Raw genomic sequence first — 576,716 nt, 5'->3', positions numbered from 1 at the left:
CTTTTGAAAGTGAGTGAGTGTCTTTAGTGAAATCTTGAGAGTATGGACACTTACTCTATAATTGATGTTGCATGTATGCTCTTGCATTGTACATTTCATGGTGTTTTAATTATGTGTTAGATGTATTGGACAACATTCAGCAGTTATGTATTTTTTCTTTTAATAAGTAGTATCAGCTGCGTTGGGAACTAAGGGCAGAAATAAGCATTTAGAGATTTATTTCATTTAGAGATACAGAAAATATTTTTGGAAATCTCAGATTTAAGGTAACGATCTAGATTCTCTCGACAATACACCGATTGTAGTACTGTGATTATAATGATGCTAGCTATGCTAAGCTACTGCTCTCTTACACACAACTGGAGGCTACCTCTGTAAATAAAAATTGCTCTGTGGTCAAAATAAATAAATAACGACTATTCACAGCAAGCAAGTTACAGATATGTAGCCTATTTTTTATATTTGTTATATGTCTCATAAAACAGAAATCTGCCATCAAATTTAGATGACTGCATCTTCAACAGACGGCTCACTTTTGCAGCTTTCAGCTTGTGTTCAACACAACCAAGCAGCCTTGTACTTTATAACGCAGCCCGTTGGATGAGATTAGTTCAGGTTTCAGGGCTTCAGTTGTTTGGTATTCATTGACTGCAGTGAACAGTCCCTTCAGCTGAGACAATTAGAGGCAGGCCACTGCACAAAGATAGAGAAACAGGTAAGGGGAGACGGAGGAAGAGAAAGCATGAATATCATGTGGCGTAACGGTCATGTGGTCACATTTAAAATCAAACATAGAGAAGGCCAAGCTGGGCAGTTTCTAAAGTTCCTTCTATGTTTAAATATCGCCCACAACCCTATTCAGATCACCTTCACTTAGAGCTTTAAGCCCACGTTAGCTTTATTTTAACACACTTTATCATATCGGAGCAGAAACAGCAGCAGTCTCTTTTAAACAAGGTCATACTGTGGAAGAGGAGGTGGGTAGAGTACACACAAATTGTACTCGAGTAAAAGTAATATGACATTAAGGTGTCTTTAATTACCACCACTACCAACACTGTATTATTTGTTTTGTTTGTAGTGAAAAAAAAATTACATTTACTTTTGCTTGTTTGAATAAACAATCACTGGTATTATGAAAAAGAAAGAGGAATTTGCCTTCTTATCCGATATCAATCTAAACAGGTAAATTATGATCTGTCTATAGCACCACCGATGTCACTATAGATTATATCGAAAACAAGTATTTTTGTAATTGCTGTGTTCTAGTTTTCACCTGTTAGACTTAGATTCACTATGAACATTTTAACAAATTATTTTAGCAGTTTGAAAATGAGTGATTTATTTCTAAAAACTAAGTGAGGCAAAAAAAATAAATAAATAACATTGAGAAAAAAAATTACATGTATATGAATACATGCTATAAGACGGAAAACCAAAACTGGATGATTTCAGTTATTTTGGGCCGAGTTAACACATCATGGGTCATAGTTGAACAACATGCTTAAAAAGGTGGGCAACTTTCTAAAGCATCAGGGAATGAATTCAGTTTCTCGACTGTCAACACTGTTAGGATTTGCAAGGGGTGCAGTTACACAAACTCGTTGCTTGTTATTGAACTAAAAACAAGCATTCTGAAGCGGCAGTATTTATCGAAATACACTAAAAAAGCAGTGAAACGATCAGATGCCAGTCCAAAAAAGGAGATGATCCCTCTCTGGGTTCCTGCTGACTGGAGGAGCTTTTGGAGGGCAACGTAGAGCCCTCTTGACCGCATGACCCAGATGTCATCATTTGTCTGCAGAAATCATCTGCAGACAAATGTGCTGGGAGCTGCAAAGCGGCATCATGAAGGAAGTGCTCGTTTCACGTGAGTAGACCTGAACAACCGAGTAATTCTGATGAAAAAGATCTCCAGAGCAGACGTGTAGCCAGTCAGATAAGAGGAATATGCTCATTCTGGGACATTCTGGTGGATTCTGGTCCCCTCACCTTTAAAAACAGAGAGTCCTAACTACACCAAGTCTACCAAGTACTTCATTAATCCCCATTATGACCTCAGCCATCCTCCCGTTCTCATTGGCGTCGATATGACAGCTCTCCGCAGCCCAGCCCACATAATCTGATGGCCTTTTTTCTGCTGTGCCATTCATCCTTAATCTTCCAGGGTAGCAGCTTTGCAGGGCTGCTTTAGTTAAGAGAAGGATTCCACTTCCCTTCCCCCCGGCCCCCCGCACCTTGCGTCCTTCCTCTCTTTCCTGCCACCATTTCGCAGATATTATGATGAATGGAGCATTATCAGGGCACAGAGGTAAAACAGATTAAACTGACATCTAAAGCGGGGGAAAAAGAGATCCTCCTCATTTGTGGCAGCTGTGTTGAGGCGATGAGCTCGGATAAGTCATGGGTCAGCTGACTAAACTAGGCGGTTATGCCACACTCAGAGCTAGTTGGGGCTGCAATGATGGTGATGATGGTGATGATTATGGTGATGATGGACCCTGAGAAAGAAAGGCTCGAACTGTTTTTAATGACTTATTAAAAACTGCCTCTTAGATGTGCATAATGAAGCATCAGTACGAATTCATGACATGGACAGCATGAGGCTGTGTGTGTGGCCTGCAGGTTCTACTCGTTTGTGCACATTTCCGTCCTCCAAAACGCACTGAACAAAATCAGTTTACTCAAATAAAGTCTGCATAATAAACCTAGCTGCAGAATCCGCTCTACCCCATGGAGACCCGAGTGTTTTTCTACCATACTTAGATGTATCAATATTTAATATACACTTTAACAAAATGGAAAAAAATAAATAAATAAAGCAAATCAAGCAACATAAGCGGGAAAGTAAAACTAGCTCTTAAAAACTTTTAGTATAATAAAGACAAATCTAATTTCTGTGGGTTGGAGTTTACAGGAAGACGGATGGAGCTAATTACAATGCAAATCTGTGAAGAAAACCTGTTGGAGGCAGTAAAAGAAAAGAGTGCAAGGACCACAACTCTGGACGCACAGCTGGAACTGCACTTTGCCTTTGGCTTTGGAGACTGGACGTTTTCGTTCAGTCCCAGAGGACGACCCAACACGTTCTCTGTGTGATTTGGGGGAAAGTGAGAGTGACGTGCACTTTTGTTTTACGGTCCTTTGTACTTGAGTTTGAGAAATTACGTATTTACTAAAATACTTGCTGTTTATCTATCTATCTATCTATCTATCTATCTATCTATCTAGAACCAATAGACATGAAAATTAATATTTACATCCAGTCTGCAGACCGCACCTGGAATGGCCACGTCTTTTTTTGTGTGAATATGAGGCAGATATTATAAGATTATACTTATTTCTGCTCCTTTTCATTCATGATTTTTTTTATAGTTGCTACATGAATCATTCAAAGTCATTATTGAGTGAATGAAATAAGAAACAAAGTGAAAAATAAATTAAGATGTAATTGAAAAGACACTTGGGTGAATTTTCAAATATGACGGCTCACGTGGATTCATTTGATTGGCTGTGACACTAAGTGAGCCGCCATGTCACATTCAGAAGACCGAATCGATTACAATTAGCCGCTGGATTCAATCTGTTGCTTCACAGCAGATCACAACTGCTTCTCGTGTTGCGTGTAAATGGGAGCTAATAATATCTTATAATTTAAAAAAAAAAACATTTTGTTTTCATACAAAAGCTGCCATAACACAGCAGCCTGATGACAGACCGCGATAGCATGGAGGTGCTTCATTAACGAGAGCTCTCCATGACAGCGTGTCCACTCTGATTCAAATCTCCTCAAGATAAGCACCGACACTCATTACACACTCTGTGGGCTTCAGCTCGGTATGGAGATCCTGTCGGGCCGCGTGTATTATCATATGTATGTCACTCACTGCGTTACATAACTGGTGTCGATTTTTAAAGAGACAGCGTTTTAACTTTGTCGGTAACATTCAATTTATGGTATAATGCGCAGGCTGGCATGGAGAGGTGGTTTACAAGGCTGCGATTTATCGTCGAGAGAGAGAGAGAGAGAAAGAAAGAGAGAGAGAGAGACTCTGCCTCAGATTTGCATTTTATTGCTGCGTGCCGACGGAGTGGAATATAGACAGAGGGATTAAGGAAGGCAGCCAAATGCTCACAAGTAGACTCTGACATATGCAGACTGACGGGGGGGAGTGGAAAGGAAATTTGGGGCCCGTGGCAGAGTGTCTGACTTTGTCGATCTGATTTGTGTGACGCCGCGTGATGGGGAGCTGGCAGAGGACCGGGCTCTGCTGCTCCTCCCTACTGGAGGTCACGGCAGATGTTACTGGCACACGAACCATGTCAGCAGCTCCAAACCTTCCTTTGCCCTTTATAGTTGTCCTTCCTAAAAAAAATAAAATAAAAAAATAAAAAAACCTTAAACAAATGAGGGCTAAGAGAGATGTACCTCACGAGATAACCAAGCTAAATCAGACCTTCTCTCTGTTGTTTTAAGGCAGGAAGAGTTACCACAATGGTTTGTATTTGCTAAATGCTGCAATATTTAGAGAAGCAATATATCGGTATTAACTTATTATTGTGTTCAAAATGAGAATTTTTAAATACGGCATAACTACTGTCTCTTTAGACAATGAGGGAATGTCGAGAAGATGTTGTTGCATCTTTAAAAACTTCTGATAGATTAACAAACACATCTGGAGGCACCGCCTGGGTGACTAATAAAGTAGTTGTTCTTCTTCTTCTTCTTCTTAGGAAGAAAAATTGTGAAACTCCACAAGTTCTGATTATCCTTGTAAACAATTTCCATATGACTGAAGGTGCCGCTGTCATCCATTCAATCAATTACACACAAGTGTGGACATGAAATTCCAGCAAAAAAAATTCAAAGTATTTTGGGAAACTTGTGGAAGGAAACCCAAAACGTTTGACCCAAGACAAACATTCTGAAGGCACAAAGTGAAAATCTATGTAAGCTTCTGATTTTGAAGACGTGAATGATTACATCACTGACATATTCTTTTTCTCACTATTGTGACATGTAGCAAATAGAAATAATTTTACTAACTCTAACTGACCTAAAAGAGGAGACATTTGATCTCATTTAAGACTTATTTTAAACCTCTCGCCCCAGCTGCACATGCACAAAAGTATGAGTGTACAGTTTTCAACGTCATGTTCAATGGTTAAGGTTAGTACTGGTCAGTGGTGGAGAAAGTACTCAAAAAATGTACTTAAGTAAAAGTACAAATACACAGACAAAAATGTACTCAAGTAAAAGTCAAAGTACCACATTAACATTTTACTTAAGTAAACGTACTGACTTTTAAAAATACTTAAGTATTAAAAGTAAAAGTACTTGCTGAATAGCCTAATCGCTAATATCATTAAGTGTACCAATCGTATTTAATTTTAATACATCAGTAATGTGCCATTTTAATGATCAATGCCACAGATAAAGCATGTTTTCATTGTGTTTACTCTGTAACATAGTTTAGACATGGATATGTGATTCTATGCATCATAATTTCAGGGATGGAAACATCTTGTCTCCTGTCCTAACATAGCATAAACTTCACTTTTTTTGCCACACATTTATTTTGAAAGAAATCCAACTGGCAGAGGAGGACATGGAACCAAGGAGCCACGTAGCAGAGTTGTAGTCTGGACCACTGAACCCAAGACCAAATCAAAACCAGCACCCCGCGCTACATGACAATAAAATTAAGTGCACCTATCAAAATTGCTTCTCAAATTGATCTGAAAGATTCACTTTCCCATAAAAACACCTAGATATTAAATACTTAGAGCTGAAATAAATTTAACCAGTGACAATTCAAACTCTTCTTCATTCTGTTTTGCTTTCATCTCTGTGCCACAATACACAGAGGTCTCCTGCCATCCCTAAAAAAATAACACCCTGGGCGGTTGCCCATATTGCCAATGTCAGAAATAATAATTGTCTGCACCATTAAACATAGCAATTAACAACGCTCAACTATGAACACTGTCCAAGGCCCAATAAGCAAGAAGTAACCAAGCAGGAGGAGGTGACTGTTCTCATCCTCCCTCCTGCTGCAACGTCTGCCACCATGACAGGTGACGAAAACAAAGAGCAACGAGCATGCTCTGTGTTCCTACGTTCTTGTTTTATTTATTCGCCAATATAAAGATATTTTAATTAAATAAAATAGCTACTGCAGTGTACGCAGAGCATTACAAGAACAAAGAACGGCTCTCAGTGAGGCTTCAGCACTATAGGACTTGGTCAAGATCCGTCCAGAAGAATCGGATCGTCCATGAATGTCATATTACTATATTGCACTTTGATCACAGCGTTGTCCCATATATGCAACACCTCAGTCAGCACCTCAGTCAACACCTCCACACAGTAATTCAGCGCATGAGTGACAACTTTTTTTCATCTCAGATGCAACATGTGTCTCAGTCAGTACAGCTAGCTTTGCTAGCATCACGTCCACGGAGCTTACCTTTCTTTAAGCTTTCCTTCCAAGTGACGTTAAAAATTGGACGAAGTCCCCACCATCTGTGAAAGCGAAGCGCTGTTGATTTTACATGTCGCCATATCTTATGATTTATGCAGCGCCATTTATATTACTGACGCACAGAGGAAACCACTGCGCATGTCTGGAGCTCCGCGTGCGAGTAAAGGTGGAGCCGATGGGTGACAACAGACACTAAGTCACGTTATTGCTCGGATTTTACGGCGCCACCTTAAATCCCTGAATTTAACATTTTAACGGGAAATAAAGCGCAACTCGACTTGGATGTAACGAGTAACGCGACAATTTGTAGAAATGTAGTGAAGTAGAAAGTACAGATACTTACTGTAAAATGTAGTGGAGTAAAAGTAGAAAGTATCCATTATTAAATCTACTTAAGTAAAGTACAGATACACAAAAATTGTACTTAAGTACACCACTGGTACTGGTGATGTATAGGCTCAACCGGACTCCCGCTCGTTGTCCGTAGCAACAGAGCATCCGACGGCGGCACCCCGAACGCAACACCGTAAGAGTCACAGTGACACGGTGCGCTTCCTACGGCCTCTGTTTGGTACACGGACTATCTGCCAGAGAATGTGGATGAGAGCATGCATATTCAACACATCCAGCAGCCAAGCCTCCTGACCTCCTGCTGCATGCTCGCACAGATGGAGAGAGAAAAAAGATCAAATACGTACACCGCTAGTCTGGATTTTTAGGATGCTTCCTGGACGAATGAAAAAAGAAAGCTCCATTTTACCGCTTCTTCTACAAATACATGGGTTTACAATGAACAATAACAGTCTGCACTCCAAAATGTTACTAATATTACAGTCAGAGGAAACACGTTGGTAACTGTAGCAAAATACTTTAAACCTGAATCTGCAAGACCAAAGTTGATGGATGTACACTGAGCGCTGGTTGAAATCAGGGATGTAAGATGTAAGACTTAGGATGAGTGACATTAAATATATTTCCAGAGCGCCAATGTTTAGGTTTCATCTGGATGAAGATCAAAGCATTAATATCAAAGGTGAAAAACTTGAAAGTTGTCGTTCACAGGTGTCCTCGCTACAATCTGACTGAGGTTGGGCCAGTTCAAAAAGAGAAATCAGGAGAAAAAAAGTGTTACTCAAAATCTACAAAGCTGGTAGAGGCTCATAAAAAAATAAAAAAAAAATAAAAAATGCTGCATATAAGTCCATGTCACACTTTTCAAATTTTTACTTTTGAAAAGGTTTGAAAGCTGTTCCCTTGCTCTTCACTGTTACACTCTATGCTTTGTTAAAACCACAACAAAATGCATGTAGGTCCGTGACTGTACTGCAACAAAATGTGGGAAAAAAAAACTTTTGCAAGACAGTGTAAATGATTGCTTTAAAGCAGTTAAGTAGTATTGCAGCAAATAGAGAAAATGTTCTCTCAACTTTGCAAGAAGCAAGAACTTTTGAGCCCTGAGGTCTCATCAGGTCAGGATGACGGCTTTGCTTCCCCTTCCCAGTTTGATGAGCAGGTTAGCATCTTAGCTTTCTTCCTTTATTTAACAGCTCACCTCAGCCTAATCTATTTTTCATGTTAAAGTCAGGAAAGCGATGTTAGGGCTGTGCCGTTTAATGTCGCTCGGTAAATGGATGTAGACCTTCATAATTCATGGCACATGTGTCTTCTGTTATGTTTTACGTTCCCATCTATCTACGGGAATGTTTATTGTTCGAACCTCGCCCGCAGTTAGAGTTTCGCTCCACGTCCTGCTGAACAAACACGAGCAGGACAGCTGGTTCCACGATTGAGAAGCTGATAATGAATGGAGATGGAGTGAAGTTACTGTTTCCTGTCATCCAGGCCAATGGTTGCCCTCCCAGGAGTGCTTTGCTGTTATTTTTAGGCTGGGAAAAGCTCATCTGCTGGTCCCTAGGTGAGAGGCCCGGCCCATGTGATCCTTTCCTGTTTTCATCTCTTTTGTCTTTGTCTTAAGCTGTCTGACTGTCCTCCTGCATCCTTTCCTGGATTGTCCACCCCGATCACATAGCTGTTCTTCATCATAGTCCGGCTGATTTTCTAGCCCTTTCTTCAGACCACATGGGGTTCTTTTGCCAGATTATATTTCCTACATGTGTTTTTCTAGATAGGTTTGCTTTAGTAAGTCTAACAGGCTTCCTTCTGACTCATGTAACCTTTATGTGACGTAAAGGACAAAAACAAAACCAACAAGAAGGAAGTTTCAGACACGACTGGCGACCAGCAGCGCCTGTTTAACCTGAAGTGCCAGAGTCCTCACAGGGAGGTTCACGTGTTTAATAACTGCTGAGCAGCTGAGTCAGATCACAAATGAAATCAAGCCATCTGAGACATAATCACCACAGCCATATTTATGTAACTGCAAACACCTGACAGATCATTCATAACATATAGGTTTACAATTATATATTTATTGATTTAATCTAAAAAAATAAAATAAAATTACAGCCAGGCTATACATCTGAACCAACTTAATTACAGAAGCAAGCAGAAGCCTTTAATTTTGCAAAGCCGTTTCAGCTCTTGGGTCTCATAGTTCCACGCATGCGCCAGACGGGAACCCTGTTGCCTTCAAGTGCTCTCTAAAAATCTCAGACTTACAAGATTCGAACTTAATTATGTAATCATACTCAGGTGTCCAACTCCAGTCCTGGAGGGCCACTGCCCTGCAACTTTTAGATGTGGCTCTGCTGCACCACACCTGAATAGAATAATTAGGTCGTTAGCAAGGCTCTGGAGAACTGATCTACACAAGGAGGAGGTAATTAAGTCATTTCATTCCAGTGTTTTGTACCTGTGGCACATTTAAAAACTGCAGGATAGTGGCCCGTGAGGACTGGAATGGATTCACTTCCAGCTTGACATGAGTAAAGTTACCTCTGATTTTGTTAGTCACAACGGATGCAATGAGTTCAGAGACTTATCTGTTTGAACTGAATGATGAGAAATATTGAAATCTACATGTTGGCTAAAACAACTGCTTTTATGTTTGTGGAAATTTTTTTTATCGACATAGAGACACTGAAATGTACAAAATAAAAGAAAGATTCAATCTTTGTAATGTTTTTGCTCTTCTCTATTAGTTTGCCATTATCCAAGCGCAATCTCTGATTCATCATCGTGAGGACTATAACCTCTGATCAGGTTAATTAGGATGAATTTGCTTATTTAAAAAAATACATCTATGGATGCAACTTATTTGTCATTTATATGGAAAGGAAGTATTGATAAGATTTTTTTAAAGAAACATATTCTATTCAGGTTAAGGATTTTACTGCACAAACTTCAGAGGTTACTGGTCAGAAATGCCTGTTGATTAATAATAATAATGGTGATGATAATAATAATAATTGCACCAATAATTTTATTAATAAAATATGATGTGTGGGACAATATTAAATCAGCTCAAGTCCTTATTGAATTAAAAAACTGCTATTGTGCTAGTAGTTTAATAAACAATAAAATTAGTAATATTAGCGATTGGTATTATCATCAATATCTGTCTTTATTTGTACTATTTTATTTTTCTCTCCTGTTATCAATTGTGCAATGTGATGTTTTGATTTAACATGGTAAATTTATAATAACCATCAAATTATAATAACTTTATTTAGGGATTTTTGGGGGGAATTCATGCGCCCGAAACGGAATTTAAAATTTCCCACCGCACTTAAACGTAGCACGCTCGGCAAGGCTTCCCCATTACGGCGGAGTCCAGAGTGGGAGTGAGTCTGAGCTCTGAACACACGGGAGGGACGCGCGCCGGAGAAGTTAGCAGTCTGACACGCACGAGAGAACTGCGTTTGGTTTTAAGTTGATTCAGGAGAGGAAACGCGTTAAAGCTCCCCCCCCTCCCCCTCCCTCTCTAAGGATTATAAAAAGAAAAGTGGGACCGAGGAAGATATAACATGACTTCAGCAAAGGAGCACTAAAGTGCGGGGATGTTTTGAAAAATGATGAGAGCGGCGTGAACACTTTAAGGAATAAGTTCAGAGTGGACCGGTATGGCTTGATTTGTGAGCCCGAAGGCAGCTGCGGGAGGCACTGATGTTTCTGTGGAAGAGAAGGAAAGTTTGCTGCGCTTCTCTCGGATCTACTTTGTGAGAAATTCATCGCTTACTAGTCTCGTATCTGAGCGGCAGAGCCCGGGAGTTGGAGGGGAGCCGCTTCGGTTCGGTGTCGGCTCTGAACATACATCAACCATGACGAACCCCGCGCTGAAGAAGAACCACTGGACCTCCAGGGTGAACGAGTGCTCAGTGGGGAAGGACACCCGCGGAGACCTGAACGTGTCTCTGCGCGGCGGCGCGGAGAACGGGGAGTTCGCCTACATTGGGCAAATTAACGAGAACCTGGTGTTTTACAGAGATGGAAAATTAAACGAGGGGGAGCTGCTGCTGGAGGTGGAGAACCTCTCCATTTCAGGATTACCTTTGTACGACGTGCAGACGCTGATAAAGAACTGCAAAAGTCCCGTGAAGTTGAAAACCGTGAGGCCAGGTAAGTCGGTGAAGGAGGTAGCGGTGGAGGGAATAAGTCCGCATGCGGTCCTACGCTTTTTAAGTTTAGGAGACTGTGTGGAGTAATTTGTTTCTTGGCTGTCCTTAAGTTTGTCAAACATACGCTTTGAGCAGGGGCGCTCCTGAGAGTAGTGCGGGTAGGGGGACGCAGTGGCTGTCCCTTAAAAATTGCTGGCCTTTACTGACGAGAAAGTCTTCTATACATTCCACATTTTAAACGAAAGGAACAATGAATTTTATAAATTGCAGCAATGATCTATTTCAGAGACATTGGTCAGAATCTTTAGGCCTATTTCCATTTTTTCCCCCTGAAATTTTATTTTTAAGAGCTGTAACATGGAGCGCAGAAACAAACATCTTATATCAGCAGTTAGCGAGGCTAATACAAGCGTTGTAGTTCCTGGAGAATGTTGTAGCATTTTACCTTAACCCTGAGATTTCCAAAGTGACTTGACATTTCCAGATCATCATATTTCATGACAGAGATTTAAAACTCAAAGGGAGAAAACAGAGCAGCTTTGCTTTTATATATGACTTGTTGAAAGTCTTGCTCTGACTTTGAGCCTAAATGCACCTCAGACATGGCACAATTTCCTTTTAAATGTCGCCTTGCATTTCTTCTGACTTAATTTTACCTGACTGTTACTGAAAACGGATAAATCAGAGTTGTCTTTCCGTACAAACTTCCACACTGAAGGGTGTTTTCGTCAGATTGTCCTCTTTTATAGTATGGCACTTTAACTAAGTGGGAAAAGATTAGCGTAGATTTTGTCTTTTGTTTCCAGCCAGTCGTGAAACGTGAGGCCGAAAATCAGAGTTTACTTTGCATTTTTTGAATTTGTTGTTTTTATGCTATTTTTTTCTCTCTTCATATTGGACCACTTTTAAATCTGTCCTTCCTCTAGTCATCTCTCTGTATAAATCACTACTCCATAAAAAAATTAAGATAAATCTCTGATTACTTTCAGTTTGGGTCTACCACCCCATCTTGCTTCCATTAAAAATATTTAGTGGCACCCCTGAATGGTTCACTTTGAAGAAGGTTTTTCCAAGTAAAAAAAATACTGAACAAGTGCATAAACTCACTCGTCAGACTTGCTGAAGAGCAGCGAGCGACAGGTTAAATGGTTAACTTATTAACACATTAATAAAGTTTGATGAGGTTTAAGTAAATTTCCCAGGGGAAATGCCACCTGTTTAGTGCAGGGAGACGGGGCATAACCCGAGCTCACGCTTGTTGTTTCAGCTTTTCCTTTTGAAACGGTTGTTAAGCTTGAGCTAAAACAGTTTGCACTGAGAACAATGGTAACACCTTCACCTCCCCTTGCATGAATATTTCCCCTGAACCCTGAGTGTACTCTCCTCAAGCAGACCTGACTGGCAACATTTCTCCAGCACCAAAACAAAACAACATCAGGCTTCCCAACAGGGAAGGCGAACGTCAGGCTAGCGTCGAGGTCAGTCTGGCTAGTTCGTGGTCAGCCTCATTCAGCAGCAGTGCAGGGAAAGCTCGACACTGAGCCACTCTGACAGCCTCCCAACACGGCAACGCAGACTGCTGAATATGATGCTCGCAGCCCGCCTGGCTCACACCGACTTCCGAAGAAAAAGAGCAACAGCTTTTCAAGGACAGTCGCACATATTTATAACCTGTGAACGCCGGCAGCAGCACCTGCTGGACCCGGTGGGATCGTCTCCTGTGCCACAACTTTCTATAACTCTCGTTATGATGAGCAGTGGATGATGATGTTGTCTGGGTAGCTTTCTTATTGTTGCTGTTGAAACGGAAAGCAGCACAGGTCGTTTTAAAGTCCAGTTTAATCTGACTGATTTACAGCAGCTCCAAGCTGCTGTGCGATACGGAGTGCTTGAGTTGAAGACTGAACAGAATGGATAATGTTTCCTCTTTTCTCACAAGTGATTTCCTAACCAGTAAATCATTCATTCCAGATTTTAATTGATTTGAAGGTGTCAGATGATTTCAGTTTAGTCGGATGTGTTTTGTGTTGCAGCAGCAGAACCAAGTCACTTATGTAAAACAAGGGGAAAAAAAATTAGACACAAACAATGGACTGTGACAATCACTGGTGACAGCGAGACTACTGGAGGACGACCGTCAGTCATTCCTGTCCTATACAGGCTAATGCAGTCAAGAATGTGGGCCGGATCAGGAAAATTGCTTGAACGTATGTGGTGGCGTTTGATGTAAACTTGGAAGAGAACAAAAATCTACCTTTTCTTCACGCTGAGTTGTCTGAAACAAATTGTGAGAAATCAGGGTTTAATTTAAGACTCGAAACCAGCCAATTTATCCAGAAGTGATAAAGGAAGTCTCAAAAGTTGAGATTTACGTCCAGGTAAATGTAGCTGATGTCTTAGGAAGTGATTTTTTAACATTAATTTATTTTATCAGTGTTTTTATTTTCCCATCAGTTTCAGTTTTGCATGAACAGTCATTTGCTGACTTATAAATATTGACTCAGATTTGTCCTTCCTGAAAAGTATGTATTGCTTGTCCTCATTTTGAGGAGTTTTCTCTAAGAGAAATGGGATGTCACAGGGAAATTGGTAATGGGGATTCCTGAAAACTTCCATCAAATGAGCAAATTATTGCACTTATGTATTTTTTAATAAATGGAGTTCTGATAATTTGTATAATAAAAAAAAACATTCATCCAAATTAAAGTTGAGTTTTTTTTCAGTTTAAGGTTATGTCACTGCAATAAAAACGTGCTGCATGTCTTTACCTGGGATGCAGATCACTGCTTTCTACACGTCTTTAAAGATGGCTGATTTGTTAACCGTCATTTGTCTCTTAGCTCAGCCTTTCCAGCGAAAACCTGTCGTGACTTCAACTTTTCTTTCCCATTTGACATTCAGGCAGAAGTGAGTTTTGCTCCAACACAAATTCTTGGTCTATTTAATGTTTACTTATTCATGCTTTGAAGTGCAAGTTCCTTTTTTAAATAAAGGCCTTCAATCTCTGATGCTTTAGTTTGTGCAGCGCGTTCAGAGGACCGTTCAGGGTGAAAAATCTCCCAGATGTGACTGCGTTCCCGCCTCTCATTCTCCCTGCAGCTTGTGACAATAGGAGGAAACTCTGTCCCCAGATTGAGCCAATCAGAAGTCTCATCATGCCACAGCCTTCCCCACCAATCTTTCTCTCCCCCACCCTCCTCCCAGAGACCCATCTGGGAATGTCGAGTGTCATAGCGCCACATGATGAGATTCCATTTCCAGGTTTTTAATAATTCACGCTGTCTGGGAATTTCCCTCCCTAATCAGCCCTAATTGGAAAAACATGCTTGGCAGCTAGGACCATCTGTAAAATCTTGCGTGACCTAATTTTACAGCGCTTGTGCCATTTTCCCACTTTAATCAAGTGAGACATGAGGAGAGGTGCGGTGGCGTCGCCTCGACTCGCCGACAATCACGAAGCTGCAGAGAGACGTGCGCTTAGCGACGTTATGCCGGCGCTTCCTGACCTGTGACCGCGCAACCAGGCAAACTCCTGTGTGCAGTCAACACTCAAACACAGAAGCATTTGTAGTCTGAGTTGACTGAATTCCTCTGCAGAGATTACAGTGTTTGCTCTGGGTATCCATGAAGATGTGCACACAGAGTGGGGAAGATGGATCTGAATCATGGCTACTGATGTGAATCCATAAGAAGGTAGTTCTAGTTGGGAAATCCTATGAATGTAATGGTGTTAAAAAAAACTATCTTGGTTCTGATTTAATGTTATGTTATCCCTATACTCCTTTGACAGTCTGGCACACTGAAATCTAGCTCAATTTAACATTCAGGCAGTCGGTTGTACAAGTAGAGTAGAGCGAGGTGTAGCCAACTCCACCCTAACCCTACAACAGTGAGGTTTGAGATTAAGACCAGATCAGTTCCATGCTGCGCAGATGGTTATGTTAATAATCTACGAAGGATTTGGAGGCTGAGGCTCACAATAGTTTATGAAAAGATTTATATCCTTTGAACTTTTTTCTTATTTTACACCCACTCACTTCAGTGTGCATTATTGGGACTTTTATGTGAACTTAAAATGGTGCACAATTGTCATTTTAGTTTTGTTTACAACTATAAATCTCAAACCGGTTGGTTTGTTTGTATTCAGCAGTTATGTACTTGTCGTCTCAAGGGCCAGATACTGTTCTTGTTCTGCTCACCGCTGAACAGTGGCGTGCACAGACATTTTGGGGACAAGTGATCAGTTGGTAAAAAGGGCACCTTGTGTGGTACCTGGAAATGTCAGCCAACTTAGAAATGTGAGATTTTTAAAAGGCAGAGCTTGAAAGTCGTATATTTTAAATCAATAGCCTTGCGCCACAAACAATACATTGTTTACAAAAATCAAAAACATTTACAAGGGCATCTCTTGCTCTAAAAATACGAGTTTTGGATTGTTTTTGGTATTTCCATATAGATGATATCTCCTGTGCCATGGGTGTTTTTGAAATCGACAACTAATTTTTATTTTTTTAAAAACCACGTTCCCATCTGGAATGGGAAGATTTAACCCTATGACCTACATGTAAAACTGTTTGTGTTGGAGAAAACTAAAACATCCCACTGTCTGAACACACCATCCATACTGTGCAAGATATTGGTGGAGAAGCTTGGCTGCAAGCTTCATGGAAGCTGGTCATAGTTGATGTGAGGTTGGATGGAGCTAAGCCCCTGTGCTACATTGGCCTAGTCAAAGCTCTCTGTCCAATCTGCTTGAGCTGTTGTACCTTGCAAAGTATTTAGGGGTTCTACAAAGGATTGACGCAGGAAGATGCAAAATGCACACCACAATCTTTGTATTTTACTTTTTAAACAACTTGAAAATCCACTTCATTTTTTGTCCACCTTATAATCAATCACTACTTCATGTTGGTTGAATATTGTTGCAAAACAAGGTACATTAAGCCCCTTTAATTAGCTTAGGTGCATGTTACGAAATGGTTAAACTATGTAAAGCAGCTGTGATGTTATCCTGGAGATGACGACACCGATGCCGGTGCATGGATGAGTGTGTCTTGAAACATGACACAGTAGCCCAGACCTGACCCGTTTCCCCGAGGCAGGAGGTTTGCTGTGTGTGTATGGGAGTTGTTTATTGAAAAGGAGAACAAGATTTGCAACCATGCTTTAAGGCACATTAGACTTTGACATCTTCTTCACGCAAAGGCTGCCATATCTCTCTCAGACCAATTGGGAATCCCCGAGCTGCAGCTTCAGATGAGACGGGGCGCGCTTGCCACGCAGTTAAATTATGCTATAGAGCTGGTGTGATAAATGAGGCCTTGGTAGCGATAAATTTAAAGAAGCATGAAATATTCTTACTTTAAATGGCGGCGTGACTTGCTTACATGCTCAGATTTATAACTGCGTCATTGCTTTAAGTCCTGACCGCGTTTAGATGCACGTCTTTTGCGACTGGGTCTGCCTGTGGAAGTGTTTATTTCCTTTTCTTGGCAGGAAGTTGGACGTGTCTCCTACCCCAACTGCTCCTCCATCTTTTGTGTTCTCCGACTCTACTTCCTTCCTCGTAGACAACTTTGGGCAATCGTCTCCGGCTTTAATTTCAGTGTGCGTGCTTCAATTTGAACAAATGTCCAGGAAGAGATGGTGTATAATGGTACGCTGTGAGATTTGAGATTAAGTGCACTGGACGGACTGTGAGTTGGCAACTAAATAGACCTTGAAATGCTGCCTCACCAATGCAGTAGGAGGTAATCACACATGTGCGCCGTTTCCTCGCTTGTTTACTAGAGAATCGTCTTTCTCTCCCTAATTAGCTTGAGTGGAGGCTGTTAGATGGAGTGTGAATGGGAATTGGTCACACTTGGCACTTGCAGTTACACACTCTGTCGGAGGCGGAGAAAGGCCAACTAATTTATTATAGTGAGCTTAATAGGGTGGCGGGGGGGAGCCACTGAGGCATTCCCTTTTAAGATTAAAAAAAAAAATCCTTTGAGGATTTTTGCTGAAAATTGCCTGAAAATAGTCCTAAATGTACATAATGACTGACATTTTTATGGCAGTCAGACTGGGTGCGACACACATACCGGTATTGCTTTCAAACCAGGGCCTTTTGGCAAAGTAGGTACAACAAACTCGGGACATGCTCCAATCAGAGGTCTCTGGCCAAATTTCAATGCCTGCTCTTTATAAAGCTTTGATCGGCTGATGCTCATCTTAGCCATTTCAGATTCCTCTTCAAAAATTTCTCTCTGAATAAACTGCAGACATGCTTCAAGGAAGTACACTTTCCCGCTTAAACAGCTTCTTTCATTTATTTGCTTCCTCTAATTTCAATTCTTGAACACCTCCCTGATACTGAGAGTACAGTGGACCTCCGCCTATTTGTGGTTCAGTAGTTGTGGATCCACCCAATTGAGGATTTTTTTCTCTGGAACATAACTCCAAATTATTCACAGAAAAACCTGCTAGCTTGCATAGTTTATTTTTTAGAACTTATGTAAAATATTTGAAAGAAAATGTAACTTGGAAAGGTGTAATACCTTAGTGCTACTTGACTTTCTACTGACTGGTAGTGTTTGAAAAGCAGCCAATAAAGATGTGCACTTTATTTTCTATGGCGCTGACTGGCTGTTTTAAATGTTATTGGAGGGGTTCTCAAGTATTTGTGCATTTTATCTAATTACCAGTAGCTATGGTATTTAATTCCCACAACTTCTAACCAAATGACTTTTGTATTCATTTATTGCTTTCCCTTTAGCCTTACTTTCATCTTTCTCAGAGATATCTCAGCATGTCAAAGAAAATTTCTTGTTTTTGTCTTGTTTTCTCTGAATTCAGTTTTTAAACACTGAAATTGGCTAACCTCGAGTTTTACTAGGGAACAACTCCCACACCAAAAAGTATTGCTGTGGCTGAGCGCTACTTGTCACTTTGCTGTTGGTACACCTGAATAACCTTAATCGGGGACAATAAAAGTTATTCTTTTCTATTCTGTTTTATTCTATTCTGCTCCAATGTGAACTTATCAGAAAAAATATATATTTGTACATTTTTTCTGAACACTAGTAAGAGTAGAGCAAAGTGAAAGTTGACCAGTTCTACTCACAAGCACATTTCTCAATGCATCTGAGAAATTCTTCTCCATATTGATGCTTATATATACTAGGGTTAGTAGGGCTTGTGCAGTAGCATGTCTACCAACTTCCTAGTTGACCTTTTTAAAAAAAAAGTATAAAAAAATGTTGAATTAAGTTCCTGAGGCAATTTGGGACGAAGGTATGAAATATTTTATTTATTGCTCAACATGACAAATTTGAATGAGAAATTCTTACCTTGCCAGAAGTACCACACTTATTTTCCTCTGTGCCACTGACGCACCCGCCCCCCCTCCCAACTGTAAGTAAACTGGTTGTGTGTGTCAATGGCCACATTAAATAATTCTCCATATCTGTGAGACATGTTCAGCAGCCTGTGTGCTCACAGTTCTTGCTACGTTTGCTCTCTGTCATATGTTATGTATCTAGCCAACTGATGAAGTTTCAAATGTATTTCATTACTCATTCCTTTAGTGGACAACCAATAAATGCACCAAGTTTGTTCACTGGATTGTATGATTAAAAAAAAATATGTGTGCTTCCAGAAGGTAATGATCTCTGTGTAGAGGAGGCTAGTGTGTTTGCAGGCTAAACGGACTGACGAGTCAGTGTCTTTCTGTCGGCTGTGCTGCTGTTAAACCTGGATGAGATGCGGCTCTGCCTTCAGTGGGCATGACACCGAAACAACATGATGGGATTTATAGTGACTGTGGACATTATTAATAGAGCCGAGACTAAAACCCGTAGCAAGTAGACTTTCTTCCACAAAAAAATGCTTTGCTGAAAAATGTTGGAAGAACCAAACTCCTGCATAAAGTAGCATTTTCTTTTTTTTTTTGACTTCTTATAAAAACTGAGCATGCAATACATCTTTTGTCATGGATAGCAAATGTCAGCCTCTTAAGAGTCCCAGTAGATTTCTTCTCTGTTCTAATTCAAAACCCCCTTTCCTGTGGTCTGCTTCCTCCCTTTCTTTACCTTTAAACAGACCCCACCCAAGGCCAAATGGTAGTCTTGTCTAGATAAATCCCATTATGTGATGTGTTTTGGAAGGTTTTTCACACACATCCACAAGCACACGGAGACAAAACAAAGTATCCACAGGTTTGGAGAGCGGTCTAGCCTTGATTAAAAGGATTTACACAGAAAAAGCCACAGTAGTGAGCCGCCTAGAAGTAGCTATGATGCTAGCGGTGTTTGCTGTTCTTTTCTATGCTCCATTCTTACTAGACTCTTCATTTTGTCTACATTTGCTGTCATTTGAATTTGTCATTTGTCACTGTGGGATAGCTATTTCACACCGCTGCCATCTGGAAATGTCTGTTCAAGCCTCCATTGAAACAAATAAATTAAACTGGTCATTCCACAACAGTTGCGTATTGCAGGGTGTGGCAGCTCTCTGAAAACTGCTCTGCTGGTAGCAGTCACTATCAGAGGAGATGTGATGGCTGAAAATATGGGAAAGAGACTTGATTTTCCTGCGACGAAAAGGTCAATCTCTCAAAATGAGTTTACTTTCCGTTTCATCTGGACTGAAATGAACCGTCTCATTTGAATGAGAGGATTGAATCTCTGATTACATGGTCACACCGAGACGGTTCACGAAGAAGTTGCTCTTCTACTAATTTAACGACCCGCATGAAAACCTCTGGTTAAGTTCGAATGTTGGTTAAAAATCGAAATGGTTTTCTGCTGAATGCAAACCGCTAAAGCAACGTTGGAATAAAATAAGACTGGGTGCAGTTTGTATGATGGAGCTTAGTGTGATTTCCTGACAAATTGCTTTAGTCTTTTCTTCATGTTGAATGATGTTGGTCTCGGAGAGCTCAACGTTCTCGGTGTCCTTGACTATAGATGTTGCATCCAGGTGATTGAAGTCTGTGCAGTTTGATACGACATGGAGGAAAAAAAAACTCCCCTCATTCGCGGGTTGACTTCGACTGTTTTGGTGTTGCCTGAGATCTCGGCGACATGGTCACACTGTCGCGCTGCGTGCACGCAGGATTGTGTAACAAAAAGTAAAGGTCATTAGGCTTATGAACTCCTAAAGGTCATAGCTGCCACGGTTGAAATGCTACAATAGAAGGATTTTGCCCTCATTTTTCACCTCTAAAACTGCAGAGTACGGTGAATGAAACGCACCGGCTTAATGATAGCATCTTAATTAGACAAGAAGAGGCTAATTAGCAGACAGGAAAAGGATTGAGTCTTAATTAAGAGGGCGCCGGTGTCCATCTTTATCTTGGTGGGAGATTTTGGTGAGTGGATTTGTGATGGGATTACTCCGTCACATACCTCGCATCGCGGTCTGTTGCTGGACCTCCAGACTCTTACGTCCTCAAACTTTAAAGCCATTTAAAATTATTGCCTTGCACGTTTTCTTTTAAACCTAAATGCGGCTCGTGACGGCTGTTTGAATTAAAACCTTAGATCTACTCTAGCGGCACTTTATATGGTAATTTTCCCACTTTGACTTTTTGCAGAGTTCTGCTAATTCTCTACTTTTAAGGAGATGGGAGTATACATGGCTTTCTCTTACTTTCATCTGCTCTGTTTGAGCCTGAATGTGACACGAAGATAAGTCCTTTTTTGAGTAAGTCTTTTGATTCATATATAAAAAAAAGTATAAAGATAGATTTAAAACCATATTCTGCTGCAGCCTGAGATCAACCACATGCAGTTTGAGAGGAATCCACTTCTTTATGCATTTATTGTAACCGTGGCAAATCTTTATCTTGTCAGGGTTACACATCCCCTTTTTGCTAAATACTCTCTGTGGCAGCTATTGAGTAAACTACAGTCATTTTTAGAATTTTATCAAGTAATCCTATGCTTTGCCACTACTTCTGCTTTGCATCTGCAAACAAATCATGGCCAATGCGTTATTTTCATTATGGTTGAGTATCTTCCTGGTTTATTGGGATAACCCTAGGAGTGCAGATTGCAACCTGACCTTCAGATTCTGAATTTGGACAGTTCGAATTATTATAAATTGTCTGAAACATTGCTAAATATAGTAAAAAAAAATGTTGCTCAGTTGGCAATACTTGGATGACTATTGTTTTGCAGATTTGGTGGGAGGGTCTGCCAGTCAGCTCTGTCATGGCAGAGAGAAAGTGGACGTCAGCTGATTTTCAAAGATTTGAGGAGGTGGATAAGATCAGTGGCTCAAGTCGGTTTCACATCAAGTATTAGCCAATCTCACAAAGTTAAGGAAATCTGGGCCTATTTATCACTGCAACCACAGGAAGCTCCATGAACGATTTTATTCAGTTGTATCTTTAAACTCTGAATTGGATTCAATTAATGTCAACTTTGCTTTCAGTCCCTGTTTGGACTGGTTGGACATTATAATATATGACTGATTCAGATTCCTAGCTTAAAGTGACCTCCTGCAGTCTCGTCTGAACAACCTCAGAGTTATGTGGTGCTCTGAACAAGGCATTATTTATCACAAATATTAAATGCATTGTTTTAGTTTTACAATTAATTACTCATTTCAGAGTATCTTTTATTATAGAAGACTCGGAAAACATTTGAATCAAAGCGTATTGCTTGGGACTTTTATTTTCAAGCCTATCTCACTTAATTTGTACGCGCGTTTTAGAGAGCTGCATAAAACTGAGTAGCTGATGATCAAGAGGGTTTAGCAGTGCGCTCATTTGCCAGCAGCCTAATCAGATACCCATATGTAAATAACACGATGCGTCAACATGGTGACTTTTCACAGGCCCTCTAGGTTTGTCATTGTGCCTCTATTTTTACTTTGTTTGCTGCACGCTCTCTCTCTGTTCTTCATGGAGGCCGTGTGAGCCGATTTCTACCCCGACTGACCTCTCCTCATTGCCGCTCGCAGAGCTTTTATGCGGGCATCATGTGATCTTCATTTGCGCGCCGAGGCCAAATGAACATGATCGTGTGGGAAGTGGTGGAAATCCATTTGTCACATGCCGTTGTCCCATCAGCAGCTCTACAGACGTGGAAACATAGATGCTCTTTGTCGTTTGAAGAACCCTGACGTGGGGGGCTGGAGGGTGAAGCATGCATCCAAATGCGTGTGGATGCTTTTCATAAAGTTACACACAGGGTTCTGGTCTTGGGTTCTCATTCTCCTCCTCTGTGATGCTTGTTGCTGTTTCCCCTCCGTTCTGTTCTGTGCAGGAATGCTGTGTTTACATAGCTGACTCTGGCTGAGATTAGTGTTTTAGTCTCTCAGGTGTCTGCTGAGTGTCACTGTTTGTTTCTTTTTAAAGTTGTAATTTTTTTTTAGAATCCAGTTAACTTGTCTGCTCCATGTGAAAATGCAATGCTGGACCGACTATGAGATGGATTTACAATGTCATCATGGTTCTCCTTGATGTTTCTTTCGCAGCACTGTTTTACCACATGGCCTTTGACGGGCCCTTTTATAAGCTGCTTCTGGCAGTTCATAAATCACCACTTTAGCCAGTAAAGGCCTGCGATGGTGTGATCTTTCAGAAATCGAGCTGATATTGCAGATCCAAGAGCGAGGGAAGGAAATGCAACTGCACAGACACGAAGCAATCCACACAGTCTGTGTGTTGGACATATTGCCCACTGGGAACAGATACCAGTGGAGATCCGCGACTCATTAGAGTGACTCCATCTCCCTTCTGGCTGGGAGTGCTTTACAATCTCCAGAATGAGCATTAGAGTGCCGAGGATTCCTAATGTAGTCTTGAAAGGTTTGGAGATTCATGGAATTTGATTTTTACTTTATTCCAGGACTGAAGTGTCTGATTAAATGTGAAATTCTCAAAGTGAGTTGTCTGAACAGATTACACATCAGAAAAGTACTTTCACCTTAGACAAGGTTACCAGTCTCATGAAGAGATGCTGCCCTGGTGATGAAATGCACAAGAGCGAGGATGAACTCTGGCAGGTTTAAACCTGAAAATCATGCAGAAACCAAATAAGTCTTGTTTATGCTCCTTCTCCTTGTATTTTAGGTTTTTGTTCCAAGTTGAACTCATAAAAATGGGCCAGGAAATTAGACCAATTTATAATTTTCTTACAAATTTGGTCTCACGCCGTCAGATGGACGGACATGTTCCTATATATTTTCAAAACAATCCCAATAAAACAATCTAGAGTCGCTTTTACTTGGTTGGTTCAGCTTCTCTTAAAAATAGTTTAAAGTTTTCATGTTTGCTAGATCCCACTGTTAGGTGGTTGTATTGCTTTACATCGTATCATAGCTCACGTTCGTACTGAGAAATTGGCTTACTGTTTTCCTCCTGACTGTTGGGGCGCCATTACTACCTTGCTTGAGCACGCTGGGGGCTGACTTCAACTCCCCTGATTGCTCCCATGTCCTTCCACACGTCACACCTAGACGGTAGGAAAATGTCTCTGGCATCTTCATGTTTCATGACAGATGATTGTTTTTCTCTGAAAATTTGGTGCATTTGAAAAACTGTCTGCTGTGAATTTATGACTGCTGGCTCCAAATTTCCTCCTAATTTGTAGACGCTTTACCATCTTGTCCCTTCCTGCCTACCTTTTGTACCTGTATACAAACCATTTCATTCCTGAGTATTTAATTACGCCATCAGATCATTTTCCTTTGTAGCGAAGCGTGTTTATGAATTATTGAGACAAAAATGGTTCCAGAATGCTCAGTTCTCATGCTTACTGTGATTTTATCAGATATTTGATAAGAAATGATCTTTATTTGGTACAGCCAGGATCAAAACAAAGGTGTAACATTTTGGAAGGGTCAACATGACCTGCACTTGTTTCTGTTCTATGCGTCTTGTACCGTGCACTGTTTATGAGCGCTACATATTTCAGCTGGCTTCATCTCCTCGGTCTCCTGGAGCAGGGAATCTTGCCTGTTAAATCTTTTCTAAAATATTGCATGACCTCCCTCCCTCAACAGCTTCTGTCTTTGTCATTCCCACCCAGTAGTCCATGCTGTGAAATGACTGGTTCTGCAACAGATGATGTATTGCTCCAATCAGCTTACCACATAAGGGAATCGCCTATTTTCTTAACACTCCAACAAAAGTGAGCGCAAGATTGCCGGCGAACACAAACGTCCCTCCATGTCCTCACGCTCTGCTGGGCACCAGAGCTCATAAATTAGACAAGAAATCTAATTTCCCTGTGGGGTTCTTAGGCTCTGAGTGCACGCAGACCCACTGTTTCTTTTCAGGGGGAAGTTGATTTCTATTCTTCATGATGTAAATGGGCTGATAAAGGGACAGCTGGAACTGGATTGTGGCCTACTTGCTTGCTGAGTCACAGTGGACAAGTTCTTCTCTTATTGTCATACTGGGCTTCAGAGCAGAGCACGCATGACAGTCGACTCCGCACAACACTGCTTTTTTTATGTGTGTGTGAGAAGGGGAGCTTATCGCGAATGCCGAATTGTGTTGAGCTTGAGATTCTTCAGGGTCAAAGAAAGCACCAAGCACGTTTGAACAATGTTATCATAGAAAACAGCTGGAGAAACAAATCAAAAATGACTCCTATGGGCAGAGTGGCCGCCATATTTGGGGTCACATGTTACTCAGCCCTTCAATTCTCTTACTTTTCATAATGTTTGAATCAAAGGTATTTTTGGCTGTTTTTGTTAATTGTTGTTTTTATCTTGACCGGCTTTCAGTAGCTCCTTTTTCCTGTGTGTCTCTTCCTCTCTTTAAAGGTTAAATTTGAATGAGTCATTGCAATAAGGTTCACAATCTTAAAAAGAAATGTTTACTTTCATTTTAAAAGTGATACGACAGTTCATGCGAGTTTACCTGAGGTGGATAAGACGTACGTTTAAAATTTAGGAATTCAAATATCCAAAATATAAAATTTTCAAAGCTTGTTGGGGGAAAGAAATGGAAAGCTAACACGAGGCAGCCGAGAATGCTACCGAGTTGGGTACGCTGAACATGGGCATCTGTACAACACAGTGGCTCCTCCAAGACGTATATAGTTATAGAAAAAGTCCATCCATCCATTTTCTTCCGCTTATCCGAGGTCGGGTCGCGGGGGCAGCAGCTTCAGAAGGGAGGCCCAGACTTCCCTCTCCCCAGCCACTTCTTCCAGCTCCTCCGGGGGAATCCCAAGGCGTTCCCAGGCCAGCCGAGAGACATAGTCCCTCCAGCGTGTCCTGGGTCTTCCCCGAGGCCTCCTCCCGGTGGGACGTGCCCGGAACACCTCACCAGGGAGGCGTCCAGGAGGCATCCTTACCAGATGCCCGAGCCACCTCAACTGGCTCCTCTCGACGTGGAGGAGCAGCGGCTCTACTCTGAGTCCCTCCCGGATGACCAAGCTTCTCACCCTATCTCTAAGGGAGAGCCCAGCCACCCTGCGGAGGAAACCCATTTCGGCCGCTTGTACCCGTGATCTCGTTCTTTCGGTCATGACCCAAAGCTCATGACCATAGATGAGGGTGGGAACGTAGATTGACCGGTAAATCGAGAACTTCGCTTTTTGGCTCAGCTCTCTCTTCACCACGACGGACCGGTACAGCGCCTGCTTCACAGTAGACGCTGCCCCAATCCGCCTGTCGATATCCCGCTCCTTTCTTCCCTCATTCGTGAACAAGATCCCTAGATACTTAAACTCCTCCTCGGATTTGGAGGCACTGAGCCTCATCCCGGCCGCTTCACACTCGGCTGCGAACCGCTCCAGTGAGAGCTGCAGATCACGTTCCGATGAAGCCAACAGGACCACATCATCCGCAAAAAGCAGAGATGCGATCCTAAGGCCACCAAAACGGATCCCCTCAACACCTCGGCTGCGCCTAGAAATTCTGTCCATAAAAGTAATGAACAGAATCGGTGACAAAGGGCAGCCTTGGCGGAGTCCAACTCTCACCGGAAACGAGCCCGACTTACTGCCGGCAATGCGGACCAGACTCTGACACCGGTCATACAGGGACCTGACAGCCCGTATCAAAGTACCCCATACTCCCGGAGTACCCCCCACAGGGTCCCCCGAGGGACACGGTCGAACGCCTTCTCAAAGTCCACAAAACACATGTAGACTGGTTGGGCGAACTCCCATGCACCCTCCAGGACCCTGCTGAGGGTGTAGAGCTGGTCCAGTGTTCCACGACCAGGACGAAAACCACACTGCTCTTCCTGAATCCGAGGTTCGACTATCCGACAGACCCTCCTCTCCAGGACCCCTGAATAGACCTTACCAGGGAGGCTTAAGAGTGTAATCCCCCTGTAATTGGAGCACACCCTCCGGTCCCCCTTTTTAAACAGGGGGACCACCACCCCAATCTGCCAGTCCAGGGGAACTGCCCCCGATGTCCATGCGATATTGCAGAGTCGCGTTAGCCAACACAACCCCGCAACATCCAGAGCCTTAAGGAACTCCGGGCGGATCTCATCCACCCCCGGGGCCCTGCCGCCGAGGAGCTTTTTGACCACCTCGGCGACCTCGTCCCCAGAGATTGGAGAGCCCAACCCAGAGTCCCCATGCTCAGCTTCCTCAACAGAAGGCATGTTTGTGGGATTGAGGAGGTCTTCGAAGTATTCCGCCCACCGGCCCACAACGTCCCGAGTTGAGGTCAGCAGCGCACCATCCCCACTATAAACAGTGTTGGTGCTGCACTGCTTCCCCCTCCTGAGACGCCGGATGGTGGACCAGAATCGCCTCGAAGCCGTACGGAAGTCTTTCTTCATGGCCTCTCCAAACTCCTCCCACGCCCGAGTTTTTGCCTCAGCGACAACCCGAGCCGCATGCCGTTTCGCCTATAGAAAAAGTCTCCAACTCAAATTTGAATTCAGAAGGCATAAGTTATTAGTGCTGTCTGAGAGTAGAATCTCGGAGACCTACTGACCCGGAACCCAACGCGTGGATTTAAGAGTCTGTGTATTTTGTCCTAATTAAAAAAAAAACAAAATTGCTGCACCTGTTGGGAGCATTTTCACTCTGATGTGCATATGCCAACACATTTTCCTAAACTGTTTCAGCAAGCTGTGTTATAGTTGGGTAACACAAAGTGGTGAATGGAGGCACAAATAATCAGTCCATATTTTGCTTGTAACCATACTAAAGTAAAAACTCAATTATGAAGCCATAATCAATCAGGCTTCATACTCTAAGTTATTATACATGTGGTCTGATTATAAAAAGTCACTTAAAGCTAGAGGTAAACATTAAAATCAAGTTGTAAAATATACTTGAACTGCAGGTGCAGTTAAACTCTCATCCATTTGGCTCAGACATAAATAAATAACTCTTGTTTTGCAGGTAATTATTGCGGCTAAATGTATGTCTGGATAAAACAACATGAGTGGACATTTTTTATTGAAAGAAGAAAAACTAACAACCACAGTGAAACAACACATTTTACCAACGTATCAAAAGAGATGATTTTTGGTGGATCTTTGGAAAAAGCAAGAGTGCTCACTTTGACCCTTTTTTTTTAACCACTCAACAGCCACACATCAATTCAACACACATTTCTGTTAGGTGTTTTTTTCCTTTTTTGGTTGTTTATAGGAAAATGCAGTGGTGCAGATCCAGATGGCTGATCATCATCCATGTATGGCAGTTTCTTTCCGTTTTAGCTCCACAGGCCTTTTTTCTTAAGCTGCTTTTTAAAAACTTGGTTTGAAAATCAAAGGACAGACTAGTTGTAACTTAATTATAGAATACATATTTTTCTTTGTTTTGCCTTTTTTCGGGACTTGAAGATAGTTTTCAGTTTATTTTTCCAATAGCTGTTATTTCTAAAGATGTCGCCTTCACTACCGGTGAAGAGGTGTGTTTGTGTTTTTGCTGACTCCAAAGGTTCATTGTGCTCTTTTCAAGGAATGTGAAGAATCCTTTGTATCCAGTCGGGGCTGTTTGGTTGCTTATCTCACCTACGACCGCCGTTAACTGTCAGTCCACGACACAGGAGCACTCCTGCGTTGGAGTCACATCCTACATCAATTCAGAACAAATACATGCTTCTCTTTATCTGACATGATGACTGTAAATGTAATTATTTGTAATGTGTAATCTGCTAGCATAGTCAGCCACAATCTGAAACTTGGAAAGTGTTCATGTCTCGAAAATGTCCTTGGTTTTGTGTGGGGTTTGGCAGCAACACTGTTGGACCAGTCGGACAGGTTGGGATGAAACTGCTGCATACCTGTGCTGCACCTGTTAGGCAACATGGGCGGCGCGCAACATCATCACGAGGGGGTGGGGCTCCCAGGAGAGATCAGATGCCACGCTCCTTCCTGGAAACGTGACCACACCCGCAGTCGCCTGACATTTTTTGTCGATGCAAATTACTCATGCTTGCCAAACCTTGCTTTCCATAATGTTTGAATCATTTTTAGTTTTCAAGAGTTGCTTAATTTACACCAAAACTGCCTTTTGCCCAGTTAATAATAATAATAATAATAAAAAAAACATGCTTTATCTCTCTCTACCCATCCACTCTTATCCCCTCTGTTCATCTGGAAATGGTAAACATGACGTTGGAAGTGATTGGTGTCAGGTGACCGTTCTGGTTGCCACAGCAACTGGGTCCTAAATCCCAAAGCACCGGTCATCTCCAGGGGCTGATTGCTAAATAAAATCTTCCCGGACACACACAGAGACTTGGAAAACGGTGGATAAACATTGGCGGGGAGAGGAGCAGCTTTGAGTCTCATGATGTGGTGGGCAGATAACTTTGTTTAGCTGCTCGAGGACGAACAGACCACATTCCTGTCATCTCTCTACAGAGGCAGCGGGGAGCACGGCCAAGTCGGACACATCAGTCTGGTCCCTTCACTGGTGTTTTGGACATTTGCATTGTTTTTGAAGGGGGATAAAATTACCTCCTTGGTAGTTGTTGCAACTGATCAATTGGTCGGTTAATTTATTTGTTGGTAGAAAAATGATGCTTAATTATAACTTGTTTGTGTCGATACGGATAAAACTTTGTATGTTATTGGGCCCTTTTACTGTATGATAAATTGTCCCAGAAGTTATTGCGATAAACGATATCAGACCATTTTCAAGTAATATAATGGTCATGGCATAATAATGCAATATTGCAAAACATTCTCAAAGATTAAAAAACTTTAAATTCTAATGAACATTTAACACTAGAACTGGAAGACAATTTAAATGTCCAAAATAAATAAAATGTAACATAAAAATTAATTGACTGTGTAAACAAAAATTTCCCTAAAAAAATAGCTAGTTGAGACACATACACTAGATTGGAGACTTTTGTTATCCAATTTTTGGTAGAAGGCAAAAATGAAAGGAGAAAAATGCTAAATTGTTCAAATGGAAATTGAGTTTGTTTTAATTCTTATTTGATTTATTGCTTACTGCAACAAATCAATTATTTATTGCAGTAAATAACAGTTCCTATAGTTTCTGTAGAAAAGTTTTATTTTCCTCCTCACTTAAATTTCTTGGGTTCCTCATTGACCTTACCTCCTAAAACTGTTGGTGAGAAAATAACTATGCACAGATCTGAATTTGGTGGCCAATTTCCAGTCTCCTGTTGACCTAAAGATAACTTAAACACAGGATTCTACAAGTATTTTAAAAGACTATAAACTTGTCACTTTGTGAAAGAAATTAGCTGGGATACAATAAAAATAAAATGAGTCCTTTTGTGTATTCCTTGAGTATCTGTATCCTTACCAGACCATTCATACTGCATCAAAGCTCAAAAGGATAAATCCAAGCTGCTTTGCTGTACTTGGATTAGCCTTCATGTTATCTACTAAAATAATTCTCCCCGTCGCGTTCGTGCACCCTGAATGAACCACATATTTGTGAGCACCTTGCTGGTACTGAAAATTGGGTCACTTTGATTTTTCCTTTTTAGTTGTGTGTGTTGGGTTTGGTGCATTTACTGATCAGAAAAAGATGGAACTTTTGAGTTTCTGACCAATGCGTCATTGGTGCGGGGCGACCAAGTTAAATATTACCCAACTCAAGTCACCTGTTTCTCTGCATCTCTAACAAATGTCATTTTTATTGGTTTATAGGTCTTTCTTTCGGTTGTCATTTAGGGGATTTCTAATTTGGTTTGTAAAATCTCTCTCTGTTCCTTAGGATGTAAACAAAGAGCCACACTGGAGACTGTTAGACTCCAAGTTTTATAAACCTGACCCAATTAATGTTTAAATCTAAATGTCAGAAATTTCTCTTTTTTGGTGCAGGGAGATTTGGAAAAGCAGCTGCGAAAAGCGGGTAAACAGACGGAGGGTTTCCACAGGAAAACCGTTGCTTTGATTGCTGTTATATTTAAATGCAGTTTAAAAAAAAAAAAAGACGACTGATATCACAACTCTGCTGGCCATTGTAAAGGAGGGAAAAGAGGAAATGTTTTGCTTTTGTTCTCAGAGTTCCCAGACGTTCGACCACAGGCTGTGCGTGTGCGTGAGCGCGTGCGCACACAAGCCTAAAAATGTTCACTGGCATTCATGGCTGTGTGATCTAAATACAGCTTTTAAATGCTGCCTAAGTCACTGTGAGCCATTGGGCACAAACAAGGTCATAAAAGTGACCCTGTTTTGCCTTTAAACATAGACCAGGGCTATATTTTTGATACCGAGCTCCACGGGCAATTGTATCTTGGGGTGAATTCAAGTCAAAGATGGATCTACATTTAGCTAATGTTTGCAGATAAAACTTCAGCCTTTGACGATATCGTCGTCATTAAATAATTTTTCAGGCTTGGTATACAATATCGACAACGTTGCACCTTCACGTTCAGCCACATTGAAACTATAAAATATTTAACACTCGTGTATTGTTGGTCTTTGTAGTTAATTCTGGAAGGTTAACGGCTTGTATTTACAAGCTGTGATGCCATGCAAAACGTGAATACAGTCCAATAAACGTGGGGAAATACACAATCACTTCTATGGTGCTTTACGCACGCTACCCCAGGATGTACGTTTCCCATCTGGCGGGCGCAGAGGAGGAGAGGGTAGATCTCTCCTTTGTTGTGTGCAGCAGCTCACCTGGTCCATTTCTCTGACTCGTTTCTGCCTCGCCAGGCGCCAGCTGTACGGGGAGGTGTTTCAGTCAGACACCTGGCAGCTCAGCCCAGGTTAACCAGCGGAGCCCATCACTCTATTTATAGCAGGATGAATGACAGACAGAGGACACTGTAGGTCTGGATTAGACGCTGTTCATCTGGGACAAGATGGAAATTAAAAAAATTCATTTACAGCGAATGTTTTATGACAATATGAAGACTCTGAATGTTGAAGTGTCTTGCAAAAGTGTTTGCAAGACACTTCATCTCGCGTGTAATCACCCTAAGTTCTGAGGTTAGGCTGGGATATTCTTAAAGAAGAAACCAATAGATTTATGTTGACTCTGGAGGAGCTGTATAGTCACCATATAAGTCATGTACTCCTTAAGTCTGACTTCTATGAAGGATGAGAAGAAAGCCATTGTTGAAAAACCAGAAGTCTTTCTTGTATTTTGCCACAAGCCATGTAGGTGAAGTGTCTCATCTGCCCTGATCAGATGGGACAAAAGCTGAACTTTTGGGCTTTATGTGGTTTCTTGCTTTCCACCTCATCCTGAATACCCAATCTCTTGTGTGAAACATGATGGTGAAGATGGAAATATTGCAGAATACAGTGCCATACTGGAAGGAAACCTATTGATTGCAAAAAAAGATGATGTGACATTGGGGGCAATGTTCACATTTCAGCAACGAATCTGATCATCAGGCCCATGTTGTTGGAACTGCAGTGTTTGGAACTGGACATAAATCTCAGTTGGATTTATGTCCAGACATAAATCCAACAAAGAGTCTTTGGCAAGATGATGATTTTCATACATAATCTCCAGTCAGACTCTAGATGTTTGAGGAGAGAGAGATTCTGAAACTGAGTGATAAATTGATTTTGTAGAGTAATAGGATTTTCTGTTTTTGGAGATTTAATTTCTTGGAAAATTATTTTTTTCCCAAGAATGCATTCCTGGGGTTTAGTCCAGTGATTTTTTTTAGCCCATCCAGTACCTTCTCTGGCTTCTCTTTATTTCAACTTTGAATTCAGGTCAACTCGGAGAGAATGATTGAAGTAAGTCATTTTTTAAACATAATTCAATGTTTTTTGTTTTTTTTAGGAAAAAAGTGAGAGGAAAAAAAAAATCTAATTTGGTATCAAATTTAATTTTCAAACCATATCACCCAGCCTTAACATAGCCTAAAGTGCTCACTTTTTAAGTGCACTGAAACATGGTTCTATGAAGCCATGACTCGGGGGATTTGCACTTTTTAGATTTTCACTTGTAAAAATATTTGAAAACCACGTAAGAATTTTCTTTGTATCACATAAAATCTGTACGAAATACATTGAAGTTTATGGATGTGATTTCCCATCTCCCAAAAAATGTTGAAGTCACTATAAATAGGTCAGCCTCCTGCCCACCAATAACATGAATAAACACTATCTGATTCCCTGCTCACCTGGAAAGTTTTACTCGTTCCAGCTGTTCTGACCTCAGACCGCCAGCATCCGCTTGCTCTGGCGTCTACAGTGAGCTTTACGTTCACTGTATGCCTTGATTTTCATAGGGTAATTTTCATTGGCACCAATTGTACCCATCAAACTGGCTTTACTTTATAATATTTAACATCACAGTTGAGGTGGAAATGTTCTTTTAAAAATGGAATGAGACAACCAGGTGAGGCAGCAGCTGTGAGTCCTGAGGCGTGAAGGCCAAGAACATGAGATTACCTCATTCTGTTCAGATTAGCATTTCAGCTCCCTCCCATTTTCACTTAATTTTCCCTCTGTCTCTCTCGGTATTTGTGGGTTTTTTTTTTGGTTTTTCCCCCCCCCCCCTTCTGGACTGATTGAACAGAGTAGATGTGGGTCATAAAATCTGGGTGTGTTTGTTTTTTTTTAGTGTTTTTAAGCGGGTGTGGTCAGAGAATGAACCTGCCACTCCCTCCGCTTTTCCCCTGAGACTCATTCCAGCGTAGAAACCAAAATCAATCCTCTCCTTTGTCGCCGAGCCCCTTCCTCCTCTCCCTTCCCCAGCTTTCATTTCTGCCGTTTATCCCGTCTTCGAGATCGTATTGCCAAGAATCCAATTACATCACATGACGGTGAACTTAGAGTAATGCCAGAGCGCTGTAGCTCTCTGTTTCCCTTTTCTTGCATCTTCTGGCATCGGGAAGAAAAAGCAGGTTGTCCTACTCCTCTGTCATTTGGCTCCAGGTGGGGTCTCTTGCTCTGGTTCATGGTTGTACCTCATGGCTCCCCCTACGGTCTCCCTTTTTTCAGGCTTTCTTAGCATTCCCACACCAAACCGTTGCTTTGTTTACACGGTCCTAATGCTGTTGTCACTTTTATCCAACGTGCAGCAGGTGACCCTTGAATGGAAACTAAAGCCAGAGCATGACCAGGGAGGTGATTTTTTTTTTGACTGCGACCTTTAAAATCCCTGTTGTGAAAACCTTTAGCAAATCCACTGTAAAATTAGTTCAACTGTGGAAACAAGGACATGAATGTTGTGGTTACCGCCGTATCCTTCTGCGTCTTGTTTTCTGTCGGTGTCTGAATCATTAAGCTGTCAGGATCCTCCAACAGCTGGTGATGTGTTTTATCTCCATATTTTATGTCAGGAGGAATACCTTTTCTCAGTCTGTCTCTGTTTAATAAGCCTGAAGTGCACTGTGTCACTAGTCGGCCACAAATCACCCTAATTTCCCGTTTGTCTCATTTGTTGTTCATTTTGACGTCTTAGCTGTGTCCTGGACTGAATCTCGGGGAGATTATGAATGACGACTGTGATTGCAGCCCCAAGTCCTTAAAAGCAAATCTTACTCTTTTTGGTTTAAATAAATTGACTGGCAGACTTCCTCTAGTCTCATAACTTCCCCTTTCTTAATTCTCACCCACTCTTGGTAGTTTACTAGTATGTTTCAGGTAGTTTTCTGCCCGATCATTGATCACAGATCTTCAAAAAAAATCCTGACCTGCCGTTTTTAAATTTGGCCAATACTGATTTTCCTGTCTGAAAAGTTACTAAATACAGCAACAAAGTCACCAAGTTGGCAATAGTGAGACAATATTAAACGCACATGACCTGGTGGGCTAGGTCGATAAGATCATCAGCAAAGTTGAACTTGTAAAAACGGCAAAAAGGATATGACGACAACTAAAGTTAGAGGGTTGTATTAAAATTTAATCCTGGTACATTTTGGATTTTGTTGAATGGTTTTATTTCTGTTTGTCAAATAAAATGTTGTTGGTGTCCAAAATAAGCCCAGATTGATCTGCTTTACCGCACTTGGGAAATAGCTTGAAACCACGAAACATTCATTGTTTAAGGATGTTTTAGTTGCTCTCAAGATGCATATTTCCAAATTGAATTATCTCAGTGGGATGTATAGTCAGTTCAAAAATAAAACTCTGGGTAAAAAGCTCAATAAGATTTTCTTCCCTATCTTTGTAATTTATTTTAAAGCAAAAATCTACTCTAGAGAACTAAGAGAATGAGATTTTGATTTTAATATTCGAGACAACTATACAAATATCCTTGCCTCAATATTACTTCTCTACTTAATTGAGGAACTTTCATCCCTAAATGAAGTATTTTAGCCTGCAGCATGCGACTCCATAACTCAAGAGTTTACTCTGTGGAGTGAGCATCCGGTTAGCATTTGTAAAACGTTGACGTTTTGTTTTAACAAGACAAAGGTCTATTTACTTGCATGTAATTGTTTAAAAATCTTGTTGCATGTGGGTATGAGCAAATTGATATGCTGTATTCTCATTTGTGTTGGTTGTGAGCGCTCCTCTGTAATAAGAAGCCACTCCCGTTGTTAAACTGGAGGAGTGTAAACATGCTCAAACCACTTGGCTCTGCTTTTTTCCCCTCTTTCTTCCACATTTTAGCGCCTTTTATTTCTTTGTTCTGGTGAAGTCTCCTAGTTTGCTCAAGGGATTTTTATTTATTTTTTTTGTTTCCCTTGAGCATTTTCCACGTCTGGTGTAATGGAACGAGGATCTTATTTCCTCGTTCGATTCGTATTGTAGCTTTGCTTACAATACAAACCATTTCATGTTTTCATCTCCTTATCTGTTCATTAATTTGTTCACTGAAAATTCACTGAAAATTAGGATATGTAAAACGTGACGTTTTGCAACCTTTTGTGTCGAAGCTCAGCTGCTTGCACGGTTTCATTAAGACAAAACTTCTCTTGAGCTGATCACCGCATATTAAAGAATGTGGCACTGCACACAGCAAACAGGTAGAAAAACGGAGTCTGTCCACGTTGCTGTGTGGATTTTCAAGTCTACGTCTGTACTCTCTCAGCAGTGGGACTGGCACAGTTCCTCATAAAGTTCCACAGGCAGCATGCTAATGTCAACGCTGTGCTTCCCCGCCCCTGTTTTAATCACAACCATATGCCCAGCATTCCTCCCCCTCCAGATACCTGGACCCTGAGCAGTCAGTAACACCACAACCATGGCTTTTGGTGAGCTTTGCTGAATTACTGCTTTAGCATTTTTTCATAGAGAGTTTAAATCTTGCCTGAGGAGCCTTCCAGGTGAAACGGCAAATACGGTCGAATGCCTAGAAAGCTTTGTGACACTGCATACAGTAAAAAGCACATTGCAAAGGGAGACGTTGTTAGAGTGGCTGCTACTTATGCAGCTCATGAGAAAAGGAAATGCAATAGAAAAGTGAAGGGGTATGCACATTGGGTCAATGTATGTGTTGTTGGATCTTTAAAACACATTGGAAGGGTTGTTCTGAAGTTTTGATATTTTTGAATAGAACTGGTACAAGAAGGGTGTTTGTGTTGCAACTTGTAGTAGCTGTCGTCCACCGGATGATTTTTAACGCGAGACGTTTGCTGCTGGCATGTTGCTTTTTAGAATCACAACTCTTATGTTTTGGGGGTTTGACATACTGCTTGAACAAGAGGCAGGGTAAAACCTCAGCTCACCATCACAGGGCAACAGATGCACACGCTCAACCTTTAGACCAACTTATTGTGACCGATTGATGTAACAAGCATTTCTTTGGGCAGTGGGATGAAATTGAGTACGCACACAGGGAGAACATGCTAATTTTAAGCGGGAGGTCCAAGATCTCTACCAGAATTTGACACAAAGGACTTTTTTATGGCAAGGCAACAGCCAGAGAAAACAACTCTGATGTTTTCATGTTCTTCCTGTTTTCTCTGTTTTTAGTGCCCAAGAGGTGGAACGATAACAGTGGGGAAAAAAAGTCAGTTTTCTCCTCACAATCATATCGAATTGTGCCTTCTTTACACTTGCAATCCTGAGTGCTTTGGTTTCCAAGCTGTGGTCTTTCATCTTGAAAGTCAACAAGGTTAAAGACGGTGTTCGGTGTTGCTCTGAGAGCCTGGTGGGTTGATAATTTGGGACACCATAAGGTTTTATCTCAGGGCTCAATTAGTGGGGTAATCTGAAGACTCGGTGCGCCCCATGCTGCAGCAGACAGATGGTGACTTGGTGTGCGTTTGTCTCATTTGAACGGTACCTGTCTCTAAAACATAATCACTCTTTACAGCTGTCTTTGCAGTCTCTCGTTTTATCCGTGGTCGTACTGATCTTACGTGGTTTCAAATGCCTTGGATATCTTGACATTCCCGTGTTTTATTTCCGACCTTAAATGCTTTGATGGATTGCTTCCACGAGACTAATAGCCACACATTCACATCACAAAACGAGGTATTGTTTCTCCTCTGGACCTCTAAGAAGTCTAGAGCTTTTACAGGAAGCATAGTTGGACAAGAATGCTCGTGGAAGACGTCAAGTTTTATATTTATAAACCCCTGGGAGCCGAACAAGAAACAGGTTTTCTTATCTCGGAAGAAAGATGAGGGCAGTTCAGTCCAGATCTGTGTAGTGAAACTCAGCAGCTGAACAAAGGAACAGGATTGCGTTGAATGAGGCGTATGTGGTTAGACTTGCTCCGTTGGGCTTTGGGTGGTCTGATGTCATCATCTGCACACGCTGCCAGTTTCTGCCTGCAAGCTGTACAGCCCCAGCTTCAGTTTCAATGCAAATACATGTGTTTTAAGCCTGCACTTTGATCTTCCTTTGCCTCTACTGCTAAGGCTCTCGGAAAGAGCTTTTAAAGCATCTTTGAAATGAGGAAAAAAAATAGTTGTATAAACAACAGATGTGCACTCTGATCCCAGGCCACCACTTTGATTTTGATTTATTTTTTTCCCCTCAAACAAAAGTATGCTATCAACTCTGAGTTTAATATAACGATTGAAACGGTAGAGGATTGAAATATAAGAAATATATTCATGTGATATTGAATTTTCAGATGGATTTAAGATTTGGAAATATTTCACTCTTTCGTTCTGTAGGGAGCCATTTTTGGATTATGCCCACTGCCCTTCCCACTTAAAATGTTGACAAATGAGCGAGGGTGTTTATCTCTTCATGCCTGTCCACACCTCGTGTGTCCCATACAGGTACAGCCATACAAGATTTGCTGAGAAGACAGAAATACAAGGCATTTCTGCCTTCATTCCCACACTGCATACAACCTTTGCTTTGGATGAGAAGCCAGAATTGCTTTCTTAGGCTTTTTCCGCCCCCCCCCAAGAAAAATCTCTTCTCTGCTGAATAAGAAGTCTTAGGAAGTTGATTTTATGCCATATTTGAACAATCTGGCGTTCATTGGTTGGTTAAAGGTAGGGTGATCGTCTTATTTTCTTGCCTTGTCTGTTTTTGTAGCATTGTGCAGGGACAAATGCTAATCTACTCAGATTAATCTGTCCACATTGTGCATTTTACACAATTCAAGGAAAGGAGGAAACATTTAGCGATAAACTACTGAAACTGTGTACTTTCTGAATGCTTTATTGGCGCCATAACGCTGAGGTTGATGCTATTTTTGTCGGTGGTTTAATTGTGCTGAGACTAAAAGAAATGCCAGCTTCCCCCGCTCATGTTTATGATGAGAATGATGGTGGTATTTTTTTTTTATCAACAACTTTGTGACATTTTGCCTCTGCCTAGCAAGCTCGTTGTTTCCTGCTATACTTCTGACATGACGAAGATACCCAAATTTGGTCTTGGTTGACGCCTCAGTCCTGACTTCAGTTTTTTAGTGATTAGTGTGCCAAAATCGGTTGCAAAACTGTTTAACTTTGTAATCTGTACTCTGTCAAGTTGATGGCTTGTTTTACCAGCCACTTCTCTTTTACACACAGTGTTACCACCAATGCCGTTAATTGATTGCTCACAGCAGGATGGCTGGAACGCTTATTTCAAATGGTCTTAATCTCTTTGACAAAAACTTTGCTCAAATCTTTATTGGCAGGTCAAAATTGGCAACACATCTTCAATCGGTGTTGATCCAACAATTATAATTTTTATGCACATTCTGGAAACACTAACCCCCTCAACAGTGGATATTTGTGATTTTATGTTGATATAGATCAGTCACATGATGGCTTATAAGTGGTTTTCCATCTGGTCATAATTGGTACTTCAGAACCTTGAAGCGACTTCTTACCTCACACTCCGCGTTGTTGATTGAAATCAATGTGACACACATTTTACCTTCTGTACCTGCCTGCTAGGGTCTGCCAGGACCTTCTGCAGATATCAGTGTGCATCTCAGATGTTTGTGATCACACTGACCAGGCAAAAATGTCAAACTGAGTCAAAGCACAAGGCACAAACCACATAAAGAAAACTGTAACTCAGACCACGAAATGGAAAAAAAAAAGTTTAAAGGACATTGCATTTCTCTTGAAGCAAAGGACACAAAAATATGCTTTGGTTTCTTAGTAAAAAGTTGCCAAACCTGATATAAGACTGCATCAACAAATGCACATAGAGTAAAGAATAGTGGGTGAACTTGGCAAAATCCAAGGTTGGACATTCATAGACATGAAGAAGTATATGGCAACCAGCACTTCTACTGTCAGAAAATTCCCAGAAGTTTCTTGCCTCTTTACATGGATCTCACATTATTCTGATTTCTCTCCAAGATATTTAAACTGGCTAAAAACACTTGGAAAAAAGTTAATTTCTGCTGTGATTTCTGCATCCATCATGTTCCATGACAGCTTAGCCTTCCTGTTACCTTCTGAAACTTCCCCTGTGTCTCTAACCTAAGTGGACATTGCAGAAAGTAGTCTCCTTTTAAATAGCTTCTTGCATCATGGTGCTTCCTTTGACATTTTTAGTACTGACAAAGATAATTGTATATATAACATTGAGTTTTCTTTTGTCAGTAACAATTTTCTATAGTGAAGGGCATTCTGGTCCATGTGACATAACTGCTTATTTTGGTGCATTTACTGTTTTGTAAAAGATCCAATTTTTGTGTTTCTGGGCTGGTCCAGCTGAAAATCGGCCCATTGCAGGTGCCAGCCGATTTCTCAGTGCTTCAGTACGGTTGAGGATAGTTGAAGTGAACCAGTACAACTAGGAATCCACAAGCTGGGATTCACAATTGAGAGGAAACGCAAATGCACAGGTCTCATTGGTTGAGTGATGCTAAAGAAAATGTGGCTGTTATGAGAACTTTAAGCTGATTGGGCTGATGTTAGCACTTTACGTTGATTCCTTCATCGGTACATGCAATAAACAGTCGAACCATCTAATTTTCCCACCGCTGTAATTGGTACTCAGAGTTATGAATTGCAGCTTTTACCAATATGGACGTTACTGATCACAGAGATTGCCCAGGATGTGATTGATCACATTGCTGGCTCCGTTCCACATTATCAATATTCACATGTACGACATATTAGAAATTCATTATCAGACTCCGTTGTGCCACAGTGCATTTGCTTACCCCAAGAACCATCAGCTACTGTGAACTCATTATTTATTTATTTTTTGGGACTGATGTTCCATCGTTAAAGGGCTGTCTGCTGATATCCATGTTTTAATTTGGAGGACTAATTCCCATGTTGTCCATAGGAACTAGTTAATTCATTTTTTGGGGTTAAAGCCTTCATATCCATATCATTCACTTTAGGTCAATTCCTTCTAATACAGGCCATTACAAACTAGAGTTAACTTCTGCATGGGAGTGCAATATTTGTGCAGTTTTTATCGGTTTGTAATATCACTGCAGCCCTAATGAGACTTCAGCAGGATGAAAACTCGCTTTCTCCTCCCTGTGAAGTGTGGGCGGGAGGAGTTAAGTTATAAAAATGTCATTCTATTGATCAGAGAGAGCGAGTGGGGGAAAATGGCACTGGCCAGTCTGCATGTTTTAACGACTAATTGAAGAGCCTCGTTTGGAGGGCAGGGGCTGATTGTCTGCAGCGGCAGAGAGAGTCCAGCTTCAGCGATTTGGCCCAGAGCTGGCTGAGCTGCACTCATTTGGGGGCGGGAGGTGAATGCTGGGGATTTGCCCAGAGGCCAATGAGCATGTCAGCAGCTGGCACTCAGAGGTCTGTGGTCAGCAGCAGGTTAACTTCAACAGGAACAAAAGGGCACATTTTCTTTCTTTTTCTTCTTTTTTTTCCCCCCTGTTTGCGTGTTTACAACTTCTTATTGACTTGCAGTCATTTATGAGCGCCGCAACCCCATGTAAGCCGGAATGGCGAGTTCTATGGGCCTTTTCTGGAAGAATGAGCATGAAGCAAACTTGTCATCTCTCATCTTCACATGGACTCTTTTCTTTTTTTTTTGCCATGTCGAGAATATTTTGTCCAGTGTGTGTGTGCGTGCACTGTCTGTTTTCCACAAGCTTTTTTTGGGGGGTGGGGGGGGTTTGCTAGGGTCTTGTGACTTTTAAGCTTTTTTGGCTTGAATGGTCTCCTAGTGTTTACAGATTTCAGTAGGATTGCTATACAGGGAAGCAGCTTGTTACATCATTAAGGAACAGTTAGTGTCTCAGTTTGTTTATTGGATCTAATCTGTTCACATTGCTGAGCCATCACCATCATTATTTTTCTTTTGGATATTCAAAACAATACAATACAGTCACATAAAAAACAAAAAACTCCTCCACTAATATTTTAATATTCTTCTATATGAGGGGAAACCTGGTTTACTATGTTCCAGATGTAAGAACTGCATTCAGCGGATTGGAAAAACAACAAGGTTGTAGAGCTGTGGGGGAGACGCATGCTGAACTGTGCAGCCATTTGCTTTTGTGTTGCCCTGCGGCCGTTTGATTGGTCAGATGCCAGCTGTCCTGACTAATAAGAGAGCAGTTTCTCTTGCTCGTTTGTTCTTGCTGTGTTTCTCTTTAGTCATCAAAGGGATTCTTAGAAAGGACCTGGTTTAAAGCAACCTTTACTTTGCAATAACAGCAATATGTGTTCTTGCTAGTTAAAATAAATGGCAAGAAGTTGAGCATAGTCTTTCAAAAAAAGATGAACGGAAGCAGAGGATGTTTGATTCATATTTACACCTGCTGTTTGTGGACATGTCTTCATGTGGAGTTATGATTTAAAGGCATCTGGTCTGTATCACATAAAATACCAAGTAAATAAATCGGATCCAAGTCATTACTAGGAAAACTCCACAAATACTGCAAAAGAATTTTTAATATCCATAAATGCGGCTTTATTTATGCATCGTTATATTATTGATTACAGTTATTAAATTTTTAAGTCATTTTATTGAATTAACTTTTTTGCTTTACCAGAAAAATATTATAGTATCCATCCAAAAATGTTGCTACATTGTATTGCCTTGAAGATTTTCAAAATGACTACTTTACTAGCAGACATTACTTTATTTGCCATTATTAACTCTTTGGTTGCTTTTCTCCAAGGTAGCCACTAATTAACTCATGTTGGATACAAACCTTCAAATCTTCTTTTTCTGTATCTTTTAAAAAGTTCAGCTCAAAACGGACCGAAAACGCTTAAGATCTAAATTGTTACGTCATCGTGCTATTGTGAGATCTAGCAGTGATGCAGACTTCACTCTTTGTGAAGTCCTGGTTCTTTTGGGCCGACTTTGACATTCATTGAGCAGCATGTTCTCTATTCTTCTGGTGATTAATAATGCTGGAGTACCGGTCACTTTGATTGAAGTGTCCAATCAAAAAGGGGGTTATCAAGAGACGGTCTTTAATGGAGAGCTTCAGTCTTTGTCAGTGTTGTTTGCTTGATTACAAATAATCCCATTGTTCCTTTTGACGGACTCCTTTTCGGCATCCCAAATAACAGGGTATGATGGCACAGGGCGCCAGCAGTAAATACTAATTAGCCAGCCTGGTGTTCCCAGACTCGACACATTGTTCTCATTTTCAGCAGTGCCATGACTTTACAGTAAGCAGAAGAGTAAAAGCTGTATTTATTGCATTATAGCGCAATGAAAATGATATTTTCATCAAACAATTGTTAATTAGCTGTTCAGTGTGAGTTGAATATGTAGTAAAAATAAAAGAATATGTCTGCATAAATCATGCTGTTCACTTCTTGAAGGCTCACGACTGCCAGTTTGTTCGAGGTTAAAGAACGAGCCAGTTGTACTTGTCTTCATGTGTCGGTATCAGTATTTTTTATATGGACATTTTTTTTTTTTTTTTTACCACAACTCGGCCTCCACAGCGACACTGTTAGCATGGATCTGTTAATCAGCTGTCAGGCTGATGGCCCAATGTGCTCACTGCTTAGTGATGCATGCGGCTCAGACCTGGGTGTTCTGTTTGTTTTCACTGGAGTGAAGGATGGATGAGCATACTTTCAGTTCAGCTATTGTAGGACCCTAGCTGTTCTCTTCCAGCTTGATGGACTGCAGATGGTTTTCTTGAACTGCTAAGGTTGAACTGAAACCGTTATTTAAAAAGGCTGTCCTGCAGTGTGCAATCTCAAAGTAAAAGTTTTCCTGTAGTTCATTAGGACAGCTGGAACACTTGGATCACAGAAACATTTGTCTGACTGCTATTGTGTGTTTGCTCATGAAAGTCAATGAAACAACACTGACATTAGGCATTCGTGATTTACTGGTGCTGAGATGGTGGACTCCCTATTCGCTTTTCAGTATTCTTGGATTCTGCTGTTCATAATTGTTTTTTTTTTCGTATAACATGTCTAAAATATTCAAAAGTAATGCAGCTTTAGAAGCTGATAGTTGACTAAAATATTTGAGAAGCTATTAGCTGCCATTTGCAAAGCAGATAATTTGGGATCACCTTTTATTTTCCTTGCTGCTGATTGGCTGTCTCCTCGTGATCATGGATGTTGGCTTTCGTGGTAGCGCTTCGCTGTTTCCGCTGTGTGTTTTAACTCGTGTTAAGATACATTTTGGTGTTTGAACTATTAAAATGGGTGTTTTTAGAAGTTGTCTCACGTACATGTGGATGTCGGGCGTTAGCGGATGGTTGTGGTCGCCAACCTCCCATGAATACTGGGGGTCCACTGGTGAAAGTTAGCAATGATAATAAAAATTCATCATAAATTCCTATGATTTTAAGGCCTATTTTCCAGATCTGGATAAGTGAGGGAAAAAAAATTTGTATTTCTAGAGTAATTTCCAATGTTGCCAAGTTTCATCAGCCCACTGGTAAATCTAGCTAATTTCATATTCAAAACCTGACCACTAGAGATGTCTATCATCAATTTATTGTAAAATCTAACATTTATAATTTAAAATAAAGCTACACACGAGTGTACAATTTTAGTCGAGATTTTAGAATTTTTACACAAAAATCATATATGGCCATTGAGAATAATTATTAAATTAGCTAATATGAGCTTACTAAACTGCTAGTTTTGATCTATAAAGGGAAAAATTGGGAGAATATCATTTAGAATATGTGTGAAATTTACAAGGTGCTTATTCTATTTTATGATTTTAGTTTTTGTATTATAATATGTAAGGATACAATTGCTATAACCCTAATAATCCATATGTTACAGCTGCAGCAAAAATAATTATAGTAATCTTCTGGTATAATTTTATTTAAATTGTTGGTGCACATACAGTGACATGTGCGCTGTACATTATCATTTGTAATATTGGGGATGACATTAGTAGCAGCAGGAATTATGACCATCTGCTTTGACCTTCCAATGTACATTTTCTATAACTTTAACTGCATCTTCCACTTCCATAACGTTATATCTCCTCCATATCTTTCTGAAAAGCATGGTAAATTAAAAAAAATCAATAATAACCAGATTTTAACCTTATGTAAAAACATCCTTTATCTTGCATCTACATCTTTAAATCCCTTCAAGTCCTCCATCTGGGCTCCTATACAGTTGATTTCTATTTTAAGCCAGTTTGCTACATTACAGCTGTTTAGCAGTGTATTTGAGCCACACTTCCAAATCGTTTTCAGAAATCTCTGGATGTGAATATATGGGCTGCTGTAGACTCACCCCAAAAATCTGGATCTGTGTTAAGTAATATCACTTTGGCGCTGCACTCAAACAGCAGCTGTGACGCTTTAGTTCATCACAATACCTGATCCTACAGTCAGATTGCAATCATTCAGCTGGAATTAAAGAGCAGTGAACCCAAGAGGGGGAGAGAGGGAGAGAGAGGGCTTTTCAGAGCAAACGATCACCGTTTTCAGAATAATTAGCAAAATGTCAGCAGTTTTTTAGGCTCCTTCTGTTCTCTGCCACTGGGCTTGACTATTTCTGATGCCACAGAAGAGAGCGCTATCATGCAGAACTTGAGTCTGAGCGAAGCCTTAAGCAGAACTTGAGTTTTGACATCAGACTAATACCCAGACAGACTGCGTTGCTGTTTATCAGAAGATTCTCTGCAGTCTGGTATCGTATACCTCTGCAGAAATGGATAGAGATGTTGAAATAAAGGAAATGATTGGAAGTCTTCAAACTCCTATTAGCTACACATTATCTCACAGAACTGGAGTTTTATCAGGTAGCTGAAACCTTTAACTAGTAACCCTGGGCCAGATGGGGGCTGTCACAGTATGATAATGTTCTTGAGTGGAAGTTACACAGTTTTATTCATGCAACAAAAGGCTAACAGTGGGAATATGCTGTAAGGAAGATCATTTTTGGCATTACAGTTTTTAAATATGTAACAAAAGCATACTTTTTTTAAACTTGATACTCCTTTTACATGTTTTATGTCTTTCCATAGTAAACAAATTAAATTTCAAAGGTTAGCCGTATAAACGTAGGAAAAATGGCAACTAAATTCAGCTTTTTAGCAGCTGTTTGCCCATTTGTTCCGTCATAGAGCAACAAAAGAGTAACTGACTGATGAAGGATGGTCAGTTTGTTGCGTCCTGCTGGAACTTGCCTGTTTAGCAGACATGTTGCTTGTTGCTTACCAAGAGAGGTTGAGACATCAAACTGAACGTGGCCACTGGTTTCTACAGCAACACAGACTGTTTTCATTTACCAGAAATTCTCCAAATTGGACAAATTTGTCTCGCTTTGAAATATGAGGAAGGCGTATCATCCTTCGTCCAGCCAGCTGACCACCAGTGTGCAGCTGGTTGAAGGAGCTGTGTGGTGCTGTACGCTCAAGCATGCAATCCAGAAACTGAACTGCTAGTGGAAATTTCAATGTGGGTGAGTGTCCCTCCAATGCGTCTGGACTGATGGAAACGTTTTGCGGTTTTAAAGCAGACTTTTTTTGAGACCTTGGTTCACCTCCACCCAGACCTTCCTGTTAGAACTCAGGAGTTGATCAAAACGGGTCTTAAAATGTTAATTGTTGGTAGGTTAACTTTGTTTCCACATTTAAAACTATATCCAACCTTTAGATTGCTGCTCATTTTGCTTCAGGGAACCATAAATGAGAAATGCAACTAGTGACTGATGAACCGTTTGAGAAATTGATAGTTGAATTGACTTTGCAGATGTCAACAAGATTATACTTAGTTGGAGTACTTTATTTTCTGCAATTCTCAAAGAATATTACTGTAATTAACCCTGAGAAGGAATTTTTTTTGCGTAGCTAAAGTTGAGAAAAAAAGCAACATTTTATTTCGACTTTTTAAAACAAGTACATACTTATACCTTTCAGATTTATACCCCAAAAGATTCTCATGTTCACCCTGCAGTGGATAATCATTTAATTTCATATTAGCCCTTTTTTTGGGGGCTTTAAAAAAAAAAAAAACAACAAAAAAAACCTTCTCCCATGTGCCCCTTCGTTTCACTCCTAACAAACCCACCCTCTCCATCCATCCCCTCTAAAAGCACAGCTGTGTCTTCAGCACTCCCAGCTCTGCGGCTATCTCAGGAATTTGGAGGTTCAGGAGGTGAGGAGGGGGTCACCGAGGCAGCCCGCTCTGATGAGTCACTAATGCTGCCTAAGAACTCACCAAGCACCGACTCCTTAGGTGCGTTGAACCGAACGGTTTCGGCAAACTCTGAGGATCCCTCTGTTAGGTTCAGTTTTTTTTTTCTAAAGTCAAAGTTTCTCCTCTCTTTTTGTTGGTTTCATTGATCTCTTTGGTGATGTTACTTAAAAATCCCACATCCCAAACATCTGTTTGGTTATTTGCGTGTCCCTCAAATCTCCCTTTTTTTCTTTTTGGTGCAGATTTGGTTGTTGACAATGTGTTAATTTGAGCTAATTCAGCAACATTTTTGCTGCAGGGAGGAATCGGCACAGCATGTAGGGGTAAGGGATATGATGGGAGCCGTGCCTGGGGCGGCGGGGCCTTGAAGACTGGCTCTTGTAACGTTGTTCTATCATCCACTCCATCTTTGTTACGTTGCCTTGGAGAGTCTCTCTTTTTGCTCATATGGAAGGGACACTTTGCTGTGCCTGTGTGCTCAAATGTGTGACACAGGACAGATCCACAAACTTTTACATGGATATGCATCTCTTGCACATATCGTGGGGGATTACAGCGGAAAAGCATTAGGTTTTTTTCAGTCGGTCTGTTTGTTTTTTCCCCACATTTATGTCATCTGACTTGATTTGCCCTCTGAGTTCTTTGCCGTCTCTTACAGCCATGACTTGGGTTTTCACTTCAGCTCTGATTAGTGGTAATAAGGGGAGTCTGTTGTACCAGTAAGAGATCCTATATGTGGAGTGACACTTTCTACAATAATAAGTTTTATTATGTGACTTTACAGCACGGCTAGGGTTTGAAAACACCCTTTAAAAATAGGCAGAAATCAAATGCATTGAATCTACGGAGTGCAAGTGGCTAAATAAAACAAGTTATTGGCGATCATTTAAATAACTTTGCCAATGTCTTGGTTCTAGTGAAGGAAGTGGTCACAGTTACTGTCCTTTTTTTTTGTCGTTGCCTCAAAAACAATGCAACTCTCTTTTTACCTTAGACTTATTTAACTTTTTATAAATACTAATACAATACTTTGTATTTTTAAAGGTGGATTTAAAGTATTATCGCCTGAAATTCACATAAGCAACATTTTAAGATTTTAAGGAATCTGTCGTACAATTCAGTCTAGGTTTGAGCTGTAAATATTTCAGTTCACGCTTGTTTCAATGTAAGGTGAAATAAATCCATGACATAAAAATGTTTTTCGCAGGTAGATTTCATCAATTCATTTTAGTTCAGTGTAGAATAATTCAGTCCAAGTATTTAAGATTTCAAACTGCAGATAATCAGATGTAGTTCAAATTCGCTTAAAATGACAGAAGCTGCCTTTTAATTTCATACTGAAGAGCCCGCTGACATCATGAAGCCCTTTGAGAACCATAATCTCAATGCCACTGACTAATAAAAACCATGAACTTTACTCCTCCCTGAACATTTTCAGTAGAAAATATCGCCAAACATTTAAAATATCAATTGAGTTAAAAGCTAAAACTGGAGAAAATGTTATCCAACAATGACATCTTAATTACATTTAACCATATTCAAACATTTATAAGCAGATCGGCTGAAAAAAAGGCAACTCTTTTACTGACTCGGGGATTAAATCCAAATTCTCTGTGGTGCAAGCACATTTTTACTACAGAGTTTTACAGGAACTGCTCTAAGACACACTTGAGGTATAACATTTCCTTTGTGCCATTAGTAACCAAATCTGGCAGGAAGGCTCAGAAAGATATATGTAGAATATTATATCTTGTTTTATTATAACTCCTAAATGTAAAACAGCATTGACTAATATTGGTTTTGAAGTGGCCTTTGTACTATTTTTACCTGACCCTCTGTTCTTTATCAAGTACTTTTGCATTCACTTAGCTCATGGTGGGTTCACCACCATGCTCCGTGTTTTGCGTCCCATCACTCACACAGCTGTCTGTACCGGAGAGAAATGGGAAGAAAAAGTTATCTGGTGGATTCAGGGGTTAGCCACACCTCACTGCGTTCACCCTTTTCAGTGGGCTGCCACTGATTGATGGTAATTTGCATACAAATGGCCAACTAATTTTGTCCTCCCTATGCTTGGTCGACAGAAGACAAAGGCAAACTGCTCTGCTTCAGCCAACTCTTCTGTTTGACTTCAAATAGTCATTTTAAAGTATAAACTTTTAAAATAGTCTATTTGTTTTGCTTCTATATTTACATCATTTGGCTGTTATGTTACTTCTGTCATGCAAGGTCCAAACTTTATAACTTATGTTTGCTGTATGTTTTTTTTTCTTCTTAACCTCCTGCCATAAAACAAATTGAGTGCTCATTCATTTTGATAAAAAATATTCTACGATGCTCAATAACATTGTGCAAAAATATGTCCATCCATTTATTTTTACATGACTGTTGATGTGCTTTGTAAATGATAAGTCCAAGCATGTTCTCTGTTGCTTTATCTGTATTTCACTTCCATTTATTCTCCAGGATGCACTTTAAACATCTTGGGGAGTTCTGTCTGTGATGTGTCAACTAAAAAGCACCAAGTGTGGGATAAAACCGTAGTACTTAAACCGATAGCTTCTCTTTTCCTCCTCCTCTCCTCTAGCTCATTTCCTGCCTACATTCCTTCTTTCTCTGGTTCCTTGTCCCACGTCCTCTGGATCTTTTTGTTTGTCTCTGTCCAAAAATGTCACCTCAGTCACTTAACATTGGACGTCCGGGTTTACATTCATAATTTATTTATAGCTTTAAAACAAAGCAGACTGGTAGACTATCCTCTCCATTTTGGACAAGAAATTTGCCTCTCAACACTCAGGCTTGTTAAAACCCCCCTTTTTGGATTTGTTAAACCAGTTAGCAGCTTGGTGAGAGGGTTTGGACTCTGCATTTTCTCACTGCTATTTGTTCAGCACACACCACTGAGAGCATTGCAAACAGTCAAGCTGGAGCAGTTCTAGTCGACGAGCTGTTGGAGCTAATTTTATAAATTACCCAGTGGATTCTCTTTTTTTTTTTTTTCTCTTTTACTCCTACTTGTTCTAAGGAAAAAAATAACTTTTATTACTTGCATAAGGCAGCATAGTTGGCCTGTTATTGCCAGTATCCTGATCCAGTGGATTAGAGTGCTGATTAGGCAGAATTTTTTTGGATTGATCATTATTAGTGTCATAGCTGATTTTGTTTTGGGTACGTTGGCAACAATGGCAGCGCATGACGGTCAATGAAAGGCTAGTCAGCTTGTCAGTCCATACAATGCTAAAAGTCATCCTAAAAACATATCTAAATATATACTGAGTTTTTGTAAAGCTCTAACCTTCTAACCCACATATTACTTGAATACAGTTTCTTTTAAGAACTGTAAGAAGATCTGAGAATGGTTTCAGGCTCCAATATGTCCAAATCCAGCTGGATGACAAAGGTTTGAAGCTCAAAAGAGTAAAACGGAACATCTTAGCTATGCACCACCATTCAGTCTTCAAAACTTCTGCTAAAAGTCTTGCATTCAATATCTTGATAACTACTGTTGTGGTGTGTGTTACTATCTCGGCTTTTGCATCTTGGGATGTTTCTTCAGGTTATACGAGATGAGGCCGTTGCTGAGCACTCGACACACAGAGGCAGCCTCCAAAGTAAACACGTCTCTAAGCTTCAGCAGCCTCGGTTCTCTACGTTGTTAGCTTTGGGTCTAGCTCCTGCTGAAGTTGCCTCTGTCCAGGACTAGAAGACTTTACTGCCTAATTAACAAAATAAATAGTCATATTTTCACCATGAGCCGCGTCTTCAGCTGGGATTCGTGTGAGGCACGTTAGGACTTGATGCGATGCCTTTTTGCCCTCTTGTTTTGTGCCAGACCCGTTGGGTGTTTGTCTTTGCATTATCTAGGTTGCGTTTTCTTAAAATGAGAACATTCGTAATGAGGTAACAGTCAGCTATTTCCTATTCACAGTTCTTTTTGGAAACTGAATTGATGCACTCTGCATGAGATCAGACCTAGAGGAAAATCCTCCCTATGTTCGTCATTCCTGTCGGTTTTTCTTTTCATTACCTCACCTACATCTGTGAAGATATCTTCTATGGTTAGGAATGGTTCTGTTTCAGCTTGTGCCTATTACTACTGATTTGACCTGCAAATACTTATTTTAGCCAGTTTTAATTTCCATTTAGTCCCTCCTTCCTCCTGTAAGGCAGCCTCTATAAAGAGCACTGTCCCAAATTGCAAGTGAGACAACAGTCACTGTAAAACAGGGATTTGCTTATTTAAAGTTTAAATGACTTTCAATTTTATTAGCATCCTTTATTAGCAATTGGCATAACTAGTGCGTTAGCGTTACTACATGTAATGATCAATCTCTCTCTTTATTTCTAGAGAGTGTAAACTCTTACCTTAAATGTAAGATTTCCAAATGGCTGTTAAAATTTCTTATTCCATCATTTTCATGACATAGGTTGTATAATGCAAAGGGAAAGCTCAGAGCAAGTTTGCTGTAATATGCCCAGCCTTCCTGTTGTCATTTTAAAGTTCTTTCATTCATTTTAAGTCTTGCTCTCTCTCACTCTCACACAGCCTGGCTGAAGTACAGATGTCTTGACATGTCTCGATGTAAAAAAAAAAAAAAAAAAAAAAAACCCAGTACTTTTATAAGATACTTTGAGTCTTTCTCTCACTTCCATGCCGAACTTTATTTTTGTCACTGTGACCTGTTGGCATTTTGGTGTGGTTCATTCACTAAATGGAAAAAGAATTGGATTTTTGAGTTTCTAGGTCTATGTGAGCACTATCATATTTCATGGTTCATCTCTGTTAGTTCCTGCCAGTGTTGTAGCTCTGTTGTTTTGTTTTGCTTTCATTACCAGTGACTTTTTACACGTTGTACATGTTTGTACATGCGCACCAATTTTCAACCATTTGATGCTGTTCAGGTTTTTTTGCTTGGGAAAATCACCATTGACATTTGTCCTCTGTTTTTCTTATATGCTTTAGTATCTGACTGTTTTTGATAATTTCTTCATTTCAAAACAATTATTAAGTATTTAAAGGTATTTATTAAGCTTGCATGTTTAGATTACCATCTTTAACATCTTTTATATGGTCTCGTTTATTGAACTTTTTAACATTTTCCTTCTTTTTCTCCATGTCTTCTGTCCCCCTTTCTGCTGTGACCATGGCTCTTCTGGAATGACTCCATCAGGTAAGAAAAAAAAAAGCCCTGAATAGCTTCTTGACTTCGACATTTCTTACACATGTTCAGTGATAAATGCTGTTTTCACAGTAGAGCACACTTCCCTTCATTTGTCTGCTGCGGTAGGGATAAAAAATATCCATCTTTCCACAAACTGAGAACAGGAGGAAGTCATGAAGATGAGGAATGGAGCAGATGCATCCGTACTGCTCTGCATTCAGCGGGGCTTTAGAATAATATTTAGACTGTGACTTATTGGACCTGATGACAGGCATAACAGTGATACAGTAAAGACGTTGAGGTTAAAGTGAGGGAAATTTGAAACGCTGCAAAAATCACCCTATGTTTAAAGGCTTACAACTCTGTGAGCTTTGATTGTTAACTCTAACTGTGGCTAATGTTATGACAGTGGATGATTATTCTTGGAGCTGTCTCATTGGGACAGGGCAGAAGCAAAGACGGTGTTTATTTGAATGACTTTATTTGAATGACACCTTAAAATATAACACTTCTCTAGGTAAACTGTGGAGAAACAGGACTTGCATTGGTTCTGTCTGCTGTATGAGAGCTGACATAGAAGACAGAGCTCCTCTCAAGTCTGAAAAATATCACTTAATGTTTTCAAGGCCTGTGTTGGTTATGGTGGAAAAATATTTGCATTTTTCCACCATAACTAACATTATTTTTTAAAAGTTCTGCCCATCTGTCTCACCGCTGTGGCTGTCTCTATCATATGATTATAAAACTTGCACCAAAAAAACGGCCACAAAATCCATTTTCTGGCATCTACGAGTTTCTTTTTTTCTCTAGACTTCAGAAAAAATGCAAAAATTGCTTTTAAAATAGAAGTAAACTTAATCTGCATTGCTGACGTTCAATGTACCCATAATGCTATGTTGTTAAGACGTTGCTACTTTGCTCTGTGCGATGAGAGGAAGCGCAACCAAACTGTATGGTTGGACATACTGACTTGCAAAGATATTCACATGTTGTCACCTAACATCCACCAACTTGAATGCATTTTATTGGGATTTTATGCAATAGACAGATGGGTCTATTGCATAAAATTGGGTCTTTGTATTTGACCCAATTTCATTTGACACCCTTGAATAAAATCCATTGCAACCACTTACTGCATTTAAAAGTCATCCAAACCAGTAAAAACAGTGTCTGTTGTTGGGTCCAAGTAAGGTTGTTCTATGAAGGCCTCTGAGATTTGTTGGAGAACTTTGGAAGGTGTGGGTTAGCCCAAAATTATTCAAACCTTTGGCACATTTAGGTTTAAAGTAGGGATGCATAGGCTTTTCACAATAAACAATACATCGCATGATAAATTAAAGCAAACTCAATTTTTATATGCATGATTTATTGTTTTTCTCTTTCTACCAAAAACTGGATGACAAAATTCTTCAGTCTGGTGTTTTGGTCTCAACTTTCCCTTGTTTTGAAGGACAGAGACTTCATAATTCATTTTATTAGGTTTAATTCCCCGTTTTTTTTTTTTTACTTTGAATATTTAAAATGTCTTCCAGCTCCAGTATTAAATATTTGTTAGAATTTAAAGTTTATTGATCTGTAAGAATGTATTCTTGCATTATTGTACCATTACCAGTACAGAACTTTAAAATGGTCTCAGAGCAACAATATTATCGCTTATCACAATAACTTGTGGGGCAATTTATCATCCAGCAAAATTTGTTACTGTAACACGATATATCAGTATTTACATCGGTATCTCCCGATCTTTGTCATTTGACATTGCAATATTTTCCTTTGAGAAATTCCCATCTCAAATGAGTGATGCACACTGATGTACCTGCAGGGGACACTCAAGTTTCTTGTTTCATCAAATTAGGGCTGAAATATTTGTAACAAATTTCACACCAACCTTTCTACATTTGAAGAGTGGGCCTTATTCAGTTTATTTAATGTTGAAGTTGCAGTTTGAGTCATCTTGATGTCTAGTAGTTTGTGAGACATCTGCAGTGTTTGACTCAAATGAATGTGTGATTATACCAAATGGAGCATTCCTACTGGACTACCCCTGCTGGTTGTGTAGGAGCCTCTTTCCAGATGCGTGGCCTGGAGTCGGATGTTGGGGGATGCGGGCCTGGATGAGCTTTACCCGATCCTGACCCACAAACAAGAATAACTAGCAGTGACTGCTGCCGCACTAAACCACAAAATTTAAAAGTTGTACCATATAATTAAACTTTTCTTCTTCCTTTTTTTTTTTTTGTTGTATTAAACAAAATGACAGTTTAGTGATTTTTGTCACCGTGTGAGCTTTACATTTTTAGAACTGGAATAAAGTGACGATCATTTTGTTCCATTTCTATTCAAATGTGTTTCCTCTCTCTTTTCTCTTTTTGTTGTACATTTTCTTGCATCCACATGAGTACATGCTTTCATCTTGTATCTAAATTTAGATGGGTGAGCAGATGTGCTGCATTTCACAAACCTTTTTGTGTGCATGTGTTTTCTAATGTGCTCATCTGCTTAGGCAAAGATTTGTGTATTTGAATAACATCTTCGAAGCATGTCAAGCCAACAATGTGACAGTGGAATAAAGTGGATCAGTCATGCCCTCTTCTGGATGGACGGATGATCTGACTAAACCTGTTGGTCGGCAGTAGATGTTGTTAAAATGCAGGTGGAGCTGATGGGATACCAGGTAATGATGAGAGGGAGAAGAAAATAAGTAGTTGGGAAGGGTGTGATATCGCTATAAATTTCAGTTGATTAAACAAAAAAACACTAAAATGTTTTCATATTTTCACTATTTTTTGCCACAAGAGCATCAATAAATATCAGACATTCAAAATTATGATTAAATGAAGTTTCTGTGGGCAGTGTAGTGACGTAGGTCATATTTCTTTAAGGAAGTGGCGTCCTGAAGAAGCTTATTTCAAGTAGCTTTGTTATTCCAAAGCAGTGTTTGAGCTTGTTGCCTCATGATTAATGGTACTTGCAGCCATATAGTAATGTAAAAAATGTGATAAATGGTTCTTATTGCCACTTTTATTATCGTGGTGAAATCCTATATTGCCCACTCCTATTTATTTGCTCTGGGTGTGGTAATGAAACTAACCAAATATCTAAACCGACCTTTTTATAAGGACAGCGATAATCAGAGCAGCCAAAAGGCCCTTGCAAATCCTGGAGGAGCTGCAGGGATCCACACCTCAGGTGGAAAATGCAGTTGTCAGGGCAAATACCAGTGGTGCACTTTGTAAAAATGCATTGGAAAGCAGTGTGTAAGAAGTTCTGTTTGTAGTTTGCCACAAGTACTAAAGGACAACGCTAACATGTTCTGACGAGATGAGTGAAACTGAATCTTTTGGAGCTAAAATCACTGCACTTCTCCCCGAAAAGTGGCGGTGGCAGTGTCATGCTTTGAGAATTATTTTTTTTAAATTATTTTTTATATATATATTTTATAACTTTTCTCAGCAGAGCAGGTAAGCGAGGCAGAGTTGAGAAGTTTGACAATCTCCAAGTATCTGACCATTCTGGTAGAAAAGCTGTTGGAGGCTGTAAAAAAACAAAAAGAACTTGAGATTGAGGCAGAGGCCCCTAGCACACAGCTATGAACAAGCAGTTTTAGATCAAAACATCCATGTGTTAAAATGACCCAGTCAAAGTCCTGACCTAAATCTAGTTGAGAATCGGATTTGAAAACTGATCTTTACAGATTAATCCAACTAATTGAACTAACAGTTTGTGATTAGCTGGTTCATTTAAAGGCAGTTTCCTTTAAGTGTTTACTTCAGAGGGGGTAAAGCCACACTTTTCAGATTTTTTATTTTTTAGTTTTGGTTTTGATAATCCAGTCTTTTCTTTTCACTTAAAAACCATGCTGTAATGTGACAAAATCTATAATAGCTCAAAGGATGTGAATACTTTTGCATGCCACTCCATGTAGCACCAAGACCTGCACACAATGCGTTATCGACTTCTGTCACTCCCTGCCGCCACACAGCAGTTGTGTACACAGAGACGGCTCACACTTGATGATTCTGAATTACATGTGCCCCCTGGTGGCTGAGTTAATGAGCTCGCTCTGGGTGTGGAGGTGAGGCAGACTGGGGCAGACCCTGCATAATCACACAGAATAACTAACATCGCCTCATGTGGCTAATTAGAAGTCAGGAAGTCTGTGATGAAGACAGAGTCTCGACCGGCGCTTGTACAAATGTAGACGGGCAGGAGGGACGCGTCTCAGTCAGGGGTCTGACTCGAATGTGAAATCGCTCCTGCGTCTCATTAATTTGTTGTCTTGAGTTTTTCATTCACGCTTTTTGGTTAAATTATTTTCTCTTTGAAGCTATTTATTTTTTTTGTGATTTACAATTGTGTCCTACTCCTACTCCGTTTGTTGTTCCCGTCTGATTCTCCCTCTCTCACCTCTGCGATGGCCAGTGGTTGGTCTTGTCAGTGTTGTGTTTACCCTGCGTGGTGCTGGAGTGACTTAGCACTCTGCCTTTGATTACACCCCAGCAGTTCCCTGTTTGTCTTGCTGTGAAATGAAACTGGGGAAGAGAGCCTGCATCATATTACAGTAATAGATCTCACTACTGTAAAGACCACATAAACTTGGAAATGTCATCCGTTTTCTCTATATTGCTGTTGGTGTGTGCACGATTATCAAGAATCTTTTTAGTAGATTTGCTTGATTTCTTTTCCAATTTTTTTTCTTGAATTTATCTTTGTCGATTAGTTCTGATTTGCACCAATTGGAGATTTTATGGCCGATTCCCAATCGTAGATTTTTGTCAAAATTGGACATTACATGCATTTTTCTAAATAGAATTTAGTAAATTAATCTATTCATGTTGACGAAAATAAAAACTGCTACAGACTTGTCTTTCTGAATCGTCTGTATTTGCAGATGTAAAACTTAACCAAAAATGATTTCAGCTTTTACTCTGTTACAAAACACATTATAGCTCACTAACTTAATTCAAGGATGACATAACGTTATGTTAATGTTAGTGCTGCATGTTATAGTGATAAAAACAATCAAAAATTGGGAATCACAAAAAACTTAAAATATTCCAGGGATTTTTCCTTTCCTGCTTATCTGTACAATTACTGATGACATGCTGCAGCCAATTACTTTTACCCTCACTTTTACAATTATTGCAGTAATTACCGCAAAATATCATTAGTCAAAGGTTTAGATCATATCAACCCTAACTTTTAGTAAACGTGTAAAAGGCACCATCAAAGTTAAATTTCCATCAGCCACCAAACATGTCTAATGCTTCAATTATAATTTGGTTTATTTTGAGACTCTGATTAAGATGATGACCTGTTCTTGGGTAATGCACTAAACTCTGTCTCTGTGCTTATTTACATCTTTTACAAGCCTTTAAGTCAAATGAAAAGCAAAAACCAGAAATTTTTTTTTACAACTGTATATTTTTAAATTGGGTAGTCAGATTAAACATGGACCATAAACGGTTACTAGTAAAGACCACTTTCTAAAGTGACAGATGAAGTACGCACGACGAGATCCTTGGACTGTCTAATGCTATTTTAGCATCTCTCTTTTGAATTGGACAGCCAGTCAGATGTCTAATTACAGGAGACAAATGCTCATATTGGTCTTAAATTGCCACCTGTCAATGAGCACGATCCAGATTGGAGATGTAATCACCTCCACAGCACTTGTATCCCAGTGGCTTATCCGTCCAATAGTCAAATAATCCCATTATTAGCTGAGCCAGCTCTGGCTTTAGGGAAAGTGGACCAGATAGTGAACTGTGTGGGTGTTTGACCACAAGAATATTAAAAGGATAAGATGATGGATAGGATAATGGCTCTTTTCTGCACCTACAAGGGAGTATTCATGTGTATTGTTGTTTGTGGTGGCTTAAGTACATAGCTAGGAGATGCTGGTGGTTTGTCATTTCAGACTCAATCCCATTTTGTGTGGAGGGGGATAATGGTCTTCACTAAAGCCAACTCCACAGAGTGCTGCGGCCAGACGCATAAAAAGTTATATGTGTGTGCTGCCAGTTGTTAGATTGCAGAATGGAAAGTCTCACCTTCACTGGTGCCTTTCTGCTGCCCTGCATGCAGAAATAAATCCTCCGGATGTGCTTGTGTGGAGAACCGCAATCAATGGAAGCGATGTGACGCATAGTAAACAAGCCCAGGGGCTCCGTGGGACGTAACAGCAGAGACGTGATTAAAAATGAAAAAGATATGAAGGTTATGAATCCTCACTCTGATGTTGTCTGATACGTTTTAGTCCTAATTACAGGGAAAAAAAACAACAACCTTTATTTACAAAACTTAAGATGGTGTGATGATCAGTTTATATGGGTGTCTGGAAGTGTTTTACAGTAATTTAATTAAAGTTTACAATTCAACTAGCGAATCTCTGCATGGAGTCTCAAGTTAATTATTGGAACATTTGAAGATTAGCACCAGGGAGGCACCGGTAAAAGGTTTTGGGCCAAATTCAGATACCATGTCTTTGTAAAACTTGTAATTTGCAGATACAGATTTTGAAGAGTTGGACATGTGGTATGATATTTCATTATGATGGCGGCAAAAAAAGCAAACGGAATCACTTTGCTGTACTCTGCTAAGCCTTCCTGTTATCTGCTCACCTAAATGAATTGTAGGAAAGTCTTAAAAAATGTTTTTTCTATAACTAAGTATCTTACTAACTAACTGACTTCAGTTACAAACTCCCGTCTGACAATGGCTAACTTGAGTCATCGATAACTTCCACACTGAAGAGTGCTGTTGGTATTAAAATGATGGTGCCTTCATGATGTTTTAGGTGGGTTTTCACTCATGGTTCTTTGTTGTTTTTGCTTTGTTTTTACATCTTAGAGTTTGGCTCTTATGATGTAAAACAACACTATTAGGCAGTGTTAGTGAAATTAAGTTGTAGTCTCCCATTTCTTTGAAAGGGAATACATGTTTTAGCATAAGTTAACAAAAGAAGCTTAAGTGAATCCTCGCCAACAGTTTTGACTTAATAAATAGATGCCGACCAATAGCACTTTTGTTTCTCTACATTTCTATCGGCAGCTTGGGCTCTTGTGATTCCTCAAAGATAGAAATGATATTTGATTGCAAACAGTGATGCTCCCCGCTGCGACGCAAATTTCAGTGATTCTCCCGGCTTTAGAGCAACACAATAAACGGGATGAAAGTTCTTGCATCTTGTTCGCCTTTGGGATGACGACTCGTAAACCCTTTTCTGAGACAATTTCGTATCTGACTCTGCCCAGCTGATTATACAATCAGGGAAGCCTGGTGTTCATCACCAGAACAGGAATTTCACTTGGGGGTGGGGGGGACACTTGGAATAGATTTTATCACCAGAACACGCATTTCTGTCGCTGCATGAGATGATATGCTTGCACGTTAGATCAGAATCTGAAAGCTCGAAATCCTGAGACTTGGAACCCCACTTACTCTTAAAACCCTTGAATGAAAAGCTGCAATGCCTTGCTTCAGTTTTCAACAATGTAAGATCAGTGTTGGTTTTCCTCCACACGCAGCAGGAATAGTCATGTACGTTTTTAAGTTACAAAGCCAGCTGCTTTTCTCTAACCGACTTGATTAGAGATTTGATTCCACTTCATTTTGTATGCAGTTATTAATGATGCAGACTAAGCTTTGTAATGTGTTCAGTGTTTTTAATCATAGTTTTTAAGCACACTTTTGCAACCTCCTAATCGGTTACATTGCTTCCCCACATTATACCAGTTTGTTTCTGAAGAATTGCTGGAAAGTGTTTTGAACAGAACAGTGTCTTAGGCAGAATTGTGCGTCTAGAGATGGATGTTTTTGCCCATTCTGCTTTGCAAAGTAACTAGAGATCAATCAGATTGGATAGAGAGTATCTGTGAACGTAATTTTTCAGGGGTTACCACAGATTATAGATCGGATCTAGGTCTAAACTCTGACCTAATCATTTTTAACTCGTATATGCATTCCTTTGAAACTGTGGTTTTCAAACTTTTCGAGGGCTTTTTCCTTTTTAATTGCAATTGAAAAGAAAAAAAATATTCTTTTAAAGTAATCTTTTAAATTTTTAGTTTCTTAGTTTTTTTTATTGAAAAACTACATATATTTTTATTTTTACCCGCCAAATAAACAAACTTGGCACACAATATTTTAATAAAATAAGCTGAGTCATCCTGACTGGCCTCCATTTGGGGGAACCATCTATCATGTGTCTTCATTTTACTTCGTTCACATTTATTCTCTGTGTTGTTCTGTCACATAAAACCCCAATAAAATTCATTCAAGGCTGTAATGTGATAAAATGGGAAATTTAAAGAGGAACATTTGCAATAAACTGTCTAATCAGTCTGACCGCAGTCTGTTCAGGCTGAATTCAGAGGAGCTGCTATTTACACCATGAACACGAAAAGGTTTGTCTTTTTCACAGTCTGACAGAGAGAGGTCCTGTTTATTTTTGTAATACCTTCAAAATCCAGGTGGGGGCGGTGGATGCTGAGTGGCTGCAACCCATCACTGCCTTCAGTTTGCTATGGCTTAGCAGCTGTTGCTATGGATACAGGGCCAGGCCAGTCGGTGTGATGCAAACTACGTTTGTCAGAGAGGCACAGGGGGCAGTATTGAGCTCATGGTTGTTTTCTCTGAGACCTGTCCTCTCTTGGAATACCCATTCCCTGTCGGGTCGAGAAATTTCCTACTGTAGGTTTACCTGAAGAAAAAAAAAGAAAAAAACTTTCAGTAAATCAAATGCATATGTACTTTTGGTATCCTTGTTGACTTATTTGATTATAAATTTTACTGAGCTGTTTTATTTCCTGAGTGATGGATAAGTTGGCGCCTGTACCTGGATCAGCTGCAGCTGTTCCCTGTCAGGGGTCACAATCGCCTCCCTCTGACCTCTCCCTGCCTCCTCTTTAATCATTATGACATATGGTTAAGCTCTGATCTGCAGTGATGGAAATGCTAACTGTACATAGCTGCTGCTTGTTGAATCAATTAAATACTGATTAGCCCTGATTATCTGATTATCTTGAGCCACAAATGCACTCCTCACTTAGATAATTGCTTAAGTTGTAACTTTGTGCAGCCTGCACACATAGCTTCATTTAACTCTGTGCCAGTCGGGCTCCAGGGACACGATTCCAGTTTGACTTTTTTCATCTGAGAATAATGACGACTTGGTTTGTAAATGGCTCGCTAAAAGAAGGATTTCTTTGTAATCATACCGTGTGCTTGGCAACATGCCCCGTGATGTTCAAAAGATAATTCAAGTGAGAAGAGAAAGAGGGAGGGGAGGGGGAGAAATTGTTACCCTGCTTGCCAGACTGTGTATTCTACATCGATACAAAACCAAGTTCCCAGCCAAATGTGGCCGGGCTGCCAAATCTGACTTGGCTCAGTGCAAAACAGGCTGGCACGCAGGCATATGACTGTGTTCCCTGCTTTGTCACTTAGACTGTGCTTTGTGTTAAGAGGATGATTGTGTCTGGCACTGCCCAGTGTTGCTGACTGAAGTTTCAGTTAGCCTCTCTGCGTGGAGACCGCGCATACCTGGCAGTATTCACGCGGTTAGAGAGGGAGAGGAAGGATGAGACAAGTGTGCTGATTTCTATCACAATACGGCTGCTACAATCACAGCCAGAGACGCGCCGAGAGATCGGAATCAGCCAATTATTAACTTGATCAGTGAGTACGCCATAAAGACTGAAATCTCGACCTCACTCGTTGTCACGGATGCCGCTTCTGAGAGAAGAATCAAAGTTGGCTATTTATAGCATTGATGGGTTGTTCAAAAATGAACTCAAGAAGAATCACAGGTATATGCAAAGTGATTTTGGTTTTGTACCAAAATACACTGGTCTCTATTAAAACATTGCTTTAAACAAATGTGATGTTCACAGGGGATATGTTTGAGAAAAGTTGTCATCCACATGTACCTGCTCAAATTCATGTTTTAAACATGTCAAACCTATAGGGGGCAGTGTAGCACAAAGCTGTATCACCAAATCAGATTGCTTCTAAACAACCACAACTTCCTGTTAGGATTTAAGCATGGCGCCAGGAGGTTCATTTGTGTGGACAGGTATGTAGGTTGAACTACTTTTAAATAGCGTATTGGAATGTAAAGTCGATTGGGAATCATGTCAAAACAAGTGGCTTATTTGTCACAGACTGTAATGCGCGGGACCCTAAATCTCCATTTTCCCACGTACACACACAAACACAAATTCAGAGTTTTCTCAGGTCTCCACTTTGGCCAGAGGTTTTCCAAGTAATTATTTTTATTGATATTAAACTGAGGCTTTGTGTGGATGAAAGGTCAAAACTCATGAATATGTATTTTCACATATCTGCCTGTGTGTGAGCTGGACTTTAAAAAGAAAGTGTCGTCTGCGACAGTAAGGGAGAGCAGTGCTTTCAGCAGATAACAGGAAGGCTCAGTCAAATACAAATAAGTTCTTATTTCTTTAGAGGAGATGCATAAAAGTTACTGTATGGACTGCTAGCCTTGCTAGGAGAAATTACTAACAGCAGTTTAAATTGATACTTTGGTAATCATTTTATCTTAAATTGGTGAAACTGTTTTACAGTTACAAAGATCTCATTGAGATGAAACAAACCCTTAATACATGCCACAGCTGAAAGTAAAGCATCTCTTAAGTAGTTATACTCCATAGAGAAAAATTTTTTGGTTCTCTTTGTGTAGTAAGTAAAATTCCTTTTTTGATTAATTGCAATTATGGTTTTTTTTGTCTTTTCCAGAGGCAAGAAAGAAAATTGCTAAGTATTTGTAAAAAAAAAAAAAACTAAATTTTTAATGGAGGTGTCTTGAATCTTTGGATTTTGTTGTAACCGGTGTTGGACTATTCCCGCCCAACTGCTGCGTCCAGGTCAGGCAAGCTACACCAATATCATCTATTTTCTGTCATGCTATGCATTCAGTGCATACAAAGACACTTTTGTAGCGAGAGGTGTTAAATATCAAGGTAGGCAATAACAAGTCTTGGTGGAACGTCAAAGGTCTATTCCCCTTAACTCCTTCCAGTTTCAAATCAGCAGCAAGCTGTCAAAGCTTCCCATTGTTACTATAATTGCCCTGCGAGCAGTTAGCTCAAGTTTCATTGAAGTTTATGTTTCTCCAACGTGAACACAGATGTCAGGTGCCAGCAGATCCAGCCAGTGCCCGGTCTCGCTATGCATGTCTGAACAGGGGCTTGGATGGCTGATCAGAGCCGAGGGGCACTAGGGTAGGCTCGATGGGAGATGCCTGGAAAGTAGCGGGGGCTTTCCGCTTTTTCTCGCTGTCTGAAGCGCTTTTGATGTTTAGTCTGGCTTCCTCTGATGCTCTCGTTCTGTGTGACAGCCTCTGCCTCCCTCTCCGTTTCTCTCAAGTAAACCTCCCTTCTGTCGAGGATTGTATGTCTCGCTTCCAAAACCGTGCTTGTTTTGGGGGCGGCGGGCTTATGGAAAATCTATACCAGGTGGGTTGTGTTTGAAGGATATGTCTTTTCTAATTATCTGTTTTTCAAGGGGGATATCGGGTGGGTGGTCACTGGGGCCAAATGTTCTCCAGATCCCACCCTTCCTCCTGCTTGAGATTCACTTGACTTCAGGAAAAATGACTCGCGCTCCATCGCAGACCCAGACAGATGCCTGGAGCTGTTGGGCATGGGTGTTGAGAAGATTTATTGTTTCATGTTTGAGTCACATTCCCAAACTGGGAATTTTTAAATCAGAAGTCAAGACGTTCCCATCTGGAATTTTTACATTCATTTGAAGATTTTGGTCAACTAAATACTAGAAAAACAGTTGGAGAGTTCAATATGTGCTCTTGCTTCATCATGTATATCAGTCTTTAAACTGTGAAGTTTTTTAAATGGCTTAACTTGTTTTTATTGAGATCCAGATCTAAGTTGTTGTTGGGCTGTAGACGTTTAGAGAATTTATATTTTTCAACAGCTGACTAATAATTTTAACACCCCTTTTCTATTGGCCTGAAGGGATTTCTGAGATTCTTGAAGTCCACGAATGAATGAGTTATGAAATTAATGTTGTACATAGGATAGGTAAAAATGGCGCCTAGTTTAACAGCCAAGGAACATCTTGTGGACCTAATCACCCCCAAGATAATACATCTGGATAAATATTTTATGGGTCTCTTGAATTTTTATAAATTCTTTATAATTATTCAAAATAAAACAATATTTACCCACAGTGTGAAAGAGTACTTGCTTCCTTACATAGTTTCCCTTTATTGTCACGGTTCAACTAGAACCTCTCTGACAACGCGAAGTCGACTCAAAGACCCAAAGAAGAAACATGTTATTGCCAGTTCTAGAGTTCTTCGACGAAGGGTGAGAGACGACATTTACCTATCAGTTTGGATATAAAAAACCACTTCTTAGGCTTTGGAACTGCAGCAAATTACAATGAGATCCATTTTCCACAAACAGAAACATGGGGCAGCAGTGAACCTTCACAGGAGTCCCCATCTTAAAATGATTTAACGAACCCACTGATGGACTGACTCATCTGATAGTTTGTAAATCAGATTGAAATGCTGTGGCATGACACCATCTAGGTCGTTCAAGCTCAAAAAACAAATTTATTGTGGTTAAATTATTATTTTAATCAAAATTTCTCCACAGTTATGAAAAAGGTCTTATTTCCAGTTTTTACAAACACTTAAGGCAGCTGTAATTGGATGTTTTCCTAACCTTCTGCCTGCCCCAAGTTGGACCAACGTAAATATAAAGGGTTAACAGAGAGAAACCCCTGAAATTGTGAAACTCTGAGAACAGGTTTAAAGTAGCAATTTATCCAGCCACCTTGTAAGTATCATGAACCGTGGATATTAAAATCTCCCTTTATTCTTGTAAAGCCAGGATTGTGTAGCGTCTCGTCTTTTGAGCTGGCTGCGCCTTCCACCACTAGTAGATTCTCGCATTTTGGTTTGAACCCCAGGTACCAAATGTTTTATCTGTGATAAAGGTAAAGCCTTTTTAAAAATTTTTTTTTTTAAGGGAAGCAAATCCAGAGGGATATTTCATGCAACACCTTGAGGTTTCCAACTAAAATTAAGGTCCAGTTATTTTAGTTATCAGATTTGTTCATCTCTGCAATCTTTAGCTGCGATTTGCAGTCGAGCCAGTGATCAGTATGCAGTTTTGAAATCGGAAACAACTATTATTAAACACCAAGTATTGACACCAGTTGCTGATGTGTTATTGGCAGAGTGCGGCCACAGAGGAGCAGCAGATATTGCCATCTACTTAATCAGCACATCCCTCCATAATTACCTCTCCCTCCTTCATCAGTGAAGAAGTCCTTGAGGACCTTGTTATTCATACCGTCGTGACTTTGAAGGGTGTCTGTTCATTTTAATGAAAGTCATGTTGCTTTATCAGAATAAGGATACATAAAGAGTGAATGAGAGAGGGATCAGATATACATAACTTGACTAAAGCTTATACTTTGTCTCCTTGATGTTATGTTGCTCTGGCACACAGACAGACTGCGGCGGCAGCGTGTCGGTTGGTCTGTTACCCAGAAAGCAGTTGGGCACAATATTGCAACACCAACACCGTGAGTGAAACGATGACTGGGGCAGACTACTATATAAAGTACTCGGGGACCACTTCTTTATTATTACACATCCAAATTTGTAGAGTACGGCACAAATCGCGTCCCGTATAGGTTCAATACGGGACGGGTGGCAACCCCAACTAGCGTCTATTCTATGTGCTTTATAATGCGGTGCGCTTTATATATGAAAAAAGTTTTAAAATGGGCCATTCATTGAAGGTGCGCCTTATAGTGCGGAAAATACGGTAGTTATTTGTATCTAAAATCATTATTGTAATGTGTTGAGCTGAATATTTTGGGAATTTGATGCATACCTGTCAGTTTTGCTCTGTGGAAAAATATCTGCTCTTTGCCGTTAAATATTGTACTCTCTTTATGTAGCAATGATATTGATATTTACTCAACTCGCTTAGTCCAGTAAGTGGTAGACAGATGCATGGAGAAATAGATTCTCGAGATAATGTTTTTTTTTCCTTTGGTGCATCTTGTTCTGATGGTTTCTGGTGTTGTGCCATAATGTGTTGCCCTGGCAACTTAAAATCACAGAGAGTAGGTGATGTGACTTCCAATTTTCTCCATTAATGTATCGTACATGTACATGCGCCTGCTACGGGCAATAAACCCATACTGGTCAATTTTACGGTAAGGTAGTATGCAATGAGATTTTTCTCCTTTTTGTTATTTAGCTATTTTTGCTCTGTAATGGTTGAGAGCCACTTGGAAAAATAGAAGTGACAACAAATTTTATAAACCACCTTAAAACGTATAAAGGCACCAAATTTGTAATGCAAGTAAATCTAATTTGTTCCCTTCCAGTTCTGGAGAATTGATACTCAAAATCATAAATAAATGAGCATTCTGCATTCGGTAACAACTTTCACTATGAAGAGTGAACGTTTTGGTCTGTGTGCTGATTTTTGAGTCTTAAGCCGGCTAGCGAAGGGGCAAAAAATTTATAGATTTTACTCAACCATTTTTTAGTTGCAATTTGTTTTTAGAGATTTGCTTTCAAATGAATGTGTTTAATTTGATTAAATGCATTAGCGGAGCGGCAGTCGAGCTTTCAGCACACCGACATCATTAAGAAGTGAATTTAATCTTAACTAAACACTTCAAGGCACCAATGTCACTGAAATAAAAGTTCCATTACAATAATTTTTTTTAAACTAAAAGCAGTTCTTGTATCTATAAATTGGGCTCATTGGGCTTCAGTTGTCATTTATTACATAAATCTACCATCGATATGCCAACCAGTGCAGAAAGCTCTTCTGTGCTGTGCTAACAATCTCAATCATCGGATTTATACACATTCACGTACACGTACACACACACACACACACACACACTTGCTCACACATATGCACACAGTTTCCATGGAAACAGGATCCAGGGCCTTTTTACGACTGGTTGTGCGCCCCAGACAACCAAAATTGTTCTCAGCAGTCACGCAAAGATGGGAGATAAATAATTTGTACACTAAATAATTGGACACAGTAAAATACAGGAGAAAGTGATGAGCTGCTGTGAATTTAGATGAAGCTCCCCCTCCTCTTTCTTTTGCTAAACAGGCTGCCTTTTCTTTTTTTTTTCTTGTCTGACTGACTGCATCCACCCTCATTGTTTTCGTCTGTTATGTTGTCACATTGTTTTTGTGCTGTGTTAGCACATTAAGTTCTGCCAGAGAAGTGGGTGCACTCATTCAGATCAGAAAAAAAATAAAAATAAAACCACACTAGGCACACACATGGACCTTCTCTAGTCACACTGCCCCTCAGTAGCCTAATGTGTGTCTGAGGTCCAGATGGCGTAGCTGTGGGAGGGCTGCGTCGTGGTGTTAGCCTTACTGTTAGCAGTTTCGGTTTTGGCCCGTCCCAAGCTGGTAGGAGAAACGGCTTACAAGCGGTCATCCCTCTGTGGGACGATGGCAAGCTTGCAGGTCAGAGATGCGCTTCAACTTAGCGGGATCAACTTGTTCACTTCATTTGGTGGGAGCCAGGTGTTCTGGCCATTTAGCACATAATTGTGGAGTAGTTGTAATATTTTGGCTCTCCTCATGATATCGGTCTGCTTGGCTTGTTTTGGCATTAGTTGAATTCATGCACTAACATTTTTATTTTTGTCTATTTTTGACAGGAACGAAGTTGAATAAGGACCTTAAGCATTATCTAAGCCAGCGCTTCCAGAAGTCATCACCTGACCACGAACTGCAGCAGACCATCCGAGAAAACCTGTACCGTCACGCAGTGCCTTGTGAGTCTGATGCTTCCCTTCTTTTTTTCTTACACCATCACCACCACATCGGCATCTACTTGTATTTTATGTTTCAAATTCACCTTAATATCCATAACGAATGACTGAAGAATGCTTGGAGTTTAAACTTCTTTCCAAAAAAAAAAAATCTGAGAAGTGTGGCATGCATTTGTGACATTTGTGACACACCAGTGGTGGAACACAGTGTTGGAAGTATCATTTTGTGAGTATGCTTCTTCAGCAGAAAGAGAAATTGGCTAGAATTGATAGGAACGTATGAAATGAAATAAATGACAATACTGAAAGAAAACCCATTAGAGGTTCAATATCTGGCATTAGAACAATCTTAAACCAACATTCATGTTAGTCCAGACCTAAATCCAGTTGATGTTCATTCATTCCCTCTATCCGCTCGCCCTGAGCTCAACCCCTTTTGCAAAGCAGAATGGGTAAAAAAAAAAAATCTCTAGATGTGGGAAACTGATGGAGATTAAAGCTGCACAATATGCATCGAACATAAATATGTGTGTTTGGATGCAATGCGTGGTAGTCTATATTATTTCAAGGACTGTGCAATAAAATTTTGCATTCCAACAATGAATCTGGCCTCTTGGAAGCACATCACAATATTCAACATAATGATCTCTTTATATCTTGCAGGACTTTCACCAATGTACTCCAAAAGTGTTTGAGTTAAAGGTGATTGGTTAAATATTGCCTTAAGTGTTCTAAATACAAATTAACTCCACACTTTTCATCAAATCTTGTATTGCTTTCCTCCCACCTCTTGCTTATACACTATTTGAATCCTGTTCAGTTCATTGAAGTCATTAATTGCGACATGATAAAGTCTGGAAAAGTTTTAAAGGGATACGAATACAAAGCACTTCATATTTCACTCTGCTAGTGCAAGAACTTCACACATATGATTATTGAGTCATTGTCTCGGCGTTCGACCAGTTGGTGGTAGATCAGTGTTTCATTTAGGGTATTTGCCCCACACCAACACTTGACCCTTATTTCTAATTAGGGCTGATTGTTTAAGTCTGATCAGAGTAGTGTTGCATTTGTCTGCAGGCCAATATTGACCGTTCAGTTAGCCAAGCCGATTAAGCCACATCCTCCCTGGGACCGACCTGATCTTATTGCTTTAACCGTTTTATCACACAACACATCCCTCTTCCTCCCAGCAGTGAACTTCACCTTCTGTTTTCCAAATCGATGAGCAGCGACGTTAACACTCTCCACCCATTCTATCAGCACAGAGCTCGTTTTGCTAATACATCTGATCATGTATGTGACTTTCTAGCGGATAAATCGGTTGCTATGCAGATAGAATTGCCCTGCCTCAGCATAAATCCAGCTGTTCTGTGAAGGCCTCAGAACTTAAACAACATAAGTAAACAAACTGCATCATAAAGAACAAGGATTACGGAAAGCAATATCCAAAACTTTGAACGCCTCAAAGAGCGTTTCTCAAACCAATTTGAAACAAAGTAGGAAACGGCTGAAAACTTATCAAGATATGGTTCTCTACTTAACGGGGTGGCGGGAAGAAAGTCGTTGCATTCAAAAAGCTTAAATCAGGAACGACAACACATATATTAAGAAGGTCCTCTGTTCAGACAAGACCACAATTGAACTTTTTTAGCATATATGAAAAACACTACATATTCCTTTACGAAAACATGGTGGTTTCAGCATCATCCTGTGGGGAAGATATTTTGGAAGAGATGGATAATATGGTCAGAGTCGATGGACTTATTGATGGAGCTAAATACAGGGAATTACGGAAGAGAGCGCGTTAGAGGCTGCGGAAACGCAGACAGTGCTACAACAAAAGGGTTAAGATAAAGCATTTTTTGTCAAAATGACCCAGTCAAAGTCAAACCTAAATCCTATTGAGAATCAATTTTTATGTTTCCTTCATTACCATTAAGCAATACCTTTCTCTGGTTCATCCCATAAAATGCCATTAAAATACATTGCAATTTGTGTTCGAACCTTGACTAAACGTATGAAAAACAATTAGGATTATACTTTTGCAAGGCCAGAGCAGAGAATGTACACGAAGCAGATACTCTGATTCATTGTGTAGTTTTAAACTTGGCATCAACTAAAACCAGGATTTTCATTCTCTGCCTTTTTAATTAGTTAACTTCTGATTCTCCCCCATAAATTACTTTCAGTATGCAGGAAGCCCATTTCAGGGACTTTGTCTGCACTACGCCATATGTCGGCCAGACACTGTTACTTGGTGGGGGTCTGGTCATAAATGCCCACTGCAATTACTGAGTGGTTTTAGGCACGCTAATGTTGTTTGAAGTAAATAAAGCATGACGGCACTCTCCTAGCCACTTGTTCTCTGGGGTTATAAAGTTTTTGTTTCGTGGTCATGGAGCAGGTAGGTGATAGAGTAAAGGTTGCAATAGACGGATGCCATTTTTGTTTATCAGTAAAATGTAAAAAAAAGTTATTTACTTCTACACAAGCTATCTAGTCAGATATATTGACTTGTATCACCAGATCAAATGTTTATTAAACCTTTGTTCATCTGCAGAGATTCAGAAACGGTAGCAGATGGGGAGGTGTTGCTATGCAAAAACGCCTCTCCGTCATTCCTGCACAAGTCTCTGAGAGCTACCAGAACACTGATTTTTAAAGTTTCCATCGAGTATGATTTAGTGGTTTGGATCCAGTTGTATGAAAGCCATCTGTTTAGTTGCATCAACAGTGAGACTTATGTTGACTTGTAGCTCTTGTGAGCTTTTCACACCCCTTAGTCCTTCATACCAATGATCATGCTCTGCTGACCACCATGAGGACATTGTGGGTTTTAGTAGCTTTTGTAGGTCAGAACAGTTCAGTTAAGGCTCCACTAAATTGAGCGTGGGAGTTAGTAGTGGAAGTTAAGGGTCCAAAGCGCATATACATTCAATGCCATGCTAAAGTCACAGTGCCATATAGTGACCTGGCATGACCTCTACGTCTGACTCGAGGTGTCTTGGCGGCATAAACATGGCACTTTTTCCCAATCAACGTCTGAAAATACCAACAGTTTCCATTCAGCAGTCTCTTGTGAACGTAGTCTTAAAGACAGATGAAGCAATGACCAGACCACCTGGCACTCCAGCTGGTAGATGAATGCCCAATTATACATATTTTACAGATTGCCAGTGTAATGTTATCCACTGTTACGTGAATTCAAGTTTTGATCTCAGGGTATGGTAAGTGGTCATTCTTGCTTGTAAGCAAGTGGTTGATTCAAAGCAGCCACACCTTAATGATCGATCTACTTTACAAACTAATATAGACCATATTTAAAAAAAAATATGTATATATGTTCTATTAAAATTTTGCCCTCTCATATTCATGTAGATTGTGAAAACGCTGACATATTAGCCCAGCCTTTTTTATACATTCTAACATCTCATCTTTAGAAATAATCTCAAACCACTAGTCTCAATACATCTGAGGTGCCTGTTGAGGCATATTTGATATGGATACTAAGGATCATTTGTGAAGTATATAGCTGCCATCTAGTGGTCAGTGTGTTCAGAACATCTGACTAGTTCTACTGTATTAAGTTATTTCTGAAATACGCAGATGACAGACCAGAGGGTATTATGTAGAAAGGCATGGTGTAATTAAGTTTGTACTACATTTGGTCAAAGATTAAAGCTATTTTCCATCAGAGGCTGAAATAAAGTAGGTGTAAAATGCATATGAGAAAAGAAAAACATTTATCGTTTTCAGACCAGTAAGCACACCATACTCAAGTGTAACCAGCTTATGTTAACCACACCACACTTATCTGAAGTTATTTCTACACGAAGAAGACTCAAAGTATTTTTAGGATCAGTGAGGTGCTTATTATGAACTCGGTGGAGTAGTGGCTTTTGATCTTTCCCCTCCACAGAACTGACCCATTTCTATTTAGAGTAGAACAGAGATAAATTCTTACAAAGTACATTTACATTGGATATTCATTGTGTTGTTCAGTATCACTGTCCTAATTTATTTATGGTTGACAGTTTCTATATTGGTTTTAAATTAAAACTTCATTTCTAAAGATCTCAACTCAAATGCCATGGTGGGGAACAAAAAAAATTAGCTGTTACCATAACACCCTGATCAAATATAACACCCAGTGGACCCACCCTCCCCTGATTGCTGAGGCATTTGTCTGCTTCCCTTGTGGTCACCCCATCAATGCATTCCCATTCTCTCATTACCCCCATAAGCCCTCCTCTCCCTCTGTCCTGCTTCCATTCCTTAACCCCCCTACCCCACACCACCCCACCCCACTCCACTCCCCGAAAGCTATGACACAACTGTCTTTCGTCCCCCTGCTGCCTCTGCAGCTCTCTCTTCCCTTTAGTAGCGGTCTCTGTCTTCCTTTCTTATTTTTTTCTTGCCAGTTGTAAGCGGTCGGAGCAATAGCAGCAGGAAGTGAGAAAGCTTGTGGTGTTGGATTTTATACCTGGCTTTAACCCCTGATGCTTGGCATTACAAACGTGGCTCGGGTGTCTCCCGCATCAAGGCAAGTAGCATTGTTTACTGATGGCTCAGTAGTCACGTCTGAACTGAACAAGGTTTTAAAAAGCCTGCATTCACGTGCATGTGTCATGAACAGCGGCGCTAGCTTTGCAGACGATTGGACGACCTGTATATAGGCTAAGAGGACAGCTCGATTGGAAGGGGGGTGCTGAAGCTGTGGGGATCCTGATGGGGGTGGGGTGTAGTTTTTGTGTGTGGGGGGGCAGGGGGTGGTAGAAGGGGGATGGGCAAAAAGGGTTGAAAGACAAAAAAAACCTTCACTGATTGTATAAAACCAGTTAAGCTAATATAAAAGCATACTGTGGTGTTTTACAGTTGAATTGTACTAAGGTGAGGACGCTGTTGTTGCTCTACAGTGTTAACAAAGGTCGCCGTTGTCATGCTGGTTGGCTGAGCTACAGATTGCACTCACAGTTGCAATCACTTTGTGATACCTGAGACAAACAAATAACATCATTACAACAGCTGTAGTTGTTCCTAAATGGCAAAAAGTGGCGAATAAATCAAAAACCAAAGGGCTGGGAAGTGATCCATATCGATTCAGAACAGAATCCCAAATCCTCTGTGTCTCTTCTGCCACATGTTGCATAAGGTTTGTTGTGTTCATCAAGGATGTTTTTATTGGGTTTGTAACGACGGATCCTTCCTGTTAAACTGGTTCTGAGCTTATTTAAACACAAACAGAGCCCAGTCTGTGTCCGCCGCTTCGGACTTCACCAACAAGCTGATGTGAATACAGCAGCGCTTGAACATTTATTTCAGAGCCTTTTCTAAACTTTGATAATCTCTTTTATTAATTAAATGTTGCAAAATTAGGAAAGCATCTTTTACATGTCTTATTTGTTCCCTTATTTTTTATATTCATGGTTTACATTTTTGTACAATAGTGTATGTTTGTGTTGGCTGCTAACCATACTATATTCATATTCAGATAAATTAGTGTCATTACCAATGTATCATCATCGCATAAAGATATTATTTCATGGTTTGGTTTTGAATTTGATATTTTTTGCATAGTTTAGTTTCATAATCTTCCATTTATATTCACAGACCACATAAATAAGGTTCAAAATGAACAGTTTTACCATTTGATACTTCTCCCTTCAGCAGCGTTTCTTTAAGAGTGCAGATTCTATTTAATAGCTATTTACGCCAGCTTATTTTTTTTTTTTTTTTTTGGCCATAAAAGTTGTGGAGCCACAGAGTGGGTTAGATGGTGAAGCATGTACCCATTAATGGTCACAGTGATGGGCAAGGAACTCACCAAGTGCTGTTTGTAATTTCCACGGTTTTCTAGTCTTCTCATGCTTGCTTCCAAATTATTGTTTAAAAACCGACAAGGCACTGGGATAAGTCATTCCCAAAAAAATCTGTCTCAACGGCTGTGTGGAGGGAAAAACACACACACAAAAACACCAAGCGTGTGGACAGGAATGCATTTTCCCTTTGACAATGCTTCTCCAAATGTTGGAAAATTCAAATGTACCCGAAGGTTTTTGAAATATAACACTCAACTTTTTTGACAGATGTTTTACTTCTACAGTAAAACATCATGAAACAAATGTAACATTGTGTAAATTATTAATACAGGTATTTTATAGATTCAAGTCACAAAACCAGCAGAAATCTATGAATACTTCAGAGCCCATCTATAATTACTTATAACCACCTATTTTAATAGATCAGGCAACGAATATACTTTAATATGCATTAAAAGTGGAAATTGTCTTAGCATCTGCGAAGTACGCTCGTGTCGAGGTGTTTCAGCTTCCCTGTTTTGTTTTTTTTGTTTTTCAAATGTATATATGCTTTGCAAAAAAATTGAATAGGTGAATTCACAAACACTAGACGGCGAATAGACTGTAGGTCAGAGTACACTGTTAAGTTTGTTGTAATACGCGTTTTTATTTTTGAATATGCTTTTATAACTTTTAGAACATGACGGGATCTGTGGTTAAAAAAAACTGCAATAATGACAAGTTAAGTTCTGTGAATGGCTTCACTTTACCAGTCATGTATGTGAAGTTTTTTTTTTTTTTTTTTTTTACTATAAGTTTATCTTATACATAATTATGGATGATCTGTTGATCTTAATTGGACAATCTTTAGCATAATCTTTTTTTCAGTCATTGAATGCACCAAACTGAAGGCAGCCACAGCGCTCTTTGGTGTGGAAGTTGTATCTGTGGGAATTAAACTTAAAATGAGTCATTTTAGCCATCAGCGATAGCGGGTTCAGAGTTTTTTCCTTGTATCCCAATGTTTCCATCACTCTCCATGGGCTTTAGCACCCTGTCATCAAAAACAGGTGTGAGCATCAAGACCAGCGGCGCCCATGTAACTGGTCAAAGATGTTACTTGTATAGAGTGTGAATACATAGCAAGCTGGAATACTGTGCCACAGCCTTTTTGCAGATGTCTTCTGTTTTTAACGTTTTTGTCCCCAGAAATGATTCAGATCATTAAGTAAAATAAAATATCAAACATAATAGAATGAAAACAAAACGCAGACATTGTTTCACATTGTAATGGGATAAAGCTGGCTAAACTATAATTGCACCACTTGTTAAATCTTATGACTGTTTTCTCGGATATTTGGGTTCCGTTTCGCCAGCCACACCCAGGCCTAGTTAATGACAGACATGTAGAATCAAACTGTTATTTTATTAGAGCCTACCTGGCAGCATAAAGTTGGCTTAAAGGCCTCAAAAAGCAACATGTCATGTTGCTTTTTGAGAAGTTGAAGAGGAAAGCAAAGTCACTTATCTTTCAGACTGGAAAGGGTTAGAAAGCCAGTACATGCATTTTTGCAAAATACAGCTGATGCACACTGAGCTCTTTGAATGTCTTAGATGACCTTTGACCCCACAGACTGTTATGTGCTCCTCTTGTTTTTTCCCAGCCCCCTTCCTCTGACCTCTGGGCGTAACAAATGAGCCCAACTCTCAGCTGCGTGTCTTTCTTCCCAAGCTGTACCTCGACTAGATCTGAGAATTTGCAATTCGTAGTTTGTCGTCTCACACAAAATCTGTGCTGAACTTTTCAACACTCATCTGCTGGAGTTGTAACACTTATAAAAGTCGGTGAACTTCTGAGCTCGTTCCGTTGTTTGACATGTAAATTTATGCAGCTCCTGTCTCACTCCAGCTCAGCTTCCCCCTCAGCAAGGCACTAAAGTTTCTTCCCCTCACTCCTTTTCCCTCACATCTTGGTCAAGGATTACTTGTTATGGACTCAAAACAGCAGACGGCTTGTGTACGAGTTGGTGCACGCTATACCACCGGTGTATGGGGAGAATAACAGAGAAAATAGCAGGTTTTGGGATCTGATGGCATCTGTGAGAACAAGAGGGAATGGGAGGTGAAGAGCTAAAAGGGAGGAGAAGAGGGCTGTGTGTGTAGGGGGGGTGGGCGGGTGCATCTGGGTGCCTGCGAGACGGGAAACAGCGGGGCTCACTCAGTGAGAGAGAGACACAGAAGCCTCGCATTGGTGTGTGCGAGACGGAGCACATATTAAGCCAATGTGTGGATGCTGCTTAGCTTAGCTCCAGTTAGCCTAGCATCCCCAAGCCAGAGCTGGACAGAGGACACAGGCACAGGAGGAGAAAGGATAACTAAATCTGCATCCTTCCCACACACCCCCGCCCCTTCCTCCTTTCCTCTCATCTACACCTGACTAGATTTTTTTTTTTCATTTTTTTTTTTTTTCATCTCTTCTCCTGTCGACGTGGTGTTGTTCTCCGGACTGTAGGCTGAGGGAGCAGGAGCCAATCACAACCTTTTCTGATTGAGGTATTTTGTTTTTGTGTTTGATTTGAAGACGAGGGGCGGCTGTGATTTAATACTCGTGGAGGGGGGGATTGGAGGAGTGGGGGCAATGAGGATGGAGGAGAGGCAGGAAGGCTGTGCATCAGGCGGAAGGCACATCGCCGGCAGTAATGGAGGCTGATGTGTTTGTGGTCAAACGGAAGCTGTCTGCATCTCGTCTGTCTCAGGTTCGACCGTCTGCGCGCGTCTCGTGCGAAAGCCCTCCGGTCGCCAGTGTTGACATGATGTGTGATCGTGCTGGAAGCCGCTTTGCTCGTCCCGTTTGTCCGGCTGGAGCTCCTAGGATGCTAAGCTTAGCTCCTTCCTCTCCTCCATCCTCTCCCTTTCATTCTTTTACCATTTTTCTCTGTCTCCTTTTTTTCCCCCTTCCTCCCTGTTTTTTTTTCTTTTTCTTTTTTTCTTCAGTCTGTCTGGATGGCCCTCGAACCCACCCTTCCTCCCCTCCATTTCTACCCTCCTCTGCCCACTCCCTCCCCACCCCTCTAAATTGTTCATTTTAAAGCTTTTCTTTCCCATTCCCATGTAGCTGTAGGTAGCAGCACTTAGCTGGCCAAGCTTGTTTTGAGCGTGGAAAGAAAAAAAAAAAAAAGACAAAGGCTGGCTGTGAGTGTACGCGGGGGGCATTTTCAGGCTGGTTTCTGGCTGATTTAGCTTCACATAGCCCTCTTGCCCCTTAAGGGTTTTTTTCCCCTTTAGTCTAATCTCTCAACCATTACTCTGCTCCTCGAGCCCCCTGCATCTTTCTATATTTCAATACCTATATAGAAAAGAAAAAAACAGGTCTGAAGAAAGGCCTGTTTTGATTTTTATTGACATGTGGAACACCTCATATCTCTCTGAATATCTGATTCTCTGGATCTGGGGACATTCAACCTCTAATGAAAGGCATCCAGATCAGCTGCAAACACTGCCATCTTTGCCACTTATGTCAAAGTCAACGCCACACAAGGAGATTTTGAAGGGGTTTCGAAGAAGAAGGCGAGATGGTGGAGGCGTCTGTCGGATCGGGCTTTCCTCTCTCCAAGGCAAAACAAATACATCTAGTCGGAACGTAGTCAGAAATTTGAGTACTGGAAAATGCTGGCCTGTGGCTTTTGGTTGGATTAACCCTTTACTGGGACAGATGGCTCCATCCCCCTGCCGAGCTAGCAAACCCCAGTCAGCTTGTCAGCCCCTCTTTGCGTGCCTGTTTGTGTGTGTGTCTTTCATAAAAAAAAATAAATAAAAAAAAAAAGGTTTGGCAGGCTTGCTCAGGCCAACATGGTGGATGGATCTGTTTTGGTTATTGGAATACGATGGCAGTCTGCTGTCCTTCCCCTTGTGTTTGTGTGTAAGCATGCAGGTTTTTGACAAGGATCCACAAGGACGGGCCTTAGTATCTTCTTGGGAAAATATGGACTCTGTTGGCCGGCTTTCACGACTGCATGTTGATTGTGGAGATTTAAAGAAACGATTCAGTTTGCAGTTTGGGAACAGCTTCTGCTTTGAGACTGTGGCCAGATTTTTTAACACGTAAGCTGTTGCCGTTCCTGGTTTTCACCCATCAGTTATACAAAGAAAAATATTCCTACATTTATGTATTTATTTCATTCTTTTGCAGTTTAAAGTGACATAGAATTGATATAAAGTTTTACGTTAAAAGGAATAGTTGGAAGAGAAAAAAATCTTATCTAGTCTATGCCTTCTCTCAAGACAATTTACTATACCATAAGCAACTAAGCATCAACCAGCCATATAAAAACATATTTATACACAAAAATAGGCAATTAAAAGTATTTGATAAAAGAAGATACTTATGTTGAACTTGTTCACAAGTTTAAATATAAACTTCAGTGTGTCATCCTGGGATTTTCTGTGACAAACCAACAGAAAGCATCAGATAATTGTAAAGTAGAAGGCAAATAATAAATAGGTTTTAGTGGCTATAAAGCATAACCTGCGTTTGTAGTAATCCTCCTTTACTGTAAAATCACTAATTACAGTAATTAGTGGCATAGAGAAGTCATTAAAAGACCACATCATGAACCTGCCACCACCATAGAATGTAGGCCAATGAGCTTCATCTTATCATTTCTTGCTTTACCATTTTGTGATATTTTCACCATTCTCTAAGTTTTAGCCTCTCAAGCACTAAAGACATTGAGGATTGTCACATTTCATCCAAATGGCTAAATATGCTGTAGATTCGCAGAATAATGAATGTCCCCCGGTTAAAATATGATATCTAAGAAGTTCTTTGTGAACCTGAAATTGCACTGCAGATGGTAATTTACTTGTTATTGTATTTCCCTGAATACACTATTCCCTAGGTGAAACATGGTGGTGGTAGCATCATGCTGGGAATTTTCCTCCAACAGGGACAGCGATAGGAAGATGTATGGACTTAAAATCGGAGAAAATCTGGTAGAGAAGACCTAAATTGAGAATTTGTATTGATTATGTTCAAAGATTTCTCCATCCAGTCTGACTGAGCCTGGTCTGTTCAGTAAAAATGGGCGAAATCAGGCATGTGTAGTTGGTAGAGATCTACCTGAAACCTCCTGCAGCAACAGTGAAAGATGGTTTTACAGTGTATTAACTCACAGTGGCTGAATGTAAATGCACCGCAAGTGATTTTAAAACCATCTTTTTTTCCGTCGTCGTTTATGAATAATCAGTGATTTATTTACAATTTTGTGCATATAAGATGCCAATAAATTTTGTGCAATGTGACAAAATACAAAACACCCTCAAAGGGTTGGAATACTTTTGCAAGTGTTTTCTTTAAGTGGGTCAGATGCTCCAGTTAATAAAAAATAAGGGATTTGTTTGTGGCATGCTTAAATTGTAGCGGCTCCTCCACTGTGTTTTGTGGGTCCACACACAAAACTATTCATATACACATTTAAAAGACTTTCTCAATGCTCGACGTAAACGCAACATGCAGAAATCAACAGGTTGTAGGTGTTTAGAAGGTCAAAGGTCAACCAAACAGAGGGAGGGATTATGGGGATTAGGGATAAATACAACAAAACCACCTTTATATCTGAATTTCTTTACACTTTTTTACATGTGGATCTTGGTATAAAGAACAGTTTAGTTGGTGGATCAGACTTGGTGTTTGAATCAGAAGCTCCACTGGTGGAGTTAGTTGGACTGCTGATAAAAATGAAGCCTGTAGTGGGACTGAGTTGGTGGCCTGAAAAGCCACAGTTATCCTCTGGTCAAAGCAGAGACCAAAACAGCTATTCTGGACCACACAAGTAGAACCCACAAAAGAATCGCACTGAAGAAGCAGAAGTCACGAAGTGGTGGCTGAGAAACAGAGGGAGGGATTATGTGGTATTATTATTATTACTATTATTTTGTTTTTTGTTTTTATTTTGTTTAAAACAAGTCAATGTGGGAGGATAGAGGCCGCATGGGGAGCTGGTCCCCTGTACTGCTGGGTTAATCTAAAGCTATGCAGATAGTGACTCTGTCTCTAACCTTACAATATGAAGCAAAAACAATACTCCAGTTTTTATTTTGACATACCCAGTGTCCGACTTCAATCATAAAGATTACTTTATTTGGTTTGTTTCTATTGCCCTGATATTATATATAAAAACCACTCAAAATCTACTTGTTTAAATAGTATGTGTTGGATGACCTGAATGCTCCGTAACAATAGCTGACACTATTAATAGAACAATTATGATGATGAATTATTGCCAAACACGTTTGCTGTGTCCCACTTCGAGTGTTCAGAACCATCAGCTCAAACAGTTTTAAAATGTAGGAATCTTTTGTTCTTTTATAATGTTTATTTCGTCATTTCTTAATTTCTCAGTGTTATTACCGTTGGTGTTTCCTTTCTTACTGTGTGCATGTGTTTAACCTTTCAAGGAAGCATTTTTAGTTGCGTTAATCTTGCTTGGTCATGTGGAGGTTTTTGAAGCACTTCATCAGAGTGGAAAAAAATAGCCTCCACTGAGCAAAAAAAAAATCTTTAGGAAATCTGCATAATGGTTTTTGCTTTTTCAATAAATGGCTTCCTAAAAATCATTAAAACACAAAGCTTTCATATTCATCCCGGAAAGCCAAATGTTTTGGGGTATATCATTTACATCTGATTAGCATATATTGAGTTGCACAGCACGCTACGAAAGGTACACATACAGTTAAGAAAAACCAGGTTCTAAAGCACAAAGCTAATGGTTCGCAACATAATCGGGTTTTCTCTCAAAAATGCAAACAAATCTCGACAAATAGGATTCCCCACAGTTCTTTGTTTGCAGGCTGAGTGGCTGAATTCAAAATATAATTGACTGAGATGTCAAAATTTGATCTTTTTTATGACTGAAGAGAGGAAAAAATGTCAATTTCTTATTTTCTTTTTTGTAAATGAGTCTATAATGCAAATTCCATTGTAACCTCTATGAATATTTATATATTCCTCTCTAATCCGACAACGATAAATACTATGTTTGTGTGGGATGTAATGTGTAGTACTATCAAAAGAGAAATAAATATTTCACAAATGATAGAGATGCACTGATCATCTCTATCGTTTGTGTGGCCAATTTGTAAAACTTTGACTGGTTAGTGATTTTGACCTATTCAGATTTCTCTTATCAACTGTAACATAAAATCAGTAATCTAAGAAGATAACAGAGTATAGATATATCTTCTAGCCTTACTACTATAAACAGTAACTAGTTCAACAGGATTTTACTATTATAAAATAAAGATAATTGTCATTATAAGAATAACCTGACATTCAAAACAGAATTTCGAATAACAGTGTCAGATTATATGGATCTAAAATTTTGTCATATTTTGTGGTATTCATTGTTTTTTGTCTTGCCTTGCAACCCCTTATTCTATAAAAACATCCACTTTTAAAAGAGCTGCTAAAGTGAAACATCCTCTACATTAGATGTTTTGAATTATTCTGCTGGAACTCAGTGGCTATTTTTAAGTATCAAAATTCATCTATGCACTCGTGAAATTAGTACCGTGGAAAATGGTACCAAAATTGGTATTTAGAGAACTAATCCCAACTATATTAGCTTTGTGAGAGGTTGGCAGTTTGAGTTTATTGTTAATATTGCAAGATGGCAAATTCTTATCACAGCAATTTTTCCTCCAGTAAACAAGCAAAAGAATATTGCCAAACAATAATTGGCCACTGTAGAACAATCAACTGTTTTAAGTTCGGCTTCAATGAAACGGGTAAATATAACCAACGTGGAACCTTTTAAGCTTAACTTAAAAAAACATGATCAAATACAACAAATAAAAATCCAGATTTCACTCTAATGGTTGGGTCAGTTTCTTTTTGCAACATCATAGCTCACATGACTTATAGTCACTGTTTGAATTTTATGTCTTCTCCAGAATATGTACCTGGTATTTATCTAGGAATTATATGGAAACAATAATAATTGTATGCGCAAAATAATGCAGGTTTAGATCAGATCCCAGATGTGAAATTGATTGGTGCAGAAGAATGAGCTAAAAGCCTTTGCTGCGAGTCGGACTTGGAGTTTAGGAAATGGTTAGCTTCATTTATAGCCACACGTTGTTCACTCAGGTTTACGCTTATCTAATGTTTAACAAAGACCTGCTACAAAAGCTGTTCTTATCTCGGGTTATTTATGGAGGTGCATTTCCTAACAGTCACCAAAACTTGTCGTCATATTTGGCCAAGAACAATACCGATGACAAACTTGTGCGCTACGTGGTCCGCTGCTGTCACCTCATCAACCGTGAAAAGATTTCATGTGGGATTACTTGTGAGTTGTTGCCCTTTGATTCACACACTTTTAAAATCTTTGTGAGCCTCGGATCCTGGTTGTGACCGAAATAATCAGCACCTTGCAGTTACTCATTGCAATTTTTAGACGGTTTTTCCCTGGATCTTTACTTCAGCCAAGAAGTTAATCTGGTTCACTTTCCTCTGCTGAAATCAAGCCATCTGTGAGGCTCAGGCAAGCTTAAGGAAAGCTAAACAGCACCATGAAACCGGATCTGATGGAGATGTCAAGCAAGACGGCTCTTCAGCTCTCAGCAAAAAGGAGTCAAATTGCCCAAAAAGTCGACACCGGCGTCGCTCCTGTAGAAGGAATTAAATGTAGGTCACAGCTAAACTGCAAGGCCAGGCCTGAGGGATATGGGCGCTCAGGGTGCTGTGTTGCTTTGGGGAGAATGCAAGTGAAGGGAATAAACAAATTTTTCACACACGGGTATTTTTAGAAGCTGGCTTGCGTCTAAGTGGAGGCATGCACCTCCTTTTTTACCGTCTTCAGTGTCACAATGACGATATGTTGAAGCAAAAAAAATAAATAAATGGACCAAAGTTTAATTTCAGATTCTCGTCCCATGTTCCATTAATCACTGATACGTCTTAAGCACCTTTTATTGTTTTGCTTAGTTTTGCGTTAGTATCACTATATTGTCAAATGGAGACTCGTATCACCATGTGCCAGGATAAATATAACCAATCTTGGCCTGTCATGCCACCAGAGATCCACACTCCCTTAAAAATAGGCTGCTATCAATTAAATATAGATGAGCTGCTGAATGTGTCTGCCAGTTAATGTTAGCATGAAGCTTGAATAAGAGTTTTAAGAGGAGGGCTGTGTGTGAAGCCGTAGTAAAATAATGAGCTCTTTTTCAAGTTTTGACTGGGAGGCTTACTTACTGTGTGACTTCCAATGTGTTATATATGTTATATGTTTAGAAAAAATAGCAGCCAACATATACTCTGGTCAGATGAGATTCAAACTGATGTGCTAGCCTATATGCAAATTGATGTGTGACAGAAACCTATTGAGATTTTTGGCTGTGATGTGGCAAGGGTTATACATGCATTTGCAAAGCCCCGTGTGGCAATCAAACATACTTCAAAGTCCAACATGTGTTGAGTGCCATCTATGATCCCAATTCTAAACCATGAACACCACTGTTCGGTCGGAGATGATAGGAAGACGTCATGAAAAGATGCGTCAATCCGTTGTAAGCTGATTGATGGTATAGACTTACCATGACAACCAAGGTCAGAGTAGAGATTGTGACCAATGACTGTCTTGACGTATTGATCGTGGTTTGAAAGGTGTAACTGGATGCTCTCTGTTGTTGGTAACGGCTCCTGTGCGGAGGGGAAACGTGTAGAATGGTGCTCAGGTCAGTGACACTGAGCTGATCTTCAGAGACATCAAACGCCCTCCAAAAACTGACATGATGTGCATCTCTTAAAGTCTTCCCATAGGGATTAAATTTGACATAGGAGTTTACATCTTCCAAGTATAGTCTGAAGCAGATAAAATCTTTTCGTCGCTGTTGTTGTTGGTGTGTTAGCATAAAGCTAAGAAAACTACAACCTTAAAAGTCGAGGCCTGGAAAAGTAATCTACTTTTCAATGACCCATCGGCTTGAGAGAGGAAAATTAGTTGCTCACTACACATTTCTGCCCAACCTTTTTAGAGTCACTCATATATTTACTAACTCTGGTCTGGCCCAGCCATCAAGCAAATACATGGCATATTGAGTTTTTTGATTGATTGAGTTTTACCCTTTTTTTTATTTTACTCCAGTGAACATGTTGAAGTTTTAACTTCTTTTTTTTTTTTTAAAGACTGTGCACAGTGTTGCGTTTAGGCTGAGAGCCACCGGACATGGATGGTCATCTACTTTGTTCTTCAATCCTCTGCTTGTTTCTGCAACAACCTTCTTGGTCTATGAGGATTTAACATTCCCTTGAGAGTCCCACTACAGTAGTACAATCTGCAAATAAATGATCACGTTTTCCTCATGTGTGCATACATGCTGTGTTTAAACAGCAAAGGACTGACCACACAACCTTGAGGAGCTCCAGTCCTCAGCGTGATGAAGATGACTGTTCTTTCTAATTCATTTTGACCTTTCTTTCTGGCAGCTTGTCCAGAATCCAGAGACATGGCGGTGTTTAGGGCAAGTAGAAGATGTTTCTCTGTTAGTTATTCTGGATTGGACATGTAGAAATACTAGCAGGCAGGATTTGTTAATGCTTATGTTCTGGTTTTGGAAGTTAATAGAAAGGCTAGTTAATGCAGACACTAAATGTAGCAACTGTTTCATTTTAAAAGTTCTGGTTAGCCAACAGCACACGTTTAACTGCATGTTGATGAAGTTTGCTGGTCCTAAAAGGAGTAGTAAAGAAAATCCATACATTGACTGCACAATCTGTTTTGAATATAACACATTTTAGTGGTGTATTCATTGATCAGAAAAAGATTTCAAACTGGAAATCATTGACACTGACATTGACACTGTCTGATCATTAGCATATCTCTTGCTCTGGTCTTGTGGGACATTTTGAACTCAGGAATGTGGATTTAAGAATGGACATGTATCCTTTAGCAAGTATTGCGCTTTGCAAGCTTTGAGAAATATTTGAAAATAGCTGCTGCTGTGAACAAATTTCCAAAGTACTGCAACTTGTTCAGTGACCTGGGAATGTAAGGCAGCAGATTATGCTGTTTTATAATCCTTTAAAGGGACAGGCAGAGGAATATGATAAAATATTTACCATCTGAAAATGTTGCATGAGGTGGCTCATCTGAGCACTTGAGCAGTACTGCTGGGCAGTGATCACCCCCCGCCCATTGCCTTTCAGGCCGAGGTGTTGAACTTTATTTGTTCTCCACAGCAGGAGTCAAATCTGGTCACCATTGGAATCACGCAGTGGAGGTGGTGCGGTTTGCACTGTGTGTCTGTTCTGGTAATGCAGCTGTGTTTACAAGTGTGTTTCAAAGGTGACCATTGCTTTACCATCAGCTCAAGATCCCCACATTTTAAATGTGTGGCATTTAAATTCATTTTCTTTTCTGAGGGAAAAATTGTAGATCAATTTTACCCCGAATCAGTCGGTCTGTATTTCTTAGACAAGCTGCTAGTAGTTGTTTTTAGCTGAGTTAACCCAGCAGCAGTCCAATCTGCAGCCAAGATTTTCTATTTTCAAGCGCAGCAGTGTCAAACTTTGAGTGTTTAAGCACGCCGAATGAGTGCGATTTAACTGACGGTTTTATTAAATACTACAGAGCCTGCTTTCTGAATTCATCTCTGACTAACACCGATAACGGGCGTTCTGGCTGGTAATCATTTTTGTAGAGATGCACTGATAAAAAATGTTGTGAAATTTTGCTGAATTATATATTTTTTATAAACTTTTTCAATAAATTAAATATGTAACATTCTTTTTATCTCCCATTAAAAACAGGAAAACCAAATAAAATTGTCCTGGTTATGGGACAGTGTGATCTATAAATAAAATCAAACTAAATAATTTACATTTCTCTTTTATTCTTCAACAAGACCAAGTAAAGCTCCTTTAAACACACCTCAAAATGTTCAAACTTACTATCGCCTTAATTATCCATCATTATTTCAGAGGATAAACCTCTGATTTACTGTCTTGTGTGAGATTACTAAATCATTTAAAGTGTTACAATCAGATAAGCAAAACACATTTTTTTCTCTTTCTGAAATTCTGTAATTTAAAAATAAATTTTTAGATTAGTTAGGATTACTAAAAGTTTTTTGTTAAAGCCATGTATATATTTCTGTTGCAATCTTTAAGCTGCTCTGTAAAGTGTCACTTGACACAACCTTCTCACAGTAGTTTGATAGAAAATTCTTACCGACAGACCTGCTGTGGCTAATTCAGGTTCATATAGCACAGTGCTTAAACACATTTTTAGCTTTGTACATACATTTTCTATATGCCTGAGATCAGTTTTTTGTTTTCTACTCCCAACCATGCTTTAATCCTTAAGCCATTTTGCATCATTTGTTGTATATTTAGAAGCCTGATTTGTTTCCAAGCTTTCATTTTTTGGCTGACTCATTGAGATGTTGCTTCAGTATTTCCACACATTAATATTTCCTCACTCTGTCATCTGTTTTGTGAAGTGCACCAGTCCCTCCTGCAGCAAAACACACAGCTGGTATTCTCGGGCTTGTTGGCTTACCCCCTTTAATTCTGTTAGTATCTTTTAGTATTATTAGTATTATTATAATAGTATTCTGTATGAAGTTTGTAGATCTTTATCTTGACTGGTAGACATCTTACTGATACTGAAAATCGCTAGCTTTGAATCTTCTGCCATTAACGACATCCTCGCTGAAGAGGTCTATTGTTTTTATGTCCTAATGGGACTTGAGTATGTTGTGTTCAGCGTTTTACAAATCCCTAATATGTGCAGCTTAACAATAATATTCTCTGAATTTTTCTTTTCTTTTTACTTTTGTTGTAACTGTGTATCGCTGTAAAGTTGACTGTAGAAAATGTTACTTTTTTCAGTAGGAATTCTTACTATGTGTAATGTTTGAATATTTGCATGATCCAACTGTGATAAGGCACAAGAAAATTTGGTTTGAAAGGGAGAAAAAATGAGAAACACTTCAATGCTGTATTGCAAAAGAGAAAAAAATCATTAATTTCCCACAGAAATGTGACCTTAGTTTTTGACAGTTGAAAATATTCGAAAATATAATCCGCAATTCAGTGTGTGCTTAGTTGGCTCTTATTGCTGGATGAATGGAGTCTGGAAACGGTTAAATAAAAAAATTATCCAGGATAAGGTCATCAATGCTGGGTAATTTGATCCTTTCTATTGTTCTTTCCGTCTTTGTTTCCTCATGCATCTCATTTTTGATTTTGATGTGACTCTGAAATATGTCAAAGCTCTCTGGTACTTCATATTTCTGTAATTTTACAGAAACAGAAACACATTTCGGAAGCCAGAGTCCATGCAGAACAACATTTCTTGGCAAACAACCCAGAAACATACTTTTTTCTCTATAATAATTTTTTGAAGTGATTTGCTTGTCCCTCAACAGTCCATTTCCACTTGTCAGAATGCTTGATTATTTGTGCAAATACCTGAAAATAATGCTATTTCTTCAATTCCTTGGCCTCATTTTGTCTGAAGTCGGCATGAAGCGGAATGGTCACTCAACTCATCTAATCCCTAACTCTAGTCCCAGATATCCCAACCTGTCTTTCCCTCTCACTTCATTTCACAGCCTGGTCAAAGGAGCTTTTGTGTTCAGGGTGTAGTGAATGAATTCAGCCTTTGGTGATAACTGCGTCTTAGCCATGGCTTTCAACCAAGATCCTGCTTTTCGATTCCCCTTTGATATACCGGTCACAGTTCCACTTCCTATTTGGTTTTCTAAGAGAAGTGTCTAAATAGTCGAATCAATGGCGGCCATTGTTTGGTGGGATAATAAGCTGAAGACGCTTTAAGGTGGACGTTCGTTCTGCCTGGAAATGAGCAAAACGAAACCATTCGTCTGATAGACTCTAAATAACGTAGCAATCAATAGATTTTTAACGTGTTCTACGACGTAACGTCTCGTCTCTTGCGATGGACATGCAAATGAAATTCACTCCTTTTTTGAGATGGCTTGCTGTCTGAGTTGATGCTGGTCAAGATGTCTTTGTGTGACAAAATGATGGTCTTCCTACACGGACGGCGCTGCTGTTTGTTGCACGCCGGTGTGAATGTGACGCTCCGCCGTTTGAGAGAGGATGTCCACACCCATGATTTATCACCATTGTCACCGAGCGTGGCGGCAGAGGGAGCTTTCCCTCCACATCGCCACACGTCTATTTTTACCTTCTTATTACTTACCAGAGACGACGTGATTTGGAGACGAGATGGAAGATTGAGGAGCACGAAAAGAAGGGAGAGGCATGAAATAAATGACACTGGATGGTTTTATTCATACCGTTCCTTATTGTAAAAAAAATTTGTGGAAATCTGCTGAATTTGGGCCAATATATGTTAAAAATCAATGCAAAAACAGACCGAGGATTATTTAAAAGGAAAACCTTCTTTGTCGTTGCCACACTACTCAATTTTCAGCAACCATTTAAGGGACCGCGTGAATCTCACAGGCTGCGTGCCAAATCAAACACACGTTCACACACAGGCTCACAGTTCCCCCCCAAACATACGTCAGGATCTCAAAAGGTGTTACCAACGTACCTCACACTCTCTCCCCCTGTGTGAAAGAACATCGGCTTCTCGGTTTTATTTTCTTTGTTTAGTGTAGAGCGGAAACTCCTTCTTTTTTGAGGTTACTTGCAGATCTGCTTCTTTGTTCATTGCTTTTTCTGTACCAGCAATATAAACATTGTTCTCCATAATTTTGCATCCATTTCTAGGTGCAGTGTTCAGCATTGGTCATGTTTTATCTTATTTGTAACGTGAAAATTTATATTTTTTTCGTCCAATAATTTTGTTGTTGTTGGACGCTTCGGAAAATGGGTTTTAAGAACTAAAATATATGAAGTTATAACAGCAAAGTGCTTTTTTCTCAAGCGGTCTTACTTGTTTGGTCATTAATTATTAAGAATTGAGGCCTACACCATGAAAATGAGAAACAAAATATTTCAGAAACCAAGATTTGAGAAGATGACAGAATTTACATTCTGACATTCCTCTAGGATTTTCTTTTTGGGATTTAAACAGCAAACGCAGGCAACTTAACTAAAATAGCAAGCTCTGTATGTATTCCCTAGAGAAATCCATATTCCATCATCAATACTGCGATTAATGAAGGTCATAAGCACAAATATTGCAAAGTTCCTTGCAAATATTTTCAGATAAGCAGCACAAAATCTGTGGTTTTGATTAAAAACCGTTGTGAAGTCCTGAAGGGACTGATCAACATGAAAATGTTTATTTAGTTTTAAAAAGGTACAGATACAGAGGCAGCTATTTATTACATATATATTAGCAGTTTATCAATGCATTTTGACTCAAGCAGCCCATTGAGAACATTAATGATTTTGATGTTACCCAAAATGAGTTTGACACCCCTGTCCTAACAGCTTTGCTCTCTCTCGCTGTCTTGCAGCCTGATCGAACATCAGGCATGTCTTTAAGGATTTTTCAGGTTCTTAAGAAGTGATACAGTTGCTAATGTCAATTTTAGGCCATGACATTCTTTTCTTTATTCTTTTTAAAGATGCATTTTCTTCTTCCTGTGTGACGTAGTTGTTCTAACAAATGGCCATCAATACTCCGTTGCACTGTTTCACAATTGTATTATTTCTGAATGAAGTCCCCTAACTTCTTTCTCGTCTCTGATTTGGCGTCTAGGTACTACTCGCTCCCCACGTGAAGGAGAAGTTCCTGGTGTGGATTACAACTTCCTCTCCGTAGAGGACTTCCTAGTGTTGGAGAAGAGTGGAACCCTCCTGGAAATTGGAACATATGAAGGTGAGCTGCAACACCACAGTTTCCTTTACAGGACATCCTGTTGCTAACCTGTTAGGCTTGAGCTTAATGTTGGTTGAATTTGTAGAGTCTAAATGCAACTAACCAGATAGTGACTTCATAAACCCAAGTCTCATTTACAGTTTCCTCATCTGTGTCATTAAGAGAGAAAGGAAGCTACTGCGACATGATTCACTGTGAAATGATGCACTTGATTATTAGTGAGTTAGGCAATATTCCAGCTTGGCTTGTGAAACTGAATTCAGCTTTCTAAAAAAAATGTGGGTTATTACTCTTAGTTTATTGGGGGTATAGATTTTTTTCACACAGGGCCTTATTTTTTTTTCTTCTGTTAAATAAATCATAATTTTGTAGCCTTGGTTCACATGTTGCCCATGTGTGTCGGTTCTCACTGAGTCACTGGGCACTCCGGCTTCCTCCCACAGTTCTAAAACATAACTCTTAAGCTAATTGGTCTTGCTAAGTTGCCTTTAAGTATGAATGGATTTGTGTGCGTGTGTGTGTGCATATTATTTGTCCTGTGTGTCTCTGTGTAAACGAGTTTCAGCAGAATTTCATCTTTCCTTACAAATTCCTGCTTTACATGAGTTCAAAAATAAACTTGACCACAATTTTGATGTCGAATAACAATTTTATTTTGAAGAAATGTTTGCTATCATTTTGACATCTTTCTCCTTTTTAAATCAGCCAATACAACCAATCTGAATCAAAAAATATTTCTGAACAATCTTTGTATTTGAATATCCGATGGCGTTAGGCCATTTCAACCCGGCCTAATGCTTCTGACCCAGATGCGCACTTGCTTCTAACGCTACTTTTCTGCGACTTTAATCTGCAACCTCTCCATCTTGTCATTCTCCTTCTTTGTTCCCCCAGGCAACTATTATGGGACGCCGAAGCCACCGGTGCAGCCTCCCAGCGGGAAAGTGATCAGCAGCAGTAGCGGTGGTGATGCCCCACTGTCAGACGGGCTCAGCGGTAGCCTGCCGGGCTCGCAGAACTCAACTCCCCGACGAGCCAAGTCCTACAATGACATGCGAAATGCTGGAATAGGGCTTGCAGATCAGCAACTAGAGGACGACGAGGACCTCCCTGACATGAACAGCAGCTTTACAGGTAACGTGCAGACGAGCAGCGGCGCCGATGTACGAAGCTGGTTTGAACGGGTGAAGACCGGGACGTCAGCGGAAGCAACAGGGAGTTTGTAGGTGTTGCTTTTCTCGGTGAAGTGAGCTCATTCATGTGGTGGAAGATGTGTTCGGTTGGTTACACAAGGTATTCCAAAGTTTCTAAAAAAGTTACGGTCTCGAGCCTGCTGAATGGTTTAAAGCGCTTAATAGTCTCTCTTTTTATGGAGTGTAGAATAACGCCTTGCTGCCTCTCCCCCACTTATTGCTGAACTCTGCAGGTCAGCACCATGAAAGAACTCCATTACTTGTTTCCTTCACTTACAAGAAATACCATTTTGACTATTTGGAAATGTTTCAGATTGCAAAAAAGCACTGTGTTATGATGTAGAAACCAAAGAAATTGTGTCTCATCACTTTTAAAAGGGCAGCATTATGTGTTTTTCCAGGTTCGTAGTGTCGTTTTATATCACAATCAAGTAACTATTACTGTCAGTTTTTATAAAAACACTGTATATGTTAAACATGACTTAAAAGAAATTTAACTTTGAAATTTAGCGACCTGAAAATGGGCCTCTGTCTCTTTAAGAAGGTCCTTCTCTTTCCAACAATTTTCCTTCACCACAGCATTCCTGAAACGAGATGTTAACTATCTTTTAGTACTAGTAGCCATTATTTGTAGAGGCCTGAACACAAATGCAGACTTGTAAATATCCACAGAAAAATAATCATTGACCCAATTGAGGACAGTTTCTTTTTTCTTTTTTTTTAGCTCACCAGCAAATTTATCAATAGTAAATATAGATATTATTCAAATTTATCTAAATCAGCTCAGGAATTGTAAAATGCTGCATTTACATGTGATAACCTTTATGTGAAACGTTTTACTACTAATAATGAGTGTAAGCAGAAGAGTCTGCGTCCTCCAGGTCAGAGCTTTGGGACGGTGGTCAGATGGTTTTAATACCAAGAACGCCGTGTGTTTCTGATGACACCCACAACGTGTGCTGCCCAGAATCCTGATGCTGTTCTGCAGTGAAGCTACAGGGGAAAACAAAAAACAAAAACAGAGGGGTCTCAGTACATCCACAGCAAGAACACTGATAAAGTTATTGGTTAAAGCCAACTGGTGTCTTTTTTAAAAAATCTTGTGCAGCTCAGAGAGATACAAACTGCAACTCACGCAAAATTGGATCTGAAAATCGGTGTTAAAACCTGTGTTTTATGGCTGCAATGTGGCATAAAGATCAGCATTGTTCTATTGTAGTGAGCTACGGTGTTTCCCAGGTAGACTGCTGCTAGATGATGTGAATGAACAACAACGGACGGGGCTGCACATGCTGCATATCTTCCTCACATTGTGAGCGTGGCAGTAGTAAGACAGCAGAGGAATATCTGAAATCCAGTAACTGTTGGCTATTTTTCTAATGGTGCGTTCACACCAAACGCGTTATGCACGTCACAAACACGCCCAGTGCTTCGAGTTTGACACGTGTGCATTTTGAATGCAGACACTTGATGGTGCGTTCACATCAACCGTGTTTTGAGCGTCAGGTGCATCTAGTTTACATTCAAAGTCTATATGGAGGCACGTCGAGGGTGCGTCAGATACGTCGAAATCGCTCTAGCCATTGTTTTCCGTTGCCGGCCTATTTGCCGGACGCGTTGGACAAACTTGACGCTTCAAATCTCGCCACGCTAGACGCTCAAAAATGTGCCTCCACATACACTTTGAATGTAAACCACACGCGTGGAACGTGTTTGGTGTGAATGCACCATAAGTCTCCAATTGGTCATTTCTTCATTTTGTTTTGGATTGAAAACTAATAACTTTACCAAAGAACCTATGATGTTATTGTCCTTAAAATAAACTGAGTCAGTGTGAGGGTTGCTAGACAACACAGCACATTCAAAATACAGTCAAAGTTTTGGTTTTAATCTACCACATAGTAGTACAGGTGGTAGATTGCAAGGAACTGCAGCTCATGCTTGTTTTTGTCAGGCTAAACTGACACCTTTAACAAACAGACCTGCATGTACTGACCAACACAGCACAACACCCGGACAACGCCTCCTGTGTCGTTGGCAATATAAGCTTGGGTTTCAACCCTACTTTTTAGGCACTCGTTGCCTTTGGGACAAAGAGGTAGAACAGGAGAGCTCACGGGTTAAGTGGGAGGGGACCTGAAGTGAGGTGAAGGTAGCTGGAAATAACAGAGAATGAGGGAGTGACCTGGAAAGGGGGTGGAGGAGGATTGGGCAGGACGACAAGGAAGAGACTGCTGCTTTGTGAAGAGGGAAATTAGGAAAGTGGAGAACGGATCGTTCTTTGGTATTTGAATGGGTCGCTGGAATGCCACAGCTAATTCCTTGGTAAGTTTCAGGCTTTGTTTCTTATTTTTTTAAATGTATTTATTTCTTGGCGGTACATGAGCACGTAGAAATGTTAAATAGTGCCATCTTGCTGTGAGTTCCAGAAAGTGTGCAATTATGCAGCCTCTGCAATTAAGAAAGCAATTACGTCATAAAAATTGTAAGGTTTAATACATAAAACCGTCATGTTGACAGCTGTGCTGCTGGTTAAAAACCTGTTTTTGGGATTATTTGTAATACCCTCTAGGATGCTGACTCAGCACTCCTTCGGTTTTTTGTTTGTTTTTTCCCAAAAGGTCAGACCAAAAGTTAGTTGTGAGCCTTTTTGTGATTGTGGGAGCTGTAATGGCTGCTGGTCAAGTGTGAGTGTGAAAATGAGATAACAGGAAGCTAAGTGCTAACAATTCAAAGGCTGTGACTCTAGGTGTGAACTGCCCCCTCAGCTGCCTGACGTAAATCTCTTCAAAGCTTCAGGATGGGCAGTCAGATTTATTGGACGCCGGAGGTTTGTGACGTGTCGAGAGTATACAGATTCTTTGTGTGAAATCTGAAATAATCTAGGATTCAATGTCTAACTGAAATTATTACCTACTTATACGGCTGAAATGATTAATGGTAATTGATACGTTATTGAAATAATCTTCAACTAATTTGGTAATCGCTTTATCATTAACTGGAGTATACAGACTTAAAAAGGCCATTTGGAGGAAAATACTACATATATTTTAATTTTGCATTCAAGATTAAACACCTTAGTCTGTAACTATGTTTTAGCCAAAACTTCTCAAGTGGTTTAGTTTTAGCTCCATCCTCTTCAGATTCACTAAAGGAATCCTGTTATTTCATTTTAGGCAGTGCAATTTTTATTTTCGTATTTAAAAAAGAGACTGAATTATTTGTTTATTTGCGACTTTTAACATATTTTTTATATTGTATGGAAAGGCTAAAGTGGCCAAATGAAAAATCAGTCAAATGTGCATTTTTTTTATCCAAATAATCAACAGAATAATCAATAGATTGTTTGTTTACTAAAATAATTGTCATAGTTGTACTTATTTTGTGCTGTCTACCAGTAAAATTGCACTATGTAATGCAACTGGTGTCCTGCAGTTGTTTGTTCAATAACCAGTTTTTCTTGGTTTTTTTGGGGGGTTTTTAAGAGCAGAATTTTACCTGTGGTACTTTTTGAAAATTTTGCATCCACCTTTTATAGAAATATGCCCACTCAATCTGACTAACGTGAACTTTTGTATTTGCTCTTTGATCTGACAGCTGATTTAAGTTTAGAAAAGTAAAGAAATCAGACAAAAACATTATGTAGGAACCCCAGATAAAGCATACAGTTATTTTTGCTTTAAAGGTCAAATCCTTGTTGCGACTTGTTTTTCGTCGCTTCACGCTGGACCTGGCCGCGGCCGCGGCCGCGGCCCTCTTCAGAAGTTCACGTAATCACGTCTGCAAAAGCTCTCGTTAGCTGATTGTTTTTGATTTTCCGCATTTTCGTGAGTTTACTGGTCGCTTTTGTCCTAGAAGGTGCTGCTGGTTTGATGAGTGGCTGAGCTGCATTTGTCTCTGCTTCCCACAGGAGAATCCAGTGAATTGGACGAAATTCCTCACTCAGCGCGCCCCTACGTCCCTCGCCACAGCGACCAGTCCTACGCTGGGACAACCCCCTCACCATCGGCCACCACGGAGAGCACACAGCAGACAAACCTTCACCTGAGCCATCCTCCCCCGGAGGACCCGCTGGGACCTCTGCCTGACAACTGGGAGATGGCCTACACAGAGACCGGAGAGGTCTACTTTATAGAGTGAGAAACAAAGACGTCCCATTCATTTGAAAATATGCTGTTGAGTGCGTCTGTCTGGCTCGGTGAAATGGTTGACTCTTGCATTGCTAAAATATTTATATATTCAGCTCTTTGTTTTTGTAAAAGATGTTATTCAATGCATCGCTGTCCAGGCCTGAGCCAATTTTAAAGAAGTGCAAAAACGGAGAATGACAATAAAATGCTCGGCGCATTCTCTTCTAAAATGGTAACACAAAAGTGTTCATACCCCTTGAATATTTTTAAAAATATTTTAACATGTTAAAACCACAAACCTCAATATATTTTACTAAACATATGCTGGACAAAGAAAAGTAGAGCACAATGTTTAAGAGGAAGAATGAATCAAAACATTCTTCCACTTTTTAAACGGCTGAACGTGTGGCACGTACTTGTGTCATCTTACCTCTTTCTGCCTACTCTTCTTTGCAAAATGGCCTAAGATCTCTCAGATCTGAATAAAAACATCTGACCAGAAATGTTCTTGCCAAAGACTCTTATCCTGATTTACATCTGGCATTTAACTGTGCCACTCTCGCACTTTTTGATCCAAATATGTCATAGTAGCTCAGGCTACCTTGTTAGGGTTGTTCTCCTGCTGGAAGATTAATATAAGAAGATGAAGCTAGTCTTTGGTACAAGTCAATACCAAGTATGGATACTTTTGGAAAGCACTGCAGAATGTAGTCTTGTATTGCTTTTCCAAGCTGCACGTCTTATGTGAATCTAAATCCTAATCAGTCAGTGGTAATTGACTTTTTAACTTGTCATTGGCATGCCAATAAACTTTTGTCTTGTGTTTTGTTCAGCCACAACACAAAGACCACCTCTTGGCTAGACCCTCGGTGCCTGGACAAACCTCAGAAGCCCCTGGAAGAATGTGAAGATGATGGTATGTGATCTATGGAAGTGTTCTTAATTTTTCACTACCATTATCTAATTCAGTGCCGGATTCATTGGAAGAAACAACTTAATGACAAAAGACACATTTCACATCATGGTTCATTTCTATGTCATAGATGTGTAATCCACATAGGCTGTTTTCACAGTAACCTTTAGGTGTCAGTGTTGGGCAACAGAAATGAACAGTGCTGCTCTGTTTGCTTTTTTTTTTTTTCCAGCTTTCTCAGGAAAACGAGCCTTAGTTACTTAAGATAATTCATGCTTCAGGAGTTAGTTCTCTGAAATCTGTTTAGCATGTTTTTATAAGAAATAAAATGTACAGTTTTCAGTCGCATGTACAAGATCAAATTTTAGTCACTGCCTTTATGACAATATTGCCTCAGACAACACATAGATCCGGTCACATGGCAGAAACCCAGCGTGCTGTGTTTTGTAAACAATGGTCATCACATGACGTTGATGGACTGGCTTTGTTTACCTCTTGCCACCAAGTGGCCAGATGTTGCTACTGCGTCCACCTAACACCAAACGTCCCTCTCTCTCTCATCCCCATTCTGTGTCTTCAACAATCCATCGTTCTGAGTAGAAGGGGTCCATACAGAAGAGCTGGACGATCTAGGTAAGAAGTAATGCCTGACCTCTTTTATAACTCTTGTTTTGTTTTTGAAGATTTAATTGTTTTTGTTTTTTTTTATTTTCACCAATGCACTCCTTGGGTTTTCATAGGTCAGAGTAATGTCATCTTGCTTGAGAATCGTTTTTGCAGCTTTTGTTTATTTAGATTTTGAATTCAGGTCAACTCCACAACGGAATATAAGAGTCAGACTAATAGTTAAAAAAAAAAAAAAAATTAAAGTCATGATATTAAAAGTATGCAGTCGTAGCAATGTGAGAATAAAGTCTTAATATAACCAAAATGAAGTCTTAATATTTGGAGAATGAAGTAGTAATTTTATGAGACCTCCAACACAAAAAATAACAAAAAATAATTTTTTCAGACGACGTGGTAAAATTGCGTCTTTATTCTGCTAATACTTTGACAAAATTCTTGTAATTAAACAGAAATTCTTGCATTCTGGTACAACTCACAGAAGGATGACTGAAATTAAAGCCACTTCTGGGAAATATTTTCTGTCATTTGTAAAGAAAAATGATTAAAATCGTAAATTGGAGATTTTATTTTCTAACCTTTAATGTCCAACCCTACTTGAGTCTTCTGGTGAGATTAAAAGATGTTTATCAGTAAAATTGATCGTCCACATCTACTTAATCGTGCAGTACGTCCGGCAGCTTATTCGTGGTGACTTGACTGTAGGCGGGAAGTGACTACGGCTTTAATCATCCAGAAATGAGACATCGTTCTTACAGAGACTTGACATTTATCCAGCGTAGCCCCTCGTATGTGACTCTGACGTTCAGCAAACACAGTCTGCATGTGGCCTTTTACACAGTTCTCAACCTGCAGACAGACGGACGGACATCAAATCGCCAAACACTCCCACCTCAGCAGGCCATCGCTTCCTGCAAATTGCAGATCCAGAATAGATTCTTCTAATGATGCTTGTTTTGTTTTTTTTGTTTTTAATGGCTCTCTGCATGAGCCAGATGGCAGCAACAGGCCCATCAGCTTTCTAAAATAAAACAAACCTAAATATCAGTCATGACAATCAGTCCACTTGTTTAGAAAAAATGCTTCCTGGATTAGATACTAACTAGTTATGACTGATGCATTTTCCCTGTCTGATTAATGGCTACCTTGTTTAAAACATTAGCGCCAGCTTTTCCACCATGTGGTAATTGAATTTTATTAATAGGTGATATGTGGAATGTGATTAATTGTTCTACATATGGAACCTTGGAGAACACATCATGCCCCCTAACGCTGCAGTTTTCAATCTGAGAGAGTTTATTTTTCTTTTTCTTTTTAACCTCCCTTACAATCCTGTTTACCATACGTCATTGCTAGATTATCTTTGCTCATTATTCTGCCTTGTTCATCAGAGTTGTAGTTGTTTTACATGGTTTAATTCTTGATTAATGAACGTTTCAGTGAGGAGACGTTTCCTGACTTAGAAAGATAAACTCATGCTTGAGTTGTATGTTTTTCCTCTTTGATTTAAACCGGTTGGAAATACAAAGTCATGGATAGTGCTTTGAATGTTCCTAGAAATAGTCTTCAGTCTTCTAAATTTAAAGGAAAAGATTAATAAAAAAAAAATTAAAGGGTTTGTTTGTAGTTCTCATTTTACTCTTTAGGCTTTTCCGACGCCATATCTTTTAGTCCTGTCCTCTGAATCCTTAACCTTTCACACCAATTAATTTGGTCGTTTTAGTTGTTAGGTGGACAACTAAGGTGGAATTGATGTAAATCTTATTTCTGCAATTAAAATTTTTTTTTGTGCCACATTTCTCACCAGAGCTCCTTATAAAGCAGTGTAAATGTGAATAATTTTACTGATGTGACATGAGAAATACAGTTTTCTTTATATCTGACTTGAAACACAAATCAGATTATCAACAGTTTTTAGAATGACATTAGGCAAAAATAATAAACCCAGAAACAACAAAACTGGTATGAATGCAATAGAACACAGCTAAAAAAAAAAAAAAATGTTTGCACATGCATAATACGCCCACAAGGGCCGAGTTCTTCTCTGTGCCACATTTCTCACTCAAGAGGCCTCAATCAACGTAGCGTATCAGGAGAATGAGATGCAAACAGTTGGAGATGTAATTCACCGAGCTCTGTTCTCCCCCTCGCTTCGGAAAGCAGGATGTGGGAAGAGGGACAGAGGGTGAGAGGAAAAACACAGCCTAATGAGTGACACGTTTTTTTTTTCTCTTCTCTCTCTGCCTCTCTCTCATTTGTGTTTCCACACACGCAGATGTATCCCATCCCTGTCAGAAGCTAGCAGCACCAGGCATTGTCTACTCTGCAGTCTCGCACATCGCCACCACAAACACACACACACACACACGCATAGTCATACACAGGTGCAGCTTCTGGAGTAAAACTAGTGCAGTGTGAAATCAAGTGGGTGATTAGAATTTAGTGCGAGGTGAGGCGGGACCGCAATCCATTTAACGTTCCAGTTCAAAACATTTGAATAAAATAATTCACAGCCACCACAGCTTCGCACTTGGAGCAGAAGCAGCAGTAGCAGCAGCAGCTCTCTCTCTGTCTCTGTGTGTCTCTCTCTCTTTCTCTCTCCCTCTCTCTCTCTCTCTCTCTGTCTCTCTGTCTGTCTCTCTCTCTTTCTCTCTCTCTGTCTGTCTTTCTTTCTCTCTCTCTCTGTAACCTTGAATTCCTTGAGCTTTCTGCATCAGCTGCATGTGGAGAACAGTGAATAATGAGCTAATGTTTATGCATGCTAGATTACCAACTCTAATTGCTGATTGTACAAAGAACTAGGATACAAATGCTGTCCCGTGTGTCATCTAGAGACATTTTAGACATCAATGTATTTTTATAATGTTGCAAATTTCTATAAATTTTAAAGTCTTATTTGAACAGCACAAAGCGGTGCATAAGAGGAAGGAAAATTAATCGTTTTTCTCAAGATTCCATCTGGCCACCTTTGCCCTTGATGACACTGAATAAAACCCAGTTAAGCTGATGAATTATTGTTAACTTGAGGGAAGAATTGTAGTTTTTAAGCTTTTTCACAAATCGGTGTGTGAAAGGTGTGGCATGCAACCTTAACTAAGATGTATAAATACCAAAATTGAAAGAGCTAAATGCAGGAGGAAACCTGTTAGATGTCACCTAAGATTTGAGACTGTGTTGGAGACATGCCCTTCAGCAGAACAATGATCCTAAAACGTATAGAAAGACCTAAAATATAATAATTTAGATCAAACAGAATGGCCCAGTCAAAGTCGAAGCCTATTTCCAAATTAGAATCTACGGTGAGACTTGAAAATTTATGCCCGTATTGGCAACCAATTGGGCTGGACTGACGGTATTTTAGAAGCCTGGGTAAATATTCCAGTCTCAATGGCTACATTCTCACAGCAGTCTGATCGGCCCAGTCTCAATCTCCCCCCCCCCAAACAAAAAAGACATCTGTGCCACTTCCATTCGTGGTGCTAATTTGGATAGGTATTTGATAGTTTTAAAAGCCTTATATTTGATCAAATATTCACGTCATCGACGTGAGACTATGCATCGAAACAAACTTCTCTACAGAAGTTGGTCAATACTCCACAAAAACCCGCTGCTGTTAGTTGAGCTTTCTTTTTTACCAGCTTCTTTCATTGTTTGATCTTGTGACGATACTGTTGGCTCCCGTCGCTAAATAAATGTTATAATTGATGGCGTTCATCATCACTTCAGTAAACAGTTCGCTCCTGTTTGACTTCTTTGTTCTTCTTCAGAGAATGTAGGTCGCCTTGGGGTCATAAGGCATTCACACAGAAGTCCGATTGTGGTTGCTTTTAATCAGTAGTATTAATGACTATGCAAAAAAAGCAAAAGTATTTCACCAAAAAATGCGACTTAAAGACCTGCTGTGCGAACATGGTCCAAGTGTACAACTCTAGCTGAAACAAACTCCAAAAGACTTAAAGCTGTAAAAGCAGTGAGAGTTTGTGCTTGCAGCATGTTGAAATGTGAAAGTTCAAGGGATATAAATTCTTTAGCGAGTCGCTGTAATTCTTCTGTTAATGGCCTCACTCCCCTGCTGCAGTAGAGGGCCTCCAAATTGAACAGCCAGACAGTGGTTAAGAGTTAGACGGTTGTTTGTAATTAATGCCCACTTGCAAAGAGGAGCAAGTGTCACAAGTCAGAGTTATCGAACAATCTGTTTTTGGAGCCATTTAGAAGCCTCTGGAATTAGCTTTTGTGGGTGGATGGCTGACAATGATGAGTGCAGCTGTGATCGGGGCTGTAAGAGATAAATATTGTACTCATCGCAAAGAGACTGAATTACTGAAGCATAATTCATGCCGGACAATGACATGCCACAGACGCAATCCCATTCATGTTTATATTATGCTAAAGGTTCATGCTGCTGTTCTGAAGCAGTATGGACGCATCTGAAGTGATTTCTGATGCTGGAGATTCGGTTTCCGACCTGGAGGAGATGGATCTTTTGGTCCCGCTTCCAGTTTGGTGTGTTTGGATTCAAGAGAACGCGACAAACTATAATGTGGTAAAGATGAATTCAAAAGTGTTATAGTCGCACTGTCCTGCAGCTACAGAGAGGAAGGAGATGTCAGATAAAATGCATGGAATGTAGCCGAGAAGCCCTACAGTCACAGTACTTTTCTGTTCAAGCCAAGGACAGCTTTACATGAATGCACTGTTTGAATTAGAGGTATGTGCATTTATAAAATTTCTCATTTATTAAGCACTCAGTCACACGTAACGGCAAACTCGAATCGTTTCAACTCGACCTTTTTTGTTCCGTCTGTTTTTGTACACCGGTTGCAAATCCTGGATTATTCCATCCGCTTCCACTCCTTTTTTTTTATGTCTTTGCCTGCTTCCTGCTTTCTTGTTTTTGTTTTATCCTTTCCTGCTTCCCCTCCTCTTTTGGCTCTGCCGCTCTTCGACCCGTCTTGCTTTTTTTTTTCTCTCTCTCCTCATCTCCGTTCCGTCGCTAAGCCTTTCATACGTCTCTGCCCATGGGGTCCAGCTGTGCTCTTATCTGATGTGCGGAAATGTCAGCAGTGAGAGGTGACAGAGGTGAGGAGGAGAAGGACGACCTGCGAAGCTGTCGAGTCGCTCCGATCCCGCCGAGCTGCTGACGGATTTCAAATTATAGGCGTGTCTTAATACATGAGAGTAACATCGAAAAGTACATTTATGCCAGCAGTCTGTATGTAGAAAGTCAAGTTTATTTGTACCACACACTTTAGCAACAACTCAGTTCAAAGTGCTTTACGCGATAAAAACACAATGCAGTAACCAAAACAAGTAATAAGAGTTATATTTTGTCAAATGCCTTCATCAGAATGATCATGCAAATATATGAACGAAATGAAATCTGTATTTTCAGCATGTAAGAAAAAAATTAAGAAAACAAAAAAAAGTCAAATATAAAACTTGCATATCCAGTGAGAAAAAGGAATAAGAAGACAAAGTTCAGTAAATCCTACTCCCAACTACTTCGTCCAAATATGTCCAGCATCATACATATTTACACATCTAATTTTTACTCCATCACAATTTCTACTGTTTCAAAGATTATGTCTGTACAATTAATTTATTATGCAGTCTACACCATGCTTACTATCTACAATCTCCTATGAGACGGCTATGCATCTACTTTCATTTTTAGCATCCTTATCAATCAATATTCCGATTATTATAAATCGAAAGCAACTCTAAGCTGGTTGGGTTTTTAACCTTGATTTAAAGCAACTCTGTGTTTGAGCATCTCTTTCTGGACGTTTGTCCCAAAATTCAGCTTAAAGGTTTAGTTTACAACAGTTTGCTTTAATAAGCGATTCTCGCCTGCATTTTTGGGTTTTTATGATCTAAAATATTGAAATATTTTAAAGACATTAATGCATTACTGATGAAAACAAACGTTTCTGATTTTGGCTAATTTGTTGAGCTGCCACTATAAAATTGGATCAAAATGATCCCAGGGTTCCTGACAGCAGCACTGGATGCTCTGGTTTTGAGACATGGGCTCATCAGGAAAATCAGGGTCTGTGGACGAATAAATCAGTGTTTGTTTCATGATGATGTTGCCCAACAGTGATGATTGAATCCAAGCCTTCCTGCAACTTTGTTGTCCTCATCTGCCTGGTCCTCTTTGTGTTTTGCCTTTACAGAACTTCCTCATGGATGGGAGAAAATCGATGATCCAGTCTATGGGGTCTACTATGTTGAGTAAGTCACACGCAGTATGAAGTTTGCAGATAGACATTTATGAAATCAATTGAAGGCCTCGTCTAACAAATGTTTCTTCTCGGGCATAAAACACGAGTGTTCCCGTTTTTAGTCCAACAAGCGAAACTCTTGACCTCATTGTAAATCTGAGCCTACAGTTTTGTTTTCCGTCAATGTCAAGCAAATTGTGCCTCAGCTTTTTCGCGATGCTTGAATGTAGGACATTTCTGTTTGTGCCCCTACCATTTGGGAAAATAAGCAACAATTGAGTTTACGGGTGTGTGTGCGCGCGCTCGCACACCTCGTTCATTTTAGACGGTGTGGAGCTGCCGGCCCTCTGCATTAGTACAAATATGCTCAGTGTGTATTTGATGTCGTTCAAAGCAGCACCTGGGGGCTCGGGGATGTGGCATCATTTTTTTTAATTTATTTTTTGTCCTGCTTTGTCAATGCAATATATTTTCTCATATGCATTATTCACAATTGCTCTCATTTGCCTCATAATAAAGTGCTTTCGGCTGCTGGGCTCCTCCCAGGCATGCTGGATGATGTGAAAGATGTTCTGTGAATTAAACCTTCAGAAAAGGCTTCAACTCGAACAGTTTTTCTAGTAAATACATTTCCAGTGGAGCTATTGACATGAAACTCTCACCAGATGTCAGTAATGGCTCAAATAATTCACAAATGTGATGTATACAAATATGTCCATTAATTAAGATGAGCAAAGTGGAATTGGAAAATGAACAAACCTAATGAATGGATGCCTTTCTATGGGAGATGGCAGCTTGAATAAGATTCCTGTAGGGTAAAAACAGTCCCATTAATTTTCCAGGTGTAATTTTGATCCATTTTTCCCCACTGCATTTTTAAATGTTAAAGGTTCTGGAAACTTCTTCCACACTCTGTTTTCAGTTAATGTCAAATTGTGAGAATGACTTAGTCATTCACGTAGCTTTCCGTTTTCTTTTTCTTGCTACAGTTTATTTGGGATCATTGTCTTTCTGAAGAAAAACGCTGGTCGTTTCATCTTCAGATTCTTGTCAAGAATGTCCCTATGAATTTCCCCATTCATTCTTTTATGAAGTCTGATGGTGCCATTTGCTGTAAGTCAAACCCACACCAGGATTCTCACTTCCAAAGTTCACCATTTGTTTGGGTAAAAAAAAGACTTCTAAAGAGCCTATTTTTGAATGTATCTGCGCATTTTATAAGCTAGTGTTTCTTAGACCTGTCCAAATGTTCTGCTGTTTCTTCAAGAGTCGAATATTGTGTGGTGAGTTTGCATAGAAGCCACTGAAGTTAAAACGTACCTATCTGCAAATCCAGGCTCTTTCTAAATCTTTGCAGCTGCTCTTTGGCTCTTGTGCAAGTCTTCTGATTATTCTTCTGACTTCGCTGTCAGAAATCTTGCAAACAGCACCTGGTTGTGACTGGTTAATGGTGAAATGATGTTCTTTCCATCCCCGGAAAATGCATTATTTAGCAACATTTACAAGTTTAGAAACACTTTTGCAACAGTAAGGTAATGTTTGAGTTGCCTTGTAATGAGAAGCCACCTGTTCTTAATTTGCAAGTAATGGGGGACAGGATTGCTTTCTGAACACCGCCAGACTTCAGATAACTTCATGGCTTTCTCTGCCTTTTACATCTCCTTTTTTCTTCAACTTTAGTTGTTACTAGACCTTCATAATATCAAAAGAACACGCAATTGCAATGCAGTTGTGGAATATTAAGATGCCGACATCAAGTGCAATCAAATCAAATTTTCTTCAGTGTCCCGCTACTTTTTTTTTTAGCTTTAGCATCTTGGTTTATAAAGGTATTTATCAAGCATGGCCATCGAGAGGACTTTGATTTAATGCAACGGTCGAAATTTTTTATTGGCAAACAGAATTTGAATGTGTGATAATTCAAAGACAACATCCTGCCTAAATATTATTTCCAAGCTGTGAACATGTTGAACATATTCACTGGCTTCACTGGATTCCTGTAACTTATAGGATTCAGTATAAAATTGCACTCATCACCCACCTCACCTCACCGGATTACTTGAAGGACCTCCTTATTTCACATTTAACTTCTAGATCCTTACGATCCCTGTAATCTTCTCCACCTTTAAATGGCTGTCTTTTTGTGATCGTTTTTATTTGTTTTTAGCTGCACCGTGTAGCACTTTAAGATTTTTATTAATGAAAAGAGCGTTATAAATTATATTGATTTTATTATCCCAGTTTGCATTAGTTGTTGCCAACATCTGGTGGGAATTTTGTCAACTGTACAATTAGAAAAATATTTACTGGGGAAAAACATATTTGATTTGAGAACAACTTTCCCTCCCAGCCATGTAGAGTTTTGTTGGTGTAACTTGGTTATATACATTTAAATAGAGGACTCTTACAGGTGCATGTCTAATGTGCTTTGATTTATTAATCAGAATCTTATTACCTTGTCTTCCCCACATGCCTTCCTTCTTTGACCCTACCTGACTCTATTCTCTATCCTCCCGCTGTTCTCTGCACACCTGCCACATTTTCCCATTTGTTTGTTTGTTTGTTTGTTTGTTGTTGTTTTTTTTCCCCCTCCACCTTAAATCCATTCCTCCTACATTTCTTTCTCCCCTTCCCCTTGATCCACAGTCATATCAACAGGAAGACCCAGTACGAAAACCCACTGCTGGAGGCTAAGAGGCGCAGGCAGCTGGAACAGCAGCCGCAGCCCCAAAGCCAGCAGCCACCTGAAGGTGAGCGCTACATCCGAGGTTCGTTCACAAGCCCCCGCCAAGGGGCGTCATTTTCTTTCTTTTATATTCATGTTTACGCCTGCGTTGCCTGTGTTTGAGTGTTCGTACCAGCTACTGCTATTTTTTTACTATGTGCCGCCTGCTGCTGCCGTATGATTTGTTAAGCGCTGTCCCATAAAGGCATAACTATGATTTGCGGCTGCGCGGCGCAGCCTTTTATTTCCATTCATTTTGGATTTCTTTGTTGCGTTTGAAGCTTCTCTCCTAGGTGCGAAACACAAGTAAGTTTGACTTCTGCTTGAAACAATAAGTCTCGCATTTGAAATTTGAACGTAGCTCCTTTGGTGAAAGACTCTTATCAAACGAAGCTACCGAACTCGGCCAGGGTTGGGAGGCTGTTTCTGCATTCTGCGTCCACGTTTTATGCACGCATAGGAAACCCCACCGAGGAATCGATTTTAAATGCAGGTCAGCCCACAAGGGAGTTCACTTATCACACCCTGCTGTGTGCTCATCCAGCAGAAAACATTAGATTCACCTCAATTACCTGCCAACTTTTACTGTAGATCAGAAAGATCAACTTTAAAAAAAAAAAAAAAAAGGCTCCCTTCATGCAGAGTTTTTACTCATTTTGCACCCCTTTATGGTATTGATTATATCTCTCCACCGAGAATACACATCAAGGTTTCAATCTGATCTTTCCATTGCTGAAATAACAAGGCAATAAATCACATACAGCCGCTGAAATGAATTCAACAGGAAGCTTGTAGGACCCGCTCAAACTGCTACTGGTCAATTTGGCTTTTTTCCAGTTGGAACTTCATTTCTCCCTACTTCCCTTTCAGATCTGTAAATAAACCGTTTTCTGCCCATGTCGCATCGATTTATTTTTTTTTTCCCTTGGTAGTTGAGTATATATATTTTTTTGTTTTGTTTTATAGAGGTAAATAGTCGTAAAAATGCTTAAATGTCTTGTGTATTCATAAGTACATTATTTTCTAAGCACTTTATGGAGCCAATATACTTCCAAGCAACCTCATGCTGTTGAGGGTTATTTACTGAAGTCATAAAACCACACTGCCTTGTTGAAAACTATGTGTGCAAGCTAGAAAATTACTTTAAATTGTCAACGGAGGATGTGAAACATCTACCTGGTGGGCATGAATTTACTCATGGTCGGTATGAAATATCATCTGTTTTATCAAGTCAGGTGCAAAACCAGCAAAAGAGCAAAGGTAAAGACGTGGCAAAAGGGTGCAATGACCAGCACCAGGTCGAGCTGTGCTCCGTTTTGAGCTTTTTAACTCCTTCGTTTTCTCAGTCAGCTTCATAAGAGTCAGATCTTGTCTTGGAGCCGAACAAGCAGGATCGCTATCCTCCTTGTTATTTCCCCATCTAGAGAACATGTGATGTTTTTTGCTGTTGCAGAGTGGATTGAGGACTCTGCATTGGCGGGCGCTCCCCTGGCCACCTATGCCGCCAACCATGAGACGTACAGGGACCCCCAGACGGGTCCACCCATACCCAACGCCATGGGACAAAAACGTAAGTTCTGTTCCGTAGAAAAAAAACTGTGCGCTCATTAGCTTCTTCCATTCTCTTACCCTGAGATTATGTGCTAAATAAGATTTAGCTCCTACTGTCATTTCTTTCTGCCATTGCCCGAGGCTGTGTTTTAGATTTCATAATGAAAAACCAGCCATAAATTGACACTCTGAAGCAATTTCATTTATTCTTGATCAATACGGCAGGGGAAGGGTGGGGAGACTTTATCGCATTCAAAATATGCAATGAGGTACATTTTGTACGAGTGAGCACTCGAAACGGAGTTGAGATTCTGAGGAGACGTCCTTAATATAACCGTGCTCTGTACGGTTTTGTAATGTTCCATGTTCAAATCAAATAATGGCCTGATTTCACCCATCGTTTAGCGACGCACACACCTCCAGCTGCAGCGGGTTTCCTTCTCAGCGTTGCCAGCTCCTTTCATGCCAGCCTCCCACTGGCAGCCTGTCTAATTAGTCCAGTCATGGCTTAGAATTAACTGCCTCATTCTGGAGCTCCCCTTTTACTCTCCGTAGCCTCACCGTCGGGTGTCTCTGTCTTTTGTTGATCTTTGTTTTATGGCTCCCCGTCTTGCTGGTTTTTTTTTTCTTCCTACCTTCCCTCGGTTTCTCTTGTGCTTCAGTCCATAATTCCCGTCTCGCTCTGAGCCCACTCGTTTGTGTCTCCTTGTCTAAGACCGTCGTACCCCTATGTTATTCTGCCAGACAAAGAAATCATTTAAAATCTCTTTATCTGACTCCCTGAGTTCATGTTTTTTTTCCCCCTGACTCTTGGTCCATTCCCTCATGTGAATATATCAGCTGACAGTTTGGCTGTCGCTCTCCTTTTATAAGAAATAATGTTGTATAGCACCACTGCACAGACATGCGTTCACCACAAAATGTCACAAACGGAAGGACACAACTGACTCAAAGGGTAATGTATTTTTCATCGTATGCATAAACTATGGTCCTGCCGAAACATAGTGTTGTACTGCTGATTGCTTAACATGCCTCTCTCTAATGTTCCCTCTCTCCACCGACATCTTGCCTTCTTTTTTGCTGAAATCCATTTGTCAGAAGCAGATGAAGTAACATGTTGGATGTAATCTTTCATCACATGGAGCTTAAATGTTGTTTTGTAGTAAAAGATGAGGCTTTATTCACCAGGTCTCATTCAATTCAGCTCAGAAATACTTTATCCTGAAATTAAATGCTTTCACTCATGTCGTCCAAGTGTCCTCAGTGATTTTGGACGGTGACGCTGTAGGCAGGATGGATCTCCAGTAGCAGTTAGTCTTGCAGTGAATCTGAAGAGGCCTCTGACTGAAGATTGTTGCTGTAAGACAGCTTCATGACTTTCACGACGTGCTACCAGCTCAATTTCCAGGCAGCAGAGACGATATTCTACAGTGGCGTGTCCTGATGTCCCAAGCACAGCTAATCCACCTTATTTGCCCTAGCTTAGAAACCAGAAGATGTTAGTCAGGTATATCGCTCTTGTCCTTTAAGATCAATGGGAGAGATGACTTGAACTTCCTCCTTCTCTCCCTGCTCTTTGCTCCTGCTCCATATCCATGAAGCCTCGTTTTCACCTCCTCTGAAACTTTTTTTTTAAAGAAAAACGTATAACACGATCGAGCGTCTTCTAGTAGAAACAGACTTGTTATAAATTGTGCAAATATAGAAGCAAAACTGTCAAATTTTAGTTGTAGTTCTGTTCTAAACGTGTTTATTTTGCAAAATAAATTCTGCTTTTTATAGAGTAGCACAGGGAGTCTATGGCGTCCGTTTGGACTGACTATCGGTTGTATTTGGCAGCCCTGTACCCTGACCCCCACAGCTTTCCAATTTGAGATCGAAAACACACTGTCCGTGCTTGCATGACTAGAACATCTTCAGAGATTTTCCGCAATTCGTGACTGGGACTTTGCAAACATGTGGAAGAAGGTGCTCCATTCGGATAAGACCAAAACCTGACATTTTTTTCCCGTTTGGACCTAAAAGTAAAACTCTGCATGTGCCGTAAAAATCTTAAACGCAACACACTCATAATAAAACAAAGAGATGGCAGTATCACACTGTGGTTGAAGGCTCTATTCAGCAAGGAGAGGGAAGGTGGTCAGAGTTGAGGAGGATACCTTGAGCTACGTATCTCCTAGCAGGACACCCTTAAACACATGAAGGAGTCTGACTGGCAGTGCACAGCAAAAGATGGAGGAAGTGTGCTACTCTATGCTTAATACTGCTGATAATTTTCCTGCCACTTCATTAAAAGGACCTAAAACTGCAGGATTACTATAGAGGAACATTTTAGCGTCTGTCGGCATAATGCACCTATTCAAGGATTATTTTCTTTAATTATTCACAATAAGAGTCTTCGGCTTATTTTGTCAGATAAAGTCTTCTTCTGGTTGGCAACGTTACAAGGCAGATTTATTCTGGCATCATATTACCAGATCTCATGCCAGGGGTTGTCCTGGCTAGTTATTTGGATCAGGCCTACTTTAAAAGAGTAATCGCGTCAGACTAAACAGACGAGAAGCAGAAAAACAGCTTCAATTCGTGCCATTACCCACACCTCTAATACTTTGCCAAAAGAGTGCGTTGACTGTAGACAGACGGCTTATGGGAGAAGATTTGGCACGGCTTAATCAAAAAGGATATACTTAAAACCTTGTGTTTGCGGGGAGGCCGACGTTAATTGTCATTGTGTTTGGCCAATGCTAGCTGACATAGACCATGTTTTAAGACTCTAGCAGCTCTCTTAAAGGATCCACACCAAATCCTGTTAGGCCTAATTGAATTTGTGTGTTTTCACATGAGAGTAATTAAAGCAGAATTATCTTTGTGTTCAGGTGGGAAGCCTTTCTTTACTAGGAACCGTTCAGAGCTGAACGGGACCTTCATCAATACCAAACTGAAGAAGAGCCGTCGAGGGTTTGGGTTCACGGTTGTTGGAGGGGACGAGCCAGATGAGTTCTTGCAGATCAAGAGTTTGGTTCTGGATGGACCCGCAGCCCTTGATGGGAAGATGGAGACAGGTTGGTGCCGTTGCGTTTATTATTTGCGAAGAAGGGGAGTACTGGTTCCGTTTAAGTCACTATACCCCCTCTTTCTCTCCACCTCGAAGGGGACGTGATTGTGAGCGTAAATGACACCTGTGTGCTGGGCTACACGCACGCCCAAGTTGTGAAGATCTTTCAGTCCATCCCGATTGGCTCCATGGTCAACTTGGAGCTTTGTCGCGGCTACCCACTGCCTTTCGACCCCGACGACCCAAACACCAGTTTGGTAACCTCGGTGGCCATCCTCGATAACAAAGATCCCATCATCGTCAACGGCCAGGAGGTCACAAGCAGCTACGACTCTCCATCCAGCCAAGGAAGTCAGAGCACCAACGGCCCAACCAATGGCGGACCGCCGCTCAATGGCTTCCCCCGACCTCACAGCCCCTCTACCGAGGTGGCCTCCGATACCTCCTCCCAGCTCGGATACTCTAGCGACGTGGTAACCCTGGCGTCGTCCATCGCAACGCAACCAGAACTCATCACTGTACACATGGAGAAAGGAGACAAGGGCTTTGGGTTCACTATCGCGGACAGCCTTGGCGGTGGAGGGCAGCGGGTGAAGCAGATTGTGGACTACCCTCGCTGCCGTGGCCTTAGGGAGGGGGACATCATCGTCGAGGTGAACAAGAGGAATGTGCAGAGCATGTCTCACAACCAGGTTGTGGACATGCTCAGCAAGTTACCGAAAGGCAGCGAGGTCACCATGCTGGTGCAGAGAGGTGAGCAAATGCCTGATCTTTATTTTTCTTACACATGTATATTTGGTCTGTGGATAAGCTTCCAGGCTGTGTTTAAACTCATCAGCACAGATGGAAGTAAGAAAGCCAGAGCTGAGATCTGTGGCAGGCTCTGATTTATGTGTCCATATGTTAGAGCGCTCCAAAAAACAACGAACCTTTGCCATGAACGACTGCTCAATGCTATTGACGAAAATAATGGCCTTCTGCCTTACAGGCTGTTTTCACTCACAGAGCTCCTTTATCGACACACACATTTATTTATTCATGCAAATAGACATTGTTGGGGAAAAAAAAAAAAGAGATTGAATTGCGAACCAGGCAAAATGGAGAGAGCGGTGATTATGGTAAGGAGGACAGGAGTACTAGAAGAAGTTCAAATAACATTTGAGGAAATGGATGATCATGGAGAGGATGAGGTGCTCAGTGAATGGCACTGACAAAAAGAATGTGCAGTCTGGCAAAATTATTCACAACCCTCGATTTTTTTATTTTATTTTGCTGTCATATTAAAACCATAAATGACAATATCATTATATGTGGATTCCATTTTGTGACAAACCAACACACAGTAGGGCATGGTTGTGAACTTCAGAGAAAAAGAATACATGTTTTTCTTTTGTTTTTTTTGCAAGTAAAAACCAGAGGGTGGTTTGCCTGTTTATTGTTGAACCATCTATAAGGTGTAACTTCTAGTCTTTTGGGGTATTTCTCTGTCAGCTTTGGACGGCTAGAGACATTCCTCTTCGTAAGATATTTCAACTTCAGTCACGTTGGACAAAAAGTGTCTGTGAAGAGCAATTTTGGAGTCTTGCTACAGATTCTCAATTTTATTTAAGTCTAGATTTTGACTGGGCCATTCTACCACATGATCTCAACAACCCAAATGGCCATAAATACGGCTATTTATGGCATACTGCAGTTCTGATTGTCAATACCAGACTACCAACTACATTCTGCACATCTTTCCCTACCCCTTCACTTTTGTGGATTACCTTGCGTTCGTCTGTTTTAAAATAAAAAGACAGTAAAATGCAAAGTTTGTATCAGTGTAGCAAAATGTGAAAAGCTTAAGAGGTCTGGATTCTTCTGCAACGCAGTGTGGCTGACCTGAAATGGAAACGGCCACATTAGAAATGTAAAGAGGGGGAGGAGGAGGCCTAAAGCGCTGTGGTGTTTCAGGTCAAAGAGTCTGAATATCCTCTCCTATTGTTCTTACTCTTTCTCACACCAACCTTATCTGTCTCCACAGATGCCCTCTACTTCATCCTTCTCCACTTTGTTTGGCAGTTGACAACCTGTCTAGTTTATTTTGAGCTCAGTGTGCCCATGTTAGAGCAAATGGCTTGAAAGATGCAGCCAATTGGGCTGGGTTTTTTTTTTTCTTTCTTTCTTTTCTCTCCACCTACCAGGCTTCACTTTGTGTCACTCTGTGACATTTTGCCCTTAACATAAATTTTCCAAGTTCTTGAGCCGGTGTCGGTTCTTTGCAAACAGTGCAGCAGCATGTGAAGGATTCTGCTCAAGCTGCGCCACTCACGGCTTTTGTTACGGCCACTGATTGACAATCATTGTTGTGCGGGAACACCAAATGGGAACAAAGCAGCTGTGAACAAAGGATAAAAGTGCAATAACCGAATTTCAGCATTTCCCATCTGGTCCCTCCCAGACATACCGGTCAGTAATACCAGTATTGGCACCATTTTCTAGGTCAGATTGTCCCCAACTTGCATTTTAGCCTATCCATTGAAGGAACAAAGCAGTTGTTTTTTTCTATGTGTGCATGCATGGGTAATTTACAACCTCTGAAAGGTGATGTAGGTAAAACTGAGGAAATTCATCAAGTGAATAGCAACCACAAATGATATCTCACTATAAACCTATACCTTTGTGTTGCTCTCTCTCAATGTTATACCTGTATAAACGTAAAGTCACTCGTTCATTGTCTAGCCTCTTGGTATGTGGCCAAGAAGAGAAAAAAACAATACAAGTCCTCTTCTCCTTGCATTTGTTAATGAGCATCATCCCCTCATCATGATAATGCACACAAGCCCATAAAATAGTACAATCTCACCTTGTTAAGGAATTTAAACTGTGTTTGTAAAACTGGTTGGACCTTAGTTTATGCTGGTACTGTCCTTTATGGACACAAACTGACTTTAGCTGAGAAATACTGTATCAGGGTTTAAAATGAATATGGACAAATGACAAAAAAAATAAAAAATGGACTGGCGATCTAAACAGCCTTTTGATACGAGTATTCTTCAACCCTGTTTACTGTTAATGAGGAACAAGAGGAGAACCGAAACAGACATAAAGAGCAAATATGTTTGCTTGTTTGCCGTCGAGGAGATTAATAAGAGAACAACAGGCTGCACTTCTCTCGTTTGCACAGTTAAACACCAAGTCCCGCTGATGAAGTGCTCAATTCCTCCGAACAAGCAGTAATGAGCGAGCCATGATAATTGGAACACTTCAACGTCGACATCTTCCTTATGCAGACATTGCTCGTCTGCCTTCGGTAAACACCATTGTCTTCGTTTGCTACTGCTATGCCAGATTTCCACTCAATTTTTGGAAGAGTTGAGAAATGTTATTTCATAACTGCCCCAACTCTGAGACTCCATATGCACACCATAACTTCAAAATTTACTCACTTGACAAATGCAGCGACTGGGAAAATGTAACTTGATCTTGTGTTGCTCTATGCTGGAAACCTGTCTGTATTGATGAAGAGTGACTCACCTCAGCATGCCAAAATCTTGCAGTGGCTTCAGCTGACAACAGCCTATTGTCTATTTTTGGATTAATTCAGTTAGTTTGATGTCTTGGGCGCATCTTTTATAGGATTGAACATTCTTCCCCAGATTCTCAGTTGCCATTTTACATAATTCTACTCTGTAGACTGTACAAAACCAGGCTGTAATTTAAGAGATGCACAAGCTTTTCAGAAGTGACTGGACTTTATTTTCTTCAAAATATGAGTTCTTTGCATTTAGCCTCGCACAGACAATTTTTCAATAAACCCAAGGAAATGGCAAGATATGAAACAATACGAGAGCAACTTAAGTTTGTCCTCAGACTTGAGGAATATGTTTTATGTACACTTATGCTCTGAATTATTGATACGTTTGCAGTTTTAGATTTAAAGTAATCTTACCAACATGTTCTTCTGATTGGAAGTGATGTTGGTGTAGACTGATGGCAAGAAGGCCTTTATCACCAAAAGTAAATTGTCAAAATATTAGTGGAAACTTGCAAAAAGCAGATAAGCAATCATGTGAAAGGTTTGATGACCATAAGGCTAAGATTTTTCCGCTGATTATTGTAAAGGGTTTTAAAACCTTTTGACATGCCCTTTACATTATGGCAAAGGATAGATCAGTCCTGCATTGTACTGAAGTTGAGTCCAGCAGAAAAAGCTGAGCTTTCCACATGTTGATGTTAAAAGTATTTATTTGCTGCATTTGTATTCTTTGCTACAAATGATCCTGCATTCTCCAATGAAATGCTATGTTCATTTTAATGCATCTCTTACATAAAAAGATTAAAATGAAAAATCTGCAAAATGTGCCAATCTTTTTGTCAGCTTATTTGGTTAATGGTCAAAATAATCGATAGATTAATCTAACTAAAATAACTGTTAGTTGCGGCTCTGTTGCACAATCTGCCGCATTATCCGAATCATGTTTCAGACTGAGGTTTGGTTCATTTTTGCCATATGTCTGTGTGCGGTCCAGACATATTTACACAGATGCATAAACGCCAGTAAGACACTTTCCCATTGTGATTAGTTACAGACTAGAAGCTAATGTGTTCATTAGCTTCGCCAGATAAACTAAAATGAGAGTTTATGGAGTTTAATGACCTGAACTTACCGTCAGAATAATATCTTTCATTAGTCAAGACGGACGTACATATGTGGCGTAAACATCTCGCCTGTCTGAATTCCTAAATATTTTCCTTACATTTACCATCTTCTCGAATAACCCACTATATATTTCACACGGCACACTTGCACTTCGTCATCCACATTATAGTGTGCATATTAGAAACGGGTTCCCACGCAGGCCCACTCATGAGAACATTACCGACGGTCTCGTCACGGTGCCTTAATTACTCTCCTGCTCACAGTCTCTCCGCTGCTTTCTCTCTCCCTCCACCAGCTCACTGGCCTCTAATTGGGGTCCTGATGTCAGCTTTGCTTATAAACACCCGCACGTCTTGTTTTTCTCTGGTTTTCTGCCTCACTCTCGGCCTCCGTCAATCAGTCAAGACTGTTTTCCTCCCGGTCGGAACCGGCGCTCGTTGTTCACGTACGCACATGCTTGGCGATCCACGGCTGTGCATGCGTTCTTCTCAGATTAGAGCCAGAAGTTGTCTTAATTGGTGGAGATTTGGCCCATCATCTTCCCCTCCACACCCCCTACTCTGTTTTTATTCAGCTGACCCCCCCTCCCCACCTTGACTGTATTCACACCCGCTCGCCCACATGAAAACTGGTCAATCCCTGAGGACCAGTTCACGAGGAAACACACTCGTTAAGAAACTCGTCTATTTGCTGCAGCATACCTCCTCGTCTCTCTCCCGCTGTTTTTCCTCACAGTGTGAGATCGTATGCACATGAAGAAAAAAAAAAATTTAAATCTGATTTAACTGTACACCAGCAATCTTTCTAGCATGTTTGTATCTTCTTTTTTCTAAGGCTTTGTGACCCTGTTCGGCTCAGTTTTAGACACTTAAACGAGTCCTTTTCAGACGTGAGGGAGAAATATTTTTTTTACATTTAGAAGTTTTCAAAGCAGCAACCTTCCAAGCAACGACCTTATTCTCTGTTTCAGTGAAAGTCAGAAAGGACCTCTGTAGCACTGGGTATTTATTAACTGCATAATAAATAAAGTCAGTACATACTGATGAGGAAGCAGATGAAAACCTTGTTAGCCGTTTCTTGTTATTAAACAGTCATGTTTCATCTGGAGATCGGCTGCTATGAACAAAGTGTTTTATTCTTTTTTTTTTTTTAAACAGAGATGCACCAGTTAGAGCTTTGTAGCCAATTTCTGTTTTTTGTTTTTTTGTTTTTTTCTGAAGCTTTGATCTGCCAATCCTAATTTCAGCTGTTCTATTTAATGGGCTTTAAAATATTTTTTTTTCAAGCTTTCAGCAGTTGTTCGTTATTTATATGAGTAGAGGCAACGGCACAGTTATTATTAGAGAGCAGTCGCTTAAAAATAAATGGTTTTACCAAATTTAGTCAGCAATTCAGTGTTGCAATGTCGTGGAAAACTTACCACCGACGTGTCTGTGGGATTTCAAGTTGGGGAATTTTAGAAATATTCCAAGTTGGACAATTCCTGTCACAGTTATGGGAAATGAAAGATTTTTGTCGAATTGACTCGAAATGGCCGCACAGTGGCGCAGTTGGTAGAGCTGTTGCCTTGCAGCAAGAAGGTCCTGGGTTCGATTCCCGGCCCGGGTCTTTCTGCATGGAGTTTGCATGTTCTCCCTGTGCATGCGTGGGTTTTCTCCGGGTACTCTGGTTTCCTCCCACAGTCCAAAAACATGACTGTCAGGTTAATTGGTCTGTCTAAATTGCCCCTAGGTGTGAGTGTGTGTGTGCATGGTTGTTTGTCCTGTGTGTCTCTGTGTTGCCCTGCGACAGACTGGCGATCTGTCCAGGGTGAACCCCGCCTCTCGCCCGGAACGTTAGCTGGAGATGGGCACCAGCACCCTCCCGACCCCACTGAGGGACAAGGGTGAAAGAAAATGGATGGATGGACTCGAAATGTGATGTCATTTAAACAAATGATCCAGACCTTGATATCAACATTGATTTGTCGTAGGTGAATCAATGTTCCCCTGTGCAATTGCACATCAATTGCACATCACATTGATGTGCAAATATCACATCAATGTGATATTTGCAAGTTAGACATTCATACCATGCATTAAGTACACAAAGTTGTTTTGGTTTTTTTTTTTAAACCCCAAAAATGTTATGTGCTGAAACCAGCGTTTCAGGATTTAACATCTAAATAATTTCAGAATAATAGTGTGTCTATATAAAGTATTCAGTCTCTTGGATGTTTTACTGCTTTTACAAATCAGTCAAAAAATATGGCTTTTTAGCCAGAAATAAATACAAAAAAAAATCCCTTTAATGTAAAAGTAAAAACTGATTTCTACAAAAGATGACAAATAAAATTCAACATAAAATAAGTGCATAAACATTGACCACTGGGTGGTAAATACTTGGTGAGGCCTTAGCTTTATAGTGACATTGATCAAAAGAATGATTTTGATAAAAGTTTTTTGTGCAAGGGATGCAGGTGGCACTCAAAAGGAAAGGAATTGAAGTTTTCTTTTCTTTTACAGTATTCAATGTTGCCAGAAAAAACGTATCGTTTACTGCCACATGCATACATGGGAATACATTGTTCAGCCTTTAATAACAACTACAGCTGTGCATGTTTCCCATGTCTGCCTTTGGAAATTTCTCAATATGACAGGTAGTCATAAAGTTGTAGCTAATTTGTGTAAAATCATCCAAGTCTGACCTGCTAGCATTTCAGTGTTGGCGTGTAACTGTAAGTCATTTCAGGGGTGATAATAGAACACCAACATGTTCCTCTGCCAGATTAATGGAGAGTGGTGCCTGTGTGAAAAGGGCCTTTTCTTCTCTGTGTGTGTTAGGTTGGGGAACTTTTACGCAGCAGCACATCAAGATACAGTTGTTTCAGGATCGTCTTGCCACTGAGATATATGCGTGTGTATATGTTTCTTTCATAACCACGCAGGAATGATTTATTGCTTCGGCCACCTCTGTATTTTGCGATACATTGCTCTTTCATTTGTTTAATTACTCTGCTCTAATGGGTTCATTTTCCCTCGCCTATCTTCTCTTACCTCCGCTGATGTGCTGCACGTGCCCATAATTCATTTTGGCCCTGACGTCTTTCCGTTGTTGAGGCTGCTGATTTTCCTCTCTGTTGTTCCCTTTAAAAAAAGAGGTGCAAATGTTGCATGCTCCACAGGGACACACACACACACCTGCTGTTTTAGCCTGTCAGTGAAATCTAGTTTCGGAGAAGAATTTCTCAGACGCAGCCTCTCGGTAGCCCAGCAGCTCAAACCATTAGTCAGCCCCTGAAAAGTAAAAACCTTTCTGCTGCTGTATGGATGCAACGCTCCACACCCCCTCCTCCTTACTTGTAAGCTGAAGCAGGTGTTGTATTGAATGCGACATAAGTTGTGCTTGATGGCAGCGAATGCTTGAGGCAATGTGCAGGAAATGGGGAGGATACAGAGCCGCGGTGGGTGACGGGGGGGGTGGAGGATGAGGAGTGGACGGAGGGATGTCAAAGGATTGGAGAGATGATGAAAAGGCAGCATTGAAACCCCAATGATGCTCTACCTTCCCGCCCCCCCTTCACATCTCTTCCTCCATGACTCATCAATCATCAGTGACACATTAGACCTGCTGGGTGATAAGGACTCTCACTCCTAGGAGATGATAGGCTTTTTTCCCCATCTTGCACATAACCTGAGGTTGGAGAAATGACAGGTTCCAGCACTAAAACTGCCAAGTGTCACCAGCTTCATTGGGTTGGAAGAATGCCTCGCAAAGTTTACTGACTGCTGTGTTCTGCTTTTGGTAATCAGATGCATAAAATCGACCTCAGGTTACGTTTATTTGCCATCCATTTACACCGTAGGGTTTGCATGCAGGGTCTTGAAAAAGTATTTATGGCCCTTGAACATTTTTGTGTGTTTTATTACTATCCTCCAACCATCTTCCACTCTATATATGGCTACAAATCTTTTACCAGGTTTGCATCTGGAAACTAAAATTTCTACCCATTTATCTCTACAAAGCAAGTGAAGATCAGTCAGATTAGATGGAGACCTGAACTCACATCATTTTCCTCATGATTTCAAAATGATGCACTGCTTTTTGTTGGTGTATGACATAAAACCTAAGTAACACATACATTTGTGGTCGTAACATTGCGAAATCCTAGGTATGAATACTTTGGCATGACTCTGCACTGTGGCAATAGATGATGTATTTTCAGTTTTTATTGCTCTATCTTATTTATCCTTATCATTAAGTTCTGATAGAAAGAGGTCTAAGACACCCTTGAAAACGGACGACGGGTGAAATGCATCGTCTTTGTTCCCTTTTTTGTTATTTACGGAAACGCAGCTCAAACAGGGTGAAAATTTGAAAGTGGATCATTGCCACACTCGACAGCTCCTGTTGGCATAATGGCGGGAAAGTGAACCAACAGCTTTTAAGTGCCTCCTGTCAAAAAGCACTCCATAGATCCGCGGCGCACTTTGAAAATGCATGCCGATACACACGATTGTGCGAACTTGCATAACCCACATAAACAAACTATCCGTTGCATTTGTAAGGCCCATTTAATGTGGACAGGGTTGTATATGGCCATTAAGAGAAGATAAACGCTGATGATGGGTCCCTGCACAGACCAAAGCAGGAAATCAATTCACTGTACGGCCAGGAAGCGTTGTATTTTTTGCTCAGTTCGCATAAAAAAATCTGCTGACTGAACGTTCCAATGGCACCATAACGAACGGCACTGCGGTCCGGAAAAGCAATGATGAGGTGGGATGTGTGTGGGAGGAAGGGGGGGAGGCACAGGAAGGTAGGGTTGGTGGGGGTGGGTGGGTTTGGCTAGGTTGCCAATGATTCACCTCTCGTCACGTTTGGCTTGCTCGAGGCCCAATCCTGTGAGGCGCTGCGTGTTGCGCGGGGGACAAGGAGAGCCGTTTTCTCTCTCCACTTCCACTAGTCTATCCCGTCTTTAGACCTCCACAGCCAGTGGCTGAGTGAAAAATCTCTACCACTGCACCATCTTTTGTTTCCATGACGATGCTCTGCCGACAGTCTGTGCTGGGTTCCCCTAAGGGTGGATTTGAGGGAGGCGGGTGTGGGCTTCACCCCTGCTTCTTTTGAAACCGCTACAAGCTAAACAAGTTCTAGACATAATGAAACAAACTTTGATTTCTTCTCTATAATTGCATAGATGTATTTATCAGTTTTAAACAAGCTGCAGTCCAGCAGACTGACGCGCCCAACTGATGTGCGCTTGTTGCTTATCCATTCAGCTACAACAACTGTTGCTTGGGAAACGGTCTACGAGTTGCCACAGCCACCAGGTACTGTCGCCACGGTGACAGATGGGCCCGCTTGTTGGAGGCCATCACTCTGAGGCGAGATCTACCACTGAGTACATGCACACACGCACACAGCGGATAATCTGCTTAGTAATGTCTTCCATTTAGTGACTGCTGTGATGCCAGGTTGGTGCAACAGTTCCTGTCTGCCGACTTTAACCGTACAGCACCTTTTGTTAGTTTACCCGGTTCAACAGAGCAAAGCTAATCCAAACCAGAGGGCTTTTTTTTTAAATTTTGTTATTTCTCTCAAGTGATACAGAGCAGTTTTTGTCAAACTACATGGAATTATTTGAACTTGGATCCATTAGTTCAAAATGTTATTTTTCAAGCTGCAACAATCAAGGTTTTGTGGCTGATTTCTGACCTCCAGATTTTCTTAATGCGGTTCTGCACTCAGAACACATATATTTTTTTTTTTACATTTTCTGCCTTGGGTGGATATTTATTATTTATGTTAAGAGCGGAGGTGACGTCACACTGTGTGAAAGCGAGCAGTCGCCTGTTCAAAACTGACAAAAAGAACAAGAGTTTAATTTTTATACTATTTTTATCGTCCCGCATTATCGATTATTGGGGTTTGTATTACTATAACAGTTTGCTGTATTTCCACTGAATTGTTATTGAGATGTTCAAATCAGTCATATTCAATCAAATAATAAAGCAGAGCAAATTTGCTGTACTCCATTCAGCCTTCCTATTATCTGCTGAAAGTGTTGCTCTCTCCCACACTTTGGCAATCTGAGTGAACCCTAGGCATGTCTCAATGTTTTGTAGAAAATATAGTTTGCTTTTAAAAAAATCTTCTTGCATCTCTGAGAAGAGCTTTCATTCTTAGTTTAGTAAAAGCTTTGACACTGTTAAAGTCTAAAGATGAAAATAAGCCTCTTGGCAGCTCCGGTTCATTTTTATTTTTTTTACCCTAAAGGATTTAGCTGAGCACTATCTCACAGGCAACCAAAGCGCTGTCCAGTTCGCCCACCTGTCTAAAACCGCTCTTTCCTTCCTCTTGTGTGTAATTGGGTACGGAGGTTGGCCCAAACATCCACAATGCCTTTGATACGAGGGCTTCAGACGCATTCTGCTGCTACGCCTACAGACACACAAAAGCCAGCAGATCCGCCTCTGCCTGCAAATGTAATGCTGACCTTTGTACCACTCAACTTTTTTGTTATTTCTGCCGTGATTTACGAGTCCGTCTTTCAATTTTAAGACCAAATGTTAAGGCTGGGAAAAGGGCTTACATGATGGTTTTTGTCTTTTGCCAGATTTGAAAAGCCCACAACTAGTTGTAATTGTTCATTATTTTCAGGATTTTTACATTTCTGTTGCACGTTACAACTAGCTGTATTTTTCTGAATCAGGCAGCATCACATTGTCTGCAATTGATTGATGAGGCAAAATCAAATTCCGTCGTAACATGCTGACCAGAGATGATTAACCAGAGACGGGGCTCGACCAGTTTCCCCATGATCGGTTCTGATCTTTCTGGGGTTTCAGAAGCTTCTTTCTTTTTCTTTTTTTGTTCATTCATTCCCTTCTCAAAACTAAGAAGTATCACCATATTTTAATTCTAAACACATAAACTAAAAGTGTAAAGTTTTGATGTGCTTTTCAAAGATTTAGTCAAGATTAGATAAATGATGGGGCACCACAAGGAATCCCATATCTATCTGTAAAACCTGCTGCACATTTTTATTTTGTTACATTTATTTGGTTAAAAATATTCAAGACAGACCTCAATGACCATATCTGCCAGTATTTACAATAAAAAATATTTTACTTGTATACAGACAAAATTACTATATGAGATGCACCAATTCTTCAGAAATCTTTCGTTCTAACCAAACCCGATATCTGCATCAAAGATCCCTAGATCTACCCCTGGTCTCTTTCATTTGCATTCTTATGAAAAAATAGAAATCGCAAAGAACATGATATTGTCCAGGAAAAGCCTGATCTCTACTTATTATTACAAGAGATGACCAATAAATCTGCCAGAGATCAGAATCGGCCAATTATCCCCCCAACTGGCTCAGATCAGTGCACAAAAATCAGATAATCATTTATTGTATTTATTGCATCAACACTAAAAACTTCCATTTTCATTCCATAAGCACATTAAGAAGGGCTGTGTGTGTGTGTGTGTGCGTGTGTGTGCGTGTGTGTGTGTGTGTGTGTGTGTGTTATATATATATATATATATATATATATATATATATATATATGAATTAATATAATTTCAATGTAACATAAAAATTCCAGAATCATCACATCAAACTCTAAAGAAAACTATAGGAAAAGTCAAATATGTGCATCCCTAATGTTGACTGACGGCATCCTTTTCCCAGAGCAACAAGCCATTTTCGGATTGACAGCACGATCACGATTGTCTCAAATCTCAAATCACTCTGAACAGTCGGGGGAAGAGGGAGAGCAGGTGGGCGAAAAATGGAGGGGAAAATTGAAGTATGGAGGGCTGGGAAGAAAACTGTTCCAGACGTAACGCAGTCGGCGGTGTCAGCTGTGAATGAACCCAGATGTCTGAGAGATAAAGCGGAGAGGAGCCTGTGTGCACGCATGTCTGAGCAAGATCGTATCCCCTCAGATTCCCTAAAGGATTCACACAATAGTGGCCCCATTTCCTTGGAAGAAATCGACTCGTTTTCAAACGTTGTGCGAGGCTGTTTGTTTGTTACAGGTGTCCGCCTATTGTTCAGTTTTAAAAAAAAAGGGAAAAAAAGAATAGTCTTTGTCCCGTGCGCTGTGTTTGAATGAAGTAGAGAGGAATCAGCGGAGGTGGAGAGGTCAGTCGTATTTCAGCAACAAATTTCCCTCCGAGGATGCGGGCCCGCACTCGCATTCCAGCAACGTGTCAGTCTTATTTTCCGAGCTCGCCTGTCTGTGATAATGATATTTCTGCTGTGATTCCTTTCTGTTTACTGCTCACTCGCGCAGAAACACGTCTGTCATACCTCAAGCACACTTTGATTTGTGTCAGGACTGCTGCATGCAGCCATCTGATGCTAGAATCTGTGTGTGTGCGTGTGCGCGTGTGTGTGCGCACGTGCGTGCGCGCATGCAGCTGAATAGATGTTTACCAGCGCGCGAGGGAGGGAAGGAGGCAGGCTGAGATGGAGCGTAGAGAGGAAGAGGGAGGGAGAGAGGGCGATGATGCTGAGGGAAAAAACGGGAGGGAGGACAGTGAACGGCGAGGTGAGAGAGAGGGAGGACGGGTGGGGAGGAAAAAAAAAAAGAAAAGCCAGCAGGGAAAGGGAGAGACCTGGAGGACGAGCCAACTGCCTATAGATGCTGGAGCCTTCGACTGCGGAGCGCTGCGCTCAGCGGACACAGGAAGATGGTCTCAGTAAGAGGGGAACTGACGGTTGCCTATAATTTAATGTTCAGTATCTTGGACTCCTTCTCCATGGGTAATGCCTACGGCCAGGAACTCCCGAACAAAGCTCGCTTTTCTCTTCTTTTACTCCTGTCTTTATTCCTCGGCTTAATTGCTCACCCAATGTTCTTTTCTTCGCTCTTAGCTCACACTTTTTTCTTTTTTTTTCCCCTCGAACACGCACACACACGCTTTCTCTCTCTGCCTCTCTCTCTCTTTCTCTCTCTCTTGTGCGCGTAGCCGGGGTCTAGCGAGCGCCGGGCTGGATAAGCCCTTGGGGCCGGCCCCGCTGTTTCGCTGCACCAGTCAAGCCAAATGCTGGACGCGGCGGTGATGCAGATAGATCGCGCTGCCTAGACCCCCCCCCTCCCGTCATCCGCCTCCCTCCCCTCCTCGAACGCCAGCCGCGGATGGGCAAGCAAAGGCACCCAGCAGGGAAAGAGATGAGCTGAGATAAAGGGGGTTGAGGGCTAGATGTGCACTGCTTTGACATTGTTTGGGAGTCTGCGTTGTGAAATTATTTTTTTTCCCCTCCCCCTTCTTTTACTTCTTGTCTGAACATGGACTACAAACTCCATTGGTAACCATCTCCCTTTGTCTTTTTCTCTTCTCTGTCCGGCTTCACAGGAGTGGCACCTGCGAAGAAGAGCCCCAAACTGGTAAGTGGTGACATTCCCACTAATTTTCCACCATCTACCTCTGTCCTCAATGTGCAGCTACCTGATCCCAGCCTCCCACTCCCCCATCCTGTGTGCTTGAACTTGTGCTGATGTTGTTGCTCTGTTTGTAGACATGGGGGTGCTATGCTTTTGCGGGGGTGAATCCCTATGGCTTTACATGAGCCCCCCCCCCATACCTTTCCTCATCCTCCAGCGGAGGATGGGACCAGGGGCTTTGATGCGCCGCGTGAGCTGGGTTGCTAACATGCTGATTATGGCACCATGCTGGGTGCTAAGTTTGTAGCGCGAGAGCAGAATGTGTGATCAGGACTGAGACCCCAGCAACCTTTCCTGACTGAATGCATGTTTGTTTATTTATTTTTGTTTGTTTTGCAGGATTATTATGACCTGTCTCCTCCGTACAGAGATTACGCTAGGATGGTATGTGATGTCATTTGGAAGGGGTTAAAAGTGTTTTGGGGAATGAGGTGTTGGTGCTGGGTACATCATGGTGGTGGTTGTCTCGTTGAAGAAAATAGTTTGGGAAAAGGCATGCTACATTAATGTCATGTTTAAATGTAACATACTCTTAGGAGAACGTGCAAAACAAAATCATTAAATGTAGTTGAAGTTTTCTTCTGCTTAGTTTGCAGAACATACCTTTTTGTCATTCTGGTATTCATAGTTATACAAGCAGAAAGAAGACATTAGCTGGTTAGTCAGGCTGTCTGCTCAGGTAAAACCTGACGTCAGCTAATTTACAGACGGGCCTTTTCAGTAAAAAAAAAAAAAGTTTTTACATTACCCTCTAACGCAGCAATTTTGTGTTTGAGACCTCTTCCTCTTTAACCAAGTTAGTACTTTCTTCAAATACCTATGCCATGTCTACAATGGATTGAGAAAATGCATTTTTGATTATAATTGCATTTAAACAAAACACCTAATGTTCATCTGTTTGCTCCTTCAATTAGGATCTGGATTAATTTACCTCTTAAACAATTCTTACCCCTTTTTGTGTGTCCTACATTTAGTACGTTACTTAATTCAATCATCTAAATATTTTTTTATCACTCAATGTTTGCATTTATTTTATTTCTGAGCCAATTTTCGACCTGTTGACATTTATGAAATACGTCAGATTTTTGGTCAAAGTGGGTACCATACTGCCCCCTGGTGGCTGTTTTAATATGTGGTTGACATGAAAAACCACATTAGATAGCACTATTTTCTCCCCTGTAAAATTGGGTATGAACCGACTAAAGACGGTGAAGACATTTAAAGATCAGCACCCTTTTTAAACTACATACTTATTTTGAGAAAAATGCTCGCTACATTCTTTTATTGGTTGTAGTTCAGATTGGGAAATGTGGATGTTGTTTCATTGTGATTAATGAAAGGCTGATGATTTTGGGAAGAAAACATTCATGCTGGCGACATTTATTGCCATACATTCAGCCTTCATGAATCAAAGAAAAGGAGTTCCTGAACCTGGAATTTACTGAACCTGGAATTTGTAGCTTTTGCAAAGATACAGCTAACATAATTTATTGGGTTCAACTGTTATGTAATTTATTAGCCCTCCCAACACTCAGGAGGAGTGTGGCAAACGTCACGGTCAGACAGTGGGCAAGTGATGGAGGTTGTCACGTCAGACCATCAGTTCCCAAAACTATACAATAAAACCTGGAGGCGGGTCAATGCAAACCCGCCAGATCGCACATAGTGTAAAAAGCTTGTGGCGTCCCAGTGACCCCAGGTTTTAACCCTCTTGCGGTCTTAAAGACGGGGCCGTGTCGACCTCACAAGTTTTTTTTACTCTGTACACAGTCCGATGAAGTTGCACTGACCCCACATGTGCTTTACGAGGGTTGTTTTGTGTGTGTGTGGTTCTCGGAACTGACAGTCTGACGGGACAACGCCCCCAAGTTCCCGCTGTCCAACCGTGACCTTTGCTGTGTTCCTCCTGAGTGTCGTGCTAAGACCACAAGGCGGTTAAGATGAGCAAAATTATTTTTTTAGCCATGTTGGTCTTCATTTTTAAACAATGTTAAACATTTTTTAAAAGGTCTTAAAAAGCCTAACGTAACTTTTTTGAAAAAAAAAAAAAAACTTCCATATTTCCTAGTAGGTTTTATTAAGCAATGGAAAAGTATAAGAGCCTTCTGTCAGCAGGCTGACCAGCAATAGTAAGAGGTGGAGGAGGGAGAGCATGGCGATGTTGACATTCCTTGATACCTGGCCAATTCCTACGGTACAAACTAGGATCCAGTACTTAACAAATCTGTTTCTCAGGCAGAAACCGAGATTTGTTTTCTGTCTTTTGTCTTTCCAATTTTGTTTATCTTTTAAAAGTTGCTGGAGCTGGACAAACCAATGCATTAGAGCGGTCTCAGTACATTAAGGGAGAACTCTGTGGCTGTGGAAGGTCAAAGCTAACGGATCCATCAAGGGCAAGAGATTTGTTTTCATTTGCAAAGGCAGGCAAGTTTGGACTTCAGGTGCATCAAACACTGGTTCCTCGCTGGCTAAAACAGGTTCCATTTATTTGGAAAGAAAAAAGTGAAGAGAAGATAATTTATGAACTGATGAACGCATCAGATCTTAAAGTTTGCTGTCAACCCCAGACAATGGCGTTCTCATTAACAGACTCTGTTGATTTTCAAGTTTATCATTGAACCCGTCGAGCTCGCGCTCCGATCACAAAGTGCAAGTTGCAGCTCCCACTTAGTATTTTCAAGAGCATCAAGCTTCTTTTATGTTTAACTAGCATGATGAATATAAACATGAATTGCAGAGGTGTGGGAGGCAGATTCGGTGAGTAATGAGTCAGAATTTATTGAAGACATGGCTGCACTTTGAAGGCCAAACACTTTGATAGTTGAGAACTGACGAGCCCCCTCACCCCCGCCCCCTCCTCGCTGTATTTTTGTCCACCGTATCCAAAGTAATACGCAGTCACGTGACACGAGGAGTCTTAACTGCTGTCATTTTTTCTCCCGCTGCCTCTTTCCCCTGGTACCCCGACTGTAACTCTTTCATTTTGCTGCTTTCTGTTTGAAATCCTCACAGCAGGGTGAATTCTGCACGCTAAGGATAAAGATGAGACTGTAAAAAAAAAAAAAACATACTAAAGGCTGTCAGCTTGCACTTGAGCTCAGAAGTGCATGTGCTTTATTCCGACACCTCAAATCCTTGGGCAAGTGTTTAAGCACCCATGTAATTGCGAGGCCGGGTGCAATTTATGACTTCACCAGTAAAAATCGTCTTTGTTTCAAACCCAAAAGTGCTTTATTCACTGTGATTTCTTTTCTCCATATGCAGCGGGGAATGCAGCTCTTTGTTAAAACTCCCCCCTCTGCTAGACAAAAGGAATAGGCAATGTGGCCCTTCTAAATTGATCCACGGTGTTTTTATCTCAGCCGAATGACTTAATCATGAGAAACCACAGAGATTTTTTTTTTCGTCTCTGTACTCATGCAAGATAACGGAATTTCTCTGAATAAAGCAGCTTGATTATTCTGTTAGTTGATTAAGGTAGAAACACAGCGTGCTTCCTTTTACCCCGAGGAGAAGCAATTGTTGGTCTTTTTTGCTGCTCTAATATGAAACTCTTTTGTATTTGTATCTTCATCATCTCCTCTCACCAGCCGCAGCTCTGATGGCTCTCTTATCTGCGGCAGAGAATGCAATAACCCTTATATGTCAACTCCGAGTTTAATCTTCCATGCTCCATTAAAGCCTATTTTAAAGAGTCAAATGATATTGATCTACTTCCCCTACAGCAATTGTCAAGGAAGGACAGTCAGAGCAGTTCCCAGCATAGTGTTTCCAGCCACCGGAGCGCCCACACGGACTCGCCCGTGCACTCGTCTCTGGCGGCCCCCCTCAGCGAGAGCGGCACTCCCCCGGCCCCCTCGCAGCCCTTGCCTGGCCTGCCTTCCCAGGACTCCCAAGGAGACGGGACCACCCACAGAAAACCCGACCCCTTTAAGATCTGGGCCCAGTCCAGGAGCATGTATGAAAGTAGGCGTAAGTATATGAATTTTTGGTGGCGGTTGGATGAGGGCTGCATGGGGGGCGGTGGGGTGTGCACCCCTGGTGTATTTGCAATGGGAGTTGAAAGGTTTGGGAAGCAAAGCCTGTGTGTAAGTAAGCTGGTTCTAGCCTCTTTACTGGAAGTAGTACCGTGTGCAACCTAATGCTGCGCTCCATTTGTACTCTGAAGTCTGCTTTTTTTTCCCGAGCTCTTAGTTAGAAATGCAAGCAGAAGAAGTGGGATATCCAACTTGGAAAGCATGATGTCTTCAAAGAGTCTTGAGTTTTAAAAGTAAAAACCATTTAAAGATCCCGAAGTTCTCTTGTTTTTTACTCTTCTGGCTGCCTTTTGTCTTATTAAATGAACAGAACACATAGTGCAATACCTCTGTTTGTGAACTTGTTCCTTCGGTATCTGAACAAAATATACATTGCTCAAAAAAATAAAGGGAACACTTAAGTGTTCCCTTTATTTTTTTGAGCAGTATATATTAACAGCCTCTATTAGTAGTAAGCACAGACACCAAATCATTTGTATCCCCATTATGTACCTGCACATTCCCAGTTGTTTCTTCCTTACTTTAAATTCAATTCACACTGATTAAATTAAATTGCATCCTATTTTCATACATGACTGTTACTCTTTTGAGCCTTGCTTGAGCCAACTGACTAATGAAATATGATGGAAAAGAAAATACCTTTTTTTGTATTAAAGTCACAGCCACATTTCCTATAGCAAAATACTTGAAATCCTATTGTCAATTGCTGGCATGGAAGGTCTTGAAGCCAGGTACAAATTGATGCATGGTTGGTATAGAAAGTTTTGTGTCATGCAATATTATTTTGAAGTCTCCAAAAATCACAAAAGAAATTACTGAAACTCCAAAGAGTCGACTCCAGTTAGTACCTCAATAATTAGCAAATCCCACTGGTTTTCTGACTCACAGCTTTGTTGTGACATAAATCCAATATCCACGTTTAGACTTCAGAGACAAATGAAACGCAGCATTAGGCATGCTCTTGCTTGTTTTCAGGTGCTGGAAGCTGAACACAAAGCTGCCAATCAGCCTAACTTGGCTAACATCGAAAGCGAGGTTATGCAGTTACATTGGCTTTTATCCAAATGAGTATTTGAGTTTTGGTTACTTTAAACAAACAAAAAAAAATCAAGTTTCCTCTTAAAAAATGTGTAGTATTTTATTTATGTGTGATAGTTCACAATTATTTCCCCTCGCTCTCTCTGTGCTAAGCTAAGCTAGCTGTGACATTTGGCGTGAAGCAAAGCTTCTGCTCCTGTGCCACCCTTCGTCATGAGTTTGAGGTTGCCTTTTTGGGGGACAGGGTTTGTGAAAGACAGAGGACATTTTATTTAGTTTTTGAAACTTCTGGTTGATTTAAAAAAATGTGTCTTTCTTACTTATTTTGCTGTCTACAACATGTGTCTACAACATGTGTCTACAACGGTTGCTGCTGTGATGCGGCTGCACTTGTGTCATAATTCGCAGTTCAGCTAATTTGGTCATTAACAGATGCCTGGTTAGCACCACGGCTATCCAGTGTTATCAGGCGAGTGCGGATAGTCTCGTAGAAAAAGGTTTCACACATGTTTTTGGTTCTTTTCTCCGCATGGACTAATGATGCCGCTTTTGTTCATTTCTCAGCATTAACACCACTGACATACTGTCCTTCTCATAAGAGCCACGTAGTATGCAATTAGCAGCAATGGTGGAGTGGTTGTCAGTGGATTGCCCAACCCTTTCTTTCCAGTTACCGTGCTAGTAGATGCCTCCAATTAATAAGAATAACGCTCAGATCAAGTGTCAAATCTTGAAGAAGAAAAAGAGAGACTCTGAGGAAAAACACAGGAGTGTGAGAGCTCATAAGTAGTAATATCTCATCAGATGGCCAAACATCTCCTGTCAGGAATGTTTCATTATTTAGAGGGCCGAGAACAATGGCTTGTGCAAAAAGGAAAAGAGAAAAGTGAGACTGGGGGGAGGGGGAGAAAAATTCAAGAGCTGTGATAGAAAATATTTCTACAAGGCGATTCTAATTTGACAAATTCCTTGCAGTTTTTTTTTTTTTTTTTTTTTTTCAAATCGCCTGACTTGATTAGCTCATAATAAACAGAAAATAAAGGAAAATGATTTCAGAATCGGTAAAGAAAGGTTTCCATTTAGTTGTGAGGGGGGTGGACAGGCAAGAAGATGAAATGGGATTGTGACACACGGAAAGGTCAGGAGGAACACCTGGAATTGGAGAGGCCAAGCGATCCGTATCAGGAGGCGTGAATCCTCTCCCTCCTCCTTCTCCTCCTCCTCCTCCTGTGGGCTTTCGTTTCAGAAATCCTTCAACGTTGGCTCCGTAGGGTCCGGGCAAAGAAATTTCTCCACTTTCGCTTTCAATGTAATGACACGCTCTGCTGAGATCAAGGTCTTTCCACGCATCAGGTGCTGAATGATTTCCATTTGCACAAATAATCCTCCACAGAAAAAACTGACTCGCACATCGTTGACCTGTTTCAAATTAGCTGTGCCTGGAAAGGTTGGAGGCTTCATGTTTTATTGGGCTCTGTTTTGATTATCTCTGGGTTTTAACATGTTCCCAGATTAATTTTCTTAATGTTCGAACCAAGCGTACTGTTGCTTTGGCTCTGCGTGTCTATTTTTGAAACACTCTCCGATGCCCGGTTGCCTCACCACAGGGATCGCTTATGGATCTATTAATCGCCACGGGCAGATTGCAACAGTTGGCCTTTGACTCGCTCCGTTACTCTACAGAAAAATACAACAAGAAAAAAACCATCGGAGTAGACTGGAAGGAAGTGCTTCACTCTGCATGGATTTGAAATGTTGACTGAAAGAACAGATTGGAAACAGACTTCTTGCGCTTCGCACCACACTGCCGTCTCTTTGCGGCTTTGGCGGTTTTGGCAGCAGCGGCCTGCGCCGAAGCAAAAACTGAAATCTCTCTGGGGTTTTGTTGAGAGATGCACAGCTGCGACTGTACAAATACTAGCTCAAGTTTATGCATTACTATTTTGCAGTGTCTTGCAAAAATATTCCTACCCCTTGATCATTTTGTTTTCTACACATTTCTTCATATTATTACAGCCTTACTGTTCAATGTATTAGAATTTTAAACTATTTAATGGAAAGACGATGATCGATTTTTAAAAAACAAAATTAGAAAAGTGTGGGAATCATTTGTTTTAACCCCCAAACCACAACCTCCTTTTACTATGATGTGCTTAAATGTCATGAATACAAGTTCATGGCTCAGCATTGTTTGGCCATTCAGGCTTTACCTCTGCATGGTTTCAAAGTGTGGCTCTTGAAATGGTTGCGTGCAGCCTTCAATTCAATTCAAGAGTGACGTGACTTTGACTTGCATGTTCAGGACAATTGATTGAGATGCGCATTAAAAAACAAATGTTCGGCTGCAATTTTCAATAACCTGAGAGCGTTCGAAAGACGTAGATGGATAAACGTGTTCTTAAAACGAAAGATGTTTAGGGGCAAGGCAGATTAGTCATCTTAAACCAACCCAGTTTTTTTTTTTGCTTTCAGTTTATTTTAATAGTAAATCGGGCCACAGACTGAATACACACGCACACCATATTTCTCAGATTTTTATTTGCGAAACCATTAATTTTTCATTTCACAATGACGTTTTTCTACCTATCACATAAAAGCCCAATGCATACATTGAAGGCTGTGCTTGTGGAAAAGGGAGCTGTGGTTTGTCTGTGTTGCGAAGAATTTAGAGGTATGATTTATTTTTTATCTTTTCAAAGCAGTGTCAGCCTTTTAAGTTTATTTTTGGACTTCAATAAAGAAAGTGAACAGATTCACATCTAAAAAAAAAAACCCTTTATCCCTTGCTTACTAGAGGACAATGGAAATGCAAATATACCACATTTTTCATAAAGAAACATTATTCTCCAACTGATGAGTGTAAGATTTTTTTTTTTTTTAACAGTTAAAAATAAAACGTTTACTATTTCAGACATCAAACAAGAGTCCCAGTCATGTAGTTTCTAATTATGTCACAAAATAAAAACAGCTTTGGACCAAAAATAAATGCTCTCACCGTTGATGCACCAGTTGTTTACTCCTCCTGTGTTTGCGCCATGTGACACTTTCATATCAAAGCCTAAAATTACTAAGAGAACCATCAACATACTGACACAAAAGCAAAGGTGTTGCTGAAGAACAGCAGGTCTTATTATGATCCTGATGTTGACTGCAAGAAAATTTGAATCAAGCTTAATGTCCTCCCTCAAACTCATCATGGATGGGGTTTTTTCTCATGGGTGAAGGAACTATGGAAAAAAAAATAATTTCCCTGGGATGACTGATGGTTTTTCATTGATGTCATAGTTCCAGACTTCCAGGAGCAGGACATTTTCCTGTGGAGAAAGGACACGGGCTTCGGCTTCAGGATCCTCGGAGGCAACGAGGCAGGAGAACCTGTGAGTTCCTGAACCTCTCACGAATTTCACCTACTTGCGTTCCTTTCCCTGTTAACACTTTTTTACTTGTATATTTGTGAGAAATCCGACTCGGGTGTTTCAGTAACATGAACAAAAAAACAAAAAAACGGGTTTTATCCCCAGCATCTGAGTGAGAAGCTGCATGGTTCTTTTTTTTTTATGTTGTACTCTAGACAAATTCGCATCATTGATTTTTAACGAAACCGTTTCTCTCTGATGATTTCACTTGTCTTTTTTTCCCCTTCACTTCTTTGTAGGCAAGTTATTGTTTGCTCTGGTTCACTGTCTCACACTGTTGTTGTGTTCTTCCTTCTCCACTAAAGAAAAACCTAATTTATTGTTAGTCCCGGGTTGAATTACTGCACACGTTTGTAAGTCGAAGAGTTAAAAACACAACGGCTAGGTTGACATTGTTTCGTAACGTGTAAAGAGCACATGACGAATGTGTCGGCTGCTTCCTTTGTTTCCTGGTTGGAGTCTGCTTATTTGCGTTGGCCTGTGTTCCAGATCTACATCGGCCACATAGTGAAGTACGGCGCTGCGGATGAGGACGGGCGCCTCCGATCCGGAGATGAACTGATATGTGTGGACGGCACAGCGGTGGTGGGCAAGTCGCATCAATTGGTGGTGCAGCTAATGCAGCAGGCTGCCAAGCAGGGCCACGTTAATCTCACTGTGCGACGTAAAACCAACTACGCAGGTGAGGAGAGACGAGGAGGCCACAGTTTCTACTTTCCATAAAATTCTACATTCAAATGCTTTTCAAACTCGCATTTTGATCCCTTAGTTCTGTTTTGACCTCTGAAAGTTGACTTTTAACTCTTTCTCGCCCAATGAAAAAGATTTTGCCTCCAGTTATGTCTGAACATCAGCAAGGGTTTATAAATAGCCGGCCTTTATTGATATTCTGCGCTTTTTTCAATATTTTGTACATACTTTCAGTAAACCTGGTGGAAAACAGTGTTTATGATTCAGAGAAAGCTTTTGGCCATGTGGAATGAAGCAGTGTGTTTGCTTTACTGGAAAGATTAGGGTTTTTCTGTTCATATTTTCTTACCTGAATTAATTCTTTATATCCATTCCTGTTGGTTTTCCATATTTTGTGCTGGGAGCAGCAGAATTGTCCCCTTTGTCCACTGTTACTCAATCAAGTTAAAAATCCCACCTACGGTCACACTGAACATACTTTTTTTTTGTTATTCTCATGACTGTTTTTTTAATCCTGTCTGCATCGTCATTGTGTTGGTCACCAGGACAACTTTTTAAGGTTTGAAATTAAGATTAAAACAAACTTAGGCTAATATGGCCTATCTATCAAACCCTGAGCATATTACTGTGGTTATTGTATGGGGTGAATGTGCTGTGAGCACATCCAGGGTGTTCAGAAAGAAAACGATGATCATGAAGTTTAACTATTAGCTGACGACATTGTGCTTTTTATTTCAAAACCACAACATCTTATGTGATTTGTGTTGTCAAAACTGATCATTTATAAGTTAACTATCCTATCAAGAAAGCAAACGGACCCAAGACTGTGTGGATCTCTTACGCATTTGTTTTCCTTCTCAATTTTTGACTTTAAAATCTTTCCCACAGTATTGCCTATAGGTTGGAATCTTTTTTGTCGGTAATTATATCTGAAGATCAAAATGTAAAACAATTTGTTGGAAAAATTTAATTATGCTTATGTTATATTCCATGATTAAGTATTTCTGCATACGATTGCCACAAAATAGTCACAAGCTTTGCCAAATGTAGTAATTAATTGATCTCTATATTTAGTTTACACAAAATTTTCTGCCATTTTTCTTTTCTGTGCTTTCTGTGAGTGTGCTGTGTGCAACAAAGGAGCTTATCCCATCAGCTTTAACTGTCTACTTCAAGCACATTTAACTATAAAGACAATGTTAACAGCTTTATAAATGAAATATATACCAGACAAACTCATAAACAATACATATGGTTATGAGCACAGTGCATATTTATGTTGCATGGAAATGTTGCAGTCTCCATGATCACATTTAATAGAAGGGGTTTAATGGAAACTGATTGGAGTTGCAATTCTGCCTGAAAAGACGAACGTTTTACTTATTCATTTCCATCTTAATGATTTTTAGGGCTTCGTTGTTAACATAAAAAAAATTGTTTTTGCCATGATAAAACTTTATACCTACATTTTTATAGTAAATAGTAGTGAAATAAAATGACTTTCTGTTAAGGTGCTATTAATTGTTTAATGATATTTAAAGTATTGATTAGAGGAAAGCACCTTATTGGCATTTCTCCTCTAGCTCAGTGGATACTATTAATCAAAAATCAAGGCGCACAACAGCCGGCTCATTTTTTTGTTTTTTTTCTCCAGTTATTAAAATATTGACGATATTCTCCAGATGCTGTCAGCACATTAAGGGTATGCGCAAGGAGGCGTCCCATTAAGCATAAAGTTTACATTAACGCTGATGACTCTCTGCTTTCCAATCCCCAAATGTCTTTAAGACTTCTCTGCCATAACTTTTTAAATATTTCTTTTCAATGGCATCTCGTGCTTTGATGCTGTTCAGAAGCTAAGATGTACTCTCTCTACTTTGCACTACATGAGCCATTACTTATAGCACTATTTCTATCTATATTTATCACAGCTCCACAGGGAGACTGGGGCCTCCCTTACTCCTGTATGTGCTCGACCTTTTTCCTTCCTCCTCTTTAGTCTGTGGAGCTGGAAGCAATCGGCCTCTGCTTCGAATAAACATTTCGCTGCATCTCTGATGTGGCGGTGCTCATCTCCGCTCCGCTATGCCCCGCTCCTCAGCAGGCCCGTAAAGAAACAGCCCGAAAACGTGATGGAGAGGATAACTCAACCTTTGGCCCGATGACGGCAGCCCAGACATTAGTCCGTTGCTTGTTCCCCCGTCCGCCTTGGAGGGCAGATGGTATGAGGCGCCTTCCCCGAGCCGCCGTACAGGAAATGAAATGTGGAATGAAATTAAATGTGGAGATTGTGCAGGCAGGACACGTCTTTGGTTTAGCTTTTGTTCACAACACAGTAGAGGGCAGAACACTGAAGGAATTCGTCCTCCGACGCAAACCAGCAGCGAGAAGAAAGTACATTTATTAGACTTACTAGAGTAGGCGGGTAGAGTATACAAAAATGGTACTCAAGTACGAGTAGCACTACTTTGAAATATTCTAAGTAAAAGTAAAACATAGTCGTTCAAGAAATTACTCAAGAGTAAAAAAAGTATTTTATATAAAGGCTACTCTAGTGCTGACTTCCTTTGGATGGAGAGAAAAATTTTATATTATGTGCAATTTCTGGTACTTTAAAGACTAAAATGCAAAAATATGCACACAAACAATGAGCGATAAAATACTTCCAGTGACGATATATGGCGTTTGCTGTAGTCACTTGATCTCCAAATGGCACAAAAGGCTCAGCAGATTAAAAAAAATAACCTTAAAGCAAATCTTGTGCAAGAGCAAGAAGTCTCACTTCAACGTAAACTATAGGTTTGTGTTTCTGCCTGGTGGCTAAAACACATTTGTTCTTCCTTAGTTAAGCATCCAGAAGCTTTACTCAAGTAAGAGTGGCAATACTTCATAATCTTATTACTGAAGTAAAAGTATAAAAATGGTGTGCTACTCATTTCTTTCTTTATTTTATTTTTTGTAAAGTTACTCAAGTGAATGTAACTGAGTAAATGTAGCTAATTACGATCCACCTCGGCTTAATTGATGACGTAAGATTTACTTGTGTAATCGTCTCATTGTGCTGTGCATCATTTCAACGTCTCCCATTTCTCTTTAAAAGCAAAGACTGGCCCAACTCTCACCAGCTGCTTTTGATGTGCCTCTTGATGTTTTGAGGCTGGCTCAGCCCTCCGTCTCTTATTCGCCTTCTTGTTTGTTGTTCTTTATTTACCTTTTATAAAATCTCTCTCCCACTGCTTCCTCTTTAACCCCTTCCTGACCCTACACTTCTGTCTCGTGCAGTTAAATCAGAGGGAGACGTCCCTCCGTCGCCAGCGTCCTCACACCACAGCAGCACCCAGGCGCCCAGCCTGACGGAGGATATGGGCAAGCGCACGCCGCAGGGCAGCCAGAACTCCCTCAACACCGTCAGCTCCGGCAGCGGCTCCACCTCTGGCATCGGTAGTGGCGGAGGAGGAGGAGGCGCCGGGATCGGTGGGAATGCTGTGGTCGCCACCGCAGCTGCTACCACGTCCTCTCAGCCCCCAAACGGCACCACAAACTCGGCCCCCGTCGCCGCCGTGCAGCCCTACGACGTGGAGATCCGACGGGGCGAGAACGAAGGCTTCGGTTTTGTCATCGTGTCGTCGGTGTCGCGGCCCGAAGCGGGCACCACCTTCGGTAAGAGACGCTTCGCTTAATGAACCTGAAGAATATTCGCAGGTTATTAAGTTACATACAGATATTACAATTACAACCCAGCACCAACTAAACACACACCAGGCCTTTTTTTCTTTTTTTTTTTTTTCCTTACCTTTGGGATCTTTCATCTGTTTTTGTCTCCTTTGTGGAACTCCTTTGAGAACCACCGAGCGCTAAATAGCCTGACAGCAAGCACAGATTCTGGCTATTTACAGTCACACCAGATCAGTATCAACAGCGTTCAAAGAAGCGCATCTTTTTCTTTTTTTTTTGCCTCATTTCCTCTCCAGCCTGTCAAACCAAGACACTGAAACCCTTTCTTCCCCCTGCAGCTGCTGCTACACTCACACAAAGCTTTCATAATTGATCACAAGTGAAGTGGGTCTTACGTAAGACGTCTGTATTATTCAGCTCCACTTAAATTGCTTCAGCCGAGCAGGTTGGCACTAAAAGCCTAATGACAGCTTAATGAGGATGCGGTTCTCCAAAGGGTAAATAGACGAATCAATGAGACTTTACTGATATTTAGCTTTTTTTATAATATTGAATTACTTGATTACTAAAAAATATTACATTTCCTTGATTTTTTTGATTTTTTTTAAGCCGTGACGTTTTTCAATACCTTTTTTTTGCTCTTCATAAATTAGTGGTGCCTCTTTCTAAGCAGTGCACTCAGTGCCATGCGACTCACACTCCTTTGAACTATTTCACATATTTAAACATGCAACCACATAATTCAGTGTATTTTTATAGTATTTTATCGGATAGACCAGCACAAAGTATTGGAACAATTCATTAAAATTGTTCACAGATGGAAATCTGAAATGTGTGACTTGCATTTTTCTTTACACCGATACCTCAAAATTTACCTAATTGGCAATTCCACCTGTGTTTGATTTGATTAAGCGGTGTTTGCGACCAAATGCGAGCTTTAGGTTACTATGAGAACACCAAGGTGCTGGCAGAATTATGCAATGGGAATTATTTTTTTTTCCTTGTGGTGTTATTGTCCTTCACTAACAGTAATCAGACAGGAAATAGTTGGAGAGAGAAGTGGGGATGACGCAAACTGAAACCTTCTAAGAATATATATTTCCGACTAGATAAACTAAACAAAATCTGGTTTGAGAGAGGAGCCTTTAACACCTGTAGGCTGCCCAACAAATTTGGGGAGAATTTAGAAACTTTGATGCCTGTTTTTTCAGAAATCTGGATTCCAGAAGCCTGACATTCACACACCCATAGCTGCTTCATTTCTTTTTTATTTTTTTTATTTCCATGTTTGACATTATTGGAAAGCTTAGGATCCACACTTTCAGAATCTGAAGATAACTCAAAACTGCCTTGTGGAGACTTGTTCCTGGATTTGCTGAAACCAGTCGCTAAATGGTTAGTGTTGACTGCAGGGCAATCCTGGAAGAGAAGCATGTAGAGTGGCTGGAAAATCATAGAGGTTAGAGGTCAACGTTCCAGCAGAACGAACCTGTGCATACGGCCAGAGCTAAAATCGAAAGATTGGGTTTTGAGAATGTTCATATATTCGACTGGCTTTGTCAAAGTCTGCGCCTGAATCTAATCAAGGTTTATATTTGCTATAAGTTTCAGTCCATATCCATGCAGACCTGATGGAGAGCAGAAGGCCTCCAAGTTTACCTGCATCAAACTGTGGTTCCTGCACCTCTGGACTCACCAGAGACGGGAGGCTAAAGTTGCCCACCACTTCAAATATTAATTTGTGAAACATTTTGAAAACCATGCATTACCGTCCTTCCACCTCACAGTTCTGTGCCCAAATGCGTTAGTCCATGTGGAAAGAGAGGTTCAGGGCTCTGAACTGCTCTGTCTGTCTCTGTTGGCATGCACAGACTAAAACTTAGCATCGCAGGTTTGCTCACAAAGCCACCAATTTCTCCTTCGCAGGAGCATGGCGGGAAGCACGAACCAGCAGTTGAGCTTTATTCGCTCTGACTTAACATGTAAAATTCACACGAGGCATTTCCTTCTTTCCTTTTGCGCTTAATATTTTACAGCATAAATCTGACTGCATTTATTTAACGGATAGCTAGGGGTTGGCACTTAGACGTGTTTGTAGCAGAGTAAAAGCAGTAAGTGCGTCGCACAGGTGGAATGAATAGAAATGAAAAGGGAAGACGAGATTGATCGCAGTCTACCGTCTGCGGACAAAGAGGAAGAAAACACCTCAGGGTGGATGGGGAGATGTCAGCTCTGATGTATGTTTGTCGTCTCCAACATCCTGCAGGTACAGCTATCTGGGATGTAACAAATCAGAACTGTTTCCATACCCGCTTCCTGCTGCTAACATGGAAATATCCGAAATATACTTAGACTAGTGGTATCACACAAGGTCTAATCCAAGGAGACTATTCAAGAGTGAAGACTGGATGCAGTTTTCCAGTGAATTTGAGGGTTCCTACACAATCTTAAAAAAAAAAACTTTAGCATTTTTCAAACTAAAAATGCCAAGGAGAATTTTTTATTTATTTTTTATTTTTTTGTCCAGGATCTTGTCCCATTTAATGTCTACGATTGTAAAAGTTTAACTTTCTAATATTAAATTGGACATCCTTGAGATTAATTACCAATACAAATGATAGATGTATAAAAGTTAACACAGTGATTCATTCTGATTGGATTCGTCACAAGATCATGAATTCTTGGTGTTGGACTCAGTTTTATTATATCACTGGGATATATGGTTTCTAGCAGAATGTTTTTTTTTTCTTTCCTATGGAGCTGCATTATTCACCTTTGAGGTCTGATGAACTGGTTCTAATTTTACATCCGTTTAACTTTTGATTTAAGTGATTTCATTGCCTAGAAATTTAAGATAGAATGGAAACAATGTACTGAAGCCTGTGGGACAGAGGAACTGGCTTTGAATGCAACCAAAAGTAAGAGAATATTATCACTGTTAAAGCATCAAAGCTTACATCTTTAACCTGATTTTTTTAATAGACAGACAAATTTATTAGAGTTCATGCTGCTGTTTGATGCATTCAAAGACTAAACATTTGGAGAGTTGAGAGTTTTGATGCATTTAATAAGTAGCAAAAAACAAAGAAACATTTCAATATCTGACTTGCTGATCGCTGATCAGAGACGTTTATAAGGAAAACTGGTCAATTCCAACAAGTAATTGGTGCATTTTTTATGATGGAGGTTAAGCCAGTTGGCATTGTCTTTATTTCTGGACTGAATTAAATCTATTAACCCCTGATCTCCAGAATTCAACAAGTCGGCATAATGTGATGATTGGTTAAAACAATCAGGAGATGTTTGAAGCGGTTGAAACTCCCAACGACAACAAGTTTGAGATTTACTTACCTCAAGTTAACAGAACAATAAAAGTGTAATCGCAACGACACTCAAGGAAAATAATTGGTATTAATTGAAGCACGACAAAAAGAGCTACATCATCTTTTTGAAGACGAGACAAATACACCTTCAGTCAGTCTTATGTCTGCCGTGGAATGCTGCACCTCAGGTGATGGGTTTTATTTTTCATTTCTGGAGCTTTTAATACTTGAAACTCAGATATAAAACCCAAATTGAAATAAGCCAACATCACAGCCTTAAATCTGGAAAACTTAACTCTGGATTAATCATTTAAAAAAATACGTCTGATCAGGTGTACTATGTAGATACATTCTGATTTCTTCATAGGACAGAATAGTGTTCTTTGCATACAACCCTGACAAGATGATCCTCTCTTCTTCTCTCAGGGACTTTGGCTTTGCTTGCTTTGGGGCTGCTGGTAAATTAACCCTCAACTCTGTTGATCCTCTTTTTTTTCTGCTCCTTTTCCCCCTTTTCCCTTCTTTTCCCATCTCTCTAAACACACACACACACTCACACATTGAATCGCATATCCCAACATGTCAATGGTTGACCAAAGCTGGAAATCCATGTGTGGCCATGCCTCACAAAATAGGCCGCATCATCGAGGGGAGCCCGGCGGACCGCTGCGGGAAGCTGAAGGTCGGCGACCGCATCCTGGCCGTGAACGGGAACTCCATCACCAACAAGTCCCATTCTGACATCGTCAACCTCATCAAGGAGGCCGGGAACACCGTCACACTGCGAATCATTCCCGGAGATGGTGAGTGGACGACGACGGCGGCCGCAGTTAGTTTGTCCGCGCATCAAAGCTTGCGTTTGACATCTCGGAGCGGCTTTGTCGTTTGTCAAGAAATGCGGCGCTGAAAGGTTCTCCTCCAAGAGGTTTGGATTATCCAGGGCTCGTACCAATGATTGATTGATCAAGAAAATGCAAAAATTTCAACTAGGAGATTTCAAAGTTTGGAAAAAACTTGATATTTATTTACACCCCTTGAAGCCGCACCATTTTTGTGCAACTGAACGTTTAATTAAAAGGCTAAATTTGAAAAGCGGTATTTACAGTTGAAACTAGATATTTTTATACACCTGATAAAAGGCGTGAAGATTTAGTAGGTCAAACCAAACAGTACAGATTTAACCTTTTTTTTTTTAGCTTTATTACAAGTTTACCAACTCATAAATGAAATCTTATTAAAACTTTTAATGTCATATTAGATTTGAGAAGCCGCTCTTTTCTTAATCTACACTTTGAGGAGTTGCAACGTTTCCCCTGTGAGAGATGGAGCTGAAGTTTCTCTGCTTTTTAAAGTGAGCGAAGCGCCCCCGCAGTGTTGACAGAACAGCTTCTTTGGGGTTATTTGGGAATCTTCCCAGCCGTTGCGTTTTTGCCTCTGGCATGCCCCCTGCTTTCGGAGCATGCAAGAGTAATTTAGTTGTCTTTGTTTGTTTGTGTGCGAGAGAGAAGCAGAGAGTGATCTAGAACTTCTGTGTACGCAAGTGTGTGCTGTACGTGTTGTGCTTCGCTTAAAAATCGCCGCGCCTTCCTCATAAACGCCGATTAATAGTTTGTGCGAGCGTGAGGAAGGCCGTGCTCCCCATCAACCCGCTCGCCGGTGGAGATTTGAGATATTTGTCCGCATCGCTGACTTCAAGCTCACTTCATGAATGAGGAGGGCTTTCGTCGTCTTCTGTTTCCGTCCAGAGCAGCTTACGAGAACAGCGAGACAAAATCGCTCTGGCAAACAGACGTACAGAGCTGTGGAGAAAACACTGGGGAGAAATAACCAGATGTGCTCGACATGAAACTTCCTGTTTGTGTTCGTGAGCATGTGTCAACCAGGCGCCGTCTGACATGGAGACAGTCGTTGGGGGAAGACTGCAGGTTCTCTTTAAAAGTCGGCTTCTAAGTGCAAATTTCCTCCACTGCTGTTTGCTAACGGTTGCGTGTCTCCGTGTGGATCTGTAACGTTTGCGACGCGAGGAAGAGCTTCTCGCACGGTTCTGCTCTCGTTGCTCCGGCGTGAACGTGGGGATGGAGTTCGCAGAGAAATTTGGAAATGAAGCTATGGAACATGGCGGTTTGCAGCAGAAAGCAGATATATTTTTTGTAACATTTTATTGTACAGTTTGTAAGATAAAACCTATTTTAACCATTGTAACATTTGTAACGAAGCTGAAACGTGCGTCCAGCACTTCCATTCAACCGGCCTGAGTCAATACTTTGTAGAAACACGTTTCATTTTCACGACGGCATCAACAAGCTCTCCAGTTCCGGGACAATATTTTTACTTTCTGTGCAAAATACTTTCAGCTTAGTCTGATTAGTCTGGGACACACATTCTTGATTGGATTTAGGTCTGGACTTTGACTAGACTATTCTAACAAATGAATATTGCAGCACTGGCTATGTGTTCAAAAGGTTTTTAGTTTTAAGTCACTTGCTGACTCCCTGCTGCCCAAAGCTGTAACTACTTTGTATAAAACAAAAACAAAAAAAAAAAATATATATATATATATATATATATATATATATAAATGAACTATGTGGTTGTGGTGCAATGCGTTGTGGTAAAAGTGTAAATGCTTTTGTTTGTTGCACAGTTTTTTATTTTAATTCGGGTCAGGGGGGCATTCTGATTGACTGAGAGGCAAATGAAAGAAATGATTCAACTCTTCTGTGCATTAAAGGTAATAAACGGCAGTGTTTCCCCAGCAGAATGTAAAGACTAACAGGAAACATTTAGGGGGGGGAGAGATAAATTGTGAAGCGTTATGGTGCATGCTTTGCAAATGAGCAGATGGAGGGTTGACTAGATTTTTACGAGGACAATAATGAAGCTGTAAAAGCCAACATCCAGTCTAAAAACCGAAACTCATCCTGCATCCTGCCCAAACTTCTGATTGCTAATGTTTGCAACTCATCAGGTAACTAAAATGTTAAGTTATAAAGAAAGAAAAAACCTAGAAAGGGAATAAAGCTTTCTAAATGCAGCAGCAATGTTTTTGTTGCTGTGTAATAAAACCAAAATCTGATTTCGTCGCTGCAGAGATCCTGGAAAATAACCAGGAGCTTTTTGTGTCAGACTGTCTGTTCCGGTCCAAAACGAGATGCGCGCCTTTCAGGTGGAAATGAAAAGCGACAAGTGCTTTGACAAAATGATCGACGGCCCAAACTTGCTGTCTGATGCTTGTCTCCCGGATGTTTTCTGAGTGTTTTAGGAAGCTGGAGGTGGAGCCGCAGGGCTTTCTGTGGGTCAGCTAATGCTTTGGAGCTGACAGCTGCTGAATGGCCACAAGTGTGCAAACCCAAAAGAAAAAAAAGAAAATGTTTCCAGTGTGAAAAATTGATTTAATCCATCACAGTCTCCTGGAACACCGGATAGGCCTCGGTTATTATGCAAATACCGTAAATTATGGATTTATGCTAAATCAGGAAAAAGCAAACGTATGTAGAAGGTTTTATGTTCCCTGAAGAGAGAGAGAGAGAGGGGGAGAAAGAGAGGGGGGAGTCTTAAGAAATCTAGAGTTTGCATGCAGGCTTGGTGGGAAGCTGAAGAGGCAACGCAGTCATGTGGAGCAGAGATGGCTGAGACACCAAGGAATCGATTCGATTGAAATTTAATTCCAAAATACTTTATTGATCCCAAAGGGAAATTAAATGTTGTTGTAACTCATAGTTCAAAGAGTTTCCATCCATCTATTCAGGCTTTATATTTAAAGCCTTTTCTCAACAGAAATAGCTTCTGCAAACTCTTTCTTTTGCAGAAATATTTTATTTCATTTCAAGTCAGGATTCTGCTAATGTGAAAAAAAAACATGGAGTTTGAAAAGTAAACATTTAGAGAAACTCTGGGTATTTCACATTGATTTTTTTTAAATTAACTTGTCCATCTGTTGTGGTGGCACCGTCTTCTCCTTGTCCATGTGCTATTTAATGAATGGTAACGCCATTCATCTTTCTGCCTTTTTTCCCCCCCCACAGAGTCATCAAATGCGTCTTTGTTGACGAACGCCGAGAAGATTGCCACCATAACCACAACTCACACACCTCAGCAACAGGCGGTACCTGAGGCCAGGTGAGCAGCACTCTTTGAAATGAACTTTGAATTGATCGGAGAAGCTCTCAATGGTCAGCTCTGTTTAGTCCGCTTTAATCAATTTGCAGTTTGTTTGTCCGAGAACGTCCGGTTCATTTGGAGAGTCGTGAATGTGCAATCAGACTCTGGTCTGCCTAAAGCTCAAGGTCTCGATTCAGTTGAAGTGAACTCTGGTGCAGTTCGAACGTATATGGGAATGCCAAGCGGACCCGAGGTCGCTCTTAAAGCAGGAAGCCAATGATAGCGCAGTGCATTCTGGGTAAATGGAACCAAACCAAATGAGTCTAACTCTAGAGGGAAAAAAGAGACAAAAAAGAAATCCTACAACCATTAAAATGTGATGCCACTCTGTATATATATATATATATAAAAACTCATATTTTTATTTTATTTTTTCAGGACCAACACCAAACCAAAACAGGAATCTTATGAGTTTAATACCCCACCAAACCCTCCTCTGCAGCCCCCCATCCAGCCAGACTCGACTCAGGTAAGTAAAAAAACGCACACCGGTCATTCACCTGTCCATTCATCCATTCCATGTCTCCATCAAGCACCTCGCCACTCCTAACCACTTCCCCGTTTTCTCCTCACCCATCTATTCAAGCTGTTAGGCCATCCAAAACCCACGTCCGAGCTCCACGCTTCAGCTCACACACACACCCACCTTCCCAAGGACGAATGGTGTACATTTTTATTTATCTCCTTGCGATCACCGGCTGCCGTCGGCCAGAGTCCGTGCATTAAGGAAAAGCCTGTTTACTTTCAAAGTACCTCCTCAGTCAATTGTGTTCACTGCTGAATTAATCTGGTGTTGTGGAGATGGCTCTCCTAGATAACATTGATCCCTCTGCAGAGGAGATTAGGAGGGCATGGAGACAAAGCTGCAGAGACTGTCTGCCTGTCCTTGTGCTGCCCAGTCTGTCTCTCTATTGCCTAGAGCCCAAAGCATTAATAATTCAGCATCCTTACACCTGAGCATATGCGTACACACACATGGAAACGCGGGCACACACACGCACGCCTGCGATGCAAGTGTACCTTTCCTGGAGGTGGCATTTGTCCCCCCCGCTCCTGAAATTAGAGACGGCTTTAAAGGGCGCACAAAAACCGCACACTTTAATCGAGTCAAACACATGACCTTGATGCTAACACATCCGTCTCTGTGAATCTGTTTTTTTTTGTGTGTGTGTCCATCCAGGACTCTGAGTTCTACTCGGTGGACCTGGAGAGAGACAGCAAAGGTTTCGGCTTCAGCCTGCGGGGAGGAAGAGAGTACAACATGGACCTGTACGTGCTGAGGCTCGCCGAGGAAGGAGCCGCAGTCCGCAATGGGAAAATGAGGGTATGCACACGCAAAGCGCACAAGCTCCAGATCGACACGTTTAAATTAAAGTTTGTAAAGATCTATTTAGTAGAAACGCTTGCCAACAGGAAGCTGGCTTAGCTTCTTTTTTTTGTTTGTCTCTGTGATGACAACAATTTACATTAAAGATTAAAGATGGAGAGTATTTAAAGTTTTACTGCTTTTCTCCCTCCTACAAGCTTTGTTTGAGTCGCGTCTCCTATGAATTGTGAAGTCGTCTTCTGAAATGCGAGTCAGCTTTTCTTGAGGATACCCGAGACGCCCTCTGATGCTCGGGCTCGTCTCCCACCGAACAAGCAGGCCATAAATGGATCCTGTTACCAGTGGGACTGTGTTGTCGTCTAAAAATGAGATTGCGTAGCCGATAACTTCACTTTGTAATTAACGGGTTGCATTCGGCTGCGCTGCGGCGACGGCAGCAGCGTTTCGCTTTAACTGGAGCAGATCTGAAACGTTGTTTCAGTGTGAAACCGCAACACGAGTTCCCCGGAGAGTTTTTGCGAGCTGCACTGTTCCGCTCCAGGTCCGCCTGTTGTCTTACCAGCTCTTACCTCTCGTCTCTTCTCAATTCTGCCACAGCTCAAAGTTTCAATTTAATTGTCTTAAAAGCATCTGGAGGATTAAGCCAAGGAAATTTGCTTCCTTTCTGTGTGACAATGATGTAGTGATCTAAAACGGCTTATTTAATAAGAAAGAATCGAGGATATTTAATTAAACCCGATGATAGCATCTCTGTTTATATAATCCGATTAGAGGTGCTTTTTTTTTTTTTTTTTTTTCCTATTTCGCACAGTTTTGCAGCAGATCTCAGCAGATCATCTCTGATTGCGTTGAGTTTTTATCCGTCGCATACCGATTAAGCTGCTTAGTTAAGGTGCCGTCTGAAACAGCTGACTCTTTAGTGTGCCTCAGACCGTACAGCCATCAGCCTAATGCTATCCATCGTGAGGACTGACACTGTGGGAGGTATCCCACAATTACTGCCAACTATGGTTCAGTAAATCTAAACGGTCACCTAGTGGCTCATTGAAGCAAAAATGATTCACTGAACGGGTGCGCGTTGAGACTTTCGTGGTTGAATTACCTTGATTAAAAAAATGCTATGGTTCGAATTTATGCGCAGAGAAAAATATTTAGCATGACTTTTACTTGGAATAGAAAGGCTTTACTTAATCTTCCTGCTGCTGAGATATAATGTCTTTGATTTTTTTTTTTTTTTTACAGTTATAACGTCATTTATCACATTTAGTTGTTGCTATTTTGACCTACAAAGATTTTTTTTAAATAAATTGGCATTCAGTTTATTGCTGAAACAATTAGATTAATCATGATGATTCGATTATTCAAATGATAAACTGAATTTAGTAATCAATTAATCATTTATGGAAGTATATGAACTCAAAAAAAGGCAATTGGCTGCAGGAGCAACACATGTAGAGCAGTAAATAAGCCAAAACTGTCAAACAAATGTACATTTTGCATGTAAGGTAACAAAAAAAAAAAACCTTTGTAAATATGTTCTACCCAAAACTCCTCATGTAGACATAGTTTTAGCTTCACCTGGTTCAAATTGTGTACAAATACCTCCTGTTGAGCAACTTTTACGATCTACTTATTAATCGGTTAATTAAAAAATAATCCACAGATTACCCCTACAGTGTCTTAGGGAAATATGCAGATATGTCTTTCTAATGCTCTCCCAATGCGTTTGCATGCGAGACACCTTGGAAGAAGTTATTAGTTTTTATTTTGCTCAGTTTGTGAGTTGGTGTAATCTGAACATGCATATCTGAGTTCTACAGTTTGCATGAGTTCAGGTTATTTAGAGGAATTATTAATAGCAGCAGCTCTGTGAGGCAGAGAGACGTGTCAGACAGAGATCCACTCCCTGCCAAAGCAGTATTCCCCTGGTGCAGATGGCTCTGACAGCTTAACCTGAGGAGGGGATTCAAGGAAGCCAAAAGTGTTTCTTCCTCCTTCCTGTTTTCCCTCCCGTCTGTCTCTCTCAGCATCACAGTCGCTGCTCTCTGATTCGCTCTCTGCAATACGGTTGAGGAAAAGCTGCTCCGGTGCATCTCTATCAATCGGATTTTAAGCTGTAATTTCTTGTCAACCCATCCACCCTTCCCTTCTGTTTTTTTCCCCGACGTCACATCTATCCGAACCTTCCCGCTTCACGTCTTCGTCCTTCTGTCCTGTCATTTGTTTTCCCCTCTGCTGTCTCCTCTTGTTTTGTTTTTAATTTTTTTTCTGCCTCCTCCCTACCTCACCTGTCACTCTGCCCCTCTTTTTTTCTGCCCCCCCACCCCCCATCCTCGCGGCCTTGTGCCTGTCCCTCCAGGTCGGAGATGAAATCCTGGAGATCAACGGCGAGAGCACCAAAGGCATGAAGCACGCACGGGCCATCGAGCTCATCAAGAACGGAGGCCGACGCGTCCATCTGGTGCTCAAGAGGGGCGACGGCTCCGTGCCTGAATATGGTGGGTCAATCTACGAAAACATTCCCTTCTCCCCCATCTTCACACCCTGAGCTCGGACGGTGGTGGGGTTCGAAGGTGGCAAAGAACTGAATCGCACGTCGGGGACCCCCTTCGCCCCTTCCTGGCGTAGACGCACCAGGGACGGGAAGGAGGGTTTGCTTGGCTTTAAAGTCTTTCCGTGGTGAAGGTCACTCCTGTGCTTTTGGATTTTGGGCGTTGGGGGCAAGGGGGAGGAGCTTAGAGGTTGCTCCTTCGGGTGTGGTTGGCCCCTCCTACTGTCGCCTGCTCAGTTTCCATGTCATCCCGCTGTCACTTTTCACCTTCTGGCCGCTCAGCTAAAGCACTCTGTCGGGACTTTACAGAACGGTGGTGGGCCTAATTTCAGTGCAACATATAAAAAAAATAAATAAATAAAAACTGTTTACAGGTTTTTTTGTTCCAGAGTAGGAAAACAAGTCTTTTTTGTTTTTTTAGGAAGAAGTGACATATGTTGCTTTAGCTCATTGTTAAACACCAGTTCAGCATTAAAAAGGAAGAAAACTTGACTCTTTGCTTTCCTAGAAAAGGTGGGACGTCTCACAGCTTTGGCCTCTTTGTGACACAAACATATTTATGATATTTATTGGAGGTGAATGTAAGCTACTGTACTCCTTAAGGTTTTAAGTGAGAACTGTGTTAAAAAAGAAGAGGCAGCCTAATACAAGAACATCCAGTGAACTGAATTAGCATTAAAATGTTGACTTATTTCAGTAATTAAGTTGGAAATTGAAATCTGTATGGATTTGTTACACTCGAAGCGATATATTTCAAGTGACGTATGTGTCTCGCCCTCTTCCGGACCTAAACTCCATTGATTCTCTTTCGTGTTGGTTGTACAGTGATACCATGATCGTTAAGGCAGGTGTTGGTACTCAGCTGCCAAGTCCTGCTGGAAAATATATATGAAGCGTTTGCTGAAAAAGAGAAGCAGCAAAAGCTCTAAGATGCTTTTAACTTGTAGAAAACTCGGGGGACCAACGTTAACAGACGGCAGGTCTCCCTGAAACACAACTGACTGTGAAAACTTCACACTGGACCCCACGTCTGTCCACTTTTCCTCCATTTTCTCTTTCAAGCTCCCAAAAATGTACTTTTTTTCTGAACTGAGGACTTGGACCTCAGTCCCCTTTTTCTCCTTCGCTCAGCTAAGACAAACTCTGCTGTTTTCTCGTTTCACTCCTATTTGAACATTCTTCCAAATCCCAAAGCAAAATTAAAGTCTTGTTCAGGAGTGGCTTAAGACAACATCAGTCCATTTGTCTGCAAAACTAAATTTAGGATCTCTACTGTTTGCCATATTCGTCAAAGTTTACAGAAACAAACACTTGAAATGTATCAAACTGTTTGTAATGAATCATCGTTAAACACAGTTTGACTGTTTTCCATTTAGTTACTGAAATAAATTCACGCTTTGACGATGATCTCATTTATCGAGATGCCTTTGTACCCTTTGATTTTCTGTTTCTAAGCCAAAATTCTGCTACAGCGTGCTCGACATTACTCATTCATCCATGGATTTCTTTTATTTTTTTTCTGTTGCACCCATTGTCGATGTTGATGTCATTAAAATGCTGTGAAGATTAAAACACCCAACGCCACACGTCCCCCCCCCCCCCATGCAAACGGAAAACGAGATCTGGCGCTTATATAAAGCTTTTGTACAGCGATGAAATGAATAGAGACATTTTTACGAGTATTTTTGTTCATTGTACAGAGCCATGAATCAAAGCCACATATAAATGGAGGAGAAAAAAAAGAAGAAAAGTTTATTACTGCATGAACTTGTCGAGAGTGTACATTTGAAGTTTTTTGCCCCCTATATTGTCGATTTTCCATAATATTTATGGAACATTTCTTTTTGTATTATTGTATTGACAAGGTTGGATTGATAGTCAAGTCATGAACATTTTTCATTGTCTTGCTTTTTCTGTTTGTTTTTTTTTGTTTGTTTGTTTTTTGAGTGGAGAAGCATTTGGTTGTGGAAGTTTATTTGAGGTTTTCAGATCTGCACCGATATGGTGTCATGTGAACTTTGTATATTTTTGATCATCATTTGTATTTTTTTTAGCTTTTATTTTTTAAGTTGACACAACCTTTTTGACAGTCTTGCCAGTGTTTCTTCTTTTTGATTTCTGAGACTTTTTTATTTCTATTGCTGCTTTGTCAACATGTACAAGTGTGTGTGTATGCGTGTTTGCGTGTGTGTGTGTTTTTGGGTGATTGGGGGGTTGGGGTGTCACTGTTCTGTGTAACTAGTGGCTTTCACTGAAGGGTTTGGGCAACTTCCTGGACTGTCTCTTTACTCTGGATGATCAAATAAACACTCTTTTTTCCAATAAGAATCAACACAATCAGTAACTCTCCCTTGTCTTTCTTCCAGTTGGCTCCAAGCAATCTAAACTTCTGTGTTCTTTGTTTTTTTTTTCTGTTTTTGTGTATGCTCTCCTCTCTCTGTGTTGCCCTGGGCTCTTGTCTTCCTTCAGGGATGGCCGCTCCCCATCTCACCGCAAGTGTGAGAAATGACAAGATGGGGGAGGCCTCAGTCCTCCAAAATCAGACCACGGTTTGTAGCTGTCCTCCTCCTCTGTCATCTGGGTTCTCCCCCGTCTCTCTTCATCCTGATGTGTGTGTGTGTGTGTGTGTGTGTGTGTGCTGTGGCCTCAGATCACCTCATGCCCGCGCTCTGATCCATGCATATACAACCGTTCACCTAAATGCCGCTGCACAGCTCTCGTCTAAAGTAGCCCATGCGTACGTTTGTAAAATCTGGAATTCTAAGTGTAAAGAGTTTATCTTTAGTTGTTTTGTTTTTTTTCATCCTAGAAAGGCTCTCTTGTGTGCGGACTACAGAAGACTCCAACTCCTTGTGCTCAATTTTTGCTGCAGTTGTATTTATTTGTCTGATTCATGTTTTTGGGCACATTAGAGAAAGAGAGTTAGACTGCCAATAGATTATATGTACACAAAAAAAAATGCTGGTTGCTTTCTGGTCTGGACTCGATATCAAAAAAAGAAAGAAATTAAAAAGAAATTCAGGAGAAAAGGCTCATGGATGTAGGGAAGGAGCATATATGGAGGACGGATGTTGTGGTGATCTCTAATGGGAGAAACTTAAAGAAGGAAAATATAGATGTGTTCGCTTGCACAACTATAAAACAAAGATTTACTCTTAGGTCAGTAAATAACTAACCACTGAGTTGGTTTTGTTCCAAAGATATCTAGTGTTAAATTTGTAAATGTTTTAAAACTCTAAATGTCTTGAATTAGAAAATAAAAAGGTTAAACCAAATACAAAATTTGCTTCAAAGATCCATATTTAGCTTGGAACACTTCTCACCAAGTTAAACCACTTTTATGTTTCACGTAGATGCTTCAATTAATGTTGGGTATTATTCCAAGACAGACCTAAAGAAAAAACATTAAATTCAACTTTTGGTGTTCCGCGCGACATTACCGAGTTCAAATGTTTTAAAGATGAAAGATTTTAGAATGAAAAGTATTTAAGAACACATTGTAGTCTTTTTTTTTTTCTTTTCTTTTTTGGTGATAGTGTGTATTCCTATAACATGTTTCTGCAGTCAAAGCCTCACAAACATTAAACAAACCTATTAATTTAATACCAAACAAAACTGATTTCATATGCATTTAGCATTTTACCCTTTATATAAATGCTTAAATATATTTGTTGCTGGTCTTATTAAACTAGTGGTGGGAACAATAGTAAAAGTCTTGGTCTCAATACTTTGTTGTTGGCCTTTGCAAACAAAGTTTATGGTTGTCACCGTAACTCAAAATTTGCCCGTTCCAGCTGAGACCTAAAAATAAAAACCTGAAATGGCCCTTTAGTTTAATATCGACTCGAACATCCTCACAAACACTCAATCTCCACTTGTTGATAAACTAAACTCAAAAGTTAGACAATAATATCGCTTCTCTCTTCTGGTGTTAAACCTTAAAATAAATCTTGTGACAATGAGAATATTGTGAATTTTTGAAAATCCAACTTCTTGAGCCTTTTCCTAGTTTATAGGTTTTAGATTAGCATTTATTGACTTAGAGGATACAAATTTCCTGGGAGCTGTTGCAGTTTATGAAACTGTATGAGTAATTGATACAACTGAGTAGGTCCAATAAGCCAATAGGACGTGACAACCTGAAGAGCCAACACCATTTCCACTCCAGAGACGTGACCCTACGTAGACCAAGGAGCAGGTTTGTTGTTGGTAACAAATCTTTTGGATTCAATGGCTGCTTCTCCACAATGGCTTTTCTTTTATCTTACCACTGTCATTGGCTGCTGCTGTGCCATCTAACATTTGCTTAACATCAGATTGGCTTTCATTGGATTTGTTCTCAGCTTTACGTCTGAGTGGATCAGCATGATCAGTGTCAAAAGTCTCTAGAGTCGCTAGGTGTGTGGATCCATGTTTGGTCATTCTAGCCTCATCTTTGTGTCTAACTGTGTTGCAGACGGCAGCCCCAACGACATCAGCACCGTCGACGCAGTCACAGGGATACAAAACGCTGCGGAAGTGAGTTCCCTACCCCTAAATAATGCACCATCAGAGTCCAGCTTCCCACCAGAACCCCCACCACATTCCCGGAGCAAGACGGAGCCGAGCCGCCGCACCAATGGCACTAGCAACCATGGCACTGGCAACCATGGCACTGGCAGGCACCATCGTTCTCATCACCGTCACCACTCTCCCAGCAAATCCAAGGCGAAGAAGTCCACAGGGAGGAATGGGCCTAAGCTGTTAAAGAAGGACGACAAGGAAAAAGATGGCCATCGGCACCGAAGCCGCCACCGCTCGCCTCACAAGGGGCACAGCCGCTCACGCAGTGCAGACAACACCCTAGAAAGCCGCGATAGAGGTCACCGCAGAGGCCGCTCTCCAGAACGCCGTCACGGTCAACATTCTTCATCAAACCACCGCCACCACTCTCCTCGACGCTCACCGTACCGCTCTCAGCACCGCTCTTACCACCACTCTCCACGACGCTCACCTTACCGCCACAGGTCCCCACCCAGGTACCACTCGCCAACCAGACATCGCCACCGCTCCTCAGACCCCTACCGTTACGACACCCCTGAGAGACACAACGAGAAGCCGATGGCAGACGAAATGTCCGATATTCCTCAACCAAGATTCCCTTTTGAAAACTCCGTCGTGCGGGACTCGCCAGCTCTAGACCGCCTAAACAGAGAGCCCATTCTTTCACTCCCACCACTTCGGAGAGAAGATCGTCTCTACAGGCAGGACAGCCCTCTGATGAGAACCTCCTCCATGGAGAGGGCCTACAAGGGAGACAGACTCCTGAAGGACTTTGCATCCCGTGACTACAGAGATATCACCCTGCCCAGAGTCCGAACCCCCGAATTGGATTCATCCTACCAGAAGTACACTTCCCTGTTGAGAGGGCGTACACCTGAGATGCTGGAGAGGGATGGGCGCCTTGCCAGTAGAGGCATCACCCCTGAACCGCGGTACAGAGCTCGCAGCCTGGAACGTGCCATCTCCCCGCCCAGGAGGGACGACTCTGAAGATGAAGAAGACGACGACATTTTTGTTGCCTCTAAGTTGAGAGAGTACTACAGCACGCTGGAGACCAAGAGCGGTCCCCCACCCAAGCCTGTGATCCCTGAACCTAAGAAGACCTACAAGGATAGTCCCAAAGACCTGAGCATCTGACTGGCCAGCTGTCAGCCAATCATAGATACCACCCACACAACACCTCAAGTACTCGCCTCCATTATCGGTTCTACAGGAATGCACCCAACTTGTGTTCACGTGCTCGCATATAAAAAACCTTCCCACACACACATACACACGTTAACTACATATGCATTCACATACAAATTATGTAACGGTGTTGAGTTACTAACAAAAGTGATTCCAAAATGACTTTTGAAAGCTTTTTTTTTTTCATTTTTTTAACTGTTTTCCTTTCTCTTTTTTTTCTTTTTGTTGATCCATTCTACATTTACAAACCTTTTTCCAGAAAATATAAAATCTGAAAAAAAAAACAATGATGTGCCTAAGAGTTCCATTAACAAGCAGCATTTTGTTTTCGATCCGATATGTGGCGGGCATTTTGTGGCCCGCTGTCAGACGATGAAATGTATGTACTTTTCCATGCGGATCCCATGGAAGTGGCGAGCGCCTGGATCACCGCTGCCGGTGCTCCTAACGATGCTGTGCATGTCTTTACCGGTTTCAGTGTCTCTTTTTTTCCTCTTTCTCCAAGTCTCTCCTACCTTTGGTCTCTCTCTCTCTCTCTCTCTCTGTCTCTCCTTCCAGTGCCACTGTTTTTTAAAACATTTGACCAGACTATAGCACAAGCCTGCATTTGTTTGTATATTTTTGACAGTTTGCAGTATGTGTACATTCAGAGGTGATCATTTTAAATGAATGAAGGGAAAATTAAAAGTTAAACTATGATGACGATGTTAAAATAAAATAATATATTCAACGAATAAACTCGTGTCAGAGTGTTGCTCCTTTGTTTGCTGTTGTATATAAAACTACACAACCTTTTCTTGCTGAAGGGCTCACTAAGGGGGCTTTTCAAAAGCTGTTTGAAACGCGTGTGGGCGTTGATAATGCAGTCGTGTAACTCCACATATTTTGCCAACGACTGGGCAGCTAGAGCAAGCAAATACAAATGTATAGAACTCAGAATATACTTTAATAAACTTATCCCAAACAGTAATAACATTTGTATGTTTGTTGCCACAATGTTTCCTGGCAGTAAATGTCAAACCATTGGAAAGTCTGTTTATTTCTGCTTAAATGGTGCCACATTTGTAATGAAACGTTTCTGGGGGTTGAGTAAAGGAGGAAACACTTGAACCTGACTCGCGAATGAAAGGATGGGGGGGGGTGGAAAAGTCATTTTTGGTTTAGAAATATTGGAGTAAATTGGTTAAACGTGTTGGAAGCTCATTACTTTTAGGAAACCAAAAGAAAACGGTACCGTTGCCAACAGTCAAACTGTGTTTTTTTTTTGTTTGTTTTTTTTTTTGGAAAAGCTTAAAAAAAATCTTCCATCCTTTCACGTCGACAGGCCAGCTTGTTCTGATTCACTCTGCCTCACTTCTCACTTTCAAACCGGCTTTTCCTCCTGCCTTCCTCCAGCTCATCCTGCTGCATCCACTTGGTTTGCTGAAAGATTTATCATTTCGAAGGAGGGAAAAAATAACGAGGGAAGTTGCATCCTCAGGACATGACTGCAGCAGGTGAAAGAGGATTCAGGAGAAGATGATTCATGGGGATTTTCATTTGGTCCTGCTCTCTGACCGTTCGCCGAGTCTCCTACACAACTCGAGACAAATGGGACGTCCAATGTTTTCCTTCACGAAGCTCCAGGTTTGTTGAACACGCGATAAATCGTTGCCCTGGTAACACATTCTCCCACCTGAGCACTGGCTGTTTGCAGCTACCCCAGATTCACCGTGGATCCATTTGTTGCCATTTCTGGTTGACGCTCTTTTAGTTTAGTTCGTCAACCACGTCGCCTTTTTTGGGGGGGGAGGGGAGGGGGGATCTTGGATTGAACGTGACATTCTCACAGTGGAATAGTTTCATCAATTAAATTTTCTTCAAAAGTTTCCAGATTTTCTCTAAAACTCAGAAACTCGGGTACTCTTTTCCTTTCATTTCACAATTCAACAAAGGACGTTGAAAATGTGCTGCATTTGTTTGCAAACAAAAGCAATGTGAGGAAAGTGGGCAGGCCTGCTTGTTCTGATTCACTCTCTCGATTTGTGGTCAGTATTGAAAAGAAATTCTTTGTCGCGGCCGTTTTAAATGTGCGCAGTACTGCGTATGTGCGTGTAACATGCATAATGCGCTCACTTTTCCTGAATGTTTTTCCCTTTACTGACGCCATATGTTCAAAAAGTCTGCATCCCAGATTACCCTGTGGACGCAATCTGTGCTGCTCATAAGAGGAAACTGAGATAAAGCGTCGTGATCATATCAGAGCGAGGTTTTTTTTTTTTTGGCCTAGTTTCGTTGCAGTTCAATCAGGCTTTAAACACATTCTGCTCCTTTTAACTCAAACCTCTGAAATGCTGTTTCCCAACTCCACGTTTTTAAAGGTAACCATATGATTCACGCTAATGTCCAATAATCACAAGTAGTTCGCACAGGAGAATAAAGACCGAGATTTAAAAAAAAACAAAACATCTAGTGTGTTCAGATTTTACCCAAATTCCAAGGACACGGATGTTTGCATCCCGCTCCCTTCCTCTCTCCACGCTCTCGTTGAACGGTAACCACGCAGCTCCTAAATAATGGATGTAATCCACTTCGGAGCACTGAAACACTCTTCTCTCCCTCTCTATCAGGCCTCGCTCCACCTTTCATCACCAAATGCAAAAACACAGTCCTGTGTTTTACAGCTCGCGCCACCTAAGAAATGATAAACAACCGGGGGCCCGGGGACGATTCATCATGTAAGGGGCAGGCAGGAGGATGAGACGGTAATGAAATATCCTATGAGAACATGCAGCCCGGCAGGCTGTCAGCAACCCGGGTCAAGCACCTTTATCTTTTTTTGTTTTGTTTTTGGGTTTTTTTTCCATCCTCCTCCTCCCTTCAGCCAAGCTCCAGCTGCTCTCTTTTCTGACCCTATAAGATCCTCTGCGCCATTACCATGGAAACGCAGAAGCGACAAGCTCTATCCTCATGCTGACCGGAGCACAACGGGAGAGAGCATCCATAAATATGAACACTAACAAGAGTGCGGGGGTTTATTTTCGGTGGTGTGCTCGGGGCCAGAAAAAAAAGGAAAAGTCGATACGACTTTTCAGTAAGATTCTCCGCCTGTCGTGGTTCTCCAGATCCGTCATTCAGCGACTATTTGTCATGATATGGCTTCTGTCTCATGCTCGACAGTGCATGGCCGTCTTTGAGAGTGGAGGAATGCATTGTGGACGTTCAAATGGGATTTTGTAAAGTGTTTTTTTTTTTTAAAGCTTTAGGTTTCCTGTGTGGCTGATCTAACCAAGTGCAAGATGCCTTATTTGAAATTTAAGCTGATGGTTTTCCTTTTTGATAAATGTATTCGTTTTGGATCTAAGACATGCAGGAGAGGACGGTGTTAGGAGCAGGGTGACCCTCTCTCATCTTTTTTTCCCCCCAGATTAAACTTTGTTTCTTGCTTTTCTTTTTATTTTCTCTGAAGCCTCCATAATACCCTTTTTAAAAAAATCTGAGAAATTCAGAAAAGCTTGATTGTTTGAGAAATGGCTTTGAATGGTATACAGTGGAAGATGTCAGATGTTAGCTAAATGCCAGAATGATGAGAATGTATTACTTGTTCAATGTCAGCAGTGTTTATATGCTAACACTACCTTCAAAAAAAAACCCTGAGTGTGCAGATGATGATGTCATGCTGTAAATAAAGTCTATGTCGACTCTTTAAACTTCTACATATCGTTGATGCATGACTGCATCAATATGTTACGGAATGTCAAAGAGAAAAATATTTCTCAGTGACTCATCTGTCTTTGGGAAAAAAAATGACCCTCTGAATGACTAAATTAATCAAATTATAGTTTCATAAGAAATGCAAGCCAGAATTTCAACTTGGCCTCCTGCAGTGCTAAATGATTCACTGAACACTTCGTACAAGGCCGTATGGTCACGGTTCTACTGGAAAACAAAACATTAGCCAGATCTTCAGATGTGTTTATTTTTAAAAAAAAAACTGTAAATGTGAAATTAAGGCCACTAGTGAAGATTTGCCACCCAGAAACAAAAATACAAATAAAATAATGTAAAACTTGTTGCACTGCAAATTTCACTGGAGTCCTACAGAATGTAGAAGCTCTAAAAATATCAATTGTATGTAGAGTTATTGCACAGTGATTGGTCTGCTCATTTCCCTTTTAAAAATAACAACTATCTGCTTTGATAATATGATCTTCATAACTTGATTAATCGTTGATGAAATCGTTTGCTACATTGATCCAAAACGGGGAACACGATTCTACCAAACGGCAACCTGGGTACCAAGTCACCTAAATATAGATGGGACTGACCTAACATCGGAACATGACTCCAAAATGTTTGTGGAAAATGAACCCATTCATTCATCCACAAATACCAGGGCTCCACTGTATACAGTCATTAATGGCGAGGCCCCTGCCTTGAGCTTAAAAATATTTGGAGATGCTTTTAACAGTTTGAACAAATCTTGGTGAGGTCTGTCGAATCATTTTGTAGTCTAAAGTAAAAACCTGTGAGAACTCCTCGATACATCAGGTTGACGTAAAACCAATGTTTTTTGTTACTCGTGCTCCAAACCCGTCTTTTGTTTGGACCCTTTTTTTCTTGCTGGTTGAAGCCTCGTCGTTCTACGACGGAAGCTGAGAACAAAAGGAAATTGCTCTGGTTGGATACAGATCTAATTATAGAGATTCTGATAGCATGTCAGCCACCATCAAAACCAACCGTACATGGCAATTAACTCCCCTTGAATACGTTAAACACTAAAGCTTCCTGTAGATTTAATAATATGGCCTGCTTCGCTCCGTGGCGAGAGCTGAGTGATGCAAAGTGATACGATGTGGCGGTCAGTGCAACATTGTGGCAATAGAGATATCTCGGGCAGTGCTAATCTGCAAAAAAAAAAAAAAAAAGATTTTATCTCAACAATAATTAACTTTGATAAAGATGCTTTTGTAATAGCTGTTATATCCTGGTCCTCCCTACCCAGTTCTCTCCCTCATGGTTTACAGATTGCTTCTGGTGCCACAATTAAATATTTTAGATCATTTAAAAAAAAAGGTAACATCAGAAAAAGGTGGCCTTGTTGAAAACAAATGTAGTTTCCATAGTATATTTAATTTATGAGGAGGAAAAAAGCTACCCAATCTGCCCCTTTTTCAAAAGGCTGGTAAAATGTGAGTTTTCTGTAATTACAAAAGCAAGAGTTTGTCAAATGAAGCGTCTCAAGATCTGGAAACATACCTGTGGTCTGCAGAAGGAGTATAGGAATATACGTGAAATAAAGTCAATTGGTCTCCATCAGTGTGGAAAGCACTACAAAGCCATTTCTTAGGCTTTGGGAAATACAGAACGTCATTATCCACAAATGAAAGAATGAAGGAGCAGCGATGAACCTTCCCAGGAGTGGCCTTCCAGCTAAAATTATTCCATTAGCCCACCGCGACTCACCCAGGTGGTTACAAAGTAACCGAAACAACGTGTAAAGCACTCAGCTTAATTAAGGTCAGCTTCAATGATCCAATAATAACACGCACGCACGCACGCACGCACACACACACACACACACACACACACACACACACACACACACACACACACACACAAAGAGGGTGCAAAAATAGGATCCATGGGAGAGTTTTCCAAGGTCTAAAACAGAGCTAGTCAAAAAAAAAAACGCATTTACCAAAAACAAACCAAGATATTTAGACCTGACCAGGCAAAAAATAGAAGTTTTGAAAGGTGTACATGCTGGTACATCTTTTGTAAAACAAGCTATTAAATTACTAGACAAACATAGTGATGGTAGTGTGATTGTCTGGGTTTGTTTTGCTGCTTCAGGGCTGACTAATTAACTGAAGAGTGAATTCAGCTCTTTACCAGGAAATCCTGAAGGAGACTGTTTGAGTTAGTCTAGTCAAAGTATTGAAATGCTATGGTACGATCTTAAACGGGTATCAAGTGGGTGAAAATTCCTCCATCACAACGTTAAACACTCCTTGCTAGTTATCCTAGCCACTTGTGGGCAGCTAACGCCAACATAGCTCAATCAGATATTAGACGTAGGAGCAAATGCTTTTTCACGTAGAGCCCGGCTGGTTTGTCTTTCTCTTTTCACTCTTAACTGTTTTCTTTTTCTTTTACCCAGGTTATCTTTGCATGATATTAAAATGTATTTAAAGAACCGAAAACGAAAACTAACCAAGTCTGTAAGGGAGGCAGTGATGTACCTGAACCACTCAAAGCAGAAGGGTGCATTAGGTCTGGTCTTCAGTGATGTAGGTGATTAAAATTATGTCCAGTGAAGTGAAACTAGCTGGTGTGGAAAAACAGTCAGTGATCATGAAATCTTTAAACTGAACTAAATGGATTCAGTTCTCTTTGTTGTTTTATTGCTTGTTTTGCTACAACATCGTGCAACTGTTTGTGGCCTTTCCATTGTTGCCGTACGCTGCTTCCTGTCGGCGGAAAAAAAAGTGAGCAGACGGAGCAAAGCGCATCAAATATGCAAAGTAATCGTTCTGCCACTTTCCATTCAGAGCTATTCATCACATTACCACATCTCATTAGGTCTCGAGTAATCAACGCGCAGTAATTACTGCAACATGCATACATGGATATGTGTGTCCATGAGCGTGTGTGTGTTATTGTGTTGTCAACAAACTCAGAGTTAATCAGTCATGTTCAGCTCAGGTCTACAGGCAAACATGCTTCAAAGCGCCAACTTCCCTTCAGCATCGTTTCCTTTTTTAGATTTGACAATGTCAGGTTAAATATTGATGCTCTGAAGTTGCTTCAAAGGAGTCAAGAAGAGACGGTGACTTTTACTTTGGAGCCAAAACCAAAGGAAGTAAGATGGTTTCCTAACTGAGTCATATGTTCGGAAAAATAAAGCTTAATTTACATTTTCCTTCTTCCACATGCTGTGGCTTTCTAGTGTTTTCTGTGGAAAAATGTTGAGTGTTTTTTTGCCGTTCAAGACTGGCGTTTTTTTTACCGAGACATCACAATCCTTTTTAGTTATGGTTTTGGTTATGTGTGTGTGTTTCGGGTTGTTGTGTTTTATTTCAAATATCTTCCAGTTCCAGTCTTGTGAATTCCTTACAAAATGAAAGTTTATTGCTCTTTGAGTGGATGAACTTGCCTTATCATAGCGTTATCAACAGATTACTTGAAAATGGTCTCAAAGCAACAATATTATCATTTATCGCAATAATTACTGCGACATCGTCCAGCAAAATTTGTTACTATGACTGAAAAAACTACATCTGTAATTGCAGCAAAATGTGGACCCATAAAAAAGCACACCACACTGTTCAGATTATTCATAAGTGATCCTGAAGCTTCCTGTTGTATTGTAACAAAATGAAACTAAGGTTTGGTATATGTGAATATATATACATATATATATATATTGCCAGAGACTATCTTAAAATGTAGTTTTCTTCAGACAGAGTTAAAGTCTTCCTCACACATTCCTGAACACTGTAGCTTCTTCATGCATATTTATTGTTTATGAATAAGATCTGAGGAGCACCGTGCAGCTGACATAGAATATTTTAAAGACTCAAAAGAAAATTTAAAAAAAGAAAAAAAAATGGTGCCCTGGTTTCATATACATTCACACAGACATATTACGGAGGTCTTTTCTCTTGCTTGGTGGATTATCATCGAACAACTTTGAGGCTTTTGAGGAGTAAACAGGAGTGAGCGTTCTCTCTGACAAACTAATCCACTGATGTTAATAGCATCTCCGCTGACTTGCATCTTTCTGACTAATAACATCACTTCTCTAAATGAGCACTTGCAGAGTGAGCAGCTGTTTTGCTGATCCGCATCGTGACTGGAAGGAGTGGGAAAAAAGCTCTCCAGTTTGACCTGGCCAAACGCAGACCCCACATCTGAAGAGACGAACACACCGAGTAGATGTTTGGCTTTCCTCTCGTTTTGTCTGCTCGCCGTTGATGAAAAGGCATGAAGACCGCCAGCGCACTGCTGTCACGCCTCAAACGCAGCTCAGAGGAGACGAGACGCCGGCTTTGGGCGAATTGTTTTTAATCGGGCGAACCTTTTTTTTCCCCACTGTGCACTCTAATCACACAGACACAATGAGGTGCGCTAAATTAGACGCTTTGAGTCATTTTAGAATTGCAGAGTGGTATTAGCGGTGGGAGTGTTGGAATGTTGGTAAAACTGGCAATTAGACGTTTGGTAGGAATATTTACTAGAAGCCCTGCAAGAAATGCTGTATTTGGTAGATTACGGTTCAAATGGAAGCGGGAAGCTGCTGCATGGTGGGACGAAACGTGTTTCGGTGGTGAAATGCTCAGCAGGAAACACTGAACACATCAATGGTTTTCTGAGGTTTTGTTTGGTTTTACCTAAAAATCAATGAAGGGTTAATTTTGTATTGAATTGAGTAAATACGTTTCTACTATTTCGATCCACGTGAAATTAATGTCAAGTGTCAATGTAAACCAAAGTAATCCAGACATGCAAACATACTCAAACCGATTTGTCCCAGAGTCGAGTTATTTGTAATGAAGTGGAACAAGCATTGGACATAAGATGAGAATAATGTGCAAATGATCTTGAGATGCTTGGAAAGCCTGTAAAATTAACATCAAGTAGTTTAATATTAGCTGACAGTCACTGAAAATGTCTCTGAAAGCAAACAGACCTTCATTTCTAAACGTGTGAACGCTCCGGGGAGCCGTTTGACCCTCAGGAAGTGGGAAAAAAAAACATTATTTTACTGTAAAGCAGCCATGGCCAGGTTCCCCTTCATAAGATTTCTGACAGAGGATTCAAACGAATAATCAAGAGTTGGGCAAGATTCATACTTTTTTTTTTTTATTCCAGTTTTTCCCTTTTAAAACAAGAGGTAATCCAGTCAAACACAAAGGCCTCTATGCAAAGTCGCTGCACAAGACTTCACTGCTGAATAAAACGTTGCTGAAACTTGTTTAAGGTTTCATGTAAGAGCTCTGGCACTGGGAGAATAAAGTCTGGTCTGCACACACCGTGTTCTGGAGAACAAATGGTTCTGAACAACATCACCCCAAACAAACAACGTGCCAAAAGTTAGATTTTTCGATGGGGAAAAACTATAAAGTTGACAATACAAAAAAAAACACGTTTCCCACATTTTGTACATTTCCATAAGTGTGTTCAATACTTTCTCATTACATCATTTGTGGATTGTTGTTCTTCGCCTTTGTGTGGATTCCTTGGGTTGTTGCTGACTTTTGGTGGCGAAACAAATATTAAAAATATATTCACAGAGACAAAATGTTCAATACTTAATATTTTACCCACAGTAAATCTAAAACCGCTGAAAAAACAGAGAGAGAAAAAACACTGAGCTGAAAAGCTGATAACCGGAGCTACACTTGTCACCTGTTTTCATCAGCGACTGGATTTCTGGAGCCTGGAGTTCAATGTATTGCTTCACCATTATAAAATCTCTTGATGAAATGTTGCCATGGTTTCCATTATATAACCATCACCTAATATCCTGGTGTAACACACGAAATCACTTCGACTCCCTCCTCTGAGAAATGAATTTAAGGGGTTGCAGTTGTTGTGAAGTCTTGTGGCAGACTTTAACTCTGGCCGTGTGGTTCAGGTCCAGCCTGGGGGAGCGACAGAGGATGTCAAAGAAAAAGAAAGTCATCAGTCATTTGAATCCATTTGCTGTTACTTATTTTGCCTGTAGTTTTCATAGAGAGTAGGAACCCCACGCGGCGCCCCATCTCTGAGTGGCCTGCAGTGGTTGCGCTGTTCTTTTAAATGATGCTGTCGGCTGGTTATTAGAAAAATATCTCATCTACCTTATCTTACTTTTTCCAGGGAATCTGGACAGTATATCTAGATTATTTATTTATTTGGTAAAAATATTGTGTTTTATAGAAAGGGTTTGGAGTGGGGGTTGCTTACAAGACACTTTGAATTGCCTTGTTGCTGAAAATGTGCTATATAAATAAAATGACCTTGTCTTACCTTTGGGTGCCAGCAAAGTAATTTTCCTAAAGTGATTTTGATGCGAATGTAACCAAGCTGTTGATCCATTGAGCTGTTGGCTTCATTCATATTGTGTGTGTGTGTGTGTGTACAATAAAGCCTATATGTCTATGTGAGCTGTGTCATGAGTGAATATGTCCATGTAGTTAAGAACTTTCATATGTTTTGTGGTTGAGAAATATTTCTGTGCTCGAGGAAACATTTAATTTCGTATTCATCTCTAAATAGATGATAGATAATGAATGTTTACTACTGAAATGCACAAATAGGACAGCTTTGGCTTATTCAATAATTTTTGACACAAAACTCCTTGTATCTTGCTTTAAATGTGACGAATTATGTGAAGTATGTTGTCAAAATCTGCTGTACTTACATAACTTCTCTCCAGAACGATTGACAAAAATCTAATTAAGTAAATAATTATGCAGTTGTTACGTCGATTGTTATCGATTAGCGTCCACGGAAATGAGACTGTTGGTGTGTAAGTTTAAACAAGGAACTTTAATATAAAGGAAAGTGGTAGAAGCCGGTTGCTGAATGGAAATATTGTTGTTCGCTTACGGACTGAGCGAGTGGAGAATACAGTTTTCATAAGCATTGTGAGAGTGAGTTGTAAATCTCAGGCCACGGTTCTCAGCCAGCCAAAAAAGGTTAAACGCTCCCACAAGGTCAGGGGTCAGACTCCGCTTCGGGCAGAGAAGTTGAGCTATTTTCGAGTCTTGTTCGCGGCTGGCGGTAGTGTGGAGCAGGAGATGGATAGATTGTGGCGGAAGAAAGAGCTGAAAAGCTTTTAATTCACCAGCCCTCCTACGCTCCAGCCCCAAATATAGATCACGAACAAAAGAAAGATCCTGGAAATAGGTGGCCACACTCAGCTTCCTCTGTGGGGGTTGATGGGCTCTGATTTACAGTTAAGGTGACCAACTCCTTTATCTGAACGGAGTCAGCTGAGGTGATTCGAGCGTCTGATTGCCGCCTTTTGAGGATCTGTCACCCTCCTCCCACTGGGAGTAGCTCCGGTGTCACACCCAGCACTCCTGTTCTAACTTTAAGACAGACAGTGGACCCTTTGTCAGCTCCGGGGTTTTACCAGACATGTAGCCTTAGCCAGGTTCTAAAGGGAATTCAATTTCTATTAATCTCTAAATGAAGATGAAGCCAAAAAGATTGTGAAAAAAACTATGTGCATTCCAAAAACAATAGAGATTAACAAAAGAGACATGATGGATGGATGGATGGATGGATGGATGGATGGATGGATGGATGGATGGATGGATGGATGGATGGATGGATGGATGGATGGATGGATGGATGGATGGATGGATGGATGGATGATTAAATGTCTCATAGTTAGAAGCAAGCACACAGCAGAACCACCATCTGGCAGTTAAATATCATAAAAACATAACTTTTTATGTTTGAGTTTTGTTTTATCATCTTCTACTTGTTTATATTGATATAATATTTTCAAATTTAAAAAAAAATTCTTCCTTTAAATTTGTATCCACGCTACAAAATGCAACTGAAATGATGAAATCTGGGTGTTAACCATGTAAAAGAAGACACGCGTTTCTGTCAGATTACAGCTGTGAAGCGTCTTTGTTCAATGGAAGCAGCCATTGGTCGCTTTTGTTCCACAGTGTCACCTTGTGGCCATGTTGGTGAACGACACCCTGCCCTGTTATTTAACAACTAAACAAAGCTGCAGTTTGAATCAAGTGTAATGAAATCAAGAGACATATTCCCGCGGCAGACTGACCTGTCCGCAGACTGACCTGTCTGTGTGTCTACCGCTCACAAACAAGAACCGCCTGCCTGTTTCTTTCCTCTGTCTCTGTGATGAAGCTGTGGATCCTCTCTGATGGGAGTCTCTCACACACACCGAGAGCAAGACATGGATCATTGTGTCGCCACAGGACCTTCTGTGCATCTTTGGTGTGTCTTATGCGCATCTGTCTCAGTCAGGGCCAGTGAGGGATGGCGCTGTGTGGCGGCGGCATTGATTTAGTACAGCGGCCACTCGGCTGCTGTCTCAGCTGTCAGCAGGAAAACGCCCCCTAGTGTTCTTTTCATGACGAAAGAGACGCTTTGAAGGAGATGGAGCTGCATTCTTCTGGAACTTTTCGTCATGTTACAACTTACATTTCACTGCGCATAAACAGAGAAGTGGAGGAAAAAATTATAAAAATGCTTTTCAAGATTTTCTATATATCTATATATAAAAGCTGAATATAGTGAGATGTATATGAAAAAACATTTTTGTAAGTCTTTTAAGGTGAGGGAGCGTTATGTCTCTAGAAACAAAATAGTTTTTGCTAAATAGTTCAAGCTTTGTCAGACTGGTTGTTGCAGAGGATCCGTAAATATCAGTTGTAAAGTATTGAATCTGAGACGCTCTGGTCTTGGAATAGGCCATTCTAATGCCTCTCAACTCATAAGCCTGTGACGATAAGTTTTACTGGACGATATTGTCCCAGAAGATATTGCAATAAATGATCATTTTGTTGCTTTGACACAATTTTCAAACAATATAATGACAAAGGCATAATAATGCAAGAACACATTCTCAAAGATGAATAAACTTTAAATTTGAGTGAACATTTAACACTGGAACTGGGAGACATTTAAAATATCCAAAATAAACAACAGAAAAAACAAATAAAATGAATTATGAAGTCTTTGTAAAGAAATGTGTTCTTCAAAAAAGGGCTAGTTAAGACCAAAACACCAGACTTCTGTCTGGTGTTTTGGTCAGCAATGTACAGCAATGTACCTTACTGTATCAGAGTCAGCAAGGTACATTGCTGACTCTGATACAAATACTTTTATCATCCAGTTTTGGGTAGAAAGAGAAAAACAGAAAATCATGCAAATGAAAAATGATTGAACTTGTTTTAATTTATCATGCGATTAATTGATTTATTGTTTATTGTGACAGGCCTAGCTTCTCATTGAATTAGAATATCAAAAAGTTAATTTATCACAGTAGCTAATTCACTAAGTGATGTTTGATCACTAACATGATAACCAACTTTTGAAGCCGTCACAGAACAGCTGGTCAAATTTCCCACAAGTAAATTTGAGTTGATCTTGAACGCAGCAGCATTTACTTAGGGGGATGTCAGAGAAATGCTAAAAATCTGGTTGGATTTACATCTTTTTCCTTGCGATTTGCACACACACATTTGAGCCCACTTTGTTGCCGTCCTTTTAGATTGACTTCTGCTCATTTCAGCGCACAAAACGGCAACACCTAATTTACTGACTGGTACAAAGTGCTGGGGCCCAGGCTCTCAGAGGCTCCAGAGAAGATGGGAGACGTTTGTGTGGGCTGCTGCGCTGCTTACTACAGGAGAAACATTGACTCACACTCCTCCCTACGACTGCGTGACTATCCTGCTGACTCTAATACAAATAACTCATGCTTTTTCTTCAACTGACTTCTTCAGGCGAGGGGAGGGGGTGGGGTCACACTCTGCTGCCCTTCGTGCATCATTACATCAAAGCAGAATGGCGTAGTTACAGACAGGCTGATGAATCTGGACGCAGCAGTCATTACCGAGCAACACGGCAGAAAATATATTGTTTTGGCACAAGTTTAGCGTTTCGCGACAGTTCAGTTTGTTTTTTTTCCAACCACAGCTTCTTTGTCGTATCCTTCCTCAAGCAGTGGTGAACAAAGAATGCTCCGAGCAGCACTTTCTATTGGAGAGCATAATGAGGCTGAATAGGACTGTTTGCTTCACGTAGAGTTCTGAAAGAGTAAGGCCAGAGCTCTGATTAGCTGACTTAATTCAGTCCCAAATGTCTGCCTTTGGCACAAATAACCCAGACACTATCTAATAAACACAGAACGAATGAACAATTCCTCATGCACATGGTTTGTGTGCAGCAGTGAAGTTCATCTCCATCATACTAATAAGCCTGAATCAAGCCAAGGAAAACACAAATTAAATAATGCACTTGATTTTGACCTCGCCAATGACCTGCAGAGAGAAACTAATTACATTTGATGAAAGGTGCAAACCTTTACACAAACAGCTACGCTTGTGTGGTCGGTGAATGCTCGTGCGCCCGTGTTGGAGCAGGTGGAGTCTTCTTTCAACATGGACTTTAATTGTTATTTTTTGACGCCGCTGAGTCCGAAAACAACGTCTGCGCTCTGTTTTACAGCTTCTTCTTTGTTGTTGCTGCTTTGAATCAGCTGCAAAGTCCTTCCTGAACTGCTGCAGAGTGACCGACCTGGTCGCTTTGAGTGGGCATGCAAAGGTAGTCATTACACAACCCCAGTCTACATTCCAACTACTTGGTAGACGTTTATGGCTGGAAAGGTCTGGTTAAGGAAAGCTGTGGCTTTGGTAAAAGACAAAAAGCAAAAAAAACAAAAAACAGCTTTAGTGCTCCAGATGTATTGTGTGCCGTATATGATGGGATTACTGGCAGCCCCCTGCTATGGCCAGGAAAAGAGTTTACTGGAGCAATAAAAGGAGCCAACACAGAGATGCTTCAGGCTGCCGAAGCAAAAACAATGACCTCAGCGACATCTGTTATTTTAAGGCTATTGGAAAGGTACCTGGGAGAAATTCAAGCACGTTTTCAAATTACACACCATTGCAATACAGATGTCACTTGGGAAATTTAATCTGGCAACTTTAAACTGCTATTAACCTAAATGCTAAATCAGTTAAAGTTACAGTACCTTGCTAAGCTTTCACAAGCTTTGGTTATTATTATTATTATTATTATTATTATTATTATTATTATTATTATTATTTTATTTTATTTTATTTTATTTTATTTTATTTTATTTTATTTTATTTTTTACACTTTGTGACATTACAACCACAAACATGTATTTTTCTGTGTTGAAACATCATAAAGTAGTGGATAATTGGGAAGTAAAATTGATTCAATTATATTTACAAAAAATAAAATAAAATAATAATACACTTTCAAATATTTTTTCAAATCAAAAATGTAGGTCCACCTGAGTCAATTATTTGTAAAGTCATCTTTGTAGTTAATCTTACCTTCACTGGTGCGTAAATTTGCTGCAGTGTAATTGAGCAGTGGCCATTAAACAGCATTTTAATGTCTGGGAAGAGCACTTGACAGGGGAAGGAAGTGACGCAGTTTAAAAAAAAAAAGTATTTTATTTTTTTATTTTACTTCGTCGCCCACCTGCTGAGGAGGTTCTGGCACGAGGCCGTTGTCTCGTATTACCTGTGGGATTAATCTTCACTCCGAATTGGGATCACGGTGAACTATTACTTTTCTTGCCGGAACTTCAAAGGAGGCTCACTTTAAAGCAGACGGACGCTCAATTTCTGGTGAGATTTTCTTTCTTTTATTTCGCCGCGCTGATGCCGGGTGGCTAGGTGGGAGTTTTCCTCACTTCCCCTTAATTCAAGGGGAAGTGAGGAATTCAAACTTTCCTGCAAAGTTGAACTGCCAGTTTGAACAACTTGCCCTCTTGATTTATGTGATTTATGTGTTTACAGGGAACTGTGGGATGAATCATAACCAATTGCTTGATTAAATTGTGTAAATTGCATTAATTGTTACCCTTTTATTGCCAGTCTGTTATTCATTTATTTATCAGGGCTCTCTGCTGGAGGTAAATCACTTTCTGCTTACTGGGTTATTTCTTCACCTCAATTCACAACAGGCAATGCTAGCAGCTGGTGGGGGCAGAATGAGCAGCTCCACAGATTGATTGGCAGCACTAGGACCCTCCTCCTGGCTTTGACTAGTTGTTGCTAGTTAGCACTGGGAGATTTTCACAGATCACCTGTCTCATGACATAGTGACGGGTTCAAAAGACATGTAAAAACGCTACATGTTAAATTCTGTAGCTTTTGTGTTTGTGATATAACCTACCTAGGCCTGTCGCAATAAATCAATTAATCGCATGATAAACTAAAACAAGCTCAATTTCCATTTGTGTGATGTATTGTTTTTATCTTTTTTCTCTTTTTCTGCCAAAAAACTGTATGACTACATCTTCAGTGTGGCGCTTTGGTCTCAACTAGCCTCTTTTTTGAAGGACAATTTTGTTTACGCAAATTTCAGAATCAATTTTACTTGTTGTTTTGTTTATTTATTTTAGACATTTAAAATATGTCCCAGTGATAAATATTCATTAGAAGTTAAAGTTTATTGGTATTTGAGAATGTGTTCTTGCATTATTTGCCATTACCATTAATGATAGTTGAAAATAGTCTCAAAACAACACTATCGTTTATCGCAATAACTTCTGGGACAATTTATCGTCCAGCAAAATTAGTTTTTGTGCCAGGCCTATTCCTGTCCCTAAATATTCTCAAGAGCTTTGGGTAGTGACTGAAAGAATGAGATGTCTGGGAATGCCTGGGGATTATCCCAGAGGAGCTGGCACAAGTGGCCGGGAAAAGGATCGTCTGGGTTGCTCCTGCAACCCAGGACAGTCTTTTCTTCTTTTTTTGATTTTAGGCATTAGTCGGTTTTGAGACGCAATTGTTCTTGTAGCAGTTAATTCGAACGGGTATTTTAAACCTTGATAAAGGTTTTTGTCATCCATCTACTGCCACAAAACGTCTGAGAGATGGAAGATGTGGACTTGTTGAAAAGTTGCTTGTGCGTCATGGTCACATCATGGCAGACGTGACGCCAAAACAATCCCAAAAAGCCCTGTTCAGCTCTCCTGCCCGCAGGCAGAATCGGATGAGTCTGGCGCATCATGAGTAGGAGAGACATGGCTTGGGTAGCAGTGAAGGGACAGACAGAGATGATGGATTATGCAAAGCTGTGTGTATAAGCAGTTGTTCAGAGGCAAAGGTGAAATCGTCTCAAGATATATGGATGCTAACTATTACTTTTTGAGCTTTAAATTTGATTCATTGTGCCAAGTGCTACTTTGTTTCTGATATATGAATCTGTGTTCCAGGGGAAGTTTTAATGTTTGCAGAATTATAATAATAACTCAACCATGTTTGAAGTGTCACTACACTCAACAGCAATGTGATTCGTTTTTTTTTAAAACTTCAAATCTCTTATGTTTTTTGGGACTGCGATTGTTGAAATTTGCATCTTAGAGTATTCAAATTTCACTGGTTCAGATGCCCCAAAAAAGGACCTTCCTAATAGTGTTTATTCCATCAGTCATCACAGGTGCCTAAAGCCATCCTGCATTTAATTTTTAAAACAATATTTTCTTCAGGGATACCTGTTTGACTGCAAACACTGTAAATATCCGCCATTAGCAGCTGGGTTTGAACATTGTGTTGGCAAACATAAATACCAACGATCCCTGTTGTATAAATCAGAGTCGAGAGAAAATATAGAAACTGGGATGTGACTGAACATGATCCTGAGAACATCCAAACATAAGAAATGCTTGGCGCCCCGACAAATGAAGACACAATGCTTGGTTTGGGGAACAGCCATAAAGTACTACCTCTCTATCAGACCCATTTTTCATCATCACCCTGAGCCCTGCTGATTAAATAAAGATTATGTAATGAACCCAGAAATCTGCTCTGACTCCTGGAAACGTTTCCCAAAGTGGAAGCTCATACCAAGTCCCATAAACATGCTTTAGATTTTAATTGAGGTGATTAGTCTGTTTCATCCCAGGTGTGACAAACGGCAAAATAAAAATTCTGGCATACAAAACGCCGCAGTCGCAACACAATCTTAAATAAATACAATGCCAACACTGTACGACATATTAGTGATTTTTAGTTTGAAATCAATGCTGGGATCCTCAGGAATGTGTGCATAAATGTACTAATGGGCCAAAAAGAAACCCTGGCGCATAACTCCCTGATGTAGGTTTTATGTTAGAGCGCTGCACTTATCAAAGCCTCCTCATTAGTCACGTACGCCTGCTGAACAATGTTCAGTCGCTATGATGTGTGAGGTTATTCTTGCTAACATAGCACATGAAATCATAAGGGTTTGACAAATAACTACAAACAGCAACTGAAAGCTGTGAATGTTGTAAAAGTTATTGTTACTCGAAGAGCTATTATTAGTCATCAGTAATAAACCCCTGTGGTGTTTTTAACAAGACACCGCAGTGAAAAGCAGAGACTGAGGAAATATTTGATCTAACTTAATGGGTTGATTTAGGAACATCATCTGTGCTCAAAGTATTAACACCCCTAGAATTAGTCATGTTTTTTTCCTCAGATTTCAACCACAGACATCTGTGTATTTTATTGGGATCTAATGCGATCAACACAAAGAAGGAAAAGGACACAGCTTTGTACGCCATGTTCAGCTGCCTTTATTCTAACATCTCTAGAGAAACTGATGCCTTTATGAATCAAATACTTATTACATAAAATACACACGAGGCAAGAAGCTGTTCTGGCTTTCAAAAAAAAAAAGAAAAATATAAAAATCCACTGTTTGTGGGTGTGAATACCTTTGTGATGCACTGAAATACTGTGCAGTGTTTGGAAAACCCTTGAGGTCTTTTTAATTGAGGCACTCTAGCGAAGAACAAATCAATTGAGACCGAGAAAGAAAAATATAAATTTTAAAATACAGTGTGGCTTTTTTTAGATCTGTTGACCTGTTACCACTACACACACACACACACACACACACACACACACACACACACACGCACACACACACACACACACGCGCACACACACACACACACACACACACACACACACACACACACACGCACACACACACACCAAAGAGCCGACAGTATCCCTACCAATAACAGAACATCTTCAGAGATGGGCTGAGGATGTACAACAGGGTGGAAGAAAACTGGAAAAGGATGATGCGGTTCTTACGATATGTCCTGTATGTTGGGAAATGCTAGAACAAACGTCCTGTACACAGATAGGAAGGATGATTAGGAATGTTTCCTGCTTCTGTTTGAGTAATCTCAGTAAAGAACATTGATTCACCGGAGCAATAAAACCTATTGGGTAACAACTTCAGCCTTCATTGAAGTGTGACCAGTAGCTCAGAGCTGGCGTGTGGTGAACTGGGTTAAAGGGCCTGGCATGTTGTGCGCCTGAATCCGTGTTCCTTCCACGAATTCTTCTCAGCCCAGTGCTGCATCCTCTCGAGGGCGTGAGTCAGCACGTGTTCGACCAGGATCTGATGTAATGAGGCTTCTGAAGGCGCTCCTTAGGAGGAGGGATAGTGGGAGAGCACCAGCACACGCCCTCGTCCGGGACAATACCTGAGTGGTGCGCTAATCCCAGAGACACGGTGGGAACGTGGGCTGTCTCATACCTGAGGCGGCCGGATGGGATGTGTGAAACTCCCATGAGTCGTGGCGTGGACTCAAACACGAAGTGTGACTCTGCCTTACATCCTGGATGATTTCACGGAGTTAAGGTGGGGAAAAAAAAGAATGCAGTAGAGATACTGAGTTTAAATTCTGACTAACTGAAGTCAATCAAAGGCCCTGAGCGGGCAGTGGCTCGACTACCAAGCCGTCTTGGGCAGCATGACATGACATCGGGAAGGATCACCAAGCTGGGTCTGTGGGAAAAGAAAGGCAAAGGGCATGATTGGTGACCTCTGGTAAGTGGTGACCTTACTGTCGGAAGGGGACTTTTTCCAGTGAGACCCAAGAGGACGCTTCCCTCCTGTGCCTGCTGCGGTGGATGAAAACAACAACAACAAAAAAACAACAGAAAATCACACAGTTTATTTTCTACTCCACTCTCTGTGCTTCAGACAAAAGTTGAAAATATTTTCAGCCAAATATGTTTCCAGGGCCAATGTTTGGGTTGGTGATGAGGTTCAAGCCTGATAGTTGTGTTCTTTTTTTATTGTACTCATAACATAATGTTCGTCTTCTCCAAGTGTTCACAGCTCAGAGTTTTCAGTAAACCAGCAGCGACGCTCGTCATAGTCCCAGAGTAAACTAACACTTCTGGAAAGACGTACGCAAACGGTTGAGATTCTTCCTGCTCCTGCTGATGTAACAGGCCTGCGAAAGCTCTCCGGGATTCGAGCGCTGTGACGTCTGCTGGACGTGGGAGTTTATTCTGCCCCTCTTCATTTTTACTGGCACAGTGTCAGGCTTGGATTAAATGTGACGCTGATGCGTTCACTGCAGGAAGGTTGATTTAGTGTCGGCTAACTCGCGGACAATTTAAGGCAATTCAGCCTCAAATTTACAAAAACCCTCGTGTGCTCTCAGGCAGTGAAGCGAAGTACAGTGCAAAAGTATCCATCCACCTTTTTGTCACTTTAAAAGCACAAACGTCGGTGTTATTTTGTTGGGACTCGGAGGCAGTTGGTTGCACTAGATGTTATTTGGGGGAATCAGGTGAAAGGTGGTGTTTTTTGCCAAACAAAATGGACCATTTTCGTTCTACATAATAATTGAGCACAACTTTGTGCAAAGTTTAAAATATGAATCCTTTTCTTGCTCACCGTGTCTGGACACAACAAATGTGGCTTCAGGAGTGAGTTTCTTTGCTGCTTCAGGTAACTTTTATCCTGGCCATTGCCTTCCTTTGCCTTCCTTCTACCACTGAGCTCACTTTCTCAGGTAGGATTTCAACCGGGTCAATCAGCGAACAGAAGGAGAAAATTGAGTACGCAGATTTTCTCTGCTGCTTCAGAACTGTACTCTTCCTGTAGTTTTAGCAAAAGCAGCAGGTGAAGTGAACAAAGCCGTTCGGTCTGTGTAGGCCAAGCTTCCAAATATTGAGCCTCGTTCGGCTCGGCACGTCTCTCTTTGTCGTAGGAGATGGTTGTTTACAGAGCAGGCGATTTCTGGTAAGCTTCATAGCATTGAACTGGCATTACATATGTGACGGTCAGACATTAAGGACTGAGGCCACGCTGCCAGGAAGTAATCACAACTTTGTCCAGAACCTCTGGACAAAGCAAATATTGTATAATAAGGCACTGCTTTTGTTTTTACACTTTTAGAATCACAGATGCTTCAAAAAATATAAAGTCAAATGAAGGCAGCTAAAGAAACGCAACATATTTTCTTTCACACAGGAAAAGCCCTCCCAGCTGAGCTTCTAGCTGACGTCTGTCTGACTGTACTGATATCACACCTGCGGGTCAGCTGGGCTATCACAATCTCCTGTCTGAGACGTCCAGGCCTCGAACGTCTCCCCAGAGTCGGACTGCGGTCAAATCATCTTCTGACTCAGCGCCTCTCTTCCCAGAGGAACATTCAGCAAATCAGTTCAACTTGGAGCTCTCCAGATTTACCCAGCACCAGATTTTTCTGTAGGAAAGCAGTGATTCCCTGACCGCTTCTGTCCCTTCGTTCTCTGTTTGCCTTTGTTCGTCTGAGGTTTGATCTTAAGCGGTCAGCTCGAGACGTTCTCTCTTAGGATGGTGACGTTCTCCAGGACTTATCCGTGCTGACTGGTTTGCTCTCCAGCTGACTGTATGGACGGACATTTCAGCTTGGATTCATCAGGATTAGCTGACTTTGGTCTTTGAAGTTTTATGTCAGCATTTTTTTTTTTTATAAAGAAAACACGAGACCAGAGTCTGGACCCAGACTAATAATAGCTCTTCTATTTTGAATTTTGAAAGTCCTTTCTTCGTCCTACTTTTGGAGGTTTCACTGATGTAGAGTGAAACTATATATATTTATATATATAGTACAGTTCTGACCAGAGATTTATGTGCAGTTATCATGGGAATTATTGTCATATTAATTTAAAATATTTAGTAATGGAAAATCTGGAACCTTTGTGAATTCTTGTTAATCTGCACATGTTCAAAAATCAAATAAACAGCTACAAATATATGTATGTATTTGAGGATGTGTCTCTACAATCTACAATAAATTAAAGTTGTGCACCTATTTATAGTTTTGTTTATGTGCAACCATTCCACCCAACAATAAAGAGTCATTAAAAACATGCATGACTATGCTGTGTGCAATAAAAACACTTCAGAAAGCCAGAATAAAATATCCAGCAAAGATAATCGCTAATCAACTTTTGTATGATGTGCTTTTTATCCCCAGTTGAGGGGGGAAGGGGGGTCTTGCAAAACACAATGTGACAGCAATATTGGGAGCAAAGGCACACTAAACAGATAGCTAATCTCAGATTGTTCCCTTTCCTCGTTTGAGGGTCTTCCCATAACCGACGGGAACGTCGGAACAAAGAAGGGGATAAACATGGTGCCTTCTCAACCTTTTCCATTTATCTGAGAGTCGGGCTGTTAATTCGAAGGGAGTGTGTTTCTATGAAGGCACATTCCCTGAATGTTCAAACTATCTGCAAAGTAGAACGGAGCCAGGAGCAGAATCTGCAGGGGGTGAGTGGGAGCATGAGTGTGTGTGTGTGTTTTGATACTGTATTTATGTTGTGTGTGCAATAAAGCTAATCAGAAGCCACAGGAGAAGGAAAGTAGGAATACTGAGACGTGATCAGTGTGAAAATGTTCAGTAAAAGACGACTTTCTGTTCCTTTCATGGTTCACCTCGACTTTTCCACAAACCTGCAGTCTTATAACTATGTAGATGATAAAGTATGTCATTTGTCAGGATGACTAGTAGTTGAAAAGGTAAAGAAGTAAAGTCCTTAAGTACCCTGTACAACATGTATTTTTCTCTAAAGCTAAACTATTGTAATTACCACTGAAACATGAGTGCATGATTGTGTTTGCCTTAGAATGAAAGCAAATCTAACCTAAATAAAACAGCCCTGAGAGAGCAGTGAAGTTTAGACTTTCATAGCGGATATATTTTATTGTTTCAACACACAAAAAGAAATAAATTCAGTCAGCAAAAAACACGAGTTTATGTTCAGAAAGTGCATCATTTACAACATGTCTATGGATAAACCAGTAGGATAATTACATGGATCATCACACTTTACCATATGAATTAACATGAGTCTGTAAAAATACCTTTTTGCATACTTTGAAACATTTTAACCATGATGACGATATTGCTAGTCATGGTGAATTAGCAAATGGCGATCATGATGCTGATATGATCACATATCTAATTAACTTAGATGGAGGAAAGCGACAAAAACAAAAATCAAATCTTGCACAGTGATTCATCTCATACTTATCCAACCAATAACATACTGCCATGGATGTATGAATCTGTTTTTCTCTTAATTCAATTTTTCTACAGCGTCAATTGATTCACAACAAATGTTGTCTCCAGGCGATTTCTGATGGCCATTTCCGCTCAGTCTTAACCACACTATTAAACGCACTGCAGTAGTGAAATCACCATAACCGTTTTGTTGTAATTGTGTTCATCATGCTGTCAGAATCTCACACTGACCCGTTCCTACCAGGTACCTTCGTCAACTTCGGCCGACCCCAGCTATTGGCACCCATTCAGACTTAAAACAGGGCTAATCAACCATTTTAACGTCCAGGATTGATGGTTTCTCATCATCCAGTCTGCCAAGCTTCCTTGTCGGCCTACAGAGTTTTTCATGTGCGACTCTGATCTTCTGCCTCACCACTGAGTTCTCGTTTAACCTCCCACCCCGAGGGGATCAAGCTGTTTAGAGGAACCATTTTTCATCTTCGCGGGTGGACGTTTAGGTCTGCGGTTGGAAAACGCCAGACAATTTAAGTGACATCTACCAGGGTTTTATTTGCTCGCTTCGGTTTGCTGTGGTGTTTGAGATTTGCGTTTTGTCTAAAGTTTGGGTTTCTCCACATGACAATATTATGATATAAATGCGTTTGTGTCGCACCAGCATTACTGAGTTCTTGAGATTTTAGACCAGGGTAAGGCTCATATTTTAAATCCAAATTCTGTGAGAGCAGCATGCGTTTGTGTAGCCAGCGTTGATGCTTGAACCTGCTTACAGGGCCCTGCTGTCAGGCACAAAAGGCTTCACTTTGGCCCCCATCTGACTCTGACCATGGGACTGCCAGGCATTAATCCTTTTCTGCCAAACTTTGTCAACACCTGCTCATTACACCACTTAGTGCGAACCCCTCTTGTGTATACCTCAGCTAAAAATGGGACAATACCTTTATGGAATGTGGAAAAAACAACAAGGCGCTCTGAGAGTCTGGCGCTGGTGGTGAGAACGGTGAAATATGTTCTTCCTGAAAATGTTTTGGGGTTTTCTAATGGGCTTACATCATAAAACCGCGAAACGTTTCCAAGCTTTGTCATGTTAACTTGGTGGACGGGAAGGAGGGCTTGTTTTCAACTTTTTCACAAATACAAAAAAATTGAAAGGAGGTTTTTGGGATAGCTTTGCACATCTAATGACTGACATTTTTGCCAAGTTTTCTTTAAAAAAAACTCAACGTGATCCAAACTTGGACGTTTGGTGAGCAGCCATTTTCAAGACTTTGCGACTAGATTTAGGTCTGTGCTTTGACTGGGACATTATTACACCTAAGTGTGCTTTGTTACAAAGTTATCATCTCCCCATCAATGATGACCAAAAATACATTTTGTAACCCGATGTTATCAGTCAACATCATGTTACGTCAGCACCCACTATGCTGCGCATGTTGCCTGCAGAAATTAAGCAAGAATATTTTATTTCCAGCTATTTAAACAATTTGTAATTAGGCTAGCAAATTAATTTATTTCTGTAGCACTTTACCTGTACGTCATTACGAAACACCTTCTTCCACATGCTGACCTTCAGTAAAGAGAGCTGAAGACAAACGTTTGATTTATTTCCTTCCTCTTGTGTGTGAGAAACATGTTAAACTGTGCATCATGCTCCTTCCATGTCACCTTTATGGACCACTTTGTTGTTTCGTCACATAAAACCCCCAATGAAATCCACCTAAAGCACTGGAAAACTCCTATTTGTGCGACATCACCTCGTGACAAGTATCAGCCGTCACTCTCTCCTACGCTCTGTTCATTTCACCGACTCAGCGAAATATTCCCAGCTTGTTTCTCTCAAAAAAAAAAAAAAAACTGCAGCTAAGATGCATTTTTTTTTTTTTTTTTTTACTTCTGTTGAATCACACAGCTGCTGTGTCTGCACTGTTCATGCTATCGGTGCATGCTGGTGTGCTCTTTCTGCACACACACACAGAAAAAACTCCCTCATATGTCTCTTTCTTTGCGGTATAAGCTCAGAGGTAGTGCCTGTAGCTCGCCTGCCCTGCTGCGTTTGCAAACCTGAGTCTGGGGGAACGAGTGATGATGTAGGATCTGACCTTGCGTCCCTCCCTGTCTCTTTTACTCCTGTGCTAATGCTCCTCTGGAGAAGCAGCTGCTCAGTGAGCTCATCCTCGCTCGAGAAGACTGTAAATAAACCCTCTTTGTCCTTCTCCCTCGCACTGCTCTCTCCTTTTTTTCCCCCCCGCTCTTATCTGTCCAACTTTTCCTCGTGGAGTACGCCTTGCCCCCATTTGTTGCTGATTTGGCTGACAAGTTGTCAGCAGAGCGGCAGCATAAGGTTTTACGCACTTTAGAAGTGGCTGTCACCGAGAGGAGGAGAGCTAATGATGCAAACAGGCTTCAGTCAACAACGTAGGACATCAGTGAGAGCAAGTTCGGAGTATGTTTTTTTTTTTTCTACCCTCACCTACATAAACCGTTAAGATTAAACAGATTTTTCCTTCCAGAGATGCTACTTTCCAGGCTTCCCCAAAGACTCACTTCGCCAACCCTTAAATTGCCCTGTGCAGTGCCGTTCAGAAGCACTCGTCTTAAACTTTTTCAAAGTTTTTGTTGCAATTTTAAATATTTTTGAGATTTTACTGATACACCAGCAGACAGTAGTGAATAATTCTGAATATTAAAAGAAAAATAAAACAAAGCAAGCAATGCAATACAGTTTTTGTTGGGATTTTTTTTTTTAACTGACAAATCTGAAAAGTGTGGCATGGATTTGTATTCAGGATCTTTTGCTCTTATTCTTTCACCCAAATACAAAATTCAGTGTGGCCAACTGCTTTCAAAAGTCACCAGATTTGTAAATTCTACCTTCCTGCATGTAATTTAATCTGAGTATAAATCCAAATGTTCTGTGAGGAACTTTTTATTTTAAGGCAACCTTGGTGAAGAAATGACATCAAAAAGGAGAATGTTTTGGAGAAGTTTAAAAGCAACATTTTTTTATAAAAGTACATTCTATGCAATAACTATATCAAAGTGCTGTTTCACAAAAACAAAACTGCAACACGTCCTTCACACTAAAGTTCTGGCCCCCTTCATCACATTGTCACACACAACACATCCGTTCATTCAGCTTCCCACAGTCAATGCATCAACACGATGCAGAGCGCCTCGTTTGCCTCATCCACATCCAGCCGTGTTTTGCTCACACTGCCTTCAAATAAAGACAGACGACGATTTCTGCAAGGCGTGCAAAGATTTTAATGAGTCGTGGCACGGAACGGATTCATGACATAGCACAAGTCAGCGCAATTCTTTGATCTCCGAGATGGTCTCGCTGATCGCAGCAGACAGATAAAACCTCTCTGGGGCTTGTGGTTTGCCAGCCGCAGCGCTTCTGACACGAATTACAACTCAGGCTTTCTCCGAGACGGAGGCCTTGTTGTGGTCACTCGTTCCACTTTGCGTTAAAAGGAGGGGTTCTATTTAAAATGTCCAAAATGAGATGCAGCTATACTTAGTTCGGAGGAAATTAGCAGAAGCTTTCAATCAACTGTTGAAGACAAATTGTTGGCACTGGTTGACTGACTTTAAAAGTAAAAATACTTGATGTTTTCCAGTTTAAAAAAATGAGGTCGATCTGCGTCCGCCCACAAATTCTTTGAGGATACAATAATATAATAAATTTTCTTTTGGCAAGTGCAGCAGAGCTCGTAGGTTATGTCAGCCAAAAAAGGGAAGGACTAGCTCTACCTAACGTAGAACATTGTAGTTTTTCATTTGAAATGTCTACGCTATGTAAACACAGGGCAGAGACAACAACAAACTGAGACGGGCTGGGTCATAATTGAGCAAGAACTCACTTCTCCATTCACCTTTTGAGGTATTAAACCAAAAATCTAGAAAATGGGAATAAGATGTTATCAAAGAAGGTTCAGAGAAGATTAAATGAAACAAATGGGGGAGGAGGGTGCTGTGGCGGCGCAGGGGTTAAGCACAACCCGCATAAGGAGGACCTAGCCCGTTGCAGGCTCGAATCCCGGCCTGGTGACATGTCTTCCCTCTCTCATTACCCTACTTTCCTGTCCTAGCACCTTCAAATAAAGGCCACAAGAGCTAAAAAAAAAAAAAAACTTAAAAAGATATTTTTAAGGGGTTTTTGATATGAAGGGATTTATTGAAAAGTTTAAGCTGTAGGGAGGCATTTACAAATTAGAGATTGTGTAAAAGATGGAAAGAAATTTCCTTAGAAGAAAAACCAAGTAGTGTTTCCATCTGTACTTAGCAACACATCAAGATGGTTCAATCTTTGCCCAGGGGTCAAAAATAGCATGCGTGAAAGTGTTTAAAAATAAACCTATGAGAAGAAGATCTTACTCAATTGTTTCTGATAACAGATCACATATCCGTCAGGCTTATTCTCTGATTTCTATTTGACATTCTACTGCTGTAATGTTTCCAAATGCGTTCTCTTAAAGACTGTCCCGACACGATGCTCGTGCAGTAAAACAATATTATCATTTGATCCACAATGAGCCTATTGAGCAGACATATTAAACAAAAGGAGAGCAAGGAGGAAAGTGCACATATCAAGCAGAACACGACTATTTAGTCTGTTTCACAGCGTCTCAAGGACAAACTGATAACAAAACGCACTGCACAGGCCTGAGCAGCAAACAAGTGTGTTTTACTTAATGAGCCATTCTGCAGCCTGTCTGCTGTTTACTGTTCTAATAATCAGACCTGACCTTTGTGGCAGTGACTTTGTTTAATCCTGATTGCAAAGGGCTTGAAACCTGAACTCGAGACAAAGCAGTTGTTGTTCATCATTGGTCTCTACAGCAACTCTGTTCAGACATATTAGAAACAGATAAGCTTAGATTTGGATGAGGAGTGGCTGCGTTGTGCACACTGTACTGAAAAGCTGCTTCACGTGAATTAAATCCGTATGAACCAAGATTAAAGATGGACTGATCAGGCATAACATAATGACCACCGACGGGCGACGGGGATAACGTGGACCGTCTTCTAATGATTGTAACAGGAGAACAGCAGATTAGAAGTGGTTAGTAGTAATAATAATAGATTATCAGTCGACCCCAATCTCCCAAAATTAAGGAAATCAGATGGCCGATAAAAGGTGCACCTCCAATCAGAGTATCTCCAAAACTGAAGTTATGACTATACTGTACTGTATAGCCTAAAGTCAATTTCATGATATTGAGGAGTTTTCCTTAATGACGATAGACAATAACACTCACACTCCCTTCCGGCCTCATCCCTAAAGAAATCTTGCACCCATCAATTGAGCTTGGCAGCTGTAACTGTGTGTTTGTCTCAGTCTTTTGGCACCGTGCTCACCTGACATTCTTTCTTTGTTCACGATCGCCCTCGCTGACCTTTTATTTTGGGACTGAGCTGCTCCTCTTCCTCCTCGACCAACTACCCATATTTGAAATTTTCTTCATTTTCTTCCACCTCACCATCTCTTTCACTTCTTGTTTTAATTTTTTTGTTTGTTTGTTTGTTTACACATGGACCAGCTTAGTTTTAATAGCTTTTGCCCTTAACTAATGGTATCATAGCTTGATGATTGAGTCATTATCGAACTCTGCTGCCCATTTTCCGTCTCCAAGCACATCGCATTCTGTTTTCCCAAACTCAGCCAGCTTGGTCAGCTGCGCCGTCTTCTCAGAAGTCGTCACTGACTTCTAAGAAATCGGCGATGGCTTCTCATCGTTGAGACGTCGTCATTGTGGTTCGGGCTCAAAGTCCTTTGCAATCAACTCTGCTGAACAAGTTGTTCAAGTTGGTCACCAATTTGTTGTCAAAAAAACAAGTTGTTCACGACTCACATCAAAGGAGATCCTTGTATCCATAGAAACAAACCAAAAAAAAAACTATCAATCAAAGAATATCTGTTTCCTTGCCACCAAAGAGGCCCACAAATATCAATTGTCAGTGAATGTCTGCGAAGCCACAAACATTCTGTTTCCTGTTGGATTTCCATGTGTATCGGTAAGTAATTTGACCTTTTTCCTGTTCTTCCTTAATGTTGTGTCCATGATGAGTTTTTAGTCAAGTTCAAACAAAACCAGATGCGTTGGAATAAAGACGGGGCTTTCTTGTGATCAAACGGACTAAAAATAATTTATCTTCTTGAATCTTCATCAGACGAAGCTTGATTCCAAGAGACGAGTTAAGAAAAAAGGCAGTTCTTTGTGTGGACGAGAGTTTGTCCAAGCACTCACAATGCTGCTGTGCTGAAATGACTTCGTACCAGCTCATTCAGTTCTGTTTTGGAACAAAGTTTGTCACATGGTGTGATTCCAAGAACCTTATTTTAAAAGTAAAACATATATATTTATTAAGTTATAAATGCTTGAGCACAATGAAGTCAAGAAGGCAAAGGAAATGGTAAATCATAAAGTAGTTTATTAAAAAAAACAGCAACACACGACTTCACAAGACGCGAGTAAACAAAGGAACTGACTAAACGTGCAGAATTATAAACCAATATCATGAGCAAACCAAATTATACTAGATTAAGACACATGAATGTGTGGAGTGGAGCCCTTCTTTCAAAAGGACTACATTCAGGGTAGCAGCTTAAACGCCTGTTTTCGGGAGAAAACTACTTGTTTCATTTAAGTAATTCAAACTCATCGTTCTTTGAAATAAGACTTTTAGTCTTTGTTGACATAACAAAAGGCACACTGTTTTGTGGGCATGAACATCTGTCATAAATTTACGTTTTGGAGCAGTGGCACGGTCTCTTGGATTCCCCTGGGAACTTTAAATCTTCGCGTTTTTATGGCGTCCCACTTTATTTTTGTGCGACCCACCATATGGCACAGCTCTTCTCCACTTATGACCTCATCTCAGGGCAGAGCAAGACCTTCCACACACGGCCATATGCAAGAGACAACTTATCATCTTGAGACACAGAACAGAGGATCCCATTCCAGTTAAAGATTAGCATTTTAGCCCAGAGAGCTAAAGCGCTCCCAGGGCTAAAATACTCTGAAAGCTTTGCAGAGCTAATACACTTTCAGCTCTTAAACAGAAAAGGTTTCTTAATCCTTTCTGTGTAATCTGAAAGGATTGAACAGAAACATTTGGTTTTGTTAAGACTTTTATTTCCGCATTCGATCTTGTTTATTTTTGTGTTCAAATGAAGAAGTCCTGCGAATGACACAGAAGTTATGCAAGATAAATAACTCATGATTTTTGTTTTCAAGGAGAGTCTGCATTTTTTTTATTATTTTATTTTACAAACGTGATTGTACAAGGTGGTTATTCTGGAGTGGTGTAGTCAAAGCCCAGACTATTATTATTATTATTAAGCAATATGGTGAAGTTTGATCATTTCACAGAGCGTTGCTTAAGCCATCATCCTGGAATTCAGCGTATAGCAACATTTCCAAAACGTAGCCGTTCACTTAGCAAGAGGGCGCGAGACAAGAGCATTACTCAGAGAAACGAACCACTGGACCAGGACAACTGAGGGGGAGCAGCGATAAAAGGAATTCTTAAAATAAATCATAAGAAATCCCATTTTCATTTCAACATAAGCCTTATAGAAGACACAAAGGACATGTGGAGGAACGGGTTCTGGTAGATAAGACCAAAGTCAAACTTTTTGGTCTTCGTGCAAAGTCCTTTGTGTGATGGTAAATATTCAAATATTTTCTGTTCGTATTGACTTGGGAGGGTGGGAAGGCTCCAGAACAACAAAAATGTTCTGAAAACAGTCTAGAGAACAATTTACAGCTTTGTATTTGTACACGAGGGAAAGACTATCGAATACCTCTGAAAGTTAGTTTTTTTTTAAACTGCTTTAATTCCTGAGATTTTCCTCTTTTTGTCTTTTAAGCGCATGTGAGATTCCCACGATGCAAACCTCCCAGTGTAAACAGAGAGTTGCTCGCTCTCTCCCTCCTGCCAAAAGCCAAAGGGTTTGGAGGTTGTTAATCTCTGGCAGGGAGCGAGGCGGCCGCAGAAAGGTAATGACTCCAGTGAAAGGATATGGTGAGTATACAGAGTTCCTCTGGGGCTACTATTTGGTTGTGACCCATTTCTGTTTGAAGATCTGATCTCCTACTTTTCAATCCATTCAGAGGGGCAGGATGGGAGGCTGCCGTCCCAACTTCCCCTGGGCTACTACATCCAATCCGTATCAGAGACGGGCTGACTCTCCTGTAAACACAGATTAGGAACTCTGGAAACGACAGCACAGCTCAAAGCTTTCGATGACGACCAGGAGTTTTTCTCAGAATCTTTTCCTCCTTTGGTCTTTCAGGTCTCCAAAAAAAAAAAAAAAGACAAAAAACAGAATAGAGCGTCCCAAATCCTTAACCTCGTCAACGCGTGCAGTGAACGCTTGTGCTTATCTGAGTGTTTCAAATTCGTAGCACAAGTTCAGAGGGCACCTCTGAGTTGATTTCTGCCGTTTTTATGAGAACCAGACCGAGACGGAGAAAAGGAGCCCCACATGGAGCTGATTGAACGCAGCAGAGCGTTTCCCTTCCCGCTTGCACAATTCAAACAGGCTTTATTTAAAAATGATCATCAAAAACAAACAACAAAGAGAAAAAAAAAACATTTCAGAACATTTCCGACTGATTTGAGCTGTTCGCCACAACCACTGGATTATGTTTCCACAAGAGGCCCAAACATGGTCTCCTTATGGCATTCCCAGAATCATTTCATACAAAAAAATCTATAAAGAAGCCTTAAATTACAATTTAAAGACTGTTATTAAGGCATATTTGGAGGGAAGGGGGGGGGGGGGGGGGGGTCAAAATGAGCTTCCTGATGGTAAAATCTTTCTAATCAACATTTAGGAACTTTGGGAACCTTGGAGTAAAAGTGGATTTCGGAGGCTCATCTTTGATTTGCCAGTGTTTTGAAGACAGATGCTGAGCTACTTTTCACTCTGAAGGGTTAGGAGTGACTTCCTTATCAGATAAGGAAGCTTTAAGAATCATCAGGTCTTAAAGCTTTCAGTTAATGAGATGGAAATGATGTAATTAGCTCCATCTGGTTTTCATTTGATGAACCAGTCTTCGCGTAGCTACGTGGGTTCTGCGGGCTTTTACTGGGTGGAGTTAGGACACAGTGATATTATAAGTTTCTAATAGTTTGGGGTTATTTTCTCTACCAGTTCTTGCTGCAATTGCTTGTGTTTTTCAGTTTAAAAAATAGAGTTATGGGGTATATTTAGTGACATTAATTGCTTCATGGGATTTTCATGAGACTGGCAATAAATCAAAGTGAAAGTGTCTAAAGATCTCTGACGTTGGAGAGAAATCAAACATTTCTAAAGTTTGCCACAATGTTTTGAACATCCGGATGTAATTTTTAAAATTTGACTTTTGCATAAATTATTAGACTATCCAGTCTAATGTTTCAAATTCAACTTTTGCAACAGATGGTTTAACACGCTTAACATTCATGTTGAGCTGAAAGAAAGGCTGTTTTGTTAAATAGTTTAAGCGAAATAAAAAGGGAAATTAACAAGTGTAAAATGAACAGACAGCATATCATAAATGGAGAAAAGATCAGAGTCCCCATTAATTTAATCTGAAATATTATTTGCTAATGCACAAATAAATGCATTATTTATTTGCTACTGTAAATAAATTATCCAAAAGTCCAAAAAAAGAGACTGGATTTGCAAATTAGCCCGCGGCTGTAAAACCTTTGCACAAAACAATGGCTGCTCTATTTTAGATATGCAATATTGTTTTAATGCTGCATATTGATTAAATAAATTTGATTTTAAACAAAAATATACATATACATTTTCCATTTAAACTAACCTCCACATCATCGAACTACAGTGCCGTGCAAAGCCATTCATACCTCTGTAGCTTTCCTGTTACTTCATGTGACAACTCCACAATCATTAAACATCAACACGAAGTGGAACGCACTGCTGAATCGAAAGGTAAATGATTGGTGGTTTTTGACATTTTGTACAAATATAAATCTGAAAAATGTGCCATGTTTATATTCAGTTCCTAGTAAGTGTATACTTTGTTAGACCGCCCTTCCCTGCCAAGCCTTTTTTCATGTCTGGCAATGTTTCACATCTAGAGAGTTTTTCCTATGTCTCTTTGCAACATAGCACAAGCACAGTCAGCATGGAGAGAGCATCTACAAACATCAGTTCTCAAGTTTTCCCACACACTCTCAATTGGTTTTAGGTCTGGACTTTGACTAGGCTATTTTAATACATAGATATGCTTTGATTTAAAACATCCCACCGTATCTCTTGCTCTACGTTTAGGAAGGTGAATCTCCACTCCAGTCTGTCAGGTGCTGGTCAATGTTTACCTCCACCAACTCTGATCAACTTCTGGTACCCTACTGTATATGCAAATAAAAAATACTATTTAGGAAACCTCTTATAGAGTCGTGCTTCTCAGCTATGTAGTGTTTTTGTGGTGGTCTATTGTAGAAAATACCAATAAAATACACTGACGTTTGGTTATGGAAAACTTTAAAGGGTACGATGATTTCTGTAAACTCTAACATCAGCTGACTCTTATTTTACTTTCTAGAATTAAAGTTGGTTTACACTGGCACCAGAACATTTTTCAAGGTCACAACAATGAGTGTTAACAAAAGTTAAGTCAGTGGCGGCTTTGAGATAGATGTGTTCATTTAGATCTCAACAAAACTTCATCTACTGGCATGAAGCTCGTCCACACATAGATCGTTTCTGACATGTTCCTCTCCCGTTGGAAGTCGCTGCAGGGAGAACCGGACTTGTTCTCCCAAAAAAGGATTTCCTTTCCTTCTCTCTTCCTCCTCCTTTTGTACTCTTTATCTTTCCGCTCTTAATCTTTCCTGTTCTTATCACTTCACAGAGTTCACTCAGTTGCCGCAGATTAGGAGCGCAGCTCGACGAGCCGTCGGGATCCGATCTCTCGGCTCTCGAAGCCAACGTGACGGAAAAGCCGCCGTCAGAGCCTCCTTGAGGAAAGCCGCTCGTTGGCGTTTCTCCATGTGCTGCAATAAAGATGTTCATCGGAGTTAACTAGATGGAAAAGCATTAAAAGCACTGATAAAGAAAGAGCGGAGCAAAGTAAAACCAGAGACGAGACTCTGAACCTCCTTTACAGTGTCTCGAAGATCAGAAGGGACACTAATTAACATGAGTGCGACTGATGAAACCATTTTATGGTTTTGAAGTAAATCTGTCGGCTGCAGGAGGGAGGAAAAACAAATGAATGAATTCTTTCTTGAGGGCTACGCTGTCTATGAAACCACTTTATTTGTGTCCGTTCTCTATCCTTAGGCCATGTAAGGAGCGGAGCAGATGCAGATGGCTTGTTTCAGGAAACCGCAGGCCCAAAAGGGATCCCTCTCTGCTGTGCATTTAGTATACAAACTACAAAGGGAGGCTGTGGTAAGCACAGCCTTGTGAAAAAGGCTAAAATAGTGTCAGCAGGATGTCGACCAGACTGCAGGCAACGAGCGGAGAGAGCAGAGCAGAAATTCGTGGAAATCATGTAAAGCGTTTCACGAAAAGGGATTGAGCCAAAAACGTTCCATCCATATGCACATACAAGGAAAGAGAAGAAATTTTATGGTAACAGTATTTGAAGGGGTGTGCATAAGACTAACATGACACTGTCATAAACATGACACAACACCTGTCATGAACATAAAGAAGTCTTTATGAATGTTTATGACAGTTGTCATGAAGTGTCATTCTGTAAATAATGACACTTTTAATACAAAGTTGCTCTAAAAGTTGCATTGAAAGTCCATTTAAAATGCCAACTTTGCATTAAATTGTCATTATTTACAAAATCATGCAAAGTTGGCATTTTTAAATGGACTTTCAATGCAACTTTTAGAGCAACTTTGCATTAAAAGTGTTATTATTAACCGAATGACACTTCATGACAACTGTCATAAACATTCATAAAGACTTCTTTATGTTCATGACAGGTGTTGTGTCATGTTTATGACAGTGTCATGTCAGTCTTATGCACACCCCTTCAAATAAAGTGTTGCCAATTTGATTTTACTTATTTTTTTAAAGAATTGGTCACATAACCGCTTCAAAACAACTGTGTACTTTGGTTGGATTTTTAAACCAACACAAAGCGGAACATAATTATGAAATGGAATGATTCGTGGTTTCTGGAAGTTTTATGAATAAAACTTTCTAAACTGTTGCAGGCATTTGGATTATGCCCCATTTTACTCCGATCCCCCTAAATACAACCAGCTGCCTGCAGAGGTCACCTACGTAGTAAACAAAGTCCACTTGAGTAATCTAACCCTTCCAGACCCAACGTAGAGCCGGCGATCCAGCCAAATTTGCAGTACTGTAATTCCGCCGCACTTGGCGCTATCTGAAAAATTCCAACAGTTTCTGAAAGGAGAGATGTTGCGCTTTTCAGCCAATGTCGGATTATTACGATAATTTCACTCCCCACAGTAGCAGGGAGTGAAATTAAGCTGAGGGGCGCTCTTTTAATAGACGGTAAATTGTGAAAATAACTTGCTTGATATTGAAAGTTCCAGTTGTTATGGATAAATGAGCAAATATATTTACTCACATGACATTTAAAAGAACTGGGTACAATTAAAACAAGCAAAAATATCCAGGTGGAGATTTGAACTCTAGGTCACAAGGGTTTTAACTGCAGTGCAAATGCAGCTGGTGTGCCGCATGAGACCAGTTTGAAATGTTTTGGCCTGTTGTGAAGGAAAACCAAGACATGCTGGTGTCAGGATCCTGCTGCTGGGATTTTTTTCTTCAGTAGTAGCAAGAGACAAGGGGGCAGAGACAGAGGCTCACTTTCCAGCAGGACAATTATCGTTAATGTACAGCCAGAACTACAGTGGGTATAGATCAGAGCGTATTCATATTGGCCTAGTCAAAGCGCAAGCCTAAATCAAATTAAGAATCAGTGGCAAGACTTGAAAGGCAATGATCTCCATCCAGTACGGTAGAGTAAATCAATGCTTAATGACTGAATTGGCCTCGTCTCGCTTTGCTTTGACATTTCGCAGTCAGTAGAAATGTATTCTGGTTTCTTGTCTTGTCAGTGACTTCAGACTGACTTCTTTCCCAATAACAATTGTAATGTAATTTTTTTTTTCACCAAAAAAATTACGTGATCGCATCAAAAAAAAGAAAAGAAACTTCTGTCTTTTCCTTTCTATTTCAGACCAATATCACTGCAAACGCATGCGTGGCACAGCAGCCGAAAGCTGGGGGTGAAAAAAAGGAGCTTGGTATGCCATTAATTTATTTAGTTTGGTAACTTATTTCAACAGTGGCACAAAAGACCATCTTCCTGTACTGACTGGGTTCTTTTGGCAGAGCCGTGTCTTTGTTAGTGTTCTGAAACGCTTTAATTTCCACTTGGTTTCACGTCCTTTTGGGTGTAGGTTGAGCGTTGCAGTGCGAGGGACTTGAATTCTCTGAATGTTTTGTGCCGAATATCTCTGTCCAGTTGTCCTTCCTCTGAGGGATTTGCTGTAAAAGGCCAAAAAAGCCAGCTGTGCAGCAGTTTCACTTGAGAAGTCCCGCTCAGTCATTAGCTGAACGACGTGCTGTATACCGACGTGATCCGGTTTCAGGTTTTCTCATCATGATTTAGGGATATTTTCATTGCTGGTTTTATTAGTGCCGTTCTTATGAAATTGCTTTTACTAGCTGATGTCAAAAACAGCGCTGCTCCTCCCACACAGGCAAAAACAGCAGAGCCTTAGCGCTGTCTTTTTGTCTAAAGTCAACACTCCTGCCATTTTGAGACAAATCTCAAGCTACTTTCTATGGATTTGATTTGATTTGGACTACAGTCTGGAGAAAATGCATCATTTTCCAGTCATTTTATCTGACATAGACCTGATTATCTATATCTTCCCTGCAAGTGTTCTTTCCAAACCTGACGTTTAAATTCTAGCGATGGCAATCACACATCCTCATAATGTTTCATAAGAGTAGCTTGACTCCAGGTTGCCGATGGGAGCTCAGATAGGTGAGAGCTGCGTCCGTGTGAGGATTTCAGCCACGCGACACCCACGCTGACAGAGATGTATCGTATTGAAAGTCGTTCTGCACCGGAGCCAGGAGGAAATGAGAAAAACACGCTACAGCTTTAGAAAAGCCTCTTTCCTGACCTTCTCTGGACAAGTTCAGTCGGAAGTGATTGAACTTGGGTTGCATGAAGCTGCACCGATCACAGAGATGAAAACGACGTGGATATATTACTTACATTAGGTAGTTCTCAGTTCGTTTCACACAGGAAGGTAATTAGCGTTACACATCCTCCATTCGCCCTGACCGCCTCACTCTGTGTGAGCCTCCAGTGAGATGGTTTGGTTGTATGCAGTTTGAAGAAACTAGCTTACGGTTGATTCTATTTTTTGATATCCGTTTTGGTAATCGCAGCCAGAATTGGGTAGTAACAAGTTGCATTTACTCAGTTACATTTACTTGAGTAGCTTTTTTTTTTGTCCTTTTGGGAATATTTTTTACTACTACAGCTGTACCTTTTACTTGTGTAATCTTATTATGAAGATTACACAAGTAGATTACACAAGTGCACTTACTTCAATTATATTTCTGGATACTTTCTGTGCATTTCTGTGCAATGAAGAACATTCAGTGAAGCTACTATGAATGGGCCTTTAAAACCTGCAGTTTTAAAGTTTCATAGGTTTTACATTGATTAATTATTCAAATTAATTACTTTTATTTTGGTCTAACATACCTCAATGTCCACAAGACTTTATATTTTTGTGAACATTGGTCTGTCTGATACTGTAAATAATTAATTAATATTTGATATTTTGAGCAGTTAGTACTTGAGTAGACTTCTTACCAAATACTTTTTCTATTCTTACTTGAGTAATTTCTTGGATGGCTACTTTATACTTTTACTTGACTAAAAAAACCAAAAAAAAAACCTAGTCCTACTCTTCTTGAGCACAATTTTTAGCTATGCTATAGTGACATTTCTTCTCCTTGTGCTGTCAGTCAGCTGCACCTACATAGACAAGGCTTAGTTGGTGTTTTTAGCTAGCGTTTGTGCTGCAATCATCAGATTATTTTTCCCTTCTTTATCAGCAGATGAGAAATGCGGCAATCTACTCAGAAAAGGACAGAAAAACAATCCTTACCCCAACACAGTAAAATGGTGGATTTTTTGTGTCGGTAACCTTTTACATCATGCCCCCCCCCAACAAGTTCACAAGACACGCCTTCCTCCTCTGCTCAATTTCCTCAATAGACTGGTGCCCTTGCTTTCGTATCTCACTGAGGAATGACTTTTTTCCTCAGGATATAATCTAAAGGAATCCTTTCCATCTGATATGGGATATTTCCTGTATCTCATCCATTCCCAAGCAGCAGTATACACAGGAGAGAAGTTGGAAGAATGGTCTAAAAAAAGAAAAACAAAACAGGATACATAACCTAGTTTTAATGTACTGAAATGTGCATTACTGACAAATTCATGGCAATTCCTCAATGCATAAATTGTGAATTCTATTTCTGATTTTGTCAGAAATACATGTTTTCCATCCACCGCTGCTACAATAAAGTGTTGTAAGCAGAAATACCCCGATTCCAACGTATTGTTTGCATGCTTTGTTTGTTGTAGCATTTGCATTTTTTTTTTTTTTTTGCATCTGGAAAATTGTTTCCAGGTGATTTAAAACATCTGCCCAGCTGTGTGGCGGTGTACAGCATCCTGACATGTTCTTTCGCTTTAATAAACAATTCCCAGATTTTTGCGCGGTAACATGTTTAATCAAGCCTGAATATCCTGGCCACAAGACAAAAACAACAAAAAAAGAAAATCTGCACTTCTCATTCTCTGAGAACTGACTTCAGCAGAGATGCACACAAGCGTTTTGCTCATGGAAAGAAAAGGAAAATGTTTAACTTTTTCCATCCCTTCGTCTTTTAGAAGAATGCATTATGAGCCTAATTTCTTCTGCCATTCTGCAAAGGATTTTATTGGGTTTCATAATTACAGATCGGAAAACACCATGATGTACTCTTCAGATGTTTAGTGGCTCTTCAATGCCACGGAGCTCATCTGCTTTGAGTTCGTCTTGAGCTGGAATCAGTCTATCAACGCCACATGTTCTGTGTTTTTTCCTGGACATGGAAACCTACAATACATTTAATTATGATCTTTAAAAAAAAACAACAAAAAACATAAAAGTATCTTTAAATCCCATAACTTCCCTTTGTCAAATAAATCCGACCCCTACATTCTGCAGCGAATATAATAAAAAGCAACTGTTAGACTGACAAATCTTCCACTTTATTTTATTTTGATCCTCCTGGATAACAATTGGGGAAATCACTTATCTTCAAAAATGTTGCAAACAGTAAAATGGACTCCATCTGAGTCTGATCTAATCACTATAAATACAGGTGTTTGGTGGAGACCTCTGCAGTTTGAAACTTGGTTGGTGAACAAACACAAAGAAACTCAGAAAACAGGAATACGGTTGTGGAGGCCGTGCTAACATCCAAGGTTTGAAGACATTACAGAGAAAAGTATGGCACAACTTTAGATAAACCAAGAACCTAAACTTGCACACCAGGCAATAAGAGGTGGGAAAGTAAACGTGTGAAACCATAACAGAAAACCATCCATCTCGGGACATGGTGGTGGCAGTAGGAGGCTGCGGGAGAGAACCTGGTGAGAATTAAGATGTGTGAAGGTAAACGCATGACGACCAGAAACCTTCACCTTTCTCTTACCACTTTTGCGTTTTTGGACTTTTCCCAGTCACAGTACTTGCTTTGTGCTTTTCACCCTGCTGAGAAAAATTCATAAAAAGATAACCGAGTCAGAGAATTTGATACTGTTATCTTAAGGCTTTAAAAAAATAAAAAAAAACTCCTTCCACAGACCTCATGGACTGGCATATTCCTCTTTTCAATTTAAACAGCACACATGACCCGTCACATGCAGCTGGGCCCTCGAGCTCATTGCTATGTGCCTTTAAGCTCGCTGGCTCCTCTTGGCCCCAGATGACCCACTTACATGGTGGCGCTGCCAGCAGGACCCGAGCCAGCCTATTCTACAAACCCTGACAGCAACAAAATAGAGTCCTTGACCCAGAACGCCAAACTATATCCAATAAGACAAAGGAGCAGATGAAGCAGATGGGAAACAGATCTTACTGTACAATAATGTGTGGGCTATTGTGTGTGTGTGTGTGTGTGGGGGGGGGGGGGACAGAGTTTTCAGCTAAAGTGTTTCTCAGTAAGTGCAAAGGAGCTACAGGTTCAAATTACCGGAGGAAATCTCTGGCTTTATTTTTATTTTTTTAATTGCTACCTGTCTGTTTTTATTATTTTAAATGTGATTCAGAAAGATCCAATGTGACATTCACGTAGCATGACTAATTCTTCGTGTCTGCGCACAAAAGCAATCGGTGAGAAAGCTCACGTGCTTTGAATTAAAAATGCGCGTTCGCATGTGCGCGTGAGCCAGTCGGTCCGACCTCTTATTGAACACGGCCTCTCGGTTCTGCACACGATGGATGGCAGAAGACATCCAGCCGGAGAATCACGCCCGCTGTCTTTACTGGGGAAATTCAAGCGAGCGCATTTTCAGCAGAGCAAACCGAAGATTGTTCACCGCCCCGGATGGCTGCGTTTCTGCTGTGCGTTTGCCTCTCCAGCTGTGCTGTGTGCTTACAACAAGAAGATGCATTTAAAGGGTCTCATGGTGAGACCCCTCAACGATCAGTTCGATGCTTTGTTTCATTCCTGTGACTGTTTCAGGGCCCCTGTTTTGTACACGACCAGCCATTGCAACATGCTTTCCATTAGGAATGATAGAGAAGAGGACATAGGGGTGTGATGATCACTAAGCTCGCAAGATGATTTGTGATCTTAGGTTCTGTTTTAGTATTTTGTCCCACAAAAACAAAACAAGATGAGATTGTTTTGTTTTAGTGGGATCCTTAAATCCAGCCCTCGAGGGACGGTGTCCTGCAGGTTTTTGATGTGGCTCTGCCTCACCACACCAGAGTCGGATAGTCAGGTCATTAGCAGCACTCTGGAGAACCTGACTACGCTGAGGAGGTAACTCAGATATTTGGTTGAGGCCTGTTGAACCAGGAACACACCTTGCAGGAACTCGAGGTCTGGATTTGATGCTCCCCCTCCCCCCACCCCAGTCTAAAGGTTTCAGGAAACCCCAAAGTGAATTCGATCGATGCATCGGAACTCAGTCTAGGTTTCAGTAGATCATATTACTGTGATTTTCACTCGTGTCTCATTTTAAGATGCTGCTAATGCCAGAAAAAGCGTTGCAATCGGGAACGAAGGCTTCATTCACCTCAAACTCTGTTTAAGGTGTTCTCCAGCTGAGGTTTGATCTGTCGAAGTACTTTAGATCTTGACCAAGTCCAGTCCAAATTCTTCAAAATCAATAAGATAGCATCTGCTTTACAGCTTTCTGCTAGCCGTATGCTGTCTTCAACATCTGTAGTTGCAGTTTAAGATATTCTATATATTCTATACCCAATCCAAGAAACTCTGCGTTTCTTGGGTTGGGTTTTGTTTATTTCTGTTATGCTCTGGTTTATTTTAGTTCAGCCCTTCTTAGTCATCCTTATTTTCATTAGGTTTTATTTCTTTAGGTCCAGTTATTCCTTAGTGTTTGTATTTTTGCTTGTTTCACCCTGTCTCACTTTATCTCTTCCTCCACTCAGTCCGGCTGCTGCTTAAATTACTCACACCTGCAACCAGTTAGCTCATCAGCCCAGGTCCATTGTCCCCACTGTTTGCCTCCTAGTATTTAAGCTCCTCATTCTCAGTCACAACTTGCCGGCTTATCACTCCTGCTTTCCTCTTCTCTACTTCCTGGTTTCTCTGTATCTCCTCATGCCTCCCGTTTGGCCCTGTTTTTCTGCTTTTTTTGATTTTTAGATATTTTTGTAAGTTGGTGCCTCGTTTTCATTTTTCTTCATTAAATCATGAACAGAACTTTAAGTCTTGCCTGCTGCTTTTGGGTCCATTAAATACACAACGTGACATACACGTAGTGTTGCCGACTCTCGTTCTTCTATATAAAGTGTGACTTTTCTTCTGTTTCTCACTTTGTTGCTCTTCCCAGATGAACTTCACTCTACAATCAGGAAAGTGTCTGGCCTTAAAGTGAAACACTTTTTATCTGAGAATCTTGTCTGTGACTGATCTATCCCATCTCTGGAGTAACCATAGAGAACCCAAACATACTGTACATTATCAGACCATTCAAAGCTAAGACCTTAGTGACTATACATGGTGAGTGAGGATATGTGCATTTATACAAGCTCTGATTGATTAAAGCTCCCATTTTTGATTTAATTATGCGGCTTCAAGATAAAAATGGTGGGGAAGCCTAGTGGAGAACATCCATTTCAGAATAATAAGGGGAATATTTCATAATTTGCTCGATCATTTAAATTTGAAACCTCTCTGTATTTTTTTCTCCCTCCCATCTTGTTGTTGTTCCTGTTCCAGCTTATAGTGATCGGGGCCTTTAAACTGTTTCGTGATGAAAGGCAAAATGCCAATCGTTCTGTGGGTTGAAGCGCTCAACAACCAACAAGATCATGACTAGTTGTGGCGACAGATTTATTATACTTCTTAACACAAAATCCGTCTTTGATCCTGATGCCACCGTCATCTCTCCGACTGCGCCAGCTGCAAACGTCGTCCTTCGCTCAACCTGAGCATGCTACGAGAAAACAAATGGGCTTTCAAAGGCTTCGCCAAAAGGAGGACGCCTGCGTCAACCGGCTCTTGCATAAACAAAAGAGTTTGTGAAAGCAATAAGACGTTTCTGGCGATCAGAGCCACCCAGTTTGGCTCCCCTTCGTGTCTGGATACCTCATGTCACAGCGGTGCCCAAGGAAAAAGCTGCACAACACCTTTGATTTGCTTTCTCCTCCCACTCCGCTCTGTGAAGTGATTAATTTGGCATTAAGTCAGTTGTTGCCATTCCAGAGAGCCAGAGAACCTGGGAAGCATTTAAACTTTTGGACGGACCTGCTGACAGCTGTTGTACCACTTGGGCAGACTCCAGGCCCGTATCTTGTGCTCTGTGAAAGCTCTTCCAGTGTCCTAATTGCATTTCAGATGTTTGAGCTTTTGTTTTCGCTCAGCTCTCACCCAACATAAACTTGCCTAAGTCCATATTGAGAAGTGACTTTCAGAACAGCCTCCCTCCATCATTCCGGCCTTCTTTGGAAAACCCCATAAAGCTGCTGCTTTGTGCTTTTTTAAATTAAAAGAATAAGGGCATGCGACATTGATTTGCCTTCAACATGTGCACTCATCTCGATCCGTTGGCGTGCGGTTCCTGGTCCAAAACAGCCACGAGTGTCTGTGTCCGTGCCTGCTAGTCTTTCCAAGCCGTCTGATGCGGGAAGATGCCGAGTGTGTAATTTGCGTTTGCATATTCATACGGGGCTCAGAAAATGTATTTTACATCCTTTGGACTTTTTCATATTTTGTTGCATTACAACCACAAATCTGTAAAATGTGGCCTGCATTTGTAGAATCGGCTAACACGGGAATCACCACATGTGCATTTTAACAGTGCCAAGATGGAAAGATATGAGCGGTGATGTCAGAGATACATTTCTTGTTGCCCCCCCAAATAATCTGAATACCATAAATCCACCAGACGAAAGTTTAAAAGTGGAAAACATCTGCTTTTCACTATGAGAGTATGGTCAATGGATTTAATGTTCATTCAGAAATTGATTTAAGAGTTTTCATGCTTAAGATTTTGATAACCCCGTGCTGTATTTCAAATGTTCCGTGATTTTGCTGGATTTGCTTCCGATTTTGTTTTAAATCTGTGCGACTGAATTTCTCTCCCGTTTTTAGCTTACTGCGCGATGACTGACTTCGGCACCAGCGAGTCGGCAATTATCCTCCTCGTTTAACTGATATTGTCATTTGGTTCGCAATATGTTATTGTGTTTTTTTTTTTTTTGTGACCCACGTCCGTCAAAGAGGTTTGTTCCCTGTTTCAGATACATGTAGTAGGAGAACTGAGAGTATAGTACAGCCAGGAATCAAACTTTCAACTGCATCTCATATGTCTTTATTACCTCCTAAACCTCTTCATCTTCTCATACAACAGGTATATTGTTTTATGGTAATCTACACAAAATTATTGAAGCAGAATTCAATATCAACAACCCCGTACAAAAAATGTTCACGTGATCACCATTAAACTTGTTCAAAGTTCCAGTGTTGGATATGTACATCCAATTGTATCAGTGGACAGTTTGTCGAACGTTCAGTGTGCAGAAATATATCTGCAAGAATGTACAAAATGAGATCAGATAAGTCAAACGACGACTGAAAACACTCTGATGACCATCCGCAGTGAAAACAGATGGGTCTCGGCTGAATTGGACTTCTCTGAAATATCAATTGACGTACGTGTGCTTTTGATTCCACACCTCATTTAAAAGTGGCTAAATGATTAATCCGATGACTACGCTTCGCTTCTATATTACTTATTTAAAGCCTGTCGACTCAACGCACTAGAAAAAGAGAACGTTGTGACAAAGATGTGCTCACAGAAGTTCACAGGATGGGGCGGAGGGAGCCTTCGTCATCTCAGGCCGATCTCAGGCACTTCATTCAAGCTCGCCACCCCCTATCAGGCCTTTGTGATCTGGAGAGGAAGTGCAGTTTACTCTGCCGATAGCGGCCCTGAATGATACTGCCCTGCGCACAACTCAGGAAGGGGTGACGCCGATGACCTCAATGACCAACATCCATTGAGAACACCCTCGCTCACACACACACGGACACACACACACAGGCGCCTGCAGCTGTAGTGGTGTCTCCATTGAGAAACATGGAATCGTCTTTTATTTATTTATTTATTTTCTTTTTCTTCCTGGTTTTTGGCTTCTTGACTCTTTAAAATCAGCAGCTGGTGGATAAATGGTGCTGCTGCTGAAACGGATTCTTGATGAAAACTGCTGACTGCGGCTGAAGCAGCATTTATAATCGCACTCTAGTGATATAAATGAATTTAGACTCGGTGGAAAAATGGCGCCCCAAATCATCTGAGGTGCTCAACACCTATTATAAAGAGTGGCAGCTTTTAAAAATTTGGATTTTTGGTTAGAAAAAAACAGATTGAAATGGTGAACGATTCATTCCCCTGTGTTGTAGAAGTGTTTTACATCCAACGCTCAGAAATTGTTAATTTTGTGAACTTGTCAGACATGCCTGTAATGTCTTATAGTTTTGCGATACCAACAGACAGGAGAAGAAGAAGGCTCCAACATCTCAATGACCCCTGTAATCGCATTTAATTGGAGCCATAAACGTTAGAGAATGTGCACTTCTGCTGCTAATGTGTGGCCCTGGGCAGCTTAGCGTCGCGTTCGCTCTGTGAACAGCTGGAGCCATAATTATAAATGCCGGTTGACTCTATTGAAATTATGTTGCCATTTAAGAAATCATGACTATTTGTAACACTACAGGCTCCGGTGTGTAATTACCATAATGACCAAAACACCAAACATTTTCTGCTTGTTATTTTGGGCAGGGAAATACCCCGCAGAGGTTGTCTTTTTCAGTTTTTGAACGCTGCAGGCACTTCAAATTAGGCACTTTATCTTGGTTACGCAAAGCAAAGCGTGCAGTCTCCTTAAAGGCTGCACATGCTGATTGTACGCTATGAAGGCATGCCCAAGCTGTTGTCCTTTATTACCAGATAGCATACCGAGAACATAAGCAGATGCCCGCAGATTCGATAGGGGTAGTGACGTGGAGACCACCAAGGTACACACAGTTCAAGTTACTGGGGGACCAAGAAGAGAGGCACCCGTCCATTGTCTGGGAATATCAGAACATCTTTATCTCCCGCTCACGTCCCTCTCTATTGAAGTACGCAACAGCCGCCACGATGAAAAGATTTCACGGGAAGCATTTGTTCCTCAAATTTCCACTGGAACAGATAGACGTTATTCAGACAGGAGTGGTTGCTAATTTTAAACTATAAAACCGTTAATCTGTCATAGCAACTTAAAATCAGGAAGCAGTCAAGTTGTGAGTTTTAACAACAACAACAAAAAAGTCCCCTCTGCCAGATTTGTAAATACTAAATAGCTCTTTGTCAGACGACAAGTTGGCCAAACATCAATCAAGTTTATTTGTGTACCACATTTCAGCAACAAGACAGTTCAAAGTGCTCTACACCACAAAAACACAAACAACAAAAAAAATACAAAAGTTGTAACAACAAATTGTCAGTTGACATCATTATGCATCAAAGTGTCGATTAATGTTTCATTGATCATGTTTCAAAAGCAACTCTAAACAGGTGTTTTTTTGTTTTGTTTTTTAGATGAAATTTAAATTATTAACGTTGAACCAATTAAGCATTTTGCTGCTATTATGGCTGCTGTGGTTCCAACTTAACCTCTGCGTAGAGCCCAGTTTATTCTTGCGCCGGCCCTGCCACTTTGTCAAGCTGTAAGATCCAAACAAATCCCGCATGTTTATAATAATAAGGTCAGTTGGCCAGTACATTCTGTGCATACTCAGAAGCACAGAAAAAAAAAAAGTAATCTCCTCTGTATATGTGACCACCCTATCTGGAGCGGTGGTGGGGGTATAAAAAGCACTCGGCTCCCCCTTACTGCACCAGAGTACCTTTGCTGATCTGATCCCGCCCCTACACAGGGGAGAGAGTTCACGGGCTCACTAGAGCCCATCGCCAGTGGACTGTTCCGAGCTGCAGCCCACCCCTCTCTCTCTGCAGTATGCATGTTCGCCAGGGATTCCGCGAAGCCCTCACGTCCCAACTCTGCATTGCTTCACCGGCCGGCCACCACCACCACCACCAGCAGCAGCAGTTCAGCCAGGTCGGACGGCAATAAGACGTGGATGCGGCGGCAGAAAGGCGGAGATTCCCGGAGAGAGCGCAGGAACAAGCGGACTTCCCAACAGGACTTCCAGGCTGCCCGGGTCTCTCTCCTCTGAACTGAGACAACATGCATGTGCTCCTCTGGGGCTTGGGGTTCCTGCTATTCCCTGATCTCTTGAATGTAGTCGCATCCACAGGGAGATTGCTCCGGAGTTCAAGCACAGGTAGGTACACCCCCCCACCCCCCACCCCCCTCTCCTCTCCTCCCTCCTGACGCGTGGGATCATTCGCAAGGCAGAGAATGAATGAGTTTCCCCAATTCCGCCTTGTAGCGCACAAGTTTAAGTCTGATCGACTGTTAAATACCAAAATAATAAAAAAAAAAAACACGTGAGAAAAAAAAATATAGATATATATATTTAAATCATGATCTCGCATATCTGGACTGTTTTGACTTGAACTGAATCCCTCCTGCCTTGTTTCTACCCCCCACCCCCTCCCCGCAGCACCAGAGGAGCTGACCGCGTATGAGATAGTAACCCCGGTGCGAGTGAATGAAGCCGGTGACCGGCTTCCAGCCGGCGTGCACTTCAAGAGGAAGAGACGGAGTTTGGACGAGGGCACCGGGAGCGCCGCGGATCACTGGGCCGCGGCAAACATCCACTACAGGATATCTGCTTTCGGGAAGAACTATCACCTGAACCTCACGCTGGATTCGGGATTTATTGCGCCCGTTTACACTGTGACGATCCTCGGAGCGCCCCAAGGAGATAACGAGACCGCTTTTGCAACAGATGCGGAAAAGGAGGAAGAGGAAGAAGAAGAGGAGGAGGAGGAGGACACGGAGTTAAGGCACTGCTTCTATAGAGGACATGTGAATGCACATGCACAACACGCCGCAGTCATCAGTCTGTGCGCCGGCCTGGTGAGTTGAATTTTACGCACGGCTGCGACAATGTACACTTAGAGCTGGCTCTTATTTGGATAGTAATAGTAGTAGTAATAATAATAATAATAATAATAACAATAATAATAAAAGTTAATTCAAGCATTCTATGCGTAAAAAAAAGAAACATGAATAAGTTTAACAGAATTTCCAAACTACGACAAGTTTCGGAGCTCTGTTTTCAGGGCGCGTTCAGCTTTCCACGAATTATTACTCGAGGTCTGACCGCACGTTCCCATTTCCACACTTCCTTCTCCCGGCAGTCGGTGACGTCTTCACGCACGTTTGAGCTGCGCCGGAGAATGATTGTCGCTGACGTCATCACGACCCCCCCCCCCCACACACACGCACACACAAAAATCCCAGTGCTGCTGAAGCAGGACTTTTGTTGGGGATCAAAAGTGCACTCAGAGTTTAATTCATAGAAACCGCTCGTGAGGTGATTTATTTTATTTAATTTTTTAAGAGAGACTGTTTTATCACAAATATTTATACACATGCTAGCATTTTTCCCCCAGGTTACAATGACAAAGATAGTTTGTATAAATGAAAATCTGGAAAAAAAAAAAAAAGTGTATTTGGCTTTAGCCTCTTTTAGTCAAATCTTTGTAGAACTTCCATTCGCTGGAAGAGGATCGTCTTTACCAGCCAGCCGGACTCTGGCAGGTTTTGTGTCAGGATTGTTCTGTGTTTGACTCCATCCACCTTCCTGACGCCTGTGAGCAGAAAAGCATGCCCCACTGCATGATGCCACCGCCACCATGTTTCACACCGGCTCAGTGCAAGTTTTAGACTCAATGTTGGCCTCATCTGACCCACAACATGTCGCTTTGCTGTGTCACCTACATGGATACGGTAAACTGTAAGCTGCAGTGGTTTCCTTAAAGGTTCGGACATAAATCTCGAGAGATTCACCCATTAGCCGGACGGTTTCATAGGCTTTCAGTTTTGCCAAACGTTTTTTCCCCCTCACCACCATTTGTGGCTGATTTAAACGTCCCCACAGCTTTTATCCATAACCTGTTTGGCGCGCTCCTTGGTCTTTGTGATGTTTGATCACTGATGTTCTCCGGTACACCTCTGGTGACTTTGCACAACAGCTGGATTTATACTGTTTACTCGTTATAGTGACTTCCGAAGGCGGTTGGTTTGATTTTTTTTTTTTTTCAGCAGGCAGTAACAATGCGCATCATCTATTTATACTTTACAGCCATGCACTGCTTTATGTTGGTCTAATTTATGAAATTCCATTTCAATGCTGATGTTTGTGGTTGTAACACGTGAGAGTTTACCGAATACTTTTGCAGGACAAACTGCATTTATTTGTATGCATTGTGCACATGTGGGATCAATGAGCGGTTTAATGTTTTTTACTTGTGTCAGATACATCTACACCATACCAGTGTTTCGCCTGCTTTATTTCCCATGACCTTCTATGATGGCTGTCCGTAACAAACGAGCAACAAGTCAAATGTGCCAGTGGTTTAGCTTGTAGAGATCTAAGTTGCCCAGTCATGCTGAAGGTTTCCTGTGATCTACAGTAAGAGAGCTTCTAAGGGCATTTTGCCACCATTCAGAGTGCTTTCCCCGATACACATCGCAGATCTGCTTTGATTCCTTTCGTCTGGTTTGATGATAATTCGTACACGCATGCAAATTGTCTCCTTTCATCCAGTTATGAAAAGGCATTTCCTCATTCCATCCCGTATTTTGCGAATAAGCAAAAACTATTCTACATTTGGATAAAATGGAAAACTCTAAGACTTTCCTAGAAATATCTTCAGAGGAAAATTTCAAAGAACCGTGCTCAGCACGTGTGAAATATTCTGCAAAGATTCAGGGAATCTAGGGAAATCCCTGTGTGTATGGGCTGGAACTGCAGAGCTTTGCTGCATGTGGGTCAAGCTGCAAGAATTCAGGTGGCAGCGCATGAGAAACGGCAGAATTACTGGGATCAGGATCTCTGCATGCTTTTGGACGAATCAAACATCTTATGATGTGTGGGCAGTGTCGGCGGATATCGTACGGCTAGCTTTTGTGCACCACAGACACAGATGTGCACATTTGAATTTTGGTGCGCGGCACTTTCAGCAGGGCATTATTCATAACTTATACTATTCATCTGGCATAGACCTTGGAGAGGCACAGAGCGTGCGCTCGATGGGTCTCCTGCAACCCATTGAGCGCAGCCCATTGAAAATGTGTAGAGCAGCGATGAAAGGAAGATGCAGGCAACTTCACCCGCTGTACCATTACTTCCTGCACCATACGTTAGTTTAGGAGTACCACAGAGCACAGTGCTGGAGCCACTTTTTATTTATTTTTTAATTTATGGTCATGTATGTGTGTGAGGCTGTTGGGGTCCAGACGAACAGGCGGTGAAACATGCGTACATGCATGAATTAGTTTTGGACCAGTTTGACAAACTTTGGTTAGTCTTGTTCTATAAAGTTCCTTGGAGTTTATTTTAGGATTCTGTAGAATCATAGTCCATTCCTGATCTGTAAACATCATGGCAATGTAATTTTCCCAGGCAAGACGAGTTTTAAACAGTCCATACAAATTAATTAGAGATTCCAATTTTAAATCTGTTTTGATCAAAATGGATTCTATGCAACTACAATATCACCTATATAATCTGTTTAGCACGATGATGAGCAAATTCCCTCTGCTTTATTTTATATATTATTTATGTTTACTTTTTTTTGACTGATTCTTACAGGTTCTTTTTGTCTCCTTTACAGTTTGGCACTTTCAGGTCTCCTGAGGGGGAGTATTTTGTGGAGCCCCTGCACAGCTATCAAGGGGAGCACTATGAAGAGGAACACACAAAACCTCATATCGTGTACAGGAAACTTTCATCCGGGAATCGCACATCCGAAGAGACCTCAGCCTGTGACACTTCAGGTGCGCCGCTCCCCAGGATGAGCGTGCATGCATCGCGCTTTTTGACAGACGAGCCTTATTATTAAGATACAGATGCAACTGTAATTTAGGTTTATCCCTAACTAAACCCTAACCCTCTTCATCCCCTGATAACTCAGTGGACTCTGTCTGTTTGGGTACATTTGGGGTCAGCTGGTGCAGTTTGCTTTCACACTGGACTGTGTTAAACACACCAAACACTTTGGCTAATCTGTTTCCATCCCCCGCCTGTGGTGGCGCTGCACCATGAACCGATGAAGGAAACGACACAACAAATCTGAAGAAGACATTGAGAGCAACAAAAATGGAGTGGCGTCAGATTTTAGCGGCTGTAGGATTTCTCCTTTTCTCATAAAGTAAAAGACCACGACCATTTCTAGACCTGTGTGTTTGCTTTGGTTGTTTTTACCCTGAATGCCCTGCCAACTCTGGCCTGCTTGACATTCACATTTACATTCGAATTGCGCCAGAGTTCACTTCAGCTGAACGGCTCCAAAAGCCCGGAAGCAGACTACTGCACGGCATTCTGGGTAAATACAGCCAAAATAAATGAACAAGTCCAGCGCTTGAGAAAGAAATGAGTCTTTTACCAGAGGTGAGAGAAATCCTACAACCTGAAAAATCTCACGCTATTCCATTTTTGTTTACATTTCGAAAGAAGTTTAGATTCTTCTTCAGAGGTTTGGTGTCGTTTTCTTCAGTGTTTCTTGGTGCAGCGCCACCACAGGCGGGTGTGGGGAAGGACACGTTTTTCAAGGGTTTGGTTCATTTGACCCAGTGCTTTGCAAAAGTGAACCACGCCAGTTGAAAGTGTTGCAAAAACTACAATTTTGTTCCTCGATTGAATCGAGTCTACCAGACCACGAGATGGGGAAAACACCTTTAAATTCCAGCAGCTCAGAGCTTAGTACTGAAGTTTTATCGAAATTCATCCATGGAGTGCTCACATCACCCGTCAGCTGACCTAAATATCAGCTCCGGTCGCCCCTCCCCCACTTAGTGGCGAAACCCAGCAGAGCCGGCTGCCTCTGGGCTGGGACCTCCCAGTGGCTGTGTTTAAAAACAGTGTGTATGCGGTTGTTTTTTATGTGCATGGAAGTGTTTTCATGGGATGTGTGTGGTTTGCAAGTGGAGGATTTTTCTCATGTGCATGCAACCTTTTAAACTGGTTCCCACAGACATAATCAGGTGTAATCGTTGAGCCACACATGCAGCCTCCCTATCAGCCGCAGCAGAAGCCGATTATGCAACAGTAGCTGCGCTTATCGAGTTATTACAATAATTGTTCTGTGCCTATTAAGCTAAGCTAGGTTTATCTTAAAAAGGGGGGTCAGGAGGGGAAATAATGATTATGTAGCACGAATAAAAGGATGAGTTTCTTATTGATATTGGCTCAGCATGAATAAGAGGTCTGGCTGTCACACGGCATGCACGATGCAGTTCCTGCAGCTGCTGCACATCAGTGAGGAAGCTTTCCAACTCTCACACAGGCTCACACACGCAAAAAAAAAATAAAATCACTTGGAAGTTCACCCTTGTATCTCCCCATCTCAGTTTACTGGCTGAACTTCCTGTTGACTCTTGTACTTCCTCTGTTTCTTTGATAAGCTGCTCGGGCAGACCCACTGCGATGACCACGCTGTGTAAACTGTGTAATGGCAAAATAACGCCAACTTAAGATAGTCAAATAATCAAAACCAAGAAAATAAATGGCAGAATATTTTCCTCCCTTGATTGTTGTGCGGCCGTTTGGTGTCGCTGCGTATGTAAATGTTTATGTGTGTGTGCATGTGTGTGTGTGTGTTTCTCTTTTGATTCTGTTGCACAGCGTGAGTGAGGATGTATGAAAACATAGCCAGAGGGAGCGCCGACCTGACTGAAGAAGTCACATGGAGCTAGAAGTGATTTAGGGGCTCACATGAAGTTTATGTTGTACCTTGCGAACAGTATTCCTTTGCCCTTTGAACTTCTGTACATTTTGTCGCCAAACGACAAACTACAGTGTGTTTTTTTTTTATGCGACGGACGAGACTCACACTCTAGCTAAGATTATTACAAAAAAAAAGGTCCCGTTACCTTGCCGGCTTACATGAGTTATCACTAAGGAAGGTTCACGTTTTTGTGAGAATTAACTGGTGATACAAAATCTTACTAGGTATTTTTTGAAAACTAACTTACAAGTAACTTTTCAGCACAAAATAGGAGCTTGTCCAAGGCAATAATGTCTGAATATTGATGAAAAACTACTAAATATATGTATGTAAAATAATCTGCCAGTGGAACAAGACATTATGACTTACAACATAGGAAAAATGTCTTTTCCACTGGCAGATTATTTCACTTTATTACAAAATTATTTACTTAAAAGAAGCTCTTAAAGTGTGAAAAGTTACTTGTAAGTTAGTTTTGTTTGATTTCAAGCTTACTAAGGTGTGTCAGGCACTAGAAACTACATCAGAAATGCTTTGTAAATGTTTCTGTTTTTGCAGTGACATAAAACACAGCTATCTTGTTGGATTTAGGCTTTATTTATTTTATCATTCAAAGTACAACAAAAAAAAAAGACAGTCAGAGAAAGGTATCGCAGGCGGTGGTTTTGTTGTCATCTTTGTTTCCTGAGCTGCCTGTTGTAGCGCTCTTCTATGATTTGACTTCAAGTTTTACCTCGTCTGAACTCACTGCCCTTTTCTCGCTCTCTCTCTCTTTCCCTCTTTTCAAATTGAGGGAAAAGAAGAAAAATGGGCCTTCACTCTGTGTTAGCAAATCAACACAATATTTGAGCAGAAACAAACATAATACAGCCAGAGCACAGACATGTGAAGCCAAGGCCTCCTCTCTCCAGTCCACACTTTGCGTGCGTTTTCAACTTTAAAGCCTTCACTGCAAATCCAACCACATCCTCCTCCTCACACACAATCATTTATATCTTGTCTTTTAATTTATTTGCGTTTCTTTTGAATGATTGAATCGGTGTGTATGACCTCAGCTTTTGCGTCTGTGTTTATTTACGCTCTGGATTCTTTGACTCTTAGGACACAAACACAGGCACAAGAGGCAGAAGGCGAGGAGAAGGCCGGCCCCCGTTGCTGGCGGCGCGTCCCCTCTGGTCGGCGCTGGCATGCTCGACGACCTGGGGTCACTGAGCTCCAGCCTGACCGGTAGCGCTCGGCTCACATCAGAACGCGGCGTTGCTGCTGGCAGCAGACCGTCAAATGATAGCGGTGGTGACTCAGGACCTCACAGGAGATCAAAGCGCTTCCTCTCCTACCCGCGCTTTGTTGAAGTCATGCTGGTCGCCGACAGCAAAATGGTGGAGCATCACGGCAGCAACCTGCAGCACTACATACTCACGCTGATGTCTATAGTAAGTGTGACAGTGGAGGTCTGCTCGGGGAAACGTTGTTGTACCTCGCAAAAACCAACTGTTTACTGTCTCGTCACATCGCGGCCACAAACTTCAATGCGATTCATCAGGATTTTAGTTTTGAGTTAGTTTGTTAAATCTGGACCTTTGCATGTATTCCACCTCCTCCCACCTGTTTGCCGTGTCTCCAAAAGCACTGACCCCTCTGGCTCTCTGGTAAAAACTCTCCTTAATCCATCGGTTTAAGCGAACTCCCATTACTTCTTCGCTTTGCAGTTAACTGTGGCACAACTGCGGTTGTTTGCTCCTGATTTCCTTTTGAGGTATTCGACTCTATAAGTGGCTGAATACAAATGCAAACAACACTTTTTAGATTTACATTTGTAAATTAATAGAGAACTATGTATTATTTTCCTTAATCTTGTGAGTTTGGCACTGTTAGTTAGATTGATGCAACAGCCACCCCCAATCTTAGGAAGTCTGGGGTTGCAATGTGACAATGCATGGAAATGTTCAAGGTCTTTGCATACTTTCGCAGAGGCGCTGTGCATGGATGTGTTGTGAGATGGTACACACACACGTTAGTGTTCCGATGTTGTTGTCAGTGCAGCATCTCGGTCTGCAGTCTTTTGGGGAAAGGGTTGTGGTTGGGAAAAGGACAGCCGAGGGCAGGAGCAAACAACTTTTCAAAGAGGACATAAGGAGTTTAGACTCTGTCTCCCAGCTTTGATGAAGGTTACAAAATAATCTCAGGTATGTCACAAAGAGTGTTTACTTTCGGTCCACTTCAAACAACAGAAGGGGCCAGTGGTCTTCAAGGGGGAGGCTGAGGTGACCTATATTTTGAAGAAAAGGCTTGTTTATTCTCAGGACCAGAGAGCTGAGAACTGGAGTTACCAGTATATGTGCTTCTAATCCAGATTTGTCCTCCTTCAGGTCTCCTCCATCTATAAGGACCCAAGCATCGGCAACCTGATCAACATCGTGATCGTCAAGTTAGTGATAATCAACAACGAGTTGGTGAGTCTGTGCTCCGTTCTCGACATTTCCTTGTGTCTTCCTGAAACCACGACCATCTCCCCGTCTCTTTCTCTCCCTTGCATGTTTATCAGGATGGCCCAGCTATTTCGTTTAACGCACAGACCACTTTAAAGAACTTCTGCATCTGGCAGCAGAACCAGAACGTCCTGGATGATAACCACCCCTCCCATCACGACACCGCCATCCTTATCACCAGGTGCAGGGAAATTATTTGCCTTCTCGCTGGCCTAGGCACGCTTTTAAGTCTCTGAAATATGCAAATACCCAGTGAACTCGGGGTTGAGTATGTGAAAAGAGGGGCCTGATCAAAGAGCGGGTGAAGTGTTCTTCGTTTTAGTGCGGCGCCGCTGACCATGACCTGTTATCTTCATCTTTCACCACAGGCAAGACATCTGTAGAGCGAGGGATAAGTGTGACACATTAGGTAAGCGGAGCGTTTCCACCAGCAGGCTGCGTAGCGAATGGCATCGTGTGGGAAAACTGACGCTGTTCTCGTGCTACGCAGGGCTCGCCGAGCTGGGGACGGTGTGTGATCCGTACCGGAGCTGCAGCATCAGTGAGGACAATGGACTCAGCACTGCCTTCACCATCGCCCACGAACTGGGCCACGTGTAAGCAGAGCAGACCTTTAGGGATGTGGGTTTTTTTTGATTGTTTTTCTAAACGAGAGATGGATTTGGTTAAAGTTAGGCAATATTAGAGCTTCAAAAGTTTTACTTTGTTCTGCTAAAGTATTCAGACCTCTTGAGCTTTTCCGTATTTTTGCTGTTTGGAAGCAGGGTTAGGGTGGAAACATACACTCGCTCTACCCCCCCCCCCCCACCCCACCTCGAGACGACAATACGTGAAGGGTAAAACTTGCTACATTTACCTCGTTATGTGCGCGAGGTGAAGGAGCATAAGGCGGGCTGAAGTGTATGGGAAAACATCATCGGCGCGCCGCCCCCTCCAGATGGGGTTTGGATGCCCCCTCTGGTGCTGCGCCCCTATGCGTTGCATGCGCTGCATACCCACTTTTTGCGCCACTGAGTGTGACTTGGTTGGAGCCTAAACTCAGACTAACTCCCTTTGGTGCAGAGCCGTGTTTTAAAGCCACAGGCTCCGCCCACAGGAATACCAAACAAGCAAAAAAAACAAAACAACTATAAACAATTACTTCTATCTCAAACTCTTATTAGAGTATACATAATAATAATAATAATAATAATAATAATAATAATAATAATAATAATAATAATAATAATAATAATAATTAATGAAGAAAAGGGAAAAAAATATATACTTGTGACCAGAAATACAATACTGGGTGTTCCCATCAGACCGTCAGTTCCCGAAACTACACACACACAAAAAGAATTATTTAAAAGTACACTCAAGTGTGTGCTAATTACTGCTGCCACTAGTCTGGGGGGGGCTGAGTGGGGATCACGCGGGGGTGAGGGGAAGCTCGAACGTAGGTGGCGCTTTGTGAGAGCGAGCATTCAGGAACCTCTGAAAGGAGATTAAAGGATTTCTCAAACATTTCCGAAAGAATCGAGGGAGCACTCCAAGAATGAGGGGAAAAACGTAACATGACATGAAGCTCAAAAAAGTCGATTTTACATAAGACCGCCCCTTTAAGCCTTCTGCAGTTAAGACTTCATCCAACACCTCTAACAAAATGCTCATTCTTGCCACTAAACAAAGAGCTGGATTATTGAATTCCATCTTTATCCACACCAACCAGTGCAAACATGGCCGACAGCTGCTTGGTGGCAAAGCTCAGTTGTGATTTTGCCCTGTATAAGGTGGGCAGCTTAGCGGCGAGCGGTGCGATGTCGTACCGGTTTACACCAATCACATTTCTATACCCTGCTGCAGTCCGAATGTGGGGCCTCAGATTTTCTCATCAGAAATGTTTCCCTGGTTTTTAACATAATTTAATATCAGACTGGTTTCTCCCCAAAGTCCCCACAGGCAGAGAATACAAACGTTCTGTTATTTTCAGTGGCAGCCACAAATTAGCTCCCCAAAACCATCACCCCAGTGATAGTGGGAACGTAGCTGCAGATGTAAAACATGGAGAGATATTAATAGTCTGCAGTTCTGTGAAGTCATCATTCACTGCATGTCCGTCATTCAGAATGCTTTTGCTTTGTCCGCGAAACGTTCAAAATTACTTTAACCCTCCTCACTTAGATTTTATTTATTTATTTTTTTTTTGGCACTATTTTGTCTGCGTGTTTTTAGTTAGTTCACTTTTCTCTCCTCTCTAGGTTTAACATGCCTCACGATGACAGCAACAAGTGCAAGGAGGATGGAGTGAAGTCACAGCAGCATGTCATGGCTCCCACGCTCAACTACAACACAAACCCTTGGATGTGGTCCAAGTGTAGCAGGAAGTACATCACAGAGTTCCTCGAGTATGTCGTGCCGTTTTTATCATCACGATAACGCGTGTCCGTCTGTTAGGACGTAGCCAGATAGAGTAAAAATCGCTTGTTCAGACATGGACGGCGCAGACCTAGTGGAAGTTTTCATTCATGTGCATCCAGAAACATGAACAAAGATGTTTCTTATTGTTTGCCACAGCAAAGCAATAAGGTCAAATGAGAGGAAAACTAAGCTTTTACAGCTTTTACAGCCTACTTGGAAAAAACAAAATACATGAAAGTTTTTGTGGCAAAATGTGATAAAATTGCGGTACTATAACTGCACTGTTTGTTGGCTTGCTTCTTAAAACTGAAACTGCTAAATTCAGAAGTAATATAAGGAAGATTTGCTTTTATAACTCCTTCAGCCTTATAGTCTCCCTTTTTCCCAATAAACTCATCGAACTCCTGAGAAAAAATAAAAAAACAACTACTCCAACGGTAGGAAATAGTAAATGGGATGATATTATGCACGGTTGAGCATAAGCAGACGTCTTTGTGGATGTATGTGTGCAGATAACTGACCACTCCTCCTGTACTGAGTGTGTTTTCTGTCTGTTTGTGTCTCTTGTTTTTTTTCTTTTTCTTCCTCTTTTTTTTTCTTGAAGTCATTTTATTTTTATTTCCTAATAGCACGGGATATGGTGAGTGCTTGCTCGACGAGCCCGTTTCTAGGCCGTACAGTCTGTCGCAGCAGCTGCCCGGGCGGATATACAGTGTCAATAGACAGTGCGAATTGATATTCGGGGCGGGAACGCAGGTGTGCCCTTACATGGTGAGTGGAGTCGGGCTGTCGGCTTCTTTAAAGTCACACGTATAACATGAAAACCTGTCAGTGGTTCCCTCTAAAATACGAAGGAAAGCAAATTGAAAAAATAAACATTTTGTTAAAATGCATGCTTCTTTTTTTTTTTTAAGGTGCTGTGCATTAATTGTTGACCTTTGAAATGTCAGCATTAACATGTAGCTCACATGCCTGTGTGTAATTGACAGACTCAGTGTCGGAGGCTGTGGTGCACGAGTCCAGAGGGCGCCCAGCGGGGCTGCAGGACACAGCACATGCCCTGGGCCGACGGCACCGACTGCGCACCCGGGAGGGTAAGCGTCGCGAAGAATCTGCAAATGAGAAATGTGCATGCAATGTGCAAATGAGAAATGTGCATGCAAATGTTCCAGTAGGAGACAGTTCTTGGAAAACTAATGGGAGTGGGTTAAAGCTAAATTCCAGCCAGCTTAAAAACTGAGAAGGACCACAGCTTGACCGTAAATCCCACCGGGATTCTTTTTTGAAACTGGAACACAGTCTGTGCTGACAGACAGGTTAGCATGTCAAGCCGGTGGAATTTGATATCTCTGCATTTCTGTGTATTTAAGTGCTATAGCAACACGTCCACTCACAGAGGGAAACGATGTTGTCTTTGAGACTGATGCATTGAGCTACATCATTTATTGTAGCATCTCTGGCTTTGAAGGCGGAGCTTTCTCACCAACTGCAGCTCAAAATCCAAAATGGCTGCCAACGTATAAAGCACAGCTTCTGATAGTGAACGTCTTTCTAGACTTGTAGACTTGGCTGGTGATTCCACTCACCAGCTGGATTATCTCAGCCTTTTAGCCATTAAAAAAAAAAAAAAAGACATGTCATGACAAACTGCACAAACTAAACCTTTGTGTAAGATTGTCTGTTTGTTTTCAGATACACTTAATAACTGCATTCAATATTTTCGATGAAACTTAACCTTCCTTCATTCTTTTGTTGGTTCCATCTACGTACGCTCCTGTCATTGAATCTGTTTCCGTCCTTCCTCCCGTTTATCTTGCAGCACTGCAAACACGGCCAGTGCATTCAAAACGAGCACGACGCCTCGCCTGTGGACGGAGCGTGGGGGGTTTGGAGTCCGTTTGGTACATGCTCCCGGACATGCGGCGGCGGCATAAAGATCGCAATGCGCGAATGCAACCGACCAGTGTGAGTAGCCGCGTGTCTTTGTAGTCGTGCATGTTTTCATCTGCCGAAGTCAGTGTTCCATAGATCAAACCTCCTTAAGGGGATTCTTTCCATAGCAAGAGTTCAGTGAATCATTGATTGCAGACCTTACAGGGATGTTTTTTTCTGCTAAATGCACACACATCTCGGCGAGTGTAGCCTTTCATCCCGGATTAATGGAGTACAAGAAACGAACAGAAACGAATGAGAATGAGCTGAAGAGAAGAACTGACATACTTTAAGTTGCCATACTTTCTTGCGCTCTCAGGCCCCAGAGCGGAGGAATGTACTGCGTTGGCCGGCGGATGAAGTTTCGTTCTTGCAACTCTGAGCCCTGCTCCAAGCAGAAGAAGGACTTCAGGGAGGAACAGTGTGCCGTCTTCGATGGAAAGCACTTCAACATCAACGGTCTACCTCCTAACGTCCGCTGGGTTCCCAAATACAGCGGAAGTGAGTCCTTGTTTTCATTTTCTGCTGCTTGCTGCACGATTTTTGCTAGTGAAAAGCATTAATCAGCGTAAGCCTTGCACCGACCAGTCTTTGTTTTGTCTCCTCTGTCAGTTCTGATGAAGGACAGATGTAAACTGTTCTGCAGGGTGGCGGGCAGCACTGCCTACTATCAGCTCAGGGACAGGGTCATCGATGGCACGCCATGCGGACCCGATACCAATGACATCTGCGTCCAGGGCCTGTGCAGGGTGAGCCTGTTTGTACTGAGCACTTAAAGACATCCCTGCTGCATCCCCTGGCGGGGTCCATTCGTGCGGAGCAGCCGTTAATGACTTCCACATCCCTCCAACATCTCGAATCCTTCGCCTTAACCAGACCGTTTCCTCAAATCTGACGTCTAGATTTTCAGTTTGAAAGCTTGATTGCAAACATGCCCTGCACATCAAACGAGCCAGTGGGTTTCCCTGTGTACATTCGGAACCACACACAGAGTTTTGGGTTTGACTGTGGCTCAGGAAGTCCCTCTGTCCCGGACAAGTGCATTTCACATCCAGAGATTGTCGCGACATCAAAAATCTGTTTAGCTTAAGGCGGCGCGCTTTGTTCTGTGCCGCTGTTCGAAGAAACATTTGCAATGTTTCGTCTGAGTGCTACACACAGAACGCCGCAAAAGAAATCACGCCCTTTGGCGACTTTCAACGTAACAGAGTCAAAGTTCAAAACTGAATCTTATTCATCTCACAGACGCTTTCCAATCAATCCACGAATATGCAGTACTTTGCGTTGCCCTGCCATATTGAGTCTTTCATAAGCAGCGTCTTTAAGAGTCGCCACATTACATTTGTTCTTTCACGATCTGTACATTTTTACTTAAAAATAGCCAGATGCTTTGCACGATGACGCCAAAGTTGTGCTGCGTCATTCACATTAACAAAACACTTGTCTCGCCTCTTCCCTGACGGAGCAGCAAGCGGGTTGTGATCACGTCCTGAACTCTAAAGCCAGGAGAGACAAGTGTGGCGTCTGCGGAGGTGACAACTCCTCCTGCAAAACTGTAGCAGGACCGTTCAACACTGTACGCTACGGTGAGCTACGACCTTCTTGACCCATCGCTCTCCTTTCTGGATCTTGCCGCTCTTGTTCTGTGTTTCAGCTACCATTAAATGTGTCCGTCCTTTAGAAAAAACCCCAGACGTAATTTGTTTAAAATTGTTTATACAGTATTTGAGATCCAAAGCAGGTACTGTAACAATCTAATCACATTTACAGGCTATAACGAAGTGGTGCGAATACCCAGTGGTGCTACAAACATAGATGTGCGACAACACAGCTACTCAGGGAAGCCGGAGGACGACAACTACCTCGGTGAGAATATTCCGCTGTTTCATCCGTATTGTGCTTCGTGTCTGGGAGTTGTAGTCGATCAGATATTCTATCTTTTCTTAAATATCTGCCCGCCTGTTAGCATATAACGCTTTCTTTAGTTTTATTGTGAAGTCGTGTACTGTAAACTCAAGCACTGTATGTGTACTCCTCCTTTTAATGAGTCAGAATTAGGCCTGTTGGTGCCAATCAGGCGTGGTCAGACAGGTTAGACGCTTGGTTACCTTGATGCTAAGATTTGAGTTTTTGGTTTAGATCCAATCAAAAACTTGGGACATGTTGGATGCGCTCGACGCGTCAAATGGTTCAAATCGCGCCGCGCTAGACTCTGGCAACTCGCCGCGACGACCCTCGACGCGCCTCCACGTGTAAACCAAACGCTCAAAGCACATTTGGTGTAAAAGCACCTGATGCACACTGTTAATTTTAGTGGAGGATTTTTGATACTGTGAGAAATTTAAAAATAAATATCCGGTACCGCCTAAAAGCTAAACTGAAAATCAAATCAGAAGAGAAATGGTTCAGGGATGAAAACGAACCCTCTTTCCTTTGGTCGTTTCAGTCTGTGCCCAGAGTTGAACATGTGGGGTGAGATGAAGAGAAGCTTGCAGAAGAGACGGCTGTTTTATCGCTGGATTATGCTGCTGCTGCAGTGAAACAAAAGCCAAATTTATTTTTAGGTTTTCTACACATCCCCATCAATAAATGTGTTTTAACTCCACAGCTGTGTGTATTTCACAATGTCAACCTCAGAATGTAGTTTAACATTAATCGCCCTTTTCTACACAAAGGGCTTGTAAAGTCTTTTTTTTTTATGTGTAAGAACAGGCCGTAGATTTCTTAGAAGGATTTGCACTTTCGACAGTCATAATAATGTAACGTGTGAAATGGTGAGGAAAGAAAAGGCAGGAAATTAGCTCCATAATCGCATTAGAGCGAATGAGTGCAGACGACCCCGAATGGGACTTCTCCTGGAAAAGAGGATTATTTTTTACTTCTGCCTCGTGCCTCAGTCTACCTTTAAGTGCTAACATAAACCTTTGTGTTTCTAATGCATCCCCTTGCATGCGAGGACCATGTGATCGCTTAAAGTAAGTGGTGCTGCCCAAACACAGCTTTTAAACCCACGCCGCTCTGGAGATGATTCCACTCGAGTTGAGCGGACGCGGCTTGATCCGAAATGCAATTACGAGAGTCAAAAACGGTTCGTTGTCTCCCTGCAGCGATATCAAACAGCCGCGGAGAGTTCCTGCTCAACGGAGACTTTGTGGTGAGCATGTTCAAAAGGGAAATCAAAGTGGGAGATGCCGTCATCGAGTACAGTGGCTCCGACCACGTCATCGAGAGGATCAACTGCACCGACCGCATCGAAGAGGAGATCATTGTTCAGGTAAACAAAAAAAAAAAAAAAAAAAACTTTGGACAAAATCTCCTCATACTAATGGTTTTCCCCTTAAACCTTTTATTCCTTCCACATTTTAGCACGTTGTAAAGTGTTTTATTGGGATTTTGTGCATCAGACCAACACAGAGCAGCTTCAGAGTTGAGTGTAATTAATCCAGGATTTAATTTGGTCAGAGAATAGCAATCTGGAAAGAATGGCTCTCATTTGTATTCACCTCTCTCCGCTTTGGTGCCCAAAAATGCAATCTTAACAAAAATCCAGTCCAGAAGGCAAATCTTAGTCATGCACTAAATCAACTCTTTACGGAAGAAAGCTGACATGGAAGCAGGTGCTTCGGTTTTGTTGAAATCCAAACGAATCTTTACGGGCCTCTACGCAAAATGTGACGCATTCTGTAGGGAGAATAGCTGAGCGCGCCGTCCTGGTGAAACACAGAGTTGGCGGCATCATGGTGTGAGTTTTTGTTTTTTCTTTCTTTTTAAACAACGTGACGACGACAAATGGTAAACGATATGATAAATGCTCATCCCTACGTTTGTGGCTACAACATGACAGAATGTGGAAGAAAAAAAAAAAGTTCTAGTGCAGCATTAACGCGTTAAACGAGTGAACAATTCGTCGCTTCATTTTCTCTTCTCACCGTGTTGAACTGTACTTCTCTGTGCTCCCTCCAGGTTCTCTCTGTTGGAAACCTTTACAACCCAGATGTCAGTTACTCCTTTAATATCCCCATAGAGGATAAGCCTCAGCAGTTCTTCTGGGACGCTTACGGGCCCTGGCAGGAGTGCAGCCGCCTGTGCCAAGGTGAGGCGGGGGTTGAGGGTTCGGGGGGGGGTGGGGGGGGGGGGGGTGTGGAGGCACATGTGGTTGGCAGGCCTTAGTGTTCGAAAAGTTTGCAGATAAATGCGACGCTCCTAGCAGAGAAAACACGGAAGACGGCGGACCTGGGAGCCTCACAGTCGCAAGACATACAAGAAGAGAACCGCCTTGAAAATGTCGCTTGTGACCGAGTTCATTTTTACACCAAGTGGGCTGTGATATATGACCCTCCCCGACGTGACCGTGGGGTTTTCAGAGTGGTTAGGGTCTGTGGGGGCGGATCGCAGGTAAACTCGAAAAACTTGCTCTCTGCCGCGACGGACTTTGAATCTCTTTCTCTGCTTCTTGACACGACTCTGTCGGGAAGACCGCGCGGCCGGAGCTGGAGGGAAAACCGAGCAGGTTGCACAGCCAGCATGTAATGTCCTCAGCAGGAGCACACTAAGCTCTCATTGCACTGAAACGCAAGACTTGGTGGTTCTCACCTACTGTTTGCAAGCACTTTAGCTTTGAATAGATGGTCCTTGGCATCGACGTATTAAAAACGCTGAATTTAAAAGATGCATGCATTATAAGGAGTCATGGTGGAAGCAGATGCTGACATGTTATCATATTTATGAACAATAAATCTTAGTTTACCTACTTTACATTTATTTGGTCTGGACCCAACACATGAAGCTCCAGTTGAACTTTACCGCAAAGAGAAAAGTTTCTTTAATCAAAGCACTGCATACAAAACCTCTTAAACGATACTTACTCAGTTCTGCTGTTTTGTATCTCAACAGGAGAGCGCAAGCGTAAGATCCTCTGCAGCCGAGAGTCGGACAGGGTGGTGGTGTCGGACCAGCGGTGCCACAGTTCAGCTCGGCCCGCTGCCATCACTGAGCCCTGCAACACTGAATGTGAAGTGAGGTCCGTTTGACCGATTTAAACCGACTTTTCAGTGCCCAAACAGGGCCCGCTCGGTGCGTCTGCTGCGCTTTGTACGGCACTTTTGATGGACCCGTCCTCTCTCTGTCTCTCGTACCAGATGGCACGTGGCTCGTAAGAGCGAGTGCACAGCCCAGTGCGGCGCTGGATATCGCACTCTGGAACTATACTGCGCCAAAATCAGCCAGTCGGATGTCAAGGCCCAGAAAGTCGACGACAGGTACTGCAGCGGGCAACGCAAACCCGACGACAGGGAAGGCTGCCATGGAGACTGTAACCCTGGTGGCGGCTGGGATTACTCACCCTGGTCAGAGGTACGATTCTAGCAGGACGGGAAGGGTTTTGTTGGATTTTGCGTGGCCGTCCCCTCCTGTTGACGGCTGGCTATTTCGATTGCAGTGCTCGAAGAGCTGCGGCGGGGGCACGAGGCTGCGGGGCGCTGTGTGTCGAAAGACATCCGGCGGCGAAGACGACGATGAGAGCAATTGCAGTCAGAGGGATAAACTGACCGTCCAACCCTGCAACGAGTTCCTCTGTCCACAGTGGAAGACTGGTGACTGGTCTGAGGTCAGTTGAGGAATGATCGCATGTTTTTTTTTTTGTTGTTGTTTTTTAATAATTCTAAACATGCATCAGGTAACTTTTACAAAAAATATCGTTTCCTCCATATTTGTTAAAACTGTCACCATGTTGTCAGTTTTATACGAGAAGAATAAGACTGAACTCCTTCTGTGACATGCAAAAGCAGCCCGCTTCCCGATCAACAACAACCAATCAGAGCCAGGAGGATAGTCTTAGTGCTGTCAAACATCCTGGTGTACACGCTGCTTAATAGCAGAGAAACGTACCATTACAGAAAAAAACGGTTTATCCACTATCATTGTGGCCACGCTAACAAGCCCTAGCATTCGTGGCAGGCTGTGTAGCGGGGGAACCAGCTGTTGCGTAGCAGAGAGCAAGGCGTAGGATGTGAGCGGTGCACACACCTGAGTGTTGGACTGGTTCTAGGACTGGTTGTTTCTGAGTGAGTCGTGTATTTATGCCTTTAGTACTGGCAGCACTGGGTGAAAGCATAGGAGCTCAGAGATATTTGTTATATGACGTTGTCATGACATGATGATCATTTCTACAAATGTGTTAAAAACATATTTTTTGTTACGGACTGCAGCTTCTAACTAAAATCTATGCAGACCTATTTGCTTTTCTGCAATTTCAATTCATTCGGACCAAAACCTTAGGACTGATTTGGTTTGTCTCAGTTGCTTTAAATTATCCACTTCCTCCACTGTAAGTGAGTGTTGGGAAAGTGGTGATTGCAGGGTAGAAGCCTGCTTAACCTCTGCTCAGTTTACACATAGTGATGCTTGCAAAACTGTGGGCTGCATTCCAGGATTTTTTTGTTTTTACACGTTGCTGCCAAAACACTTCCACTCCTCTATATACATATGCATAATCACACTTCCTCTGGCCTCTCGCTCCCATGCGACGGCGATTTGCTGTGAAAACGTCTTCATTCAGATCATCGTAAACACGGCAGTTGCAACAACCACAATTAACGTCTTGTGCTGCTTCTGTGTCGCTTTCAACATTTTCCCTTTCAGTGCCTTGTGACGTGTGGGAAAGGCTACAGGCACCGACAGACATGGTGCCAGTTTGGTGAGGACCGCCTGGACGACCGCTTCTGTGGCGCAGCCAAACCCGAATCGGTGCAGGCGTGCCAGCAGCAAGAGTGCGCGTCCTGGCAAGTTGGACCGTGGGGACAGGTGAGTTGTCCCTCTGCATGCTTATTGTGTTTGGTAACACTCAACATGTTTTGTTTCTCTCGAAGATTTGAACAAACGTAAAGCCGGGGTTCCCGTGACTAGAGAGAAATTAGCAGCAGGTAGTGATGATTTAGACATTTTGCCATATTTGCGACCATCTCCACAGAAGCCGGCCTTTTTGGCAGGTTTTTGCTCCAGCGCACAAATGTGCGTGTGTTAACCCAACGCCAAAAGCCGGAGGGAAAACTTCAACGATTAAAAAAGAAAAATCTAAGGATCATCATCATGACGTGAAAAAGAATACCGACGAGTGGAAAACCTACTCCTGACCTTTTTTGCGATAACCAGTTTGGCAGTTTTGGAGACTCCTTTTTCCATGACTGTACATCTACAGAAATTATTTATGCCTAACTGGTTTCAGACCAGTGTTAATCTAAACGACCATAATTCACAGATCTAATTCAGTCTGCTTAATTAGTGGAACGTTACAGGCCAGATTTTTCTGCAGCCGATTTGTGCTCAGGAAGCAGGCGCAGCTGTAGCTCTCTTCAGAGCACAAGCACAGCTACTTTTGCATGACACTTCATTCTGTTCTCATTGTTATTGGTAAATTTAAAGTAAGGCCCCAATGGATGCAGCAAGCCTTGTGATATTGTTCACGTCCTTTAAAGTTTTCTACGTTTTGTCACGTTACCGCCAGCAACCTCCATGTATTTTAATGTGACGCATTAAGCAATCCGGGGCGGAGTGGTCAGAGATGAGAGGAAGATGGGCAAAGTTAAATACAGATGAATCCAGGAATATACCTGTTGGATATAAAACCATTTGAACGAGGCTGTGATTGGGTTCCCGACATCGGCAGCAGACATTAAAGGAAATATTTTACTCTCCACACATAAATGGAACTCGATCGTCTAATTAGGCTCAAAGCAGCGGCTTGTCGACTCAGACGCTCCAGATTAGCTCTTAAACCTCCAAATCAAACAGAGCTGGAATTTCCCAGATGTTGATTCATCAAAGAATGGGAAAACTGCGACGTGTAAGAAGCGCAACGTAAAAATTCCCCCGTAGAATGTGCACTGAAACAGGAAATGTGCTTGTTTTGATATATAGACAATGTAAGCGGGCCAGATCCCCCTGAATGGCCGTGTGATAAAAGCCTCTTCCTGAAACGACGCATGCGGCGCGGTGTCTGTGTGCATTCTCAGTTTGTAAACTGTGCACACAAAACTTAACACCCAAAAAATGCGAAACATTCCTGCGCCTCCCATCAGAGGATGTGCGCATGTTAACGTGCATTTGAAGCGGTTTAATGAAGCGCGGCCAAATGGTAGCTAAAGCCGCCGCCACACAAGTTTGACCCTGTTTCTCTGAAGGCAATGAGCCAGAAGCGAGCGCGGGATTGTACCCTTTGACTTGGCAACAGTGGAAAAAACAGTCGGAGCAACGTATATGAACTCCTTCTGCTCCTCGTCGGCGGGAAAGCCCTCCGTTTGTTAATGTGGAGAGTTATTTATTTTCAGGAGAGATTTTATTGCCTCCTCGGGTAAACCAACTGTTTTGTGCTGGCCTCTCTTTCTCCTTTTCACAGTTGTTAACATTTCCCCTCCATTCCTTTTTTCCCCCTCTCTCTCTCTCTCTGTCTCTCTCTCTCTTTGAACTCAGTGCACTACCTCTTGCGGGCCAGGATACCAGATGCGAGCGGTGAAGTGTGTGGTGGGCTCCTACGGGGCTGTCATGGACGACGCTGAATGTAATGCTGCCACGCGACCCACTGATACGCAGGTGAGAGAGAATGGCATCTCCACGGCGTCCCTTCGTCTCCTCGCTGTGAGACCTGCGGTTTGTCTGCAGATGAAGGAGACGACTGGAGAAAAGCACGCATGTCCGTTCGCACCGACGCAAACGAAAGCGAGCGTTTCTCGTCCTCGACTCTCCATGGCGCATGACAACATGCCAGATAGCGTCTGGCAAGAAATGGTGCCTTTGCAAATATGTCCACTAATATATTCACATTACGTCATGTTGGAGGGCCAAAAAGTCCAGAAATGGTGTAATCTGACCACACCCCCTTTTTACCTTATATTTGCTCTTTCCCCTACCTGGCTTTCAGCAATCTGCCAGAAATGGTCTTCCTGCCACTTCTTAATGAAGGCAGTTCAGTAAAAACCTGTTAATCAAACATCAACAAACTGGATGTGCTGAAGCGAGGAAACGCCTAAAACTAAGGAATAAAAAGATCAGCTTTGCTGTATTTTGTTCAGCCTTCCTGTGATCTGCTGATCGGTTCATAAGACTTCTAGCATCTCGCATGTAATGAAAATGTCAAACTTTGAGTCTTCTTACCTCGGTGAATGTCTGCATTGGAAAAGCGATGTTGTCAGATCCAGGTGGTTTAGGTACGGCGCATCCGAAGATCAAGTTTTACTTTTAGTTTTCGGGGATTTGTTGAGCTCCTAACCAGCCAGACACCAGGCATGATCTTTCAAGCTTAAACTTGATTGTTGTTCCAATTTGTTAGAAATACTAAAACCAAATTCATTTCAAATATATATATATATATATATATAAAAAAACAACATTTTAGATTAAACTTTTTCCCCAGAAAATGACAGACATGAAAGCATTGACGTTAAATTCTTACTGATCTGAAATGCAAGTTATTTACAGTACAAATTGTGTTGGAAATGTTCCGTTTTGATGGATATCTGAACAATAAATGCCCACTGCCTATGAAGGTTTTCCCTACAAGCCACATAGTAAAAAAGCTTTTTTTTTTTTTTTAGGTTTGATGTTTTAAGATACCTTTGATCTGTATTCCAATGTGTCCATTTTGAAGGGGAGAACACTCCCTTGTATTTATCATAATAATGCTAACGCATATACACACACACGCACACACACATGCACACAAAACTAAAGTTACAAAGAAACATACAGTATTTTAAGCTGAATGAGAGGTTTGTTTGGTCAGCGTGGGGCGTAAACCCATTTCAGAGGGCTGATCCTGCAGCGTCAGGATGAGGCCCCCTCTAGTTGCAGCAGTTCTTAATTCCGGTGCCTGGGTCGGCAGAGACCGCTGACCAGTGACCCTGAAGCAGTCGCCTTACCTCGTTGTAATTCTGACCAGCCAGCCATGAAGTGGGCCACCAGGCCGCCATTCCCACCACCGCTCTCTCCGCCCGGCGGGACTCAGGAAAGAAAAAAAGAAAAAGAGAAGCGTTCATAGAAAGAGGGGACTTTTAATACAAGGAGCGAGAGGTGGTGCAAAAGAGTGCGACGCCACGCAAGATTTCAATCTCCTGCGGGGGGATTTGTCAAAGTAAGACGCACACAAGTGTGGCAGGAAGTGTGTGCGGAGCAACCTTTAGCGCTGCTGTGGGGCCTATTTGTTTCTTTTAGGAAGCAGAGTGTGGAATGTGTAGTCTACTCAGAGTCTGTGAGACCTGATTAAGGTCATCATTCCTAGAGACAAGGGGTCAGAGGGCACCAGAGGGCAGGGGCGGCGGGGGAGAAGGCGGAAGGTGAGGGACAAGGGGGTGGATTAGGGGTGGAGCTTCGGACCACGCCAGCATGGGCATTGGAGCCCTAAATACCACTCCACTATGACCTGTTATGACAGGGATCAGGGCTTTATGCTGAGTGGCTTACGGGCACAATCCATAGTTTGAACTGACAGGGCAGACCCTGATAATGTTGTTGTGATAAGGTGGAGGGGGCGGGGGTAAAGGTTGATGGGAACCATACCCACTTTCAAACATGGCGCTGAAGGAACAGAGCCGAACTCGTTAACGGTGGTCCCTTGTCATAAAAGCCTCTCTCTGATATTCCTGGCATTTTGTTTTCAGGGACAAATGTTGTTACAGTACGGCGGTTTTATTAACCGCCCGCATGAATGGGCGAATGTGTCTCGTATTTCACAGGACTGTGAAGTGGCACAGTGTTCTGGCAGTCTCCCTGTTCCCCCGGTAACCAAGGTCCCGTCTCACCAAGGCCACAGGACCCAGTGGAGGTTTGGTTCCTGGACTCAGGTTGGTTCCCCTTTCTCGAACTCCCCATCGCGTCTGTCGGCTTGACGTTTTTCCGTCGTCTTGATGTTCCTCCTCCTCTTCTCGACAGTGTAGCGCCAGCTGTGGCAAAGGCACGCGGATGCGCTACGTGAGTTGCCGCGACAACCAGGGCGGCGTGGCAGAAGAGTCGGCCTGCGCGCACCTGACAAGACCGCCTGCCAGGGAAGTGTGCTCGGTCGTAGCCTGTGGACAGTGGAAAGTGCTGGAATGGACAGCGGTGAGAGAAGCCGCCACTATCTGCAAAAATACCAAGTCTTACCAAGAATTTTTGTTTGGCTTCAAGTGCAAATATGTCATTACTCATGAAATTGACATAAAACTAACTTTTCAGCAGGATATACAACCTTGTCTTAAGTCTATGATGCTTAAATATTGATATTTTAAAAAGCACTATTAGTTTTTTTTCACTCATAACATAGGAAAAATGTCTTGCTGTTAGTGAAAAAATCTGCCAGTCGAACCAGTACTTTTTGCCAATATGACTTCAATAAATCACAGCGTATGCACCACAATGAGTGTGCGACGTGGACTGGAGAAGAGGTGCAAGCAGGGACGGAGTGTTTTAAGTAAGAGGCTTTCGGAGTGAGAAGCAAGTTTCTGGAGCTGATGTGAGAGGCTGCAGCGAGGGGGCTTCGTTCTTGTTTACAGATGTTTCTCATCAGAGGCGTGGCGATACCATGCAGTCAGACTCCAAGTCCGGTCACTGTGCACCGCGCACACAAATGCACCCCCACCGTCCACCCACTCATATCACCGAGCCAAAAATACCCAGCGACCATCTGACAGAAAACGGTTCATCTTGAGGCCAAAGCAGATCTGCCGTTCCATAGATAGTCACGCTCTCACATACACACATATTGTGCACTGGGGCACAAAACACTGTAAAAACCTTCTTTCGTCTCGCCAGAGGACTTCGCACTACATCCTGCATTAGTTCATATGCGACAAAAACACCAGGCGCATTCATGGAAAGCTGTCCTACGGCATGTTATGTCAGGAGAAATATTGTGACATAAATGTATAAACTTTAGTAGATGGCTTTATGTCAGAACTACAAGGTTTCCCCCCGAAAACCTGCCCAGTGGTTGGGCGCTACGGCAGTCATTCATCCAGCGGTCCGTCGTGTTTTTGAGTAAAAAAAAAAAAATTTTTAAGTTGACACGAAATTTTTAAATATTGCTTGATAATTGTGTTATTAAAAGATTGGAAGATTAATACCTGAACACCAACTATAAAGCCATAAAAAATGCAAACATTTTAAAAATAAGCAATGCTTAGCCTGGTGGGGGCACAAGTAAAGCCTGGTGGCCCGCCAGGCTTATAATACACTGGGGGAAACCCTGGACTCTCTTAGAGAGCAGCAGTGTTCCTGGTGAAAGATAGGACCTGTCATTTTTGTTTAACCTGAAACGTACCTTCTTCGGGTTTTTCTTTCGAAAACGGACACAAATTGAGTTTTTCTGAAAATGTGTTGGCTTTTTTGACCGCATGTTTTAAGAGCTGGGTAAAGAATTCACTCTATTCAACTATAAATTCCAAATAATTGAATCCAGATGTTCCATTCACATCCAGGGTCAAACGTGTATAAATATATATTATATTGCATAATTGCTCCGCTCATAATGACAGCACAATGGAGTCTTTTGTTCAAAATTATTTTGGTTGACGCGTTGTTTCTTTTTCTTTTTTACCATTATTCTCCCTGGTTCATGGAGAAGGAACCAGGAAGAATTTTCTGTTCTACTTTTTAACATTTTTTTTATTTTGGACTGTTTTTATGATGTGTCTCCTGAGAGCAGCTGATTAGCATTCCCAAGCCGAACTAATACCTGAACTACGAGTTGAAACGGAGGCTTCCTGGATTCAGAGCAGAAGAAGGAGAGACTTCAATCCATCGCTTCCATTAGTCATGATGGGATGATGGCTCCAAGTCACACGTTTCTCTCTAACCATACGGTCAGACAGCAGCAAATGAGGTCGGTCAGCAGTAGCTGCCAACAGATCATTGTGCCATCTAGGCCATGTATCTATGAAATATCGTCTCTGCTGCCTAAATTTTGAGCCGTCAGCACGCCATGCCGTACAGCGACAGTGTCTTCAGTCAGAGGCTTCCTAGGATACGTTGCAAGACTGCCCACTACTGGAACTCCTTCCTTCCCACAGCGACTCTTTGAAGATACTTGGATGATATATGAGTTACGTTAGCATTTACTTTCCTTTTGGGATAAATAAAGTATTATTAAATTGCATCAGATGCACTGGGGTGTGCTCTACATTAAGTGAGGACAGGAAAGCCATACTGTTTGCAAGCAGCACCGAAAGAAATACAATGCCTCAAGATCCTGAGATTTAGAAGTGGTTGTAATAAGGAGCTGCAGCCATTTGGTTTTTTTTTCTCTCCCAATCATTGAGACAAACGGTGTTTAAACCAGGGATGAGGTCTTTCATGTCCTCCAGATCTTTGATCTCAAACAATGAGTAAATGACGTTTAATCTAAAACGCATCGACTAACACCGCACGCTTGCGTTTTACTCAGTGCTCTGTGACGTGCGGCCAAGGGAAGACGACGAGAGAGGTGTTGTGCGTCAGCTTCAGCGACCAAGAGGTGAATGCGAACGAGTGCGACCCAGACGATCGTCCAGCCACAGAGCAGGACTGCGCCATGTCTCAGTGCCCGTCCCGTCCCAGCGAGTCCCGACCTTTGCCGTCCTCACCGAACACCATCACCAGGAGCAACGTGGCCCGCAGCCCCTCCCACCAGTGGCGGACCGGACCGTGGGGAGCGGTGAGGCGTCTTACATACTTATTTAAAAATTACCAAGTGATCTTGGAAATGTAGTGCCGTCCACAATGTTTTTAAAAGCATAAAAATGTGTATTTCTTTCATTCTTTCAAAAATGTAAGAAAAATCTCATCTTTACCATATTTCTAACATTCCACAATGTGACCCAATAACTTTTTTTTTACTTCACCAATGGTGTCAAATTTTTAATGTTTGTGTTTAAAATTTCAGATCCTTTAAATTAAAAATATTTTAAAGGTAATCAAAGACTTTCAACTGAAATGATTCTTCACATAAAATAATTTCTATGTCCTGATTCGCAAAACCTTATTTCTGCATAAAACTCTGGCGACCAAGAAAGTCCCATACATCCTTTTTTTTCCATTTAAAATTTTAAAACGTTATTAATAGAGAGTGCTGTCCTCCTGGCAAAAGTGGATCAGACAAACTTCTAGCAACATGGCTACCAATATATGTGGCACCAGAAATTAGTAAAAATAATTAATCATTAAAGTGAGATTTTTATCCCATTTTGCATATTATTCTGTATGGATGCATTTATTGCAGTATTTTTCATATATTGTTTTTCTGGGAATATATATTGGATATAAATACCTACTATAAAATTAAAATGGCCACTAAGAAACAATCAACATTCAGAAAACTTTGCCAGTTCTGAAAGTTTGCAGATCCTCCTGCCTTTATCTGACTTTTTTTAAGTGTAGTTTTTGTCAGAATATCTCTTCAAAGATAACTTATAACCTTGAAATAAATGGGGGAAGTGAAGCTGTTTTGGGTGAGTGTTCCTTCCTCTGTTTTGCAGAAAAATAATTTTAACGTAGCACCACTGGTGACGGCAGACCTGAGGTGGTTTTTACTCTGGTTGTTTTGTGTGCTCATGTTATTTGACATTGATTTACTATAACAGGCGATTCTTGTGATTTACCATGTATATAATGATGGGTATTCAACTATATTGCAGAGTTAATTTGCAATTGTTGTAGCTCATTAAATTTTCCCATCGGTTACAGAATTGTACAATGACATGTAGACGACAAGTTGCTGTGTTTTACAGTACAAAACACCACTATAACTTTTGTTGCTACTAGTAATTAGCCCGCTCACTAGCAGATACCAAATTCTACCTGCTGTCGAATTTGGGACCGGCAGCATACTTAATTTGCATTTGATGTTATTCCCTATCCAAGTTTTGACTTCAGAGCTAAATGAAGCACTGCACAAAGATCCAACTTATTCATATTTACCGAATACACAGCAAAAGGTCCAGTAAAGTGGATGATATAATTCATTTCATTGAACATTATTCCTGGTAATACCTTTGACTGAGCGTGGTACCTTTTCTCTGTTGACCACAGTGCTCCAGCACGTGTGCCGGAGGCTTCCAACGGCGAGTCGTTGTGTGCCAGGATGAGAATGGTTACCCCGCCAACAGCTGCGAGGACCGCAATCGACCCACCGAGCAACGATCCTGTGAGTCGGGCCCGTGTCCTCAATGGGTCTACGGCAACTGGGGCGAGGTGAGGCGACGCTTCATATTGCTGAAGCTTAGATAAACTAGAAAATGTGTCGCTCTTGGATTATAAAACCCCGGTTTGTGTTGTCTTTAGTGCACTAAACCTTGTGGCGGCGGGATAAAAACAAGGCTGGTGGTGTGCCAGCGTCCCAACGGAGAGCGCTTCAACGATCTGAGCTGTGAGATCCACGACAAGCCACCGGATCGGGAGCAGTGCAATACTCAGCCATGTCCTTCTAGTCCTCACTGGAGCACAGACCCATGGAGCTCGGTACGCTCATAAAACAACAACAAAAAAGTACTCACAACTTTTAAAATATCCATGTTTGTTTTGGGGGTTTTTTCTCAAACAATAGTCCTAAAGAGGCAGAATGACTGGGGTGCTGCTGCACAGAGATTTTAGGTGTTTTTTTTTGTTTTTATGACTCCATTTCTGAATTCCTCTCTGTCGATTGCTCAGCATTTCTTCCAAAACATTTAGAACGTAACTTCTATTGCACTTAAACGACGAGACATCCTCACATGCAACGTGCCAAAAAAAACCCCCCTGAAACGACATGCTTCGGAGACAGCTGCGACCATATGAACAAGAGAGCATTTTCCACATTACTAAAAACTCTGAGCTTTTAGTTAAAAACATTCAGGATCAATTTGTTTCACAAAGATGGTGCGGTAAAAATATTGGTTTAAAGATAATTTATTTTTGTTTCTTTTTAACTTATGTAAATACTATTAACTTCAATAATTGAAGGACTTTTTTGTATCCATACATTCAGCCAGTCACTGTTCATATGCAAATACCGATGACCGATTTTGTATATCAGGAAAATACCATAGATGCCTATTCTTTATTATCCAAAGAATGGTTCATAATCCTCAAGCATGAGGCGTTACGATACACAGCTGTAAGAGTTATTTAGTGAGTGTTGTCAGCAGGAGCAAACATAGGATATCAAGTGGGTTAAACTCTTTGTGTACTGTTTGTTTCATAAACCTTTTTTTTTTTTTAAATGGCTGTTGGTTTTTAAAAATTCAGTTCGTCTTAAGGCACATGAGGGTTTTTTAGCAAAGTTACTAATCATAACAAGGCACTTTATTTTACAGTTTATGTACATATCTTCTGCTGAGTTGGTTGTTATAAATGGATCTGTTTGTAATGATTCTCAACACCTGCATCTGCAGCAGAGAACAGTCAGAGGCCAACACAGTTTAGAGGATCATGGAGAAGTTCTCATGGGACAATAAGCTTAACAAATACTCAAGAGAACCAAACATTCAAGAGCAAATTTTCATTGTATAAGACAAGTTAAACACAAAGGGCTCTTATTTTCTATTGGTCGGCCAATAATAGATATAGAAAACTGAATCTAGTTTGATTCTTTAATACACATCATTCAAAACGACTTGATCTGGACGTTGATCTGATATTTTAGATCAGATTGGGACATTCCCATTGGCACTGTTTTCTTAACCATTGTTCTTGTTGGCTAGCCATTAATATAAACATGTGATTGATGGCTTATTAAAAAAATGGTGGCAGTATAGCAATGGAATGGCCTCCCTAAACCGAGCAGCTAGCTTAATTTGAATTTCTTAAAATCTGAGAGATGGGCTACACATACCTTCAGCTCCATAGAAAAAAGGCTTCACTTTTTGTAATCTCTAATTTGCACTGTGCATTATCATCTTTGGATTAGATACAGGAAGCTGCTTGTCACAAAAGATTTGTAACCATATATTCTTCCATTTCAACATGCAGTCAGCAGGATAACATTGTGGTTGTTAGATGGGGGGAAAAAAACCACAATGTACACTGAATTTTGTTGCAAGACTAAGTGTAAATAGAGGCAATCTAATGTTTATTTTAAGTACGAGTAAAATTTTCACGCAAATTGCCAAGGCTAGCAATTGAACTTGCCTTAACTTTCTTAATTAGCCTGAGATCTGTTGTGTTGACGTGTGCCTGAACAGATGAGTAGACTCCAGCTGTCTTTCTTTTTTTGGAGCATCGAAAACACCTGAATCGGATGGGTTAGAAAGGAACTAGTGCATGCCACACCTTGAAGCACCCACTGCTAGCTAGTTTTAGAGTTTTAGCTAAAGTGAGTTGTTTGATGGAAACAACCCAGTGACGCTACCGACGTGTTCTCAAAACTGGGTGTAGCTTAGCCTAATTCTCCCATGAGAATTTCACTTTTATCCTCTACACTGGGATTCTTGAGACTACTGTCCACTTCAGTAACATACTGACTGTTCATAACTGCTTCACACAACTAAACTTGAAAAAATGTTGTCCGTTATAAGTTCTCGTCGACTCTGAAGTGCCTAAAATATTCCGCATCAGTGCTTTACAACAAACAACTGCTGTGCAAGGACTGTAAAATAATGTGTCTCACTGAGTTTCTGGAAAATACTAGAAATTATTAGAACCTTTGTATTCCAGTTTTTCTTAGTGTGGCCAATTTTTTATTTTTGAAAGATATTTCCCCTAATATTGCCTGATGCAAGTGTTTTATACATTTTAGTTGATGTTTGCGTTGTACAGTAAGTAGCAGGAAGTTCATAATGTATTATCCTGTGTTACACCTCATAATACCTCACTTGAAATGCGACACGACTCAACTAGCCATCAGACAACAATAGCGTATTCTTCCTTGGTGCTTTTTGCCAAATAAGGGATAAGTTATGGAAATCATCACTTTCTTTTTTTTTTTTTTTTTGCTTTGTTTGGTTCTTCTTGTGGTGCGTTGCTGTTTGATGCTGCCTGTTCTGTAAATTTTTCATTCCAGGTGCGGTTTATCCACTGACAGCTAAATGCAAAGAGTAGTCAGTTTGAATTGTTTCTCAGTTTCGATTGAACATTGGCATGTTGCCATTAATTGTCAGTCAAACATGGTACACGGGTAAACCATTTGGAACGGATTGCTAAATGTTATGCTTCAAAACATGTAATTCCTGTGACCACAGGGGTGGTTGTTGGTGTTTTGTACCCAGAGCTCCTACTGTGAGCCGATCTAATGTGTCTACCTCAGTCTTGGTTATGATTGCTCTCTGTGCACCATCTTTGTCATCCCTGGCACCGGAGCGAACGTGGCTTGCTAAGATTAAGGATTCATAGTTGGGGCTATCCAATGCAGGTGATGGCCCTAAACACAGATCTAAAAGTTTTTTTTTTTTTTTTTTCATATTTCACTTTGATTTTGCTAACTTTCTGTTTTGGAGGGGAACAGCGACGGTCCAGAATCTGTGGTTAGGGACAAACTTTGCTTGCAGCCCACCTGGTTGACTCCTGGCCATAAATGTCTGTACTGACATCCCACTTTATTTTAAGGGCCTGTTAACACAGCTGTGAGTAGTTTTTTTAACAATCATTTGCTAATGAGAACTATTTGTTTCAATGACTCCCATGTGTGATTGCTAAGAGGCAAAAAGTCAACATCTAGGCAGAAATCGCAGTGGATTTTTAATGTTCCCCATTGAATTTTTCCGTCTGTGCAGTTTGGTTTGTAGTCCGGTACTTGGTGCAAATGGCACTACTAAAACCCAAAATTAACAGGCTCTTAAAATAAGTATATTTAATGTCTCTTATTCGCAAATGGCAGTATTAGTCTGTTGCAAATTTATTTTCTGTATATTTATGTAATTACTTGTATTTATTGTTCCTTTATTATCATGCTGTCAGTATTTAATTTTTTTAATGGTTTTTGTTGGATTTCTGTGCATTTCCAGAAAAGGTCATGATTAAAGTGAAGTAGAGGCACTATTCAAGGCGTTTTATTTCATTCTTATTTGAATAAACAATAAATCTCTTGTCATGGACAGTGAGCAACGGTAACTTGAAAGACAAATTGAATTGGAAACGTGGACTAAAGGGATGATATGGGATTGTTAGTGAGGTTTTGGTAAAAGGTAACAAGCAGTTAATGTCCTGCCTGTGGTAAATAACGTTCTTGGCGTCGTCATGTAGTGTAAATCCAGATTAGTTGGTGTAGAAAGCTGAAGCTAGAGGATAATCAGAGAGGTGCCAAGAATAAAGTGCACTTTTACTTTCTTAAAATAAATCCAGTCTCCAAAATGTCAAGTTTGTGCACTAACAGTTTGATGATATTAAACCTGTTGTCACGTTTGCATTGGGCAAATAATTACACAAATTATTATTAAACAGCCCATCACCAATGGTCTTCCTGTGTGAAGCAACACAGAATTACCAGTTACAGAAATTTAATAGAAAACTGATAGTGTTGAAATCAGTAAACCAACATTAATTTAAACTGCTTTTTCTTTTAGCACCTGTAAAGACTATAAATGAGCAATTCTCAGTATGTCTCACCCCGGAAAATCACCCCACTTTATCTACTTTTCCTGTAAAAATAGTAACTGACTATTGTGTAACTAAAGTGCTCAATGCAAACTTTTTGATGGATTAAGCGTCAAATAGTATTTAGATACACCACTTTTATGTTTGAAGTTCACTTAAACCCTTCTTGGATTAGCCATTTGCTTCTCCCTCCAGCTTCAGTTAATCTGGATTTATACCGCAGTTGAGTAGAGCAAATAATTTATTAACTGCCTACAACTTTTTAACAGAATTTCACCTCAAAAGTCCTGAATTATTTCTTTTGAGCTGTACGTCTAGAATGAAATTATGTTGACTTACCTCAAACTTTGCTTTGTTGTCATGAAACAAAATTTCCCCAGATCAAAACTAAACTAAAAAAATAGAAGCCAAAATTCTGCAAAGCAGTGAAAGGGAACATTCATAAATGGCTGAACTTTTTTTTCCCCAAATCTTGATGCTCTCGTTTTTTTCTTCTTCACATTAACATCTTCATCAGATGTTGAAAACCACTTCCATCCAGATGAATCTCTGCTCTGCTTTATCACATTTCCAAACTCTTTCTCAGTCACTCAAAGGGCCGCACCGACGCTTTTTCTATGATGCATTGTGGCGCAAGCGTGGCTTTGAACTCGCTAGGCCTCATTATTCTGGTCTGCTGTGTGCTGGTGACTCAGACCTCAGTGCAAGCCTGTGAAAGTCACTGGAACAAGGGCCGTGTCAAAGGTCACCGTTGACTTGACTTCGGTGCCCTTCTTAGATCATTGTTCTTTCATCATATGCATAAGTCTGCTAATTTAGCAAGAGATTTAGAATTATTGTTGCCGGATCCTAGTTGATACAAGTTTTCTGAATAGAAATATGAAAGACAAGAATATAGCAGGTTGTTACCCAGCTGGAGAACAGAAGCCTAATGAACTGGTTCAATTTGCACAATTGCAGAAAAGGACAAAAAAAAAAAAAAAGTGAAAGGAGTGACGTCACATCTGAACAGAGCCCCAGCCTCGGTGGTATGAAGTGGGCTGTAAATAACTTGATGAGCTAAATTTTTTCTAAACCCCCTAGTCCCTCTTTTTTTTCTGTTAAATTATGTCTGAACGGATAAATTTCACGTCTTGACATTGATTGAAATGTCTGCTGCTAAGTTTAAAACTGGAACCTTCTGCACGGCCGTTTGCTAAAAGTTGTCACACACATAAAAAAAGACGTAAGCCACACAGTCAAAAACATTTTTATTAAAGTTGAAGCACATCTTTAAAACAATCTACTTATTGCACATGTTGTCTTTATTCAATGATAAAATAACTGATTGTTTTATCAGTCGAATGATTCAACAGTCTACCAATAAAGTTGCACTAAATTTGAACAAACATAGCACAATACAAGTACTTTTTTTATCTTCAGAGGACAAAAAAAGCTATGAGTTTCAATGTTGGGTTTTTTTACCCCCTCAAAATCGTCCTACCTTTCCTCCTCCTCCTTCAACGAGGTGAGAGGTTGTGGCTAGTTCCCCGTCCAGTACGGTCCAGTCTGGACATAGCTGCACGCTGAGCTGTGCACCCGTTCAACCCTGAGCCTGTCGCTTTTTATCCATCCGCAATGTGAAACGCCCCCTTTCAGGTTTTCCGAGCACAGTCGATCCCAGCTCCAATCCCTCCTGTAACCCTACTGTGTGTGTGTGTGTGTGTGTGTGTGCGTGTGCGCGTGCGCACGTGCCTGCCTGTCACACAGAGTTAGACCTTAAATAATTCTGTGAACCCGGACGTGAAAAAACTGCTACCGGGTGAACCGGGCACGTGTCGGCACTGGACTGGACTTTCCTTTTTATTTGTTTTCCCCCCCCCTTAATCTATATATATATATATATATATATATATATATATATATATATATATATATATATATATATATTTTTTTTTTTTTTTTTAAAGCTACCCTATTTATTCTGTTGATCCTGAGATCTCCAATAGTTTGGTGTTTATTATTGGGTTAAACACAAAGAATAACTTCTGATTTCCATTGCTCTCCTCCTCCATCTGCTGCAGTGCTCGGCCTCCTGCGGAAGAGGTGTGAAATCCCGCAAGGTGAGCTGCGTGACCGGGTCCGGCCGCTATGTCCTGGACGAAAACTGTCGCCACTCGTCCCCCAAACCCAGCAGGCAGAGGCGATGCCGAGGCGGAAGGTGCCCCAAGTGGAAGACCAGCGGCTGGGGAGAGGTACGGAGCCCGTCTCTGTTTGGTTCTCACGCTGCCAGACACGTCAGCCCCTCCTCGTTCCCCTCTGCTCTTTTACACTTTTAATGCTTACCAGCTTCTTTGCAACTCCATCTGCATGTGTGTGAAACATGTGCAGCGCAACCTGACAGCGTTTAAACACAACCACTAACTAGGACAGGGTGCCTTGGCAGATCACAGCGTGGTGGGCCGAAATCGGAGGCAAACGGAGGGATTGAAGACCAAGGCTGTGACACTTTAGCGCAGACAGTTGAACAGCTAGAGGGAAGTGCAGGCTCTTTGATCTCGAGTCCAGCCAAAGGAGATCTACCCTTCTCTGTATTTTCTCTTCCTCTGCCCCTCACCTTCCTTTCCTCTGTCCCTTTTATCCTCTGCCTCACTGTAAGCCTCTGCCTCCGCAATGGAAACCACATGTCGTGTTTTTACTTCAGCGTTTCTACAAGAGGCCGTTGTCTCACGTCACGTTCCCAGACAAACTAACAGATTGCACCTGGGCGTCTGCATTGTGCTTGTTCCATCTCTCTCCCTCTCTTTTTTTCTTTTTCCCCCGCCCATTTTCCTCCTTCCTCCCCATCTCCCTCTGAATTCCCTCCATCGCTCAAGGCGGTGACACACAAGTGCTGTGCACACGTCAAGAGAGGATGTGCTTCTCCTCAAAACAGCTGTGGAGCAGCACGCATGCCCGGAGTAAATGGGAGCAATCAAAGCGCTGGAAGGCGAATGCAGTGTCTTGCAAAAAGTATTTGCACCAACCTTTTTGATCTTTTGACATGTCCTAAACACAAAGTTCAAGAGATTTTGCTGGGATTACATGTGACAGACCAACACAAAGTGTAGCATGTCATTTTGAAAAGGAAGGAAAATTGTACTTCTTTTTATTTATTTTTTGCAAAACATTCAACCCCTTCACTCTTTAACCCTAAAAAAAAAAGAAAAAAAAAAGTAAAACATTGTAACAAGTAAACCGTTATTTTGCCCATCTGTGTGTAATTTAATCCAAATCTCTGAGACAAAGCCCCGGAAGTTTGTTAGGGAAGATTAGAGAAGAGCATCATGGAGACTGAGGGAACACAGCATGCAGGTCAAGGGACATGGGGGAAGTTGTAAGGAGGTTTTAAGAAATTTAAGCTTATAAAACAATATCCCAAGTTTTGAACATTTCACAGAGCTTCATCTAGAACCAGTAGGAATTTGTGAAACTAATTAGAGTTGATATGAAGATAGATGGAGCTACGTATATTAAAATCTTGAATGAAAACCTGTTGGAAGCTTCAAAAGACTTTAAAGTAGCTAGTGCAAAGGTTAGAGCGACGACCCTGAACACACAACCAGAACCACAACTGGAATAGTTTAGTTCAGAGCATTTTCCAGTATCAGAATGCCACAAAACCCAACTAAGAATCTGTGGAAATACCTGAATATTGATGTTTACAGACACAGCTAAGTCCAGCAAAAACTGGTTCTACACACTGAATAAGACGGAGTGAAAAGAAAGGCACACCAAACCTTTCAGGTATTTTGTAAAAAGAATTGAAATAAAATAATTTGAAGTTTGAAATTTTAAAGTGGGGTATTATGTAAAATCGACTTTTTGTGCTTTACATCAAGCTACAAAGGAGTGTTGCTTTTGATTCTTTCATGCATGTTTTAGAAAACCTTGAATACCTTACGGCAGCCATTCAGGGGTGCCTAAACGCTTGCTCTCACCAATCCCCGCCTATTTCCACAAGCTCCGCCTTGGCGCTGCAGTCTCCAGCCGAGCTTTCGCCTCAAAGAGTACCACTCCTCCCGCAGGCCTCTCTCACTCAGCAGCAGCAATTACCAAACGCCTGGTGGAACGGCGTCATACTAACTACTTCTAAGTCCAATGATTGTAAATGGAATAACAAAGGAGCGTTGCTGTGACGGCCTAAAGGTGGAGTGTTGGAAAGAGCAGGAGCTTCTTAGGGCAAGAGGCAAATTTCAAGTCAAATTTCCTTTAAGTTTTGTTTGATATATACAGCATTTTTATGACAACTAAAGGTTACATAGCTACTTTATTTTGCTATAGAATGGCATTATGCGCCTGGAAAATACCCAACACTACCACTTTTAATATGACTTGTGAGACACTACATGTCAATACATGTAGTAATGATTGTAGGCCAAAATCTGCATGTTCATGCGTATGAACATTCATGTGTATGAAGGTGTACACATGAATGTGACAGGGGCTCTAGTGTAAAGTGCTCCAAGTGGTCTGGTCAGTATGACAAGAAAGGTGCTTTAAAAATTCACTCCATTTAGTATTAATATCTGTGGAAAATGGTGCCAAGAGAAATGTGTGTTACTCTCCATAAACGAGCTTTATAGCTGGAAAAAAATAACATGTTTAAATACAGATGACCCCATTATTTATCTCTGTTAGAATGTATGTAAATTATATCTATTATGAGCTCACCACACTAGACAGAGTAAAAATTAAGTCTTTTTACAGAAATGGCACAATATGATTAAGTTAATAACAAAAAAATTCAAAGAACCCATACAACATTTAATTACAAGATACACAATTATATGGCTAAAAAGCTAAACCTGTCAAAAGTGTAATAAAGTTGCATTTAAATACTGATGTAAAGGGTTCATCTTAAAAGATTACCATTTTCTTTTTCAAAATGCAGAAACAATGATATTCGGAAAAGAGTTACGCATTCAACATTAATATTTAAAACAAACCAGAGCTAGCTTAAAAAAACAAACTCAAGAGGATTTGTTTGTCGCCGTAGCTACCGAGTTAAATTGAACCCCATTGTTCCTACAGTTAATGAAATACTTCTAGTGGCTTAGGTTTTACCTCTCCTGCTTTCAGTGTTCAGCCTCATGCGGTGACGGAGTTCAGCGGAGGGAGGTTTTCTGCCAGGTCGGAGACCGCCGTAGCCCCGCGGAGACCGGCTGTGCCCAGCGCTCCCGTCCGCCGTCCAGCCAGAGCTGCCGCGTCGCAGACTGTCCCGCTCGCTATCGCTGGAGAGAAGGGGACTGGCAGGCGGTAAGTCGGAGCGAATGCCTGCAGGTTTTAAACAATCCAGTCTGTGAGTCAAAACATGCAGCGTGACCGCGCTGCCTTACCTGGCACTGGATGAATGTACTGAAGTTGAGTCGCTGCTCCCGTCGGAGGCTCCACTGTGTTGTCAGAAGGCCAGAGAGAGAAAGACGAGAGGGGAGGGCAGAGGCAGCGAAGCCTCTAGTGTGACTGGGTTTTTTTTCTCTTCTTCTTCCTCTCAAAAAAAAAAAAAAGACAGAACACCGAGCCCCAAAATATATTGGGGGGAAAACATTTAATCTTTCCAAAGTTTAGAAATATGTCACAAAGCTAAAAAGCTAGTTGGAAGAGGTTGGAAGTTGGAGTGATACGGGCTGCGAGTGGGGTCAGTATTAAAAACATTTATTTTACAGAATCGCAGGTGAATGGATGTCGGCATTGCTTCAACATAGCATTATTCAAGTTGAAGCAAAAAGTACCCACTTTAAAAATCACTTTTGTACAAGTAAAACAGTATTTGATGAAATCAATTGTTTGATTATAAGAGCTGATTTATTTTTCTAATTTACTTGCTTACTTTTAAATATCATAAATGACCTACGTTTGACATTTGGGTCTAGGAAACATACATTTCCAAACCTCACCTTTTTTGTTACAACATTAAACTTTTGAAATAAATGACCTGCATTAGGCAACTCAAATTTTAACAATGCAAACTACTTTAATTCTCAAGACATACTCTATATATTTACTTGGCCTTAAAACGGCACAGTTGGCTCATCCAACCGTCTGTCCATCCTTCCTATCTTCCTTCCTTTTTTCCTTTGTACCTATTTCCAGTAGGTGTTGGGTAAAAGTCGGGGTATAAATGGAGAAGATTGGGTTATTTTTTTATAGACTTCTCCCTTTAGGTAGAATCAAGAAGGTGGGACCAACTTAAAAGTGACTGAGGTAAATTGGCAATTAATGGTTAAAACTGATTTAGCACAAACACAAAAAGCAGAAATGATTAAAACACATAGCAGTCAGTCATAACTAACACATGTGAACTGGAACCAGCATCAAAGTACAACACAAAAGGAAAAACACCTGAGTTTTCTCTGACTATTTGAAGCATAAGTTAGTGCAGGACTGGCCCTCCCCCACATGTTGCTGCACATTGCCAGTCGACTGGTTGAAGGAAAGCTGCAGAAAGAAACATCAGTTTTATATTTTAAATAATGGAAAGCCATTTGAATTCTGCTATTTTAAGCCCACTGAATTTACTTAAAAAGCAGACTCTTGGTATACAAAATACAGTTATAAAGCTCTGTGAGAATTCAAAAGTTCTTCGGGAAGAACCCCTGCTGGTTTTGGGTCTCCAAGCAGAGCCTTATTTCGGTTATGCCTCAGACTGCTTCAGTTTTCCCACAGCTCTTCCTCTTCTTCAGTACTTTCATGCAAGTTGTTCCCTTTAAAATGTCTGATATTAAAAGTGCAATTAGTTTGAAGAGTTGAAAAACACTTTTTTTCCCCCTCAGCTAAACTCACTTTCTGTACGCTGAAAGGCTTTGGTCGTTTCGAAAGGAAAGTTCAGATGGAGTTTCTTCCTCGTCAAGTTCACTTGATGTCGGATTTGGATCACGAAGCAGCATGAACTGCGTTTCTGAAAACAGAGCTTAATTAGCAATGAGAGGAGTGTGCAAGTCCCAGCCTTTTGGTCCCAATTAATCCCCGAATTCCTGAAATTTGGCAGCCGAGCCTTCAAGGACCAGTATAAGTTTTATTCCTTCCTCTTTAAATCTGATTTTGTCCCCATAGATGGAAGCTTTGTGACAAATTGACGTAATGCGTGCATGTCTTGGTGATAGTTGTACTTCGACGCTCTGACACCGTAATGCCTGTCAACACAACTAAGCACAGCTCTTCTAGTTGTCAGGGTTCAACATTACTGGAGTGACGAGGAGTGGCTGCAGCAGGATGTAGCCATGGCGATGCTTCTGACGCAGCTGGAACCTTTCAAGTAGATGGCTGTTATAGACTGAAATGTCACAATATTTGACGTTTCTCTTCAGCCTGGATACATTTTTACTCCAGGCTTTCAACCAGCTTCCATATTCTGATAAATCGTCATATTTTCGTATTTTGATGGTTATGTGTTTTTATCCTGCCTTCCTTGAAGCAATGTACAGTTTTTCCTCCAGCTTGCTTTTTGTGCTTTGGCAATTGAGACACAAGTTAGAATGTAGTAAATAATAAATGCTGATGCTTGCCAACTGTAGTTTTAAAGCTGCATTGCCTTAATTAGAGTAATGGGTGGCATTCCTCTAGTTTCCACATCAAGTTTTTTTTCACCCCTCTGGGCTATTTCCAAACAGTCCCGATTTGTCTTGGTTGTAAATGGGGGGGGCAGAGTGTAGGATTTTTCTTTTGGCCAGTTGCCTGGAAGTGTGCAGCAACAAGTGGGGGAGTCAAAGTGGTGTTCTATGTACCATACAATAAGAAGAAATTCAGAAAAATATTCTTAATGGACGCTTCCTCTTTGGTCTCTTGAAAAAGAGATTGCCCTCTTCTCTGATCGTTTGCTTTGACGTTTTCCTTCTGTTTGTTCTGTGTGATAAAAGCACAAACTAATTCATCTTGCTCCTTCCTTCTTACCCTCCACTATACTTTCTCTTGCTCCACCAATAGTGGAACAATCCCGATGTTACGCCGCATCTTTTCCATCCCGTTTCCTCAACAGTGCAGTAAGTCCTGCGGATCGGGCCATCGAAGGAGAGCGTTGCAATGCGTTGATTACAACCATCACGAGGTCCATGAAATGTACTGCGTGAACCAGATCAGACCGCCGGACATTGAGAGCTGCAACACACAGGCTTGCGAGTTAATCTGGATCACTGGGGAATGGACAGAGGTGAGCCGATGTGTCTCTGTCCTAGTTCGCTCTCGATTTTCCAACTCCGACTTTTAAGTTCATCGAGAAATGCTGCCCTTCCTTCATGCCGGTGGTTTTCTCTCTCCTCCAGTGCTCGGTGAGCTGTGGTCAGGGCTACCGTCAGCGTCTTGTCTCATGCAGCGAGGTGCACGTGGAAAATGACAACTACGAGTACGGCCATCAGTCTTTGTCCAATTGCCCTGGAACACCCCCCGAGAGCTACATGCCCTGTCATCTGGGCACATGTCCACCTCCACAGGAGTGGAGGGCTGGAGTCTGGGGACCGGTGAGCTAGGCTGTCCAGCCAAATATTGTGTCGTCATTAAAAAGAACGAGTGAAACGTGATTAATGTAATTTACGCAAGCAGTGGGCTTAAATGAAAGTCTGCTTTTGTGTCGATACCAACCTGGAATCATTTAAAACTTTACGACGTAACAAGACATTATGCCACTATTACTTCTCAAGACAGGAGTGATGCATTCACAGTATACACAAAAACTATTATGATGAAATAATTTGATATGAGTGAATAATTTGTAGTAAAATTAAATAGGATTAAAAAAAAATTCCTGTACAATGTCTGAAATTTCCCCAGAATCTAATGAACAGGAATAGCCCTGTTTGGGTCTATCTGAGCTATCATTATCATTATCCTAAAGAGATTTGAAGATTACTACATTTTTAACAGACAATAAATAACCTATAGAGCTTATCTGAATATACTTAGTTAATATCTGATGGGTTTCTTCTTGTAAAAAGGCCTAAAATTGAATGTTTCCAACACACTGTTGTAGAAGCTACACTGCTAGCTTGAAAACCAGATGCTTAACAGAATGAATTACACCAAATTGAAGTGACTTTTACGTTGTTGTGGTTGTCTTCTCTCTTATTCAGTGCTCGGTAAGCTGTGGGGACGGTGTGGCAGAGAGGACAGTGCAGTGTGTGTCGGCAGACGGACGAGAAAGCAACAAGTGTTCTCCAAACGAAGAGCCTGACAGCAGAAAAGTCTGCAGTAATCCAAGCTGTGAGTGCTGCTAAGTGGCCTGAATGCTGTCACTATGCTTATAGGTGAAAAGGTAGAGATGCGCCAATCAATGTCTGAGTTAAATATGATGTACTATGGGTATCTGTTTTTTGAGTTGAACAACAGCTGAATCATGCTAAAAAAAATAAAAAAAACACCAGTTCTGGTCAAAAGTAGATTTCTCAATGCATCTCTAGTTATAGGATCAGATCAAATCCAATCCTTGCCAAATCGAGAGTGTTTGCAGCTCAGTGTGAATCATTCATTTCAGAAAACTTTGGGTGAAGCAGTCTGCATCCGACTTTAAATTTTAAAGATTCATTGTTCCGTGTATTGACTCTTCACCCTTAGTTTAGCTTAGTTAGATAGGGTTCACTGGTAGACATGACTTAGCCAAATGTGTGTTCTTGAATAAATAGCATTCTGTTGAGTACTTACTTAGTTTTCTTTCTCTTGTCTCCAAGGCAATTTGCCTTCGAGCTGTCTTGACATCCAGAGCACAAGCGGCCCTATTCCAGACAGCGAACACTTTCTCAGCGTTCAAGGAAAAGCTCTCAAGGTAAGACACTTTAATCTCCTGAGTACAGAAAGAATCTGTTGTTTTTCTTCTGTGAAACAGACACATTGAGAAGCTTTATATTTTGAAATGAGTGAAGCTCCACAGGCATCTATTCGATTGTACGTGTGGAGTTGACCTTAATTTGCCCATTGTACTTTTCTATCACCTCCTTATCCTTCTAAAACCTCATCGCCCTTTTCCTCCTGTTTACCTTCTCTTCCCTGACCTTTATCTCGACTCTCGCTCCTCCTGTGTCTGTCTTGCCCTCAGGTCTATTGTGCAGGAATGCAGACGGAGACTCCACAGGAGTACATCACCTTGACAACTGGAGAAGAGGAGAATTTTTCCGAGATCTTTGGCTTCAGGTGAACTTCCAGCAGGACAACAAGGAGAGCCGTCGGGGTTTATTACAAAAATCTGGCTGACTTCTGGCGGCTTTCTCCTAAAATGAGGAAATTCCACGGACATGTTAGCCGAAGCTGAGGTTTTACTTCTGTACTTCTCCAGGCTCAACGACCCTACTCAGTGTCCTGCCAACGGCTCCAGAAGAGAAGACTGCGACTGCCGGAGGGACTACACCGCCGCAGGCATGACCACCTTCTCTAAAGTGCGCTTGGACCTGAGACGGATGAACGTCATCAGTGAGTGGCCCACGCACCCAGAGCTAATGTTTACTCTACGTTACACTCAAATGAGGACTGTCTTTTCCTTTTAATTATGTCAAGCTTCATGAGGGTTAATGGGATCAAGATGTCTGCAGTTTAAACAACAGACATTAGCAAGGCTTACATAAAACTGCTGTGGCATGGCTGAATCACACTGACACTGCCAAGAAGACTGGTCTTATTGAGAACTTCTATGCCTTTCAAAAGTGTTCATATGATATTTCTATAGATGTGCCGATCAGGTTTTTTCCTGCCAATTCCGATCACCGATACCACAGGCATTGTGCAAATTGTACTGCTATCGGTAATACTATCTTTAACAGACTGAAAACATATGAAGGCTCTGAAGAGGCTAAATAATGTAAAGAGTCAAAATAAAACCTCTCAACATTGCCAAAAGATTCAAGTATAAAACTTAACATTCAAAGACAAATACAGGTTCCATTACAATAAACAATCCTGAGTTACTGAATGAAAACTTCCTGATAGCATGGCGGCTAGCTGATTACTGCTAGTTCTTATTGCTCTTTCTGACTGAGCAGAGTAATTATGCAGAGCAGGGAGGAGATCGATTCTTTTTTCAGAGATTATCTGTTTCATGTTAGGACAGCGCAAGTTTCAATACGTAAAATGTATTTTTTAAGTTAGATTCTGCAGCTTTAAGCAGAGGTTCGGTGTGAGAGTCACTACCAGGTGGAGCAGAAGCGGCACTCCGTCTTTGAAATATTACTACCTGTAGCGTGTAGCAGCGGTTCAACAGCGAGAACAGAACCAGCGTCTTACATCGCAGCTCGAAGACTTAAATAATTTTGCGGGTTATTTGTTTAGCTTTGTGACCGTCATGCTAATCCAGGTGAGTGGTTGTAGCTGTGCGCTGCTTTACCTGCTATCTGATCGTCTTTTTTACTGCAGTGAGCCTTGATGTGGCCAAACTCCGTCAAGTATGGCATTGTTTTATGCCATATTAGATTTGTTGTGCTGATGCATTTTGACCTGCTTCACCCCGAATGCTTTTTCCGCCGCAACACGCAAACGTCCCCATTCACTCAGTGCGATATAGTTCCACACCACATCGCTTAGGCTTTGTTGCTGCGCGTTTGCGCAGTGTGAAGGAAAGAGACCAGCTGCACAGGCAGGCTGAGAAATGAGATGCAGGTGATCGGTTTGTGTGATCGGCAACAAGAGACCGTGATCGGCGATCACCGATCATACACTTTTTCACGAAAATCAGCCGATTAAGATCGTGGCCGATCGATCGGCACACCTAGATATTTCTAATATGTTGTCATATTAATTACAGCAAACAAATCTGTTCTAGAACAGCTTCATTTGAGAAAAGGAGCTAAAGTAGTGCACAATCATAAAGTGAAAATAAGCTAAGTTAGAGTTTTACAAAACAAAAATGTAATTTTTAGTAAGTAATTTGTTCTTTTTGGTATTTCTCTCCCAGTTTTGTGAAGTTGTGTCTGTCTTTTCACATTAATTTTCAAAACTTGTTGCATATTCTCAATTGCATTTGGCTCTGGACTTAACCTAAGCCATTCCATTGCTGTCGATGGCAATTTGTTGCATAAAAATTTTTCAGACTTTTATTCGTGAAAGATTTCAAAAAGCATGTTAACATTCACGATGAGTAAGAATGTTTTTGTCAAGACACTGCGAAATGTCACCAAATATTTCTGTACTCGTTAGCAGAGATGTTAACGGTTCATATCTGTGTGAAACGCATCCTTTCGAAACATTTTTTCTTATTCTCTTGGGTCCCAACAAGTTTAATTTTCTGCTTTTACTCGATGTTTAGCCACAGATTGGCGGTTTGCTTTCACTCGTGACGGCAAGAGTCCTGTCCCGTTTGCCACAGCCGGAGACTGCTACAGTCTGGCCAACTGTCCACAGGTGAGCATCATCTGCAAACACTAATCTCTACCCTGACACATTTTGTTCTTGTATTTATGCAGAACATGTCTTCAATGGCAAAAAAGACTAATCAAAACAGAGGACAAAAAGTGGGAAGTGCTAAATGGACCCGTTGTATTAAAGCTGCATGCTTCTGTAGCTGGAGTTTGTAAATTATTTCTACGCTCCTGTTTCAGTCGAAGGAGTCAAGGGAGCTGAGGATTTATGCTTCCTTTTTTTTTTGACATGACTTTTACATTCAGCAGGAGCTTTTATTCAAAGCAACATAAAGACAGTGAGGGATACTTTATCTCACACCTCCTGAACCAAGGAGACTTCATCCTTTTGTGAGATGAGGCAGGGGACTGAGGCTTTTGTGCTTAGATGAAACCTCCAATATTTCAACAGGAAAACAAACAAATCACAAAGCAACAGTCGGCCCTCTCGCATTTTCTCCCCGTTGCTCCTGCCTTTGCGTCTGTAGCATCTCCTTCAATTCGTCTTTGTTGCCTTACTCTTGACATTTTTCCTTGGCTGTTGAAAGCTTCGCTCAGCCGCGCCTGCATGTAAACATCTCTCCCGCCGGACACGATACGCAATGGCAAGAGATGGAGGAAGTGTCTGTTAGACCAGATGATATCACACAAGCAGCACAGCAACAAAAACAATGTGGAAAAACATGTCAAACATCAGCTTTTGCCAGTAGGGGTTCTTGCGTGTATGGCGCCCTGGGCATGCCCCATCCCACTGCCGCCCCTCTCACACAAACACCACTACTTTCTCCCCTTCATGAAATTTCCTGGTTGAACGTAGCTGGAGGCACCACTCAACCACTCATGGTGAGAGGGAAGAGGATGCCACAGAAAACTTTGCTCATTCAGCTTGGTACTCTGTGGTTAATGTTAGACTACGATTAAGTAAATTGTTTTTATTGATGTAATTCTTGTGCCACTCTACCCTGTAGCCTGATGCCGCCCTGGGCAACGTCCCCTTTGGCCAATGTCAAAAACCATCACTAGGTTTCACTGTAAAGATAAACAAAAATATAGTAAAGAATCAAAACTTTGCCCTTCAGTTGAAACTATAAGAACTTACCTGTTCTTATACATTTGGCCCTCCACCAGCTGTTTTCTGTCTCATTATTTTATCTCTCAAAATGCATATTTTTCTCATAATTGTTTCAAATTACTGCTTCATGCTTTCATTTTGACCTGTATCCACTCTCTATGTTGCTGTCTTGCTTTAGGGACAGTTCAGAATCAACTTGTCAGGAACAGGTTTCAAGGTGGCTGAGGAAATCACCTGGATCTCCCAGGGAAACTATGCGGTGACTCGTATCCAGAAATCGCAGGTACCTCATCGCGCACACGCACACACACGCACACACACGCACACGCACACACACACACACACACACACACACACACACACACACACACACACACACACACACACACACACATCCATCACATGCCAAACATGTAACCGTATTCGATTTCCTTAGATTCACCTTCATATCGGCTGATAAACCTCTGGTCGATCTTTTTTTGTTGTTGTTGATTTACTTTTTTAATTCTTGTATCTACGTCACTTGCCAAATACTAAATACAAATAATCTTTAGTATGGCCCTTTTTCGATTGGTCTCATTTAATGTTGAAATTTTCTAAGAAACCGAATGGTGGGTTTTCATTAGCTGTGAGCCATAATACTTAAAACTGGCCGAAATGAATGAGAAATACATCACTATGTTTTTTTTTGTTTTTTTTTTTTAATCTACGTAATATATTCTTATGGAATAATTGAAATAAATTAATCAATTTCAGCCCCACTGGTTTGTTTTGAGTGTCAGCTCTTGTCATTATTTCTGTGTCCACAGGATGGCAGCAGAGTGACGGGGTTCTGCGGAGGGTACTGTGGAAAATGTACGCCGTCCTCTGGTGACGCTCTGCCTGTCACAGTTGAATAGATCTGCAGCAACAAAACAGGTGGATTTTCAGTTATTACAGAAGATAAAACAAATATATCAATATTGTATTTCTGGTTACAAATAGATGCTGGCAGCAATTTATTTTGCTCATCTAACACGTTTTCTTGGACAGTTCTTAAAACGGCTGGATGTTAATCCTGATTGTGTGCTTTGCTTTTATTTACTTGCAGCACTGTGCATTCTTCTTCTGGTGCTCAATTTCCCTCCTCATCAATGGTGCTATGGCCAACGTGGAACTCAAACTCATCCGTCACCTCTTTGACTCATTGTGTGTGTATAGTGTAAATTATTCCACTGTAAGTACTGTAAATAGACCGATCAAATCTCTTATTTATTCTACTTGCCATTTATTTTTGTATTGTAAAATAATTTAAAGGTTTTGTTGTCAAAAGCTTGCGCTAAATATGCTAGTATTAATGCAGTTTATGTCAGATTTGCCTTCCACGTTTTATCACCAATGTTTTAACTTTGAAGTTACTATGCAGTGCAGCCATATATGTATACGTGTGTGAGTGTGTGTTTGTTTTCTCTCCAGTAAGTCCAATAATCACGTTCTGATTGTTTCCAAACCAAATATTCTCATGCAGTCTTCTTTTGAAAAACCAATTACTCCTCAAGCAGCAGCAGCAGCAGCATGCACAAGCATTATGTAGCGGCTGTTAGCTGCTGGACCTTTAAGAGGTTTTCCTGCAGTAAGTCGATTCTACTCTGTGCGCTTCTGCTTCCACTTACTGAGCCACTGAACTCCTTCGCGACCTCCGCGAAAATTGAGCGATCCCGCTCAATTTTCCTCGGATCTGCTGCGCTTGAGGCTGATCCGATCTGAAACCGGTTGTCTGAAGCCAACTGGACTGCGTGGGAATCCTTCCCTCGCTGCTAACTCTGGCTTTCATTCGCTCGGGCTGGAGAGAGGAGGAGGTTGGAGGTTCTTTGAGTAAGTGGAAATCGACGGGGTCATGTGCTGTAGAAATGTCTCTGCTGTGCAGCTGCGGAGCTCTGACAGTTTGGCTTCTACAGATTGTCGACGTCTGAGGGACAAAGTTACCCGGGTGGTAAAAAATATGAGATGTACCAGTGCTTTGCAGAAAAATTCAATTCACACTCCTTGGAACTTTTCATATTTGGCCAGGTTACAACCAGAACTCCTTGTATTTTATTGGGATTTTGAATGCAATGCTAACACAAAGAGTAAAGTGCATTATTATTATTTTTTTTTAAATAAAAGGATACAGAAAAGCCTTTTCGATAGCATGATGCTGCCACCATCATGTGTCACCATGGGATGGTGCGTTCAGGGTGTTAGCTTTATATCTTCTTCAAAATTGGCCATAACCTGAACTCCAGATGACCTGTATAATTTTATAAAGCGGCATCAAAATAAAAAAGGAGCTGAGTGATACTTTTATTTTGTGGTTGTAATTCAGTAAACTTCAAGGGTCTGAATGCTTTTTTCAGGGCTTTGTAATTCTCTAGTTGTGTAAAAAGACACATGACAGGATTCTGATAAAACAGAGTTCATAATGCCACGCATCAAAGGAAGCTAAAGTCCTCTGGTCCAGCATGCAGTAACCAGAAAAGAGCTGTTAGCCTTTAGTGCTTTTATTTTCCCAACACATGGGCATCTTCTCTCTATTTTCTTGGTAGAATAAGAGGAAAAAGACTTGACCTCAAGCCAAACAAGATTCCACAGATACTCTGGAGATGTAATGAAGATGTTGGGGTTGTTTGACCCGAGAGACATGTCAGTAAGCTAAATTCGCAGGCCCTGCAGTGTGAGTCTGTCCAAAGTGCTGCTCGTGCGTCCTGTACCTCACGTTCTTCTCTATATCCGAGTCTGTCCAAACTGCACATCGTCTTCTGGCCTTTTGATTTGTTTTATATAAAGAAATCAGGGTACTTTATACTTTCCGCAGTTTTTTTTTTAAATTTTTGTTCCTCTCTAGCCACTGTAAAAAAAAATTAAATAGAAAGTCCAGAAGGAAATGCGTGGATTATACATAAAATAAAAAGCCATTTTGTTACTGTTGTGGGCCGTTTTGTGTGTGTGTGTGTGGTGTGTGTGTGTGGTGCTATTTTGGTGCCTTATGTGCGCAGCCTTCAGCCAAAGGAAATTCACTAGTCTTAATCTACAACTTGGCAAGTATTTAAACACAGGGACGAAAGCAGACTGTGTCTTACTGAAGGTCATGACTGACAAATGCACTTCTGATTGTCAGAACGTCGTCCAATCAGGTTCTCAGGTGTCATAATGAAGGGATTATTTTATTTAAATGTGTCCTCTTTTCTTTTGTTTGTTAATTTCTTCTTGCATTTAACTCTTGTTTACCAGGTAACACAACACGTATAATTTCTTTTACTATTGTAAAATGCCTTTAAATGTATAATTTTTGGCTTTTATATGCAAGTATTTATTGTACCTATGTATGTGATTGTACATAAAACCGTGGCTATGAATGATTACAGACGAGCGTTGCCATAAAATGAACAATCTTGCAGTATTATTATTATTTTTTTTCTTCTGTTGTATGAATACAGTTATTTATATTTCAGCCCTTCTGGCATAAAAATGTATGAGCAGTATTTGCTTGTGCCATGTTAAAACAGTGATTTGTGTATGAAACGCAGACGGGGCGATGATTAGATTGTAATAAAAAATGCTTGACATGCGTCACGGTTGTCTGTCTGATCCGCTCACTAATGCATCATTTCCACAGCTGTCGGTCCTGTGCGGTAAAAAAAAAAGAAAAAAAAAGAAATATATCACGAGAAGACGACGGTCTGCTTAATGGTTGCACAGTAAAATTCCCCCTGCATAAAGCATCTGTGTAATTATGATTACGCAGTTTAAATCTTCTGAACAGTCTCGCTCATGGCTTGATAGATGGGTTATACAGAACTAATTTGGTTCTGTTATGGCAGTAAATTACCAGGTTAATGATTGTAAGGACATTTTTTTCCCCCCTCTGGAGAGACACTAGGTTGGTGGGACATAATGTCAACTGAGGACTGCGTGGTGGAGAAGTTGTTAGTCATGTTGCCCGGCTGCAAAAAGGTCGGCGGTTCGAATTCCACACAGGGATTTGAGTTTGCATGTTCTTGCTGGGCTTCCTCCCAAAGTCCAAAAACATGCATGTTAGGTTTACTAGTTTCTAATTGACATTAGGTGTGTTAGTGTGTGGTTCTGAGCCTTCCTGTTGCTCCTGGGTTAAATGTCATCCAGGCTCAGTTTATTTTAAACACACTTAGAGCATTAGGCTGGTCAGACTGACCATTTTCAGCATCACTTTTGTTCGTTCTCTCACCAGAGAAATTCATGATCAAAATCCATTTCCTCTTTCCTTCATGAGAGATTGCAGAATTCCTAAAGTAAGATCACTTTGCTGCTTATTACAGAATCTTACCAAACTTGTAACCCTTATATGTTTACACGTGTTATCCCCACAGAACCACAAAGATCATTATGTTTGTTTGAGATGCTGATTGATGGACCAACACAGAGTGACGTGTGATTGTGAAGTGGAAGGTAAATGAATCATGGATTTCAAGTGTGGCGTCCAGTTATACTCAGCCGCCCTATGAGCCAACCGTTTGTAGAAGCTGCTTTTGCTACAATGACGGCTACAAATCTGATGTCTCCACCAGCTTTGCACATCGAGATACTGAAATGTTTTCCCATTCTTTACAAAATAGCTAAAACTAAAGTCTGTTCTTTTTTTTGTTTTTTTGCAGCCTTTAGAATAGCGGTTCTCAACGTGGGCGGTACCGCCGCCCAGGGGGCGTTCAGAGGACGGCAGGGGGCGCTGGCGGACATTTTTACAAAAGGGGGGCGCTGGGATGCCTTTGGGGGGCGTTTGGTCGAAGGTAAACTTTACACATTAAATGCTCAACAATACCAGTTTAGACTTTGAGCAACTTGGTAAAACTGTATTGTGTAACATTAAATCATGCTTGGCTGCAACTGTATCGATGGCAGCTCTTCTTCTTCTATTCAGTGTTTGTTAGCTTCTGTTAGCTTCTTGGCGCAGCTCCGTTCTCCTGCTACTGGTAGATAAAATCACGATACCCTCACTGTGTATCCCTCTGAAAAATGAACCCATTTAAATAAAGAAATAAAGAAATCCCTCCATGGGTGATACCATAGAGAGCGTTCATTTTATAGCGTTAACACGGTGCTGTAAGTGGTCCGGTATGAAACGGGGATGATGGAACAACACAGCACTTTTAAATTTCAATAATCAGAATGCAGAAATTGTTTCCGTTGTTTTAAAAGGTTTATGTCAGTCTGCCTTTTCCCCATCGATACGCTTCCCGACCGCCCTGCACCTTAGGGGCTTTAAAAAAAAGACGTTCACATTGTGCAAAACTCTGAAACAGGAGAAGCGGGACATAAAACGGAGCGACGAACTAGATGTGAATTATGGCATAAAAACAAAGAATCCGACGCTAAACAGTGAAAAAATCAACACATGATGTGAAACATATCATGTGTTGATAAGGCGGCGCAGCAGGTGATGAGATTACTGATGGTGAGCGTCAATAAATGATAAAATAAATCTAGCAACAGGAAAGAAACTAAAGTGGACATAGCAATAAACCAAGAGAGGATAAAACTAATCAAATGAAACTAAATGGAAATGAATGAAGAACAAAATGCAAGAATAAACTAAGAAACTAAAGTAAATACAGAGGAATAAGCTGGTATGGCAAGACATTTCGAGCAATAATTAATACAGAGGACTGTATGGCAAGAATAAACAGACACTATTTCCACATAAAAGGTAAAATAATATTGTTGAAATGTCATGGGTTTGTTGAGACCACATCTAGTACTGAGAATAAATATATCTTGGACCATAACAGTAAAGAACTGATCACTTACTTATGTTTTTAATTAGATTTGATATATTTATTTCTTCAATATTATTTTTCATGTCAGTGTTAATCACATGAGGCTGATGACTCCATGACACTTTCAATTTGACTCATTAGGATTTGATTAAGAACCAGATTTGTTCTTTGTAATTTCTGTCCAGTAAAACTATCAATCTATAAATCAATAGACAGGTTTATATAAAGATATAATCCATGTTTCTGTCTCATATTTGTATGGCATTTAAAGGACCTGGAACTTTTGTTTTTCCACTGAAAGCTCTGGTTTGAACAATAAATGCCATGTGGGTGAAATTTTATGGATGATACTCTGATGTCCCATTCTCCTGAAGGCAGCACAGAGCTGCACCACCAGAAACTGACAAACACTGAAGAGAAGAAGAGCTATGATTAATGTAGTTACAGTTCTATCCATGTTTTAATGTTGCAGAGCTCAGTCGTTTTGCAAATAGTTCAAAGTTTAAACTGGCATGTTGAACATCTTTTATCTGGTCATTTTGTGGAATATTTAACAACTAGAAAATGGCACAAAATAAGAATATTTTTTCCACTCTGATTGGCTGCTGTTAGGCCTACCAATTTTAACTTGAATGTCCATTGCATTTTTTGTTGTTGACACCTGTGAAAATAATTTCTATTCCCATGACTTTTTTGTTCTCTGGGAAATTATTTTTGATGATAAATACAGAAACAAGCATAAAAATCAAAACATCTACAATAGTGATAGTAATATTAATGATAAAATAATGGTCAGTGCAAAGTAGCCTGCAAATTCTTTGGTGGGGGGCGGTGAGGGACCTGGATAAAGGCTAGGGGGGCGCTGGGCCGAAAAAGGTTGAGAAACACTGCTTTAGAAGGTTGTATTCCAGGATTACTCTGTATTTAGCTGCATCCAACTTCCTCTGGATTATATTCAGCTTCCTTTTTAAGGACCAGCATCATGCGCCCTGAAATTGTTTAGTTAATAATGTAATCCGAAGTCCTTCAGAGGATTTTTGGAGAACAGCTGCACTGTGATCATACTGAAAGCAATTATTTATTTTATTTAGGTGTTCCAGAGTAAATTGGGCTAAAAGAAAATGCATGCCACACTTCTCAGATTTCTTTTCGAAAAATATATTTTCCCATGTTTAAATATTACTTAACCATTTTTGTTTTGATATTTTTGTTTGTTCTGGAAGCTAAATCAGAACTGGCACACTTCTGCGGGTCTAAAGTTCACGGGTGAGATGCTTAAGATAATGCGAAACAGAATTTTAGAAATTATGGAGTCCTGGCCCATTTCACTGTGATAACACCCACTGCACGCATGCCGACATCCAAAAAAGGAGTTTTTTTCCCCCCAGCTCTTACCTAGTTTTTTTTTTTTTGTTGCTTCGCTCCCAGAAATAAGAGCTAGCTTGAAGGCTGTTTCTGATTTGTCGAGCCGTGTTTAAAGTCTTAATTTAGATTTACAGTAAGGAGGGGAGCTTTATAGCCCCGAGTCTCCAGCATTATCATCATCATTCCTCAAGGTAATCTGGGCTGACTTTGAACTGAGGCCAAACTAGTGCCACACACACAAACTAGTTGTTTCACTCTTAAAATCTACCTTGCAAGAAGGAGGATTTTAACTTTTATACCTGCTTGGGATGAACCTGAAAGGCTGTCAATCAGACCTAGAATTGGTTTAGAAAGTGGGCAGCCATCTTTAAAATTATTTTTATTTTGGTTTGATACAAAAACACCAGCACTGATGTTTGTTTTTTTTGTGTGTGTGTGTGAGTCGCTCCATGGGTAGAAACTCAACATAAACAAAAACTGGAGTTTTTTTCTTTCTCCTGTTCAGCATTAAGACATAAAGCATTTTTACACTATAATAAACAGAAATAAATCAAATAAAAATATAAAAGTGTTAAGATTCAAGACTGAGTCGAACTGAAGGCAAAATGTTGTAACGTCACACAGCCTCACAAAAGTACCGAATCCATACAACATACTGTGAAAACATTTCAGATGGTGAAAAACATATTTAAAAATATGGCACACGTTCATAATCGGTACCTTTTACCTTTACCTAAATAAAATATAGAGCGAGCAGTTAGCTTTCGTCCAATCTGCTCTGTGAAGGCCTCACAGGTTTGTGAGAGAATATTAGAAAACAAACGGCATCATATAGACCAGGGAACACAGCAAGCAGGTTTGTGTGTTCCCTGCATACATTACACTGAACAACAGTCAAAAAACAATGTCTGGGATTTTTCAACTGTTTGAGTCATTTTGATGAGCTGAATCCAAAAATCACATTGGTTTTGAACCAGTGGTTCACCATTAAAAAATGGTGTTAAAAATGTAATCAATTTAGTCAGAAGATCAGATATAAAAGCCTGACCTGGTTGAGAGGAATGGATGTCATTTTTGGATTCTGCGGTGCAAAATAGTTCTAATTCAGTTGAAAAAAAAAACAACAAAAGAAAAACACAGACAACTTCCAAAAAATGATTGCTTTGTAACTAGGGTTGCCACCTTTCAGAAATAAAAATAAGGGACGCTCCCCATAGCGCGTTGTCCTACTCTCATGGGGTGGGACGTCCGCTGCAGTGATAGGCATTATTTTATGGCGGTGTTTTATGTTTTTAAAAAGTGATCCATAGAGCAATCATTCATGCATAGAGGTCGGTTAGAGTACCCCAAAACTGTACTCCAATCAGAGTAGCGTACCTTAAACACGTTTAATTAAGCAAGTGTAAAAAGTATTTGGTAAACTACTCAGGTACTGAGTAACTGATCATAACACCTGATTTAATATTCAAAATGTATCCTCATACAGCCAAAAGTATAAAAGTTATGTGAACATTCTGGTATTTTAGTCAAAATATATCAGCATAATCTAATTTTAAATGTCATGTTTTCATGAACTGTTAAGAAGAAAATCATCACTTAACAGAAATAAAGAATATCAAATATCCATGTGTGTAATTAACCTACATGTTCAATTAGTGATAAAGTTCCTGAAATAAATGAACTTTTCAATAATATTCAAGTTTATTGAATAGTATCTGTATAGCCTACAATATTTAACAAGAATTTCACACGTCACTAATTTTCAAAGTACATATCGTTTGAAGATGGAATTTACAAGACATTGTTTCACTGAGTCCAGGCATGAAAGGAAATCAAACCCTAGTTTTATGGTAAGTTTTGGGTTTGAGTGTCACTTTATGCTGCAGTGGTAAAGAGTACCGTATTTTCCGCACTATAAGGCGCACCTAAAAACCTTCAATTTCATCAAAAGAAAACAGTGCGCCTTATAATCAGGTGCGCCTTATAAATGGACCAATATTGAACCACAACAGGTCTAGCAACCACCATAGACATAATATAAGAGTAGACCCCGCATTGGCTGCTCCGGTGCAGGAAATACGGCGGCCATCTTGGAGCGGTACTCCCTCCTACTTTGCTCAATCAAAACAGCAGAAGATGCCTCAGCACTGAGGGATATTGTTGTTCGGATCGATGGACTATTGATGTGAGGGCTCCACAGACAACATTTCACAAGTAAGATGGACATATTATTGTGTATATTCTGTGACTGGAATATTACTTTACTGTATTTATGTCCACTGGCGAGATACCAGCTAATATTAGCTACAGTGCTTGGTGTAATACATAAAAGATAATTGAGATTCCGTAAATCTAAAAAAAATAATTATTCTCTAACATTGACTTAGATTATCTGACACAAGAGCCTACATTAGAAATGAAACAATGTAACATACATTATAAAACTTATATTATAGACTATAATTTATGTGTAATTTTCTCACTCTGTCAAAAGTAAGATACATCCCAAATCTTCCGTTTTTGTTTTGAAGGTTTTATAAAGACACAATATGAGGAAGAAGTGGGAGATATCTGAAAAGAGAGACGGATTCACTGCAGCACGGATGAATGTTGGATCGGATTTTGGACTCAATCTCAGCTGCTGAATCACTCTGAAGCTAGAACTCGTCGGCTGGAAAACATAGATATATATCTATATAGTACAGACGTGGGCTGCACAGTGGCGCAGTTGGTAGAGCTGTTGCCTTGCAGCACGAAGGTTCTGGGTTCGATTCCCGGCATGTTCTCCCTGTGCATGCGTGGGTTTTCTCCGGGTACTCCGGTTTCCTCCCACAGTCCAAAAACATGACTGTTAGGTTAATTGGCCTTTCCAAATTGCCCCTAGGTGTGAGTGTGTGTGTGCATCGTTGTGTGTCCTGTGTGTCTCTGTGTTGCCCTGCGACAGACTGGCGACCTGTCCAGGGTGTACCCCGCCTCTCGCCCGGAACGTTAGCTGGAGATGGGCACCAGCAACCCACCCGACCCCACTGAGGGATGGATGGATAGTACAGACGTACGTACGTACGTACTTCCCACCACTGCTGATACGTCATTGTGCCTGCTAAACACATAAGCTGAGTGGAGTGGAGTACCGCTCCAAGATGGCCGCCCTAAATCTCGTCAGCGACAATAGGCGAGAGCAGTCCATGAGACATCTACTCTTATATTATGTCTAGTGGTGGGTGTACTTAAATACAATTTTTGTGTATCTGTACTTTACTTAAGTAGATTTAATAATGGATACTTTCTACTTTTACTCCACTACATTTTACAGTAAGTATCTGTACTTTCTACTTCACAACATTTCTACAAAAGTGTGTTACATCCAAGTCACATTGCTCTTTTTTTACGTTAAAATGTGAAGTTCAGGGACTTAAGGTGGCACCGTAAAATCCAAGCAGTAACGTCACTTACGTGTCTGTTGTCACCCATCGCCTCCACCTTTACTCGCACGCGGAGCTCCAAGACATGCCAGTGGTTTCCTCTGAGCGGGAGAAGATATCTGTATAATCGTCAGTAATATAATAGCGCTGCAAAAATCATAAGATATGGCGACATGTAAAATCAGCAGCGCTTCGCTTTCACAGACGGTGGGGACTTCGTCCACCTTTTAGCATCACTTGGAAGGAAAGCTTAAAGAAAGGTAAGCTCCGTGGACGTGATGCTAGCAAAGCTAGCTGTACAGAGACACATGTTGCATCTGCGATGAACAAAAGTCACTCATGCTCTGAATTATTGTGTGGAGGTGTTGACTGAGGCGTCGCATATATGGGACAACGCTGTGACCAAAGTCTGTATTGATATGACATTCAGGAATGATCCGATTCTTCTGGACGGATCTTTACTGATTAAATTTATTTCAGCTCTAAGTATTTAATATCTAGATGTTTTATGGGAATGTGGATCTTTCAGATCAATTTGAGAAGCAATTTTGATAGGTAAAACGTAATTTTTTTGCGTCATGTAGCGTGGGGTACTGGTCTTGACTTGGTCTTGGGTAGGTGGTCTTGACTACAACTCTCCTACTAGTTGGTTTTCTTTCAAAATAAAAGCCACTAGTGGCAAAAAAAAGTGAAGTTCATGCTATGTTAGGACAGGAGACAAGATGTTTAAATCCCTGAAATTATGATGCATAGAATCACATATCTAAGTCTAAACTATGTTGCAGAGAATAAACATAATAAAAACATACTTTATCTGTGGCATTGTTCATTAAAATGCCACATTTCTAATGTATTAAAATTAAATACAATCGGATAACTTAATGATATTGTATTAGGGATTAGGTAATGCATTCAGGAAGAACTTTTAATACTTAAGTATTTTTAAAAGCCAGTACTTTTTTACTTTTACTTAAGTACAAATGTTAATGTGGTAGTTTTACCTTACTTGAGTACATTTTTGTCTGTGTATTTGTACTTTTACTTAAGTAAATTATTTGAGTACTTTCTCCACCACTGATTATGTCTATGGCAACTACGGTAAGCAGCCACCGACTTAATTTTCGCCCGTAGAAGAAGAAGCACGCGGTGCATGCTGGAATAGTTGTCAGAACGCTGGTTTGTTAATAAAGTTTGACTGACCTATCTACCTATCGACCTGATAATCATGTCGTCTGCATGTCATTTAGCACCACGTTCTCCACGAACATGCTGTGCGCGAACGGAGAAGGGTGACCATCGTCCGGCCACGCCCCGGCCCAGTGGCTCTCCTCACCGACCCAAGTCGGACTGTTTTGTTGACATTCTTTATGTCAACAAAGTGGCTTTAGATATTCATCCGGGGTGCTTCGACTAGGGTTACCAAGGGATCAGCCCCTATACATTAAAGCCTGGGGCTCGGGGGAAAAGAGACAGAGACTGTGACAGCAGCGTGTCAGGTTGGTCTGTGTTACCCAGAAAGCAGTTGGGCACAATATTGCAACACCAACACTGTGAGGGAAACAATGACTGGGGCAGGTGGCAACCCTAACTGAAGCGTCTATTCTATGCGCCTTATAATGCGGTGCGCCTTATATATGAAGAAGTTTTAAAATAGGCCATTCATTGAGGGTGTGCCTTATAGTGCGGAAAATACAGTAAACAGAAGATCTCACAAAGGGGCGATTAATTAACACACAGTAAAGAGGCTGAGATGGGGGGTGTTAGAGAATGAGAAAAGGTAAAAAAAATAAATAAATAAGGTGAGATTAAACATAAAATTCTTTGGCTGATGATCTGCTTGGTGAATCATCCTTGTCACAGAGTTCAAATGTAAAATAATAATGGTTATAATAATAATAATAATAAAATAATAATAATAATGTAATTATTAGATGTTAAATGTTTTCCTTATGAACAGAGCAAGCAATTAAGGCAAGGCATGATAAGTCTGAGTGAGGATCCTCCTCACTCAGTTCAAAACAGATCAAGCAGATGACTTAGAGCCAGTTTCTAAATGTGACTGATGTGTGTCGAACTTCTGGAAAAATACTGACTCTGTCTATATACCTATCAAAAACACTTGTAGTAATTTATTTGTTTATGGATATTCTCATAGGTTAAATCTTTGATTTCTACACGTATGTATGAGTTGGAAAACAGGACAAATACAAAACTTAAATTTATGCACATTTATTGACTTACATTCACAAATTTAGATGTCTACAAATTTTTAATTGATAGTAGTCTTACATCATACATAACTCAATGTGTTTCCATAGCAACTACATGGTTGTTTGACATCATGTCATTGATGTTCTCATCGATGATGTCATAAAGGTTCAAAAGATTATGATCATCATTTGGAATACAAGAATCCTCAGTTTGCTTTTAAACTTTGTTGGAGGTAGAACACTTCGAGAGAGACAATTTCAAAGATTGATTTTAGAAAGTATTTCCAGTGGAGTAAAAATTATTATTAGGATAGGTTGGGGTCTCGGCTATCTTGTGACGAAGGAAGTTGAAAAACTCCTGGGATACAGGACTAAGGATGAAGGAATTCCAGACGAGAGCCCTTCTGATGAAAGTTAAAGTAATTTTGTTTTGAGGATGTCGCCGAAGAAAACTTAAAACACAGAGATGATTCGGTACAAGACGAAGGACTTATAGTGGAAAGCAAAGAGGACAATAGATGGAAATACTTTTGTTTCGAGGAGATTATGCCGGAAGACATGGAAGCTTCCTCTGAAGTTGAGGAAATAACCATCGAGGAGGATTTGATGTCTGAGAACACAGTTGATTTGGAAAGTGTTACTAAAATCAAAACAGAGCTGCACTTGGAAGCTTGTGCTGGGGATAACGAAGTAAACACTGAAAACACTTTTGAAGACCTTAATGCTTTTGAAAGTGTTGATGTTCCCCATGAACATGTGGACCTGGCTGTTCAAGCAAGCTGTGACAGCGAGGAAAGTCTGATGAATTTTGAAATAATCTTTATTGACTCTTCAACGGAGAAAGAATCTTCAGTTGATGAAAACTCTAAGGATGGAATTCAAAATTCCACAGACCGTTTTGAGACCCTGGACGCTACAAACGATGATGTTTCCTCTAAGGAAGGAGATGCTGGGACTGTTGAGTCACATTTTGACGAAATCTCAGAGTATTCTTCATCAGAAGAATGGTTTTCTGATGAAGAAAACTCAGACAATGACACTCAAAATGACCCTGACCATATTTACAGCATGGATGCTGAAGAACTGGATGCATCCTCTAAGGAGGAGGAAGTTCGTTCGGGAAGCTCAAATGCTGTAAATATGTGGGAACATTTTGGAGAAGTTTATGAGTTTTCTTCGTCAGAGGAATCTTCTTCTTCAGAAGAAAACTCTGAAAATGGAAATCAAAATGACAGATGATTTTGTCTACATGGATGTCAATCTTGACCCAGCTATGTACTTCTGCAAATTTTCCAACTAATTTTTCAATTGTTGGATGAATACCACCACGCAAAGCGTCATGAACTTGACGCTTTCCTGAGTGGCTCAGTTTCCTGAGGAGATTGCTGATCTTTTTGCAGAGACACCATTGTTTGCAAGGTTTTTCTTTGAAGCAATGCACCATCCAGGTAGAGACTTTCCTCCACATGAAGTCTTTGCAGTTCAGAATGAACTCCTTGAAACTCTGCAGATCAGGAATGTAAAACATCAGGAAAAGCCAGGAGTCCTGATGTTTTACATGTCACACTATCTGGCCCAGTATGACATCACCACAGACTATAAGCTGTACACAGCTGACTTGTGAACGATGTCAGAAGTGTTCACAAATTATTCATAGCCTTGGATCCTGTCATTCCTCTTCCAAAGGAACAAGGTGACACTACATGTTCTCTTCTAGGGAGATATTGGAATAGGATTTCAGAAAATTGTGGCACCTGCAAGTCCAACATAAAGAGTGATTCCTTTTTAAATGGTACTGATGTGATGACCCTGATACTGCCATGGCCAAACAGTCCAGACAATATCAGACATCCTGTGGTACCTGATATACTTCAAAGGCTGGGGCCTTTGAAGTCCCTGTAAAAACTGGAAGTCAGGTATACCATCTGTCCTCAGTCATTTGCTGGAAGCAGGCATCAACTTCTGACACCAGCAGCCTTTACACATATCTGATGTGTGGAGAGCTGGTGTTTAAGGCAGAAGATGAGAGGGTATTACTGGCAAATATCGGCTGTGGAGCTGACATTTGCAGCAATGGGTACATCTTCATCTATGAAAAGGCCACAGAAGGACAGGACGAATACAGTGTTGGGGTCAAAGTGACAACTGATCAACAACAAAGATAGTGGGTGGAATATGGCCCACACAGAATCATTGTCAAGGAGTTGTGGCCAGTCCGGATGCTTGTAATGGCGCAGACTGGACCGGAGGTGGGCGGCCGATTGGCCACATGGAACCATGAAGACGCAGAGATGGAGGCTGGGTGCACTGGCAGGAGAACATAGAGCAACCGGCAGATGGATCATCAGCACCGGCAGATGCAAAGGTAAGTGCTCAGGCACTGAGCAGCTCATCTATCTATCTGAATGTATTTATATTGTATGTATATGTATATTGTCATAATGTTTACTGATTATTTAATTCCCGGTCTTCCCCTTCTCTCATTACCTACTTTTTTTTTGTCAATTTACTACCAAATAAAAGCCACTTGAGCAATTAAAACCTTTTTTTTCAGAAACTACTAGCCATCAATAATCCCCAAATTCATTTTAAAAGACATTAAATGCCACTTGAATCTACAAAAACACCAGCACCATTTGCAGAATATAATCTACTTTTATTTCAAAATATCAAACAGCACTGACAGCAATATACAACAAAGATCATTCATTCATGGTACTTTGCACTGAAGGTGAAGTGTGCTTTGAAAGTTCATTGGAAGCGGCCATGGATGGTCTTGTGATCACTGATGGTGAAGTGTCTTTGGTGCTGCTCTTGTTTTTGCCAACATGATGGAGGAAGACTTACAGCCTTGAAGGAAAAACAGGAAATATAGCAGAAACATTAGGATAATAAATACATATTTTTGAAAAGAAGTGTGAACAAAACTAATCAAACTCACCTGTGTGTCACCATCATATTCATTCAAATTACTCTGCCCATCCGTTTTACAAGATAAAGCAAGATACAGCAATAATTACTAAAGAAATTAGTCAGCTTATTGAAAATTTTTGGACAGCATTAAAAGTCATGCCAACCTGTCCGAAGAAATGTGTTGAAGTCATCATAACAGGCTTCAGTCACCAACATGACACACCAACAAAGAAAAAACATTTTGGCAGTTTTTAGATGTGCCACAGGTACAAAAGACAAGAGTCAAACGGCTCAATTGCCTCCTCATTGTGTAGATATGTTCTCCAGAGTCCTGCTAATTATTGTATTCAGGTGTGGTGCAGCAGCGGCACATCTAAATGTTGCAGGACAGTGGCCCTCCAGGACTGGAGTTTGACACCTGTGGCATAGATCAAGCCAACGGTCCAGCACAGCCACTCCCCTGTTTTGCAGTCTACAGCCAAAAGCTTAAAGAAAACGACCCCGCAGCTAAATAATGTTAACTCAAATGGCCTCCAGATTTTCCTGACAGTTTTAATGTTTGGTTAAGATAATAAATAGTCGTATATACCGTGATATCCAAACAAATAAACGTACGTTAAGCAAACTATATATTGTATATGAATCGATACTCTTGCGTAAACCGCTAAATAATGCCTCCATAAAAAATAGTCAAAAACATGATCATTTTAACATGGAACTTACCTTGTTATAATATGCTCCAGACAAGACGTCATACTGCTGTCTCCGCTCCTCAGGTAAACGTGACGCAGTAGCGGAACAAAACGGCGGCGGCCGGGGGGTGGGGCTAATGACCGGGCCCAATAATAAAGCTCATGATAATTTAACTTTACAACATAGACATGCCCGCAACAGCGGAGCTAACAAGTTTCATCACCAGAAAGAGCAAATATGTCATTTCGAAGTCCATCTGACATGAAGTACAACAAACCAAGAGAATAACAGAAACATCAGGCTACTGGTCACTAATGATGAAACAACACAACAGTGGTGTAGAAAGTACTCAAAATATCTACTTAAGTAAAAGTACAAATACGCAGACAAAAATGTACTCAAGTAAAAGTAAAAGTACCACATTAACATTTTACTTAAGTAAAAGTAAAAAAGTACTGGCTTTTAAAAATACTTAAGTATTAAAAGTAAAAGTACTTGCTGAATGCATTACCTAATCACTAATATTAAGTACCGATCGTATTTAATTTTCATCCATCAGAAATGTGCCATTTTAATGAACAATGCCACAGATAAAGCCTGTTTTTATTGTGTTTACTCTGTAACATAGTTTAGACTTAGATATGTGATTCTATGCATCATAATTTCAGGGATGGAAACATCTTGTCTCCTGTCCTAACATAGCATGAACTTCACTTTTTTTTGCCACTAGTGGCATTTATTTTGAAAGAAATCCAACTGAAAGGGTGGACAGGGGAGGACATGGAACCAAAGAGCCACGTAGCAGAGTTGTAGTCTAGATCACTGAACCCGAGACCAAATCAAGACCAAGACCAGCACCCCGCGCTACATGACACAATAAAATTTAGTGTACCTATCAAAATTGTTTCTCAAATTGATCTGAAAGATCCACATTCCCATAAAAATACCTAGATATTAAATACATAGGGCTGAAATAAATTTAACCAGTATCAATTCAAACTCTTCTTCATGGACCTTACCAAGCTCCGCCCAGAAACGCCCCTCGAAAGTTCCACATGACTTCATGTCTAACATTAACAGCTTAGCTCCAATGTCTAAACATGGCATTTTTCATTCTCTGCAGAGTATTTCTGAGTCGATTAGTGTAGCATTTCTGCCGGATTGTCACAAAATATCAGCCACGACAAGGGAACCAACAAGTTTATGTCATCTTTTCTGGACGACATCAAGGTGTTTGAGCCACGAGATGCCTCCAACATTGTGCGCGTCACAGCTAAATACTACCGGTCGATGAGAAAAACAGAAGATTCTCACACCCTCAGCATAAATATAGCCGTGGACAAGATCACTGATGGCTATTGTTTTTGCAAGGCTGGGCAAGTCGGGCATTCATGGTTTTGAGGGTTCGAATGTGCCTAGGGTTGCCCTGCGACAGACTGGCGACCTGTCCAGGGTGTACCCCGCCTCTCGCCCGGAACGTTAGCTGGAGATGGGCACCAGCAACCCACCCGACCCCACTGAGGGACAAGAGTGAAAGAAAATGGATGGATGGATGAATGTGCCTAGGACTTATACACAGTACTCGGTGCTAGCGTGGCTAACACGATTACAGTTTAGTAAAAGCTAGTGTAGCTAACATGTAAACATTAGTAAAAAGCCTTTTCAGGTGAAATAAAATCTTTAATGTATGTCAGATACGGTACACATTGCATATTGATCTGTTCAGCTAACGTAAGGCTGTAACAGACAGGCTTCAGGATGTAGATGTATCGGTACTGCCATTATGCTGTACTTGGCTAAAAGATTTTCATAATGGATGTGTTTATTATTGACTTCATTTTTTTCATTCACTAAAAACAAAGAAAGCAAAGCAATAATACTTACACCAGCAGACACTCCTTTGTTCTTATTGATCCTACGATGGTTGAGCTGCAAATGCGGTCATGCACAAGCTTTGATCCAAGCAAGGCTTTCCGTTTCAGATTTTGGAAATCTGAATTTTAGTTCCACAAACACGATCGGGACACCTGACATCGCCTGTACAGATACCCCACTGACGGAGAACCAATTGTTTTCGAGTCCTGACGCAAAACATTCTGTCGGTCTGGTAGTCCACAATGTATATTAGCATGAGTTTGTGAGACGGTAAGGCACGTGATGGCTGCGCTGTGCCGTAAAATGGGCATTGGCCAATGAAATGCGGCCCCTGTGGTAAGGTCCATTCTGTTTTGCTTTCATCTCTGCCACAATCCGCAGAGGTCTCCTGCCATCCATAAAAAAAATAACACCCTGGGCGGTTGCCCATACTGCACATGTCAGAAACCACAACTGTCTGCTGTTCCTGTGAACTTTAGTAAAGATCTGTCCAGAAGAATCGGATCGTTCCTGAATGTCATATTACTATATTGCACTTTGGTCACAGCGTTGTCCCATATTTGTGACACCTCAGTCAACACCTCCACACAATAATTCAGCGCATGAGTGACAACGTTTTTCATCGCAGATGCAACATGTGTGTCTCAGTCAGTACAGCTAGCTTTGATATAGCATCACGTCCACAGATCTTACCTTTCTTTAAGCTTTCCTTCCAAGTGACGCTAAAAGTTGGACGAAGTCCCCACCGTCTGTGGAAACGAAGCGCTGCTGATTTTACATGTCGCCATATCGTATGATTTATGCAGCGCTATTATATAACTGACGATTAGACAGACATCTTCTCCCACTCAGAGGAAACCACTGCCCATGTCTGGAGCTCCGCGTGCGAGTAAAGGGGGAGGTGATGGGTGACAACAGACACTTAAGTCACGTTATTGCTTGGACTTTACGGCGCCACCTTAAGTCCCTGAACTTCACATTTTAACGGAAAAAAAGCACAATGCGACTTGAATGTAACAAGTAACGCAACACTTTTGTAGAAATGTAGTGAAGTAGAAAGTGCGGATACTTGTTGTAAAATGTAGTGGAGTAAAAGTAGAAAGTATCAATTATTAAATCTACTTAAGTAAAGTACAGATAAACGAAAATTGTACTTAAGTACAGTAACGAAGTACTTGTACTTCGTTACTTCCCACCACTGCAACGCAATTTCAAAACATGTTAACGTAGTCCGTAGAAATGCTCTAGCTAGTTTGCCATTTGTTGCCAAGTGACTGATGATGACATTGGTGACAAGCTTTACCCAGAATGCACCTGGAGACAATAAGGACGATTCATTTGTAATTTTGTGTGTCATAAAGTTAAATATAAGAGTGAAAATAAAGCCAGTCATGTAGCACATCATTGTATTCAATATTTTGCACCCACTATGTCACTAAAATCAGTCAGTCTGGTAAGGTTTTTAGTAACCCTGAGTCAACAATGGGGCACCCTACTATATAATCTACTGGGGCATTAACAGTTTCAATAGAAGAGGGCTCTCATTTCCAGTTCTCGTCAGATGTGGTAAAAAATGAATCCCTAAAGGCATGTTCTACCTTCCATGTGGGTCCTCTCTAGGCAACCCCCACCCTACCTGCAACTCCCTCTCTGAAGTGATGTTACAAATATGTTACAATTGTGGGAGGAAGTGTTTGATTTCTAAATCAACACCAGACTGAGTGTTGATTTAGACTGTTGGTGCTAAGTTAGAAATCAACACTGGACTGCTTTTTTGTTTAACTCTTTGGAGCGTTAGGGAAACTAACACTCATGTTGTTAAATTAACACTATTTTTAACATACAACACTTACACTGGAAATCTAACACTTTTGAATTTGCTGTGTAGTCACTGCGCCACGATGGACACATTTTTTAAATTTGTCTTTATTCGTCCTCACAAACATTATTCCCACTCACTTATATATCTTTACGAGAGGTTTTGCTTCTAAGAACGGTGGAGTATCGGGTCAAGGACGTTTTAAAAAGACCCGGGTTGATAGCACCTTACCCCTGCTACATAGTGTCCGTTTCTAGGCAACCGTGACAACAGCATCGGTCCGTAGCATTCTGGGGTCCTTTAGCTCCCTCCACCAGTGTTTTATTTTGGTCAGTATTGTTGCACTTGATATGTGTGTGATAGGCGTGTCTATCGGAATCCCGTATCAATACGGGACGCAACATTTAACCAAATACGGGACGATTCCATATTTTACGGGACGGGTGACAACCCTATTTGTAACCCAGTGTTATGAAACTCTATGAGACAGGGTGATGCTGTGGGAATCCTTTTCTTCAGCAGGGACAGTGAAGCTGGGTTATTTACCTAAATAACTTTGATTTTATTTTTTAATTTATAAAACCACATCTAAATAAACTTGATGGCCATGAATATATTTGCTCCACTTCACAATTACGCACTTCCTTGTTGTCCCAGTGAAATACATCGTTTGCCAGTGATACCTGCTGTAAAAGTGATCCAGACTTTCAAGATGAAGCAAATCGTGGTAGCATATTCTTTAAAGGAGAAAGGATTTTTATTCCTTCAATAACAGGTCTTGGTCGGAGAAGGAACTAACGCACTCTGTAATTCACTAGCAGCATCTAGTGAATCTCCTAATTATAGTTTGACCTGATGAAAAGCATCCCTTCCATTGGCTGAAGAGCCGCAGGGTGGAGCTGCTTACCGGAACTCCATTCATTAAAGACGGAGCTTGTTTGGTCTGAGCCCGCAGCCCGGTTTTGGAAGCGTTTTTTTTTTTCTTTTTAAATAGGTATTAAACTTTGGAGAGCTTTCCCAGCGAACGGGCCCCTTTTTCAAGTTTCAATTTATACGCGCTTTTACGTGGGAAGACGGGAAACTGACCTGTGCTGTTCTGGGATCAGCGCGTCATGTTGAGCCGCAGCTACAAGAGGAGAGATTCCAGCAGATCGGTAGGTTGGAGGGGGGGAGATGACACAAAGTTCACCCACATCTGTTTGCTTTTTGTTTGCTTTGCTTTTATCCTGCGTGATTTACATTTCCGGTCCTGGTGATGCACGCAGCTTTTTGTTGTTGTTTAATGTAGCGCGTGCGGTTTTTTTTTCTTTCTGCTTTCTGTCTGTTGCTGCTCAGTCCCGTTTCTATGGAGATGGACTGTTGTGCTCTCACACTTGAGTCATCAATGGCTCATCCAGGATTTTTATTTTATTTTTTTTATTTCAGTCTGTCACTTTTAGAAACGTCTTGTTGCGTCTTGGGTTTAAATGTGGATATAGAAGCATCTCATTTGAGTGACGTGAATTAAATTAGGCTTGTTTATTCTAAAGAAACTTGCTAACCCAAGCCATGGCGGTCAGAGTAGGAGTTATTTGCTTGAAGCTGTGAGTCTCTCATCCTCTGCCTCTGTATCATCCCTCCAGCTGAAGCCTGCGGAGGAACATCAAAGAGGACAGCCTTGCATCACCTGTGGAGATCAGTGCCCTGGCTTTCATCTGCACAAATGGAGGTAGATCAAAAATTTATTAATGTAAATATAGCTGCTCTGTTCTGTTTTGTTGACAAATATGTCATAAATCAGAAACAGCCTTGTCAGTTTGTGCTGAGAAACCTAACTTGACTTCCACTTTGCCATGAATGAAGAGACTTAATATTTAAATATCTTTGAAAAACTGGAAAATTATGTTGTTGTTTTCTTTTACTAAATTTGTGCACAGTATTATTACAAAAGAGGAGAGATAAAGTTGAATTCGTGCAAATATTCTCTCTGTTAGGCATTCATCAGAGTGTCAGCCTGTGGAAAGAAACTTTCTCCCTTTCTTTGCTAATATGGCTCTGTAGCGCCAGTCTAAAGGTAAAAGTCCAAACGGTTTGTGTCCAGGATGTGTGGGGTCTGCAGAGACTTTAGCTGCTCATTTCCTGACCCTGGCCTACACCTATGCAAGTCATGGACACAGAGAAACTCAGGCCTGACGATGCTCTGCAGAACCACATGTTTATTTCAGTTTGGCTGCAGGAAGTCTAGATTCTGCTGAACCTTCTGGGCAGCGTTTTTATGCGAAGACCATCTCAGGGTGGTTCCTGTGACTTGGAATTGATTCATGGTAGATACAGCCTTGTTTTTGCCCATCAGCTTTATCTACTCCCATGATAAAACACGGCGGTGGCAGCATTTGTTGACAGGGACAACGTTTTGTCACGCACTCCTAAAATCTGTCGTTTATCGAAGACTTCCATGAATTTGTTAATGAGAAGACACAACGCTGAGCCCGGCCTCGAGGACTAGCCTCAAACAAAAGCTGTTAGGGAAAAACTCAAGATTGGTTTACGGCATCACCTTCCAGTGGGACAAATACCCTGAAAACCAGCCACAGATGCAATGTAACGGAGTAGATTAAATAATAATCATATTATCGGAATGGTCCAGTTAAAGTCCGGACCGACATCCAACCAAGAATCAGAAAATTTCTTTTCACACCTACAAAGTAGACTCAGCTTTTGTAGATTCATCTACTCATGGTAGGTGAATAGGCCATATTTGCCAAACTTTTATTTTGTAAGATAAAAATGAAAACCGCGTATGATTATCCTCTCCACTTCAGTTATCCCTTTTTCTATTGGTCTACTATGTGGAATCCAGATAAAACACATTACATTTTGTGAGTTTCATGAGTACTTTCACATGCCACTTAATCTATATGTCATGCGCATAGAATCAATCGCACCATGTGAGGTGGCAAGTCGGTGTTTGTTTTTATGTCCAGAAATGATTTCCTTCGCCGCCGTTGTGACATACAAGCAGCTCATTAAGCTAATTTGGCAACACAATTTTTTTCACTCAAGTAACTCTTCAGATTTCCTCTTCAAGTGAAGCAGCATTTAGAAGGAGCCTCTCCTTTAAGACGGACGTCTCTTTGAGTAGAATCAGCTCTTCTCTCTCTGATCTTTTTTTTTTTTTTACTCCCCCAAGCCCCCTTATTGGAGACAACACATCCAGCATGCCAGGCTGCCTCTTCCTGCTGTAGTCACAAGTAAATCATCAATGTGCTTACACTGTGAAACAGGCTTTACATTGTGTGGGGATGTGGTGTTGCTGTGAGCTACAGGTGATTTCATTTAGGGGCATTAAAGTGTGACTAACATGGGTCACAGTGCTGTGGGGAAACGGCAGGAAACACACCGTTCACGTCGCTTTAACAAAGTTTTAAACGATGTCGACCGATGATTATCCCTACAATGAAGCTGCATTATTTGTGTTCAAATGCACTTTTGTAAATTCTCAGTCATCCAGGACTGAGAAAACTTAAGTAGAAGGCGACAGGATTTTATTTCTTGTTTTACTTCTGGTAAAATAAGAGACGTCTTTCACAGCTGCCTTCTACTTAAGCATTTTCTGCTTGTTTGTGGAAGAATACTTATAAAGTTATACGCTTTGGAATCATTATTTTCTCTTAAGATGTAGCCCTACATAGCAGCACAGCGCAGCACAGCACACCCTAAATAGTGCTTCTCCTCACAGAAGGAGAAAATATTTAGACCGCAGCTAGCTTGGATTTGTGGGCCATTTTGTCCACAATAGCAGCTAGACTACCAGAATATCCACGCAGTCCCCTCTTTGCTTAAAGCAAACTATCAGGGGCAACAGTGAGCTCAGGAATGCGGACTTTTAATTGCTTGTCTTTGTAGTCTCGCAATAAAAAGCTAAAGTTTTCTTCCCCAGAAGGCTTGCATAAACACCAGTGGGCACTGGTGCAACAGCTTTGGAATGCAACAAACTAAAAGTGACACTGAGGTTAAAACGGGAGTTTCTAAAAAGCATTCTGTGAAATATGGGACAAAGGCTGATGCATGTTTTACTTTATAGTGGTGCATGTTTTATATGATAAAATGTGTGGTGTCTCGAAGATATACGAGTGGATGCAATGGATGCTAAAGCCTTTAGACATACAGCCAGAAATAGATCAAATGGTCTGCTCAAAGTTCTGACCTAAATTTGGTGAGGAGTTATCGGCACGACTTTATAGTTTATATTCACCAAAGTTCCACATCCAGTCCGACTGATCTCGAGGTATTTTACAAAAGAAATGGACAAATAATGTCTTGATGCTACTCCTGATCTATGATGATCAACTCAGGGTTAGGGCTGCGTGTACAGTTAGCCCCACAATTATTCATATCCCTCTCAGATTTAGTACCATGACAGCATGTGAAAAAGTCTAGTAATCTGCTACGCTTCCATTAAGGTAAACGCGTACAGGCCCTGCTTTCACCTCGCCTCCTCCTCCTATTGAACTTGTAGAGGGTTCTGGCACTTTGAGTACAACTGTGTTTTTCAGTTTGGCCCTTTCTTGTGAGCTGACTGAGGGTGTTGAGCCATTTCCTATTCACGATGAAGAAAGGCGAGACAGTGTGGCGTTGTGTGTACTTAAGGTCCCCTCCCTCCCCCGCTCCACCCCAACTGGCCTACCAAAACACTGCCCTCAAGAATGTCCTCCTGTTGTTAGGCTCCGGTGTGTGGCAACCCAAACACTTCATGTGTACCAACTTTAAAGGTCTCAGGAAGGATCCATCACCGAACCTGGTGGGCGTTTAGATGTAGATCATGTCAGAACTTTACATTCTCACATCATGGAAATGGCTGTCATATTAATTTGGGTCTTTTATATTATCTGTGAGTGGCAATGTAAAAGGTCCATTTTGAATAAATGTAAATGTTTTCCGATCCACATCGTCCATACAATTTGGATAAATGACTCTTGGCAGGCTGCAACTGATCACTCGTTTTGGCAAAAATTAGCTGTGTTTATTTAAACCGGTTGCATTCCCGGCAACAGATCCAACTTCCACACATCTTTATTTTAACTGATCCAACAATAAAGAAGATGAATTGCCTCCAAACGCAAATCCCAAACGCTCACACTGGTTTGGGATTGAATAAAGCAGGCTAACCTCAAGCCTTTGCTTAATAGCATTGATTGGTTTATTGATGATGGCTATAAGTTGAATCTAAACCGAAAACCTTCAATAAGTTTGTCATTTTCATATAAGAAAAGTGACTGAAATGACCGAAACTACCCAATAAGGTTATTTGCACCTTTGGCTCTTACCGTAGGTGAAACAGCTGGTCTCTTTCTACCGTAAAACTTATACACAACAGAAAAGCGTTCTTCGCCTGCATGTTCTGTTTTCTGCTGGTGTAACTATGGAAGCTGAGTCGGCTGTTCAGGCCAGGTTAGTATTCAGAGCGGTCCCTGCGCTACATGTTCCTCCTGAATTATTAATGGCTGCCTTTAGGTTGATTGATTTTCTCTGTGCTAATGAGACTCATTACCAGCTTATTAACATGAGCCCCGAGTGTCGCTGTGATATTTGATCAGCGAGGTCTTTCTGCACGCTGCCGGAGCGTTTTAGAGCTTGAACGTTACACTTGACCCGCTTCGCGAGACGTGGCTCGTGACGGATACGGTTGCCAGGGTGCCTGAACGCGGTCTGGAAAAGCCTGGAGGAGTGTTGAATCTGATTTCTGTATTTTTCAGGTCTGGCTAACTGTAGGAAAGAAAGCAAGCAAAGGAAAACAATATTGATTTAAATACTTTATCCTCTATATCATGGTGTAAATGTTGTCTTCCATCCCTTTCCTCTTTCCTTCCACCCTTCCTTTCTTCCTTATGTGTTTGTCTTCCATTCGTCTTTTCGTTCTCAAATCAAAAATTAAGAACTCTAAAAAAGTTTATATTTGAACAGTTTGGAACATTTTCTTGAAAAATGTGCAGAAACTCTGGATTTCAGCATTCATGTATTCATCCCACTAAAGTTCACCTTTTTTTAAAATTATATTTCAGCCATCCAGTTGCACAACACAAGCATTTAAGCTTTTGCCAGAGCTGACTGCATGTGAACAAAGCCTGTGCTTGTTTGCAGCGAGGTTGAAGGTGAAACATTAGCTTTCTTAAAGCAACACAGAAGGGGGAAGAAGACACAGAGAGAAAGGAAAGGAGAGGAGATAGTGCTTGAAGCAGAATGAGAGCGACTTGGGTTGAGTTTTAACCCGGCGGTGAATGGCTCGCTGACGTCTGTCCCCTCGGTAACCCAGTTAGATCAGCATAACACTGGACGGCTCGGCTATTCACTGTGCTAACGAGACGACCTGGCAAATAAATCTGTCAAGGTTTCTCCGCCGTATGAATGCGCTACGGCTGCTGCAGAGGACAATAAGGGGACAAAGGTGGGACAAATAACCCATTGGTGGTTCGTCCCAAACAACTGTGATTTATTTGTGCTTTGGCACAGAGATAAGGTTTTCTTTTTTTTCTTTAAAGTTTCTGACCTGGTGGACTCTCTCTTTGGTTTGGAAACAGAAGATGGGAGTGGTGCACAACGGATACCCTAAGTTTACCCATTTGTTAAACTTTTAAAACATTTTGCTACATGAAAACCATAAAATTTCAAAATATTTGCTACTCATTTCCAACTTTGGAACTAGCATTCTTCAAACACTAGTTACATAAAACATGGACTTTTTAATCCTTAAACTGCACACTTAATCATATTTTCAAATGTATTCATATGTTGATGCACTCCTGAAATCAGTAGTAATAGCAAAGGTTACAAGCCTACCATGCTGCTTATGTGATTTTTCAGACATTATAAAATATTATTTATTGTCATGATAAATTAAAGTTCTTATAATGGTAGGAAGATTTCACAGGAACGATAAACGATCATTATAATGAATGTTCGCACGTTTATCATAAGCACACAAACATGCTTATCAAAGCATGTTTTAATGAGCTTGAACTATCATGCTAAAAGGAATTTGCTAAATTTTAGTGTCTAAATGTGCAAAAAATGCATTTTCAGATAAAGGTGATTACACAAAATATTGATGAAGGGAGGGAATATTATACAAATGTGTGACACACTTTTCAGATTTTGTGCTCTTTGTGTTGTTGCAAAATGGAGAATGTTTCAAGGAGCTGCCATGTTTTTATATGTGATTATGTAGTATAATATATATCATATGAGACTTGCTAAATTTGGCAGTTTGCCTGTAAATGGTGTGCTTTGTCTTTGTCATCTGGAGGAGATTCCCTTTCCAGGGGGTTTTAGTTTGACATGAGTTCAGGATCCTGTGATGTATGACTGGGAACTTTAAAATAAATGATATTCCTGACCTTTAGCTCCTCAGATGTCTCAGACTGAACCTCTCTCCTTCCATCTCCCTGCTCTTATTCTCTGCTTGCTTTGTCTCATCTTTTTCTGCCATTACTCCTTGCGTCCCCCATACATCCCTCTGTTTCAGGACTGTGCTTATAGGGCCTGACAGATCCTTTGGGATCGTTTGGCGATGAGCTGTTGGATTCGGATGAAATCCCAGCGTTTTTAAAATTCAGGAGCCAGGCTCATGCAAGGTGAAAAGACGCTGAGGTTACAGACGGAGGGGCTGAATTCCTGCAGAATTTCTCATTTCCTCTCCACTCCCCCACTCCCCTGCTATTTCATAATGAAAACAAGCAGCTTGTGCAGCTTTACGATCAGACCATTTGCTCTTGCTCTTTTGCTTCAGGAGGCTTTTTATGATGTCATCTTCTCTTTTCCAATTGCCTTCATCCTCCTCCTATGTGCTGCATCTGTTTATTTTTTTATTTTTGTGGATAAAATCACCTGGTCTGGTTCAGATTCAGCTTTGCCTGCAAGCTGGCGTGCGCTGCGTTCCTCCTGTGGTATGCTTCATGTCTGAGTGGGTGGTGTCATTTCATCCACCAGGTGGGTTCTGGACGTGTAACAGGAGACGCTGTGAGGTGTCAGGTGTCTCCAGTGCTTGTAATGGTTTCTGGAACTTTCTGTCATTAGAGCCGTAACATCGTCTGTACAGTAACCAATACTTTCAGCTTGGCAGCTTGAAAGATGTAAAACAACCAAACCTGTGATTGAGAACTGTGTTCTTGCAGCTCCTTCATCTTGGAAATCTTCCTTCATGTGGAGGAAAAAGTTCTCCGTGTTGATTCACTGATGAGGTTGGTGGTCACTGAAGGCTGCTTTTTCAGACTGTGTCCCTTTAATCAGACCGACTGTTTCTTCCCTGCTTTCACAGTCTCTAAAAATCTCCAAATTCATATTGAGCACTACTATCGAACTGCCTCTTCCTTACAAGTTGAAGTCTGTTAAATTATTTAGTTTTAACGGATTTAAAAGCAAATCTGACAGTGATGTGTGTAAAAAAAAAAAAAAAATCACTTTCTTCTTCCTTTCTTTCTTAAACCAGCAGGGGGCAAACATGTTTCTTTCTCAGACACTTGTGTCACTTTTCTTTTTATTCCTCCTGTTGCACAAGAAAATGTGGCGTGACTGGTTCATTTATTGATGGGAGGGAATTATGCATGAATGGTTAGTTTGTAGAAACAAACTCATTTTGGTTTTCAACAGCGACCAAAATGAGCTTGTTTCTGCATCAGTAAAGATTTAACATCCAGGCATCCTCAGGCATCCAATCCCATTTTACTTTGAACCAGATTTTCTTTTTTCTTTACACATCCGATCACCACATAAGACAGTTTTCACCTCTTCCCCCACAAGCAAAGATAGAAGTTTCCCGCTGGTACTAATTCACCTAGATCTCTTGCCTGATCCGGGCCTTTAATGAAGGCTCGTTGTGCTGAGCTGCTTTTGAACTGTCACTGTGAATAAAGGGAGGCGGGCTCACGGCTGTCAGAGAGTTGACATTTACTGTGCAGAGGACCGCAATTTCCAACCCGTTTGCCCCGGTTCGATGGTTAATTCATATCATCCCGACCCAACCCCCCTGCTGGGCTGAAGCAAACCAGTTTAGTCATTTGCTTCTGGTTTAAATAACGGCATATACTCCATTACTGGCTCAGTTTAAGCATCCGACACTGACAAAATTAGCGTTTTGCTGTGTTGTCCTTGTATCTGTCGGTGACAGGTGCTGCTCTGGAGATGTATTCCCTCTATCAGGACTTTTACCTTCACCTACAATTTGTCTGTTATTTATTCAAACCATTCTACTGGAAAATACCAGTGCTTCAAATGCTGATTTTTGTGCGTCTGCTTTCATTTCTACCCTGTAGTTATTAACGTAACTTGCTGCTCTGTCATCCACCTGGGCTTGTCCATTTTCATGCCTTTCTCCACCTCAGCCGTCCGACCTCCGTCTGTGCCATCCCCCACCTTTAAAGTGCGCTTCATGATTCATGCAGGGCGCCACTTCAAAGCCCTCTTTGAATTTCTCCTCTTTATGTTTTATCCCCTCCTTCCCTTTCTTTTCCCTGCTCTGCTGCTTGTTCCCTTTCTGAGATGAATGAGATGAAAACGGAAATAAAGCTAGCATTCATCATGACGTGTTGTAAGTAACAAGCAGTATGATGAGACAGATTTTCTGTGTGATTTTGGCAGATCTCGGTAGGAACGGTGTTGGAGTTGGACGAGGTGCACAGCCACTAGAGGTCAGTGTGGTCTAACGGTCTCCGTCATCTTTGAGTCGTGGGCTGGATAAGAAGCGAAGCGTCTGATTCACCCGTCATTCCATTGAACATTAAGCTCTTGAGTCCTCTTCGACACGCTTATCATTTTAGTGAGTTTAGTACTGATTTCTTATCATAGACCCTCCATCCCAGTGGGAGCCAAAGCCTCATTTGTCTGCTCTGCACACAGTGTTAAATTATTTGATTGGTTTATTGATCCAGCCGCCCCTCTGATAATTGGTTGGCTTAAACAGCGTATTGACCTGAGAGAGTTTGGGGTCTCCGCCTCATATTGTGAAAAGAGGCCCCGACAGCTACTCCATCAAACAGCACTTAGGAGGGGAAAACATAAAGATCATTTGTTGTATTGATAGATGAAATGAAGTCTTCTCCTAAAGCAGAGCTCTGACTCTCATCATCTGCCTGTGCTTTTCCTCTCCACCAACTTTAATTCACCTGTTCGCTCCCTACGTACTTCTCTGTCCATGCGCGATTTGCCGTCATCTGAGAGGTTGGCGATGTGTCGTGTACGCTTCGCTCGCGCTCCGCTTCTACGTGAGTCGGGGCTGAAGCCAGAAAGCTCAATCAGGCAGGAGGGTGCTCTGCTTCTGCTTAACTGGTTCCCCCAAACTCTGTTTTGAGGTTTTCTCTATAAATCTGGGCGCATGGGAATTGTGTTTGGGTGTGTCTGTCACAGAGAAAGAGAGAGAGTGGGAGAAAATGATACTAAGAGGGACTTAAACCATCATTTCATGGATGAGAGACTTCAATCTGCCTCCCGTGGCTATTGTGCACATTGTGGGTCTCATCTGTAAAGGTTCAGACAAAAATCTGATCTACATGAATGTGTTAGTTACTCTTAACCATTGTGTGTGAGACTGTTTTTAATTAGCCCTTGCTTTTGCAGATTCGTGATGCAAACAGGCAAAATCTGGTGATTGTAGAGGTTATTGTTGCACTGCAACCTCATTGTTATGTTCTAGAAAGCTGCACTTTGAGATGATTTGAGCTTAATGACATGCTGTAGTGTCCTGTTGGAAGAATCATTCTAGGTACTAAGTGGTCATAAAGGTATGGAATGATGATGAAAAGTAGACTGAGGTGAGTATGATAATGATGCTCAGTTGATACTGAAGGACCGAAAGTCTGTCACTACATTATACCGCCACCACCACCAAGAGATGGGAATTGTTGACACAAACCGGATTGGGTCCAAGCTTTTATGTTTACTTCGTATTTTTATCCCGTCATTTGAATGTTGCAGCACAAATTGATGTCTGGACACAAACTGCCGTGTCCAGGTTGCTTCACTCTGTGCAAGTGGCAGCTGCAGTTTCCTGCTCTCAGCTGATGTGGCGTGTGTCCTCTGACATCAACATGACCTTTCCTTCTACACAACTGATACACGTTGAATTTTTTTAATTATTTTTTTAAACCATTCACCATTAACTAGCAGGATGGTTTCTGAAACACCCGAATCCCCTTTCGATCCCACTCTAATCCTTGGTCGCGACTTCAGCACTTCCGGAAGACTGAATGGATTGAGTCGCTGCTGTGGTTGCAGGATTTGAAAGAAAATTCAGATCTATTGATGAACCTCAGGTGCTCCTCTGGGGAGCTAAAGTTAATGGACTGCGACCTTGTTGGTTGATCAACTCCTCGGAGACACTCCCATAGGAGACTAATTCTCTAACACCACAAAACTGGGCAGAGCGTTATTAGTTGAAGGTCAATTGTGTAATCAGTCTTTTAGGACTTGAGCTGTGTGTTTTGTATCGCACGTTAGCCTTCTGCAATTGAACATGTAAATCTATTCCTCCAACATGTTTAACTAGTTAGTTATTTTTTTCATGGCCATTTTTATTTTTTAAATGAGTGTGAATCCAGTCGAAACTCTAAAAACGAAATGTTGAAATTTATAGTTTCATGTGATAAATTTAAGCCGTTGGATACATGGCAATGTATTCAGAAAACAGCTCAAAAGTAATTAGTCACTGTTTTACACATAACTGTAATTATTATTATTCAGTAAACTTTAGTGTGGTTTTTTTGTGTGTGTATCTTTCCTGTTTTTCTGTACACGTGAAGCGTAAATTCATGAAACAATAAATGCATTGTTTCATGTATTTATTGTGTTTATATGCAGTTTTGAAACAACTTCAAATTTTTGCGACATTATATATCATACTGAATGTACAGTGGACATTCAATAGTCAACGTTCACTAGGGATCAGAGCCGCACACAAATGGCTAAATTCCTTGTATACTTGAGACCCCCTGTAATAAGGATTATAACTAGTTATTTGAATAGACACAAAATATATCTTATCATGCATTAATATTCTCAGTGGAAACTGCAGAAGCTAATATCCAGTCTTCCATGTCTTTACTCTTGGAGGTACAGCCAATCAGCAGCAAGGAGAATGAATAACACTCCTGGATTGGCTGTCAGGTAGTTTTGCTATTTCAGTTCTCAAGCTGCATTTTCTACAAAATATGTTGCATAGAATTGTCAGCTTTTACACAGAAAAATGACAAGAATCACAGAAAAATCAATGAATACTGAACCACCAATAGGTGGGGCTCCACTGTATGGCAATTTGTTGTTGGACAGAAGAAGCGAGTCACTATTTTTTAATTATAATTAGGTAAAAATAAACTTATTATCTGTGTACCTGGAATATATATACCTAAAAAACAGTAACCTTCCTTATTGTGAGATTTTACTAAAATACTGTTTGTGCAGCAACTCTGATCTTCAGCATGTCAACCAGCTCTGCTGTCCTCTGCAGAAACAATGGCTAATGTGACATCAGCTGAGTGACACGACGACGACAAAATCCAGAAGCGAAAGACAGAATGAGCTGATTTGCTGAATCAAAAGTCCATTGTATCCATGTCAAAGGGCAGCTTTTAACCAGCAAATCCCCATTTCTTCCATCTAATCCCTTTTCTGGGGGTTTCCCCACACCACTGGGCTCATCTTGGACCCACCAGACCGCAAAGAGACAGGCTGGCTCTGGGATGGCTTCTGCCACCTTAAAGTCAACATCTACTAATATTTCTGCCAAAGTTCAGTCAAGAAGTGAGGTCCAAATATTTATTACATGTCAATCCTTCGCAATGCAACCCTTATTTAGAGAAATATTAAGTTATTGTGTAAGATTACATGTAGTGTTAAAGTCTGCAGAAGTCTGATATTTGCTATTATTGTCTTCCCCATATATTTCAGGTCTCGATATGTAACGTTGTATAAATGATTAAATAGATTTTTTTTCATTGACTTAATATTGAAAATAAAACCCTTTGTCTTTAATTGGTCAAATTATATCATGATTTTGAAATTATACCCATCAACATTTTGTTTTTAAGAGTTCCAAATTAGATTTACACTCATTTAAAAATTAAAAATAGCCTTTTAATGAGCCTAAAAGTGTCTTAAGAAGGGAAGATACTGAAATGCTGCCAGAAAGGAGAGATGTTCTCTGTAAAATGAGTAGAGCTGTGCCAGCAGCAGACACCCCTCTTCTGTTCGGTTTGGTTTTCATGTCCTTTACTTCCATATTTTATGTTGGTCGCAGGCAATTACAGTAAATTGCTGACAACTGAGTGTCCACATTAATTTCAAATGGATGTAGTAAAATGACCACAGATCAAAATAATGAGGATGTAAATAAGACACATTCAAACATGTTGATACTATGTGGAAATTGACTTAATTTTCAATAGCTTCATCTAGACCAGATTGTATATTGAAGATTATAAATTAATTTCTTAAAGTTGCCTACCTGTAGCCGTTATGTTTTTTTTTTTTTGTCTTATTTTGTTTTATGTATCAAACAATAAGTCCTTAGACAGTGCCACACCTAGCAGCAGGGTCAGCCACACCTGGTCAACCACACCTCCTCACTAAGATATAAATTTATGTGGACGTCTTTCTCTCAGCAGCTGACTGAATCACCCTTAGCTAGCTCTTTTTAGGCTAAGCTAGCAGCTCTCTGAAAGGACTCTGAACTCCCAGTGGAGCTTTTCAAACTACAAACGCTTGTGATGGTTCGACATTTCTGCTCATATGAATAAAGCTGACTCGTTGCGGAGAATGCCAGCTACCCGCATTGTACGTCTCCGCCTCGTTTAGCCGAATTAAGTTTGTCTTCATTCGACCTCTCCTCATTAAAAGGAGAAAACGCCGCATGTGGCGCGCTCTGACACACACACATCATTTCCCCCGTCTGATGAATCGCTAATTCATCGCAGAGATCAAAGACTCTTATATTTATAAGTGGTCTTGGGGTGGTGATTTCTCCCTCGTTTGATTCTCATAAGACCATTCCCTGTGTGCATCTTATTTTTCTAATTTGCTTATTTATTTATCTGTTCAGACCAAACTTCTTCTTCCTCATTAGGGTCTCTTTAATGTCCTCAGCAGGCGGAAAGTAATGGGGATATAATGAACGGCGTGCGAGCAGATTGGGAGTAAAATGTAAATTGTTTGCCTGGAGCTTTGGTGATGAAACGGGAGGCAGAGAGGTCGGATAAGCCACAGCGCACGGAAACTCTTGTCTCCTATCATGTGGCAGCACAGAGCTCAGGCTGTTTCAGGCCTCTATATTTTTTTTATGGCACATTTTATTTCCATCTGGCTGGCTTATGAGTCTCTTGGTTTTGTTTGTTTGTTTATATTCTAATGGTTTTCAGGGTCTTTTTTTTTCTGCACAACTCTTTCGAGCCACATCTGTGTCTGGGGCGCTGCGCGTGACGCTCCAGTTGTGTCTCTTGATCTGGTTTCCAGCCAACCAGGTTGAGGCTTTCAGCTCCGCATCACATGTAAGAGTAAATATCTTATAATGACTGTGGAAGCAGACCGTGGTTATTGACTGCATGTGTGGGGACTCGAACGGGTAACCCGACTCTGCTTGTGTCTACGCTGATATTTGATTCCTACCGCAGGTGGAATGCGGAGCGTCGGTGCGGGACGCGTTCGAGGTGAGGGGTTTGGGCCGGCGCATGTGTGTGACAACAGGTGCGAAGGGCTGGACGCGCTTTGTTTAAACCCCCCCATGCCTAGAGCAGCTTTGTGTATTATGCTGTGAGTGTTTTTATCTGCGCTAAGGAAGACAACAACAAAAAAAAGGGTTTGTAAAGGACGGAAACCTGTAATATTAACTAGCTTGACATATGAGCCAGAAAGCGTGCCTCCGTTTATGTCAGATGGCGGGCAGCCCCCAAAACTCATCTCCCACTCACGTACACGAAATGACACATTGGCCTGGTCTCCCCTCTGCATTTTGACCTTTTATTAAATCTGGAAAATAAAACTATCCCTGTGTGTGTAACATCCCTCCCTCTGTTTGCTGACTTGCAGCTCCTCTCGGCCTTGTTTGGGAAACCCAGATGCTCTAATTGAACTAAGCTGTGTCTGAACAATGACTCTCCAGCACCAGGAGAATGGCTAAAGCTAGCTAGACTGTTTCTTTGTCTTTTTTCTTTTGTGGTCTCCTGCCTCTGTGTAAAACTTTTATTGGGATTTTATGTGACAGAGCAAACACAAAGCAGTGTTTAAGTAGGAAGTGGAAGGAAAATAATCCACGTTTTTGTCATTTTTTTGCCAAAAGCAAGTGTTGTGTAGAATCATGTTCAGGCCTCCTTTTAATCTTATTCCTCTAAATGAAATCCTGTCCAACTAATATGCCTCCGACAGTCAGCTAATTCGTAAATAATACAGTCCACCTTTGTGGACTTTATTCTCAGGCTACATTTACGCGAGACTGCTGCCTGTAAACTGCCAGGATGTTTGGACGCTGCTCTTCAGTTGCAAAAATAAGACTTTTGACTCAAATACAGGTTTGGAATCCTAATCTACAGTGAATCAGCGTTAAAAGTTGACCTAGATGTTGTGGATTTGATAAGAAAATGTGGTAACGCTTTATTTGAAGGGGTGTGCACAAGACTGACATTACACTGTCATAAGCAACAAATGATGACACTTTTAATGCAAAGATGTAGTAAAAGCTGCTTTAAAAGTCCCAAAAAATTGTCAATGTTGCATTATTCATTAAGTAATTGTACTTTTAATGCAAAGTTGACACTTTTACTGAACTTTTAATACAAATTTCAATGAAAATTAGCATCAAAAGTGTTATTATTCACTGAAGGACACTTCATGACAACAGTTGTAAACATTCATGAAGACTCCTTCATGTTCATGACAGACGTTACGTCTTAAGCACACCCCTTCAAATAAAGTGTCACTGAAAACGTTTAATTCAGCCGTTAGAGATTTTAACATCTTTGGTACATACATAATTGTTATTTGAACTAGGCATTGCACGGCATCATATCTCAAGCCACGGTCAACGTGATAAAAGTCAAGTCAGCATTCAGTAGTCGCTGTGATGATGTAGAAATGCAGAAAGAAATGCTTACCTGCTATTGGAGGCTTTATTTGCTATTTTCACAACAAACACTGGCAGAAGACGACTCAGACAGAAGTCTAGTATGCAGAATAAAAAGAACAACAAAAAAACGGAACATTATCCCGGACTACTTCAGCAGCAGCGGAGTAGAACCGTGATCTTTTCTGTTTCTGCGACCCAAAAAAATTGAGTTTGACTTTTTTTTTTTTCCTCCATTCACTGGTTGGTACCGATAATCTGGTACAGTCTCATCTATGGGGGTCAAATTATTACGTTGACCACAACTGTGCATGTTGAAACATTATAAACCAAACTTAGTATAAACGCATCACTTGTGGCTCCAGGCAGCTCTGACTCGACGTGCAGCAGGTTGTACCGCTAACTCCGGGCATCGGTTCTCTGACTTTGCGGGATGAATCGACGTCATGGCAACGACAGACGCTGACGCTGTCGGATCCTCAGAATGCAGCTTGAATTATGTTTCCAGATGTTAGCGTTCTTATAAGAGTGTAAAGCTGTCAGGTTAGAAGCTTGAAAACGCAGAGTGAGGCTGATCGGTTGGATGGATGAAAAACAGCCCGACATCGTGCGGCACATTATTCCGGTTGCCTTTGCTGGAGTTTTCGGTAAACTTTTGGTCAATTACTTATGCAATTCAAACAACCTGACAAACTCACCCATTTCCTCATCTTTCATCTTCCTGGAAAAATCTTTTGTCACCCGATTGCCACTAGTCAATACGATGCATAAAAGACCAAAAGAGTTGACTAATCTAAAAGTTGACTAGCTGGTGCACCTCCTAGTTTGGACAGGACAAAACGGGCAACCAAACGGAAATGTAGTACCTGAGGTCAATGCAGAAGATCTGTGTTCTCGCTGGCTTAAAAGAAAAAAATTGTGGCCATGCAAAATATACCTAACGTGGCTGGGAGCGTTGAATGAATAAATGATCATTTTCCATTGTGAAACTTGTATATAAACCTCTCTTTGAGCCAAGGAAATGGATCAACAAAAATGCCAAAGCACTCATTTTATCTAAATTAAAACAAATCTCAAGTTGTAAAGATTCTTACTTTTATGCTGCATTCACACCAAACGCGTTTTGCGCATCTGGTTTACATTCAAAGTCTATGTGGAGGCGCGTCGAGGGCCCGCGGAGGCGCGTTTGAAGTGTTTGATGCCTCAGACGGGTCCAACGCATCCGACAAATAGGCTGGCAATGGAAAACAACAGCCAGAGCGATTTTGATGCGTCTGACGCCGCGCCCTCTACATGGGCTTTGAATGTAAACCAGACATGCAAAATGCGTTTGGTGTGAACGCACCATCGTCTGCATGCCTTAAAGCTTATAAACGTAGAGTTCTCCTGGTTCTCGCTACAAATAAAGCTAGGTGACAATATCAGGAACTGCCACCCTGGACACTTTCAAATTAATGAGTCTGTCCTTAATCAGAAAAAGGTGGATGGCTCCCTCCTGCTTGGGTGGAAACACTTTTCTCAAGCAGAGAAGTTGAAGTAACCCAGTGCCGTGTTCTCCCGTGTGTCGTTGAGAATGATGGATGGGAGGATAAATTGATGGATGGATGGATGCCAGTAAGAACCGTGTAAGAAAAAAAACCTGACCCATCATCATAGACAAGTTTGACAGCATTTTCTTTGGCTGGTTATGTGTAATAAGATTTATTTAGGCTAGCCTGAGAACTAATGACGCGTATTATTAGCAAAGATGCTATCCCGGGCTTAGTGTGTGATTAATGATGCAGGAGAACAGGGGGGAAAGTAGATGGGCCAAACAAAATCGGAATCGGATCAGTTGCTGGGACACACTTAAGCCGTTTGTTTTGAACTATTTGTGCCTGATGCAATTGAATTGTGATTTGTCAACACCTGGGAAACCCAGCAGCTGATACAGGAAAGGAGTGAAATGTGTTTGCCAGTTCAAGAGGAAAAAAAAAATCCCGTCTGACAGTGATGTAGTGTCAAGGAAAAGGTTTTTCACTCACGCACATGGCTGTACATATAAATGAATTCAGGGATGTCTTTTTGCACTGAACTGGAAATTCACCCCCAGAATCACAATGTTTGCCGAGCTCAAGTTTCAACAGTGGAAGCGACTGTGACGAAACCAGCTCTGACAGACGTAAAGCACCCGCAGAGCACTCGCTAGATTTGGCCGGGGGCGGCGGTGCTTGAGCGTGCCTGCGAGTCCGTGTTGCACAACACAGAAGAAACATCGCTGCCTGCACATGCTCATGTCAAGCATGGTTTGCGCTGTAAGGAACTCTGCTCTGTGTGTGTTGCTTGGATGTGTCATTTTCATAATCAGTAAAATTATGTTTTTATTGCCCCACAATGGCTTGTTAAATTAGTGGTTGGATTTTTTTTATTTTTTTTTTTTAGGTTGCGGAACTGCTGAAACGGAAGGATTTACAGCAACATGTCAACTTTGTTGTTGTTTCCCAGAACATTTTGTGGGTTTAGTAAATTTCACAACAGTCGTGGTTTGGTTTACACTTGACACTAACTAGTCAGTCCAGTTGAAGCTCATGTCTAATATTTAAGCAGTTAAATTACATTTTTACAGACCTGAAATGTATTTGCTCAGAGGTCGTCCTAAATCTGCTGTACTTGTTTCATTTGGTTTTATTTGTATGATCTCCATTAGGTAGGTCATACTGACAGAAAGTAGAATCACAAAGTAATAATTTCATAAATTTCCTCCTGTTAGTCGTCCAACTTATTTTGACTTCCACAAACTTCAAGGAATTTTATTTCCTTTAGTGTCAGTAACAATCCTACTGTCTGATGCGCAGTGCGATTTATATTATATAAACTATTACGACAATAAAATGCCATGATGTTGCTCGTCAAAGTAAGATATTCCAATACCTTGCTGTTTTTAAGATGTTTGGAAAGAGCAACTGGCCTCTGATTTAGAGCTTCCTATCATAATTCCAGGACTATTTCTGAAATATTTAGAATAATAACTCATAAATCAGTTTTTTTTAAAACATAGTTTGATGTCTTGTAACTGGTACATATTAAACCCCCAGAAATGATTCATTTGTAATTATTTTTAGCGTTAAAACCACTGAACGATAAAACCCCCCCAAAAAAACAAAACATATGGACTATTCAAACTTAGACTGAATCAGTCTGCGCTAATTAAATATCATTTTAAAGCATAGTTTACAATTTATGAAATCTGTGTGGTAAGGAAAAAAACTACTGAAACGTAATTTAAAAAAAATTATATCCTGTTTTCATAAACCCAATGTTATCATGTTAGCTTAATGCATAATCTAAGTAATGTAGGTTTTTTATTATGATTAGTTTTTCATTGCTATCACTTCAACACTGCTCATATATGTGCTGCTTTCAAATTGTATTCAATTTTAAAACATGCTGTCAGTTACTTTTGCATCCACATATTTGAAAAACAATAAATTTTTTGCAAATAAATCAGTGACAGTGATTTGCTAATGTGCGACTAGTGTGCGTGTGTGTCTCTTCTGTGTTTGACTAGAGATTGACTGAGAGTTGCAGTAATCCTCTGGCTGCCATCTGCTGTTTGACCTCCTCCTCATCAACACAGATCCAGCCTCCATGCAACCGGTGTGTGTTTGCGCCTCCGTGTCCAGTAATGAGCGGCGTTTGTTTGTGTGTGTGCAGAGCGCGACTGTCAGTCAGCCGTCATGAGCCAGACGAGGTTGAAGGGTAGTGAGCGTCTGCATGTGTCTGTTTGTGTGTGTCTGTTTGTGTGTGTGTGTGTGAGAGAAGAAGGGGTAGGGAGGGGGTCATTAGCAAGAACTGACAAAGGCCTTATTTGGGGGTTAACAGGGTCATGAACCAGCCGAGGGTGAACATGTGGGACTTATTTCAGTCCATGGAGCAGAGGAGTTTTGGAGCTACTTGCTTAGTGATGGGATCAAATTACAGAGTTCATTCATTGACGCAGAGCTGTTTGCATTAAATTTCAGGAAGTGATTGGAAATTCATCCCAGGACTCTAAAAACCTTGCATTTAGATGAGGTTGGCACGCCATATTGTTGAAAGTTCAGTTCTGTGATGTGGATTGCTTCTGAGAATGTATTTATTTATTTTTTGCTAATTTACTTGTAAGACGGAACCAGGCCTGCTGCCATATTGGCAAGCACTGGGGATTCCCAGCTGAGTGAATTTTCTTCAGCACAGACAGAACATCTGCATATCAGGGGAAGTATGTTAATGTTACAGTGCAGTTTAATATAAAGTTGATCAGCCATGTTATTAACATCACCCAACATGTTAAAAAAAAAAAAAAAAAAAAAAAAAAGAGAATAAGTAAAGCATCATTCCAAGAGTAACCCGGTCCAGACAGCGGCACGAAACAAACAACAAATCATTTCTGGACTATAAACCGCTACTTTTGTTTTCACGCGCTCTGAACAGCGCAATGTGGCCGACGCACAAGGTTTTAGCGACGGGTTTCAGAAAGCTGGTACGCCGCCTGTTGAAGAGTACAACAAAAGCGTTACTGAGCGACAACAAAAGAGACACCGAGGAAGAGCATGCGAGGCCAAGGACCCCTGCAGGACGTTCTCGCACAGAAACCAACACCACACCAAACCCACATGAACACAACCACATCCCCAATACGCATCATGTGTGCTGCGCACAAAACCTCCAAAATGCACCCAACCCACAGGGATACAACAATAAATTGATCTGATTTAATTCGTTTATATTAAAGCAAATGAGATAATTTGTTCTGCTCTTATGGTCATGAGGGAAATATAAATATATTGGCGACAGTTTGCAGAGTTTAGCAAGAGGCTGTATTCCAATGATGCCCACACACTGATTGCTGTAAATTATGCACACAAACAATAGACTGAACCCTGTTTGACTTTTATCTGGAGCTTGCTTGGCTGCGTTTCCTGGCAGTATGAGGCAGCTTTCCGAAGTCTTCAGTCACTTACAACTTTGTCAGAGAACCAGCAGTGACACTTGGGGTTTTATAGCACATGAGGAATCTGGTACCTCTCTGCACAGCCAGGCCATGGCTGTTTTCCTGCTGTCTATTGTTTTTTGTGCTGAGTGAGAGATTTTTCAAATGGCGAGGCGCTCCTCCTCCCAAAGGGAGTGCAGTAGAGTTCAAGGGTGTGTACATAGAGGGAGCTGTTAAAAAAGTTCAAGTTAAGCATCCCGGCACTGATTTGTGGGAGGGGGAGCTGTTAATCTTCCGTTTTTGTTAAAAAATAAGTGAGAGAAAACTTTTTGTTCATCTCAAAATGCGTTTTTAATCTTTACCGGCATGTATTTTATTCATTTCAAGTTGGCAAGGTTGTCGCCTCTTCTGTCGTCGCACTGATTGAGACTGCGTCTTTCATTCGACTCGGTTGCTTTACTCCCACACCGTCGCTGTCACTTCGTCTAATTCTGGTTTTTGCGTCACTGCTGCTCGCTCTCCAACTATCCTTGGTGATATTTCTGCCAGACTTTTGTGGCATGAGTCATCCCTCTTTTCTTCTGCTTTGGTCTTGAAATAGGTATGATTGCATCAGCAGTCTGCTTCCTTTAGGTGGCTGTTAATATCTGAAGAAAGATCAGAGCAGACTTGAGATATTTTTGGTTGAAGGGTCACTCTGAGGTCATATCCTGAGCCACTCTGTGGGGTGTGTTAGCTGAATGCATTTGGCACCTTGTCTTTTACATGTTTGTGACATTATATCAAAGTTAATGTATTAAAAATTCTTACATTTTGTTACTTTACAGTCATTAACTTCAATGTACTTTTTTTTAGCTGATAGAAAATGTGCTGAGATGCAGGAAAAACATGAAAGAAATTATTAGAGACTACAGCAGGCTTGAACTTGGCATAGAGGACAATGACTTCAACCTAGCCAGGGATGTAGTAGATTGTTCTAGGTCAAGTGGCCCAGTCAAAGTCTAGAGATAAATCCAATTTAAAGTCTTTGGCAGGACTTGAATGTTGATGTTCATGGATGCTCTCCATCCATCCAGCCTGAATGAGCTTGAGTTATTTTTGTAGTGAATAATGGACAAAAATGTCTGTACCTAGATGTAAAGAAACTAAGTCTATTTTTTTAAACTACCTTGATTGCAGTGCTAAGCTGACGCTAGCATGTAAGGAACACCAGTTTGTTTTGTTTACAACACCATAAGCTTTCTGTCTATCATAGATAAGCCAACTCTTTCTCAGAACAGACTCTGAAACGGCCCAGAGGGTAGGACTGCTTTTTGTCAGGACTGGAGTTAGCATGAACTCACGGAGGCCAACAAGAAAAATAACATTTTGAGCACCTTGTTTAAAACTCCAGGGTTTCTATTTGTTTTTGAAATTTGAGGCCAAAACAAAACGAAAAAATAAAGCTCAAGCTCTTGGAACTTTGAAACAAAACGTGTGGGGGGCGGAGAGGAAATCGAGGTTTTCTTTTTATTTTGAGAAACGGGAGAAACTTTTTTTCTTACTTTTGCTCAACCGGCCTCCGCTCCTGCCAGGTAAGAGCAATTTTCCCTCAGCATTTCCTGAACTCCCACTACTGAGGTAGCATCCAAGGCCAGAGCTGTTCAACACACCAGACTGTCAGTGATTTGTGTTGTGTCTAATTCGTTCTCCACATGGTGGACGCAAACACGTGCACAGACAGACAGATGGATACTGGCTGAAAGACGGATGCGCACGGTTTGGCATGCACACAGATGCACGAGCAAACCAGCGTGACCTTTGTTCCAACCCTCCGTTTCGACACTGCTAGCATTAAATGAGCCTCGCGCTTTTTACGTCTGTACGTTAGAGACCGATTTTTAAAGGTAAGGGGGAGGAGAGGCATGTTAGCTGTCATGATAAATTTGGATCCTTCTGGATTTAATAAGACACACAGGATTCATTTGCCATTTCAGGTCTGTGGAGCGTACGGTCTGAAGACGAGCGAATCAAAATGTGTTGTGGGAAAGACGACATGGTCTCTGTGGATGCCAGTTTTCTGCCAAACTCGTAAAGCATCATGTTTTTTTAAAGCGTATTTCCTAATCAAATGGCTCTTTTAGAAATATGTCGACTTTTTTATTGCTACGAATTGTTTCTGAGCAACATCACAGGAAACTGTGTAAGAGGCAGCTCTGACGAGGGAGTCGATTCAATCTGGGAGAGCAGCACTGGTGAATGTGAGCAAACATTAAAGGTACAGTACGTAACTGATTAAAAAAACCTTACTTTGTTGAAACAATATACTATGCTACTCCTGGCTCTGATTGGTTGTTTTTGACTGGGAGCTGTGCTTTTCGCTGTAGCAGCTCAGGGAGGAGGTGAAAGAGCTTGATTTTTTTTCCAACAGATTTTCTGTCTCGTAGCATACTGTCACAACAGAGTGAGAATTTCAGCAAATATGTCAATTTTTAAAAAAAAATAAAATTTACATAGGGGTGAGACATAGTGGTGGCAGTATCATGCTGTGGGGATGTTTCTCTTTACAAGGCTTCCCCCAGAAAACTTGCTGAGCCCAGGCTCAGCAAGTTGGATGTCAGGGCAGTCATTCATCCAGCAGCCCGTCGTGTTTTTGAGTTTAAAAAATGCTTAAAATTGACAGAAAATTATAAAATATCACTTGATAATTATATATTATTGAAAGATTGGAAGAATAATACATGAACACCAACTGTAAAGTCTTAAAAAATGCAAACCTTTTAAAAAGACTAAATAAATAAACAATGCTTAGCCTGGTGGGGACACAATTAAAGCCTGGTGGCCCGCCAGGCTTATAATGCACTGGGGGAAACCCTGCTTTAGATGTAATCCTTCAATAAAACCCTGCTATAGGCTGCTGAAGCCTTAATGTTGGTAGTGGATAGAAAACAAAACATATACCCAGAGCTACGTTGGAAAAATTTGTGCGCTGTTTTCCACTCAACTTGACTGAGTTCCCAAAAGACTTAAAGTGACTGGAGCAAAATGTGGTCCTACAAAGTATTTACTCTGGGGAGCTGAGTGCAGAGGAACGCTTCTTTCACACACACACACACACGCACGCACGCACGCACGCACGCACGCACGCACGCACGCACGCACACACACACACACACACACACACACACACACACACACACACACGCACACACACACACACATAAAGTCCTCCAAATTTTTATGTTCTATTTTGTGTTGGTTTTTCACTTACAATCCTACTGAAAGGCCTGGAAATCTGTTGGTCTAGCATCACAGAATGCGATGAAAATTCAATGAATGAATGCTTTCCCCATACACAAAATATTAGATGGTCTAAAATAAAGTGGAGCAAAGTTTTCAGTGCACTTTTCCCCTCATTAACGTTTTTTTTTTTTTTTTTTAACGCCTGAAGTTCAGTTGCTGCTCATAGGCCCACATCTTTCTTTGAACTGGAGACATTTTAAATCGAGACGACAAGAAAGTTTGAGCGAAAGACATCGGGGGGTTTCATTTCTTCAGTTTTTTTAGCCACACACTGCTGTTTTGTTTAAACACAGGGTGCTTCACCGATGTGGAGGACATGACCCATTACTGCAATACGCTGGTAAGAGGAAGTCAAATCTGCACAGTGAAATTGATAACAAATTGAGGTAAAGTGTTTCAGCAGAACACCTTGATAGTTTCTGCATGAGGAAGAAACAGGTAAAAAGCAGATGTGTGTATGTGTGACTTCCAACCAGGTGGTGTAAATTGACTGCTGACCTGCTGCTCCACCACCAGAAGCAATTATTCCACCCCCTGCCCCCCAACACTTTGAACCTCTTCTTTTTTCATCTTTGTATTTATTCTTATTTGTCTTCGTCGCTTTTGCTCTCATTTACCTCTGTGTGCTTTCAGCGTTCGCAGTGCAAAAGGCAGCCTCGCTGTAATTCGTGCTAATTAAGGGACAGGCTTTCAGCAACAGAGAACTTAAAAGATTAGCCAAAGGTTTTTTCTTTTTTTTTGCTTGAGACAATTTTATTTTCATTGTGGTAACTGGTCAACACCTTGCAATGTAGGAATTTTTTTTAAGAAAAAAAAAGGTAAATAGGCATTCATGCTAAATTAGTGCATAGCCTCATAGTGAAGGAAAACTAAGACAGTTTTAAATTTCTTAACATTTTCTCAAATCAGATTGCTGCACATGAAAACTGCCAAGCGTAGTTGAAACTGATTGTGTAAAACACTCTGAAGGTGGTAGCAATCTATGGCAGAGCAGATTTATATCTTAGAACGGCCTAGTCAAAAATTCATAGCTAAATCAAATGGAGAATATGTGACAAAATACTACATTGGTGTTGATAAAAGGTCTCCATCCAACCTCACTCAGCTTAATCTATTTTGCAAAGAAGAATCAGCAAAAAAGGCCCAATCTTCTATCGCAGCTTAAAGGATCTTCATTTGTAATTGCTACAAAAGTTGCATGCGTTTTGTGTAGTCTCAGCACACTCATGTATGGATCAGAGAAATGTTTTCTCTGATCCACTGAGTCTCTTTTTTTCTTTTCTTCTCTTTTTTTTCTCGATGTCAGTTGAACTCAAAGCGGTACCGGAGCGTGGCCGAACACCAAATTACTCGTGGACCCTTAATGGCCATTTGTATTTCGTCTGTGTCCAAACTATGCTGGGGTCGGGCTGATGGCTGACAGCAGATGATCCCTTTTTTAATGAGATTTTTTTTTTTTTTTTTTTTTGCTTTCCCCGCCCTCTGTGTCTCGCCTCATGGAGTCACAAGGGAATCAACTTAGTCAGATAGAAGCCCTGAACCATGAACAGAGGAGTCATGGACGCAGCAAGGACACCAGCAGAGAGAGAGAGAGAGAGAGAGAGAGAGAGAGAGAGAGAGAGAGAGAGAGAGAGAGAGAGAGAGAGAGAGAGAGAGAGAGAGAGAGAGAGAGAGAGAGAGAGAGAGAGAGAGAGAGAGAGAGAGAGAGAGAGAGAGAGAGAGAGAGAGAGAAGAGAGAGAGAGAGAGAGAGAGAGAGAGAGAGAGAGAGAGAGAGAGAGAGAGAGAGAGAGAGAGAGAGAGAGAGAGAGAGGAGGACAGCAACAGACGCAGCAGGGATACTGAATGTGAGGGAGGAAAAATGAGTCGTTGTCATGCCTCCACGTTGATGTTCATTTCAGACACACATGAGCACTGACAGGTTTGACTGATCACAAGAGGCTTTATTTTGTTCTTCACAAATGTAGGTCAGTTTTGTGTCGCATTTAGTTTCCTAATTTGTCTTTTCTGTTGGTCTCGCCAGTCATCTCGATGTCCAATCCTACGTGTTTCAGTTTTCTTCTGGTTACGAAGTCATATCCAACGTTCAGCTAAATCCATTTGTGGCACAGTCTTGCATTTCTACCTCCATTTGCCATCACTGGCATGTACACGCTCAGTTTAAAGTTAAAGTGTTTGTGTCCTGGCTCACATGGTTCAGGTTAGGGGGGGAAAAAAACACTCAACTCACTGCAGCACAGGCGACTTTAGATGCAAAAGCAGACGTACTGATTTTCCTATTTGTCCAATCTGCACTTATTGGGGAGAGAAACTAGAGCAAGCGGAGGAAGCCCATTTCAATACTGGGTCACACAGCTGGTAAACACATTGGAATCTGGTGCCAAGATGCATGATTGATAGGACAGCAATGTAGGTTGGTTTAGATGATCTTTCACTCCTTAACAGATGGAAAGTTTTCAGCAATAATGAGATATTTCCATCTGCTGCACAATTTAACAAAAAAAAAAGACATCTGGCATTCATAGACATTGTACTATGATTTCACAACATTTGTGTTTGTAAGCTTTACAAGTTGTAAAAAGGATTTAAAAAATTTATTTTACAACTTTTCCTTTTCAAGTGATTGTGGTTTTTTGGTTCACATTAGAAACAATAATTGACCATATCTGAGGCCGTGGAATATGTAATAAAAATAAAAAAAAGAACGAGAGTGTAGCTAAAAGTTGCTGCAAAGCAGTGACGGTACCTGCAGCACACCGTATTAGTAAATACGCACTGGTACTGATGGCTGCCAACCTAAATTTTAGTACAGTAATACATATCTGTTTGAGAGGGCGGGGCTTGAAAGTGTGTTTCAAATGTACATTTTTAATTGGGATATAGTGGTATTATGTACGTTTTGAGGCTTTTAATGTTTAAGGACTTCCAATATATTTGCCTTTCAAGCAGCTAGTTGGCTTCATGTTTATGTGGTGCTTTTGTCTGTGATTCAGCCGAGGTCTTTTGTTTAGAGCTAGTCACCAAAACCTGTAGATCTGAACCTGTTAAGCATTATGTTACTTTTAGTTTCATACATTAACAGCTTAGATAAACAATCACTTTGATAAATGTATCCAGAGCTAATTTTCCAGCTTTTCTTTTGAATCTTCAACTATTTCCTAATGCGTTCACAAAATTATTTCATGTTTTTTTTTTGCCATCTGTCCAACTAAAATCAGGGTAACGAGGAACATGGCAACACTAAATGTATGGTAGTCATTTACCCGTTACAATGCATTTATTCACCATTTATCCATACTGTCAGCCAACCCCTGAACCCCCCACCCATTTTTTTATGACTAATGACTTCTGCTCAGCCCCAACAAATCTTAATGAGCCCATCTGACAACCTTTATCCTCCACTTAGCCAAAGACCGGGCCCACAGTGGGGAAAAAGTCACTTTGTCCTGGAAACTATCCCCTTCTTTGTTTATCATATACAGTGGGAGACGTGGAGAAGACGTAGTCAGGAGGAAAAAAAATCATGACGACGGTAGAGAGCTTGTATAATGGTATGGAAACCACATCCTTGTTGCTGATACTGTCCCCCTGTGTGTGTTTGGGTGCATCTCTGTCTCACATCAAGGAGCCTGCTACTTTTCAAAAGCCTTCCCCATCATTCCTTTGTTCCTCGTTTTTCCTCCTTCCCCTCCCACTTTTCCGTTCCATCTCTCGCCGTGGCGTCAGATAGAGGATGATGTACGACATCTGTTTGATTGGGACTTACTCGTGAGCGTCCCCCGTTGCCCAATGAAATGCATCTTCGGTGTTTCTTGATATAGTGCACGTCTTGCTTGGATACAAAGAGGTGTTGGAGATGAGGATGAGGGGGGGAACCCAGCTTGTTAGGTGAAGACCAAAATGACTTCCTGAACTATCAACACGCCTGGTGAGACAGAATGAAGAGCGAAGGAAAGACACCGGGGACACGAGGGCAGAAAACCCGAGCGAGTCAATTTAGAGTGTGGCTTTGAAATCAGAGGAAAGCCAACACAGAGTGTCATTAAACTGACAGCCTGCTGCCAGAAAGCTCATCGCCTCATTTCCATCTGGTTGATGAACCGTCCTAGTCTCCCATCTTCCTTCACTTTGACTCTGCTTCCTGTTTTAAATGTACATCCAAGGATAAAGAACAGGAATCGGGGAGTTTAGCGGCTCTTTGTTAGATCCACTAAAGCAAAGGGGTTTCCTTTGTCAAGGTGAAGTTAACTGACCCCCTTTTCACTCACAGTCCTCTGTTAAGTGTTACAACACAGAGGATGTTCAGGCAATGTGGCCCGATAGTTTAGCTAATGGGAATCATTCACACAGAGAGACCAACACAAAATATTTGGGTGATTGGGACTGAGGAAATACTCATTTGTAAAATATCCATTTCTACCTCTTTTTTTTTCTTTCTTTCGACAGTATCTACATGACACGCTAATGGTGATGAGCAAAAATTGCAGGCAAGCTAGCTACTGAATTCCCAATAACTCAAAGACAAATTATGTAAAATTAGAAAAGGTAATTATAGAACATCCATCAGCACATTTTCTAAATCCGTTTATTCCCTGCAGGATCGCTGAGAGCTGGTGCTGATCTCCAGTGCATGTCATTTTTCATATTGTTACAATCCATATCAAGCAAAAGCTTAGAAGCACAAATAATGTTTAGAGAAAGGGAAACAATTATGACTTTAACCAGGATTTAAAAAAAAAAAGAGGGTAAACACTGCCTGCAGTCTTATTCGTTACTTAAAGTTGGGCTAAAATAAATAGGCACGTTTGAGAACCCTGTCTGTCAGCATTATGCCAAAGATATTTATTTTATGACCCATCGTTGCTCTAATAAGAGGAGTGTTCAGAGATTTTCATTCATATTATTGTCGGTTTCCTGTTACGATTAAATAATGGGATAACATTCAAGGTAAAACGTGATATAGATGAGAAATGTCAACAAAAAGTTATCATCTTAGTTACTTTAATCAACTGAGGAGAAAAACTATTTTGATAATTTAATTTGTAAATGCCACACTTCCGACATATGTACCAATTGATTTTGCCTCTGTAATAGTAACTTTTTGTATTTCAACTTGTTTTTAACCAAATGTGGGATATTTTCTTCTGTGGATACAAGTAAAAATCACTTTGAATCTGTAAAGATTTTACGGTATTCAGTGCGAATGCGTAACATTCAAATTAAGGATGAGTGATCGGCTGTTAGGCGTCTCATTTTCCATTTCATTTCCCCGTCTTACACCCTCATCCCTCCCCTAAACCGTTTCTGCATTATGCATGGAGTAGAAAGTGTATCGTAGTAGATATGAAATATGCATGAGGCCTTTTTGTAATGACTCCCCCTCAAAGGAAGAAATAATCCCATGTTGTCTCCTTGAGGAAAAAGGCGAGGATCAATGAATTTGTCTTCTAAAGGTTCACGTGTCATCTCTCTGGTCTTTTCTTGAATTGGCACTCGGAATGGGGAAAAAAGAAAGAAGATCGTTTCGCAGAGCGGACGGTGTTGTCGCGCGGGAAAGAAACAGTGGAAAGAAACGGATGTGGACTGAAAGGTCAGTGTGTGACAGAAAACGGATGGAGGAGAAAAGAGAGAGACACAAACAAAGGTGACAGATTATCAAGCAGAAGGAGGCTCCTCTAGAGACTGTCAATAGGAGCAATATCAACTGATTGATTGTGTCACCATGTCACACGGAGCTGATCTCTGGAGACCTTGTGTGTGTGTGTGTGTGTCTGAGTGTGTTTGAGTCACAGCAGAGGGGGGGATCGGGGCCTCAGCTGTTGTCGGTACAGGGGGCCACGAGCCTCTTTTGGAAACGCTCCAGAAATCCGGTATTGTGAAACATCAGCCGCCACAAAGGAGGGTTGGGGGAGCTGCTTTTGTTTCCCCTCCTCTTCCCTAAGCAGTGATTGCATTTGTTTGCAGAGCAACAGGAAATATTGGAAATCGGCGCACGTGTTCTGCGAGATCTGGAAGCCAAAGTTGTGGTTGCGAGGATAAATACAGGCTTTTCATACATACCGCACCCCCTACTGCCAGCAACACAGCCCAGACCCAGTGATCTGTAGGAGAGCACCCTGTGTACAGCTGACACAACAAGCACGAGCCTCCCACGGAGACATTTGGAAAGCTCTGTTTGGAAAGTTGCGGTCGGATTATGAATTGGGGCTTGACGGATGGATACATCACAACGTCATTTTTTTCGCTCAGGAAATTATTATATCGGCATGTGTGACAAAAGTATGCGCATGTACCACTTCAAACTAAGTTAATTCAAAGTTCGGAGAGTGTGTTGTCTTATTAGACATGACTGCTGGTGTACGTGGTCGTGTGACTGTGTAAAGATTCATAATGCTTTTATAGGACGCTGCTTTTAATGTTCTGCTTTAAAAAATCTGCTGCAGATGGCCCGTCTGTATTTACAGCCTGTGGCTGATTACTCATTAGGGGTGCTGTGTGTGTGTGTGTGTGTGTGTGTGTGTGTGTGTGCGTGTGTGTGTGTGTGTGTGTGTGTGTGTGTGTGTGTGTGTGTGTGTGTGTGTGTGTGTGTGTGTGTTGTTCGGGGTAAACGGGCTTCATGACTCTCACTGAGGATGCCTCCTGCTGTGAACTATGGGTGATGGGGATGACTCTGACTGCTAACTGACTCACTTGTCTTGTTAGATGCTCAGCAGACGACATATCAGGCTGCTTACATTTCTAGCAGATGTGGGCATCTTACTGGAACCACATTGATACATTTTTTTTATGTTTTGAACTTCAGTGCAGTTTGCGAGGTATATTTAGAAGTGAGATTTTTTATTTTTATTTATTTTTTGATAATTTGATGAGAGTCTAAATGTGTTCAGTAAGAACAAAAATGGCTGCTGCTCATTTTTCCCCACATTTTTGCAGTTTTGGTTGAGATTGAGACATGATTGGACTTTTTGTACCAATCATGTCTCAATTCATATCTACCAAGGGGATTTTAACCAATTTTAGCATCCAATGTTTCAAATGTTCTGTAATCTGCTTGTAGTCAAATTAAAAGGAATGCAATGAAATGAAATAAACATTGTTCAATAAGTAATATCTTTTTGATTGGGGCACTCATAGTTAGGGATTTGTTTGATTAGGTGACATAATCTGTCATAATAATATGACATAGTTACTATGTCATAATATAACAGATTATGTCATAATTGACACGTAACTGTCTTGTCATCATAATATGACATAGGTATTATGACATGACATTTATAATGTAACATAGAAACTTTTCTTACTAAATATGACATAGTTACCATGTCATATTATAACATGGTTACTATGTTATATTATGACATATTTATTATGTCATAATAGTAATTATGTCATATGTTATTATGATATAGTTAGTATGTCATAATATGACATAGTTAACAAGACAAAGTAACTATATGTCATGTTATGACATATAGTATATATAGATTATGTCAATATATATCAGATTATGTCATATTTAGTATGAAATAGTTTCTATGTTATAATATGACATAGCTAACAAGACAGTTACTATATTGTTATATTATGGCAGATTAGCGTAGTCAAATAGTGACTAAGTTGCATAGTTACTAAAAGTCAAAGTAGGGCTGGACAGTAAATCAATAACAGTATATGCCGCAATAGACAATATCAGTACATAACACGTCTGATGTAACGTTCAATAATCTCACTGAACTCTGATGCAAAACTCCACAGCATTCTGGAGGATGCAGGCAGAGGAAAGGCTTCAGCTGCTCAACCTCTAACATCAACTAAGATAAACATCAACACTTGCTCGCTCTTTGGTTACCTAGCAACAACCTGTTGAGTTAGTTGCGTAGCATCAGTTCAAGGTTTTGCCACCGTGCCCCATAACTGCTTAAAAATAAAAAATCAATAGCATGGAGTGAAAACAGGATAGAAGAGGAAAGGTCACATCATCAGATGGGTAATATTTAGGATGTTACATAGATAATTATTCATATATTCTGATATGAAACGCTTATATTGTGATATGTTTTTCAGTCACATCGTCCAGCCCTAAGTCAACTTAACCTTTCTCAGATGGAAATCAGAACCATTGGGATATAATATAGTCTCTTCAGTATGCATGGGCTTTTCAATGAAAAATTTATAATATAACGTAATCGTAATACATTGTAGACGAGAATCCAAACACAAGTGAGAGGCAGGCAGAGTTATGTGAGAAGTGATGACTTGCATGATTAACACTTGGTAAAAACAATGAGCACATAAGGAAATGGAAGTTCTTAAACAAAGATGGGTAACCACTGGGCGATCCAGACAGGGATGAAATAGCTTTTTGTGTGTGTCACACTTCATGAACTGTTGGGATCATCAAACAATTTTTAATATCAAAGCCTAACCGAGTAAATAGAAAATTGAGTTTTCAAATGATTACGTGAAAATGCCATCCAAACCAAATTCCAAGACGAACAGTCGAAGTTGCAAAATGCTCCAAGTTAGAATTGTAACAAATCTGTTTACAACAAAGAAAATTGACCAGCTGTGTTACATTTTTTACTAATTTCACATTTTCAAGTTTTAACAGCAGCCCTCTTTACATGTGTTTGCCTTGTCTTTGCTTGACTGACGGCTCAAAAGCGCATTGAGAACAGGTCATTAGCCAAGGTGATCAGTGGATCGGCGGAGAGGTTAGCGTTATTGCAGCTTACGTGGGTGCTTCCGTGGAAGCTTTTGTGAAAACACCTACATGTGCCTAAACACGCTCTAAACGAAAGGGGGGGACAGGGGGGGGCTCCATTTCCGAGAGATTTACCAAATTTACTTTGGCAACAAAACGTGAACAACGAGACAAAGGAGAAGAAGATAAATCAACAGAAATATGCTGAAATATATGCCGCGTGCTTCATCATACTTTACTCCCTTGATCTTCATGTGTGTGTCCGCGTGAGGACGGTAGTAGGAATTTTCATTGCCAACGCTTGTGCAAGTAAAATTCTGTGTTGTGAAATCCAAGCCTCCCCCTCCCCCGGAAGGAGTCCGATTGCATCTGTGGGGCTCGCTGAGGACACGGTTTACCTCCTGGAAGACACGGCTTGATGATTGGCCCTTGAGTTAGAAAGTGTCTCTGCCGGCCTTCCTTCCTTTTCCATTCCTCCTCTTCTTCTTTGCAGCCCACGTGAGGCCCAAACAGATCGGAAACAGCTGTGAGAATTATTGTGTCTAATAGAAGCCAAGTTTGGGCTTCTCGGTTAGCCTCAGACTCCGAAAAGGCACGCTGCCTTGAAAATCCCCTCAGAGTTTGCCGTTCTGCTTTAACTTGGCTGCAAGTTTGCATGTGTGTGTGCGCGTGTGTGTGTGTTTTGTGCGTGTCTGCAGGGTTACCCATATGCAGTGGATATAACGTACATTTTGCCAAAAGGCGGACCGCCAGGCTAGAGAGAGGGAGAGAGAAGAAAGGATGCTAACTCCTTCTCTTAACTTCTCTCCCCACAACACAGTCCATTTACTCTCCTCTTGCCTTTTCAACATTGTTTTGATCCTCCTTCAAACAACAGCACAAACGTTTCAGTTTCTCTTCTCTTTTTTCTTGGCCTCCGTCTCTCGGTCTTTCTTTTATTCTCTTGGCCGAGGCTCAGCTTATGGCCTTCAGCCTCACCTCTCCTCTTGTCACCGATCGCTCTCCTCAGGGGAGAGAAAGAAAATTGCAGTTAACCTAATAAGCAGCCGGAGCTGACAGCCAGAGACCATGAGATGATGAGTTCACTGCCGAATTGTTTGGACTCACTGAATCACGAGGCGAATTCCTGGCCTTTCTGCAGCTACACGCAATAAGTGTTGCCTTAAAAACGGTCCAGACACTGCATAACTTACTCGACGAGTGCTTTGCTGATTTCTTGGAAGCTGTAGTCAGACTGAAAGTCTTACTAAGTACCACTAACTACCAGCGCTTCAAAACACTGTACTAAATCATCTTCATCTTCTGCTGCACACCTAGCATGAGCTGGCAACTTTTAACCGCATCACATTTTCAAGGTACTTGTGCTAAATTGAAAACACAAAGTGTAATGGGATCTGATTGCTTTAATTTATAACTGATTTTTTACCATTAAACTGCCATCATTTAGTTAATTATGTAATCTGTCAGATAGTGTGGCTAGCCTGCTGGCCACCGCTGAGCAGATTTGCTTATCGTGGCTAATCAGCTGTAGTTTTAAACCATTGTTGGCATAAGGAGTCATTCTGAGGCAGATAAAAATGGAATTTTACACCATTTATCCCAATTTGGATACATTACGCAAAAAAAAATGGAGGCATCGGCAGCAACTTGCATACTTCCAAGTAATGACAGTACCTGATGTCCCACAAAAGGAGTTTTATTTTCTCCTTTTGACACCAGCACATGTTTTTTGATACTCTAACACTGATGCCAAGAAAGGAAACAGTCTGACAGCAGCTCCAGTTCACTTATCCATGAGCAGAGCCACGGGATCATTGTTTTACTTACACCTCTACATTCTCATCATATACGGACGACGGTAATGAAAGCTGCCGTGTTGATGATCATCCTTCTTTTCTGCGCCGTATAGCTCGGCTTTTAAGCGATCACCTTTGATCCTTGTGATGTTTTTGGCCGCCTCAGCTTCTCCCTCCGAGTGCCTCTGGCTCTTACTTTCCTCTCTCGGTGGGACTGTGGAAGTGATTGATAACTTTCATGTGTTTGTCAAAGACAGAGGGAGAGCTGAGTGTATGGCCTATCCTCTCTGTTGCAGAGATCAGGGTGCAGTTTATTCGTGGACACGCCTCTTCATTCATGTTTTTATGCAACGAAATATTCAAGTTGACTTGGTACAGATGTGTAAAAACCTTGCAGGAGAATCTGTCATTATAAAAAAACAAATACCATCTTTATTTTAAGAGCATTTTTTTTTCTTTGGTTTGGGGGGAAAAAAATTTTTTGTTAAGATTTGTCAAGACGTCTTCTAACTCCACTACTTGGTTGATGTCCTGCTGCTTTTGAACTCATTTGTGCTTCAATTTGTCTGAATCGAATCATTAGGTAATCAGTAGGGGCCTGTAGAAGTTTGATTGAACGCTGAGGATGCAATTCTGCCATTTGATTCATGGATGGATCTAAAAGTAGCAGAACACCAGCAGAGCTTCAGGACTGAATCCTTAACCGTTATTTAAGGATTCAGTTACGGTTAGCAAAGGGGAAGTTTAGCAACCTCCACACGTTTTGTTTACAATGTAGAACAGAAAAGTGTTTTTTTGGGGGGTTTTTTCCTGGCGTGTATCCCAAAGAACGGTTGTTATGGCGACTTTGTCAAACCAAGAAGTTCTCTAACAGTGGTCAGTAGAGATCTTTATTCCTCCTGCTCTCCATCCTGCTCACTGTGTTGGGAGATAAACTTGAAGCCATGTTTCATAGCTCCCATCTGCTTTACTTGAATGGCGTGTTCTTTTGTGTTCCGCCTTGCAAAAGGTAACCAGTGTGTCATGTCATGTTAAAACCTCAGGAAAACAAAATGTTAAAGATTACTAAAAGCTCCAAAATATTAAATCACCTTCAGAGTAAAGTATAAGAAAAAAAAAAACAAAACAGAAAAGTGACGTGATTGGCTTGGTTAGTGGTGTCAGTGGGTATTGCGCAAGAGATTTTCTTTTTGTTTTAAAGGTTTTTACATTTTTCTACATATTTTTTTTCCTGTCACAACAAGATAATACCTAGCATATTTTAGATATTATAGATCTTTGTTCTAGTTTAAGTTATGTGGATTACAGCAGGTTAACTTCCATATTAGCAGAAGTGAAAATGTGAAATCCCATGGTTTGAAGCTCATAAGTGGTTTGACCTTGAGAAATATTGTCATTTTCTGTTGCTAAGCTAGATAATTTTGGTTTTGTATACTGGGATCATTATTATAAATAAATAATGATCCCATTATTTATTTATTTATTTTCTTCTTCTTTTTCCACCCTCATTTTTTAAGCGTGCTGTGCAGAGTAAATGCTACATTGAAAGCCTGCGCATTTCCTAAGCAGAAACCACACAATAGGTCTTTGTTGTCGGGTGTGGACAGACTCCAGCCCCGCTTGTTCTCCAGAAATACCTCAAGATTTACCGCTGCAGCTACACGTTCACCAGAACAGTAGGCGCACAGTGTCAGCCGCACAGACACGGCGACGATGTCCTAACCACATCACACTGACTAACGGTTCCAGAAATGTCAAGCTGGAAAAGTATAGCAGAAAGATTACACTTTCTCCATGTTCCAATTTGTCTCCTTGTTTTTTTGTTTTTTTTTATCTGACAAATGAGTGGCAGAGTGGGAGGATGGAAACCCGCTTCCATAGACAACACTCTCCAGCCAAGGTTAGTTTGGGGTTTAACATCCTAAGACTCATTACACAGACACAGTCAGTTTATGATTTAAGTTATCCGCTGCACACTGAACGAACATCAGTGCAGGCTTTTCCATAAAGCGCTCCTGCAGATGTCTCCATAGAGTGCTGCCGCTGCAGGATTTACAGGGAAAGCAGACTGACGAACTGCCAAACGGGGAATACAGCTCGAGTATTATGCTAAGAATGCAAAGAATTATTTCTGTACAGTTAAAAACACCCAATCTACAATAAAATGTGTGTTGCTAAAGCTTGGTTGTTTCCCATTCATGCAGCATTTCTTCTAACATAATAGCTCAGCTGTCATCATTACAGTCCTGATCTACTGTGTGCAAAAGAAAAGACGTGTTACTCCTGCTGAAGTCTTGCAGTGCATGCAGAGTGCTGTGAAAATGCATATCTGCTTTACAGGTCCCTTATCATGCAGGAAATTGGAATATTAGACTTAAGATATTTTGGGTAAATGCAAAGTGTGGTTTTCCAAAAATTATTTTACTTGCTGGAGGAAAACAAAAGCAGTTTTTTTTTTCTTTTTGCTGGGCTGTAAACTGGTTCTATATGTGGAAATGTAAACCCCTAAGCCAAATAACTGACTGTACCTTTCATGACAGCAATACCTGCCATGAAGCATTGGCAATAATCGGCAATAAAGAGTCTATGATGTTAGTCTTTAATTCGGTCACAGAGGAGGATTCCAGCATGAGTGGCCTTTTGAAGACCACTCCAACTTAAATCTAAACAAAATTTAAGTTTGGACTTTGCTGCAAATCTTTCTTCTTTTTTTTCTTTTTTTAGAGGTGGACTTCCCACATAACCATAGTGCTTGAGCTTAAGGTCACAAACTGATAGCCTGACATTTTATGCCAGAAAGCAGAAATAATTCATTAATTTCAGCAGTTGTAAAGAACCTGCTGCAGGCAAAGGGCATTATTTTTTTTAAAATTCAGATTCCCTGCAGGATCCTCCTCAGGTCGACGTCTGAACTTTTACTAAAGCCATTCCAACACCTAACTGTTTTTCTCAAACATTAGTTTGTAGATCTGGAGCTCTGTTCATCGTTTCATGGTACATGACCCTGTTTGAGCCAAGCTGTCAGGCGGATGACCTCACATCAGACTTAAATTTAAATCCCCCTTGGTTTACAGAGGAGTTGGTAGTCGACCCAAATTTAATTTTTTTTTCCCCCCCCAATTTTTCCAATCACGTCCCGCAGCTCCAACACAACCTCCAAAAGTTTGTCTTCCCACCAATGAACTTCATGACTGGTATTAGATGTTTGTGCTGTGTTTGATTTCACCAAACAATGCCGTGGATTATGGCAGCCAAACATCTCCGCTTTGGTCTTGCCTGTATATCTCGGGGCAACAACATTGTTGTAGGGGTCTTGCGGTTTATTCAGATGCAGATTTTTGTAAATCTAAAACGTATTATGTTCTTTCTTTTTTTTTTTTTCTTTTAACCCAATAAAGTTATTACTGCTGACTATTGTTTCAACTGTACTGTTATGACCTTTGGCATTAATATATTAACCGAGGTCTGCAGAGTCTAAGACTTGACTTGGAATAAACTTTTTCTGTGACAATCGGCAACAGTTTGAACATTTCTCTTGTGAATAATCTTTCTCATTGTATCATATATTCTGAAGATTTTTTTTTCTTTTCTTTTTTTTTGCCTTAAAACCCTAAGACGGATTAACTGTAACAGTTTTCTTTGAGAGACTTTGTTGTCTTTAATCTCTGGTGTTTTTGTAAAAACCCACCCAAAGGGTTTAGAAAGCCTAATGAGCCACTCTGCTTTTTTATATTTGCTCCCTCTTATTGATGCCCAAACAGATACAAAGATGCAAACATATGTGAATGTTTAATGCTGGGGTGTTTCTTTTTTTTTAATGTGAACTAACCTTTCTTTAAGTCATCTGTGATCTTGTAAATCTTCAGATGAAGGTAATTTGGCTTCCTGCTCTCACATGTCAGCACAGAAGAGTGAGAGAACATTTATGGGATTAGTCTGAGCTGGGAATGAGCTTCGAAAGAAACTCTTGACTGCTGTTGGCAGGCAAAGGGTGGGGTCAATGTTGTGGACTGTTTGGCTTCTCGGCAACCAGTCTGGTGGTCAGCTGCGATCACTTCGTCTGTTGAAAAGCTCGTCCGTTCAGGGACTTCCTTTGCACACTCACACTTTCACCTGTGAGCAAGACCACTTGTCTCCTCATCATCACCTCAAGTATTACTTTCTCCCCCCTTTCTGCGGTTTCTTGTTTGCTGTTCTAAGACATAAACATAGATTTTTTTCAATAAGTGAACAGTATTGAAAAGTGGTTTAATTTTTGTGTCAGAAAAGGAAACTTGCAGTTAATCAGCTAACAAACTCAAAACACTTTCAAAGGATTCTTGAGCCTCTAAATGGTCTCTCAGTCTGAGTCAGTAAGCTGCACAATCACAGCGAAGACCCACAGATAAATCAAGAGCTTAGAAAAGACAGTTGCGTAAACTTTTCTAGCCTTCAGAGATTCTGAAAGTGGCTAATTTTGAGACTTTTTCCCTCAGTCACAGCGTCACACAATGAAGAGTGTTGGTTTCTGCTGGGTCTGGTGCACATATTTGAAAAAGAGTGGATTTTCCCTTTTCTCACCAGCCTGTCATCAGTTGAATTTTGGCCCCTCTTTTTAATATGTAAACAAATCACTTTACTTGTTTTTGAGTCTAAGTAACATCTGTCTGGCATAAAGGATTCATTGGAGTCATAAAACTGCACTTCTCAACAGTAGACTGCAAACAGACGATTGAAAATTACTCTAAAAGATCCGTTTTCAAATAGTACAAAATGTCCTCCTGGTGTGCGAATAAGGCACCGTCAATACAAGACAGTCCTCAGTACATCGTTTCACATTCATAAAAGTCTGATATGAACCAACAAAAACTACAGATATATGAAATGATGGTATGGATCAGCATCCCGTCCTCATATCTTCCTTTAGGTTTTTTTTTATGAAGTTCGTCTAACGGCTTAGGAAAAATTGACAGAGGAGCAAGTAAGACAGCAGCAGAAAAGAGAAGAGGAAAAGTCGGTTTGGAGGCGTCGTCTTGTCATTTCAGCTGTTGTGATTTAAGCGAGCTGCCAACATCTCACAGCTGCGCCACATGCCTTCCTTATTTTTAAACCAGGCCCTTATATCTAAACTTCCAGGTCCGGTCCGCATGTCAACCAGGGTTTCCTACAACACACACGTGTGTGTACACGTCTGTGATTCCCATGTGTTTTAACCTGCACGTGTCAGAATGGCTTGTCTAATTCTGCATGCCAACGCCATTGACTGTGTCAGCAGATAGCTATATATATATATAGAAGTACAACGAGGTTCTGACGGATGGTACTGAAGGCTCCTTGAGTCTCGTGATTGGATCGCATTAAATGTGACAGGTTTAGGAGCAGTTTGCATGTGTGAGGCCCAGTGCTGGCCCAACTGTTCGTAATAGTGACGTGAACGTGTTTGGAGACTGACAGAGTGCATTCCACGCCGACATGCTGCTGGCTCTGCTGATCAGAGCCGTGCTGGTCAGCCGAGCGAGGGCCTCAAAAAGAAGCTTGGATTTATTGCAGAGTTAGCTCTGTAGCTTTTTGAGCTTAATGCAGTTCACGGTAAATACAGCTGGCTTTTGAGCAGCCACCTAGTCTGAAAACAGCTCTATAAAAAGCTGTTTACAGTATGCTGGGGCTTAGTAAGTGCGGCACTCACCCTTCAGGAAGACACCACAACACCGCTCTTCTGTTAAGCCTTTAACAATGCTTTTACCTGCGTTGCACTGAGAAGAAGCTCGTATAACGAGCTCAGCAGATGCGCAGCTCCACCGGGTGTTTGCTAATTGCTGCTGGCTAGTCTGAAGGAGCCGAGTGGAGGAACCGAGAGGGAGAGGTGCTCTGTGAGATGGAAGCTCAGAATTTTGGAAACTGCAGCTCCAAGGAGGAGCTACGCCTCTAAGGCGGAGCTAAGTCCACCCAGGCGCTTTGAACAGCTGAATGGCTGGCACTTGAGATTAAAGGAATTCTCAAACATTCATGAAAGAATCAAAGCAACATTACAGGTATGTTTTTGATGAAGAAATAATATTATAACATGATGTAAAGTCAAAAGAAAAACAGTTTTACATAATACTGTCCCTTTAAAATGTTACAGTAAGACAACCAGTGGATGTTTTAGTCTTTGCTTTTCACTATGGAGGCAAAAAACATAGTGAATAGTTTTTTTATTAGTCCGTTACTAAACTTTTTTTTTTTAAAGGTAGAGCTAGATTAGTGAAGTAATGCCCAATTTTGAGTTGTAAAAATGAGAAACCATGATCAAAAGGGCTTCAGCTAGTGAACTTTTAGGACCTACTTGTCATTAACTGAGCATTTCTGACAATTACCTCTTAACCATTGCCAATTATTTAGTTTACTGGTGACTAGCATTTTTAAATACTGAAGTTCAATTATGACAGAAAAAAACTCTGCTTTTAGCATTTAACTTATATAGGCCAACAGTTTGCATTTTTTAGTTTAAACATGTTTTTTATGGAGGATTTATTCAGAATGCAAGACAAGACTTTTTCTGATCTTACAAAAAAGTTGACCAGAAGATGTGGAGAGGTTCAGTGGTGGAAAGAAAAGAGAAGGACAAATAAAATTTTGAACGTGAGGCATTCTGTGAGTGTGACGATTGATCTGGTGAGTGAGTGATGTCCTGCCTCACCCACAGCCCCCATCCTTCCTCCTGCTGTTTGTCCTACTGCCTCTGTTTGTGTGCTGCGAACCAATCAATACGGAGGAGTTAGCTCTCAGCAGTGCATCAGCTTAGAGCCATATCGATTAGTCTTATTGATTTTAATCCTTATTATCTTTCATCATCTGAATTCCTAAAAGGGCAGTAAATGCGCCACTCATTTGCTTTCCGTTTTCACCTTCACAATCAGAGCTGCGGCTTCTCATTACATCCGAGGCTTTAATGGAGATTTGACTGCGCTGTCGTGAAGATTATGCATCTCATGTTTGCCGTTAACGTTGAATTTCAGAGAACCCCCCTCTGCAAAGTTTTTTTTTTTCCAAACCCAAAATGCATGCCTGACTATAAAGAGGGCAAGCTTTACATAGGAACAAGATCACAACATTAGTGAGGAATGTAAGGGGAACAGCCATCAGCTGTAGCAGCAATATAAAAGAAACCAAATCTACACTTAATGATCCCAATACAAGCTAGCGTTAGCACTGTGGCACAGCTAGCTGCCTGTAGAAGCTAAATAAAGCTTAAAGTTTAAAAATGAAAGACTCCCATGTGATGACTTGCACTTTTTCTTTGTTATGCCATGTGGAAACTATTTCAGCAAATAATCATATAATTCATTTGGGAGATATTCAGATAATCGGTTCTAATGGGTTTGTCTATAACTTCTCAAATTTAGTGTTGCTGGTGACGTTCCATCACTTTCCTCTTTCACTAAGCAGTTCCACTCCAAAGCGGCAAGACAATGGCAATAATAATAATAACGGCACGGCGATGTGCTTGATGCACCACTCAGTTGTAGTCTTGGTGTATTTTTGCCTTATACCTGCTGGCCAGCTGGCTGAATAGACAGTTTGTCGTTCCCACATCACATCTTGGAGCTGCAAAGCCAATTTAACCGTTCCATGAGTCACGGAGCCTTTAAACTCTCAGTTGCACTTAATTTGTTGATGAGGGGGGGAAGTTAAAAGGTACCGATACAGAAAGTGTGTAATCAGACATTTTCATGGGGAACAGTTGGGTTCAGTGGTCGTTTTTGCCTTTAAATCTATCTCTGCACCGTAATTTAATTGCAGCCGTGTCACTGTGCTGTGTATTTATCTAGCGTTTTAGAGGTGTAGAACGATATGCAGCTTTTATTATATTTATCAGCTTGACCTTTATGTATGTTTGCCACCACAGCACATGTTTCTGTGGCACGAACATCACAAGTGTAGGAGCAAAGACACAATTACAACATTACGTGAAATCGTGCTACACCATGCATACGCTCTGTCTGCGCTGATGAAGATTTACTCACCTCAGCATGCTGAGGTGAGTAAATATTTTAGCTATTGGCTTAATAGTTCAGCCGTTAGCTGAATTATTTTCCTGCTTTGGACACTTGCAGACCATAAGACTTGTGGTTATATTTCCAGAACTAAAGAAGTAAAACGAAATGATGTTGTCGCAACAACAGTAATATTGACCTCTTATACCTAAACACACACACACACACACACACTATGCAAAACAGTGGCAGATCAAAACCAACGCACATACTTCTAAGATGGAATAAGACCTCATGAAGTTAATTTATTCACATTTACACACTTTGACATGCTTTATCTTTTTCAGCCTATAGAAATCAGTGTGACAGCAGCTTATATAAAGATTGAAGTTTTCAATTCTGCGTCTGTGTGCTTTTTATGTTTGCTCAATTTGGCCTGGTCTTTAATCTGCATGAACACACACCTGCATTAAACACTCCGGATTGTACCGAGGGTGAAGAGTGCAGCCAGACAAAGCCAGCTGCCACTCATCTCTGCTAAGCACATCCACTGATAAGGTCGACCACGAGGAGATGTCGGCACTCAGGAGCTGTCCGTCAAACACGGGATTCTGTTTCCGCCTACTTCACAAAAGAGAGATGAGAACGATTGTGGATGGGGAGGGGAGACCGAGTGAGAGAGATGGAGCCCAGGAGTACGATGATTGAGACAGATGACTGAAGAAAGGGAGGGAGTCAACATAAATTAAATATATAGAGAGAATCCAAGCTACCATCCCACGACTGAAAATGCAAAAAAATAATATAAAATAAAGGTGTTTGACCTTCCACCTATTACTTCCATTCTTCCCTCTACCCGTCTTGTTTTCTTTGTTTGCTCCCCACACCTTGATTAGGTTACACAGATTAAATTAATGACCATGAACATCTTTCAGAATTGAATTTTAGTCACGCTGAGACACACGCAGAACAATAGCACGTTGTTGGAAAAAAAACAAAAAAAAACGCTCAACATACTTTTGGTAAACGCAACCCAAATTCAAAACTAGCAAAACAAAAGACCTAATAAGAGCAGTTGTTCCTAGAAAACATGACGGCTGTGTGGTTACATGTTGACATCGGTGAAGAACGGCGCCAGTCAGTTAAACCTCTGACTCAGCATTTATATCGCTCTTTAGTAATTTAAAAAATATATAAATTTACTCGCACTCTCTCTCTTTTTGTTGCATTGTTCTCCAGTGTCAAGTTGTGAGTTATGAGTGATGAAGGAGTCCCCAGATGTCCTTGTCCAATCTCTTGACATGGTTGTGGAAGTGACCCGAGTGGAGTGCCGTCAAGAATTCGTTACCCACAAAGAGACTTGTCCGTGTTTCATGGGATGTGCAGCGATCCTCCATTTTCTGTGTGAGCCGATGTGGAAATACAGCACATAGCTGAGTTCTGAGTTAGCAACAAGCTAATCTGATTTTGGTCCAAACCACCCCGTTATTTTCCCATTGTACATGAGCCACTCTGACCTAAAAAAAAAGAACAACTTACTACCTCATAAACAATTTTATCCCAGAACTTCAAGCTGTTGAAATAGAATTTGCATTCAGCGCACCAAATACTCTGTCACTCGGTGGCGAACAGGGACGAACCAGTGTGGTACGCTCAGTTGGGTGAATAGCTTTTGATTTGTAAGTATTATGTGGGATTCTACTCTGTGACTCAGTCGGCAGCTTTAGTGTCTGGCTCCGGCTATGATCCATGTGTTAATACTTCGGTGTCATAAGTCTTCTTTGCCGATCCCAGCTGTGAGATGAGGAGTGAGAGCGTGAAAGACGCTCTGTAGAGTTAAAAACCGTCACCTTGACTGGTCTCCTACATGTCTGGAGGTATTTCTCTTGAGAGTTTTTTTCTTTTTTTTCCAACTCAAAGATGTTGTGACTTGGCATGAGCTGGTGTGAGATAAACATCATTATGTCATGGTTATTTCTCAAACAGTTTAAATACGTATAAATCCTGCCGCTGCTAAAATTGTGATATTGATTACTACAATTATAATATTGTAATTTTATTAAATGTACATATGATTTTGATACATGCTTGCTGAATGTAATTGTAGTTTCCAAGTAGGGGTGTAACAAAACTAAAAAAAAAAAAGCACAATACACAAATTTAGATGAAAAAAAAAACTGAAAATATTTTAACAATATACACGTAACCTTTGTTTTAAAATATCTAACTGGTGTAGAACTTACTAGTCACATTTTGATTTGATCATTTTGTGATTTTAATGTTAGTGGACTTCTTCGGTGCTCCATTTTTATGTGTCCCAATGCATTATAAAGGCTTTAAAATCTCACATGTTGTTCAGAGTAGGATTCTCTAATTTAAATTTAATCAGTTGTAAAAATTCCTACATAACTCTATAGTTGATCAAATGCAAATCCAGCAATGTTTCTGTGAACGGTTAGCCAGTTGCAGTATCCTGAGTGTTTCTGCCAGCAAAACGAATTACTATCATGCAAACAGTTTGACTTTTTTGGTGCCTTATTTTTCCAAAAAAACAAAACAGCGTGTTTTTTCTAACAGTTTCCCCTTGTTGAAAGCAAGGGGAAAGTGTGGTAGTGTTCTTTTAGCTAGCTCAGAGGCAGTGCATAAAAGTCGCTAAGTGGAGAGGAAGCACTAAATTTTTTAATGCCCTGTACAAGCAGATGAAACTCCAGTAAAGCTTAGTAATACTCAGTCCCGTTCCAGTTCACTTTGTATGGGCAAAACTCATTAAAAACCATTAAAAAGCTTAACGCTTAGCTTTAAACATTCTAAAATGTAATGATTGGTGTTTCGAGCCTGTTTTTATCTCCACCAAAAGCTTTCAGAGAATGATACCGCGAGTTGGGAAACGGCAGGAGTCAGTACAGCCTCTCTTTTACTGATCCTTAAAGAGAATATTACATTTACATTGTAAGGGAACATGCTACGTTCATGTTCCTAACAGGCAGAGAAATCTCCAGTCTCTTGACATCTCATTAAAAAAGCATTAAACCACAGGAACAATATGACGTGAAAGTTTTGAGTGCGTAACTTTTTAAAACCTAATCCTAGCTAACAGCTCATAGAGTCTTTTCGATATCGTTGAATATCGAAAGGACTCAGTTTTTTTTTGTTTGTTTGTTTTTTTTGCCACACTTAAATATCAGGCATGCAAAGTGTCTGCTAGTTTCCCCGTTGCCTGGGAACTTTTTGTCTTTGTGGCAACACGCAGAGAAATCCGACTTGTGTTCTCTCTTTATATCCTCTTTATAATGCTGAGTTGCCATAAATACAGGACTTCGAGGAGGCCTTATGGTAATTCACCCAGCTTGTGGGGCAACAAAAGCTTTAATTAGGCAGAATGCCAACCATATGGGACAGCAGGTAGGATTCCTGCATGTGTGGTCCAAACACGCACACACACAGATAGGCTCTCAAACATGAACTTCTTGTGCATGTTGATGCAAGTCGTTCAGTAAAAGTGCTCTAAACAACCCGACACAAAACTCTGTGTAGAGATTTGGTGGTAAAAATTGAGGCATTAGTCGTTGTAAAGATAATTTAGTTCATTCAAGCCTTTAGCCCTTTGAGGTCTCACGATAAGAAGGGCATTATAAATAAAATCTATTATTATTATTAAACCTCTAGGTTTACATTGTGGTTTCAACATGTATTGTGTGACTTAATAATACTCCTGGTTTCTGCACAGAACAGTGGAGTTGGCATTAATCCTAAATCAGAAGCTGAAAGCAAAAAAAGAAAAGAGAGACGCATAAATCAGGGGGTTTTTTTTTCTTTCTTAATCTGTTCGGAAGCAGATTAAGCAAGTCTGACTGCGTTTCTTCAAAGTTTTGTGTATTTCTGAAAAACTATAGTTAATCCGTCCACTGAAATCTCCTGTGTAGTCTTTCAGCGATCGTGACGGCACAGTTGGAATTTATTAAGAGCGAAATGTGATTGTGAAATGTTTCCGTTAATTGGTTCAGCAGGAGTACCGTAGGCCTACAGATGGTGGAATCTCAAAAGTCCAGTGCAATAACAAAAAAAAAAATCCACTTAAACCTAATTGCTAAAAAGATTTGTGAGGATATGACTGGGAAATGAGTTTACTCATTGGTTTATCGCCGAAAACAACATGAAAAAAGTGGTTTTGAAAGTCGAACACAACAGTGATATTTTTAATATTAGCTATTGCGCTTAAATAAATGACTGGACAATATGAATTGCTTGTTATGATATTCATAGTAATTATCACAACGAGCCATATTTATATTAAACTGAACACTGACTCTCATATTCTTCCTTGAGGTTTGTGTGGTTGCCGTTTTCTCACATGGGAGGAGAATTGGCCAGCAGAACAGAAACTGTCTGGAAATGCGTTTGTGTGTTCTGGCAGAAAACCTCCTGAGTTTTGGACAGAGCCCTGCTAACTGGCTTCCTGTTCCTTCACCAGCTATTGTTTTAGCAAATTGTCTCGCAGATTTAACTCTCTACTCGTAAAAAAAATTTAAAAAAGCAAACTTAAATCCCTCTACAAAACTCCTTATTTTCTAAATTGTCAAACAGATTTTAACGGGTATTTAACGGTTATTGTCCCAATCGATTATTGCCTGAGACGATGAAGTCACAGAAGACTGTTGGAAGCCAACGCGAGAGAGAGATCCAGTATTTGGCAATAAAATCTACGAATTTTCTAATATCTTGAAGTTCTACTTCATGCAAGTCTCCCCTTAAAAGCAACCTGTTCCAACTCGCCCGCTGTGTTTTTATGAAAGGTTTTCCATTAATCGCTTTTTGGTGTGTGTGTTTTTAAAAATGGCAGATTTAAGTCTTGTAACTGAATCTCTGTTGTGAGACCGGCAGTCTGCTGACGCTGCATTTTCAGCTTGGATTCGGAAAAACAAATAGAAAATTGAGTCAAGTTACGTCAAGCAATGCAGGAAGTAGCTGAAAAGTCATTCAGTTCTGAAGAGGGGAGCCATGCTGATTGTGGTGGGAAGCGCCAATTTTGGGGTCCTGATCACAATTATATTAGGGTTTGTGAGATAAAAAGAAATGACAAACCCTAATATAATTAATAAAACTCACTAAAAGCTGTGATCAGGACCCCAAATTTGGCAAGAGGCACTAAGACCCGAGTCTCACACCAAGAGCCCAAGTCAAGTCCCAAGTATTTAACTCACAAGTCTTGAGTCGACTCTGAAGTTTTTGTTATTGCCACTTAATGTCAAATTGAATTGACCTCTCAAACTCTCTGCCACCCGTTGTTTTGAACTGCTGGTCAGCTGCCTGAAACAAGGGAACTACGCTGTGTGATTGAGTAACAAATGCAAGTTTGTAAGCTTGAAAATATTTCTGGTTGCAAAAAACTCAGGCAGCCAATGGTGTGGAAATCATCGCCTCCCGTCACTCTAATCGAGGTAAATCTGAAGTATAAGGACAGTCGGCGAGGCACCGGGAGGCACGTTTGTTTAACAGCTGAGTGCAAGCTGATGGTATCAGTTAGTGTTTTTTCTCCAAGTATTAGACAATACAGAGCAGGAAAGCAAAAACAGACAGCATTCTGTACTTAAACAGAATGCTGTCTGTTTGTTTTGTTTTTTCCATCACACTGTCATCCACCATTGACCCTCCAAATACACCTTCATCCAGATCAGGTGAGGATTCATCAGGGTACAACGACTTGGCCAATTTGGTAGACGAAGGTCAAACTCAATTATAGAGGCAGGAGAGGGAGGGGTACCGGGAATGAGAAATGGGCTGAGTTGGGATGGGGGGGATAAGAAGAGCTGGAGGGAGCTAATGGAAGCGTGGGAGGATGGGTCAAGATGGAGGGACGCAGTGGATTAGTGAGAGTTAATTAAAAAATAGTCAGAGGGGTACAGAGTCAAGGTTAGACAAAAGTAAGCAACAAGGAAGAGGCGATTAGACAAGCGTGTAGAAAGGGAAGTGTCCGCTTAGGGGAAAAGAGGAGGCAGGTTCCACAGAGGGCAGGTGAACCGAGGGAGGAGGACGGGGTGAGGCTCCGGAACGATGCACTCGCAGTAAGCGTGGATCGGAGACTGCAGGGAGGAGATGAGCGGGGTCCTGAGAGCGGTGCCAGAGCTGTCCCGGGGGCTGATGAATGAGGCCATAATGAAGTATCTTTGGTCTTCTGCCTCCGCCGCTGGCCGGAGAATAACCGCAGCTTTGGCACGGCCGCGAGACCTACTTAATCACAGCCAGGGAGCACACACACACACACACACAGACAGAAGTTTCACCACACTTTTCTACACACTAAAACTTATGACAGATTATACCTTCCTTCCTTCCTACCTCCCACACACTCACGCCTTTACCTTCATTTTGTTTCCGTCTCGCCACCATGACCAGGGGTGGCAGGAGTGTGGGTTTTAGTGAAGCAGCCCATTGTTCAGTGTGACAGGCTGGTAATGCTCCAGGACATTTTGTTTTGTTTTCTTTTTTTCCTCTCTCTCTCTCTCTCTCTTTTCTTGCCCGGACTCACATGTGTGAGTGATGGAAATCAAGACAAATACTACATTCTTCCTCTGCAGTAAACAAGTCATGTTGTCTTGCGGTTCTCGCCGCCATCACCGGCACACACACACACACACACACACACACACACACACACACACACACACACACACACACACACACACACTGCTATGTCAACCTGTCAGTTCGTCGCTGTGCAAAGAACAATGCATCTTCAGTGCAAAGAGAGAAGAAGCCTGTGTCGGTCGGCTGCTTGTTTACATGTGTCTGCGCTCGAGTCTGTGTGCTCGTTGTATTTGTGATCCAGAGGATCAACAAAGACATCTGCCACTTGCGTGGAAGGTCTGGGAAAGGATGTCAAATTAGGGCGGATATAGATTAAAATGTTTGCTCTGTGTAAACGAGGTAACTGTGCAAGACCCGAAGTAGATCTCCATTTTTCTCTGAAGCGCAGATGTCTGAAGGCCCGTGACGTCGGCCGTAAATTGTAGTAAGAAGCGACGCTGGAGAGATCTAAACACGGCTGTTGGTCTGTGAAGATCCCAAAGATTAGAAAGAGGAGTTTACCTCGGAGTTTAAAAACATAATCCCGGATGTATGTATGTATGTATGGAAGAAAACGGCGTCTTGTGTTCAAGTGAGAGGACAAAAGGTTTTGAAAATTACTAATTGAAATCTGAAAAGTTTTGTATGAGTTCATATTCAGCCTCCCTGAATAAAAACTTAATAAAACTACCTTTGGTTCTAATTAAACCTGCTTTTTTGGGGGGGTTATTTACCAAATTTGCACATCCAAAGACTGAATGTTATACCCATCATTCTTTGTGGAACAATTCAAGCTCAGTCAGATTTGACAGTGTCTGTGACCCACAATTTTCCACCTGAGTTTAGGTCTGGTGGTCTTTCTGACACACAATTGGCTTTAATAGTTGCTATATGCTTACTGTTTCTGCAGGCAAAGTTTTCCACAAACAAGAACCGAAGTGGATCTCGATGTTTCTCTGAAGCCACATTTCATGACGATTTTCTGTCTACAAATTTGGGGTATCAGATGCATACCTCTCTGTTTTACAGAACCTCTAAGGGGACATGGAAAGACAGAGAGAGAGAGAAATACCGACTTACTTTCTCAAGATCCTGAGAAACTAAGTCAAGATCCCGGCTTGGTTTCTCAGGATCCAATTCCTTCAACACCAAGCGCACATCTTCTTTTCTCTCACAAAGTCCATGCTCTCTGCATTTAGCGTACATCCGTCAGTAACTGTGAAGCTGTCCAGAGGACTGCAGCTGGTTATTAATGAATTCAACCAAAACTGCCAAGTCGGAATAGGACTTGTGCCGAATGAGTCCCCACGCACTGAGAACTCTCTTCAGATGTTCAGATGTCTCTCACTTATACAAAAACCATGTCTACTGTCAAGCACTGATTTGATGTGTTTATACTCAAGCCCAAGCTCGAAATAAAAATCCATGCGGGTCCTCCATCGCTGTGATTATGTTATGTACCGATCCTGATCCGGATAAAGTTTCTCGGGATCTTGAGAAAAAAGAAGTCGGGATCTAGAGAAAAAAGTCGAGATCTCGGGATCTCGACTTACTTTCTCAAGATCCCGAGAAACTAAGTCGGGATTTATCTTTTTTTTTTTTTTTCTCCATGTCCCCTTAGGGGCTCTGTACTGTTTAGAGTTTTATTTGAAAAAAGTCTGGAAACCCCATGTATCCTCTCCCATCCCACTTTTTTTTATGCATTACGTTTTGTTGGCCCATCTAAAAACCCATCTAAATCTGTGATTCCAAAAAACATGTGAAATCAAGTTATGAAGCTTCAGCGAGGCTCAGTACGTCTCCCATACAAGTTCAAGATGTCTCGTAGATCTGATATGTCCCTTCACGGTGTTTCTCCTGCTGTCTTCTCTTGATGTGACTAACAAAAGCCTGCCAGAGACCGAACAGATGTTGTTTTTGAATTTCAAATGCCGTTCAGTTCGCTTGGGCTTGCGGTTCGCTGTGCGTTTTTCCCAAAGATCTCGGGAATGTAAGTTCATGTCAACAAAGAGCAGGGGGCATTCGTGCGGTTGCCTGCCTCCCCGATTGCGCAACAGGCACGCAATCAAGATGAGCGTCGCTGAAACCTCCCGTTCACCCCCAGATGTTGTAATAAAATGTAACGATGCGCATTTTTGTTGAGAAGCGACTTCTGCTCGAGCTGCACTCCTCCATTATTTTTAGTCGGCAACATAAATGAAGTCCTCCTCTGGAAATAACTGAAATCGTTTGCTGCATTTATCATCTGCACGTCAGATTCTGGACTTGTATTAAGCCAATCTTCACTGAGCCCTGCAAAAATATTCACACCTCTTGAACTTTTTTACAGTGTTTTTTTATGTTACAACCGCAAACTTCAAAATGCTGGTGGTTTACTGGGACTTGATGTGTTTGAACAACACAAAGTGACATTTAATGGTATAGAGGAACGAAACATGGTTTTCAAATTATTATTATTATTATTTTTTTTTTACAAAAGCCAAAATGAAAAGTGTGACATGCCCAGGCACTCGGCGTTGGTCTCGCCTCACTTAAAGTCTCGGACTAAGTGGTGTTGACCACAACACCACGGGGTTTAAATACAAATGCATGCCACACTTTTCAGAAAACTTTTTTCTTTTAAAAGAAAAACCTAGTTTCCATTTTCTTCCTCTTTCCAGTTGTATGCTACTTTGTGTTGAAGAGGAAACATTGTGACAATGCACTTTAATTGCATTCCTACTCTCCAATATTCTACTCTGTGATATTTCAGAGGCGATATTTGAATTAGGTTGCAGAACTGACTTAGCTTTAATGCCTGAACTTTTCTGACAGGCGATTTATCACTGATCAATCCCAACAGCCCAGAGCAGCCAGAGAGAAAAGAGAAATGTGGTGCAAAGTAGGACAGGAAGGGTGCATGTCTTTCTTCACTGTCCCCTCTTTTGTAATGAAGGGGGAGGCAGATATCCAAGTTATGTTTTTTTCTTCTTTTTTAAGCCAACACATAGAGGGCCGCTCTAAGACATTCAGAAAATACTTGAAAATTTCAGCACAGACAAACTGAAAAAAAAAGAAACAAAATTACCATTAACTAGAGTAGATTTGTTTATGTTAAGAAATCAATGTTCTTTCTTTATTTCAACCATATTTTGAGATATTTTCACTCGGAGGCCCATTTTTTTAAATGTTGCTTCGTAATGGGAAATATTGGGATAACATTCTGTTGATGAAAGATGTTCACATCAGTCAGAGAATAGCTAAAAGCCATATAAATCAACTAAGAGAAGCTACTAGCATCCCAAAACCTTAAAAACATAAAAAAATCAAATTTATCACAGTGAGCGCAACTGGATAACAAATGTAGCCGTCACCTCAGAATCAAATTCAATTAATTGTACTACGTGGTACGACTCTATGCAACATGGGGGGAAGGAAGTCCTCAATCATTTTTGGCAGACTTGAACTGGAGCATGTCTTGGTTTATCTAACTCAGGGTGTTTTTGTGTGTGTGTGTGTGCGTGCGTGTGTGTTCTTTGACTTGGCTTCATTCAGCCACAGCTTGTAGTCTGATCTTCTTCCAAACACGTCGTCTTCCAAGCAGAACAACCTCCTGACTCTCCTGACATGTTTCTCTTCTGTCGTCGTTGGCTTGTTCTGCTACCTGCCATGGATCCTCTTTTTCAGACTCTGCTTCATTCTATCAATCTCCTTCACAAACTGACTTTCATTAATTTAGTCAATAATAGATTAGAGATTAACCCCCTGCTGTCTAGAAGCATTGTGACCACCTAGCGACCTGTGTTGGTCCAGCTGTAATTGAGAAAACAGAAGTGTCACTGCGGTGAAATCAGGAAAATTTGAGAAGAGAATCTAAGTAACTGTAATGTCATGAGGTTCTTTTGCACATAGGTGCTCATTTTTGTGCTAAAACCTTGCTGGAGACAGGGTGTTACGTGACTCATTGCGATCAGACTTAGACAGCATAATCAGGCATCTGAGGAATCACTCCCTTTCTTCCTTCAAAATACGTATCTACAGTATAACAGGATTAGGCAAATACCTTCAAATCCCATAATAACAACATAGGCTAACCTTACCAGACAAAGTCTATACCAGCAGCAACAGAATGGCACTCTGCATCACAGACTTGACTTATAAGAAATATCGTGGCGGTTTGATATGGTAATATTTTGTACCGCTGTCTCGTCCACACCCTAATGACAATCTAGCAACACAAACTGATGCGCACCGGTTAAAGAACAGGTTATTTTCAGGTACAAAACAGAAGCACCCAGAGGCTTGGCGACAACCCGTGGGAACAAAATGGCTGCGCAAAAAAAATTGCCAGCAGGACAAGTTGACCCGAAGCGGCCCAGGTTGCATAACGCAAACCCTCATACGGACACATGGTGTTGGCTGTCTCGATGAGCACAGGCGGTTTTGTCTCTGCAGCAGTGCAAGTTTGCATGTAGGTTTGTTTGATTTGTGAAACCAAAGGAAGGAGCGAGAGATAAACATTAGGCGTAATTGAGAACAGAGGAATGCGGATCAGAAGAATGGCCTGAAGTGAGAGAGCACACATGTTAGCTCTCGAAAGATTTTCTCTTCACCACTCAGCGTGGACTGAAAGTTGCTTTTTTGAAAAAATAAAATAAAAGTAAAAAATCTAACCTAACGTACGTCTTCGTTTACCATTTCCTAACCTGCTTACTGGAATGTAGAGAAAAATAGCGAGAAGCATGCCTAATATAATCAATATCTCCAAATTAAGTATTTAGATTTGCATCCGACACGTTACAAAAAACGTAAACTAAATAAATAAAATAGTAGCTTGCTAATGATGATGCTGCTCTGGTCTTAGAGCAGACATTCCCTCTGTGCGTGCGTGCGTGCGTGTGTGTGTGTGTGTGTGTGTGCGCGTACTTACGCACCTATCCAACGGGACATTCGCGTCGTTTTACACTCAACAACAGGGGACCCTCCGGCCAAGAGGGGACATTTTGTGTGTGTGTGTGTGTGTGTGTGTGTGTGTGTGTGTGTGCGTGTGTGTGTGTGTGTGTGTGTGTGTGTTGTATGTTTCTTTGCATGGACACCTCAGCAGAGTGTGTGACTTTAAAAAGACAGAAAAACGGGCCTCGTCACTGGCCTTTCAGTCTGGGTCAGAACTTAATTGGTATTCGTAAATGCTTCGGTGCAGACCTGGCTGCCATAGAGCTGTTAAAAGCTGCTGGCCTCATAGACAGCCTGAAACGTAGGACTGCAGATCCGATGCATGCATCAGGAGGATTGAGATGATGTTTCTTCCAGTCTCTGACAAGCCTCCTGCAGCAGATAAAATGGTCCCAGCCCTCACTTGAGACAGCTTCCATCGTGTTGTAAAGCTCCTTTAACATTTTCATTCCCTTCCTCCCTGTAGTTCGCCATAGTGACATCGTGGTGTAAAAGTGCTCACTGCCTCCATCCATCCCAGAGCGTTCAGACATGAGTCCATAAGGGTCCCAGTGTTTGGTTCACGTCAAAGCTAGTTAGTGGAGAAAGTTTGGTTTCCCTCCCTAATGCACCCATCCCCCGGCCTCCTACCCATCCGTCCAGCAATGGAGGCTTCTCACAGCTACTAATAGCGTTAGCAATAAAACACACACACACACATAGTGCCACTAGCTTGGTGGTGTGTGTCTGGCTCTGCATCATAAAGCAGCACTTTAGAGACGGAGCTTCTTTTTTTTTTTGGAGCGGGGGTTTGAGAGTGTGCTTTTGAAGTCAGACAATGACCTCCAACTTGTTCCTTTCTTCCAACCCCCTTTCCTCGATTTCTGTACTCACACACTCTTCCACTCCATCGTTTTCTTCCCCAGAGGACACACTTCCTGAAGACACACTCTGTTTGTGCCTGATACATTTGTGTAGCTGAAATTACCACCTTCTTATTAGTATAATTTTTATTTTTTATTTTTTTATTTATGCAGACTCTCGCTGTGCCGTAAGTTATTACTGGTTACAGCAGAATCCTGAGGATAGGAAAAAAAGTTCCCACATGGGTCTCACTGATCTAATCACACCACAGGCCCCCACACAGCGGTGCATGTGGCTGTGGACCCCCATCAACAGGCATTCAAAGATAATAGGAAACAGATTTGGGCTTTTAATTAATCTGTATAATACAGTTAGATGCTGCTCTGGTTTCTCGCACACCAGGTGTCTCCTATCGCTCTCCCCTCCAGCAGCAGCACACAAATTTCACCAAGGGCGCCCTTCCAAAAGTATTTACACAGCCATAACTTTTCCACGCTTTGTCACGTTACAACAGCCGCAAGCTGCAATTTATGTTATTGGGATTTTTCTGCAATAGATCAGCACAAAGGGAAGTGCATAAATGTGAAGTGGAACTTAAATGATGCCGCTTGTTCTTGTACAGCGAGCTTCGTCAGAGAGCGTCGGTCAGCAAAGAGGATACGAAGATCAAGAAATACACTAGGCAGGTCGTGGATAAAGCTGAAGTTAGAATAGATGAATCCCTCATCCACAAATAAAAAAAAAACAAACAAACACACAGCTGCAAACCTACCAAGACATGACAACTGACCAGATGGGCAGATATAAATTCTGGATTTATGTCTGAATTTATTTTTAAACTCGGTGGAGTTTGAAAATAGCCGTTCAAATATTCCACTCCTCATTCTTCAGACAAAGGAGGAACTTTTTTTAAACAGGAGTCGTCTGATTGTTCTCACACTCTGCAATTTCCCAGTAGGGCAGATTTTCTATTTGACTTTTGGCCCCAGAATCAATACAGTTGACCGAAGATGTCAGAGATCTTAATGAAACCACCAGCCCATTTGTCTGCAATAAAGCTCAACCATTGTCCGTCCTCCAGTGTATGCACTTAGAAATGTTTTTTTTTTCCTGTATTGAAGCTTCATCATGCTTTGCTCTCCATCGTCATCAAACTGTCCACTTCACTGTTCACTGTCGTGTCAGGATCATTTCTCTGCCATAGACGTTCTTCTAATAAAGCTTAAATCCATCACACTCCACACTAAACAAAGACGCCTTTTAGATGAGAAAATTGTTGCAATCCAATACCTTGCTGTGTAAGAGTCATCCTTCACTTACAGCTCGAGTGCCTACATTTTTCTCCATTATTTTATCACTCCAGATAAAGTGAAGGGGCTTTCATGCAGTGGTTCATTTTTTCCCCCCCTTTCAGACGGCTAAGGTTGTGTTTCCGTTCCATACCGGGTATCAATCCAAACTATGTTTTCCTCCATAATAAGAAAAAAAAAAATCCAAAGGTACAAGTAAAACAATGCAGCTGTATTCTTCATCTACGTACTGCAGTTTAAACGTGATTGTTTCTTCGCTCTGAAACTCGTAAATTGACTTTTACGGTGATAAATTACGATATAATCCAATCTGCAGGCATTAATCTCATCTATCGACCCAAAGTTTTATTACTAGCTAAATTGCTGCTTCACAACAACAGTCAATTTTTTATTTTATTTTTTTTATTTCAGTAAACACTTACTAATGAATTCAGAACAGGGGAAGAGATTTTCCAAATTGGGGTATTTTCTGACCCTTTCTCCAAAATGACGACAACCCCATTAATCACTTTCATAATAAGTGCTTTACCACTTGCCCGGTGAGCGGCTAGTTTTCCCCAACTCAACATTGTGTTCTGTTGATAATGATTTCCCAGACCAGACACATAAAGATCCAGGCCCTCTGGTTACATCCCTTTCCAGGCTTTGATCCAGTTGAACAAAGCCTGGAAGGTAACGTCTTCTGCTGTTCGTGCCCACTACAAATCACTCCCGACAATCACTAATGATCACACTACCAAACTGTGATAATGTGTTGCATGGCAACAGCAACTTGCAGTCCAAGGCCTGGCCTCCAAAGGCTGCATCTGGGCGAGTCGGACGGAGCGAAAAAACTCATGGCTCTTTGTGTGTGGCAAGACACAACAGGCCAAGTGAGCTCCGCCATATTCCCAAGCACACATTGTACTCATAAACAGAGAGCACTGTGCAGTGAGTTTAAAGCACAAAAAAAATTATTTGGATCAGTTTTATAATCCATTCTTTTGACTTGGCGAGAGAGAGATCTGCTAGGTACATCCAAAGTAAGCTTATTGGGCTGCAGTGTAATGGCAAACTCAAGGCATCTCAAGACTTGGGGTGTTTTCACACCTGATAGCCCCGGTAGACTCGGTGCAATTGGGGTCAGAAATGGCAACAGTTGTTGCATTTTCAGCTGGTGCAGTTCACTTTCACAGTATGTTGTGTCAAACGATCCAAACTAAATGAAAAACCTGATTTTTTTGTTGTCGTAGGATTTCTCTTTTGCCACGAGCCATTTCTCCCTGTAGACTAGACTCGCATATTGACTTCGACTCTGTTGACCCAGAATGCTCTTTGCTATAGTTCACTTCCTGCTTTTGGAGCGGTCTCCAGTCCGCTTGCATTCATATGCATTCGAACAGCGCCGGAGTTCACTTCGACCAAACCGAGACCAAGTTTGTTTTGTTTTTTTAGGTGGATCAGAGTTTGCTTTTTTTGGTCTACATTAGGGTTTGATCGCGTTTTCACACTTCCACAAACAAACCAGACTTTCTAGACAAACAAACTACAGTTCGATGAAAGTGGACTAAACGTGGCAGGTGTGAATGCACCCTTAGTGACTTGGAGAGTTTTCGTGCTTTCAGAGACAATGACCCAATCCCATCTCCAAATTAAGCTGACAACCACTGATGATCTTCTTATTGTCTGTGGAGGTAATTTTATTACTTCATAAATGTCTACCAATGGGACAGTTTGGACAAAATCCTAATCTTCAAAGAAGAAACGCATCTTCTTTGAAGAGTTAACGGCTTTTTCCCTTTAGTTCATTTCCTCTGTAGCATGATGTTTTTGGCCTTGGGCTAAAATTCCAAACTAAGCCAAGATAAACTGGAGCTCTCACAAAAGGTGTTATCATGGGTCTTGCATTTTACAAAGAACCTTATTCAGCTGTGTTATTTAGGGCAGGGTGCAGCTGCTTTAAATTTATATGCAGGTTTTATACAAGTGAGATGAATGGGGAGGTATAGAACATACACATCCTAATTTATATAGACCCAGTCCAAGGAAGAGTCCCTAACCTCTGAGGTTTTGGCTGAACAGTAGACCATAATGCATCACTGAGTAGATCCAGGCTGACCAGATGTGGCTGAGCAACACCACAGATCTAACTAGTGGCTGTGTGGCCAGTAGCCTGGCCACCGCTCAGCTGCTCAGTGTTGGCCGTAGAAAACCAATCTCGTCACGGTGCTGCGTCTCCAGCAGGCGTGTGGGTGCCGACGGCCTGTACAGGCTTTGTGTCAGAGTTGTCAGAACGTTTGTTGAAGCCACATTCTTTTTTTTTATATTATTATTTTCATTTTATTATTTTTTTGGGTCGTTTGAGTACTGTTTGTTGAGAATTAAAATTTATGTCGCAAAAGTCTTATGATTTACTCACTCACTGGTGTCTTTGGTTGTTCTTTTGTTCATTTACTTAGTGAGTCACAGACAGTCCCGTCTTATGACTGACTTGAGTAGATGGAGCGACTGCCTGGGTTCAACTCCCGGCCAAGCCCAGGACTTTTTTTTTTTCTCTCTTAATAAATAAATAGGTTTTCTCTGGCTTCCCACAGTCTAAATAAAATATGTATATTAGATAAAATCAGGTTTGTAAATTCTGCCTAGGTGTTACTCTATTTGAATAATGTGAATAATGTCTCTTTCTGTTGGTCCTGTGATGAACTAACAACATGATGTAGCAGCTTTGAGTGAAAATGTGGATCGATTGACAGACAATTTGTTGATTTGTTAACAAAATTAATGTGGGGCTAATTTTTTATTTTTAAAAAATGGCTTTTTCTGTAATGATGAAATTGGGATGCAGATTTAAAGTCTTATTTGGAAAGTTAATCCAGAATTGCTTTCGTCCAAATTTGAGGAGAGGCAGCATTCAGTTTCTATGCACCACAAATCTGGAACAAGCTTCCAGAAAACTGCAAAATTGGGTAACACTTTATTTGAAGGGGTGTGCATAAGACTGACATAACACTGTCATAAACATGACATGACACCTTTCATGAACATAAAGCAGTCTTTGTGAATGTTTATGACTGTTGTCATGAAGTGTCATTCAGAAAATAATGACACTTTTACTTCAAAGTTGCTTTGAAAGTCCATTAAAAATGACAACTTTGCATTAAATTGTCATTATTTACAAAATCATGGAAAGTTGGCACTTTTAATGGACTTTCAAAGCAACTTTTAGAGCAACTTTGCATTAAAAGTGTTATTATTTACCGAATGACACTTCATGACAACTGTCATAAACATTCATAAAGACTATTTCATGGTCATGACAGATGTTATGTCATGTTTATGACAGTGTAAAGTCAGTCTTATGCACACCCCTTCAAATAAAGTGTTACCCAAAATGATTTAGAAGCCCTTTAAATTTCTATCATTTAAATCTAGATAATATGCATTTCTTTAATACATTAACATATGTCTTAATGTAGGAGTGACAGCATCTTTGCAGTAATCGGTCAGGAATTACCAAATGAAAACATTTTTTCACATAATAAATTCTGGAGAGGTAACGATGCAAAAATGAAGTGATATACTTACAGTAATTGAAGGATGGTATAGTTTTACTGGTTTATCTTTATTTCGACATGCAGATATAATTTTATTTTACATGAAAATAAATACAGCACAGCTTAACTTAGCCTAGCATAAAGTCTGGAAAACATGACGTTTTTATTCCACGGGTATTGAAAAAAAGCTAAATGTTTTTTATTTAAAACACCATTATGCTACTTTGATGGCAGTCTACTTAACTGAAAGTACATACAATTAGTTTTTGTTTTGTTTTACCAAAATTTAGCTATCAAATCCCAAGAGGCCTTTTCAGTAAAACAAATAAAACAGTCATGTCTCTTTTTTTTATTGAGTTGAATTGTTTAATGGCCAGATTCATAAGAGGTTCCAGTAAGTCAGTAAAACAAAATTCAAATGATAGTGGGAGTGGAAGGAGCTTTAGCGGTAGCCTTCATATTTCAACAGACAGACTTAATAAAGATGTTTTTCTCTTTCAGCTCTCGATGAGAAGCTCCCCAGAGTGTCGGCACTTTATAAGCTCTGTCCTCCTCTTGTTCTTTAAGTTGCATCCACTTGATGTGAAGTTAGCCAGAGTTGCTCAGCTTGATGAACACAGTTTGTACGCCGACACAGGAACTCGAGCGTTTGCAGAGCCTGCCAATCACGAGGGTGACAAATTTCACTCTTCTGCTCTAAAATAGTTATTTGCAGCTGAGGGGCTCTCGCAGTGTGAAAAATCCCTCTTGGTAAAAAAAAAAAAAAAAGCTACGTTGAGTTTGTAAGATGTTATTCAGCTGATTTTTAAAAATCTTTTTTTTTTGTCTCCTCAACAATATCTTTGTCAGCTTCTCTCGTAAAACAAAATCAAGCGCTGAAGTCACAACAGGCAAAACCATGAACAACAGGAATAAAATCCCACCAACAGATTACAGAGTCCAACGTGGCTGACTTTCCAAAAATATGTAATTCATTGCACATGGGAGCTAAATGTGTCCCAGATGTGAGAGGTTTTGCAGTTGCTCAGGCACAGTTCTCTTCACCCCGAGATCAGTGCTGTGTCATCAGAAATGCTCTTCTCTCTCACATCCGTTTCCCAACATAGGACACATTTTTATGACCTATTGTCTAATTGTCTGTGTATTTTCTCAGGTTTTGAGCCAATGTGGCTCATCATCGCATTCGGCAAACCCTGCTTGTTCACATCATGTATTGATTCGGTGCTGCTCAGTGGGGTCGGGGGGGAATGAAAGTGTGGCTTCAGAATGTCTCACTGTTGGTTTTTGAACAATCAATACGGTCCACAATAGACCAGCAGCACACCAATCTCTTGGTGGGATCAGTGGTATTTGGAGGGTCAGTTGGAGAGAGCGGGTCAGTTGCAGCAGCTAAATGCAAAGCAGTGATGAAATCAATAGATCAGCGATAGGTTTTTCCAAGAGTTTCAGCTTTTTGAGCAAAGGCATTAAGCCGACAGATGATTCAGGGTGACGAAAACTATTTAAAAGTTTACGTCTTTTTCTCCTCCTTTGTACCAGAATGCAAATGAGCTGATGGATATTTATTGTCCCCGACACTGATTTGAGTCATTTGCAGTCAAGTACGGGATTCTGATGCAGAATCCTGGTGTGTTTCCGACATTGTGGACTTATAGGTACAATAACTCATTTGAAAGTCTCCGTCATGCATTTAATTGACTACCCAGTGGTTTTGCAGAAGATTGAAGTGCCTAGAAAGACAAATTTGTCAGACGATGGACTGAGAGGTGTGCACCAAGCAACCCGTGCTGAAATCATCTCTTGCTTTTTTAAAATTTTTTTTTATTTTTGCATGTTTCTTGCATTATCTTGCAGTATGACAAGAATTCTCTTTGTCAGTCTCCAATCTCTTTAGCATCTGCTTCACTGTTGCTCGTGTGCTCAGCACTAGAGTATCCACCAAACAGCTGGACATGCTCCACAGCCCCGCTTTGATCAATGAGGAGTCGTATTTATTGTGCCTTGAAGCTGAGCAAAGACATCGAGCTAACCTCCACACTCCAGATGTCTGTAGCAAAGTCAATAGCTTTAAGATCAGATAACACAGTCTCTACACGAGATAACGTTTTTTGTTTTGTTTTGTTTTTTATCTGACGCAGATAGATTTGTGTTGCGTGATTGGCTGAGAGGGGACAACCTCCCCTGGCTCCAGCAGCAGCGAAAGGCAAAAGAAAGCTAAATAAAATAACCAGACTAATAAACTCAATACCCAGTTTGTAACTGGTTTAGCCTGTTTGCTGTCCCTTGAAAATTAATCTTCTCTTTTTAGTTTTCCTCCAAACTGTGTTGCTTTATGCACACCAGTGGGCTTTTTTTATTACTTCTGCTTTACTTTGCCACTGTAATTAATATGTTTTGTTTATTGTGCTCTGTTTGTGCTGTAAAACGTCACCCACTGACGCGCTTTCTCGTTGAAATCAGTCCAAGCTAAAGAAGTGGAGTCCGTTGTTTACCTGTTTGGTGAAAGTTAGAGTAATAATCTGCTCTAGCTTTTTTTTTTTATGCATTGCTGTGGTATTTCACTGGTTTTTCTTTGCCAAACCAGAATAATCAAAAAGCAAAAGTACAAAGATGCAGAGTCGCAGCAAGTCTTTTGGTGGATTTTCTTTTTTTTTTTTTGAAACCATTATTTAGACAGTTCTTTGCTGGTAACGTTCTGCGGCCTGCCTTGCTCACATGGCCCCATACGTGTGGCCGGATCATGCTGGCGAGACTGCAGGAAATCTTACCCGTTTGTTGACTGATCGAATCCAAGCAGCTTTGTAAGTATGGATTAGTCCATCGGGGTGGTGGGGGGAGAGTGTGTTCCTAAACAGCCATCTCCTCTTGTGCCATTGTTAGGTTACCTCACAATGAGGGCCGAACCAGCGTCGAGACAAACCCACGGCTTGATTCAGTGGAATGCGTGAACGTTTTTGGCATATGGCTCGCCTGCAGATGGACGGGCTTGGTGATGCCATGTGCTTCCTCCCTCTGTTGTGTTGCCAGTGCATTGTCTCAAAACGGCACCCATCTTTTCACATCATCTTTTAGGCGTCCCTCCCCTCGGCCAGTCCATCTCTCATTGATGTGCTTTTATGATCTTTTTCTTAGCGGGTCTCTCTTATTCCCTCTTTAAGGGACATTCCTGGTGTTTCCACTGTGGAACAGCACGGTCAATGTCAATAACTCTTGATTCCAGCATTGAATTCTGTGGCTGGGACCGTCTTTGGCATAGCAGATTCTTAGTCACACGGAGCTGCCTTTCCAGTCCGGGGTGTATTCTGCTGGCTGGTATGCCGGCCCACATACCAGACAGAAGCCAGAGCGCTCTTACTCTGTAGTGCCTCTTATGCGATTTGACACGTTATGCCTTTTTATAGATTAGTGAGCCACAGTTTTTACACACTTAACGTTTAAATGTCACCTTTGCGTCAGTTTACATTTGGTGTCTTTAAACTCCTTTAAAGAGTCAGAGTTGATGAAACGTTTTTTTTTTTTTCCCCACTTTTCTATTTTTTACTTCCATATCCTCGTGCATAACATATGTTGCAGTCTGGTTTTTTAAGACCCAGCACATTCTAGCAGGAATGAACCTGCTGCCAGCGTCAAACTATTCAGACTTCATCCGAACTAAGCAGGCCACACCTTCGACTTTTATTGCTTTGTTACGTTCACCAGCCAATTAGACTCACCCAGCTCTTTGTATTTCCAACATTAAGTGTTTCTATTTCCTGCTTGTAGATGTATCTGGTACCTGTATGAGATTTTGTTTTGTTCGAATGCTTGGCAGCCATCCATATTCTCACACTTTCAATCCCATGCCTCTGAAACCGTGACGTCTTATTGTGCCTTAACGCCAGCGTTGTTTAGTCCGCTTTAATCAAACTCTTAGTTAATTTGTCTAGAATGTCTGGTTCGATTGGGGAGGCATGGAGAGGCAATCAAATTGATGCAGACCAAAAAGACTAACTAAAAATCTTGGTCTCAGTTCTATTAAAGTGTAGTTCGAATGCATATGTGTATACAAGCGAACCAGACACCGCAGGAAGCCAACTACAGCGCAGGGCATTCTGGGTAAGTACAACCGCAACAAACGTCAGAGTCTCGAGCTTGAGGGAGAAATGCCTTGGTGGTTCTTTTGCCAAAGACAAAAGAGAAATCCTACAACCGCTAAAATTGGACGCTACTCCATTGTTGTTTATGTTTGGTGAAAAAGGAAGTTGTGCTCATGTCTTCTTCTGAGGTTTTCATGTCGTTTCATTCAGTAGTTCTTGGTACAGCGCCCCAACAGGCGAGGAGAAGAACATGTTTTTCAATAAGTTTGGATTGTTCGACACGACGCAGCGTGAAAGCGAACTGTACCAGCTGAAAATGTAACAAATATTGCAATTTTTATCCCCTGTTGAACCAAGTCTACTGGACTGTCAGGTGTGAAAACACCCTTAGATTCTCAGGTCTTGTCATCTTGTCATCCTTCTGTCTAAGGCTGAGAAACCATCTGATTCCAGTTACCAAGCAATGTCTCAGTGCACGTCTAGTTTTATTTAACCTGACCCTCGCTAACCTCAGTTCCCCAACACGTCTCCATGTGTCTACTGTCGTCTAAAGTCTTCTTGGAAACCACTTCCAGTGTTAATCTGTACCTATAAATGTGTGCATTCTTGGTTGTGTTGCTCACAACTGGAGTGATTGTACACTTCCTGTGATGTCATGTGTGGGTCAGCGGGAGGACAGTGTTATTTCTATGTCTGGGGCTCCGCGGGGGGTGATAGAGGTCTGTTTTCAGCCCGGCTTTGCCTTAACCGGGCTACACAGAGGTCTGTCTGTGGGCTGCAGAACCCGAGGAGCGCCAGGAGCTCACAGGGGAAATAAATGCGCGTAGAGAGCGCGTTAAGAGAGGTGTGAAAGGAATCAGAGGGTGAGACAGTGGGTTTTGTGTGAAGCCATTCCCTTGGTTACACACGCTCCATTTTGTCTCTCTCCCTCTCTCTCTCTTTCCTACATACACACGTTTGCACTTTTACTTTCACACACTCATTCCAAATGGAGGTTCACAGTTCAAATAAACAGAAGCTGGTATGCCGAGCCAGGTCCGGTGGAGCCGGCCCCAGGATGATTTTTCTCTCAGGGTAGCGCTCTCTTTCACGTCTTCTTAATGGGCCGTGCTTTAAATAGGGAGCGTGGAGGGAGCAGCTGCGTGAGGGGAATGAAGAGGGTGATGAAAAAGCTGCAGATGGATTGAGACTTACATGCGACTTGATTTGCGAGTAAGAAATATGCGCAGAGCTCGAATCCAAAACAAGCTCACAGTGTGCTTTAAAAAGCGGTAGAGGTGATGGATTGAAAGTCTGTCTTTGCTCTGAGATGCGTTCGCTCGGAAATTTTGACCTCAGTTTGATAAAAGGTCTTTAGTGGGATTTGTGTGTGTGTGCATGTCCGTGTGTGTGTGTCCCTCACTGTGACTCATCTCTCCTCCTGTGTCTTTTCTGCACCCTTGCCTGTCCTTGTGTGTGTTTTGCTGCCGACAGTTCGAACGTTCAGCAGCAATCTGTCAGCAAAGCTTCAATTTCTGCGGTTTCATCTGCCCCGTGATGAAACCCACGGCCAGCCAGTCACGTCCTGGAAACAGTTACTTCTTTTGCAATCCGTCCTGTCCACAGGCCTCCGGGACACTGCAGAGAGAGAGAGAGAGACGCTGCAGTGGCCTTATTGATGGGGACGTGGCATGTTTTTCTGTGCGGATGTTCTTGTTTTCGTCCATCCAATCGGTGTATTGGAGAAACAGGCTGAAATGGAGATGAGTAATTGGCTCAAATCTGATTCCAATCAATATTTGGGAGCATTCAGAGCATATTGTGACGCTCTACTGATCAGTGTATTGTTTGGAAAATACGAAAGTGAGAAACCTGCTTCCATGCGTGCAGGGATATTACAATGTCAGTGAGCAGTTTGTGTGTTTCAGTAATTCACTTTAACAGTAAAACTTGTGATTTGTATGAAACATAATGATATGTTATAAGCCTTAATTTCGGTTCATTTTCATGAGTATGGTTTGTCAGTGTACATGAGTCCAGTAAAAAGGATTTTAAAGAAATTTACAAATGTTATGTTATGGCACAATGATGGGGAAGAATTGACTTGGCTATACAGCAGAATGTTCACAGAGCGCTGCATGCAAGTATATCAATGGAAAGTCAAGTGGAAGGAAAAGAACAGGAGGAAAAAATGCCCCATGTTAATCTGCTAATTGAGTAGAGACGTTATAAAGTGTCTTACTTCTGCTAAAAAAAACAAAAAACAAACTACTGTACTTGTGTTCACTGGCCCCCACTGCCAAAAGTACCAATATCTGCTTTAATAGAGAATCTAAGGTGAGAATTTCAGGTTTTCTTTAGCTGGGAGTTATCATAATCATCCATCCATCCATCCATTTTCTTACACCCTTGTCCCTTAGTGGGGTCGGGAGGGTTGCTGGTGCCTCTCCAGCTAACGTTCCGGGCGAGAGGCGGGGTAACCCTGGACAGGTCGCCAGTCTGTCGCAGGGCAACACAGAGACACACAGGACACACAACCATGCACACACACACTCACACCTAGGGGCAATTTGGAGAGGCCAATTAACCTGACAGTCATGTTTTTGGACTGTGGGAGGAAACCGGAGAAAACCTACGCATGCACAGGGAGAACATGCAAACTCCAGGCAGAAAGACCGGAGCCGGGAATCGAACCCAGAACCTTCTTGCTGCAAGGCAACAGCTCTTTATCATAATCAAAATAAATAAAATAAATACTTGAAATAAACCCATCAACCATTCTCTTTTTTTGCTACAGTTTGTTTCCTTAAATTTTAAATGAGCATGTAAGTCTCAATCCATCTGCAGCTTTTTCATCAATAAAATAAATAAAAATATAAGAGTTTATTTTTATTTATTCAGATCCATTTGAATAAATACACAAACATAATGTTTATGTCGAAGTTAAAAAAAACAACTTATCTTTAGTCGTTTGAAAACTTTTATTTAAAATAACACTTCATAGTTTACCAATGCCCTTGTGGTCTTCCCATTGCATGCATTGATTTCTAAAATTAGCCATGATTAAGTCGTTTCCATGCCTTTGTTCATGGTCGTAGATCAGTCTGAAGGTATATGAGGCTAAGTGGAGCTGTAGTTGTTGCTAATTAATGCCCTGCATAAAAAGATGAAAGTGCTCTGAATAATGCCAGCCTTGCCACTCCCACCACAAATAGTTTGCAGCTTGCAGTTGGTTCGCTTACATCGCGTCAATGCAAAAAGTCAGACCTCAAGGTAAATTCCCATTTGGCCATTGTGACTCATGTTGCAGCCCTTTTGTCATCATTAATTTTCTCCAAACCGCTGCCGTAAACACAGGCTGCCTTCCTGATGAGGAACCCTCACACACATACGTATAGTAAACTCCACAGAGTGTTGAAAAGATCTGCGCTCCTTCGTCTAAGTTGAGTTGCGGAGATGGCAAATCGCAGACCAAGCTCTTACATAAGCACGGCGTTTACTCTGGGTGCGTTTTTCCACGTAGGCTCCTACGGATCCACAGCCCTCCAGTCAAACTCTGTTTGACAGACTGATCCTGTCTGTCACCGAGGTCCCGGAAAGCTAAATATTTGAATTCGTCGTGATAAAGTACCGGCTTTTATTTAAAAATGCGTCTTAAGCCATTACAGTCGAACCGCCGTCTCGGCGTAGAGTTCTTTTCCAGCCACAAAAAAACCACTGAGGCCATTTTAAAGTGTTTTGTTCTCCAAATTTTGTTCCATAGTTTGTTTTTTTTTAGCATTGATAACTTAGAGTTACAACTTTTGCTGATAATAGATAATAACATGTTTAAGGACAAAGTGTTGCTCCATCAAAAACCCAGTGGATGCTACAGCTGCATCTGAAACTTTCCAGCTTAATTAATTCAGAAAGCCTTGTTGCTGTTGTTGTTGTTTTCTTCTTATCCTAACTGGTGAAATTATTCTTATTACATTAACAGCATGTGCAAATCTTCTTAAATTGTTTTAGTGTTGGTTTGATATTGTCTTAACAAAAATAAGAAGTAAAAAGTATCATTTGAAATGGCTGTGTGCACCGCAAAATATTCCTCCTGAAAAGTATTTTTATTTTTGGATCCATGCCGTGTAAAGCAGATTTTTTTTTTCCTTTTTTTTTCTTTTCATTGACATGAGGAAAATCTTTTTTGAGATAAGAAGTTAATAAATCAATGAATCAGGTGAAGCTGATTGAGCAGCTGCTGAGGAGGCTGGCAGCTGATAAAGCTGGTCATGTGTGACAATGCAAGGAGGGTGGTGCGGTTGAAGTTGGACACTTAGCTTTAGCGTCGTTAGCTCACAGGGCTGACGGCTAAACCACTAAATCATCCAACAGGATGGGTTATTTACATCTGCAGCTATATGTGCAGGATGAGCCTCTGAAAGTAAGAAACAGGTGTTTTTTTGCTTGTTTTTTAAAATCTCCATAGCAGCAACAGCTCTGAATCCTATTGGAGAGATCGCAGACTAAAAGTTAGCATCCTTCCATCCAAACCACAAAGTGCTGGGTCTGCTGCAATACCTCCATCCTGACACCGTGGTTTAATGTCTAATCTTAACCCAAAGCAGTGGTAGACTGCCATTATTACAGTGAGAGGGACTCTTAAAAACTCAAGATTTGATTCATGGTCTGGAACTCAAGTCTCATAAATAGCCTTTTTGTCTCAGGTAATTGGGGGTGAAAGAAAGCCCATAAGTGTAGTTCATTTAAGTGAGTAAATGATTAATGCTGTTCACTTTAAAGTACCGTAGTGTGTCCACATTAGTGCCTGGAACAGTCTGCGTGCTCCAGTAAAAGAAGTGACTGCAGCTTCCAAGTGCATCTGTTCTTATTCAATGCAATCATCAACAAAAGCGCTTGCAGTAAGGATTTATTTACTTTATTAATCAGTGACGTCTGAGGAACGTGGGCGGAGTTTATAACAATCTGTTGGTGTCGTAGCGTCATCACTACGACCAACTGGATTTACGATTAAATGACTTTGGATAATGTCAGAACCATAAACTTGAATTGTCTCCAATTTTCTCACTGTCCAGAAACTTTTGCAGTTTTCCAAAATAAAAGCCTGTTTATTTCAGAAATGAACAGTTTTCAATCTATTACAATTATTTTTTTAAATAATCCACATCAACTAAACCACAGACAAAAAAAATGTTTAATTAGTTGGGGCTTAATGAGGCATTAGGATAATTATTTGCATTCTGTAACATCCTGTAGATTGAGTCGAGGGCATAGAGTCAGTGAGAGTGTCAATGTCAGTCATTAGAGGTTTAAGACTTGGCATGCACTTAGAAAAATGTGAACATCTCTTCCAAACCCACTGGAGCAGCAATTAGTTGCCGTGGAGACCGGATGCAGGATGGTAGACAGATATTGCTCGATGGGGAGTTGCGCTGATTTCACGGGTGGATCTCCCTGAAAATCGGTGTGTGAAGATACGTTGACAGGAGTTGCTCCTCTTTCGGGCAACGTCTGATCTCCTACATCTGAAGGAAGACGATTTCATCGAGTTCCTCTGGAGGTGTGTGTGGCGTATCATCTTTGGCAGACGACGCAGATTGCAGTCCGGTGAGTCGGCACGAGGATGTGGAGGCAGAAACTGAGGTCAATGAGGGTTTATCAAATAGGGTGAAGTTGTGAATAAGACCAAAAACCTCCACAAATCAGCGATGACGCCCACGCCACACATTTCAGTCTCGATGAGATAAAGAGCAGGAACATCAGTGGAGGCTGAATGAGTCAGAGAAATGTCTGCAGGCTCCCAAATGTGGGAGATTGGGAGGTGGGTGGTTCATTCATAAGGCAAGATATTTATTCCGTATCGGAACAGTGGCTTTGTGCCTTGCTGGGAGAGAAAAAGGAGATTTTTACGCGATGCTTTACAGCACCTTTTAAATTAGACGGTTATTCATCGCAGATGTGGCTGCTGAGTGAAAAGAAAGCCGTTTTTTGTTTTTTTTTTCTCTCTTCCAAGCTGTCTCCAGACTTCTCAAGCTCCAAAACGGCACTACGAGTTACAGCCTGTGCAGTTTTCGCTTTTGTCTCGCACACCTCTGATGAGATTCTACTGCGTCAACGCCAAGGTTTCCACTGGTTCTTCAGCGGTTCATATTCTTAAAATTAGCACAAAAAAAAAGTTCAATTGGATTTCATTGAAAAAGAAAAAAAGAAAATAGTTCTTGGTTGCAGCGAGCTGAAAACTGAGCTGCCCCAGTCCAGAAGAGTTTTGTCTGGGGTGGAGATGGATGATCTGATGGTTGGGCAAAGGTTTGAGGGTGTTTTTTCTCTCGCTCTCTCTCTCTCTCTCTGCTGAAGAGCAGTTGTGAAAGTAGGCCAGGAGGGGTAAAAAATAGCATCCAGTCTCCATGAGGAGTCATTGCACAAGGTCACCTCATTGCCCTGGGCCTTAATGCGTGAAACTAAGTGTCCACACTCTTTCTGTGTGCTTCCACTTTCCCCCTCCTTTTTTTTTTTGTCTTTTTTTCCGCCTGTCCCCCTATTACTTTCCCTCTCTGGCTCAATGACTTACACAGGCCTTAGTATCAGTGAGGCTGCAAGACTAGAGCTTATGTGCTAACGAACCCTCGAGCTAATTAGAAATACAGCCAAGCCGGCCGGTCCCCTCATTTCCTTTCCATTTCCGTCCCTTTGGACAAATACAATTTTACCCCGTGACCCGTGCAGAATTAATCCTGTTACTGTTGAGCACAGGATGAATAATGGCCACTTATCTCCTGGGAACATAGCTACGGAGGGTCTCTGTGGTGGACTGTACCCGTATCAAGCCCCCAGATTTCTACCTTGCTAAATCTTGCAGTGCAGTTGGGTCGTTGTTGTTTTTTTTTCCTATCCTAAAAAAAGATTTTTTTTTTTGTTTGTTTTTTTTTAGCTAAGAGTCAGATCTGTCCTCATTCCTGATAAAGTAGAGCAAACTGAACACCAAATTGTCGAGACGGATTATTGACATTTAACAGAAAAGTTGGCCACAGGTTATTCTCTACGTCGTCCACAAAACGTTTCTGCTTTCTTTTAAAAATGTCTGTGAGCATTAAAAATGAAATCAATACTGCATTGTCAAACAATCTAATTAGTAATCTCTCCGGTCTTTAGAAAGGAAATCAACCTTTGTTTAAGAAAAAACGATTTAAAAAAACCCTAAAAGTACTTCCAACTAAATTCATTCACAAACAACAACAAAAAAAGCATGTTTTTTTTGTGTGTGTGTCTTTGGCACAATTTTTCTGCCACACCTTTGTCTGATTAATGCCAAATTACCTAACTATTTTTAAGGAACCATTGTGGAAACATTATCCACAATGGAGAATACATGAAACAGTGGTGAGTTTGCAGAAGTGATCTGTGTCCCAAAAACACTCCAAGAGTTCATCAACGATTCATCCAGGAGATCACAAAGAACCCAGAACACCATCATGACCACCGTAAGCCTCACTAGGCTTAGTTAAAGTCAGTCCTAATGGCAAAAGCACCATTAGGAGCATTCAGGTATGTTCCAAAAAATATCTTAAATGAGTTTCAAGACATTATGACTGGTGTGAAGCTAAAGATCATTCCGACTCAAACATGGTGGTGATAGTATGGTGGTCTGGGGGGTGGCTTTGCTTCTTCAGGACTTGGACAATGTGCTATTAAATGTTGAATTAATTTAAATGAATTCTGAAGTCTGAAGAAAAATGTCTGACCATTGGTTTGTGGGTTACACAGCAGAACAGAGGCCCACAGCACACCAGCAAGTCCACCTATCAGTTTTGTAAAAAAAAAAAACTAAGCCAATGTTGTGGACTGGCTTAGTCAAAGTCTGGGCTTAAATCAATTTAGAATGCTTTGGTGTTGCATTAAACAAGGCCGTTTGTGTTCAAAAACAAGGCTGTTTGTGTGGCTGAAATTGATTAAAAGGGTCCAAAATTCCCCCACAGCAATCGTGACAGCTGTTGCCTGCCAGAGGTGGCACAAACCAGGCAACTTTTCATTTAACTTGGTGAAGGGCGGAATTTGGATTTGGAAAGTTTCCGATTTTGGACGGCGCTCAGACCATTAGGCCTGGTTTTTAGTAGTTAGGACATGACTTTAAAAACATTCTTCAGCGGTGAGAAGAAAAGCTGCGTGATGAGTTTTCTCCCTCGCTCCCGGCATGCCAAAGCTATCAGCTGTTGGGGCGAGACCCAGCTGCCTCGTGTGTTGACTTTAGAGTGATACCCATCAGCATTTGCCACATGAAAGGAGGAAAGAGTGGCGCTCCTAAAATAAGGGAATAAGTAAAGGCTATGTTAGGATGTTGGCGATGTTTCAAATAAGATAAGAGCTCCGCTTTTATCAGGTGTGTGTTTTTTGGCTGCATCAGATAATATATAAATCACTTCCTTTCCTGGTAGGATATAAGAAATGCTGCTGCAGGATGAGATATCCTGAGCCCCTAAGATTTACTTTAGATAGGCCCCAAGTACAAGGTACAATGTTGTTCATCCTCTGCTTTGATTTAAAATTGGAATATGTTTCTACTCATGCCTATGAAGTCTAAAATTACCACGCCTGTCCTCTTTGCGTGCCAGGAGTCCATGCAGCCAATGCTATCTGAGGTATGCTCCTTAAACTGGCCTCGGCGCTTTTATTCCGGCCCCCTTGGGGCATTTGAAACAGTTCACTGCAGAGCTGGAAACAGTTTAATCGCGGAAAGCAATGACTTATCCGGAAAAATGGCCGCCCTTAATCTGAATGACCTCTTCTGCGGTTGCTCCGAGAGCAGGACGGTGTCACTTAAGGGCTCCTTGTAAAATCCTGTGGATAGGCCCTAAGTGCAGCCTGGGCTGTAACTGATACCGCTATGTTTGTAAAGAGTTGGTGATAATACGTCCTTATGTTTGAGCTTCCTCCTGCCACGTGTGAGAGGAATGCCAGGGTCTGAAATATGGCTTTCATTAAGGCACCAGGCCTTTAGTCTTCAAACAAGGGAACCCGAGGATCGGTATCCGAAAGGTGAAGAGTGCAGCTCTGTCAGAACCACTGAAAGGTTGTCTGGGGGAAGAATTTAGAGGTAAGAAACTATGAGCAACGATGCAGGCTGATTAAAGAAATTGGCTTTGGAGGCAGAATTTGCTTAAAGTCAAAGAAGCAATGGCTTGGTTGTTGCTATTGATGCTCATAGTTTGTCTCTGGTGGTGGAGCCGTGGATGAAATGTTAACTTTTCACCAAATGTACCTGAGCGAACACTTCCCATACTGTCCCACATTCGTCTCATCAGTCCACCAAATATTTACCGAGAAGTCCTGAGGATCATCAAGATGTGTTTCTTGGAAAACACGAGTCGACCCTTTGTAATCTTTTCGGTCGGCAAGCGGTTTTATCCCACTGAACTCCCCCCGCATGGATAGTTTTTTTTGTCCAGTCTCTTTCTTATCATTGAATTCTTCACACAAGAAGAAGTTCAAACCAAGAGAAACTGTTTCAATTTGTGACAAAACGTCATAGTGACAGTTTTATCCTGTGATTCTCACAGTGGAGGTCAGCTAGCCCCACGAAAGGTCACGAAACTTCACATCGTGGGCGGAATAGTAATAAAATCAACTTTTAAAATTCCATCTAAAAGCATATCTTACTGTTTTTTGTTGTTGTTGTTGTTGCATTTTTGGCTTGCTAGCAATGAAAGTAAACTTTGAATGATGTCATGTTTCTGCCAGAGGTGATTTGATTGGTAAGAAGCTGAACAGTTTGACAACCCATAGTCTCATTCTTCCTTGTATGCCTGAATCACCAGTGGTTCCTACTGAGGCGCTGAAAAAATATATACATATATACCAAGGGATTTTAAAAGTCCTGCTAAATGGGCTTTGCAACAATTCTGTGATTTTTCCATTTGTCTGTGAGCCTTTTGTCTCATCTCCAGCTAAATGGTCATTTCTTATGTTAAGCAGCCCTGTTGTGTTGACAGAGGCTAGCCTGGCTGTGCTTCCACGCAGCTCGGCTTCCTGGGGGCTCCGCGGTCCCTGCTGTTTCTCCTCGTGGCCTGAGTTGGTGTATTCAGGGGAACTGTGCTAATTCACATGGAAATTCTGCCAGAGCACCAGCAAGTCAGGCTGCTAATTACACCAATGTTGGACGGATGACTTGCTGACATCACAACACACAGAGAGAGAGAGAGAGAGAGAAAGAGAGAGTGAGGAATGAGAAGGGAGAGGTGTGTGAAGTCAACCAGAGTCCGGAATCGGAAAGGAAGTTAACCAAGCAGCCTTCAAAATAAAACTCTGATCAATTGAAAAAGAGAGAGATGTTTTTCACTTGATGGAGGAATAATTAAAGATTTAACCTGACTCTAAATTTGACACAAATGATAAACAATACCTGTAAATGGGGCGCCACATGGTAGAGCAGCAAAGCCCCCTGAGCCACTTGCTGCATGTCTTTCCCTCCTTTCTCTTCTTTTCTTTCTCGTCTTTTGTCCAGCTACTAATGAATAAAGGTTGCTAGTGCCACAAAAAATGTTTAAAAACTCCCTGAATAAATAGATAATGAGCCATGCTATAAAAATGTTTCATTTGCAGCCCACAGTAACTCCAATGTTTGATATAATTCCTCCTATTTGTTTAAGTGAAAAATTAACACTTTAAAATCCTCAGATTCTGCTCGTCTCATCATTTTAGCTTTAACTTTGCTGTTGTACTACTCATTTAATGCCGAGTCGTCTGAATGACCCAAACAGGACACACTTCCTTGTTTTGATCGTTAAATGTTTTCACACCTCCACTGTTGTTTGCCACCAGAAACATTTCTTAACTAAACTAAACCTGTAGGTATTTTTTAAGTGAGGAAATATGGCCATCATGTTTTCATCCAGCTTAATAGACGGGGGAGAGAAAGAGGAAACGCAGCATTACTTTCTCTGGCATCTCAATAAATAATTACTTTCAACTGTTGGGGTGGCATGATGGGAAATGTTAAGGTTTTGAAAGAAAAGCGTTCTGAACTTTGATGCTAGTAGCTAAATTTCTGTTTATTTGGGCGATTGTCTTTATTTTTACTTTATTTTATTTTTGAAAAGGTAGACGGAAGTGGTTTAGTTACTACTTCTAACTTGACATCCTCATTATAAGCGTACTTGGTTTAAAGCGCTGCTGCTGCTCGGTGGCTTGTTCTGCATCAAGAAGAGCGGCTCTAATGGACTCTTCCTGAGCGCACCGAGTGTCCGCCCGGATTTTTGCTTTGCAGAAACTTTTTTTTCTTCTTCTTTTTTCCGATCAGAGGAGTTTGCTGGGACTGAATTCACTTCTAGTGGACTCCGCGCTCTTCCCTCGGACCTTTGGTCTCCGCTTTGAGGAATCTGTTTACGGTAGTTTTCTGAACTCCTGCGCGCATTTGCAGTGAGCAGAAGAGGCGAGAGGAGGGAGAGAGAGAGGAGGGGGGTTCACAAAAGGCTATTTTTGTCCCCCTCTTTCCTCGGATAGATGTAGCAGAGGTGCGGGACACACAGCGGGCGAGGCTGCTGCGCCTTCGTGGCACCGCGGTGGCGCTGGAGCTGTGCGACAGATTCTGCAATGAGGAGCGTTTCATTTTAAAGCCCGCAGCGGGGGAAGCAGTCAGCTCGGGGGCCATGGCTTTAGTCCGTCTCGGTTTGTGAGAAGGTGAGCTGCACATTTCATTTTCACTGGATTTTTATTTGTATTTTTCCTCCTCTTGCAAACGATTTAAACGCGCAAACCTTTTACCCATTTCCTCTGTGATCCAAATGCGTAAAAGCACGCATGCTGTGCTAAAAACGTGTCCTCTGTCTTCTTACCAACTCATGGTGTTTTCGTGTTTTGTTTTGCTTTTTTTTTTTTTTTTCAAATATATAATTTTTTAAATGATTACTTTTTCTTCTTGTCTAGTCAACACCTGCTTGTAGGATTTCCTTTGAGGGTGGGGGCGAAGTTTAAAAGTTGTGGCTTTCACTCGACGTGTTTCCACTGGTGGCACTCCCCCCACACACACACACACCCACACACACGACCCCCTGTGGCGCAGCGGTCAGCTTCATGTGTGCCGTGGACCGTGTGTTTGCCACGGTGCCATGTGGATTGCACTATAAAACTCATTTAGAGCTAAATAACTACCCTGTCTTTATTTGTCCTCTGTATTTTGCAGTTGGAAACAACTGGCAATGGCATCGCAGGATATTATTACAGAACCCCACCACAGCTTATTGAACTGTGAAGACGGTTCACTTATTGCATACTGTTAAAGAGGAACACTTTATTAGCACTTGAATGGACTGAAGGGGTAAATGATGATGATGAATAACGTGGCTGATCATTGGCAGCTGGAGCTGCAGTCACTGATCTGAGAAAGGAACCAAATTGACAGGAGCATAATTAATAGCGTTACACATTAGCTTCCAATATTTTTTATTTTTTTTGTAGAAGTCAGTTATTGCTTATGTTAAATATTCTCATGTTACATGTAGTGAACCTAAAAAGTATGATTTTTTTTTTCTTCTTTATTTTGTGGTCGTTACTTAATTTCCCACAGGCTGGAGGATAAAAATTAAAGCTCCAAGCTGCAGTGTCATGAGCCAGTAACGCAACAAGCATCTCGGAGGGGCTGCTGGTTGTGCCAACGTGAGATGAAGCTGATAAAATACTCCTATAGGAGACTTTTTGCTCTCTGGTTTGGGTCACAAACCTAAAAATGCTAAAGCAATTGAGAAAAAGAGAAGCACAAAGCAGAATTCTCCCAACTCTAGTTCTGCAGAGTTTTGACCTGTTCATACCAGCTGTAGGTGATTCTAACTTTTCCTAAAGAGCAATAGCAGCTTTATTTCTTTTTTTTTTTTTTATACAGCCTTGCTGCCATGAACCGTCATTATTTCTACTAGGAACAGCAATGAGAAGTCAGTGTAAAATAGGGATGTACTTACTATTTTAGAACCAAAGCATGCTTGTTGAGGTAACATTTTTAGCTGTCTTTAGCATCTTCAAGTAATGATTGTCACACTTAGCATTGCTAACTCCACTATAGCAGCAGTTTCAATGTTTAGTCCCCGGAGAGGGCAGACCCTAACTTTACTTTTTAGATTCTCAAAAGGCCACACAAAGCTCGAGAGGATAAAATGGAGCAACTTTGCCGCAATACATTTAGCCTTCCTGTTATCTGCTGAGAGTCTCACCCTCTGTTGCTGGCTCTCAGCCTCAGTTCACCACAGTCGTGTAGGAAACCGTTTCAAATCCCTTACGCTCAGTTACAACCGGAAACACTTGATCACAAAAAGGTTTGGTGTGAAACTGAGAGAGCCTGGAAAATCGTTCTCAGTAAAAAGTCATTATTTAACTTTTTAAAAATCCTGTCCATGTCCTATTTTACAGCAGTGTTTCAGAGCAAGCATAAAAAAAGATTATGGTCCTTAGCTTATTCGTACAAGCAGTCATCAATGCATCCAAGGTAACATTTCTATTTAAGCTGTGCTTAAGTTAGGTTCATGGCTCGTGACCCAGACACCGTCTGACCAGAAGGCAGAACCTCGGCTATCTGTAATCTAAAACTGGTTTTGACAGGTGGAAGCAGGTCTAATCTCTAGCTTCGGCAACACATTGCATCAGGCTGTCACTAATTGGATTCCAAAAGGGGGAAGAAAAAAAAAACGTCGTCCAGGCGGACTCTTGTCAGGAACGCCTTGGTCTTGTTTTAGCATTCTGATAATTCTGTCGTTAACAGTTACCGTTTTGAAGCTTCATACGGTTGTGCACACAGTTCTGATCAGAAAGGTTGAGAGTTGCTTAACAAAAGGCGAGTTGTCTCCATTCACTTCTTCCAAAGATAACAAACGAGGTAAAGTAGATTAAATGACGGAAAAAAGATCAACACGGGACTTGGCTGCCTCCTGCATCCAGCTGTTCTGCTCCTCTGTTTCCTGAGGAACGGCCTCATTAGGGTCGGATTTTCAGTCCGGTCCTCAACAGTGATGCCATGGAAACGTTGCAGCGGTTTGAGGAGACGCTCACGACTGACTGAGTGTTTTGCTTCAAATGGTCCAAGGCAGTACTTGGGCATACATTTAATTGAGGGCAATGCAATATGTCAAATGGGACAGTTTTTTTATTTATTTATTTTTTTTGCAATGTTAATGTGTGCCATATATGGGAGGCATTGTTTGGAAGGATTCTGTATTTTAAGTGTCTTTTTTTTACAAACTCTGCACGCAGACGACACTTTTGACCTATTGGATTGAATCTCACAGGCCTTGATTCCCAAACTCGATGCATATTTTTTTGTGGCCGAGACGCTAAAGCTCCCATAGGATGGTGGGAACGTCGCGATGAAACAAAAGAAATTAGGGGGGGGGTCAAATGAGGTCGATTTGCTGAAATCAGCATTGTTATTGCGTCCGTTAGTGATGCTTTGAATAGGAAATCGAGTTTATTTTTGCTATAAACCAAGAAGAAATGCAGTGGCGGTTTTCACCCTGGTAATTGTCGGTGTGTGGCAACGGGTCGGGCAGCCCTGTAGTTTGCGAGACTGCGTCTTTAATTCATTTCACTAATGACAGTAACTGGCCTAACTCCAATGTTTTGGTCTAAAGAAGTCATTATATGGATGAACATTTGTGTGTCAGAGGGATAACATATTGCAACTTTGCTTCACGACAACCAATTTGACCTAATGAAACACCGAGCAGCAGAGACTTAAAATGTCTTTGGCGCATTTGACTGATGCAAAGAGTCGTCTGTCAGACCCCAGTTGCAAATTAAAATGACCCAGAATCTGGGTAAAAGGGCCAAGGTTGTAGAGCTGGGTGAGGATAATTAACTGGAAACTGTGAATCATTGTCCACTGACATCATGGTCACAGCGACTGCCATCTGAAAAGCATACCCCCCAAGTACTTAAGTAAACCTCGCACTCGGTCCGACCAATGATATGCCAGCATTCACAACTCCCCCCGGGTTGAGAATGGGCAGGCGACGTTGAGAAGTGGAAGCTGTACATCCCCCCTCCCCCCACTTCACTTCACTTCCTTCTCTGTACCTCGGAGTCATTTACGAGGCATTTGCGATGTACTTGACTTGTGTTTCCAGAGTCACTAAATCTGATCTAATTGAAATCATGCAGCCTGCTCGGTGGAGCTCGGGGATTGTGTTTCAGCGGAGGGGAACTCCCCAGCAGGTCCGTCAAGGCGTGATGTCAATTGTGGGGAATGAAGGAGAAACAACCCTTGTAGGTGTGAAGCATCTACTTTCTGAAGATGTTTGCTAGGTGAGTCTCTGTGGGAGCGGTGGGGGGGAATCATCACAACATCTGGAAAGAGAAACGAGTCAGAGTGGAGCTTCCCTTTTTAACAATCACCAGACCCTCCGCTTTGAATTCCAGATTCACTGTAAGAGGCAAAGTGTAGGACGGGGTCGTGAAATGCTTCCTTTCGCGTCAGCTCGGGTCATCCTGCTCAAGAAAACTTGGTCTCGGCCCAAGGGAGGCGTAACTTTTGAGTTGCTGAAAGCATGTCTGAAGGATGGAACAGATACTCGTGTGTTTTTCCATCTCATCATGTGCTGCTACTATGGATTAGCGATGCATGTAGCTCACGAGAAGAGACGATGTGACACCTCTGGTTTACAAAAATGAAGCAAACTGGGATTATACCAAAACAGTGAGAGGGGGGGGAGAAAAGAAAGATTCCAGTTTTATTTTCACAAATGTCATGTAAAAGTTTCACAAACTGCTTAGTGAAACTACAATAGATTTTTCCAAGCTACATATTGCTGACTTTGTGTATGTCTAATTCCGGAGAAAACAGTAGAAATCATCCATCCATCCATTTTCTTTACACCCTTGTCCTTTAGTGGGGTCAGGAGGGTTGCCGGTGCCCATCTCCAGCTAACGTTCCGGGCAAGAGGCGGGGTCAGCAGGACAGGTCGCCAGTCTGTCGCAGGGCAACACAGACACACACAGGACACACAACCATGCACACACACACTCACACCTAGGGGCAATTTGGAAAGGCCAATTAACCTGACAGTCATGTTTTTGGATTGTGGGAGGAAACCGGAGTCAATAGAAATCATGTGTTTGTTTATTTACACGCATAAAATAATGGCCTCATAAGCCTCAAACTATGTTTATAGAATTTATTGTTCAGTGTATCAAACAAGGTTTTATCAGTCTAAAGTGATGATCAAATGCGGTCAATGCAGGGTTTGTCTCTACATCCTAAAAATAATCCAATGACCAAGCTGGCTGTACAGAGGATAATGCTGCATCGTCCTTCTCTTACTCATCCCTGCGCACTGCCAGACAGCTGACTGCAAGAAAACTGGTATTATGTTTCAAATACATTTAGGTGAAGTATTTTTTTCCAAAAAAGTTGTGCTGTGTCTTTTGTCTGTGACAACTCAGCTTTCTTTCAGCACACACCACCATTAGTGGTAAACCAGTGGAGCTGCTGGTTCCACTGGTTCCACCTTTAAGTCACTGGGAAAAACCCGGATTTTACCAGTGACTTAAAGGTGGTGGAGGCCTTATTCATTGATTTTTATTTTTATTTTTTCTTGTAGCCTGGTGATTCATCTTTTTTCTGTCAGCTCTGGAGGGCAAATCAAAATGCTTCCTCTCTGACCCAAATACCACAGGTTGATATCAGGGTGTCCAGTTGAAAGTAAACCCGTTTATATCCAGTATACCTCCACTTTGAAACGCACACAGCTCAGTCATCATTCGTACAGCATAGAGTGTCCCGACTAACCAATCGGCTTTAAGCAGCTCATGATGTTTAAGGTTCTTTTCTGTAATTGGACGCCTTGCTGTATGGGTTGAAATTTGCTTCACTCTCCTTCCCAGTAGGTCTGATTGACTTTATCTTTTCTATCGCTGCTCCTTTATCAATATTCGCTGCAGCAACAACATCTGGGTACTTGGGATCGTTTGTTAATTTGCAAGCATTGCGTTTGCGAGGTCTTTGGCTTTGCCCTTCCACAACGAAAGCAGAAGATGCAGAGGTTTGCCTTTCTGCACAGAGAGAGAGAGAGCTGACGAAGCTACTTGGGCTTCGGGCATATGAAGAAGAATCTTAAATGTTGATGAAGGTCGCGTCCCACTTAGCATTTATTTTAAGTTTTTCTCTGGGTGATTGAATCGCTAATGACCAGTCGAGGCGCATTAGTCTGGCAGTTATTACCTTTGCTAAATACTAGCAGTCTCCAGACATAACTAGGGTTCTGTTCTACAGATCTGTCATTATTTCAAACCAAACCGGAGTGCTTTAATTAAATATGACTAGAGGGAACTTTCTGAGAATTGACAAACGTGACAGTAGCAATTTAAATATATGCATTTCTTCTTGTTTTCTTGGTGTGTAGCAATTGATGACTAAGAAGTAAACAAAGATATAGGAACAGAACGCCAAAGTTGTACAAAATAGTCTTTATTAGGACTGAAAGGTGTCGTTGCAACCTGATAATACCCATCAACAGCATCCATGTTCACCAGAGGAGTTAGCTCCGGGAATTAGCCATTTTGCGGTTTGCCTTGCATGCAGATGTGTGCGCATCCTGCAACAGATCCACACTCACTTGAGGCCTCAGTGTGTCAAACCGAGTCCTGAGTGTCCTTAAGCTCCTCCGTGGCGCTGACTGTCAGACACGGCATCCATCTGGGAAGGTAATGAGATTCTGTCTCCTTGGTTTAGCCGCCTGAGGGGGTTACGGGGTTGGCGTGGTGTGACCTTTCGGCCACCCGGTTTTTCCCATTTTCCTGGTCTGTCAAGGACGCACAAATCCATATGCACGCACCGTCTCCTCGGTTTGCTTCAGAATACATATTGGTTGGATTAAAAGGGAAAAATATAGGTAGACTCCACCCAAATCAAGTACTTAACCCACATCTACTATATTTTTCATGGTATTTTTACATCCCTGCTCTATTCTAACAAGAAGTTCTCAGTAAGTGTGAAGCAAATTTGCAGAAAATAAAATCTGTGTTCCGGTAAGACATTTTGGAAGTGTTTCATGCCAACTTTGTTCAGGTTGGTGTGTAAATTTTGTTACTCACAAAGCTTTGTTTTCTATCATCGCCACTGGTTGTATTGCGTTCAACTACATTGTACTTTGCACGAGTCGTTCTTCATGTTCGGTTACACCCACTGTTTGTGGTACCACAGTTAAAATCCTTGTTAAAGCTATTCAAGCAACTCAAACCAAGTTGTAGGATTATCCCCTTTTTTTTCTCTCTTTAGATACTATTATTATTACTTAAATGTTTTCCTTGCGTCTGCTGCAATAGCTCTGCATTGACAACTACAAATCCTTTTTGCTTATCGCAATTCACTTTCTTTGTTCTTTATCCAAAATTCCCTTTTTTATAAATTTCCAGTGTATACACCGGGGGTTGCCTGACCATTGCTTCCCTCCTTTGTCTGTCCAATGGCAGGAAGATCTGTGTGCACTGCAAGTGTCGGCGTGAAGAGCATGCAGTGACAGCCATGCCGGTGGAAATGGAGAAGACTGTCACCAAACTGATGTACGACTTCCAGAGGAACTCGACCTCGGACGACGACTCGGGCTGCGCCCTGGAGGAGTACGCCTGGGTGCCGCCGGGACTCAAGCCGGAGCAGGTACCGGCGCGTCTGCACACGTTTCCGTTCGGACCGCGCAGCGTAAACACTCGGAGGCGCTGGAGCTGCGCGGTGTTGACTCTGGATTTTTTGTTTGTTGGTTTAAGCGTGAAAGTCCTGAGGAGATTTTCTCGCCGATGCCTGATGTGCGGTGATGTGTGTAGGCATAACAAAATAAGCTGTCGCTGAAAAGAGGGGATGCCGTTTTGAACGTTTACTTCTTTTAATAAAACAAGATGTCAAAAGAAAAAACAGCAATCTTTTTCCTCTAAATTATACGTTATGACAACGTTATGATTTACACGAGGGTTACTCGGATACAAATCTTAAAGGGCCGCAAATCTTTTTTTTTTTTTAGGTTAGTTTATTAATCCGTTGATCTAATAATACAGTTGGTGAAGTTATTTTGAAAATGACTTGGCCATCTAAAAAGTAAAAAAAATAAATAAATAAATTCTAAATGTGCCAAAACAAAATAAAAAGTTTCTTTCAGTTTCTACTCCTCTGTAGAGTTCACTGCTAAACAAACATATCAAGATATCAAGAATCAAAACGCGATGAAAAATTAGCTTACATGCTACTCTGAGTGAATACTTTCTTGCTTTTTGTTGTTGTGGCACAGATGTAGCAGGAATCCTTCATAAGATAATTTCGGTGCACTTAAACTTTATTTCTTAAACCAGAGAATTTGCGGCAACAACTTTTCAAACTCTTTCTCGTTCCTCACGTACTCACAAGCTTCAATCATGGCTTTTGTTTCCCTGGTTTTGCCTGCTGGTTGGAGGCAGAATAAATGCAAATTCTCTATTCGTCTATGAAATTCGCTGACCGCTTTTCCTTTCGCAGCAAATTCTTTAGGAAGTATCGGCTACCGTGGTAATCGGCTCTGAAAATAAGAAAAAGTGCCACTTAAGCTGCATCAGTGAGGTCCGAGCGACCCCTGACGCTAAGTGTCTGCGCGTCGTTGGCATGGAAATGCTTGGCTGACATGCCGGCATCTGATGGTCTTCCTGTTCTAGTGGAATATTATGAAAGAATTGCACAAATACGAGGTTTTCAGAGAAGATGCAGTCCGCCTGTGTAGACCCACTGGCCTCATCTATCACTTGGCATCATGTTCCCGCACGGGGAGGACGAGCTGCAAAGAAGAAACAAACTTTTCACAAAACGTTTCAATGGAAAGTTGAGCAAAAAGAAAACATCGGTGGGAAAATATTGCACAAGCGGCGAGGACAGCAGCTCCCTTCGGAGGATTGTGAACCAAAGCCCATTTATGAATATGAGAGAGATTCACAAGGTGTGTAGACTCCATCTGGAGGTGGCGCTTTAAGAAACGCCACACAGAGACGAGTTCAGGAAAATGGGCTGTGACTGTCGGGTTTACAATCATGATGCTCAACTGTGAACCAGAAATAACATCAGAAGCATCTTACTACAGCTAAGAAGAAAAATACTGTCTCTCTGGTGTAATGTAATTTTTTTCCAAATTAAAGTAAATTTTACATTTTGGTTGGTTTTACTTAAGTGATTTGTAAATGTATTCAGTATAAGAGTTTTTGCTTACAGGAGTGCGGTAAAACTCCCGTTACCTAAACGACCGGCCCCAGGATTCCAGAGACGCGGACTAGCAGGTTTCACTCATAATCCCCCCAACAGATTAAGAGGTATAACTCCAGTGTTGAAAGTTGCTGCACGTTTGCGCTGACAGCGTCTTCACCAGGCTAACGGCTGACAAAGGATTACGTGGCTCCGGCCCTCGAATTAATCTCCCGATTGTTTTCTGCCTCCGAACATATTTGCAGGAGGTTTCCTGGCCCTCACAAGCACTTGAGTCGAGCCCGCACAGCACATTAAGCAGTTCCACGCGCGTTGGAGGAAAATCCTCCTCTACAATGCTCCGCCGAGCTGGAGGTGTTCACATGTGGGAGGGTCTCCGCTTTAATTGGACAATAGGGGCGTTTATGGACGCTGGTTTCGTTTCGTTGAAGAGCTGAGTCAATACGCTGCTGGCACAGGCTCCGGTTTTCTCCTCAAGAAGACCGAGGGGAGCTTGCTTTCTTTCTTTCTCTTTCTTCCTTCCTTTCTTCCTTTCCTCCAGGGTTACACTTGTATATCAACGCTCAACATGGTAGATGTTTGTAAAAGAAAAAAAAGGGAGGAAAAAAACAGATGAGACTTGCATAATATGATTGAAAATTTATAAAAGCTTCTATTTCTAATAAGCAGTCATGCACAAATGTGATGCTATCTCTGAAATGCTAGCACCTTCAAGCTGTGGGAAACTTGTTGTGTGACCTTTTGCACAGGAGCAGATCTAAACAAAAAGCTAAAGCTTTGGACCTAAATGGTGGGTTTTAGATTTCTGCTCTGGCAGCCAGAGCTCTTTATTAGTCTGCTATTCATCTGGCAGTGGTGTAACGTCCCCATCTGTGTAATGAGAGATTCGCGCGCAGCTGTACAGCAGTCGGGTACGTGGATCTGAGGGATTACCAAGGATAACTCTGCACTCTTTTGGGACCTAATTTACCCTAAAATAAAAATACAGGTATCTCTCTTAAACCCAATAACCACCACTTTGCAGAAATGCAGTCTTCACCGAACGGAGATGTAGTTGGGTTTTTGGCTCCTGTGTTTTAGGAGCAGTGTGAGGAAGGCCTGTGTTTTGAAATGAAACTTCTCGACGTTGCCAGCTTACTGTTCAGCAAGGCCAGGAATGTAACTCTGCCGAGTCCTCTTAGGGGCATTTTCCTCTTTTCATCATCATGCAGAGTCTGTCTCAGCGGTCACAGGGATCTGATTTTAATTTTCTGTCCAGCATGACGTGCGCGCTTTCAGCCCTCTAACGCTGGATGTTTGTACAACATTTTGGCCTTCAGGTAATCAAATATAAACTAGCTGCAGGGTCTGGACCCATGGCTTTCAAGAGAGAGAGAAAAAGAGTGAGGGTAGTTTGACCTGTTTGCTAAATAGACCTAAGCACAATTAAAACAATTCCAGGCCAGCATGGGGCCAATAAAACTGTCAGCAGCTGAACTGATCACTGATCTTTGAGTGATTGTGGCTGTTCCCATTTGCATCACTGACATTTTTTTAACCTCTACTGCATGCAATGCAAAACATTTCTGATATATATATATATCCCCTCTACCTCCTCCTACCCACCCACCATTGGATGGATAATGGATGGAAGGTTTTATGAGTAAATGTCTTTAAAGTTCATGACTTTCCCATCAGTCTAAGAGCGTCTATTGTCCTGTGACTTGTGACCCTTTTTACGGCGCCACGTTTTTAGCCTCATTCCTTCCGCTTAAGAAAATGCAAAGAAAGTGAAGGATTGTGGGAATTATGGCCGACGCGCAAGCTGGCCGTGCTAACTGTTAGGTTATCCTGCCTGTTTGTCCTACGCAATGATGATGTTCAACGCTAAACGTAAAAGTAACAGGACTGTTACATTTATAACAAACGCTTCCTCTGGCATGGCCTAAATGAATAAAGTAGAAATGTCATTTATTGTCCCAGAATGGGGAGATTTCTGTGCAACAGTACCAAAGTGACAGATGATGGACTGTATAAACGTTTATACAGCTCTGGAAAAAAAACCTCAGAGCCCAGTGCACTGAACCAGACTGAAAACCTCCTGGTTATTCCACCAAATACTGATCTCTGAACTCTTCCTGAGATAAAACATTAGTATTGTTGTTTTTAAATGAGTATAAACTTGTTTTCTTTGCATTATTTGAGGTCTGAAAGCTCTGCATCATTTTCATTATTTTGTCTGTTTCTCATTTTCTCCAAATAAAAACTAAATTTTTGCTTGGAATTTCAGAGACATGTTGTCAGCAGTTCATAGAATAAGAGAGTGATGTTCATTTTACACAAACATAAACCTATAAAGAGTAAAATCAGAGAAACTGATCATTTTAAGTGGTCTCTTAATATTTTCCAGAGAAGTGTATATAATAAAACAGAAGAATAAAAAATACTGTACATTGAAGACATACATTTCAACATAAATAATGTGCAGTTATAAAAATTGTGTTCCCCAGTTTATAGGAATGTACAACTGAGTTGGTTTATTAAAAATCTACAATAATTATGTCTATTTGAGCATTAAAGACAAAATATTTACAATTTGTGACAATAAAAAAACGGTGAAAGTGTTAAATGACTTGAAACGATAGATGATGCCTAAATTCTGAGAAGCGAACGACTGCTAGCCAAAAGGTAGTAATTTGATTATCCTCCTGCTCAGTTTTTGGTTTCCTTTTGGTTTTTGGCCTTGACGAAACCCACCGTCATTTAGCCATCTATAAGGTTTGCACTTCTGCTACGAATACCCAATTTGTCTCGCCACGAGTCGCTGTGGCGAGTTGTGATTTTTCTGACCAGAGCTGCGTCGCACCCAAGCCCACTGAGGAACGCCAGAGCTGCTCCCTGAACGTGTCAGGCTGTTAGCAGCAATAGAAACCAGCTGTGACGAGCGATCTCCCCTGTCACCCCTTTTTAACCCAAAGTCCTACCATTAAGCCGGGAAAAACACTCCTCTCGGTTCAGCTGAAACGTCTGCCCCGTCTTGAGCTTCGTCTGCTTCTGATTACAGTTATTATCGCAAGCCGCTTCTCCTGGTTCTCGCTGTATTTCTGCATGTCTGTGTGTGCGTGTGTGTATCTATCTTTTGATCTTCCCCCCCCTGGGGCAGTGAGCCTTTCACCTCCCGATTCTAACCCTGCTGTTGTTGGAGGCATGTTTTGTAATTTATCATCAGCCATCAGCTCTGTGTGTGTGTGTGTGCGTGTGTGTGCGTGTACGTACAGTACATAGACTTCAGTCAGTCTTTTATGGACTGTATTCCAACAAACACAAGGGGACGCCAACCAAATCAGAGCAGGAAGAATCGGGTTGCGCCCCAAACAAGAGCTGTGAAATCATCCCAACCCAAACTCGCTTTGATAAGGCGGCTTTACTGGAACACCGGTTGCCACTGCCACCAATCAGGTTTTCTTAATACCCCCGACTTTACAGTTCAGCTTGAAGACACATTTTTAAGGTTTTATTCTTCCAAACTGTCTCTTGTTCTTCTCTGTTTTTGGTCTCAGTCTTTAAACCTTCCTTGCGGTTTTGCTCCTCCCCCCTGCGCTGACCTTTGTGGCACCCCAGCCCTGCAGATACAGTGTAATAAAGAAAGGGGCTGTGATAAATAACAAGGAGATGACACCCATTGTGTGCCGCGGAAATGTGAGGAATGCAATTTGGAACTATCCAGATTAGCATTAATCTGTGGCAGCACATACCGCGTTCATTTAGGTTAATCAGTGCTTTGGTCGTACGAGTGTCTGTCTGCTTTGTCTGTTTTTGTGTGTGTGTGTGTGTGTGTGTGTAAGTGTTTTGACAGCTCAGTGATACATTCCCATGTCAATGTGCAGGACGGAGGAGTGGGGTTCCATTAACTGGTGGACTATAAATCAAAGTGATTTCTTAACTGCGTGTGTGTGCGTGCGTGTGTGTTGATGGCTTGCTCTGGTAAAACTTAACCCCATCGTTGTTTTTTCAGTTGTTTTTTTTCTATTTGTATAATAATCTACACAGTTTGTGCAATAATTAATAAACTTTATAAATTAGAAGATTCATCTTGAGCATTCAGAGTTTGAGAGATGTACCGCTGAATCAGTCAGACATCCGTTTCCAAAGTGGGTCAATTTTTATCACAACAAATATTGTTGTGATAATATTTGTTAGGCATCAGACATATTTGAAAAAATATATCAGCCTTTTTCTATATTTTACTCTTCACCAGTTTCTTTCAGTGTAATCAGAAGGTTAAACGTAAAATAATTGGAAATCAGGTTCGACCAGCAAAACCCTGATCTGTTCATCTTTAAAGATCATTTTTGATCGTTTCTAAGGCAAAACAACTGAGAAATAGAGATGTACCAACTAATGGACCTGAATTCAGAATCGACCAATTATATATTTTTTATCCTTTGTTCATTATGTAAATGCGTCAAAACCAGGAATTTGCATCACTTCCCATCTATAAACACATCAACCAACCCCTTGTAAGTTCTCCATTTTCTGTTTAAGTCCACAGTCTATATCAAACCTGAAGCACATTTTTCTCTTTTTGGCTTAGGCAAAAATCTGAATCGGTCAAAATCGTAATCTGTTTTCGTAATTAATTCTGTATATCCAGTCGGGAAAAGCTTGACCTGCTTAATGACTTGAACAATTTACAGACAAATATGGAAAAGCACCAACTAATTGGCTAAAGATCAGATCATGATTTGCTTTTTTTCTTGACTCACCGGTTTCACCTCAAATAGAGCGAGTATTGACTAGAAAAAGCCTAATCAGCAGATCTCTGTCTGCAGTAGTAAAAGGAACATTTTTAACCGTAATAATTAGAATACAGAAGAGGCAAGAGATTTGAACTTTCCATTTTCACCAGAACTACGAACTTCCACTGTTTTAAAGCCATAAACACTTAAACCAACAACATTTACTTTCAGGCATTTTTTTTTTTGGACTTTCATCAAAATCAGCTAAAGGTTTTGGAGATTTGCCTCAATGTAAAAGAAAAAGGGATAATCTTCTGATTCTTATATTTTCTGCTAAACTCTACAACCTGTATCAAAGTCAAGACAGCAATTTTTTCCTTATGTGGTTTTAGGTCAGACCTAAAAACACAGTAAACAAAAAACATTTTTATGCCATTTTACAAAGAATACAAATACATTTTACGTAACAGAAGGTTACAGATTGAATGCTAATCAAACGATGTTTTAATTCTGTTCAATTTAGCCCTATATGTCATCACTTCAGCAGTTTCTCAGATGGTTCACGCGCTGCAGGAGCTTTAATCCCGTGTTTGTTGTTCGGCAGGTTCATCACTACTACAGCTCCCTGCCCGAGGACAAGGTGCCCTACGTGAACAGCCCAGGAGAGAAGTACCGCATCAAGCAGCTGCTCCACCAGCTCCCGCCTCACGACAATGAGGTGAGAGTCCGGACCGACCCGCTTAACCCCCCACCCCCCTCTCCCGTCCATCCATCTACGTCTCCCTCCCCCACCGATCCCCACTTCGGGCAATTATGGAGATAAGAGGGGAGCGGAGGGGAGACAGGCAGGAGAAATGGGAGGTGAGGGGGGGGGGGGCTGTCTCGTTAATGGACGTGAAAGAGCCGGAGCGATGTTTGTAGCCACTTATTGAGATTTGTTACATTAATAAATCATAACCACGGGCTGTCCTGAGAGGCAGCTCCGTAGGAGATCGGCATGCTCCGCCTTAATTGCTTTTGCTTTTCTTTTCTCCACATGTTTTAGCGCCGCCGGCTTGCATCGAAGTGGCTGAAAATCTGACTGGCAAAATAAACAAACGTGCTCAAAATGCTCACAAGTGTGCAATAGCTACTCTGATTTCAGAGGCCCCAAAGCGGCTCGACTCCGACAGTGACTATTTTTGTCCAATCAAGCATTGAACAAGACGCACAAAAAACACGATGGTTGAGCTTTTTGATGCCCTCGATTTTGCTCTACGGACAGAAAACGGATATCAGTGTCTGGTTGGACTAACACTAACCCCCTTCATCACTGAACTCGGCTTTACCTCCAGTACTGGTTTGTGGGTGTAAAGAAAGTGCATTCATTAGTATGAAGTGTAATTTTATAGACTTAGATTTTTTAAATCTTTTTTTTGAAGTGATGCTTTGTAAAAAGTTGTCAGTAAAATATTTATCTCAAATGCACAGCAAAAAAGAAAAAAACATCGGTTGAAAATGAGAACTTAATGACATGTAAAATTGCATGGAACCATGCAGGCGGGTAAACGGGAAGATCAGGTTGCAAATGATAAAAATCCAGCTTTAATACAGAGGCAGAGGTGGACAATCACAATGAAATCAGAGAAACTAATTAAGTGTTTCTCAGCTGTTTTCAGCTGAGGCAGAAAACAGGCGAAGGCGAATTTGGGTGATGGGGAACAGCTGACAAACACAGGAGGAAAACCGAGACTAAAGGAAACTACAGCTAGAAGAGGAACAGGTCTGACAATAATCTTAAGAGAAGTAAATGCAATGTGCAAGGAACAAGACGCAAAAATAGGCTAAAAAAACCAAAAATACAATGGAATGAATTGATATGTCCAGGTCTTTGTGACAATAATAAATGCAGGAAATGGAATAGAAAATGTCAAAACCTAAGTGGATGTAAATGAACAACATAAAATACCAATTATGGAACAAATCCAAAACCCGAACACTACAGGATCGTGACACTTCAGATGATGCTTTGATTTCATGACATTCTTTACGCCTCACAACCATTTGGAAGGATCCAACATGGATGGGGGGTTGAAGTGGACATACTGATGCCGTGGTTCAGTAGGGGGGAAGTAATAATCCTGCAATCAGGACACTGAGGTCTGCAACTTTGAATTAATACGTTCAGATTGTTTTCGAAGATGGACAGAATCCTTTACCAACAATTTAACTGTTATAACTACGACTTTTAGCACATTATGTTATTCTTCTTTTGTCAACCTTGACCTCTACAGAACAGTGTGCTGATGATACGATGTGTCATGTTTGTGTCCAGGTACGCTACTGCAACAGCCTGGACGACGAGGAGAAGCGAGAGCTCAAGCTCTTCAGCAACCAACGGAAACGGGAGAACCTGGGCCGCGGCAACGTGCGTCCGTTCCCCGTCACGATGATGGGGGCCATCTGCGAGCAGGTGCCCAATTTTTTTATTATTATTTTGTTTGTTTTTTTGTTTTTTTTTACCCTCAAAGGCATAATTCTTTGACCGTGAGGCCCGTTTTCGCCTCTGAGTGGCGTGACGGGATGGGATTGAGCGCGACGCGGCCCAAATGCATCATGTGGCCCGTGGAACGAAAGCTATGAGTCGTGCCGCCAACACATGGAGCGGTCTGCTGGCGTTTCAGCTCCCGTGATGTATAGGACAGCTGCTTCGCGTTGACACGTGAAGGCCAGAGACACAACATTTGTCTGGCTTTTCCAACGACGCCCTGACCTTTCCTGCCGCAGAAGTGTGTCTTGAGTTTTTTTCTCTCTGCCATCCTGGCCTTCCAACCCTGCTCTTGTGATTTAAAATCTGAGCGTGACGTATTGTCTCTGAGAGCGAGGTCAGTGTTAAAACATCCGTGTTATTTCTCTGTGGTACCCAGTGTGCTGTGAAATGGTCGATATATCGCTTATACGTTCCCCTTTAGCATCCTTATGGGACTAGTGAGTGTAATGGAGCATTCCTTTAACAACAAACCTGCACAGTTTAGCATCGACTGTGCAGAGAGCAGGTTGAACTGAAGTGCATGGTTGGCTCTTGTCCATTTAGCTCGCACGAATCAAACCACATATCCAGTAAAAGAATTGGTAGAACATCCGTCATAATTTCCTGGTTTTTAATTTGTGTCCCTCTTTTGGCCTCCCAGCAGCAGACTTTGTGTTAGCTAGAACTTGCAGTGCTGTGGAAAATGATTTTCCCCTTTGTAGATTTTTATGGGTGGACTTATTGGTTCAAAGAGTGCTTGAGCCACCGAGGATTGAGAACAGCAAAGTAACTTTGGACTTTAACTGGTCCGTTGCAACACTTTTCCTTTTCAGCCATTCGGCATTGCATTTCCTGCTGGGTGAGCTGAGAGGCCGAAGTCGTCTTATTTGAATCTAGAAACTCTGTTTCTCGTGATAAAAACACAACACAGTTGACAAAGAAAACCAAAACAAAATATGTGACACTACAGCAGCAGGATGCAGAGTAACAAAAACGCTCAGCCAGAACAAAATGTATTTGTTTTTCAGTTGTTTCTAATCAAAGGCAACTCTAAACAGGTGGGGGTTTTACTCTAGATTTAAAGGAACTTAGTGTTTTGGTTGGTTTTTCAGTTTTCTGGAAGTTTGTCCCAAATTACAGGAGCTTAAAAGCTGAATGCTGCTTCTCCTCGTTTGGTTCCGATTCTGCAAAGCATCTCTACTCGGGGTTTCCGATATCCGCTACTTCATTCAGAAACGTTACAACATTCTGCTTGGAAAGAAAAGGTCTTGCTCTGGGATCCTTACCAAACAAGCCGTGCGTGTTCTCTCTAGTTTTAACTTTTTTTAATTTTTAACTTTTCCTTGCACAGTGAGGGCGTGTGGTCCTGGACGTAGTTAATGAATTTTACAAAACCATTGAAAATTGCGCATCTCTAAATAAATAAATTTGCTGGGACGTTCTGGTTGTGGATTTAAATCCAACAATAGTTTTTTGTTTTCTTTTTTGGCAGTGTGGAGGCCAGATAAACGGCGGCGACATCGCTGTGTTCACATCTCGAGCCGGCCACGGTGTGTGTTGGCACCCCGCCTGCTTCGTGTGCAGCACGTGCAAGGAGCTCCTGGTGGACCTCATCTACTTCTACCAGGACGGGAAGATCTACTGCGGCCGGCACCACGCCGAGAGACTGAAGCCGCGCTGCACGGCCTGCGACGAGGTAGACGCACGGAGACACAACTACGTGGCTGCAGACAGACAACCGTTTATCAGTGGTGGACAAAGTAAAAGTATTAATGCTCATGGTCAAATCTTACTCAACTACGAGTAAAAGTTCACAGGTCGAAAGTTTACTACAATTGAAGTACTCTTTTGAAATATACTTTGGTATTTAAAAGGAAAAAAAAAATTTGAACATCGATACATTGCTGTGCTGTTTTCTGAGTGTTTTCACAGAACCTCGTAACTTGTTGGAACCGCCTGATGTTGTTGGTGACAAATGTAAAACCACTCTGCTACAAAAAAATAAATAAATAATCAACACCGCCTGTAAAAACCTCAGCAAAAACACGCAATAAAAAAATGACAGCTATTATCATTATTTCTTATCATCTGAAACGTCCCCAACACCCCGAAAGGAAAAGAAAAGCAGGAGAGTAACGCTGGTAGCTTCAGGTGACGCCACGCTTAACATAAAGGCTTACAAACTCTGAGCTCAGATGTGGCCGTGGGTGGCGCCGGTTCTGTCTCCATTGCCGAGTTTTGTTGAAAGCAGCGGACTGCTAAGCTTTAATGAACCAAAAGAAACGAGTAACGACAACCTTCCTAGACGAGTAGTGGAGTTGAAAGCCCTCCATGCTGTCTTTGAAATGTAGTGGAGTGAAAGTCATAAATTCCCAAAAGAAAAGCGCTCGAGTTATTATAAGTCAAAAATTTGACTTATAATAAATACAGTTCTTGAGTAAATGTACTTTGCGAAGGTCCGCCACCGCCGCCTATAAACGGTTACAGATGTAACCGTGTCTGAAAGCCTATTTATAAAGCATCTGCGTACAGCTGTCTGTTGCTAACAGGCTTTCCTGTTTTAATGGGGTCATCTTACAGTAGCCTGATCTCCTGAACATTAACGGTAAATTACTTACTGTACAAATGGGAACAGGGACACTGCAGCACTTAAGAGGCACCCCCGACGGTTTCATCAACAGTTCAATTAAAAGCAAATGTACCACCTAGCTTGCACCAAGTCCCCACTCAAATTAGCCTCCTACTCAAGTCAGACACAAAGAGGGATGATCTCAGAGTTTGAAGCAGCAGCAGCAGTGGTAAAGCGGAGCATTTAGAGAAGGAGAGAGAGAGAGAGGGAGGGAGGCAAGCAGAGTTTCTGTGTTGTCGTTCAGCACTGAGTAATAACCCGGGCCGCAATCAACCATTATCTCTCCTTTCCTCAGATCATCTTTGCGGACGAGTGCACCGAGGCAGAGGGCCGCCACTGGCACATGAAGCACTTCTGCTGCTTTGAGTGTGAAACGGTCCTGGGCGGCCAGCGGTACATCATGAAGGAGGGACGGCCCTACTGCTGCTCCTGCTTCGAGTCGCTCTACGCCGAGTACTGCGACTCGTGTGGGGAGCACATCGGTATGCCGCTTCTGCACAGGTTTTCAACACTTTCTTAATGGAACGGCGTCAGCCGCGGGAAGGCATTTGGGGCCAATTGTGCTGTCGCGGTTAAGTTCAAGGGCCTGGGTGGAAGAGGAATGAGAAAGTAGTCAAAAGGAAACTTTTAGGAGTCATTCAAACAGCCTGAATCTTAGTGAAGAAATAATATTTTGAAGACCGAGGAGCACAATCAGCCAGGTCAGGGAGGAAGTTGTAGAGAAGGAGACTCCTAAGTGTCACTTTTAGGTTTTTGTTGGTCAAGAGCGAGCTCCACTTGTGTCACGTTTCAGAGGTAAAAAGAAAAAGTGTGGATTTGCGAGATCTGGCAGCGACTTGACTTTAAAGCGTTGCAACTGTCATGGCAGCAAAAGGCTGTATCTAAACATCAGTGATGTAATCTGTCGTCTTGCTCTAGAAAATACCTTTTTGGATTTGTAGGTTATGATTTGAGCATGAATTGCTCAGCGAGGCCCTGGATCAAGGCCCGTCTTGTGCGACTGTGGTGCTGTTAGCATTGATGCGATTATCATCAGGCATCACAGGAGTGAGTAAAGCCCATCCTTTTCAGGTGGTTCATTTTAATTATTTAGCAGGCAGGATGCTGTAAAAGTATTTAGCTAAAGAAGTACTGAGCCACCAGAGGCCGCTTTACAACCAGATGGCAATCATTAGCAAATAGCTGTTTTTCTTTCCCCCCACTGGCTGAAAATATTCCGAAAAAGGGGCGTGTTTATGCTGCCCTGGGCAAACTGTAATGAGTTTGCCACACAGCACTTGGCTTTCCACCTCCGGCTCCATTTTCCCAGTCAGAAAACTACTTAAAAATTGGGCTGCTATTCACATAAGTACGCATATTTAAATATTCCATTGAAAAATCGTTAAAGGCATTTAAATTTGTGGTTGAGGTTAGCGTGTTTGAATGCGTGTGATCTCACACACTCCATCTTTTTTTTTTTTTTTTTATTTACCGTGCAGGAATCGATCAGGGTCAGATGACGTACGACGGGCAGCACTGGCACGCCACCGAAGGCTGCTTCTGCTGCGCCCGCTGCAAACGCTCCCTGCTCGGTCGGCCTTTCCTGCCCAAGCAGGGGCAGATCTTCTGCTCGCGCTCCTGCAGCTTGGGAGAAGAACCCAATGGTTCGGATTCCTCCGACTCGGCCTTCCAAAGCGCTCGCTCCACCAGGGAGTCCAGGCGCAGCACCAAGACGTCAAAGAGCGGCGGTGGGGCGCCGCCGGAGAGGCACTCTGGCGAGGTGGACCCTCTGTCTTTACAAATGGACCTGCTCAGTCTCTCCAGCCAGACGCCCAGTTTGACTCGCGAGCCGCCCTCCTGGCAGAACCAGGAGCAAGCCGGCTATGGCTACGAGCCGCAACCCGACCCGACAGCTGAGCCCACCCCTCTCCAGATCCTCAGCCAGTGCAACGTAAGGAGCTCCTACAGCGCCACCTCCCCCGGACAGAGTAACCAGCAGCACAATCACAGGATCAGTGAGAACGGCGGTGGGAAGCGGCCCCCCGTCTCCGCCATGAAGGGCCAGTCCTTCAACGAGAGCTGGCTCCAGCCGCCAGTTCCGGAGGAGTACTACCCACCCAAACTGAGGACCCAGAAGAGCATCGCCGAAGTGCAACACAACGGATTTTCCTCGGATAAGCGCTCCATCAGTTTGCACGGGTTTCAGAGGGACAGAGACGGAGGGGCTCAGACGACTGCTCAGGTGGCGAGGAGCAGGAATCCCATTAATGCACTTAGCTTCACAGAACAGCTGACCCCACTGGAGCAGACCCCGAGAGGCTCCATGGAGTCCCTGGCTTTGTCCAATGCTACAGGTGGGTGTGGATTATTCCCTGTTCCGTTACATTTCAATGTTTCAGATTGAACTAAGGGCAGAATTACGTAAAATCTACCTTTGTTTTTTTTTTGTTTTTTTGCCTTAAATTGTATTATAATGTCATCCCCTCATCAAAAACATGCCTGGGGTGTTGCTTTGATTCTTTCACGCATGTTTGAGAAATCCTTTAATCTCCCATGGCAACCATTCAGCTGTGCAAAATGCCTGGGTGGGACGTAGCTCCGCCTTCGAGGCGCTACAGTTTCCAAGCCTCCAAGCTTTCGCCTCACAGAACTCCCCTCTCGATCTAAAGAAGTTCAAGAACAAATAAGAAACAAAAACATTGACAGTATCGAAAATGGAAGCATTCGAGAATGATGGAGAAAACAATGAACCGGGGCAACCCTGTCCTGAAGTGGCCATTTAACCAAAATTACTCTTGGCAACTCATCCAGGAAGTAACAACTAAACCCAGAACAACATTTAAAGCACTGCAGGACTTACTCACCTCAATTAAAGTCAGGGTTCCTGAGTCAACAATAGGAAATTGCCTGGGCAAAAATGGCATCAGGGATTGAATGCTAAGATGCTGAATAAAAGGAAAAGAAGGGCACATCTTACTTAAAAACAAAACCTAAACAAAAGTAAAAACATGGAATATATTCTGTGCTCTTCCATCTGGACCTGAACCGTCACATCATTTCAGTTCATCGACATGATGCAGTCAAACATGGTGGTGGTGGTGTGATGGTCTGGGGCTGGTTTGCTGCTTTAAGACCTGCCCAGTCTGCCATAATTGATGGAACCATGAATGCTGCTTTCACTATCAAAACTTAAAGGAGAATGTCTGGCACAAATATCCAGACAGTCTTCCAAACCCCGCCAGGAAATCCATTTCTCATTGACTCAAAAGAAAAAAAAAAGGAAAATAGGGATTTTGAGGTGGTCTTGGTTTAAATCTAGCTGAGAGGCTGTGGCATAACCCAGACAGGTCACTCCTGGACAAAAACCCTAAAGTGTGGCTAAATAATTCAATTCTTCAAAGAAGAGTGGGTCAAAATTCCTCCACTGCAATGCAAGTAAACCCACCGTCACTTATCACAAATGCTTCATGGGAGCTGTTGCTACAGTTGGTGGTGGCACAACCAGTGAGCTTCAAGTGTCAATTATTTTTTACATCATTCAATATTTATTGAATGATGAGACAAAATCTGTAAGGACACTTTTCACTTCTCTGTATTTTGAGACTTGATTTGCATAATCTGATAACTCTTTATTCTTCCCTGCTCACTCCCAGGTAACTCGGCTGACGGCGGAGGAAAGAGTCAGGACAACCTCTCCCGTTTCTCCATGCCCGACCTGAGCAAAGACTCGGGAATGAATGTGTCAGAGAAAAGCAACATGGACACCCTGAACTCGTCCGTGCAGTTCCGTAGCTCTGAGTCCATTCACAGCCTCAACGCCAGTCAGCCGTACCTGGAGATGAACCCGCCCAGGTCTTCCCAGTACCAGATGCAGTATTGCGACCCCTCAGGAATGAGAGTTAGTGCTGCAGTGACTCATTTACCTCCTGCCTTCACCTACCAGGAGGAGGACAGGATGGTCAGCAGCGCCAACGCCGCGCGCCTGCCGCCCATCAGCGAATGCAGAGTGAGCGGCGTCGGCGTACGGGGAGCAAGCGTCCGGACAGACGCAGCTGAAGACACCCCTCAGAAGCGTCGGCATCACCATCACCGCCAGCGGCGATCCCGCCGCTCTCGGTCTGAAAACGCTCTGAACTTGGTGGCCGATCGCAGGGCGAGACCCCAAGACAGACCCCAGCTGAGCGTGCGGGAAGACTATGATCGCTTCCCACCGCCCAGGAGCGCCGCAAGCCAGTTTGGCCCCGGAGGACGGGGACGATACCAACCCCAACTCTTCAGGCAGTGCCCCCGGACCACTTCAGACCTTTGTCTGCAGAACCCCGCAGCCAACAGGCGCACTGGATTGAGCCAGTACTCCTGGGACGAGTACTACGACGACGACTGGTGCTCCACTTGCTCTTCATCCTCTGAATCCGAGGACGAGGGCTACTTCCTGGGCGAGCCCATCCCCAGGCCCGTTCAGCTGCGCTACATCAACAACCAGGAGATGGTTCACAAGTACAACAATGCAGGAATCGGAGGACCCAACCGCAGCGGGCAGCTGCACATGCGCAAACGCAGGAAAAGCAAGAACTGCATTATTTCTTAACATCCGGACCTTTTCTACGGGACACCTCTTTTTTGTTTAGCTTGGGTACGCTAACGTCCTCTATTGGGAACAAAGAAAAGTTGTGTTTTTGAGTGCGAGTTATCAAATAGTTGAAAGTCGGCAATGAATCAAAGCTGGCAAACCATGGAACGGCAGTAATGTTTGCGTGGTTGCTCATTTTAGTATTTCATATTTCCATGTGCGGTTTTATACGTGTTTATCAAAAGCTGATGTGCAATTTCTCTTAAACATCGTTTTCTTTCTTTGCTGCAAGGAGGAACGTAATATAGTCCGTTTGGTACAGTTTTATGTTTTCAGTCAGTGTGACCTACTAGATATAGGATGGATCTAATGTTCTGCTAAAGTTCATAACCTGTACATAGATAAATGGAGTATTAATTTCACCTAAATTAAAAAAAAAAGTCACTGTACATATGATTGTAAATGTGGGCCCATATTTTTATATTTTGTAAAGACGGAATGAGGTAGATATCTATAATGTAGAGCTGGAGAGTGACAAAAACAACTCATGCATGTGCTGTCTGGCTGACTTGGTGCTGCATTTGGAATAAAGGAGTATTTCAGAACAACACGTTGGTGATTGAGTGTGCAAAATATCTCCACTCTCAGTCCGTGGAACGCGTAAAATGACTGACGTTGTGGCGTGGGGGATGATTGGAGTCACCCTCCACTGGATCGTCAGCTGGTGATGGGTGCAGTCACAGTCCGACACACTCTGCCCATTGTCCTGCTAAGAAACGGGAGATTATTGCATCAACCTCGGTGAGACGAAAAAATGTTAACTAAAGGTCTCAGTTATTAAAACCAGGTGATGTTTTTTTTTTTTTGTTTTTTTTCCTTTTTAAATCTGTTTTTGGGGCAGTCAGACATTCCTTTCGCCTGTATTGGTTTATTGGTTTGTTTTGTTCAGTGACATGCTAATGTAATATTCCTGTCTGTCTGCGCTCTACTTTTAGACCTGGGATTTGAAAGTCCGGTCTTCCTTGGCCGATGTCTTGCAACATTTAGATGCGTGTCTGTTTGGAGACACTTGAATCAAATAACAATACTGTTAGCACATTCTTTAGACTTCATGCTAACACTCTGGTGCGATGCACCAGGGAGATATCTGAAAGTTGAATTATTTTGTGCCCCGTACCAGATTTAGTCGCTCAAGAATGGGATTTTAGCTAACACAAAGTCCTAATCTCAAAATTAGCTAAAATCAGTGACATGCATATGTAATAAAATGACACGGTGCATTTTACCAGTATTAAGTCCCTCATGAATGATGTTCAGATTGCTGCATTATATGTTTTTTGTTTTGTTTTTCCTGGGTTGCAGGGGTTTGGACATGTTTTGTCCCGACAGAAGTTTTCCCAGGGCAGGCCTACTGTACGGTTTTTAATTGTATATTTGACTCTACATGTACAGTCTTCAATAAACTCGTTTGATTTCTGCTGAAGACCTTTTCATGCAACGCCTGCCCTAATGCTAATGTTTCCCCGTTTTCATATGACTTGTTGATGAATTTGTGTGGGACATTTTCACTGCAGACAACATGATTACGAAAAAGTTTTGCTATATAAACGTCATAAATTTTTACGACTAATGCCTAGCTATCCTAGATGCACACAGTCATTGTGAAAGATTGGGTTTTCCCTAAAAAATTGTAGTTTTTCAGATTTATTGGATCAAGAAGCTAATGTTTATGGTCTGTAGTTCCATTCTGCAACCTTTAAATTTTTTAAATGGCTGAACTGATTGGAAGCGTAAAGCTCACTGGATACATCTGGCAGAAAGTCTTAACTGTAGACAAACTGGTATTGAGAATTAACTTTAGTCAGGGACATTCCTGGTCACAGCATAAATGTTAATGTTATCCCTCTCTTCCATAACCTTCCCAGTGTGTCTTCAGATGGTCTAATCTACTTTTCTTACAGACTTTAACCTTTTCCTGTTCACGATTCCATCTGTCACAGCATCATGAAAAATTATTTCAGTACGTCAAGCAAATGACTTCAAGGGCCGAAAGCAGGGCTGTGAAAAAGCTGTTAATGAAATTGTTGAGTAGCATTTTCTGTGAATTGGAACAGAAATTGGAAGTTTTGAAAACAGAAATCGAAATTAAAAACGTACGCAAACAGAACCCGAGTCCCAAAAATGTCAAATCATCATAAAGCGCTACTTTATGAGCCTTTTCAACCTTTCCGATTTTGGATCTGGGTGGTTATTCACACAGCAGCTGATGGCTATTTACACAGGAAAAAAGAGGCAGGAGGTGGTGCGCCACTGGTGACCTTCCTGTGTGAAACACACACTGTGAACAGAACATGCAAATCATTTCCAGACAGTAATGGCCTACTAGAAAAGCAGAGCAGTGTAAATACTCCAAAAGTATTATTCACTCCAATCGCTGATATTTTTTTCAATTTTACACCAATTTACTTTTATGTCGGACGATTGCTCCGACTGGAACGCTTCACACGTTGCGTTCCCGGTGCATGTTTCACACGGGAATATAATGACCACCCAACGCAAAAGGCGACGTAGGTTTAAGGCAGTGGTCCCCAAGCTACGGCCCGCGGGCCGGATCCGGCCCACCGCAACATTTGGTCCGGCCCCCTGAACAAGACCAGAGAGCATTCAGATTTTTTTTCATATATTGTATTTTCCCGGTTTATGTGTGGATTTTTCTTCAACCACCAGGGGGCTCTTTAGCAGGAGGTGTGTCCCGTAAGCTGTGGGTGTTTGCATGGCGCATTGCTGCCATCTGTTGGACTTTTAGGGAACTGCTTGACTTTTATGTTATTTAATCAGTACGGTAGAGCAGATGAACACACGTGTTTGTTATGAACACCGCATTCCAGGTTTCCCTCAATGAAATATATACTAGTCAGTCCCAGTGACCGTTTCACTAACGGTTTTTGCCCAGGTGCTTTCTGGGTAAAAATCAATCGAGAAATGATTCTGGCAATTTCCGTCAGCTCAGGTGATAAACGTGTAACACTTTTTCTGACTCCGGCCCCCCACCAGAGAAGGGAAAAGTTATGTGGCCCTCACAGGAAAAAGTTTGGGGACCACTGGTTTAAAGGTTCATAAAAGTGTTCACTCAAACTCATGTGATGTTTTTGAGACGGGAATTCTTTTAAGATGAACAAAACTGGTTTTGGTGTCGGCCCCACCCGTCGTTAATTTCATCCTCCTGGTTGGTGTTAAAGCTTTTGTAGAGTTCAGAATCAGAACGGATTCAGCTGAAGTCACATATGTTTCCTTTGTCTTGGGCTACAAAATTATATTTTATATGTGGTTCTTAAACTGAAAATCAAAGGTGTTACTGTATGTTGGAGGGGGAGAAAGGGAAATCCACATTTTCATTCATTTATTTTCCAACGCTGCCGTGTCCCATTCAGGCTACCAGTGTGGTTGGAACTGATCCCAGCCACCCCGATGGCCGGATTGCCAGTCCTCCTGTGTCGGAGGGTTAACCATTGGCATAAATTAGCTGACAGGTTGTATTGCAAAGTGTTAAGCAGTGTCATACTGTAAATCCGATTGCTTCTGATGTCCATGTGGTGAAGGGATTACTCTTGCTGGCTCCCATAATCCACACGGACCCACCTACTGTATTTGCAGCAAGGTGTATGAATGCTGTCCTGCTGATTCAAAGTCACAGATCCATTCACGCCTTTGGGGAATAATTGGGCACATAAGAGTGTTTATCTTACCACAAGTGCGTTTCAGTTCTCGAGTCTACTCAGAAATACTTGGGCAACTCCTAGATGTGGAGGGAAAACAAGCAAGACACGAAATATTTAGAAGTTTCTAACATGTGAACCCCATTATTATGTTGGTCTGCTGATAGCCTGGCCTATAAATCCAGACGATTCCCAGTTTATAATCAGTCCTTAAAACTGGGAGTGCAGAGAGGACAAAGTTGTCTTTTAAACACTCACTTCCTTTTACATCGTCATCACTAACCCTCATTAGTTTCTTTATTAGTGCCTCACCAAAGTGTGTGTTTGTGTGGAGTGTCTCCATGTGTTTAATTAAAAGCAAATGGAGGCGGCACAGCGAGGGCGGTGGGGGCACAGATTGCTGCCATATGTTTCTCAGACCGTGCCACATCCAAGGCAAGCGGATAATCCGAGAGGTGCGTCAAGGATGCTTTCAGTTGCCACGGGCAGGACAGACGATGACGTGTGGCCATAATGGCTTCGGTTCTGTCTCTGCAGGATGTCGGGTCACGCTCTCAGAATTACAGCCAGGAAGAAGAGGAAGGTTTGTTGATCTCTGAGACTGAACCAGTCAGACAGTGTGAAGGCTAAGCATTTTTATTTGCTCCTAATATTATGTTTGAGTCTACACATGCTCCGGCCGTGGAGAAAGATTTATTTTCTCACCTTATCAATGTTTCTGGTTATGTCATAAACACGTTAATAACTGGTGAGAAATCTTGATGTGTTCCTTATATTACAGAGGAAAGTAATGTATCCCATCTTCACTTCCTTTCACAACCCTTTCAGAATAAAAGTTTATCGTTTTATGTCACTTTGGGTTACCACAAATATTTTCAGTTGTTTAAACTTTGCCCAAATTTAGAGGTTTATTTTTTAACTTTTTGAATGTTTGGGAGAATTGTATTTACCACTGTATGGGTCAGCCATCTTGGATTTCCTTCCTATAGCTCCCCATCTTCCAGCAAAAGAGGGTTTGCTGGAATTTCAGCCCATTCTTCCAGATAGAAGAGCTGAAACAGAGTCTGAATTGTAGGCCAACTGACTCACACACCTTTTCTGCTCAGCCAAGTCTATGGTGCTGAGATTAGAGCTTTGTGACGGGTAACTCAGGACCTTGACTCGTTTGTTCTCAAGCCACTTTGAAACCGATTTGGCCGCATTACTAGGATGATTGTCTATTCGAAGGACCCACTTCTGCACAAGCTTTGCCATTTTGGCTGACGTATTAGGATGCTGCTTCAACATGGCTACATTGAGTGAAATGCTGTAAAAGTAACTACAAAACATTTCCATTTTACTTTAATTAGACTACAGGGTGTTTCTCCAAAAATGAAAGTCTTTTTCTCTAAGTGTATTTGCAAGTTGCAAGTTGTTGTTTTTTGTTTTTACCCCTCTTTTGAAACAATGGTTTCCTCCCCTCTGAGCGGCTCTTCGGCCTATGTTGGAGCTGGACTCAACCTTCTTATGCGTTTGAAAGGCGTTTCTTGTTTGGTCAGTAGATCCCAGTCAGGGATGTCCTACCTGAGATTAAATTATGGAAATTCAATGCTAATAATCACAATCTGGCTCTAGTTGTAAGAATCTCTAAAAATCACTCTGTTGGTAAATGTTTCTGCTTCCAACTCATCAACTTAAAATCCAGAAAAATTCACTTTCTAAAGTGTACATATGAGACTGAAGGTCAGCACCTTGAGTTGGTTCTCGAGAAACGGCTGCAATTTAGCAAATAAAAATAGCTGGATTTACTTTTTTTTTTATAACAGATGAATGCCAAATTGTCACAAATGCACACATAAGCAACTTGTCTTCCGACAGCAGCAGCGACTCGCTGACTGGCCTCGCTGAACGAGGGAGGCATGTGACCAGTCGGAATGAGGCCTCGCTGCACTGTCTCCACCCACAGGACCATCATGTGTGTTCAATTACTGTGGCAAGAATGCACAAACATCAAGCAAGAAATCACTTTTTACAAGGGCACATGTTGCAGTTTTTTAATGTTTGCAACTTCAGAGGGATATTTGCCCTCCCCGACCTCCCTTCTTCAATGGCGGCAGTAATCCCCCATATTCTGACATCGTATCTTAACATGTCAGGTATAATCGCTCTGTAAGTCTGTGTAAAAACAGGGTCAGGAGGGCGGAGTCGGCTCATCCTCCCCTCACAGACACCGCTCTGTTTCCACTCGGCTGTCCTCTGTGGGACGGGCTCGCTGCTCTCCTGAGGTGGACGCATTAATGTCCTGTGACAGCAACCCTGTTGTCCATCTGTCTCTCTTCTCTTACTTTATTTTTTCTTCTTACCAAGTCGCTCTAAACTTCACCAAGCAAATACTGAAAAGGACATGGATTTTCAAACTGTACAAATATCAATTATGGCATGTAGAGGCCTTAATTGGCATCCTTCCTCCACAAGGGGCTCTGATTCAACATGTATGTAAGAAACAGTTATCCTTTGCCACGGTCACTCAGTCTGACAGGTGGCTTGGATGAAACGTTGCCAGGTTTGGGTTGAACAGCACCAAAGGGGCGCTTTGCCACGAAGGAGCACTGCATGCTGGGGCATCTTAGAGCCGCGCTGCCAGAAGGATCCATCTGGATCAAGATGTCAGCCCCCACCGCTTCTCCTAACTCCTTTGAGTATATGGGAGTTAGCTCTGGTCCCGGGGGTGGAGGGGCTCCATCTGTGTGGCACCTGTAAGCAATCACAACAGCTAATGAAGCTTAATGCAAGGCAGCATTTGGTGGAGAGATTCCATGAAGCACGTTAATTAGGCTTAAGTTGTGCCTTTCTTTCTTTTTTTTTTGGCTGGTTTTCTCCTGCTTCGCGCTCTTTAGCAGATGATGATGGATGGATTGTTTAGTCCTCCAGCTAATCACCATTATGTCGAAGCGTTACGATCAGAGACACTCTGGGGCAACGGGTCTGAGAGTTTGACTTGGGTAGATGCCACAGAGAGACTCTAAGACTTCACATGTAGCAAAATGAGAGATATTTACAGCGCACTGCAAAATTGTGGATATTTCTTGAACTTTTTCACATTTTATCACAGCATAATCTGAAATCTTTTGTTATTTTTCAGCAATCTGCATGTGAAACTCGTGAGTGTTGCTTGAATTTGTATTCAGCTACGTCAGTTAATACTGTCAAATGTTTTTTTGGTGTATGTCTCTTCCAGCTTTGCACATCTAGAGTCCGTTCTTCTGGGAACAGCAACTTTCAGTTATTGACACAGATTATCGAGTGGATTTGCATTTAGACTTTGACTGGGTCTTTCAAGTGAAAAAGCTTCAAGTTATGCTATTCCATTTTAGATTTGGCTGCATGTTTCGGGTCGTTTTGTTGTCCTGCTAGAAGAAAGATGCAGTTTAAAGTGTTTTGCAGATTTTCTTCCGGGATTGACCTGTACTTGGCTGCAAGCTGTGAACATCTTGCTCATTTTGGATGCTGCCATCACTGTGCTTAACTGATGTGATCACATAGAGGAAGTTAGTTTGCAGCCCCCACAGTATTTTTGCAATAAGACCAAAGCATTCAAATTTGGTCTCGTTTCACCAAATTTGACCAAAACTTGACCAAATGTTTGACTTGTGGTGGTTTCTTTAACCAGTGGCTTTCTTCTTGCCAGTCTTCCATGAAGTTCAGATTTGCAGAGTGGCGTCTACAGATTCTCCCAGCTGAACTGTGGTGTACTCTCTGAGTCACTATGAGAAGTTTATACGGGTTTTTTTATGTTAATTATGATCACAGTTAATGTGCACATGTTCAGAGAGACCTGCTAAATTCCCCTGATGTCCGCTTCTCATCCTCTTCCACTTAGATCATCTTCAGACGCAGTCAGCAGTCCAATCAGGAGACCTTTTTGAACACCAGGTGTTATAAGTGATTTGTGTCATTTCATTATCACATTCACATGCTTACTCAGAACAGCGCATGTGTGTGTGCGTGCATGTGTGTGTGCGTGCATTTGTTTGTAATACCTTGTGGGGACACATATGACATTGTGGGGACCCACTGCTCTTTGTGGGGACCGAAGCCTGGTCCCCACAAGGGGAAACGCTGTTTTTGAATCAGGGGTCAGATTTCTTACTAAGGTGTGAATTGAGTGTTGTGTAGGGTTAGGTATGTAAGTGTTAGAGTTAAGATAAGGGTTAGGTTCATGCTGTAGAAATGAATGGAAGTCAATGGAAAGTCTCCTCCACATCTAAGTCTGTTTGTTCCACTCTGATGTGGAAAGTTGTCAGTGAAGCTCCGTGGAGACAGGCGGAGAAATAATAGCTTTGGTTGTACGTTTATCAAAAACAGAGGGCAACTTTCTGGACTCTGGTACATCAAACATCACCAAATACACATGTAAAACAAAGGTGATGTTCAATTAAAATCTCAAATAAGGGAAGAATTTGAACTTATGTTTGTCTCGTAATCCCCACACTCTCCTCTACCACCTCACAAGATGGCAAGAGAGTCAGATTTACTCTTTTTTTAACATCTTTATCATTGGCAATGGTTTCGATTTTCATCATATAATGAAAACAATTTTGAGTTGCAGTCTTGGGCATGGTAGGATGCACTGATGGATTACAGCAGAAGAGGAGCAGCGCCATCTACTTTTGAATGACTGTACTGCCTTTTTTGTAAGCCTGCCAAGCAAAAAACACTGGATGAATGAAAAACCAAACCACTGGGTCCTCTAAATAAGACTGGATCAATTTTAGGAGATCATATTTACTGTATTATGTAATGACAGCTCTTCTGGGATGACAATTAACTAATTGTTTGGTAAAGTAAGAGGTAGCTCTTAATTAGAGGTATTTAGCATACAAGTTATTAACTGTAGAAAACGCTTCAGGTTTGATTCCACTGAAACGACAAATGGACAAAGAACTTTACAATAATGTCTAATTCTGTGTGAATTAAGGCCCAATTTTAAGATTTGTTACATAAACACGACTCAAAAACCCAAATTAACGGAAGGGAAAATATTCTTTCGTAATTTAATAAAACCAAAATCTGAAAAGTGTGGTGTGCGTTTGTGTTTACACCAGATTTACTCTGACAGCTTAAAATAAAATAGAGGAAACAGAGTCATATAATGTAGTATGAACCCAGGTGTTTCGTAAAGGTTTATTAAAGGATACTGGTAAATGAGCGAGACGTCATGACGACCAGGTCCAGAATAAAGCTGTGATTTTTGTTCACATGTCACATAAACTCCAGATTATGTATGGTAAAATTTGCAGTTGATACTTGACAAAGAGCGATCGCTGAAATTCATACTTCTCCTGAGAAACTGTTATGAGTTGCTGAGTGTTCCTTTTCTGGATTGGTGCTGAGAGAGCGACTGCAGAAAAATCTACCATTATGAAATCCCTCTATGAAACATTACGTTGCCAAGAAGAAGGAAGTATGAGCACCACAGCTGAACTGGCCCTGGAGCTCTCAGAGTTTCTTCACGACGCTGCAAAAGACACTTAAGACACTGTTTAAGAAAAAACAGTGTCCTGTTCTACTTTCTTGGAGAGTTTCCATTAATTTCACTCCTGTTAGGTGTCTTATCAACACACGACAGAGTCCAAAGGCAACAGTGGATGATTTATTACTGGATAGGAGGAGGCAGTGGAGATCTGACAACTCGGTGAAAAACACATTGCAGACAGAGATCATGTAGCCGCAGCAGCACAGGTGACCTGCTGTGTGTGTGTGTGTGTGTGTGTGTGTGTGTGTGTGTGTGTGTGTGTGTGTGTGTGTGTGTGTGTGTGTGTGTGTGTGTGTGTGTGTGTGTGTGTGTGTGTGTGTGTGTGTGTGTGTGTGTGTGTGTGCGTGTGTGTGTGCGTGTGTGTGTGTGACAACTAGAGCTCAACTGCACTGGTATGGAGGTCAATGACTGGGTACAATAATTGAGTAGCGATTCATTGAAGATACGATGATTCATGGAATAAAACTGACAAAGGACGAATATTTGTACTTCATTTCCAGATGTGGAAAACTGATGTGTGGCCACATCCTACATCCTTAAATGCTTCGTTTGAATCCGTCTTCAATCCTTCCAGGAAAACTCTCGGTACCATTTTAAGCGTCTCTCGTGATGCCCTGCCTTACAACTTGGTCTCCACTTTCTCTCTCTCCAGGAAGGATTTCCCACAGACCGTGATGGCTTTAAACTCCTCCGAAATGTCCACCAGAGTCTTCCCCTTGGTCTCGGGCAGAAGGAAGAAGGTGTAAAAGCTGCCCAGCAGTGACATGGCGGCAAACAGCGTGAAACAGTACGAGCCGAAAGCGTCCTGCGGAGAAAGAGTGGACAAAGCAGAGGGAGTTGGTTAGATTCGTCGTGGAGCGTGCGGCATGCAGGTTGGTTGCTCTGGGGTTCGGGGAGGTGGCTGTACGCACAATGGTGAACGGAAAGATCAGGCCCACCACGGCAAACATGAACCACCGCTGCAGCCCCATGAGAACAAACGCTGCCACACGATCGGACTGAGTAAAGAGCTCGCTGCTGAGGGTGGTTGTGGCGGCACCTGGGAGAGGAATTGAGCACATCACATTTAACCAAACACAAAATAAATTTGAGGCCTGTGGGTCTAACCTGACAAATGGTAAAATGCTGAAAAAGTATGGATATTTTTGAAGGCTCTGTGCAACATACAGCTTTTCCTCTGAAAATGAACCAAAGGTTTAATGTGCGGCTGCATCGTTCTCACCTGGTCCTCCGCAAAAGGAGATGATGAAGAGGAAGATAAGAGAAAAAGTAACGTAGGGAGCCCAGCTGAGGTCCTGCAGGAGTGACACAACAATTACAGTTACTATCCGCACTGTTTGCATATTTCATTTTAATGAGATGTGTGTGCTGAATGGATTTAATGTGTCCACTGTTTTCACTGTGGACACATTAGCTCAAAGATGACATCATTGTTCTTGTATCTATCATTCGGTCTCCTGTACGACATTCCTACTGGCTAATCATTATTTTACCTCATCCTCTGTGCCTTGGTTATGCAAGTTATGCCCATATTTGAAGTGTAGAAAACATTAATGTGTAGGAAATATTGTTTTTTTTTTTCTCACCAGTGAGTTGCTCAAGATAAACAGAAATCTGTGATCTCTGTAATGATTGTATGTTTTCCTTTTACTGCGGTCGTGTCATGTTCACCTTTAGGTTCAGCATTACTGTTACTACCATCCAGATAGCAGATATGACAGCGTACCCTCCCCAGAATAACAACCTCCTCCCCGTGTGCTCGATCAGAAGACTCTGATGGAAACAAAAGAAAAGAAATAAAAAGAAGGAAGTGGCCAGCTTTAGTTAAAATTTCGTACACTGAGCTTTAAGCTGGAAGAGTTTAATTTTCTCATTTTTTTAGCATGTAAGGCTCCTAAACATTATTTCTCATAAAACATTTCAGACTTTTCTCCAGACTCGGATCTTGATCCTTTACAGTCATTTTAAAGGGCAAATTGCAAACATTATCAGTCGGATGTCATGTACTCTATTTGTCCGGGTTTGCATCAGCACAAAAACAAAACTGCAAGGAAGGAATGCAGAAATGAAGGAATAGTTAGGACAAAAAGGAGAAAAGAAATGACAGAAAAGAAACAAGAAAACACAAGGAAAGGACTGAAAATGGAAGATGGAATGAGACAAGGGAAGAAGGAAGGAGGCAAGACTAAATGAGGGGCAAAGGGAACAAAAGACGAAGGGTAGAGAGGAAAGAATGAAGGCAAGAAGGAAATAAAGCGGAGGGAAGCTCCTCTTTTTGTTGTGTTGTTGTAGAGAACACAAAAAGGCAGAGAGACAGACAGATACAATATTTAGACAATGGTATTTGGAATCAAATCTGGCAATACAAAGATTTTTTGTCCTTTAATTTCATTTTTCCCAAAATACTGGGAACCCTGTATCTAAAAGCCAGGCAGCTCCAACCATAGACCATTGCTCTATATGCTCCGCCATGTTTGCCCTGCTTCTTACAAACACACAGCGACACATCCCTGAGCTGCCTGCCTTTTGCTTAATCTGAAGCACCAAAGGGGAACAGAGTCAGGTTAGAGAGGGCAGACGGCGGCGGGGTTTGCTCACACAGGAGATGGAGGTGAGGATTTCGGATATTCCGAGACCGAGGGTGACGTAGCGGATCTTGTCTTTAGGAACTCCAGAGTTCAGGAAGATGTCAAAGGAGAAGGTGCTGATCTGGGAACGAGGACGATGAATTATTAAGACTGTTCCGTGCAGTGTGTCTTTATTTATTTAATTTTTTCTAATCATCTCTTGCTGCAATCACAGCAATAAAAGTGCTGCGACTTGCTTCAATTGTAAGCAACAATTAAATATGACACAGCGGATTTAAGTCTGCACTTTGACTGGGCCTGTTTCGTGTTCTGCGGCCTTGTTTCATCCCAGTCAACTGAGACCGAGACGTGTTTATTTCTAAACGTCGGGCATGTGTGTCTCACCGCAGACATGCCCGACATCTGATTGCAACTGTAAACAACGAGCATGGTGATGAGCTGCCATCGGACAGTCCGGTCTCTCATCAGCCGCAGAGGACTCTTCAGCGGAGACGCTTCGAGAGCCATGTGCTCAATCAGCATCTCCTCCATTTCCTGTTTATAGTCACCCTTCCCCCACAAACTCTGAAGGGCTAGGGCGACGACAAAATAAAGACATTTTTTAAAGCAAACACAAGAGAGAACTTGTTCCTACGTGGCTGTAGCAGAGAGGTGAAATGTGTACCTTGCTTGCACGCCTTGTCGTCTCTTTTCTCTATGAATAAGTATCTGGGAGTCTCTGGGAGGAAAGGCAGCACCAAAACCTGAACCACTGAGAAACACACGGGGACACAGAGGACGACGTTCCACAGGTCACGACGGCCAAGGATCTCACTGCACATAAAACAAAACAAAAACAAAATGACGATCCTAACTTAATCACTGTCTTGCTTTATAAAGAGGTGACTGACCGCAGATGCCTACCTTAATCCAAAAAACTGTCCGGAGAGTTTACCGAGTGAATTAAAAGTGGCTAAAGTCAGAGTCACTCTGCCTCTTATCTTCCTGGGTGAAATCTCCCCCAAATACATTGAATGGAGACTCACTCCTAAACCTGCGACACACATGTCACCATCATTAGGTGTTACACCACCACACAAACTACTCCCAGGAGTGTCAAATGATGCACTGCTGGGAGTGAATCATTCATAGTAAATATCAGAAACAACTGCTCACCCGCTGAGTATCCATACAGCATCCGCGCCACGATTATCATTTCAAAAGAGTTAGCCGTCTTGCTGGTCAGCATGATCACTGCCCCCAGAACAGAAATCAGGCTGTTGCAGATCATGGCTCGTTTTCTGGGCAAAGAGAGTCAAATTCGTGATTCATGTCTTCTACAGCTGCACACGTGATGATGGAGAGGTGTGATACTGTGGGTTTATTAAAAATGTTTGTTGACATGTCTTAATCGTATCCTGAAGGACAAGGGTCATTTTCAGAGTACAGTGCTGTTCCTTTTATGTGTTTCTTCAGGTAATCAGACAATTCCATATTTTTTATTTCTACTGATGATTAAAAATATGTTAGCCAGAACAGCAGAGCCCTCTGTGTAGAGTTGATGTTAAGTCATGAACTAACTGATTACACATACATCTTTTGGAAAACTGAGCCCTTTGCCAAGCCTGAACTAACGAGGGCAGATAGCGATTCTAAAACCTTATAAAGCCTGAACTTTAAAACCAAGAAAGGACTTAAGTAGAACCGGTCTGACGCCATGAAGGAGGGGAACAGGTCTCCAAAATCAAAACATCGTACTACAAAAACTGATTAGAAACAAACGGATTAACATCAATCTGGAAAGGATCATGAAACCATTTCTATGTTTTCGGGGCAACAACTTGGCGATGTTGGCAGGATTCCGTGATCATGCAATGCAGGGTAAGAGTGACAAAGTGATCGTCTATTACTTATTTAAAATAAGTGATCATTTGAGATTAAACACGGTTGTTTTCCAGCCTTTTTTGTTATTTGCCTGGTTACCACTATGTAATCTGAAACAGGAGCATACATATAGTTTTCAGTTCCCACATTCGCGGAAACCTGACCTGTAAGCCAAATACACACACCTTCCCAGTTTCCGTGAGAAGAGTTTGACGCTGACGGCCCCAAAGAGTCCTCCGACAGCATACATGGAGACGATGAGAGACCAGATCATGGTGACTCTCTGAGGACCTGGAGGCTCTTTGTATCTGTCACACCAGCTGCTGTTGATGAAGTGCTGGATGTACTGGAAAGGCATCAACAATCCATAAATAACACCAAAATATGGGAAAACTGAGAAACTGAGCTTGCTTTTTTTTTGTTGTTTGTTTTCTTACTGGTGAGGGAGAACTGAGTCCGGTTACATGGTAACCACCATGGAAACTTCCTCCACAGCCCAAAACGATGATTACAAGGAGAGCATTGCCTTGGGTCTGAAATGAAGGAGTGAAAACATGATTATGACCTACACAACAGACATGTTCATTTTTGTTTTTGAAAACGCATTTGAAAATCTAGTTTTCAATGTTATAATTTCCTTCTTTACTTTGTTCTATGTTTACATAAACTCTAGTTAAAAACATTTAAAATAGATTTTGCATAAATACTGAAAAACAAATAGATATATTTTTTAAGTAAAATAGCCATGTAGTTGTGATTTCAACACAGAAAACGCAATTACATTTGAATTACTTACTTTATTTTTTTTTTAGAGCAAGAAAACCTGTAAAAGCTTAAAGTTGTGAAAGAAATTAAACCCGATCTCCATTCTTAATGGCTTTAAAAACCAAAAGTAACTCTGAATCAAACTTATCTGCAGATGGAATCGGAGTATTTTCTGCCAACCATGTTGTATTTTTTCTCGTTTTCTTGTTCAAATGAGAAACTGTGTGTGTGTATAATGATGTTTGACCGTTCCATAACTGCAGTGCAGCTAAATTTGCATGAGTAAAACATTGACTGACTATGTGGAGAAAAGTGAGACATGCATAATTGATTCATAGCTCCTTAATATAAAGTATTCTGCTTTAACAGTTGATGGGACCTCAATGCTGCCAGAAATTTCTTTGGAGATTTTTAACTATAACTTTGTTCTCTGTCTTTTTTCTTTTTTTTCACATTTCTTGACTTCATACATAGATGTAAATATAACTATGATGAGCTGCAAGTCTGTATACATCTGAAAATGTAAAGGTAGAAAAATTATGATTTGATTGTGATATTAATAGGAATTATGATGAAAATATTCCTAACCATAAAAAGTGTAAATTATCTCAAAATAATTAAAATAGTGTTCATTTTAATTGATTATTCCATCTTTAATATGTTAAGAAAATGGGAATTTAAAAAAAATTAAGCAAGACACAACTCACAATGACTCAGCTAAAACTATGATCTAAATAATTTACCACATAAACAATAAGTGGCTAAAAACAAGATGGATGCCAGTGTACCATAACATGTTAAGTTAGTCGTGTAAATTTGCACAAGTAAATATTTTTTTTTAACCTAAAATGCCAAATAACAGATAAATTAACAGTTATCATCACTGTGTCTGATATTGCCATATAGGTTTCTTTTCCACTGCTCTTTTCAGCATTTACATGTTTTGAATATAAAAATCATCGTGTCATGTAACAAATATGTTAGAAATCTGTGGAACTCCTACCAGTTGGTGAAAGAAAGTTTCCATTCTGTCTTTGCGGCCTTGAACATTGCAGTCCACAAATCCAGATTTCTCAGACTGACTGCTTTAAAAACCCAGAAGCTGCTTATCATTAACCTGTTTTGAGTAAAAATTAAGCACCAGAAACAGGTTGTCAACCGGCTGATTGGAAGTGACAAGAACTGTAAGAATCTGGCTTGAAGTGAAAAGAGAAACGGACAACTCCCGGACGGGAAAACAATGTTAAATGTGCAAATTCACAGTTCGATTTTATTTAGCAGTTTTGAGAATTAAGAACTTACACAAAAGACACCCACCTTTAATTTAACTCTGTATATAATTTAGCAGGCACGTGCAGGGGGGGGGGCTAGGCGTGCTTCAGCACCTGCCCCTTTTGCTCCTTGCCCCCAAGTGCCCTGTTGGTCAATTTCTTTCTTTTTTTTTTGTAGTATTATTTCCTAAGCCCTCTTCTGACACATAATAACATGTACTAAAATTATTTGGTTTTTTTATTAGGGTTTTTTTTGTACAACATAATAAGCCAGTCACCTTGTTACCTTTGACCTTTTGCCCGTGACGCATGACGCAGTTGCCTCTCGCGCCGTGAGATAAGGCGGCTAACTGGAGTTAGATTGCAGAACAGTTTTTGGTGAATTAAAAATAAAAAGGTTTTTGGTGAATAAAGTGGAGGAGACTTGCTACTTGTCAGATAACAGAAAACGTTGAAGTATGGTTTCTGCTTCAGCTCGGAGTCGCGGTTTAAGCAGAGAGGTAATGAAATACAACAGACACTGACAGGCCTCTGCGTCTGCCTTTCTCTGAAGAACTACTGAGCGGGAGGAGACAGCCAGGTGAGGAAAACTGTTCTTATCTATCCATTCAGTATTTTTATCATACAGACATTAGGCTGTTCTTGTTGCGCTAGTAGCTAGCTGCTAGCTAACGACTTTGCTAGCAAAGCAAGATAAATAAAAAGCTTCTTCCCTGTACCGTTAATGATATCAGTCATTCTTCAGTATCCCTTGTGCAATAAGGCCACATCGCCCGTCCAAAACCGATCATCTCCATAATGGATATACGTCTTCTAATTTCCTTTGCTGCATAATGGACATTGCATTTATTCTAGCATTATGTATCTTGAAGGAGAATAACACTTAAATAAAAGTCCAACAAGGATATTCATGTAGAATTAAAAATAACTCACCCTGAATTACCATGATAGATATAATGTATGTAATAAAAGTTTGTCATTAATGAAGGAGAAAAAAAGTCAATCCAGACTTTAAGTAAGTTTAGGGTCTGGTTCACAGAATATGCAGTTAAATACAATAAAATTGTAATCTAAACTTTTGGAATTGTAATGATTTGTTTTTTTAAAACAAAAAGTTTTGTTCAAAAAACCTATTTTTAAATTAAATAACTCATTTTTGTCTCGTGAACTTAAAAAGTTATTTGCCAAACATACACTTTTATTTGCACACATCAGAAATCTTTTGTTGCGATTTTAGGCCCTGCCCACGACTTCATGTGAGAATCACAAGAAAAACTTTGAGTCACAAACAAAAACTTAGAATAGAAAGAAAAGATTTCTGACATGCGCAAATAAGTTTGTTTTGCAAATAATTTTTTCACTTCATGAGACAAAAATGTGTGATTTTAATTTACATTTTTTTTTTAATTTAGATGTGCCCTTTTGTTTTGAGCACCTGCCCCTTTAGTAGTCTCTGCACGGCCCTGTAATTTAGATACGTAACTCTACAAGTTATGAACCATTACATTACATTACATTACATACAGTTGAAACCACATATTTACACTGTAGCCAACTATTTTGAGAAATGCACGACTCCATCATGCAGAATGATACCACCACAACATGATGCTGTACGGCATAGCAATCTTATTTTATATAAACTTTTGATGTTGAAAAAAGGGATAAAAATTTAGAAATGTCTGTAAATAATAAATAATTCAGAAGAGGACATTTCCATCTTATTGTCAGTAAGGATTGTTTTTTATGCAGTGTATCTCATTCCCACTGTGTTTTCGAAGAGTTTTATTTCATAAAAGGACTATTCCTTTCACGAACAATAAACATGAGTTAATTGCGTTTTAAATCTTGTAAAACTACTTGCTCAGCATTAACGTGATAGCTTTCTTTAACATTGACAGAATCGCTGCCTGTGGGGGTTAAACATACGTGTTGCTTGATGTCCGCCAGGGGGCAGTAATATAAAATTATGTTCATTCCTCCTGTTGTGCTCCGCTCTTTTCTCATGTCGCTCCAGCGGAAACAACACCGTTCAGTGTTTCCCGTAGTCATCGTTGAATAGCTGGATAACAGCGAAGAGTGGATCGCATCTCCTCAAAAAAAAGAGCCTCTTGTTTACTCGTTTGCCTATTTATCAAGAGACAAAATGCCCCTGGAGAACTTGGAGGAAGAGGGTCTGCCTAAGAACCCCGATTTGAGGATAGCTCAGCTGAAATTTCTGCTCACAATGGACGGCCACCGACGAGACGAGAAAGTGAAAACCGAGCTAATGGATGCTATTAAAGCTAACAGTGAGTTAGCCTTTTTTTTAAACGCAGCGATTTTTAACTAATACAACTGAACCATGAGTTGACAGCTGTTCATTAGACAGATAAGCTTAGGGAATTGTTTTAACTGAGGTGTGGGTGATGTTTGAAAACAAATGTGGTTCAAGTAAATGCTTAGCTCGAGCATTAGCGTGTTAGCCAACACCGTTAGCGTCGAACAATAAAAAGTTTAAAATGGCTTTTGTTTACAAAACTAGTAAAACGCTAACAAGACAGACTTTGCGCTCATTTAATTTCTTTATCATTTTTGTGACCCAAAAAGACAAGTGGAAGTATGGGGATACTTAACACCTTTATACCAAATATTATGCATATTCAAAATCTCGCATTGATTTAGATTTGGTGTTCTGTGAATGAGGCGCTAAATGACGGTGCTGGATTTCTGTGTGTGTGTGTGTGTGCTTCAGATATGGCGCCGTATTATGAGGGTCTGTGTAAGGAGCTGAAGTGGCCCCTGGACTCTGAGCTGCTGAGCAAAATGAAAAAGGCCAACGAGGAGGAGCTGAAGCGCCTGGACGACGTGCTGGAGGATGCAGAGAAGAACATGGGAGAGAGCGAGATCCGGGACGTGATGATGGCCAAAGCGGAATATTTAATCAGAATCGGAGATAAGGTGAGATGCTTCAGCGAGGACAACGGAATATGTTCGAATGCATGTTAAAAATGAATGAATAAATTGATGTACAGCCGGTAAAACCCTCCAAATCTAGTCATTGAAAATGTATGCAAAAAGGTTTTTTAATTTGTAAATGTTATTTTATGACCTACATAATCATGAGAAACACAGCGGACTCCATTGTTTCTCAGCACAGTCACATTGTGGGGTAACCCATAAAAGAAACTTTTTGTTGAGCAATTTCATAGGAACAAAGGCCACAAAATGGGCTTTAAACAGGTAAAACCTACAGATTTTACCTAAAATAATTCCGATAAAAAAGTAGTAGACAAAAATCAACCAATCATAAAGCATGAAAACAAATAAATGACTTTAAAGAAAAAGAAGGATTCATTAAGACAGAGAAAAGGTTCACAACAAACTCTACAATAGCGTACACAGAAAAAAATATTAAAAGCTATTATGCTCAAAATCTAATGTAATAGCAATTTCAATACAGTAAAAATAAATTATAAAAAACTGTAAAATTAAGTTATAAATAAAGCAATAATGAAAATAAAGTTACGCTAAAACCAGAAAAGACTAGTAAATTTACCTGAAGTCTGTATGATTTGAATGTTTTTGGCTGTGTGCTAATTTTCCTCATGCGTCTAAAAGTCTTGTGACGGCTATAATTATCACACGATTATGCATGTTCTCTCTAATATAATGAATTTATTCCCTTTTTTCTGTGCGTCACCGCAGGAGGGCGCGCTGACGGCTTTCAGGAAGACCTACGACAAGACGGTGGCTCTGGGCCACAGGTTAGACATCGTCTTCTACCTGCTGAGGATCGGCCTCTTCTACATGGACAGTGACCTCATCACGCGCAACTCGGAAAAAGCCAAGAGGTTCGTCCCCCCTCGTCCTTGGCTGCTTGCCGGCGTCGCCGCGGAGCGTAACCATTGTGCTTCTTCTTCTCTGCGCAGCCTCATCGAGGAGGGCGGGGACTGGGACCGGAGGAACCGCCTGAAGGTCTACCAGGGTCTGTACTGCGTGGCCATCAGGGACTTCAAGCAGGCCGCTGAGCTTTTCCTCGACACCGTCTCCACCTTCACCTCGTACGAGCTCATGGACTACAAGACGTTTGTCACCTACACAGTCTACGTCTGCATGATCGCCCTGAAAAGGCCCGACCTCCGCGAAAAGGTAGGTTAATATGTGGTTCCGCGGTTCCCAGGGTTAAACAAACTGAAGTAAAAAAAGAAAAAGGTAATTAACTGGAACTATGTTATGCGTTTATACAACTAATTAAAACATGCTGAAATTAGAGTCAAAATACCTGTCAAATTTAATTAGTTTTTGTTTTTTTGGCCCAACAAGCAGTTTAGCTCCGCTGTGGGCAAATTACGGTGGTCTGCAAAAGTTGAGATAAATAAAAGAATCAGAATTATCAAGCAATTAAAAAAATATATATATATTTTCTGTTGAGCATTCATTACCCTATCGACGTAAACATAACCAATACTTGGACCTTTTTGAATTATTTACCTAAAAACTAACCAGGGTATGAAAAAGCTAGAACTACTATGACTAATAAAACCAAAACTGAATCTAAACATATTTAACAAGTAACTAATAAAAACAAGCAAACACACTTTAAAAACTAATTAAAATTAACCTAATTAGACACCTCACAATGAAATAAAACTAAAGTGTAATGAAAAATGTTAATAATCACCTGTTGTCCTCCTCAGGTGATAAAAGGAGCAGAGATCCTGGAGGTGCTGCACAGCCTCCCGTCCGTCCGCCAGTATCTGTTCTCCCTGTACGAGTGCCGTTACTCCGTCTTCTTCCAGTCTCTGGGTGAGTTTGTCTCGTCGTTTTTCAAAATAAAATAGCGCAGATTGAATCGAGCATCTATTCTGTGTTGGATTAAACAGCTTTTCTATGTCGTCCTGATGCGAATGTGTTGGTTGCAGCTCTGGTGGAGCAGGAGATGAAGAAAGACTGGCTCTTCGCCCCACATTACCGCTACTATGTGAGGGAGATGAGGATCCAGGCCTACAGCCAGCTGCTGGAGTCCTACCGCTCCCTCACGCTGGGATACATGGCCGAGGCCTTCGGCGTCAGCACAGAGTTCATTGATCAGTGAGTTGCTGTTTACACCACTGATTTATAACTTATCATTTGTTTAGTCTGCATGGAGTTAAAATGTTTTAATATCGCTTCCTGCTATTACTTCATTTATATTCATTTCAAAGGGATTGTTTGGGGAGCCAACAATCATGCCGCTGCAAATTTTTTTGGGATAAATTTTCAGTCATTTTCCTTCTCTAAACCAAATGAAAGGTTTCTTTCCGTTTTATTCAGTGTGCCGCTTTAATTAATTTGAAGGTTTTTACACATCCTTCCAAAGGTTGAAGGCTATATTTGGATCAGACATCCACAGCCCACCAAACTGTAGTGAAAGGTTTTTGGACAAACTTTAACTTTATCCAAAAAGAAAAAAGAACATTTATTTAATCAACTTATTTCCAACTCAGTACTTTGTTTTATGTGAAGGTTGACAGGAATGCTCACGCTGTCGCTTTCATTTAGACCAACTGACTCGGATCTCATTTCCTCTCCGTAGGGAATTGTCCCGATTCATCGCCGCCGGACGTCTGCACTGTAAAATTGATAAAGTTAACGAGATCGTGGAAACTAATAGGTAACATTAATGCATTTAAATACAAAAAATGCAAGTACAGTAAACTCCAGTCAAGCTGCGAGACCTACATGATCTTTTTTTTTTTTTTAACAGACCTGATAGTAAAAACTGGCAGTACCAGGAGACCATCAAGAAGGGTGACCTGCTGCTCAACAGAGTCCAGAAGCTGTCAAGAGTCATTAACATGTAACCATGGCAACCATCGTTTTTTTTCCCGTGATGGAGAGTTGCGAGTTTTCCTCTTGGTATTTGTCTGACAAAGTGGCTTATATTGTGTATATAATAAAACCAGTTTACCTAAAACGTCCCCTGAAGTTGACTTGACAGATAAGTCGGAGGCAGCGTTTCATATAAATAACAGTATAAATTATTTTATTTACACAAACTTGTTACAAAACAAATATACTATACAATCTTTTTCTTTAAATATTAATTCTAACCTATGTTTTGTTCATGAATTACATAGCAGCCAAATACATAAGTCCAGCTGAAAATGATTCTGATAATGTATACAGAAAACAAAAATCTATACACGCTTTTACAAAGTATGAATGATGATTTTTTTTTTGTCTTTTTTTTTAATTATTCTTTTTCCTTCCCAGACATGAGTTGGATTCTCTGTCACGTTTAACATTCCAGGTCTGCGGTGCAGATAAGAAACAAAACATCCTCAAATGTTTCCATCTGAAAAGAAAAATCTCAGTGGAGTTTGAAAGGTGAACAAAATTTTAACATGTCGTCTGAAGGAAAACAAGTGTTTTTAACCGAGTGGATGAGAAGCTCTGGTTTGTTTGTTTTTTCTTTAAGGGTTCACAGGCTGATATTTAAAACCAAACTCCAATACTTTGAACATTCAAGTAGGGTAAAGCCACCCGACGAATACTGTCCTCAAAGAGTCAGGGAGAGAAACTAATTCAGGCACTTTCTTGATTTGATATTTCTTTCAAACTGCTGCTGAACTCATCCTGGAAAAGCTGCGATTTAAACAGGCAACGAGGAAGCAGACAACTTTTCAATTGCTCTTCTTCCTTGCAAAGATTGCCATGTCCCTATAGCACCACCACCACCCTCCAATCGTGAAATGTGTTCAAGTCTACACAGCGGACAACTGAAAAGTCCCTAAAACTTTTTTTTTTCTTGTTTTTAAACGGGCACAGCTTCAGGCTGGGACATTTCAGACCAACAGGGGTCACACGGAGTCGGATTAGTAGGCAACATAAAACCTGGTAAAAAGCACGCGTGATTCAGACCTTGGTATGTGAATAAAGGTATCTCTCATACAGACACATGCTACGGCGGCGGCGACGTCTCCGTCCCTTCTTTAAAGGTCGAGTACACGATTCATGAGATGCTTCGACGAACGGGATGTATTGCATCGTATAGACTTGGCAGTGAACCACTTCAAATAGTCTTGTCCGCAAGATCTCTTTTTTTTTTCTTAATAAATAAATAATCTTTAAAATTGTACCAAAAAATTCAGCGTGTAGGAAAAATGCCCGTGCAAAAATACATACTTTACTATGTACAATTTGTTAACAAAATATGTATTCTCAAATAGGGACACTTGTTTGATACATAGGCTACAAGAAAACATGGTGAATTAAAGAGTATTTCTTAGAAAACGACAAAAAAAAACAAAAAAAAAACTTTCCGGCTTTGACATCAGTGAAGGATTTTTATTAGTTTATTTTTATTTTATATATATAGAAATCGACGGGAGTTGCTAAAAGCTTGTTTTCTCGTGAAGCCATCTTCATGAATCTCGCACCAGAAAAACTCACCTGAAACAAACGAGCGAGTATTGCCTGTTTTTTTGTTGTTTTTTATTTTATTTTTTTAGAAATATTTAAGTTCAACTGCATCTCAAATTAGAAAATCCAGAATTCAATTCAAACATTGAAGCTCAGACTTAAAGGGATCCATTTCAAGTTTTCTGCTAAGTTTGATGATTTATTTCTTTCAGCTGATAAACTGTTTCTCAGATAAATTATAATTACATGAGGGATTTTTTTTAAGCACTATTGTGGGGAAGACTTTCTTACAGTTGTCCAGCAGACAGTCTAACACCTTCCACAAGCCAGGAAAAGGTATTTTGCTAAAGAAAATGAAGTGGAAGGGAAAAGTGTGCTCAAGCAAAAGAAATAACTGCAAAGTCCATTCAAGAGCGATTCACTAACCTTGGACTGCAGAAGGAGTTCAAGACGCACACAGAAGTAATCAAGGACGACAACAACAACTGGTGAAATTCCCTGTGGTGAGATACTCCTACAAAAAAAAAAAAGGAATTGTAGAATACCTGGACAAGGAGATGAGGACAAGTGGTCCAAAGTCGACGTTTGAAATGAAAGAAAATCAAGTTGCAGTGGAGAAGTGGCATCCAAGTTATTGAGCTCCAGTGTTATGTTTTGCTTTGGGGGAGTCCCATGATCTGCTGGTGTTGGTCCACTCGGTTTGATCAAGTCCAAAAAATCAGAACGTTTCAGAGCAATTCACACACTGCCTGAAGTACCAACGGGTGCAAGCAAGAGGAAGAGGAGAGACACCAGAACCACTAATGCAGATAAGCTGAGGGCTGCTGTCACTGTCCAGCAGGCTGATCCACCTGTGCTGTACTTTTTCCACAAGCAACATTTCTAAGAATAAAAACATCTCCCTTTAAAAAAAAAATAAAAATCACTGGTAATATTCTTATTATCCGAGAAACTTGACATCAGGTTTCTATTGGCTGCAAGCCCCGATCTTCAACCTGAATAGAAATAAACCGTTTCACTTTTTCCAACTAAGCAACTGAAAGACATTTTCAAACATGTTAGTATTATGCTAGGGTTCTATGGAGATCCAAAAGTGCCTAATTAAAATTATTTATTTTTTACAAAACAACTGAAGTTGCAAACAAATGCATAAAACTTTTATTACATTTATAATAAACTACAGAATATTAATTTTGATTATTAAGAACAGACCTTTATTTGAACAATTAGTTCACGGTTGATTGCTGCAACACATCATAAACTTTTTGAGTCAGACATTTTGAATCATTTCATGATGCACTGCAGCAAAAAAAAAAAGCCATGAAATAACTGAATACTGAAATAATTATTCATTATAAGTTTTGATTTAATTTTTTTTATGAATTCACATGGAATTCTATAACCATACATCGCGCCAAAGATTGACGTAATAAGGCGGGATATCGTTGTTTTCTTTCAATTTGTTTTGTGGATAAATAACGCATTCATTTTTGTTTAGAACATTTCTGCAGTTTTGGCACTCCATAGCCAACAGCCACGCCCCCCTCTTTATGACCGTGAGGCGTCATGGAAAGTAACAACCAGAGATTTGGTAGTGGTTACTCACTGGGAGGGACAATTACACCCCACAGAAGACGAGTAGACGTGCAAGTTTGTTCCAGTTAAGACGTACCGTTTACCTGATTCAATATGGAAAACATTACAATTCACATCTGTCCACACATAGCTGAGAATTTCACACCGCTTTGTGGGGATAAAGTAGAGAAGTTGTGGCTTTAACGATCCCCCGCCCCCACCCCCACCCCTATCCTCTTTTAATAGAAAGTAGTTGGCAAAGCTGTGGCAGTTTTTTTTGGCGAGCTTTGTGGACAGCTTAGCACAATTATTTAGTGCGCTTCACAGTTCGGGGGTGGGAGGGTAGGTCTACTGTCGCTGTGGGGGGGTTTTTTTGTACAATGTATAGATTCAGGAAACTGAGACGTCCCCTCAGGGACAGGCTTTTCTCGCTGACAAAAGAACCGATCCAACGGGCACATCAGGTGTCCTTTTTCACATTTAAAAGCACAACCGTCTTAACCAAGTCTACAAAGACCCTTTGTAGTCCAGTGTTAAAAAAAACAACAACAAAAAAAAACAAACAAAAACAAAGCTCATTAGAAATCAGAAAAAAAGGTAACACTTGCATAATTATTCTGGATGATTAGAAGAGTTGACCAGATTATCCACTAGGGGGCGACTGCGTGTAACCCTCGGTTACCGAACGTGTCGGACTGCAACGGACATTTAAAAAAGTAGTTATGTTGTGATTTAAGGTGTTGCAATTAGAAACGTTGAGTCTCCTCCGGCTCTCCTTGCAAGGCTTCTGAGATCAGGCGAAGGGGGTGGAATAAAGCAGAATTTAACATGTAGGGGGGCGGAGGAGTAATATAAAAAAAGAAATAAAAACACACGCACGTTTACACACTCGCTCTTGAACTCGAACGGAAATAGATCGGCTTGTTGTGTTCCCTCCATCTCCAAAACAGCTGGGAAGACCTTTCGGATTAGTGGGGCAGAGGGGCGCAGGGGGTTCTGCTTTGCATTCAATATCTCTGCCCACCTCTTTGCAAACACACACGCATACACACACGCACCTGACGCACACATGGCTTTGGGAGAAATAGTAAGGACCACATCTACTTCACTGGGCAGTCCAGATCATCTCCACCCTGAGGATTGTGGGAAGCTGAGAGTCATGTGGATTTTATTTCACAAGGCCTAGTGCAGTCCAGAACAGATTGCAGACCACTCTGGACTTTCCTCTGTCCGCCTGTTTCCAACGCAGAGGCAGGAAGTCGCTGTCAGGGACGAGCTTTAGGCTGCGGAGGCGAAAAGATAAAAAGTAGATCAACTGAAGGATGACATGGTTAAGCATCGAGTATTTCGGAAATGTTCTATCCTACATTTCTTAAACCTTTACAGTTCATTGTTTATATCACAGACCCTCTAGTTTGATAAGATGTCATCTTATCTCATTATTTTGTCAACAACTTAAACTTTTGCTGTGCTGCAACGCAAAGCACATTTTGTCTAATTACAACTACAAACTCTTACAAACAACATTTTATTGGAGTTTTCTTTAGAGGACCAAAGCGCTATGCTTATTTGCAAAGAAGACAAAAACAAAAAAAACATGAACCGTCTGCAACTTTTGGTGGGTAGAGTAACCAAAAATTGTACTCAGGCATTTGTATTTTTAAATGTCCTCCAGTTCCAGTGTCAAACGTTCGTTAAAAATTTGTTCAATGATTTTTGTGTGTATTTTGCATTATTACACCATTATCATTACTCTGGTTGAAAACGGTCTCATAACGGCAATATTATTATTTATCGCAATGATTTCTTGGACAACTAATCGCCCAGTTTCATTTATCGTGGCAAGCCGAGTGGCACAGAGACGTTTACGTCTGGGACACTGACCTGATGTAAATGAGAGTTGTTGGGCAGACCCGGCGTCCCTGGAATGCTCCGGCTGTGCTTCCCGTGGATGTTGTTAAGAGCGGGGGACTTGGTCATTTTGGGCCGGCCCGGTCCGGTTCCTCCTGCTGCTCCGTCCCTACCCAGACCTCCGCCTCCGCTGTTGACACCACCAGAGGCGGAGGAGCTTTTCCGCTTCTTGGCCTCCAGGCGACCGTCTGCCGAGTGATGGCTGAAGTTGGCGTGGTGGTCGGACGACGAGGCGGGCTGGTGGTGGACGAACGGCCCCAGAGAGAGCGTCGAGTCGCTGCTGTTCATCACCACGCTCATGCGCTTTATGGACTCGGCGGGGCTGCCCGAGGGCGGGCCCCGCGCCGGCGGCCCCGACGAGCCGCCCGCCGAAGGCTCCGCCTTGAGGCTGAGCGAGTTGGTCCGCACGCTGGGGCCGCAGTTCAGCCCCACGCTGTGAACGCCGCTGTGGGAGGAGGACAGCAAAGACGAAGCTCCCAACGAGCCGTGGTGGTAGGTGCTCCCTGAGCTGCCCACGTTTGCACAGTTCTTCTTGAACGACGAAGAGGAGGAGGACGACGAAGGGACACCGGCGTATGAAGAAGAGGATTCAGAAGAGCAATGGGATGAGGAAAGGAGAGAACTGTTCTTCCTCTTCTTTCCCGAGCTGAAGCTAGTGCTGCTACTGTTGTTCGGTCCGGCGCTACCCCCGCTGGTGGAGTTCGGTACGACGGGCATGGAGGAGCCAGAGGAGAGCTCCTTGGGCTTGAAGGATGAGGAAGATGATTTGGTAGCGGCGCTGGTGCCGCTGCTGCTGGATGAACGCGACTTCAGCGCCCGGCCGGAGGCTAGCGAAGCAGCTGAAGAAGACGAGGATGAGGACAAGTGGGCTGAAGGCATCTGCGGCAACGAAGACACTTGTCTGGCCTGCGTGGTGCCATAGGCCGGGTGCTCAGGCCCGCCCTGGAGGGAGCTGTGAGCGTTTAAGGTGGTCCCGTAGGAGAGCGATGACTTGCTCTCGACAGATTGGCTGTAGGGGCTTTGGGGCAAGGTCGCCGGGGGGCTCAGGAAGCCTGACGAGGGAGTGCTACCGTGGGAATTTGTGCTTGTCCTGTGGAGGGATGTGAGAGAGGAGTTCTCCAAGGCCAGGGGGATTTTCCTGCACAGCAAGAAACACTAGAATTATTACTTTCTTTTTTAATACAAACTAAAACCTCCAGTTTTTAGTCAAGTGAAGCTGAAGGCTGCAAGGCGTCTTTTTGCTGTCTCAATGCGCTTTGGGAAAGGACTCATCCGATAAAATTTCAATAAAACAACGAAGCTAAACGTTTGTAACGTGTCAAAATGTGGACAAGACGAACGCTTTTTAAAGATATTTTCTTTCTACATTTAAGATAAAATACTTCAATTGCATATTTACATATTTCACATATTTCATATTTCACATATTTCAGTGTAAGATTTTATACTTTAGCAGACTCAAAAGTTCTAGATACTCTGCCTTTCTTATAAAATTCTGGTCATTTATGTACAAAGTATCATAAATAATGAAACCCCAAAATGTTCACATTTGGTTTAGGTGTGATAAAAAGCAAATTAACTGCTTTTAAATCAGTACAATAATAAAAAAAAAAGAACAAGACTTAGGTCTTGTATTTTCATACATTTAAGGTAGATTGTTTAAAGTTTCATACATTTTTTAAACAACATTCAAAGATCTGACAAAGTGAATTTAAAGTTGTAGAGAGCAAAAAGGTAGTGAAGCAGAACACTTATGTATTTTTTTTAAACTGGGTGTGTATTCAATTGGTAAGTGAACACCGTAAATACTGATAGCCAATGAGTTAAAATCAACATCTGGTTTAGCAAATGAAACTGCATTTATTATTTACAGTGTAAAATAATAAATGCAGTTATTTTACACTGTGAAAATAACAGCATTTGCTAAGAATTATTTGATGGATTTTTTTCTCATTTTTTTGCTTTAGAAAAAGTCCAACATTTTTCCATATTTTTTCACTCATCAGGAGCTGAAAAATTATTTTAAAAAAACAAAAAAACAAATCACACACTTTTCTAGACTATTGCATTCAATATGTGGTGCTGAAACCAAACTAAAACTAGAGATTCTCACTTCCACATCTGAGAGTTAACGTGCTTTTCCATCATGGTGGTCAGGGCGCATCGCACTCTGTCCCACCGCCTATCAAAGGAGTAAAAGCCTCTCCCCATCAGTCGACTTCCAAAGGTACAGTACTGGGAAGAGAGGTGGGGTTTGGGTGAGAAACAAAAACAGCCACTCTCTGTTTAAAAAAAAAGAAAAAAAAAAGTGTGCTAACAGGACTTACAGCTGCCGGTCGTGGGTGGTAACCTGAATAGAGAAAGTCCAGTTTGTCCGTGCCATCTTCCCGCTCCTCGTTCTCTCCCTCGTCGCTCGAGGGTCTGGATAAAACGTCTGGGGTGGGCTGGGGATGGTGCAGGGACTCGTGGACTGCCGAAGGATCCCCAGAGGAACCTCCAGTGTGACTGTTGTTCAGTCTGATTAACAGAAACATGCTAACCGTGTCAGAAAACCACACAAACGGGACACAGACGTGTTTGAACAAACGCGGCGCAGTGCTTACCGTGGAAGACCAGGACTGTGAAATTTGGGCTTTCCGAGTGACAAAGGCTTTGTGGTATCAGGGGCTGGTCCGTTGCCATGAGAAACCGGGTGGGTGTCATGGCTAGGGGCGAGCTGAGGAGAGGGGTGTGGGTCCCTGAGAGGGGCAGTTTGCTGGGAATGGGTTTGGTGCAGTTCTCGTTCCCTGTCCCGCTCTCTCGTTCTGTTCTTGTGTTCTGCCAGCAATATGTCGAAGCGCTTCCGTCGTCCAGGCACGGCCCTCCGATGGCCTAAGGAATGTGTCTGCGGGGCGTTAAACAGGTAATAATGCAACTTTTTTCCTCACCACACTTTTTCCTTCCACATTTTAATCAAAGTTCTTTTGTTCTTTTGATTAAAATGCTTTAGATGAAGCACTCTGAACAGTTTTGAAGCCAGTCTTTTGTCATATCCGCAACAGAATTTTGGGTTTTTGTTAGCTGTGCGCCTACACTTATAAACCCAGAGGATACATCACCCTGTGGTTCATAAATGTGTAATATTAGTTTCACCTTCAGAATTACTGTCATAAAGTAACTTTTTGGGGAACACTCAAATTAATTAAGGCTCCCATATTGGGTGCTGTTCAGCAGTTCTTAGATCCAAGATAAATTTCTTTGCCTCGTAATCAGAGTCCGTTCATCATCACATGGTGTTAAGTTCTGTATTCTGTATTAAGAAACAGGTTTTGACAAATTTCAGAAATACAGACCCCTTTTCAAAACACATCAGTGCACGTTTAAGGCGCCTATCTCCAAGCTGCATTAAAGGCCACTTCAGAACACAAGTGACATTAAGCAGTGCAATTTTACAGCTAAAAATAATGACATTTAATCAAGTCTTTGAATATATTAATAGTTATTTCTGCTCTCATGGTCCCATTAATGGAAAGCATCAGTAAGCGAAACTATCCAGCCTCTACTTTTGTAAAATGACATAAATGCCATGCAGTTTGTGGTAACTGGAGCTGCAACTAATGATTATTTTAGTTATTGATTAATCGATTGTTCTGATGATTAATCAGATAAAAATTGGCACATTCTGCAGATTTTTTTCTGCAATATTTGAAATGTATTAAAAGATGCAAATAATTAAATTGATCAGTTTTTTTTTTTTTTTTACAGAATTTGAATCAGGTGAAGCTTAAACTGTGCTACTTGAGGAGTTCTGGGTAGAACATATCTACAGACAAAGTTGTTTATCGTAAATGCTTTTTTGTACATCTTTGGCTTATTTACTGCTCTGAGTGTTGCTCCTTCAGCAATTGTTTTTTTTTTAGTCTTTGCACTCCAAGTAACGACTAAATGATTACCAAGCTAGTTGACAATTATTTAAATAATCCATTAGTCGCGATTAATCCGATTGATCATTTCAGCTATAGTCGTCATCATGATAAATTACAATTCTGATTACAGTAAAAAAAATAACACACGCAAAAAAAAAACCCAACAATAATAGTAAACAACTAGTTTTTAACCATCAGAAATGGCGGAAATGTTTTCTTGAAAGAGGCTGAAGACATTAAACTGTCAGTTGTGTTGAAGGTGAAAAACTTTACTCAGATTCACTGTAGACAGAAAAATTAGAATTTCTGCCAAAAGAAATTCTAATTTTTGAGATTAATCTCAGAATTGTATTTTATTTTTTTTTTAAATCGTAGAAATTCGAGTTTGAAGTCAAATTTCCACGAGCAGATGTTGAAGATGCTCTGTCAACATTTGCTGAGGCAAAAGCAGTGTGGGTTACCTTGCATGTTAGTGATCTTGTGCAGGGTTTCCGACCTGTAGCATCCATAACGCCACAGTGAACATCAGGGTTGAATTCACGCTCTGCAAGCACAAAAAGTCAGGGTAAAAAAACAAAACAAAACACAAACACTTTAGCTCGTTCGCTACCAACATGTACTGTGCGTCTGCATTTGAAACGTTAATCAGATGAAATCTGTTTCTTGTTAGAGGTGGTAACTCTAAGATGAACAAATTAGGGAGCTGATGTAATATGTGAAAATTAAAAACCGCTGCAAGAAAGAAACACGAATATCTAGAAGAGTTAGATGATTAAAGAACAACAAAAGACAGCAATCGTGATGGTATTAAATAAAAATAATCTGGGAAAAAAAAAAAAAAAGGCGTCTTTGTTCCCCTTCCGACTGACCTGAGACCTTCTTGTTAACGTGGCGTTTGCTACTGGTGCTGCTGTCTTGCTTCTTGTCTGCGGTGAGGCCCTTGCCGTTGGGAATGGGACCAGAAACCAGCAATGGAGGCTTTGGTATGGGGGGACAGTTAAGGCCTGGTTTAAGGGCTGATGATGATGATGACGGCAATGATGAGGACGACGACGTGGGAGTCGTGATGGCGGCAGTGCTCACAGTGGTGTTAGAAGAGGGCGTAGAGGAGGAGCAGGAAGTGGCGGCGGGGGCGGAGGGAGCCTGCAGCGGCTTCGCTGACGATTCCACCTTCAGGTGCATCTTCTCCACCTTCACAGCTGGGCTGGAAGAGAAGGTTACAGATACGAAATGTGAGAATCGAGAAAGCTGGGGCCGATTTTATGGATCTGAAGATAAAAGTTTTTGAAATATCTGGATTTTCCTTCTTTTCCCCACCAGTGCACTCCTTGTGTTTTCATATTTTGGAGTGATTTCTGGCAGCCGTCTTGTTTGACAAGCATGTTTTCCAGCTTTTGACTTTAAATTCATGTCAACTTCAGGATACAATTCGTTTATTATTATTTTTAATTACGAGAACAAAGTCGTAGGTTTAGGAATTTTATGAGAACTCGACCACAACAAATAAAAAATTTAAATGAGAAATGTTTACATTCTGATGTCGGTTTTACAGGCAAGGACATATTTCATCTTTTACCACATCAGCATCTAATTATAATCAGCAACGACTGAGTCGAAGAAAGAATCACACAGTCTGAGCTGGTTATGTCAGATCTAGAAGCTTTTTTAACCCCCTTTTTTTTAAGATGTTATTCTGGTAAAATTCCATCATTATTCTGTTAATGTTCTGACTTTATTCTAATAATTAAACACTAGTCCTCCATTGCACAACTCTCAGAAGCTATGACTGAAACAAAAGCCACTATTTGAAAATGTTTTCTGTCATTTGCAACTTCTTTTTTAGAAAAGGAAGCAACAAAAGACAGCAATCGTGATGGTATTAAATAAAAATAATCTGGAAAAAAAAAAAGGTGTCTTTGTTCCCCTTCCGACTGACCTGAGACCTTCTTGTTAACGTGGCGTTTGCTACTGGTGCTGCTGTCTTACTGATAATTTGAAACATTTATTAAAATCGGATCATGTGGATGTGCTGTGGTGGCGCAGGGGTTAAGCACAGTCCACATATGGAGGCTCGACGTGGCTGTCGCAGGTTCGATTCCCGGCCTGGCGACCTTTGCCGCATGTCTTCCCCTTCTCTCATTACCCACCTTCCTCTTAACTATCAAATAAAGGCCACTAGAGCCAATAAAACCTTTTTAAAAAAATAAATACAATTTAAAAAAATCGGATCATGTGTGGAAAAAAGAAATAAATAAATCTGAAATTTTATTTTTGAGCCAAACTGCCCAGACCTAGAAGTAAGAATCACTGATGCAGACGGAAAAAAACCGAGCGAGATGTGAAACCGTGAAAGGGCCTGTTTGGACAAACCCGACCACTGATCAAAACCAACAAAAAGTATGATACCTACGTACAAGAAGTTTATGTTGAACAATAAAGAATTTGCAACTCCCAGAAAAGTTGGAGCCAAACGTCCAAACTAAAAAGGATTAAAACTTACATTTTGTCAGACGGGCCCGTCCTGCACGTGGAGTGGGGAGGTCTTCGCTGAATGGTTTGCAACTTGTCTTTGGCTGATTTCGGAAATTTTGGATTGGAGGAGGATGACGACGAAGACGACGACGACACGCTGGAGAGGGCGCTGGACGTTCGGCCGGGGATCCCTCCGCTTGGAACTCCGGCCACGGAGCCCGAGCTCAGTCCGCTGCCGGCACTTCGGTTTCTGCCTGGCACCGGGAAGGGCGACGTGGAGACCGGCTTGCTGGTGGAACTGTGCCTTCTCTCTGCAAAAACGGCACAAAACAGACCGAAATCAACAAAACGAAATTCAAAGGTGGGTAAAGGACCTAAAGATTGTACTCAAGAGTAGCAGTACTCCAACATATTTTTACTCGAGTTAAAGGTAACTGTCCAATAATTTACTCGAGTAAGAGCAAAAAAGTATTTGCTCAAAAGTCTACTCAAGTCGTGTGTGTGATCAAATTATCAGTAATACTTGAAAATGACATCATCAGATGGACCAAAATGTAAAATTAAGAGGAATTTCTGGTATTTCAAGGACGGAAATGACAATAATTCATATAAATAATAAATAATAACAAAATTTTTCCAAATCAGTTTCTTAAAAAAAAAACTTATGAAACTAACAAAAACTGCAGGTGTGTGTCTGTGTCTGGTGAATCTTTGGTTAAAATGGTTTGTCCTTCATACTAGATCACAATGAGGCATGAACAGGCGAACAGCGACATGGATGTTTGTCTTTAAAGCATTGAACAGGATTTCCCCCCTAACAACAAGAAAAGGGAGCATTTGTGATTCATGCCTCCACAGCCTGAAATAGAAGCAGCCAATAGGTCAAGAGCTTTATTTCCAGACTGAGCATCACTCAACGGCTGCCGTGCAGACTGATAAAAGGCTGCACGGGAGAAGGAAAGGTTAGGGCGAGTCTTTGTTGTGGAGGGGGGAGAAAAAGGGACAAAAATAGAAGAATGAAATATCACACATCAGATCCAAAATGAACTCTGATCGGTTGAGGAGTTTCCAGAATGAAAGCCACGGTCGTGTGTCAGAGCTGGTCCAGAATCCCAGGAGGCGACCACAGAAACGTTGGGTCTCGTAACGGGACTCTCAGCTGCTTATGTTAGAAATAAAGCAAATCAGGCATCTGAAGACAAATTCAGCCTTTACTCTGACATAGTTCTCGTTGATGTCCTTGGCTCGAAAGAAAGAAGCTTAGTCTGAATTTTTATCACTACTATGATAAGGCATGGAAGCTGCAATAAGCACAAACTGCAAGGAAGGAAAAGTGCATGGAGAAAGAAGACAAGAAAGGAATCAAAAACAAGAAGTGAGGGGTTGACATTCATCATATTGTTTATCAAGAACAATCTATTATAAGAATGTAAATTTATTGTGGTGATTAATTTCACTGGTGGTAAATAAGAAAACAAAACTGATCGGAATGTTATTTTTGCTATTTTCTCCACACCGTTTGTTCCACAAGAGCATCAATAAATATCAGTGAATTTGACAAAAATTAAATGCAGTTACACACTATTTTTTTAAGTAAGTGGAGAAGTGAAGGTCAGATAATTTGAGTTTATTAATACTGTGCCATGCAGTCACATATTACTAATAAACAGCTTTTTTTTTTTTAAATAATCGAATGCCACACTTCCATACTGGTTATAACCTTAAAGCAACACCTAAAATGTCCTAAAAATATTCTGAATAAGTCAATAAAGCATTTCAAATGCATTCATCCAAGAAAAAAGAAAGAAAAAACCCCAAAAAACATATTTGTGGAAGTCTACCAGACCAGGTCTGTACCTGTTCAACAGATTCATAAAAGAGCAGGAAAGTGAACAGGCGCTCGCAGAGTCCCGTCCTGTAGTCAGCGCCCCTCCCCCCTCGTCCCCTCACATCCCCCTGCTGGGATCAGCCGCAGAAGCTCAAACACCTTCCAGAAGACAGATGGGCTCAAAGAAGCACATTCACATCATATTGAGACGATCTGGATGGTACCGAGATCAGTGCTTCTGCCCCGGTGTTGACTCCGCATGGGGTCTTCCCATAACAACATCAGAGGGAAGAACATGGAGTAAAAGCCCAGCAAGAGACCTGCTAATCTGTATGGCCGCGTACGGCTGCAGAGCTGCACTTTAATTTGATGCTTTTGTTACAGAGTTGAAACAAAAAAAATAAAAAAATTCAAACTGAAGCGTATCTGCTACTAACTTGATACAAAAAGTGAACCAAGAGAAGAAAAAAAGGAAAAACAAAAAAGAAAAATATAAAAAAAATGTAATCCTGCAATTTTAATGAGTCCTGAGATTCAGCACTCCAAATATGAGGATTTACTTATATTTACTGCAAAGGGCGTATCCTCGGCTCCTGGAAACCTACAGTAAGTCGATTTAAAGCTGCTGCTAGCATGTTTGGAAAAAGAAAAAACAATTTACAGACAATATGGTCGTTTAACTCATCATTGCACAACTGAAACAAACAGCACAAAACATGTTAAAATCACCGTAAATGACTCATTATGGATGCTTGCAATTGATGAATCAGATTTTGAGTCTACAACAGTCTGGCAGTCACCTGCTGGGATGCCGCCAGTGCGGCTTTAATTTCATTTACTGCCAGGAGACTAACCTTCAGGCTCCTCACACCCCCCGTCTCAAATTAGCAATCACCCTGACAGGACTGACAACCAATCTACACGTTGAAGCAGATCAGAAATAATATATCCCACACTGGTGGTCATGTTTAACGACGTAGGAGGAGCCAAGTGAACGTTGTTAGCATAACTGTAGAGGGAGATCCTTGCAGGAGCACTGCGCTGTTCTGCCTCCCCCTGGTGGCTGACCTTGACAAGAGTTACAGCTGTCACATTTTAGAGAGGACAAAAGGCTGGGAGAAGAATCTACTGACAAATACCAGCACTAAAATGGTACTTTATCAAGTATTGATTAAAAAAAATAAAAAATGCAAGGCAGCTCTGATTGAGACTGAACTTGGGTCCTGGAACATCTCCAATGATGTGATTTGCATTGATTTTAAAAATGTTTGTCTGGCCCCCATCTCATCTGATGTCCTTCCTCTTTTAAAAATAATTTAAAGTACATATGTGGAGATTCTTTTAAAAATTAACTAGCTCTTATTTAACTTTTTATTGACCAGGAATAGTTTATGTAAATGATTTTTTGTCCTTTTAGAGTAATTTACTAATTTTACTTTTTGTTTTTGTCTAAAATGTGAAGCACTTTAGTCAACTTATCCAATTAAATGTGTTATATATGTAAAATTGACATCAACAGTGACATTGGATGTGGGAGTTTTTTGTTAAATTAGCTTTAAACAGGTGTAATGCATGGCTTCACCTTATGTATTTGAGACAGAAGTTGCCCCAGCTACTCTTAAATCATTTGTTTGGCAGCATTTCAGGTTTCTGGTAGGAATGAGAAATGGCAACGGAATGATAGACAAGATCAATATGTAAGAACAACTGATGGCTGGACGTCACACACAATCACTGCAACAGCAACTAGGAAATGGTAAATGTTGTACTGCAGACCATGTACAGTTGAAGCGCTTTCCTAAAGTCTGAAGAGAAACAAAGAAATCTGAAAAAGAAAAACATCAGATTTTTGACTTTGTGGCAAAGCAGTTGATTAAAAGTATTTTTTGCAACATAAACTTGATATTTTAACCTTCAAGATAACAGTTGTGTGCTTAAATGTCATTTTGTTAATCATATCATAGGATTTCTTTTAATCTGCATACTGCCAAATGATTTTAAAACGTGCTCAATATTATTTAACTTCAACAAGTACCCATCCAATGTCGAGACAGCTGTTTATTCACTTTTTAACAGTTTGTAAATGGGTCTTTTATCAATGCATTCTACCACAACTGACCTTTTGAGGACATTTATGACACTGATATTGCCCAAAATGATGATGAATCTGACAGTCCTGCTTTACCTGGTAACTACAGGTAAAGCAGTAACATAAATACATCTGTTAAACATCCTCAGAAAGAGCAAAACAAGCCGCATGACTCAGAATCTGCACGTCCATCGGCAGCGTTCCCAAGACCTTGACTTAAGTTTTGTAAACCCAGCCTCACAATGTCCTGACAATCAGCCTTCGAGTGATGCTTACCGTAGTGTGCTTGGAAGGCTTGTGGCTTGACCACATGACCGCAGTGGCTGCACATCACCAGGTAGAAGTCGTCCTGTGCGGGACACTGACCAAATATGGGCATGTCTGTAAACGGTGGACAGAGAGCATTAGTTAAGGAGGGGAAAACAAGTTCAACCTGCATTCATCACATTCATTTAGCTCTGAAACAGTCATTTGTTGTAATAACTTCGTGGTGGCTCCAAACAGGTTCATCTCAGCATAAAGGAACTCCCTTTTTTTATGTGCATGAATGAAAAGATCACAAACTATTAGTAATTAAGTTTTAAAAGCTAATTTACAGCAGGGATGCATAAGACACAACACAATATATTACAGAGTTACAGACTACTTTGTGTCAAACTGCCAAGTAAAATCTTCACAAGGGACTTTGCTCTTACATGGGAGGGAGCTGCAAACACGGATCAGCACTAGGTTTCTGTTCACCAAGGAGAGCAATGACAAGACGTAGAAATAAGAGAAATGCTGATAAGAATCAAAAATAGGTTACTCAAACCTGCAAACTGAATAAAGTTTTACCCATGGTGCTAACTGGACCGCCTTAGAGACACAAAGAAACGTGGTGGCAACAGAAAGCTGGATTCTTTTAATGTTTTGTACAAAAGCTGATCGTTACTCCCAACGAGTCAAAAACATTTCCCAAAAGCTGTTCGACAGAAATATGTGGGATCAAATAAATGTGGCTGCAACATCAGACCACAAACTCTGAGGGGAGGGACAGAAGGGGGCGCAGAAGAACGACTCACTGCTATACTTGCTAGGATAATCATCAATGAAAAATCTGATAGCTTTTATTTATAGACATGAACCTTTACTGCAGCACACTCGGCTTAGTTTTAATGAAAAACAATAATTAACAACAATGGGAGAAAAAAGAACATGATACGTTGTCTTGGCTTTGTATTCATACCAATTAAACTTTCCCCCCATTTTGTCAAGTTACAAACAAACTTCAAAGCATTTTATTTAGATAAATTCACAAAGACATAGGGGAGTATATTTTTCAAGGTTTCCAACATATTTAACAACAAAAAAGTAACTAAACTGGAAAACCAAAGGCATCACAAAGACTAACGAACGCAGCACACAGAGAAGACGGAGTTTAACATCTTTCAGTCAATATGGAAAATGCTGACAGAGAAACGCCACATGAGCATGAAATCAGCATTTGCATTGAGAAACAAAGTGGTGGCAGAAGCCTGGTGAGGGAAGTCTTTATCCAGCTGGGACAGGGACGCTGGTCGGAGTTGTTGAAAATATACATGCAGTAAAATACAGCTGAAGTTTTAGAAATGGCCCAAAGTCCAGACCATCCAATTTGAATTTAAACTAAACTTGCAGCTGTCATTGAAGAAAGGTAGTGTGAGTGTGTTTGCTCGTTTAAGTAGCCCATTTAGGGATCATTTGTGGTATATTCACAAATTGTGAAGGTCTGCAATAGGGCCAAAGTCTGGTCCTAATGCAGAGGACCCCCCTTTTTTAAGAGTTACAGGTTGCATGTAGAGGTTTGATGTGGTTTAAGTTTTGGTTAAAGTTAGGGTAAGTGATTGAGTTTGCCATAAATGCAGGTACAAAAATAAACAAAAGTCAATAAAGTAATAATATGGACAGAAATACAAACTTGTATTTGGTGGTCTGAAAGTCATTACGAACTACCCTCACAAAACATCCAAATAAACCACACTGAAGTTTGTTGTTGTAAAGCAACCAAAAGTAAAAAAGAAAAGGTTTGGTGTTTATGAATACTTTTACATGACGGTGTGCGTGCGTGCAGCCTCTCCGCCCACCAACTCCACCTCACACCTTACATGCCCCTCTCCTGCAAATCGGGAACAGAGTTTCTGTGTTGAAAATCTACAGCCAGAATCAGAAACCACCTCATTTAGGAGGCTAATTAGGAGATTGCCTGGGGTGCTGGGATGAGATGAGCAGAGGAGAGAGGATACAAGAGAAGCCAAGTGGAGCCCCTTTCTCCCCAAGAGCTACTTGGCGATGGTTGTCAAGGGTTCTCCAAACATTACTGGCTGATTCTGGAAGGGAGGAGGGCCATTAAGCAAAGACCGTATAAAAGCATCTACCTGCTGGGCTCCCTCTCAGAGAGGTCAGCGGCAGTGTTTGGATGAATTGACAAGCCTGCAGCTTCTTAATATGTCAATTGGTTGGTCAAGTGTCTCCTTCAGTAGCCGTGGCATGGAAAGGCTTACTTTAGAAAGTCTGGTGTGTGTCATGACATAAAGAGGGGACAGTCTTCTGAGGGATATGAAAGCCATGTATTTTATCTAAGAATAAATTAGTCATTTCTGAAGCCATGTTTGACGAAACATAAGATTTTTGATTTTTTACTTCAAATATTCAAAGCCTGAGCTTACCGATTAAATGTTTCAGAGAGAGCCCCTCCTCGGCTTTGAGGCACAATGGAGAGGTCTTTTATTTTATTTATTTTATTTGACAACATCCCACCTTTAAGATACCTCACTGTATCAGCGATCCACATGCACCACAGAAAAACTAAAACAAAGTGACACGATTCCAAAGCTAGTCCAGAGGAATCGCGCTCTGAACCGGCACAGTGAAAAAGGCGGAATGGGTTTCGCAGAAAAATGGCTGATGATCATGAAGGACTTAGTTTTAGCTACTGATGAGGTGAAAGGTTCATCAATCGATTCAGAACCGCAAGTGCCTAAAGATTTCCACCCGTTAAACCCGGTTATTAAATAACTAGTTTATTAACTGTATCTTGAACAAATGAAATGCCACCATGCTGAACTAGGCCTCTAAATCAGTAAAGTAACACAGACCTGATAAAACCAAACTCAAAGATTTCTGAATGATTGTTCGTTTATCTGTGGGCTTTCTGTCAGTAAATCAGAGAAAAGGATGCTAACTAAATATAAATCAAAAGAGCTATTTATTTGTACAGAAATACTCATTTTTTTTATCTTAAACATTAGAATAAAAAAAACAGTCTAGAAATATCTGTTTAGTTGACTTTTCTCCTTAAGGTCCCAATATTTTATACTCTTAAGACAATCTTAGGGTGTGCAACTAAGCCTTCGCTTTATCAGGAAAACATTTATTAGTGAATCTGCTGTTGGATTTTCCAATAAAATGACTTGTGAGTAAGGCATCACATAAAGTATGGGGTATCAATGCAGTGAAAGTCTAACAAGCCTTAAGCCATTATTTGTATATCTGGGACTGGAAAATATTGAATTCATCATCCTTTGTAACTGTGATATTGTGCACATGGTAACAACGGTGATTCAACATACTTTTAGCTCTAGGAGGAACCTTACAATGTGGTCTTCGTTTATTAGGGATGACTGCGGCTCAGAGGGTAAGCGGTCGTCTTGCAATGATTGTAGGTTCAATTCCAGCTTCCTCCTGTAACACGTCACTCAACTTACCTACAGATCTGTGTAGGTAGGTTATAAATGTGTGTAAGTGTTGTGGCTCTGGTGTAAAGAGCTTTGAGTGGTCAAAATGACTGTAAAAGTGCCTATACAAGTTCAGTTATTTACCATTTATAGACCATTTGAAGATGGTGGGGCAAAAGGCCAGAAGAACATGGAACATAGCAAAGCTCAGAACCAAACAAAGAGCTGAGAACCAGGCCGAGGCCTTGGCAACACAAGAACGAAGAGGAGAAATCGAGCCTGCGAGTCTTGGAGGAAAGCAGTGTGAGTCTAGTTAATTTCAGCATCCTCAGCCATGGCAGTGATGGATGAGCTAGGTGTGATCGTAGCGGCTCTAACAGCCTCTGAGCGCCACACATGCTGGCTCAGTCTGACCCGTGGCTGACAGTGGCGCTGCGTTTCCCAGCTTTGCTAACTGTGACAGAGCTACTGTAAAATTCATAAAAAACCCATAACAGCCTGCCGAATTCATAAATCATTAATTGGCCTTTATTTCTACGATGTGTGTGTTCTGGTAATGATCTGCGTGGAAACACAGCTATACCACAGGAGGAATCTAACAGTGACTCATAACGGAGAGGTGAAGTCATCCGCTTCTGGTACCCCTACATCACACACACTCACACACACACACATGCAGACAGACAGTTTGTATGAAGGCAAACTTCTGGCATGATCAGCATGTGTTGATCAGGCTCTATGACACAGACAACAGTCACCGACAGACGCTGCTACATAACAAAGAACGTGTTCCAAGCTGGCTGCAAGTCGGCTAATCTAGCAGCCCTAGCAGAAATTTTAAAACGACCACTCTGCCTGTCAGTCTTCATCTGACCAGGGGAGGAATTAAACTGATATGCTGTCAAATGACATGTCCTCACAGAGATCCAAAGAAATCCCTCTAAAGACTAGTCACTACTTAAAATGGATGCGGAGAGACTATTAGAGCTTAAAGAGCCGTCTCTTTGAAGACACGAACACATGTGGCAATAAAGCTGCGCTCCTGTCACTTGGAGCTTCCAGGAATAGTGTATTGGTCTTAGGATATGTACACAACACACCATGTTGACCAATGAGAATTTAATATTAGATAGAGCTCCAAACAGAAGGCCTGGCTGTAATCCTCAACTTTCTGAAACTCGTGAAAAGTAAAGAAAGATTAGACTGGGATTGGAGCTGCGCAGTAACAGCAAAACACTGGACAGAATGTTGATAATATGACACAATAAATACACAGACAACTGTAAATGTTGTTCACAGCAAAAAGAAGAAAGATTGAGAATAGAAAGGGAAGCTAATGGAAAAAAATAAACTAACTAGAGCCTCACAATATATTGAATCGCTATGGCAATATCAAGATTGCAAAGGACTGTTTGGATGTAACGTTTGGAAGGATTTATGTCAAAGAGTTATACGTTCATTCATTACTATCCACAACATATCTGGCTAGTTAAATGACTCTTAACTCTCCGTGAACATCCACACCAGGTTCATTTCTTTAGTCAGTGAGGTACTAAAGTTCACAGAGAAACACGGGGTCATTGTGTTATGCTAAAGAATAAAAAGTGCTAATTGTAATCTATTCCACTATTAACACTTTGCAGCATCAGTATTGCAATATTTTCCTAAAAGCCACTCACCTAATTTCAATTACATTTTATAGATCCTGTTTTGGCTATGTAAAAACTAACAATTCTCAGTGACAAGCCAAACGTCTTAACATACCCCTACAGCATCCAACGCTGTAAAGAGGATATTATTGCCATACAGCACATAATTACTTAAGAGAAATGCTCTAATTAGACTTTTAGATTTTGATGCAGACTTCTGGTTTTATTAGAGGTCTGATTTGTCGATTAGAGGTCAGAAAACTGCTATATTTTAATCACTAGTCATTTAGCTGTGCATCACTACCTCATATTTACAACAATTATTTGCATAATTGATAAAACGATCAAGATAAAATGCCTGATATACTGCGCAACCCTAATTTGGACAAGATGTAATAAAAAAAGATGTTGGTTATTTACTTTTGAGTCATTTTTATTGGCTATAAAAATGGAGAAAATCTCATATTCAGAGCTGATACACAGATATTATAGGACAACACAGACCGTCCAAAAACAACAGAGTTCAACAAAAGCCACTTCCTATGGAAAACCTGGCAGAGATCTTACAGAAGTGGGTTTTTCCAGAGAGAGCAGTGTCTATTGTATTCGGCACAGAGAAGGGCAGAACTGTGCAGGTGTTCAAGACTTGGCAAACTTTGCCGCTGGTCACAAAAAGGAGCAAAGTAGGGAGAGCTCCAAAGCTCTGCTTGAATGGAGTCTATATCAGCAAAAAGCACTTGCGTCATGTTTTCAGACTTAGAGGACAAGAAAGATCAATCTGCAGCTTACATCTTTGACATACAAAGGGCTTAGGGTTGCTGAGGGACTGCACCTGTAGGCAAGAACTCTACACAGCTCACTTCTGGTCTATGCAGGTTAGACTTAAAATTCCTGCTCCTGGGACATCCATACCTTATGATCACACTGCTTTCACATTGACTTGACACTTGGGAGCAAGGCTGTTTCTGCAAGTGTTTAGGTTATAGAACCTCTGAAGCTGCTTGAGGAAGACAGTTCAGCATTAAATATGCAGACTGGTTATGGCTCAAATAGTCACTCAGATCATACAAGTCAATCTAATGCTTACGTCACTTCAAAACAAGCAGCTAAAATCGTAAAAACAAAGGAGCTTGGTTTAAAAATCATTGGCATTGACATAAGCACTAGACACTGAATGTGCGCTGGGCATTTCTTCAATATTCAATAACATCTTGCCCTGTTCCACAGTGCAGTCCTCTTTGTGGCCGTCGAAATCACGTCAACGCTTGTTGTACAGTTGTTGTTTGTCATCCTCATGTTATCTGCATCGGACTCTGCTGAACGTCCTAATCTGATGCGTGAAAGCTTACCACTTCACATCATGACCATCTCCGTTTTGTGGCTACCTACTTATGCCGGATCAGTTGAAATTTCTGTAACAACTCTGATCCGGGTGGACTCTTCTAGGTGATCAGATGTGCAGAACATTTATAGATCTCAGACTGAAAGCAGGACCTGACGGGGAGCTTGAGCAATTGGCTATCAACGATCACTGGACAAACTGCAATGTGTATCTGTGATTTGGTCTCTGAGGGTGTCCCTAATTTATGTGCAAAACTATCATTTCAACTAACTGTACAACCACTAAAGTTGCTTTTGTAAAACATTTTGGTTTTCTAAACTCACATAATTTTACTCGACCAGATAGACACAACTAAAGCCAGGTTCATGGTGTGTGAATATTGGATGCCCAAATCTTTCCTTCTGAGGGAACGCCAAGAAACTCTCTAGTCTTGAGCTTGATTTGGTGTGCGACGCAGTGTGATGAGGTTCTTTGAATAACCTTAAACTCAAACTCGGGTATCTATTGTAACAAAACGGATTCTTTAATCAAGTTAGCAATTTGGCCATCTTGTCACCCACTACATCCTGATCAAGCTTTCTACCTAATCTGTCCCATTAGCCTGGAATAGGACAGATTATAAAAAATAGCATTTTGTATTGATGCTCATTCAAAATCTTGGCCTGAAATCAGGACATAGATCAGTATACGAGACGTTACAAATATATAAATTATAAACCGACGCCAAGCAGCTCAGACAGGCAAATGACCACATTCTGTGTGCCGTCTGCTCAAATATTTATAAATTGTGCATCACATCAGGACTCCAGAAAATATTCCTCTGATAATTCCTAAATTCTGTACTGAATTGGACAAAACTACATTTCTAAACACATCCTCAGTATGTGTAGAACAATATTCCTACCAGGCTGAGCCCTGGTTAATCTCTTTGCCATCTTGTTTAATGAAGAAAAAAAAAAAAAAACCTTTAAGTTAAAAGAGTTGCAGCTTTTAACTTGTTTTTTTAAATATGTGGGACACCTTTTTAATGTCTTGTGTATTTTATTCCTTTTTGTTTTATGGTTGATTTTAATTTTGTGTTTCCAAGACCATGTGATAATGGAGGAAAAGTTTGTCCTTCATCTTGACCACAAGTCTCTGCCAGAAGAGAGATTGTATCCCAAAGAGGACATTCTGGGCTAAAATAATGGCAAAGCTCAGGGATTGTTTGTTTTGCTGACTTGACTTCTAAAGACATAGGATATTCCCTCTGTTGTGTTGTAAATAATGCAATAAGAAGTAAAAATATACAAGTTAAATCCATAAAATGTTGATCCTGTAATGGAAGAAAATTGACTAAAGCTTCAGCAGAATAGCAGCCGGTATATATTTTATGCCGGTTTCTACAATGAATTTAATCCCAACTTTTTACAAAAGGAAAGAAGAAGCCTCCTCTTACAAACAGTCTTTGTAACTACAGCCTTTTTAGAATTAGGTCACTGTGATGGCTTGGGAAAAGGTTTTGTTTTAAGGACATAACACTGAGATTCAATTAAGAATTGTTTGTTTCTACAAAGAGTTAAATTGCTGCTTTGAAACTTTATAGCAAATTGACTTAAAGCTTTTTTTACATGCTAAATGGTACAAATGGAGACACTTAGCAATAAAATTAGCTATGCAACCATCAGTGTGCTGACGTTTATGCTGTAGTCACTTTACGATAAATAGCACTCCCGTCCTCTCAAAAACGGCTTCTATTTACTTTTGCGAGTTGCAGTTTTGAGGGTTTCTGTTTTGAACGAAAACATCCATAGTATAATTTCCTTTCTTTTTTCCTCTATGAAAGCAATATTTTCAGGGAAGTCATTGCTGAAGTTTTGGTTTAACAAGCACATTTAGTTTCAAATGAACCAAATAATCTTAATTTCAGGATTTAACTAAAATAATGAATTTTAAAAACGATACAAGCTGAACGTCTCCTTGATTCAAGCCAGGATATTATTTATTGTTTTCTTATATTAGTGAAAATATATTCTACAATAACGATTGTGGCTTTGAGTTCAATAAAAAATTTTTAAAAAAAGTTCAATCACCTACACACATTCTAACTACTTAAAAGAGACATCATTTATCTAATGTCGTTCATTGAAAGTTTTATGGCGACATTCGAGTTATTTTGTAAAATAGACATTTTTGTTGTGCTTTTTTGGGTCACAACCTTTTACTGGTTTAAATGTAACTTGAAGGCCTTACATTTAATTTCAGCTTTAAAAGGCTGCAATTGCCTTTATTTTTAGCCTGGGAACATGAAGTTACACTACTCTTAATTCAGGTGTAGTAGTTTCTTTTAAGACACAACTATTTAGACATTTCCTCACATACATAAAGAATCGTCCTAAATCTGTGTTGCAGAGAGAAAAGAATAAGCAGTGAGTATGTTTGGGCCTAAACTTAACTGCTGACTCCTATTGTTTTTGTGTACAGATGTAAAGGTGAAACTAAGCACGTTAACAACCATGTTTCATATTCAATAGCCAGTTGTTTACGTTGTTGTTGATGCGCATGAGCTATAGTAAGTTCTGACTGAACCAAACGCGTAAAGTGTTTTGAGCCACTGTGTTTTATGTTCAAACCCCTAGAACCAAAATACACCTTTGGCCCTACAGCGAAAAAAAAAAAAAAACAACACTCACCTTCTCTGCACAAACGCATGGCTTCTCGATTTTTCCCTAAGTCTTTGAAACTTTCCTCCGATTCAGCACCTGAAAACAAGGCGATCCGACACAGGCACAGATAAATAGTTGCACTTGCTTGTCTGACCGTGCTGCTGCTACCAGTAGCGTTTCTTCATATCCAGCCTAAAAACTGCATGCAATCGGCCAAATCAAAAAAAAAAAAAGGACGGGACTGGCAACTGTCGCGCTTCCCTTCGCTTCATCCCGCACATTCGGGACGCCGAGGAACTCACCGTCGTGTCCGTGGAGTTTGGCGGCGTCGACCCAGCTGCTCCAAGGCTGTCCCAGCATTATTTCAGGACTAGGCAGCGATCTCCGCTCCGCAACAGTCGCCATTGCTGTGGAGCCTTCTCCCCGCTGGATCTGCTGCTGCTTCAGCTGCTGCCTGGCCGCTCGGCGCTGCTCCCCCCTGACGTCATCCTCGGCCCTTTCCGACATTCTTTCCGCTACAATGTAACAACAGAGAGAGTCAGCTATGGGCGAGCTCGGGATAGGACGGCTTTCTTACCTACTGAATATTTAAAACGGCCGGCACTTGTGTTATTTTTTCGCAGACGACTCTCTCAAATGAAAAAAAATAAAATAAAATAATTAAATAATTTAATTAACCATCCTGTGCGCGTTACTTCCTATGTATTGAACAGACCCAAGTCTCACTGGCAGTTCAGCTGGAGGTCTCTGGGTCGTAATCTAGGTAACACTAACGCTTGTGCGTCACCTGACTCGTATGTGTTCATAAGCTTTGTTTCTTCCACTATGCAGAACCCATATTGAAACGATAGCTTTGCTATAGCATTTTGCATTAAATTAAAAAATAATATGAATATATCGAACACTCCAGGGCCACTTTATTAGGTACAGTATATCTTGCTGGTTCTATCAGACATGACCCAGAACAAGGAGTCGGAAACACATCTGTGGTCAGCAACAACAATGAGGTAGACCGTGATGTTGAAACAATGCTCAGTTGGTACTAATGGGCCAAAGAAAATATTTCCCACACCATTACACTACCACCAGCAGCGTTGAACGATGAAACACAGCAGGATAGACTCATGCGTTCGTGTTTTTGCATCAGCTTCCAACCCCACCATCCGAATGTCACAGAGGAAATCAAGACTCGCTGGACCTGGCAACCTTTTTCCAATCTGTTATTGTCCAATTCTGCTGAGTCCGTGTAAATATACGCCTCAGTTTCCCGTTATTAGCTGATAAGAGTGACAGCCTGTGTGTTTTTCTGCTGCTGTAGCCCACCTGTGTAAAGGTTTGATATGTGGGTTCAGATATAGCCATCAACATACTTGGGTGTAACACCTGATAATTTGTACTAATATGGAATTTCCATCATCTTAAAGCAATCTCCTCAGAAAAAGATATATTTGTCCGCACAGATGCACCTTACTGGATGTTTTCGAACCATTTTCTGTGAAGTTGAGAGATGGTTGTGTGTGAAAACCCAAGAACAGCCCAGAGGTGACACACCCAAACCAGTGTGTATATGCAAGCAATGGCTTTGAATAAATACTGATGATGACACAATGTTTGTCAGTCACTAAATATTTATGTTAAGCAAAAAGAAAAGTTTTATTTTTCACATTTTTTTTGTTGCAAATACCCTTTAAAAGAAACATTTAAAAAAAAATGCAAACCTGAAAAGTGTGACATTCACATGATGCTGCTCATTCGCTATTGTTCTCAAACATATATTTGAAGTCTTTAAAAAAAAGCTGTCCTGAAGTTAAATTAAGATAATTATTGACATCGAGTTTAATTTTGGGGTATCAAAGTAAAGAAAACTTAAGTTTTGTAAAAATGTTCTGAAAATGATGTCTTTATTCAACTTTGCAAAATGTACCACTGAAGTCCAGGTAAGGTACATTTTGTTCGTTTTGAAAAAAAATAAAAAAATCAAGCAATATGAATAATGAATAATTTCCACAACCTTTCCTTGTGGAAATAAGAGTGGAAAGGGAACAGACAAGACTCTGTCGGTAGAACACTACGATACCGTATGACTGGGTAAGATGGTAAGTAGCACCTTTTCAGAGTATTAGAACTGTACACAAAAGAAGAGATGAAATAAGAAACCAATAACTGGGTAAATCTTACCTCTCCGTTTTTAAAATGCACTATTGGATTCAGAATCTCAGTACGTATACCCTTCATGTGCACAGACTGGATATGCATGGCTTGCGTTGTGCAATCTATGTCCACAGCTTGGAAAACAGTTTCTTCCTGCTAAGAACAAGGAAGTGGGCCAGTGTGTGCAGGGCTTGTGTTGCATGTGGGACACTGATGTTTTGCCCAAAGGTGTGGATTCTCTTAAACCGTGCCGACTGCCGAGTTGTCAAAGTAAGATGATGTAAAAAAAAAAAAAAAAAAAAAAGGAAAAAAATAGCTCAATATTACTCCTTGGACTTTTAAGAAAATCCCTCTGTTATACAAGCATTATTACAAAACAAGGTTAATTTTACTTTCACTTTCTAAATGATGACTCCTGATCCAACAGCAAGAAAAAAACAAGACTTTTTAAAAATGAATATTGTACCATTGAGAAAATAACACACTGGTGATAAATGCCTTCTATCTTTCAGCTCTTTTGTGTACACTAAAGCTGTTAGAATGAGAAGACAATGTGATTTCTTGATGTCTAAAATAAAAGGCATATTGGAATGTCCTCTTAATTGTCTTCACCTGCCTGTGCACTTTTAAGTTAAGAAACTACACCAAATTGGAATTAACAACCTCAAGTTAAAGATATTTTTAGTGTTAGTATCAGATAACGACTAACCGCTCATTTTCTTCAATCTTAATTTTAGCTGTTACAACCACACCTCTGAGATATGGATTCCTTAGTCTCAACCATTGAAAATAATTTTCTTTATGAACTGTGTTTAGAAACCACAAGCATAATACAGTTTTCAAATGAAGATTTCATTTTGTAAAAGAAAAAAAGGATATCAAAACCAACCTTTCCTTGTGTGAAAATATAAGTGGGACTGATATTTGTCAATGTGGAAAAGGTTACAAAGTCATTTTTATAGCTCTAAAGCGTGAGACTCCAACAAACCACAGTGAGAGTTGTTTTTCACAAATGAAAATGAAAAAAAAAACCTGGATCAGTAGCGTACCTTCCTGGGAATGGCTGGCCTACCAAAATTACTCCAAGAGAGAACATCATCCAGGACGTGTCTAAAGAACAACATCTAAAGCGCCACAGGCACCACTTGCCTCAGTTAGGTTCAAAGTTCATAATTGAACAATGAAAAGACTGGGCAAAAAATGGTACATATGGGGTCAAGACCACTGCTGACTGTGATTGACAAGACTTTTGGGGAAACAAACTGTGTTGGAACAACAGTAATGTTTTCGAAAGGTGTACGTCCCATTACATCACATGTAAAACTATAACAGCATCTCAGAGAAAGAAGCTCATAGTCAGTGGCACTAAAAGTGCATATGGGTGCTGCGCTAGAGAGGGTGCTAAAACAAAATTATTTCTAAGTATTTTCTCTATTTAGAAATAGAGAAAATACTATTCTCTAGTATTGTGCATGTGTAAATGGTGTAATCAATAGAGACACAGACCGATTAGCCAACCCTCTGCTCCTTCACCTTCACGCATTCAAGTGCGTGTCCCTTCGAGTGTGGGGGTGCGCTTTTTGATGTTTCTTTTTTATTTCTTTTTAATCACGTTGTCATCTGATGACAGGCAGCTACACATGGAAAGAAAGAAAAGAAAGAGAAGGGAGACTGATAGGAATGTTGTAAGGATGAAAAAGAGCTTTTGCAAATGTTTTAAAGACAGTCGGTAAGTTATGTCAGTCTATGAAGAGGAAGCTAGAATTCAGGCAAGTTACTAGTAAAATGACAGGACATTGTGGCCCTCAACTGTGTGCTGTAGTTACAATATAGCAGATTAGGCTAAGGAAAATAAAGAAACTTGTTTGTGGTTATTTTGCTGTTCTGACAGTCGCCAACAGTAGCGCCTTATAATGTACCAGCGTACACTTCAGAAAGTATCGTTTCAGTCAAACATGGAGATGGCATTGAGATAATTTGGGGTAATGTTGTAGCTTTAGGACCTAAACAACTTGGTGAATTCAACTCTACCAGAAAACCCTGATTTGCCATAAATTTAAACAAATACAAATTTAAGGCCTTATAAAAGTTTTGACTTAAATATGATCGAGACGGTGCTGCATAATTCAAACTAAAAGGCTGAAAAGGCATTTCTAGATCCACTGACAACAACTTTAAGTGATTTTCTATAACGTGTTTCATGCCTAAAAACCCTCCAACATTGTTGAATTAAAAACAATTCCTCAAAACAGTAAGCAAATACTAATCCCTTAATAAATCAAGTCATCATTGGAAAGTTGTGTTTTACTCAATTTATTTTGGTTTTTTCTGTTTGAACTTTCATCATCTGCATCATTTGAGCCAGTAATCTAATTCTGACATTTTTGCCATTTAAAACTAAATGGTGCAACTTGCGTGTTACTTGAAGATGTTGTTACATTTAATTGTACACCTGACACTAGAAATCTACAGGTACATCAACTGAAATAAAAGTCCTACCTGGAACACAATTTCAGTACAGTTTTGGTGTAAACCATAAATCCTCACAGGGTGATGACCATGTCGTTGCTTTGCCGTTTTGATTGCTGAAATGGTGTCCGTTACAGGACCATGCTCCATTTTGTACTCGACTGAAACATGTTTTTATATCCACCTTGGCAACCAACAAGTTTAAATGATTTTCTATCATCTAATGATGGGAAATGTGATACTGCGCATTAAATATTTTATCAGCAGGTCGTCACTTAAGAGTTGTTTTGTTTCAATCTGCGTTTGAATATAATCTGCTATATTTTATAGGAGTGGATTGGTCCAGACAGGGATCATAACAAAATTAAATGGTTTTCAGACAAAAAATAACAAATAAATAAATGCGATATAATCGAACATTTGACCATTTTTAGGAATATTTATTTTTCCTACGCATGATTAACTAAAATTAAAAATAAACTGCATTCAGTACGCTTTAAATCTTGAATTCAAAGTGGTTTGTTTACAGACACAAAATGGTAGTAAAAAGGTACGAAATGGCAATGCGTAGGTACGATTTAGGGGAAGGAATTGTAAAATGGGGGAACTGAAATGAAGTCAGTCACACATGACACAAGAAAGTAGCAGTTCTTATAAACATCATCTTGCTGATTAAGACCAAACAAAATCTTAGTAGTTCATTACAGCCGCACAAAAATAAAACAAAAAAACAAAACCATCACAATCCAAAGCTTGGTTTGGCTTGATTTGCAACTATTCTTTTGATTTTTTTATAATTTTTTTTTTAAAGCACAAATTACTTTTTCAAGCTCCATTTCAATTGTATAAACTAAGTTCTTAACAAAGCCTAGAGGAAGATAAGTAACCCAGTTGGGGCTGAAATTATACAGAGATTACTCATAACTTCATAGGTGGGGTTTGCAGTTATTACTCATCAGTCGGTCTTACCCTGCTTCGGATTTACATATCTGTCTTACTCATCTTCTCCTGAGCTCATAAAATGGTCCAACTTGAAGTTGTAACCCAGGAACTGTAACGTCGAGAGGGAGAATACTAAGAACAAGAAGAAGCTAGAAAGTAATCCCACAACCACTTTTACAAATGAACAAAACTGAAGTACATCTCTTTATTTTATAGCAACTATGCATCAGCTTTATCAGTAGTGCAACTTTGATATGCAAGCAAAAATGGCTGATATTTTTTAAAAACAACCACATAAAATGCCCCTAATCCACTAATTACATCTCAGTAATATTGAAAAAGATTTTTTAAAAATCAAAACTGTTGTAGTTTACCAAAAAAGCATTGCAAAGCGCTTGCCGTCCTGTCCTTGCAGCAGACTGTTAACCAACCTGAGCAAATCAAGAAAGTCAAATGAGAGTAGAAAACTGTCCTGTGGTCTAACAACTGAAAATGTGAAAGTGTTTATGGAAATTATGGACTACACTTACTCTGAAAGTAACAGTCAGCATCTTACTTTGAGATTTTGGAAAGAAAACAAAACTGGGCAGTTTACTTTTTCTCAAAGAAAGAACATAAAGAGGGAAATCTGAAAGGTGTGGCATGTATGTCCAAAGGTCTTCAAAAGTCACCTAACTGGTTAATTAGAGCTCACCTATGCATAAATTAATCTCAGTATGAATCCGGTTGTCCGGTGGAGGTCTCAGAGGTTTGCTAGAGAACATTAACAGGATCAAACAGGAACATAAAGAAAAATGAACACCGCAGACCGACAGGTCAGGGAGAAAGTCACAGAAAGGTTTAAAGAAGAGTTAATTTCACAACACTTGTAGCTTTAGCAGCAAATAAAATGCAAACTATATTTTATTCAATTTTTGTTTGTGAGATAAAAATGATGTGCTACATTTGCTGGTCTATCACATAAAACACCAATAAGCTATTTCATGAGTTTGTGGCTTCAACGTCACGTATTCAGAGAAAGAACCACAGATGTTGCCTAAACACTACTAAACACTACTAAAAACCAAAATGAACAAAGAACAGAAAAAATTATATACAAATTATGTTTTTGTTAGTGACGTTATGAAAGAACTCAACATTTTTGGAAGTCCAGTTGTATTTCACAGAAACCTGAAGTTTGCGAAGAAGACATGAAACAGGGCTGCTTCACAACTGACTTACCAAACCTCAACACGCATAACTTTTTAAGTGTGACAATTATAAAACGTATGGAAGAACCTGTGAGATCTTACCTTGACAGAACAAGAAACAAGGAGTTTATTTTAATGTGATCAGCCAATCCTCATCGGCTTTAGTGTTTGCAGGCTGGCACACACCAGAGAGGATATCTGGAGAAAAAACAAAACAATACATACCGACACAGATAATTATGCAGGGTAAATTAGGCTAAAGTGGGTCAAATCACCACTTTGCCAAGTCATGTCTTCATTTTACTAAATAAACTAAATAAACTAAATAAAAACAATGAAACAAGTCATTGTTTCAAAAGTAAGCTGTCGTACATTGATTTATGTAGAAATAGTCAAATTTGATTTCAGTTTCTACACTTCAAAGCATATGTTGTTGTATGATGTACTTTAAGTATGTGTGCTTGGGGGGGAAAAACCCAACTTTTCCTACTAGAATATAAACAATTGTTTAAATCTGCAAACATGAGTAATTGTGGCTGCAAGTTAAAACATCTTTTTGTGGTTAATAATGGCGACATAAACTAGTTTTGAACATATTATGATCAGAATGTCACAATAAATCAGGTAAACTCACTTAAAGCAGCCTGTGGAAGGGATGAGCATTAACATTTACAATGAAATCAACTATCTCATCACAGTGAATTTATTTTTTTGCATACTTTGTATGTGAATTTATTCACATATTTTCACGTCAGAGTGGTATTTAAACTCTACATCCACGGCGCATCGAAATTAACTAAACATTTATAAGGGTTACATAGAGAAATGTCTCCGTTGGCAACGAGCAGGTGCAAATGGGGTAGCTAGCGGGTAGCAGCTACAAGACACAAACAAGAGGCAGCATTTTTAGCTAACGTTGCTCCTGTACTTTTTTTTTTACTACATTTGTAACAACACAAACTATACTATCTAGATGAATTCTCTTTAAACCCCAATAAAAACTAACCACCAACATCTGGCGGAGTCATATTTGTCAAAAAGAAAGTATGTTTGAGTAGTCCTGTACTATAAATAAGCTCCATTCAGAGTGCCACTGGGGCTGGTACTTCACAGCAGCGGTGGCTAACTGTTACATTAGCCTGAAGCCAGCCATGGCCAGCATTAGCGAGGAAGCTGCCAGAAGCCTGACAGCACAGCGGCGGTCACGGAACGACGACAGCCGGGGACTTACCGAGGCCCTGGGTACTGGAGCTCTAAATGTGTCCCCAGGTCGGTGAACAGCAACTGGATGCACGGGGTGAATGACAAAGAGGGCGGTGGGAGAGAAACGAATGCAGTGTTCAGCTTCTAAGGAGGTCTTCTCCTGGTGCTTCCATGTCTGTTTACCAGATTGCATTCTGGGACAGGGACGTCACTGGTGATGTGTCGCGAGCGAGCGAGTCAAGTCGCTGTGCCGGCTCTTTTTTGTGAACGATGGAAATACAAAACCTGAGTGAAGGCAATATTTAGTGCATTATGTGTGTGTGTGTGTGTGTTGTTGATCTTTTTTAGCAGTATGATATTAGTTGTAAAGCTTATAGTGCAATTTTTTTGAATTGTGAGAAGAAGTACTAGTGGCTCTTACATGAGTGCTGCTCAATTCAAATTTCTTCATCTATGCCTTGTATTTTAAAGAATCTGTGGAACAGTTTGGCCATTCATTATATTGTAGGTCTCACCTTTGTCTTAAGTTATCTTAGTAATATTATAAGAATTGTTAAATGTTTTATACATAGCACAGATTGAATAACTTTAATAGCTTTCAAGCTGTAAATTTCTCTTTCTACCCTAGTTTAGATTTGATAAGTCTAAATATTTTAGGCTTTGGCACAAAGGTGATCACAGATTTCTTACAAACTGTGAAACTGTAGTTTCATTTAGTACTGAATGGGATTTTTACTATTATTTTTATTTAACCATGAAGGGCTTGTTGAGATTTAAAATTTAATTTACAAGAGAGACCAGAAATGTTGACACATATAAAATCTTCAGTGTTGTTATGTCATTTTCTTTACAATTATAAAAACAAACGACATGACATGAAATGACATGACAATAAGCAGTTCAAAAATCTTGAATCTGGTTTACTTTTTTGTGCAGGATGTTTCATGTTACTTCCTGACACGCTGCATGCTGAGTAAAGTGCCATTTCCCAAGCAAATGCTGAAAGAATATATAATTTCTGAGTTCTAAGAGGCTAAAATCTACTTGAGCTCCCTCCACTCCAGTCAACTCGACATGAGGTTTTGCACCTTTCTCATGAAATAAAACCCATTTGATGGACTTTCAGAAGCCAGCCGTTCAAACAGGTCACATCCTGGGATGTCACAGAGCCAGTGAATGATTCTGCATCTTCCAAAATTGTTTTTCATTCTGTGTCCATCCTGGCAGCACATTCAATAAAGGCAAGGAGAGTATATCCTGGCGTAAAGTAGGACCTCTGTTATTGAACATGTTGCTAATTTATAAAAAAAATTAAATGGAATCAATACATTTACATTAACAGTACAAAGAGGAATTTATAACAACACAGTTAAAACCAGACATGAATGCAGTGCAATAAATACATTACTGTCTGTAGAAGAAATTAACATGGATGAGAACCCTTAAAATGGCTTACTGCTTATACGTTAAGACCCAATAATGATTGCTGTATTTAGGAAATAGATTACTTGGTACTACTTTAAATACTGGCAATATCTTACAAATGTGTACATCTACATACTAGAAAAGTATCAACGTCACATTTAAATGAATAATTATGAGAGCTAGATGGAGATTAGATTGGAAGCTAAATGGTTGTTGACAATGAATTGAGTAAATGATCCGGATCTTACAAAAGAGTTCTAACGCCCATCAGACGTCGGTGCGCGAGGACGTAAAGTGCACGCGCATTATCGTTTGGTCTTTTTTGTCTGCAATAAAAATACACAGACAAATGACTGAGCCGAATAAAGTAAAAACGATTAAGATTAAAATATGAGTCAATAATAAATAGGGAGTACAATACAGTGAAAAGTGTTTTCCCCACTCATTTTTTTGTTCTAGTTTTTGCTCTTCTTCGTCGCACTTAAATCTTCGCCGAGTTGCCTATGCAATCCAGGGAAGAAAGGCTCAACTTCTGCTTGTGAAAATTTCTGTGATATTAGGATGTTAAACGGTAACAGCACCACCTATCTTGGATGTTGTTTTGGTTTATTAAACTGTAGTGAAACTCTAAACGCCCAGAGTAGGAGGATTTCGTCATCAATTAACTATATCATATTTTGCAAGTTGTAAGTCAAAAATGTTCTCGTGAAATTACAACTGTAGTAAAACTATGATTTTTATTAATGATTTATTGTCGTTTCATTACCTTTTACCAAAATAGCAAACTGCAATGAGAAACAATAAAATATAGATAAACCTCGCTTCCAAATAAACAGTTCATTCTTTATTTACAAAAGGAATTAAAGTAATTGAAAATATTTGTTTTAAGCTTACTAAATGGCAAATGCATTGTGAATACGATTACATCTCAAAGAAGAATACGATTACATCCACGATATTCAAACTTCTACAGCTCAAACGTCCTAAGCAGCAGTTCCTTTTACCACCAGAGGTGGCAGTATGGGCTGAAAACGTGTCTGTAAGCAGAAGAAGAACATCAACAACACCATGGGGGCTGTTACCGATGGTAAGTAATTGTGCGATTTATTCGTTTTATCTTTTAGTTAGAACTCATTTTCTATTACCGTCTTCTCAACCCTGTAAAGAATCAACATATAAAAGCGGTTTAATTATCAACAACCATTAAATTCCACACAAAAAGTCGTCTTTACTAAGAACAGCTAACATGCTAACAGCTAAGTCAGTAAGTAGCCTTCTAGTAGCACACTTTTGAGCGTGCCCACTTACCTCCCTGGTCTGTGTCGCAGATGAAGTTATAAGAAAGCGACTTCTCATTGACGGTGACGGAGCTGGAGATGACCGCAGAATCAACCTGCTGTTGAAGAGTTTCACTAAATGGTGCCACTCTCCTGGGAGCCCGGAGGAAGGGTGAGCGAGTTTACACACTAGTCTGGACCTCGGTGTGTTGGTTCATTAAATAAAATATTTTCTTGAATTGCTACGTATGTGATATATTTAATGCTGAGCACAAGTTTGGGTGAATTGTAGTAGTGCTCTGTATCTACAAAGTTCCTCAAAAAATTTAATAGAAAAGGAAATGTGATGTGGAAAGATGGTTTGTATTTTCAGAGCTCATCACCTGTCCCATGTGTATTTTTCCTTCCGTCTGTTTAGATCTATCCAGGCAGACCAGAGTAGAAATAGAGTTCATACATTTATAGTGAGATTTCTTATTAAAACGGGTCAAGAAGGACAGAGATGTTTGCAAATTTGCTGCAGGATTTTAAAACGCATTCACAGAAATCCTGTTCTTTGGAGCTCAACTGTTTTCTGTGTGTGCAGGTTTACCCAGTATCAGAGGATGCTGGGAACTCTGGCTCAGTGTGAGTTTTCTATGGGGAAAACGTTGATGGTTTACGACATGAATCTTCGGGAAATGGAGAATTACGAGAAGATTTACTCAAACATAGGTAGGAACTGTTTCCATCTATCAAGAGTCTCTAATATCGATATCTTTTGGCAAATAATTAACTAAAATGTTTGTGGTTGTTTGTTTTTGTACATTCAAGAGCAAAACATCACGTCCGCTCATGACAAGATTGCAGAATGCAAAAAAGAAATACAGAGGGCGAAGAGAATACGAAAAAATCGACAAGGTAAAGTTCTGTGATGTTGGTACTTTTACAAAACTTGGCAAAGTACTGATGAGCTTTTAAATGTCATACAAGTAAACGTCAAAGTATTTTATTGGGATTTTATGTGGTTGAAAAAGTTGTGCATAACTGTGATGTGGAACCAAAAAAGTTTTTTTGTCTCATCTGACCCAACCACATTCTTCCACTAGTCACTGTATTCTTCTAGGGAGATATATTTCTATTTTTTATATTTATATTGTTTTGGATTGTCTGAATATTGTAAACGTTTGCATGCGTTCTTCCAGAATATGATGCTTTGGCAAAGATAATCCAGCAGCATCCAGACCGGCATGAGACCCTCAAGTAAGCCAGCATTTTATAATCCACACCATCTTTTGTTTTTAGATAATTTTCTTTAAAGTCATGTGTTTTGTTTTGTTTTGTTTACTTGAAGGCAGCTGGAGGCATTAGACAAAGAACTCCAACATTTGTCTCACATTAAGGAGAACGTGGATGCAAAGGTAAAGAAAATTCATTCATTCTCTCTTCTGTTTAGATGTAAGTTTCTTTCTTTTTTATTTGACACCCATCTTCTGTTCAGTTGGAGTTGAGGAAGAAGCAGTTCCATGTTCTTCTCACCACCATTCAGGAGCTGCAGCAGACACTTGAGAGTAAGGATTTTTTTTCTCCCTAGTGGCACTTAAACTTTAAACTGTAATATATTAAAACCAAAGCCCTCTCTACATTGCTTATCATTACTTTTCCCAGATGACGAGAAATCGGACAACGACGACCAAAGTCAGGAGAGCCCTGCGCAGAATGGAGAATGAAATCTTTCTAGATTTTTAACGGAACTGATTTTAATAATTCCTCTTTTTTTTCTTTTTTTTTTGTATGTACTTTTTGAATAAACTTGACTTGCACATATGTGTTTCTGTGTGTAATGCATTTGACTTATTTTTCTTTATTCCACACTGCATACCAAACAAAGATCAGAGTGATGTAAATATTATAGGAGCATAAATTAAGATTAAAAAGTTTGAATTTGCATTTTGGATATTTAAAGACCATGTTTGTTCACTGGTAACATTGAAGAGGAGAGCATGTGTTCAGCTGCTTGCTTTAACGTTTAAGAACCTTTTTTATATTCGAGTCAAATGTCCACAAGGGTGCGCTGAAGTCCATTTTGAGTTCACTGCTGGGTTTGAGCAGTTACAGCAATGCGTTGCCTTCCATTAAACTTAGTTTTTGCCATCTTCGGTGAGACAAAAGGACTTGGGTTGTTTAAAACTTTATTGAAATGTATTGCTAAGACAGAATTCTGTTAAAGAAAATGTATACTAGAAAAACATTTGTAATGCCTTCTGGGATGTTTTGGAATATATTAAACAATAAACTACATATCACTTGTAGGTTCTTCGATGGATGTTATGCAGTGCAGAAAATGTCAAGTTTATAGGGAAGAATCTTACTCTACGCATTTACAGCAAAAGATGTGCTCATCCTGAACGGTGCTGCTCCTCCTAGAACTCCGCCAGGTATCTACGGGCCTCCATGAGGCGCTTTGTGCGACTGTGCAATGCATCCCTCTTGTGGCCGATGTCGTAGTCCTCCTTCAGTAGGAAGTCCACATTTTCCTTGTCCTGAAGCATCTGCAGCATTTCCCTCTGCAGCTGGATGGCAGACTGCTGCAGCATCTCATAGCGAATCACCAGGGGGATCTGGTCGGCCAGACGCATTCCTGCAATCTGCCACAACAACAAAAAAAACCTCAACCTGAGGAATCACCCTGTGCAGCTTGAGTATGAGAAGTTAAAGTTTTCTGTATAGAAATGAATCAAACTGTGGGATTAATAACTTCCTACCAGTTGAATGATCTCAGTCAGTTAAGAATGAAGAGTTAAATTTCTCCGAATTAGTTAATTTGAGTATCAACCAACGATAATTACAGTTCAATTACAATAGAGAAAATCACTGGGATAAAGCAGTAACCATTGTACTGATGACCCCAAGTCCTGTCAAGGTTAAGACATTACTACCAGTTTTTATGGATGGACTTCTAGCAAAATTAGATCATTCATGGAAGGAAAACCTCCACTCATTCACATTCAGATGTTGAGCATGGCGTTCATAAGGGTTAAACAACACAAAGGAAATATTATTTTGGGGATCCTCCAACATCAGTTGCATGTGAGAATTTGTTGTAGCAACATGAGACAGGAGTATTGAAAGTTATTTGGATGAAAAAAGAAAAAAAAATTAAATGACATAAAATCTGAAGTATATATGTGAAGAACCTGTAATTTAAATCTTGCTTACTTTGTAGTATGATTTGAGATGCACCATCAGCTCTTGAAGTGTTGCATGGTTGTCCATGCAGAACACCGTGCTCCTTGATGAACCGAAGGATGAGATGCCACGGACCTTGAGACCCTTGTTGATGGTCTCTTCCTCTCTCTCCTCTTCACTCTTGCTCTCAGTCAGACTGTTGCTGTAGGTCTTGTCCTGGGAGTAAACCAGCAGCTCCATCTGAAACTGGGTCCTCAGCATCAGTTCAGCAGAGGTTTCCTTTAGCTGCTTAATGGCCTCAATCTTTGCCTACAAAATAAAAATAAAAATTTAAAATGTTACCAAAACAGTGAAGCGAATTAAGAAAACGGAAATACTATGACTTGAGCTGTAGCGCAGTTTTTCTCAACTAAACCGCTACCTTGGTTGTTTTCAAAAGATTAGGGAATCCTGTGAAGCTGTTAATGGCCAGCTGAAGGAAGGTTTTCTTGATAGCATCTAGAAGAAACAGAAAAAATATTTTAAAAGTTGCTTTATTTTTATTCCTCTGTGGTTGTGATGAAAACATAAAACTGAGCAATAAGTTTTGTGACGAAAACATGCAGCTACATTTTCTTTCCTCTGTCTTTACATACAACTTGAGCAGAGGTCTCCGTTTGCTCTAATCAACTTCCCTGTCTCTTTGAAGAATCGCATCCGAGCAGCATAAATTAAGTTTATGTTGCCAATAAACTTTGAGACTAAAAGGTGATTTATAATTGATCTGAAAGTGTAAGTTTTTTCCATGTGATCTATTATAAGACTACTTGTGGGCCTGTTTCAGTCAAGACGGACGAGTGTAAGCAAGATAGCAGATTAAGTTGGACTCAAATGCTGAATTTAAACTTTTGAGTTCAGCTTAATCTGTAACTTAAAAGATACAGATTTTAAGTTACTAGTTGAACACCTTACAGTTTAGTTTTATTTTGTGAAAATAAGTTTGACTTTATTTGTAAATTATTCAGAAAATCTCTAATTATCAGTGCACAGCCTGACCTCCATCTTGAAAACTTAGTAAAGCTTTAGATAAAAACGCCACCTGTAAAATACAAATATGCAAATATGATGTAATATGTAACATTTTTCAATTTTCTGTGTAGGAAGTCTTTTTCCTACACAATCATATTTAGCTCCAATCAAGTTTCATTAAGGACAGAATTCTGATCAACAGTAGAGATAAAAAAAACCCCTCATAATACTACTAATAAAAAGGCTATATCACATATTTTTTACCCATACAAATAGGAACACCAGTGCCTCCTCATTAGATGTACACCTAACCAAACATATCCAAAGACCAGGGCTGATATAATGTAGCTCTACTGATTCATGTTATTACTGCAATATCTCAACAACAAAAAGTTGTCTTTAAGTTTTGCCCTGTGCTTTCTGGCATCGTTGCACAATTTACCGCTTTTCCTTTTTAGATTTAACACTGATTCAAGTCTACATAAAGCCTACGTCAGCATTGTGACTACGCTAAAAGAAGTGCCTCCAATCACCTCCGACATCCTTAAGCTTCCTGATGGCTGGTTCTTCCAGCTGTCTGATCTGCTCCTTCACCATCACCTCGAAGGTCTTGTAGTTGATGAAGCCTGGTAGCTCTCTTCCGCGGTACCTCTCCTCGTATTCCTCCACCTCCCTTTCAATTTTTCTGTTAACTGCACCACAAAGGACATGTCACACACGCATTGATGTACCCCTGGGTCCCTGCTTAGACAACAACGAAAACAAAAATGCTCACAGTTTTCTCCCGAGTTGTCCAGGTGCACCTTCCACTTCCCAAACTCTCTCCTAAGCACAGTGAAGACGTTGAGTCTCTCTCCGCACTTCAGCTCCTCCCCTGTGGTCAGACTGATGGCATCCTGGGTGAACGCTGTCACTTTCTGTAGCGTTACGGGGATTTACATGTTTTGTTGGAAGGATAATTTCGCAACCAAGCGTTAGTCACAGTGTTGGGAGCTCACATCAATCAGGAAGACGAGTCTCTCCGCCGCATCGGATGGAGGTCCATTACCGTACCGGTCGAGCTCCACCTGAGTCTGCTTCAGCTTGTCATCTATCTGCTCTTCCAGTCTTGGGAGAGATTTCTGTAAAGTCAAAGTTCCAACCATTAAAAAACTAAAACATTCACTGAGGGGCTAACATCGAGGTTAATGCCTCACCTCGATGTGATGCACCAGCTCAATAGTAAGTTTCTCCGCCAGAATGGGAACGGTTGCAAGTTCTTTGTTGTACAAAGTGCTGCAGAAAGAATTTTAAAAAATAAAACATTTTGCAACATACAAAGTCTACCTGGTGGCACAAGAAGAATAAACTTACTGGAAATAGGGGTGATTTTTAAAGAAGTCTTTCTCTCTCTCAATGGCTTCAGTCAGAGACACCTTCTCTGTGATCTCCTTCTGGCCTCTGCATTTGACGATCATGTAGCCTTTCTTCAGCTGGATGAGTTCGTTGTTGACTATTTCCACCACCGTCTCTTCTGTGCCTTTGTCCACCAAGTCAGGTTTGGTCAAAATACCTGAGAGCAAGAGATTTCATACGTGTTTAACTACTTAACTGAGAACCAGGAGGTCATTTTACTCAATAATTTCTATTTACCCAGAGTTCTCTCTCCGTCAGGATCGACCTGTTGAGCCATCTTTAAAGCCTCTGTGGTCGCGATGTCCACATTGGATGGAACCACCACCAAACTGATGGTTTCTTGTTTTCTAATAAACTTGTCGATGAGTCGCTTTATCTGAAATGTCCCACATATTTAAGATTTACAGTATAATAAGTGCTACATGGCAACACTCTAGGTCAAGGTGATCTAAACCCCAAGCTTACAAGCAGGAAAGCTGCTCTCCACCTGCAGCTCTACTGTTAGGTTGGGGAAAGATCGTCACGAAACGTCAGAATTTGAAGCCTTCTCAGTCACTTTAATGTAACACACTTTGAACAATTGACTAGGAGAGAAGCAGATTTTGAAGAAACATCAACAATGCTGACCTGATCACCGATGTTCTCTGGTTGTCCCTTTACAGCCACCCTGGCGATGCCAGGAAGGTCGATGAGAGTCAGGTCCGGTACATCAGGGGAAGCAATTTCCAGAGTGATGAGGTCATCGCAAATCCCCACGCCGACTCCGGCCATTTCGTCCTGTGCTGGAGAGAGGAAACAAAGGTGGTCGTCCTGGTGAGTGAAGCATACAATGTAAAGAAATTACTTTAATACTTTTACCAGTGCATGAAAAATGTGTTGTACCTTCTCTGATTTTTTTCTCCACAATTGCAGGATCATTTAGCTCCTCCTCAAATTCTTGGTAACTAATCTTTCCATACCAATCCTGGCCTTCTTTCCTTCTCTTCATCTTCAGCTCGAGAGGACATCTTGTGACTATGCCTGGATTAAAGATGAGTCAAAGACAAAACAAGTTCAGGCACATCCAGTGAGGTTTGTGACTGCTTGGCTAACATAGCTTAAATCACATTGCAGTTAAAACTAGAAGTTCACATACACCAAATTAAAAAAACACATACACATTTTTTCATAAAGCCAGATTGCAGTTTGGAAATGCTCACAAGTCCAAATACCTTCATTTCTGGAGGCATGTCCTGAAACTAAAGTGGAACTGTTTGGCCAAAATGGCCACTGCTTCATTTGGAGGTAAAAGAGGGATATTAATCTGAGAACATCACCCAGTAGGGGGAAGTCTGCATCATGCTGTGAGGTTGTTTTGCAGCAAGAGGAACTGGTGCACTACATGAAATAGATGAAATAATCTATTCCATGAAGTAAAACAGATGGTGTCCAACTATGCATCGTTATATTATGGGGAAATACTGAAGCAACATCTTAAAACATCAATCAGAAAGATAAGACCAAATGGTCTTCCAAATGGACAATGACCTTTAGTGTACAGCCCAAGTGGTTATAAAGTGGCTTAAAATGTGTATGACATCTATAGAACCTGATCTCAGTTCTATAGAGCATTTATGGACAGATCTGAAGAGGTGTGTGAGAGACCAGACATATTCTTTACCTCATTCTTGTAGCATTTAGTAAATAAAAATCATTTTCTAGTTCTAGCTTACCTAAAACAAGAGAGGCTTGGTCTGATTTAACTTCAGATAGTGAGAGAGAGAAAGAGAAAGAGCTAGGCAGAGATACTGACAAACTGGAATATAACAGACTTTTGTTAAGATAACTCAGTATATCTTGTTTTGTGAATTACTTTTTGGCCCCCAATACGATTTGCATATTTTTAAAAACATTTGAACAAAACTACGATAATGTTCAAAATCATATGATATGCAAAAAAAATAAAACAAAAATGTTTAACTTTTTTTCGTATTGTTTCACTAAAACCATAGTTTTATTTTGGCTAAAGACATTACATGACTTTTAATCACCCACCGCTTCCTCTTGGCAGAGCCACACCAGACAGCGCCTCCAGCACCGAACTCTTCCCGGAGCTCTGGTCCCCTATCACGGCTATGGCAGGCAGCGCCAGGTCCTTCTCCACTCCCAGAGAGCGGAGGGAGTCGATCAGGTCGATGCAGGGACGCACCTTCTCCTCATAGTGTTGATTCAATGTAGTCATTGCTTCTGAGTTAAAATAAGATGATTAAACCCGAAAGACAGTTCTGCAGCTGAGAGCAGTTTTGTGTGCTGCCTGTTTGAAAGACAGAGAGCGCCAGCTACCCTGCCGCACAAGAAACAAAACCTGTCTCCGGATTTTTAAGTTTCGTTTCCCAGCATCGCAGGACATCCAGGGAGTGTCATGACGAACGTAGCTGCTGCGGTCCGGTTGAAGCCTTTTATTGATTTATTTGTATTTTTTTTTCCTTTCTGTGTTTTAGTTTCGTTTCTTCCCCGAGTCATTTCTACTGCAGACGGCAGATAAACGAAACTTAGCCACACAAAATAGAGATCATTTTACATTTTCATCACAATAAAGGGTGGTACAATTACAATTAGTTTGAAGGAACTAATCTGTACCCTTACCTTCACCGTGTTATTTAAATATGATTTGTGAACAGAATATTTATAACACCCATTTTATATTATCACTTTGCCCATAAATAGAGCAGAAAATTCTGTTTTCTCCAAGGATGTACACTTTTTTCAGTTTATTGTCTGGTGTCAATCAATCAATCAATCAATCAATCAATCAATCAATCAATCAATCAATCAATCAATCAATCAATCAATCAAATTTTATTTGTATAGCACATTTCAGCAGCAAGGCATTTCAAAGTGCTTTACATAATTAAAATAAAAACAGGATGTGACAGTGAATAAACAGAAAGACAAAGAGAATAAACAGAATTTACACCTTTGCACAACAATACCAGTTTAGACTTTGAGCAACTTGGTAAAACTGTATTGTGTAACATTAAATCATGCTTGGCTGCAACTGTATCGATGGCAGCTCTTCTTCTTCTATTCAGTGTTTTTTAGCTTCTGTTAGCTTCTTGGCGCAGCTCCGTTCTCTTGCTACTGGTAGCTAAAATCACGATACCCTCACTGTGTATCCCTCTGAAAAATGAACCCATTTAAATAAAGAAATAAAGAAATCCCTCCATGGGTGATACCACAGAGAGTGTTAATTTTATGGCGTTAACACGGCGCTGTAAGTGGTCCGGTATGAAACGGGGATGATGGAACAACACAGCACTTTTAAATTTCAATAATCAGAATGCAGAAATTGTTTCCGTTGTTTTAAAAGGTTTATGTCAGTCTGCCTTTTCCCCATCGATACGCTTCCCGACCGCCCTGCACCTTAGGGGGTTAAACAAAAGACGTTCACATTGCGCAAAACTCTGAAACAGGAGAAGCGGGACATAAAACGGAGCGACGAACTAGATGTGAATTATGGCATAAAAACAAAGAATCCGACGCTAAACAGTGAAAAAATCAACACATGATGTGAAACACATCATGTGTTGATTAGGCGGCGCAGCAGGTGATGAGTGAAAATTATTCGTCTTATATAATGGATAAATGATAAATCTAGCCACAGGACAGAAACTAAAGTGGTCATAGCAATAAACCAAGAGAGGATAATACTAATCTAAATGGAAATGAATGAAGAACAAAATGCAAGAATAAACTAAGAAATTTATTCTTAGGTTATTCATAGTTTATTCTTCTGTAAATACAGAGGAATAAACTGGTATGGCAAGACCTTTCGAGCAATAATTAATACAGAGGACTGTATTTCAAGAATAAACAGACACTATTTCCAGATAAAAGGTAAAATAATATTGTTGAAGTGTCATGGGTTTGTTGAGACCACATCTAGTACTGAGAATAAATATATCTTACAGACCATAACAGTAAAGAACTGATCACTTATTTATGTTTTTAATTAGATTTGATATATTTATTTATTCAATATTATTTTTCATGTCAGTGTTAATGTCATGAGGCTGATGACTCCATGACACTTTCAATTTGACTCATTAGGATTTGATTAAGAACCAGATTTGTTCTTTGTAATTTCTGTCCAGTAAAACTATTAATCTATAAATGAATAGTCAGGTCTATATAAAGATATAATCCATGTTTCTGTCCCATATTTGTATGACATTAAAAGGATCTGGAACTTTAGTTTTTCCACTGAAAGCTCTGGTTTGCACAATAAATGCCATATGGTGAAGTTTTATGGATGATTCTCCGATGTCCCATTTTACTGAAGGCAGCACAGAGCTGCACCACCAGAAACTGAAAGAAACACTGAAGAGAAGAAGAGCTATGATTAATGTATTTACAGTTCTATCCATGTTTTAATGTTGCAGAGCTCAGTCTTTTTGCAAATAGTTCAAAGTTTAAACTGGCATGTTGAACAACTTTTATCTGGTCATTTTGTGGAATATTTAACAACTAGAAAATGGCACAAAATAAGAATATTTTTTTGACTGTAGCCTGCAAATTCTTTGGTGGGGGGCGGTGAGGTATCTGGATATGGGCTAGGGTGGCGCTGGGCCAAAAAAGGTTGAGAAACACTGGGTTACCCTTATGACAGCAGGATCACGGGTGAAAAAATGGGGAATCACGAAGAAAAGGATCTTTTGAGATTGCTGGCTGAGAAGCTGTGGTGAGCGGCTGAACGGATTGATTGCAGCTGGTGAGCAGCGGAGGCCATGGGTGAAGGTCCTTTTGAACTGGAGCCCAAACGATGATTGGCTGGAGAGAGGCTTGGACAGGCGCTGATAGGTCCAGATTGCAGAGAGGGAGGCGCTGATTGATGAGGCAGGTGCGACTAGAGTCTTCCAGACTGAACTTTTGCCAAGACTCCATTTGTCATATTTGCATACATAAGGTTGAGAAAAAAAAGGGAAAATTAAAACCCATTTTGTCCCCATTCTCAAGAATCACTGACATCAGGCACGTGCAGGGGGAGGAGGGGGGGGGGGGGGGGCCTAGGGGTGCTTGAGCACCTGCCCCTTTTGCTCCTTGCCCTAAGTGCCCTTTTGGTCAAATTTATTTATTTATTTATTTTGTGTGTGTATTATTATTTCCTAAGCCCTCTTGTGACACATAATAACATGTACTAAAATTTTTTTTTTTTTTTGTTGGGGTTTTTTTGTACAACATAATAAAGCCGGTCACCTTGTTACCTTTGACCTTTTGCCCGTGACGCATGACGCAGTTCCCTCTCGCGCAGTGCAATAAGGCGGCTAACTGCGGAGCTCAACGTAGCGAATGTTCCAGATTACAGAACAGTTTTTGGTGAATAAAGTGGAGTAGACTTGCTACTTGTCAGATGACGGAAAACGTATCATTTCTGCTTCAGCTCGGAGTCGCGGTTTAAGCAGAGAGGTAATGAAATACAACAGACACTGACAGGCCTCTGCGTCTGCCTTTCTCTGAAGAACTACTGAGCGGGAGGAGACAACCAGGTGAGGAAAAACTGTTCTTAACTATTGATTCAGTATTTTTATCATACAGACATTAGGCTGTTGTTGTTGTGCTATTAGCTAGCTGATAGCTAACGACTTTGCTAGCAAAACTAGATAACTAAAAAGCTTCTCCCCTGTATCGTTAATGATATCAGTCATTCTTCAGTATCCCTTGTGCAATAACGGCACATCGCCCATCCAAAACCGATCATCTCCTAATGGATATATGTCCGGTCTTCTAATTTCCTTTGCTGCATAATGGACATTTCATTTATTCTGGCGTTAGGTAAATGAATCTTGAAGGAGAATAGCACTTAAATAAAAGTCCAACAAGGATATTCATTTAGAATTAAAAATGACTCACCCTGAATTACCATGATAGGTATAATGAATGTAATAAAAGTTTATCATTAATGAAGGGGAAAAAACTCAATCCAGACTTTAAGAAAGTTTAGGGTCTGGTTCACAGAGTATGCAGTAAAAATTTGTTTCCTAATTATTCAATAAAAAGAAAACTAACTTCATTTAAGTAAAATAAGATTGTAATCAAAACTTTTGGAATTGTAATGATTTCTTTTATTAAAAAAAAGTTTTGTTAACTTTTTAAAAAATTAAATAACAAATTTTTGTCTCGTGAACTTAAAAAGTTATTTGCCAAACTTTTATTTGCACACATTAGAAATCTTTTGTTGCGATTTTAGGCCCTGCCCACTATATCAGCAAAGGAAATTAGAAGACCGGACATATATCCATCCACAAACAAAAATTAAAGTCACAAACAAAAATTTAGAATAGAAAGAAAAAATTTCTGACATGCACAAATTAGTTTGTTTTGCAAATAATTTTTTCACTTCATGAGACAAAAATGTGGGATTTTAATTTTAAAAAAAGTTTTTTTAAGCAAAACTCAGTAGGTTTTTCTCATGGTGACATGCATTAACAATTCAATTTTTGCTTTTTTTGTTTAGTTTTTCTGCAGTTTCACGTTAAAGTTTGATGCAGCTCTGCTTTCCTGAATGGACCATCTTCATCTCCACTGCAGCAAACAAGCAGCTCTTTTTTTTTTTATAGATTACAGACTACTAAAAGGTTGCATTGTGCCTTTGTTTATATTTTTAATAGTGTAATTCTGTAAAGATAAAATATGTCTGGTGGTCCAGCTCTGATTTACATATCTTGCTAAATTGCGGGTTTGAATATTGAAATACTTTCCTATAACAAAATAGACCTGCAGAAATTACTATTAAAATATCTTAAATATGCATAGTTGTATGCTCTATATCGAGATTTTCCTTAGCTTTGATTGTATATCTCAATTTTGTAATTTATCATTGTTTATTAAACTCTGAAAGCTGAGTGGCTTTGTTAATATTCTGTCATAGAATGCAGTTAGATCTAGTTAGATTGAGCACCTGCCCCTTTAGTGGTCTCTGCACGGTCTTGACTGACATGTTTTAGCAGTTCTGTGATCATGTCAAAGGAGCAACTTATATTAAAAAGTGTTTTATTTCCGTTTGAAGTCTGCCCGCTTCCATGGAAAGACAACAGAAAATTGCTCTTATGTAATTACTAAAGTCACGATACCCATAACGGTAAATAATTTATCACTTATTTATGTTTTTAACTAGATTTTATATATTTATTTCATTATTTTCATGTCAGTGTTAATGTCATGAGGCTGATGACTCCATGACACTTTCAATTTGACTCATTAGAATTTGATTAAGAACCAGATTTGTTCTTTGTAATTTCTGTCCAGTAAAACTATTAATCTATAAATGAATAGACAGGTTTATATAAAGATATAATCCATGTTTCTGTCTCATATTTGTATGGCATTTAAAGGACCTGGAACTTTTGTTTTTCCACTGAAAGCTCTGGTTTGAACAATAAATGCCATGTGGGTGAAATTTTATGGATGATACTCTGATGTCCCATTCTCCTGAAGGCAGCACAGAGCTGCACCACCAGAAACTCACAGAAACACTGAAGAGAAGAGTTATGATTAATGTAGTTACAGTTCTATCCATGTTTTAATGCTGCAGAGCTCAGTCTTTTTGCAAATAGTTCAAAGTTTAAACTGGCATGTTGAACATCTTTTATCTGGTCATTTTGTGCAAGATTTAACAACTAGAAAATGGCACAAAATAAGAATTTTTTTCCACTCTGATTGGCTGCTGTTAGGCCTACCAATTTTAACTTGAATGTTCATTGCATTTTTTGTAGATCCCTCTGAAAATAATTTCTATTCCCATGACTTTTTTGTACTCTGGGAAATTATTTTTGATGATAAATACAGAAACAAGCATAAAAATCAAAACATCTACAATAGTGATAGTAATATTAATGATAAAATAATAGTCAGTGCAAAGTAGCCTACAAATTCTTTGTTGGGGGTCGGTGAGGGACCTGGATAAAGGCTAGGGGGGAGCTGGGCCAAAAAAGGTTGAGAAACACTGGCCTAGACATTTACGTTCCCTTAAATTTACAATAAATACAGATTGTTAGAAAATATTTAACATCTACAATAAAACCAAAGGACGTATAAAGGATTTGTTAAAATCTTTATTGAAATGTACTCCTACCTGTAATAAATTAATATAAGAATCAGACTGCATTATTCTGCAAAAGCAAATTTATTCTAAAGAAAAAACATAGTTTATGATGTTTTGTCTATGACAATAGTTGCAATGCATTCTTAGTTATTTTGCACTTAAACTTATAAGTTTAAGTCATTCAATGGATATTATGCACTGCAGCGCAGAAAAGAAACATGTCAAGTTTATGGAAGAATTTTAAGATACAGCTAAAGATGGAAGGCTCCGTGATTCTAGATTTCCATCAGGTAGATATGGACCTGCATGAGGCACTTCATGTGCTTCTGCAGCGCATCCCTCTTGTTGCTGATGCCATTCTTCTCCATCAGTAGGGAGTCCACTTTTTTCTTCTCAAGTATTTGCAGCATTTCCTTCTGCAGCTGCATAGCAGACTGTTGTAGCATCTCATAGTGGATCACCATGGGGATCTGGTCAGCCAGACGCATTCCCGCAATCTGCCATGAAAAATGGGTGGTAACACTTTATCTGAAGGAGTGTGCATAAGCCTGACATGACACTGTCATAAACATGACATAACACCTGTTATTAACATGGAGTCTTTATGAATGCCTATGACTGTTGTTATGCAGTGTCATTCAGTAAATAATGACAATTTTAATGCAAAGTTGCAATAAAGGTTACATTAAAAGTTAATTAAAATTGCCAACGTTACATTAAAAGTGTAATTATTTACAAAAAAGAGAGAGCAATAGAGAGAGAATGGCACAGGGGGCAAGGGACGAGGAAACTAGGAACTAGGAAAATTCATATAACATTAAATAACTAGAACTAAGAAACATAATTAAACTAGAAAAACAAAGAATAACTAGACACAAGAAATAAACATAATAAACTAGAATCACTAAGAAAGAACTGAAAGTAAAACAGAAACAAAACTGATCTAATCAAATAAAGCGACTAAAGAACACAGAATAAACAAACCTCAAAGCAACACAAACAACCAAAACCTCTGACATTTAGAATAGTATGATAATTTTTATTGAAGCTCTCAAGAGTTTAAAGAAAGAGATGGGCTAATCTTGATTTACTTCTACAGCGGTAGAAGTTTGCCCAGCAATTGGTGGACCGCTGGTTCAGTTTGGCATTTAGTCATAGAGCTATTTATGGATGATTTCAAAAACCTTCTGAACTTGCAAAATAATATAATTTTTGACAGAAAAACACTGACTCATTGTTGACTAACTGATTGTATTTATTCGTTATGACTTCATAAAGAGGGCAGTCATTGGTACGTATTTATTTATTAACATGTCCTGTCCATCAGCGTGGCAGTCAGAATTGTTGTGCTTTCACTTTCACTATAATGCTATATCAAACTTAAGTAGAAATTGCTTTGGGTTTATCTAAAATGTAATGAACACAAAGATGAAAAAGAAAGGAGAAAAAGGGGAGACAGCTGGAGAGCATTTCTAAAGGGAAAGAAGGAGATAGACGGAGGGGAGAAAGAAGCACTCTATAGTACTCCGGCCCTGGTTGTGTTTGCATTGAGTAGAGTGCCATCTCGAAAGTGGGCACAGACCACCATATAAATCAAATTCCTGTTCAAGTTGCCGAGGCCATCGCCCCAGAGAGAGCAAAACACTTTCGTTCCTTATTGTCCAGTCCAGCTCCTTCTGTACATGCTTGTGGTAAAACTAGGGTTGCCACTTGTCCCTTAAAATACAGTATTTGGCTGTTAAATGTTGTGTCCTGTATTGAACCGATACGGGACGCGATTTGTTCCGTATTTCTATAAATGTCCGATAGACACTCCTATCACACATATATCAAGACTAATTGTAACAATAATGACCAAAATAAAACACAGGATATATTAAGGTCAGCTAAATTGTCGTGGTGTGAGCTAAAGGACCTCCAAAACACAACGGACCAACGCTTTTGCAGTTGTCTAGAGACGGACTCTACATAGCTGCTATCGACCGTGTCTTTTGAAAACATCCTCAACCCGATTCTCCACCATCCTTAGAACCAAAACCTCTCGTAAAGATACAGACGTGAGAGGGAAGACTCAAATCCCTGGCTGAACATGTTAGTGAAGATGAATACAGGCAATTAAAACAAATGTGTCCATCGTGGCACTGTGTGCTGCTGTATGATATAAGACAGAATGGATCAGGAGAGGAACTGCAGACCCGGTTAAAACCCAAAGAATCAGACATCAGCATCTCTTCATCCCTCAATCATCTCCTGAGACTGATATGGTATAGGACATCTTGCTATGATTGATTAAGTTTCTTATTGTGGTTTTAGTAGACTGTTGTGGTTTGATTATTACATAATCAATTATTTGCTTATTTAATGTATAGTCGTAGGCTGCACAGTGGCGCAGTTGGTAGAGCTGTTGCCTTGCAGCACGAAGGTTCTGGGTTCGATTCCCAGCCCCAGTCTTTCTGCATGGAGCTTGCATGTTCTCTCTGTGCATGTGTGGGTTTTCTCCAGGTACTCTGGTTTCCTCCCACAGTCCAAAAACATGACTGTCAGGTTAATTGGCCTTTCCAAATTGCCCCTAGGTGTGAGTGTGTGTGTGCATGGTTGTGTGTCCTGTGTGTCTCTGTGTTGCCCTGCGACAGACTGGCGACCTGTCCAGGGTGACCCCGCCTCTCGCCCGGAACGTTAGCTGGAGATGGGCACCAGCAACCCTCCTGACCCCACTAAGGGACAAGGGTGAAAGAAAATGGATGGATGGATGTATAGTCATATCAGCCAAAATAATACAAATGGCCATTTAAAGAACAAATCATATTAAGAGATTAACAGTAAATACATAAATATTTCCTACTTTAAAAATATTTGTTAGGGCTTTCTCTTTGTTTTATTAAGAAATGTTGACATATTAATTTAGTGTTCAGTGGTCATTTAATGTATTAATGTCAGACACAGATCTGCTGCCCAGGGGCGGTTCTAGAGGGGGGCCAGCACGGGTACAGAAGAAATTATGCTAAATAAATGTATTTTGTTAACATTCAGAGGTGGATTTTTTTTTACCTACACAATTTTATTTTAAAAATGGATTAAAAATTATAGTGCTGCACCTTTAGCTGCTGTATTGAGACAGGATCATACTTTCCATCTGCTAGATCAGGGATCTGCAACCTGAATCTCTGGAGACACAAGTGGCTCTTTGGCTCACTTGATATATCAAATGATGAAATACTGCTGTTTTTTTGTTTCATTCTTTTTTAAGTGTTGCCATGGACTGACTACCCTGGCCCTTGTGGTAAATTTGATCTAGAACCAGCCTCCAAACCTAACTCCTCACTTCTATAAATATTTTAGTAATACTCTTTACAGTACCAAAATTCTCACATAACTTTTATACTTTTGGAGCCCTGTTTGAGGACACATTGTGATTATTAAATTAGGTATTATGATCAGTACTTGAGCAGTTTACCAAATACATTTTACACTTGCTTAATTAAACATGTTTAAGGTGTGATACTTTGATTGGAGTACAATTTTAAAGTACTCTATGTATGAATGATTGCTCTCTGGATCATTTGTTTTAAAGGTTTTGTTGGCTATAGTTGCCTTTATTTTGAAGTAGTTTGACAGGAAAGTGGGTAATGAGAGAAGGGGAAGACATGCGGCCTGCGACCACCGCCACGATGACTAAGGCCTCTACATGTGGGTTGTGCTTTGGCCTGCGCCATCACAGCACCCCCTCTGGATCACTTTTTAAAATCAAATAACTGTCATAAATATTGTCTATCGCTGTAGTGGCCATCCCACCCCATGAAAGTAGGGTGACACGCTGTTGTGGGCGTCCCTTATTTTGATTTCTGAAAGGTGGCAACCCTAGGTAAAGCTGAGGAAAAGAATTACATCAGCTTTACCTTTAACTAAATCCATCCATCCATTTTATAACATGCTAATCCCTAGAAGAGTCACAAGGAGTGCTGGTGCCTATTTCCAGCAGTCAAAAAGCAAGAGGCGGGGTACACCCTGGACACATCACCAGTCCATCGCTGGGCAACACAGAGACAGACAGGACAATCAATCATGCACGCACACACACACACACACACACACACAATTTAACTATATCACTAAAAAAAATTTTATCTGAGTATCATCTCTGAGTTTTACTCGCCTTTGGTGCACCAAATGCAGAAGTTATGCGAGTCATGCTGCTGCAAATAGTTACAAATAGCACCAGTTCCAGCATTGAACATAGTTCATTCTGTGTTTCAGAAGAGTTTTCTCTGGTAAGTTGATAAAAATCTAATATTTTCTTGCCATTGTGAAACATTAGCTGACTGTTTTGTCACTGTTATTAACAGTGATATTTTACATTGCCAGTTTAAGGTAATTAAACATGTTTTCTTGCTTTTTGTATTTTAACTGCAGGTAATTTACTGCGAGCATGATGGGTTTATTTAAGTCTAATTCAGCATTTTAAAATATTAATTACAGTTTAAGCATTGAAAGTCAATAATTTTTTCATTTTTGTGGTGATTGCAGTCACTGAACTATCTCAACAAGAGAATGTTTAGCTGTTTTTCTGCAAGATTGAAGTGGACAATTTACTTGAAGTAATATATCCTTTGGCAGAATCGGCCACGTAAATGGGGACATCATCAATAAAGAGTAATGGAAATTGTAAAGATAAGTATTTTCTGTATAGTATCTATATTTTCCATTTAAACCAGCAAAATAAAGAGTTATTAAACTAAAGCCCACAAAATAACGGATTTTGTCCTGATTAACCGCAAAACAATAACTTGTTTAACAACATTACAGACGGCAAACTAAAGCTTATAAATATATTTACAAGCTGCCTGTCATGTAAACTAAAACATGAAGTAATACAGCAGCTTAATGGAAGCCAGGTCTAAAATAAATTAAATAAAACTTACCGTAATCTGCGATGAAATATCGCATAAAACGAAACTTCCACATGTAGGACGTATTTATAAGAAATCTGCTGAATAAGCAGTGTGTGACATGTTTTCTTGCTAGTTGTATTTTAACTGCAGATAACTGCGCAAGGTAGGTAATGGCTCCTACCTTGCGCATTACCACAAGGTAGGACGGATTTATGGGTAGCACAGATAAACAGAACTCCGGCACATACCCAAGCAGCACCCAGGCCCAAATGCCAAGAGCCACTAATGCACCAGAGGCACCAGCTAGCTGAGGGGAGTGTTACAGAGTAAGTAGACTGTAGATCTTGCAGAGGGCCCAGGATGATTCAGGAGAGGGTACAGCCCAAAACCCAACCATCCCAAAACCTTCCGCCATCCACAACTCCACACACCCCCCCCCCAACAGCCCAGATTGTTTTGCTGGCCAAAACAATGAAATGAAATGAAATATCTTCTAAAGTGTTCGTGTGCACTAAACAAAATCTTACTTTGTAGCATGATTTAAAATGCTCCATCAGCTCTTGAAGTCTTGCATGGTTATCCCTGGAGTGTGTGATGCTCTTTCCTGAAAGGGAGTCTTTGTCGTTCCCCTCTTCCTCCTTCTTGCTCTCACTCAGACTGTTGCTGTAGGTCTTATCCTGGGAGTAAACCATGACTTCCATCTTGAACTGGGTCCTCAGCATCAGTTCAGCAGAAGATTTATTTTTCTCCATAATGTTCTGTATCTTTAGCTAGTGTAGTGGAAAATTTTAAGGTTACTATGATTATTAATTGAATCAATGCATAACAGTATTATGATTCTTGTGTGATGCATGAGCTCATGAAAAAGACTTCTGAAGCAGTTTCTCTGGCCTTAGAATGACAATGAAGTCAATGAATTGTTTCTATTCTCTCATGACCTTAGTGTGCTTGCTATCTGTTCTGTAATCAAGTAGATTATCAAGCTATGGGAATAAAATCTTCCCTATAAAACTGTAAGCTGTGTTCTGCTCGAGGCTCTTTCTCCTAACTGCAATCAGTGAGAAGAGACTTTGAACTCTGTAGAGCCTTCAAATAAATGCCGATTAAGAATATATTCTTTCTCTGGTTCTTTGGGTTTTGAAACAGTTTTCCCTCACTCTTTGTTTAAGAAAATTTCCACAACACTAGAAAATTAACATTTGCTTTTAAATTTCACCAAATTAGTAAAAGGATTCATTGTTAGAGAGTGGAAATGTAATTAAATTTTTCTTTAGCTTAACTAAACGACTACCGTGGTTGTGCTCAGAAGATTGGAGAATCTTGAGAAGCTGTCGTGGGCCAGCTGAAAGAAGGTTTTGTTGATAGCATCTTGAAGAAACAGATAAACAAGGGTGAAAAGCAATTTTGTTAATCTCTGGTTGTGTTAGAAACTTAAAACAACAAATAAAGAAAAAAATACTGCAATGAAAATATGTTGCTAAATAAAAAACATCTAAGATTTTGTACCTTTACATTCAACATGAGCAGACGTTATTCTGAAGAAGGTGAAATGATAAGGTAGAACTGGTCTGAAATTTTTCTAAAAGTGAAAAGTTTCTTCTTACATGATTTATTAGAAGTCTATATGTTGACCTATTTTAGTCAAGACAGACAAGCAAGATAGCAGAATAAGTTAGACTCAGACCCAAAATCTCTTATGCAGCAGTTCTGAGTTTTCTTTTTCTTACATAACCAAGTTTTCTTTTGTGAAAACAAACTTTATCTTGGTAGTTATCCAGAAAATCTTTGTCTGCACAGCCTAATCTACAACCTGAATATTTAGTAATGCTGTAGATGAAAATTCCAGAAGTACAGCACAAATATGTAAATATAGTAACGTTTACCACTATTCTCTCAGTTGTAGTAATTAAAAAGAATTAAACAAACATGTTGTCATTTTATCACACTCCCAAGTTACTACTGCAATAGCACAACTGAAAAAAGGACATTGATTCATATTGAATCCAGTTTAGTTGTCTAAGTTTTGTTCTATACTTTATGGCATTTTTGCATGACTTTCAGATTTTCCTTTATATATTTTGAGGTTAAACCCTTGAAAAGTAACATCTCATTTTCAAGTGGGTCCTTACAAAACATAAAATGCACACCAATAATACAAATTGTAATAAGTAAATCCAAAATCTAAAACAAAACATTTTAACACAGAAACACCCATGCACATATATTAAATGTTTCCCCCACACCTAAACAGCTAGTATACCAAAAGAAAGTAAATAAATAAAATAAAATGCATATACAAATTAATTTATAGCAATAGTATATTACATACTGTAAGAGCAGTAATTGTGCAGTGTCTCTTTAAGACAGCCTAAGTTATTGTTATTGATGTCACACGTGTCACTGCTTCTCTGTGAAGAGCATGGGAAAAACATGCTGCAGATGGACATATGGAATGAGATGAACATTTAACTCCCGAACTTATATAACTCTCTTATTGGTTGTCTTGTTGCTGAGTGTATTGTAAAGCTTGGGTTGTGTTTATTATTGGAGAGGAAGCAGCAGACAATCAGCAGGACAGTTAAAAATTCACAACCACATTGGTACTGAGAATTTCACAGTGTTTGTCCTTTAACACACCTTACAAAGCCCAGGTGAACGGCTGTTATCTTATAAAACATGAAATAAACAGTGTAAATATATCATATTTATAACATTGTAAAATATACCATATTTTACAATGATTCAAGTCTATACAACGTCAATGCATATAGCCTCAGCATTGTAATCAGGTCTATTGCTGATAAGGTGGATAGTCCACTGTTTGTATTGTGGTTTCAGAAAACCCTAGATTGTTGTGTTCAGCAATGGCTTTCTTCTTGACACACCTTAATAAAGGCTGTCTGTCAGCTTTGGTGTTCTGTTCTTTAGCAAATTTCTGAGACCTTCACAGAACAGCTGCTTTTAAGTTAAGGTGAAATTACACACAGGCAGACTATACCTATTAGGTCATTTATGAATTAAATTGATTACACTGCATTTTGTTTAGGAGTATCAGAGAAAAAGTGCTCAGATATATGTATATTAAATATTCATAATTTTTCTTCCACTTCACCTTTATGCACTACTTACTCTGTGTTGATTTATTACATAAAATACCATTAAAATACATTGACATTTGTGCCAAAAGAAATGCCTTCAATCACCTTTGACATCCTTAAGCTTCCAGATGGCTGGTTCTTCCAGCTGTCTGATCTGCTCCTTCACCATCACCTCAAAGTCATCGTTGAAGTCTGGTAGTTTTCTTCCACGGTACTTCTCCTCATATTCCTTCACCTTTCTTTCAAGCTTTCTGTTAACTGAATTACAAAGAACATGTCACTTGTACATTGATGTACAGCTGGATGCCTGCATAGAGAAAAAAAATCCTCACAGTTTTTTTCAGAGTTGTCCAAGTGGGCCTTCCATTTCCCAAACTCTCTTCTAAACACAGGGAAGACATTGAGTTTCTCACCAGTCTTCAGCTCCAGATCTCCTGTAGTCAGACTGATGACATCCTGGATGAACGCTGTGACTTTCTGTAGCATACATGTGTTACAGATATTTACAGGTATTGTTAACTATACAGTATTTTTTTTATATTTAAATCTTGCACAGTATATTATTAGATCCTAGCAGCTAAGTATTGCCAAGACCTATTGCAATCAAACCGTTTATTTTTTTATTTTTTTTATTGTTTCCGTCAAATGATTTGGCTTTTTAGAAGCCTAAAAGCCTATGAAAACTCACGAAACTTGCCAGCCCCATCAAGCCTGCATAAAAATTATGTACTGTAAGGGTGTCACAAAAATTACAACTGACACGGCTCAACTGCGTCCCCCGTTAATTTTCAGAAAAATTCTCCACATTGACCTTACTTTATCATAGAAGCATGAAAACTGGTACATTTGTATAACTACCCAATACCTAAAGAAACCCTCTGGCACCCATACACCAAACAGGAATGGCAGGACATCAAACTCCCCCTCGAGATTTTGATCAATCGGTTTTAAACTTGGGTCAGTTTACTCATAAGACATGGGGGAATAAATATGATCAAAAATGTGCGTTTATGAGCACGGTGAAGGGTCATGGCCTGACACTGAAGTTTGACATCTCACCATGAAACACAAGACTGTAATATCTCATACACAGCAACTCACTGAGACACCAAATCATCAGTGATTGTTCAACAATTACCGAACATTGGCTCCTTTTCAATACCCAATGTTCACGGATTGCCTTTTCTTACACACATTATATCTGAACAATGCAAGGCTGGCCCAAGCCTCCTTGGGGCCCTAAGCGAAATTTGGTTTTGATATCTACATTTATTGGCCAACCGATTTATCGCCCAGTCCATTTCTGAGCGCCGATTTCCTTAATTTTGGATACTTAGATGTGAAGCCGATCTTATCCCCTGATCCTTATCTTCATCTGCAAAGGTTTAAAAATCAGTCTCTGTCCTCTTCTGCTCTGCAGTGAGAGGTGTGACTGACAGACCAGCCCACCAGGTCAGGTCTGTATGTTTACAGTTAGCAATATTCACCCCACTGTTGCAACTCAGTGACTCTCTTGCTATATTTAGTGACATTTCAGACAAAAAAAAAATTGGTATCGGCCAAAATCAAAATCAGCTTGTCAGGCTTTTTTGATTAAATTAATTTCTCGTAAGTGTAACGCCAATAGCTAAAAATTGTATTTATACCAGGTGAGTCTTTCTACCCTGAAAATGTGGACCAGTACCAGGTTGATTGTGAGCCTTCAAATGATTTTAAAAGAAGTTTCACATACCTTAGAAGTTAGTGTAAAAATAACGTTTGTTTTAACCACATAAATGATCAGCAGCAAACAATATATTGCCAACTGCAGCTTAAAGTAGCTCATTGATATATTAATGTAGCATCTGTGTAGCCTGATGTAAAAACATTTTTCTAGACAATGTCAAACATTGAGAAGTTTTAATTATTATCAAATGTTATCAAACACGCCGTTTTGAAGCCAAAAAAACTCAGAAATATGCAGAGAATCAACTTATTTAAAGTTAAAACTCAGTTTCATACAAACACAAAGACCCTAGCTTAAATGTTTGGCTGTTGAACTGGACCGTTCCAGTTCGCTATCAAGCTAATTTTCTATTAGCAGCTTCACAAATCTTTTTGATAAACATTACCAAGACACATTAAAACAAACATTTATATCGTCTTTTTTTCTATCCTTCCTCTTTCTTTTCTCTCTCCCTGAAGGCAAAGTAATTTTTTGAGTCATTGTTTTGCTTACTTAACTTCTGACCAGAGCTTTGGACGTTTGGATGCTCTGCACATTACACTGGCAGCTCATGTTACCGGTGAAGAGTGGGTGACCTACCACGGCCACAAGGGGCGCCCAAGAGCAATTATTTTTTCTTTCTTTATTTCCATAAAATAATGATTACATTATCAAATATCTATATTTGTAAAAGCAAATCAATTCATAATGAAATTGTGTGTTTTTGTTATTATTATTAAGATGTAGAAAACTTTACAAAAAAACTCTACTCCACTCAGGGAGCCCCTTAGTGGCCTTGGAGCCCTAAACGGCTGCTTAGTTTTCTTATGCCTTGCGCCGGCCCTGGAACAATGTGCATCTCCTGAATCATTCAGAACAGTCTTGTGCAATGTTCCCTGTAATTTTTTATGTGTCTGGTTCACCGAGGACCACTGTGAGCAACATCAGATGTGCATGCAGTGGCCACACACCAGCACTACACCTGTTGTAAATCTAAGATCATAGTTGCATAGCTTATTAAAAGATTCAGATTACATCAGCAATTTCCATTAGTGTGTTTTTAATATAAATGATTTGCCCCACTTAAAATGAAAAAAAAAAAACAACAACCCCAAAACCATTGCTGTTCATGAGATACGTAGTATGTTTTATGTAAAAGTCCTCCTTTAGCTAGGGTGAGAAATGAGGCATTACGCCTTTCAGACATAATTTTCTGTTCACATTAAAATATTCACATTTTGCATAATGAAATGTGTGCTGTAGTTTGTGATATAGTATAAATTCTTGTAAAATATTTAATTACAGTTTGTTCATGTTTGTCCTTCTCACTTCTCCAATGGTTGTACACTTTGTTCAGGCTGATGGCTCCGTCTGTTTCTTGCTTTGACTTTATGTGCATCAGCTGGTCCAAATGTGCCACTTCAAGACAATTTTTGGATGCTGTTTTGATATGATTCATTAAACTAAATCCCCTTTCACAATCAGCACCAGATGTTTGAAATGTAGCACAAATATCCACTAGCTGTAAGATCTCCTTTAGCTCCTCTCATCTAAGTCCTGCAGCCACCATGTCTGAGAATGTGTTGATGTTGCCTCCTTGACATAGTCACTCCACTGTTCACTGTACTGTTCTTCTATTTGCACAAACTCAGACAGCCCTTCCATCTTAAAAGAAGTGCATTTCTTTTTTACTTTGGATTAGTGAGTGGATGTCCCACTGCTCATTCGCTTAGACATGATAAGGTGTTGGCTTTCGCGTCTCTTAACTCCGCCGCGCTATTCTTACCTAGCTAACCTGCACGGTGCCTCAGCGCATATGGCCAAGGCACGTGCACACAATAGTATGCTATGAGTGGCTGCGTAGCGTAAGTGAACCGTATCGTATCATTGACTGGACATCTCTCACTTACTGAGTTAGATCACAAAATAGTAAAGAAAAAAATTTTATTGGTCCATAGTCAAAACTGATGTCTGAGCTCAATGTCTAATTTACGCTGGACTTTATTTTATGCACTGCATAGATTTTCTTGTGAGCTGAGAATGTGCGAATAGTGGGCGATTGCGCAAGCGCGCAGCTTAAAGGGAACATTGGTCTTGAGATATTGAATATCAAAAATTATCAAAATCTTTTTTCCGCATCAAAGAATGTGGGTGTGGCCGAGCCTCAATTTATGGCTATTCACCATAAAACATTGAGGTGGTATAACTTCCACATGCACAGTCACACCTGCATCACACTTTCCTTGCGTTATAACAGACCAGTACTCATCACATTCATCTAATCACCTTAGCCCTGCCCCTTTTGAACAGGAAGCCACCTGTTTTCTGTTGATTGTCTTTATTTTTTATAATTCATACAGATTTAAACCTAACCACATACAACAGCATGATACTGAATTATTCTCCAAACACTGGCTGGAGGTTAAAGCTGTTTGGCATGCCACAACGGCAAATTTCAATCCCTCGCAGTGTGCTTCCGGTTAGCAGGACCACACCAGGCTGCTTGCAGCTTTAATTATTATTATTATTATTATTATTATTATTAATAATAATGATAATTATCTTGCTTTTTTTTTTTAAACATTTGAAACTTTTGTGAGCACTTACATATCTTGATGCTGCTGTTACATCTGAACTTCCCCTCTGTATGACAATAAGGATTCTATTCTATTCTATTATTTGTTGGAAGGATAATGATTAAACAAGTGTTAGTCATAGTGTGGGAGGTCACCTCAGTCAGGAAGACAAGTCTCTCTGCAGAATCAGATGGGAGTTTATCACCGTACCGGTCGAGCTCCATCTGAGTCTGCTTCAGCTTTTCGTCTATCTGCTCTTCCAGTCCTGGGAGAGATTTCTGTAAATCCAAAATCACAAGTCAAGCTTCCAACTATTAAAGAATAACATTCATTCAGTAGTTGAGAAGAAGGTAATGCCTCACCTCGATGTGATGCACCAGCTCAATAGTAAGGTTCTTTGCCAGAATGGGAATGGTTGCAAGTTCTTTGTTATACAAAGTGCTGCAAAAAAATAATAAAATAAAATCCAAAGCATTCAATATAAAATGTTTATTCAATCTCACAAAAATAATGAACTTACTGGAAATAGGGGTGATTTTTAAAGAAGTCTTTCTCTCTCTCAATGGCTTCAGTCAGAGACACCTTCTCTGTGATCTCCTTCTGGCCTCTGCATTTGACGATCATGTAGCCTTTCTTCAGCTGGATGAGTTTGTTGTTGACTATTTCCACCACCGTCTCTTCTGTGCCTTTGTCCACCAAGTCAGGTTTGGTCAAAATACCTGAGAGCAAGAGATTTCATACATGTTTAACTACTTAACTGAGAACCAAGAGGTCATTTTACTCAATAATTTCTATTTACCCAGAGTTCTCTCTCCGTCAGGATCAACCTGTTGAGCCATCTTTAAAGCCTCTGTGGTCGCGATGTCCACATTGGATGGAACCACCACCAGAATGATGGTTTCTTGTTTTCTAATAAACTTGTCGATGAGTCGCTTTATCTGAAATGTCCCACATATATTGCCCAAGATTTACAGTATAATAAGTGCTACATGGCAACACTCTAGGTCAAGGTGATCTAAACCCCAAGCTTAGCCGGAAAGCTGCTCTCCACCTGCAGCTCTACTGTTAGGTTGGGGAAAGATCGTCACGAAATGTCTGAATTTGAAGCCTTTTCAGTCACTTTAATTTTCCGCTAACATATTTTAAACAACTTACTAGGAAAGTAACAATGCTGACCTGATCAGTGATGTTCTCTGGTTGTCCCTTTACAGCCACCCTGGCGATGCCAGGAAGGTCGATGAGAGTCAGGTCCGGTACATCAGGGGAAGCAATTTCCAGAGTGATGAGGTCATCGCAAATCCCCACGCCGACTCCGGCCATTTCATCCTGTGCTGGAGAGAGGAAACAAAGGTGGTCGTCCTGGTGAGTGAAGCATACAATGTAAAGAAATTACTTTAATACTTTTACCAGTGCATGAAAAATGTGTTGTACCTTCTCTGATTATTTTCTCCACAATTGCAGGATCATTTAGCTCCTCCTCAAATTCTTGGTAACTAATCTTTCCATACCAATCCTGGCCTTCTTTCCTTCTCTTCATCTTCAGCTCGAGAGGACATCTTGTGATTATGCCTGAATTAAAGATGAGTCAAAGACAAGACAAGTTGAGGCACATCCAGTGAGATTTGTGACTGCTTGGCTAACATAGCTTAAATCATATTGCAGCTAAAACTAGAAGTTTATACACAGAAAAAAAAGCAACTTTTTTTTCTCACTTTGTGAATTTAAATCAGACTTCTCAAAGCCGTATCTCAGTCTCCAACTATCACACTGCTCAGAAAGGAGAGAGGTTCTGTGTCCCAGAGATGTGTGGGACACATCTCTGGGACCAATGTGTGTTGGTCCAAAATTTACCCATCGACCTCAGAACAACAGCCAAAAATCTTGAGAAAATGCTGATTGAAGCAGGTGAGACAGTGTCATTTTCCACAGTGAAATGTGTCCTATGCTAGCATAAACTGAAAGGCCACTCAGTGAGGAGGATGCCATTACTATAAAAGAAACATTTAAAAAGTCAAATTGCAGTTAGCAAATGCATACAGGGACAAAGATCTTTATTTTTGGAGACATATCCTGAATTCTGATGATGCTAAAGTGGAACTATTTGGCCATAATGACCATCATTACAGGCGCAGTTGGTAGAGCTGTTGCCTTGCAGCAAGAAGGTTCTGGGTTCGATTCCCGGCCTGGGTCTTTCTGCATGGAGTTTGCATGTTCTCCCTGTGCATGCGTGGGCTCTTTCCGGGTACTCTGGTTTCCTCCCACAGTCCAAAAACATGACTGCCAAGTTAATTGACCTCTCCAAATTGTCCCTAGGTGTGAGTGTGTGTGTGCATGGTTGTTTGTCCTGTGTGTCTATGTGTTGCCCTGCGACAGACTGGCGACCTGTCCAGGGTGACCCCGCCTCTCGCCTGGTACGCTAGCTGGAGATAGGCACCAGCAACCCTCTAAACTGTGAAGTATGAGTTTGATAGTATGATACTATGAGGCTGTTTTGCTGCTGAAGGAACTGGTGGACTTCATAAAATAGACGGCATTTGGAGAAAAGAACATTATGTGGAAATATTGCAACATCTAAATGCATCTGCTAAGAAGTTAAATCTCTGGTACAAAGGGCTCTTCAAAATGGACAATAAACATAAGCACACAGAAATCACAAAGACCTTTTTTGCTGACAACCTAAATATTAATATTTAGTTATAAACATTTTGGCCCAGGCTAAATATTTAGTTTGGATGACAAGTGTTTAGTTTAGAAATTAAATGCGTAAATTCTTATGAATCTAGACCTCTAAGAGGTGCTAACATTGAAAAACTATGTGCAGTTAACCCCTATGAGCTTTTTCAATATTCAAAACAGTCTGCAGCCAAGATGCTATGGAGGTTAAACAGTCAGATACTATTAAGGTTTATTTAGAGAAATAGCAGCAAATGTTCTTATTTGTCTGCTATGGTCTATTTTAAAACTACAGTCTCAGATCAACACAGCCCAGTGTCAGAAGCAGAAACAGCAACTTCATACATATCGGGGAAAACATAGACTAAATTTGCTTTGCATTGTCCCACATGATGACAATGTTATAGTGTGATCTGATTAAATATTAGATTCTTGATTAATATGGGTTGTTGCTATGTTGTTGTACAGTGTTTTAAGATCTTGTTCAATGTGCCCCTTTTTAACTTTGAGCCCGCACCCCTCCAAAGGACGGCCCTGCACCCCATAAGTATTTGCTAGAAGTAATCAATAAGGGAATTTCACATTGTTTCATTACGCTAAAATACAGTTTGATTCCGGACAAAGACATTGATCAATTTTAATCACCCACCGCTTCCTCTTGGCAGAACCACTCCGGACAGCGCCTCCAGCACTGAGGTCTTCCCAGAGCTCTGGTCCCCTATCACGGCTATGGCAGGCAGATTCAGGTCCTTCTCCACTCCCAGAGAGCGGAGGGAGTCGATCAGGTCGATATAGGGTCGCACCTTCTTCTCGTACTGTTGGTTCAATGTAGCCATCGTTTCTGATTTGCCTTCTGTGCAATAAGTTAAATGCAACCCAAAAGACAGTGATACAAAGTTGTGCTGTGAGTTTCTTGTCCGAACCCCAGAGAGCAACTCTACAAGAAAAAACTGCCGGATATCTCCGAAGCTTTATGTTTAAGTTAGGTTTCGTTTCTGTTAATCGACGAACATTAAGGGAGTGTCCTAAAACACTGCTGCAGACCGCTGCTGCACCACCGGTTTCGCTTCTGAATATTTGAATGAGAAAATGTAAAAATCCAGCGATTTTGAAGAAAAATAATCAGAATTGGTGCAGTTAAATGAAAAATAGGTACTTTATAGTACAAACCACAGAGTGAAAAAAATTATGTTATTATTTTTCCGTGCAGCCTGCGGTGTTCGTTGCCTTATCTCAGAGGTCTCATTCTCGCGGCCCGCGGGCCAATTGCGGCCCGCAAGACGATGTCGCGTGGCCCCCAGCGTGATATGAAAGTATATTGCGGCCCACAGGGTGAGCGACCTCTGAAGGAAGTCCCGCCCGCCGTTCCTCGTGATGGCTGACATTCGGTGCTAGGCTAAGCTACACCGACTTCATGCACACTAACCTTGTAACAATAGTGTGGCGGATGATGGAACAGTCCAATACCAGTTGCCCTTCCCTGCAGTCGCCATTCCGGTACTTTCTACTATTAACAAATGCCACGATCAAACGCAGAGAAAGGCGACTGCTACCGGGCTGCTCGTCTGGGCTGTTTTGACAAGTAGAAACGGTAATGACGTCACGCGTGAGACGTTAAAAAAAACAACTTAGCAAATAAATTATCTCTGCTGTGTGAATAAAATAAACTTAGCACTTTATTCACACAGCAGAATAAAGTGACCCTTTTTTGACGTAATGCAACCTGTATCTGATATCTTTATGACAGTCTGAACTGCACAGGTTGGATTCTTTTCGAATGTGACCTATATCCGATACCTATCCGATTCAAATGCGACCTAACGTCCAAGCCGCATTCATCCTAACTGAACGTCACTGATACTTAAAATCTGCATCCTAATACGCACAAGTAGGAAGAAAAACAACTATGACGGACTATAATGAGGATTAAGTTGTTAATATGCTGCTCCAGTTGGACAACAACTTCAAATATGTAAGCTAAGCTTCTTCATCTTTTTATGGTGGTTGGTAGAACACTGAGAACGTTGACGCTATTGCGCCCTCTACTGCGCATGCGGGACACTTTCAGGTCGTTTGCCCGTTAAGACTGCAGAACACATACAGGTTGCATATGTGTGGCCCGGGAAAAAAAAATCCGCTTTGACAAAAAAAATCGGAATTGGGTCACTTAAGGCTGCAGTGTGAACGCACCCTAAATTTTGTCACACCCTCATCAAAGCCAAAGCCTGCAGTTCATGTATTGGAGAAATAATTAAATGTTAATGACATTTGAGGATATTTTTTAAATGTTTTTTTTTTTTTTTATCTTTTATGCGGCCCAGCTTCACCCAGACTCTGCCTCCAGCGGCCCCCGGGTAAATTGAGTTTGAGACCCCTGCTTTTGTTGACTCCTTTTTAGTTATTATTGTGTTGTAGCAAGTTGTACCACAGGGTGTTGCACTTTCCCTGTGGTCTAAGCCTCCACTAAAGGGAAGCTGGCAGTAGAGTTGCTAGGTGCCACCTTCCTTGGGGGGCCAGGTCTTTGCCGAGTTCACGCTCTTGGGCAACTGATTTTGGTAGGTTTGGAGGAAAACTGTTAGTAAGATAATTACAGTTTTAAACATTTAGTATATACTTATGTGGACATGCAATTTTAGTCAAGAAGAGATGAAAGCAATGAGAGCATTTACACTGCTTGAACTGCATCTGCACGGCTTTGCACCAGAGAGCCGTCCTCCAAAATTAGAATAGATTATATTTTTGTTGGTGTTCTGACTTTCTGTGCTAACGATTGTGGTGTGCTTGCGCAGCGGAGCGGAACCAGGTGCAGTGTAAATTACGGAATATTATATTTTCCTGTTTTGCATTTGTAAAAACATTTATTTATAAAGTCAAACAATATTAGGGGAATTTTTTTTTAATGAATTAGAATCAACTTTACAAAACTGAAATGAATGCAAAATTGACAAAGACCAAGTTGAAGTACAGTAGTATTTAAAAAGTGATTAATGTAAAATTTCAACCCTTCTTTGTTTGCTTTATTCAATTCTAGGCATACATTCGAAAAAAAGGCAAAAGGCAAACAGTCACATAAGGCGAGATAAAATTACCAAAAGTAAATGACAAAAGCCACACACTTTCTTTCCACAATAAGCTACTATTTGACACAAATTCCAAAAAACCATTGAAGTTTAAAACAAAGCAATTTATTTGTTTCTATCAACTTTTTAAATAGATTCTTAACATTTAGTTTTATAGAAAAATTATTAATTGACCAAGCCAAGTATTTTTTGTCACAGAATAAATACCATATTTTTCGAACTATAAGCTGCTACTTTTCCCCCCACGCTTTGAACCGTGCTGCTTATTACCCCGTGCAGGTTTTATGTGGATTTTTTTCTTCAACCACCAGGGGGCTCTTCAGCAGGAAGTGACTCATTGGAAGTCAAAATTATAAATCAAAGAAGAAAGCGCTGATTTTCATAAGCACATGCTACCAGCAGGCTCGACAGAGAAATGTTTTCAAACTCATACCCATTCATCATGGGAACAACACGAAGAAGTTCATATGATGCAGCTTTTAAGTTGAAGGCTATCGATCTGGTAGTACAGATCGATAGTCGCTGCACATAAGCTCGGCGTGAACGATTCCATGGACGCATTCCTCTGCTGCATCCTTGTGGAAAACTGAGAGCGGCAGAGATACCAGCGGCTTATAGCCTGGTGTGGCTTATATATGTACGTTTCCAGTGTTTTTTTTTTGTTTGTTTTATAAACTTTGTGGGTGCGGCTTATAATAAGGTGCGCTCTACAGTCCGGAAAATACGGTAAATATTCTACAAAAAAATCTCACAAAAACTTTCCAAAATGTACACACATTACCACTATGCAAAACATTTCCTAAATATTCATAAAGTAAAAGCTCTGATTTCACGCAACACACTAAGCTTCTGTTGTGCTGAAGTCGTACATGTTCATGCTGAATTCACTTAGCACGATGCGTGCCTTGGAGAGACGCCCGATGGATTTCTGCAGGCGGATTCTGTGGTCTTTTATGCCTCCGTCCTCCTGGAGCAGCAGCTCCATTTTCTCCTTGTCTTGAAGCATCTGCAGCATGTCTCTCTGCAGCTGAACGGCAGACTCCTGCAGCATCTGGTACTGGATCACTAGTGGGATCTGGTCGGCCAGACGCTGACCAGCAATCTGTGGTTGATGGAGGAGAGAGTAGAGGTGTAAGATGTAGCCCTTGAGCATCGCAGGAGCATAGCGTCCAGCTTCTTGGTCTGGGAGTTAGACTTCACATTAACTTCTCATAGGAATGTGTTTTATGACTGAAACTTCTTCATGACAGTATAATTTTGAGATTGTTAAAAAGTACTTTTAAAGTACAGATTTCAAATAGATGCTTTTTTTCTTTTTTAGCAAGCAAGCATCTCTCTGATGCTTCAAAGTAGCAATACCCAATCTAATCTCTGGGAACTGCTCCTGGTCATAATTAAGCCTTTATTTTTTTAATGTTAGTATTGTAGTTTCTGACTGGACTGTTGTGTTCTTTGTCTACTGTGACTTTTATGTTAGCCACAACTCCAGAAGACATTATTTATTTTTTTTAATATTCTGTCTATTTTTATTCAAACAAAATGCAAAACCATATTATGGATCAGACCCATTACTTTCTTAATCTGACAAAAAAGAAAAGTGAAAACTCATTAAATCGATCATAATCACATAAATAAAACTGTAAATAGCATTTTAATTGATACAAGCAATGCAAAAGTAACAATTTTGTTGTTGTCTGAAATGAAAGGTCTGGTTTCAACAACACGTAAAATGGTTTGATTAATTATTAAATGGGCAGAAGTCTTCAGTAAATCTTACTTGGTAGTAGGATTTCAGGTGTCTCATCATCTCCTTCAGGTTGGCTCCAGTTTCGTTATTGATGGGGCTTTCTTCTCTCTTCCTCTTCCCCAACTTCTTGCTGTATCTGCAGTCCTGAGTGTAGACAATCAGCTCCATCTTAAACTGGGTCCGCAGCATGGACTCCGCCAAGGCTTCCTTGTCGTTACCGATGGCTTCGATCTTCATCTGAAACACACATGAGGTTTCCTGTAGACATGTTGTTCACTCCTCCATAAGGTAAAACAAAACTACCGTATTTAGAATTACTGGAATCTCTTCATAAAGAATTTACCGTGCTAAAAATATTGCTTTCAATAGAGCATGTGGTGCTCTTGTCAAACTTGATTTAACTCGAAGTGTGCGAGAAATACACATGAGGAACTCCAATTGCAGTTGCCAGTCAACAAAAAGAAATGGTGTCCAAACCACTCCACCCTACATTCTTACATTCTTAAAAGTCATGTAAAATAGTCCAAACCTACAGTAACCAAAATACAAACTATTGAACCACAGTACATCAGAGACCCGCTTCAACCTTTCCAGGCCACTCAGGTCTGCTGGTTCTAACCTGCTCAGAATCCACAGAGCTGGAACCAAAGAACATGGAGAGGCAGCATTCAACTTCTATGCACCACAAAACTGGAACAGACTTCCAGAAAACTCCAGACCAGCTGAAACATCGAGGTCCTTTAAATGTAGACTAAAACCCAACCTGGTTAGAGTTGGTTTTGAACCATAATACAGGAAACATTGACCAACATCTTGTTTTGTAATGATGGCAATTGGCAAAATGTAATGTTTCCTGATTGTCCCAATTGTTAACTGTGTGATGACTTTGCATGTTTATGTTTTTATGATGTAAAGCACTTTGAACTGCCTTGTTGCTGAAATGTGCTGTACAAATAAACTTGACTGATTGATTATTGGTAGGATTATGACACATATGGCCCCAGCTGTCAAGAGACTTAGTGTGTGCTTAGGCGTGGGTGTCGATGTGGCTGTGTGTGTGTGTGCGTGTGTGTGTGTAGGGGTGTGTGTGCGTGTACATGCGCGTGTGTGATCTTTTGGTCACAGGATCTTTGGCTGATTTGTGTCTGGCTCTGTGCCTATTTTCCATCAGCTGATTACCTGCTGTGGATTTAAGGAACTAAGAAACAACCAGTGTGTCTGATGATCAGCCATTCTGGTTGAGTCAAGCCATGGCTCCTCCCTTACCTTCTGTGTGGAAACTGATTCCTGTTTCTTTACAATTTACAGGGTTTTTCTGTGCACGCAATGACCCTCAGTCACTCGCTACTTTTACATCACTAGAAAGAGGAATAAAAAGAAATTAATAAATAGATAAAAAGTAAAGATAAAAACATTAAAAACATCGAAGACATCAAAACCCGCACTCTAACCCTAATTTAGCCATAGGCAACTCTAAACAGGTGGGTTTTATGTTGAGATTTAAAGGCACTCAGTGTTTCAGCTGTTTTACCGTTTTCTGGAAGTTTGTTCCAAATTTGTGGTGCGTAGAAGCTGAATGCTGTTTCTCCTCGGTTGGTTCTGATTCTGGGGAGGCAGAGCAGACCAGAACCAGAAGATCTGAGGGGTCTAGACGGTTGGTACAGCAATAACAGATCTTTAAGGTATTGTGGTGCTAAACCGTTCAGTGATTTATAAACTAACATCAGTATTTTAAAGTCTATTCTCTGAGCTACAGGAAGCCGGTGTAGGGACTTTAAAACTGGTGTTATGTGCTCTATCTTCCTGGTTTTAGTGAGAACCCGAGCAGCAGCATTCTGGATCAGCTGCAGCTGTTTGATTGATTTATTAGTCAGACCTGTGAAGACGCTGTTGCAGTAATCAATGCGGCTAAAGATAAACGCATGGATGAGTTTCTCTAGATCGCGCTTAGACAAAAGTCCTCTAATCCTGGAGATGTTCTTCAGGTGATAGAAGGCCGACTTTGTGACTGTCTTAATGTGGCTCTGAAGGTTCAGGTCAGAGTCCATCACTACTCCCAGGTTTCGGGCCTGATCGCTGGTTTTCAATTGTAATAACTGAAGCTGTGCATTGATTCTGGTTCGCTCCTCTTTAGGTCCAAAGATAATAACTTCAGTTTTGTTTCTGTTCAACTGGAGAAAGTTTTGGCACATCCACATATTTATCTGTTCTAAGCATCTATTCAGTGATTGGATGGGTTCAGAGTCACCTGGTGACATCGTGATGTAGAGCTGTGTATTATCTGCGTAGTTATGGTAGCTGATCTTATTTCCTGTTATAACCTTGAACCAGTGGGAGCATATAAAATTTGAAAAGAAGGGGTCCTAGGATTGAACCTTGGGGTATCCCACATGTGACCTTTGACCTCTCTGATGAGAAGTTTCCGATTGAAACAAAGAAATCCTTCTTCTTTATGTAAGATTCAAACCAGTTGAGCACTGGACCGGAGAGTCAGTAAAATGTCGTGGTCAACAGTGTCGAAAGCTGCACTGAGCTCCAACAGAACCAGCACTGTGGTTCTCCCACAGTCTGTGTTTATATGGATGTAATTGAACACTTTTACAAGGGCCGTCTCCGTGCTGTGGTGAGCACGAAAACCAAACTGGAAGGAATCAAAGCGATTCTTTATTGTTAGGAAGTTCATTGTTTAAAAACTGCTTTTTCAATCATTTTGCTGATGAATGGGAGGTTGGAGATCAACCTGTAAATCTGCAGTAGTGATTTGTCCAGATTGTTCTTTTTTTATTAGTGGTTTGATAACTGCTGTTTTCAAAGCCTGGGGGAAAACGCCTGAAGAGAGCGATCAGTTTACTATTTGGATCAGATCAGTAGCAACAACAGGCAGGACTTTCTTAAAGAAATGTGTGGGTAGGACATCCAGACAGCAGGACCAGGAGCTTAATTGACTTATAATTTCTTCTATGGTTTTATAATTAAGTAGTTGAAATTGGGTAATTTTTCCTGCATTTGTTTTGTTTGGGCACAGCATAAGTACTGGCTTTAGAGTGGATGTGCAGATTAGTCCACTGATCTTTTGAATTTTCTCAGAGAAGAAGCTGGAGAACTTGTTGCAGGCAGCATTAGATTGAAGTTCAGGTGGCGACATCATAGGAGGATTTGTGAGCCTGTCAACAGTAGCAAATAAAGCTCGAGCATTGTTAATGGTTTTGTTTATGACATCTGCAAAAAAAGCCTCTCTTGCATGTTTTAGTGTTGTGTGATAGTTACGTAGTCTTTCTTTGTAGATGTCATATTAAACGTGCAGTTGAGCTTTACGCCATTTCCGTTCGGCCCTACGGAAGAGTTGTTTAGCAGATTGAACTGTTTGTGCATTTCTCCATGGAGATTTCTTCCTACCAGTCACAACCTTCACTTTAATGGGGGCTATATAATCAATGATATCTGAAACTTTGCACTGAAAATCATCTACCAACTTATCTACGTCATAATAGCTTAAGGGCGAGGAAGAAGAGTAGATTTGATTAAATGTTTCTGCTGTGTTTTCTGTGAAAGTACGTTTTGTGATAGTAGCTATTTGTCCAAGTGGGTTAACAGATAAAGAACTGTCACAGCAAAATGATCCGACAGGGCGACATCAGTTACAGAGACATTGGAAATATTCACACCCTTACTGATAACCAGGTCCAGTGTGTGTCCCTGAGTGTGTGTTGCTTGTTTGACATGTTGTGTTAAACCAAAACTCTCTAATATATTACAGAACTTTTTTGCCCCTTGCTCTTGGGGGTTGTCAACATGAATGTTGAAATCACCGACAATTATTAAACAATCATAATCAATACATATGAGAGATAGAAGCTCATTCAAGTCCGTAAAGAAATGTTCCACATATGTTGGAGTTTTATATAAAGTTGGTGTAAAAGTCCGTTTGTGGCCTTTTACCTCAATTCCAAGATACTCAAAAGATGTAAAATTACCCAATAAGATTTTACTACAATTTATGGTATTCTTAAATATTGAAGTCACGCCTCCTCCTTTTTTCCTGATTCGCAGGTTTCCAATCCATTCTTTGGACCACACCACCAAACCTTGATTTGTCACATCTCCCCTGAGACAAACAGGAAAAGCCATATGCACACACACTCATATGTAAGGACAATTTAGTGACCTATTAAACTAACAGTCATGTTTGTGGACTGTAGGAGGAGGAAGCCAAATACAGAAAGAGAAACCACACATGCACAGGGAGAACATGCAAACTCCATACAAAGTTCTTAGGTTGAGATTCAAACTCAGGACCACCTTGCTCCAAGACAACAGTGCTAAAAAACGCAGTCGAACATCTGTTGAAGTAAAACATCTCCACTTTCATTGTCCTTCAGAATTCAAACCTCGCTGAACATCATTTTCAACCAGGACCCCCCGCCCCCACATTTCTCAACATCAAGCCCACCATTAAACGTTAAACCAACACTCCAAGACCGTTCGTCCCTCACTTCTAGTTGGTATCTTCTCCACACCTCGGCTAAACCCAGAGACCAAGGCTCCCTTTCTTCAGCACATTTATTTATTGTAGAAAAAATGTGTAATTGCCAAACAAAAAAAGTTGACTGGACATATGGTACCCCAAGGAGGCCTTTTGAAAATGTATCTGTAAGCCAAAGCTTCAACAGAAATCCATAAAGCTATCTGAAGTACATGTATGTTTACTGTTTAAGTTTTATTCCAGTTTTTAAATACACTTAATCGATCAAATTAAGATAATTTATTTGCAATGGTGTCTATATATATTGAAATTTTTGATCTATCTACGACATAAACAAGAACAACATAAGACAATACCTTAGCAGTTCTGATAAGGTTAGGCAGGCCAACCAAGCTCCTCTGGGCCAATCCAAACAGCTCTTTCTTCACAAGTTCTTTGGATAAACAAAGCAGACAAGTTTAAAATTGTATGCAAAGTCTGATAACTTATTTGTAGTCCATTATGATAATCCTAATTTAATGAAGTGCGTTTACATTTGAATTTCTGCAAGTTCAATTTCAGACCTTTCAAAACCTTTTAATTGTGATTAAAATGTTTTTTAACCAAAATTACCTATCAAAAAGAAGTATAAAAATTAATGTGACTTGAGTAATTTTAACTTTTTCTCCTTCTGTATTTAGTAAGTAGGTTACTAACAAAGTTTTTTTTCCCCCTCCAGCCATTGAGATACTTCAAATATTTGAAATACTAATCAGCCTTACTGCACACTTTCCTATGACTAGCCAGTAACCTAGCAACAATGTTTTATTTTAAACACACGAAACCAGTTTGATGAGCATAATCCTTTTAAGAATGGCTGATTGTTGGAGAAACAACAATCAGTGAGTTGTTTCTTGTTAACAACTCACAGTGTTCGAATCAACACTTATCAATTTGGTTTTTCAGGCAGAATGTGCCAGATGTCACAGATGCACAATATAATTTATTTAACACCCATAGAAAATATCTTAGCATATCTGTGGACTAAAAATACCTGAACTTATTTGACTACATGCCATGCTCCATGCAACATGGAAGTGTAGTAATGTACTGTGTAGTTAAAAGTGTCATTGTGACGACACTCACAATCGAGCAAAATATAGAACTGGAGAAGAGTCACTGAAACCGAAGAGTCTGATCTGGGACGATTGCAGATACACCAATCAGAATTTTGTAGCTGATATCCAATATCCTGTTTTTGTTGATACTGACTTTATTTAATTTTTGACCTATTTCCTATATTGAGGTTCTTTGTTGCAAATTTAGATAGGATGATGATTGACGAGTATCGCTGGAAACACAAGTTAACCATCTTATGGCTCAAATATTTCTAAAACTAGCCAAACTGTGATGCTGTCAGTCAATTGTGTAGAACCAGTGGCTTTAAAAAGTGCACTTTGTAGGCATTGTCTGTGTCAGTAGTGGTAAAATATCTGTTTTAATCCCTTCGAAGCTCTCTGTACTTGACTGTATGAGAAGATCTTTATAAAATCCTGAAAATAGCCAACGCTGAATGTTTTTCACTCAGTAGCAAAGTCCACATTTAAGGATGTTGCTAGGTGAATTTCATATGGTGTATTGATTGACTGGACAAAGTTCAGATTTTAGGTTTCTGATCAGCCATTATCCACTCAAGTCAGGCCACAATGAAATTGACCAATTCCGGTCATTATCCAATTTCTCTGTGCATATCCAGTCTTTGAACTCACTGGAACATCACAAACAGCATACCTGCCACTTCCTTTAGTTTTATGATCGCAGGCTCCTCCAGCTCCTTGATCTGCTCCTTCACCATGGCTTCAAACGTCTTGTAGTTGATGAAGCCTGGGAGCTCTTTCCCGCGGTACTTGCGTTCATACTGAGCCACCTCCTTCTGAATATTCCAGTTGACTGCAAGAAAATCCAAAGTAAAATCACATCATGTAGTATTTGGAGCTCTAAATCAGAAAAATCAGAAACAAAAAAACAGATTATCATTTAGAGACATTTTAATAGCTTGTGAATCACTTACATGTTGTTCCGGAGTTATCAATAATTGTTTTCAAAACAGCAAACTGTTGTCTGAGTATGGAGAATATCTTGGACTTGTATCCACATTTTATGTCCTCCCCTTTGCTGAGGTAAATGGCATCCTGTGTGAATGCCGTCACCCTCTAAGATAAAACGATGGAGTGAAAAAACTCCGTTTTCGTAACACTCTTACTTCCAACATGTAAAAACAGACAGCCAGCCGTTAAACTCACATCGATAAGGAAACCAAGTCTCTCAGTGCAATCAGATGGTGGTCCACAGCCCAACTTGTCCAACTTTGCCTGAGTCTCTTTCAGTTTAGTCTCCATCTGCTTTTCCAGTTCAGGTAGAGATCTCTGTAGATAGGATTGGATGAGTTAAAATATCTAAAGTAATTCAAAGGTAGCTATTGAACTTATTATGAGAGAAATATTGACCTGGATGTGATTCACAAGCTCCAGTGTGAGTTTCTCTGCTAATTTAGGGATGGTGGCCAGACCATCATATAACAGAGTCCTTCAGGACATACAAGAAAAGCAATGATTTACATGTTATTCTGCAGCCTAAATTAAGTTGCTTTGTAAAATTCTCAAAATAAATACACTTACTGGAAATGCGAATGATCATTAAAGAAGGTGTTCTCTCTCTCGATTGCTTCAGCAAGAGACAGATTCTCTAAAATCTCCTGCTGGCCCCTGCATTTGACAATCATGTAGCCCTTCTTCAGAGGGACGACTTTATTGCGGACTGTTTTCACCACCATGTCCTCTGTGCCTTTGTCCACCAAGTCAGGCTTAGTCAGAATACCTGAGGGACAAGGGAATACTTAGACGCTGAGGATTTTGTTTTTATAAGCTGTTAGGAGATGTTGCAAAATGATTTCTTTTTACCCAGAGTCCTCTCTCCAAACAGATCAACCTGTTTAGCCATTTGTAAGGCCTCTGTGGTCGCTATGTCCACATTGGATGGAACCACCACCAGACTGATGGTTTCCTGTTTTTTGATGTACTTCTCGATGAGTCCCTTTATCTGAAATTTCCAGTTGAAATATTTTAAATGTGCTAAATGGTGACTACATGACAACAAGTGTGACAAATTATCTGTAAACAGAAACGTATATTCTGCCAAACATCTAAACCCGTTTCACCCTATGGGCAACACCCCTGAGGAAACATAAAAGAGGCTGACCTGATCACCGATTCTCTCGTGCTGTCCCTCCACAGCCACCCTGGCGATGCCAGGAAGATCGATGAGAGTCAGGTCAGGAACATTCGGGGAGCCGATTTCCAGAGAAATGAGTTCAGCGCTGATCCCACTTCCCTTTCCAGCCATTTTATTCTGTGCTGGTGAGCAAGAAAATAGGTGGATGTTCTTGTAAGTAAACCCAACAAGATCTCAGGATCTCATTTTCAGCAATACATTTCTGAACAACAAAGTGTTGTACCTATTCTGATTTTTTTCTCCACAGTTGCAGGATCGTTTATCTCCTCAGTATGTTCTTGGTAACTGATCTTTCCATGCCAATCCTGGCCTTCTTTCTTTTTCTTCATCTTCAGCTCGAGGGGACATCTTGTAACAATGCCTGGATCAGCGATGAGTCAACGACAAAAGAAAGGCAACATATTAATTGTAAATCAGAGTGCTTTTTGTTTCCCTGTGTGTGAGCCAAATGAAGAAGAGTGTTTGACTGTAGCTGGTTATGAGAAAGCTAAGTCCTAATTATGAGATTCTTTTCATCAAAGTGGCAAAATGGTCTTCAAATAGGTTTTCAGATGCGTTTACTTTTTTATTTATTTATTTTTCCGTTAACACAGCTTGTGAAACTGATCCTATTTGAGTAGACAGGCTACCTGATTACCAAGGAAACTGAAATGTAGTGAAAGTTTCTCATTTACTCTCTGTTTGAAATTGTCAAAAAATAAAAATAAAAGAATGATGGATCATTATACCTCAATACATAGGTAAAATGTATTGAGTCCACCCGCCCCCCCCGCCCCCTCCCTTCTAATTCTGCATAAATATATGAGCAACTGTTTCAAAGTATAAAATTAATTTATGAGCCCATTTTGCCACCTGAGTTTCTTAATGTTATTATTTCCACATAATGTGTCTGTGAGCTTCTTTAACTCACCGCTTCCTCTTGGCAGAGCCACACCAGACAGCGCCTCCAGCACCGAACTCTTCCCAGAGCTCTGGTCCCCTATCACGGCTATGGCAGGCAGCGCCAGGTCCTTCTCCACTCCCAGAGAGCGGAGGGAGTCGATCAGGTCGATGCAGGGACGCACCTTCTCCTCATACTGCTGGTTCAGAGAATTCATTACGTGCGCGTCCGTCTTCTTAAAATGTAGAGATGGTCTCGATGGGGACAGTAGTGTTGCTCGTTGGCTGGTAAAAAACACTCTGCCCGCATAACAGGAAAGTAGCAGAAGCTGTAAGATAGGTTTCTATTTCCTAGGTACGTTTCGTTTGGTTGCAGGTTTTGTTTGGTGGTACGCTGTTGCAGGCTTTTAAAGCCAGAAGACCAAGTGAATTTTACTCATTGTCGTTAATGGTGAATTTTTCATTTCTGAATCTTTAAAAATAAATAAATAAAACATTGCCGCCCTACAGCTTGGGTATTTGTTTCTTACTTCATATTGTGCATTGTTAGAAAATATTTACAAGTATTTCTGATAGGAAATTGGACACGGATACCTCAAAAGACATAATAAAACATCATAAAAGGAGAACCCATTTATTTTGTGTGTCTTTATTGACATTTTAATAAAAATTACGTGTCGAGTTTTATTTTTTAAACCCTTCTCAATTGTTAATGGAGAAATCTTTCTCGGCGTTACATCAATCAGACCATTTTTCTGATGGTATAGTTTTGCATGATTTCATGATATTTATCCAACACTGACTCATACTCCACCCATCTCCACCTGTTATGTGATCGTCCATGCAGGTGGACAAATAAGTTAACATTATTTTTTGCAACCCATATTGTAGATCTGTCCAAATATTGCATGTAAGTAGACCTGATAACCGATTCTGCATGTTAACAGTGTGATGATTGTGCTTCAATATCTTGTAAAGTGGGTTTTAAGGAATAAAAAGCTGACCATAATTCATACAAGAACCACCACTACTGTTTATGATGTACGTTTCACTGTATCAGTCATCTGACTGACTTACTCTCTTCATATAGTGCAATTTATTTTTCTACGTCACGCTGATTTATCTCGTCTCAGCAGCTTTTGTGCATGTGTGGATGGCCCCACCTGCTGGTCACACACAAAACTGTCACTTTTCCTGCTTCTTTAAACATTGGGATTTTTTATTTTTTACTTCGTTTTCCACTTATAGTATTCCTTTTGCACTATGAGTGTTAATAAATTTGTAGTCCAATTAGCATAGACTGAACTCCAGAAGAAACACAAGTTGCTTAAGTTAAAACCGAGGCTGGAGGCTAAGCTAACAACTTCTTCTGAACAGAGACACAAAGATGAGCCACAGAACAAATTTGTCCATCTTTATTAGTGAGTCATGGGCTTGTGCACGTTAGATATGAGTGGCAATCTGTGTATAGACTTTTCGACAACAGTGCAAGTCACATGCTCAGACGGTCAAAACACAGGGCTGGAAATATCATAGTAAATGAACAGGAAGCCAAGCATTCCATTCAATGGTCATGACTTTACAACACTTGAACAGAACAGATGTTGTTTGTACAAAACTTCATAGTGTCATATTTTTTGGCATTTAGGTGCTTTTTGCAGGGCTTCCATCGTGTGTATGAACAGTGTGAAAATGCTTTTGAAACGTGTGTTTTAAGTAAAAAGGAGGAAATTGTCAAGGTAACTTGTATGAAAAGTGGCTTCTATAGTTTACATCTTAAAAATATTCTTAAAACTGCATGGTAGCATCTGTGCAGGAGAAAATAAGCATTGGAAGTCAGCGCACACGGCAGAAGTTGCATATATTTTAGGTTTCTTGTACAAACTTATTTTTTGTGGAGGATTTTACAGAATGCATTTGTTACTTGTGATTTTATTTTATTTTATTTTTTTTTACTTATTGGCATTATCGGACAAAAAGTCAAAGAGTTGCAGCTGTAAAATAATAATAATAAAAAAACAAAGCAGGAAAAAAAATACCTGAATTATGAATATTATTGGAACTAGAAACACCTGTTATCAAAATATATTCGTCATTACAAGAAAAAACATGACTGAATACCTGATTAGCTGTCAGTGATGTGTCAGAGCAGAGTAAGTTTTGTAAACTTTTACACTTAGAATGCATGTTTTATCTTTTTTGTTGTTGTTGTTTTTTCCTGGATTCACAGAGACCTCACTAGCACACAACGTCATGCACTTTAAAACTTTTACAAAGAGCGCTTTTCCCTCCGACACAGAGTGCAAACAAACTACTAGAACAGAGACGGCCAGTCAAAAACGGAACAAGTCGATAATCGAGCACGGAGAAACTGTTTTATGCGTTTCGAACTACTAGAAGGACAACATTCAGCTAACACAACCTCTGAAAGAGAAAGGGTGAGGGACTACGTCTAATGTTTTGTTCTACGATACCCAACTAGATTTTTATTTTTTATCTACAACAGGTGCACTCTGACTCCTTATGACCGTCTTTCTTTTTAACAGCATGCCTAGCCCCCTGACTGCCTTTGTTTGAAGATGCCGAAAGACAAGTCACGGCTACATCTGATTGGAGTAGGAGGTGGGCCCTCCCACCTGGCTGTACTCGGACGGCTGGTCGAAGCTCCCCTGGGTGTTGTAGCTTCCCGACTGGTCAAAGCCGCCCTGGTTGTAGGGCTGCTGGTCGAAGGTGCCGGCCTGTTTGTCGGGCGCGCTGCCCGCCAACCTGGAGCCACCCTTGTGCCAGCTGGTCTCCTTGAAGACAAACCAGATGTTTCCAGCCCACAGAACAAAATTGAGAAATCCAAACACCTGAGGGGAAAAAAAAGGGAGAGTTATACTTGGGCAATCATGAACCTTGAATCGTAAACCCTGGTTCCCCCCCCAAACTATGAGCAAGCTTTATTGTAGAAATAGATGACAAATAAATCAACTGTGACATTTTTATCACATAGTTGTAAAACTAAAAATTTGGTCTACATGATACAATGCTCGTGCATTCTGAAAGAATGTGTTAATGAACATGAAAGTTCAATCAAGAGGAGTGATTCAGTCTGAAAGACATTTTAATAAAATAGCTCACCTTTTATTCTGATATTGATAGAATTTAATCAGAAACCTTAACTCTAAAAGAAAAAATCTTGTTTCTTTTCTTTTTTTCCCAGCTTACCACCGAGGTGTTGAGCCCAGACCACTGAGGCCCGTGCAAAGAGCCGCACTTGTTAGTCGGGTCTTTGCAGGCTGGGATGAGAAGCTGCACCTCGTCCGGATCAGTGGCCACCTTCACATCGGACAGCGCCTTAGCCCAAGCAGAGGAGCTGACCAGCCACATGAAGGAAAACACCACTGTCACCACAAAGTCCTGAGGGAAGCAAAGAAGTACTCAGCTTCAACAGATTTACAGAATAAAAAAAACTTTTTCTTTTTTTATTTGTCAGGAAAAATGCATTTTCAATAGTGCTTTGTGTTCATTTACAAGAACAGCTGACGTAAAATGCGAAGGAACGAGTATGAGTTTATCATACTCACAATGAGCGGTCTTTGGCTGTTTTCGCGGTACTTATTCAGAAAGAAAATGTACACAACAGTGGCCACGAGAGAATACAGGAAGGAGAAAACGGCAATGGTGACGAAGAACTCAGCAGAGGAAGAATAATCTCCGGTGAGGAACACTCGCTCCGTCCTCATGGCCTCACACATGGGCGCTTCAAACGACACTTGGTGCAACCTGCCGCACACAAAGGGATGTTGTACTTCGCTACCACACATGATTATTAAAATTCTCCCGTCTTGGCTCTCAGACAAATATTGCGACTCTAAACAACAAAGAACACTGTCCAACTCACGACATGAGAAGGAATGTGTGCAACACTCACCTGAAAGGATAACCAAAGTCGATGCCGATATTCAGGTCGCTGCTGGCCTTCTCCATGCAGTCCACACTGACCCTGAGCTGCCCTGAGTAGCCACCGCATGTGGCGAAAGCGAAAATGGCAAAGAGCTGCAGAGACACACCTCAACATGTAAGAAACACTGACCAAAGCAACAGATCAAAGGCTGAGAACGCAGATAAGAAGTAAATCCTTGGAGAAAACCTGCTAGATGTTGTTAAGGACATTGCTAGAGGTTCACGTTACAGCAGGAGAGAAGCGGTTCAACATGAAGTCAGAGCTACAGTGGGATATGCGGTACAACGGCCTAGTCAAAGACAAGAGCTCAGTCCAACTGAGAATCCATGGCAAACTTGAAAATTGCCGTTTACAGATAATCCACATCTGGTCTAACTAAGATAGAACTAATTTGGTGAGAAGAACGGGAAAACGCTGGGTCTCTACATGCCACTGCACCGTCACAAATGATTAAGAAGACATATGAATGCTTTTGAAAGACACTGTCTGCAAAAAAAATTAGGTTGAAACGTCTGTTTCTGATACTTTAGGCATTTCAGGAAACGTTGTACACAGAAAAGATTTTATCTCAGGAGTCCTTAGAAAGGTTTTTGTTTAGATGTGGATTAAAGTTGCATTGGAAGTGTGAACAGGAGAACAAACCAACCCTCAATTTATCTCCTCTAAGCAGAGAGTTGTGAACTGCTTCACACTGGTAAAACTGAAGGGCAAAGGGCAATTGTCAAAGTCAGTGAAATGAACAGGGCCTTCATCTAAATTAACACACACACACACACACACACACACACACACACACACACACACACACACACACACACACACACACACACACACACACACACGCGCACACACACACGCACGCACGCACGCACGCACGCACGCACGCACACACGCACACACACACACACACACACACACACACACATTTCCTGCCCTCAGTTTGCTCTCTTAGCCTAGTTGCCCATACAAACCCCCCACTGCCTCAAGAGTTCTCAAAGCCATAATCACCATAATCAGAGCTGATGCCCGGTTTGCTCCTTTCCCATGTCGTAGGCAGCTGGACGTGCAGCTTGCCAACAGCTGGCAATGCTGTTTATCTCTCAGTCTGAGTGAACCTGAGCCACTGGAGGGCGCTGTCAGATCACTGACAGGAAGCGGCTATGCTCAACCGTATGCCTGCCATCTCAGAGACAGAACTTGTACACAGTCAGTATCACCTATTGAGTTAAATATCGAATGCTTAGTTGATCCTCTGAAAGTAAACCAGGTCCAAGACTAAAACACCAGGAACCACAGAGTGACCACAACGGATCTTAAAGAGGTGGCGTTCAAAGATGACAGAGCTCAGGATCTAGATGGTAAAATATAGCAGTGGATTAAGCAGAAAGCTGCTGGATTCATGTCTTGAATCCCTATGCAATCATAAGACATAAACATAATATTTCCTTAGTGAGTGTAACCATATCGAAGCCGCGAGGTTCTCAAATGTATCTTGTTGACTGTTAAAGACTGTTGTTTTGCCTACATTAGTGTCTTGTTAACTAAAGTTGCTTATTACTTCATCTCCATTGTAGTGGAAAAGGTATTTGTTACCCTACAGATTTCTTCTGTTTTTGCTATTTCTCACACTTGAAATCACACTTGAATGTTTAATTTTTTTTTTTTCAAATAATTAATCAAATTGCTCCAGAAACATGATATAGTGGCTGTGCTATGCATAATCTTGACGGCTTGAACTTTATGTCATAAGCCGATTGTGAGGAGGTGGAGGAGTTTGATTACTTCACAAATTATATGTCTCATGTTATACAGTCACGGCACAGTGACAGTTTTAACAAATATGTCAAAAAACGTTTATTTAATAAAAGCTACATTATGCAGCTTTGACTCAATAATCCTGTTTTTGCTAGCTTAAAATTCAGTCGGCCTTTCAAATGACCATTAGCTAATGATCGGAAGAGCTTTCAAAGGAGGTAAACATGAGTGTACGGTGTCGATGCTGTGTAGGCATAATCTCTGATTAAAGCAGTGCAGATTAATGCCAAAATCTTAAGAATAAACAGCAGACTCTCATTAGGGTTTGTTGCCTGCAGCTTTGGGCCTCAGGTGGAGCCGGGATGCCGCATACATTGAGCACAGCTGGAGCATCCGCATAGAAACCTCCAGACTGATGTGGTTTGTTTACCCACAGAGACGAGTGAATGACAGCGCGACTGAAATCTCCCAACGAAGGAGCCGAAAGACGATGCGCATGCAGACAAATCAAATCCAGGAAAGTGACCAGAAGAGCGACGGGAATGAACGCTACCGTTTAATTAACCACAAAGAGCTGCAGATGAGCATCTCTTTCACGCCCTCTTTCAGCTGCCTCGTCCTTACTGCGATTTTTTTTTTATTTCTTTTTTTTTCAGCTCGGGTTTTAGCCCCTCTCATTTCTTAGCCGGGTCCTTTGAACAGGAGAGCGTGGCATTGTGGAAGGAGGATGGATGCTAAGCCTCGCACCCCCGTGTGTTTATCTGCCTCTCCCAGCTGGGCTCCTCAGGGAACAAGAGATAGAAGGAGAGAAAAAGGGGAGAGAGGGAGGCTGGGAGGTAGAAGAGGGAAGCTAAGGGGAAAAATAGATACAGTGGAAGGGGCGAATAAAGTGCGAGCGCAGGAATTAAACTGGTCTGCAGTGTAAACAAAGCTATGAAACATCTCAGTCATCCCTCATCTCTACTGACCTACATGGCACCCAAACGCTCCAGTCTAATGTGAAAGTTATGATTTGATTTCATGTCAAATCAACGACCTGAAATATATATATATATATATATACCCCGCGGCCCCCATTGCCCATTCACCCTACCTCCCCCCAAGGTGGCTTCCCAACCCCTGTGGTTCCTCCATTCCTGACTCACCAGTGTGACCACACCCCGTGGAGCCCCCCCTTCACCCTTTTTAGTAATAAACTTTTGTTTACTGAACTCTTGTCTTGGCTGCGTTTTGGGTTCTGGCTGATTTTGCTTGTACATTACACACTGCTCCTTGTGGGGACATTTTCTTGGTCCCCATGACGGAAATTGTTCTTGGGTGAGTGGTTAGGTCTATGATGATTAGGTTTAGGGTAAGGATTATGGTAAGGGTTTGGCTTCCACTAATTTCTACAGTCTATGTGAAGTCCCCACAAGTGATGAAAAAACGACTGCGAGCGTGTGTGTGCATACATTATGTTTAGCAGACCATTTTTAGCATGGTCTGCTAAAAATGAACATTTATTGAGTTTTATTGGAAATTACTTTTTCTTCTACCCCTTTAGAAGAAGGATGTAGTTTATAAAGATGCAAAAGAAAACATCTTCAGTAAAAAGCTGTGTGATTAATGCTACACCGGCAGACAATAGTTAAAAATGGGTAACTCATTTAGAAGCAGCTAATCCTTTCCTGCAAAGGAAGCTCTTTGTCAGAAGCACAGACTGATCTTGCCTCCGTCTCTTTGCTCCACTCGGCTCTAACGTTGACTGACCACAAGAAAGTGGACATTTATTTAGTAACTGGGCCTTCAGTGCCAAAGGACAGTCACTACCCATGTCTCAATAAAGTTGCATGTGAACATTTTTCTGCATTTACAACAGTTTGATAAATACAAAAAAATTAGGTTGCATTTGTGTCCTTTGCACTGCAATTTTTATCTTAGCATTTTATTGTATATTCTACAAAGTTAATAGAAGTCAGCAGTATAATTAAAACTCAGAAAATAAAAGTAAAACGAAACAAAAAAAATTAATTATGAAAAAGGCTGCAATTAACTAAAAGTTTCATTAAGTAACTGTTGGATCTGCAAATATTAATTTATTTGATCACCATCATCACAAAGGGACTAATTCTTATTTTTATGCAATGATAAAAGACCTGATAATCACTAATTTCTCGTGCAAACCAGAGTCTCTTAAGGAAACCGTATAATTCAATATAATTCAGCTTATTTGCATAGCACTGACAAATGTTGTCTCAAGGCACTTTACAAAAAATAAAAATAACTTGTATAAAAACAAATAGTCACAAATTCAAAGTCAACATCCATTCTGTTTATGAAGCTGTGCAGTCAGGTTTCACTTATGTCAGCTGGATTTTTTATTTTTTTTATCTAAGGAAACCAAGCTGATTGCAGCGAGTCAATGATTTTGCAGCAATCCCTCCTACTGTCCATTTGAGTGCTACATAGAGTAACAGTGGGCAGTCCCTTGGATGGTGCCAGCAGTTCCTCATTACTAAGCATGCGCATCATCAGTATAACACATTTGTGTTATACTATTTTTCTGGGATGGAAATGAATGATCTGTGGAACATCACATTTCTTTATGATCTTTTTTGCGTATATAAAGAACGAACGGCAGTGCTCTCCCTCGAACTGTGTGGGGTACGTCTTGTCGAGGGACAACAGGTAACCTTTTTCTGTCTGACGCAAAGAGGAAGTAGCATCCTCTGAGGGTCAAAGGCGAGGTAAAGACCCAATGTGTCGGGAAAGAGAACATCTTAGATTACTCATATAACGCATGTGTGTGTAACGTTTCTGATTTTTAATAAACTAAAAACAGTCTATCAAGGAACATACCTAGATGCAATAGTTAGGAAAAAACTGAGCTTTCAGTTTTGATTCATTTAAATCTAAATCTGATTATCAGACAGGAACAATAAAAGGGGAAAAAGTTATCTACTGGCAGCCTGACTGCAGAGGTTTATGTGAGCAGCTGATGAAGCTTTTGTGACAGTCATATGAAATGCCATCATCTACCAAACCTATTTTAAGACAATACCCAGAGAGAAATGTGAAGAACATTTCTCACCTTTCCCATTAATACTAATTTACTCTATGTCAGCCACGGTGTTATTCACAGCCCTGAACCCAGTGGGCACAGAGACATTTGCCTAAGTAGATAATAAACGTCATCTCCTTCAACATTTGGACCAGCTTCTCCAGCCGCGTCTCTTCCTGTCGCAGGGAACAGTTATTTCAGTGGTGACAAACAGATCTCTGACCTGGCAAGTCTCTTGCGATATCAGTCAACAGCTGTCGCTAATCTCATTGCATCTCCCTTTGACTTGTTTTTGTGTGTGTGCATGCGTGTGCGTGCACTGATGCTTGTGCACAAAATGTTCATCATATCCACTTGGCAGATATCAGATTAAAGGCTAGATAGTGGCATATCAAAGAAAGTGGCAGGACGGTAAACAACAGAAAATGTAACATATAAAATCCGATACGGTTGCAACACATAAAGATGGAAGCTATGGACCTGATGCAACCATTGGTTTAATGCTCCTTATCCGACAGCAGACAGTTCTTGAAGTGACAAAATCTACAACAAATAAATAATAACATAACAAATAATACTAAAACTTTGTGCTAAATCTTGCACAATGTGCAATTCAGATAGATGTCTTTTCACACACTCTTATCGCCAAGATACCACAAAACAGAGGCAATAAAAAAAGTGTTAATAACCCTTTAGTTTGTGCACACGAGATTCTCCGACCGCCCAGAGGCGAACAAAGCTGGTGTACAGTAAGGTACTCAGTATGACATCATGCAATAGTTGGTGAGACGCGGGTTTGGATGGGAAGACCACGATTACTCATGAATGAGACTCACAATGGACACCCAGGCTTTGCCCCGTGAGTCACAAGGCCTCACGTAGTGTACTTGTACAGCCGCTCTGTGTGACAAGCTTCAGCAGCATGGCTATGTTTATCATTTGCAATCATGTGCTCAAGCAACTGTGCAATTCTCTTCTCCCCCCCACCCCAACACCCTTCCTCTCTATCCCCGCTTTTTTCTTTTCACTCTTCAGACGCATAAGCATGAAGCTGGAAACGGTGAAGAGTTTGGGCACATCTCAGAGGACAGTTTCTGCATGAGTTGGCCAACATGGGAGACGAGGGGGACCTTACAGCTGTTTGGAGCAGAATATGCCAGCCGCTGATGGCGTGCCAGCAAGAACAAGATCCACGCACACATAAATAATTTTCTTTTTTTTTGTATTCTAAAGGCCCCACTATTGATGTAATGGATCACCAAGCCTTGTACTATAACACTAACCCTTAAAATTACATTCCTAACCTCAATGTTTAGTTCTATTGAAAGACTTAAATCTAATAGTTTGGTATTTTTGTGTGTTTCAGAGATGTGACAAAACAAGTGTACACATAGTGCATTTGCCTGCAGGCCTGACTAATTATGAATTCACACTGTGCTTGTGCAGATCCAGTGCTGACTATTAATGCAGGAAACCAAGACATGCAGCATCTTACTAGGAAGTCTCAACTATAGTTAACATAACCTTTTAAAAGCCCACTATTTGTCCACACAGTCAACCAGACCGTACAGTGCAAGGTTCATCGTCTGCAAACTAAATGTCATTTGCTGCCTTTATAAAAAACCTCCAGTGCCCTGAGGGCGTCCACACAAAGCAAACCAGCACACACGTTTCCACTGATCAGTTACTGTTTGTACAAATCTACAACGGGGATTAAGATTATAGCACATGGTCATAATGAACAGGAAATACTGTGGCTGATTTTTGTGGCGTTGCTAATGCCTTCAGAAAGGTGATGTCAGAGTAAAGGAAGGATCCCATTTGAAACACAGTCTGAAAATGTCTCGTCCATCTGGAAGAGCTGAAATTTGCCAGGCGCTACAAAATCAAGCTACTGCTCCAAGCTGTCCATTTGTGGGATTTAACTGTCAGCAAAGATGTCACAGTTTTGCTGATGGGATCCAGCCGTCGTCTGGCCAAGGTAGGCTCCAAACAAAAACAGACAACTGCTTAAAACCAGTAACTCGTTATATGTATCTAAAGGAGTTCATGTGCTAACTTTAGTTAGTAAGAAGGTCTATGCCTCAATCATGCCTCCACAAGTCTACTTACACTCAACTCTACCATTTAGCACTGTTTGTCCTCCCTCACTCTCAACTGTCCTTTCACCTCTATCGCCTTCATCCCTCATTCCGGTGTTTGTCATCCATCATCCCTCAACCCTATTAGTGCTACCAGGGTTCAGTCAGTGTAAGTAGCGACATTATCCATGACAATCAACCTTTGTTATAACTTTCTAACAAAGTTACAGGTGATTGTCCCTCTCTGCACAAGCAGCTGAAGATATGACACCAAGGAACTACTGATGAGCCACAATAGCAAATCTAAACTCTAACGTTTGGATGAGGAGAAGGATATATGGAACGGGCCCTCATCCGCTCATCACCTGTTGTAGTAAAGGAAGAGCTCAGCTACAAACCAGAGCTCTCAGTTTATCAGCCTGCATGTGTTCTCACCTTTATCTACATTCATAAGCCATGGACATTAACCGAATAATTGACATTCAAGATCAGAGCAGCTGAAATTAGGCTCTTCTGTATAGGGTGGGTGGGTTAAGCCTTAGCGATAAAATGAGGACCTCTATCATCTGGGGAAAGTTGCAGTTGAGTCACTGCTCCTCTGCTTCTACTAATATTATCAAGATAGAACTTGATTGTATTTGAAATAATGAATGCATTTGCAAAGCAAACCCATTGGATATGGAGGGCAATGCTCAACACCATTTCTGCATAGTGCTTTTATCAGTGATGGTAATTTGAACACACTCACCATGATCTGAAAAGGGCCAATGTAATACTCTAACGCTGCCCTTGCTGGTTCCTCACATCACGTTAAAAGTGAGGCTGCAATTTTGGCTCAATTGAAGACGAACTACAAACGATTGGAGAAAAAAAACAAAAAAACAGGATCCCGCCCATCTTTTCTTATTAGAGAAGAGCAGCTTACAGAAAAAATACCCACGGGTGTCATGGCAGAATAAATCTGAATTCTGGACCTTAATTAAAATAGCTAGTTATGTGTATACTGTATGAACCCGCAGGCCAACGGAGACACAAAAGAATATTCTCTTTCTGGGGAAGACAGACGGAAAAGAAGTAAAGGTGTTGCACTGAAAAGGTCACTTGTTGTGCCAGAAATGTGAGGAACGGAGGTGGTGTGTGCTGAGGGTGGCAGTGAAGCTCACATAATGACCCACACTTCCCTTCATGCACACACGCACACACACACACACACACACACACACACACACACACACACACACACACACACACACACACACACACACACGCACACACACACACACACACGCACACACACACACACACGCACAAAGAGTAGCAAGAACATAGACATGTGAGCTATGATAGAGTGTTACGCAGCTAGTTTTCTTTTGGATCTGACAAGGTGTGGGCCAGTTTCCATGCATCCAAGGTGTTCCCAAATCAGAGGGAAAATACTGTCATGACCAATGAGGAGATGCCTCGAAAACCTCACAAAAGGAATTGGCCAGGAGGAATCCTGATCTGATGCATGAACCACCTGACCTGACTCCTTTACATGCAGGAGAAATGGCTCTACTCTGACTTCCGTACCACCTTGTGGAGGAAGCTTATTTCAAACACTCCTGATCACACTCTTTGGTTCATAATCCATATATATATGGTTCATAATCCACATATAATGGCCAAAGGTGAAGGTTTGAATGTGGAAGGTCTGCTAAAGTAAGAGGTTTGCTTTCTGGCTCAGTTCTTTCCTCGGTGTGACAGACAAGAGTAGCACCTACATCTCTGGAGATGATCCATCGTCCGCTCCATTCTAGAATCACTTTTGAACAAGACACTTGGATATTAAACTCTTCCACTTCGAGTAGAGACAGAGCACCTGCCTAGAGGGAGGAATCCACCTTTTTACCAGCTCAGATCCATGGCTTCTGAGGCCACAACTACATCCTGGCTGCTCCACATTTGACTGTGAACCGCCCCACTGTATGCTGAATTTCTAGGCCTGAACATGCTAACAGAACAACATCATCATCAAATGCGAAAAAAAAGGAGTCCTTGATATACTAAGGTTTTACAAATTCAAATACTGAAAAAAATGTATGCTACATAATTCCTAGGTTTTAAAGTGAGATGCCAGAGAAAGCGTCAGAGCGACCAGCGTTTTCTCTGGCTATATGCAGCGTAGAGTAGTGCAGCGCTGACCGTCTCGACCATGTTGCTGTGCAATGCCGGTCAGCTGGTTGAAAGAAGGTTCCTACTCTTTTCCTCTGTTAAGATACTACTGCCTGATCGACTGGTAACAGATTATATTTTAATGCATTATGACTGTTGATATAACTTTCAAACTACCCATTTGATTAGAAAATGGGAAGCAAGAAGAAAAGGTCCAGTGAATTAGTTGTAGAGAATAACCCACGATTCAACAATCACATAGGGAAACAAATGACCAAATAAAGGGCACTAAATCCAAAATGTTACATAATGACCACAATGATACAGGAGAACTCTAAGCAAAAAGTGGATCCTAGATATATAACTAACTTAAGCTGTCATTTGAGACCAATTTCAGACCAAGAGTGCCCAGCTAGATTTTCTGATAGAAGTTGTATTAAGTTAACCAAAATGGGTTCCATTCAAAAAACAAATTTTGAACATAGTCTCACATAATATTCATAAGGACTGAGCAAAATCCATATCCATATACACATTTTAGTTGGGCATGAATGCTTTTCTTTGGTATGATTAAATAGGTGCATTTTTATTTTATTTTATCAAGGCCACCAAAAGAACTGAAGTTCTCTTGAATAAAGTCTGTTTCAGGTTAGTCCCTGCTAACAGACACGCGTAAACTCACCTTAATTGTGTGGTATGTTGAAACTGAGAGTCAGATTCGTGGGTTCACTTCATATGACTGTAATAAACTCCCATCTTTCTTCAGCTAATGATTCTCTTCACACTTGCAAAGCCTCACACACAGGCGCACAATGAAACACACACACACACTTACACACAGTATCTGGGCAAATGCTGAACACCCTGGTGGCTACAGCAATTTCTCTAAACTCACATCAAAGAAAATCACTTATCTTTTTCTTTTTTTTTTAGCTCCAGGCTTCTGTGCACTGTACAATAAACACAGAGTCAACACAACCCACTGCCAAACAGAGAGGGGTGGCTGTAGTAAAGCTTTGATTCAGTCACAGCGAGGACGCCCAGTGCTCATTGGTGATTCCCGTTATATCATTTCTTTTCACTCGGGCTAAAATGGGTCATTTCTTTAAGGCTGGCGCATTTTTTTAAAAAAGCACAGTTTGCACACCTATTCGCAAATACAAAATACACATAACGATTGGATATACATAAACATAAAGATCTGATCACAGCGAATCGGATTTGAAGAAAATGCTTGAGCGTAATGTGTGCAAAGATCCAGATGCGTGGAAAGTTTCACCATCCAAATGCGCGAAATGAATTAAAAATAATCCCGTTTACTCCTTGCAAAAAAAACCAAAACAACAAAAAACAAACAAACGAAAAAACAGTATCTTCATTAGCAGCACACACGTGAATTGACGTGTAAAATATTTGCATATTTACATAGCAAAATTAAGTTATTGCACGCAAATAAACAATAACATTTCAACTCACCCATTCCAAAACACGGATAAATCCCAGAGGCAATTTAAGCACCTGAAATGTCCCCACCGATGCCAGCTGCACAGAGACAAAGCGACGGGATGAAAACATTATTTTCACCAATTAATGGACTCGCCGGCCAATTGAGTTGTAATTAAAGCTCGGGGCGTTCACGTTACACGTTTATCTGTTCAGTCGTTTAGCGTGTTTACTCACCTGGTTAGCGGTGTCCATGTCAGCTGCGGGAAAATGTATTTTATTCTTGTCAGAAATGAAGCGAAAATCCTGAACCGCAAAAAAATAACAAACCAAGAGACTCGACTGATGTATCTGCCGCGTAAACACAGAGGGGGGCTCGGAGTCCGAATCCGAGCGGAAAAGCCCGAACACTCGTCGATTTTTCCCCCAGCTATTTACCTTTTTATAATGGAGTGAGAAGCTGTCGTTTGACATGGAGACACTCACAGAGAGACAGAGGAGTCCGACTTCATTTTCCCCCCATCGAACAGATGTGAAGTTTAATCTGTTTATTTAGTCAGTTATCAATTTCCACTTATATTTAGTTAAATATTCAGTGCCTATCGGTTAGTTTCCTGGGATGTTGAAGCCTTTTCTCTAAAACTAGTTGCTCAAATATATGGAACGACCGCAATGCCAAAAATTGTATAAATAAATAAATGTGGATAAAGAGTTAAATAACTGTTTATTCATCTCACCAACAAAAAATAGTATGTTGAAGTTAAACTATATTATATTATAGTAATTTTCAGGAAAAAAGACAAAAAAAATAAAGAAAGTAAATTACAAAGCACTGTATGCTTCTTGGAATCCTGAATTTATTTAAAATCCACATAGAAATATGTGCTCAATTTAGTTAGACTCATGTAACTGGCCTGAGTCTCTGTGGAGTTCTGATACTCTCCTCTAAACTGGGATAACGTTGGTGTCTCAACCAGACTTATTTTTAAAAATAATTCTAAATAAAATTGTTCCGAAGAAAACCAAATATCACTTTTTGTCATAATAGTCAGTTGTCTGAATGCCATCTAATGAGTTTCCCCAAAGACCAAACAAGAACAAGCCCAAGTTTCACTGCAGGCCAAAAAGAAAATGAGACAGGAAGAGAGCGCGAAGAGGGGCTTCCCTGAGTCTGCTTCACTGGTGACAATTCCTCTAGAGCAGAGTGGAAAATGCTCTGACAGCATAGCTAATTTTACAACATCCCTCCGATCGCCCCACATGAGCACGCACACGCTTTCACCCTGCCTTCAGGGCTCTGTCTCCGCGATTAGGAAATCGTTGTATCTGATTGGCTAATATTTTCGCCACATGAAATCAAAATGATGTGAACAAGAGGAATGGAGTCTCCTGCTTTCTTTGTTCTTTTAGCTCCGAACTGTTTCATGATTCAAACCAAAACTCTGTTAAGAAACATTTTTCAAGAATCATTTCCACATCCCTTCAGCTGATAACATAAATAAAAGGTTTAATTAAGTCAAGAGACTTTGGCCTCAGTCCGATGACCATATTGTCTGAATGCTTGTGCTAGTTTGTAATTAGCGCCTTAATAACCTGCAGATAAAGTTTTTGGCAAATATTTTTGTTTAATCAACTGTGCAACTATAGAAAATAAACAATAAAAGTTATAAATTTGTCTAGAGGAAGTCAAGTTAACATCCATGCATTTTAAGCTACCTGAGTTAGCTCACCATGCAAGTTAACTCTGTGCCTCTGTGTTGCCATGTATGTGGTTCACAAATACAAATAATTCCCTTTAACTCAAATATTGTTCAGTAATTCAGATTATGGATTAATCTTTTACACCCCTCCCCTCAATATCTTAGCTTTAGTGACAGACATTATCACTTCCACACACTTTGGAGGTGAAATTCTGACCCAGTATGCTCAGTGAAACCCATAACCGACTTGTTGTGTTACATCAACCCAGTGCTGGATCGGTCCATGTTTGAACCACAACTAGATTGGTAAAATAACTACTGCTAACCTTTTTGCTAGCAGTTTTTAGAGAACAGGACCCTGGACTCTTAAATGTTTTCTATTCGCATTGTTTGTATGTCTTTAAACATTTTAAGACATTCCAATGTGAAGCAATCCTAGATATCAATCATCACTCAATTTCTGTACAAAGCTACACAAATAAAAGTAGAACTAGGAACACTCACCAAAACCAAAAGACATATTTAGCTATAAACAAACTCTCTATTTGTTTCCTGGGTTTTTGCATTGTGTGCTGTAACAACCAGATTTTTCTCCCTGAGGAAGAATAACCTGTCAGGCGCAGTGACAGGTGTCGAAACGCATCTGAGGAAACTGGAAGTGCACTGCAGAACCAGACAGAAAACACACCTGGGTACAGTAGCTAAAGGCCAGTCTGTGTGTGTGTGTGTGTGTGTGCGTGCGCATTTGCTTTAAGTGAATTCATGAGTAAGAAGAGTTGCAAATAATAACTAGATACATCTCAATAAACTTAGACTGGTATTGATGGGGATGCATGTCTAGTTCATGTGATCCTGATGACCAAACTAAAAACATTATGCATAAACAGAACTTCACATTTACAGAATGGTAAAACAAAAAAATAAAAAAAGAAGCATCGAACCCTTTACAGATTTCATCTGAGCTTGACTTGATCTTGCTCCTACATGTTTCAGATCGTTGAACAATTATTAATATCAAATAAACAGCATGAATAAATACAAAAATCAGCATTCAAATTTTGATAATAAAAAAAAATAACACATTAAAATAAAAAAAAGTAAAGAAAAATAGAGGGAGAGTAGAAACGGCAACAGCAGAAACTATCACCATTCTTCTCTTCTTCTCTTCTGCTTAAGCCTCCTTTATAACGTGACTCACAGAGGAATTACTGCGCAGAGACTAGGTCAACCACTTATCCATCTCAACACACCAACACAGCTTCACAGCAATTACGGCTGGACTGCAGTCGCTGCCAGAACCAGTCCACGTCTTCTGCCGCTGATGCTTATGCTCCTAATCTGTTTTTACAGTAACTGCTGAGTTGTAAGGGAGACAGGTAATGAAGAGACACATAGACAAATACCTTCCTAGCAAAAAGCTTCAATATCAACAATCATAGGGGCAGAGCAATGTGAAATATTGACTTGAAGCCAAACCTTATTTCTGTTGGTTTTTTTTTCTGCAGTGATGTATTTTCCACAGACGCAAATTTCAGATGGACGCAAATATTACACACTCATAGGTTAATTAAATCTATCCTCGCGTGCCTGTGACAACACAAAGCAATGAGGCGTCATTAGGTATCGCAACAAAAGGCGTTCTTCGGAAATGTTTCCACAGAGAATAGCATTAGCCCAGGTCTCATTTTGCACCATTTATATGACACACACAATCAGGATCAACTCCTGTTTGATGAGGGGAGAGAGAACAAAAACCAACCAACCAACCAACTAACCAACCAAGGTGGGACCACCTTGGCCTGGTTTTTGATGATGCATGACAACCAGGCGAGACGTCACCAACACCCACAGTATGGAGAGAAAATATCTGTCCACTGCTCTTCCTTAGGAATCTGTGTTTTACTGCCAAGTTCAGCTGGTTTTCCTAAATACAACAGAGAACCATTTACTTCTTTGGTGCTTAAACGTTTGGAGAGAACCTCAGATCAGAGCCTTTACAGCCCTTCAGGTATGAAGGTTTGAGACTGATGGTAAATAAAAAGCCAACATTTGAGTGAGTCCAACACACTTAACAGACCGAAGAGCAATTTTTGTCATATCACATTCTAAAGGCAAATGGAGAAACATCATCATTTTTGGAAATTTTGCCTGCTTGTAATTGAGTCATCCTTCAAATTTTAAATGGCACATAAATGCTAAAACAAGTCACTGCAGAAAGGTAGCTGGAAATGACTTTTCCCTTTTTTGCAGGAGTCCGCAAACATAGGAGCTACTCTGCTATAGACAGGTTTAGTCATCTTAAAAATAGATATTTAATCCAAAACAAATGCATGATTTTCAACTTTAAACAATACGGCAATCCTGTGTTAAACAAATTAGTTGATTACTCAAACATGGAGGGCAGCATGCATGCAATTCTGTAACAGGTATGTTAAATTGACATAAGTTGGCTATCAGCATTGAAACTACTATATGTGCTCCTCTTAACACTGGAAAAAAAATGGTCTAGATGAGAACCTCACCCATCTACAATCGTGTCAGTGTAAAGTAGTTCAAGGTGTTTGTAAATTTTGCATTACATTTCTGCCCATAACAATGTCAGTCTGGGTAAGCTGGCCGTGCCATTGTTTCTCATTCCCGGCTAGGCAAATCTGCTACAGCCATTATTTCCCATACACTATTCCCATACAAGAAGCTAATTGTTTCATTTAGGTTTTTGGCTTTCTGCTTTCTGCTTGTCCACAATCCATGAAATGTGTGTTAGAATAAAAGCTATTAGTAATGCTTTAAAAAAAAAAAAAAGAGTGTTTGTACAAAAAATAATAATTCTGGTGATGCTATTAACTTGTCAGATTAATGTTAGTTTTTATAATTAAACAACTTGAAAAGGTACCTAAGGCTAAATTCCTTAAGACACGTTGAAGTCCTTAACATTGTTTCGCTATATTTTTGTATCACAGTTTCTAAAACGGTGCACAAAATCTAACCCTTACTCCGGGTTCCTGATATAAACTTGAAAGATGGAGCACGGATGGGTTCTTGTCCAACTTTGAATAGTCCCAATGTTGGGAAATGTCGTATGTTGGGAAAATCTGTACCCAGATTTTCCCAAAATACAACCTATACTGGTTTATAAAAGAGGGCCATGATGGAACCTGTGGATAATCCAACCTTTCTTCACCCCATTTCCAACCCGTATGTCCCTCACAAGAAACGTTGCCTGGGACCAAGTTCAAAGTCATTCAAAATGCTGCTCCTTCACATCATTCCTTTTTGCCCTGCAAAGGTCAACTGAGTAAAGTGACCTGCCGTTAAGGTTTTCATGCTTTTATTTTGGTAACTTTCTTGTCAACATATCTATGGCGACAGAGATGGTTAACCGCAATAAACAGAAAAGCTGAGCAGCAAAACAGAAAAAGGTGACAAAAAGCAACTCAGTTTCAGCTTCGGTCAATAAGAGAGCAAGGTTTGTAGCAGCGATTTAACTGTATTTGAATAATTTGACGTGTTTATAGAAAAATCTGAGATTGCTTTATTGATGGATGTGATGAGGTGCAAAATGACGGATGGAGAAAACGATTGTAATTATTTGTTCTTGTCTAGCTCTTACGTGGGTTGACCAATCCAGATGGCTTTAATAAATCACTTAACCATCAATTCAGATGCTCTGTTTTCTGTTTGTGATCCATTTAGATTTGTACGTAAAGCACAAGAGGCACGTGAGGGTCAGGCAGACCGTCAAGCCAAAAGATTCCTCCTTCCCTCCCGTCATAGCGCAGAGGACTTGATGTAAAGGATAATGAAGGAGAATGGACACTGTGATAACAGACTTATCCTATGGGTTGCTAGGCAACCAATCCAGTAGGCACAGAGCTAACAAGGCCTGTATGTTGTGACAATGATGGCCAATTATTGGAAGCGCAGCAAATGATGCCTACTCTGTGCAGTGTTTACATGTCTGCGCAATGATTACTGGCGCATGGTGCTTGCTGGATGCGCTTTTCTTTTCAGACAGCTCACTCGCATCAGCAATGTTCATATCTTAAGGCACATCGAGTGAATGCACGCACATCGCATTACTTGCTACATTATTCACTATATATATATATATATATATATATATATATATATATATATATATATATATATATATATATATATATATAATTTCGTTGACCCTGTGGTGTTGAGTGAGTTGTAAGAGATGCCTTCACTTAGCGGATCAGGAGAACATCTGCCACATCTGGTACCTCTGTGGCTTTTTGTCGCCTTTAGATGTTTAGTTGCAAACTGCATAGTTTCTAGCTCCCTCTGTAGGCTTTTCAGCAGCATTACAACAACGTTACGGCAGTGGGTATCGGGTGCTGGTTCCAAATGTTAAAGGTAGTATAAGGTAGCATACGTCTTAGACAGTAGCTGCATATATTGAACCTGTAAAGTCATGAGGTCAAAGAAAGCACAATTCGGACTAGTCAGTGTAAACTGCACTGCTCAGTTTTAACGCCTTCCTTTCTCACATAGTGTGGTTTTGATCAAGATTCTGATGAAAGAAATTTTTGGTTCAATTGCAAAGACTTACCACAGTTTTTAAAAATGTTTTGCATATCATTATTTATGTATGATCTATAGAATCTACGGAGCTAAGGTGTTGGTTTGAGATTTCCGTTCACTCAGAAGGAAGAACAGTATTATAACAGAAAAAATACACAATTATAAAAACAGGAATTGACTAATAGTTGATACTAATAGTCATTTTTTTTTTTTTTTTTTGCTAATCCACACAGGATCAAAATTACAGGTTGAAATATATACATGCACCCTTCTCCCCACTAATAGTAGAAGAAATGTTCCTTAGCATATATCAGAAATATACCAGACTCTTTGTTGCCATCACTATGCTAATTCTAGGTAGATATTTGACCACTTATCTTGGTAGAACTTGTTTAAGTTGGTTTGCTGTTCCAAAAAAGAAAAAAAAAAGAAAAGTGGACCAGTATGGTCCACCCATTTTCAATCAGGGTTTAGTCAGATTCTTTCCAGAAACTTGATATTGATGTATCCATTCCAAAGCAAGTTTTGATGCATTTAGCATGAAATTGCCCAAAAATGCCTTTTTGGGCAATTTTTGGGACATGATAAAACTTTAAAAATTAAAAGCTCACTCTACCTATACAATGATCATGATTGAAAATGTGTTATTGGGTCTGATCAATGTGTTTCAAAGCAAGATAACCTGATGAAGGAGATTCATACAGCCACAAAGATTTTCATTTGAAAACGACGAGAAAATAGTGCAGGGAAGTGCTCTTATTGAAAACAGCTGGTTTATTGTTACCTGACCAGAATTCAATATCACATGAAAATACATCTGTCTCGAGCAATGATTTAAAAGTGCACTGCTGCGTGTAAAATATAAACTATTTCGCTTCATTACAAGCTATCATGCAAATATAACAGTAATTCATTCTAAAGTAAACAAATGTTCAGTGTGGCACATCTTAATAAATAGTGGGTGTCCCGTTGAGCAGTTATCAGCTAAACACAGTCGTTACCACAGAATCATCAGCCATGTATTTAAAGGGCTCTCAGAAGTTTAGGATTTTTTTGTTTGTTTGTTTTTCAGTTCACTGACTTGCAGCAGCTCTAATGACAATTTTCTCTGAGATAAAAGCAACTGCTCACATGATAAAGAAAACCTTAAAGGACGGAACAACTAAGCTGCTCCTGCGTGACAATTTACTGCTCCATGTCGTTCTCGTTCTCATTCTGCAGCGTCTTCATCGCCAGGCCCCACAGAGTCACGCTGGAGATAAACTGGCCTTCGCTCGACTTGTAGGGCCTGCCGGACCCCGTGAAGGAAGCGCAGTGGTTGTCCGACGGAGGCAGGTAGGGTCTGCCCGCGGGGTCTCTGTCCAGACACGTGTTGCCGTTCTCCACGTACGGACCGTACACGGCTTCCTGAGTGGGCTTGTTCAGTTTCAGGCGGTCGGCGGGCAGCAGAGCGGCGCCTCTCTCCTGGTGGCCGGACGAAAGCAGGTGATGGGGAACCAGGGAGCGCAGCTCTGGAAGGGAGGTCAGAGCGGGGCCGAGGTGCATGCTGGGTCCTGGAGTCTCTATGGGTTGTATTGCTTGTGCGGGCGGAGGACTGCATGATGACGGTTTCCCTAAATCTGTGTCAGGCATGATGGCAGAAAACTGCTGCTCGGTGGTTGCAGCCGACGGTTTGCTCCGGCGGAGCGATTTAGTGAACGACGCCGGTCCGTTCGAGTTTTGGGTCTGCTCAGAGCTGGCTGTGGCTGGGCTGGGGGCAGACGGCCCCTTGCAGTGCATGTTGCTGTGCCTCCTCAGCATGGCGGAGCGGGTGAAGCTCTTTCCGCAGGTGTCGCAGACGTAGGGTTTCTCACCGGTGTGTGATCGTATGTGACGCTGAAGGTCTCCTGAGTCAATGAAGCGCTTTCCTGGACGAAGGAAAACACCGCAGATATAAAACACGGCCTGGATTTCAGATTAAGCCGCTAGTTTTAGTGGGATTTGTCATCCCGGGGCAGCCGAAGTTCGATAAAACGGACAAACGGAGAGAGAAAGGAAGAACTTCAATGGCTGCAGTGAGAAGTAAAAACCGTTTCTATCCAACAGTACTAGATACACTGTCTGCAATCAGTTTGAAAACTGACACAAAGGAAATTCATGTAATTGTGAAAAAAGGCCATAAAATGACAACTCTGTATCTAATCTCTTGGTAAAAGGTAATTCCTTACCACAAGTGGCGCAGATGTGGGATTTTTCTCCAGTATGGCGGGCCTTGTGCTTCAGCAGCTTCCTGTGTGTGTTGAAGGACTTTCCACACTGGTCACAGGTGAATGTCCTGTCTGTCGCATGAGTCCTCTTGTGCTCTTTGAGATTACTCAAATTGGTGAATCCTACGCAAGAGACACGAGTTCAGCTCAGCCTTCGAAGAAACACGTGAGCGACGAAAACGTGTTTGTTTACGCCGAGAGACGTAGCGTTACCTCTGCCGCATATGTCACACAGATGCGGCTTCTCTCCTGTGTGGACCACTTTGTGGCGCTGAACGTCCCCCGATGCAGTAAAGCTGGCAAACAAAGATTTGGGTTAACATTAAAATCCGTTATTTTGCTTAAAGCTGTGTGTACGATCCCAAATTGTACACAAATTTGTACAGACGGACACATTTGACATCTCCCGTCTTTCAGATGTGCGAAAAGCCTCATCAGTTTTGTTGTTCTTGCAGTGGCATTATATCACTATGAAAATATTATAAAAAATTTAATTTGAGCACATTTAGTTAGTGAGGAAAAGCACAATATTAGTTACCATGCTTACTACGCGCAGTGGAAAAAAATATGGATCAGAAGGAAATTAATTTCTGTCACATCATTTTTTTTATACCCCCAAGAAGCACAAAGTCATGGATTACCAATCCCCAGAAAATATAATAAACATTAAAAAGTATAAATAAATAAAACTTTAGGTGTACACATTTTTGAAGTGTTTGTTAGGGGTGCCAACATTTGGGTCACCGGGTATTAAAAAAAAAAGTTATTCTTAATATGGGATTTTTTTTCTTAAGAAAATTAAAGGTTGGATTAAAAAAAAAAAAATCCAAATTCAGGAGCTATATATATATATATATGTGTGCTCTAAAAACATTTATTGTGCCCAACTCTGGACATTATGAAAAAAAAAATCACTAAAACAAATAAAGCCAAGTTAAATCTAATATAAATAAAAACCTCAATTGTTATTTTTGGGACAATGTAAATGAAGAAGCTTCTAAAATGGACACATTAAAGTTAAAAGGAGAATTATTAAATGAGTTGATCATACTACCTTTTACCACACAGCTCGCATATGTACGGCTTCTCTCCGGAATGTCGCCGCAAATGGGTCTGCAGGTTGCCTGCCTGCAAGACAAAATCCCCTCGATATCTCTTCATGACGAACAAATGTGAAATAAGAGACTCTGTGGCCAGGGGAGGAAATACCTGAGAAAAGTTCTTGCCGCAGACGTTGCACTGGAACGGCTTCTCGCCTAGAAGCAGAATATTACAGTTTGTGTCTGAAAACGTCGGGTGAATTATTAAAGATGAAGTACGTTAGTGCAGACATGTCATACCGGTGTGAGAGCGCTTGTGCAGCTCCAGGTTGCTCGGATGTTTGAAGATCTTCCCGCACAGCTGGCAGCAGTACTGCTTGTGCCCTGCTTGGTGAGGAGGCTCCGGCTGAGGCTTCAGATTTTGCTCCTCTTGGTTTCCGGGAGGGGGGCTCGGAAGCTGGGTGTCCGCTGCCTCAGTACACTCCTCTCTTCCTAAAGGGCTGCTGCCGACTTGAGCCTCTGGGGCTTCATCTGGAGCCTCATCCGGAGCCTCGGCGTGGGCGACGGGCCCCCCTTGGAGGCTCTCTTTGGGACAGCTGAGGATGGGCTCGGCGACTGACTCGGCGCACATCTCCTCCAAGGCTTTCTGAGACCGGAGGTAATTGTATTTCTTCAGGTAGACGGTCTTCTTGGGACGCACGGGCTTGTTGACTGCGGAGTCGGCCGGGTCGCAGGCAGGGGTGTTTAAATTATTCAAAGGGGTCAGAGAAGATACGCCGTTTTTCTCTGCTGATACAGATGTGCAAGGAGGGCTAGGCTGGACCGTGTTTCCTAAAACCACAGGTGCGCTATTGCCACCCTGACTCATTCCGAGCTGACATTGCTGCTCTTCCACCAATACCAGAGGCCCTTGATTTGAGGACGCACTGTTTGTCTGAATTGCACTTTGTTTGAAGTACTGCTTACTGTAGAAATTGCGGAGCTTGTAACCGTGAACGAGCTGCTTTTCTGCCGGCGCGTGGGAGACGCTCTGTACGTCACACGTCGAGCCGCTGTTAGGCACCGTCCCCGGCATCCTCCTTGTGTGATCCATGTCGCCGTAGTAGCCTGACCTCTGGGGGTCAGGCGGGCAGTGGAGGTCAACGTCATGTGGCAGGTTGCTCCCCAAGAGGCAGTCGTGCTCTGAGCTCAGAATGCCTGGGAGGGCAAACGGAGGCATCTCTACGGGAGGCGGACAAGGCTTGAGGAAAGCGTTGCACATGCTCTGCACATTCGGGACCTGCAGACTTTGAGCAATGTCCAGGAGAGCTTGCACGTTGTCCTGATTAATGTCGATATGGGAGGTGTACATGTAGTCCAGTATTTGTCCGATGCCGCCAACATCCTGGATCACCAGGTTGAACACGTCGTTCTTCTGACTGGGAGAGTTTTGGAACAAAGACCTGAAAAGAATCAAGCCAGAGATCAAGTAGCATATACAGGAATATCTCGGGAAATTAGAATACCATCGAACAGTTTATTTATTGCAGTAATTCCTTTGAAAAGGTGAATATAGTATAGATACTTTTTAAGTATCAATATATTTTATTTTGGTTGATTATGGCTTTGAGATAATGAAAACTTTGAATTTGAAGACCAATTAAAAAAATATTCTTACAAAATAAAAAAATGGTTCAGACCCTTGTAAAATTACCTTCCTTGAACCTAGAATTTCAATTCGGCTAAAAAAATGCAACAGATATCTCAACATAATAAATCAACCTAAATGGCTAATTTTTGGGGGGGCGAGAAATTTCTCTATTTCTATTTATATTTTAATGAAAAATGAAAAAGGCAGAAGTTATACAAGAATATTCTCAACAATCAATGGGAAAAAAAATAAAACTTTGTACATACAACAATCAAACCCTTTTTGTAATTGTCGACCATCTTTTTGTCTGTTTGTATTGGTATTGTGATGATTTATTTTCAGTGATGAGCTTTCCGGTTGGAAGGCCTCTTTGCCATCACCCTAATCTTTTGTTCATTTTACAGCTTCTTTATTAGATTGAAGAAATGTAGGCAGTGCATAGAGGTTGTGAAATCTAATTGTGCAAGTTTTATTAGCTAGTTATATATAAATGAGCAATAATAAATATTTAAAATTACTCTGGTATTAAAAAAATATCATAATTCTATATTGTATATGAACTTCAAGTTAAATGGAATTACTAAAATAAATGAACTTTTTGATGATTTGATTGAGATGCCTGTACATATTTGGTTGTTTTTTCTTCTTCAACATCTCACTGTAATTTAACAAAAAAAAAAAAAAAAAAAAAAAGAATAAATAAAGACATCAAGGCACCTGAAATAGGAACTGAAAGCAGCCAGGACATTTTTGTGGGCTTTGAAGCAGACACCCTTCACCACCAGCATGCAGTCACAGAGAAGCCCTTGAATCCTCTGCTCCTGGAGCTGCTGGAGGAGGTAGGAGCTGTGGCTGGACAGGGTGTCCATGGTCAACCAGCTGCTGCAACTACTGTATAAAAACAAAACACAAGAGTCACGAGTCAAGAACAACTACTGGCTAAACAGACCTCTTCTTGAGCATCTCAGGCTGACTAGTAACCTGACAGCACTTTCAAAAGCATAATGTATATCTATATCGTTCAACATCAGCGCGGAATACGGAGTCTGAGCTACGAGACCACCCATGCAAAAATTGGACGGAACAGTCGAGGTAGCGTCGAGGCCATGGGAGGTGACGTAAACCGATATCGCGCAACTCTTTGCGGAAATGTACAGATTCCACAAAGAGATGTTACCAATTATCAACCATTTGGTAAAAGCAGGTCTTAAATTAGTCCGAATTGTAAGAAAAATATTCCCCACCTTTTATTGGGATGATCGGTCACTTTACTACAGCATAAACACTACGTCACTTCCTGGTACGTCACGTATTTTGAACTATCTAAACATGGCTCAAACAGTGGCAGTTTTCTTACAAAACAAGAAACTTTTATGCTTAAAATTTAACTGTGAAGCATGTTTTAAAAACATTTATAATGAACGTTTTTCCAGTCACAGGCGCAAACTCGATACATGCTTTCCTTGCCGCTTAGAAACGATACGTCAGCTCTTCTGCCATATTTTGTGTGGCACGTCCGATAGTTCAAGTGCGGAAGTAACGTTGAAAACAGTTTTCCAAATAAAATAATTCAAAAATTTACATCCACTTAAAGAATGAAAAGGACAATTGACAAAAAGAAGAAAAAGAAAGCAGCGGCAAAAATCTCCTTAAAATTATTTTACCCTTATTTTTCCTACTTTGCATAATACTTAATATTTAAGTATTAAGATTAATCACTGTTTACTACTACTACTACTACTACTACTACTAATAATAATAATAATAATAATAATAATAATAATAATAATAATTTTACCTAAATATGAATATTAAGGAATTCACCCTGGTTGGTGGAATAAGGTGTAGTTTTGCCAAGTTGTAATATTAAAATTGTCTTCAGTGAAAGTGTACCAATTCTTGGCACTGTTGAACTACAAGCCACTTCCAATATGGCGGTGGCATTGACGAACGATTCTCCAGTAACTAGATAAACCAGGAACTCTGTTTTTCTGAGATGCGTTTGACGTCGGAGCGCTAATCTTGTAGTTCCTAAGTCCGGACATTGTCACGTGTGTTTTGAAAAGTTGATACGATAGGAACGTGTGTTTCGCATGGTTTTCAACGAAGTTTAAGCCAGAGGTTTACAGATATCCGTCGCTACGTGCAGACGTTGTTTTTAACGGTAAACGGCATTAGCTTAACCGAGCGTAACGGCCAGCCCGGTCCTATTTAACCGTGAAGATTTAATCGATTTTTTGTTTTGTTTTACTAGAGTGCTATTAATTTATCCCGCATGTTAGCCGCCTGAGAAGGGTCCACAGTAAAGAAGACACGAAGCGAAGCTTATCATTATGGTGTTCTTCACCTGCAACGCGTGTGGCGAATCCTTGAAAAAAGCCCAAGTCGATAAACATGTAATGAAGTGCCGTGGGTGCCAAGTTCTGTCCTGTATCGACTGCGGAAAAGACTTTTGGTAATAACTCTTTCTTTAACTAGCTGTTTTTTTTTTAGATGCGGTACTGTCTAAATGTTTAAAATGTGCTTCATTTTAAACAATTCCAATGACACTCTGGCTGTATGCTTCATGTCATTATTATCATGAAAGAACCTCTCCCACATCCCAAAGCAGGTTCTGATAGGTCTTCTATCCAGCATTGCCCTCCATTTAGCTCATGTTCCTATCAACTCTAACCACCATCTCTGTCCCCACTATATAAAAACAACAAACAAAAACAAAGACAACGCTATAAGTGTAAGTGTAAGTGTAATGATGCCATTGCGGTGTTCTTGATATTTTTAGGGCGACGCACAATTTTGTGTCAGAGCACCTTCTTCCTTTCATGCTTTGTGGCGAGTTGTGCAATTCTAACACATAAATAAAATCATCGTAAAATACATTACAATCTGTGGTAGGAACACCACATTGCAGAATGTGAAAGAATTCCAGGTGTTTGAAACGTTTTTTTTTACAAGGCACTTCACCACATTTAAGATGGTGTCTCATCTTGGCTGTGTCACACGTAGGGGTGAGGACTACCAAAACCACACTAAATGTATCAGCGAGGACCAGAAATACGGTGGGAAAGGTTACGAGGTCAAGGCGAATAAAGGAGATGTGAAACAGCAGCAGTGGTTACAGGTAAGCGGTCCTCACTGAACATCAGCATATGCGTGAGTAAAGAGGGTTGCTTCTCTTAATGCTCGTCTTGTTGTACCTTTGTCATGCAGAGAATCGGCGAAGCCATGAACAAACCCGGGGTCAGCGCTAAGCTGAGAGATGTGCTCTACCAAGTTAGCGGTTATGAAAACGTGCCGAGGAAAAAGGCAAAGTTTCAGGTCGGTATTGCGTACAACAGTAAAAGCTGTCATTTTGTTTAAAGTGCTTTAAATGAAGGAGGAAAACTAAGGGTGATGAACGGGTGATAAATTCCTTTTTCTCTCTCTTCAGAACTGGATGAGAAGCAGTTTGAACATATCAAACACTGGGCTACAGGAAGAGGTGTGGGACATAATTGCTGCTGCAGACAGTGTAAGTTATTTTAGCTTGTTTTATCAAGATAACCATCATACGCTTGGATGTCCCACAATTTTTTGTGCTTTGGACCTTTTGATCAGTTAGAAGCAAACATGACTTTTTTGTATAAAAGATGTCAGAAGGCTTAGATTTCAGTATATTTATAAGTTGTATTTAAATGTTCTGATAATGACATACAAAAAGCATTTTATTGCTTTACTTATTGTGTTAATGTTACTTGAGCTGTAGTGTTGCTGGTATTGCTAGTTTACTAATAGCAACAAGAAAAAGAAATGTTACAACGAGAAATGAAGCCTTGTGATCTGTAGCGCTGGCCTTTGATTTGCAAAGCTAGATAAATTTATATGTCTGTTCGTTTAATAATCGATGTAAAAAAAAAAAAAAAAGTTTCAAAATTAACTTAGTTCTTTATCACCCATCTATAAGGCTCCTCCGGCCACACAGATGACCAAAGAATCTGCAGACATGGAGGCTGACATCCGAGTGGACACCAACAGAACTGAGGACCAAGAAGAGCAGTCGAACACTGAGGAGGAGAAGAAGAAGAAGCTGAACAAACGGGAGCGCAAAGAGGCCCGTCAGCAAAAGAATGGAAAAGTTCCCAAAAGAGACGAAAATGAAACTGCAGGAGAAACAAAGAAGTGCCAGAGAGGCAAACAGAAAAAAAAGGATAAAAAGAGAAAACACGAAGGAGATGAAGACCAGACTGAGAACGGCGTTGAAGAAGACTCCAAGAAAACCAAGAGTAAATAACATTTTACTCCTTTAAATTGAAATGGTCTGCTGTTAAAGCATGCTTAATTATGTTAAGTTGTTTCTACGTATGTTTGCTTCAGATTTTATATCGACTCTTGTTCTTTTGCAGTTGATGAAGCTGCAGAGTCAGAGGAGACTGAAGATCAAGCCATGTCTCAGGGTAACACTTAAAGTTCTGCCACATATTTCCATCACACTTTAATGAATATGTGTGTGGCTTATTAATTAGAACACCAAAGAAATAAGAAAATATTTTGTATTAAGATTCCAGCAGAGGTCAGTGTCGGCTCTTTGTTTTCACCGAGGGGAATGACCCTCACCAAACCTAACCATGTTTCCGATCACTCACACAGGCAAATTCAACTGGAAGGGAAACATCAAGGCAGTGCTGAGAGAGTCACCTGACCAGGAGCTGTCAGTGAAAAGACTCAGAAAGAAGGTGAGAAATTAAGCAGCGCATTTCTGTGTGCATGACACACGTATTCAACTTGACACCTGTCCTCTCTACCATGACCATCTTTAAATACAAAACGTAACTTAACATTGGGTAAGGAGTGTATTTCTGTCCTTTGCAGGTTTTGGCAGCCTACTACTCTTTCGCTGGTGACATAAATTTCAAAACGGAAGATGAGCTGTTGGCACTTTTCAACAAAAAGATCACCAAAAACCCCAAGTTTAGAGTACTAAAAGACAGAGTGAAGCTTTTGAAGTAGACTCCTCCTTTAACGGCACATTCTCCATGAAATGAAAGTTATTATTGCTGTCCTCCTTGGTGGCTTTTTATACAAATGAACAATTTCGAGGATTAAATGGTTTTACTCAGCGAGCCTGGTCGTCGTAATCAATACACGCACGCTTGGAACATGCCAGTTCTGTTTAATGTATAAAATGACGATTGCAACGGAAGGCTGCTCTGTTGCGCATTCCGAGCTCACGGTAAGGCTGGGGAATGGCACCTTATCTGCGGGATTGGATGTTGCCGAGGGGAGGAGGGTGTAGAGACGCAGGGAGAGGTGCACCTGAGCTGAATCCGACTCTCACACGGGACGAAGCTAATGCACATTCCTCTGCACTGCGAACGGGGTTCACTTTTCCGGAGACACAGAAGCTCCATAGAAGCAAGGCGCTTGGTGTCAGCCTCAGGTGAAGTTTTAATGCTTTCTGATTTTCCACGACTAGAATAAGCAGTTTCTTTACCCTGTACACACATGCTTACACACACAGACACACGCGCGCACACGCACAGAGAATGAGTAAACCTGCCCAGCTTTATGAAGCTCCTCTAATCCCAGAAGGTTTAACACTGATGCTCATTCATCACGCTGCTTACCTGTAACGCTATATGGCATACTCTGGGTTTTAGTTGAGCTGTTACTCAAGTTTGCTAGTATTAAAATGATGTTTTCACATTCAGCCTACGTCAGTTGGATTTAAGTCTTGTATTTTGATCCAGACCACACAGGATATTGAGTTAATCACATCTTTACTGTTTTGGAGGTAGGGAGTTGTTATAAAAACATTGCATATATTCTCAGAAAACTCCAGGAACTTGTCATAAGTTGCTAGGGTCAGAAGGTCCTAGCAACCTAAAGTTGTCAACCGACTAGAATGGTGTTTCAGATTAACAGCCTGGCCACAACGATGGTCAGTTATAACTGCTTTTCAGCTAAAATAAAAGTGAACCAGAAAGTACTTGCTATTTATCAGTGTGTATGCTTTTAACTTCTCACTTCAGAGAGTTCAGAAGTAGGACAACCGTGTCAGATTCTTGCTCTATGTAAAGGTATACAGTGAACTCAAGATGAGGTGTGGCACATAGCCAGCTACTATGTATTCTGTAAAGTTAATGACTGAAGGAAGGAAAATGACAGAAAAAAAAATCTTAATTTTCTGTTTGACACAAGATAGTCAGATAGGCTGATTCTTTATAAATAAGATGCATGGAGGCCATTAAGCATGTTGGGGAAGCCAATTCCAGTCTTGGAAAAAAAACTTTTCAAAGTCCAAATTTTGTTTCATCTCAGAATTATGAGATGCTAAATTATAATTATAAAGTAGCAAAGCCAAAAATTAGAAGCTAGCTTAGTAAAATCTACTTTATCTTAGAAAATTAATGATTGTCACACTTATGAATATGTTAACTGTATTCAATAAGGTACTCTGTTTTCACAGTAATTATTGTGTACAATAATTTTGTTATGTCTTTATGGTCATTACTTATTTAAATTACAAAAGAAAACCTACAACGGTCCTCGTTCTTACGTCATTGACAAGCGACGCTGCGTCCCAACAGGAAGCGTCTTCAATTCAGTTAGCTTTCAGAGCTGAAGTGAGTTGAAGAACAACAAAATGTTCAATGACAGCGAGCTGGCGACGCTGCGGAACAGATTCAAGAGAGATGCGGAGCTGCTCATGCAGGCGACGACGTCGGCCGTCGATGGTGAAAAGAGTAAGCTTAAAAAAATGCTACGCCGGCTAACTACGTTAGCTTATTGAAGTAGCTCAGTTTGCTGGAACGTTGGAACTAGAAGACAGTAACCAGTTCACGTTCACCCCTCCGTCTGTTCCAGCTGTTACTGTCACATGTTTTGTCATAAGAGTAGTTTTAGACAGTAATATGACACGCTGCTAAAAGGAGAAAAAGTTCAGAGGTGCATTCATACAGACATGTAGATAGATATTAAAGTCTAATATTAGTCATTTTAACTTACTGCCTCTGTCAGTGTGTACAGCTGACATGGAAGTAATTTAGTTTGTGGGTTTTTGACAGTTTTTGTTCACCAGTTCCCGTCAATGCAGCAAACCAATAAACATGGCACAAAAGACACAATAATTAGACACCTCTTGCATAGCAAAGTTATTTATTCATCACAAAGTAATGTCTGACCTAACAAATAGGGAGCGTTTCAGGAACGTTAGATACGTCTCTGAAAGTGGCTGGCTGCATTTGCAATGCTTTAGTAAGCATCTCTAATCATTTTGGGATTATTCTGTTTTTGCAAGCAGTGCAATCCCGCCCACAATTTCTTGTAAAGGTTTTTCATGCTCAGATTGTGTCACTCCTGACAACCACACATTTCCATGTGCTTTATTGCGATTTAACATGACAGATCAATACAAATGAGTGTTTAAGTGTGAAGTAGAAGGAACATGATATGGCCCACTCAGTACTCCAGCAGGGCCGAGCTCAAATCGTGATACCGCACCTACTAATGGCACTTCCGGTGGCCGGTGTCATTAGGTGTCACAAGTGCCACTGTTTTCGGGGCTAGCTGTCAGTGTTGCCACTGTCTTCGGCAAATGGACTACATATCCCATGATGCTTTATAACTAGTAGAAGAACTTGAAGAAAGAATTTTGAAGGGATTTTTTCGCAGAAAGACTTATTAGCTGAATTCCTACACTTTTTCGTATATCATTATGTATGATTCGTTCATCCTATTTATTCACTAAAGTTCATCTGAATAATCCAGCCAACTCCTCGAACATACAACAGGTATCAGGGATGCCATTAGTTTCGGCACCTTTGGAACAGCTGAGTCTAGACACCTAACTAGAGCTGCTGTTAGGTGTCTAGAGTGTTTCAGAGCTGTCACAACTGGTGCCGATGTTTTGGGGGATGGCGATGCCACTTGTGCCACCTTACCCGGTGGTAAGGCGGCACCGGGTAAGGTGGCACATTCTATCTGAAGCAGATAGAATGTAACATATGAATAACTTTAGTTCAAACAAATAGAAATAAAATATATCTTAATTAAAACATAATTCTCATACATATTTAAATATACAGCCGGTGTTCTGACTTAACAGAGAAAGACAACACCTGCGCTGAATGCATGTCAAATGGTACCTTTTCTGCGACAGTTGACGGTAGCTACCACTAGGTGCCACTACAACTGACACTAGGTGGCCATGGTATGAGTTGACAAGCTCCTGTCAGTTCCGGATTATAATTATTATCATACAATTACTTTAATATTATGCTATTGATTATTAAACCGGGTAAGTTCACTAATATTGACTTATTAGTTAATATTAGTGACAGTGGCAACATGAGATATGTCATAAGTTCCTAAGAAAGTAATAGACCAGGCAGCCACTATAACTTTCAGAGTTTTTTTTTTAAAGATAATGCAAAGTTTTTGGAAAACATCCATCCATCCATTTTCTTACACCGTTGTCCCTTGGTGGGGTCGGGAGGGTTGCTGGTGCCTATCTCCAGCTAGTGTACCGGGTGAGAGGCGGGGTCACCCTGGACAGGTCGCCAGTCTGTTGCAGGGCAACACAGAGACACACACCTAGGGGCAATTTGGAGAGGCCAATTAACCTGACAGTCATGTTTTTGGACTGTGGGAGGAAACCGGAGTACCTGGAGAAAACCCACGCATACACAGGGAGAACATGCAAACTCCATGCAGAAAGACCGGGGCTGGGAATTGAACCCAGAACCTTCTTGCTGCAAGGCAACAGCTCTACCAACTGCGCCACTGTGCAGCCCTTTTGGAAAACATGTTATCATAATTTTCCAGAAATGCATGTTAACCAGTTTTAAAGAGTTATTACTTATTATTTAATAAATTTAATATCTGCTATTTTTCATTAATTGTGAAGTTCATTCCAGATTTGTGTGGCATAAATGAAGGTTGCTTCTCCGTGTTTGTTTCTGGTTCTGGACATTGTCTTTAAAGTTTTCTTATTCAAAGATGAGACAATGAATAAAATCTTGACTACAAAATGCATTTCAATAGCATTTTCAAGGCAGCAGGATGTCTTTCACTTTCAAGTTAATTCACCTTCAAATTTTTTACGCTGAAGTAAGTCAAAACAGAAAGTATGTACACCTCAAAATCCTTGACAATGTGTGAATCCTAAGCAGCGTTACACATTTTTGGAAATAAAAATTACTTTGGGTTATACTTAAGAAGCATATGCTTTTTAAATGAAAATTATGCCGTTTACATATTATTTTATTTGGCAGATATGTTTCAACGTTTTTTAAAGTTTATGTCACAAAATATATGCATAGTAATTGATTTGTCAATATTTATTAGGCCTTGTATGTAAATACTTTAAACAGCAATAACATATTTAATTTTTCAATAGCCAAGAACTAAAATATTTGTGTATTATAAAATCCCTCTCTGAAATCATTTGAAGTCTTCTGTAAAATTCATGTTTAGTCAACGTGTGAATTTACTACATCAGGATCAAATAACATATTATTCCTCCATGAGAAATTATAATATTTCATTACGTAAACATTTTTTTTTTCAAACTTTATTAATTTCTACAACATACGTTTTACACAACTACTACGTATTTCCATCTTGGCCAAAGCCCTATCTGGCAACCTAACGGGGTTCAACAGGTTCCACTGTAATAGTGACACTTGGTGGTAGATTCAGGTGCGGAGCTATGGGGGGGCCTGGGGGGGACGGCTGCCAGGGAGGGAGGAATGGTTTCAAGTCGCTTAAATGTCTGATTATAGACGGAGAAAGTGTGCCCTCGCCTGTTGAGAAAGGTGTATTTAATGTTAAAGTTACTTTCCCTCAATGGAAAATATACTAGTCAGTCCCAATGACTGTAAAATATAAATAGGATGAACGAATCATACATAATGATATACAAAAAAGTGTAGGAATTCAGCTAACATAGGTCTTTCCGTGTAAAAAAAAAAAACCCTACAAAATTCTTCTTCGTCTGTCTTCAAGTTCTTCTTCTACTAGTTATAAAGCATCATGGGATATAGTCCATTTGCCGAAGCCAGTGGCAACACTGACAGCTAGCCCTGAAAACAGTGGCAGCCGTGACACCTGCCGCCGGAAGTGCCACGGTAGGTGCGTTGTCATGATTTGCGCCTGCTGTTTCTCCAGTACTTTGTAAAACTATTATTTGCTTTTTCTTCTTTTTTTTTTGCTCTGTGTTGTTAAAAGTAGCTCAAGTTCAGTTGACAAGATAGTGAGCCTCTGTGTTAATCTTCAAACCTTTCTTTACATTTACCTATGGAATTGGTCTGGACAGTAGTTGGACCATTGAAGCAAATGATTTTGTTTGACCTGAAAATGCCACTTCTTACGGCTTTCTTTGAACAGTGCTTTTCTTTTAATAGTTGTCATATCAGGTGGACGATCGTCTCGGGGAAAATTGTTCAGTAATCTGATCATCCTTAAACATGGTTTATATGGGCTTTCATAAGTCAGTTAGTTGCAAAGCAATTCATTTAAGGGTATCAAAGTAAATCAGTTTTTGTACTAATACAGACTAGTCTTTTTAGATTTTTATTTGTAAAAACAATGCTTCCCCTTTAATTTTGCAGTAATTCTGTGTTGGTCTGAAATAAAACTCCAGTAAAATACACCGAGGTTTGTTGTTTACAAGATGTGAAAACATGTATGAGATAGGAAAATGCTTGCTACATAAACTGACCAGTCTCAGTTCATTTGGCTACCACTATCATCTCAAATTTCAGAATTAGACCATCTTTCAGTCTTTTACCAAATTTTACATTTAAAACACGCCATCAATTAAATTCTGACTCTTCACTAGATTGCAGAATGGATGTCACTACTGAATATTACTTCTTTCTTTTCCAGTGTTTTTTTTTTTTAGGAAAGTGGGCAACTTTCTAGCTTTTAACCTATCACTGGCATAAATCCAGCAATTCATAATTGTTTTAATTGTAATCAGGATCTTTGTCAGCTCTGACATATGATCTAGAAACTGCTCTCATATATTCCTGTGGGTCATTGACGAGATGTTTTTTTTTCTTTAATGGCTATATATATTTTTCAAAACTTTAAATCTTAGTGCAGCTTCTTTTCTAGGCCAGTGAGTTCATTGGAAACTCTGCACAGAGGAGTCTAGCATGCCTAACCACTTCAGCAGCCAAAAACAGGCTCAGAGACGTTTAATCAGCCAGTAAATTATAGAGATTAATAGCTTTCCAAAAGGCAAGATTATCTTCAAGAAACCTATCGGTTTCACCTCAAAAGCTGATTAAATCTGACAGAAGGAGATTTGCACATTCTGTTAAGGCAAGATAAAGCTCATATTTGCTTGTAAAAGCTATACTATACGGTAAGACTCTGTTCCTCATAGTTTTCCGGTATTTCCTTTTGAGTTTTCATTGATACTGATACTTTTTTTTATTTTACTTCCTTTATTTTACTAGGTAAAACCCCATTGAGACCTAGATCTCCTTTTCAAGATGGATCTGGGCAGAAATCTGCAACACACAATAACCTGGTCACACAAGAGTTAAATATATATATATATATATTTTTTGTTTTATATTATTATAACCATTAAACATATGATGGCTTTTATTTGTTCTAGCATAATTTTACAACAATAATTTAAAGTAGATTTTATGTAATTGAGGTTACACCCTCAAAAATTTGACATACACTGTCACTAATAGTTGTTTAAATGATCCATAACAAATCACAGAGAACCTACATGCTTCTCTGTAACCATGTTTCTGGCAGAATTCTGGTTTTATATTTGACCAACGCTCTGGGGAAAACTACCAATGATGATTAGTTAAATTGGTGTGTGCACTGGTACATACCTGGCTTTAAATGTGTAGTCTATAGATTTTCAATAGGGTTGAGTGAGAAACCACTCCGGAAACTGAGTGTTAGCCTTATGGTCCATGTTTATCCTTCCCCAAAGCAGTTTTGATGTGTGTTTGGGATCCTTGTCTTGATCATCAAAACCAAAGTTGGACCAAACTCATCTATATCTGATTGAAGATGTATTATTATGGTTTTGATGTATTATTATGCATTGCACATTATTCCACCCATAATGTGCAATGTACCAGTCCTGCTACCAGTGACCAAACCTCACTCCATCATACTACCACCACCGTGCATGACGGTGTGTGTGGTGTTTTTAGATTGACAAGCCTAAACACGACTTCTCCAAGCAATCGTTCTGTTTCTGAGGATGAGAGTTTGGGTCAGATGGTTGAAACTTTCTACACAAAATTAGATTTGCTCTCAGAACAATCGAATAACTAATTTTGGAATGAATAAAGAGGGTTAAATGTAATCTTAAAACTTCTCAGGATTTGGGGCTCATGCTTACAATAGTGGTCTGTGCCTGGAAACAACCAGTTTAAGTGAGTTTTACCAATTCTGCCAAGAATTACAGAATTACAACAGATGCTTGATGATTACGAAAATCAGCCACTTCTTATCGACATTTGGGCAAATGTAAGTGTTGTTTGTAAGTATGTATTTGTAGGAATAGTTTTGACCCAAGGTAGATTAGAGCCACAAAGGTAAATCCACATTAAGTTAAAACTTAAGCACCCAATTCTTTTTTTGTTGTTGTTTTTTAATTCTGTATTCCATGGAAGTCTTCTTAGAACATAATTACTGTCAGATGTGTTGAGTTGCTACATTTTCCAACTTTTGACGTGTGTCACCCTTCAGGTCAGGAGGAAAAAGATCTGAAGCCCCTCCCTCGCATCAACAAGCACTCCGTTTTCTGGATCGTGGCGTCGGTAGCTGTGACGTACTATGCAGATTTCCTGCACGTCATTATGGAGAACGATGATGTCAAAAGGTAAAACCAATTTTCCAAAACTACTTTAGCATAAGTTGAAAATAGATTTAGTAGGCATAAAATTTCACACATTAGCTTTGTGAATTTTAAGATATTTTTAGCCAAATCAGAGCAGAAGAATGAAGACATTACGTTACCGTAACTATGGAGACAGTGTAGCTTTAAAGTGGTGTAGATAAGTGACAACAAAGTACACCCCTTTCCAGATATACTACTTTACATCTTAAAGCATAAATAAAAACAATCAGTGTTCTTACTGTGCAATTGTTATACTAAATAAAAAGGACATGACCAGGTCAAAGAGGTGTATTATTAGGGTCATTTATTCCCTATATTTAATAACATGGAATATAATGGTTTTACAATATAGATTGCACAGAGAAGTAAACATTTACACGTCATGATCAACGAGGATCAGTTACACAAGCTAATTAACTCATTCAGCATAAGTTCATGTACTGCCGGGTTATTTTCTATTAGAAGAGACAATATGCTTTGTCTCCTGTTTGTAGCTCATGACCCTTCAACTTTACATTCCCTCAAAATATATTCATGTCTCATTTTTGCCAAAGTCCGACTCAGATCATCTTTTGCACTGTGGCATACTGATTATAATTAAGTCATTAATAGGAGTGTAATTGAGAATTATCCATTAAATCTGGTGAAGCTGAGATTAAACACAGAATAAAATTGCTAAAAGAAAAAAGTTATTACAGGAGGCTAATGTCTTCAGGGTATTTGAAATGCTGTGGCTGGATCTTTAATGAACTGGGTGCAAAATTGCAACAAATTTAAAGTCACGAGACAATTTGTCTTAGTTTTAGCCTTCCAAAAGGTTTTCTCAAGTTAAATTTATAATTTGGTAACTGACAGTTAATCTAAAAAAATGTATGCACACCTCTGTCAAACTGAGTAGGATAAAAATTAAGACAAAATAAATAATTTTAGAAAACTTCTGCTTTCATTTTGACCTTGTGCAATTTGGCAGAAAAAAATAAATCTTCTTGAAGAGAAATGTACAAAACATTAAAGCTGCAGCAACCTTTTTGGATTGGCATTGAAACCTTTCATGATCTACTGAATTCATTTAGACATTTGATGTTTTCAAGTTCACCTTGTCATGATTTACAGTTAATCTGATTCATTTGAAATAAGGTTAAGTGAACAATGGTGGGTTTTTAAAATTTTTTTTTATAAATGCTCATTTACATTTTTTTTTTAATTTTTCAGCTCAGGTCAAGTGTCAGTCTGTCAAGCAAAGCATTGTGTGTATAACAATGGTACAAAGAAGACAGTCATTAAAAGTTCGGATAAAAATGGGACAGTCACATTACAGAAACTGGATGTTATTCCAGAACTGATAAAAAGACAAGACACAAGCTTGTCAAGCAGAATACCAAAAAAGGCGACAGCAACACTGAAGGATCCGAGGGAAGAGGTCAGGTTGCAAAACAGCAGGAAGATAAAACCCCTAAACAAAACAAAAAAACACCCTGGACTGGCTGAAATTTCACCAAAACCTGGTGACAGAATGTGTTCTAGTCTGATAAAACCAAAGTTGAACTTTTGGGCCACAGTTGACAAAAGCACACCAAACATATTTGCTCTCCACTCCGAATCATTAGGTTAAAGCTTTCCCATCTCCTAAAGATGAACTCACAAAGGGTGATGCTAAATCCTATGATTTGAAAATGGTATGTGACTCAAGTTCATATGTGTGTGAAGGCAGACAAGAGATTACATCTGGCAGTATAATGTATGTTTGGTACAAATGCAATGCTGTGTATCAGCAAAAGAAGTTGAAGTCCCACCGTGCTCTGGACTTTTAATCAACCCCTACATGCGAGTGTATCACCTGTTTTATCCTCTTTACTTTGGCTTCCTGCTCTTTTTAGAATTGACTTTAAAATGTTACTGCTCGTTTTTAAAGCTCAACTTTATTTATCTGAACTTTTTAGTCTTCCTGTACATGGGAAAACCCTGAGGTCATCAAACCAACTTTTATTAGACGTCCTAGTCTAAAAGGCCTAGTCAACTAGGCTAAAGCATTGAGGTGACTAGGCCTTTTCAGTGGCAGTACCCCGACTCTGCAACAATTTCCCTCTACACCTTTGCTCCACCTCTGACTCCAAAGCTCAAGACTCATCTCTTTAGACAGGCTTTTAATACCATGTACCGTCGTTGCATTTTTTCTTATTTTTATTGTTGTTTTTGTGTTTTTGGTAACACTTTATTTGACGTGGTGTGCATAAGACTGACATAGCACCTGTCATGAACATGAAGAAGTCTTTATGAATGTTTATGACTGTTGTCATAAAGTGCTCTAAAGGTTGCATTGAAAGTCCATTAAAAATGCCAACTTTGCATTAAATTGTCATTATTTGCAAAATTGAAGTTATAGACATTTATAAAGACTCCTTCATGTTCATGACAGGTGTTATGTCATGTTTATGACGGTGTCATGTCAGTCTTGTGCACACCCCATCACATGAAGTGTTGCCGTGTTTTGGTTATTTTTTCTTGTGAGAAATCTTACAGAAAGTTTAAGAGGTCACCCGTAGCAGGCTGTGGACTAATCGGATCTTATATGTTCTGAAAACTTTTGCGAAGAATAGATAGAGCGATGTGACGTACTAATAGACTTCTACCAAAGAAGACTGAACAAAAGGTTGCTTCAAAAATGTATTTTATGTGTGTGTACGCTAAAGCGCAGGATAAAATGACCACATTGTGTCTTTATTTTCTGCTGTGATAAGTAGTTTAAAAGGAGGAAGGATTGTGGATTTGTATTCTTTATATTGTACGTAAGTATCAAGTTCAGACATTCACATTTTAAGAAAGGAGCTCTGATCAAATAGTGCTTAGTCATTGTGAAACATTAGTTTTTTTCACTCAGGAACTTCTTGAACAGTGGATTCAATACAAAAGAAACCACTGATATGCGATACTGCATGGAGACCGTGATGTGATACCCTATTCTGTTTCTGTTGAACCTGTACAGCTGATGGAATAAATGCACCTTCCCTTGTTTTTTCAGCTGGTGGTTTAACGTCGGTCTGATACTCCTTGGGATCTGCTTGTCTCTGGCTATGTTTTGCATTGTGTACCTGGAGTGGTTCAAAGGCATTCAGCACTATGACCAGGAGTACCCTGCCATTCCTCCCATTACCACTGCGGCCTTTATTGCTGCATCGTGCAGGTAAAACACACACAGGAAGCGAGAGAAAAACGCAAGTGTATGTTAGCTAAAGCTGTAATTTGGTCTAAAACATCTAAAATTCAAGGACAGGTTTTTGCTTCTGCAATATGGAAGAATTTTCCCACCCAAAGTAGCTATGTTTCCCCTTTAAATGACCTTATAATTTTTTTTTAGTAGTAGGAAATATAAAAATTGTATTACAAAAGATTTTGCTGCCCAGTCTATCGATAAGACATAGCACTATATTTGAAAAAGATTCTATAGAATACTAAAATGCTTAAAGTCTTGTTAGTACTTTAAGCATTTTCAAGACAGTAATAGGTTTGGATTTAAAAAAAAAGGGTGATACAGTTGTTCAACACTAGCTTAACTTGATTAAGAGGCCAGTATATTCTGTTATCATGCTATTTTCTTTGTAATAACTGTATGTTTATAAAGGTAAATCCAAATCTCAACAAGCTAACAAACCTTTTCCATCAACTAGTTTTTTTGGTATAATTTCTCCCACAATTACTTCCACAGCATGATACAGGACTAAATCAGACTGCCAGGGCAGAAATGTACAGAGTGACATTGATAGGGAGGTAGTACTTAGAAGGCAAACTCGGAACCAAGAGTGGAGGATGATAAAAAAAAAAAGAATATCCCCTTTGTTTTCTTTCCATCACTTTGCAGGTTTTACTCCTTTGCAGTTTTAAGATTTTCAAAGTCAAAAGTCAAAGTCAGCTTTATTGTTAACGTAGATCCAAGTTAACATTTCTATCCTCACGGGCCCATGGTGCAGCACGCTGAAATAGCATCTGAAAGCAAGCACCGTAACAACAAACAAGCAATAAAATAAGATATAAAAAAAAAGCCCAGAAGTAACAATATGGTAGATGAATAAAGTGGCTGGTGTGGTCCCTGATGTGTTTGTTTTAAGTGATAGGGTCTGTGTGTAGAAGGGAGTTTATTGTTTTTTTGTTGTTTTTTGTGTGTATACTAGATTTAACTCAGCCATCCATGAACATCAGTGTTTTACAGAGTTTACATTCAAATATATCAATAAAATCAGCCGACTTTTGTGGGAGAATTTGATTTTAAAGAGGCGCTGACTTCTGCTTTCAGCTTCTACCCTTTGATTCAAACCTTTTAAAAAAATTTTACCTGTAAATATGTTCCAGTGTTTGTGTTTCAAGATGAAAAGTAAAAGATATAGAACATAGAGAACACACAAAAATTACATGATACTTTTAGATATTTAATGTGGGAAAAAAAGAGCAAAAACAGGTGTAGTTGGGCAAAACTTGACACACCACCAGCTGACAATGCTGCTGGTGTGTCTTGAGAGTCCATCAGCTTCACGGGAAATTACAGTATTATGCAAGAAAATAAAAAAATATTTTTAGTCCAAAAATGTTCAGTTAATGACCTCGACAATCAAAGGCAAGACTTTTTGATTTTTGGGGCAAATTCTCAAGGATTGAGCACAAGACAGATGGAGGCAACTAGAACAACAACATGCTTTGCATGAATGAAAAAGGGCTGCACTGTCGCTCTGTGGTCCAAAATTAGGACTGCATGGTTTTAGAAAATTGTGTTATGGCGATGATGTTGTTCAAAATTGTCATGATGATATCAGTTGTGATATATTTCTTTCTTCTCTTTCTCAGCACTTTGGGCAATGTCATTTGTGTTCAGTGTGAGCGTCTGCTTCTGTGAGACTTGGCCCAACTGGCTAAACACTGGAGTAGCATGTAAAATGCTAGTTCGTCACTTCACTCTAAACAGTGTGATATGAATATTGCACATTCTGATGTTGGAGTGACCATGTGTTGTCAATGTATTGGCAACTCTATCCAAAATCCTCTTTTGTCATGAAGGTACATTTTGAATTTGATTTCTAAATCAATATTTCAGAGTTTGGAGGAAGAATGAAAAGGCACAGAATCAAGTGTTTGGTCAGTCATGATTAATTTGGGAGCAATTTTAGCTGGTGGTGGTGGTCTGCTGTGTTTTTTTTTTTTTTTTCCAAGTCCAAGGTCAGCACCGCCATTTACTAGAGAATACTTGAGCTTTACGGAGACGCGGATGTTCTTTCCTCGCAGGACTTGGAACGCCCCCACACTGTCAAACCTACCAATAGTTTAACAACCGTGGTATCATCATAGTATCACTATGCTTATTTGACAAGGAAATTGGCCTGACTTAAACTTTATAGAAAAATTACCAGCATTGCCAAGAGAAGAGGGGAAACACTAGAGCCAACAATGCAGACGAGCTGAAGCGTACATTTAAAGCAAACTGGGTTTCCTTAACGACTCAGCGGAGCCTCTGGCTCCATGCCACACAACACTGATGATTTGATTCAGCAGTATTTAGCGCATATATTATACAGTGTGCAGAAATAGTTACCAGTAGTTCTTAGTTGTTGTTTTTTTTGTTTTCTTTTTTTTTTCTTTTTTTGGCTTAAAGCAATATTCTTATTTTAAAATAAACTGAACTTTCAGGCGTCCTCATTTAAATGGTGAGAAATAATTCTTGAAATAAATCGCTGTGTATGCAATAATACTGTATGTGAAAAACTTTTTAATTGCAAAACTGAACTACATACATTTTTGTGTATTGTAACATATTGAGGTGAACCGGTAATTTTACGTTATGGTTGGATTTTAGATTTTCCATAGCTGCAGTTATTCATCACATAGATAAATTACAGATAATTCATTACATTTTATTTTGCTACTTAATTTTAGTTACTAATTGGCTACATTTTCCAGTTACATTTCATAATATAATAGTGTTTAGTGCCTCCAAATATTAATCTCTGCATGCTCTGCAATGACGGCCTGTGAAAAGCTCACTTAGCCACTCAGTGGCAGATCTGTTAAGTTTGATTACATGTTTGTTTGTTTTTTTTCTTGCAGCTTTAATATTGCACTGTGGCCAGTGTGGTCCTTCTTCACTCCACTAATCCTCTTCACGCAGTTCATGGGCGTCGTCATGTTCATCTCTTTGCTTGGATGAATGATGAAAGGTGGGAACAATAAAGCTTTGTGGTCATTTTTGACTTTGTTATTGTATTTGCTCACTATATTAATGTTGTCATTAATTTGTTGAAGATGTCAAACATTGTAGAAGGGGTTTTATAGAAGAAAAAAATATTTTATTTGCAATTTTACCTTGGTGTTGTTGACAAGTTTAAGACCACACATAACACCATTTAAAAGTCTTTGGTCTCCTTCTCTTTTGGTATATACCTTGTAAAAATAAGTAAATAAATAAAAATTAAAAAAACGTTATTTTGAACAGTCACACAAATCTAGAAACTATTTACAAAAGCTCACCTGAAATGAGAAGGAGGGAAAATACAGAAAGGTTCAAGTAGTTCTATGTTGAAAATGGCAAAATTTAATAATGATGCCATCAGTCTTTCATGATCGGGAAAGCTGTGACCACTAGAGAACTATTTTTATGAAGGCAAATGTCTCATGCCAATATTTGTCCCTTCATTAGTGTAAAATTGCAAACAGTTTAGGTTTCTGAATCTCTAGAAAGCAAAACGTGAAACTGGACTAACTTCAGAAAGCGGTTTAGAGAAGTCAAGTGGGTTTGGGATTAGGAAGCAAATGTGAATCAGGTAGCGGTAATGAAACTGGAAACTATTACATAAGTAGGAAAACGTATATCAGCTCAGCCTAAAAACACTACTAGGTTCTTTGGAGTCAAACTCGTGATCTCAGATGGACTGATGGACAGAGGACAACTGTTCTGTGGTCAAACGAGTCCATGCTTGCTTCTTGAAAATCACACACCCTTTTGCTGTTTAGTGCCAAACATGCATCATTGCAGACAAAGGGTCATAGTTGTATTTTGGAGATAAACCTTAAGGTTATGTCTGGTGAAATGGGACAATTCTTATTTATTTTTATTTATTCTTATTTATTTTTATTTGCATTACAACGGTCACAGTGTGTATTTCAGTTCATGTTGGTCTTCTGTTGAAAGTGGTGCAAAATGAGACCAGAGTTGAACACCGAGGTCTGCAAACTGTTCAGCTACCGCTCGGGTCTTATAAAGTGTAAATAATTTACACTTTATATATAATAAATTTGCTGGTAGAATAAAATTTCTTTTTCACCCTAGCTTTAAAAAAGAATGCTGCTGTCAGACAGTCTAATTAAAGCATTGCTGTTCTCCAATTCATTGTGAACCTTCTTCACCTGCAAAATGTGATGCCATCCTTTCTGTTCTATCTTTTTTAGGGCAAAACACCAGAAATGAGAAAAGCAAGGCGTTCTCCCCAGGGTTCTCCGCTTCTCTAAATCTCTCACCAACTCAGTTTATCTACACGCGAAAGACTGATCCAAACTCACCGTTTTAAAGTGGCATTTTTATTGTGACGTTCCTTTGCATCCTTCTGCTTTTTGTGTTTGCAACACACAGTTGTAGTGTATGTGAACATGCAAAATGCCGAGCTACTTGATGCTAGAAAATGAACGGTGTTTGTTTTTAGGTTAAGACATCTGCTTATACTTTGTGTTTTCTACTGTTTTAATGTTTTTTTCTAAATAAACTCTTCTAACCATTTTCAAAGAATGTGTGAACTTGACTCACTCAGCTTTAAATGAACATAAATTTAAATGTGTTAACTGAACCTGATTCCTTTGGGATACATTATGTTCTCAAACAAAACATTTCTGTCATCTGCTAAGTGATTTTTGGATATCAGATAAGCCTGTCACAATAATAAATTAATTGAATGATAAATAAAAGGAGCTCAATAATTTCCATTCCGTTTTTTTTTAAGGGCAATTTTGTTTTCAGAAACGCCATTATCCATTTTATTTGTGGTTTCGGTTGTGTGTGGTTTTCATTTCAAGTTTATTTATTATTTTCGGTTGTCATGTTTTATTCTTCAGCTTCCACTGTAAAGTGTTTTCCACCCCAGGGTTAACAAAAGTTTATTGGTCTTTTGGAGGGCGAACTTGCATTATTGTGCCATTATCGATATATTGCTTGACAAAGTAAAACAATATCGTTTATCGCAATAATTACTGGGAGGATTTATCATCCAGTAAAATTTTATCATGACAAGTTTAATCTCACACTGTTAAAAATGTCAGTTCTGTCTTGGCTTTGAAAAACAGTTTAGATCAATATTTCACTTGAACCTTCTCGTCATCACCTTCACCTGAAACGGCAGCTGCTGCGTCCGAAATGTTGCACAAAGGAGACGTACGTACTTCTGAGCGTGAATCTCAAATTTAGGAGTCCGTTTATTCTCGGTAGGGTGGAAGAAGCGGAACACAGGAAGATCTTTTATTCGACATTGTTTGAGTCCCATTCTGGCCGGCCAACTGGATTTCAGAGACCGGTCGGTGTGTTTTGGCCCGTTTTCTCTTGGCTGTGCCTTCAAGCACTTGACACTTTGCACTTTTGTACACTCCTGGAGAAGGAGGAGGGCTGGGAGGCGGTCAGCGCCGGAGGATAATGAGGTCCTGGCGGCTTATCATAATAGCTCTTCATCTCCATTCCTACAACAAAAACACACAATTTGCCTAAATTACTTTTTTTTTAAATAGGATATCCCCCCAAAACAGATCGATGTAGAGCACATGTCAAAATGAAAGACCCCCGGGCAAAACAAACTCCATCCAGCCTCAGCTAGAATCTAGATGGCCACATAAATGGAACGCATAAATATTAATTTATTAATCTAATCAAATTAGGTTTTATTTGAATAGTGAGAAGATGTTTAATATTTGGTTTTAAAAATGCAGAGAAAACTGTAGTAATCCAACTGTTTTATGGATAATTTTACATTCTGCCACAACCGGCCCTTGGAGGGTGTTTATGATCTTGATGTGGCCCAAAAAGAATATTAATTTGACATTCCTGATGCAGAAACACTGTGTAACTGACAGATTTTTGTTCAGATCAAAGGCCCTTGTGAAAACGTAACGTTTTGGGTAGCGGTATTATCAAAACCAGATTTGTTTGAGTTTTACAGACGATTTTTATTTTTATTTTTTTTTGCAAATTCTAATTTTCAGGATAGCCCAGGTAGATTGGAAGTACACCAGGTGTCAAATCTTTGCACACAGATGCTCGGTTGGATTTAGGTGTGGGCTTTGACTGGACCAGTAAACATAATTTACTGGTCCAGTAAATGACCAGTAAATGATGGCACCGAGACGCCTCCGTTGAGGAGAAGGACCTGCTGTCCTTCACCACCGGCCTCATGATTCATGCTTCAATCTAAAGCAGTAGTAGCTCTGACTGATGTTCAGAGTCACTGCCTTTATATTGTCAGTGATTGCTTCTGTTTTAAACACCATTAAAGCGATACAGGAAGTGGCCTACTTTTGTATAATTTTGTCTTAGTTTAGAATATCACTGCAACCTCAATTTTTTTTGTTTCATTTTGCTGCGCAAAAGTTAATCAAAACAACAAAAGACTTTTAAAAAAAGACACGTCATAAAGACTGCATTTACTTTTTTTGATGTCAAATAAAATATCCTGAAAACGTTTCAGTTGGAATTCATAATGAAAAAATTATTAGCGTTGCTTTAAAAAAAGAACAGCATTTATTTCTTTTTTTTTCTTGCTTAAAGTGTTCGACATTTGCAGCTTGTCTTTTTTTCCCCCCCAATATGAAAGCTGATCGTCGTCCGAGTTCACATTGGATCCTTTATTTATGTGTTATAATTGTTACGTTTTTTTATTATTATTTTTGCCTTAGTTGTATAATGAGAAAATATTAACAGCATATTTTATTCATATAAATGAAAAAAAAAAGGAATGAGAAACCCTGAGGGTAAGTAACAACTATTTTTTAAGTAATACTAAAAACTCCCACCGGGTATCATTCGTTTTATTTATCAGTATGCCAGCAGGTTACTGTAAAAGTATGTGTTTATATTGGCAAGATTTCTCAAAATCCCGTCCATCCCATCTATCATCCTCTGTTTTTCTGGACAGTCCCACCTTTGTTACGCAAATTACGCGCAGACGCCTCCGCTTTTAACCAGTCTGTGTTCCGATCATCTATTAAATCTCAGTGACTGCACAACAGGCCATTGTGAATTAAGCAATAGATGTTTATTATTTTTTCCCCCTTTTTTGTTTTTGGTCATCCTACATCAGTGATCTGCCTCTAGAATCATCTACTGTCGGTAGACGGAGTGTGAACTGGTCACCTCGTCTTTCAGTTCATCACCTGGACGGCTGCCAGCGAGAAGGTGTCCGCCAGTTGGACCGCGGCGCAGGATTTGGGCGAAACTTGTTTTTCTGCTATGTGGGTTAACTTTGCGCTTTAGGTCTTAGCTTTTCCTAGACAATGAATGAATGGCTGGCATGGCTGTCACAGGAACATCAACCAACTTCTTAGAAACATGTGGGTGTTTCCACAATGCGGACGCCTGGGATCATCCATGAACGTAATTAAAACCCTCATTTGATGTGACTCAGCGGGCTTATTAGACGCGCTGATATTTGCGTTTCAGGGTTAGGCCCACGAGGCGACACTGGCATCTATCAAGTCAATCCCGGACGAGGCTGGACACTGGAGCTTGTGCGTAACCACTGAGCCGGACCTCGAAGATCGAGTTCATGCTTGGCACTCTTTTGTATCCGTCTGAGTCAGCGCCCTGTGGAAACCCGTAGCGCACCTGGCCTCCCTCTGATGCACTTATAGCGCACGAAAACTTTGGCTTTTTCCTCGCACGGTTGCAGTACTTTTTTTGCACATTAACCCAGGTGGCGGAACACGGCGGCCTGAACATCATGTCCCTGAACAAGTACAGCCAGAGCTCCTCTTCCTCGTCATCCTCCAGCTCCATACGGGACAAGAAGGTCTTCGCCAAGCTCAAGCTCAATCTGTCGGGGGACTACCCGAGGAAGAACGCGGAGCTGCTCAGCGCTCAGTATGGGATAAACCTGCTGCTGGTCGGGGTGGCGCTGATGCTGGCCATGGCGCACCGAGACGCCTCCGTTGAGGAGAAGGACCTGCTGTCCTTCACCACCGGCCTCATGATACTGCAGCTGATCTGGATGCTGTGGTACATCCTGGTGCGGCGCAGCCAGAGAAACACACGAACCGAGAGGGACGTCAATGCCACGACATGCTGGATAAGAGGTGAGCTTGGTAGAGGAGGCAATCAGATGATGCAAAGAAAGCGGCCCGTTAGAAGATCTGCAGGGGAGAAAGTTGATATATGTATCTTTTATCAGCGGGACAAAAACATACACGCGGTGTCTATTTTTAAAGGTTGATGTGATTGAAGAAGTATTCACACCCCTTTAACTTTTTTCACATTTTGTCTGGTTACAATAACAGATTTCAATGCATTTTATTGAGGCTTTATGTGACTGATGAACGTCGGGCTAGAACTGCAAACAAAAATCTGGAAAGTGTGGCCTGCATATTCACCAGCCTTCACTGCAATACCCCCTAAATAAGATGCTATAGGCAACCCCAACAAGTCACATTTAATAGTAAACAGTGTTGACCTGTGTGAAAATTGCTAGAGTGTCTTAAAGACCAGAAATCTCTAAGTTAAATAAAAAAATTATAAGAGCAGATATGTGGAAGAAGATGCTGTGGTTCAGATAGGACATAAATTCTTTATTTCTTTTCTATTTCAACCTTGATCACACCATCCCCCACGGTGAAATATGATGATGGCACCATCATGCTGCGAGGAAGCTGGCAACAGTAGATGGCGAAAATAGATCATATAATTTCATGCCCCACTTTGAACCAAAACAAAAACAAACAAACAAAAATCATAATTATGTGCTACTTTCTGTCAAATCGATTTCCAGGAAACACCGAGCCGTTTCATGTTTATGGCTATTTTTCTGTAAATGACAAACATGGTGGAATTTGTTTCTTTTTTTTTCTCGGTAGGTGCTTTAACTCTTCTTGCCGTCCTCTCGTTGATCATGGACGCCTTGAAAATCGGATACTACGTCGGATATCGGCTGTGCTTGTCGGCAGTGCACGTAGTCTATCCCGTCATCCACGCCGTTCACACCGTAGCGCAGGTGAGTTCACAAACCTGCTTTAATATCAGCGACGTGGTAATCCTTTCTCAGCATTTTACCAGCCAGGTCCTTATTATCTGTGTGCCACCAAAGAAATCTGGATAAAGAAGTGCCCTTTGTTGCAGAAACTCTGTAATCCTCTCCTTTTCCATGTTATTTGAGTGTAACCTCATATGGCAAAGCAAATCTGTGTGGTAAAGAGACTTAAACACTCAGTTTAAGATTAGGACTCATTTTTTTTAGCATTTAACAGTGGCATTTGTGCCAAATGCTGGAACTGTGAACTTGTTTTGATTTTGGTTTTTACAAACCTTCCAAGACATTTACTTTTGTTTGTTTGTTTTTCTCTTTTTTCTACTTTGTAGGTACATTTTCTCTGGTTTCACATCAAAGATGTGATCAAGAGCTTTGAGACATTTGAAAGGTATTTGAACTTTAGTGTTTTATTATTTGAGAGTCATGTTAAAAGAATGGAAACACACATCCCACTTTTTAGACTTTTTGTACCATGTTCTAATAGATACATTTTTTCTTCTTTTTTTAAGGATTAAAAGCAAAAAAAAAAAAAAAGAATTACTCAACCTTGCAGTGCAAGTCACCAACTGTTTGATGATTATTACATAAATGTCTACTCAGGTTCGGAGTGATTCACGCGGTCTTCACCAACCTTCTCCTGTGGTGCAACGGTGTGATGTCAGAGACGGAGCATTTTATGAACAACCACATCAGAAGGACCTTCAAACTGGAATTTGAAAATATCACCGAAGGTAAGGGCCAGAGGGTCGATTGCTGCCTTGTACCTCAGAAGAAAAGTACACTTGTCCACTTGAGAGCTCACTTCAATGGATGAAAGAAAACTAAAAGAGAGGAGGGTCTGAGAGGGGAAGGGAGGGAAGCTTAGCCTCCCAGTAGGTCTTGTTTGTGTCGAACATCTCTCTATTAGGTTTCACAGCGGAGCACAGATTTGCTGGTCCTGGCTCCCCCCCTTAATGGCCCTTTCCGCACACTTCAGCCACCGCTGGCCTCTTTGGCAACCCCCCACTTGACCCTAGACATCTTTATCCCAAGGCTGCTTAGTCCCAAGGGTGCTGCAATTACAGTAACTGATACATCTAAGCCTGGGGTTGGGGGGTTCAGTTGCTCCTCCTCATATCCGGCTGGCTGTGAGGGTGGCTGCACCCTGACTGTTCCCCTTTTAATTAAAAGGTGCAGCTCCATGGTGGTGGCCTCTCATGGGCTTGAGGGGGGGGGGCACACGGCAGGGTTTTGTTAAGGTGTGCCCCTGGGGGCAACCAATAACCACAGTGGGCTTTACACGCAGTGGGTAAGTATAAAACATACATTCAACTGCAGGTGCGTTCAGGTACCGGGGGAAATTTCAGTAAAATATTACCTGCTATGGCTGAACACTGAAAAGCAACAAAAACAGATCAGGTGAAGAGCTTTGATTTACTGTTGTTAGGAAAATTATTTAATATTATATACCGAAGAATGAGTTCAGTTCCAGAGACAAGTTCAAACGCGCATCAATGCATTTTGAGGAAAAGAGGAAGCTTGCAAATCTCTGAACTTTATCCCCAAATGTGAAGCATGGAGGTGGCAGCATTATGCTGTGGGACTCTTGCTGAAGGGGGAATTTGTTCCCTTCATAAAACAGATGGCATCAAAAACATGATGTGGAAACATTGAAGCAACATTTCAAGACGTCAGCCACACTCAATGTTTTGGAGCGATCGTCACAAAGCCAACAGCTCCGTACCAAAATATTTGACCAAAGTCATACAATTTAATTTTAAGAATGCATGTAAACTTTTTTTTCCTGGCTTTCTCTTGTTCCCCCAACTTTCTGGCTTCACATTACTTTTAAATATTGCAGGTCTTTCTAATTTCAACAAGTATTTTTTTTATGCCATATTATGACCAAAGGTCTTGCGTGTTGTTTCATCAAATGACAGAAAATGTCTCATAAAAAGAAAGCTCTTCAGATTTTTACAACCTCCTACAAAAGGACGCACGAAGTCGTTTTTTTGAGGTGTTGCCTTAAAATGCACGAATGCACCATTTAACTCAAATCTTGTGAATCAGAACTTTACGATTTCATCTGAACAGAAAAATGAAAAGGTAACTTTTTTAATTAGTGGAAAGAAATCCTCTAAAAGTGTCTCTTATGTCATTTTGCAATAATTTTGCTTATCCTGACTAATCTGAAATGTAAAAAAACCTGATGTAATGTCAAAGAGGAAACGTCTTTTCACACCGCCTATGTAAATATTATCATTTTACCAGTTGTTTTGTAGCATAAAGCCCTGACTTAAAAGGTACATATTTGTTCATTTTCATTAACATACGCCTTATACGACTTCATAAGAATACTAATTCTTATGTAATGAATCACGTTTTATCCTGTTGCTAGAGGTGGAGCTGATCCAGTGTTTGTTTAGCAGGAATATTGTAGTGGCTTAGAGGCATTTACTCAAACGATGAATGGAAATGTTGGCAAGTTGAAGCCTGCTGAGGTAATGCTGCTTACGCACTCGTTTCATCCATAAAAAGACATTATTCCAAACTGATTCAACTGGTTTGACTGGTCTAATATTTTACGCTATATTTAAGATCTTGATATTCTTTACAAGCTGGTCTGATACAAGCAAACTTTGGAACCAGTTAAGAATCCCTGCTGGCCTGGGGGGCCCAGGATGACAGAAATGAACTCTTATTGGGTTTAACAATAATGTCCATGTCGTGTAAATATGTAACGTTTACAGATGTTACAAATTACTTTTATTTTGCTCCAGTGTCATTTAGTTCATCATGCCAAAAATATCTTCAAAAATGGATTTTCACTTATTTATAACGTTAACTTCAAATACTTCTTACCAGTATTTCACTAGAAATTAGTAACGATTTCTGCCAGCAGTTATCAATTAAATTACAAAAATGAAAATTTAACGTTCACAGTAGCTGTGGTGAAAACACCAAGAAACTCACAATGTGTTACAAGTTATAATTGTATAAGAAAGACTGGACAAAGAATTAACAACAAAAATGGAAATATAAATTAATTTGATTGAAATAGAAAACTTTGCAGAGAATGTATTGTAGCTATCTCAGTTATTTTAAAATGCGTAATGACTGCATGCAGATTTATACCAACAAATCTCAACTCTCTATATTAAGTATTTTCTCTTATTTCCATATGTATATTCTTTTTTTCTTTTATTGGGTATTGCCTTTACAATACTCAACAGCAAACGTCTCACTTATTTTCTCCTGACAGTGTAGGGTAAAAATGTCATCGGCACAAAATTTACAGCAAAAAAGAATGGGAGGGAAAACGGCCCTTTGTTTAACTCCATTAGAAATGATAAGTATGTGATTTTGTGACTTAATGATGACATTTGTTGAACCGAGTGCATAAATTGATACACTGAAAATACCATGCTGCTGGATCGTAAACATGTGCCAACCACACACTCAAAGCAACAGGCGATACATTTAGTTTCACTGAATTCCCAAGAAGCATTTAACAAATTAAAACCTACTGTAAAAAAAATAAAATAAAATAAAAAATACAGCATCTACAGCTAACTTTACTGCAATGCTTTATAAGTAGGATTGAATGAAATATATCTATGGTTGGATTGAATTAGCTTTTTCCTTGTAAAGATGTGCTACGAATTGGAATTACATAAATAAATTGAATTGGATTAAATATTATATCTAGTATTACTATTCTGTTATTGTTAGGCATTTTGAACTCTTTGCTAAGAGTGAACATTTGCGTTGTGCAAATAACTTCCTCACATATTCTTAAAATCCCTTACATTAGAATTGCTTTTAGAGACCAGTGTTTGTCTCTCCGTAAATGAGACTGTATGTTGTAAGACGTTTTGAACTAAAACATCTCATCTGCACATCAAAATAGCAACGATTGCTGCATATTATTTAACCTTATATTGTATTTAGACCTAATGAGTTTGATGGAATCTTATTAAATTACAAAAATTCTGTTCAGATGAGTTTCTCTGCGTCCACCTGATTAATATTGCAATGTTATGGTAAGTGTGGTAATATTACTTAATTACTCCTGTATACTTTATTGTTATCTTATGTAACAGGTCTCCTTTGTTGTAGATTTCTTAATGTTTACAGATTCTTTCTTCCCTTCACTAAACTTAGTGCTTCATTCTTTCCAGAAATGCCGACACGTTGTTAAACCTTTTGGTTTCTCCCATTGTTAAGTTTCAATAGACGGGTGTGTTTTAATAATGGTTGGCATAACAACGATATTTTGTTGTGTAACTTGTAATTTGTCTCTCATGCCTTTGTACGCATTCTTGTTTGACCTGTTTTCCAGGGGAGCCGAAGCCGGAGCTGCAATGCAACTGCACAACGAGCACATGCGCCCTGTTCTCCCAGAGCTTCACGTACCTCTTCCCGTTCAACATTGAGTACCACATCTTTGTCTCTGTGCTGCTTTTTGTCATGTGGAAAAACATTGGACGCACCATCGACGTGTCCTCAAACAGAAAAAGTCTGGTCACCAAAACACAGGGGTTGACTTTGGGCCCCATTCTAGGTCTCCTCGCACTGGTCAGCACTATCGGAATACTGGTGGTCTACATTATGCGGTTAGAGGGCCCCCGGGAAGTTCACCATTCAGCCATTTCTATGTTCTACATTTACGGCATCGTCATGCTGGTGGTCATGTGTTCTGCTGGCGCTCTGGGTTTGCTCATCTACCGAGCAAACCACATGCCTCTCGACGCATCAAAGAACCCTTCGAGACAGCTGGACACGGAGCTGCTGTTCGGGTCGGCCCTGGGCTCCTGGTTCCTGTCCTGGTGCAGCATCGTGTCAGTACTGAGCAGCAACAGTGACTCTCCTTACCGCTGGACCAACCTAATCTACTCCCTTCTCATTGTTCTGGAGAAGTACGTCCAGAACCTCTTCATCATCGAGTCCCTGTATCGCCAGCAGGAGAGCGTGGAGAGGGCGGACCCGGAGTTGCCCACCAATCCGGAGGTTTCCTCAGTGACTGCGTCTCTGCCTCCCTTACACGGGATTGACAACCAGGCATACGAGTCTCCAGGCGGGGGCTCCGGCCCCACGGAGAACGAGCAGGAGGAGAACGGGCAGGTGTACGGATCCCAGTGGAAGCAGTCGAATGTGCCGCTGCCCATTGACTCTCACGTTGTGGAACCCTTGAACATGAAGAGGCTCATCCTGAAGAACATTGCTGTTTTACTGTTATTGTGCAATGTTTCGGTAAGTTTTTCTACACACCGTCAAAACCATGTAAACAGGATTCACAACCTAGCTTGTAAAGTAACTCAAACAAGCTTTTGAGACGTAGTAATAATCTACTGCCTAAAATTTGTGGCACTTTTTGGGGGGGTTTGCAATGAATTAAGGAACTAGTGTTTTCATACTACACAGCAAAAAGCCCAGTGTTAATTTAACTCTTTCAGTGTTTATATAGTCCACACTCTTCAGAGTTAAATTAACACTGGGCTTTTTGCTGTGTACATGACTGTTTCCCTTCATTTTAAAAACAATATTGTCTTGATTCAGTCTCATACTTTAAAGAAAAACTTTTAGAAACCTTGCAGCTGGAAAATCCTAAATTTATACAAGATATTATGTGCACATAGTATCTTGTATAAGTTACTAACTCTCTGGTGAAGTACTCAACTATATGAGTATCATGCTTTTCAAAAGTGCTCACAAAGCAAATGTTTTCACATTTTGTTAAGCTATAACCACAAACAATGCATTTCATATGTGAAATGGATGAAAAAGTCAACACTAAATTCACTTATTTTGTTTCTTTACATACAACTTTGAAATGTGTTTTGTGTACTTTGTCTCCTGAGTCCATACTTTGCATTGAAAGGTGATTTACCAATCACAGCTGCAGCTGTCTTGGAATATGTCTCTAGCAGCTTTGCAGATCTAGAAAAAGATGTTTTCCCATCATTTTCTTTCTCGCAAATAGATCAATCTAAGTTAGACTGGATAGAAAGCACCTATGAACGTAATACTTTAATGCTGTGCCAAAGATTTTCAGTGGGATTGTACATTTAAGGTTTTGTTCAGTTGGAAGACAAACCAAGTCTTTAGGATTTCCTTGTTGTTAACTCTGTCCATTTTCCCTCCAACTCTGTCCAACTACTCTTCCTCTGCTGAGGATTAGCAACCCCAGATCATGATGCTGCCACTGCCATTTCGTTTGGGCTGACATCTAGTGCTGATTTTTCCGTATCCTTTATGTGGCTTGTGGCAAACGGCAAACTAGATATCTTGTGGCTTTCTTCCAACAATTGTTTTTGTGCGCGCAGCTGATAGTGACAGAACGTCCCACCCGAGTTTTGGATCGCTGCAGCTCCTCCAGAGCTTCCATGGACCTTTTGGATGCTACTTTGATTAATGCTCACTTTAGCCAAGTTTGTCAGTGTAGCGTAGGCCAGGATTTGTTGGGTTTTCAGTCACGCTGTCCTCTCATCGCTTTCAGGTGATGGATTGAACTCAGCTCCTCCACAACTTTCTCTCTGACATGTCCTGTGTTTCTTTGTTTTTTATGATGGTGTTAACTACTGTTGTCTAGCAAACCTCTGAGGCCCTTACAGAATATGCATAGGCGGAATCTGTTCACTGATTAGGTTGGCTTAGAAACCAAGGGGTTGTACTTGATTTTATTTAGGGGTATCAAAGTAAAGGGGGATACCTGTGCGATGTTGTGCACAGCCAACATTGATTGAATTTTATTTGTTTTAAACTTTGAATGTGCTCCATCACTTTCTTCTACTTTCCAATGAAAAACTCCTTTGTGTTTCGCTAACGAAATATTGAAACACTGAAATCTGAATCTCTAATGACAAAATGTGAAAGATTTTTTATTCAATTGGACGGACATACAAGTCCGGAAATAATAAGTGTAAAGTGTCATTCCAGTGAGTCAAGTTTCCCCTTGTTTCATGTTTTAAAATTATTTTTCAAAAACCACATCTTTTGTTCTTCCAGCTGTGGATCCTTCCCGCCTTCGGCTGCAGGCCGCAGTATGACAACGGCCTGGAAGAGGAGACGTTCGGCTTCAGCACGTGGACCAATGTTCTCAATTTTGCCATTCCTCTCAGCCTCTTCTACCGCATGCACTCCGTGGCCTCCCTGTTTGAGGTGTTTCGCCGAGTCTGACTGAAGAGCCGGCGAGCAGTGACCGACAAGATGCGCCGGAACCCTCGCCAGCAACCAGCCGTTGCACTGCGGCGCAGTTCAGTTGTTCAGGAGGCCGTCAGGGTCACTTCTGCTGCAGACTGGAAAGAAAAAACTAAACTTTGGAGAGACGAACCATATAGCCTGTGCTCCTTGAAGAATGACAGAAAGTGTTTTATACATATTTATGGGGAGAATATAGGTATTTTGCAAAATTTATAGGGACTCTTTAGTACTTTATAATCTGTTCTGATAATTGTTTCAACTGGGGTACAATCCATTGTAGAACTGAATGCTTAATCTGAAATGCACATTATATATTCTCATAATCGTGACTAAATACAGACTGTAGAAAACTGACCAACTGACCTGAAGTTAACAATGCAGCCACTGCATACAATGTAAATGGATAACGTTCTCTGTTTAAAGTTTAGATAGAGATGTAAAACAGAATGCATACTAGAATTGCAAGTTTGCAGTTACAATCTTATCACAATATTTTTGCATTTTGTTACTAGTTGGACATTAGTTCTCAGCTCGTTTGCCTCTCAGCCACCAGAGTCGTCGTATGCTCTGGATCTTTAATCCGTTCATCTGATTGGAAGATGTATTTCAAATTGTTACATTAAAATGTTTCACTTTGTGATAAAATTCACGATGTTATCACGCGTCAGGGTAGGCGGACTTCTTTAATTTCACACCAGAAAATATTGTTACTGTCGTTACCAGCCACCACAGATGAGTGCTGTCGCTAATGGAAATGCAATAAAAACAATCATAGTCTGGGACAAAACTTTGCACTAAAGGCGTTACTATGAAATTTTGCTGAAAGTTTTATTCAGGTGTCCGATTGAGTTCTCAGTCTGGTGCTATCCTTTTGGGTTCTCTATGTGCCAAGTTGTAGAAAACAAACAAACAACAACAACAACAAAAAATTACAATTATTCTCGCATATTACTGTAGTCCTGTATGTCCTGCTACTCTGATCAAAATCTCTCAGCTGCTCTATTTTTTGCCTATTTGATTAAATTGTGCTTTCAAGAGATTACATCAATATTTATGTATATATTCTGTGTATACAATAAAAAAATATTTTTCTTTTTCCAGCTTGAGACTTATTTTATTTTCCTTTCTTTTTTTTGTCTTACAAAGGATCAATGCCACTTGAACATTTCCACTTCACTTTGCAACCACAAACTTACGTTCATTTTATTGGGATTTTAAACAACAAATATAGCATGATTGGGAAGTGGAAGAAAATTGTACATGCAAAATGGTGTGTGTGTGTGACAGAAGCTAACACTCCTCATCACCCTGAACACACCGTCCGCACGGTGAAACATGGTGGTAACCGCTTTATGCTGGGGGAATGTTCTTCTTCAGCAGGGACAGGGAAGTTGGCAAGAGTTGGTGGCAAGACGGATGAACCGGAACACAGGGAAATCACTGAAGAAAAATGGTTAGAGACTGCAAACAATGGTGGAAGTTCACCTTCCAACACACACACACACACACACACACACACACACACACACACACACACACACACACACACACACACACACACACACACACACACGCACGCACACACACACACACACACACACACACACACACACACACACACACAACCCGAGCTGCAATAGATGGGTTTAGTTTAGAGAACATTATCGTGTTGGAATTGAAATCTGTTTACGGACGTTTCCTATCAGTTGAGCGTTTGTTAGTGAGGCAGTGAGATGTACAACCGGCTTGCAGCACCCATTCACACCACTGGGTGGAGCCAGACTGGTTTGAAGCACAACGGACACTTATTTTGTGTGCTTTTCACTAAATACGTGTGTGTGTGTGGGGGGGGGGCGATAAAATCTTTGACAAATACAAATCTAGTTTTAAGCGACTTCCAAAAAGCAAAACAAATATTTCTCTTTTCATGTTGAATTTTTAAATTGCGATATTCTGTACTTTCTTTTTTTTTTTTCTTGTTTGTTTGAAAATGAAGTCAGTCCATTGCAGCTTTGACGACGAAAAACAAAGGTTCCCTCACAACACTTGAATGTGTGCATAACGCCCTTGTGACGTTTGCGAAGTGCAGAGGTTTCCTATAAATGCCGGACGGGACGCCGTTTTGCCTCCTGACGTGGCCTGATCCCCGCAGATTATGGGTCAGGCTACTCCAAGAGAATTTGGCACCGGGCGTCAAGGGGATTATTCCAGCATAGTGTCTGAACGATTTGACAGGCACGCAGACACTTCTAAAAATAACCGTGACGTTTCAGAGGCGGAAGCCGGGCCGCTGTTGCCGCTGCACTGACACGCGGCGCTCCTCGCTCTCCATGCCCGATGAGTGCGAGTGTGTGACTCACCGGCTTTGAAAAGAAAAGTCCCTGAAGAGGATGAGCTTTGACCTCCCAGTCAGGGATTGTTCGAGGGGGATAAACAAGCACCTGGGATCAGGAATAGTCCGAGAAATATGTTCCAGCACACTGAAGTGTCGAAATGGCAGCTTATATGTAAAATTTTTTTTTTTTTAAAGAAATGAAGGATAGATAAAACAAAACAAAAAAACAACTATAATGCTAAAAATACGTTTGAACGTAAGCTGTTTCGTAAACTCCCAAACTACATCCTGGTCCTCTTTGCTGCGGGCTGCCTGCGTTTCAGCACCACGGACAGAGTCTGTGTTGGTTGTTCAGCGAACTGTCAGACAGTTCGCTGTGTTTGAGTGCAGCGCCTATTCAAATCATTTGACCTTTTTTCACCTCTCCTCGATAAGGATACATGTTTTTTTATGATTATTATTTATTATTCTTATATAAAAATTTGTTTCAACCTGGGAATGGTTTGCTGTGCGACATTTGTTTCTCCCCCAGACACAGTTTTACATGTTGGCCAAAAAAAAAAAAAAGAAAAAAAAAGTTACATTTTGGTCTCATATTACCAGCGCGTGTGTGTCTTTGTTGCGGTGTCCTCTGTGGAGCTTGTGGGAACGTTCTCATGACAGACAGATTCCCCCACCTGAGTTTTGGATCTCTGCGCCAGAGTCGTCTCCTTTACCTGCCTGTCAAGATGAAGTAGACAGTCGTATCTTGGTCGGTTTGCAGTCGTGGCATAGCTACTCTTTCCAACAGAGCTTTGTGGAAACATCTAAAGCTTGTGACACCGTTAACACCCCGCTTTAAACGTCTTAAACATGTTTAACGCGTTTCTTAGTCTGCGGTGTATTTGCTTATATGTTACCTAACAAACATCTTAAGTCTACAGAGAACACCTGAAGTTTTACTTGGATTTTAAACCCACCCAGAGTGATTCTCTTTACTACTTACGTGGACCGGATTTGATTTAGGTGTAGCAGAGCAAAAGGGGCTGGATACAAATGAACGCCGCACTTTGCCGCACTGCTTTATAACGTTTTGTCGCATAAAATTCAAATAACATCTGTTGGATTTTGTTGTTTCAAAGTATCTCAAGTATGAGAAAGTTGAGGGGGTGTGAATACTTTCGCGAAGTTGCACCCGATTATCTTATGTGGAACGCGTTGCTGCTTCTCTGTCGTATTTATTTTTCCTTCACTGCATGGCGTTAAATATAAAGCAGGCAAGAAGAATAAAAGAAAATAGTTTTTTTCTTCTTCTTCTTCTTTTATTGTGAAGCCTTTAATTACGCACTTTAGAGTGTCCCAATGAGACATCTTGTTGGTCCTCAGTGCGCAATTGTGCGTTATTGCCACGCACAAGGAAGGCGTAATGGTGCATGCGCCAATACCTGATGAGATGTTCGTGTGAGCGTGCGTCGATGTGTGTGAGAGTAACGCTGTAGGGACTCCCTTCTCGTCCTCAACTTGCTCAGAATATCTTGGACTGACGGATCCAGAGGGGCAGCCCGGTCACACGACCGGAGCGCCCGGGTTTTCCCCCCAATATGCTTCACCCCCTGCTCGCCGCGTTTGGGTCCTTCAGCGCGCCGTGTGCGTCGTTTGGTTTAATTCCAAAGCTCCCTGCTCTTTCTTTCCCTCTATTCTGCGCTGCGCATCAAGGTGGCTACCCGGCGGGTCATCGCGGACAGTCCGGCGACTGGCTGAAAGCTGAGCCCGCCCGCACGCACGGAGATACGGACCGCAGTTTTACTTGAAGAGAGGAGGTGTGTAAGGGGAGGGGGGATGGAGAACCCGGCCAGGTATCTCTCTTCGGTGCAGGGGATCGATTCCGTGCCGGCGCCCCTCGGAGAGATCATGTGGAACAGCACTGAAACGGAGGCGACAAACGACGGCGGGAAGGATATGGTGGTGCGCACGGTGACCGGCTGCCTGCTGTCCTTGCTCATCCTTTGGACTCTGCTGGGGAACATCCTGGTGTGCTCCGCGGTGCTGCGCTTTCGGCACCTGCGGACCAAAGTCACCAACATCTTCATCGTGTCCCTGGCTCTGTCGGATTTATTCGTGGCCGTGCTGGTGATGCCCTGGAAGGCTGTGGCGGAAGTGGCCGGGTACTGGCCGTTTGGCACTTTTTGCAACGTCTGGGTCGCCTTCGACATCATGTGTTCCACCGCGTCCATCCTCAACCTCTGCATCATCAGCGTGGATCGGTACTGGGCCATCTCCAGCCCCTTTCGATACGAGAGGAAAATGACCCAGCGGGTCGCCTTTGTCATGATCAGCATCACCTGGACACTCTCCGTGCTGATTTCATTCATACCGGTCCAGCTGAACTGGCACAAAGCCACCGCCGACGGGTTGGCCGGAGCGCACAACTCCTCAGCGAGTCGGCAACTGGAGGAGAACTGCGACTCCAGCCTGAGCCGCGAGTACGCAATCTCCTCCTCGCTCATAAGTTTCTATATTCCCGTGGCGATCATGATTGTAACGTACACCAGGATATATCGAATTGCTCAGATCCAGATCAGAAGGATAGCGTCCCTGGAGAGAGCGGCGGAGCACGCGCAAAGCTGCCGAAGCAACAGGATAGAGTGCCAACACCACAACACGCTGAAGACTTCGATCAAACGGGAGACCAAAGTGTTTAAAACTCTTTCGGTGATCATGGGCGTTTTCGTGTGCTGCTGGTTGCCCTTTTTCGTGTTGAACTGCATGGTCCCGTTCTGCAACAAGCCGGCTGCGGACCGAGACGCGGGCCTGCCGTGCGTCAGCGAGACGACCTTTGACGTCTTCGTGTGGTTCGGTTGGGCCAACTCCTCCCTCAACCCCATCATCTACGCCTTCAACAACGAGTTCAGGAAGGCCTTCGCCAGCCTCCTGGGCTGCCGCTACTTCTGCTCCAGCACGCCCGTGGAGACGGTGAACATCAGCAACGAGCTGGTCTCCTACAACCAGGACACGATCATCCACAAGGAGATCGCCAACGCGTACGTCAACATGATCCCCAACGTGGTCGAATGTATGGAGCACGAGGAGACGTTCGACAGGATCTCGCAGTTTTCTCACAACAACGACAACGCCACAGACTCCGTTTGCGACTTGGAGGACTGCGAAGCGGACATCAGTCTGGACAGGTTGTCACCTTTCACCCCAAACGGATTACACTGACTCCACACGGTGCGTCACTTGTGTTGGTGATTCTCAGAGCCGGCCCAAACTTATCCGGGGGCCCTGGGCAGAATTTGATTCGGAGGCCCACTTCTGATTAAGCTCAACAACTGTCAGCAACTAAAGCGCCACAATTTTATGTTGTCCATGCTTGATCATTATTTAAATTCTGCATTTGAACATCTTGGTTTACAGTGAAATAGTCGGCCAACACAAACAAACAAACAAACAAACAAACAAACAAACAAATTCTTAAAGGGATAGTTCAGATTTTTATCAACTTGAGGGTAAATAATCAGAGCTGGGCCAAGAGAATCAAAGGACAGCCTCAGATTCAAAATGTTCGTAGAGATTTATGGGAACACAAAAATGTGAACCTTCAAACTGTTTGAATTAATGCATTATAAAGTTAAAAAGCAAGGTATTTACACTGGGCAAACACACTGTGGAACAACTGTGCTCAGGCAGTCTGGTCAAAGTAAGTACAGTGCCTTGCAGAAGCACTCCCAACCCTTAAACTTTCTTTTACATTTTGTCACATTAGAGACAAATTTAACTGGTATTTTATGTGATCGACCAAGACAAAAATATTTAAATGCAAAAAAAAAAAAAAAAAATCCACCAGTCATCACCCAAATAGTAAAGAGAGTTCACCTATTTGTAATTTAATCTCAGTAAAAGTCCCGGTTTTCACAAAGATCAATGAACGCAGCTGTCAAATCAGGTATAAAGCTGTAGAGAAGCTTAGCGTTATGTTATAAAACAGAACGGCAAGCTTTGAACATCTTAGATCTTAATCTGAAAATGGAAAATGCATCACACTGCTGCAAAACCCGCCAAAATACCAGTACACCTAAATTAAAAGCCTGCAGTGTATGTTCTGGACATGTATCGGTCATTAGCCGCCACACAGAAATTCTAAAGAACTATTACCTTAAATTATGCAAAGATTAGCCCTGTGTAATAGGAAAAGCTAACTTGTTTAATCTCTATGTTACTTTGCTGAAAACTATGCTAATAAATATTATGTGGGCTAATCATTTAAAATCATTCAACTGACCTTTTCTGTCTCAATAAAAGCACATTTCTAAATTTCTACAAGTAAAAAAAGCACCCTGGTTTTGTCAGTAGGTGTGACAGCTCTAGAGAAACTTTCCTTTTGTGGGAATGAGGGCAAAATCGAGGTATTAAAATATTTGACACCTAACCTAAATTCGCAAGCTGGGAAAGGAAAGCATAGATCAGAGAAGCATCCAACAGGACTATGGCAACTTTGGAGGAGCTTCAGAGATCGACAGCTCGGGGGAGAGAATGTGTCGACAGCAAAACTATCAGTCATCTGGCACACAAATAGCATAATCCTAAAAAAAACAAAAAAAAAACTTTGTAAAAGACATGAAACTGGGGTGGAGGCTTGCCTTTCAGTAAGACAGTGACCTTAAACAGACAACCAGAAGAATGGTTTAGATGAAAGTGTGTTCATGCTTTTAAGTGATCAGAGAGTTCACACCGAAATCCAATTCAGAAAATAAGACCTGACAATTTATGTTCACTGATGCTTTCCATGCAGTCTGACTGAGCTTCAGCTGCTTTGCTATTCTAAGAAGTATCTCCATCTCCAGATGGGTAAAGACGGTAGAGAAACAGACGTGGTGGTGCGATCGTACCTAAAGCTGGATGCACACAGTATTGACTTGAGGGGCCTGAATACAAATCCACACATCTACACATTTTAGATTTATATACAAAAAGTATAACCATCCAACATTTCCCAACCACTTCACACTTTGTAATGGTATATCACATAAAATCCCAATAAATGACATTGATACTGGTTATTTTGATGTTAAGAAATCTGGAAAGATTCAAGAGGTATGTAAACTTTTGCAAGGGACAAAAGCAAGGCAGTGTAGATTTTTTTTTTTTTTTTTACATTTTTTATAACTCCACATTTGTCAACTTCCCCTTTGGTCCTAAGTGTTATTAGGAGCCCAGAGGCCGACTGGAGTGGCAGCTAAGCTCCAGCATTTCCTGCTTTGGGCCGGCTCTGATGCTTCCATCATCGTTAATTTTCCCAGAAGCCCCTCTCCATTGGAGTGGGGCACAACATAGGGGTTCCCTGAGCTACTGTGGTGGGGTCTGACGACCTTCCCGTAGACACGGTAGACCACCCCGCTATGGCTTTACATCATATATAAAACGTGACGTTGTTGTCCTGTTCTGAAAACAAACAAAAAAAACGTGACGTGTAGATGTTTATTTACTTGACAATTAAAGTCCGTGTTCCTTCGCTCAAAGGTTCAGTGTTGCTGAAACTGTTGCTAACTAAAAAGGCTTTACTCGGTGCGCCAGTGTCTATAACGTCCGTCTACTCCGAGGATCCACAAAAGAGACTTTCCGCCTCTTTACTAACCATCAAGCGTACTCAGCGCCCACCTTTCCATTGAGCGTGAAAACTGAGGGCAGCCTTACGAGACAGTGTGACTGAAACAGTCCAATGCAGTCAATTTAGCGCCTTACAGCCTGGTGAACAAAGAGATTTGAGACATGCAAGGAATGTGTCCTGTAGAGTTTAAGTTACGTGATGCCAAAATGCATTATTGAAGCGTTTCGCCACACCGACCTCCCAGGTGACTCTCTTTTTAGCACATGCGCTCAGGACATGTGGACACTTTAATCTGAGCTGCCACAGGCTTTTTAATAGAGAGGCAAAAGCACAAAATCTAACGTGAAGGATACACAGAGGAAGTCTGCGTGTGCTGGAATCTCTAACTCACATCTTAAAGTAACAATTGTTTTAACACATTGCTATTGTCAGAGTTATTTTCTATGATGTTTAATTTCACACAGAGGCCAAAATATTTGTGTAACGCTTCATCTGTGTGAGACCCAACTCACACAGCTGAGACCCAACTCCGTCTGATCAGACTCGAAGACGAAAAGAAAAAGAAAAAAAAAGAAAAGAAAAGAAAAAGTCTCCCAGACATTACTTGAAACCAATCGGACAGCACAGCTGGATATCACATCCACATCCTGATGACCTGATCTGAATGTATTTACTGTCCTTTTCAATGGTGAAGTGTGTCATAATTTGTCTAATAAAATAAAAGGCTGTCATTCAGAGTGGAGTACAGCGCATGCGTATCTTCCTGAAGTATTGTTTTCCATAAACACAAAACTATTGGTTTATATATATATATATATATATATATATATATATATATATATATATATATATATATATACATCTCTGGAAAAAGTTAAGAGACCGCTTAAAATGATCAGTGTCTCTGATTTGACCCTTTATAGGTTTATTGTTTGAGTAAAATGAACATTGTTCTTTTATTCTATGAACTACTGACAACATGTCCCCGAAATCCCAAGCAGAACTTTAGTATTTATTTACAGAAAATGAGAAACGGTCAAAATAACTAAAAAGATGCAGCGCTTTCAGACCTCAGATAATGCAGAGAAAACAAGTTCATATTCATTTAGAAACAGCAATATTACTGTTTTACCTCAGGAAGAGTTCAGAGATCAGTATTTGGTGGAATAACCAGGAGGTTTTCAAATTAAAATGTCAAATTTCATATTCCAGCTGTATTTCCTTGTTCTTATGTCTAAATCAGGTAGACTGACCTTCAACAAGCCCCATCCTACCACACAGTACAGTCTGTTCTATTGGTGTCATTATATTCAACATCAGAGGAAAGAACAAATAAAGAAAATACGGTTGCTCAGCAGTCAGAGATGGAAGATGCTTTTGATATACGCGTGCAGCTTAAATTACTGTAGCTGCTCTGTTCTGTTTTATTTTAAGTATTAAAAGCAGAACACACCATTTTATTGGGGGGAACAAAAGACGAAAATGCTCAAAAAATTGATTGGATGTAAAAATCCAAACTTTAATATGGTGAGATTCACATCAGGTAAAATTGTGAAAGTGAACATTGAAATTGTCGCCGTTTGTTTTAGCTGAACTGTCTGCGCCGTTGTTCATCTTGGTGTTCAGCGGTCATGAAATTCTGGCTCAAACCCGTGACTCTCTGTAAAACTTCAGAATCCACGTTGAAGCAGTCAAAAGCTGATCAGCTCAGTTCTAGTTGTTCTTTTAATGCCACCACAAAGCTGAATTAGCATTTGTTTTTCCTTTGTGCAGTTTTTACAAAGCATTGTATTTGTGAAACCCTGCTATAGAAATCTATGCTAGTGCAGAATGTGGAGCCTGACTTCCACTGCAAATGTGATGCAGTGATTCTGAACAAAACAGCCTTAAATTTCCAGCTTTCCCATCCTCCTTGTGCTTAGTTGCGCCGAGATGTTTTACGCTTAAAGTTTTTGCAAAATCATGCAGAAAACAAGCCACACAGACAGAGAAACCACAGGGTACCGACACCTAATTACTGCAACTGCAAATCTGTGCATTCAGGCACCGAGCTCATCTTACAGTTCTGCAAACCCTCAGGAGGTTCCATTTACTGCAACATGTTCCTGTTTAACAAGAAAACAGGACAAATAATTATCAAAATAATTTCACTCTTTAAAAACTTTCTCGGCACTGTCTTTTCTCTCGTTTGTTTTTTTAAACTGATAAATTGTACAGCTTTTTTCTTGCAGTTTTCAAGTGTTTTTTTGAAAACTTTGTGACACCCTTCCCCTTTCTCAAACACCCATACACAGCGCTTCTCACTGTGCGTATTTCTATTGTATACATAGGTAACTCTTTCTAATTCCTGAGGAAGAACCCAGATAAATAACAGAGCTTCTGAGCTTTATAAACTTCATACAAGTAGTAGGACAACACTTCCTCATTTCTCTAAGGCATTTTACAAGGTTAGAGTACAAAAAGATGGATCTTTAGCCACTCCTCTTTGCACAGTCTCTCTAGATCCATGGCTGTAAAACCTCAGCGCAATCTCCATTGCTTAAACTTGTGCTGCCTGTAGTGGGACTTAGAATGTTGATATTATATATTTGATGTAGATACAAACATATAAACTGTGAAGTGGACAGTGGGAAAACCAGAAACAAACAATGTTGGCTGCTTATATGAATTCCTTGTCATCGATTGCACCAGAACTACATTGAGTGTTTATTGCTGAAAAGCTCAATGTGAGTTTCTTCTGACCGAAGCTCAACATTCCAGCCCTGCACGTTTACATTTGCAACGTGAAGACAGACAAAACTTTTTTTCTGGCTTCACTCTCAAACAGCTAGTTGGCATGAAGACAGAATTTGCAGATTGTTGTGGAAAAGTGGTGACCCCTCCCAAAAAATGTCACTTTTTGTTGCATTTCTCTAATCTTTAGGTTTGGAGATTATTATGTTATCACCTTTACCAATAAACGTTGGTTCTCAAACAGACTTTTTTTCCCCCACAGTTGACTTTTTCCACTATTGCTTTGACTAGAAATGGGGGTAAATTTAGGCAAATTAAGATTTACACACAAATACCTTAAATCAAAAGTTGGAATTTGTCTTTTTCATTTTGAGGAATGGCGGGGACAGATCAGGACAGGTCCTCTGTGTCAAAAATCAAATAATGTTTTTACACTAACTGGACATAAAGAGTTATAAGTTTAAAAAAAAAACTCAAAGCATGTCAAGCATGTAAAATGTAAAAGTGTTTCAGTTACATTTATCTTATTTTAAATGTCATGGATGCCACTAATTCTTGCTCCTGTGATTTAATTTGAAGAAATGTGCTTGAACTAAAGGTAAAAATAAAATAAAAAATCAGAATGAGGTTATATCCACTATAAAAGATTCATTTCTTTGAAAGAATTTCACACATCTTTGTCAAGGATGCTGAAAAGTGGTTTTAAATGCCACTTTCTATGTCCTTTGATAGCATACTCTTACAATCTAATTCATTTTATATGTATCAGCCATTTTAAATAATGTAGTTTTGAAGAATTTTAAAGAGAGGGAGTTTAAAAGAGCCTGTGATGAAGATGTGCTTAGTTTTTGCCAAGCAGCTTGTCGAGCTCCATGTAAGAAAACTTAACTTTTCAAACTGAGAATCCTAATTTTATCACTCACAACTGAGCAAGAGCAATGCAATTCAGTCTCTGATGAGTAAATGGACCTTGACTCAATGACAATAGGTAATTTTCCCTGATCATTGACAAAGTGGCATTAAGAGGAAAGCCTGTTAACTGAAGCCCTGAGGAGGTTATCCTCCATTTTCACTCCCATTCTTTAACCAATCAGCGTTTCTCTGAAGACGATGATGAGGGCTGGGGGGGATGTTCAGCTGAGCCTGTTGTTTCTGTCAGACCTGGCAAGTGGATGGATTCTCAGCAAAAGGCACAACTAAACAACAGAGCACAGGGGAATGATTTTCATTTCGTAGCTACATTTCTACATGTGTGGTTCTGCGGTTTCTAATACTTTGCAGGTGGTTTCAAACCCCCTCCAATCTTTTGAAATGTTGCCAGATTATCATTATAAATCTGATCATTTTGTTGAGATAGCTTGTGGTACTTTGGTACTTTTTTTTTTTTTTTTTTAAACCAACCATATGTGTCCCTCTGGCATTTTAATGCCATTGACTCACATTAGAAATGCATTTTTGACCTCGTTACCATTGCAATTTGATTGCTATTTGTGGAATTTATGTCAGTGAAAGACCTTTAAAATCTTTGTAATCTTTCTGATGACAAAGACTCGATTACATCCCCGCCCCCAACAAAAAAAATGAATAAATCTGTTGGCTTTTGGCAAACAGTCCATCACAATTTCCACTAATATTTGCCATACACCTTACAGGTAAAACTTTAATAATGACATTAATGAAAAACTAATTTGAATTTTTTTTAAAAATTTTGTTCCATAATGTTTCTCTGAAAAGCATTTTTTATGTGTCCTAAGGTTTAGAAAAAGTTTAATTATGAACACCTTTCAACACAAAAAAACTAAAAAAAATCTAATTTCTTCAAACCAAATGGTAAATAATCCACTGTTCATGCTTTTTCTACAATAAAGAGTAACTTGCGTTGCCATAGCAAGCATTTGATGGGTCAAAATTGAGAATAATTCACAGCTAATTGTTATGTAAGGCGAGGACATAAAAAAGGATTAAAAACAGGGTGATCAATATTGTTTTCATAGCAATTTGGAAAAGGTGACATTTTGTGTCCAAGTTAAACTATGAAGGCCATAAAAGGAAGAGACCCCAGAAGAGGAGCCTCACGTTTTATCAATATGTTTCTCCGAATGAAACCGAGACTGAAAAGAAAGCAGTAAAATTCTTGCTTTCGATTTTCATGTTCTGTCTCAGTTTTCCCTCCCAACAATTGGCTGAATGAATGGATGAATGAAAACAGCAGCCCTCCCTGTAGGCATGCCGTTGAGTGTGTGAGCTGTGCCCTTGCACTGGGGAGCAGCTATAAGAGCTTGTCTGACCTCCATATTTGGCCGTGACAGAAGAGCTGGAGAGGATGAGGAGGAAGGCTTAGGGGGGTTACACCATCCGTCAAGACACATTCATCAAAATCACTCTTTTCCTCTTGCTCTCTCTCTCACACACACTCACACACAGATGTAAAAGCATACAAAGCAAAGATTGTTTATGCTCTCTCTCTTTATCTTAAAAAAAAAAAATCAGTCATACGAAATGAAAGGAACCAATTGACGATTAGGTTTCTTTGACCTTTTAAAAATAGTGCCTCAATTTATTGGCACCATTAAAATCTTTCACTGTTGTGAAAAGAGCCCTTTAATTATTTCTTTAGACCTTTTCAGACCTCTAAAGAGCTTGAGAAGACCATTCAGCACATAATTTAGTGATAATAAAGAAAAACTTCACAGAGATCTGGACAGGCAGCTAAACACCAGGGGACAAAAGGATAAATCACAGGGGTTAATGAAGAAAGAGAACTATACATACTGAGGATTGGGATTGATATGAGAACCAGAGGGATTAATCTGAGGCAAGTATAGAACCATCTGGGAGAGGCAGACAGAGGAAACCAGACAGATTTGCATTTTCTGCCAAAATGCAATGTGAATGTTGACTGAAAATTGCAGGGACATTTGAGGTAAACTGCAGAAGACGTGTAGAAATAAAAGAAATAGGCGGAGGCAGCAGAATAAAGCAAAAGCTTGCAAAACCCAAATAGAAAAACTGTGGAAGAGGAGTGAAAACCTTCAGTCAATGTACAAATTCCACCCAAAGAGTATTAAAACTTTATGCAGAACACTGATTACGAAGCTAAAGTGGAAGATCACAAGAGTTTATAAACTAAAATGAGTAAAAAAAAAAAAAGAAAGAGTTAAAAATAGGTTTGACAACTGCACCCACTGGAGTATGCTAGTCCTATTCTACGCAGCACACTCAGCACATACAAACCAAGAGGTGGTGCCCTGGAGCACTCCACATACACCATACACCAACCATAAAAGATAGTCCCTGTTGCTCAAGGTGGTTCCTGATCTCGAGTGAGAGTGCATACCCTTTGAGGTACCTAAATGCGGGCAGGGAACCAATCATGGTGGGCCTCCAGCCTCAAAGAGTGAACCCACAAAACCTAACCCTAACCCCAACTCTAATTCTGACCCTCATCCCAACTCATCATAGGTTTAGACTGGGAACCATCAGAGCTAGCGTGCCAGTGTTTGTTTTTTGAAGATTTTCTTGAGCACAATGCGAAAAACTCAAAGACAGATCTTAAAAAGATATGAAACTGCTGAAATAAACCCAAGTAATTGAATGATATGACTACATTTCAAAGTTTGAATGGCGTTTCTAGCTGAAAATGAAAAAGCGCAAAATTTCCAACAGAATTTTTCAGGATTTATGGGACGTTCCATTCATAACAATGGGGCTCAAGATGATCACAAAAGAGCTGAATGTTTCATAAACCGCAGAAGATGTCAGTACCAAAAGGCAGAGCCAGAATGTCCTGATTGAGCGGAATATTGGGAAAGTTGAATGGTTGAAACAGAGTGGAGGAACTCAAGAACATGAATGTCTACAGCATGCACAGTAATAATTAGACGATGGGAAACAGCAGAGAAGGGAGGCGGCAGCGCCAAGCCTTTAGGAATGTTGACTTCAACCCTTTAAAGCTTATCTGTGTCAGAATGGCCCAGTCAAAGTACAAACTATTTGAAAACATTTGAAAATTGCTGTCTGTGAAGACTCTCCATTCAAACTGACTGCTCTCAAGCTATTTTCCAAAGATTTCTAGATGTTTACAGCTGGTGGAGGAGGCACAGCCCCAAAGACTTGCAGCTGCAAATGGATTCCACACAGTGTTGACTCAGGGGCCTGAACAAAAATACACATCACACTTCTCTTATCTTTATTTGTTTAAAAAAAAAAACATCAAACCCATGCGTCATTTTCCTTTCATCTTCTTATAACGTCCCACATTGTATTGGTTTCTCATAGAAATCCTACTAAAATATAATGAAACATCGTGTCACTGTAATGAAGTTCAAAAGAGTGTCAATATATTTGCAAGCGACTGTAACTGACTCTTTCTTTTAGGTTTGTGTTATTGCTGATTGAAGTTATTAATTCTGCATGTACTTGCTTCTAATACTCAATCACACGTCGGGGGTGTAAGTCAGAGGTCAGGAGTTAATAACTGCTCGTCTCTTGGTGAACAAATGAGTTTGCATACCTGGTTCTACACATGGACCCATTTCTCACCTGCCATTAATTCAAAAGAGTGAGACAGCTAGCACCGACCTCAGAGTTAAGTGGAACAGCGCAAAAATGATTCATCTAATGATCGCACTGCAAATGTGAGGGAAAAAATATCCATAAAAAAAAAAAACACCACCCTGTTTTCGATTTGCCGCTACACCCATGATGACACGAGTGAGCTTCGGACTTCGCTAATCAGAGTGATGATTGTAATTTTCTGAAAGCAATTGACAGCTTAGGTTTTTTTTTTTTTTTTACTTTTTTCTCACTCCACCGTTCAAACACCCCTTCCTGCTCTTAACCGTTTCAAACTCACCGAGCTTCATAATCGTTTCGGTTTTCGCACTGAAGAAAAGAAAATTAACCTTTCGCATAAATTCTCTTTCATATTGGGTTTTTAGAGAATAATCTCCTCCTTTTTAGTACACGAACATGTTGTATCTCTATATTAAAACATTCTAACAAGGACTGCACAATGTTCACTAAGCAGATAGATGCAGTTCCACTGCGTACAACTGGGAGGACGACGTTGATCAGATTACCTCCTCGTGTTCTTGGCTCCTTTCTTTTTGTTGCATCATAACACCGCTTATCCCTTTAGCAAGTTTTAGCATCTCTGTGACTAAAAATATAAATACAGTATGGATGTGAAGAGCTGGAAATATTAATCTAACACAGGCTAAGCATTTTCGCATGTGGTACAGTCTTGCATTGCACTAAAATATTGTTGATTCTTCTTCATGGGAAGTCTATGAAGCACACATGGCAGCTGTTTTGGATTTTGGATCCACTGTTTACGGAAATAATTCACAAATGAACTCTGCAGAGGAATGAACTCTTCCTCTATATTAAGGGGAAGATTCATAAAATAAAGGCAAACCACTGATTAAACTGGTGCATCATGAGAGTCTTTTCAAAAAGTCATCCGTGTCTTAAAAAGTTTAAATTCAACTTTCAACACATAGAAATCTATCATGGCTTTGCAACAGATTTAAAAAAAATATCTGGAGAAAAATAATATATATATTTTTTGTGCTTGTGTGTTTTAGCATTTGGTAAATGTAGATTTTTAAATTACTCCACCTACATATGCATGCCAGCAGCTGACTGGGGGGGCGGCTCTATCGCTTCCCACTATGCAAAAATGGCTCTGCTGCACCACAAGACGGCCAGTTTAAATATTACTGTGACCAACCGATACCCAGCATTTAAAGCCAGAAACGGAAATGCAGACTGCTCTCCAAAAAAGAATATGTACACATTTTTATTTATAATTTAAGAATTTGCTTAAAGCCTCATATTTTGCGCTAGCAGACAAAGTGAATGAACCAAAATCAAGCTCAAGACTGAGCTACAGAAATATTTCAACACGGAAGCAGAAATTTGGAAATAAAAATAATTCAACAAGCCTTAAACAAAACAGGTGATCCGAAATATAACCAAATACCTCAAAAATGACAGAAATCGTTACAATGTAACTCCAAATACCAATGTAACTAATGAAATGTTAGAAAACCATTAAATTTCCTGGTAAATTGAAAGCTTCTCCACTTTCTCATCATCAGATCACGCAGTCGACTGAAATCTGATTCTTTTGTCTGCTTGGTCTAAGCATCCAACAACAAACACGTTGGACTGAACACCAAACAAAGACTTCGACCTCAGCTGTTCTCAGGTTTGCCACACCGGGGAAAAAAAAAAGCCAAGTAAACTTCCTGTCCCCTACAACACACACATCCCTGGAGAAAATGGGGACATCTATTCACTCCACCCCACCTCTCTGCATGGAGATAATTCAGCCATAAATATTTCAATAATAGTAATTGTAAGGAACAAATAGTTATCTGTTGCCTCTTGCCCAGAGCAGTGTGGTGGTCTTGACATTTTTGAACATTCATGAAAAGCAGGAGCAGGTTGAGTTGTTAGCCAGTAAGGTAATTCAATATACAAGATTAAACTGCTAATAATGGTAAAAAATAAAAATAAAAAAAATAATAAAAAAAGCCTGCTCCCACACTGAAATTGAGAAAAAAAATTTATTGGTAAAAAAAAAATAAAAAAACAAAAACATCAGTGAGCCATTTGCTTTTTATGATGAGCGATTTGTAGCAGAGCACAAGCACAGCACAGTCTCCTGTGTGCTGACCCGCTACCAGGTTCTTGGGTCAGGGGTGGTTCTCTAATGGCTGAGTGGTGAGTCTCTTGGGTCTGTGGTTCTGTCTGCTGGGAGACTCACTTGACTCCACTTGGATGTCAAAACTTGTCATGCACAGAGGGACATAAAACACATCAGAGCTCTGTGTACGTACGTCTCTTTACAAAAACATTCATAGTTAGTTTTCTGTTGTCATATTACAGCCAAGGACTTCAGTGTGTTTTATGTCAGAGAGACCTGCACAGAGTGTAAGGAAAATAACATTCAGGCATTTTCTTTTATAACAGGTCAGATAAACTGTGAGCATAATTATAAAAATGTATGTTGCGATTAGCTTCATCCATCTTCCCATTACTTATACCTGCTAAACAAAAAAAAAAACAAACTAAAAAAACAAACATCCACAGGGCATGATGCTGCCTCCATCATGTTTGGTGTGTGCAAATGGCTTACGCGTAACCTCTTCTACCTGCTCCCAACAATGCCTTTCCGCTTGCAGATAAATGCGGTGCAAATCTGATTTTAACACACCATGCTTGTACTTTCAGTATTTAGATATCCCCACTGGCTATCAGGGGAGCAGTAATCGTAGAGTTAATGTTATGTAAAGCTATTGCTGCAAATCAAGATTAGGTTTTAGTAGCTGCACCGATACATTTAAAGAGTTTCCCCTGGAAACATTTCAGGCAATTTGTAGCACAGATTTGATTTGTATTGAGAGGCGATGAGGTGAGAGTTTGAGATTAAAAAACAATGATTTAAAAAAAAAGAAAATCATGTTTGCTCCTCTCTGGTTGATGAAGAGAAGACAGTCGTGCACGTAATCTGATGGATCAACAGCTTAGACGCATCCGACGGACGGATGTACAACCAATCGATACGGACAGAGTCCTTTGTGTCTGTCCCGCCGTTTCTCGCTATCGTCAATCAAACTTAGCCAAAGACCTTGAGAGAGGAAGTCAGGAAACTGAAGGTCGCATCCAGCTGACACAACTTTTCCAGTGAGAAGGCCAGAAGCTGCAAAGTCCTATCTGCATCACAGATAGTCTGCAGCCAATTATTGCACTAATTTGGTGCTCAAGTTAATTCACTTAATTCAATTAAAACTACATTGTCTCATTGGCGTCAGCCTGAAAAGTAATGTTTTTAATTTAAAGACGACACGCTCCACAGCCTAGGATGAATTATTTTATAATCCTACAGGCTGCTGGTGGTTATCTACTGTACTAAGAGGCTTGGCTCATCTTGGAGAAGTCAATAGTCTATGACAGAGACACACACTCACACCTAGGGGTAATTCAGCGTGGGCTATTAACCCAACAGGCCTTTAGACGGTGAGCTAAAGCCAGAGTGCATACAGATAATACACATGCACACATGGAAACTCCACAACCATCAGCCCCGATCAGGAACCACACACACAGGATCCTCCCCTGTGTGTCCCGTTCTGTAAACTGGGGCTATACCACTGCTACGTTTGACACAGAGTGACATCCTTTAGAGAAACCCTCTGAATCAGGTAGTTCATGATTGTGAATGACAGTACAAGCATTTTTGCTATTCTGATTGCTCTTGTAGGTGGGCACAAAAATACCCAACCTACCTACATTTTGAGATTTTCAGCATTATGTCACAAGCCCTTTCACATGTTAAGGGGTACGTTTCTGTTACACATGCCCTAAAGACAGCTTGAAGCTGAAAATTGTCTGCATAGGTCTCTAGATTGATCCGTGCAGTGATTTTTTTGTGTGTTTTTTTTAGCTGTACTGCTCTTATATTTTCAGAATATCCTTGAATAGTTTGGGTTTTTTTTGTTACAGTCATGGTAAAAACTATCTTAAAGGGATCTTCTCTTTATTTACAATGACTTTACATTGTGTTTTCTTGTGTGTTCTTTCTTCTGAAGCCCATATGTAGGACAGTGAGGTTTGTTGTGTCAAAGATCTGTGGTGAACAAAATGTCATGGGAACAAAAAAGAAAAATTCCACTTGACATCCCTCCATCATTGTTCTGCCATGAAACACAGAAACCACAAAGGTTACTCCGTTTGCCTGCATCCTTGAGGAATTCAAAGAAAAGCAACACACACTTTTCATCCTGAAGCGGTCTGAGGTCGGCCTTCCTGTTTGACAAAACAACACGATGCTTCCTGTCACACAGGTCAGCCCCTCCCCCGCCCCTCCGTTCCTTTGGGTCACTCGCACAAATACAACGCCAACCATGCTGAAAGGAGATTATGACAAAAGTGAAGACAAGTGGAGCCACAAAGCACAATGATTCACTCTCGTTAAAAAGTTATTACCCAGGAGCAGACAAACCCCAGATGTCACAGTTTCTTTTTTTTGGTGTGATTTCCATGTCTGATTACAGGCAGAGCTCAACAAAAAGCTGATAACTATGACTGGAGAAAAAAAACCCCAAAGAAACCATCTGCTTTGCTGATCACGCTGAGGAAATCAGGTCCACATATTAAATCCCATAGAGGTTTCAGTGCCATGGAGTCGCTTACATGCACCTTGTGGGGTCGGATGCTTTTTTAGCAGATTTTTGGTTGAACAATTTTCTAAATCTCTTTGACAATTTATATACACTCACACAAGAAAATACGTACTTTTGTCTAACGTTTCATTTAAAAAAATCTGACTGTTCAAATAAAACAGTCGAGAATAATTGGGTAAGTTTGAAATACGTGATCAGAAACCGACTTCATTAAGGATATTATTATTTGCATATGAATTGTAAATTACCCCGCTAACCCGTCTTTATGTATTTAAATGAAATGCTTAATAGATGGAAGTAACTCGTCTATTGTATTTGCAACAAAAGATATGAGTCAACAAAATATGATAACCCCATGTATGAGATACATGTGAATATTTATTTATTTTTTCTAATTTGACAGGGTGTATTTTCTAATTTGAAGAGTACACTATTGATTGACCTGCTCTACTGCGACAAAACTGAGACAAGTGAAGTTTTGAACTTTTGCATCTGGGGTTACAAAAGTTCAACCTCCGATGAGTGTAGAGGAGGAAAATGCGCTCATCTTGTGTGGTACCTGGACAGCGGCCCGTCCGTCACCAGGGCAAGACTCTATCCAACAGCGGAAGAGAGACATATTATTTATATATTCTGTTTCTCACAGTTGAGATATTGCTATGATAAATACCTCTCCGTATTTTTAGGTGGGAAAACTTAAAAACTCGATGCGGTGTGTTAAATTCTTATTCCACCGCTGTATCCGCTTCTGCCTGTCTCGGGTCATTGAAAGGGGCAGCTGTTGCGGTGGGGTTTGTTTACCAGTAGCCGCTGTCTCTTTGCGTGACGTCTAAACAGGACGCAGGTCACGGCACCTGACGGCGCCGCCCGCACACAGAGCCGCACAGGACCTGAAATCGTCTGCGGTCTAATAAGCGGACAGATAAATCCAGCGGAAGAGACAGATTTCACATTCATGCGGTAGCTGGATCTTTTTAATTGCTGCTGACACGTTGCTGTTCGTATAGGTGTGGCGTTCATTCTGCCGCACTCAAACAGCGATGCTGCTGAAAGCCGGATGTGGTCCCTGGCGATAATGCTCCGTTTGAAACGTACACGTTTCTCGCTCAGAGGAAACAATTGGTCTGTCCTCTGTAGCGCCATCTTACAGATATTTTCGATGACAAATAAGTAAGTGACAAATCCCCGTGGTGGCCCCGCCTGCTCTTGCCAAAAATGATTCAGCTAGTGCCGATATTTTTTCTTTCCAAAAGATATTGTGCTTCTGTTTATTATGCAGGCGGGTTCCTGCAGAGGGCAACTGTCTTGAAGAATATCAAAACATTACATTTTAACAGATTTTTAACGTTTGGTTGGCAGAATGAGTAATGCAGACTCAAGCATTAATAAATAAGACAAAGTGGGGGCTTTAAAAGCAGCACTGCTGAGATTTATCCCCACCTTTCTGTTTGAGATGAGTAAAATCGAACATTTTAGAAAAACAAAACTTCTAATTTTAAACAATTTAAAGGAGAAACAAAGAGCTACGACAAATGCTAAATCTTTTGAAGAAAGATTGATTACTTCCTGTCTCCCTGGGGAATAAATAAGACGTGACACCGAGGCCCATTTCTCCAAGTCACTGTTCAACAAAATAAGAGAACATGCCATTCAAACTAGGCAGATGCATGTTTATCTTCATGAGTCAGAACATTGCTTTGGAAAATAGCTGGTCACTGAAACTGTCACAATAGCGATGAATTTCAAAACAGCCGCAGCCGTGACAGATAAAGCTGTAAAGAGAGACAGAAATCCCAGAAGCTCATTGTTGGAGAACAGCAGCAGTTTTATTTATTTTTTATCATAACACAATGACGTTAAATTAAAGAAGGAAACCATTCTAAGACCTTTTACACACTTTCCCAAAGGGCACTGTCCCTTAATTTTAATTGTTCTTTTCACTGACATTAACCCTATTAAAGATGTGTAAAAATTCTTTTTTTTATTATTGTAATAGCACAAATCTCACATTCAAAGATCTGAAAAAAAAAATCCAAACTTTGATCAAATCCATTATTATTTAGTTGGAAAATACATTTTCAGATCCTGCACCAGATATGAGCTAGTAGTGGCTTTTCCACATTTTCACATATGTAACTTAAAGGTTGGAGTTTTTCAAAGGTTTTCAATGTTAGAGTTTTTTACTCCACTAAATATTGACCAGACTTTATTCTAATGGATTTTCCACTTACCAAGAAATTGGCCTGTACCTGTTTCACCTGTATGTTTTCATCTCAGCATGGATTCTCCCAACAAGTCATATCCATCTCTCATAGTCTTCTATCCATCAAAGTGTTTCTGATCTGACTTTCAAACTTCAGCTTTCCCTCATTTATTCTGGTCTTTATTTCCATTAAGATTGTTTTTTTTTCTTTCCCCAGCAGACTGTGGTGCACAATTTCATCACCCCAGTGTTAATTCAGCAGTTTCTTCCTATACTTCAGCGTATAAAATGAAGCGAATTAGGGCTGTTTTCTGGGCCAGTTATGTTCAAAGATAGACAATTGCATCATGCACTGTGAGTATCACCGAGAATTTGAAGTCATTCAATGAAACACGCAATTACTGAGCTGGACAAGTTGAACCTCTTTTTTTGTGTGTGTGTGCATCCACTTATTTCTCCATCCTCACCCCTGCACATTATCTTATCTGCCTTACATGGCTAGAATAGAGTGTACATTTTTTTCAACTTTTGTTACCCTGCAGGCTCCTTTCAGTTGCACTGGTTGGAGTTCCTGCTTGTGACGTCTGAAAACATTCAGCTGTGAAATTAAGTGGCTCCCTGCTATTTACCAGATGACATTCAGTCTTGCCAGAGCGGCATTTGAAGTAACAGTGATACTAAATCCTGTCCACACAGCCCATCATATCAGGTACTTATAATCATGTTTTGGGTCTCATGACAGATGAAACAACATTTGAACATTGGCATCACACTAACTTTTGTAAACTTTCAGTAAACATATACATTATTCTCTTTCCTGTAATAAAATCAAACAATAAGAAATGTAGTGGTATGTTGCTACCACATGCAGTTATATCACTTCAGAGATGCATGCCAAACACAGTGAGGAAAACAACAAATAATCGCCAGGGTCATTCATAAACAATCCATTTCAGTTGTGCAGGAAAAGCGTGAATTAAATATCTCACATTGTCTCATTGTTTCAAGCAGGTTAATGCATAGCCAACACAACTTCAAAGAAGCAAACTTTATCTGGAAGGATAAAACAAACAATCATGGATAAAAATTATGACTTGGAGTTATTGTAATAAAATGTTATAAAAAATAATTGGGAACTTTCCTAAACCGATCCGATCGATACTGTAACTGGACTGGAGTGAACATGTAGAACGGAAAAGGAGAAATATTTTGAAATGGCTACTGTAGCATCTCAGTTACTTCCAGATGTTGCCTTTGAGTTAGTCTTTCCAGTTCCTACTGTTAAGCTGGTTTTTGGTGGACTTACTGGAATCTCTTTCCAATAAAATAGCATGATAGTCATGGAGTCTTGTCCTGTATAGTCAAGTTAAGTTGTTGTGAGGTTTTTAAATTTGTTTTGCTTACCGCACTAGTAGTTTACATTTTTGTGAATATTCTTCGTTCTTTCATGTGTTTGGGTTTGGATCCTTACGTTGGTACCAGACTTTAGCTTCCCATTTCGTAAAGTCCTTCTGTCTCCTATTCTGGCGCGTCTGTGTTCATTTCTACGTTAGTCATTTTCCCTCACCGCCTCAGTTCAGGTTCCCACCCGGCCGGACTGCACTCTGGTTATTAGTCTCGTCTTGTACCAGTAATCACCTCCCCGCTGTTAAAAGCCTCTCGCTTTCATTACCTCCTTGTTAGATCCCTCTTTTATTGAATCTGCTATGCTTGTGGAGGCTGTCACCGTTGTCTCTGCTCTCTCCAGTCAGATGCCTCTCAGACGTTTATTCCTCCAATTTGCACATTTTCTTTTAAATAAACCTTCACCTCAGCATCCGACTGCCGTCCTCCTCTCTGCACTCGGGTGCAAATCCTTCACAAATCGTCACTGTGTGCTGCTGCATTATGTTCCTTTCGTGTGAAATCAGGGGCTTAATGAAACTCCTACAAAAATAGTCTTTCAGCACAAACCCGTCTGCACCAAATATTACACCTAACATAATGCAGAGGGCGAGTGACTTTCTTCTGGCAACTGCTACATCAAGACTTTTAGAAATTGTGGAGAACTCATTACTTTAGACCTTCATACTTTTTTAGATTATGTTAGATTATTATCCAGAGAAATTGCTATTAGCTTATCCAGATAAACTTCTTCCAGCCTATCAGCCTCGAGCAGAAATTAAAACAAACTTAGCATTATCACTGTAGATCAACATTTAGCGTTAAACTTTTAATATCGGAGAAAAACCCAGAGAAACTCCTGTTAGTTAAACAAAAAAAAACAGAACAAACTTAGACAGCATAGAATCAGACATGGAGAACCGACATCTAGTTTTATCAGAACAAGAGAAACCCCTGCTAGTTTATAAATGACAGACTGCTCATTCTTATTAAATGTGGGGAACCAATACTTTACTTTTCTTTTAGTTTATCCTGAGAAACTCCTATTAGTTTATTAATTGTGGAGTGCTTTTTGTTTTCCTTTTGCTTTTCTTTTCTTTTATTTTGCTTGTACTTCTTTTCTAATTAATGTAAAGCACTTTGAATTGCCTTGTAGCTGCAAATGTGCTATAAAGATAAAATTACCTTCCCTTACCTGGGGAGAAGTTTTGAAGTCTACAACTACTCAGTTAAATTGGAAACCCCTGCACATTTTTTGTCAAATCAACAGCTGACCCCACTGCTGAGATTCTTATACTAGCTGTTCCTCAAATGACATGATCCCGAAAGTAAGCCTAAATCGGAGCAACATTGCGTACAATAGCTTAGAAAAAACACACCATTCCTAAACTCTTCAATAATAATAAAAAAAAAAACCTAATTGCATCTGCTTGTCCGACGGTTTTCATCAGGGTCCGATAAAAGAACAATTGGTCATAAGCTGCAGGAGGATGAAAGACCTGGTGAAAATTAGATGTGGCAGAAACGTAGCTTAGATGAATACGCTTCTTTCATCTCTGCTGCAACAGAGATTGCCTGCTCAGTAGTGCAAAGCATTCCTCTGACAAATGGAAAGTGATATTACTTTGTCTCAGCGAAGAGTTTCCACAAAGCTTTCAAATCATTTTATACAGACAGCCGACATGAGGAAAAGGAAAAAGCTGCAGGCTGAAGAAAGGAAGCTCTTTTATTTATCTAATATAGTAAAGAAATAATCGACTGCAGATGATTATCAGTTAATACAAGCCTACAAGGAGGACATGTTTTAGGCTGGATCTTTATATAAGGAGTGTGTGATGAGTAGCGATGGAAGTCTTTGCTCCTCCACCAGGAAATAACCTCATGATGTTAGCACTTTGCTGAGCTGCTGGGAACATTCTTTGGAGAATAAGAACAAGAGAAGTCTATTTCTGTATCACTTTGCAGATTTTCAAAGTCTCACCTCCTGAGTCTGGAAGTACGCTTATGCCAGTGATTTTGTTTATTCGCATGAATAAAGGGGAGATGTATTGGAGACAAAACGTTGTGCAGGAGCTTGTTGCTGCTAGCTGCAGTGAGTCAGGAGACGTTTTACAGTTGTGCTCTGCTTAATTATTTTTAAATTTTATTTTCTGGATTTGGGCTAAGCTTACACTCCCAGTGAGCGCTACCTCGGATAAAAATTTCTTAGGTCGAAAAGTTAATCGCGGTTTTGAACCCCAAAATCACTAAATTCAAAACCTACTTTGTTTTGTTTTGTTTTGTTTTTGTCAACTAGGCAGCTACGTCTTTACATTTTGCTCGTAACAATCCATAAACGAGTCAGACTGGATCGTCAATGAGTTATAAGCTTGCAGGAGCTTTTACCGACACTTTGAGGTTTTCTGCGTTAAAACCAACTAATCTGTGGCTGAGCCTGATGTGTAAAAACGTATTATAGATGCTGTGAAGGTGCTCTCTCTTCCTGGATACCCAGACAGTCTCTGACAAGCTAAGCAAGAGTGTGAAAGCTGAACCCTCGGTGGTGTGAGTTGCTTCTTTGAGGATTTCCAATGTGATCACATTCTTTCCTTTACAACAGCATGTTAGATTTACACTTACTAGTCGTAAAATGTGAAAATGTAACATGACCACACAAGACCAATGTTAATATGGTCTTGTGTGTTAGTAACAGTCTAGAAAAGAAAATAATTTATCCACAAAAGCAGGGAGAGGTTTTCCTCTTTTCAACATCTGATGATGTTGTCTCTGTCCCACTCAGGGACTCTGATGAGATGTTCACAGACCCGCTTTTCTTTTTTTTGCCATCTTGGGCTATTCTTGCTTTCCAAGCCACTATTTTATTTTTGTTGGAATCCCTTTCGGCCTCTTTCATGTCTGACTCCTCTTGGACTTTAATCCCTTTCACTTTCCCGCGTCTCTAAAGGCTTCTCGGCATCGAGTGCTTTGATAGTAGTTCCTTTAGTATGTTTATTCCTTGTTGGTTTTCTTCTGCTTGACCTTACGCCGTGAGCGTTTCATTCCTCTTGGCCCCTACTCAAAGCCTGAACATCTCCCAAAGCTTTACAGTCACCTAAGACACTCGCTGATCATGTATTTTTTTTACTTTATTTCTCACAAGCTTTTTCCCTCTTTTTGTTTCCTACCTGCGATATGAGCTGCAACTAGGAAAACATCTGCCAGCTGGTGGCATCCCCCAGACACTGCTGCTGCTACGTGGCGACCTAACATGACACCGTCTTTGTGCGTGAACGTGGGTGAGTTAGCACGCGCGCTTGGGCTTCAAGTCAAGCGTGACAATGGGAGCACAGACCCATGAGAGCAAGTGCAACGTATGTAAACACTTAACGGATCCTGTTTCCCCCACCGTCTAATTAGCTGAAGCGCGATCCGTCTCTCAATCATGCCACAACACTACGTCCTTCACAGCATCGACATTGTTAAAGGAGAGTAAATGTCTGTGAGTCTGGGAAGGCAGTTAAGGAAGTGGTTGGTGGTAATTGCTGAAAAAGCCTTTGTTGTGTAGCTACAGGATTGCAGTCAGCATTCGATCAACTACGGGCATCAAATCAGATGTTTGTTTAGTTCCAGTACAGCAGGTTACAATGTGTTGTTATTAGACAGCAGCAGGTTTTACAGACACTGGATAAAACAGAGAAAGGAAGAAAAACAGCAATGGGATCAGAAAGAAGAGGAAGAATAAAAGAAGTAAAGACACAAAGAATGAAGGGAAGTGAAATACACAAAAGAAAGGAAGGAAAGAAGGACGCAGAGAACACGGACAGGCGGAAGGATGAAGGGAAGAGGAACTGAGGGACAGGTAGAAGGAAGGATATTCAGACTAAAAATAAGACAAGAGGAAGAGAAAGAAGGAAACATAAGGAGGAAAGGAAAGAAGCGATGAAGAAAGCACCTTTTCTCACACTGTAACAACTACATTACACTGGGTTACAGAAGAATATTTTTTGGAAGTTGTTTTTTTTTTTTACTGAATTAAGACTGTTCTGCACGGCTGAATCCAAAAATGACATCCGTTTGGTTGAGCAAAGCCAGTGTGATTTTTAGATCCAGCTCATCAAAATGACCCTAAAACAGCTGAAAAAACCCCAGACAATTTTGTTTTTTGGCTGTTGACCAGCTTTATTCTTGAATTCTGGCGACGATGTATTGCAGCAGGTAATAGTAAAAATGGTTATAGTTTTATAATCTTGTCCATGAATAAAAGACATGCTGAATGTGACCTCTGACCTGTGCCAGAGTGCCACATACGAGGGCCAGTAAAACAACAACAACAACAACAACAAAACAAAGAGCCACAAACGCGGCACTAAAACCACAGAGGTTTACAGCCGCTGCACTAACAGACTGACTCACTGGGACGTCAGGCCACATTGTCCCTGTTGTTCCTCGGCTCCCTGCGGTTTGAGTTTTCAGCAACCTGCCACGGCTGTCAGCCTTCCTCCTCTTTTTCCCCACGAGGGAAAAGGTTCAGCAGGTTATTGTTGAGGTGGATTCACGTTTCACTCTACGGATGCAGCTAAATTTGAAAAAAAAAAAAAAACTTTTTTTTTTTTTGCTTTATTTATTGCTGATGCTGGGTTTTTTCCTCTGGTGTATTCTGTCATGCATTGTTTGCTGCAGCCTTCTAAGCCAAACATGTCTGTGTGCATCCATTTACGAGCAGATGCCTTTGATGAATTCATCGACTCAGCAACTCCAGACCTCGTTTGGTTCATCAGCACAAATAAACTTCAGATATGTACAGCAATTGACGGCGTGCTGGCGAAAGCGGGTACAAAATCCGTCATGCGTTATTTTCACCTTTGTTTTTCATTACGTTAAGCGGACAGTACGTCGATCAAAGTTTTGGCAGTCGTTTTTCAACGTGTGCCTTTTTCTCTTGCTAGCTGAAAGTGGGCCACAGGTTTAAGGAGAGCAAGAGGAGCCAGAGCACCAAGTCTGCGGTCATCATTTCCTCTCCGCGTCCTGCAGCCTTACAGGATTACTGGTAGCAGGCTGCGCTGGACGGTCCACTCGAATTACACTGGCAGAAGCATATTATTTCCCAAAGTCTGCCACAACGATCGGGTGGCATTTAAGTTGACCGAAAAGATCGAGTGAGTAAGGCTGACCCACATGGCTGCTGGGGAGCGATAAGGTTATGCGGCAGGTTATGCTGTCTGAGACAATGAAGTAGAGGGAGGTAGTCCTCCTCCTGTGGCTGAATGTATGGATCAGTTTTCAAAGTTTAGAACAGACACAGGATCAGGACGTCTGCAAACAGATGTACAACTTGTAGGCGTACCCCGGGTTAAGGAAGAAAATACGCTTTTGTGTAACGTTTAAACAGTTTTATATTGTTTTTATGTGGAAGATTCACAAGTTTGTTTGTTTTTTTATCCTCCTTATGTAGGCGGTTAAAAAAAAATCTCTTTGAATTGAGAGATGTGCAAACTGAGTTTGTTAAAACTCTGTTTGTATTCTGTAGAGCGACACAAACTGGAAGTAATCGAGAGGACAATCAGTCATAAAACACCAGGTGGAAGTAAGACCTGCAAATTTTTTCCCGGGAGAAATAATCGCACCATGCACATCAATCAGGCGCTGCCTTTTTTAAAATTTATTTATAATTAATCTTTGTCATTTTTTACCTAACAAAAGCTAAAGAAAAACTAAAAACCTAGCTGCAGCAAAAAAAGTGTAGTGTTTTAAACAATACAATATTTTAAAAAGTGTAAGAGTAAAATGTTACATGGTAAGTAAACACCAGATATATGTGTCTTCTTTTACACATATATCAGCCTGACTTGTGTGAGAGTGGCTGCATTTAATTTAGAGTTTAAGGTAATTAATTCATACAAGAGTTGAACAACATGCTTAAGTAGTGAACTTACACAAAATTGAGACGGCAAAGAACAAAGTACTAAACATAATAACCTGTTAGACCAATAGTAATAGTTCAGATTCTCACGGTCCACATTAAATCTAATAGTTATTATTATGCAATTTTACTGCTTTTAAAAGTTTGAATTGGAGTTTTTTTTGTAGTAATTAAAAGCACATATTATTGTTTACACTATGATTAGAAAGATGAAAAATTAACAAATAGCAAATGACAATGATTGCACTTTTTTTTTAATAACAGTTTCAGTTTTACATTTTCCTCATTTGTCAGAATATCTGATTTTCCCCCTCACCATTTTTATCTAAAGTTAAAACAAATGTACACTCAGATATAAGAATCTCTTCCTTGTACTTAACAGGTTTTGTTTAAGACATTTCCCCAGCGCCCCGTGTCGTCATAGAGCGGCTGCATGGAGCGACCACAGGCCTGCTGGGTGGGCCGACTGGACTCGTTAGCTTTGACTGGACGCCATCTAAGACACTGAAAACTCAGAACAAACTCAGGCTAACAGAGCCCACGAGCTAAGCAGGGATTTTCATCTGAAACAAGGACGACTTCAAATTCAAATCCCCGTTGTTCCACTGCACTGAGGCACGAAGGCGAAAGGCAGCAAATTCTGTCACTAAATCTCACATTGAAGCCCACAGAGAGAAGCCTCTGTTGTCTCAAACTTCTCTCTGAAAACCAAACAGGAGACAAATCTGTCGTTCTGTCTTCTTTTACTCAACATCTGCGCAGCCAAGAGGCAAAAAAGTCTTACATTTGGGAAGCAGAGGATTTCATTGTCCCAGCTTTATGGCCCTGGACAGCTTTTCATGAAAACTTTTGTTGATGATCTCATGTCGTGTCGTTAAATAAAAAACAAACAAGAAAGAAAGACCACGCTCAGCAAACCACATGGAGCAGCAATTTACTTGTTTGCTTTTGTTCCTCAGTGAGTGAGCCAAATGACAGAATACATATAAGGCTTTTAACGTTGTGTCCAACTAGGACAGGTGAACCATGAGCACCAAAAGACATTTTTGTGGCCCGAAATAATTTGAAGAAATTATGAACTGACTTTGAACTTTTGAATAAATTGCAGCCAGAGGCTTTGCCATCACTGTTATTAGCTTTGGAGTCTTTGGTATAAATGTCTGGGTTCGGTTTAATATTAATACTGAACTTTTGGTTGCTTGTCTTGTGCTCTTTTTTTTTTTTTTTTTTTTTTACATATATTTTGCATTGAGTCATACAAAATTATGTTTAAAATATTACCCATTAGCAAATGAATCATAGAGTTACATTATTTGTTTGGTACACAATGGGCGGGATTTTACTTGTCTGGAGCAAAAGCATGGGGTGAGGTTTAAGTGGTAAAAAAGAAAAAAAAGAAAAAAGAAAGTTTAAAGAAAAACAGTTCAACTGCATAGCGTCATCCAGTTGAGTGATGAAAAGTCGAACTGGGAGAGGAGAAGTGCACAAACATTTGACTGATGGATGCCGAGTGCTTTGGATGTCTCTCTGCAGCAGTGGATGGCTTGAAAACAAACAAAAAAAAAGAAATGAAAAAGTGAAAATCAGTAACTGACAGTCCAGAGACGTTTGTGCTCCCCGGCACGCTGCACAAAGTGTTGCGCTGCGAATCACAGAAGGCTCTCCTCCTCTTCCAATCCGCTAAATATTTCCCTGAATCCAAAAGAGGGGCTGTAAAGCGTGCGCTTGTGCTCACCTTGACATTCACTGGAATCTCCTCCGGTTGGTAAGAGAACATTAACTTTCCCATAATCCTGGAAAACGGCCAATCATTAAAATGACGGGTGGAAGTAATCCATCTCTTCTCTGAGTGATTTATTGTGCAAAATGTGCATTTGCCATGAAATAGCTTGGTTTGCTAAGGTGTGGCTGCATGGGATGAGAAAGTATGAAGTGAGAATTAAATTTTAATTGGCTACACTGGTCGCCCTTCACAGTCATTCCAGAGGATCGTGTGGTGACAATTTGCATTGCAGATCTGGGTGTCTGGTGTTTTTCCTTAACTATCGAGGTCAGGCTCATGTTTGCTGAGCGGATCTGCGCACCTGGGTGCAAGAAGATAGAAAAAGGGGACACTTTTAATTCACTGTGTGCATGCAGGCACTTAGATCAGCGGGGCATGCAAAGACAAATAGTTGGAGGTGGTGGGGAACACAAGCAAAATGCACATGGAGTGATGCAGTTCCTCTTCAGGTGACTGAGGATGTCAGTGTAGGATGTGCTCAGGCTGCCAGGAAGAACTCTGCATCCTATTTGGAGAGAAAGGTAAATGACAGCGAGGCTAATGGTGGATAAGACCCTCATTAAAAAAAAAAAAAAAGAATGAATGCACGTTAAAGAGTTCAGATCTAAAAACACTGGCGTCGTTAATAATAATGTGTGAAAAGGGGAACATGCTCAAATGAGTCACTCTTTAATTCTTTTTTTTTTTTACTTTCAGTGAGCAAACAAACATTATGTGACATACACAAACTCAACATTATCTACCAGTAACTGGACCTGGTGGCTCTGGGCTGTTTTGGAGATGATTCTGCTTGCATTGTTCAGGTCTTAAGCTGCAGTGCGTCCGGATTCGTGTGGAAATGGGCAAAATTTTTCGCGAGGTGATGGATTTTATCACCCATCAAGAAAACACCCGTCTGACGTGAGTGGTTCTGTTTATAGTGGCTGAGCTGGAGCGATCAGAAGGAGAAACGATGCGCTGCTCACAACTTTCAGAGAATCTTCTGGAAAAATCTTAGAGCAAAAATGTTGGACAGATCATAATTGATCAAAAGTCAAGATTTAAGAAGATTGACCACTATCCAAAAACTATCACATAAGGTTGAATTCTGTATATTTGAGAGAAGTGTCTGTGTTTATTACATGATGTGAAGCATCTTTATGTTCAGATAACGCCAGCGCTCGACTTATGGTTTCATCAATTATTTATAAAGTTTATCAGGCAGATATTCCTAAATAATAACTGAGACTGAAACATTTGGCTATTTATTCTTGATGGTCTCGATCAGGTGGTGCCCCCACTTAGTGATTTGGATTTAAATGATTAGATTTAGTTTTAATTGCCCTTAGCAACTAGCCAAAACTAGACTTCTGTTGCACAACACGAGGAATACCTTATGTTTTGTTTTCGGTGAAGAAAATTATGCCAAAGAGTTACGCTTTTATAACTGATGCAATTTTCACCGAATAATGAGGCAAACTGCAGCAAATGGCTTGGTTTTCTGTTTTTTTAAAATCATTTTAAATCAATCCAAAAGTTAGTTTTAGACATATATCAACCCCACGCCCAAAGGCAGATCTCAGGAGCGCTCTAAAATACGACTCAGAAATCATTATTTGCAGCAGGACTAAATGTGAAATACATGAAGCTTCACTTTTAGCCTAAAGAAGCTCCAGGCTGACTAACAAAGAGGTGAAATCAGCCACACACTGTCACGTAACTTCATGCAAGTTTTTAGAAAGATGTGCTACTCCTACATCTCTCAGTAACTTTTCCTTTGATTAAGAATGTGTTGACCTATAACTCAGTCAGATTTGGGTTGTTGTTCATTTTTTAAGAGCGCTGAGGACAGCTCTCTGTAAACGTTTTTTTCAGACCAACGTTTTTAAGTCTTCTATGTGGATTTTATTTATTTATATTTTTTGGGACAGACAGGTGGCATTTAGTTGCAACCCAGAAAACCGTGCCCTAAATCCCCGGCTTACCGTCCCTCTGAAACTCAAACACACACGTTAACACACAAGCAGGCCTCTGCGACAGACGCATTTCAGATCCCCGGATCAAAAAACGGTTCCATCTGAGGCCTCCGGAGAAAGTTTGCACATGTAACAACCTCTTGATGATTGCTTCCTCTTAAAAGAAGGCACCCTCTAATTTCTTTTTACACTTCAGTAGCACATAGCTCGAAAGCCGAGGGAATCGTGCGCTCTGAACATTTTGTCTGAGTGTACTGCATCAATGTGACAGCTTCTCGGGATGCTGGGGGCGAGTGTGTGTCCTCTTTCCTTCCACTGTAAGCTCTCGGCCACGCATGGAGAAACATCTCTTCATAATGGGCCGTTTTCTGTTTGTTCTGAGGAATTGGCTTGATGCTCTGTCAAACTAAGTCTCATATTACAAGCGGTGTAGGCATCTAATAAATCCCACAGAGATCCCGGGACCTCCTTCCTTCCCCATGTGTTTTTTAAGGTTTAGGATCAGATTGTTCTGTTATGAATTTGCTCAAGCTTTTAATGTTGTATTTGAATCCAGGGATTTAATATGATGTGTGTATTTTGATAATCATTGGTGGTCAGTGTTTGCTTATATGGCCCTTTGTTTGCACATGAAATGACTTGTGAAGGTAATGGTGTCCACCCCCAACAAGATGGCGCCCTCGGCAGATGCCCAAATTGCCACCACTCTTCATGAATGAGTTTCTGCAAACTTCTCACTCAGCGTCGCTCTCAGCAGCCAACTGAATCACTCTGTAGTATTTTAGACTAAGAGGAGTTATCTGGAAGAACTCTCAGAAGCCTTTAGTTTAGCGGTTCTCAACGTGGGCGGTACCGCCCCCCAGAGGGCGTTCAGAGGATTGCAGGGGGCGCTGGCGGACATTTTTACAAAAGGGGGGCGCTGGGATGCCTTTGGGGGGCGTTTGGTCAAAGGTAAACTTTACACCTTAAATGCTCAACAATACCAGTTTAGACTTTGAGCAACTTGATAAAACTGTATTATGTAACATTAAATCATGCTTGGCTGCAACTGTATCGATGGCAGCTCTTCTTCTTCTATTCAGTGTTTGTTAGCTTCTGTTAGCTTCTTGGCGCAGCTCCGTTCTCCTGCTACTGGTAGATAAAATCACGATACCCCCACTGTGAATCCCTCTGAAAAATGAAGCCATTTAAATCAAGAAATAAAGAAATCCCTCCATGGGTGATACCCAGTAGTGGGAAGTAACGAAGTACATGTACTTTGTTACTGTACTTAAGTACAATTTTCGTGTATCTGTACTTAAGTAGATTTAATAATGGGTACTTTATACTTTTACTCCACTACATTTTACAGTAAGTATCTGTCCTTTTTACTTTACTACATTTCTACAAAAGTGTCGCGTTACTCGTTACATCCAAGTCGCATTGAGCTTTTTTTCCGTTAAAATGTGAAGTTCAGTGTCTTAAGGTGGCGCCGTAAAATCCTAGCAATAACGTGATTTACGTGTCTGTTGTCACCCATCGCCTCCAACTTTGCTCGCACGTGAAGCTCCCGACATGTGCAGTGGTTTCCTCTGAGCGGGAGAAGATGTCTGTCTAATCGTCAGTTATATAATGGCGCTGCATAAATCATAAGATATGGCGACATGTAAAATCAGCAGCGCTTCGCTTTCACAGACGGTGGGGACTTCGTCCAACTTTTAGCGTCACTTGCATAGGCGTAGGAAGCGGGGGACATGTCCCCCCCCACCCGCCACCCAATATTGAAGAGAGTCACATTCGTCCCCCCAATAATTTCACCTCAGTTGCGAAGAATTTTAAAATCTTCCACTCGCATGCTTTTACAGCGCATTAGCAGAGCGCTTAAATAAGCTAAATTATTTTATTATGAGAGGAGCAGATCAGGCATAGGAGAGCCAGGTGGAGTTTCAGAGTGTGAAGATATAAAAATTATATTAATTATATTAATTATATAAAAATTAGATTAATTACATGAGACAATAAGAAAAGTGCTTGAGGAGAGGTTTAAAAATAAATTTGTGAAAATTTTTGCTACAAAGTAAATAGAGTTGAGATGTATAATAATGTATACATCTGAAAATGAAGTTGTTTAAATTATCATTCTGTATGATAAAAACATACTTTTTATATTTAGTTCACATTCTGATCCTGTAAATTACTGTAGTGTCTGTTGTAAATCCATGAATCCATGCAGGAACACCAGGTTGCAGAGAGTCAGAGGGAGGCAGAGACAGAAACACATATCTGTAGATATTTTTAATTAAATGTTTGCGTCTAAAAATGACAGGAGAATAAAAACATTTAGGCTTTTTGCCTCAGTGTTTTTTATGGCTCATGTTTGCTAAGTTACTGAATGCAGGGCTGGAAAGTGAGTCTGAGTTAACAGTGAGGAGCTAAGGTGTCAGACGTGAAAAGCATCATTTTTATTTATTTTGTAGATCAAACTGTTGCACTGATGTAGAGAGTTGTTCAAGAAGAACAAAACTTGTTTTTTAGATTTTATTTTTGTTGGTCAAACTGCTGTATTGAGTTTAAAACTGCTGAGTCCTATTTTATTATTTGTTTTTTACTTTGGTTTTAGAAAGAAGTACAACCAGTTCAACTGCAAGTCAATTTATATCAGTGCATTTTGACCAATAATCAAATGTCTTTTGACCATTAAGATATATCAGAATCTGGTAGTCTGTGCTACCAGAGTATGTAGCTTGCTAGTTGTGAGGCAAATGCTAAAGTGAGTGTTCATCCTGGAATCCTGATTATTGGATTGTAAATAGTAACGTGTTAGAATACTTGTTACTGAAACAAGGGTCAGATTAGAGTAACGCATTACTGAAGTGATATGGCATAATTGTTTGACATTACTGCTCAAAATATTTACTGATCTGTCAGGTTTCCGATATGCGTCGCCCCCAATGACAGACTCGTTCCTACGCACTTGCCTAGAACAATGTAAAAGGCAATACCTATTCTTACTTAAATTAGGTTTGTATGCTTTACTCAAGTCTCACTAAATTGTTTATTCAACTCAAGTAATGTGAGCAATGTACATGTTTGGCCTGAGAAAAGTACAAGACTACATTATTTTGAGTAAACTGAATTTGACTATTTTTGTCACTGGAGTGAATGCTTCAGCTCAGCAGTGCGCAGTAAAGTGCGGGAAGCTTCCACTGGAAGAAACAGAGCTTCTTTAAAGGTGAGTTATTCGTCTTCAGTATATTTTCATGTGTCATGTATGCCTTTACTACTCGCATATATGGTTACAGGTTAATTTTTCTTTGAAAAGATGACGCATAAAAGTCTTTGCAGGCTAATATGCTAATGTTAGCATTGGCTCATGGGTCCAACATTAGCTAAAACTGCCACGCTTTTTACTTGAGAGCCTTTAATGTTTTGTCCATTGTTGTGGAAAAAAACTTACCAAGCACTGTTCAGGTAAAATCACTCAATTAGGTTTATTTATGAATTATGCACAATACAGAGAGCTTGCAGGACAATCAATCATGAAGCAATTCTGGATGGAAAGCTCTGCCAGGCAGAGACAACACATGAGTCTTTTAAACACATTAAAGTTAATTTTAAATTTACTTCTCTTATGTCTAGAAGAATGAATTTCTAAACTCTTAAACATCCTCAGGAGTCAAACAACTAAGAATGATCATAATTAAGCTACCCAATTTCATGTGTTTTCTAGAAAACCCAACAAAACAAAAAAAATTACATTAGTGCAGTGAAGGTATAGATAAGTGTCCGTTCAAAACCCAACAAGAAAGCGCAGATTTTCCATCTGGAAAGTAGGTAAAGCGTAGAAACAGGAACACTGATCGCCTGCTCAGGAGGATTTGTTACCTCCTGTCATAAAAGTATAAATCTTCACTCTCTGCTTTGGTCACTCGACAGTGGACCAGCAATAGTTCTTTGAGTGGAGAGCCTTTCAGAAACATATAAACTAGTTGTTGCTCTGGACATTGTCCTCTTTGGTGTCAAAAGTTGAAGTACTTGATACTTGGTAGAGTGAAGTTTTGCTGCTCACTCTGTTGCTCTGTTGTTTCAGATTTAAAGTCGTGATCTAGATGGATGTTACAGACAGGTCGTCCTTCACAGTGGTTGATGTGGATTCATGTTATTTCTTCCTTCTCGTCCCTCTCCCCCACTCAGTCTCAGCGTTGCTGCAGCCAAATCCTCCCCCGTCTCTCTTCTCTGGCTTCCTGTCAGTCCAACTGGTTCTGGTGTTGGATCTTTGGGTTGTCCAGATCGTCCCTCAGGAAATGTCCATGTTGTCCACAGATGAAACAAGCGTCAACAGTTCAGAGTCGTCTTCTCTCACAGCTCTGAAGCATGTTTAGCTTTTCTTCCTCTACGCTGATACTGGGCAGCAGACCAGTGGAGGTTGTTAAAGCTCAGTCTCAGTTTTCAGTCCAAATGCTCAACAGGAGACTGACAGTTGTCCCCTGGAGGTGATGGAGGTCTTTTCTGTCTTCTTGATCCTCCAGATCTTCTCGATCATTTTCATCGGCTGGTTTTGTAGGAGGGACATCATCTGGTCCATGGGAGGACAGATGGGAAGAGTTGAGGTCAGAGGTCAGATGCACCGCGCGAGGCTCAGACAGAGAGAAAGAGAAAAAGCAAATAGAAATCAATTAGGGTTTGTTTTGTCATTTTTCTTGTTGTTTTCTATGCATATATATTTATGAATCTTATTTTAACCTTTTACGTGATCATATAGTTTTAGTCATTTATTATCCATCCAGTATTATGGCTCTTGTTTGTGGAACAGTTTGTTATTTCCAATAAAGGTCTTTAGGATTCCAAAAAGGTTTGGTTCCCTCAATTTAGAAAACTCAAGTCAATTTATATCAAGGAATCACCTGCCTTATTTACCTTCCCTACGACTCGTGTTTGGTCAGAATGCTAGATTTGGGGTGGAGCACTCCATGCATGGTCAGTAGTTTCCGAGTGTCTTAACATCGGTGGTCTTCATCTCCTCCTTTGGCCAGCTGATTATTCCTGCAGGGTCTCTGATTACTCTGGTGTAGGGCTGAAACGATTCCTCGAGTGATTCGAGTACCTCGATTATTAAAATTCCTCGAGGAAAATTGACCTGCCTCGAAGCTTTGTTAATTTATGTTTTATCATTTAGCGCACCGTGTTTCAGCCGGAACATTATTTGCGTTGCGCGAAGCTCTGACTTCCGCCTCCGAGTTGTTGACGGAAGCTACGTGTTAGCGGCATAACGTCCAATCTTCAAGTTCGGCCCGCGGGGATTTTACTGATTGGTGATAATTTCGGGTTTTCATCGTTTTTGTGGGACCAATAAACATCCTTAAAATGATGCCGGGAGTTTGGCAGCCTTTCTGCTCCGGAGCTGCTGGTTGAACAGCGGGAAGAAGCTGAGGAGGATTTATACAGGTGAGCGGAGAGACTGAACACAGCGGGCGGCTGAGGGTTGATGCTTACAGGGTAAGAGCAGCTTTACGGACGAACCGCACAATAAACTTATATCATCCCGGTCTGAACAAACGGGAGGCGGAACATGGCTGGTAGATGAGTTTCTGAACGGAGGAGCCGTAAATATCCCGTATTGCTCCCCCGGTCTACAAAAAAGTAACTGGTAGGGAAGCACAAATGTGGAAAAAATAGACTGATGTTGATATCCGATAGTAACACTGGTGTTATGGAAGATTTACCAATATTTTATTTCATAATTGTTTTTATCCGATTACTCGATTAATCGTAAGAAAAATCTATAGATTACTCGATTACTAAAATAATCGTTTAGAACAGCCCTACTCTGGTGAGTAGCTGTTTATCGCACGGATCTTGTATTTGCCATTAAGCTGGCTTCTCAGGACTTGCCTTATTTGTTGGAGGTACGAGGGGGTGCCCAAAAGTTTCCAGAATGACGCTGCTGCACGCGCAGTTTTTGTAGTACGCGATTCTGCCGCTAGGTATTTGTTCAACCACGCCTTCTCAATCAGTGTGCCAAGCAGCGTTGATGTGGAAGGTTTCATCTACCCGCAGTGAATTTTCTTGCAAGAGCTGTTTTGTCCAGCAGTCGTTTTTCTTCAAGGAGAAGTTCTATGAGCAGCACACGGCTGAAGCTTTGCTTCCTGCTCCGGAAAAAAAGCGGTTGATCATCAATTGACAATTCACCATTTTTAAAGCGGGTGAACATGAGTAAACTTGAGCTTGACACATAGCGTCATCCTTGTAAGCGGTCTAACATTTGAACGGTTTCCGATGCGTTTTTCCTGAGCAGGAAGCAAAGCTTCAGCCACGCAAACTTCTCCATGAAGAAAAACGACGGCTGGACAAAACAGCTCTTACAACAAAATTCACTGCGGGTGGATGAAACCTTCCACATCAACGCCGCTTGGCACACTGATTGAGAAGGCGTGGTTGAACAAATACCTAGAGCAGTGTTTCTCAACATTTTTCAAGCCAGCGCCCCCCTAGCCCTTATCCAGGTCCCTCACCGCCCCCCACCAAAGAATTTGCAGGCTACTTTGCACTGACTATATTTTATCATTAATATTACTATCACTATTGTAGATGTTTTGATTTTTATGCTTGTTTCTGTATTTATCATCAAAAATAATTTCCCAGAGAACAAAAAAAGTCATGGGAATAGAAATTATTTTCACAGGAGTCTACGAAAAATGCAATGAACATTCAAGTTAAAATTTGTAGGCCTAACAGCAGCCAATCAGAGTGGGAAAAAAAATCTTATTTTGTGCCGTTTTCTAGTTGTTAAATCTTGCACAAAATGGCCAGATAAAAGATGTACAGTAATGCCAGTTTAAACTTTGAACTATTTGCAAAACGACTGAGCTCTGCAACATTTAAACATGGATAGAACTGTAACTACATCAGTGTTTGTCAGTTTCTGGTGGTGCAGCTCTGTGCTGCCTTCAGGAGAATGGGACATCAGAGTATCATCCATAAAACTTCACCCACATGGCATTTATTGTGCAAACCAGAACTTTCAGTGGAGAAACAAAAGTTCCAGGTCCTTTTAATGCCATACAAATATGAGACAGAAACAAATCCTTAATCAAATCCTAATAAGTCCAATTGAAAGTGTCATGGAGTCTCAACCTCATGACACTGACATGAAAATTAATATTGAAGAAATAAATATATCAAAGCTAATTAAAAACATAAATAAGTGATCAGTTCTTTACCGTTATGGTCTGTAAGATATATTTATTCTCAGTACTAGATGGGGTCTCAACAAACCCATGACATTTCAACAATACCTTATCTGGAAATAGTGTCTGTTTATTCTTGCCATACAGTCCTCTGTATTAATTATTGCTCGAAAGGTCTTGCCATACCAGTTTATTCCTCTGTATTTACTTTAGTTTCTTAGTTAATTCTTGCATTTTGTTCTTCATTCATTTCCATTTAGTTTCCTTTGATTAGTATTATCCTCTCTTGGTTTATTGCTATGTCCACTTTAGTTTCTTTCCTGTTGCTAGATTTATTTTATCATTTATTGACGCTCACCGTCAATAATTTTCACTCATCACCTGCTGCGCCGTCTAATCGTCATGTGTTTCACATCATGTGTTGATTTTTTTCAATGTTCAGTGTCGGATTCTCTGTTTTTATGCCATAATTCACATCTAGTTCGTCGCTCCGTTTTATGTCCCGCTTCTCCTGTTTCAGAGTTTTGCGCAATGTGCACGTCTTTTTTTTAAGCCCCCAAGGTGCTCGGCGGTCGGGAAGCGTATCGATGGGGAAAAGCGATGCAGCACATATAGGCTATACTGCATTCTGATTATTGAAATTTAAAAGTGCTGTGTTGTTCTATCACACCAGTTTCCTACCGGACAACTTACAGCACCGGTGTTAAGGCTATAAAATGCACGCCCTCTATCGTGGTATCACCCATGAGGGATTTCTTGATTTCTTTATTTAAATGGGTTCATTTTTCAGAGGGATACACAGCGAGAGTATCGTGATTTTAGCTACCAGTAGAAGAAGAACGGAGCTGCGCCAAGAAGCTAACAGAAGCTACAAACACTGAATAGAAGAAGAGCTGCCATCAATACAGCTGCAGCCAAGCATGGTTTAATGTTACACAATACAGTTTTACCAAGTTGCTCAAAGTCTAAACTGGCATTGTTGTGCATTTAAGGTGTAAAGTTTACCTTCGACTAAACGCCCCTCAAAGGCATCCCAGCGCCCCCTTTTGAAAAAATGTCCGCCAGCGTCCCCTGCCGTCCTCTGAACGCCCCCTGGGGGGGCGGCACCGCCCACGTTGAGAACCGCTAACCTAGAGGCAGAATCGTGTACTACGAAAACTGCGCGTGCAGCAGCGTCATTCTGGAAACTTTTGGGTACCCCCTCATATTTGGCTGTGGCTCCTTTCCTTGTGACCTCATTCAGGTTGCCATTTGCTTGTGGTATTCCCAGGTACTTGTAACTGTCCTCAATGTCTGCTATTGTTCCTTCTGGGAGTGAGACCCCTTCTGTGTGGATGACGTTCCCTCCATCCGCCACAGTTCTCTAGTCCGAATGACATCCCAATGTCAGTGCTGTAGGTCCTGGTGGTGCGGATCAGTGAGTCGATGTCTCGCTCGCTCTTGGCGTACAGCTTGATGCCATCCATGTAGAGGAGGAGACTTTTGGTGGCTGCATTCTTGAGTCGGTATCCGTGGCCAGTCTGGTTGAAGTTTGGAGCCATCCCGTCTTTCCAAACAGCGATGGTGCTCAGAGGGGCTTTCCTCCCTCATTGCTCCTTCCCACCTGCCTCACCCGGAGAGCCAGGGCCCTGCTGCTGGGACCTCTGTCCGTGGAGCGCCTGCTCCTTCGTCCAAAGAGGCGCAGGCGATTCTTCTTTGTGCCTGTGTCCTTGAGCTACAGGCGCGCCACCTGTAGCTCTGTATGTTCTTTTTTTTGCCACCATTCGGATCACAGAAACGTGGGTGGGCATCTGCCTGCGCCTGCTTACCAGCAGGTTTCTGGAGGTCCATATGGTGGCTAGGGTGAGCCACATCTCCATGAGGCCCTTTTTTATGTTTTCCGGTGGCTCACCCTATGCAGCACTAGCTGCGTGTCGAGGACCTCCCTTACTGGCAAGTATGGGAATTGCAAGGAGCCGGCCTTTGCCCACAGGTCCACAGCAGCGCTACACTCCCACAGAAGGTGCCTAACCGACTCCGGGTCGGGGGCAGATGTCGCGGGAGTGCATGACGGCTCTGACTGGGAGGATCCCATGAGCCACCATCCTGGAGTCTGTTTGGAAGGACGGGATGGCTCACGTTGATGATTTGGCTGAGGGGATTCAGACCTATGCAGAACAGCAGTGGGGGCAGAGAGTTTCCTGGAAAGAATTATGATTCTTTCCAGAGTTTTTGATTTCTGCCCCATTTGATTAACACTTGTGCAAGTGGTTTGCAGTTGCAGGTTTTTTTATTTATTTATTTTTTAATATATATACTGCAAACTGCACAATTGGTTTTCAGTTGCAGTTTTTTATCCGTCCATCAATTATCTTACACCCTTTTCCCTTAGTGGGGTTCGGAAGGGGTGCTGGTGCCTATCTCCAGCTAAAGTTCTGGGCGAGAGGCGGGATACACCCTGGACAGGTCGCCAGTCTGTCGCAGGGCAGTTTTTTATTTATTCCATCCATCCATCCATTTTCTTTACACCCTTGTCCTTTAGTGGGGTTGGGAGGGTTGCTGGTGCCTATCTCCAGCTAACGTTCCTGGCGAGAGGCGGAGTACACCCTGGACAGGTCGCCAGTCTGTCTCAGGGCAGTTTTTTATTTATTTATTTTATTTTATTTTTTTAAATATATACTGCAAACCACTTGCACAATTGGTTTGCAGATGCAGTTTTGTTATTTTATTTTTTTATTTATATATAATGCAAACTGCAAACCACTTGCACAAGTGTCCACTGCTGTTCTACATCTGAACCCCCTCAGCCAAATCACCAACAAGACTGGCTACGGATACCGACTCAAGAATGGGGCCACCATTAATGTTACCCTAACCCTCCTCTACATGGATGACATTAAGCTGTACGCCAAGAGCGAGCGAGACATCGACTCACTAATACACACCACCAGGATCTACAGCACTGACATTGGGATGTTATTCGGACTAGAGAAGTGTGGTCGGATGGAGGGAAGGTCGTCCACACAGAAGGGGTCTCACTCCTAGAAGGAACAATAGCAGACATTGAGGACAGTTACAAGTACCTGGGAATACCACAAGCAAATGGCAACCTCGATGAGGTCACAAGGAAAGGAGTCACAGCCAAATACCTCCAACGAATAAGGCAAGTCCTGAGAAGCCAGCTCAATGGCAAGAACAAGATCAGTGCAGTAAACAGCTACGCCTTACCAGTAATCAGAGATCCTGCAGGAATAGCTAGTTGGCCAAAGGAGGAGATAAACACCACGGATGTTAAGACTCAGAACCTACTAACCATGCATGGAGGGGCCCACCCCAAATCCAGCACCCTGAGACTAGCCACAAGGAAAGAGGCAGAGGACTAGTGAGTGTGAGAGCCACTGTCCAGGATGAAACATCCAATATCCATAAATACACCAAGGACAAGATCTCAACAGGCAATGTGCTCAATAAATGTCTCAGACAATGGGGGAACAGAGGATGAGGTGCTGGAGGTACCATGATGGGAGGACAAGCCCCTACATGGGATGTACCACCGACAAATAACTGAAGTGGCTGATATCAGGAAATCCTACCAATGGCTGGAAAAAGCTGGACTCAATGACAGCACAGAGGCTCTCATCCTGGCTGCACAGGAACAGGCCCTAAACACCAGAGCAATAGAGGCTCAGATCTACCACACCAGACAAGACCCAAGATGTAGGTTGTGCAAGGATTCCCCTGAGACAGTCCAGCACATAACAGCAGGGTGCAAGATGCTAGCAGGGAAAGCATACATGGAATGACATAACCAAGTGGCAGGCATAGTGTACAGGAACATCTGCAGAATATGGACTGGAAGATCAAAGTGGGGAACACCCCCAAAGGTGGTGGAGAATAACCGAGCTAAGATCCTGTGGGACTTCCAGATCCAGACAGACAAAATGGTAATGACGAACCAACCGGACATTGTGGTGGTGGATAAACAACAGAGGAAAGCCGTTGTGGTGGATGTAGCAGTACCAAGTGACTACAACATCAGGAAAAAGGAGCACGAGAAACTGCAGAAATACCAGGGCCTCAGAGAGGAACTGCAAAAGGCCTGGAAGGTGAAGACCACAGTACAATACCATCCCATACCAACTTTATTTATGAAGCACTTTATACACCAATAAATTGATTAAAAACAGAAGAAAACTGACCAGCAGTAGAAGGGTTAAGAACATGATAGAACCGAGCTGCAGTGCATGCTTTAGCTTTAGCACAGGACAGCGTTATCTCAAATAAAACAGGCATATGGTCTGAAAATAATGAGTCACCAATCACTAAATTACAAACTGGTAGACCATAAGATAAAACCAGATCAAGACTGACCATGCTCATGGGTAGCACCAGTCAGACTGCACAAAATTAAAAGAATCGGTTACATTAAGAAACGACTGAGCCATAGGTGAAGTAGGACGACAGACAAGAATATTAAAATCACCAACAACGAGAACTCGGTCATACCTTGGCATAATATCAGCCAGGAAATCAGAAAAGTCATTTATAAAGTTTTTGTTGTACTTCGGTGGCCGATAGACCACCGCACACAGCACAGTGTGAGAGCTGCCGAGTTCAAATAGGCTGATCTCAAAGCTACTAAACGAGGCCAGAGACAACTGTTTACAAGTAAAATTGCTTTTAAAAACAGTCACTATACCTCCACCGGACCCTGACATCCTTGGAGCATTAAAATAGCCGCAGTACCGCGGTACAAGTTCATTAAAAATGCTGGAGTCACCAAACCACTTGTCCATGATTCTGTTAATAAAACATCCAATCAATAAGAGGAAAAGAAATCCCTGATGACGAAAGTTTTATTTGTCAGCGACCTGGCATTTACCAAACTGATCCTGGCAGAAATCGGCGGGTCTACACCATCAGGTGGCATCCGGTGCTCCTGGCAAAGAGGCCGCAGGTTGCTAGGATTCACCCTGCGTCTATAGGGCCGAGGAGCGCAGGGACCTGTGGTAGTCTAGCCTGTGGTCATTGGGGCCCTCGTGGCAGTCATCCCCAAACTGGAGCAGTGGCTAAAACAGATCCCAGGAACAGCATCAGCCATCTCAGTCCAGAAATGTCAGGTTCTAGGCACAGCCAAGATACTGTGCAGAACCCTCAAGCTCCCAGGCCTCTGATAGACGACCCGCACTCTGGATGAAAGAGTCCACCTGCGGAAGGGTGAGAAGGGAATTTATATAAATATGAATAAATATATATACACATTGTCTGAGTATCTCTAAGTAGGTTTGATTTTAACTAGCGTTTCACCTAGCAGTAAACTACATAATTTTTTTCTTATGTGCACAACTATCAAACGTTTCCCAAATACAATGTGACTGAGGGAAATAACATAAACATACAATATTTAGGGCTCTCTAACAAGCACCATGATGTGCAGAAGTGCTTACATCCCATAACTATTTCTAGCATTTGCAATGCTGCAGCCACAAATTCCAAGATATTTTACAACAAAGATGATTACTTCAGATCAACACAAAGTGCTGCATAACTAAGGAAAATAATTTGCAAACTTAATACCTTTCTGATAACATTTTAAAACTTAGAAATCTGACTCGTTATCAAATTTCTGGGCCTTGTCAGAGAACTTAGGAACAGGAAATTTAACAAGGCCAGTGATATCAGATCTGAACCTGTCCGAACAATATCAGATGATACATTGGATGCTCACAGAAAGGAACATTTTAAGTCTGCTTGTAAAGCAGGTGTTTCTGTTTTTTAATAGAATTCCTTTAACTCAAGAATTAAAGCCAGTTCTAGGACTTTAAGATAAATGGTGTTTTTTTCTCATTTCTGCCTTTGCAAAGATTCTGCTTAAACATCTCTTTTTGTAAATATTTCTGTCTTTGTTCTGTAGCCTATACTTGGTATCACAAAACATTAGGCAATATCAAGATCGAATAAAGGTAATATTAGCCTAAATGCAGCCAGTGGCATGTGGGCTATAACTAGCATGTTGTCTTACATTGACTTCCTCCATTCAGTGTGCTAAACATGGTTAATAAATAAACAAAATAGCTAAAAAGCTTATTTTAGGAAAAAGCCTACTTTTAATAGTTACATTAGAAATGTTTGTGCTCTGCTTTTTGTTCACTTCGTGGCACTTGGTTACCAGTAAACACACTCATCTCTTAGCAACAGATTAGCAACAAAAAATTGTTATTGTTCAAAAAACATAGGATTTCTTCTGCTATCTCTCAGACGTTTACTTTATGGAACTTTGTGGAACTTGGTTACCAGAAAACGCGATCATCTCTTAGCAACAGATTAACAGCGTAGCAACAAAAAAATTCTTATTGATAAAAATTTATAATGTTTCTCCCGCTCTTTTGAAATACCACTTATTTTACACTAACAAGAATTGTGCAGTTGGTCAATTTTGCAGAAAAGTAATTTTTTTTGTCATTAATGGCAAATAGGCTATATTAAACACACATTCAACACAAAAGTAAAAATCTCGATTTATACTTCGTGGCAGTTCGTTACCAGAAAAACACCCGTTTATCTCTTAAAATCAAATTAATAACAAGTAGTTTATAAAACAAAAGCTCTTTTGAAATAACGCTTACCTGATTAGATACAAGACATTTACCGTTGGCAAATTACGCTAAAGTAAATATCTGAAGTTCACTTCGTGGCTCTTGGTTACCAGTAAACACACTCATCTCTTAGCAACAGATTAGCGACAAAAAATTGTTATTGTTCAAAAAACATAGGATTTCTTCTGCTATCTCTCAGATGTTTACTTTATGGAACTTTGTGGAACTTGGTTACCAGAAAACGCGATCATTTCTTAGCAACAGATTAACAGCGTAGCAACAAAAAATTCTTATTGATAAAAAAATATAATGTTTCTCCGCTCTTTTGAAATACCACTTATTTTACACTAACAAGAATTGTGCAGTTGGTCAATTTTGCAGAAAAGTAATTTTTTTTTGTCATTAATGGCAAATAGGCTATATTAAACACACATTCAACACAAAAGTAAAAATCTCGATTTATACTTCGTGGCAGTTCGTTACCAGAAAAACACCCGTTTATCTCTTAAAATCAAATTAATAACAAGTAGTTTATAAAACAAAAGCTCTTTTGAAATAACGCTTACCTGATTAGATACAAGACATTTACCGTTGGCAAATTACGCTAAAGTAAATATCTGAAGTTCACTTCGTGGCTCTTGGTTACCAGTAAACACACTCATCTCTTAGCAACAGATTAGCGACAAAAAATTGTTATTGTTCAAAAAACATAGGATTTCTTCTGCTATCTCTCAGACGTTTACTTTATGGAACTTTGTGGAACTTGGTTACCAGAAAACGCGATCATTTCTTAGCAACAGATTAACAGCGTAGCAACAAAAAATTCTTATTGATAAAAAAATATAATGTTTCTCCCGCTCTTTTGAAATACCACTTATTTTACACTAACAAGAATTGTGCAGTTGGTCAATTTTGCAGAAAAGTATATATATTTTTGTCATTAATGGCAAATAGGCTATATTAAACACACATTCAACACAAAAGTAAAAATCTCGATTTATACTTCGTGGCAGTTCGTTACCAGAAAAACACCCGCTTATCTCTTAAAACAAAATTAATAACCACTAGTTTATAAAACAAAAGCTCTTTTGAAATAACGCTTACCTGATTAGATACAAGACATTTACCGTTGGCAAATTTCGCAAAAGTAAATATCTGAAGTTCACTTCGTGGCTCTTGGTTACCAGTAAACACACTCATCTCTTAGTAACAGATTAGCCTGGGATCCAGAGATGCACGAAGCGCTGCGACACGCTGCGCATGCGGCGGCGTTAGCTCGTGCCGCTGCGTGTCCCCTTCAACGCGCACAATGAACCGAGCTATGTGCTCATGATTAATCAAAACAAATTCAATAATTTCCATTGGCATGATTTATCACTTCTCTTTTTATTTCTCTTTCTTTCTACAAAAAACTGTATGATAAAAGCTTTCAGGTTGGTGCTTTGGTCTCAGCTAAACCTTTTTTTGAAGGAAATTTTTATTTACAAAAACTTCAAAATTCATTTTATTTTTGTCATTTTGTTTATTTATTTTGGATATTTGAGATGCCTTCCAGTTGCAGTGTTAAATGTTCATTATAATTTTAAGTTTACTGATCTTTCAGATTGTGTTCTTGCATTATAATTTTCCCATTAACATTTATTACTTAAAAATGGTCTAAAAATAATATTGTTTATCAAAAATCAAAATTTGTTATTGTGACAGGTCAACACACATATGATTTATAGTGTAGTTAGTTTATTGCCATGGATGGCATAGTTACTTTGAAAGAGTAATTTGATCACTCAATAAAAAATTCATCCATCAGCTAGAAAATGTGCATCTCTTTTCCCTCCATCGTTTACGTTTGTGTTGCTGGTGTTACATATGAAACGTATCTCCCCAAGGAAAAAGAAGCAACAATATGTGTTTTCTAAAAATAATCACAAATACTTAACTTGTATACGTAATTTTAATCTGATTATTGGATTGTAAATAGTTAGATTACGGGTTACAAGGGGTCAGATTAGAGTAACACATTGATAACACCATTGTTTGACATTTTTGCTCAAGCTATTTACGGATCTTTCAAGTTTCCGATATGTGTCCCCCCCCAATTGTTAAACTTGTTCCTACGCCCTTGGTCACTTGGAAGGAAAGCTTAAAGAAAGTTAAGCTCCGTGGACGTGATGCTAGCAAAGCTAGCTGTACTGACTGATGTTTCATCTGCGATGAGAAAAAGTTGTCACTCATGCGCTGAATTATTGTGTGGAGGTGTTGACTGAGGTGTCGCATATATGGGACAACGCTGTGACCAAAGTCTGTATTGATATGACATTCAGGAACGATCCGATTCTTCTGGATGGATCTTTACCGATTAAATTTATTTTAGCTCTAAGTATTTAATATCTAGGTGTTTTATGGGAATGTGGATATTTCAGATCAATTTGAGAAACAATTTTGATAGGTAAAACTAAATTTTTTGTGTCACGTAGGTGCTGGTCTTGACTTGGTCTTCTTGGGAAGGTCGTCTTGACTACAATTCTGCTATGTGACTCCTTAGTTCCATGTCCTCTCCCACCCACCTTCTTTCCATCCCCTTTCTGTTGAGTTTCTTTCAAAATAAAAGCCACCAGTGGCAAAAAAAAAGTGAAGTTCATGCTATGTTAGGACAGGAGACGAGATTGTTTCCATCCCTGAAATTATGATGCATAGAATCACATATCTAAGTCTAAACTATGTTACACAGAGTAAACATAATAAAAACATGCTTTATCTATGACATTGTTCATTAAATGGCACATTTCTAATGTATTAAAATTAAATACGATCGGTACACTTAATGATATTAGCGATTAGGTAATCCATTCAGCAAGTACTTTTACTTTTAATACTTAAGTGTTTTTAAAATCCAGTACTTTTTTACTTTTACTTAAGTACAAATGTTAATGTGGTAGTTTTACTTTTACTTGAGTACATTTTTGTCTGTGTATTTGTACTTCTACTTAAGTACATTTTTTGAGTACTTTCTCCACCACTGGTGATACCACAGAGAGCGTTCATTTTATAGCGTTAGCACGGTGCTGTAAGTGGTCCGGTATGAAACGGGGATGATGGAACAACACAGCACTTTTAAATTTCAATAATCAGAATGCAGAAATTGTTTCCGTTGTTTTAAAAGGTTTATGTCAGTCTGCCTTTTCCCCATCGATACGCTTCCCGACCGCCCTGCACCTTAGGGGGTTAAACAAAAGACGTTCACATTGTGCAAAACTCTGAAACAGGAGAAGCGGGACATAAAACGGAGCGACGAACTAGATATGAATTATGGCATAAAGAATCCGACACTGAACAGTGAAAAAAAACAACACATGATGTGAAACACATCATGTGTTGATTAGGCGGCGGGCGCAGCAGGTGATGAGATTACTGATGGTGAGCGTCAATAAACGATAAAATAAATGTAGCAACAGGAAAGAAACTAAAGTGGACATAGCAATAAACCAAGAGAGGATAAAACTAATCAAATGAAACTAAATGGAAATGAATGAAGAACAAAATGCAAGAATAAACTAAGAAACTAAAGTAAATACAGAGGAATAAACTGGTATGGCAAGACATTTCGAGCAATAATTAATACAGAGGAATGTATGGCGTTACGACCCGGCTCGGCCAGGGGAAAGGGAAGTAACATTAAAGAAACCTAGGTGGTAAGGTTTTAACAATTTAGAAGTTTATCGTTTGGGTTTTGACAAAAAAAATAAAAGGGTAAAAATGAACAATAATCAAAAGGTAGGGACTTGCAACAAAATTGTACTAAATAGGCCTAAGACAAAATCCACAAAACAATCAGGGTTGTAAACCAAATATCTTAACCAAACAAAAATGGACTTTCCATACAGGTTAAACAAAAACAAACTACAAATCTGTAGCCAAGATACTAAAATCCCCCACAGGGACAAAGCGAGTTACACAAGTTTTCAACAGCTATCAGAGCAATCAAATTTACAGCAGTCCAAAAAAAAAAAAAAAAAAACACCCAACAAAGTGGCAAACTGTCTGAACAAAGGATCAGCCGCGCCTTCTCCCAGGAAGTCCTTGGTTTTTAAAGGGGAGGCCTCTTGGAGCTGGCAATTGATGAGCCAATCGCTGTAGGCCTCAGGGAGTGGCACAGGAAGGCAGGGCTGCATCCACTTCCAAGTGGAGTCAACTTGATTAGTAGCTGCAGATGTACAAAAAGGAAAAGAAAACATACACAAGGCCACTGGCCGTAACAATGGCAAGAATAAACAGACACTATTTCCAGCTAAAAGGTAAAATAACATTGTTGAAATGTCATGGGTTTGTTGAGACCATATCTAATACTGAGAATAAATATATCTTACAGACCATAACAGTAAAGAACTGATCACTTATTTATTTTTTTAATTAGATTTGATATATTTATTTATTCAATATTATTTTTCATGTCAGTGTTAATCACATGAGGCTGATGACTCCATGACACTTTCAATTTGACTCATTAGGATTTGATTAAGAACCAGATTTGTTCTTTGTAATTTCTGTCCAGTAAAACTATTAATCTATAAATCAATAGACAGGTTTATATAAAGATATAATCCATGTTTCTGTCTCATATTTGTATGGCATTAAAAGGACCTGGAACTTTTGTTTTTCCACTGAAAGCTCTGGTTTGAACAATAAATGCCATGTGGGTGAAATTTGATGGATGATACTCTGATGTCCTATTCTCCTGAAGGCAGCAGAGCTGCACCAATAGAAACTGACAAACACTGAAGAGAAGAAGAGCTATGATTAATGTAGTTACAGTTCTATCCATGTTTTAATGCTGCAGAGCTCAGTCTTTTTGCAAATAGTTCAAAGTTTAAACTGGCATGTTGAACATCTTTTATCTGGTCATTTTGTGGAATATTTAACAACTAGAAAATGGCACAAAATAAGAATATTTTCCACTCTGATTGGCTGCTGTTAGGCCTACCAATTTTAACTTGAATGTTCATTGCATTTTTCATAGACGCCTGTGAAAATAATTTCTATTCCCATGACTTTTTTGTTCTCTGGGAAATTATTTTTGATGATAAATACAGAAACAAGCATAAAAATCAAAACATCTACAATAGTGATAGTAATATTAATGATAAAATAATAGTCAGTGCAAAGTAGCCTGCAAATTCTTTGGTGGGGGGCGGTGAGGGACCTGGATAAAGGCTAGGGGGGCGCTGGCCCAAAAAAGGTTGAGAAACACTGCTTTAGGTCCTGGTTTTTCATTGTTTCTTTCCTGGATTTTTTCATTCTTCTGCCTGTAACTCTGTCCATGTTCCACGTTGGTTCATGTCCTGTAAGTTGTGACTTTCTTTTCAAGTCGTCAAAAAGACATTTCTCTAGTAGCTGTCCGTGTCTTTTCCCTGCAGATCTTACAATGTTTTAGTCCCTGAAGGATTATTGTGAAGTACTATACGTCTTTAACCCTTGAGAAAAGATTGGCTGAATTACACTTCCTCACCAAATGTTAAGCTGTTTTATGGCGAAATGTTCCTGTTTGTACCATACAGTGTTGCATTTTCTCGGCAGGCTTGTTTGTCAAAGTGGCATTTCAGACTTTTGATTTACTTTTCCTTCATGACGTTTCGCTGTGGGCGATTTGTTCTATAAATCTATTTTTTATGGTATTTTTCCAGACAAGCAGGAATGAGAGATGTGAAATAGCCCCGGTGAATTATTTAACCATTTTGAGAATGTTCCTTTAGAGTAGCTTAGGATGTTCATCCACGTCTGCAGAGAGCAGATGAAGCACTGGATAACCTCCATCTACTGGAAACCACAGGGTGCATGAGTGAGGGACACTTGAGGAAAATCTGAATATCCACTAAGTTTCCATTTTCTTGGGGCTAATATGTGATTTTATAAAAGTTTCTTAAACATTAATAGCTTCTTAAGATGAAACAGACCTGAATTTTATTACATGCTTATTATTAAAAGGTACATAGCATCATTTTTTTCTTACAATTTTACATGTTCTCATCTGTTTGTGGGTTGCAGCTCATGAGAGAAAAAAATCACAATACATAAGGAAGCATCAGAAAGAAGGAAGATCAGAAAAGGATTGTCAAAATAATCAATATTTGTATCTAATATTTAAAAAAACTAATTCTTTAAACACATTTAATTGGGTCAAAATCAATGTATCAGTTTTCACATCAGCTGTACAAACTAAATAATCACAATTTCCAAAGACTGTTTTGCCAGAATACTTTATATTAGCAGGCTGTGAAGAGAAGCAGCCAAAAGTCTCACTTTCCTACAGGTAATCAGTTCAGTCTTTACTTGTGAGAAACTGAACAGCTCTGAAGTAACAAAGCTGTCAACATTATATTCCAATAAAGTAATCTTTCCTTCTGCCTAAAGTCAGTTTTTTCTTCAAAATACTTGAGGAGGAAAAAGTGCAAAAGTGCTAGAAAGGCTTAATGTGATATCTGAATGTTTTAAGAGACTCTTTCAAGAGGTGAAGGATAATCTGTGCCTGATATATGAGAAAATTGCTCTTTTAATAGATTTTAATGTAAAAAAAGAAAAGCAGAATTGTTGCTTTTTCATTTTTTGCAGATGTAAGATAATTAAAATCTGGTTATGCTGCCGTTTTCTTCCTCTGTCAGATACATTTGCTGTCTGTTGGCCAAAAGATTTAACTGAATATTTCTATTTTTATTGTAATTTTCACCTCAGCAACGAGGCGCTTCAAAGACGGGACCTTTTAATGTTAAACACCAATCAGCTTAAAGCTCAAGTTTTATTCCTTTTGTCTGAGTTCCTGATGTCACCTTAACTATGAATAAACTCTTTTTCCTCTTAAAAGCTTTTTAAAACACTAAACGTAAAAATAAAAGTGACATATGCTCGAACTGGAAACCCAGAGGCTACATATTCTATAACTCAAAAGGTTGCTTGACATTCTGCCTTGTCTAGATAGAGCAGAGGCCTTCCTCTGTGTTACTTGTGCTACTTATTCATGGAATATGTATGCTATATCACTTCAATTCACCGCTCACTTCAGGGGAAGTCAGAGGTTAATGGCCGTCGTCTTCCTGTTCTTTCTCGTGGCGTCAGCTGCAGAGAGCTGTCGATCATCCCTTGCCGGACAGAAATCCTGCTGACCCGGTGTCATGAGTTCAGGGAAAGTCTTGCCATGCTTGCAGGCTCAGCAAGGTCTGATTTTTTCCCTCATTACTGTGAAGGATGTGCTCTGCCTTGTGCCGCATTCCTGCATTCCTGTTGACTGTCGATCTAAAGTTGAAAGATGCTTATTGTTGGAAACATCAATAGTAGCATGTTTGTTGTGTTGTCTGTTCGGGGTATTTAATGGTTTGAGGACTTTGGTTGATGTTTAACAAGGTGAAGAGAAGAGGAGATATTTTGATGAAGTCAGACAGAAACTTTTAGTTTCAGTGAAAAGTTTTAATACACTTCATTACTGGCAGGAATACCTAGTTAAATTTGGGCTTTTAATTACTTATTCCGGGTTTCTAATATATTTTTTTCCACAGAAGAATAAATTAGGTGCTCAAGCTTTCTTTCTTTTCTTTTTTTTGGGGGGGATTTCTTTAATCCACACAGAGACAAGTAATTAGAGAGACAATGTTGCAACAAACAAGCTACTATTTGGTTAACTATCTTGTAAAAAAATCAACAAAATTTTCAGCTCACAACAGAAGATTTATGCTGACTTTGTATAAAAACATACAAAAAATAAAAAACACCAAGGCTCACAAACTGAAAGACGCTGAAACATCAGTCACTGACCACAGCAAAGCGAGTTTGACACGACACCAGGAGCTTAACGTGGTTTAAGGATATTATAAGCGACTCCTTCAAGAGGTGTACAGGTTTATTTGTCCCTAAAATATGAGGGACAAAAATGTGAGGGTTCCCTTTGAGCTCCTTCATGCTCGACTGAAACCAGTGGCACCAGTGGATTGGAAAAATGCATGGAGTAACAAAACAGCGTTCCACCTCTAGAGTCTTCACATTCGCCTCAAATGAGAAGCTCAGGGATGGATACCCTGACCAAGTTGGATGTTCCAACAAAACGATGATCCCAAACGCATAAATGATGGTTTTGGACCAAATCAAGCAGAACTACATTAACTATCTGGAATAAACTTCACCGAACACTGAAGGTATGTTTACTATTCTTAGAGGCCAGAGGCATGGCTGCATTAAAATATTAATAAGGACATATGTGTGAATTTGAGGCTGTACAAATAATTTTATCCCAGTGTGGATTAGAGAAAATAAAAATAATAATTTCAAACTCAATTTTATTTGACGTGTTATTTATTCCTAATAGAAGAATGAGCTAGAGTGTTTTTTTGAAACATTTTTCCATTCCCACACTTTATCGCCCACAACGGTCTGATGTCTAATGGGTTTTTTCTCATCTCTACAAAGCAGCAAAGTCATCCTTAACATGCAAAAATTCAGTCGCTCTCAAGACGAGTGATCCATTTAAATCGACATAAAAATCAATTATTTGACCATAAAACGTCCAGCTTTGCAAAAATGTTTCACTTTTGCTCAAGTGAGTTTAATTTTCTTCCTCGAAGTTTTTATTGAACGGGTTCCAGGTTGTAGTTAGAG

The 576,716-nt window shown here is 40.6% G+C and overlaps 16 protein-coding genes and 3 long non-coding RNA genes across 37 annotated transcripts; 9 read left to right on the top strand and 10 right to left on the bottom strand.

Annotated features, from left to right (window-relative positions):
• Nucleotides 1-10,224: 10,224 nt before the first annotated feature.
• On the top strand, nucleotides 10,225-154,076 carry magi1b (membrane associated guanylate kinase, WW and PDZ domain containing 1b). Of its 11 annotated transcripts, XM_008409556.3 has the most exons (25): nucleotides 10,225-11,003; nucleotides 67,149-67,265; nucleotides 88,771-88,890; nucleotides 89,785-90,024; nucleotides 93,994-94,219; nucleotides 95,047-95,129; nucleotides 95,727-95,759; nucleotides 101,927-101,984; nucleotides 104,621-104,742; nucleotides 106,153-106,269; nucleotides 109,127-109,312; nucleotides 109,402-110,058; nucleotides 123,302-123,333; nucleotides 123,730-123,774; nucleotides 127,116-127,362; nucleotides 131,751-131,842; nucleotides 132,371-132,563; nucleotides 135,854-136,231; nucleotides 140,169-140,372; nucleotides 143,595-143,688; nucleotides 144,109-144,199; nucleotides 144,911-145,054; nucleotides 147,417-147,555; nucleotides 150,078-150,157; nucleotides 152,065-152,282. In XM_008409556.3, exons 1-25 carry the CDS (start codon nucleotides 10,706-10,708, stop codon nucleotides 152,128-152,130), a joined length of 4,062 nt encoding a protein of 1,353 aa, XP_008407778.2. In that variant the 5' UTR covers nucleotides 10,225-10,705; the 3' UTR covers nucleotides 152,131-152,282. The 11 variants fall into 11 exon arrangements, with proteins under 11 accessions (XP_008407778.2, XP_008407772.2, XP_008407774.2 ...); XM_008409550.3 differs by lacking the exon at nucleotides 150,078-150,157 and having other exon boundaries at nucleotides 127,116-127,356; nucleotides 152,065-154,076; XM_008409552.3 differs by lacking the exon at nucleotides 150,078-150,157 and having other exon boundaries at nucleotides 140,205-140,372; nucleotides 152,065-154,076.
• Nucleotides 154,077-199,984: 45,908 nt separating this feature from the next.
• On the top strand, nucleotides 199,985-249,404 carry adamts9 (ADAM metallopeptidase with thrombospondin type 1 motif, 9). The gene is made up of 40 exons (XM_008409541.3): nucleotides 199,985-200,512; nucleotides 200,795-201,213; nucleotides 203,979-204,141; nucleotides 207,192-207,523; nucleotides 208,460-208,543; nucleotides 208,636-208,760; nucleotides 208,948-208,988; nucleotides 209,070-209,175; nucleotides 210,820-210,966; nucleotides 211,609-211,750; nucleotides 211,969-212,073; nucleotides 212,799-212,944; nucleotides 213,231-213,412; nucleotides 213,524-213,660; nucleotides 214,380-214,497; nucleotides 214,682-214,777; nucleotides 216,019-216,185; nucleotides 216,875-217,004; nucleotides 217,805-217,931; nucleotides 218,050-218,263; nucleotides 218,349-218,516; nucleotides 219,551-219,712; nucleotides 221,378-221,497; nucleotides 223,636-223,743; nucleotides 223,832-223,999; nucleotides 226,320-226,568; nucleotides 227,942-228,103; nucleotides 228,194-228,370; nucleotides 234,481-234,651; nucleotides 237,518-237,694; nucleotides 240,411-240,581; nucleotides 240,694-240,888; nucleotides 241,498-241,627; nucleotides 242,092-242,186; nucleotides 242,457-242,551; nucleotides 242,694-242,827; nucleotides 244,653-244,747; nucleotides 245,994-246,098; nucleotides 246,625-246,733; nucleotides 246,906-249,404. The coding sequence occupies exons 1-39, from the start codon at nucleotides 200,416-200,418 to the stop codon at nucleotides 246,712-246,714; spliced, it is 5,850 nt and encodes a 1,949-aa protein (XP_008407763.1). The 5' UTR covers nucleotides 199,985-200,415; the 3' UTR covers nucleotides 246,715-246,733; nucleotides 246,906-249,404.
• An 11,440-nt stretch (nucleotides 249,405-260,844) lies between these two features.
• prickle2b (prickle homolog 2b) lies at nucleotides 260,845-365,948 on the top strand. Of its 3 annotated transcripts, none has more exons than XM_008409547.3 (9): nucleotides 260,845-260,945; nucleotides 267,503-267,588; nucleotides 348,320-348,503; nucleotides 355,383-355,496; nucleotides 357,093-357,230; nucleotides 358,780-358,983; nucleotides 360,212-360,398; nucleotides 361,395-362,249; nucleotides 363,549-365,948. In XM_008409547.3, exons 3-9 carry the CDS (start codon nucleotides 348,372-348,374, stop codon nucleotides 364,481-364,483), a joined length of 2,565 nt encoding a protein of 854 aa, XP_008407769.2. In that variant the 5' UTR covers nucleotides 260,845-260,945; nucleotides 267,503-267,588; nucleotides 348,320-348,371; the 3' UTR covers nucleotides 364,484-365,948. The 3 variants fall into 3 exon arrangements, with proteins under 3 accessions (XP_008407769.2, XP_008407764.2, XP_008407765.2); XM_008409542.3 differs by lacking the exon at nucleotides 260,845-260,945 and adding an exon at nucleotides 266,389-267,034; XM_008409543.2 differs by lacking the exons at nucleotides 260,845-260,945; nucleotides 267,503-267,588 and adding an exon at nucleotides 340,836-341,548.
• Nucleotides 365,949-373,800: 7,852 nt separating this feature from the next.
• slc2a9l1 (solute carrier family 2 member 9, like 1) lies at nucleotides 373,801-381,041 on the bottom strand. Its single transcript, XM_008409539.2, has 12 exons — nucleotides 379,916-381,041; nucleotides 378,585-378,680; nucleotides 378,333-378,493; nucleotides 377,440-377,564; nucleotides 377,188-377,317; nucleotides 376,949-377,097; nucleotides 376,669-376,856; nucleotides 376,295-376,405; nucleotides 375,368-375,469; nucleotides 374,919-374,991; nucleotides 374,608-374,735; nucleotides 373,801-374,501 (listed from the first exon to the last, which is right to left on the bottom strand). Exons 1-12 carry the CDS (start codon nucleotides 379,937-379,939, stop codon nucleotides 374,316-374,318), a joined length of 1,473 nt encoding a protein of 490 aa, XP_008407761.1. The 5' UTR covers nucleotides 379,940-381,041; the 3' UTR covers nucleotides 373,801-374,315.
• A 1,148-nt stretch (nucleotides 381,042-382,189) lies between these two features.
• On the top strand, nucleotides 382,190-386,121 carry psmd6 (proteasome 26S subunit, non-ATPase 6). Its single transcript, XM_008409538.3, has 8 exons — nucleotides 382,190-382,474; nucleotides 382,918-383,123; nucleotides 383,871-384,016; nucleotides 384,095-384,314; nucleotides 384,863-384,971; nucleotides 385,088-385,256; nucleotides 385,741-385,818; nucleotides 385,912-386,121. Exons 1-8 carry the CDS (start codon nucleotides 382,330-382,332, stop codon nucleotides 386,006-386,008), a joined length of 1,170 nt encoding a protein of 389 aa, XP_008407760.1. The 5' UTR covers nucleotides 382,190-382,329; the 3' UTR covers nucleotides 386,009-386,121.
• A 4,174-nt stretch (nucleotides 386,122-390,295) lies between these two features.
• Nucleotides 390,296-418,843, bottom strand: atxn7 (ataxin 7). Of its 3 annotated transcripts, XM_008409536.3 has the most exons (14): nucleotides 418,661-418,843; nucleotides 417,532-417,627; nucleotides 410,980-411,192; nucleotides 410,705-410,773; nucleotides 401,626-401,730; nucleotides 397,461-397,743; nucleotides 396,044-396,164; nucleotides 395,830-395,938; nucleotides 395,422-395,504; nucleotides 393,659-393,939; nucleotides 393,383-393,572; nucleotides 393,169-393,290; nucleotides 391,029-392,193; nucleotides 390,296-390,427 (listed from the first exon to the last, which is right to left on the bottom strand). In XM_008409536.3, the coding sequence occupies exons 3-14, from the start codon at nucleotides 411,182-411,184 to the stop codon at nucleotides 390,410-390,412; spliced, it is 2,751 nt and encodes a 916-aa protein (XP_008407758.2). In that variant the 5' UTR covers nucleotides 411,185-411,192; nucleotides 417,532-417,627; nucleotides 418,661-418,843; the 3' UTR covers nucleotides 390,296-390,409. The 3 variants fall into 3 exon arrangements, with proteins under 3 accessions (XP_008407758.2, XP_008407755.2, XP_008407756.2); XM_008409533.3 differs by having other exon boundaries at nucleotides 395,830-396,164; XM_008409534.3 differs by lacking the exons at nucleotides 417,532-417,627; nucleotides 418,661-418,843 and adding an exon at nucleotides 415,328-415,576 and having other exon boundaries at nucleotides 395,830-396,164.
• Nucleotides 418,844-421,023: 2,180 nt separating this feature from the next.
• Nucleotides 421,024-423,140, top strand: thoc7 (THO complex 7). The gene is made up of 8 exons (XM_008409532.2): nucleotides 421,024-421,144; nucleotides 421,386-421,506; nucleotides 421,921-422,048; nucleotides 422,148-422,234; nucleotides 422,519-422,576; nucleotides 422,668-422,734; nucleotides 422,815-422,884; nucleotides 422,982-423,140. Exons 1-8 carry the CDS (start codon nucleotides 421,126-421,128, stop codon nucleotides 423,041-423,043), a joined length of 612 nt encoding a protein of 203 aa, XP_008407754.1. The 5' UTR covers nucleotides 421,024-421,125; the 3' UTR covers nucleotides 423,044-423,140.
• A 348-nt stretch (nucleotides 423,141-423,488) lies between these two features.
• Nucleotides 423,489-429,341, bottom strand: LOC103465032 (interferon-induced GTP-binding protein Mx-like). Its single transcript, XM_008409531.3, has 12 exons — nucleotides 428,940-429,341; nucleotides 427,788-427,925; nucleotides 427,533-427,687; nucleotides 427,143-427,281; nucleotides 426,864-427,062; nucleotides 426,707-426,785; nucleotides 426,509-426,631; nucleotides 426,286-426,427; nucleotides 426,044-426,202; nucleotides 424,924-425,000; nucleotides 424,533-424,811; nucleotides 423,489-423,961 (listed from the first exon to the last, which is right to left on the bottom strand). The coding sequence occupies exons 1-12, from the start codon at nucleotides 429,124-429,126 to the stop codon at nucleotides 423,737-423,739; spliced, it is 1,902 nt and encodes a 633-aa protein (XP_008407753.2). The 5' UTR covers nucleotides 429,127-429,341; the 3' UTR covers nucleotides 423,489-423,736.
• A 5,672-nt stretch (nucleotides 429,342-435,013) lies between these two features.
• LOC103465031 (interferon-induced GTP-binding protein Mx-like) lies at nucleotides 435,014-451,455 on the bottom strand. Of its 2 annotated transcripts, none has more exons than XM_081607358.1 (12): nucleotides 450,576-451,455; nucleotides 448,685-448,822; nucleotides 448,430-448,584; nucleotides 448,053-448,191; nucleotides 447,774-447,972; nucleotides 447,616-447,694; nucleotides 447,409-447,531; nucleotides 443,386-443,449; nucleotides 443,078-443,230; nucleotides 441,166-441,242; nucleotides 440,402-440,644; nucleotides 435,014-435,482 (listed from the first exon to the last, which is right to left on the bottom strand). In XM_081607358.1, the coding sequence occupies exons 1-12, from the start codon at nucleotides 450,760-450,762 to the stop codon at nucleotides 435,261-435,263; spliced, it is 1,779 nt and encodes a 592-aa protein (XP_081463484.1). In that variant the 5' UTR covers nucleotides 450,763-451,455; the 3' UTR covers nucleotides 435,014-435,260. The 2 variants fall into 2 exon arrangements, with proteins under 2 accessions (XP_081463484.1, XP_008407752.1); XM_008409530.3 differs by having other exon boundaries at nucleotides 443,305-443,449; nucleotides 450,576-451,454.
• A 1,369-nt stretch (nucleotides 451,456-452,824) lies between these two features.
• LOC103465030 (interferon-induced GTP-binding protein Mx-like) lies at nucleotides 452,825-463,891 on the bottom strand. Its single transcript, XM_008409529.3, has 12 exons — nucleotides 463,417-463,891; nucleotides 462,730-462,867; nucleotides 462,474-462,628; nucleotides 462,176-462,314; nucleotides 461,894-462,092; nucleotides 461,723-461,801; nucleotides 461,519-461,641; nucleotides 461,287-461,428; nucleotides 461,007-461,165; nucleotides 459,593-459,669; nucleotides 454,784-454,990; nucleotides 452,825-454,108 (listed from the first exon to the last, which is right to left on the bottom strand). Exons 1-12 carry the CDS (start codon nucleotides 463,601-463,603, stop codon nucleotides 453,848-453,850), a joined length of 1,866 nt encoding a protein of 621 aa, XP_008407751.1. The 5' UTR covers nucleotides 463,604-463,891; the 3' UTR covers nucleotides 452,825-453,847.
• An 894-nt stretch (nucleotides 463,892-464,785) lies between these two features.
• synpra (synaptoporin a) lies at nucleotides 464,786-478,383 on the bottom strand. Its single transcript, XM_008409527.3, has 6 exons — nucleotides 478,045-478,383; nucleotides 477,841-477,906; nucleotides 467,302-467,426; nucleotides 466,955-467,153; nucleotides 466,596-466,787; nucleotides 464,786-466,237 (listed from the first exon to the last, which is right to left on the bottom strand). Exons 1-6 carry the CDS (start codon nucleotides 478,279-478,281, stop codon nucleotides 465,986-465,988), a joined length of 1,071 nt encoding a protein of 356 aa, XP_008407749.1. The 5' UTR covers nucleotides 478,282-478,383; the 3' UTR covers nucleotides 464,786-465,985.
• Nucleotides 478,384-484,809: 6,426 nt separating this feature from the next.
• Nucleotides 484,810-490,628, bottom strand: zbtb49 (zinc finger and BTB domain containing 49). Of its 2 annotated transcripts, none has more exons than XM_081607353.1 (8): nucleotides 490,385-490,628; nucleotides 489,692-489,865; nucleotides 487,645-488,786; nucleotides 487,514-487,560; nucleotides 487,359-487,432; nucleotides 486,518-486,600; nucleotides 486,266-486,427; nucleotides 484,810-485,965 (listed from the first exon to the last, which is right to left on the bottom strand). In XM_081607353.1, exons 2-8 carry the CDS (start codon nucleotides 489,841-489,843, stop codon nucleotides 485,244-485,246), a joined length of 2,382 nt encoding a protein of 793 aa, XP_081463479.1. In that variant the 5' UTR covers nucleotides 489,844-489,865; nucleotides 490,385-490,628; the 3' UTR covers nucleotides 484,810-485,243. The 2 variants fall into 2 exon arrangements, with proteins under 2 accessions (XP_081463479.1, XP_008407747.1); XM_008409525.3 differs by lacking the exon at nucleotides 490,385-490,628 and adding an exon at nucleotides 490,219-490,308.
• A 267-nt stretch (nucleotides 490,629-490,895) lies between these two features.
• Nucleotides 490,896-494,073, top strand: lyar (Ly1 antibody reactive homolog (mouse)). The gene is made up of 8 exons (XM_081607355.1): nucleotides 490,896-491,429; nucleotides 491,981-492,095; nucleotides 492,185-492,292; nucleotides 492,405-492,485; nucleotides 492,918-493,236; nucleotides 493,357-493,407; nucleotides 493,601-493,686; nucleotides 493,823-494,073. Exons 1-8 carry the CDS (start codon nucleotides 491,308-491,310, stop codon nucleotides 493,958-493,960), a joined length of 1,020 nt encoding a protein of 339 aa, XP_081463481.1. The 5' UTR covers nucleotides 490,896-491,307; the 3' UTR covers nucleotides 493,961-494,073.
• Nucleotides 494,074-495,503: 1,430 nt separating this feature from the next.
• On the top strand, nucleotides 495,504-513,564 carry LOC103465025 (transmembrane protein 128). Of its 2 annotated transcripts, XM_008409522.2 has the most exons (5): nucleotides 495,504-495,696; nucleotides 501,689-501,821; nucleotides 504,859-505,020; nucleotides 507,927-508,036; nucleotides 509,265-509,589. In XM_008409522.2, the coding sequence occupies exons 1-4, from the start codon at nucleotides 495,597-495,599 to the stop codon at nucleotides 508,024-508,026; spliced, it is 495 nt and encodes a 164-aa protein (XP_008407744.1). In that variant the 5' UTR covers nucleotides 495,504-495,596; the 3' UTR covers nucleotides 508,027-508,036; nucleotides 509,265-509,589. The 2 variants fall into 2 exon arrangements, with proteins under 2 accessions (XP_008407744.1, XP_081463483.1); XM_081607357.1 differs by lacking the exons at nucleotides 495,504-495,696; nucleotides 504,859-505,020 and having other exon boundaries at nucleotides 509,265-513,564.
• Nucleotides 513,565-513,790: 226 nt separating this feature from the next.
• On the top strand, nucleotides 513,791-523,789 carry LOC103465094 (proton channel OTOP1). The gene is made up of 5 exons (XM_017304623.2): nucleotides 513,791-514,051; nucleotides 514,417-514,475; nucleotides 514,688-514,818; nucleotides 518,409-519,319; nucleotides 521,075-523,789. Exons 1-5 carry the CDS (start codon nucleotides 513,872-513,874, stop codon nucleotides 521,243-521,245), a joined length of 1,452 nt encoding a protein of 483 aa, XP_017160112.2. The 5' UTR covers nucleotides 513,791-513,871; the 3' UTR covers nucleotides 521,246-523,789.
• Nucleotides 523,790-524,093: 304 nt separating this feature from the next.
• Nucleotides 524,094-529,941, top strand: drd5a (dopamine receptor D5a). The gene has a single exon (XM_081607354.1). The coding sequence runs from the start codon at nucleotides 525,423-525,425 to the stop codon at nucleotides 526,803-526,805; it is 1,383 nt and encodes a 460-aa protein (XP_081463480.1). The 5' UTR covers nucleotides 524,094-525,422; the 3' UTR covers nucleotides 526,806-529,941.
• An 11,535-nt stretch (nucleotides 529,942-541,476) lies between these two features.
• Nucleotides 541,477-550,712, bottom strand: LOC103465023 (uncharacterized). Its single transcript, XR_533740.3, has 2 exons — nucleotides 541,789-550,712; nucleotides 541,477-541,712 (listed from the first exon to the last, which is right to left on the bottom strand). It is a non-coding gene; the product is annotated as an uncharacterized LOC103465023 (long non-coding RNA).
• Nucleotides 550,713-557,786: 7,074 nt separating this feature from the next.
• LOC145551742 (uncharacterized) lies at nucleotides 557,787-562,187 on the bottom strand. The gene is made up of 2 exons (XR_014087635.1): nucleotides 558,799-562,187; nucleotides 557,787-558,724 (listed from the first exon to the last, which is right to left on the bottom strand). It is a non-coding gene; the product is annotated as an uncharacterized LOC145551742 (long non-coding RNA).
• Nucleotides 562,188-565,615: 3,428 nt separating this feature from the next.
• LOC145551741 (uncharacterized) lies at nucleotides 565,616-568,605 on the bottom strand. Of its 2 annotated transcripts, XR_014087634.1 has the most exons (3): nucleotides 568,113-568,278; nucleotides 566,369-566,693; nucleotides 565,616-566,286 (listed from the first exon to the last, which is right to left on the bottom strand). It is a non-coding gene; the product is annotated as an uncharacterized LOC145551741 (long non-coding RNA). The 2 variants fall into 2 exon arrangements; XR_014087633.1 differs by lacking the exon at nucleotides 565,616-566,286 and having other exon boundaries at nucleotides 566,325-566,693; nucleotides 568,113-568,605.
• Nucleotides 568,606-576,716: the final 8,111 nt, after the last annotated feature.

The sequence above is a fragment of the Poecilia reticulata genome, chromosome 5, assembly GCF_904066995.2.
Source record: "Poecilia reticulata chromosome 5, P_reticulata-male-v2, whole genome shotgun sequence".
In the NCBI taxonomy this organism is placed as follows: Eukaryota; Metazoa; Chordata; class Actinopteri; order Cyprinodontiformes; family Poeciliidae; genus Poecilia; species Poecilia reticulata.
Note: the sequence above shows the minus strand (reverse complement) of the source record. Positions and strands in the feature narration are given on the sequence as shown.

Coding starts and splice junctions, on each gene's coding strand:
- LOC103465031 (XM_008409530.3), bottom strand. CDS start 450,762: ATGGCTACATTGAACCAACAGTACGAGAAGAAGGTGCGACCCTATATC. Junction 440,645..441,165: donor ATCTTCTGAGCACAACCACG/GTAGTCGTTTAG, acceptor CCACTACACTAG/CTAAAGATACAGAACATTAT. Junction 435,483..440,401: donor ATTTTAAATCATGCTACAAA/GTAAGATTTTGT, acceptor TTTTCATGGCAG/ATTGCGGGAATGCGTCTGGC.
- zbtb49 (XM_081607353.1), bottom strand. CDS start 489,843: ATGGACACCCTGTCCAGCCACAGCTCCTACCTCCTCCAGCAGCTCCAG. Junction 487,433..487,513: donor GCGGCAAGAACTTTTCTCAG/GTATTTCCTCCC, acceptor TTTGTCTTGCAG/GCAGGCAACCTGCAGACCCA. Junction 486,601..487,358: donor TGCGAGCTGTGTGGTAAAAG/GTAGTATGATCA, acceptor TTTGTTTGCCAG/CTTTACTGCATCGGGGGACG.
- thoc7 (XM_008409532.2), top strand. Junction 421,507..421,920: donor CCTGGGAGCCCGGAGGAAGG/GTGAGCGAGTTT, acceptor CTGTGTGTGCAG/GTTTACCCAGTATCAGAGGA. Junction 422,049..422,147: donor GAAGATTTACTCAAACATAG/GTAGGAACTGTT, acceptor TGTACATTCAAG/AGCAAAACATCACGTCCGCT.
- synpra (XM_008409527.3), bottom strand. CDS start 478,281: ATGTCAAACGACAGCTTCTCACTCCATTATAAAAAGGTAAATAGCTGG. Junction 477,907..478,044: donor ACATGGACACCGCTAACCAG/GTGAGTAAACAC, acceptor GTCTCTGTGCAG/CTGGCATCGGTGGGGACATT. Junction 466,788..466,954: donor ACAGCCAAAGACCGCTCATT/GTGAGTATGATA, acceptor TGCTTCCCTCAG/GACTTTGTGGTGACAGTGGT.
- slc2a9l1 (XM_008409539.2), bottom strand. CDS start 379,939: ATGGAAACTTTCTTTCACCAACTG. Junction 377,565..378,332: donor TTCTCACGGAAACTGGGAAG/GTGTGTGTATTT, acceptor CTCTTTGCCCAG/AAAACGAGCCATGATCTGCA. Junction 376,406..376,668: donor AGATGTCGGGCATGTCTGCG/GTGAGACACACA, acceptor CCTCGTTCCCAG/ATCAGCACCTTCTCCTTTGA.
- adamts9 (XM_008409541.3), top strand. CDS start 200,416: ATGCATGTGCTCCTCTGGGGCTTGGGGTTCCTGCTATTCCCTGATCTC. Junction 213,661..214,379: donor GCGTCCAGGGCCTGTGCAGG/GTGAGCCTGTTT, acceptor CTGACGGAGCAG/CAAGCGGGTTGTGATCACGT. Junction 228,371..234,480: donor GCACAGACCCATGGAGCTCG/GTACGCTCATAA, acceptor CATCTGCTGCAG/TGCTCGGCCTCCTGCGGAAG.
- LOC103465030 (XM_008409529.3), bottom strand. CDS start 463,603: ATGAATTCTCTGAACCAGCAGTATGAGGAGAAGGTGCGTCCCTGCATC. Junction 461,166..461,286: donor TGATAACTCCGGAACAACAT/GTAAGTGATTCA, acceptor ATTTTCTTGCAG/TCAACTGGAATATTCAGAAG. Junction 454,991..459,592: donor ACCTTATCAGAACTGCTAAG/GTATTGTCTTAT, acceptor TGTGTGTTTCAG/ATGAAGATCGAAGCCATCGG.
- atxn7 (XM_008409533.3), bottom strand. CDS start 411,184: ATGTCGGAAAGGGCCGAGGATGACGTCAGGGGGGAGCAGCGCCGAGCG. Junction 393,573..393,658: donor CACAGTCCTGGTCTTCCACG/GTAAGCACTGCG, acceptor TCTGTTAATCAG/ACTGAACAACAGTCACACTG. Junction 392,194..393,168: donor GTTAACTCTCAGATGTGGAA/GTGAGAATCTCT, acceptor CTTGCTGTGCAG/GAAAATCCCCCTGGCCTTGG.
- lyar (XM_081607355.1), top strand. CDS start 491,308: ATGGTGTTCTTCACCTGCAACGCGTGTGGCGAATCCTTGAAAAAAGCC. Junction 491,430..491,980: donor GACTGCGGAAAAGACTTTTG/GTAATAACTCTT, acceptor TGTCACACGTAG/GGGTGAGGACTACCAAAACC. Junction 492,486..492,917: donor TAATTGCTGCTGCAGACAGT/GTAAGTTATTTT, acceptor CCCATCTATAAG/GCTCCTCCGGCCACACAGAT.
- drd5a (XM_081607354.1), top strand. CDS start 525,423: ATGGAGAACCCGGCCAGGTATCTCTCTTCGGTGCAGGGGATCGATTCC.
- LOC103465025 (XM_008409522.2), top strand. CDS start 495,597: ATGTTCAATGACAGCGAGCTGGCGACGCTGCGGAACAGATTCAAGAGA. Junction 501,822..504,858: donor GAGAACGATGATGTCAAAAG/GTAAAACCAATT, acceptor TTGTTTTTTCAG/CTGGTGGTTTAACGTCGGTC. Junction 505,021..507,926: donor TTTATTGCTGCATCGTGCAG/GTAAAACACACA, acceptor TTTTTCTTGCAG/CTTTAATATTGCACTGTGGC.
- magi1b (XM_008409548.3), top strand. CDS start 10,706: ATGACGAACCCCGCGCTGAAGAAGAACCACTGGACCTCCAGGGTGAAC. Junction 11,004..67,148: donor GTTGAAAACCGTGAGGCCAG/GTAAGTCGGTGA, acceptor TATTTTTGACAG/GAACGAAGTTGAATAAGGAC. Junction 145,055..147,416: donor TCCGCAATGGGAAAATGAGG/GTATGCACACGC, acceptor CTGTCCCTCCAG/GTCGGAGATGAAATCCTGGA.
- psmd6 (XM_008409538.3), top strand. CDS start 382,330: ATGCCCCTGGAGAACTTGGAGGAAGAGGGTCTGCCTAAGAACCCCGAT. Junction 384,017..384,094: donor AACTCGGAAAAAGCCAAGAG/GTTCGTCCCCCC, acceptor TTCTCTGCGCAG/CCTCATCGAGGAGGGCGGGG. Junction 385,257..385,740: donor AGCACAGAGTTCATTGATCA/GTGAGTTGCTGT, acceptor TCCTCTCCGTAG/GGAATTGTCCCGATTCATCG.
- LOC103465094 (XM_017304623.2), top strand. CDS start 513,872: ATGACAAACATGGTGGAATTTGTTTCTTTTTTTTTCTCGGTAGGTGCT. Junction 514,052..514,416: donor CCGTTCACACCGTAGCGCAG/GTGAGTTCACAA, acceptor TCTACTTTGTAG/GTACATTTTCTCTGGTTTCA. Junction 514,476..514,687: donor AGCTTTGAGACATTTGAAAG/GTATTTGAACTT, acceptor ATGTCTACTCAG/GTTCGGAGTGATTCACGCGG.
- LOC103465032 (XM_008409531.3), bottom strand. CDS start 429,126: ATGACTACATTGAATCAACACTATGAGGAGAAGGTGCGTCCCTGCATC. Junction 427,926..428,939: donor GGCTCTGCCAAGAGGAAGCG/GTGGGTGATTAA, acceptor TCTTTAATCCAG/GCATAGTCACAAGATGTCCT. Junction 427,282..427,532: donor CAGAGAACATCGGTGATCAG/GTCAGCATTGTT, acceptor GGGACATTTCAG/ATAAAGCGACTCATCGACAA.
- prickle2b (XM_008409542.3), top strand. CDS start 266,993: ATGTTGAGCCGCAGCTACAAGAGGAGAGATTCCAGCAGATCG. Junction 357,231..358,779: donor TGGGGGCCATCTGCGAGCAG/GTGCCCAATTTT, acceptor CTTTTTTGGCAG/TGTGGAGGCCAGATAAACGG. Junction 362,250..363,548: donor GGCTTTGTCCAATGCTACAG/GTGGGTGTGGAT, acceptor GCTCACTCCCAG/GTAACTCGGCTGACGGCGGA.